Below are 576716 nucleotides of genomic sequence, written 5' to 3' on the forward strand. Positions count from 1 at the left end.
TTCCCCTTTGGTAACCATAAGTTTATTTTCTATGTCTGTGAGTCTGTTTCTGTTTTGTAAATAAGTTCACTTGTATTATGTTTTTAGATTCCACATATAAGTGATATCATATAGTATTTGTTTTTCTCTTTCTGACCTACTTCACTTAGTATAATAATCTCTTGTACATCCATGTTGCTGCGAGTGGCATTATTTCATTCTTTTTTATGGCTGAGTAATATTCCATGATATATATGTACCACATCTTTTTTTTTTTTTTTTTTTTTTTGCCACATCTTCTTTATCCATTCACCTGTTGATGGACATTTAGGTTGCTTCCAGGTCATGGCTATTGTAGATAGTGCTGCTATGAACATTAGGGTGCATGTATCTTTTAGAATTAGAGTTTCTCTGGATATATGCCCAGGAATGGGATTGCTGGATCATAAGATACCTCTATTTCTAGCTTTTTAAGGAACCTCCATACTGTTTTCCATAGTGGCCGTACCAATATACATTACCACCAACTATCCTCCCAACTTTATAGTTCAGAGAGCTGACTCAGGGAAGCTAGCTGACTTCTCAAGGTCACCTAGCCAGTAAATGACAGCTCTAGGGTTTAAAGCCACACTTTTCTCACCCAAGTCCCACCCCTGTCCTCCTTTCCCAGCTGTGTCCACTGTCATTTCTCATCATTTTATTATTTTCCACATAATGGGTTATTTAAATGTGTGACCTAGTGAGATTTCTTTGGGTAAAATTCTGCAATTAGATTTCAATATAGTGAACTTCTCTCCCTTCAGGAAAAGGGCTGTCATCTGTGTTGGGGATTATAAAACGTGATCTCCTTTCTTTGTGGCCCTGAGTCCAGTGCGGAGGAAGATAGGACATCTTTTTTTTTCAAGTTCGGGATTTTGACCTGCAAAGCTCCCCCCGCACCAGCTTTTAGGGAGTTTGAGAACTTGGCCTGGATGCCAGCTTGAGAATTCTGACCATCTGAGACCAGAGGCACCCACAGGTGGGCAGACCCAGAAATAGGCCATGGGAGGAGCCATCCCTAGAGAAGACAGAAGGCGGCTGGAGCAAATGCAGCCAGGTAGCAAACCCGAAAGTCCACAGGAGGTAGGACCCTTGCAAGTGGGTGACCCTCCTGATGATGAGATGCCAGGTGGCATTTGAGCATCCATCGTAGGGCAAGGGGATGGAGGTGGCTGCCAGGTGCAGTCACTGGCAGAAGTCCATGGCAGGTCCTCAGTGCCCGGCCAAGGACAAGACAGGGCTTCGGTCCAGCAGGGAGTGAGTTGGGAAGTCAAGAGCTGTGGGTAAAATGCAGATGCCCCAAGGCCAGAAAACCTGGGCACACATCTACGTGAGGTCTGTGTCCTGAGCTCCTCCATGGGGCCCCTTCAGGTGTCCCTTTGGACAAAACCACATGGGGTCCTTTCTCTGTGGGCCACGGGTTGTGAACAGGAAAGCAGGGTGTCCCCATCGCTCTGGCAGCCCTCCTGGCTCCAGGGGGCCGGCTGAGGAGGAAGCCCGCCCGTGGACCTCCCAGTGGAGCAGCGGAGGGAACGCAGCCGTGAAGTCCTCTTGGACCACCCAGCCCTGGGCTTCTGGTCCCAAGAGCCAGCGCATGTCCTCACCGTGGAGATTTCCAACTGCTGTTTTTCTTCACAGCTCCAAGCACCATGAGGGATAGAGATGCCCACTCAGAGGGCGCAGAGAAGACACCCACTAAAGAGAAGCAGCATCACAGCGGCACCTTTCTGCCCAGAAGCCTCTGCTCTTCTGTCCTGGCAGCAAAGCTACTCCAGACCTTCACGCGTAAGGTAGGGCTCCAGGACCACATCATCTACGGAGCACACTCCCTGCCCAGGGATTGCGTGGGAAGCTGCACACGCCGGCCGGGCTGGAAAAGGACCAGCCCTCTCCTGAGACTCAGGGCTGTCACCTTATCCCCCAGATCCTGTGGGAAAACTCTGGCTGCAACAGAGCCGAGGTGCTTCCAGAAGATGCCCTTGGCATTCTGCTATGCTCTATTTGTATCGTCTTTGAAAAAGGTATAGAAGATGCACAATAACACTTTGCTTTGGGGAACTTTCTAGGGAATAAGGTCACCCACATCTGTTGCTGGCATCCGAATCACATGTCCCAGAGCATGCCAAATGCCCTCACTAACTGCAAAAGACACCTACGCAGGGCCCCCACCCAACCCAAGAGTTGGCGCTCTCGCTGAACCCACGTTAGGGTCTTTCGAGGACGGTGTGCCCATTCCAACAACACAGAGGACAGCTCCTTCTTCCAGAAAAGCCGCTGAGAGCTGTTACGGTGACGAGCACAGATTTCACTTAATTGGGGCCTTGGGCAGCTCACCCAATCGCACTGAGTCTCGGTGTCCCAGACATAAGGCAGGATCACTCACAGTGGGATGAAACTGATTAGATAAAGCACCTAGAGTCCCCAACCAGGTCCCGACCCAGGGCGTGTGCTGCATCAGTGCGTTTATTGGAACTGTTACCTGCGAGGCACCGCGGTGATGCTCAGATCAGCCACACCTGAAGCAGGTGCCGTCCTGCTCTGGTGCTTGCTGTGGCACTTCCTCGGCCCTCTTTCCCCACCTGGAACCCGGGGGAAGTAATAGCACACAGGTGGGGAGCCGTCAGTAAACGCTGGGGATCCACACAGCCCCCAAGAACATTACTCTTTGTGCTTCTCCTGCCAGAAGGATGGCCCGACCTGGTACAAGCCTTGCTGCCTTCCTTCTGGGGGAGGAAGAGACTTTGAACAACACTCATGAGTCAGACGACAGTGTTCGCAGGAAAGCACTTCTCTGCCTCCTGCCTGGGACAAGATGGCCTGTGGCATCCCTGCCCTCTTGTGTTCACAGGTCCTCCGAAGGGCCGGCAGGGCCGCATGTGAGCTGAGCCCTCTGACCCCTCCTCCCCTGAGGGGTGCTCACACAGCCCTGGAGACACCAGTCGCAATAGACAGGGGAGGGAGTGGCTGGCAGAGATGCGCTGAGGAAAGGAAAAGAGAAAGCGGATGCTGGTCAGCACAGAGCGTCTCTTTTTATAGCCTCCTGTGAAAGAAGAGCTTTCCTTTCATGTGAATTTCCCTGATATTCACAAGTTTACAGGAACAGTTGAAAATGTCAACTATTTATATAACCTTTTGCCTTTTCCCAAGCATCATGATGTGCGGGTCTCCATCTCCACGTGCTGGGAGGGAGTTTGCAGTTTTCTTCCAAGCTGCTTGCAGGCATCGCCCCTCCCCAGGCTCCTCTTGGGGTCGGGGGAGGGGGCATTTCAGCCCTTTCCGATTTTTTTTGCTGCTGTGAACAGCACTGCAATAAACACCTTTGGGCAAGCTGCTTTTTTTTTTTTTTTTAATTCCTTTACATATCTCTTAGAATATTGCAGTCTTCCTTCCCTTCGCTCATCAGGAGGTTCACTTACGTCACCCAGGAGAGGCTGCTCTGGGGATGGGCCGGGAGTAGGAGGAAGGGGCAGCTCTGGACGCCCTGGCCTCGCCCTGCCCTCCCGCCTGCTGGCCAGCACCTGCCCCGCAGTGTCTGCTTCTCCTGACCGGGCCTCCTTCAGGTTGTCACGGCTCCGTCAGCGCTGGCCGATAAATCACCCTACAGCCCCTCTTCCATTGCCAGCAGCCCCTTCTGAGATGCCATGGTTCATACTCATAGGTGAGGAGTTGCATCATCTACACGAGGCTGCAGGTCCTGGGAGGGAGTGTGACGGGGCAGGCTGGCCGTAGAGAGCACCACATTTAGTTTGCTTTTGTCTCCAAAGGAATTTCACAGGCCACTCACGCAACTCAGCATCCAGAAACCATCAGCATCTTCTTGCCTTACGATTTTCTGGGCGCTGACTTGGACTGGGAGAGAGGTTTTCCCGTGGCCTCGCCTGGGGTCAGTGCTGCAGCTGTGGTCAGAGGGCAGGTTGGCTCCCAGCTGGAATATAAGGTGTGATTATGGAATAAGGAGAGTTTTTTACTTCCCCTCCACCTAAACAGAGCCCCTTGGCCCCATGTGTGCTGACCCTCAGAACACTCCTCTCCACCAGAGGCCTTTAGGACACGTTCTTAATTAAGGCCAGCCTCAGCCCTCTGCGGGGCACGCCTTGGCTTCTTTATGGCCTGCATCCTCGCTGCCACCGTCTCGTCCCTTGTTCTTCTAGGTTCTAGCACTGCCCCCTCCCCCAGAAACCAAGGCTGAGGACCTCAAGGGCGGGTGCTGGGCTGGCCCGGGACTGAGAGCCTCCAGGAAGGTCACCCACAGGCCAGACTAGGTGTGAGCTCAGGGTGGGCCTTATGAAGAGAACTGGAGCAAGTACATGGACGCCTGACCCGTCCACAGGCTAAGTGCTGTCAAAGCTCATGTGAACATGGTAAATGCAGACTAGGGAGGTAGACTGTCAAGGCGTGTGTCTGGGAGGGATAGACAGAGAGGGAGGGAGAGAGAAAGGAGGGAAAGGGAAGGGGAGTAGCCGGTAGTGGGGAGTGGCGGAAGGAGGGAGGGGAGAACAGGAGGATGAGGTTGTCTGGCTCTCCGGGCAGCCGTCCTCCTTTTCTTTTCTTCTTTTCTTTAAATTAATTTTTATTGGAGTATAGTTGCTTTACAATGTTGTGTTACTTTCTGCTCTACAGCAAAGTGAATCAGTTATACGTATACATAGATCTGCTCTTTTTTGGATTTCCTTCCCATCTAGGTCACCACAGAGCACTAAGTAGAGGTCCCTGTGCTCTACAGTAGGTTCTCATTAGTTATCTATTTTATACATAGTATCAATAGTATATATATATGTCAATCCCAATCTCCCAATTCATCCCACCCTCCTTCCCCCCTTGATAATCATAAGTTTGATCTCTACATCTGTGTCTGTATTTCTTTCTTGCGAATAAGTTCATCTGTACCATTTTTCTAGATTCCACATATAAGTGATATTATATGATATTTGTCTTTGTCTGACTTACTTCACTCTGTATGACAGTCTCTAGGTCCGTCCATGTCTCTGCAAATGACACTATTTTGTTCCTTTTTATGGCTGAGTAATATTCCACTGTATATAGGCACCACATCTTCTTTACCCATTCATCTGTTGATGGACATTTAGGTTGCTTCCTTGTCTTGACTATTGTAAATAGTACTGCTATGAACACTGGGGTGCATGTATCCTTTTGAATTAGAGTTTTCTTTGGTTTATGCCCAGGAGTGGGACTGCAGGATCATATGGTAACTCCATGTTTCGTTTTTTAAGGAACCTCCATATTGTTCACCATAGTGGCTGCACTAACTTACATTCCCACCAACAGTGTAGGAGGGTGCCCTTTTCTCCACGCCCTCTCCAGCATTTATTGTTTGTAGATTTTTTTGATGATGGCCATTCTGACTAGAGTGAAGTGATACCTCATTGTAGTTTTGGTTTGCATTTCTCTAATCATTAGCGAAGCAGAGCATCTTCTCTTGTGTTTGTTGGCCGTCTCCATCCTCCTTGTCTCAGCCTCCCATCCGCCTCCACGACTCCCCTTTTTCACCGACTGGCCGATGACTGCAGGGCAGCATGTCCTCAGCTGACTCACGTTCTCAACCCACAGACCTGTCTCGGCAGGTCCAGTACGGAACTTGCCATTACGAGTGGGGGGACCCGACCTGCTCCCCACTTTCTTCTCACGGGCTGGAGCGCCGTCCCTGCCTCCCCAGTTGCCTGGCAAGACACAGAGGGATCTTCCGCAGCTACGTCGAGCAGAGCTCTAAGTGTAGTCCCCTGGCCAGCAGTGTCTGCACCTCCCGCAAGCCTGTTAGAAATGCAGATTCTGGGCCTCACCCGGGCCGACTGGATCAGACCCTGGGGGTGGGCAAGCCTGGCATGCCGGCCTTAGGGAACCACTGGCTTAGAGGCGGGAAGACTCCATACAGACACTCCGGATCTTGACTTCAAAGCTTTGTGCCCCCTTGTTTTTACTCTTACCAGTGGGTCCTTGCTTTCTGTCCATCAGACCACAGGGGCCCCTTGGTTCCTCTCACTGTTTATACCTGTGCTTTCTGTGTCCAGCGTGGAGTGGGGCTCATGTGCGTTTTGTTGAAACGAGCTGCTGTCGTGGCATTGATTCCATGAGCAGCCCAGTGTCAGAGATGTCCTGATGGATGAGAAGGATGGGACCAGTCTCCAGGCCCCCCTTTGGTGGAGCTACTGCTGAAGGAAGGAGATGTCAGCTGGCTCCCTGCAGCCCCCACCTCCTGGGTGCTCAGTGCATTTCCTGCTACAGATTCTGTTGAGTAAAATCGCCTCTGACATTTATTTAAACCACATTTACACCCATTTAAAAACGTTAGGTGTGCTGTGCAGGCTGTCTCGGCCCCAGAGGACATGACTCCGGGCGACAGCACTCAGCCCGGGATGGTGGCCCCTCAGCCCCCCTACCTGGGCAGAGTCCCTGGGAGCCTCTCCCATGCCCAGCTCTGCGGAAACGGCCCAAGGCGCCGTGGCAAGCAGAAGATGGCTTAGCGGAAATCTGTGTGATTTAGCTGTAACCAGATACTCTTGGCATCTCTCGACGTTTTTCTTAGGTCACCATCATGCTAACTCATTTAGTGGACAGACACTGCTCACGCCGTGGGCTCTGATTCCTGAGATGAGGCCACGCCTCTCTCCCCTGCCCAGGGGTAGGGCCCCAGATGGTCACCTGACCCCCAGTAGCCAATCAGAGGCTAGTGGTGACTGATGAGGTAGCCTGGCACGACTGAGGGCCCACCTCCAGTTCCCGCCTGAGAGCATCTGTTTGGGAAATAAGGACACACTGACCCAGTTCACGGTGAGGTAGCAGCAAGACAAGGCCATGAGATCATACGTGAATCAGCAGTAGAAACCAAGTGATGGACAGCGGAAAATGGAGATTTGCTGGGAGGCCAAGGTACCCCAGGGAAAGGAGTCCCTGCTGACAGACGGAGGGGGGACGTGAAGCACAGAGGCTCTTGGCTCTGCAGCGTCCCAGTGTGGGGCAGTGCACTGACTGAGCCTCCGTTCTATAAAACCAGAGGAAGCGGGCTAACCCAGGATCCGGTACCTAGGCTTCATATCACAAGTTTTTTTTGTTTTGTTTTTTTTTTTGCGGTACGCGGGCCTCTCATTGCTGTGGCCTCTCCCGTTGCAGAGCACAGGCAACGGACGCGCAGGCTCAGCGGCCATGGCTCATGGGCCCAGCCGCTCCGCGGCATGTATCACAAGTATTTTTGAACACCAAGTACTTTCTCGTCATGTGTAGGAAAGGCAGTGCCACTGCCTGGGTTCAAATCTGACTTCTCCTTTCGAGCTGCTCAACCTTGGACAGGTGACTTCACTTCTCTGAACCAATGGTGACCAGTGCCTGGAGCAAAGATGTGCTCAGTTAAAATCTCTTCGAGGTCCTGGCCCTGTCAGCTGTGTCGCAATTCCCCAGTGTTACCCACAGGACTCCTGAAATCCAAGCAGCTTTGACTTAGCAATTCTTTAGTAGCTTGGGTTCAGTGACGTAGAATGCATGAAAGGGCTTTGTAAACTGTGAAGTACTGCCTAAGTCGGTGTTTTCAAAGTGAGATTTCTCATCAGCAAGATCAGCATTGCTTGGGGGCCTGGGCCCTGCCCGGACCTCCTGACTGGGAACGGGGCAGTGATCTCTCTCTAAGGAGCCCTCCAGGAGTCTCATGGCGGCTCTCCCCAGACTTCAAAAGGAGCTGTAGGTTTTGTTTTGTGGGAATCAAATGTTCTGCAAAATATTTCACCAGTTTCCTTGATAGTGAATGTGACCTGGGGCAGTAGTGAAAAATAGGTTCTTTTTTAAATGAAGCATATATTATTTACAATATTATGTTAGGTTCAGGTGTATGGCATAGTGATTCAGTATTTTTACAGATTATACTCCATTAAAGTTATTATAAGAGAATGGCTATAATTCCCTGTGTCATACAATAGATCCTTGTTGCTTATCTATTTTATACATAGTAGTGTATCTCTTTTTTTTGTTTGTTTGTTTTTTTGCGGTACGCGGGCCTCTCACTGTTGTGGCCTCTCCCATTGCGGAGCACAGGCTCCGGACGCGCAGGCTCAGCGGCCATGGCTCACAGGCCTGTGGGATCTTCCCGGACCGGGGTACGAACCCGTGTCCCCTAGCATCGGCAGGCGGACTCTCAACCACTGCGCCACCAGGGAAGCCCAGTAGTTTGTATCTCTTAATCCCACCCCTAACTTCCCCTCCTCCTTTCCTTCTCCCCACTGGTAACCACTGCCTTGTTTTCTATGTGAGTCTGTTTCTGTTTTGCTATACACATCTGTTTGTATTATTTTTTAGATTCTACATCTAAGTGCTGTCATACAGTATTTGCCTTTCTCTGTCAGACTTACTTCACTAAGTATAATATTCTCTAGGTCCATCCATGTTGTTGCAAATGGCATTACTTCATTCTTTTTTAGGGCTGAGTAATATTCCATTGTATATATGTACCACTCCTTCTTTATCCATTCATCTGTGGATGGGCACTTGGGTTGCTTCTGTGTCTTGGCTATTGTGAATAGTGTTGCTATGAACATTGGGGTGCATATATCTTTTCAAATTAGTATTTTCATTTTTTTCTGGACATATACCCAGGAATGGAATTCCTAGATCATATGGTAGTTCTAGTTTTATTTTTTTTGAGGAAACTCCATATTGTTTTCCATAGTGGCTACACAAATTTACATTCCCACCAGCAGTGTAGAAGTGTTTCTTTTTTTCTTTAAATTAATTTATTTATTTACATTTTATTTTTGTCTGCTTTGGGTCTTTGTTGCAGCGAGTGGGGGCTACTCTTCGTTGCGGTGCACGGGCTTCTCATTGCGGTGGCTTCTCTTGTTGCACAGCATGGGCTCTAGGTGTGTGGGCTTCAGCAGTTGTGGTGCGTGAGCTCAGTAGTTGTGGCTCGCGGGCTCTAGAGTGCAGGCTCAGTAGTTGTGGCGCACAGGCTTAGTTGCTCCACAGCATGTGGGATCTTCCCGAACTAGGGCTCGAACCCATGTCCCCTGCATTGGCAGGTGGATTCTTAACCACTGTGCCACCAGGGAAGTCCTGTAGGAGGGTTTCAATTTCTCCACGTCCTCGCCAACATTTGTTATTTATCAACTTTTTGATGATAGCCATTCTGACAGGTGTGAGGTGATATTTCCTTGTTGTTTTGTTTGCATTTCTCTAATAATTACAGATGCTAAGCATCTTTCCATGTGCCTGTTGGCCATCCATATATCATCTTTAAAAAAGTGTCTAATCAGGTCTTCTGCCCATTTTTTGATTGGGTTGTTTGTTTTTTTGTTATTGAGCTGTATGAACTGTTTATATATTTTGGATATTAACTCTTTTTTGGTCATATCATTTGCAAATATTTTCCCTCATTCTGTAGGTTGTCCTTACATTTTGTCAATGGTTTCCTATGCTGTGCAAGAGCTTTTAAGTTTAATTAGGTCCCATTTGTTTATTTTTGCTTTTATTTCTTTTGCCTTAGGAGACAGATCAAAAAAAATATTGCTACAATTTATGTCAAAGGATGTTCTACCTATGTTCTCTTCTAGGAGTTTTATGGTTTCAGGTCTTTAATCCATTTTGAGTTTATTTTTGTGTATGGTGTGAGGAAATTGTTCTAATTTCATTCCTTTACATGTAGCTGTCCAGTTTTCCCAGCACCACTTATTGAAAAGACCATCTTTTCTCCATTGTATATTCTTGCCTCCTTCGTCGTAGATTAATTGACCATAGGTGCGTGGGTTTATTTCTGGGCTGTCTATCCTGTTCCATTGATCTGTGTGTCTGTTTTTGGGCCTGCCATGCTGTGTTGATCACTGTGGCTTTGTAGGTAAAGTGTGGATTTTGGAGGGTGATGCCTCCAGCTTTGTTCTTTTTTCTCAAGATTGCTTTGGCAATTCAGGGTCTTTTATGGTTCCATATGAATTTTAGGATTATATGTTCTAGTCCTGTGAAAAATGTCATGAGTAATTTGACAGGGATTGCATTAAACCTGTAGATGCCTTTGGGCAGTGTGGCCGTTTTAACAGTATTAATTGTTCCGGTCCAAGAGCATGGGACAGCTTTCAATTTCTTTGTATCATCTTCGGTTTCCTTCATCAGTGTTTTATAGTTTTCAGAGTATGGGTCTTGCACCTCCTTGGTCAAGTTTATTCCTGGGTATTTTATTCTTTTTGATGCAATTTTAAATGGGATTTTTAAAATTACTCTTTCTGATAACTCATTACTGGTGTATAGAAATGCAACAGGTTTCTCTCTGTGTTAATCTTGTATCCTGCAACCGTGCTGATTCATTTCTCAGTTCTAGTAGTTTTTTGGTGTAGGCTTTAGGGTTTTCTATAGATAGTATCACGTTGTCTGTAAATAGTGACAGTTTTAGTTCTTCCCTCCATTTTGGATGCCTTTTATTTATTTTTCTTGTCTGATGGCTGTGGGTAGGACTTCCAATACAATGTTAAATAGAAGTGGTGAAGTGGGCACCCTTGTCTTGTTTCTGAATTTTCCTGAGGGAAGGCTTTCAGCTCTTCACCATTGAGTATGATGTTAACTGTGGGTTTGTCATAAATGGCCTTTATTATGTTGAGATATGTTCCCTCTGCACCCACTTTGATGAGAGTTTTTATCATGAAGGAGACGTTGAATTTTGTCAAATGTTTTTTTCTGCTTCTATTGAGATGATTATGTGATTTTTATCTTTCCTTTTGTTAAGGTGGTGTATCACAATGATTGATATGCAAATATGGAACCATCAGTTCAGATCAGTTGGAATAAATCCAACTTGATCATGGTTTATGGTCCTTTTAAATATCATTGGATTTGGTTTGCTAGTATTTTGTTGAGGATTTTTTATCTGTATTCATCAAAAATATTGGCCTGTAATTTCATAATTTTGGTACCATCTTTGTCTGGTTTGGGTATCAGGGTAATGGTTGCCTTGTAGAATGAATTTGGAAGTGTTCTGAAGATGACACAAAGAAATTATTTTTCACAGCTTCATGTTTATCTCTTAACTGTTTATTGTAGTTATAATTGCTTTTATAATTTTTTGTCTTTAATCTTTGTGCTGGTTTCTCCGTTCTTCTTGGACCCCTAGCATGCAAATATTGGTATGCTTAATGTTTTCTCAGAGATCTCTTAAATTGCTTTCCATTTTTAAAATTTATCTTTCTGTCGGCTGTTCTGATTGGGTGATTTCCATTATTCTAGCTTCCAGATCACTCATGCATCCTTCTGTATCATTTATTCTGCTCTCATTCCTTCCAGTGTGTCTTTTTCTTCAGCTATTGAATTCTTCATTTCTTATGGAGTCTTTTTTATATTTCGAATTGGGTCTTTTTTATATTTTCTAGGTCCTTCCTAAAGTGTTCACTGTTTGCATCAATTTTTTTCCCTAATTCAGTTAACATTTTTATTAGCAAAGTTTTAAATTCTTTACCTTGTAAATTGTTTATTTCTGCTTCATTATTTATTTTTTCAGGGGTTATCTTTTCTCTTTCTCTTTCCCGTGAGACTATTTCCTCTGTCTCCTCATTTTGTTTAACTCTCTCTGCCTGTATGAATTTAGCTGAAACGGTTACCTACTGCGGTCTTGAAGGGGTGTTTTCACGGGGAAGCGTGCCTATACAGACTGCACGTGCCCAGTGCCTTTGGCGGGAGGGCTGGATTTCACCTGGACATCAGTCATGTTCTTCCTCGGGGTGTGCTGGCCACTCTCACCTTGGTAGGGGATGGGGCTGGGGATGAAGGGGCTAGAGCTAGAGCCAGGTGTGAGGTGGAACTTCCTCTCTGCTCAGTGGGTGTCACCGCCCTTTCAGGGGCAGGGTCTGATCCCAGGTTGCTGGAGCAGAAACCCTGAGGGTCAGGCACAGGCTGGCTCTGTTCCTTTTAAGTGTGCGTGTTCCCCCTCTTCCTGCACCAGGACCTTTGCCCCAGAGAAGAGGAGTGTTGAAGCAAGTGTGGCCCATGCACAGACGGAGGTCTGATGCACTCCCTGTGTAGGAGCCCAAGGCAACGCTCAGATGCAGCGTCGCGTGCAAGTCCCCTTTGTCCCTCACAGCTGGTCAGTGCCCCCAGCCTCTGCCACTTTCCCCCTGTTGTGGCGCCACACTCCCGGGCAGGTGGGACCTGCATGGACTCTCAGCGCGTATCTGTGTCAGGGCCACTGTCAGAGGTCTGGGCAGCTTCTGGGGCAGCGCCTGACAATGGCCACCAACACCCAGGCTCCATCCTGGGACTGGGTCACCTTGCGTCCCGCTGTTGAGTCTTTTCCCCAGTCCTGGCTGCCCCAGGTCCAGTGCCACGCTGCGACGGGGAATGAGGGAGGCCAGAGCATTTGCTTGGCTTGGACTGAGGCACACAGCGAGGTGGTCACAGAGGCAGCCACTAGAGCAGACCTAAACCCACTAACCCCAGCAGCCACTAGAGCGGACCTGTCTCCACCCTGCCTCTAGGGTCAGCCAGCGCGCTCGCTCCTCACAAGTGGAGTCCAGGCTCCCCACAGCCCTTCTATCTGTCCCCGTGGTCCTCCAGCCAGCCAAGGGGACTTGTCTCCCCCATGTAGGACCACAGTCTGTGGCTTGAGCCATTCACTCCCCAGGGAGGATCTCCACCCACGTAATCTCCCTTTTCGTCTGGGTCCCCTCCCAGGGACACAGGTCTTGATGCTTTTCTTCCCTTCCTACCAGATTACAGGTGTACCTTTCCTACAGTCTAGCTTGTACAGGAGTCATCCTGCCAGTTTCCAGTTAGTTTTCAGTGAGAATTATTCCATGTGTAGATGTATTTTGGATGTGTTTGTGAGGGGAGGTGAGCTCCGTATCCTCTTACTCTGCCATTGTGATCCCTCCCCTAAAAATAGATTCTTGAACCCCACCCCAAACTGTGGAATTGGACCCCTCATTGTAGAGGCAAGGGACCCATAGCCAGTGGCTGAGAAGATGACAACACGAATAAATATCCAACTGCAAAGAGCTCACTTCCAACTGGCTACTGGAGCCAGATTGCCCGTCCACACGTCAAGGAGGATAAGGCAGTGGGAACCCCAGACCAGGTCCCCCCCCACACACACACACATACTAAGAAACTCACAACCCTTGGCCCTGAGCCTAAGCCCTCAGGTGACCAGGGGCCACTTGTCCTTCTCTCAGGACGGGAAAGACAACAGGACTGCCCTCCGTCTTGTGCTACAGAAAGAAACAGAGATGCTTAAATACCCACCTGCAGCCTTGCAGCACCTCACTGCCAAGTTCCAGACCCTATGGGGCTGAACTCAGCGGCCCCAAACAAGAGAAGGACCTGGTACCTCCTGAGAAGAGAAGCTGGTGCCTCCCCTTTTGCTCCCCCCACACAGAGGAAGGCCCTGCCCTGATCCCCTGCCAGCAGGAAATGCACTCTCCCGCTGATGAGGAGGCAAACATTCCTATACATTTACAGAAGTTGCTGTCCACGGGTTTACAAGATGATAGGCAAAAAGCTGTCCACCAAAGAGCTTCGGACACGTATGAAGCCAAGCGTCCCTCAAAGCCTGGACCGGCATTCTGGTGTGACAGTGGGACCTGGCAGGACACTGTCCTGGGCCAGGGAGCAAGCCCTGCCTGACGCCCCTCACCGCTGGACACCAGCAGCACTTTCCTCTGCTGTAGCTGTGGTACGCACAACCGGCACTTCCCTCTCACCTACAGGGCCTGTTAGCAAAGTCTAAAAATGGCTCTGACATCATCGGTCGGTCTTGAAATCACGCTGGCCGTTAGTGCGGGATGCATGCCTGGGGGCCTGTGTTCTGGCAGCCGTATCACTGTCCAGGGAAGCAGTGTGTGCATGTGAAGAATGTGCTTCTGCTCTCCACCAGCTGGTCCTCTCGCGTTGATTCTTTGCTGTGTATGAGTCATATGAGAAGCTTGTTAAAATGAAAATCCTGGTTCAGTAGGTTTGGGGTAGGACCCGAGATTCTGAATTTCTAAAATTCTTGTGAACCACATGAGTAGCAATGACAAAAATCTCTATCCCTTTTCGCTAGAAGAAAAAAAACGAGGTTCAGAAACATTAGTGGACCTTCCCATAGTCTCTCAAAGCTCAGAAGGAAACCAGGATTTCCAACTAGCTCCCCAAGTCCAAGTGCAGGAAGACGTGGGTATGAGGTGGTAGGGCACCTCTCATGTCACTCCACGAACCTGCCCCCAGGGCACTCCAGTTCCTCTCCTGGCCTCTGGGCATCATTGTCCTGCCTTCTACATCTACATGTGTTATAAACCCCACAAGACATCTGTATTTGGAGTGATTTAAACAGTCAATTATATTTTAGAGACTTTTTAAAAACCAGAAAAAGAGATCTTTTGTTTACCCACACATTTGCATCTGATGTCCTTTATACCTATGTGTAGATTTCCATTTGGTGTCATTTTCCTTCTGCCTGAAGGAAGGACATTTTTTTGTACTGTGAATCTGCTCTTGGAAAAATGGTGCCCATAGACTTGTTCAATGCAGGGTTGCCACAAAGCTTTAATTTGTAAAAAACGCAATATTTGTGAAACACAGTAAAGTGAAGCACAACAAAACAAAGTCTGCCTGTGTTTGTCTTTCTCTGTCTGATTTACTTCTGCGCGTTTCTGGCAAGCAGTCTACGGTCCGCTTTGCTTCTCTGTATGTGATGTGTTCTTTCTTCTCTTGCTGCGTTTAAGATTCTTTATTATTGGTTTTAAGCAATTTGATTATGATGTGTGTTGACCTAAAACAAATAGACTACAGTTATTTCTACAACATAAATGGGTTTACTTGAGATGAACAAAGAGTTGCAATTTGGGGTCTGCAACCACAGCAAGCCACCCGAAAGGACTTTAGCCACTGAAAAGGCAGTAGCCTGTCTACAAGGGAAAGCTTCAGTCCAGTGTGAAGACATACAGACCATGACTAAACGTATTTACATCCATGAGATGATGGAAGCTGGTGAAATCCATTTGCCAGACCTCAAATGGTCCATCAGGCAGTTTAAAATGTCCGGGAACAGTACAGGCTTCCCTGGCTTGTATTGTGGACAAGTGAGACCAATGAGGGAGGCACATTTTGTAGCCTTGTTAATGTTTTTCGCCAGTATTGATTCGTGATGGCTATCATTTTGTCAGTAGACTGATGACAATGCAAAATACGGTGGTGAGGAATGGAAATTTTAGATACTCCTGTAGAAGTGTGTTGTTATTTGGTCTGAACCAGAGCTTTCTCTTTTTATTGTACCAACAATTGCTGAATTTCCAATCTTGTCTTCTCTTTCCTGAGGCCAGTTTTTGGGCTTCTCTAACCAGTTTTTCTAAGTTATCATTTGGGGAAATATCCCTTTGGACCATGATGGAGGTTTGGCTGCTCTTGGTCTCTTTAAGGGCAATATTCCTTTGCAGAAATATTAGCAAAGTAATTTCCCTTAGCTCTCAGAGAGTCAAGTTTAGAATGCCCTGGAATGTTAATAACAGCTAAAGTGGCAGGTAAGAGTATTACATCCAATTTCGGAACGTAGGGGCCATTTTAAATTTTATTTCCACTGGAAGTAAGGAAGCCACGTTGCTTACACAACATTCCAAAATCATGAGATACTCTGAAAGTGTGTCTACTATCAGTGTAAATATTAGCAGTTTTGTTGCTGGCTAAAGTACAAGCCCATCTAAGAGTGTAAACTCCAGCCCGATGGCTGAAGTAGCCATAGGTAGAAGTGCTACCTCAACAACATCAAAAGGAGTTGCAATAGCATACCCAGCACGGCATTTGCCATCGCCACCTGTTAGTGAACCATGAGAAGTCAGCATCACCCAGAGGAATTTCCTGCAGATCGTTATGAGGAGTCAGGAGGTAGTCCGTCAGTGCTAAGCCATGAGGGACTTCGTAAGTGATGGAGGGGAGAAGAGCAGCTGGGTTAGTGTTATTAGAATACAGTGTTATTATGTTATAATGTAAAAGAGTTATGTGAGGAGCAGTTGACAGAAAGATTTCATAGGAATTGAGGCAGATGACAGAGATGCTGAGTGTGATGAGAATTCAGGAGGGCTTCTATTGCATGCGGTACAAAGATCGCTAAGGGGGTCCCACAGTGGTTTTCTTGGTGGCCTTAACCAAAAAGGCAGTGGTCGTAATGGCTCTAAGGCAAGGGGTTATCCCCATGCCACAGGGTCCGTTTACCAGCTATTATACCCTATGGGTCGATGGTGGCCGGCCCCCCTGTTTTGGGTGAGGACTGAAGGGCATTCCCTTCCTTTTCATATACAAAAAGGAAAAAGGGAATATGATAATTGGGATACCCAAGGCAGGTGGGTTCATCAAACCCTTTAAGGCATTAAAATTAAATTTTTCCAACATCAGTTTGATATTTGTCCATAAGGAGGGTGGTAGCTGACTCAACAGGGACCGATGATAAAGTGCTTCCAGAATGAGCTCTAGTACTGTGAGAGACAGAGGAAATAAAAGATGTCAAAGGGTCATTTAATTCATGTGGTGGGTTACTTGGATGACTACTGTCAAATTCTAGAATCATTTCCCCCTTTGGGGAGAAATAAATTCTAGCATGATATTTCTCTAAGAAGTCTCAGCCTCATAAATGGGTAGGGGTGGAGGAACCAAGGAGAAAAGGATGTGTATCTCTCAAAGCGTCTAAACAAAAAGGAATAGATTCGGAGACAGGAACCTCTTGAGGTTCAATGGAGATTCCCCACTGCTTGCGCTGTTTTAGTCCTCTGACGCAGGGGCTGCTCTATAGTAGTGGGGCTGAGCACTGAGAGTGTGGCTCTGGGGTCAGTTAGGACTGCAAGAGATTCATCCTCCATCTGGAGAAGTGTTTCTCAAAAAAGAGGCAGGATTAGAAAGAGCTCCCATAGCTCTTCAGAGCCCCATCTTTGAAAACTGGGGGGACTTGGAAAGGCTGGTTAGAGGGCTGAAGGCACCTGAAGAGTTTATAGATTTGTAACAATCTCTTTTCCAATGTCCTGGCTCTTTACAATAATAGCAGAAACTAGGAGGGTTTTAGTTTTGTTTAGGAACCTTCCTTTGAGGGAGTTGAAGATTAGGAACTTTGGTGGTCTTCTTTCGAGATGACTCATCTGGAGTGAGAGAGCTGGTTTGCCAGAGTAACCAGACCTGGAGAGGACATGGTTTCCCTTTCCATCCTGGTCATTTTTATTAGAGTGAAAAGGTCTTGGTTCACCCCATTAATAAACACAGAGTTAAAAGCAACGCAGGTGAGATCAACATTTAAAGGAAGACCAGAATTTTCTTTTTCTTTTTTCTGGCCACACTGCATGTGGGATCTTAGTTCCCTGACCAGGGATCGAACCCGTGCCCCCTGCAGTGGAAGTGCAGAACCTTAACCCCTGGACCCCCAGGGAAGTCCCTAGAATTTTCTTTAAAAACAACCTGAAGTTGATTATAATAGTCATGAACAGGTTGATCAGATTTTTGTACACAAGACTGAATTTTGTTCCAATCAAGAGGTTTTAGAAAAGCCCCAGGGATTGCTGAGTGAAGTCAGCGAGCAATTGCCTGAGCCTGATCGTATAATAAGTCAGTGGGCTGGTATCCCAGTTGTAATCCTAGAGACCTTTCAGGACTTTTCCAGTTAGTGGTTTTTATCCAATGCTGTGCCTGGCCTTCACTGACAAGCATGTAAACCAGCTGATATAAGTCATAGAAATCAAGTTGGTAAGTTTGAATGACTATATTAAATTCTTCAACAAATAGGTGAGGATTTCTAGTTACTTTGGGAAAATCTCTGACTATGGCTCACAGTTCTGTTTTAGTCCAGGGAATGTAAGAAATTAAGGGTTTAGCCTCTGGGTCCTCAGAAGGCTTAATTTTAAAGGGACAGGTTCTGACAAGTTCAGAAGAAAAGGGGGTGAGGAGAGTTCCAGAGAAGAAAAGAAGTTCGGCAAAAGAATTAGTGTCAGGCAATTGAGAGTATAGTGTAGGTATAGGCGGTATAGAAGGGAAGGAGGAAGATGGTACTGGAGATGGAGTCTGAGGCAAAGGAGCCAGGCAAGAGGAACCTGAGGCTTCAGATGCCACCTTATCTTTCTTTAATCATTTGCTTGCCTCAGTTAATCCATATATATACATTTTCAGATTCTTTTTCATTACAGGTTATTACGTTGAATATAGTTCCCTGTGCTATACAGTAGGTCTTTGTTGTTTATCTATTTTATATATGGTAGTGTGTATCTGTTAATCCCAAATCCCTAATTTATTCCTTACCCCCCTGTCCCCTTTGGTAACCAAAATTTGTTTTTATGTCTGTGAGTCTATTTCTGTTTTGTAAATAAGTTCATTTGTATCATTATTTTAGATTTCACCTATAAGTGATATCATATGTATTTGTCTTTCTCTAACTGACTTACTTCACTTCGTATGATAATCTCTAGGTCCATCCTTGTTGCTTCAAATGGCATTATTTCATCCTTTTTTATGGCTGAGTAGTATTCCATTGTGTGTGTGTGTGTGTGTGTGTGTGTGTGTGTGTGTGTGTGTGTATACACACCACATCTTCTTCATCCTTTCATCTATTGATGGACATGTAGGTTGCTTCCATGTCTTAAAAGCTTTTGCACAGCAAAAGAAACGATAAACAAAATGAAAAGACAAACTATGGAATGGGAGAAAATATTTGCAAATAATGCTACTGACAAGGGATTAATTTCCAAAATATACAAACAGCTCATACAGCTTAATATAAAAAAAGAAAAAACAACCCAGTCAAAAAAATGGGCAGAAGACCTAAATAGACATTTCTCCAAAGAAGAATTATAGATGGTCAATAGGTCATGAGAAGATGCTCTATATCACTAATTATTAGAGAAACGCAAATTGAAACTATAATGAGGTATCACCTCATACCAGTAAGAATGACCATCATTAAAAGGTCTACAAACAATAAATGCTGGAGAGGGTGTGGAGAAAAGAGAACCCTACACTGTTGGTGGGAGTGTAAATTGGTGCAGCCACTATGGAGAACAGTATGGAGGTTCCTCAGAAAACTAAACATAGAGTTACCATATGATCCAGCAATCCCACTCCTGGGCATATATCCAGAGAAAACTCTATTTCTAAAAGACACATGCACCCCAATGTTCATAGCAGCACTATTTACAGTAGCTAAGGCATGGAAGCAACCTAAATGCCTCAGTGAATCTTTAAATCTTGTTTTGCAGAGAGGCAATTTTAGGCTCCTGATAACATTTGGAAACCTCAAAATACCAATCAAAATAGATATTCCATTCAATTTTGGAAATTTTAGAGCTACGATTATCCAGTTTTAAGAGGTGTTTAGGGATTTCAAAAGTTCCCCATAATGGCTGTTGATGTTCTGAATTGTGTTTGGCTAAGTCAATATGTTTATTTACAAATGCATATGAGGAAGGACCACAGTTTTTAAACGTAAAATCAGTTGGGGTTCCTGTGTGTTTGTGTGTGCCCTTAAAATATTTAGATAACTGGGGTCCCATTTCTCAGGGTTTTTCTCTAGAATAAAAGAACAATTTCCAAAACAGTCTAACCAGCTGAAACAGCTTAAACAGCTCAAACAACCCTAGACCTAATACCAGTGAGTTCTAAGGGAAGAGTCTGCTCCCAAAAGAGCCAGGCTGAAGGATGCTCAGCTCGGCTCTAATGAGGTAGCCCAGTCCTGAAGGAGTCAGGCCAAAGGCTTATCTGTGCAGTTCCAATGAATCAGACCCTCTTCCCAAAGGAATGGTGTGAGGCTTGCCAGTTCCACTTGGAACAGCCTGTTTTCAGTGGAGTCAGGGCCAAGTGCCAACGAGTACACTTATACGGAACAAGGCCTTGATCTAGAAAGGAAAAACCTTTAAAAATAGATTCCAAATAAAACCTGGAGAGCTTCAAAATGCAAACAGGGCAGAAGCTCAGATTCAGGAGAAACACTTACCTTTAAACCCCCGGATTGGTGAAAAAAGCAGGGAGCACCAATGGGCTCAAGGTGGGTAATGCACCTGTTCCCTCACCAGCCTCGGAAAGGTCAGCAGTCTTCTCTGGATCCCTGTAGGAGCCACAAAATGTTGATCTACAACTGATAGACTGCCAGTTATTTCTCCAGAAAAATGATTTTTGGGGGGATCAACAAAGAATTGCAATTTGAAATCTACAGCCGTCGTGAGACACATTCAAGTCCCCCCATAGCAAGGAGAGGAGAGCTCTTTTAAAGAGGGGAAGAGGGAGGTGGGAGGGCTGTGGTCAATAGAGTCCACTGGAGGAAGTGAGAGTTCCAAGTAGAGAGGCTTCTCATTGGCTGGGTTGTGACCGTCTCTTGTTGGCCATGCTCTTGCCAGGCAATAAGAGGAGTCTCTCTTCTTCCTGCTGGGCTCTGCTGTCATCATGGGGCATGAGAGCTTTCCCTTCTCACCCCCCAACTCCATTTCAATTAATGTTTCTGTTTATTAATTTGTACATATGCCTTAGCATAATTTTCTTCATATTTCTTGTTTGGGGTTCTTTGAGGCTCTTGGGTCTATGGTTTTATATCAATAGTTTCCACCAGATTTGGAAGAATGTTCAGCCCTTTGTTCTTCAGTTATTTTTTCTCCCCTCGGCCCCCTCTCCACCCTTTCACTGACTTCAGTTATGCACACATTAGACTTGTGGAGTTGTCCTGCAGCTCATGGGTGCTCCTTCCCTGTTTTCTGCATCTCTGTGTTTCATTTTGGATAGGTCCCCTTACTGTGTTTTCAGATTCACGAGGCTTCTCTTCTGCAGTGTCTAATCCTCTCCAGAGTTTTCTCATCTCCAGAATTTGATTTGATTCTTTAAAATATCTTCTATGTCTCTCCTTAACATGCTCAACCTTGTTCTACTTTCTTGAACACATAGAATGAGTTTTAGTAACTGTTAACTCTTTTAATGGTTTTGTATACTCATTACATTGTCTGTGTCATTACAGGTCTGTTTCTACTAATTGATTTTTATCATCATCTTGGGATGTATCTTTAGGATTCTTTGTGTGAGTAATAATTTTTGATTGGATGCAGATATTGTGAATTACATATTGGTTTTGTGTTCTCCATATTTTTTTTTATTCCTGTAAATGTTTTTGGTCTGTGTTCTGTCATGCCATTAAATTACTTGGAACCAGTTTGATACTTTTGAGACTTGCTTGAAAGCTTGGTTAGGTCCAAAGCAACCTTTTGTCTAGAGCTCATGCTGCTTTATTTTTGAGACATCTTCTGGGTACTCTACCCAAGAAGTGTCCCCCTCTGACTTGTGGGAGTAGGAACTATCCCTGCTTCTGTGTCAATGGGAGGTGTTGTTTCCTCTGCAGCTTTGGGTGGTTCCAGCTTTGGTTCAGTTTCTATCCATGTGTTCTGATTGGTGTATAGGATCAGATTTTCAGAGCTTCCCTCCCTCTCTGCAGACTCTCCTCTCTGGTTCTGCATTCTGTGCACCGTAACCACCATGGTGTCCCTGCCCCTCCTCTCGGGGACTGTTGGGCTTGGCCTGAGGACTCCCTCCCTGCGCTGACCCCTGGAAGCTCTCCAAGGAGGGTCCTGCAGCCACCATGGAGCTCACCTCCTTCCTTCCCCACTTTGGGATTCCTGTCTTGTGCTGCCTGATGTCCAGTGTTGGAAAACCACTGTTTCATGTGTCTTGTCCATTTGCTTACTTGTTTCAGGTGGGAGGGCGAATCTGGCCCCTGCTATTCCATCTTAGCCTGAAGCTGAAATCCTTTCCTCAATTTCAAATGTCCATCAGCAGTGACCTTTTACATGACCCCATGCCCCTGCCAAGTTATTGACACTTGCAGCATTTCCCTCTCTCACTTGGGTACTCGGACACTGTGTGCACCAAATGAGCCACAGGCAGCTGGGAGAAGTGCCACGAGCTCACCTGTCCACACACCTGCTGCTGTTGTGGTTGTGGTGCCCACAGGCAGGCTCTCCTGCAGGCAGGAATGTATAGCCTTCCCTGGACAAACTCCCCAACTAGTGCATTTGCTCAGCCCTGCCAATAGCACCAGTGTTTGGGGTTCGAACATGCCTATTTGGGTGACAGTCATACCCACCGTGTCACCCTGGAGGTTCAGTCTAGAGAGAAATAAGGAAGAAGACTTGGTGCTGACTTAACCAGAGAACTTACAGTCCTGTACTAGACTAAGTACTTCTTTTGTGTGTGTGTGTGGGCGGGGGGTACGCGGGCCTCTCACTGCTGTGGCCTCTCCCATTGCGGAGCACAGGCTCCGGACGTGCAGGCTCAGCGGCCGTGGCTCACGGGCCCAGCTGCTCCGCGGCATGTGGGATCTTCCCGGACCGGGGCACGAACCCGTGTCCCCTGCATCGGCAGGCGGACTCCCAACCACTGTGCCACCAGGGAAGCCCCAGACTAAGTACTTCTGATATACCTGTTTCTCAGTCCCGTCCTTCTCTCCTCAGTGGGTAAGTTGTCGTAGGCAGAGGGCAGTCTTCTCTACCCACCCTCAGGAACCATGAACAGAGTCATCCAGACCTGGTTGCTGCTCTGTAAAGACATTTGCAAACTGTTCTTTCTTACTCCTCCTTCCCCTCCTCCTTCTCTATACCAATTCATACAATTTCATTAATTTCAACTTCGCATTTTGAAATAAACCCAGACTTACAATAAAGTTGCCAAAAATCATACCTAGAATTCCCATACGCTTTTCACTGAGCTTCCCTAAACCTTATATAACCACAGACCACTTATCAAAATCATGAAATTAACACTGATGCAACACGACTAAAAATCTACAGCCTTACTTACATTTCAAAACCCCTCCCACTAATATCTTTTTTCAGGTCCAGGAAACAACCCATGGTGGCACGTTACAGTTATTTGCTATGTTTTGTCAGTGCCTGAGTCTTTCTTTGTCTCTCGCGACCTTGATCCTTTTGCAGAGTGCTGGTCAGTTATTTCCTAGAATGTCCTTCATTTAGGGTTCGTCTGATGTCTCCTCCCGACTAGGGTTAGGTTGTACATTTTTGGCAAGAATACCCGAGAAATGTTTATTCTTCTCAGAGCATCCTGTCAGGAGTACCGTGACGTCGGACCACTTCATTAAGATGACCTCAACCATGTTTCCCACTGTAAAGTTATCATTTTCCCTCTGTAATCAACAAGTGTCCTGTGGGAGGAACCTTGGAGGATATATAAATATTCTATTGATACTTTCTTGCTTGCTCGTGCCTGTGCTCTCTCCTGAGCTCTTGTGTTTTCCTTGTCTCAGCAGAGCCTGGCTTCCAAACGATAACCTATTTGCAAAAATAGTCTATCTCCTTAGGATGCAGTGGGGGTTGGCTTCATCACATGTGAGTTCCCCCCTAGTTCTGGGACAGCTTCTTTTCCCACCACACGCCCACCCCTCGGGATGCCGAGGCCCCTGTTCTCTGTTTGCTCCTGGGCTACTCAAGGGGAGAGGGTCCACATGAGGTTGTCGGGATGGGGCTGGACACGCCCGAAGGCCCAGGCAGGCATCCCTCGCTGGAAGACGGGGAGTGCGTGTCACCGACGGGTCTCAGAGCAGAGCCCAGGCCCTGCAGCCCTGCCGCTGCGCGGAGGCGGCCCTGGATGCTCTCTTGACCTGCAGTGAGTGACTTGTCCACGTCCCTCTGCCACGTGGGCACCAAGTGCCAGGCACAATGGATGCGTGGCCATTTCCTTTTGAGGACCCGAGTCCCCCTCTGCAGTCCTACAGGACCGGTGGCTCTCCTTCCCTGCCCCCACTCTCCTCCTTCTTACCTTTTCCCCGGGGTAGAGGCTGTGCCTGAGCAGGGGAGGCTGTTGAATTCTCTCTCCATCCTGGTTCCACTTTTCCTCTTTGGGGTGGTGGACAACCCCCGGAACACCTGTCCCGTGTGGGGGTAACTTTCCATGTTATGAGTCCCGCCCCCAGGACAGAAGCCAGGACTCACTTCCCCAACCTACAGCCGGGGTGTAGACCTGCAGGTTCAGGTAGACCTGGGCTCTGCCGATCCCATACACTTGCAGGAGACCGTAATGTGAAGGAGGAACGGTGTCAGGTCCTCTGCAGACCCCATGATCGGGTTGCTTCCCAGAGCAGCAAGCAGGGTACTGCCTTTTGAGGCTGGTGTGGGAGGAGGGGGCCATGCCTGCAGAGGAGCAGGAATGGCTGATGCTCCTGTGGCCGTTGCAGACCTGGCTCTTCTGCTTCCCAGAGAAGCCGTGAGCTGCCTAACGCCCAAGCCGGCCAGAGTGGCCTCTGCTGGCTGTTTACACCTTCCTCCTTACTCCCCTGAAGCCTTCCTTTTGCGTCTCAGACCCCTGTTAATAGTCAACACACACACGCAGATAAATGAATATTAGCTCTCTCTCTCTTTTCACCCTTCCTGCTTCCCTTCCTCTCTCCCCCCTCCATCCCTCGCTCCCTTCCTTCTTCTCTGGAACAGTTCTGTTCCTCCTGGAAGCCCTGTGGATGTTCCCAACCCACTGGAAGGAGGTCGCCTGCAGGGAAGTGGGAAGAGAAAAGCACAGAGATTAATATTTTAAGACTTATCTTACTCCACTATTGGTGGAAATTGTTATGATTTGTACACGGTCACGAAAAAAAATGTAATAGTGGCTTACCTGTCATGATTCCCCTTCTTTCACGGTTCCAGCCTGTTTCTGAAATACCGAGGATTTGGTCTCCCTCATACCCTCATCCCACCTGTGTCACCTGGACTCAGTTGGCTGAAGGTCCCATGAGGCATGAATGTGAGACTCTTAGAGAGAGCAATCTACACCAAAGCATGTGAAAATCATAAAACCCACCAAAACGGAAGATACTATTTGGTACTTATGTCTGATTTGGGTGTCTAATATCCTTGTTACACTTTAGTATAATGTTTAATATAAATAAAATATTTATTTATCACTTGAATATGAAGAAAACTCTGGATGAGAATTAGGAGGAGCTAGAGATGCCTAGAGTTTTTGCCAACAGACCTGCAGCCCGTTCAGGCCTTGGCACCCCTGCCCTTACACAAGATGCCTCCTTAAACAGCTCCTTCTTGACAGATGCAGTAAACCATCTCAAAAAATCCCAGTCTCAGACTTTGGGCCAGGGACGGGAAGTAAGATCGCCTTAGGTACAAATCAAGAGAGAAAAACTGGTGCCCTTGGAGAGGGATGCCGTGTGGTCTGCACGGTGCTTAAAAAAATGCCCCGGAAGAGCTTGCACTTTCGATGCAGGCAACTCGACTGCTCCCTTGCTTTCTACACAGCTACCACCTGGCTTCTGAGGACCTCTGTCCCCGGCCACCTAAGCAGAGGCCGCTTTGATGAGTGAGTCCCCAAAGGAAGAGCTTCACGCAAAGGGAGTCCGTTTGTTTTTGTAGTTAGGCAGAGGGAGGAAGGACTCCTGTCCCCATTTTTCTTCAAGGGCTGTGGTTTTTATCTTGCCACTTAGCAGTTTGGGGTTTGAGGCCTCCCCCCAGCTGTAGGTATGGTCACAAAGAGATATCTCTGACTGATGTGCCCTCCTCCTGCCCTGGCTGGCCGTCCTGCCACCCTGGAGCAGGTCCCTCCCTCTGGGATCCCACTGCTTCTTTGAGCACCACTTATTATTTAGGGTTTATGTATGTTTGGTGTCCTTATTTAATGTTTTATGGGTGGAGAGAAATGGATTAAAGTCATCCTCTGGGTGTGTTTCTGTTTGTTCTCATAGTAGCATCTATGGTAGTTGCTTTATGAATTTTGGTGGTATGTTATCTGGTGCATACCTATTCAACACAGCTGTATCTTGTGTGTTTTACCCTTTATATACTTATTATTTATTGAAAAGTGGCCTTCCTTGGCCCACTTAATATTTCTTTGCAACTTTTCTATATGTTTCAAAACTCTTCCAATAACAATAATTTTTGAACCTAGTTGAAGGATAATCAGATATTCACTGTCTAATTCTTTCAACATCTCTGTAGGCCTGAAAAATTTCAAATCAAAAAGCCAGGGTATGGGAGGATAGCATTGTGAGAGCTGCTCAGAATGCCTGTTCAACACAGGTGAGTCCTTGTGGTTTTGGGGGTGTGGTGGCTGGTGCCCTGTCACAGAAGACCTGGATTTGAACCCTGGGTCTACTACACACACACACACACACACACACAACTTCATTTCTATGATCCCCACGTCCTGCCTTGAAATGGGAGCAAGAAACTCAGTGGGTTTGTTGCAGTCATTGAGATAACATATGTGAAGGTGGCAGGTACATAATAATTGCTCAACTAATGTAGCTTTTGAGTCTTATGAGAGGCAATGTTATAATGAAAGTACTGTCAGGGTTTTTGACTCAAAAGACCTGAATTCAAATCCTACATCTTTCCACTTGCCCAGGCACCTGATGCAAAGCACCTGCTCTCTTTTAGGTCTGGTTCTACATCTGTAAAGTAAAACAACCCTTGTTGTGAGGGTTAAATGTGACCAAGTACATGAAGACACTGGCTGACTGCAGGTGTTTATTAAACAAAAGCCATTATCGTTTTAAGATTCCAGCGTATTTATAAAACACAAGGTAGTATTTACCGTATGCCCTACACTATTGTAAGTGCTTTGCAAATATGAACTCAATTAATTCTCATAACAATGCCAGTCAGAGTACTACAACAATCTCAGTTTTACTTATGAGGAAACAGGCACAAAGAGAAAATTACTTTCCCCCAAATCAGCCAGCAGGTAAGTGGGAGAAACTGGATCCAAATCCAGGTGGCCTGGCTCCAGAATCCTTGCTTTCATCTACTACGGCCCCCCAACATAAATATTAGAAAAGACATACCCTACTACCTGGGAAGTACTTTTGCTACACTGAATGCTTGAGTAATTGTTTGAGGTCATTTTGACAGGCCTATGTCTTAGGTTTTATAGAGTACAGTATTCCATCAACAACCTAACTTCTCTAGCAGTTCAGGCAACAAAGCAAAATAATATAAATAAACCCACCCCTCCCTTCCAAAAACCCCTCCAAAAGACGACCACCACCACCATTGCCACCACCACCACAAGGTCTTCTTGATGAATGAAAACGTGACCCTGGGCAGCTGAAAAATCTTTTCCTAAGATCTCCATGAGGTGAAGATTTATGGTGGAACGTGGAAAGCAAACCTTCTGTAGAGATTCACCTGTTGACACATCAAAACAGCTCTCTTCAGGGCAGGATAACACCGAGTGGACTTTAAAGCATCTTCTCTGTGAGGCAAAGCAGAGCTTTCTTGTCTCAAAATCCAATACTTTGTTTTCAAAGAAAGATTGGAAACACCTGCCTTTTCCAACTAGCAGTCACAGTCGCGCTGCCCTAGATTGAGAGGCTTTCTGTTGTATGCTTACTCTGACACGTGAAGGTGAGAGATTGCCTTCATTAGGGACTGTTTCACGTTTTGATGACTTACTGTGAAAGACAGAACAGGGAATGCCACCTTAACGTTTCCAGAAATCTAGGCTAATAAAACAAGCAAAAGCAACAGCAAAAGATACACACACATCAATGGCAACTATGTGAGCAGATGTCTGTCAACTAACCTTATCGTGGTCTTCATTTCACAATATGTATGTCTATCAAGTCATCCCGTGGTACACCTTAAGTTACACAATGTTATATGTTAATTACATCTCAGTAAACCTGGAAAGCAATTTTAAAATTCAAAGAAATAGTTACAATTTTTAAAAAATTTAAATTGTTTTCTCTGTGAGTCAGGCCCCTTTGGGCCCCAGTAAAACCACATGGTAAAGTCCAGCAATTGTGTGGCAAGCGGGCATCCCCATGTCGGTGCTCTGTGAAGGGTAGGCAGAACACAGCACACAACCAGGAGTGCTGGTGTCTACAAACTTACACACTGTACTACGTATTCCACCTGAGGGGAGCTGCGCGGGGCCTCATCGTGGGGAGAGGTCCTTTCAAGCTCTAGAGGAGGAGTCATCTGGCGACACGACCACCAGGTCACTTCCAGGTAGAGGAGACAGGCTCTTTGGCTGCCCCTGGGGCACTCTGTAGTTTTAAACGGTGACAAACTATTCAACCAACAAACACCAAACGAGGATTTTCAGCTCATGGAAGGCTAGTAGGAGATCACGCCCTGGTAAAATTAAAAAAGGGCAACTAAGATTAAGCCTTGAGTGACGGGCACAGGAATGAGAGGTCACATGTCACCTTCCCTGGCTGGGCTGAGGTTGGCATTTAGATCAGCTTTTGAAAAACCTGCGCTAAGCAGAAGATCCTTTGGTCAAAACGACTGAAAAAAAGACAAAAAGATTCAGAGTCTATAATTTCCACCCACATTGAGTTATTTGGATAAGACTCTGCTGTCATAACCAGACCGAATTCACTAAAAATAAAGCATCCTTGAGAATACTTCACAGGTTTCACCAGTGGTTCGCTACGAAAAAGAGCCAGAATGTGTGTGTGGGTCTCTGCAGAGCACAGTCCAGGATCCGAAGCTGTTGGCTTTTGTTGAAATTTATGGCAGATTTATCGACTCATGAGATAAATATTGACCAAGCCAAAGTCAGGGCTACTACATCTTCAGGAATAATAAATCCTGGTGCTCTGAGGGACACAAAGTCAATATGTGCTTTGCTGCATAAATTCCAGACGAAGAGCTTTCCTGGAACATCTGTAAATCTCTCCATCGTGACCACGAGAGTAGCTTTTTAAAAATTACTATTGACAAGAGACGGAGATCGGGGTTCAGTAAGAACACATCCTGTTCACCACCGTGAAACTCACCAGGCAGCCCAGTTTCACTGTGATGGGATCCTTGATTTGTTCATTGGAAACAAAGCCCAAAGGACTGGTACGTGTCCTCTATTGTTTCTTATTCTAAGCATGAAGAATCAAGATCTTCTCACCCTAAACAAGTGGCAGAAGAAGCCGATATATTCCTGACAACTGCTCTATAATGGGACAAAAGATAGTTACTTTCTTGTATTTGCAATGAAGAAATTCTATCAAAGTTGAAGGAAAACAAACAAACACAGGGCCTTGGTGGCATGTGGCAGAGAAGCAGCAAGGGATCTGCTCCCTCTTCCGCCTTTTTGTTTTCAATCCATCAGTGAGCTTTCATCGGTCACTGACTAGGGAACGCGCACATAGTAGAGTGTGAACCAGAGTAAGCAGTAACGACAGCACACGCTCAACCCTCTGCAGAAACTGGTGGAGCTGCAGAAAAGTGGAAACCATTGTATCTGCCCGCTGAAGGTAAAGACACATTTGGAAAATAAAAGAAGGATGGGAACATGTCAAAAGGGCATAGGAACCATCCTGAAAGAGTGCCCCATGGCCAAAGCCAGAACAATCCATGAGTCTGTGCTGATGCAAAAAATGAGTGAAAAAGTAAATAAATAAGGGAGAAGAGATGAGCCCTCCTTACTGAAGAACTACAAACAGTAGAGGGGGTGTCTGTGTAGATACTGCCCGCTTTAAGATGTAGGTGGAGCCTAATTCCCCTCCCCTTAAGTATGGGTGGACTTAGGGACTCACCTCCTCTGAGAGAGTATGGAAAGGGAAACATGGTAACTTTCCAGTGGACAAACCTGGCAGGCCCCACCCTAACCCAGGTCAAGGTCAACCTCAGCAGTGACACGTCATGTTGATGTCAGGGACCCCTGACAGGACGAGTGAGAAGGACACTTCACTTCTGTGGGATTCATTCCAAAAAACACAGCCCCGGCCTAATCATGAAAAACATTAGACAAACTCAACTTGATGGCCATCATCCAAAATTCCTGACCAGCACTCTTCAAAAGTGTGATTGATGGTCTTAAAAAACAAGGAAAGGCTGAGAAACTCTCACAGATGGGGGGAACTAAGGAGACTGAAAGCCAGGTGGAATCCTGGATGGGATTCTGGGACAGAAAAAGGACACTGGTGGAAAAATTGATTAAATCCAAATGATGTCTGCAGTGTCATTAATAGGTTTGTCCCAATGCTAACTTCCTGGTTGTGACTAACATCCCATAGTTGTGAAAGAGTTTAACAACTTGGGGAAACTCAGTGAAGGGTGTATAGGAAGTCCCTGTATTATCTTGGCAACTTCTCTGTAGATCTAAAATTAAAACACTTTTCCACATATTTGTGAATTTCTCAAATTCCCATCTGTTTCTCATTTCTAATTGCATTCTCTTTTGGTCAGAGAGTACACTTTGCACGACTTCAAGCCTTTAAATTCTATTTAGATTTATTTTGTAGCCTAACTTGTGGTCTGCCCTGGAGAATGTTCACAGGCACTTGAGAAGAACATGTCTGTGGTGGTTGTTGGGTAGAGGATTCATGAGATGTCTGTGAGGTCTGGTTGCTTTAGAGTGTAGTTTAATCTTCTTTTTCATTGTTTATCTTGTCAAGTTGTTTAATCCATTATTGAAAGTAGGGTATTGAAGTCCCCAGTTATTATTGTTGAATTGTCTATTTCTCCCTTCAATTCTTTCAGTCTTTTCTTTATGTATTATAGGGTTCTTTGGTTAGGTTTATATGTGCTTATATTTATCTGTTATATATTTTTGGTGGATTGATCCTTTTGTTATTATAAAATATCCCTTTTGTGTTTAGTAGCAATTTTGGTCTTAAATTCTATTTTTCTGATACTAATATTATTGTTATTAGCTCTTCATGCTATTCTTGTCATATGTTTTACTTCTACATATGTTATAAACCCCTCACTACATTGTTATTATTTTAGCTTAAGTGGTCAATTACCTTTTAGAGATGTTTAAAAATTTTTTTTTAAATCATCTTTTAAAATTAATTAATTTATTTATTTTTGGCTGCATTGGGTCTTTATTGCTGTGTGCGGGCTTTCTCTAGTTGTGGCGAGTGGGGGCTACTCTTTGTTGCGGTGCGTGGGCTTCTCATTGCTGTGGCTTCTCTTGTTGTGGAGCACAAACTGTAGGCATGAGGGCTTCAGTAGTTGTGGTGTGCATGCACAGTAGTTGTGTCTCACGGGCTCTAGAGCACAGACTCAGTAGTTGTGGCACATGGGTTTAGTTGCTCTGCGGCATGTGGGATCTTCTCGAACCAGGGGTCGAATCCATGTCCCCTGCACTGGCAGGTGGACTCTTAACCACTGTGCCACCAGGGAAGCCCAAAAGTCATTTTTAATTTACACACATATTTATGATTTCTGGTGAGGTTCATTATTATGTGTAGATATAGATTTCTATCTGGTATCATTTTTCTTTTGCAGGTCTCTATAACTGAAAAGTTATTTATTTTGTTTGCTTTTCAGTAATTATCTTTGTTAGGTATAGAAATCTAGATTGACAGGATTTTTTAAAAATATACTTTAAAAATGTTACTCCACTCTCTAGTCGCTTACTCTTTTCTAACAAGAATTCTGCTGTCTTGCTTAACTTTGTTGCTCTTTATGCAATAGTTTTTCTCCCCCACTGACTGCTTTTAAGATTTTTTTCTATATCATTGGTTTTGAGTATTTTGAGTATGATGTACCTTGACTTAATTATTTTTCACGTTTTTTGGTACTTGAAGTTCATTGAGCTTCTTAGATCTATGACTTTATAAAGACAACGAATTAGGAAAACTTTCAGCTACTTTCTCCTCTGTCGTTTGAGGAATCCAAGGACATCTCTATTAGGCTGCTTGGACTCGTGTCACAGTGCACTGAGCCTCCCTTCATCTCTTTATTATTATTCTTTTTTCTCTATATGTTTTATTTTGGAAAATTTCTGTTTCTGCATCTTTAAGTTCACTCATCTTTTCTTCTACAATGCCTAGTATGCCATTAATTCCATGCGGTGCATCATCAGTCTCAGATGTTACAGTTTCCATCTCCAGTAATTCAGCTTGTGTCTTTGGAAATACCTGTCATATTTTGCTCTAAGTTTTTGAACATACAGAACACAATTATAATAGCTTTTAATATCTTTGTCTGATAATTCTTACGTGTGTGTCCTTTCTGGGTCCATTCTCACTGGTGGTGTTTCCTCCTTATTAGGTATTTTCTGACATCTCTGAATGCCTGGGAATCTTGTTCACAGTGCAGACATTGTGAATTTTACCTTGTTGAGGACTGGATATTTTTGTATTCTCATAAATATTCTGCAACTTTCTTCTAGGAAAAAGTTGAGCTGCTTGAAAACTAAAATTATTTAATTTTTTTTTTTTTAGGCAGGACCAAGGAAGTATGGCATGCTGCTGACCACCAGGGCCTGTGCATGTGACCCCAGGCTGCCCGCTCCCAGCCAGGGCATGGACCAGAGCAGAGCCCACATGTGCTGGATCCTGGCACATCCTTCTGAGTACTCTACCCCCGTGATATTTGAAGTTTCCCATCTGGTTGGCGTGTGAGTTCCAGTAGTGTTCCCCATGATCATTACCGGAATTACCGGGTTCTTAACCCTGGCCTCAGGTAATGTCTTCACATTAATTCAGAGATCAGTACTTGTGAATACTCCTCCAGTCAGGAGGATAAATACGACATCTGTTACCCCGTGTTGGCCAGAAGTAGAATCCCCAGCATCTTTTTAACATTTTTTTTATATATCACATTTTCATTCAAGATGTTGTTTGAATAGTGTGTTCTGGAAAACAAAGTTTGAATGCTTCCTTAATTAGATCCATAAACACAGGAAAGGAATAGTGTAGGAAAGGAGAGATCTAGGTTTTACTGTATATATTCCATACCAGAAAACTAGGGGGCACCTTATCTGCCTGTCAAACTCCTATTAATCCTCAACACTGTCTCTTTTAGAAACACTTCCTAGATGGAGTCTTCTGCAAATGCCTGCACAGCCCTCCAAGGAATCCTTCCATCTTTGTGTCATCATTTCATCCTATCTTAATGTCTCACACATATTTGTTATTGCCTGTACTAGAATTCTTTTAAAACCTTGTCTGTCTCTATGTGGCTGCAAGCCCCATGAGGCTAGGAGGATGTGTTATGTCTTTGTCTACAATGCCTGGTTCATATCTGTTGCACTAAACCAATTTCATCCATTTCCTTTCAATCCCAAGTCAAGTCCATTAGGGGAAAAAGCTGTTTTTCTTTCTCTTTTAGTAGGAAGGGAATAAAAAGCTCAAAAACAGAGAACACTTTGCCTCAGGTGAGGCAAATGATCAGGAAATTGCAGAGCTGGAATTGGAAGGTCATGTCTTTGTACTCCAGCATTTGCTTCTCCTGAGCAGTAAGTACTGCATGACAGAGCTGTCCTCAAGGACAAAAACACTCTACAGCTAAGCTCTGTGATGAGGCAGCCACCTGTGGCTGATGAGCACCTGACTGGTGTGCCTGAGGAAGTCCATTCAATTTTAACTAATTGTAACTGAAAGAGCCACACGTGGCCATTGGCTGCCACCTTGGACAGCATGGTTCCAGGCACGGTGGACAGACCCAGCCCTTTCCTCTTTCAGCCTGAATTATGCTTAATAGATGAGCAGTTCTCAACCTGGGTTTTTAGTTGATTTCCAGAAAAAGAGAGAATTCCACCAACAGTTCCAACCAATAATTTTGCCAAAAAGAAAAGTGTCTCAAATAAAAATCCACTACTGAGCCTAAGAGAACAGTGGGTAAAAGGAATAATGCAAATGGTCAAAAGAAAAGTATTTCCTCAAAACAGAAAGCTTTCTTTGATTTTGAAGTTCTCTATTTCTATGTGACTTCTCTGGTAAATACACATACATATATTATATATAAATACACCATTTATTTATCACAGTTCTGGAGGATGGAAGTCCAAGATCATGACTCTTGCAGATTCAGTGTCTGGTGAGGATCTGCTTCCTGGTTCTTAGATGTCCATCTTCTCACTGTGTCTAGCTCTCTGGGGTCTCTTTTATAATGGCATTAACCCCATCACGAGGGCTTCATCCTCATGACCTAATCAACTGTCAAAGGCCCCATCTCCAAATACCATCACCTTAGAGTTAGAATTTCTATGTATGAATTTTAAGGGGAATCATTCAGTCTATACTTTATGTGTATATATATATATTATATTACACATATATTATATATAATATATATATGGTAATTGCACACTTAAACTCAACCCTCTTGACCTGCCTATAGGGAAAATCTCCAATTCAGGGACCATCCGTGTTGAGGATAAGTTATGGCCTCAGTGGTAGTGCCCAAGTCATTCTCACCCCTTCCAAGTTGAGGGCAACAGAAAGATCGCCTTAACCCCGCCCAGCCTGGCTCTTTTTTTGTGAAGGGCCGTGTGTTGGTTTGCTAGGGCTGCCATAACAAATCTCCACAGACTGAGTGGCTTAGGCGACAGAAATGTGCTGTCTCAGTTCTGGAGGCCAGAAGTCTGGGATCAAGGTGCTGGCAGAGTTGCTTCCTTCCTTCTGTGATGAGGACCTGTCTCATGCCTGTCCCTTAGCTGCTGGCTGTTTGCTGGTGATCTCTGGCATCCCTCTGCTGACATCTGCCTTCACGCTCACGTGGTTTCTGCAAGTGCATGTCACTCTGTGCCCACATTTCCTCTTTGTGTGTGTGTGTGTGTGTGTGTGTGTGTAATAATGGGCTTAACGTTTATCTGGTGAGGCACCACAACGTTTTGCACGTTGACCATAAAAGGAAAGAACCATGTCTCCTCAACTCAATTAGTTTTGCGTTCTCACCATTATTAATGACATTCATAATATATAGCTTATTCTGGAATTGTTTCCAGGGCTTTTTTCCTTTTTAGAATTTTAGTGGAACATGTCTGACAGCATAACCAAGCATAAATCATGCTTGGTTTGCACATTCCCTCTTTTTATAAGGATGTCAGTCATATTAAGTCCCAACTGGAAGACCTTATCTTAACTTGACCTCATCTGGAAAGACCTCATTTCCAAATGAGATACTGGGAGTTGGGACTCCAACATCTTTTGAGGGGATACAGTTCACCCCAAGCCAGACCACATGACTGATATGGAGAGCAGGTGGGAATAGATGTTCTGCCCTGTCAACCTGCCCATTATTTGCTCCAGAAGGTTTGGTACAAGGCAAGGATAGGAGGGGATGGATTGCCACCATCGTCTTGGGTGTCCATGCGGTCCACACCCTTTCCCCTGCAGGGACAGGCTCTCTGTATATCACATGCATCTATCTCCTGGGAGATCAGATTCCTGGCAGAAACTAGGTTCATGCTGGGAGATCAGAAGATGGGGAGGACCTGGTTGGTCTCTGCACGGAGGTCTGTGAACCTATGACCTCAGAGCTGGCCCTGTTTGGCCAGAGTGGGACCTGGGGTGAGGGTGGAGAGGGAAAGCCTGCCTGGAGTTCATTTCCTGCTATTTCCTGGTTCCACTTCCATGTGAAGCCTGCCAATGCGTCCTTTCTCTGGGTTTCCTGAGATAACCCAATATCCTACCAAAGTTCCATTTTTCTTGCTGAAAATCACGTAAGGTGAGTTTATCTCTTGCAACTGAAGTCTTGGTGGGACTCAGAGGGAGGGAGGGTGGGGTGTCAGGAACAGAGCTGGCTGATACATGCTGAGCGGGCAGGTGTCTGTCCCAGAGGAGAGAACTGCTCCTTCTCGCCAGCACCCAAACAAGAAGCAGGCATCTTTCCCGAGAACAGGTATTGCTCCCTGGAATCTACAGATCCGTGCCAGTGTGCAAGATGAGGCCATGTTTACCCTCACGTCCCCACCCAAGCCACGCTCAAATAAGCAGTGAAAACTCCAGACCTGAGTCATCTGTCGAGGCAAATTATAAACTTCTAAGCGTGTGGCTTCACAGAGATACCACAGTCCCCTCGTATAATGAGCCTGCAGTTTGTGGTGAAGAATGACCTAAGAACAAGTGAACTCACTGTCTAAAAGGAGAATTTTTATCACGATCAGTTGCTCTCTGACTGACAGGGCTGTCATTTCTTTCAGTACGAGAGAGAGCTAAAATACAGAGAGAAACCCTAGAAATAAACACGGGCGGCATAATGGCAAGGTTTTGTATTGCCAGAGTCAAAAGAGCAAGTTCCTGGGGAGGAAACCTCATCCACTTCTCCTGCCCCTTTTACAGTGACTTTGTTATCATCCAAGTCAATTCAAAACATAGAAGCTTGCGTCATGGCGGCAGGGGCTGGGCTGGACTGGGCTGGACAGTGACCGTAGAGGAAAGACTGTCCCTGCAACAGAGGAGCTCAGAGTTGAACTGGGAAGACGCTGATCTTAGGGTTAGGATTTCACATGACAAGTCCTCCTATAGAGGTGGACATATGATGCTCCCTGCACACAAAGAGAAAACCAATTGATTCTGCCCGCAGGAGTCACAGAGGGGGTGACATTTGAGGTCAAACGTGTCCCATCAGAGACAACGTGGTATGGTGAGGTCAGTCAGTGATCAGTGACTTGGCCTGGGCAACATGAGGGTGTGGTTATGGAGGCTGGAAGGACAGCCAGGAGCTGGGTCACAGAGCTGGCAGTGCTGGGGAAAGGAAATACCATATAAAGTGTTTGAGTAGACAGCCAGGTCTAGGATTTAGAAAATCATTCTGGCAGCAATGTTGAAGATGCATTTGGGGGAACAGGGTGCCAAGAGATCCAGTCACAGGTTATTGCAGGAATCTGGGCAAGGGATACGGACATGAGTTTGAGGGATGGTCTGTACTTCTTTCTGGTTTCGTAGGAGGAAGTTCAGCACGTTTCCATTTTTAAATGTTTGCCCTACTGTTAATTTCACATTGTTACTAGTAAAATTCTTAGATGCAGCAGCAGAAGGCACATTGCAGATGGCAGAGATATTTTTCACAGCTTTTATGGTGGATAACAATATACTTGACATTTTTCTCATTAAATGTGAGCTTTGCTCTATGATTAAACATGCTCGGCATCTGTGGTCTAAAATTACAAATGTGAAAATCAACAGCGCAAATGTTTCAGTCAATAAATATACAGAGACAGTCAACATGAAACAACCCCTTCGTATGCTCTCTTCAAGGAAGGGATGCGTTGACATCGACAGCAGTTTTGGCAATGGCTTTGCCTTCATACTTCGGAGAGCAAGGGAGCTGTAGTCCCAGACTCCTAATTACCCCCTGGGAGTCCAGGAGAAGTGAGCGGTTTCCATTAGGAAATCTCAAGGCTGAGGGCCAGCAGAGCTGGGGAGGGAAGGGAGGTTTTTACTGTGGCAATTAGGGAATTTCCAAAGGGAGCGATCGAAGGGTAGAATTTCACTAGGCAATCCAGATGTAAGGGAGACGTGTGTAAGGTCAGTCAACAAGTCCAGGGACCAGCAAGCAGTAAATATGCCCGTCTTCCCGCTGGAGGCAAGGCTCATCTGCGTGTGTGTGCGTGTACGTGTCTGCAGTCTGCGTTCCTGCTAAAGGAGAAGATAAAACCCACGGGCAGCAACTGTCTTCTCACAGGCTGATCATCTTCTCTCTTCTTCACTGCTCTATCCATCGGCGTCGCCACCTAAAGACACATGGAGAACAGTTTTCATGCCTGAATGAACTGAATGGCTGGGAGTGACCGATCACCTAGTAATGTCTGCTGTGGGTGCAGAATACAGGAGCGGCACAGCTTCTGCTCATGTGCCATTCTGACTGTGTGAACACAAACAGAAAACGTGGGAGTGCAGGTTCTAACAGATGGAAGAGGATCCAAACGTGAGTGCCAGGGAAGAGTGAAGGAACACGCCCCAGAGAAAGAGATTCTGCCAAAATCTTGGAATAAGGGCAGGCTTTTCACCGTGTTGCTGGGTCAGCATGTTGCAGGGAAGTCATGCCATGGCGTGTTTGATGTGCAGTGATGAGGGGGTGGAGGGGAACCCAACTAGAGTCCTGATGATGGAGGAGACGGGTGTGGCCTGGCAGAGGGTGAAGAAGCTGATGGAAGGAGGCAACAGATGTGGAGGTCACAGGACCAGAATTGCAGCAAGGGTGTTCGCAATCCTGTTCACAAACACAACTCTATTTCTGAGTCACGTTGATGCAAGGCTCCATCTCTTTTGGGGCATTAGAGCCATAATGCTGCTTAGAGACCCAAAGGAGCCAGTATCATTGTCAAGGCAGCTGTACTAGTCTGCTAGGGCTGCCATAAAAAAATATCTCAGATGGGGTGGCTTAAGCATCATTTATTCTCTCACAGTTCTGGAGACTGGAAGTCCGAGATTAAGGTGTCTGCAGGGCTGGTTCCTCCTGAGCCCTCCCTCCTTGGCTGGAATAGCTGTCCTCTCTCCGTGTCCTCACATGGTCTTTCCTCTGTGCCTGTCCGTGTCCTAGTGTCCTATTCAGTTGGGACCCACCCTAATAAACTCATTTTAATTTAACTACCTCTTTAAAGACTCTATTTCCAAATACAGTCACACTCTGAGTTACTGAGGGTTAGCATTTCAACAAATGAATTTTGGAGACCATTTAGATCCTAATAGTGACCTCAGCACCCCTGTGGGTGGCCTGATGTTCCATCTCCCAGAGCTCATTCAAGGTGCGTGAGTCATCACGGTCCTGAGTTATTCTCCCCTGTCTGGGAGTTCAGACCCTGGACCCTAGGTCTCTGGTCACATCTCTCTGTTGCTGGAAGAATGTGTCTGCCTGTCATTGGCCCTCACAGCCTCTGGGATCAGTCAACAGCTGAGGCACATCTTGTCCTGACCTTCAGTTAATGCTTCCTGTGGGGGACAGCGGGAGTGGTAGAACCCCTCTTCTTCCTCACACGTTCACATGAAAGTTTGAGCACCTCAAAGACAAGGGGTGGGGTCTCCCAGACCGGATGGGCATTTAAGGCAACGCAAGTACGTCCCTCCAACCCAACCTCACTCATTCACCTCTGTCACCCCCACCTGCCCCAGGTAATCCAGCAAGAGGAAGGTCTAGCTCTTCCTCCTTAACCTTTACTCATTCTTCCTCAGTAGGGGGAGAATGGTGACAGCCTTCAGAGCACAGTTTTAATGGCTTCAAGTTTCAGCTTATGCGTGCTCCACCTTTATCTTACAGTTAGCTCCCTGAGGTAGGGCTTCATTTAGCCTGGGACCAAATGTGTAATCTTGGGTTTGTGAGCTCCTGAGGCCTCAGCTGGAGACTGAATTGTGAAGTCCACTGTTCCCTCTAATCTACCTCTCCAGGGAGCTACCTACTTTTCATAATCAATTTAATTATTTGCCACACTTTTTTTCAGATCAGTGAGACTCCGGGAGGGAGAAAGAGGTAAAGGGTGGAAATGGCTCACCAAAGTCCACCTTGAACCCCCAGCAATTCTGAATCTTACAGGTTGTTGTGATGTTTGATCAAATCACATATGTCAAGTGCCTAGAACTTGCCTAAGCTGCCATATGGTAGATGCTGCACCGTGAGCCCCTTCCCTCTGTCTATCCAGGAGGATTTCTCTTTGGTGTTCTATAGACCCTGCCCACAGTTTTGTTTTGGGACAGGTCTGCCTAGCATCTGGAGGTGCAAACTTAGAGGAAGAAAAGGGACTTGACTTTGAAATCCCGTGACCTGTGTTTGACAGGAGACACCACCTGGTGGTGGGACCCCAGACTGGGCTCCATTCCCAAGTTGTGTGTAGCAGAAAACATGGAGGAGGAGCCAGTGGGTTAGGGAGAATGAGTGCTCACCTACTTCCACGCCTGCTCTCCCTTCATCCACTCTCTACATGGCCCCAGAGTGGTCCTGCTGAAATGTGAGTTACAGCCTGTCTCCTCTCCATTAGAACTCTGATGGCATCCCTTCATACTGAGTTGACGCCAAAGTCTTTATGGTGGCCTGTGAGTCCCTCCCCATCTCATCCCCTTGACCTCTCTGACCGTATCTCTCCCCACTGCTATGCATGGGGTGTGCCGGGCAAGCTCCATCACTTACTTCTACCCTTGCTCTTCCCTCGTCTTCTGATTATCCCCCATAAATGATGACAAACTCACTCCCTTACTACCTCTGGGTCTTTACTCAAATGTCACCTTCTCTGTAAGTCCCCAGCCCTGTCCCCATTTCCTCATTTATATTCAACCACAGCACTTATCACCAGCTAACATATCTGGTATTTTATTTCTGTACCTTTTCACCTTGTTTTTTGTAACTTCTTCTGCCTTGAAAATAAACTCTTTAAAGGTAGAGATGTTTTACTTTCTTATCCATCTTTTGTTGCTGTATCCCCAGTATTCCTGGCACATAGAGCAACCAAAAGTATTAGAATGAAATGAATAAGTCAATGTTTTGGGAGGGAAGAGGATGGCAGTCCCAACCTGCCCTAGTCCGTCCAACTGTAGTCAAGCCTGTGATGTTTATCTGAGCCCCATACTTATGTTAAATTGTCTCTATTACAGCAAGAAGTTGTCCCCAGGCAAAAGTAACTGGAGCTATTTATTGGGAAACTATAGTGGTAATCATCATATTAATAATGTGTCAGGAAACTAACAATTCAATGTGTACTCATGGGCCAGGGTTAGGAATAAATGAAAGGAGTGCAAGATCTGTCAAGAGATCCCTGAGTACACATTTATGGAAAAGAAAACTTGCAAAATTAAAAGTGGTGATGTCACAGAAGCAAGACCCCAAAAGAAAAACCATAACATTACTGTTGGACAAGAAATTCTTGGACATCATTAAAAAGAACCATGAAAATGAAACTACCTGGTATGAATCCATTGGAACCTGAATGGAAGCAGGCAGTCCCTCTGAGTGGAGCACGTGCAGCACATGTGTGTGAGTGTGTATGAAGGAAATTTCACAATGACTTAACCAGTGCGTGGGAAAGAAGCCTGGGTCTGTTCCCATTATCAGCACAAATCCTGACATGTCATGTATAATTAATATTTATAGGTACATGTTAAAAATCAGACTTTACCATTTGGCTGAAAAACTCTCAGTAAACTGGGAATAAAGAGGAACCTCTTCAACTTGGTAAAGAATATCTACAAAAAACCTAAAGTTAACTTCATACTTAATGATGAGAAACTTGAAGTTTTGTCATTAAGATGAGGTACAAAACAAAGGTTTCCCCCTCTCAGCACTCCTTTTCAGTGTTGTACTGGAAGCCCTAGCTAATGCAATAAGATAAGAAAAGGAAATAAAACGTATATGGATTGGGAAGGAAGATATAAAACTTTGTTCACAGATGACATGATAGTCTATGTAAAAATCTGAAAGAATCAACAACAACAACAAAAATCCTAGAACTAATAAGTGGTTATAACCACTAATAGTGGTTATAGTGAGGTTGCAGGATACAAAGTTAATATGCAAAAGTCAATTGATTTTCTATATATCAGCAATGCACAAGTGGAATCGGAAATTTAAAATGTAATACCATTTAGATTAGCACCCTAAAAATGAAATACTTAGGTATAAATCTAACAAACTTTGTATAAGATCTATATGAGGAAAAGAATAAAATTCTGATGAACAAAGTCAAAGAATTAAATAAATGAAGAGATATTCATGTTCAAGGATAGGAAGACTCAATATTGTTAAGATGTCAGTTCTTCCCAACTTGGTCTGTAGATATAATGCAGCCCAAATCAAAATCCCAGAAAGTTATTTTGTGGGTATCAACAAACTGATCCTAAAGTTGATGTGGAGAGGTGTACCATATGGTGTACCTTATATAGTAGGGCTTGTGTGGAGAAGTAAAAGACCCAGAACTGCCAACACAATGTTGAATAAGAACAAAGTTGAAGACTCACACTCCCTGACGTCAAGACTTATCATAAAGCTACAGTAATCCAACAATGCTGTGTCGGTGAGAGAGCAGACAAAGAGATCAATAGAAGAGAGTAGAGAGCCTGGAAATAAAACCAAAGAAATATGGTCAACTGATCTGTGAAAGGGGGCAAACACCACACAATGGAGCAAAGATAGTCTCTTCAACAAATGATGCTGAAACAACTGGGCATCCCCATGTAAGAAAAAAAAAATCTAGATACCCTTCCACAAAAACTAACTCAAAATGGATCACAGACCTAAATGTAGAATGCAAAACCATAAAACTCCTAGAAGCTAACATAGGAGAAAACCTGGGTATGGCAAGGACGTTTAGAGGCACAATTCACGAGAGAAATAATTGATAAACTAGACTTCATTAAGGTAAAAAATTTCTGTCCCGTGAAAGATAAGGTCAAGAGGAAGAGAAGACAACCCGCACACTGGGAAAAAAGTATTTGCAAATGGCACTGTCATCTGATAAAGAACTGTTAATCCAAAATATACAAAGAACTCTTAAAACTCAACAGTAAGGAAACAAACAACTCAATTAAAAATTGGCCAAAGACCTTAAACTTATCAAAAAAGATAATGTTATCAGAGAAGATATACAGGTGGCAAGAAAGTATGTGAAAAGATATTCCATGTCATATGTCGTTAGGGAAAGTCAAAATCCGGAACACTGACAACACCAACACCAAATGCTGGTGAGGTGGTGGAGCAACAGGAATTCATTGCTGATGGGGATGAAAAAGTGGTGCAGCCACTTTGGAAGACAGTTTGACAGTTTCTTACAAAGGTAAACATGTTCTTACCATATAATCCAGCAACTGTGCTTCTTGGTATTTACCCAAATGAGGTGAAAACTTACATCCACACAAAAACCTGTATAGCAATGTGTATAGCAGCTTTATTCAGAATTACCAAAATTTGGAAGCAACCAAGATGCCCTCTTGTAGGTAAATTGATAAACAGTGTCTGGTATAGCCAGACAATGAAATATTATTCAGCTCTGAAAAAATAAGCTACCAAGGCCTGAAAAGACTTGGAGGAACTTGAATTGCATATTAAAAGTGAAAGAAACCAATCTGAAAAGGCTCTATGATTCCATCTATATTCTGAAAAAGACAAAACTATGGAGAGAGTAAAAAAAGATCAGATGTTGCCACAGGTTGGGTGTTGGGAGAAGGGATGAATAGGGGAAATACAGAGAATTTTTAGGGCTGTGAAAATGATGGATACGTGTCATTATACATTTGTCCAAACCCATAGACTGTACACCACCAAGAGTGAACCCTAATGTAAACTACGGACTTTTCTCAATGAGGTATCTATTCTTACTGTGCCCTTTAAAGAGGGTAAAGGAGGGGGATGTAATATGAATCCTTCGTCTCCTCCTTTCAAACCAAACAGGGAAGAAAGGCACGGGACTTGTCTTGCCAGGTGGAAGTTGGGAGTCATTCAGGGCTTGCCTTTCTCAGGAAGCGGGAAGAGGATATGACGTTCCTTCCAAAGTGACTGGGCGCTAAAGCAATGAGTCAAGACAGAAGCCATCAGAGAGAGCCAAGTTCAAAACGGGCCGGCAGGACCAGGTTAATGCTAAATCCCAAGGAGCCAGACACACACACGTAAGGGCTGGATGAGGGAGCTCAGAGTCAGGTAGAAATAAGGACAAAGAAAACAGGGTTTAGGAACAAAAAGGAGATGGGGTGGGGGGGAGTGGAGCAGGTCCTGAGGTCTTCCCTGGAATGCCATCTCCTACTGGCTCCTGAGCCCAAGTCAGAATCACTTGAAGACACGGATGAACCTGGAGGACCTTGTGCTGAGTCACATAAGCCAGACGCAGAAGGACAAATCCTGCAAGAGCCCAGTTATATGAGGAATCTAAAACAATCAAATGCACAGGGACAGAGGGGTGATTGCCAGAGGCCGGGGGTCGGGAAAATGGGGCAGGGCTGTTCTGAGTATCAGTTATTCAAGGTGGGAAGTCCTGGAGCCCACCTGGACAACAGTGTGACTGTGGTCAACACTACTGTGTAGTGCACTTAAAGATGTGTTAGGAAGGTAGATCTCATGTTAAATGCTCTCAGCACTTAATAAAAGGAAAAAAAAAGAATCACTTAGACGATCAGGGGCAGGGCTCGCAAGCAGAGAAAATGGCAAAGCCCCGTAAGGAGCTCTAGCGAGCTCAGATTTAAACAGCACAGCAATAGAAGATAGAAAAATGGCATCACATCCCACAGGGGCTATGAGAGAAGCCTGCGTTTATAAGAATAGCATCAGGGAGGAAAGGGCTTAATGTGTGCTGGGGTGGGGCGGTGGTCACAGGAATCCCTAAAGCAACAAAAGAGCTCAGACCGAAGAACCGGGCTGAAGCAGGCCTGCGGCTTGTGGCATTATGATGGATGGCAGACACTGACAGACAGACAGAAACCAAATGATGGCAACGATCGCAGTAAACTGGCTCTTTGTTCCTGCGTCAAGCAGCAGCCGGTACTAGCGCCAGCATGAAGCCACGTGGGCGTGTGGGAGGGTCCAGATGCCTGCCTCCCAGGAGCCGCCGTCAGATGTTCCGCTGATGGTTTTTTTTTTTGTCCTGCATGGAATCTCCTATTAAAAGTGGGAATCAAAAATCTTTAAATCTGCATATTTCTCCTTAAAACTCCTTGCAATTCTGGTGTCTATTGCAACATTTGAATATTTGGCCAGTGGACCCTTGTTCCTAGATGGTGAATTCTTAGCAGCCTGCTGACCTCAGATGGGTACCCCATCCCTCTGACCTTTGCTCTCTCCACCCCACCTGGCTCTTACAGACACTTGACTCTGTGACCCCTGACAGAGTGGCTCAAGTTCAGCTCACACCTCCTGGATCCAGGGCCTGAGGACCTCCTAATGACAACACTGAACTTCTGTGGGGGAGCTGGGGGGAATCCTAGAACACCACATTGATGCTATGAGACTGGAAGTGAGCAGTATTATTGCAATACTGAAAAAAAGAGAGAGAAATTCTATGGACAAGCTAGAGAGATGCACTGGGAGGTAATACAATGAGTGTTTGTAACAAGCTTCAAAGGATGATTCCGGAGTATAGTGTCTAGGACCATGGCAAGGACGTTATCCTCAAACCTGACCTTCTTCTTACCTTTTTTCTCCATTATTTGGGTAAAGATAAATAAGTTAAAATGATCAAAAAATGCATAAAACACCCCTATGTTCATAGCAGCATGATTTACAATAGCCAAGTCACAGAAAAAACCTAAATGTCCACTGTCAGATGAATGGATAAAGAAGATGTGGTACACATATACAATGGAATACTACTCAGCCATAAAAAAGAATGAAATAATGCCATTTGCAGCAACATGGATGGACCTAGAGATTATCATACTAAGTCAGAAAGAGAAAGACAAATACCATATAATATCACTTATATATGCAATCTAAAATATGACACAAATGAACATATCTATGAAACAGAAACAGACACACAGACATAGAGAACAGGCTTGTGGTTGCCAAGGGTGAGGGGGTGGGGGAGGGAAGGACTGGGAGTTTGGGACTAGCAGATGCAAACTATTATATATAAAATGGATGAGCACCAAGGTCCTACTGTACAGCACAGGAAACTCTACTCAACTCCTGTGATAAACCATAATGGAAAAGAATATGAAAAAGAATATATGTATGTATAACTGAACCACTTTGCTATATAGCAGAAATTAACACAACATTGTAAATCAACTATACTTCGATAAAAGTTTTTAATAACACACAATGCTGGGGTGGAGAGTCAAGCCATTCAAAGTGGAATCCTCCAGGGACTGGAGTCCTAACCTCGCTGTCCCCTGGGGGCTGGGGTAGCTGGGCAGTGGAGCGGTACATGGGAAAGGAGAACACTAGGGTTTAGATCAGAGCAAGTAGTAAGCGGTACATGGGAAAGGAGAACGCTAGGGTTTAGATCAGAGCAAGCAGTAAGAAGTAATGACTCGGCTGCCAAAAATGCAAATCTGCTCTTTAGTAAAATCTAGACTGAGGAAAAGTCCCAGTCCACTGGGGACATAGTGCAACCACCACCCAGCCACTCCTTTCAAACATTTTTATTCTGCTTTTCGTTCCAACTTTTTATTAGAAAATCTTCAAACAGAGAATTTGGAAGTGTACTATGATGAACTCATATATTCAACAATTTTTAAACATTTGCCACATTTGCTTTATCCATTCATGTATGTGTATGTGAGACTATATATATGTATATGTATGTGTGAGTGTGTATGTATATTGTGTACAAATATTTTCCAAACCACTTGAAAGTAGATTTTGCAGACATCAATGCATTTCATCCCTACACACCTCAGCCAGCATCTGCTAAGAACCAGGGCAATCTCCTATATGACCACTGTGCTACCAACACACACAAGAAAATTGACAATAATTCTTCAATATAATTTGACATCTAGTTCATAAGGAAATTTCCCCAACTGTCTCTAAAATGTCCTTCATAGCTATTTTGATCATTCTTCAACAAGTGAACTAAAGCTGCTTTCTGTTTGTTTTTTTTTTCTTCTTACTATCCACTCTGGCAATGAACTTGGTAGACCACAGCATAATTCACTAAGAATGGCAACATAGGAGGAAGAGCAAATTTTTTTTTTTTTTTTTTGCGGTACGCGGGCCTCTCACTGTTGTGGCCCCTCCCGTTGCGGAGCACAGGCTCCGGACGCGCAGGCTCAGCGGCCATGGCTCACGGGCCCAGCCGCTCCGCAGCATGTGGGATCTTCCCAGACCGGGGCACGAACCCGTGGCCCCTGTATTGGCAGGCGGACTCTCAACCACTGCGCCACCAGGGAAGCCCAAGGAAGAGCAAATTTTGAGGAGGCAAGTGAGGAGTTCTATTTTTTGAATGAAAACAATTTTTATTGAAGTATAGTTGATTTAGAATGATTCACAAGTACAGCAAAGTGATTCAGTTATACATATATATATTCTTTTTCAGATTCTTTTTCATTATAGGTTATTACAAGATATTGAATGTAGTCCCCTGTGCTATACGGTAGGTCCTTGTTGTTTATCCCTTTTATGTATAGCAGTGTAAACTTTGGATGCAGGTCTGGAGCTCAGAGGTGAGGTCTGTGCTAAACACGAATATTTGGGAGCTATCAAACCACAGGAGTGGCCAAGTGTTGGGAGGGCCTGAGCTCATCTGGGGACACTGCTTTGTCATCTTCTTCATCACCATTTATTTAGACACCACAATAGCTTGGCATTGTACTTTTTATCATTACTTCATTTTCTTACCACCGTCTTACGTGATGGGCAGCCTTATCTCCATTTTTCTGAGAAAGAGACAGTCTCAGCATTGCTTAGTAACTGGCTGAGTCATCCCTGCAAGGCCATGTGGGAGCGGAGATCTGAGCCCAGCTCTGTCTGGCTCTGAAAGGTCTGTTCGTGGCCACTGTGCCGACATCTGCCGGCAGAGAGGTGGGAAAGGAGGCTGTGGACAGAACCCTGAACAGACACTAGAGGATGCCCTTAAGGGACCTGGGGAGAAACAGCAGAGAAAATCCAGAAGGGAATAATATTAGAGAAACTGAGGGAGGAAAGGGTTTCAAGAACAAGGCCGTGGCACATGTGCGTTGATTCCTGCATTCATTCGATAGATGTTTCAGGCACTGTGAGTGGCCCCCAAATTGGACGGTGAATAAAGCAGACTGTCTCTGTTGTAGAAGGGGCAAACTGTCGATTAAAGCCCAGTGTGGGAGTTGGAGAAGGACAAGTTCTGAGCCGTGGTGGGTTTGGGTGTGGTGGCCCAGGTGATTTCTGACAGTGGTGTCAGAGCTGCAGGAGGCCATGACCCTGAGCCCAGGGGGCTTCTGAATGTGGTGGGGGGGAGTGAAGACAGTCCCAAATCCAGTTTTCTGGATGCTTGGTGGGAAGGGAAGGGGGCATACAGGGCAGATGGGGAAATTGGAGCCAGAAGATTGTTTGGGTTGTTTGTTAAAGAGCATGGGACAGACAGTAGGCAGGAGGAGGTTAAGGATGAAGGTGAAAAGCAAAGAAAAGGGGAAGGGAGCCAGGGTCTGCGAAGCAGGGTTGTGGGTCCCAACTGAACAGGGGGGACATCCTGTGTCTTTGAAATAGAAGGAGGGGAGGGTGGAGGGAGAGGGTGAGGGTCCAGGGCTTTACAGGAGTGGCCTCTACTGTCTCGTTAAGTTGGAGCGGGGTCCTCGGCGGGGAGGGAAGAAGGTGGAGGAAGGGCACGTTTGAAAACTTTGGCCAAGTCTGGTAGATGCTGTCGTGGGAACTGAGAGGGGGCTGACCCCCACCCCGACAGTAAGAGACTGAGGTCCAGCACAGGGAGGGCTGAGAATCAACCAGAGTCCAGTGCGGGGGACGTGCTCACATGGGCGGGGACGCGGCTGAGGGCAGGGGTGGCACCCTTGTCCACACATCCGGAAGGGTGGGGCTTGGGTGTGTGTTTGAGGGAATCCAAGGTTCTGGAGAGGATGCAGGTCAAGACAGCAAACGATGGGAGAAGTGGAGCCCGGAGGATGGAGACATGGGGGAGAGATGGGGGTGAAGGGAGATCCTCTGAGCTGGGCAGGAAGTAGTGAGAGGTGGGCAGCTTTGGGACTGGGTTTCCAAGGTGGAGGAACAGAGGTCATAGCAGGGTCCAAGGGCTGAGACGGGTGTGTGTTATTCAGCGGGCGGAGATGCAGCCCTGTGGGTGGACGCGGCCAAGCTCCGGGGAAGCCAGCCCCTCCCTCTTTCCCTACAGGGATTAATAAATCAGAGAACTATTAACAGGGAGCAGGTGAGGCGTTGCCTTTATGACCTGTCAGCAGGCTGGGAGAAAGCAGGAGTGACTCCCAGCTCCCTCTGTGGACCTTAGTCTTGGGAATGGCACAGCTGTGACCTGCCCACCCAGGTTCGGGCAGGAAGTGGGCTAGAAGGACACAGAGCTGTGGCTGGGTGGGTGACTCTCCACTGAGCAGGGTGAGCCCCCCAGCCTGAGTGCAGGTAGCTCCAGAGGTTAAGGGAAAGGGGATGCTGCCTTCGGGTGGGAAGGAGGGAGGGAGAGAGCTTGCAGGCTGCAGGGGGACTGGGAGGGTCTGGGCGGGATGAGGTGAGTCGCCAGCACCTCGTGGGGTGCTGGAGAATCATTCTTGAAGAGGCAGCTTTCCCCAGGGGCTGGACTGGCCTGGCAGAGACTCTGAGTCATGCACAGGGACAAGCCCTCTGGGGTGCCCCCTGGCTGATGGGGGCTGAGCGCCCAGGAGGGGTCCAGGGGTCCCGTCTGGTGATGGAGGGGCAGGGGCTGGGGGTGTCAGGAGCCGCAGCGCGTGGGGATGGGCCAGAGAGGGGGTTACCTAGTGATCACCTTCATCGCTCCCTTTGTAGTAGAAATAGTCCTGTTCCTATGTAGCCTCCATTATTTCTCTTAAAAAATATTCCATTAAACACTATGTTTAAATTTGAAAGAAAAGTAAGGGAGCAGCCATAAAATAATCCCGCGGCCTTGACCGGTCTGGTGTATTTACTCTCAAGTTTTTTTTAAATCAAAGCTTCATCACATTCAACTTAATATTGGGTCACTTAAGAAGGATGGTCTCGGGCTTCCCTGGTGGTGCATTGGTTGGGAGTCCGCCTGCCGATGCAGGGGACACGGGTTCGTGCCCCGGTCCGGGAAGATCCCACGTGCTGCGGAGCGGCTGGGCCCATGAGCCATGGCCGCTGAGCCTGCGCGTCCGGAGCCTGTGCTCCACAACGGGAGAGGCCACAACAGTGAGAGGCCCACATACCACAAAAAAAAAAAAAAAAGAAGGATGGTCTCAGTTTCCCCATCCGAGGAACCGATGGACATTCTATGTGTTTTGCTTACAGAGAAGCCCCCAGCCACGCTCTCTGCTCCTTCACCCCATTCACGTACCTTCCTGGGTGTGTTTCACCAGTCGGCTGTCAACAAACATCAAAATGATGGACAGGACACGGCTCCTGTTCTGATGATGGCCGGGGACACGGGGATCCAGGCTGCACTGAAGCTCAAATGCAGAGTCACTGCCTGGCTTCTGCTACCTCCGCCCAGAAGTCACTTTGGCAGGGGAAGAAGTGGCCACAGGGTTCTCTGTCACTCACCTTTGCCCCAAGAGCAGTGGGTGCAGACAGGAGAGACTGTGTCTGGTGATCCATCTCCCTTATTTGGCACGGGCTCTTTAGGACAGAGGCTGCGCCGTATCCATCTCTGCGGTTCTGCAGCTCTATGTGCTCTCAGGAAGTTTGCCGGACGTCGGGGAAGATGTGAAAGTTGATGCTGTTTGGAGCAATGGGGTTTTTAAGGTTTAAAGGAGAAGACGTAGCCTAACCCCCCCCTCCCCGCACGGAGTGCCAGGTGCCTCTTGGGTACCTGCCCCCTCCCCCTGGCCTCCCCTCGAGTGACAGTCCCCACCTTCCCCGCTCCTTCAGGGCCGGCACTTTTAAGACTCTGTGTGTTCTGACTCTGAACTCTTGTTCTCCAGGGATCCAGACAACTTCCGGGAATAGAGGGTGCTTGAACTGAGCCCTGTGGGGAGCATGTGGCCCAGGGAGGGTGTTCCCTGCTGCATGAGGCGGGGTGGGTTGGGGGACAGGAGATGCGGGGGTCTGGGGCTGGGGAGGCTGGCCAGCCAACAGTGCGACTGATGGGAGATGAGCAGCCTGTCTGCAGTGACCTTGAATTTCAATAAAGGGGTGTAGGCTTCCTCCTGCGGGTGTGCGGGTCACTGAAACCCTTGGGGAACCTGAGACGAAGGATGAGCTGAGCCTGGGGGGATGGTGGGAGGGTGTGCAATGGGGAGGGGTAGGTTGCAAGTGCCTGTTGGGAGGAGGCAGCTCCCTGTTGGTCTGCCTGCTGCTTTCAGGAACTCTCTTCTCTGCCCATACGCCTTTGGGGGATCAAACGGTGGAGGTCTGCCCCTCTCATCCGCCTTTGCCCCCAGCCTGAGAGACAGGAACCGTCACCCCATTGCCCCACCCCCTCTGAGTCCCCACTGCCGCCGGGAGACCCGGGAGGAGCAGGGGGAAGCCAGCTAGACTCTGCCTCCCCTCCCCCGCCATCTCCGGGCCCCCCTAGGACAGGGGGCCTCACACCTATCTACCCCCAAGATGAACTTGAAAAACCGTGTCTCTTCCTCGTGCACTGTTAAGTTGACATCTGTCTGCAGGTTTTCATAAAAGTTTCAACAGTTGCCCAGGACGTTGCTGATATCAATACGCGAACACAGACATTTTAGATTAAAATTGTTTCATCACTTTAAAAAATGTAACCATGGACTATAAATACACAGATGATCTGATACTGACCGTTATCTGTGAAAAAGCCAACGGACACTGCAAGCTCTTCTTTAGCATTTGGAATGTCTAGAATTGAAATGTAAACATTTTTGATAAACAAATGTTTAGAAAGAACATTTCTTCTGGCTTGAAGACATAAGCCTCGTAATGATCATTAGTGCACAGTTGATCAAGTCAACGTATATTTCAAATATTGATCAGGAGGTATTAAGTATAAAGGGTCAGAGACATGGCCACCTCCTACCCGGGAGGGACAATCAATGTGTCGCTGCAGTGAACGTGAGTCTGACCCCCGTCCCCGTGTCCCCACCGGCACCCCCGATACAAGACCTACAGAGCGTCTCTGTCTACAGTTCGACAGGACATCCTGTGCCCAGCGCCACAGGTGGAATTGTGTCCCCCTGACACATACGTTGAAGGCCTAACCCCAGCGTCTGAATGTGACCTTATTTGGAAAAGGATCTTTGCAGACATAATCAAGCTAAAAGGTCACCCTAGAGCAGGGGGGGGCCTTAATCCAATGTGACAAGTGTCTTTGTAAGAAGAGAAGGGGGGGCAGGACTTCCGGGAAGATGGCGGAATAGTAAGATGCGGAGATCACCTTCCTCTCCACAGATACACCAGAAATACATCTACGCGTGGAACAACTCCTACGGAGTACCTACTGAATGCTGGTAGAAGACCTCAGACCTCCCAAAAGGCAAGGAACCCCCCACGTACCTGGTTAGGGCAAAAGAAAAAACTAAACAGAGACAAAAGGATAGGAACGGGTCCTGCACCAGCGGAAGAGAGCTGTGAAGGAGGAAAAGTGTCCACACACTAGGAAGCCCCTTCGTGGGTGGAGACTTCGGGAGGCGGAGTGGGGGAGCTTGGGAGCCGCGGAGGAGAGCACAGCAACAGGGGTGCGGAGGGCAAAGCGGACAGATTCCAGCGCAGAGGATCGGGCCGACCGGCACTCACCAGCCGAGAGGCTTGTCTGCTCGCCCGCCGGGGCGGGCGGGACTGGGAGCTGAGGCTCCGGCTTTCGTCGGAGCGCCTGGAGAGGACTGGGGTTGGCGGTGTGAACACAGCCTGCAGGGCGTTGGTGCGCCGCGGCTGGCCGGGAGAGAGTCCGGGGAGGGGTCTGGACCTGCCGAAGAGGCAAGAGACTTTTACGTCCCTCTTTGTTTCCTGGTGCACGAGGAGAGGGGATTAAGAACGCTGCTTGAGAGAGCTCCAGGGACGGGCGTGAGCCGCGGCTAAGAGTGCGGAGCCCAGAGACGGACATGGGACGCTAAGGCCGCTGCTGCCGCCGCCAGGAGGCCTGTGTGCGAACACAGGTCACTAGCCACACGCCCTTCCGGGGAGCCTGTGCAGCCCGCCACTGCCAGGGTCCCGGGATCCAGGGACGGCTCCCCCCGGGAGAGCGCACGGCGCGCCTCAGGCTGCAGCGTCACGCCGGCCTCTGCAGCTGCAGGCCCGCCCCGCACTCCGTGACCCTCCCTACCCCCCCGGCCTGGGTGAGCCAGAGCCTCCGAATCAACGGCTCCTTTAACCCCGTCCTGTCTGAGCAAAGAACAGACGACCTCCGGCGACCTACACGCACAGGCGGGGCCAAATCCAAAGCTGAGCCCCTGGGAACTGTGAGAACAAAGAAGAGAAAGGGAAATCTCTCCCAGCAGCCTCAGAAGCAGCGGATTAAAGCTCTACAATCAACTTGATATACCCTGCATCTGTGGAATACCTGAATAGACAACGAATCATCCCAAATTAAGAAGCCCTGTGGATGAAAGGCTCTTGGTGCTGCAGCCAGGACTCAGTGCTGTGCCTCTGAGGTGGGAGAGCCAACTTCAGGACACTGGTCCACAAGAGGCCTCCCAGCTGCACATAATATCAAACAGCAAAAATCTCTGAGAGATCTCCATCTCAACGCCAGCACCCACCTTCACTCAACGACCAGCAAGCTACAGTACTGGACATCCTATGCCAAACAACTAGCAAGACAGGAACACAACCCCACCCATTAGCAGAGAGGCTACCCAAAATCATAATAAGTCTACAGACACCCCAAAACACAACACCAGACGTGGACCTGCCCACCAGAAAGACAAGATCCAGCCTCATACACCAGAACACAGGCACTAGTACCCTCCACCAGGAAGCCTACACAACCCACTGAACCAACCTTAGCCACTGGGGACAGACACAAAAAACAACAGGAACTACGAACCTTCAACCTGCAAAAAAAAAAAAAGGAGACCCCAAACACAGTAAGATAAGCAAAATGAAAAGACAGAAAAACACACAGCAGATGAAGGAGCAAGATAAAAACCCACCAGACCTAACAAATGAAGAGGAAATAGGCAGTTTACCTGAAAAAGAATTCAGAATAATGATAGTAAGGTTGATCCGAAATCTTGGAGATAGAATGGACAATAGAATGGACAAATTGCAAGAATCAGTTAACAAGGACCTAGAAGAACTAAAGATGAAACAAGCAATGATGAACAACACAATAAATGAAATTAAAAGTACTCTAGATGGGATCAATAGCAGAATAACTGAGGCAGAAGAAAGGATAAGTGACCTGGAAGATAAAATAGTGGAAATAACTACTGCAGAGCAGAATAAAGAAAAAAGAATGAAAAGAACTGAGGACAGTCTCAGAGACCTCTGGGACAACATTAAACGCACCAACATTCGAATTATAGGTGTTCCAGAAGAAGAAGAGAAAAAGAAAGGGACTGAGAAAATATTTGAAGAGATTATAGTTGAAAACTTCCCTAATATGGGAAAGGAAATAGTTAATCAAGTCCAGGAAGCACAGAGAGTCCCATACAGGATAAATCCAAGGAGAAATACGCCAAGACACATATTAATCAAACTGTCAAAAATTAAATACAAAGAAAACATATTAAAAGCAGCAAGGGAAAAACAACAAATAACACACAAGGGAATCCCCATAAGGTTAACAGCTGATCTTTCAGCAGAAACTCTGCAAGCCAGAAGGGAGTGGCAGGACATATTGAAAGTGTTGAAGGAGAAAAACCTGCAACCAAGATTACTCTACCCAGCAAGGATCTCATTCAGATTTGATGGAGAAATTAAAACCTTTACAGACAAGCAAAAGCTGAGAGAGTTCAGCACCACCAAACCAGCTCTACAACAACTGCTAAAGGAACTTCTCTAGGCAAGAAACACTAAAGAAGGAAAGGACCTACAATAACGAACCCAAAACAATTAAGAAAATGGGAATAGGAACACACATATTGATAATTACCTTAAATGTAAATGGACTAAATGCTCCCACCAAAAGACACAGATTGGCTGAATGGATACAAAAACAAGACCCATATATTTGCTGTCTACAAGAGACCCACTTCAGACCTAGAGACACATACAGACTGAAAGTAAGGGGATGGAAAAAGGTATTTCATGCAAATGGAAACCAAAAGAAAGCTGGAGTAGCAATTCTCATATCAGACAAAATAGACTTTAAAACAAAGACTATTAGAAGAGACAAAGAAGGACACTACATAATGATCAAGGGATCGATCCAAGAGGAAGATATAACAATTGTAAATATTTATGCACCCAACATAGGTGCACCTCAATACATAAGGCAAATACTGTCAACCATAAAAGGGGAAATCGACAGTAACACATTCATAGTAGGGGACTTTAACACCCCACTTTCACCAATGGACAGATCATCCAAAATGAAAATAAATAAGGAAACACAAGCTTTAAATGATACATTAAACGAGATGGAGTTAATTGATATTTATAGGACATTCCATCCAAAAACAACAGAATACACATTTTTCTCAAGTGCTCATGGAACATTCTCCAGGATAGATCATATCTTGGGTCACAAATCAAGCCTTGGTAAATTTAAGAAAATTGAAATTGTATCAAGTATCTTTTCTGACCACAACGCCATAAGACTAGATATCAATTACAGTAAAAGATCTGTAAAAAATACAAACACATGGAGGCTAAACAATACACTACTTAATAATGAAGTGATCACTGAAGAAATCAAAGAGGAAATCAAAAAATACCTAGAGACAAATGACAATGGAGACACAACGACCCAAAATCTGTGGGATGCAGCAAAAGCAGTTCTAAGGGGGAAGTTTATAGCAATACAAGCCCACCTTAAGAAGCAGGAAACATCTCGAATAAACAACCTAACCTTGCACCTCAAGCAATTAGAGAAAGAAGAACAAAAAAACCCCAAAGCTAGCAGAAGGAAAGAAATCATAAAAATCAGATCAGAAATAAATGAAAAAGAAATGAAGGAAACAATAGCAAAGATCAATAAAGCTAAAAGCTGGTTCTTTGAGAAGATAAACAAAATAGATAAACCACTAGCCAGACTCATCAAGAAAAAAAGGGAGAAGACTCAAATCAATAGACTTAGAAATGAAAAAGGAGAGGTAACAACTGACACTGCAGAAATAAAAGAGATCATGAGAGATTACTACAAGCAACTCTATGCCAATAAAATGGACAATCTGGAAGAAATGGACAAATTCTTAGAAATGCACAACCTGCCAAGACTGAATCAGGAAGAAATAGAAAATATGAACAGACCAATCACAAGCACTGAAATTGAAACTGTGATTAAAAATCTTCCAACAAACAAAAGCCCAGGACCAGATGGCTTCACAGGCGAATTCTATCAAACATTTAGAGAAGAACTAACACCTATCCTTCTCAAACTCTTCCAAAATATAGCAGAGGGAGGAACACTCCCAAACTCCTTCTACGAGGCCACCATCACCTTGATACCAAAACCAGACAAGGATGTCACAAAGAAAGAAAACTACAGGCCAATATCACTGATGAACATAGATGCAAAAATCCTCAACAAAATACTAGCAAACAGAATCCAACAGCACATTAAAAGGATCATACACCATGATCAAGTGGGGTTTATTCCAGGAATGCAAGGATTCTTCAATATACGCAAATCTATCAATGTGATAAACCATATTAACAAACTGAAGGAGAAAAACCATATGATCATCTCAATAGATGCAGAGAAAGCTTTTGACAAAATTCAACACCCATTTATGATAAAAACCCTGCAGAAAGTAGGCATAGAGGGAACTTTCCTCAACATAATAAAGGCCATATATGACAAGCCCACAGCAAACATCATCCTCAATGGTGAAAAACTGAAAGCATTTCCACTAAGATCAGGAACAAGACAAGGTTGCCCACTCTCACCACTCTTATTTCAACATAGTTTTGGAAGTTTTAGCCACAGCCATCAGAGAAGAAAAAGAAATAAAAGGAATCCAAATCGGAAAAGAAGAAGTAAAGCTGTCACTGTTTGCAGATGACATGATCCTATACATAGAGAACCCTAAAGATGCTACCAGAAAACTACTAGAGCTAATCAATGAATTTGGTAAAGTGGCAGGATACAAAATTAATGCACAGAAATCTCTGGCATTCCTATATACTAATGATGAAAAATCTGAAAGTGAAATCAAGAAAACACTCCCATTTACCATTGCAACAAAAAGAATAAAATATCTAGGAATAAACCTACCTAAGGAGACAAAAGATCTGTATGAAGAAAATTATAAGACACTGATGAAAGAAATTAAAGATGACACGAATAGATGGAGAGATATACCATGTTCTTGGATTGGAAGAATCAACATTGTGAAAATGACTATACTACCGAAAGCAATCTATAGATTCAATGCAATCCCTATCAAACTACCACTGGCATTTTTCACAGAACTAGAACAAAAAATTTTGCAATTTGTATGGAAACACAAAAGACCCCGAATAGCCAAAGCAATCTTGAGAACGAAAGAAGGAACTGGAGGAATCAGGCTCCCAGACTTCAGACTATACTACAAAGCTACAGTTATCAAGACGGTATGGTACTGGCACAAAAACAGAAAGATAGATCAATGGAACAGGATAGAAAGCCCAGAGATAAACCCACGCACATATGGTCACCTTATCTTTGACAAAGGAGGAAGAAATGTACAGTGGAGAAAGGACAGCCTATTCAATAAGTGGTGCTGGGAAAACTGGACAGCTACATGTAAAAGTATGAAATTAGATCACTCCCTAACACCATACACAAAAATAAGCTCAAAATGGATTAAAGACCTAAATGTAAGGCCAGAAACTATCAAACTCTTAGAGGAAAACATAGGCAGAACACTCTATGACATAAATCACAGCAAGATCCTTTTTGACCCACCTCCTAGAGAAATGGAAATAAAAACAAGAGTAAACAAATGGGACCTAATGAAACTTAAAAGCTTTTGCGCAGCAAAGGAAACCATAAAGAAGACCAAAAGACAACCCTCAGAATGGGAGAAAATATTTGCAAATGAAGCAACTGACAAAGGATTGATCTCCAAAATTTATAAGCAGCTCATGCAGCTTAATAACAAAAAAACAAACAACCCAATCCAAAAATGGGCAGAAGACCTACATAGACATTTCTCCAAAGAAGATATACAGAGTGCCAACAAACACATGAAAGAATGCTCAACATCACTAATCATGAGAGAAATGCAAATCAAAACTACAATGAGATATCATCTCACACCAGTCAGAATGGCCATCATCAAAAAATCTATAAACAATAAATGCTGGAGAGGGTGTGGAGAAAAGGGAACCCTCTTACACTGTTGGTGGGAATGTAAATTGATACAGCCACTGTGGAGAACAGTATGGAGGTTCCTTAAAAAGCTACAAATAGAACTACCATATGACCCAGCAATCCCACTACTGGGCATATACCCTGAGAAAACCATAATTCAAAAAGAGTCATGTACCAAAATGTTCATTGCAGCTCTATTTACAATAGCCCAGAGATGGAAACAACCTAAGTGTCCATCGTCGGATGAATGGATAAAGAAGATGTGGCACATATATACAATGGAATATTACTCAGCCATAAAAAGAGACGAAATTGAGCTATTTGTAATGAGGTGGATAGACCTAGAGTCTGTCATACAGAGTGAAGTAAGTCAGAAAGAGAGAGACAAATACCGTATGCTAACACATATATATGGAATCTAAGAAAAAAAAATGTCATGAAAAACCTAGGGGTGAAACAGGAATAAAGACACAGACTTACTAGAGAATGGACTTGAGGCTATGGGGAGGGGGAAGGGTAAACGGTGACAAAGCGATAAAGAGGCATGGACATATATACACTACCAAACGTAAGGTAGATAGCTAGTGGGAAGCAGCCGCATAGCACAGGGAGATCAGCTCGGTGCTTTGTGACCGCCTGGAGGGGTGGGATAGGGAGGGTGGGAGGGAGGGAGACGCAAGCGGGAAGAGATATGGGAACATATGTATATATATAACTGATTCATTTTGTTGTGAAGCTGAAACTAACATACCATTGTAAAGCAATTATACTCCAATAAAGATGTTAAAAAAAATAAATTAATTAAAAAAAAAAAAAAGAAGAGAAGGGGCTCAGACACAGTCGGGGAGTGTGGGGAGATGCCACGTGAGGACAGTGGCAGAGGCCGCGGGGGTATGTAGCCACGCCTGGCAGCAGCAGGGTGGCTGGCAGCCGCCAGGAGCGGGGAGGGCGACTAGGAGCAGATTCTCCCCCAGACCTTCCCGAAAGAGTCAGCCTGTTGGTATCTGTGTTTCGGACTTTTCACCTCCAGATCGGAGAGTGAATAAAATTCTGTTGTTTGAAACCATCCCGTTTACTTGGTTAGGGAATCCCTGCAGGACAAATACACCAAGGCACCCATTTCATGGCAAAAGAAAGGCCACAGTTTGCAATAGCCACGATCCATGATCTTACCCTGGACCCTCCACCCAGAAGCGTCCAGCCGGATGGGACCGTGGAATGGCCTGTGACAAGTTCAGCTGAGGGGCAGGGCCCTGACTGAACGGGGTGCTTTCACACAAGACTGATGCGTGAAGCTTCTTTCATGCAACACTGATGCATCGATGTGTTCACCGATGGCTGGTCTATAGGGTGAGAATGTGCACATCTGGGAAGGAAGTGAGGGGGAGGCATGATTAACCCTTTCATGGTATCTTCCAGGCACCCCTGGGAGTCTGTGCTTCCTGCCCCTCTGGACGTCTGCCCGGTTGGAGATCCTGGTTCGAGTGTGGACATGCCTGGGGACAGGACACAGGAAGGAGCCCATGGCAATTGGAAAAGGGCCATTTTTGGCTTCAGTGGACTCACCAGGAAACACGAACTGACCACCTCTGTGGAGTCGCTTCCCAGGGTGACGGTTACAAACTCAGGCGGCTGCCAAACCCCAGCTCCGGGGAGGAAGGTGACTGGGATACTGACTCCCATCGGAAGAATGTTTGAGCCACTGGTGACGGGAGCTGGCAGCCAATTCTACCCCCCCAGATGGATGCTCCTGAGACCCGGTGCTCCCCGCTGCCACTCTGAGGACCGTCTGGACACCGAGTGAGCCATTGCCCTTGAGGCCAGGTCGTGGCCAGTCTGGGAATGCATCTCCTGTCTGTCCTCCGGCGCTGGCCTCCCCTAAGCACGATCTCAAACCCACAAGCATCTGCTTCCTCTGGGACTTAGGCAGGAGCATATAAAAGGGTGGAAGGCACATGCCTGCGTCGGGAGAGAGGCTGCACAGGAGAGGGACTCCACGCTCTGCAGGGTGAGTAAGTCAGAAATTTTATTTACATAAAGTCACATTTTCTTCACCTCCATACTAAACTGCTATTTCAGGAGGAACATTCTGAGGGGGCATCCCGTTACTGGCTCGTTCATCTCCCTCCCCACCAACCTCAGCCACTCTCTTCTCCCTGGTCCCCACCCAGGCTTCCAGGACACTGTTTCCAGCAGAAACGTTGGTGACACCAGTACCTTCCTCGTCTGGAAGTTGAGAAAATCCTCCCTTAAGCAGGTGTGAGGCAGGAATGCTGAGGGAAGAGGCTCTACCTCTGGGCCTCTGCGGAGGGCTATTGTCTAGCTCCAGAAGTGGGGGTGAGAAAGCCGGCTGGGGTCTCTCCACAGCCTGTCTGGGACCCATGGGGCAACTGGCAGCAGAAGTCGAGAAGGACCAGTGGTGGGGCTCCAGGCAGCTGGGTTTGCCTTCTGCCAAAGCCTAGGATATTGTGCATGGAGAGACTGGGTTTTTCTAACCCGATCCTTCTGGGTGAGAATCCAGCGTGTAACCCTTATGGGCCACATGACCCCCAGCAAGCGTCTTAGCCACTCTCATCTGGGCCATCTTCATGGATCTGAGGTGGGCACTAAGGAGACGGTGTGGGAAGGAGAGCCGAACATGCACCCCAAAATATTACGCCTCTTTGGTGTAAGGATTATCTTTAGAATATTATTTTTAGGAAACAGTGGACATAGGACAGTCTATGAAAACCAAGTAGAAGTTACCCTTCTAAAGGAGACTTTTACCTTTGTAAAGGAAATCTCCTCCTGTAAGGGTATCTCCCCTCTGGACCAGGAAGAAAAGGACGACAAAATCTCTCGAAACTCTCATCAGTAGAGAAGGCAAGTCTTAAACCTGCTGCATCGCATCCTCATCCTTGTTCACTGTGTTCTCCTGGTCACTTGTAACTGGCCACACCCCACCCCCAGTATCTTCTTTTGTCTTTAGCTGCAGATGGCATTTAAGGTGATGGTGTGGGACATTTCTGGGAGTTATTCAGTCTTCCTAGGTATCTTCTGTGTACAAAGGAGGTATACGTATTGGTAAACTTCTGTTCGTTTTCTCCAGTCACTCTGCCTTTTATGACAGGAGGCTCTCAGCTGAGAACCTAGAAGGGTAGAGGGGAAATTATTTTTCCTCCCCCACGGGTATGTAAAGCTCCTGGCGCACATACATGACTTAAAGAACTATTAACACCCTTCCTCAAATAGGAGTGGGGCCGAAATTGTCAAGGAGCAAGCCTTGATTGTAGGTAGAGAGTGTGGGCAGAAGAAGGGTGACTTCTCAGAGGTTACATCTTGCAGCATTATTGTAAAGATGAGCTGATTATAATCGCTTAGAGTCCATTTCCTGGGACATGCCAAGTAAATGCTCCTTTACTGTCAGCCCGAGATGAACCCTCTCAATGATCCTGCAGGAAAATGGCTCAGACAGAACAGGGCAGCTCTGTGGGCTGAGCTGGCTGAGCCCCCAGTGGGGCAGATTTCAATGCTTCTTTTCCATTTCGGAGACCACGAGGCATCACAAGGGACCGGGAAGACGCCCGGGGGAACCGCCTCGGCTTGCTCAGAGGCGCCCACCTGGGACGGTGGTGAGAGGCTGGGCGGGAGGACAGTGGGAGTCAGACAGTCGCGACGAGCTGGCTGCACTAACTCCCAGCTGTGTGGCTTCGGGTATGTTATTTAAGCCTTTTACTCTCATTTTCCTCCTCTGGAAGTAAGCACAATTCCTCCCTCCCGAGGGGCTGTGAGGGTCAGATGCCAGAGTACACAGAACGTTTCTAGCAGAGTGGAGGGCCCACGTGGCCTTCGACAAGGCGGATGGGTGGTGCTGATATGTCAGCGAAGAGGGGGAGTTAGTGGGGAGTGAGGCTTGGGAGTCTACTGCCAGGAGATGAAGCTCCCTCCCAAATCCCCTCAACATTTCCAGGGGTGATGCTTGGGGGGGTTAGCTTTCCAAGTTTACCCTTTAGTTCCTACCGAGCTTAGCTGAAAGAATACATTCTCTGGTCTCATATTTAGGACCTCACAGTGTCTGATGGGATCCGATATTTAGGACACTGTGTACGTGTGTGTCCTCCAAGGTGGCCAAAGGCTTTTGTGAGTTTTCCAACTTGCAGGTTTCCTGTGACTCAGGCGGGCAGGGGAGTAACCGTGACACAGTGCTGAGGGGCACCTGCCTCTGATATTCATGATGTCTTTTTGTTTCCTGTATTTTTGATGCTTTGACATCTGGGGCCTTGCTGAACCTGGAGGCCCTGCCTCTCCCAGGGCAGCCAGTTCCTAGAGGTAGTGAAGGACTTGTCTCCAAACACATTTCCCATATGCCAGCCAACCCATCCAGAACACCGTCTTTACCGGGCTCTCACACGCTGGGCTGGGCCTCTACGCACCTGCCCTATTCATCCCAGGCCCAAGGGCACAACAGTGAAATGATTCCAACTAGCTAGCTCTAAACCTGCTGGCCCTGTTTCGTCTGCTCCTTCACCATCAAGCCTCTCGCCCGTCTTCCTCCCCCACCCCCGCCACCTCCTGCCTAATCCTGGCGCTTCTCTGGACGCTCCTGCTTCTAGGGAACTGTGAGTACAGACTTCTTCCCGCGTGGCAGTCATTTCCATATCTGCGTGTCTTACAATGCTTGATTAAACAAATCCCAGATATCCTTTAAAGACCTTAATTAGATCCTCTGTGCTTCAGGGGTTGAAGGGTACATATATAATTAAAATGAAACTAAGAAAATGATCATGTGTGGCATGGCCAGACTTTCCAATCACATTCTGCTTCCAAGTACCAAACATCACAGCTGAGATGCTTGTCTCCAAAGACCCCTGCGTCCCGCGTCTTCATCCTTCATCACTTCTGCACCCACAGGTGTCAGTGGCATCCTTAGCAGGCTTTCCCACTGGCTATGAGCTGCTCGAGGACAGAGTTCCTAGGTTTATCCGACTTCTGTGTCCTAATGGCTTTCTCAATGGAGTATGTGTTTACGAAGTGAATGCTTGGGCGAGTATGGCTCCATTGCTCTGGTCACCCCCAGGGCCTGATGAAATATGCCACCGTGATTGTAGATAAGGTTTCCACCCCGGAGCTGTGACATGCTGGTGGGCTGTACCCCATCTGTGAGGGGTGTCAAAGTTTGCTACTGGTGATGTAACAAAGTCTGCAGGGGATGTACTAATATTTAGCCCTTTCACAGCATCCCGTCATGGACCTGCATCCTGTTACATGTTCTTGAGTTACAGCTGCCGTCTCTGGAATGCGGTTAATGTCATATTGCCCAAGGGGCTGTGTCCCGTAAGGAAGCCCCATTAGTCACATGTGCCAAAGTGGATGAATGGTCAAGAACCATTGGTTTAGGGTCACGAGTGTTGTTTTCTTCGTGACTGAACAGGTGATCAGGGCACACGAACAAGGGTCTATTGTACTTTTATCTAGTAGGATACTTGGACAGTGTTGGTTTGGGGCAGAGCGTTTCTCACAATAATGCTAATTATCATGACTATTTTTGTCAATGTTCTGTTGGCTATGGGAATAACAGTGAAGCAACTTCTGAAATTCGACCTGAGATTGATAAAAGTGTGCACTTTGGCAGGTGCAGGAATGGGACTTTCCAAGGCTGTTTCTAGACGTATTTACTTGCCAAACCAGCCCTTTGAATAAGATGGATCCTGAGGAAATGTTTCCCACATCCATGGAGAGTGGCCCCAGTGGATTCTAGTATATGAAAACTAGATGCTGTCCTTTAAAACAGTTGTTTTGAATTACAAATAGTCTAATACCTAACAAAATACTAATACCTTTGATTTCTCTGTATTTCTGTTACTATTTTATTCCCAGAAACGTATGTATGTATATGTATAACTGATTCACTTTGTTATAAAACAGAAACTAACACACCATTGTAAAATAATTATAGTCCAATAAAGATGTAAAAAACAAAAGAGTTATGAAGAAAGGAAATGGATTTTATTAAGGGAAAATGAAGTGATATTGTCCTGAAGCATCTCGAAGAGAGAGACTTAATTATGCGTATTTGGTATATTTGGTATATTATATTACACAGGAAGCATTGTCAAATAAAAGGTAACATTAAAAAAAAAGATATACTCAAAAAAAAAAAAGAAATGTCATTCAAATCTCACTTGTTCAGTAAGTAATTTACTGCTATCTACTGCTGTCGTGTGCAGGCCAATTTGCTTTTGGTTTAGGTTTTAATGTGACGCACTTTCTAGCTCTTAAGAGCATCGCTCTTATGGCTCAAAAACCTATAGCACAGAGGGCTTGGGTTCCCTTGGGAAACTTGGAATAGGAATCTTCACCTCTTAAAATCACACTGACCTCATGTGGATTGAATAAATAATGATTTATTCTCACATTCAATTAACATTTGTTTATTTATTCACTGCTGAAAGGGAATAGAGCAGGATAGAACAGTGAGTCTCCGTCTCTCTGTAGTGAAGATCAGTTTTCATTTTCTTTTTATTTTTTTGATCCATTGCAGGCCAACATTTTCATAGATACAATAGAAATGAATTTATGAAAAAAGAAAGAAAAAAGACATACAAACAATAAACCCCCAATTTTTATTATTAGATTCAATAGACATAAAGTTAGGTTTCAATGGCTGTAATTAGAAGAGATACAACATCATTGCTCTGAAAGTTTCCGAACACTTTGAATATTCATCTCACAGGTCGTGGGTCAGAGTTCTATTTTTATTTATGGTCCAGCCATTGTCCTTGGTGTGTTCAGACTCAGCAGGTATGAGGGTGGGAACAGATTCTGCCTTAAACCTCCCCCACCGCCAATTTTTGGGTTCCCTTTTAAATTATATCACATATGCCCCCATCAGTTGCATCGTATAACAAGAAAAGACAAATATCACCTCGGTTGCCATGGTTTCAGAAACGCTATAAACTCCAACCCGTGGGTTCTTCTCTTTCCCCTCTTGCTTCCTCATTTAAAATGGACCAGCGCGGAGTTCAGCACCAGTGACAGTGAGCGTGGTGACGTGGGTTCCAAGTCCCGGCTGGCCTGGCTTCTCCAACCCCGTTGGCAAGGTGTGGCTGTTGGGATGAAGAGTTTCTAGGATGACTGTCTGTGTCTAAACGCGTGATTGAGGCTGAGGCTCCATGCTATTTGAGCATGTGTGCATGGCAGTCGTTCCCAGGTACCCCAGATGCGATGGGGACTGAGGCAGAGGGGCAGGTGCAGGTGCAGGTGACAGGTTGTGTGAGCTTGAGTTTGCAGTGCAGAAGCTCATGCATCCCGGGCCCCATGGGGCCAGACCTCCATCTCTCTAGTGCTGGTGTCTGACCTCGAAGACCCTGGGTTCCATGATGCATGGGTCTAAATCCACTTTCTCTTCCAACGTGGGACAAAATATCCCACATTGCCCGTCGGACCCACATAATTTGGAAATTAATAATAAATATGTTATGGAGTCACTGTGGGTACTTTGAACCTTTCTCCCACTCCCTACTAGTGGACAATACGTTCTTGCCAGAATCTACTGGGTCGGCCATTTCCCAGGGCCCTGAGGGAGGAGCCAGAGGTGAAGAGGGATGGCTAGTCTCTGCAGAGGGGACGGCAAAGGCACGTGGGCGTGAAGCAGCACTGCAGTGTCAGGGAACAGCAACACATTTGGTGTAACTGGGCTTAGAGTATGTGAGGAGAAGTGAATCTAATGGAGCCATCCAGAACGAGATACAAAATTGTCTTGTAAAAGACGTGAGTGAAAGATGTGAAATTGGCTGAAGCCACAGGTTATTCCAGAGGGGGCTTGTGCATTTGTGTGTCTCAGACAGTGACTTCACTGCCAGGTCCCTGGGGGGTTAGGGACTTTTGCCAGGTGTCTGTGGTCCTGCGCTCCTGCACCCAGAAGGTGGAGTCCATTTGGAGGCCCCATCAGCCACCTTGTTGTTAATTGTTTCACCCTCCCCACACCCTGAGGATGGGCAGGAGGGACACTCCAGGTGGCAGGAGGAAGGGGTGGAAGCAGATGGGGCCAAAGACAAGCTTGCTTTCTTTTCTTTCTTTCTTTCTTTCTTTCTTTCTTTCTTTCTTTCTTTCTTTCTTTCTTTCTTTCTTTCTTTCTTTAAAAATCTTTATTAAAGTATAATTGCTTTACATTGTTGTCTTAGTTGCTGATGTATAACAAAGTGAATCAGCTATACATTTAAATACATCCCCATATCTCCTCCCTCTTGCATCTCCCTCCCTCCTACCCTCCCTATCCCACCCCTCTAGGTGGTCACAAAGCACCGAGCTGATTTCCCTGTGCTATGTGGCTGCTTCCCCCTGGCGATCTATTCTACATTTGGTAGTGTATATATGTCCATGCCACTCTCTCACTTCATCTCAGCTTAGCCTTCCCTCGCCCCATGTCCTCAAGTCAATTATCTATGACTGTGTCTTTATTCCTGTCCTGCTCCCAGGTTCTTCAGAACCATTTTTTTTTTTAGATTCCATATATATGTGTTAGCATTCGGTATTTGTTTTTCTCTTTCTGACTTACTTCACTCTGTATGACAGTCACTAGATCCAACCACCTCACTAGAAATAACTGAATTTCGTTTCTTTTTATGGCTGAGTAATATTCCATTGTATACATGTGCCACATCTGCTTTATCCATTCATCCGTCGATGGACATTTAGGTTGATTCCATGTCCTGGCTATTGTAAATAAGAGCTGCAATGAACATTGTGGTACATGACTCTTTTTGAACTATGGTTTTCTCAGGGTATATGCCCAATAGTGGGATTGCTGGGTCATATGGTAGTTCTATTTTTAGCTTTTTAAGGAACCTCCATACTGTTCCCCATAGTGGCTGTATCAATTTACTTTCCCACTAACAGTGCAAGAGGGTTCCTTTTCTCCACACCCTCTCCAGCACTTATTGTTTGTAGATTTTTTGATGACGGCCATTCTGACCGGTGTGAGGAGATACCTCACTGTAGTCTTGATTTGCATTTCTCTAATGATTAGTGATGTTGAGCATCCTTTCATGTGTTTGTTGGCAATCTGTATATCTTCTTTGGAGAAATGTCTATTTAGGTCTTCTGCCCATTGTTGGATTGGGTTGTTTGTTTTTTTCATGTTGAGCTGCAGGAGCTGCTTGCATATTTTGAAGATTAATCCTTTGTCAGTTGCTTTGTTTGCAAATATTTTCTCCCGTTCTGAGGGTTGTCTTTTCATCTTGTTTATGGTTTCTTTTGCTGTGCAAAAGCTTTTAAGTTTCATTAGGACCCATTTGTTTATTTTTGTTTTTATTTCCATTTCTCTAGGAGGTGGGTCAAAAAGGATCTTGCTGTGATTTATGTCATAGAGTGTTCTGCCTATGTTTTCTTCTAAGAGTTTTATAGTGTCTGGCCTTACATTTACGTCTCTAATCCATTTTGAGTTTATTGCTCTGTATGGTGTTAGGGAGTGTTCTAATTTCATTCTTTTACATGTAGCTGTCCAGTTTCCTAGCACCACATATTGAAGAGGCTGTCTTTTCTCCATTGCATATTCTTGCCTACTTTATCACAGATAAGGTGACCATAGGTTCATGGGTTTTTCTCTGGGCTTTCTATCCTGTTCCATTGATCTATATTTCTGTTTTTGTCCCAGTACCATACTGTTTTGATTACTGTAGCTTTGTAGTATAGTCTGAAGTCAGGGAGCCTGATTCCTCCAGCTCCATTTTTCTTTTTCAAGATTGCTTTGGCTATTCGGGGTCTTTTGTGTTTCCATACAAATTGTGAAATTTTTTGTTTTAGGTCTGTGAAAAATGTCATTGGTAGTTTAATAGGGATTGCATTGAATCTGTAGATTGCTTTGGGTAGTATAGTCATTTTCACAATGTTGATTCTTCCAATCTAAGAACATGGTATATCTCTCCATCTGTTTGCATCATCTTTAATTTCTTTCATCAGTGTCTTATAGTTTTCTGCATACAGGTCTTTTGTCTCCTTAGTTAGGTTTATTCCTAGATATTTTATTTTTTGTTGTTGCAGTGGTACATGGGAGTGTTTCCTTAATTTCTCTTTCAGATCTTTCATCATTAGTGTATAGGAATGCAAGAGATTTCTGTGCATTAATTTTATATCCTGCTACTTTACCAAATTCACTGATTAGCTCTAGTAGTTTTCTGGTAGCATCTTTAGGTATCTCTATGTATAGTATCAGGTCATCTGCAAACAGTGACAGTTTTACATCCTTTCTGATGTGGATTCCTTTTACTTCTTTTTCGTCTCTGATTGCTGTGGCTAAAACTTCCAAAACTATGTTAAATAATAGTGGTGAGAGCGGGCAACCTTGTCTTGTTCTAGGTCTTAGTGGAAATGGTTTCAGTTTTTCACCATTGAGAATGATGTTGGCTGTGAGTTTGTCATAGACGGCTATTATTATGTTGAGGTAAGTTCCCTCTATGCCTACTTTGTGGAAAGTTTTTATCATAAATCGGTGTTGAATTTTTTTGAACGCTTTTTCTGCATCTACTGAGATGATCATATGGTTTTTCTCCTTCAGTTGGTTAATATGGTGTATCACATTGATTGATTTGCATATATCAAAGAATCCTTGCATTCCTGGGATAAACCCCACTTGATCATGGTGTATGATCCTTTTAATGTGCTGCTGGATTCTGTTTGTTAGTATTTTGTTGAGGATTTTTGCATCTATGTTCATCAGTGATATTTGCCTGTAGTTTTCTTTCTTTGTGACATCTTTGTCTGGTTTTGGTATCAGGGTGATGGTGGCCTCATAGAAAGTGTTTGGGAGTGTTCTTCCCTCTGGTATATTTTGAAAGAGTTTGAGAAGGGTAGGTGTTAGCTCTTCTCTAAATGTTTGATAGAATTTGCCTGTGAAGCCATCTGGTCCTGGGCTTTTGTTTGTTGGAACATTTTTTTTTTTTTTTTTTTTTTTGCGGTACGCGGGCCTCTCACTGTTGTGGCCTCTCCCGTTGCAGAGCACAGGCTCCTGACGCACAGGCTCAGCGGTCATGGCTTATGGACCCAGCCGCTCCACGGCATGTGGGATCTTCCCAGACCGGGGCACGAACCCGTGTCCCCTGCATCGGTGGGCAGACTCCCAACCACTGCACCACCAGGGAAGTCCCTGTTGGAACATTTTTAATCACAGTTTCAATTACAGTTCTTATGATTTGTCTGTTTATATTTTCTATTTCTTCCTGGTTCAGTCTCAGAAGGTTGTGCTTTCTAAGAATTTGTTCGTTTCTTCCAGATTGTCCATTTTATTCACATATAGTTGCTTGTAGTAATCTCTCATGATCCTTTGTATTTGTGCAGTGTCAGTTGTTACTTCTCCTCTTTCATTTCTAATTCTGTTGATTTGAGTCTTCTGTCTTTTTTTCTTGATGAGTCTGGCAAGTGGTTTATCATTTTTTTTATCTTCTCAAAGAACCAGATTTTTTGATCGTTGCTCTTCATTTCTTTTTCATTTATTTCTGATCTGATATTTATGATTCTTTCCTTCTGCTAACTTTGGGATTTTTTTGTTTTTCTTTCTCTAATTACTTTAGGTGTAAGGTTAGGTTGTTTATTTGAGATGTTTCTTGTTTCTTGAGGCAGGATTGTATTGCTATAAACTTCCCTCTTAGAACTGCTTTTGCTGAATCCCCTCGGTTTTGGGTCATCGTGATTCCATTGTCATTTGTTTCTAGATATTTTTAATATCCTCTTTGATTTCTTCAGTGATCTCTTGGTTATTTAATAGTGTATTGTTCAGCCTCCATGTGTTTGTATTTTTTACAGATTTTTTCTGTAATTTATATCTAGTCTCACAGTATTGTGGTCAGATAAGATACTTGATACAATTTTAATTTTCTTAAATTTACCAAGGCTTAATTTGTGACCCAAGATTTGGTCTATCCTGGAGAATGTTCCATGAGCACTTAAAAAGAAAGTATATTCTATTGTTTTTTGGATGGGATGTCCTAAAATATCAATTAAGTCCCTCTTGTTTAATGTATCATTTAATGCTTGTGTTTTCTTATTTATTTTCATATTGGTTGATCTGTCCATTGTTGAAAGTGGGGTGTTAAAGTCCCGTACTATGATTGTGTTACTGTCGATTTCCCCTTTTATGGCTGTTAGTATTTGCCTTATGTATTGAGATGTTCCTATGTTGGTTTCTGAAATATTTACAATTGTTATATCTTCTTCTTGGATTGATTCCTTGATCATTATGTAGTGTCCTTCTTTGTCTCTTGTAATAGTCTTTATTTTAGCCTATTTTGTCTGGTATAAGAATTGTTACTCCAGCTTTCTTTTGATTTCCATTTGCATGGAATATCTCTTTCCATCCCCTCACTTTCCATCTGTATGTGTCCCTAGGTCAGAAGTGGGTCTCTTGTAGACAGCATATATATAGGTCTTGTTTTTGTGTCCATTCAGCCAGTCTATGTCTTTTAGTTGGAACATTTAATCCATTTACATTTAAGGTAATTATTGATATATATGTTCCTATTATCATTTTCTTAATTGTTTTGGGTTTTTTATTGTAGGTCTTTGCCTTCTCTTGTGTTTCCTGCCTAGAGAAGTTCCTTTAGCATTTGTTGTAAAGCTGGTTTGGTGGTGCTGAATTCTCTTAGCTTTTGCTTGTCTGTAAAGGTTTTAATTTTTCTGTCAAATCTGAATGAGATCCTTGCTGGGGAGAGTAATCTTGGTTGTAGGTTTTTCCCTTTCATCACTTTAAATATGTTCTGCCACTCCTTTCTGTCTTGCAGAGTTTCTGCTGAAAAATCAGCTGATAACCTTATGGGGATTCCCTTCTATGTTATTTGTTGTTTTTCCCTTGCTGCTTTTAATATCTTTTCTTTGTATTTAATTTTTGGTAGTTTGATTAACATATTTCTTGGCATTTTTCTCCTTGGATTTATCCTGCATGGGACTCTCTGTGCTTCCTGGACTTGACTATTTCCTTTTCCATATTAGGGAAGTTTTCAACTATAATCCCTTTAAATATTTTCTCAGTCTCCTTTTTTTTTTCTCTTCTTCTTCTGGGACCCCTATAATTCAAATGTTGGTGCATTTAATGTTGTCCCAGAGGTCTCTAAGACTATCCTCAATTGTTTTCATTCTTTTTTCTTTATTCTGCTCTGTGGTAGTTATTTCCATTCTTTTATCTTCCAAGTCACTTATCTGTTTTCCTACCTCAGTTATTCTGCTGTTGATTCCTTCTAAATAATTTTTAATTTCATTTATTGTGTTGTTCATCATTGTTTGTTTGGTCTTTACTTCTTCTAGGTCCTTGTTAAACATTTCTTGTGTTTTCTCTATTTTATGTCCAAGATTTTGGATCATCTTTACTATCATTACTCTGAATTCTTTTTCAGGTAGACTGCCTATTTCCTCTTCATTTGTTTGGTCTGGTGGGTTTTTACTTTTGTCCTTCATCTGATGCATATTCCTCTGTCTTCTGATTTTGCTTAACTTACTGTGTTTGGGGTCTTCTTTTTGCAGACTGCAGGTACATAGTTCCCGTTGTTTTTGGTGTCTGCCCCCAGTGGGTGAGATTGGTTTAGTGGGTTGTGTAGGCTTCCTGGTGGAGAGGACTGCTGCCTGTGTTCTGGTGGATGAGACTGGATCTTGTGTTTCTGGTGGGGAGGACTGCATCCAGTGGTGTGTTTTGGGGTGTGTGTGAACTTAGTATGATTTTAGGCAGCCTCTCTGCTAATGGGTGGGTTTGTGTTCCTGTCTTGCTAGTTGTTTAGCCTGGGGTGTCCAGCACTGGTGCTTGCTGGTCATTGAGTGAAGCTGGGTCTTAGCATTGAGATGGAGACCTCTGGGAGAGCTCTCGCTGATTGATATTACATGGGGCCATGAGCTCTCTGGTGGTCCAGTGTCCTGAACTCGGCTCTCCCACCTCAGAGGCTCAGACCTGACACCCGGCCGGGGCACCAAGACCCTGTCAGCCGCATAGCGCAGACAATTTTGGTAACGATCTGACTGCTATGTTGGATTTTTCTTTGCTGGGTGATTTATCTGAGCCAGGTTCCCTTTGTCAGAAACACAGCAAGCCAAAATGCTGAGGTATCCGAGGTTTACAGAAAAGACAGGGCTCATTCACAAGGTAGCCAAGGAGAAGACAGGAGAACAAATCACAAATCTGGCTCCAAAGATGAGCTTTCTCTCATTCAGCTCTGGTTCCTTCAGTGGAAATGGGGACTTCTTTGCTAAGTCGGGTCAGCGGGAGACAGCTCTGCAGAATATGTAACCCATTAAAGAAACAAAACCCTTGTAAATACCCTTAAAGACAACCAAATTATGTTTCATTCAAATCACTTCTCTTTACCTAAAAGGGCTTTTTAAAAACTTAAAGGTGACACTTTAAAAATCCCAGATATGCATATCATTCGTGGAGAAATGTGACAGTACTTGGCTGACGGTCTACTTTCTGTACTTCAGCCTTTAATTAACGCAGTTTTGCTTAATCAGGATTGACAGCTAAGAGAAGGGAATTTAGAGTGACATGCACCTGGGACACATCCCCACATCTCCCTTCCATAGCTGGTCAAAGTCTCTTTCAGCCTCCAGTGTCCCCCTGTGTAAAACCAGGACATATAACAATAAGACTCATCCCGCTGGGCTCTTAGGAGGGTCATATGAGGTAATGCATGTTATGTGCATAACGCCCAAACTGTTTCAGCTATTATTATTATTATTAAGAACAAACCACAGAAATAGGGTTTACTCCATTTTTAAGCTTCTTTGCTGGCTTCCTAGCTCTGAGGTTGAGGTTTTCATTTCTGTGCTACTATTCCTTCTACCACTTAGAAAAGAGGTGTGTCTGATGCTGCCACATGGGTGTGAAAGTACGGCTCACGGTGGAGTCATGTGGGCAGCAGCCAGACACTGTGTCTTTGTTTGGTCATTTAGTGATGTAACCCTCGAAAAATTTTCTCTCAGATCATTCTGTTGGGAATGGTTTCCAAGCCATTAAAATGTTACTCTTCCCATCTTCCCGTGTTCTAATGGGGGATGGAGACAAAACGCAGTGTCATTCAGCCTTTGCCTAAAATGAAGCACACACTGTGAAGCTGATCACGAGTTTCCTGAGATCAGAGCCCGATTGCCTGGTGATACATATGACAAATGAAGGTCGAGAGCAACCTCGTCAGCGTGATTTTCATGGATTAGAATGGAGGGAATTCCACCAGGAGCTCACAGCTATGGGGATTGTCAGAAGCCTTGGGCATAGGAAGGGGTTCCATGGACAGTCGCACAGAGAACCACCAGGGAAGCCGGAAGGGGGAGCAACGTGGTATTTTCTCTGTGAAAGAGGAAAGGACCTGAATTTGTCCCAAATAATTGAACCTGGTATGTCAGTCAGTGTCCCATCAGAGAGAGAGAACTAGGATAGTTAGCTAGCTAGCTAGCTAGCTAGCTAGACAGATAGATAGATGGATACAGATAGATTATAGGTTGAGAGATAGACATAGAGAGACAGAGATAGACATAGAGAGACAGGTATAGATGATAGAGAGATACAGATATAGACAGATAGATAGATAGATAGATGATAGATATAGATAGACAGATATAGATGATAGATAGATAGATATAGAGAGACAGATATAGATACATAGATACATAGATATATTGGAAGTCTTACTTGAGGGCTGACGCTGGCTAGGCAGGTCTGAAGTCTGTATGATGGACCTTCAGGAAAGGCAGACTGGAAAGTCCACAAGTGGGATTTCTTCTTCTTCTATAAGGAAACTTTATTTCTTCACTTTAAAGCCTTTCAACTGATTAGATAAGCCCCTGTCTCCCCCCAGGTTATCTAGGATAATCTTTAGACAGAGTCAGCTGATTATAGATACTAATCACATTTACTAAATACCTTCACTGATATGCCTAGATGAAGGCTTGATGGAATAACTGGGATCAGCACGTAGCCAAGTTGACGTACAGACATCACGTCTGGTTTAGCAAGAATGCTTATCAGCTCCTGTAAAATAACATTCTTACTGGGATAAGAATGTTATATCAGTGGCTATACCAGTGTTTATATCAGTGGCTCCACCAGAATTCCTCTTTCTTGGATTAGTTTTTCTCTTCCTGGTTCCTCCACTGTAATTTTCAAGTAGTCAACAATTCCTGTGGATTTTCCTGAGATTTATCACTCATTCGAGCTTTCTCCAATCCCACACTCTCCAGCCTCATACAGACCCTCAAACCTTTATACCCCAATTTTGTCATGTTCTCTTAACTGGAGCCTGTTCTGGTCTCATTAACTTTGCACCAAAATGTAATGAAACGCCCTCCCCCTTATTTCTCCTCTGTGTTGAAAAATCTGTCACATCTAAATTCCTCATCCCAGCATCTTAATTCCTCTGTCATTCTTCACCTGACAACTCCTCACCTGTGGTCCAGCACAGACTCATCTCACAGGCAGCACATCCTTCTGTCCTATGTGGGCACAGCACCCTCGCTTTCAGCCCTCTGTCTACACTCCTGGCCGTTCTTGCACCTGCTTCCTGTGACTCCCTGATCTGGTCTTGGTTCAGCACTCTTTTCTGTGCTGTGCTGTGCGCTGAGGAGTTATCAGCAAAGCAAACATTTCACAGCAAAGGACAAATGTTAGTGTCAATCAGATTGACTGACAACCCAACACGGAGTGTCTGATGGGAATTGGGGCAGGAATAACGGAAAATTTTCTGTCAGGTTCAACTTCACAAAATTGCTGTTTTTCTGGATAAAAAACAGTTGAATATTGGCAATTTCATGCAACACAGCTGAGTTTAGCAGAGGTCCATGGTGGGGTGTGAGTGGAGGGGATGGAGCAGGAGGAAGGGCAGTTCCCATGGGTTCACTTTCCCAGGACTGGGACAGAGGTCGCCTCCCCTGAAATGGTGAGCATGAATGTGGGGACGTGAGGGGTAGACTTGCTGGCAAGTTGGCAGGTGGGCATCTCTAAGCTGTGGTGTTGATGCAGGGACAGAAGAGTACCACCCAGGTCCTTGGAGGAACTCAGCTGGCAATGTGCCCCCCCAAAAAACCCCAAAACCTACAAGCACAGTGTGCACGGATATTGAATTATTTTCCCTTTTTGGAGGGAGGGGGTTTGGGATTGTTTTTACTACTTGCTTACTTCCTTGCTTATTGCTATCAGTAGCAATGTGTAATGAACGTGCTGTTCGCTAAGTCTTTGTTCACGTTCGTGATTATTTCTTTAAGACAAAAGCCTAGAATGGAATTACTTGGTGCAGCTACATGCAACATGGCACAGCTTGTCAGCCATCCACCTGAGTGGCCTGGGCCGTCAGCTCTGCCACCACCCACTTGTGAGGGGGCCTGTTTTCCCACCTGCTGACAACAGTATTAGCATTTTGTCAGTGTGTTAAGCAAATAATAGCTTATTACTTTAAAAATAATTTTATTGAAGTATAGTTGATTTACAATGTTGTGTTAATTTCTGCTGTACAGCAAAGTGACTCAGTTATGCATATATATATTCTTTTTCATATTCTTTTCCATTATGATTTATCACAGGAGATTGAAAATGTTTCCTATATTCAAAGTTTATTACTTTTTAAATGACTTTTTAATCACTAATATTGCTAAACATTTATTTTGAACATCGGCATTTCCTTTGTAATTCTATTAATTTTTTTATGATAAAGACAATTTATTTAATGTAGAATATAGTTTCATCTTTATACTTTTTTGAGCCTCAAATTGACTAGATTAAGAAAATAAGATTTCTGTCATATGTACCCTGAGCTTGAATTCATATTTAATTTGATATGAGGTGATTTGTCAAGTTCTAGGTATTTCTCCCATCTCTTTGCATTTTTGTTTTTATTGTGGAGAAAGCTTATCAGGAAGTTAAGAGTCACCAGCTAATGTCTGAAAATACTTTACGATCCTTATAAAAATCCTCTACTTTACACAATTTTATCATATCATTTAGCTGATGTTAAAATGGTACATATTAAAGTACACAGAGGGTAAGAAAATGAGAGAGATTAGATAGACATAGAAAGAGAGAGATATATACACACTGAGACAGAGAGACAGAGACAGAAAAACAGACAGACATAGATCGTAAGAAAAGACACAGAAAATCAAATCAGTGTGCTAGGCCATGTAGAGGTGGTGCTTGTAGAATTGTATCCTTACCACCTAGATTCCTGGTTTGTTTTGCCAGGATGAATATTCACCATCCCATGAATTCTATCCACTGGCACTGGCTTTTAAAGTATATCAGGACTTCCCTGAGAGTCCAGTGGTTAAGACTCTGAGCTTCCAATGCAGGGGGCATGGGTTTGATCCCTGGTCGGGTAATTAAGATCCCACATACCTCGGGGCATGGCCAAAAAAGAAAAAATGTATATCAAATGCGTCTGTAATGGCCCACATGTGAAAGCAAAATTACAAGAGACACTATTGAGCACAATTTACTTTAAGCAATTTTTTCTCCCTCTAAGGATTTGGTTATGTGAATTCTAACTTTCAAAAAGAGTATTCTGCCTGTTGATCCAAAGTCACAAACACAGAATATTGACACTGCAAACTGCAGATAAAGATGAGTAGAGTTGAAGGAACCTGAGTGACTCTTTTGCCAAATTATAAAAATATTTGCATAAAATCATCCAATTTCAACATTTCTCTCTAAAGAAAGAATGGATTTAGTGTGGATATTAGGCAAGAATAGAGTATGCAGAGCCTCGGGGACCACCTGCTTATATTCTGGAACCCATGGCGGCAAAAGTCTTATCATTTTGAAAGTCAAGGGAATGCTTGCTTCAGTTATTGAAATAAGACATTTTCTTAACTAGAAAGGGTCAGTGGTTGTGTTGGTTTAGTTAAAAACTGACTTATTTGTCCAAAGCTAGAACTTCTGAGGGTGATGGCTTTTACAAAGAACACAGAATCGCAGGGATGGGTGAAATAAAAGTAGGGATGTTACCTGACCTCCTCTCATCTTTCCAAGGACACGTATCTCTAACAATAGAGGATAAATAAAAGTGGTTGTAGAGTTCAGACAGCCTCTAGGTCCCTAAAAAATTGGGTTTATTCCTTGTCTGGTCTGAAGAACAGCCACTGGTGCCCTGGTGGCCTCAGAATGTAGGTCCTGTTATCACAGGAAATCACAGAAAATGGGATAAAGACCCCGTCTCTTGTCTAGAGCACTCAGGGAAGGGATGTGACCATTACACGGCCGGAACACCTGCCTAAATTGTAATCTCTCCACAATCCTCCCTAAACAATACAGATCAACAGGAACCAAAACCACATAACTTCCACACCTTCTACACTTTTATCAACAGAAATTACTACAAATTCATAAACAGAAGCACTGATTGACAGTGGAACTATTTTCTTGAGCTTTCATCCCAAGACTTTGCAGAGAACAAGAGTCTCAAAAGTCTGCACAGAGGCAAGAAGAGGGAAACCATGCCTGACCCAAAGCCATCTCCAAAGAGTCAACAATAAGTAAAAAATCCCCCCCCCCAAGAAAAAACAAAAAGAAAAACCCCAAACCTGAAAAGGAGTACTGGTATTTCAGAGCAGTGTGCTCAGGGAAGGGACCAGAGGGGCCTGGGAGATCTAAAGAGACATCTTGGAAAGGCAACACTTCTAGTGATGAGAGACTAAAAACTCTGGAAAACTCTGGAAGCTGAGTTTTGAAGGACAGAATAAGCAATAAGCAGAAAGTTTGGATCCTACAGGACAAAACAAACAAAAAGCAAAGCCAAAAAAAAACTCCAGGGTCACGTAACCACTCCCATCATTGCTTCCTAAGAACAGTCACCCAGAAAAGAAATCACACATTGATACACCAAGAAAAGAAAATGTCTTGAACTAGGAATGTTCCAAGCACCCCAAACCACCAGCCCTGTTCATTGAGTGTAGAGGTGTAAGAGTTTTCATCTCTACAATGTCACTCTAAGAAGAAAATGGAGCAGGAAAATTAAATACTTAAGCTGATGAAAATGCACTCCTCTGCCTACATTAACCCTGAAGAAGAAGAAAGTATTTTAACACTCCAAACTGAATTAAATATCCCTAAAGAAGTATTTGGGTTGTGAAAAAAATCCACCTTGAATCAAAAATTTAAGTGCTAAGAACACAAATGGACAGAAAATTGGAAGAAATGAAATTTTCAGAAAAAGAAAAAAAGAAAAATATGACACACAACATATCAGAGACGAAGATGCAATTAAAGTTCCCAAGGAAGAAGAGATTCAAGCAAAAAACTGAATAAGGACAAAGAAGAAAAGCAAGACAAAACCAAAGATAATGAAAATGAGATAAAGTAGAAAAAAAGGTCAGATAGAAAGTCATTGAAATGGCAGACAGCAAAGAAGATGCAACTTATACACAATTTGAATCCCAAAACAATGGAAAAGGATTAATAGTTAAACTCTAATCCAATAAAAGTTTCTAGAAATTAGAGCTGGATCTACATACTGAAAAGACCCAACAGGTAGTTGTGAAAGTTGATCCAAAACCATCAACTCTGAGACATACTCTAATAAAATTATTAGACTTAAAAAAAAATTAAAAATCCCAAAGCCTTCAGGCAAGAAGATTAAATAACTTCAAGACAACAAAATTGGAGTGGTATCATGCTGCTCAAAAAAAAAAAAAAATTTAAAGCAAAGCAATAATGGAGCAGCATTTTTAAGAAATCAAGGAAGGAAAATGCAAACCAAATATTTTATATTAAACCAAGTTATTTCTCAAGTAGAAAAGTTGTAGAAAAAGCTTTTTGCGTGCAGGAATCAGGGAGTACTATACCCATGAGGCCTTCCTGACCAATTTATGACAAGATAAGCTTCATCCAGCCAGAAGGTAGCAACCAAGAAAGACTTTACCAAACTGTCAGGTGAGAGCATTTAATACATTCTTAACTGTAGACCTAAGCCTGAATCAAAGGCACTGACGAAGGGGGAGTGAAAGACGAAAGTACAATCGGCTCTTTAATTATTAAGTTCATGGGAGTCAAATGGGATGGTTAAAAACTGAATCAAGCAGTTAATAAAAGTTTAAGCACAAAAGTACAAATCTTCTTAAATAAAATCGTTTAAAAGTAAAGCTATGAAGAAAAATATATCATGTAAAGGAACAGCAAATATAAAACACAGTGTAATTATAACAAAAATAATTTGACAGAGTTGTGACCAAACATAATTGTCATATTAATAAATGTGAGTGGGTTTAATTGACTCTTTAAAAAATATTTTAAACATGGCTCACAAAACAAGATACAATTCTGGTCTACAAGAACCCCTCCCTTACCACCAAAATAGTGAGTGAGTCAGAAAGGCTAAAAATAAAGGATTAGCAGACATTTGGTCTTGTCCAAAACATCCATAAGACATTTGGTCCATGCCAAAATGTCTTTGATATTTGGTCGTATTTGGTCTTGTCCAAACATCTATGGAGACATTTGGTCCATGCCAAAAGGTCCTTGATATTAGGTCCTGTCCAAAGCCATTTGGCATGGATCAAATATACTCATGGACATTTTGGAGTGGACCAAATTTCAAGGACCAAAAGTTCTTCAAGAAAAATAAAGGGATTTTTCTACCAGAAAAAAAACAGAAAAAAGGAGTACAGAGATTGCTATTGTACAGCACAGGGAATATAGTCAATATTTTATAGTAACTTTAAATAAGTATAATCTACAAAGAGTTTGAATCACTAAGTTGTACATCTGTAACTAATATAATATTGTGAATCAACTATACCACAATTTAAAAAATGTGCAGAGGTTGCAATCATGGTATCAGCAAAGTATAATTCAAGTCAAAAAGCATTAAACTTGACTAGGAAGGACACTTTTTAGTACTAAAGACACTTATCGAGAAAGGACACCACTACTCACAAAGAAGACATAGCAGTTATAAACTCTATGCACCAAGTAACATAGCAAACATCTTTATAAAATAGAAACTGCATGAAATGCAAGGAGACATAGAAACACCTTAATAATGGCAAAATTTAATACCCATTCTTAATAAAAGGCAGACCCAAGTAGAAACAATAAGTAAGAAAATAGAAGATCTGAATAACACAATCAGTAAGGTGGATCTTATGGTTTACATGTCATTTACAACCTTATAATATAGAATACATCTTTTATTAACCACACATGCAATATTGACCAAAAATGATCATATTAATATATTAGAAAACATCATAGATTTCTATAAAGTAGAATTATTACCACACTCTCTGATCACAAGGTAATAAAATTAGAAATATATCACAAAATAAAGACCCTTCTCCCATTCACCTGAAATTTAAAAAATAAAAACTCCTATTAAACAATTATTGGCCAAAAGAGGAAATACAAACAGAAACTACATAATTTCTAAAAGTTATTGATAATGGAAACACTATGTATTAGAATCTATAAGATACATTTAAGACAGTTATCCAAGGAAAATTCCTTAAAAACACATGAATAAAAAAGAAAGAATGAAAATGGACTAAACTTTCAACTCCAAAAGATAGAAAAACAATAATAAAGTCAACTAAATGCGGGGACAAAAGAAAGGAAAAATAAAGATAAAAGCATAAATTAATGAGGCAGAAAATAGAAAAACAGTAAATTCAATTAAAACATCAAAATCTTTATGTAAAAAATGAACAAATAGACAAAGCATTAGCTAGCTTAATCAAGGAAAGAGGGAGAGAGGATAAATGTACAAAATATGAAATTTCAGGAGGGAAAATAACATTGAAAAAGGAGAAATTTTTAAAACTCAAACTATTATTTTACAGACCTCTATGAAAAGAAAGTTTGAAACCTGGATGATATTGATAATTCTCTAGGAAAAAACTAGTTTATCAAAATTGTACCCATTGGAAATAGAAAGATTCACTCATCAGTTTTAAAGGTACTACCCAATAAAAAAGCAGCAGGCTTTTGCAGAGGTTTTTCATCCGAGTTCTACCAAATATAGGGACCGTGTACCATCTTACTCAGAATAAGAGAATTGTAGAGTAAAACAACACGGATATATCATTTCTCACTTATCAGGTTGACAGGAGTTAAAACTGAGGACAACACTTTCTGTGCATGAAGCTGTGGGGTACTTTCATTCATTGCTAGTGGGGATTTAATTGGTGCAATTATTCTGGAGGGAACTCTGGCAATATCTAAAAAAACTATATGACGCTTCTCTTTTAAACCAGCAATTCGAACTGTAAGAATTTACCTGGAAGATACATCTCCAACAATGCAAAAAATAAACATGCACAAGGTTATTTATGAAGCATTGTTTGCAATGGCAAAATATATGAAACCACATGCACAGGAGAGCTGTTGAGTAATCTATGGCCATTTACACAATGGAGTAATATGCAGCCATTAAAAAAAAAGAATGCAGAAGAGGTCTGTGAATGATTTGGAGTAAGTTCCTAGACAGTTTGTTAAATTTAAAAAACAAAGGGAGAAAGAATAGCTATGGTATGTTTCCTGCTCTGTAAAAATGAAGGTAAATAAGAGATATACATAAAGCAACTTATTTTTCATAAAGAAACATGGAAAGAAAAACTAGAAACTGTAATAGGGTAGTGACCCTTTTCTGAGTGCTATTTTTCCTGTAATTTGGACTTCTGGAACCATGTTAATGTTTCACATATGCAATACATTTAAAAAATCAACAAAGATGTTGAAAGAAAGCCTTCAAATGTATACAAAACAAATGAACTTATCTATATTTCAAAGGAATAATAGAACCACATCAAATGGAAAAAAATAAACTCAAGTAATTTTCAAATACTTTTTGACTGTGTATACTCAGGCTGAACACAAAAACTTGTATTTATTTACAATTTATTAAATTTTAGGTGGGAGGTTTGGTGTGACTTAGCAATTCTGAAAGTACTTTTTTACATTCTAGTATATTATAAGATTAAGTAATAAGTAAATATATGATGGAAAATGGGAACACGTTTACTCACTGTTAGAGAAGGTAATTGCAAGTGTGAGTATAGGGAAAGTTGGAATAAACTTTGTGTTATTGGAGCATAATTGGGTATTGGCATGTAATTGGAGGAGTCAGTAAGAACTCATGATATCTATCTATCTATCTATCTATCTATCTATCTATCTATCTATCTATTTTCTCTATTTTTCCTAGCTCTGCCCAAGAGCCGAAAGCAATTACACTGAGCAGCTATGAACACACATATTGCCAAGATCTTGATTTCTAAATATATTTTCCGTTAAAAAGAAAGAAGACTCCTTGGATAAGTAAGTTCATTCCAGATCTGGTACTGGAAAAACACAAGGCAAATCCAGAACATCTTACTATTTAAGAAAGTAAGGAACTGCTAAAAGAATGATGGAAATATTTCAAAAGGATACAGAGCCAGGTGAAGGGACGCCATTAGCAAGGTCTAGAACAATTTGAGACTCAAAGTCAATGCTAGTAATGGATTTTAACCTATTGAAGAAAATCAGAATCCATAAGTTCATACCAACAGAAATGAATAAATGAATGGGAGAATGGAAAAATATTTCTTACAACAGAATACCAATCAATAAATGTAGAAGAAACAATTCCATTCCAAAGGAATAATTCTGTTATTCTTTTGAAAACTGTCATTGGGCAACAATTGTAGTAAAATTGATTCAGCCAAGATTCATCAGTGGCTAAATCTAGTGAGTAAAAGGTTTTTGAGAAACAGGATATTTACATAGTTTCAAACTATCTCCCCATCAAATAGTTACTAATTACAAAAAAAAAAACTGCAACTTTACAGTAGAGAAAACTGTCAGTACACTCCTTAGTCAGTGTGATCAAAGTTAACATCACTAGTTTGGGGACAATTTATCATGTACCTCGTGATATGATGCCATGAAAATAATACACTATCACTTCTGTGTTACTACAGCTGCAAAAGGATGATTTGAATCGAATTATAAAGGAACATCAGTTATATCCACTCAAGGGACAGTCTATCAAAAAAGCCAGTTTTAATTGCGTAAACATTTTTTACTGTCATGAAATATAAAGCATGAGGAATTAAAATTAAAGGAGACTAAAGACATGGTAATTAAATATAAGGCATGATGATCCTGAATCAGAACTAGGACCAGAAACGTATTTTCTCTTTTGCTATAAAGAACATTGTTACAACAACTGGTGACATTTGAATAAGATGTGTAGATAACAGTACAGAATTCATGTAAACTTTCTGATCTTCAGTTGTACTATGGTTACATAAGAGAATGCCTTTGATTTTTAGGAAATACACATGAAGTATTTAGGGATAAAATAAATGCTCTCAAATGATTTGGAAAAAGAGAAAAGAATGAAAGAAAAAAATAGTTATATATCAACATATATGTAATCGGTAAAGGACATAAGAGAATTCTTTGGATCATTGCACCTTTTCTGTAAACCTGATATTATTTTGAATTTAAAAGTTTTGAAAAATGACCAGAAATGATTGAAAGGTCTTAAAACAACACAGAGGGAAAAGATATTTACTGTGCATATAACTGACAAAGAGCTTGTTTCCAGAATGTATAAAGAACTCTTTCAAATTAAAAAAAAAAGAAAAACAACATAATAGAAGGGCAAGAAACTTTGAGGCATTTCAAAGAAGAGGATACTCAAATGGCCATTAAAAATATGAAAAAGAACTCAACCTTACTAGTAATGAGAGAAATGAGATGAAAACCTTAGATAACTCTGCACAACCTCTAAAATGGCGGGCGTAACCAATCTCGGGGTAAATGTAGAGCGAGAGGACCTCTCAGATACTGCTGGTGGGTGGAAGTACTGGCAAAAACCACTTTTGAAAAACTGACATTATCTCCTAAATCTGATTATATGTGTACCCGATGACAGAGAAATTCTACTTTTAGTTACACACCCTATAGAAGTGCAATTGACTTTCACCAAAAATGTGTGCAATTCTCCAGCAGAAGACTGGGTAGTCTATGGGATATTCATACAATATAGTACTATGTAGAAACAAAAATAAACAAATACACAGCAATATGGATGCATCTCACAAACATATTTTTAAGTGGAAAAAAAAGCCAGATGTAGAGGAACATATGGTATAAGATTGCACATATGGAAAATACAAACAGAGGCAAATTTAAACTACAGTGACGGAAGTAAGGGTTTGCAACACTTTGAGAGGAGGGAGGAGCCACACAGTGGTTTCTTGGGTGGGGATCGTCTATTTCTAGAACTGGGAGGTGGTTACATGATTACGCTCACTACGTGGTAATTAGTTGAGCTGAAATATTTATGTTCTGACTTCTCATTTTTATGCGTGATATTCAGTAAAAAATTAAGAAACAGGGAAACCAATAAGACACAACAACAACAACATCGGCAAAAATAATTTTTAAAAAGTGATTCTGCCACAGAGGCGGGAGAGTGCAGATTGTGTAGGTAAAAGGCAGTCACACTCGTATTTCTAATACAGCAACAATACCTAAACTCCCACTATATACTAAACAGGAATTCCACCATCCAGTTTTATATCTCATATCCAAAGCCTTCAATTAGTGTGGGAAAGAATTTAGGCATCAAAGAAAAGTATCACGTTAATAAGGACCTCTGACTCGGGTGGGTGGATTACACAGAGACCCCTCATCTAGATGGAAAAAAGCTGGAGGAGAGCCAAAATTTCATAGAATTCATAGGCTTGGCCATATTTGATTTCTCACATATCGAAATTTGTGGTGGGCAGGTGTTATTTTTGCCTTTTGTGACATGCATCAGTATAAATGTTTCCAGAGTCTAACATCATTCTGTGTTTGTCCTCCGGACCAGGAGACACACCCACCCCTGTTCATTGTGAAAACTTTTATTTTAAAACATAGAACAGTCATTTTTCACAGTCAATGTCTAATTAAATTGAATGACCTATTTCTATGCTTATGTTTCCTTATCCCAGTCTTTTCCTCTGAGTTTCCTTTTCTGTTACAGAGAACATTCTTAATTTGTATTTTTAGTGACCTGTAGTTGGTAAACTCTTTTAGTATCTGAAAATCAGAAAGTGCCTTTATTTCTCACTCTCATTAGAAGAATGAGCATGTTCAAAATTCAGAGTTGACCATTGTTTTTCCCTGTTACTTTGAAGATAATGCTTCATTCTTGCTGATTAGGAGTCGGCTGGCAGCGTGTTCTAGCTCTGTGGTAATCTGTCTTTTTTCTGTGTTAGCTTGAAGATGCTCTCTTTATTCTTGATGTTCTGCCATTTCACAGCTGTGTGTGGGGGTGAGATTTTATTTTTATTTGCTCTGGTTAGAACTCAGAGTGAATTGCCTGAAAGATCGTGTCTTCCTACATTTCCAGAAAATTCTCAGTGATTATCCCATGAAATATTTATTTTCTGTTATTTCCTTTCTGCTCTTTTTATTAAATTCCTTAAAAATATATGTGGCCTCTAAATTTATTCTTTATATATCTTAACTGTTCTTTCATTAAACAAATCTTTGTTTCTCTAGTTTGAGTTTTGAATTAATTCTGTTTCAGCTCACAAATTCAGTTTTTGCATCTATTTTAGAATTCATTCAGTCTTTTGATTTATCAAATTTTAGTGTCTATATTTTTATTTCCAAGAAAAAATTTTCTAAGAAAATTTTTTTTCTAAGAAAAAAATATTCTAAGAATATTTCTATATTTTATTTCTAAGACTGGTTTTTTTTTTACACTTTTTTTTCCAGTTTACTTCTCATTTTTTTTTTGAGTTTTTGGTGATTGTAAAGTCTTGTAACCACCCTCACAAGCAAGATACCAAGCATTTCATTACCCCCAAAAGCTCCCTCTTGTACCTTTGCAGTTAATCCTCCCTAGGCTCCTAGCCTTGGGCAATAGCTCTTCTGCTTTTACCTTTTCTAGAACTTCAGATAGAAGGAATCCTACATTATGTAGTCTTTTGCTTTTAACTTCCTTCACTTAGTATAACATTTTAATGATTTATCCATGTTGTTGCATGTATTGATGGTTTATTTCTTTTAGCTGCTGAGTGGTATTCTATGGTATAGATATCATTTGTTTATTCATTCATTCATTGATGGAATCATGGGATGTTCCCAACTTTTGGCTGTTATAAATAGTAGTATTGCTATGAACATTCACTTATATTTGGTGCAGACATGTTTTCATTTCTCTTGGGTGAATAGGAATGGAATAGTTGAATTATGCAGTAAATATATGTTTAACCTTATAAAACACTGCTAAACTGTTTTCCAAAGTTGCTGTATCATTTTACATTCTAAACAGGATATGAGATTTCCATTTGCTCCACATCCTTGTCAACATTCGATATTGTCAGTCTTTTAAATTTTAGCCACTCTAGTGCCTGTGTATCTCATTGTGGTTCTAATATATATTTTCCTGACAACTAACAATGTTGTACATGTATTAACATATTTATTGGTAATATATGTTCTGGATATAAATTTTTGTCAGGTATATGCTTTTCAAATGTTTTTCTCCACTCTGTGGCTTGTTTTTTCATTTTCTTAATGTTCTTTTAAAGAGCAAAATATGTAAGTTTGATGAAGTTCATTTTACCAATATTTTGCTCTGTGGTTTGACTTTTTGTATCCTGTAATCATCACTGCCTAACACAAAGTCACAATGATTTTCTCCAGTGTATTCTTCTGGAAGTTTTATAATTTATCTGTTACATTTAGGTCTATGATAAAATTAAGTTTATTTTTAGTGTTTTATGAAGTAAAGATTGAGGTTCATTTATTTTCATACAAATATCCAGTTGTACCAGGAGCAATATGGGTAAAGATTATCCTTTTTGGTCATGAATCACTTGGCCATATAAGCAAAGCTCTATTTCCAGACATTTTCCATTTTGTTCCATTGGTCCAGATGTATGTCAATATATCAGTTCCACATTGCCTTGAATTCTGTACTTAAGTTTTGAAATTACATAGTACAAGTCCTCCACATTTTTCTTCTTTTTAAAAATTAATAATCATATGAAAAGGGCTTAAAATCATATGTCATTAGGGGATTACAAATTAAAACACCAATGAGATACCACTATAGACCTATTTATATTGGCCAAAATCTGGAGCACTGACAACACAAAATGCTGGTGAGGATGTGGAGTGACAGGAACTCTCATTCATTGCTGACAGCAATACAGAATAGTACAGCCACCTTGGAAAAAACTTGGCAGTTTCTTACAAAACTACACATATTCATACCACATGATCCAGCAATTGTGCTCCTTGGTATTTACCCATAGGAGTTGAAAGCATACGTCCACACAAAAACCTACACATGGATGTTTACAGCAGATTTATTCATAATTTTCCAAACTTGGAAGCCACCAAGATGTCTTTTAATAGGTAAATAATTAAACTGTGGTCCATCCAGACAACAGATGGATAATAAATGGAATATTATTCAGTGCTGAAAAGAAATGAGCTATCATTCATGAACAGACAAGTAGGAATCTTAAGTGGATATTACCAAGTGAAAGAAGCCTATTAGAAAAGGCTGCATACTCTGTGATACCAACTCTATGACATTCTGGAAGAGGCAAAACTATGGAGACAGTAAAAGGATCAGGGGTTGGTGGGGAGGGATAAATAGGCAGAGCAGAGAGGATTTTTAAGGCAGTGAAACTATTCTGTATGATACTATATATAAGGATGAATACAAGTCATCATACATTTATCTAAACTTGTAGAAAGTACAACACCAAGAGTGAAACTTAAAGTATGGACTTTGGGTGAAATTGAAGGGTCAATGTAGGTTCACTGATTGTAACAAATGTACCCTCTGGTGGGGGATGTTGATAGTGGGGGGACTGTGTATGTGTGTGGCAGGGATGCTGTATAGGAACTCTGTACTTTCTGTTCAATTTTAGTGTGAACTTAAAACTTCTTTTTAAGAAATAAATAAAAAGGGAAAAATATAAAAAAATGTTTTGGCTATTCTAGGTACTTTGAATTTCCATATAAATTTTTAAATCAACTTGTCAATTTCTTCAGAAAAACTTGATAGAATTTTGACTGGGATTGCATTAAATCTATGTGTCAATTTGAAAAGAATTGATATTGCAACCATATTAAGTCTTCCAATTCATGAATATGGTATCTCCCTCATTTATTCAGGACTTTTAAAATTTTTCTAAAGAATGAACTTTTTTCCCTCTATTGCTATTTTTCATTATCTTCTCTTGTTTTTGTTATTAATTGATCCATGCTCTTATTTTTTTTTAAATTTCTTTATTTCTACTTACTTTGACTTCAATTTCTCTTCTTTTTCCAACTTCTTAGGATGGAAGTTTAAATCATTGATTTTAGATCTTCCTATATAAGCACAATTTTCTTCTAAGCTTTTTTCTTAAAGATGTATCACATAAACTTTGTGTGATATATTTCATTATTATTTAGTTAAAAATATTGTGTAATTCCCTTTATGTTTTCTATCTTGATCAATGGATTATTTAGAAGTATGTTGCTTAACTTCCAAATAGTTGGGATTTTCTCTATCTTATAGTTATTGGTTTTTAATTCTGTTGTGGAAAGAGAATATACCCTGTAAGATTTCAGTCTTTATGAATTTATTTAGACTTCTTTTATGGCCCACTCTGTTGAACTTAACCATGCACAATGAAAAATGTGCATTTTGCTGTTAGATGTGGTATTCTACAAACATTAGGAAGGCTAAAGTGCTGACAGTTTTGAGCAGTGCATTCAGGATATCCTTTTTTATGACATGCATAGTATAGAATTGTTCTCTGTGGGAAGACCAGCCTAGTTGAATCTCACTCATCTGATATCTGTTGATTGTCTTCTTTTCCTTTTAAAAAAATAATTCATCCTATATTCCTGATTCTTTGTTGGGTAATTTTGTTTTTTATCTTAAATATCATGACTGTTAAGCTGTGGAGAGTTGGAAATATGTTATTTTTCTCTGATAAGTGTAGTTTCTTTTGTTGTAGCCAGGAATTAACTTGGTCGCATCCTCTTTCTTGTGCGGTATTTTCATTCTGTTCCCTGTGTATGTCAGGGGTCAGAAAGAGATGTGGGCAGGAAGAAATGACAGATCTCCTTTCTGACAATTTTCCTTCCAGGCTTCCACGGTCTACCTCCCTCTTCCATCAGCCATGGATGTCCACACTCAGCTCTCTTGTTCACTGGGCTTCTCAGACTCTGGTTTTCCCCCTGCACTTCTGCCACCTTATGCCATCCTGCCTGTGAATGCAGGAGACACACAAGAGGGTGGGCTCGCCACTGGAATCCACCAGTTTCTGTTCCATCTCCAGGGCCTCCAGGTCCAGAGTAGACAATTGTCTTCTGGGAGAAAGTCGGTCCCTGGGATTTTCCTCAGTTATAATAGGTCTTGGAAGTGCTCTCTGTCTTTACTTCACAATTCACTGTTCACTTGATATTTGATGTTTGCTCTTCCTTCACTTAACTCGTGGAGCATCATATGCATATTCACAATATATTCTTTATTAAACCATTTAAAAATTTAAAAATTTTCCTCTTTTTTTTAGTATTACATTTCTTTATTTTGGTTTGGAGCCTCATTTGAGTAGGAGATATTTATTCCTTCCTTTTTCATGCTTACTTTCTTCTCAAAGATATTGTTGTTGATTTTATCTGTCACCCACATGTCCCTAGAAGAGACCAGCTCACATATAGGTTTGGAGCTGTGTCTCCATGATATGTGGGTAACACACACCAGCCAGCATGTTTGGGTTCTGATGTGCAGTGTGCGTGCTGTCCTGGGCAGTGAGTTCCAGTACTGAGCCTGACTCTGGTCTCTGTCCTCAGGGAGGAATTTTCTTCTTTAGTATCCAACAGGCACCAAACTTTTGGTCAGCATGGCCTGTCTGTAGCCTCACAACCCATCAGACTAATGGGCTGCATACTCTTTCCTGCATTACTACTGTTTCATTTCTGTTCCATAGGAAGGTTTATCGCATTTTTGAGCCCAGCTATGTTTTTTTAAATTGTCTCTTTCTATATGCTATTCATCATTTAAGAGTGGTACATTGACTGTTTAAATCTCTTGCATTATGGTGGTTGCCTGGGGTTTGGTAGAGGGAGGGAATGGGAATTTATTGTTTAATGGAGATGGAGCTTCAGGTTGGGAAAGGGGAAAATGTACTGGAGATGGTTGGCGGTGATGGACACACAACAACGTGAGTGTATTTTACGCCACAGAACTCTACAATTAAAAATGGTTAAAATGGTAAATGACATGTCATGCATATTTTACCACGATAAAAAAATGAAAAGAGTTGAATTTAATTATGACATGACCCTACAATGGTTAACAATGTTGTATTGAAAACTGAACACATTTTAAAAATTATGGAGTTTAATTAAGCAAGGAATTATATTCCTATTAAAAATGCTAGTAAACCTGAAACCATATTTACTGCATGATCTAGAGCAGAAATAATCTACATTTTTTCTCATCAGTGTGCAGGACAAAATGTCAAAAAAAAAAACAACTGGGACTGAACACAGGTCTCTGGAGACCTCACACGTGTTTACAGTCATCAGTTTTCACCCTCTGAGCGTGTATTTTCAAGCAGTTACTAATCCACATAACAGGGCCATCTCCAAGCCATTCATTCCAGTTGTGTCTATAGAGGTATGATGTACTTGTTCCAGGGTCTTCCTGAAATCCTGGTACACAGACCCGTTGACCATCCAGGGGGCAATATCCAAAAAGTCATCACTATTATTGAACCTAATGATTCTCGTTCCATTCTCTGTGCTCAGTTTTGGTCAGCACACTTTTACTAAGTGTCTCTGATGTGTAGGTCATTGCAGTGATTGCCAGGAAGACAAAATAATCCCTGCCTTCAAGGGGTTTGTAGTGTGTGTATTGAGCACATAAACTATACTTATGTGATTAATTTTGTAATCTTGGTAAGATGCACTTTAAGGTCACCAACTAATGTTTGGGACTTTCACAGGTCCCATATCCATGACATTTAAAAGTATCTGTCTTTTCATCTTCAGAAACAGGAGCCAAGCATCACCTCCTCATCAGGAAGAGGGCACTTCCAGACAAGAGAGGCCGCATCCCCAACCCCCTGACCTGCACCAAGACCTACACAACCATGTCGATGTTTCTATGCTTAATTCTGTTGTGAGTTAAATTCTCAGCTGATTCAGACAATTCCTTTGGTTTGTTATCTCCATTTCACCTGCAACAGGCATCCTTATAGAAATAATTCCACAGGTCTCCTACTGGCTTAATCTATCTAATAATTCCTATGCAAGTGTCACTCTATCCTGTTTCTAAAGATATGGCTTCTGTTTATTTTGCTTCTCTTTTGTTGTACAAGAATCTGTCCCTCCCGGTAAAGGCAAGTTAGTGAAAACTTGATGAGGAGAGAATTTGCAACTGACATTCTTAAAAGCCAGAGAAAAAATAGAGTCCATAAATATTAACTATGTTCACTAAGAAAACAGAATGCGGAAAAGGATGACAAACGATAGTTCCCATTTTAAATGAGTAACAAGCAGTTTTGTAAAATTACTTTCTCACCAATCCTTACTTGCCAGCAATGCTGCAAACCCTGTCCCAGGGATTTCAATAAGATGTTTGTCTCTATTTTTGCTCTGATGCAGGTGATAATACATGGTTAGAGACAGTCTTGCTTATGTGTATGGTCTAGCAGCAAAACATCCAATATCTTTCTGGTGTTGTGAGTCAGAATTATTGAATCCTGGTCCTGGGGCCCTTCTGGAGGCCTGGTGTTTGCATATTTGATGTGGGAATGGCCTTGAGTGTTTCCCAATGCTCTCAGCCTTGCTTTGTGGGTGCTTCTTAATCTCCACGTCCTAGAGGTGACAACATGGTGTCCTGACAGCTGCACCCACCGCTGCACTTCCTTAGCCAAGGGCTTAATAGCCTTAGTTTCCTTTTTTTTTAAATTTTATTGAAGTATAGTTGCTTTACAATGTTGTATTAATGTCTTCTGTACAGCAAAGTGACTCAATTTATATATATATATATATATATATATATTCTTTTTCATATTCTTTTCCATTATGGTTTGTTACAGAATATTGAATGTAGTTCCCTGAGCTATACAGTAGGACCTTGTTGTTTTTCCATCCTATATATAATAGTTTGCCTCTGCTAATCCTAAACTCCCATTCCTATGGAAAATAGTATGGAGGTTCCTCAAAAAACTAAAATTAGAGCTACCATATGATCCAGCAATCCCACTCCTGGGGATATATCTGGAAAAAAACCACAGTTCAAAAAGTTACACCCACCCTTATGTTCATAGTAGTAGTATTCACAATAGCCAAGACATGGAAGCTAAATGTCTATTGACAGAGGAATGGATAAAGAAGATGTGGTACATATATACCATGGAATATTACTCAGCCATATAAATGCATGAAATAATGCCACTTGCAGCAACATGGATGGACCTAGAGATGATCACACTAAGCGAGGTAAGTCAGCCTTAGTGTTCTAACCAGTAAAGTGGAGGAAATGACAGGCTCCTTTTGGGTGATGAGCATGGTGTGCTCCCAGGGCTCCAGCCAGGCTCTGGTAATGATTCATCATGACGAGCAGCCTGGTGTAGCCTCAGTTCTGTGGGAAAACATCTCATGTAATCATCTCAGCTATTTTCCTCTGCTAGAAAAAAAAAGTGTAATCCAAGAGCTGCGCCTTCTTGCCTGCATTTTCATTGATCTCTTCTAAGCTCATTTCTAACGCCTCTTGCCTGGGGCTCCGCTGCTTTTGCCTCCCAACCCCAGTCCCCTTCCTAACTGCTCCTGGTAGCAGTGAGTCACACTGTGTATATTGGGGCTGAAATTCTTGGGCTTATGAAAAAGTGTTACAGAAGTAGGTCCCTGGGCACTGGCGTTTCTTGGAGAATTTCATGTTTGTGTTTATTTTTTCTGTCCTAAGTCAGGTAAGATTCTTTCAGCTCTGTGTAACAGAAAACCTCAACTGAACTTGCTTAAACAAAGGGGATTTATTATTTTATCTGACAAAAGAGGAGGGGGCAGGAGGGCCTCAGGGTTGACTAGTTCAGGGACTTAATAACTTCATCAAAGGACCTTGATACAATGCCACTCTTCCCCAGGTAAATGACCTCCTGGGCTTTTAAGCCATCTCTGATTCCATCCCCTGGGGAGCTTTATTTCCACCTGTCGTGCCTGGGACCGCAGTCTATCCATCTAGAGCTCTGTATTTGGATTATTCAATTGTTTATCTTGCTGGTTCAGTGGTGATCCTTATGAGGTCATAATCCATGTCCCATTCAGATGTAAAGTCACAAGTCCCCTGCAAAACACAAAGCACAGGCTGAGTGCCCCATAAATCCTTTCTTATGGGAAGCAAGGGAGAAAGGCAGGTGACAGAACTTCTGCTTAATATCTGGGATTGAGCGACTGGTCCCTTTGAGACATTAACGTGATTCGGAGCCCTGTGCAAGCTGGAAACAGCTACACAAGAGACCCTCTGCCTCTGGTTTAGGACCTCACTCCTAGATACAGACTGAATGGCCGTGTACCCCCCAAATTCGTGAGGTGAAACCTGGCCCCCAAGGCGATGGTCTTTGGAGGTGGGGCTTTAGGGAGCAGCTTAAGTCGTGAGGGTGGAGCCGTCCTGCTGGCATTACTGTCCTCATAAAAGAAACTCTAGAAGCCCTTCCCCCTCCCACCATGTGACAGCACAGTGAGAAGACAGCCGTCTGTGAACCAGGAAGGGGGCCTCACCAGACACCAGGTCTGCTGGGGTCTTGATCTTGGACTTCCAGCCTCCAGAGCTCTGAGACGAAAATGTCTGTTGTTTGTAAGCCCCGGTCCAGGGTACTCTGTTCTAGCAGCCTGGAAGGACTGCAGGACTCCCTGAACCCTGCCCCAGAATGACTCCTGTGCCGAGGCCCAGACGCCTAAGTCTAGGCTAGGTGTCGGGGGGGTGGAAGGAGCACGGTCCCCTCGTGCAGCTTCTCAGCAGAAGATGTGGCTCCAGGATTGTCCTTGGAGGGGCTGTGGGCACCAGCGGCCCCTCGGAGTACAGTCCCACCAGGACAAGGAGCCCGATTTCCTTAATACTTATCGTACAACACTGTCTGTGACCGTACGCATTTCCATCCTTTCCCCTGTGGGAGGAAGGGGTAGGGCGGAAGGACCACGGAGGGTGAAGTCAGGCATATGTGATGGGAAATCCCATCTTGCGCGAGAAACTGGCAAGTCATGTCGTCTCTCTGAGCCTCAGGTTCCTCCTCTGTCCCAAGAGCGGCCACGCTGAGGTCGGGTCTGTGGTCACTGGGCTGCCGTGCTGGAGCCCCATGTGCTCTCTGTGAATCTCCGTCTCCCGCTTCCTAACAGTGAAAGGAGAGCTACCTTTTATTTAGGCCACACTTACTTCTCTCAAACCCATAAGCCTTGATCCCTGCTTTGACCCTTAGAATTCACAAATCTGGTACGAGTTTGTATAATTCACGTGGAAGGTGAGAATGAGGGGAAAAAAACACCGAAAACTTTGTTGGCAACAAACCCATCAATTTCCATCCTGGTTTGTGTCTGTGGGGGAATGATGACAGTGGGAGAAAGGTCAAGGTCGCTGAGCAATGAGGGGAAGCTTTGCAGGACAATGGAGCAGAAAGGACCCTCCTCCTCTGCGGCTACAGGGGCCCCAGGCCCTTTCCCACAGAGGAGAGCCCGTCATAGAGCATTTTTGCAGGATGTGTTCTCAGAGGGGGTCCCTTTGGCCAAGTCACAAATCCAAGGCATGTTTGCACCATGTGGGGTGGAAAAGACCATCCAGGGTGATGGGGGTAACAGGAGACCTACGTGGTCTCCAGTGCTGTGTGTTCAGTGGGGCCTGGGGTGGGCAGAGGCTGGCTGAGCCCGGCACCAACACGGGAGGGCAGCAGGTGGGTCTCAGACATCGATATGGGGACCAGGTAGGACACGGGTGACACTTGAATGGCAGGGCTGGAGCCAAGCCTGTCTGACCGGTCAGCGTGGGAGGGAAAGCCTGTGTCCTTTTGTCCTTAGTGAAGTGTGGCCTAGAGTTTTCCAACGGTCTCTTCATCTGACTTTATTTGGAGTTGAAAGCAAACTGAGGTGTGGCTGAGGAGCCAGGCCTGTCCCCTGAGGCCCTGATGACATTGGGTTGCTGTCCTGGGAACTTGGGGACCCACAGAGAACCTGCACATGGCTGAATGGGCCCTGCTGTGGCCTCTCCGGGGCCTCGCCCCGCTATCCACACCTGCACGAGCCTGCGGTCTCTGGCAGTGGCTTTGGTCACTAAGGAGATGCTGTCACCGCCTGGGGTGTGGTGACCTTCCCTACCTCCAGATTCCAAAAGCCAGGGGTGGTGTCAATGGTAACAATCACAGGTGGTGCTTCCCTGGCTTTTACAGCTGCTGGACACAGTGTCTAAGCTCTTGTCACCATCTCGCAGTCAGATAAGTGCTGTTATTACCCCACTTTGCAGTTGAGAAAGTTGAGGTTGCAGGAGGTCAGCCAATGGCCCGAGTTCCCACAGATGGTCCAACCGGCAAAGCCAGTCTGTCCCCTTCCGTAGCTTTAACCTTGGCCGCCCACTCGGATCACCTGAAGAGAGTAAGTCCTTCACCTGGTCCCCCTCTGGCTCCACAAACCTTGACCTGGGTGGGGGGTGCCCTAGCTCTGCCATGCAGCCTGGAGCAGCCCTGCCTGCCTGGTGCCCGGGCCCCTTCTGGGCTGGCTCTCACAGCGGTCAACGTCAAAGCCACAGGGCAGGGTCAACACCCTTGGCTGCATTTTTCTTCAGTTAGAAGAGTTTTTTCTAGGCAATTGCAAGCATCAGGCAGGAAGAAAGGCAATCACTGTCTTTCTAAATCATTTTTCACATCCATTGCAAATGCTTTTCTGCTTTCTTCAGAAATGTCCTTTCATCTTCCCATTTTTTCCAAGGTTGTTGATCTTTTCTCCAATTCACTGGCGCTTCGTCCTTCATTCTACCTTCAGAGTTTATCTATTCAAGACTCGCGTACTGTTTCATGAAACAAACCATGTCTCATTTTCCATTAAATATTAATATCAGTATAATAGACCTGAGCCATAAGAGTTTTTAATCATCTCACTTTTGATCATTAAATCCCATTTCAGTTCATTTGTGATGTCAGTAATATGAATTGTAAAAGGTTCACTGCCCAGGCTTTAGCATCACAAGAAAATTACCTTCTGCCGTGATTTCATCTCCTGATTTCCCTATATGTTTACCCAGAGCATAGATAAATAGATCTGAGTCCAGATTTTTAGACAAGGTGCTATTATTAGGATGTATGAAAATCCATCTTTGCAGCCTCTAACTGGTTACAAAATGCAAGATGTGGGCTGAGGCTGACTATTGGAAACTAGAGATATTTCCGTCAAAGCAGGGTGATTTTCCCTCCATAGGAGAAAGGAGTTGAAAAATCCCGAAGTTTCCCTATCAGACAGCATGTGAAACAGAAAAGTGAAAACCAGGAGAGAATAAGAAGACAATTTTTGTGGTAAAAAGGTGGGAAGCCCTGAAAATAAGCTCTGGAAAGCCATTGTGGATTGATTCATGAGAAACCCACCTGGAGATTTAAGCAGTAATTTCAACCCAGTCTTTGATGTGGGGTTCACTTCACATAGCAAGGTGCCAGGTTTATTCAGGTGTTGTTCGTGTTATAAAGAGAACTCTGAGTGTTCAGGGGTCAAAACAAAGCTTCGAAACAACTGGTCTGTTCCTGAAATCATCCGATCGCAAGTAAACAGCAATGTAAAGGTCTTACCGACAAATGACATCAAACTCCGACCGACTGAACGCTGCCATGGCAGCTGAGCTGGGAGATGGTGGTCTGTGCAGGGCAGTGTCAGAGTGCGACGACACATACTTTAAAATATGTCGGAACTGATGAGATTCAGTGGTGGTCATGGTGGCACAGCAGTGTGAACGTATTTAATGCCGCTGAACTGTACACTGACAAATGATTAAGATGGTATATTTCACGTGTGTCTTTTAGAACAACAAAAATTTTGGAAAAAATACATGGAAAATAACAAAAAGGAAAACTGAAAGGCATAATATTTTGTAATGACAGGTGTGTGAGGTCTGGGACATAAAGGTTAAATCTATGAAAAGGCAAATATCATGAAGTAGAATGCAACATAGCATTGAATTTTTAAGATGAAAGTTCAAGACCATTTCAAGCTATGTCAACCCATGTGGGGTTTGATTTCAGTTTAGTTGAGTCTTGGGTACCCATTCATTTTCTGCTTTCTAAGTTTGTTTTTTTGTTTTTATCAAGACTGTGTATGCATATGGTTTAAACACTATGATCCTTCTACAAGACTTCCTATGCAAATTATGAGTATGTTCACTGTCTCTGCTGCCATCGTTTCTTCCTCCCTGCAGGAAATGACCTTTAAATTCTCCACCAATTTTTTAAATACATACATTCATGTCTGTAAATAACAGCACACATTGCTGCTTGCTGACTTCGGCCTTAGATGTCATCTACAAGTTTCCCACCACGGAAGATGAGGACTTAGCTTACTTCTCAGCCTAAAGCCCCATACGTGTAAGTTCCTATGCCTCTATCCACCCAACATCTACATCATCACTTTAGTTGGGTAAGTACTTAGTGGTCCCACTATCACGATTTTATAACTGTTATGGACAGCTGAGCTGTGTAGTACACACTAATCACTTTTCCTTTCCTTATTCTTGTTTACTGGAGTTACTGCTTTTCTTGTCTAGTTTGCCCCTGGACTGCTCCAATGTGCATTGATCAATGGCTACATTTATTACACAGACTCCATCTTGGGATTTCCCTTTCCCATATTCTGAGGATTCCCATTTTTTTCTCTCCTGTCCCTCATGCCCTTCTCTTTCTTGGTTGAGTCCAAAGCTCAGAAAACTATGGCCCCCAGACATAGTTTTTGGTTTTTTTTTTTTTTCTTAATCAAGTTTTTCTGGGGCACAACCATGCCCATTTACCTGTGTGTTGTCCATGGCTGCTTTCAGGCTACAATGATAGTCGAGTGTGGAGACAGACAACACAGCCTCAAAGCCTAAGATATTTACTATCTGGTCCTTAACAAAAAAGTTTGCCAGACCTTCATTTACTCTATCCTTGTGTCAACGTACCTCATCTATTTCCAAAAGGTTACAGGGAAGAATATAAAGATGTTTGAGACTTTGTAGGCCTGAAATATCTTATTTTCTATTTTCAATGACAGTTGACCCTTGAACAACATGGATTTGAGCTGCCCAGGCCAACTTACATGCAGATTTGTTTTTCCATATATATAGTGCCTGTATTTTCATTGTACAGATCTTTAAACGAACTAAGCGTGGGGAATAGTTTGTGTTCCATGAGAGATCACAATACGTGGAATCAAAAGAACTAGGGTTTGAGTCCCGATTCCATCCAGACTGTATCAGCTTCCTGCCTTTAGATGAATCATTTATCAATTCCTCGGTTTTAGAGGCAGAGATAGCAGTTGCCAGATTCCTTGACTGTTTGGGGGTAGGTGGGAGCCCCTAACCCCTGCAGTGTTCAAGGGACAACTGTATAATTGCTGGGTTGGCTGGATAGAGAATTCTAGGTTAAAAAAAGTAATTTATCTCAGGAACCTTCAATAAACATTTTATTGAAGTAATTATACAGTAAAATATAACAAATATTTATAAAACATTCACACTTACGTAGCCATCATTCAAATCAAGATCTAGAATATTCCCAGGACCCAGGAGCCATCCTACAGTCCCCACCATGTCATTACCCTCCCCTCAAAGGTGACCTTTATTCTGACTTTGTCACTGTAATGTTGTTTTGCCTCTTATAGAAACTTGTATTAATGGAATCACACAGTATTTTGTGTCTGTCTACATTTTCTGAATAAAACATTTGTTAGATTCATCCTCGTGGTTGTGCTGTGCTTGCTCTATGCTGTACAGCATTTCATTGTATGAATAAATCAGACTTTATTTTTCCATTCTATTTTTGATGGACATCTGGGTTGTTTCCAGTTTGGGGCTATAATGAATAGAGCTGTTATAAGCATTCTTGGATGTGACTGAGTGAATTTTCAGGCATTTTTATTAGGTACCTAACAGGAATTTCTGAGGGACAGGGTCACACTTACACAGCTTAGTGGACGCTGCTAAATTGTCTTCCAAAGTGATAGTTCAAATTTATATGTCCATCAGCAACTTATGAGCCTTCCAGTTGATCTACATCCTCCCAACACTAGGTATGGTCTTTAAAAGATTTTATTCATTCTGATGGGTGTGTTTTGTATCTTGTTGGTTTTATTTTGCATTTTTCTGCTGGTCAGTAATGTTGAGTTCCTTAGCATATGCTATTGATCATTTGGATATCCTTTTTTGTGAAGGATCTAGACAGTATTTGCCCATTTTTAACTGAGTTACTTATCTTTTTTTGTTGATTTGGGGTGATGAATTGAAATGACATATTTGTTGGAAATTAGGTGGCCATATTTATGTGTGGGTCTGTTCCACTGGTTTGGTTTTCTATCTTTGCATCAGTATCACAATATTTTAACCAATACAGCTTTAGACAAGTCTTTCTAGCTGGTGGTGTAAGTGCTCCAACGTCATCTTCTTCAGAACTATCTTTGTTATTTCCATTCCTTTGAATTTTAGAATAGCCTTATCAGTTTCCACCAAAAGTCCACTGGGATACCAGCTGAGATTTCACTGAATATATAGATCACTTCGAGGAGAATTGATTTCTGTTTTAGTCTCCCAGTCCTTATGATTTGTGAAATCTGTATTTCCAAATTATCCTGCTTGTTAAAATTTGTATCCCCAAATCGATACCTGTGGCATTTGGGGGTCGTTGTGGGTATGATTAGAGTGGTGACGATTTCAGGTTGCCTGGTGGACACGTTTGCAGCTGAGATAGAGCAAGGCGAGCCCCGCTTTCTTGTTTCAGCTCTCACACTAGTGGTAAACAAGCGTCCTTTTCACGGTTAATTTAGTGCCACAGTTTTCAAAGTTTTGTGCCTTTTGTTGGCGATTTTTCAGTTTAAAATGAGGTGATGCCTAGGGATGCTCAGCACAAGAAGGTTATGATGTGCCTTGTGGATAAAATACACGTGTTAGAGGAGCTGTGTTTAGTCATGGATTATAATGGTGTTGGTCGGGAGTTTGATGTTAATTAATCAATAGCATACATTAAATAAGGTGCTTGTCAAAATGTTGTGACCAGAGGTTTGCAGGAATTTAACCTCAGGTTTCCCCGGGGAGCAACGGTCAGTATTCACTGATCCAGTGTTTGCAGACATCATAGAACATAAGTACTGCGAACAACAGGAATCGGTTGTATTTCCCACTGTAAATTTGACTTTTTGACTTAAAAAAAAAAACTGAAGTATGGTCGATTTACCATAATATATTAGTTTCAGGTGTACAACATAGTGATTCAATATTTTTATAGATTATACTCCATTTAAAGATATTAGAAAATAATGGGTATAATTCCCCATGCTGTGCAATACATCCTTTTTGCTTACCTATTTTATACATAGTAGTTTATATCTCTTCATCCTCTATCCTCATCTTTCCCCTCCTCCCTTCCCTGTCCCTACTGGCAACCACTGGTTTGCTCTATGTATCTGAGGGTCTGTCTCTGTTTTGTTATATACATTCATTTGCTTTATTTTTTAGATTCCACATGTAAGTGATATCACAGAGTATTTGTCTTTCTCTGACTTATTTCTAAGCATAATACCCTATAGGTCCATCCATGTTGCTGAAAATGGCAGAATTTCTTTCTTTTTTAGAGCTGGGTAATATTCCATTGTATGTATGTACCACGTCTTCTTTATCCATTCCTCTGTTGATGGACACTTAGGTTGCTTCCATGTCCTGGATTATTTCCCCCTGTAAATCTGGATCTTTAGTTTTTCTTGGCAAACTTGAGTCTGTTTCTGTGTAGAGGTTTGCACATGTTTTGTTAATGTTTGAGTTTTTTGGATGCTATGTGAAATATAACTTTCTATTTGTTTGTGACTAGTATATAGAAAATAATTCACCTTTGTATAATGATACTGTATCCAGTGACCTTAATGAATTTGCTTATTAATTCTAATAGTTTGTAGATTATTTTCAATTTTTCCCCATATACCATTATATCATCGGTGAATAATTGCAGTTTTACTTCTCTTTTTTTCCCTCAATTTTCATCTTTTAATTTTTCTGGCCTTTATCACTCTGGCTATGACTGCCTATAAAGTATCAAATCTAAGTGGGGACAGTGGATGTGGTGGTTAGTTTTATATGTCAACTTGGCTGGGCCATGATACCCAGTTTTCGGTCAAATATCAGTCTAGATGTTACCGTGAAAGTAGTTTTTAGATGTGATTACCATTTAAATCAGCAGACTCTGAGTAAAGCAGATGACCCTCCACAATGTGGGTGAGCCTCATCCAATCAGTTAACAGGTAAAGGTCATAAGAGAAAAACAATGAGGTCCTCTAAGAAGCGGGGATCTGCCTGCAGCCTTCCCTCAGAGTAACATCAGTTCTCCCCTGCGTCTCCATCCTGGGGAGATGCTCTGCAGATTTCAGACTTGCAACCCCACAATCTTGTGGGCCAATTCCTTAAAATTCATCTCTGTTTCTACCAAAAATATTAATGTTTTGGTAGGTGCCATTAATCAGATTTAGGAAGTTCATTCTATTCCTAGTTTACTGATTTTTAAAAAATTATTAATAGGTATTAAATATTAGCAAAACCTATTGTTTACTATCAGTTGTGAAGCCTGTATGATTTTTTTCCTCTGTCCTGTTAATGTGGTAAATTACAATACTGATTTTCAAATGTGAAACCAAGTTTGCAGTCCTGGAAACTTATTCATGATCTTTTAAATGTATTGGCAGTTTTGATATTTTGCATCTCTGTTCATGAAAAGGATTGGCCATTTGTTGTAATGTCCTTGTCTGGATTTGTTATCAACATTATAGACTCAGAAAATGAGTTGTTAATTATTCACTCCTTTTCTATTCTCTGGAAGAGTCTGTGAAGATAGTTGTACATATTACTTCCTATTATTTTAATGCCTGTGGAATCTTTATTTCAGTGTCTCTTTTAAATAGGAATGTTGATAACTTGTATTTAATTTTTTCTTGACAAGTCTTGCTAAAGGATATCAATTACATTAGTCTTGTCTTAGATCATTCAGTCTGCTATAATACAATACCACAGACTGGGTGGCTTAGAAACAGGAGAAACTTATTTCTCACAGCTCTTGATGCTGGCAAGTCCAAGATCAATGTGCCAGCAGAGTTGGTGTCTGGTAGTTTCCTTGTTCATACGTCTGTCTTTTCATGGTGCCCTCACCTGTTGTAAGGGGTAAGCAAGATCTTTGAGTTTAATTTGAGGGAAGAGAGATGTTAGATCATTGATTTTCAGTCTGACTTCTTTTTAGCCCCCTCCTTTTTTATACCCTATTAAGATTATTGATTTCCCTTTAAAATTGCATTAGCAATATCCCACAAGTTTTGATACATTATAATTTTATTACTATCTAGTTCAATACATTTTCTAATTTTCATTTTGATTTCTTCTTTAATCCATGGGATATAAAGAAGTGTATTGCTTAATTGTGAAATCTTTGGGAATTTTTCTAGTTTTTTAAAAAATGTTTGATATCTAGCTTAATTCTACTGTGGTCAATCTATACGGTAGTCTTCTAAGGTTTGGTGTATCTGTTATATTAGTTAATGTTCTGTGTGTACTTGAAAAGAATGTGTATTTTGCAGTTTGAGGCTAGAGTGCTTCATGTATGTCAAATAGATCAAGATTGTCAAATGGATCAAGTATTAAGAGCTACTATGCCATATTGATTTTTGTGTTTGTTTTCTCTAAAATTTACTGAGATGTGTTTAAAATCTCCAAAGGTGATTGTGAGTTCTTCTTTTAGTACTATTATTTTTTGATTTATATATTTTGATCCTATTAGGTACATACACATTTAGAATTGTTCTACATTTGTAAGCTTTTAAAAATTTCTTTAATACTTAGGTATAGAAGCCTGCATTGTGTGAAATTAGCATAGATATACCATCTTGCTTTACCTAGCATTTGTACAACATATCTTTTTCTTTCTTTTACTTTTAACCTTTCTTATAATTTAAGTTGTGTCTTCTGATACTATCATAGGTTTTTAAAAATCCAGTCTGACAATCTTATTATTTTATTTGTAGCAATTTTTCCACTTATATTTAATGTAATTCCTAATGTATTTGGGTTTTAATCTAACATTTTATTAATCATTTCTGTTTTTTCTGTACAACCTCTTCTATTCTTCTCACTGCTGCTTCACATTAGCTATCAATTTTACACTTGGTAGTGTATGTGTGACCATGCTACTCTCTCACTTCGTCCCAGCTTACCCTTCCCCCTCCCTGTGTCCTCAAGTCTATTCTCTACATCAGCATCTTTATTCCTGTCCCGCCCCTAGGTTCTTCAGAACCATTTTGTTTGTTGTTTTAGATTCCATATATATGTGTTAGCATACGGTATTTGTTTTTCTCTTTCTGACTAGCTTCACTCTATATGATACTCTCTAGGTCCATCCACCTCACTACAAATAACTTAATTTTCTTTCTTTTTATGGCTGAGTAATATTCCATTGTATACATGTGCCACATCTGCTTTATCCATTCATCCGTCGATGGACACTTAGGTTGCTTCCACATTCTGGCTATTGTAAATAGAGCTGCAATGAGCATTGTGGTACATGACTCTTTGAGTTATGGTTTTCTCAAGGTATATGCCCAGTAGTGGGATTGCTGGGTCATATGGCAGTTCTATGTTTAGTTTTTTAAGGAACCTCCATACTGTTCTCCATAGTGGCTGTATCAATTTACATTCCCACCAACAGTGCAAGAGGGTTCCCTTTTCTCCACACCTTCTCCAGCATTTATTGTTTGTAGATTTTTTGATGATGGCCATTCTGACCTGTGTGAGATGATATCTCAATGTAGTTTTGATTTGCATTTCTCTAATGATTAATGATGTTGAGAATTCTTTCATGTGTTTGTTGCCAATCTGTATATCTTCTTTGGGGAAATGTCTATTTAGGTCTTCTGCCCATTTTTGGATTGAGTTGTTTTCTTAGTTTCACATTGAGCTGCATGAGCTGCCTGTATATTTTGGAGATTAATCCTCTGTCAGTTTCTTTGTTTGCAAATATTTTCTCCCATTCTGAGGGATGTCTTTTCATCTTGTTTATGGTTCTCTTTGCTGTGCAAAAGCATTTAAGTTTCATTAGGTGCCATTTGTTTATTTTTGTTTTTTTTTTCCATTTCCCTAGGAGGTGGGTCAAAAAGGATCTTGCTGTTATGTATGTCATAGAGTGCTCTGCCTATGTTTTCGTCTAAGAGTTTTATAGCGTCTGGCCCTACATTTACGTCTCTAATCCATTTTGATTTTATTGCTGTGTATGGTGTTAGGCAGTGTTCTAATTTCATTCTTTTACATGTAGTTGTCCAGTTTCCTAGCACCACGTATTGAAGAGGCTTTCTTTTCTCCATTGCATATTCTTGCCTCTTTTATCAAAGATAAGGTGACCATAGGTTCATGGGTTTAACTCTGGGCTTTCTATCCTGTTCCATTGATCTGTATTTCTGTTTTTGTGCCAGTACCATACTGTCTTGATTACTGTAGCTTTGTAGTATAGTCTGAAGTCAAGGAGGCTGATTCCTCCAGCTCCATTTTTCTTTCTCAAGATTGCTTTGGCTATTTGGGGTCTTTTGTGTTTCCATACAAATTATGAAATTTTTTGTTCTAGTTCTGTGAAAAATGCCAGTGGTAGTTGGATAGGTATTGCAATGAATCTGTAGATTGCTTTAGGTAGTATAGTCATTTTCACAATGTTAATTCTTCCAATCCAAGAACATGGTATATCCTCCCATCTGTTTGTATCATCTTTAATTTCTTTCATCAATGTCTTACAGTTTTCTGCATACAGGTCTTTTGTCTCCTCAGGTAGGTTTATTCTTAGGTATTTTATTCTTTTTGTTGTAATGGTAAATGAGAGTGTTTCCTTAATTTCTTTTTCAGATTTTTCTATTTCTTTCTGGTTCAGTCTCGGGAAGTTGTGGTTTTCTAAGAATTTATCCATTTCTTCCAGGTTGTCCATTTTATTTGCATATAGTTGCTTGTAGTAATCTCTCATGATCCTTTGTGTTTCTGCACTGTCAGTTGTTACTTCTCCTCTTTCATTTCTAATTTTATTGATTTGAGTCTTCTCCCTTTTTCTCATGATGAGTCTGGCTAGTGGTTTATCAATTTTGTTTATCTTCTCAAAGAACCAGCTTTTAGTTTTATTGATCTTAGCTATTGTTTCCTTCATTTATTTCTGATCTGATCTTTATGATTTCTTTCCTTCTGCTAACTTTTGGGTTTTTGGGTTCTTTCTTTAATTGCTTTAGGTGCAAGGTTAGGTTGCTTATTTGAGATGTTTCTTGCTTCTTGAGGTAGGATTGTATTGCTATAAACTTCCCTCTTAGAAATGCTTTTGCTGCATTCCACAGGTTTGGGAGTGTCATCTTTTCATTTTCATTTGTTTCTAGGTATTTTTTTTTGACTTCTTCTTTGATTTCTTCAGCAATCTCTTCGTTATTTACTAGTGTATTGTTTAGCCTCCATGTGTTTGTATTTCTTACAGATTTTTTTCCAGTAATTGATATCTAGTCTAATAGTGGTGTGGCTGGAAAAGATACTTGATATGATTTCAATTTTCTTAAATTTACCAAGGATTGATTTGTGACACAAGATATGATCTATCCTGGAGGATGTTCCATGAGCACTTGAGAAGAAAGTGTATTCTTTTGTTTTTGGATGGAATGTTCTATAAATATCAACTAAGCCCATCTTGTTTAATGTATCATTTAAAGCTTGTGTTTCCTTAATTATTTTCATTTTGGATAATCTGTCCATTGGTGAAAGTGGGGTGTTAAAGTCCCCTACTATGATTGTGTTACTGTCAATTTCCCCTTTCATAGCTGTTAGCATTTGCCTTATGTATTGAGGTGCTCCTATGTTGGGTGCATAAATATTTATAGTTGTTATATCTTCTTCTTGGATTGATCCCTTGATTGTTATGTAGTGTCCTTCTTTTTCTCTTGTAATAGTCTTTGTTTTAAAGTCTATTTTGTCTGATATGAGAATTGCTACTCCAACTTTCTTTTGATTTCCATTTGCATGGAATATCTTTTTACATCCCCTCACTTTCAGTCTGTATGTGTCCCTAGGTCTGAAGTGGGTCTCTTGTAGACAGCATATATACAGGTCTTGTTTTTGTATCCATTCAGCCAGTCTATGTCTTTTAGTTGGAGCATTTGATCCATTTACATTTAAGATAGTTATCAATATGTGTGTTCCTATTACCATTTTCTTAATTGTTTTGGGTTTTTTACTGTAGGTCTTTGCCTTCTCTTGTGTTTCCTGCCTAGAGAAGTTCCTTTAGCATTTGTTGTAAAGCTGGTTTGGTGGTGCTGAATTCTCTTAGCTTTGGTTTGTCTGTAAAGGTTTTAATTTCTCTGTCAAATCTGAATGAGATTCTTGCTGGGGAGAGTAATCTTGGTTGTAGGTTTTTCCCTTTCATCACTTTAAATATGTCCTGCCACTCCCTTCTTGCATGCAGAGTTTCTGCTGAAAGATCAGCTGCTAACCTCATGGGGATTCCCTTGTATATTATTTGTTGCTTTTCCATTGTTGCTTTTGATATTTTTTCTTTGTATTTAATTTTTGGTAGTTTGATTAATACGTGTCTTGGCATTTTTCTCCTTGGATTTATCCTGTATGGAACTCTATGCTCTTCCTGGATTTTACAGACTATTTCCTTTTCCCTATTAGGGAATTTTTCAACTATAATCTCTTCAAATATTTTCTCAGTTCCCTTCCCTTTTTTTTTCTTCTTCTGAGACCCGTGTAATTCTAATGTTGGTGCATTTAATGTTGTCCCTGATGTCTCTGAGACTGTGCTCAATTCCTTTCATTCTTTTTTCTTTATTCTGCTTTGTAGTCGTTTTTTCCAGTATTTTATCTTCCAGGTCACTTATCCATTCTTCTGCCTCAGTTATTCTTCTATTGATTCCTTCTAGAGAATTTAAAATTTCATTTATTGTGTTGTTCATCATTGTTTGTTTGATCTTTAGTTCTTCTAGGTCCTTGTTAAACATTTCTTCTGTTTTCTCCATTTTATTTCTAAGATTTTGGATCATCTTTACTATCATTACTCTGAATTCTTTTTCAGGTAGCCTGCCTATTTCCTCTTCATTTATTTGGTCTGGTGGGTTTTTACCTTGCTCCTTCATCTGCTGTGTGTTACTCTATCTTCTCATTTTGCTTAACTTACTGTGGTTGGGGTCTCCTTTTCACAGACTGCATGTTCGTAGTTCCCATCGTTTTTTGGTGTCTGCCCCCAGTGGCTACAGTTGGTTCAGTGGGTTGTGTAGGCTTCCTCATGGAGGGGACTGGTGCCTGTGTTCTGGTGGATGAGGCTGGATCTTGTCTTTCTGGTGGGCAGGACCATGTTTGGTGGTGTGTTTTGGGGTGCCTGTGACCTTATTTTGATTTTAGGCAGCCTCTCTGCTAATGGGTGGTGTTGTGTCCTGTCTTGCTAGTTGTTTGGCATAGGGTGTCCAGCACTGTAGCTTGCTGGTCATTGAGTGGACCTGGGTCTTTTCATTGAGTCGGAGATCTCTGAGAGAGCTTCCGCTGTTTGATATTACATGGGGCCCAGAGGTCTCTGGTGGACCAATGTCCTGAACTCAGCTCTCCCACCTCAGAGGCTCAGGTCTGACACCTGGCTGAAGCAACAAGACCCTGTCAGCCAAATGGTCAGAAGAAAAGGGAGAAGAAGAAAGAAAGAAAGAATGAAAAAAACCAAATAAAATAAAATAAAACAATTAAAATAAAAAATATTTTTAAAAATAAAAACGTAATTAAAAAAAAAGAAAGAAGAGAGCAACCAAACCAAAAAGCAAATCCACCAATGATAACAAGTGCTAAAAACTATACTAACAAAAACAAACAAAAAGAAACGGACAGGGGCTTCCCTGGTGGTGCAGTGGTTGAGAGTCCACCTGCTGATGCAGGGGACGTGGGTTCGTGCCCCGGTCCGGGAAGATCCCATGTGCCGCGGAGTGGCTGGGCCTGTGAGCCATGACCACTGAGCCTGCGCATCCGGCGCCTGTGCTCCGCAACAGGAGAGGCTGCAGTGGTGAGACGTCTGCATACTGGAAAAAAAAAAAAGAAAGAAATGGACCGACAGAACCCTAAGACAAATGGTAAAAACAAAGCATTACAGACAAAATCACACAAAGAAGCATACACATACACACTCAGAAAAGGAGAATAAGGAAAAAAATATATATATTAAAAAAAAAGCAAGAGAGCAACCAAATCAATAAACAAATCTATTAATGATAGTAAGCTCTAAGTATTAAACTAAGATAAACATAAAACCAGAAACAAATTAGATGCAGAAAGCAAACCCCAAGTTTACAGTTGCTCCCAAAGTCCACCACCTCAATTTGGGATGATTCATTGTCTATTCATGTATTCCACAGGTGCAGGTACATCAAGTTGATTGTGAAGCTTTAATCTGCTGCTCCTGAGGCTGCTGGGAGAGATTTCCCTTTCTCTTCTTTGTTCACACAGCTCCTGGGGTTCAGCTTTGGATTTGGCCCCACCTCTGCATGCAGGTCTCCTGAGGGTGTCTGTTCCCCTCCCAGACAGGACGGGGTTAAAGGAGCAGCTGATTAGGGGGCTCTGACTCACTCAGGCGGGGGAGAGGGAAGGGTATGGAATGCGGGGTGAACCTGGGGTGGCAGACACTGGAGTGACGTTGCAACACCTTGAGGCACAATGTGTGTTCTCCCCAGGAAGCTTTCCCTGGATCACGGGACCCTGGCAGTGGCGGGCTGCACAGGCTCCTGGGAGGGGAGGTGTGGATAGTGACCTGCGCTTGCACGCTTGCACCTGCGCTTGCACCTGTGCTTGATGGCTGCAGCAGCAGCCCTAGCATATCATGCCAGTCTCTTATTTCCACACTGATAGTCACGGCTTGCGCCCGTCTCTGGAGATCGTTTAGGCAGTGCTCTGAATACCCTCCTCTCGTGCACCCTGAAACAATTGTGTCTTGCCTCTTAGGCAGGTCCAGACATTTTCCTGGACTCCCTACCAGCTAGCTATGGCACACTAGCCTCCTTCAGGCTGTGTTCACACAGCCAACCCCAGTCCTCTACCTGGGATCTGAACTCTGAAGCTCAAACCTCAGCTCCCAGCCCTGCCCGTCCCGGAGAGTGAGCAGACAAGCCTCTCAGGCTGGTGAGTGCTGGTCGGCACCTATCCTCTGTGCGGAAATCTCTCCACTTTGCCCTCTGCACCCCTGGTGCTGCGCTGTCCTCCATGGCTCCAAAGCTTCCCCCTGTCCACACCCCACCTCTGCCAGGGAAGGGGCCTCCTAGTTTGTGGAAACTTTTCCTCCTTGATAACTCCCTCCCAGAGGTGTGAGTCCCGTCCCTATTCTTTTATCTCTGTTTTTTCTTTTTTCTTTTGCCATACCCAGGTACATGGGGAGTTTCTTGCCTTTTGAGAAGTCTGAGGTTTTCTGCCAGCGTTCAGTAGGTTCTCTGTAAGAGCTGTTCCACATGTAGATGTATTTTTGATGTATTTGTGGGGAGGAAGGTGATCTCCACGTCTTACTCCTTGCCATCTTGAAGCTATTGGGATGTTTCCTTAATTTCTCTTTCTTCTCTTTCATTGTTAATGTATAGGCATGCAAGAGATTTCTGTGCATTAATTTTGTATCCTGCAACTTTACCAAATTCATTGATAGCTCTAGTAGTTTTCTGGTGGCATCTTTAGGATTCTCTATGTATAGTATCATGTCATCTGCAAGCAGTGACAGTTTTACTTCTTCCTTCCCCATTTGTATTCCTTTTAATTCTTTTCCTTCTCTGATTGCCATGGCTAGGACTTCCAAACTATGTGAATAAGAGTGGTGAGAGTGGACATCCTTGTCTTGTTCCTGATCTTAGAGGAAATGATTTCAGTTTTTCACCCTTGAGAATGATGTTTGCTGTGGGTTTTTTGTATATGGCCTTTATTATGTTGAGGGAAGTTCCCTCTATGCTCACTTTCTGGAGAGATTTTTTTTATCATAAATGGGTGTTGAATTCTGTCAAAAGTTTTTTCTGATTCTGTTGAGGTGATCATATGGTTTTTATTCTTCAATTTGTTAATATGGTGTATCACATTGATTGATTTGTGGATATTGAAGAATCCTTGTATACCTGGGATAAACCCCACTTGATCATGGTGTATGATCCTTTTAATGTGTTGTTGGATTCTGTTTGCTAGTATTTTGTTGAGGATTTTTGCATCTATATTCATCAGTGATATTGGCCTGTATTTTCTTTTTTTGTAGTATCTTTGTCTGGTTTTGGTGTCAGGGTTATGGGGCCTCCTAGTATGAGTTTGGAAGTGTTCTTTCCTCTGCAATTTTTTGGAAGAGTTTGAGAAGGATGGTCGTTAACTCTTCTGTAAATTCTTGATAGAATTCACCTGTGAAGCCATCTGGTCCTGGACTTTTGTTTGTTGGAAGATTTTTAATTGCAGTTTCAATTTCATTACTTTTGATTTGTCTGTTCATATTTTCTATTTCTTCATGGTTCAGCATTGGAAGGTTATAGCTTTCTAAGAATTTGTCCATTTCTTCCAGGTTGTCTATTTTATTGGCATAGAGTTGTTTTTAGTACTCTCTTATGATGCTTTGTATTTCTGTGATGTCTGTTGTAACTTCTCCTTTTTCATTTCTAACTTTATTGATTTGAGTCCTCTTCCTCTTTTTCTTGATGAGTCTGGCTAAAGGTTTATCAATTTTGTTTATCTTCTCAAAGAACCAGCTTTCAGTTTTATTGATCTTTGCTATTGTTTTCTTTGTTTCTATTTCACTTACTTATGCTCTGATCTTTATGATTTCTTTCCTTCTACTAACTTCGGGTTTTGTTAGTTCTTCTTTCTCTAGTTCCTTTAGGTGTAAGGTTAGATTGTTTATTTGAGATTTTTCTTGTTTCTTGAGGTAGGATTTTATTGCTATAAACTTCCCTCTTAGAACTTCTTTTGCTGCATTCCATAGATTTTGAATTGTCATGTTTTCATTGTCATTTGTCTGTAGGTATTTTTTGATTTCCTCTTTGATTTCTTCAGTGATCTCTTGGTTATTTAGTAACACATTGTTTAGCCTCCATGTGTGAGTTTTTTATGATTTTTTCTCTGTAATTGATTTCTAATCTCATAGCATTGTGGTAGGAAAAGATGCTTGATACGATTTCAATTTTTCTTAAATTTACCGAGGCTTGTTTTGTGACCCAAAATGTGATCTATCCTGAAGAATATTACATGTGCACTTGAGAAGAAAGTGTAATCTGCTGTTTTCAGATGGAATATCCTATAAATGTCAATTAAATCTATGTGGTCTATTGTGTCATTTAAAGCTTGTGTTTCCTTATTAATTTTCTGTCTGGATGATCTGTCCATTGGTTTAAGGGAGGTGTTCAAGTCCCCCACTATTATTGTGTTACTGTTGATTTCCTCTTTTATAGCTGTTAGCATTTGCCTTATGTATTGAGGTGCTCCTATGTTGGGTGCATATATATTTATAATTGTTATATCTTCTTAGATTGATCCTTTATCATTATGTAGGGTCCTTCCTTGTCTCTTGTAACATTCTTTATTTTAAAGTTTATTTCATCTGATATGAGTATTGCTACTCCAGCTTTCTTTTGATTTCCATTTGCATGGAATATCTTTTTCCATCCCCTCACTTTCAGTCTGTATGTGTCCCTAGGTCTGAAGTGTGTCTCTCTTTTTAAAAAACAATTAATTAATTAATTAATTTATTTATTTATTTTTGGCTGCGTTGGGTCTTTGCCGCTGTGCGCAAGCTTTCTCTAGTTGTGGCGAGGAGGGCTACTCTTTGTTGCTGTGTGTGGGCTTCTCTTTGTGGTGGCTTCTCTTTGTTATGGAGCACAGGCTCTAGACACGCAGGCTGCAGTAGTTGTGGCACACAGGTTCAGTAGTTGTGGCACACGGGTTTAGTTGCTCCTTGGTATGTGGGATCTTCCCGGACCAGGGCTCGAACATATGTCCCCTGCATTGGCAGGTGGATTCTTAACCACTGCACCACCAGGGCATTCCTTGAAGTGTGTCTCTTGAAGACAGCATATATATGGGTCTTGATTTTGTATCCATTCAGCAAACCTGTGTCTTTTGGTTGGGGCATTTAATCCATTTACATTTAAGGTAATTATCGTTATGTATGTTCCTATTACCATTTTCTTAATTGTTTTGGGTTTGCTTTTGTAGGTCCTTTTTTCTCTTGTTTTTCCCACTTAGAGAAGCTCACATATTAGTCCCCTAATATATGAACACGTCACCTTGAAATAGACTGGCCTGTTTCCCTACTGCCCTAACCGCTAGGGTGTAACTCTTCTTGAGTCTTATTTGAAACTCTAGAGTGCTTACCAGTGTTCTTTCTCCTTGGCAAGCCCTAAAATCCAATTTTTGTCTCCCTAGCACCATGAGACCTCCAAATTCTTTGATTTTGAAGCCACTGTCCTGGTTTTACCTGCTTTGTCCTACAATGCACAACTTAGGAGTTGGCAAATGCCTTTAGAGGAACTCACATGTGGAGTATCAAACTCATTTCTTTTTGATCCCCTTTTGTCTAGGAGCTCACCTCACTAAAACCTTGTCTCCTTGGTAGCCTTGAACCCCAGTTCTTGTGTCTCCCTGCCCAATGGTCTGCAGTAAGTTCTAGGACATCGTGTTTGGTTAAACTTTTTGCTGCTATTCCCCATCTGTGAGGGAATACTGTGGCAAATAAGGTCTCACCTCAATCTTTTCTTCCTTTTGTAAAGATCTCATGCTCTTAAATGCTGACTCCTTTTGTTATTCTCCAGTACTTTCAAAAGGTGGTTTTTTGTTTGTTCTAATCCAGTTATTTCATCACAGATAGAAGTTAATTCTAGTGAATTTTACAGAATTTGATCTTTTAGTCTCTGAGGTTGCTGTTTAGGAGTCAATGTCATTTTGATTCTTTACCTTTTGTAAAAGGCATGTTTAGTTTATAGTGTCTTTCACGTTTTCTATATTTTAATGATTTATGGCTACTTGTTCTACAAATTTTTGAGAGAAGATTGATGAAATCTCCAACTGTGATTGTGGATTTGTCTATTTTTACCTTTAGTTTGCTTTATATATTTTGAAACTCTGTTATCGGGTGCATATATATTTAAGATTTCTATGCCTTCTTGATAAATTTATCCCTTATTACTCTGTAATGTCATTGCTTGGCTTCTCATATTATTCCTAGTTCTAAAATCTACCTTGTTGAATATAAATATAGTTACTTCAGCTTCCTCATGATCAGTGCATGCATGGCATATCATTTTATATCCTTTTCACTTTTAATGTATCTGTGTCTTTGTATTTAAAATTGGTTTCTTGTGAATAACATAGTTAGATATTGATTTTTTAATGCAGTCTGACATCCTTGATTTGTTGGAAACAGAAATTATTGGGGTATACCCTAGACCTACTAAACTAAAAACTTCACATAATTCTGGTTTATGCTAAAGATTGAGAACCATATCTCTGGGTTTAACAATATACATGTATATCTTATCACAGTCAACTTTTAAATAATACTATATAATGTAAGTGTCTTATAGCAGTATAATCTTTTACTCTCCTCCTGTTTTTTATGCTAAATTATTAGACATTTTATTCTACATATGTTATAAATCCCAAGAGATATTGCTATAATTTTTCCTTTAAATGGTCAATTTACTTTTAAAAATTTTTAAATAAGAGAAAAATTGAAATGAAAAAATAAAATTTCTAACAGTTTCTTTCTTTGTGTAGATCTATATTTCCATCTAGTATCATTTTCATTTTGTCTGAAGAATGTCCTTTAAATTCTCTCAGATTTTATTTACCTGCAACAGTATTTCACTTTTAATTTAGAAATGTATTTTCACTGAGTATGGTATTCTAGAATGATGGATTGTTTTTCTTTTAAGCATTTTAAAGATGTCATTACATCATCTTCTGACTTGAATAGATTCTGATAGGAAATTTGTAATAATTCTTTTTTTTTCTACATATATTTTTTTCTGGATGTGTTAAGATTTTTATGTCAATAATTTTATCAATTTAATTATGGTGTACTTGGTGTGTGTGTGTGTGTGTGTGTGTGTGTGTGTGTGTGTGTGTGTATTATGTATGTGTGTGTGTGTGTGTGTTTATCTGATTTGGGGTTGATTGAGCTTCTTGGATCTATGGAATATAGTTTTCATCAAAGTTGGAAAAGTTTTCAAATATTTTTTGTTCCTTTCTCTCTCTTCTTTCTTTCTGGAATGCCAGTGACACATATTTTACACCATTTGCTGTTGTTCCAAAGGTCACATAAGCTTTTTTCTCTTTCTTTCTCTTATCCTTTTCTGTCATCTTTTTTCCTTTGTTTTAGTTTCAGTAGTTTATTTTGCTATTTCAAGTTTATTGATCTTTATTTCTTCAGTGTTTAATTTGCTTTTAATCTCAGCTAGTGATTTTTTTAATTATATTTTTTGTTATAGATGTTCCATTTAGTTCTTTTGTATGTCATCTATTTTTCTTAATTGTGTTCATGTTTTTCTTTACATCTTTGAGCATATTTGAAAAATTTTCAATAGCTATTTTAGGGTTCTTGTCTGCTAATTTCAGGACTTTTTGGTCATTTCTGGTTCTGTTTCTATAGGCAGGTTATAGTTCATGGCTTTGTGCTTCTCTGTGTGCCTAGTCAGTTTTTATTAGATTCTGGACATGTGAAACTTTGTTCTATTTCTACATCATGAATCTTTCAGAGTCACTACTGAATGTTCCATGTATTCATCAAGGTCTCTGCTCTGGCTGATGGGAATTAAGCACAGTGTGGATTCTGAGAGTTGTTTGGTGTATAGCTACCCACTTCTTTCCCCAGTGGTGGTTCTTTGCCAGTCTTCTGAAGTTTATGCATACCTGAATTTGTATTATGACAAAGACTTAACTCCTTAACTCCACATTACTGGATTCTTTCTCTGTTTAACTCACCTCTTTTTTGAACTGTGCCCTGCAGATTGTAGCTGCTTTAGCCTCATTGAACTTTAATTTGTTTCATCTGCTCAGTGAGACTCCCAGGCACTGCTAAGTTCTGTAGATTGTTTGCTACAATCTAATCATTCCCTCCACAGAGAAAAACAGGGTAATCATAGGCTCTGTCTTATTTCTCCCCTTCTCTCAGGGACCATAATTCTGTGCCACTTGTTGCCCAATGTCCAAAAAATTGCTTCATATATTTTGTCCAGTCTTCTAATTGTTTATAATAAAAGAGTAGTCAGGTACTTCTTCAGGTGATGAAGTAGAAACCATACTATGTTTTTGCCAGTGTTAATAAATGAATATTATTGGTTAACATGATTCAGACCTTTTTTTTAAGAAAATCTACCATCAGTGTATTCTCAACTGACAATTTAAGGGCCATATCCTTCTAGGTTAAAATTTGCTGTGAGTTGCAATGAATCTTTGACCCAAGATTTTCAGGAAATATTTCTGAGGTTCATTCTGACTGTTGGCTTAGATGGTGCACTTATCTCTAAAAGAATCACTGTGGCTACAGCACTGCAATGCTTTGCTTGACTTGGGGTTGGTTCCATGCTCCACTCCTCGTGGGGACTCAGAGCTTTTTCTAGAGCACAGGGCATATGTGCTAAGGAACCAAACAAAAAATATCCACTGCCAGTCGTGAAGGCACATCAGCAGCTCTTGTGCTGGGCCTTCCTACTTCTATCAAAAGCCCTCTCAACCATTAAAAAAAAAACAAAAACAGGACCACTTTCTCCCTGGTCACTGCTTTCCAATCATCATGTCCATCTTTGGGGCCCTAAGAGGCATAACAGCCTTGCACTCCAGGTTCTTGTGCATACGCCCCTATGTCCAGACACCCTTCCTTTACCTCTTTACCTATTTCACTAAGGTCAGGTTTCAGATAAAGTGTCATTTGTTCAGGAACTCTTCCCTGAAAGCCGGTCCTGGTTATGGGATTCTCTTAAGGAGCTACAGTGGACTCCTACTGTATGTAATAATTTCCGTAGCTGTCAGGTTGAATGTTGGCACATTTGATAGACCTTAATCTCCATGACAGAAGGGATCTGTGTCTTTTGTTCACCACGGTGTAACCAGGACCTAGCAGAGTGCATTGTATAAGCTGGATGTTCCATAGATAACTCCTGAATGGATTCCTGAAGCAGTGACAAAGTGTATGCACAGCTGGTTCAAATCTTAGCATTGCTATTTAATAGCTGTGTGACTTGGATGAATTACTTAGCTCCCCTGTGCCTTTGTTTCCTCATCTGGTATAATAAGAGAACCTGCCCATAGCGTTGCTGTGGGTGTTAAGTCAGTGTCTAGGGGCTGAGAACACGCCTGTCTGCTGTGAACTGTTGTCAGGTGGTTCAGGCCACTAAAAAGGGTCACCGAACGTGGACAATGACAGCTGGATAAAACCTGAGGGTCTCTAGTGTCTCATGGCTCTAGCTTTACATTTCATAAATCAGGGACTCTGCATGTTAATGATGACCCGTGACAGGTTCAGGGGTGACCCAAGTGGGTCTAGAACCTTAGACCTCTGACTTTCCTCTTACCCCGATGCTCATCCCTGAGCTGGGCCAACAGCCTGGAATGAGATGGTCTCACCCTCCAGGGTGAGGTGGGAGCCAGATGGGTAAGTGGACCTTTTCCTCTCTATCACTTGTACCTGAACTGAGCAGGTGAACATGTGTCCTCAGGAAGACCTGGGACATGCCCCAGGGACCACTGCACTTTCGCCTGGGCAAAGAGCCCTCTCAAACCATTTTGTAAATATTAAAAATATTTGAATGTATAGCCTTTCCAAATGTGTTAAATAGCACGGGTATAATTAGTTATTTCCCAGCTACATGTGGCTTCTCTAATTTGATGGTGTGTTCGTCCTTTCACACACACTCAGTAACCTGAAAGATTCAGGCTTTCTCATCTCCTTCCTTATTATTGGGGAGGATTATCATGATTTGACAGGAATATCTGATTTTATGCATCTTGTCTGTACAGCTGCCAAAAGTTTCTAGTTCACATTCAACCACATGCCTCAAAGATGAATTTTGATAATACAATCATTCAATTACATTCGCCTTAAGATTCATGGCATGGCTTGGGCTGTGATTTGGGAGTGATTGTTAATATCAATCCACTTTGGAGAGAGATCCAAGTACAAATTACAGAATGTCAGGGTGCAATTTGGTTTTTGAAGGATTGTTTTTAGCTGTTACAAATAATGAAGGATGCTGAAGATACATATTTGATTGGATATAATTAAAATTCCCAAGGTTCTGGTTTTTAAAAGCTGCATCTGCCTGTTGTCTGCTGAGATTTTGAGGTGACTGGAATACTTAGATGATGTGCTTTATTCTGTTTTCTCTCTTTCCTGTTGCTGCCCTCCTTCCCACCACCTTCATCCTGCCCACCTTGCAATCAATTCCTCAACTCTTAAACTCTGATATCAAACACAGTCCTGGGTGCTGGGGAGAAGAGACCCACGAGAGAATTGACAGAATCAAATATGATAAGAGGCTGTCACAATGCATACGGCACCTAACCCTGCAGGGGGTGGAGGTCAGGAAGGCTTTCTGAGGGTTCACCTGAGCCACAGGGGAGGGTCAAGTCTGCATGTCCAGATGTTGATGCTAAAACTAGCCTCTGTACCCCGACACCGAATTAAATCTCAGAGACAGAGTTTTGGGTGAAGTAGAAAAGAATAGCTTTATTGCTTTGCCAGGCAAAGGGAGCCACCAGGTTAATGCCCTCAAAACTGTGTGTCCCGACCTGGAGGGGGTAGTGAGGAGTTTTATAGGAATGGTTCAAAGGGGGTGTGATCAGCTCATGAACATTCTTCTGATTGGTTGGTGGTGAGGTAAGTGGGAGTCGGCATCATCAACCTTCTGGTTCCAATCGGTCTGGGGTCTACGTGCTTGTGGGCAGCAGACAGTTAACTTCTCCCACATGGTGGGGGTTTCAGCCTCTGCAAAAGAGCTCAAATATATTGTTCTGTGTATCCCTTGAGGGGGAACCAGGACCCTGCCCCAAGGCTGCACTATTGTTTCCTGACTGCTCCTCCCTTGTCTCTGCATCCCCTCCCTTCCCTGATTAGCAACTGTTTGAACCTGCCCCTTGGAACTCAGGGAAGGTCATGGAGGCTGTGGTCTATTCCCTACAAATGAGAAACAGGGGACACAGAAAGGCTTCCATGCCCAGGAGCCCCACAGGATCTTGCTTGGTTTCAATGGGACACTTTGCCCCCTCATACTATCATTCCAGGACCTCAAAATATTTGCAGATTGGCAATAGACGTTCTGGGGCTCATATGATTTAGAGAAAACCAAGGATAATGGAAACTAAACGTCATTCAGTGTCTCTCTCTCTCTCTAATTTGCAAAGAAATAAAGTTTGTTCTGTGATTCCAGCAATGCCCTCAATATTCTCTTTCCCCCTTAGGTGTCACTCTGCTTTTTTCTCTTCACACTGCGAACATCCACTTACTCTTTTCCTGGTCCCCTATTCAGGACCAGGTATTAGGAATAGCTCAAGCCAACTAATTCTTACTCATGTGTAAATGACTGTTAAGAATCATTTACTCTTAGGGTATTTTTACAGGTGCATAGAATCCTTAAGGCAGATAAAATCATGTCTTCTTATGTGAGTGCTGGACCAAAGGTTCAGAGAGTCTTTCCGGACAGGGGAAAGAGGCTCCAGGAGAGCACAAACATGCTAAGGCCCCAGGTCTCCTGCACAGATATCAGAGGTCTGCCGGCAGTGAAGTTGATTTGATGAACTCCCAAGTCTAGAACAACTGGCATCAAAGTGATGTTTAGTGGGTTGAAGAGGGCGAGGTTTATGGCCCTAGGTTGGGGTCTATTTGAAATGTAGGGAGAGCCTGTGGTCCTGAGAGATGATGAGGGATAGTTCATCCCTGGGGAGGGAGTGCAGTTCACTCCTGTCTGAAGGAGGTCCAGACTAAGCCCTGGTTTCAGACAGTTGTTATTCGACGCTTTTATCACTTTGCTTTACATTGGTCTTTGTTTCTAACAACATATTGCAAGTGATTATTGATTATAGCTGGCATCAACAATTTCACTAACATCTTTCTGTTTTTTTCTTATGGGGAGATACCTTGATCTTTTTTTTTGGCCACGTGGCATGGCTTGCAGGATCTTAGTTCCCCAACCAGAGGTTGAACCCGGGCCCTTGGCAGTGAAAGCTCAGAGTCCTAACCACTGGACCACCAGGAAATTCCCAATAACTTGATTTAAAAACAAAACAGGGCTTCCCTGGTGGCACAGTGGTTAGGAATCTGCCTGCCAATGCAGGGGACAGGGGTTCGAGCCCTGGTCCGGGAAGATCCCACATGCCGCAGAGCAACTGAGCCTGTGAGCCACAACTACTGAAGCCCATGCACCTAGAGCCCATGCTCCACAACAAGAGAAGCCACCGCAAATGAGAAGCCTGCGCACCGCAGTGAAAGAGTGGCCCCCGCTCGCCACAACTAGTGAAAGCCTGCACACAGCGACAAAGATCCAATGCATCCATAAATAAATAAATAAATTTATTAAAAAACAAAAAAGCAAAAAGCAAAACATGCATCAAGGAATGAGTCTCCAGGAGCAGTTTTGTTCCAAATGTTGGAATTTAATTGAACTTCCCCTTCTAAGACATGTTACCTGGAATTTTTCCCTCTCATTTTTAAAGAAATGATTAACTACCCCATTTCAGAAGGTATACAAGGGAAAAAGTGAGTATGAGGGACTGAGAAATGAGTTTGTCTTCCCACAGGTGGTGTCTGTCACTGGGAACCAGAAGGAGAAAGAAAGTTTACTCTCAGCTTGTATTTTTTAAAACCCAAAACTGTTGTTTTAGAGGATAAGGTAAGATTTAATTTAGAAAGAAAACACCACTCCATTGAGCCTCCACATTTATAAAAATGAGGCCGTGTGTAGTAAGGGCCCCAGGATTTGAAACTCCACTCTTCCTGGGTCTGCCAGAGGCCCATGGCTTTGGAAGCGCCCCGCTGGTTTCTCCCCAGGAGGCGCGGAGGTTGAATCTCATCACTTGAAAGGGACCTTCGTGCATGTGACAAGAGCCGGTGTTTTAAGGCATCAGTGATCATGTGCAACTATTTTCAAGTTTCTGTGGCTGCCTGACCCTGAGTCCCGCTGCCCAGCTGCTTTCCAGACCGCAGACGTGAAATCTGACTCTGCGTGGAGGCGTGTCAGCCGGTTGTAACAGCTGTGGAGCATCATGGGTGCGCCTTGACCCTGGAGGTGGTGAAGGCCAAGGGGAGCCTTGTTTAGAAGCCTTGGAGGAGACGGTCTGGCCCGGGAGCTTGCGTGGGGAGGGGTGGGAGGGGTGGTGGTTCTGTCCTGGAGGTCGGTGTCTGCAGGGACTGCTGCTGTAGGTGGAGACCCCTGGAGAGCGGGGGTCAGGCAGAGGAGGGGCGGATGCCTAGGAGAGTCCCCAGGGATACTTAAAGACGTTCCATAAATGCGCTCGTTTCATCCAAAATGTTTCCAAACAGTTGCATGTAAATCGCACTGCTACAGAGGAAAGAAGCCTCATAATTCTTGGTGAACTTGCCATTTTTAAAGAAAACGTTTCGCAAAATCACCCTGAATTCGCCCTCCGTGTATTCAAATCTGCTTCAGGATATGATCCCAGGGCACAGGGCCGCTGAGTGGGAGTGGAAATTCAAAGTCTCCTGTCCCCACTCTCCTGTGTGATTTCTGTTTCTGCAGGTGCTGTTTGCACAGGGAGCGGTCACTTTTCCAGCCTCTCAGAGACCTTTCCTCTCTTCCCACCTAGAGAGTAAATTGGGGTAGGAACAGGGGGATACACAGAGGACCCTGAGGCAGGTGGGTGGGGGGAGCAGATGGAGGATGAGGGAGCTTTGGACCTCTGGTGATGAAGGGTCCTTTCTTAGGGGGTGAAGGAGATGGAAGGTTCATGGAGCCCTCAGCTTCCCGTGGCTTCCTCGGGGCTGCATGTTATGGGATCTTGTTCTCAGAAAACCTGCTGATTCTTACGACCCCCCCAGGCCACTTTATTTCCGGATCCTTTGGTCCCTTTCCCCTTGTTATTTTATGGCCATCACACCTTCAGATCAGTAACGATTTCAGGGGATCCCTGCTCCCACTCTTAACAGAGAGAAGCCTTCAGGGCATTTGCAACCTTCGAAATAGCAAAGACACAAAAGCCTCGCCTGTTATTTTATCTTCAGAGTCGAGAATGTGGCCACGTGTTCGGCAGCTGTGAACCCCGACACAGGCTTCTGGGGAGGAGACTTGGATCAGGGCAACCCCAGCTCGCTGTCTTCAGTAAGGGGCTGCAGGGGGGATGGACACAGGCCTGAACCTTCCAGCTCTGTTGCGTGTAGTCTTGAGTTCTTACAAATATCTACTCTAGTCATGGGCCCTCCCCAGCCCTCTTCCCGGACCCAACATGGGGCCAGGATGGTCTCGGATCACAGGAAAGTGCACTGGGTACCATGGGAGGGATCTCTGTCTCATGGCTCTTTTCCTCCCTCTTTTCTCAGCTTCTTATGTTGCTTGGAGGGTGAAGGAAGTGATCGATTATGATTGATTCCCAATGTTGAACATAAAGTATGGTCTTAAATAGGTTTCTTAAAAATGTTGGAAGTAAGCATAAAACAAAACTCACAAATTTGGTTTGAAAACACTCTAATGATGTTCTCAGATAAAATAAATACCCAAATTAAGTTACACAGAAGGGTTGAAAATGGGGGCGGGCAAAGAGGTAAGAGCAAATGTCAAACAAATAAAGCTTTAAGAGTTATATGACTATGAAAAGTAGGATTCAGCTAAAGACATTACATGGGACAATGAGACATCTTTTCTATTGATGAAATCAACGCTCCACCACTGAATAAAACTTTATTCACTTAATACAATGGCACTGAAGTCTGTATAACTCCAAAACTGTGAGTTCAAAAACTAAGTGGATACAGAATATAAACTATTATATTTACATCACACATATTTCCAGAACACAATACAACAGAGAAAGAACACGCCCTTAGACTATTTGTAAAAACTTAAGTCACCAAGGAAAGCTCAATAAACTCCAGAAAGCAGAAATCAAAAGAGTTACATTCTCCGACGACATTGCAATGAAACTGGAAATTAAGGAACAAAAGGAAAACAAATAAACAAAATCTGTCCACTTAGAGTTTTTGAGAGCAGAGTTCTGAAAATTTCTTGGAATAAAGAGGGAATAAAGTGGTATCAAGACCATTTAGAAGCAAGGAAGTGACAATGAAGCACTACATGGAAGTGAAAAAGTCGTACATAAAGAGATGGGGCCAAGGGGGGATGGGAGAGAGTAATAGAGCCTTATTTATCTGACAGTTGTAAAAGACTGAAGGCAAGTTAGCAAACGACTCAAGGGGCAATGAAATGAACAAAAAGATAAAACGAAGTCACAAGTGCACACGTAATGAAAGAAAAGAGTAAATATACATTAGACTTGATCAAGAAAGTTGTAAGTGGATTCTTTGAAAAGATCAGAAAAATAGGAAAACCGCTGGCAAGTTTGATAATAAAACTGAAGAAAGGAGGGAAAGACAGAGGGAAGGAGCAGGAGGGAGAGAGAGTGAGAGAGAGAGAGAGAGAAAGAGGGAGAGGGAGAACCACAAATGATAAGTGTCGGGTGTAAGAAGGGAGTTTTAGCTCCAATAAACCTTTATCTATAAAAAACAATCTGCTGGGTTTCTTGCATGGGCCACACATTGCTGATGGTTTTTTTGGAGGGACGGGGGAGGGATGCAGGACATTCATTCATGCTGACCCAATAAGTACATCCCATGACCCAACCCATTATGTTCCAAACACGTAAAAATGATCAATGAAGTATAGAAAGAAGAAACCGGGAATTCCCTGGCGGTCCAGTGGTTAGGACTCAGCACTTTCACTGCTAGGGCTCAGGGTTCAATCCCTGGTCAGGGAGCTAAGATCCCGCAAGCCACGTGGTGTGGTCAAAAATTAAAATTAATTAATTAAGTAATTAAAAAAACAAAAAGAAATGGGAAACTAAGGTACCCAAAATCAAAACCAGGATAAACATTTTCACGAACCAGAAAAGAGAACAAAACCAGCGACGCAAAGCAGTGCAGAGTGGAGCAAGGTTGAGGGGCTGGGTACTGCTCTCTGGGTTTGCAAAGATCTGGCCAGCTTGGCTGGGGGCGTCCGCTCCTGCGGGGACTGAGGGTTGCTCCACCAGACAGGAGCAACCAGATGGTGGTCTGAAGGGAGTTCCTTTCGCATTAAAGGAGCGTGAAAAATCAGCTGCACGCAGACTGCCGTTGCTTCTCAGAGACTGCCACACCCCAGTGGGCCTTCTGGGAAAATGGGGCTCTTTGAGAATTCTGGCCTTTCAGCAGAGAGGGAAGAGATATTAGGCCTCCTGCCACTCTCAATTCTCTCCCGCACAACGCAGAACTGGCCTGCTTTGAATGTCCCGAAGGACATTAGGAAGGTCTCCTAAATCAATGGTACTTTAGAATATGTTAATACCGCAAAGTTTTTACAGAGTACTGCGCAAGATGTCCATCAGTGTTGATGATGATTGTTATGGAAGGAGAATCTTAAGTGGATCAAAAATACTGTGAATTCTGTTTTTGTTTTTGTTTTCTAAACTGGCTTAAAATGCGTCCTCATTACCTCCCAGTTTCTGTGGGTCACGAAGCCAAGCGCAGCGTGGCTGGGTCTTCTGCTGAGTCTCTTTGGGTAGCCCTCCAAGTGTCGGCAAGGTTGCCTGACTCTCTGGAACCTTTCTTTCTGGTCCTCTCCCTGGCTCACTTGGTGGTTGGCAAGCTTCAAATCCAGTCTCCTGCTGTCATAGGGCTGAAGTTTTCTTGCTGGCTTGTAGGCAGGGGCTGTTCTCAACCTTGTGAGGCTCCTGGTGTCTCCTCGTGGCCTCGGCACTTGACTGCTAAGCAATTCAAGACCAGCAAAAGAATCTCTCCATGGTGTACTTTACAAAATCCATTTTCTGTTTGCTTTCACCTATGGAAACCTGTGGTCTCTAAGACAGTCTGTGTGTGCAGCTCAGCACGTGGTGAGACTGGCCACGGACTCCGCAGACCTTCACTCCAGTGCTGTGCCCCGTCACCACGTGGACGATGATTTTGATGCTGCTCTTATAAAAGGCCTGGCTCCTTTGTGAGGATATCGTGGTATTTCCTGTCCTTTTCACTTGGGCCATCTGAGTTTGTCTTCGTATATTCTCGATACTACAATAAAGTCATTACCTCTTTTTTCTTTCTATCCAAATAAATGTGACCTGTTATTATCTATTTCATCAATCATCTTTGTTCTGTGTTCATCATATCCCCATGCTTTTCTAGGTAAAATGAGTGTAGAGGGAATTACAATAATAGAATAGTCTGATAAAAACGTTAAAATGAGTTGCTCTTGCTTAGAGTTATAAATATAGCTATAATAGCCATAAGAATCCAAACTATACATCAAACCAGGTAGAAATAATTTTTAAAACAACATATGCAAAAAAAGAACTCGTATGATCTCTTGTCTAAGTGCAAAATGTGGTCCTTGCCATGATGTCTGTGCTAACAAGAAACACACGTCCTACTACATTCTCTGAGCTGTTTCTGCAGCTTCTCTGCCTTTCCCCAAGTTCCGCCTGGTGAGTGCAGACAGAGGTAAAGAGATGGAAGAAGAAGAACCTCTTCAAAGGCTCTCGTCTGATTTTCCAGAACTATCTACTAAAAAGATAGTCTGTGAAATTCTCATCCCCACAATGAATGGATTCCTTGGTGTGACTATATAGCACCTCTATGGCAGCAAATGATTTTCCCCAGTTAGGAAATCAGTTCTGAGGGCAAACAGTCCTTTTCTGGAAGAAAAAGCTCAGTCTCGTGGGCAGCAGTGTGACATCTGAAGAGCGTCCTCACAAAGAAAATACAGGCTTTGGAACTGGGTGGGCAGGGGTCGCCTCCAGCTTTGCCTCTAACCTGGAGGGCAGTGGTGGGCAGTATTTACTTTCTCCGTGTTTCCGCATCTGTGAAATGGGGACAGTATCTACCGCTGCTTATCTCGTAGAGAACCAAGGGGCAAAGAAACCTCTCGCACCAAGATGTTTTCAGTGCAGGTAGTAAGCCTGTCCCGCAGAGGATTGAACCGGGATGCCTTGGGCATAACTACCTGGTGGAGCCTTTGGTGTGGCAGGAATTCAGGCCAGCATTGTTGCTTGCCTCTTTGCTTCCTCTTTGACCTGCCTGCCAAGGACTCCCCGTGTGCCCACAGCCAAGCCCGCCTGAGAAGTTTCCAGCTGAATAAAGTCTCGGTACTCCCTTCTCTGTTCCCTATTGTTTGTACTCTGATAATCCCGAAAGCCCAGGGCAGGCTTTCGCTGTTAAAAAGGGCCTCTTTAGGTAGCGAGCAGTCAGGGGCTCTTTGGAGAGCTGGCATCCAGGGTGCTGAGGCAGGCATGGGGGCCTTCCTGGTGGAGGCAAGGCTGTCACCTGCTCCCAGCTGGAAACTCTGTGCAGCTCTTAACAACGCGGTGAGGAGTCCTTGGTGAGAGGTGTCATCCTATGTTAATTACTGCCGAGCTCATTTGGAAACGCATCCTTTCCTGGCAGCATAGGAAAAAGAACATTCTTGCAAATTGGAATGCAGACTGGTAGTTTAATTTTTCTTGTAAAAATCATCTCTGTGATGCCAGCTGGAAGGGGGTGCTGCAGGCTTCCCACGATGCATGGTAGGGCATAGAAGACAGGCAACTCCCCACACTGCACAGGGCATTTGGTGAGGACACAGGGTTTTCTCAGGCACAATTAGGAAACCTTTACAGAGAGGGAGTCATCTGGGGATAGACCCACGAAGGAAGCCCCTGAGGAGACCCTGGTTTCCACCAATTCCCTCTACCAGGCTCACTGGCTGGCAGAAGGGACGGTCCCCTCCTGTTCTCCACCCGCTGCCCAGCCCAAGTGTCCAGCCTCAGCCTCCTTGCACCACCAGGACTGTATGGACCCCCAGAGTGTGTGAGGGCCTTGCCACTTGCCTTGCGCAGATAACATAAATCAAAAGTTGTCCAAAGCGGTAGCCACTTGGGCAATTCTTTGGGAACATTAAGCCCATGATGCTCCAGTGCACTGTTGCATCAGTGGGAAGCAGGGGGCAGGGTACCAGCAAGAACGTGATGACCACATATGCGGCCGTGACCTTGGCAGTTTAACAGAGGGCAGTGTGGCCTCGCTCAGACGACGATGGCGGGGGGTGTGGTAAGCCTGCACGGAGGCCCGTCGGGGGGACCCCAGTCCTGCCTGTGACACCCCCCAGTGACAGGATGGAAGCTGGTCATGATCACACGATGGCTGTAGGGTGGGCAGGTGACAGTGGGTCCTCTAAGGCCTGGAGGAGCCGGCTGGGTACTGGGAAAGATGGTTTTGTAAACTTCAGGAGCAAACCTAAAATCCTGCCCTTTGGTCCTAAGCAATGGCACAGGTGGTGGGAGGGTGTGCTTCGCAGGAGGAGCTCTGAGGGTTCCTCCGGGTCCCCATGGGTCACACAGTTAGACCGAATTAACACACAGCAAGCGAGGAGTGGCTGTTGCAGGTCAGGATACTGGCCCCGTGGCTTCCGTGGCTTGTCCCAGGCCCTGTTTGGTGAGTGATGGAGACCAAGTTGGGCTGGACTCCGGCTCCTTGCCCTTGCACCCACAGGGCTGCTGTGGCCGTGAACCTCAGGCCAGCCGCTTCACCCTCACCTGCTTTCCTGTCCCTGCCGAGTAGACAGCAAGCCCCGATGGGAAAGCAAGGTCTTCCCTGACCCTTTCCTGGTAAATTTTGTGTTGGAGCTAAAGGAGCACACTTGAGCCAACGCTTCTCTGAAGAAGACCTCAGTCCATGAGTTTTATTTTGACATTAGGTAGAAAATGATTTCTTACTTTCTTCATGGAAAGAAACAGGTGGATAAGGAAAGAACGCTTAAACCTAAACATCTCAGAACGCCTTTGGGGAGTTTGGCGGTCATCACACGCCCGTTAGGTGAGTGTCACAGGCGGTCTGCAGGACAACAAGTGGCAGGGGCGTTTAGGTGCCAGCCTTGGGGCCATGCACCCCGCGTCTGCGTGCCAGCTCCCCTCACGCTGAGCAGACTGGTGGATGGGCCTCATCTCTCTAAGTCTCATCTGTAAGATGTGAGTCGTTCCAAGGTTCAGTGGCTCTCGGTCCTCAGCCGTGCCGAGCGTCGGCTCTTTCATTAGTGCTGGTAATCTTACCTGCATTGCCGAGGTATTCTACAACACTAAACCCCCAATTCTGAGAAGGAAGCCAGTCAGGAACCTTCTGTGGGGATCCATCTAATGGCCACAGGAGGATGCAGGTCTGGTCCAGGGGCAGGACAGAGATGTAACCAGAAAGGCCAAATGCCCAGTTGTGTCCACGCCAGCACCAGGGCAGCAGGAAGTTCTCTGAGTCTGCTCTCCGACTGATGCCACGTGTGCCTGTAAGACCGACCAAGACGGCCAGGATGGTAGGCAAACCCAACCAATGCGCAAACCCCAAAGGAGTCCAGGGTGAGCCAAGAACGGGCCACTCTGGCCTGTGGCCTGTGTCCTGAACAGGAGGGCAGGGCTCGTGCTGGTGCAGGGTGAGCTGAAGAGTTTTCAGTAAGGAGGCGGTGATAGGAAGATCAAGCCGGTGGTTGCACACATGTGGTGTAGAGGACCTGGGTCACAATTCACACTTACGGCTAAAGGAAAGATTGAGCCCTGCACAGTCTGAAATGGCAAAAAACAACCCACCCTGATCTCAGAGTGACGGAGGGGATTCAATTCACATGTACTAGAAGTTTGGCAGGCAAAGCGCACTCTTTTTCTGTGAAAAATAAATGAGAATTTAAAATTCTTTCAGCACATTGTTGAAAGTTATTCTTTCCGTATGTCCAAGTGGTTTGGATTATACACGGATTTTTAATGTTTTTTTAATAGATCTTTATTGGAGTATAATTGCTTTACAATGGTGTGTTAGTTTCTGCTTTATAACAGAGTGAATCAGCTATACATATACATATGTTCCCATATCTCTTCCAGTCTTGCGTCTCCCTCCCTCCCACCCTCCCTACCCCACTCCTCCAGGCGGTCACAAAGCACCGAGCTGATCTCCCTGTGCTATGCGGCTGCTTCCCACTAGCTATCTACCTTACGTTTGGTAGTGTATATATGTCCATGCCTCTCTCTCACTTCGTCCCAGCTTACCCTTCCCCCTCCCTGTGTCCTCAAGTCCATTCTCTAGTAGGTCTGCATCTTTATTCCTGTCCTGCCCCTAGGTTCATCAGAACCTTTTTTTTAGATTCCATATATATGTGTGCGTGGCACATATATACAATGGAATATTACTCAGCCATAAAAAGAAATGAAATTGAGCTTTTAATCACATGCTCTTTCAGAATCCTAGCACAAATTCTGGGCCTTTCCATCCCCCATGAGTTTGGGAGACTCTGAAGAGGCAACAAAATTCTGATGAAAACAATGAAGGTATAGTAAATATTAACCAGGCGGGACAAGAGAAGGAAATGTTTCTTAGTAAAGAATAGTGTGAGTTCTGGGTATTGCGGTCCGGTAAGACTTTCACCACGTATCCCAGCATGAGTGTGGATGCATCTGGGTTTTTATTCTGAGGTTCATGTCCGTTCAGATCTCTTTTGCTCACATGTGTGAGTGACCGCGCACCTCTAGGTGGAGAGCTGCAGATGAGTACCTGAGTGTCTACGACAGGATGGGATTTCAGGGAAAGGTGGCTAAGGGGAGTTTGCTCCCAGCAGGGTCCCTTTGTGTTGTGATGGTTCCTCAGCGCTGGGCATCGGGCACGAGTGTGCTGGGAGCATGTTATCTCTGGGAGGTGCCTTGGTTGCAAGTCACAGTGACAAGGCAGACAGTGCATGGCATGGGGACACCAGTGGGGGAACGAGGCTCAGTGTGGGTAGGAACTGATATGGTCTTGGGGCCTGAGAGGAAGACCACTGTCTTCTACCAAGGGGCAGAAAGCAGGGGGTGGGGAAAGATGGATGGCTCCTGGCTGCAGGGGTGCTGGGTGGTGGCTGCAGGGGTGCTGGGTGGTGGCTGCAGGGATGCTGGCTGGTGGCTACAGGGGTGCTGGGTGGTGGTTGCAGGGGTGCTGGGTGGTGGCTGCAGGGGTGCTGGGTGGTGGTTGCAGGGGTGCTGGGTGGTAGCTGCAGGGGTGCTGGCTGGTGGTTGCAGGGGTGCTGGCTGGTGGCAGTGGCAGAAGCAGTCCAGGAAGGCATTCCTCTCCTGGCTTCAGGCTGCAAGTCTGCAGGCCTGTGTGGGTGGGGTGGGACGGGTCCTTTGGCCTGAGCGTGGGTCAGGCATCTGTCCCGAAGCAGGAAATGGAGGAGGAGGGAAGGAGAGCTCTGCCTTGGATTTCAGGGTGTGCCCAACACCGCAGGACATGGAAACTTCCCCACAGAGGAAGATCAGAGGGGATGAGAAGCCAGAGAGAGAGGAAAAAATCACCGCAGAATCACTGATTCAGTGAATCTAGAGCAAGCGAGGAGCACAAGCCAGAGGTCACTGCTGCTGCACCAGGTCCCCAGTGCAACTGTGGCTCTGCCTTTCCCAGCACTTCTAAACCCTGAGCCCCCAGACTTGAGCTTTCACAGCTGAGCAGCGAGAGGAAGCAGAAGGAGCAGGAGGTGGGACACTTCTACTGTGTCATCATCACACCGCCGGGTCTGAGGGTGCTGGGGTCTTTGTTCTGGAAGTGATGGTAGAACCATTTTGTTAGAAGTGACGTTAGAGTGAGTTTGCCCAGCCTGTGTTCTGCGGATGAGGAGACAGGCTCCAGAAGTGTACGGGATCACAGGGTGGGGACCACCCTCCCCCGTCACCACATTCCAGGCAGCTTTTTCACCTCAGAGCAGTGAACAACTTGGAACACATTTTAGCTGTATGTTTCCAATCATGCTTTATGCATCTGCAAAAACTTTACACTTGATTTGATCATTTCGGACCTATGTCTCGTGCTTCTAAGACACTTTATCTTTGGCTTTCTCTACGATTTGTCTAAACGTGCACCTCCTTGATTTTCCTGCTGGGGATTCTGGAGTGGGTGGATTAATGCTTATACTGGGTACAATTGTACCCCCCACCCCCGCAACAAATTCATGTTCTCCTGGAACGTCAGATTATGACCTTATTTGAAAATAGGGGGTTTTCATTAGCTAATGAAATAATTAGCATCATTAGTTAGGAACAGCTCAGCTTATGTTGAGCCTATATCTTCCATGGAAAGTAGAACTTGGTGAGCAACTTGGGTATTTAGCTGAGGAGGTTTCCAAGCCATGTGTTGTGGGCATATCTTTAGAGTAAAATGGGAGAGGAAGGAGATAAACTGAGGGAGAAAGTTAGGTAAATGGAATGTCATGGACCCCCAGGAGCCACCAGGAGCTGGAAGAGGCAGGAGGGACCTCCCTCGAGGCTCCAGAGGGAGTGAGCCCTGCCGACACCTGCATTTCAGGCTTCCAGCCTCCAGACTGTGAGAAGGTACTTTTCTGTTGTTTGAAGCCACCAAGTTTGTGGCGCTCTGTGTGCAGCCCCAGGAAACAAATACCGTGTCTCTTGGTGATTCGGGAAAATGTTCAGTGGTTATCTCTTTAAAAATGAATCCAGCCTCACTGCCTCTCCCTTCCTGCGGGGCCTCTCATTACACCTGGTCCTTCTCACCTACCCCAGGGGCTCTTCCTCTCTCTTGTGTTGTTCATCTTTTGTCTCCTGTGCTGCTCAGAATGATTTCCCTCTTACCGGGTTGTCGATTCTATCTTTAGCTGTGTCTAATCTGCTGGGAAAGCTATCCATGGAGTTTTCCATGTTGGCTATTGTAGTTTTCATTTTGAGAGTTCTGGGCTTGTTTTTGCCAAATCTGCCCTGACACTTCCTTACTGTTTCCTCTTCCCTGCTCACATCCTTCAATCTGTCTTAAAGCTTTAGCACAGTCAAAAGAAGCTTTTATAATCTCTGTCCAATAATCCAATCCCGCCCATCCTTGCACGTGTTTCTGTTATACCTGTTCTGGTTTGTTCTCCCTCATGGAGTCCAGTCTCCACATCTGTAGGGTCAGCTTTGTGTGCTGCTCACTCTGTTTGCAAAATTATTTGCTGAATTAATAGGAGGAAAGGATAAAGCAGCTCCCTTAGAAAGGACTGGTGTTTAAGGGTGTTTGGGGAGCCTGCTAACCTAAGATCACATTGCACCAAGGCCAAATCTTTAAAGAAACCAGGTCCACAAACTGACCCAAACCTGTACTCTGGTTCCCCCAGGTTCTGCCCCCCTGGCTCACTGTGGCTCACAGGAGGTAGCCCTACGGGGTCCCACCATATTGTGGGGATCTCCCACAATAAGAGACCCCCCCACCCACCCCAGGTGATGCTGGTACTGCTGGTCTGGGTACCCGCTTTGAGAAGTGTTTGCGAGTGACAGGCAAGGTCACTGAGACAGCCCCAGAGTGGGCTGGAAAAGGATCAAGAGGCCACCAGCAGGAGGGGAAGGGCTGCTTCGTGGTCACCTGGACTGCGCCCGGCAGAGGGACAGACGCCAGCCACAGGACCGGCAGAGGTCGAAGACACGGAGCCAGGTATCAGGTAGACGTGTGCGAACCCCAGCTTCATCTTCTCTTCGCTCCACAGCCTTGGGAAATTATTAAAGGACTTGAGTCTCATTTCAACACGGGAACATCACGTCCCCATCGTCCACGCAAGGCTGCGGGCAGAACATAAAGCTGGTGGAGTGTCAGCATTTATTAACAGAAGCAGACGTGATCCACCAAGGGGAGATTTAAAAACTGGCTTCTATGGAGGAGAGATTTCAGTCGTGTTACATGGGTGTTTCCCCCGTCCCTGCAGCCCCTCCAGTCTGCCCTCATCCCGATGCCCTCCCCCACTCCCCCTCCCCGGCAGGGGCCAGCAGGGAGAGGTGCCCGTCCTGGGCTGTGCTGAGTCATCTCCGGGACCTACCGAGATGCCCGCCCCGGGGGCCCAGGTCCAGCTGAGTTTTAATTGCTTCTCAGCTCTGGGGTCTTGCTGCCTCTGGCCGGTGTCCACTCTTTGCCCCCGGGGCTCTGCTCTCTGCAGGGTGCCCCCAGCTGCCTCTTTGTCACCACAGTCCCTTCGTGTGCCTCCTTCCCCCTGCAGCTGCCAGCGGGGTCGGGGTAGGCGTTGTGTCTCTGCAGACAAGGGGGGCTGAGACCCAGACAGTGGATGCTCTCCTAAAACCTCATGACCGATCTTAGAGGACAGGCCTCAGAGGCAGCTCAAGGGGGCAGGGGAGTCACAGCCCCGGGCTCGGGTCCACGGTGACGCTTCTCCACGCGTGGAGGGGACCAGTCCTGGGCCAGGCGCATGGGAGGACCGCGGGTGATGGGTGGGAAGCCTGGAGCACACAGGCTGACCTGATCACACTCTTGAAGCAAGTTTCGTTTGGAAATAATGTCCAAGCTAGAGAAGTTATGGAACTAAGAACTCTGCAAGGATCACCCCTTCTTTATCCAGATTCCCCCGTTGTTAGCAGAAAGAGTAACCTTTTCAAATGGAGATTTGAAAATGTTTACCCTATTATGTTGCAAAAACTGTGAGTCTGGGCATAGCTCCAAGCCTCTCTCTCCACCTCTGTGAGGTGGGAATAGAGTTACAGAGTTTCCACACGGACAGACTGAGCAGGAAGGGTGCAAAACGCCTGGTGTCAGAGTCTGACCAACACTGGCCACTGGCTTTCTTACCCTGTGGACGTCAGCCTGAGGGAAGTTTCCAAAACCCCGAGGGCAAAGGTCAGGGGAGGAGCCTGCCGCAGATTCCAGGGCAAACCAGCCTTTCTTCTCAGAACCTGAGCTATGGACCCACACCCACCAATTGAGGAACAAAACTTAACCTCCCGTGGACTGAACTGTGTCCCCCTCGGAGGTCATAGGTTGAAGCCCTAAGCTCCGAGGTGACGGTACTAGGAGGTGGGACCTTTGGGGGGTGATAAGGGCCCAGTGAGGTCAGAGGGCGAGGGCCCAGGATGGAGTTTGTGACTTTATCAGACAAAGGAGGAGAGAGACCACTGTCTGTCCACCACCCAGGGACACAGCATGAAGGCTCTGGGAAGAGGCTGGCAACAACTCCGATCTGGGGCTCCAGCCCCCAGAACCCTGAGAGGGAAATTTCTACCGTTTCAGCTGCCCAGACTGTGGTCTTTTATTGTCAGCCGCCCGCCCCGTGGCTCACAGGCCCCAGCGAGGCTGGGTTTGGGTTAATTGTAGAACACATCACATTTCTTCCCACCTCCCAGCCCTTTCCTGCCTGAGCGTCACCTCCTGAAGGGGCTGCGCCCACCCCCCAGCACCTGTGCTGATGCCCCAGCGCCGCTGGGCCTGCTCAGAGGTCCCTGCAGTCACATATGGAAATGTGTGTTGTGTAGGCCCTTAACTCACTTTCCATCTCCTCCTTTACTCTGGCCTCCCCTTTGGGGGGTCCCCCTCCCCCCGACGATGCCTTAGCCACCCCTGGGGAAGGTGCCTCCCAGACCATGGACAGGTGAGGGAAGTTTGGGGATGGGTGGGGGAAGGGGCTGGGTCCCCATGGTGGTCTGCTCCGTGGATAGGCTGCAGGTAGGGTGTCAGGGGGTGCTCAGAGCCTGGGGCCCTGCAGCGGATGGAATCCTAACTGGGGGTGGCCCCTGTACCACCCACGCCCACCACCTCTGAGAGTGTCTGTCCAGAGGAGTGTGTTTCCGTCCCTCCCTCCCCACAGAGCAGCTGACACCTGCAGACCCCTCCTCTCCTGCCCCTCAACCTTCTCCCTCCCAGCGAAATGCAGATTCCCACATCTGCTCCTGCAAACCCCCTGGCTCCCATCACCTTCCTGAAAACCAGGCTCAGGTCTGTCTTTGGGAATCCAAGACCGCACTGGGCCCTGAGCCACACACAGGCCCGGAAGGGAAACCTGAGGTTCAATTTAAGGTGGCTTGTTCCCCCTCCTCTGTCATACGTAGGATAGCAGGCTTAAAGGAAAAAGCAGCAGGTTTATCACAGGTTATATTACCGAGTCCAAGCCCGCTCTGCTCGCTGCACGACGGGCCATTGAATCGGAGACGAGGTGTTGAGGCACAGAACACGACTTTACTCGGGAAGCCGGCAGACCAAGAAGACGGCAGACTAGTGGCTCTGAAAAGCCACCTTACGGGGTTTGGATGCCACTTTCTTTGATAGCGCAGAGGGGGAGGAGATGAGGAAGTAAAGTGAAAAGGCCATAGTTTTGCAGATATCCCCTGGAATGGCCGGCCTCAGGGAGGGGATGTGTTCACTTCTTCTTTTCTGCAGCCATCCACAGGTGGACAGGGTCAGATTGTCTCCCTGTGAGCTGAACAGAGACACTTTAACTTTCAGGCAGAGGGGCAGGGTTCCCAGAGGCAGGCCATTCTGTATGTTTATAATAACAAAAGCAAAGGTTAAAGTCAAAGAAACAGATAGAATATGGAGTCTGATTTAGCTGTCCTTGTTACAGTTATTCCCAGATTGGGGCAGGAGACAGATGGGCCCCAGGCTGAGCCCCTGGAGTTTGTCCCCTGTGGACAAATACTCCAAGACAAAGTTAATAGCAGGAGGGTAATAGGAGAGGCTGAGCCTGCCCAGACAAGAGATAAAGAGACCACCTCTTCCTCATTCTCGAGGTCAAGGAGACCTTCCCAACTGCTCATGCACAGAGAGGCTCCTTGGAGGTCAAAAGGGGAGTGATGTCAATCTACTCACCGGCCTCTTTGCTGGAATCCATCTTGGCGAAGAGATGCGCGCCCACCAGGGAAGATCCTGAGATAAACCAAATATGGACTCAGAACCAGGCAAAGCAAGATGATTAGCCAGAGGAAACCTGGAAGCAATGCCCCATGTAAGTGATTCAAACCACCATGAGGGCGTGACTCTCTCTCTGAGCCCTCCTGTGTGTTTATCCTCACGTACTCTTTTTCTTCCTAATAAATACTTTTTATTTCACTACTTTCTGTCTTTGTGGGAATTCATTTCTACAGGGCCAGGGCCTCATCCCTTGTCTCTGTCCCTGGTGGTTTAGTGGCTTGGATTCAGTGCTCTCACTGTCTTGGACTGACTTCAATCTCTGGCCAGGAACCGAAACCCTGCTTCAAACCGCTGCAGGCTGAGGCCACCTGAGACCAGGTTCACAGGATGATGAGTCATTATTTTTCCCTACACATCTTTGTATTTCCCAGGTTTCCCCCAATGAGTCTCTATAATGTTTCCAATCACACTTAAAGCAAGGTTATTCTGTACAAAGGCCCTGAAGTTGGAGATGCTGTGTCTCCTAATAGCAGAATTGAGTTAAGGAACATTGTTGGCAGTAAAAACACAACTTTTGAAGAGCAGTTGCTGGAATGTTCCCGGCGGGAGCAAGCAGCCCATAAAACAAGGGCAAACACAACTGAAGGGCACTTGTCACCTCCACAGTAGGATTCAAACAGCCCAGGAGGGGTCCCAGGCCCCCATGAGTCCCCAGGACTTGGAAATCCCCCACTGGAGGTGATATCCTTCAGGATAAAGCAGTTTTGCTTCAAGGGGTCCCCAAAGAAAGGAGGATACAATGAGTTTTCTTCGGTTATTGATGTCTTAGTGTCCATGAAACTATCAGGGTTTTTTTTCCTTGAATAAGATTCCACCAGTGTGGATTTTGTCAGGGGTTGAAGGATCCTGAACCCAGGTCTTCTGAACAAGCTGGGAGCACAGGCCTTTCTCGTGCGTGAGCAAAGGCCTCTGCACTCACCACGACAGCCCTCCACAGTGTGTGTAACACCCGTGTACCCGAAGCCAATTCAGTAGGCGAAGCAGAAGGACTTAGGAAGAGAAATGGGGAAATCATTAATTTCAAACTTAAAGGAAAGTTGGGAAAGTCAAACAGCGTGAAGAACACGTGTGTGGCTTCACCCGGGGTCACCTGCTGCTGGCCTGGTTCTCCTCCTTCTACTTTCTGAGCCTGTGGAGAGTGGGTCACATGCATATCATGGCCCCAAACGCCACCTGTGCGTTTCCGAGGACCAGGGGCGCTCCCATCCTGAACCACAGCCCAGGATCCACCTCAGTACAGGTAAATGGATACAACACATCTGTGGCTTGCGGTCCATTTCGTCATCTCACCCAGCACGTCTATTTCAGCATTTCCCCCTCCAACAGCATCTGGGGTCAGGCATCACATTTTCTTGTCTTGTCTCTTTAGCCTGGTTTCATCTGGAACATTTCCAGTCTCCCCCCACCTCCACCCCTGTCTCCTCTTTTATTAGGACACCGCTCCTTTGGGCTTCACCCGTTGTTTCCTTGTGATGACACATCAGGCGTCTCTCAGCACTTACTGCTGGTCCAGCATCTTCCCCCATGGATGACGTGATTAATCAATGTACTGATTGTTGGTATGGACTCCTCTGAGTCCCATCTTCCCCCAGGTTTGTAATTCGTCGCTGCCCCTGGCTGCTGTGGCATTCCCATCAGTGACTCAGGCCTGGTGGGCGGGCACCCTTCGAGCGGGTTCCATGTCCTTGTGACACTCCCTGTCCTTTCTGGAGCCAAATAAGCTGTTCTGGGCTCATCCTACTTTGCTCCAACCTGGAATCCACCGTTTCTCCAGGAGCAGTTCCCTTAGAGACCGAGATTGGGCCCTAAGTGTGTCAATACTGCTGGGGCGGTGGGGCGGTGGGGGCAGGTTCTTCTTGATCTCCTTGTGGACAGAGCTAGGCCCTCCAAGTCCAGTCCACAGTCTCTCTCCCTGTCCCCATTTCGTAGGTGTGCGACCTGTCCTCCACAACGGGACCCTATAGCTCTATCAACGCGCGGTCACCCACTTGCTCAGTCCTATTATACATCAAACATAATTTCAGGATGGTTCACCTGCACAACAAAAGCTAACAAGAGTCAGGATCCCTTTGCAATTCTCCCCCTGCCACTGCTACACACCCCACATAGACAGGGAGAAATTAAACAACAAATTAAATAGTTACAGTACGAAATATGGTGCATAAATTACGGATCAGGGACAGTTGTGTTCAGAAAAGTGAGTCCACATCAGCATCACATCCAGTGTCTCCTAGACCACCAGGCATTCTCTCCTCCCTCTCTGGGTTGCCTCCAATCATATTTTTTTTTTTTTTTTTTTTTTTTGCTGTACGCGGGCCTCTCACTGTTGCGGCCTCTCCCGTCGTGGAGCACAGTCTCTGGACGTGCAGGCTCAGCAGCCATGGCTCACGGGCCCAGCTGCTCCGCGGCATGTGGGATCCTCCTGGACCGGGGCACGAACCCGTGTCCCCTGCATCGGCAGGCGGACTCTCAACCACTGTGACACCAGGGAAGCCCTCCAATCATATTTTTAATGAGATTTTCATTGAGTTTCAAATCAATGTGACAACTTAGAGAGCAGAGGCTAAAATAATGAATAGAATGGAATTACGCAGTGGAAAGTACAATAGCCACTGGCCCCTGAAATCAGATTTTATTACTATGTTGATTTTTTTTCAGGATGCGGAAAATATGGTGTATGTCCTTAGTTTGAAATTAATGTAAAATATTAACAAATTGTCAGGGGGTAGGGTAGAAGAGCATTTTTCTGTTAATGTCCTCATGCCCAATAAATCTTATCTTTTTCTTTGGACAATTAAAAAAAAAAGAAATATGATACAACTGAAATACGAACATTGTTCCAAAATTATTACTAGTTTGATACTAATTCGCAAAGAATTGAAGCAACCAAGTTGGAGAACCACAGGGAAGTGCAGGTGTGGTGTGATGATGGGCCTGCCCCCCTGGCGGTCACAGACCCACAGAGAGGTTCTTTGTGCAGAAGGCACTCTGTTATCCAATAGAAAACCTGGTGCTCAGAAGGAACTACTGTCGCTGGCTTTGTCCTGCAGTATTACAGTCACGTGGGGCACGGCCGCTGGATCTGTTTCCCACTGAGATCGATGCTGTCACACGGGTCTGTTTCCTGGCTGGAACCACCAGTGCACAGTTCTCAGGGTTGGGAGGTGACCTTACGTTTGCTGTTCTCTCGGTGTGCCCGATATCACCCGCCTACCCCGAGTCTATCAAACATTCTAGAAGGTTGTCAGGTCCAGTCATAACAGCACCATCAGAGTTCCTCTAGAATCACCCAGATTTGGCAAATAAGCTGTCATAGCATAGAACAAAGCTTGCTTTGCACACATTCATAAACCTGATTTGTCTCCAACGAGCCTATTTTCCAATTGGTGGCCCTGATTTCAGTTGAGAGGTGATATCTTGTCATCACATACTGCCCACAAGCATGGAATTCTACATCAAACCCACAGGAGGGTTTTGAACAGGAAATGCTCCAGCTGGTTTTTCTAACAGGAAGGTGTGAAGCTCAGCCCACCACCCATCTCTCCACCTATTTATTCTGCGATCCCGTAGCGGCCACAGCGGACCACATTCCCACCAGCAGTGCACAGATTCCAAATTCTCCATGTGAAAGACTTTTTAAAATACAAAATTATGTCTACATCCATAAGATAATTTTCTCCTTCTCTCTTTTTCAACAATAGGCATATTAAAAGCACATATATTAGTATTTGTTTTGCCTTGCCATCCTAGCATATCAGTTTTCCTACAATATTCAGCGAAGACTAAATAAAAATTTCAAATGATGCGGTTAGACCATGTTGATAAAAGTTTCAACAAAGCTGACGGTACACACAAGTCATGAAGTGATGTGTGTACAAGCCAGAGGGTCTGGCTCACTCCCATACGGGATTCTCTGAGGGACCTGAGACGTTATACGTGACCCAACGTGGTGCCTCCCTCTCGGAGCCTGGAAACAAAGTTAAATAATTAATAACTCACATCCTTTATTACCCTGTCACTGATTTTCAAAACTTTTATGAATTGATGAATGTCATTTTCACATAATATTGTAAATGGATCCTCAATGTATAAACAGAGGAAACAGGGGCTGCCCTGACTCCCTAGGAGGTGCAGTGAGGAGGGTGGGAGATACCACCCCCCCCACACCCATTCTTTGTCCTTCCTGAGGAGTTTTTTCAGAGTGTAAGTTGAAAATGAATACTCTAAACCCAGGGTTGGCAAAGTATGGCCCATGAGCCAAACTTGGCCCACTGCCCGCTTTTATAAATAAAGCTTTATTGGAACACAACCATGCCTAGAGGTTGACATTGTCTATGGCTTTCTTGGTTCAATGGCAGCGCTGAGTCACACAACAGAGACCACTTTGCCCGCAAAGCCTAAACTATTTACCATTTGGCCCTTTAGAGAAAAAGTTTTCCAAGCTCCTTTTAAAGTTTAGCTCAACTGACAGAGAGACTGAGGAATTCCTGTGCTCAGGTCACAGCCTGTGCATGGACAGGGCTCTCAGACTGACCAGCTGGGGCATGTGTGGCCGTCTGTGGGAGGGGGGCATGGGGTGTCACAGCCCACATCTCAGGTAGGAGGCTGGTGGTTTCTTAAAGGAAAAGGGCGCTGTTAGCAGAAAGAGGAAAGGATACAGGCCAAGAAGAGCAAAATAGGGACATTGCCATGTATGTATTTAAAACAACAGTGGAAAACTAAATAAATGAATAATCAAACGTCCTTTTTTAAATTTTTTTTTACTGAAGTATAGTTGATTAACAAAAAACAAGTCTTTAAGCATAGGGCACAAATATTTTCTTAACAGAAAGTATATTATCAACGTGACCCAGTCCTTAAATGGAATCAGGAGGGAGCAGGATGATCCTGGCCTAGATGCTGGCAAACACACAGCTTTCGATCGTGGCTGCCTGCTCTCTTGGACATCATAGTTGAATCTGTGAGAAACCCCAGGGTCCCACAGCACTCCTGAGTCCACTGAGAGCTGCTGGAACGTCAGAGGGTCTTTCTGCTTCTTCCTAGCAATTTAAGAAGCCATAGCAGATGAGGCCAACATTTAAAGACATGATATTATGAGAACTCTGAGCTCCATCGCCACCTCATCTTAAAGTCAATGACACTGACAAGTGCTTGGTTAATACGGTTTGACTAAGTGTTGTGCACCCCTCCGGTAGGAGAGATATCAACTCTCCCAGTCCACGACCACGCCTGGTGCTTTCTGAGGCTGACCAGGCTTTCTGAAGCTTCGGCCTCAGAACCCTGCTGAGCTCGAGATACTGTCAGAGGAACCCAGACACGGTGGTGACACTGCCGTGTGTGCGCACCCTTGCTCTTTGCACGCCCTAATAATCTAGGCCTCTATACTTTATTCCCGGGTCCCACAGAGTTATGGTTTTTGGAGACAAAGAAATTTGAAAAGGAATCTGTTGGGAACGCCCTCCTCAACTACGTGCACATTTTCTCCAGTACTGTGTAATTAGCAGCTGCCACTTGTTAGCCAAGTAAGAATTAGGAGGAGGGGAATTCAGTGTCACCCAGTGACAGCATGAGCTATTTGTTCTTCCCAATATTTATGGGATTTTACCTACAGTATTGTTAAGGTGGCCCAATGTTGTCATAAAATATGACATTCAGTTTGCTGACGCTGTCTCCAGGTTTTAAAGAAAATCCAGGCAGGTGGAATTTCTTTGGAAGTGGATTGCTTCCACTGGGTTACAGGCCGTGGTCAGCATTACTGGGACTTTCCGTTCACAAGGGACCCCATGGGCTGGGAGTTCCAATGTGGGGCACTGGCTGCATAGACTTGATGTCAGCAATGCCCCGTGTTCAACCCACTCACTGTCAACTGAAAGCAGAGTGAAAACAAAGTAAAGGAAAAGGAAAGGTCAGAACAGACACGAGGGTGTGGGGATCTGTGTGCAGGACCACAACCTAAATCATCTCCTGGAACCCGGAGGGGCACAGCTATCAGCACTGTCATCTTCCTTCGGATGACACTGAAGGGCCTTGTGGTGTCACTTGCGGATTCTGCAAGATTCTGAGTGCTGTCACCATCTTTGCTATCCTGTTGAAGACCTCAGTCTACAGCAGACATTAATGTCATGCTTAGCTATTGTTAATTGGTTTGAATAAATTTACTGAGGGAACCATTTTGCTCAGATAGATATAATTATAACATAACATATAGCGTTTTCTAATTTCCTTTTTCACTTTGTATTTTTAATAGCATCCATTTAAATAACATATTTAAACAACACCATTTTCGGTGGCTACAGATTTTTCTTTCGTAGAGCGAAACAATAATTTATTTTACTAACTCTGTTATTGAAGGTTTTCCTGTCCACCTCTTCACTTACACTGAATTCTGAGAATAAGGAATTCTGAATTAAAAGTGTGCCCATGGTAAGGTTGCAGTAGATCTTCAAATCATCCCATGGGAGCATTGTAATAATTTCTATTATCACCCGTAGCTACATGAGACGGTGTCCATCTCTCTACACCTGTAATTATTTTTCTTAACTTACTTTCCCATCACAGTGAAAACATTTCTTTTAAGGAGTGTAAAATTGTCTATTTAGGCTTTCCCACAGCTTTCGTTAACTGATTTTTGTTGCATGACCCTGAGATCATTCTGATATTTTGAGGGTATAAGTCATACTTTGAGGGATGTCTTGGAAAGGAAATACAATTTATGGAGTACTTATCATGTAGTTTAGCTCATTTATGTTTCATGTCTTATTTAATTCCAAACACCCTCCGAGTCAGGTACTGTTATTGTTCTCGTCACAGATGAAGAACTAGAGGCTTGGAGAGGTTAAATTCTGTCCCCTCCACAGCCCACAAGTGGTGCAGCCTTTACAACTCCAGATGTCGAACCCTCAGTCACAGAATTGCCCAGCTGCATGACATGCTTGATTCCCAAGATAGATTCCGGAAGTAAAAACTGACTCAACAGGTATGAATGTTTTCTTAATTAAGACTATATATGTATGTCTGTATCTCCAAATCATTTCTGAAAGCACTGTAATAAGTTTATTTTCACCAGTAGCTGCATGAGAGAGCTCCTTGTCCAACACCTTCTTCAGGATATATATATATATATATATATATATATATATATATATATATATATATTTTTTTTTTTTTTTTTTTTTTTTTTTGCAGTACGCGGGCCTCTCACTGTTGTGGCCTCTCCCGTTGCGGAGCACAGGCTCTGGACGCGAGGCTTAGCGGCCATGGCTCACGGGCCCAGCCGCTCCGCGGCATGTGGGATCTTCCCGGACCGGGGCACCAACCCGCGTCCCCTGCATCGGCAGGCAGACTCTCAACCACTGCGCCACCAGGGAAGCCCCTGGATATATATTTTTGCCTTTGATAATTTTAAAGATGACAATATTTGCTACTTTTTTTTTAAATTTATTTTTATTGAAGTATAGTTGATTTAAAATGTTGTGTTAGTTTCAAGTGTACAGCAAACTGATTCAGTAATACATATACATGTGTTCATTCTCTCTCAGATTCTTTTCCATTATAGGTTATTACAAGATATTGAGTAGAGTTCCCTGTGCTATACAGTAGGTCCTTGTTGATTATCTATTTTATCTGTTAAAATAGTAGTGTGTATCTATTAATCCCAAACTCCAATTTATCCCTCCCCCATCTTTCCCTTTGGCAACCACAAGTTTGTTTTCTATGTCTGTGATTCTGTTTCTATTTCATAGATAAGTTCATTTGTGTCATAGTTTAGATTCCACATATAAATGATATATGATATTTGTCTTTCTCTGTCTGAGTTACTTCACTTAATATGACAATCTCTAGGTCCATCCACATTGCTGCAAATGGCATCATTTCATTCTTTTTTATGGCTTAGTGGTATTCCATGGTATATGTGTACCACATCTTCTTTATCCGTTCATCTGTTGAAGGACATTTAGGTTGTGTCCCTGTCCTGGCTGCCGTAGATAGTGCTGCTATGACACTCACTGTTGTTTTGCTTCGCATTTTCTTCAGGCTCCAGAGAACCAAGTGTTACAACCTGCAGTCTTCGGCCACCTAGAATCCCCTCAAACAGCTCTTGAGTTCCAGCAGCTGTCTCCCGCTCTTCTCAGCTGTCCTGCTTCCTGTCCAGGTGGTACCGGAATGCTTGCACACCTTTGGTCATCCCAGATCCTTGACACGTCCCGGGACCTGGCCTCCCTCCTGATGGCTGTCACCACTTAGTGTTGACATCTTGGTGGAACTCCAAGTCTGGGTGAAGGATGCATGCCTGAGCTGACTCCCCAGGCCCCCCACCATGCATCTCTGCCTGCTGTCACTCCACCGAGCTCCCCACCGTCACATCTGTCAACACAGCTATGTCATCCCCAGAATCCACCTCATTTCCAGCACTTGCCGGAAACGGGACTCATCATCTGACTGCTGAGCAGTGTTCCTTTAACTTCTAACAAATAGTTCCCATCATTCTGCAGATTTTCTATGCAATTGAATTCTAACTTTGTTGAATTCTAAAGATGACATTCCAGGCATCTGAACAAGGCCTGCACCTCTGTTCTCATGAGTCTCGGGTTCCCACAAGAAAGGATGAGATTTGGAGTGTGTAGACAATGCAAACTTGTGCTCTGTCTTTACTATTTAATGCCTGTGTCACAGTGTCACTTAGCTTCCCGGTGCCCCAGTTTCCTTATCTGTAAAAGACAGGTACTAGCGCTTACTGCTCTGGATTTTTCTGGGCGTCAGAGGTGCAGACTGCATGAAGACACCCTGTATACGGTTATAATATTATCAACAATAGTAGCAAAGAATCAAATGACCATCTGCTGCCTTCTTTTTCTCCTGTTCTTAGAGCAAACTATCCTGTGCACAGGGCTGGGTCCATTTCCTTCCCCAGGAGTGAGGAGTGTGGACTGAAGGTCTGAATGTATGGTTCCTGCTCCCCCTTCCCCCTCCCCCAAAGCTTTACCTGGACCAGAACCCCTCCAGTGCTCATGGCCTCTGCAGTTTCCAGAGCGGCAGGTATGGACACATCTGCCTTACAGGGCCTGAGGAGATGGCAAGAAGGGCGAGCCCCTCAGGCCCTGCTCAAAGGTTGCCGACTGTGGTGAGACTGGGGGTGTCCACTCATAGGCTCAAATCCCATCCACTGCAGCTCCCTCTGCCTCTGTCCCTACCCCCAAATCCACAAGCAGTGGGTGATACATAAACATAGGGAGACAAGAAAAGAAGGAGCCCGCACATGATCGTGATACCCCCAGAGTGGGATGCTGAATAACAAATGTCCCATTGGGTGACTGTGACAGTTTACCTGTCAACTTGCCTGGGTCACGGGGCACCCAGATATTTGGTTACACTTTGCTCTGGGTGTGTCTGTTTGGGTGTTTCTGGATGCAATTAACATTTGAATTGAGTAAAGCTGACGGCCCTCCCCAGTGTGAGTAGGCCTCATCCAATCCACTGAAAGTCTGACTAGAATGGAAGACCGAGTAAGAGAGAATCCCTTCTCTCTGCCTCAGTGTCTTTAAAGCTAGGACATCCGTCTTCTCCTGCTTTTGGACTCGGATTCAGACTGGAACTTACACCATCAGCTCTCCTGCTTCCCAGGTCTTTGGACTTGGCATGAAATTACACTCTACCCTACTCTGCTGGTTCTGGACTTCTCCATAATCACGTGAGTCAGTTTCTTTTCTTTTTTTAGTTTTTGGCCACACCATGTGGCATGCAGGATCTTAGTTCCCTGACCAGGGATCGAACTTGTGCACCCTGCCTTGGAAGTGCAGAGTCTTATCCACTGGACCACCAGGGAAGTCCCCAGTTTCTTAAAATAAATTAGTACACACACACACACACACACACACACCATGTTGATTCTGTTTCTCTGGAGAACCCTTGACTACTACAGTGACTTCTCTCTGTAGTAATGGAACATCTATGTGATCCTGACAGAACTATTTATCCTCCCTAAGCCTTGGTTTCCTCTTCTGTACAGTGGGGGTCATAAAATTGACCTCATATGTAAAAATGTTGGAAGGATTAGGGAACACCTAGCACTTGGCATTGGACTTATGCTAAGGATCAACAGACCAAGGCTTTGGTAGGTTTACAAAGCACTGTGTTTTCAAAGGCACCACTTCACTGGGTATTTACTACAGGGAATCTTTTCATCCCCCTTGGCACGCTTGCCTAGGCCACACTAATGGGCAGCTGTGGAGATGTCTCTACTGTGCAGGTCTTTTCTGCCTTCAAATTCGGTTCCTATTAGACAAGTGTTTCTCAACATGGCATCACAGACAAACGCACAAGAATTACCTGTAGACAAACATGCAGATTCTTGAACCCCACCCAGACCCACTGATTAGGGCAAGAAGCAGGGAATTTGCATTTTGAACCAGCTCCCTAGGTGATTCTCTGCCCCAGGTCCTGCTGAGACCCCTGACTCCATGCAGGCATAATTAAGCCCCTGAATTACACTTTGTGTAAGAATTAACAGTCTTAATCACCTGCAAACACTGATTGACAATAAAATGGCATGAGAGAGTTTGGTTTTTATAGAAAATGATGCAGTAGCCATCTCCTGGTGTAACCAACTGGGGCTTTAGTGTGAGAATGCGGTGCCTTTGAGGACAGCTCCCCCCAACTCCGTGGTTCCATCTGGTTGGTGAATGGGGTCATGCTGACGATTCTGCAGACCTCCAAGCCTCCAGTGACATCGTGAGCAGATAAACTCCTGAGTGAAAGAGGAAATTTGTCCATGAGATGGTGTCCTTGGGCATCTGCAGTTGTCACTCAGTCATGTGGTTATCCTCTAACACTGCTACACCTAGTTAGCCTGCCTGCTATGTGTGTAGGAAATGCCCAACCCATGAGTAAGGCCAGTGTTATGGAAAGTTGAACTGACAGTGGAATAGGGTCAAGCCTGAAGTCCAGCTTTTGACTGTGACTGCAGAGCCAATGAGGCTCTATCTGTTCCTCCTTAATCTCTTTTAATCTCAAATATCTGTTCAGATTCACTTAAGTCTTTAGTCTTTGAAGCCTGGTTCGTCAAGAAAGGCAGAAAAAGGGAAGAAAACTGGGTTCCTTGGGTCCTGCTGTAAAAATGTACAGATACAGAGATCTGGTCTTTAAGGGAAATAACTAGTTATTTCTGCAGACTTACCGGCTCCAGCCAGTCCCCACTCCACCATCCCACTGCCATCATCCCATCGTGAGCTGGGTGCTGTGGACCTTGAGAAGCCTGCTGCGTTTCCTGGGAGGCAGAACACCATAGGCTCTTCTGTCCCACTCCTTGCTTTGCACATTTCAGTTCATCTTTTTGTTGAATAAATAAATCACATGTGAGCCTTTTAAAGAGTGGGACAGAGCTGGTTCATTTCGATGAGAGTTGGAAAGAGAGAGAAAGACCCTGAGCCTTCTGACGTGTGAGTGTGTGCTGTTTGTAGGCTCGTGCTGGGGTAAGTGGTACAGACAGGGGTCAGAAAGGAAGCACAGGAAAGATGGAAACACAGGCTCTACATCTAATGATTCTCTGACAGCTGCCTCCATTGTTGCTGATACCTCGGGTTCTCCTTCCCGAGGCTGAACAACCTTGGGATCATTATGATGGTGGGAATCACCGAGTTTGGGACCCTCTTACCCCTGGGTTATTGGATTATTTAAAGGTTTCAACCTTTACAATTTCTTCCTCTCAAATCCTTGGTTACCCTGTTGCTGTTTGTTAAAATAGTATCTGGGACTTGCATTTCCTTCCAGGATAAACAAAAAGAGACTGGATTTGACCTCCTCCCTGAAACTACCAAAACAAGGCAAAGTAGATGAAACATTGGATTTCAAGACACTGGAAACCTGGCAATGAAGGGTAGTAACCCCTGAAAGTTGGAAACAAACAACGGGAGACTTACAATGTCCCCAACTTACTGCACTGAGAGTATTTCCAAGCCCCAGTGCATGGAGGGGAATTCAGAGAGATCTCAGAAGACACCCTGACATGAGGAAGTTGAGAAGAGAGTGAGGGTGGACCCAGCAGCTAGAGTTACTAATTGCTGGGTGCCATAGGTTAGAAAGCTGAAGAGAGAGAGAGAGATCCAAGATCTGCAGAGGGTCCAATTCGAGTATTCAGCTGAGTACCGTGTATGAGGAAATTATCTGAGGCTAGGGAAAGAACCACCCAAAAGGGTTAAAGGGAGCAGCTCACATAGGTCAGGGACTAGTACCTGTTTCCACCTGTAGACTAGAAACCCCAATATCCATGGGCAATTAGGTAAACAAGCAGAAGGGTCTTACCCAGGTAGGAGAAAATCCTTAATGCTATACCGAGTACTGCTCCAGTCCCATCTAACCAATTGTAAAAGAAAGACCTGAAAGGATCTATCCAACAGTGTCTGAGTAACTAAACTTTATCTCACAAAAATGATATAAGTCAATGGATCAAAACTAACCCAGATTGGTACAAATGCTAGAATGAGCAGACAGGCTTCTTAAATAGTAACTAAAACTGTACTTTATATGTTGGAAAGTTAAGTAGAAACATGGAAAATAGAGAAAATATTCAAATAAAAATTCTAGAGATAAAAATTAGAGTGTGTAAGATGAGAACTTTATGGGTAGGGTGACAAACTGGACATTGCAGAAGGAAATCTTAGTGAACTTGAAGACAGAGTGATAGAAACTATCCACAATGAAATACAGAAAGAAATACACAGAGAAAAGTGAGTGAATACAATGAACATAGTGAATTGCGAGACAACTTCAAGATGCATAATATATGTGCAATTGGAGTCCTGAGAAAGAGGAGAGAGTGGGGACCGAAAAGATCTTTGAAGAAATAATGACTGGATTTTTCCCATTATTGCAGGCTTTTTAAAATTGTAACTATGATAAGGGAGATTTTTCTGCATTCCCCACATTCCAAAGGTGACTAGGAATGGACACTAGGCAATGCAACTACTTGTATTGCCTTTTGCTACCCACCCACCTGTTAATCCACAGATTCAAAAAGCTCCAGGAACACCAACTTCACAATAGTTTCCATGAAGAAAACTATATCAAGACAGATGAAAACCAGTGATAAAAGAAAACCTAAAAGCAATCAGGGGAAAAAGACATTTGTATAGGGAAACAAATATACAGATAACAGCAGATTTCTCATCAGAAACTATGGGAACAAGAAGATAGTGTATGGAAGTACTGAGAGGAAAAAAAAAAAAAAAAAAACTATGAACTTTTATTCCCAGTGAAAATATCTTTCAAAGACTAAAGCAGGGCTTCCCTGGTGGCGCAGTGGTTGAGAGTCCGCCTACCGATGCAGGGGACATGGGTTTGTGCCCCAGTCCGGGAAGATCCCACATGCCGCGGAGCGGCTGGGCCCGTGAGCCACGGCCGCTGAGCCTGCGCGTCCGGAGCCTTGCTCCGCAACGCGAGAGGCCACAACAGTGAGAGGCCCGCGTACCGCAAAAAAAAAAAAAAAAGACTAAAGCAAAATGAAATCTTTCTCAAACATAATGAAACTGAAAGAATTCACCACCAGAAAACATGCATTATGAGAAATTTTAAAGGAAGTTCATTAGGCAAAAGGAAGTTAATACCAGAAGGAAAAGCAGATCTATATAATTGAATGAAAAGTTCTGGAAGTGGCAACTAAATAAACACAATTTTCTGTAGATGTATATATTAAGTCACCTTGGTGTACATTTTAAATATTTTACAATTTTATTTGTCAATTATACCTCAAAAGTATTTTTCCCTTACGATTTAAGTCTCTTGAAAAGATAATTAACTGTTTAAAAAATAATAACAATGCAGTGTGGGGTTGATAGCATGTGCAAGATTGAACTATATGACAAGAATAAGAAAAAGGATGGAAGGGAAAAGATGGAAGTAGCCTAAAGAACTTCCTTTTAGGAATCTAGATTTACTAATTGCTGGGTGCCATAGATTAGAAAGCTTCAGAGAGAGAATGAGGGAATTCCAAGAAAGAAATTGCAATTGAGTTTCTCTCTCAAAAATTGATAGAACATATGGAAAAAAACGAGAAAGGACCTAGAATATTTAATGACCTAATTGATGTTTATAAAACATTCCACATAACGACAGCAGAATACACATTCTTTTCAAGTGCACATGGAACATTTACCAAGACAGACAATATTCTGGGTCAGAAGACAAGCCTCAATAAGTTTAAAAGGATTCAAATCATACAACTTATGTTCTCTGTCCATAATGGAATTAACTTAGAAATTTATGAAAGGAAAGTTACCAAATATTTGAAAATGATGTAACACACTTCTAAATAAAACCTAGGACAAAGAAATCAAAAGTGAAATTAAAAAGTATTTTGAACTAAACGAAAATAAAAACACAACATAAAAATTTTGGATGCTTCTAGAGGAAATTTTATAGCACTAAAGAACTATATTAAAAGTTAAAATCAATGACCTCAGTTTCCACCTAAGGTGGAACTAGTAAAATAAACCAAACATAAAAAGAAAACAAAAAATAATAAACATTTGAGTGAAAAAATGAAATAGAAAAACAATAGAGGAAATTAATGAACCCCAAAATGGCGGCTTTTAGACAGATACAGAAAGAGAGAACACAAATTACAAATCTCAGATATGAGTGTAGTGTCATCACTATAGATTCTATAGATATTAAAAGAATACTAAGGGAATGCTGTGAACAACTTTATGCTGATAAATTTGACAACATAAGTAAAATTCACCAATCTTTGAAACATATAAAGTTATCAAAGTTTATAGAAAATATCTAATCTAAATAGCCCTATATGTATTAAAAATCAAATTTACAGATAAAACACTTTCCCAGAAGAAAACTAGGGAGACAGATGACTTCACTTCCAATCATTTAAGGAAGAAATAATATCAATACTGCCATAACTCTTACAGAAAATTCAAAAGGAGGGAAAATTTCCAACTCACGCCATGAGTGTTTCCTTGATACCAAAACCAAAGACATTACAAGAAGACAGACAAGTATCAGTCATGAACACAGACATAACAATTCTAAAGCCAGTTTTAACAAATCAAATTCAGCAATATATAAAAAGGATAATACACCGTAACCAAGCAGGCTTTATCCCAGGAATGTAAGACTGCTTTAACATTTGCCAAGTAATCAATATAATGCATCCTATTAACAAGTTAAGAAAGAAACACCATGTGGTCATTGCAATATAGACATGCAACCTGATAAATTTTATCATCAATGTGGGAATAGAGGGGAATACCCTCAACTTGATGAAGGGCATCTACGACAAACCTACTGCTAACATCACACTTATTATTTTAAGACTGAATGCTTGAATGCTTGTCCCTAAGATAAGAAACAAGTATATCCATTCACAGTCCTTTGATCCAACTCTGAACTGAAGGAATAGTCAGTAAAATAAGCAAGATATAGAAATAAAAAACATCCAGATTGGAATGAGAGAAATAAAACTGTCTTTATTCATGGATATCGTGATCAGCTATGTAAAAAATAGGAGAATCTACAGAGAGAGCCACCAGACCTGATAAGCGAGTTAGCAATCTTGCAGGAAACAAGAGTGATATACAACAACCGACTGTATTTCTGTACACTAGCAATGAATAAGCAGAAATAGAAATTTTAAAATATTATTTATAATAGTAACAAAAATATGAAATACTTGGGGACAAATCCAACAACAGATCTAACGACCCATACCCACAGAAGAATTGCTGAAACTCACAGAAATAAAGGTTACCCAAATTGAGAAATACACTGTGCTCATAGTTTGGGGCACTCGATATTGCAAAGATTGATCAATAGTTTCAAAATAATACTAATAATAATCTCTGCAGACATTTTTGTAGAAATTGACAAGCTCACTCTAAAATTTACACAGCACATCAAAGGACTTAAAATAACCGAAACAAAAAACAGTTTTTTGAAAGAGAAAAAAGTTGGAGTAATAACACTATCTGAACTCGATTCATTATAAACTTACTATAATCAGTGATAGACAAATAGATCAATGGAACAGAATGGAGTATCCAGAAATAGATACACACATGTTTGGAGACTAATTTTTGATGAAGGTGCAAAGGCAATGCAGTGGAGAAAGAATAGTCTTCTCAATAAGTGGTGCTGGAATAATTGGATATCACTATGTTATAAAAAAAAAGGAAAAAAGAACATCAAACCATATCTTTACTCAAATGCAGCAATTAACATGAAATGGGTCATAGACTTAATTGTACAGCCTAACGCTGTAAAACTTCTAGATGAAAAGCAGGAGAAAATTTTTGTGATTTAGATCAGGCAAAGATCTCTTAGATATAATAACACCAAAGCATAATCTAAAAAATGAAAAATTGATAAATTGGATTTCATCAAAATTTAAAACTTCTACTCTTCCAAAGAGACGAGAATGAAAAGACAAGACACAGATTGGGGAAAATATCTGCAAATCCTCTATGTGATAAAGGATTTATATCCAGAATATGTAAATAATTCTCAAACTCACTAATAAGAAAATTCAGTTAAAATTGGGCAAAAAGAAAAAGCATATTTCACCAAAGAAGATGTACAGGTGGCAACTATTAAGACTATTCAATATTATTAGTTATTATGAAAATGTAAGTTAAAACCACAGTGAAATACCACTACATACTTACTTAATGGCTAAAATGTAAAAGACTGAGATGGTTAATTTTATGTGTCAACTTGGCTGGGCCATCCTTCTCAGATAAGTAGGCAAGCATTATTCTGGATGTTTCTGTGAGAGTGTTTTGGGGTGAGATTAACACCCAAGTGAATGAATGAATGAAAATTTTATTTGCTCTGGGGTCTCTCTCAACAAACCATTTCTACAAATTCATTCTCTCCAGGAGCAAAGAATCCATTTGGGGAATAGACACGGACACCCAAATCAGCACACTTTTACAATACGCCTGCCGCTCACCACGTTGGCATGCTTGGGGGCACAGCAATGGCAACCCTGTCCACAAAACGTCTGTGGTCTAAGAGGGGAAGGGAAGAGACACATCCTGAAATAGAGACCTCAGTCTCTGTCCTGCCATCTGCCACTGCCCCCATGCAGGCTCCTCTATATCCGCCCTCTTAAGACCACCTGCCCTCTGCCACCTGACGCCTCTGCCAGCCGGCCTCCCTTCAGTGGGGCCCATAACTGCCTCTCACATCCTTTCTCAGAGTCCAGCTTCTCTTTTTATCAGTTGAGGACACTTTTTCCCCCAGAACCACTGGCATCCCCTTGGTTACAGTTGTTTATTCGTGTAGCTGGTATTTAACTGGGGGTGGGAAGTGAGCCCCATCCAGAAGATGTAAAATGATGACTTTGTCCTTCAGACTCTGTCAGGTGCTTCCGGGGGCAGCTTGCTCTGGGTCAGTGGAGGATCAGAGCGCCGGTATCCCACTGAGGGCAACAGAGCTTCTCCTGGTGTCTGAACTCCAGGGCCCGCGACTGGCCTTGCTTCTTTGCTCCAGTGAGGCAAAGCACATGCTCACTCTGTTTGTTGACTGAAGGGACAGTGTGAAAGATGAGCTGGGGAAAATGCCCAGAGTTTGGGTTTGACAGCCCTTCAGGATTTACCACTATTTCATAGGTTTGTGATGGGGGGCCTTTTGCACACTTGTTCCTTTTTAATCTGAATATTATGTGATGTGTTGCGTATTTTTATCATTACCGTTGGGCAGAGAATGAGCTTTGCTACAACCTTACGGCACAGCAAAGGTGGCATGCTCATCACTAAACCCAGAGCACCGGTCTCATGTATTTAAAAGTCTCTGCTTGGTTTTCCATAGCCAACATCCCATAGTTTTTACTTTACTTTGAAATGCTGCGTGACAGAGGAAAACAATTCGCCAAAAAGAAAAAAAAAAGAAAAAAATCTAATCCTTTCCCTCTAAGGGCAAAAATGGAATATGCTATGGCAACATTTGAAGCAGATCTTACTTAATAAACAATTAAATTTCCATTTGAATCCTCTTCTTGATGTAGTTTCTCAGGTTGAAAATATATTTCATCCATGAGTGGATTCTTGGTGGCAGTCAACTGAAATGACATTTTAAATATAGGTAACATTTAGGTAATAAATATAGCCTGCTGTATGTGCTCAGAATAACAGCAACATAAAAAAACTAATCACTTTATTGATTTCCATTAAGTATCACTTCCTTAATTTTCACGTTCAGGAAAAATTGTCTGCCAGCGTTAGCCTTTTTGTTCAATTATTTTTAGCTGAGTCAGACATCCATAACTCTATTAAAAAAAACAGGATTTTTTCTTATATTACTTAATTTGGAATCCACATATGTAATTAGAGGTTTCAAATGAAGTATTTTGCACGACATAACAATTGCTCACAGGAGATCCAGAGGGAAAGATTCTGGGTAAAAATGTACATTTCTGACATTTGTGAGCGAAGAGAAAGGCCTCATTTTGGTAAAGAATATGATACTGAACACTATTCCATGAGAATTCAGACGTATGCTCTCATTTTTTCTTCTTCTAATCAAATTATAGAGTTTTGTAGATGTGGTGCTGTAATTTATTGATAAAATGAGAAATACATAGTTGGTCTTCATCCACTGTTCCTGCACAGAGCTCCTAAAACCCTTGTAATTTTCTCTACAAGAGCAGAGGGGGATCTTTTGTTGTAATATTTAGTTTTGTTCCCAGTTCCTGAGACAGCTTCAGAGTGATAATGGTGAAATGGGTGTCTTTTATCTTTGACAGAAGAAGTTCCTTTCAACCACACCTCAGTTTATGTTAATGAGATAACTTTGGGAAAGCCCCTAAGGGTGGGGGCACTTGTTGCCAGGCAACCAACCAAGTGATTAGAGGGTTGGAACTTTCAACCCCACCCCCACCTCCAGGGAGGGGAGAGCAGCTGGAGATTGAGTCCCGACACCATTGGCTAATAATTTAATCAACCATGCCTGTGTAGTGAAGCCTTATAAAAACCCCAGAAGGATGGGGATCAGACAGCTTCTGGGTTTGGTGAACATGTGGAAGTGCTGGGAGAGTGGCACATCTGGAGGGCACGGAAGCTCTGTGCTCTTTCCCCATACTTTGCCTGTGCATCTCTTCCGTCTGGCTGTTCCTGAGTTATATATTTTTTTATAATAAACTGGTGATCTAGTAAATAAAATGTTTCTTTGAGTTTCGTGATCTACTCTAGCAAATTAATTGAACCTGAGCAGGGGGTCATGGGAACCTCAGATTCATGGCCATTTGGTCAGAAGCACAGGCGACAACCTGGATTTGTGACTGGCATCTGAAGGGGGGCAGTCCTGTGGGATCTGACCCTATAGTGTCTAAATTAAATGGTAGGACATCCAGTTGGTGTCACAAAATCCTGAGGAATTAAGTTGAGAATGAGGTTGAGATCATCAAGAAATCATTGAAACATCAACAAAGTCCTGGTGGCAAGCATTTATTTAACTACAGGATAAGATAAAATAAGAGTGAAAAATAGGACAGAATAGTATTTAGGTATATTTTGTAGTCTGACTCAATGAATGTATTACAGCTACAAAGACGGGCCAAAAAGGGCAGAGAATTTATGAAAAATAGAATGATTGCTGATTGGTGCATAGTGATAAACTGGGAAAGAAAGGTTTGCATGTTCAATTAGATGCTGAGAGGAAAAACAATAAAAACCAACAAACTATTTATACATGCTACATCATAGATGAGTATTGTTTAAAAAGAAACAACAGGCTCAAAATGGAGTCACTTGTGCTAAGCCCTACATTCAGAAACCAAGAATTATGTTTCAACCTCTCCCAGGAGTGGAGTCTTAAACCAGTCAATTTAGAATCATATGGTCGGCACTAGTGAGGTAACCTCCCTGATATAACCCTGTCATCCCCTAAAGGAAGACCACAAACTTCATTCTTTGTTAGTATAGCTTCCTTGTCCTGTCCCTTTCTGCCTTATAAAAGTCCTTTATTTTGTACATCTCCTTGGAGCTGGGTTCCATGCCATAGATGATGTCACCTAACTTACTCCAGGATTATCACCTGAGATTCATGGATTGATAAAAAGGCAGAAAATAGGATGGGAAGCCACCAGTCTGACTGAGCACTTTGAAAGGACTTTGGAATGAGACCATAAACAAAAGCCTGCCAAGTTATTAACTTTACAGCTGCGACAGCTTGGAGGCCAGGGACCGAAAACGACACTTGGGAGCATTATACCCTCCAAGGGGTCCGCCATCAAAGTGCTGGTCCAGGGATTGATGTCTCATTTGTAATCCACTGGGACACTGGAAAAACGATAGTCCTCAAAGGTCTTATGCAGATCTCTCAACACCAACTCTAATACCCTATATCTGTCCCCAAAAGAGGCCCCATATGGGTCACTCTCAGAACTGTCGAGACTCTGAGGGTTTGTCCTGTAAACGGCTACCAGAGATGCCCTTAACCAGTCAAGGGGAAACTAAAATCAAAGTCAGTGGAAAATCTTGCCAAATTCTGGTAGATACCAGAGCTACACTCTTTACTCTAAAACTCACTCTCTTAGAACAGCTCCTGCAGAGTGAAAAAGAAGTTTCCATAGTGGGGTAATAAAATTCAGAGGGAGTTTCTATCTCTACCAGTACAAATGGCTCAGGGACCTTTCACTGAAAAGCATTCTCTTTTGCTGTGTAACATAGCACCAGTCAATCTACGAAGCAGAGATGTCCTTTCTAAACCAAGAGGGTGAATATGCTTTACTTCCAATGGAGACCTCACCTTAGAATATCCTGACCAACCTGAACTTGATCTTTTATGTTCCTTACAATCTGTTCTTGACATAGGAGAGGAGGAACTCCAGGAAAAGATCCCTAATTTAACCACAGTGCCTGAAACTCTGTGGGCTACTGACACTGAGAGAATAAAAAGTTCAGAACCTATTAAAATCCTGATAGACATAACGTAACCTTTTTCAAACCGCCTCAATATCCATTAAAAACCCATGGCCTCACACCAATGGTAGAAGCCCTAGTCACCCAGGGGCTAATCTTTCCCTGTATTAGTCCCTGTAACACACTGACCTTACCAGTCTGGACACCTAATGGGTGGGGATTTGAGAGCAATTAACAAGATAGTTGTTCCCCATTTTCCAGTTGTTCCAAACCAAACAGTCCTTTGTCACCATTTCCACCAGCATCAGAGTGGTTCCCAGTTTCAGGCCTTTGTTCAGTCTTGCTGAGCATCCCTGTGGTTCCCAACAGCCAAGATCTGTTTGCCTTTGCTTGGAACAATCAACAATGTACGTGGCCAGTCACGCCTCAAAGGTTCACCGAGGCCCCTCCTCATTTCTCCCAAGAGCTCCACCAAGATGTAAGCACCCTCCAGACCCTGGGAAATCAACCCTCCTACAGCACGTGGATGCTCTCTGCTATGCTCAGTTACCAAAGAGATGCCCATTTACGGATTTCACTTATTTGCTGAGACAGCTGAAAAAGGACATAAAGTCCCTAAGGGAAAACTACAATGATCTCTAGACAGTGTTCATTAGCTAGGTCATCATCCAAGTGCTGAAGGAATCCAGCCATCTCCAAAAAGAATTAAGCTAATCCAAGAAGTCTGTATGCCCACAACTCAGTGACAGCTTCACGGCTTCTTAGGCCTGTCTGGCTATTGGAGACTGTGGGTTCCTAATTTTCCCTACGAACTTTCCTTGGAAAGATAAACACGAGCTGGTCTTTATAAGACCAAGAGGCACAACAAGAACTGCCTGCCCTAGGGCTACCCAGCTATTCACAACTGTTCACCTTTTTAGGGCATAAAAGAGATAACCAAGCCCTGGGGATGCTCACACAGGAGCGTGGCAATAAACATAAACCCTTTGCCTATTACAGCACACAACTGGATTCAGTTCCTTGTGCCTGTCCACCTGCGTTATGGTGCCAGAGCAGAGTTAGTGGCAACCTCAGTGGATTGGACCCTAGGAAGTGACATTGATTTACAAACTCCACGCGCTGCCCAAAGTCTTCTTAATAATGAACTGAATTCATCAACATTTCTCTGCCAGCAGATTAAACTCCTCTGGGATCCTTCTGCTTTCACCACCTACAATCTGCATCTGAAACGTTGCAGCATTCTTAATCCTGATATGTTACTACCTCTTCCTGACAAAGGCAAGTCCCTGGACTGTGAAGCAATAATGTCCCATCTCGTGACACCGTGTCCTGATTTATGAGACTAACCCTGATCTAATTTTGTCTGTTGATGGGTCATTCTGTAAAAATGAACAAGGGAATTTCCAAGCTGTTTGGGCTGTTATTAGCCAACATGAACTGTATGAGAGGGGAAATCTCCCACAAGCTCAATTAGCCCAACGGGCAGAGCTGCACACCCTTCACTGAGCCCACCTGTTAGCAGAAGAACACGCTGTCAATGTTTATACTGACAGCCTGTATGCCTTTGGGATCAACCATGATTTGGAGATGCTATGGAAATAAAGGGCTTTTCTTTCATCCTCTGGGACCCCAATCAAAAATAGGCAGCAGGCAAAAAAGCCTTCTTACTACTGTTCTTTTGTTTTCCGAAATTGCCTTCATAAAAATCGAGGCTCACATTAAGAAGACTTGAACTTGACTATGAGGGCATCGCCCTAGCTGCGTGCAAAGGCAGTAGCAACATAATCTATAAATGTGGTGGCCCATGTGGATGAAGTCCATCCTGCTTCTGCAAAAATCGACCCCTTTTTGCCAGACTTTTGCCATCTTTACGTCCTTGTAACATGGCAACAGTCTCCCAAATCGGGGAAGCCAAGATGGGCAAACAATGGTTGTAAATTCAATGAACAGTCAGGGCCACTTGATTCTTCCTGGCTCCCTGGCAAACCCCATTATTTTTGTTTTTGTTTTTGCCTTCCTTCACACACCATGGTGCAAGTGAGATGACTCAAATTATGAATAAACATTGGTGGGGAGACTTCTATAAAATTGCAAAAGTAATTTATGACCAATATCTGACCTGTCTGGGCCATAATCCTGGAAAATCTATTTTTGTCCCCAGAGGCCTCAGATCTCCTCCCTCTGGACCCTCAGAGCATCTGCAGCTGGATTCATTCGAATGTCACTCAGGACGGGTTAGCAATATGTTCTTGTTATTGTGTGTAAGTCTCCTGGATGGGTTGAAGCCTTCCCCTGCTGCAAGGCTGATGCTCTCACAGTGGCAAAGAAATTGTTAGAAAACGTGCTTTCCACTTGGGGTGTCCCTTCTACAGTCTCCAGTGATCAAGACACCCACTTCACTGGGCAGATCATACAAGTCTGGGCAAATTCTTTGCACACTTCTTGGAACTACCACTGTCCCTATCACCCACAGTCATCAGGCAAGGTCGTGAGAACTAATGGGATCCTCAAACAATATCTCTAAACTTGCTAAAACTACCAGACTCCCTTGGCCTAAGTACTGCCTGTGGTCTTGCTGACTGTTCACAGTACCCTCTGTAGGAAACATAAACTCACTCCACACGAGGTCGTCACCAGCAGACTGTGTCTGTTGGTGTACAACCTTCTGCTGATCTCTTGCTGTCTCATGCTAGGATGACCAGCCACTGTAAGTCTTTAATGTTTTATGCTAAAGCTTATCATCAACAAGTTAAAGACACTTTTCCAGATCCCAATTCAAAGTATCTTGTTAGTCACAATCTGGAGCCTGGTGACGAGGTATCCTGGAAACATCATCAGAGGAAGACAGCCCTCAAACCTCATTGGAAAGGACCTGACCAAGTGGTCCTGACCCCTGATGTTGCTGTGAAACTAGAGGGCATTGAGCCTTGGTACATATCTCACAGCTAAATAAGGCTCCACCTCAGACCCGTGCAGATGCTAGAGATTTCTGAGTCATATTTACTGGAAGAGAAGCAGCCAATATCGAGGTAGACTGCTTTGACCCAAATGTCAAATCAGGGTTTCATACCTTAACTAACCATGAAACCCTTTCTTCTTCTCTTTCTTTCCTTTACTCTGTCATTAGCCTGGAAAAATAACACCCTCATCTATATCTCCCTGGCCATCGCTAAGGGCAGAAGCCTTTCAGACCGCTGGATTTGTCATCAAAGAGTCTGATCTGTCCATAATGCTAAGGACTCCCTGGTCCTTCCTGTGATCAATTTCTCTTCTATTCCCAATGTCGCTGTAAACTATAATCAACACCCACCCCTTCAAAGTCACTCACAGAGTCTGACTTTTATGGCCAGAACATCTAGTGCCTTGTTTCTACCTCTGTTCTATTTTAACAGCACTTGCCCAAATACCCGCGTAAATACCTACACATATACCTACGTAATCTTAGTACATTTACACTCCCATGTCCTCATGATTCTCTAAATCAAATCTTCCCCCAGTTATGAAAAGATCTCACCAGCAGCTCCCAACTTTTCAAGGAACTTAGAATAGCTCTTTAATTCAGGTTAGGAGGTTTACCTTCCGGATGCACTGAAGACCTAACTGATCCCTGGCTTGAACGGGCAAATGCAACAATCCCTGCAAATGAATCCAGAGCCACCTTAGTGGGAGTGATTTGTGCCCAGACAGGATTTATCCTGTTCTGTGTGGTTATCATTCCCCTCGGACCTACGAATGCCTAAGTGCTGGCACATGATCAGGCCATGACTCGTAGGTGATCTAACCACGCCCCTAACTGTCGATCATCAACGTGAGACCCCTCATTGGTCAACTCCCTTGGATCGACACTGTCCAGTTAGAAAGGACTTACCTGGAGGCCTTCATGACTCAGAATTTGCTTCCGCGGGCAGGCCCCCGTTCCCTGGCTGCAAGTAAGTGCGAATGAGGCTGTGATGAGGAACCTCTCCTTAACTCTTGAAGACATTTCAGAATCTGCCAACGAAGATTCTTAGACTCCCTGGGCAAGGTTGTTCTGACACTAGGACAGCCCTTGTTATATTTTAGCTGAAGAAGGAGGTGTCTGTGCTGTGGCCATTACCACCTGCTGCACTTGGAGTGACATTTCTGGGGAAGTAGAGACTCAGCTCCGTAAGACCACTGAACAGGTCATTTGGCTTAAGGAAGTTGCTCCTTCAATGGTCTTTCTTTGACTTATATGCTTTGATTGGTTTGGGTCCTGGGGCCATGGTTCCAAAGGGCACTCCAGACATTGGGAATTATCCTGCTTATAATAATCATAATAGTCTCCCTGGTGCACTGTATCGTCTCAAAGACTTCAAAACTTGTTTACAGCCACTAGCCACCAAAGAAATAATCTCCTACGTCTGGGACATCAGAAAATGAATGAACAGAATGACCAATTAAAAAAAAAATGTAAACCTGTAGTTGGGATTTATCAAAACAACGATTCAGCAAAAACATCATGACCTGTGACTACCACACAAGGATGACCAAAAGTTGTGAGAACTTCAGAACAGGATCTGGGAGTGACACTAAGGTCTTACATTTTGATCACATCTTTCAGTTAAGCTGAGAGTCTCATCAAAAGGCGGAATTGTTAAAAAAGAGACAACAGGCCCCAAATGGAGTCATTTGTGCTAAGCCCACATCAACAAACTGAGACTTAATACCTATATTTAATTACAGTTTCAGCCTCCCCCAGGAGTCGAATCTTAAACCAGCCCATCTGGAATCACCTGGTCAGCACTGGTGAGGTCATCCACCAGACCCCTGAGGTCCCTTAGAGGAAGGTGACCTTGCCACCAAGGATTCGCTCTTTGCTAGTCACTTCCTTGTCCTGCCCCCTTCTGCCTATCAAAGTCTTTCATTCTGTACAGCTCCTTGGAGCTCCTTCCATCTGCTTGAAGGGATGCTGCCTGACTCATGAATCATTGAATAAAGCCAAGAAGACCTTTAAAATTTACTCAGTTGAATTTTGTTTTTTAACAGCATCAAAGTTGTTTGCTGCATGAAAGTTTCCATCAGGATCTTACATTTAGGTTGATGATCCATTTCAAGTGAATTTGTTTGAAATTCCTAGGCTAGTGATTCCACACAGCTGAAGCCAGACCCTTCTGCATCCTTGACCCAATGCCCCACGAGACAGGAGGTCCAGCCTACAATGGGACGGCCTTGTATGAGTGTCAGCTATAGCTCCTTCCTTCCAGTCCTTTGGGATGGTGTGTGCTCCTGCCTCTGCTAATTTCCTGCGTACATTCACTGATCAGCACTCAGCTGAATATTCAAGGGGGACCCTCTGCAGACTGGCGCTTCCCTGTGCAGCACTTCTTCCCAAGTTCACTTTCTGTTGACTCTCTCTGCCATGTTCTCCTTGACTCCTGGCTGTATCTGCTCTGCTCAAAGGAGACCACAGGCTCTGCCTGGGCTCCCTCTCCTGCACCTCCCCCTGGAAACTCTCCCAAAGCCAGAAGCCCAGCTGTTGTAGGGCTCACGTCTTGGTTTTCTTTCTGTGATGGGTCACCTAATTGCCAGATGTTCTTTTTTTTTGGTTATTTCAGGTATGAGGGTAAATCTATTTCCTATAGCTTCATTTTGACGACATGTGAGACACTTACATATTGAAATATAGCATAAGCGATATCATGGGCCAGACATTTTGGCTAAATTAATAAAGGTACCTTGGCTTAACTCACACAGTAACAGAAAAAGATTATTGGGTGGCCCAACAGAGCAAAATCCAACTCTCTGCTGTTTATAAGACAGAAGCTGGAATAAAGAGAGTCAGAAAATTCGAAGACGAGGTTATAGACAAAGATATGCCAGGTCAATACAAATAGCAAGAAAGCAGGATTTAAGGTCTTGATTGTGGGAACGGACATGGCGGCTCCTGCTCCCATCTCTCATTCTTTCCACTTCACTGCTCACCAGCCACAGTTCCAGTGCATCATTTCTTTGCACGGTGGCTTTCTCTGGATTCAGGGTTTTTGTTACCTGTGTGGCAGGCCTGAGTGCTGGAGGATTAATACCCTCTGGGATCGGTCTGCAATGAATCAGTGATGGAGGTTGGTATACATGTATATTTACCAGCACCCTCTCTCCTTGGACAGCATAACCCTGAGGCACTGACAGCTAGGATTGCCAAGGGGAATAAAGCTCTGGAGGCAGGGCAGTAAATGGCTTTATAACCACCACTTCTGGGCTGTTCACCCACCCCTGACACCCTTCCCAGCCTCACCAGTGTTTTCTTCACTTCTCAAATAAACCACTTGCATCTGAACCCTCATCTCAGGATTTACATAAGGCAACCCAAATGAAGAGAAAAGGTAGAATCCAAGGTACAGAAAAGGTAGAATCCAAGCCCTCCAAGCAAATTAAAACACAACAAATCCAAACATCAATAATGCAATGATAAAAAATTTGTAAAGAAAATGGAAGAATTATGGATGCCTATGCATTCAACAACAGAGCAATAACTTTTATGAAGCAGAAACCAGAGGAGAAAGAGACCACGACACATTCATAACAGGAAAGTTCTTCTCAGTTGAAGACAGGTCAAGCAGACAAAACAGTTAATAAGAACACAAAATGCCTAGGCAGCAAAATCAGTGGGTTAAGTTTTACAGAGACACATAGGGTTGTAAAACCCGGCTATAGAGAATACACCTGCTTTTCACGTGTGAGTGGAACTTAAAAACTGACCATATTTTAAGGTGTGTGAAAACATCTTCAGTAGCTCCTTAAAATAAAATAATATGAACAGGATTTATGACTGTAGTGCAATAATATAAAAATTAACAACACATTTTAAAGGGCCCTCCAAAAATTTGGAAACCAGCTCAAGGCAGTTAGCCAGGGCAGCTGCAGGACTCCTGTACTTGTTTTCTTTCTGTCGGGGATCATTTCACTAAGCAGCCATTGGCTATTAAGCAACTCTTGGCTCCAAGGGGAAATACAAAACTAAGTTTCAGAACTTCTAGAAAATCACAATAATAGAAATGCAATACATCAGAGTCTAAAATTCATAGCAGTGAATACTCTACAAAAAATGAATCTGTACAAATGATTTGACAAGTCAAAAAACTGGAGAGGGCAACAAAGTGAGTGGAAAGAAAGAAGCAATCGATCACAGTAAAGCAGAAATTAAAGATTTAGAAATAAAATCCACAGCAGAATTTAATAAGAAAATATAAAGCTTGCTCTCTGAAAAGAATAGCAACAGATTGACAAGCCATTAGCCAGCTTAATAAAATAAATGAAGAATGAGAGAAAGCACAAGTACACAAAATAAAAGATGACTACAGGAAAACAGTCATCAAAGGAGGAAATAAAAGGAAATTATACATTGAGCAGAATGTTCTGCAAATAAGTTTGACAACTTAGATGGGTAACTTTTTAGGAAATATAATTTACCAAAGCTGACTCCCATAGGCATAGAAAGGATAATCAGACCAATTCCCATAGAAGAAACAGAAAAAGTAGTGAAAATTCTTCCTTACAAATAAGCACCATGACTAGATGCTTTCTTAGGAAAATCCTGCAAAATCATTAAAAATCAGATAATTGCAGTGCTACTTAAAAGATTCCAGAGCTTTAAAACAGAAGGACATGAAGCAAGTATGATATGGATACCAAACCTGGACAAATACAATCTGAAAAAGTAATTACAGCCCAATCTCACACATGAATTTCAATGCAAAAATATTAAATAAAATAATGGTAAATAGAATCCAATAGCTCACGTAAATATGAATTCACTGAAATATGCACGAATGGTGCGTATTTCAGAAATGCAAAAGTGATTCAATACTAGGGAATCTATTAATATAACTCAGTATGTTAATAGATCTAAGCAGAAAAATTCTATTCTTTTGATAGATGCCAAAAAGGTGTTAACACAATTCAGTACCCATTTGTGATTAAAAAAACTTAAGATGGATTAATAACCCATATCAAAAGGCAGCTTCTTACAGAAAGATGGCCGGTAGGCACATGAAAAGATGCTCAAGATTACTGATTATTAGAGAAATGTAAATCAAAACTACAGTGAGGTACCACCTCACACCAGTCAGAATGGCCATCATCAAAGTCTGCAAATAACAAATGCTGGAGAGGGTGTGGAGAAAAGGGAACCCTCCCACACTGTTGGTGAAATGTAAATTGGTGCAGCCACTATGGAGAACAGTATGAAGGTTTTCTGAGGAACCCTCAGAAAACTAAAAATAGAATTACCATTTGACCCAGCAATCCCACTCCTGGGCATATACCCAGAAAAAACTATAATTCAAAAAGATACATGGACCCCTTTGTTCATAGCAGCACCATTCACAATAGCCAAGACATGGAAACAACCTAAGTGTCCATCAACAGATGAATGGATAAAGAAGATGTGGTACATATATACAATGGAATATTACTCAGCCATAAAATAGAATGAAATAATGCCATTTGCAGCAACATGAATGTACCTAGAGATTATCATACTAAGTGAATAAGTCAGACAAAGACAAATACCACATGATATAGCTTATAAATGGAATCTAAAATATGGCACAAATGAACTTATCTACAAAACAGAAACAGACTCACAGACATAGAGAACAGACTTGTGGTTGCCAAGGGTCGGTGGGGGATGGACTGGGAGTTTGGGATTAGCAGATGCAAACTAGTATATATAGGATGGATAAACAACAAGGTCCTACTGTAGAGCACAGGGAACTCTATTCAATATCCTGTGACAAACCATAATGGAAAAGAATATAAAAAAGGGTGTATATATGTGTATAACTGAGTCACTTTGCTGTACAGCAGAAATTAACACAACGTTGTAAATCAACTGTACTTCAATTAAAAAAAAAGCCACTTCTTATTTCATGGGGAAACTTTAGAGGCATTTCCACCAAGGATGTCTACTATCTCCATTACTGTTTAACATTGCATTGGAGGCACTAAAACAATGCAATTAGAAGCACAAAAAATTGGAAAGGGGTTTACGAGTGACGTCATGTATGTCTGCAAAACAAAAGCAATTGTTGGAAAATACTACTACAAACCATAGAACGATTTATACGGTAGGATCAACAATCTTGTATATACAAACTAGTCTTTTAGCAGATATGATGAAACAGCAAATATATGTAATTACAACATCAAAATTTTAATAAAATAGCTGGGAATAAACCTATCCAAAAAGTGCAAAACCCACATGAGGAAAACCATAAAACAAAACTGGACAAATAGGGCTTCCCTGGTGGCGCAGTGGTTGAGAGTCCGCCTGCTGATGCAGGGGACACGGGTTTGTGCCCCGGTCCGGGAGGATCCCACATGCCGCGGAGCGGCTGGGCCCGTGAGCCATGGCCGCTGAGCCTGCGCATCCGGAGCTTGTGCTCCGCAACGGGAGAGGCCGCAACAGTGAGAGGCCTGCGTAACACAAAAAACAAAACAAAACAAAAACTGGACAAATAAATATACACATGTATATATATATATATATATATATATATATATATATATATATATACACATGTATGTGTATTATGTTGACTTTCTCAGATTTAATTTATAATTCATTGATATCTCAATAAAAATACCATATTTTTTTCTGAGGTTAAGCAAGTTGATTTTCAATTTGATTTGGAAGAATAAACGATCTAGAATGAAGACCTAAATAAATGACATTAAATGAAGAGCAATTTTGGAGGGCTAGCCGTTTTATACATTAAAACATAATAATCGTTAGTAAGACTCCATGATGAAAACTGTGTTATTCATGCATGTAGACAGACAAGAAAACAGAAGAAGAAATTCAGAAACAGAGCCAGTCGCATATGGACATTTAGGGAGCTGGCAGTAGAGGAGAAAAAGGTGGACAGAACAAAGTTATTCTTGGTTTTAATGAAGCAAAGTGGACCACTGTCCTGATGGCTTGGCTCTGGGGATCGGGGAGAGGATGCCTCTTGGGTTTCTGGTTCGTGTGATGGGTGGGTGGCACAAAGTAACACAGGTAGTTATGGTGCATAGCGTTCATTACTAGTTACCGATGGAATACTGGGAATGCAGAAAAAGCTCTCATCATTATTACCATTAAAAAAACCCTGCAATAACAGAAAGCACAATGTAACCTATCATTGTGCTAACTGTGCTGATTGCATGTGAATGATGGGAAATCTTGTGGGTCCTCAGTTTATCACATTTTATTCACCACATCTACGGTTACTGACATGTTTAATTTCTGAGTCAGGTATGGGATGTCTTGGCAAGCATTTGCCTGTTTTCAGCTTCTGACACTTTCTGGAACTCTCTGCTTGATCTTGTGGGTAGCCAGGAAGAGCCCCTTAGCTCCCCCTCTCTCCGCGCTGGCGTGGATTGCTAGTGCCCACTTCCTAACTGGTTTTACTTCCTCCCCTCTGGCTTCTCTGCTCCATCAACCATTCTGTAGTTAGAGTGACGTTTGTGAATCAGTCTTGCTACTCCCTCCTTAAACACCCTTCAAAGACTCCCCATGGCCTTTAGGATAAAGTCTACACTTGTGGCTTAGAAAGCACCACAGCATTTTGAAGCCCTGCTTTCTGAAACTTCCCACCTTGCTCTGCTTGGCTCTGGTGTTACTGCACACTTCCTCTGTCCAGAATGACTAGCTAACTCCTCACTCTTTGGTCATCATCTAGATGTCACCTGCTCCGGGAAGCTTCTTTGGCATCCTGGCTGTGGTTTGGGACCGACCTTCCAGGTGTCTACAGTGGTGCTTGCACTCCTCGTAATGTATGCCTTGCCTCGCCTTCCTGTCTTCCCACAAGGCAGAGCCCCCTCTGGGGAGGAACCGTGGTCCTGACGTTACTGGTCTCCAGCCTGTAGCCCACGTCCGGCACATAATGGCCTTCGGTCGTTGCTGAGCTTGAGAAGGAGGAAGGTCCCAGCCCTGCTCATGCTCATTCCTGTCTGATTTTGCTCAAGACCTGTTCTCTTCCCTCTTCAGTCTCTAAATCTCCTGGGAGTTCCAGAGCTGATGTATTTGTCACATGGCCAGGCAATGACTAGTTGGAAATTGCCGGTGCCTAATTTATATTGCCGGCACCTTCCAGCTTATCGCATTTGGGTCCTTGGACATTTCACATTCCCAGTGAATCACTATCCTTTTTAATAAATCTGTAATTCATCAGTACTGTCTAATTTCTTAAGAATTTCTTTTCTCCTTGGAGTTGGCTCATCTCGGGCCCTGAAGAGACAGGGATAAAGTAGCTTGCTGAAACAATAATCAAAACAGGAGACCCTATCTTTTTATCTTCACATTCAGAAAAGCTTATTAATTGCAAGGTAAACTTGGAGCAGTTTTGGACTTTTTGGCCACCTGCATTATTTAGGAAGGGAAATGAATGAATGGTTACTTTTGGTAAATGAGAGAAATGAAGACACATTTCCTCTTTAATAATAATGTAAGAGGAAAAAGGAGGTGGCAGACTTCCAATTGGTATAGAGAAAAATTAAACCCTGTTTCCCTTGGAAGAAGTACAAATTCCAACTGAATTCAGATATTTATTGGTGGTGCTAGTTCAAAGCCATATTCTACATTTTCTTTAAAACATCACTGTTCTGATGAGGTACTGAGATTTTGTTTTGAATTTTCCTCATTAGGAATTGGGACGGATATTTCATTTGCCTTTCCAGAACTTCTTTCTATTCTTCCCCACCTTACTGTCTACTCCTGGAGGCTGAGCAGACATGGATTGCATCAACAAGTTCTCTTGCCTGTGAGTTTTGGTTGGATTTGGACAGTGGGATGCACTGGAAGAGGCAGGAGGGCAGAAGAGAGAGTCCGGGGTATTTATTATTTCTGACCGGCCATGGTTTGGCAGTAGCTGTGTTTCTCTCTCTAAGGTCACATCTCCTGTCCAGCCACCTTCAGCTACACCGAGAACTCCTGCCAGCTTGCAGTAACTGCCCCTTCCCTTGCCTTTACAGACTGAGGAATGGTAAGGACCCTCCCTGTTGCTTGCCCTGGGTTTATTACTTTCCCTAAACCCTGCCCTCACTTTGCTTAATAACCTTTGCTTTAAAATTTCCTTAAATCATTCGAGTAAGACTTTGTTTCCTGAGACACTGGCTGACACGAGCAACAGAAATTTTTTTGGCTGAGAAGCATAATTCCAGGACACCAAGTGCCCAGAAATCATTTACTCCAAGTCCTTCGCTTTACAAGAGTCTGCAGATCAGAGAGAAAGGGTGACTTGCTTGATGTCACACAGCCATGCATGATATAGCCTGAAACTAGAATCCACGGATCTTGTCTTTTCAGACCAATGCTCTCTTCAGACCTCCTCAGCATGGATTAAACAGGGATGCTTCAAGAAAAAAAATTATAGGCCAACACCCCTGACGAACATAGATGCAAAAGCCCTGAACAAAATATTAGCAAAATTAATTCAGCAATATATTAAAAGGATAATACACCCTGATCAAGTGGGATTTATTCCAGGGGTGCAAGGATGGTTCAATATCTGCAAATTAGTAAATGTGATACATCACATTAACAAAGGAAGGATAAAAATATTATGATCATCTCAATAGATGCAGAAAAAGCTTCTGACAAACTTCAACATCCATTTATACACTAATATGTATAAAATGGATAACTAATAAGAACCTGCTGTATAAAAAATAAATTAAATTAAATTTTAAAAATCCATTTATGATAAAAACTGTCAACAAAATGGGTATAGAGGGAACATACCTCATCATAATAAAGCCCATATATGACCAACCCACAGCTAACATCATACTCAGCAGTGAAAAGCTGAAAGCTTTTTCTCTAAGATCAGGAACAAGACAAGGATGTCCACTCTCATCACTTTCATTAGACATAGTTTTATAAAAAGTCCTAGCCACAGCAATCAGACAAGAAAAAGAAATAAAAGGAATCCAAATTGGAACAGAAAAGTAAAACTGTCACTATTTGCAGATGACATGATACTATATGTAGAAAATCCTAAAGACTCCATCAAGAAATTGTTAGAACTAATAAATGAACTTGTTTATTAATAAACAGTATCTCCAATACCATATTAATTAGCTTTTACTGGGGGCTTCCTGTGTGCCGGGCTCTGTGCTCAGCACCTACATTTATCATTGTTAGCTATCAAAACGACTTTTGCTGATGCTGTAGGTGAGGAAACTCAGAGGTTAAATCACTCGTCCCCATCATGTGGCCTGGGCGGGTGTGTGACAGGGCTGAGATTCACGTCTGGGGCTTTCTGATTCCAGAGTCACATCCTAACCACCCTGTAACATGCCTCTTACCAGTACCTGCTTACCAGTACCCGTGGGGGTTGGATCTGAAACCAGAGCAATGTCTAAATGGCCAGGCCAAATGCCAAGGCTGCTTAATCCAGAGAGCTGCTGGGAGGGCAGCAAGGGCATGAATCGTTCATTCTGCAGGCAGGTGTGCAGTTCCCACCGATAGCACCATTCAGTGATTCACCAAAGTTGAAACAGTGTTCTGATGGGATAGATCACCCCAGAAAGTTTGCCCTTCTCTGGCAGGAGCCCACAGAAAACAAGGGCTGTAGGCTGACAGCCACAACTGCTATGGGGAAGTCACTGGGAGATGCTCAGAGGGTGGCCCCTAGGGTTGGGAGCCAGGCTGGAGTCCAGAGTCAGAACTGGGGAACTTGAAGATCATGGGAACCAGGGACCGGGGAAACCAGGAGCGTTTAGACATGGCCCAGCCAACAGCCTTATTCGTCTCCCAGGCAGCCTCAGTGTCACGTACAGCGACTGGCCATGCCTAATTTTGAAACAATCAAATGAGTACTTGCTTAAGAAAGAAAACAGCCGCATAGCACAGGGAGATCAGCTCGGTGCTTTGTGACCACCTAGAGGGGTGGGATAGGGAGGGTGGGAGGGAGGGAGACGCAAGAGGGGGGAGATATGAGGATATATGTATACGTATAGCTGATTCACTGTGTTATACAGCAGAAACTAGCACACCATTGTAAAGCAATTATACTCCAATAAAGAGGTAAAAAAAAGCATCTGGTAAAAACGAGCAAGTGGAGAAGAGAAAATAAATCCTCTCAGCTCAGGACTGGGTGCCATGTTCGCCCCAGGAGCCTGTGGTCTGGGAAACCTGTGTCAGGGTAGATGTTCCAGGTGGGACCCATCCGGAGTCCACTGCTGCGTCCCCTTGGGGCCACACTGGGTCCTGCTGGCTGTGGGCCACTGGGCACCCTGAGAGCAGCAGGAGAGGACATAGGCCTCCAGCACACACACTGGCTCTCGCTCAGACCCTCACCGGCTGCGTCATCTCGGCAAATGACTGTGGTTTTCCTATGCTCCAGTTTCCTCCTCTGGACGAGGGGCAGAATAAATTTGCCCGACGGGTCTAAGCATTTCACAGTGCGTGGTCTCACGACGGCTGGATTCCTGCCGGGCACAAGCCAGGCACCCGGCCTCCTCTCTCTACCCATCTTCTCCCTGCAGAGTGTCTCATCAGAGAATGGTCGGGTGACAGGTGACTCAGAGCCACAGTCTCCAGGGCAGCAGAGACAGCACCCCGCCCCATGTGGGAAGCCCCAGCTCAGACGGGACCAGTGGCGCCCGGGGACCCCCAAGGGTTACCTTTTGGAGCCAGGTCCCCGCCCTGACTTCCCGTGAGTTTCTCTGTGGCTCGAGTTCTGTGGGAGCCCTCGTGGGCTAATCCTTGGCGCCAAGAAATGTTTGGACGGGGTCCTGCGATTGCTCACCGGGAAATTACATCTGTCATTCCTGGTTCTCTGAGTCCTGCTTAGGACTCACAGGCTGCCCAAAGAAGCAAGAAGGATGACATCACCCACAGGCCCCGAGCTGTCCTTGGTAGATGCTGGTGTGACACCAGGTCACAGGACAGGGGCTGGTTCCCCTGCTCAGACCTGCTGCAAAACACAGGCCTGCCGCAGGCCTGTGCAGATGTTTCTGTGTGTCCTAAAATATCGTCACTGTTTAAGTTCCACTGGCACGTGAAAGCCAGGCGTGTTCTCTATAGGGTGGCCAGTGGCTCTCAGCTCACACTGCCTTGCTTCTGAGCTGCTCATCACGCCACATTTTGAGTCCCTTTTCAGCCGACTCCTGATCTCCCAAATGCCACCACCTTGCTTGTCGCCTGCCCTCAGGCCTGGGCTCGGCCAGCCGTGCCCTCCGGCTGCAGACCGGACCCTGAGGATAATCCCACTCTCCCTCCCTGCCCTCCCCTTCACTGCAACTCAAAGGCTTTCCAGCCGCTCACAGCCATCTGTCTCCTAGGAAATCTCCCTTCCACCCCACAGCTGGGCATTTGCCCATCAGCCATTGACTAAGCAGGTCCTTCTGGAATTTTCTCCCCGGGGAGACCTGTTTCACTGTCTCCAGGCTGAGCAGGGCAGAGGGAGGGCCACGACCAGCAGACCAGATCCAGAAACGCAGGCTCCGCCCAGAATCAGTCACTAGGTCGAGCCCACAGTCCTGGGCTCACCATCCATCATGGGGTCCCCCTGGAGGCAGTGGGGCAGCCGCAGGGTCACCCAGCCTGGCCCGAATCCCTTTTACGGATGGACTTCTTAGTAAGTAGGTTGCTGCTCTAAAGATACAGAGAGGCAGAACTGCTACTTCTCTGCCCCGAGGCCTGCTGCAGGGATGAGGAGATAACGTGGTCCGGGAAGACTGGGAAAGTGGTCCTGGGCTCTCAGCACCGAAGAAGGCAGGTGATTCCAGGGCCCGATCCGAGGCTGAGGCGAGAGCCAGGGGTGGGAAGGCTTCCCTGAAGGCCCTTCTCTCGGCTCCTTCTGAGAGCCTCTCAACCGCCTGGAACCCTGGGGGTCATCCTCTGGTCCTTCCGACAGAAGGCAGAGCGAAAATGGGGAAAACCCTGGGCTGGACACAGGACACCTGGGCTCCAATCTCACTTCTCAGGATGTGCACTCTCTCCCTGAGCACTCACTGAACACCTCATCTGGACCTCACAGTGAGGGAGACCACTGAGTGTCGTGTCTACACTGGGACCTTCGGGGAGAAAGAAGAGACATGATTAGTAGTTACGCTGTGTAAACCAGGCCTTTTCCTGGCACACAGGGCCATGTGTTCTGGGCCCGGAAAGCTCATTCTGACCTGCTTCCTGCCCTGAGGCTGACGCACTGTGGGCAGAAAGGCAGGTGAGGGGCTGGCTTGAGGAGTGATGTGTGGGGAAGGGTGGCTTTGACGGCAGAAGTGAGCTTCCAGGGGCAGCGAGGAGGCCTGGCCGCAGGAGCACACGGGCTGGGGGGCGGGGCAGCGTCGTGAGCACAGGGCTGGGTTTCCCAGTTGGTGGGGTGCGCGGTGAGGGGAGCTGCACATTTCTGGCAGGGGAAGTGCGCGAGGGGTGAGGGGCGTGCCATGCGCCCTCGGGATGCGTCAGTGCCCTGGTGGCGGTTCCATGTGGGTAAGAGCAGAGGCTGAGGCCTCGGACTGGGGAGGGGGGCTGACAGGCTTAGGAGTTCAGATTTGATTCTGCAGGAACAGGGGTCCTAGAAGCACTGACTTAAGAACGAGGATAACGCGATGAAGCTGCTTCATCAGGTGCTTTGTCTTCCTGGACTCAGTATCCTCGTCTGGAAAATGGTGCCTCACCACCACTGAACCTGAGAACCGCCAAGCACAACTGGGAAACACTCTGCAAAAAGGCAAAAGCACGATGCAGAAGGCTGCCCTGTCCCTCATGCGCAGCCCAAACCCAGTGCGGGGTGCAGAACATAACATAACACAACAAGGTGTAAATTTGGTATCAGGTTGGTCCCCCGCCTTGTGAGCAATTTGAGGTGGCTGGGCACTCAAGGGGCCGCCCTTCTCGTCCTCAGGGCGCGCTTCTGCTCCCCTCACACCTGCTGCTCTCCTGGTCTGCTGGGGAACAAGGCTGCTCTGGGCGACGGGGCGCCAGGTCGTGTGTGAGAACCAGGGGCCAGAGGCCAGGGAAACTGTACGGACCCCACTCACACACACACACGTCTACACTATCCTCCTCTCATTCCGCCAGCACTGCAGGCAAAATCCTGCCTCAGGACCTTGGTACCTTCTCTCTTCCCTGCCAGCTAGGCGTCCGCCCACGCTTGGCCCTCTCCTTTCCTCCAGGTTTTTACTAAAATGCCTCTGTAGCAAGAGGCCTTTCTTCATCTCCCTATTTAGGCTTCATCCCTTTTCATGTTTTTCTCCTAATCACTTACCAGCACCTAAGTATACTCGGTATATTATTCACTTATTTCGCTTATGGTCTGTCTCCTCCACCGCGATTTAAATGCCACGAAGGCAGGGATTCCCGTCTGTTTTGGCATCTGCTGTAACAAGTGCCCGGGAGAGGGTAGCAAGCAGTCCTAAGTACCAGTTGAATAAACGAATGTCTCCTTTCTATTTGGGGCATAGGGTATCTAAACGAACTGGGGTCTGAAGTCATGAAATCCACACGAAGGCTACACTTTCATTTTCTTTTATTTGTGGCACTAAAAGACCAACAGTAGAGACAGTGAGAGCGATTGGCTGGATGCCCTGGCCGCCCTGGGGAAGGTGAGTGGCATTCATCAGACAACGCAGAGCAGTTTCCGTCCTACGTGACGCCCGGCTCTGAAATCGTGAAACGTTCGAAGGATCCCGCCATATCTGTTGCTTCATTAAGACAGAAATTTAATTTCAGGAATTCCTCTTGATTTCTAGTCATCTCGTAAAGAGCTTTTCCTACAGCCGTAGTTGACCTCTGAGATAAATACCAGAGACTGGGTGCTGTGCGCTATGAGAAGGCTGCCACATGACCCACAGCGGCCATTCACTTGCCGGGCACAAGCATGGAGACCAAACCCGCACTGTGAAACACCAGCACGATTTTGATCTGATCCGGACCCGGCATCCACGCTTCTGCCCCGCGGAGGATTTCTAAGGCTCCTAGGGCAGCCTCCGGGCTCCGTGCTCAGCCCTCGGTCGGGGAGGGCTGCGCTACATCACAGCCCGCCGGGGGACAGCATTCCAAGTGGGCACTGCCATCCCCTCCAACGTCCTTCTGATCTCAGCCAACACCCCAGGAGAACTCAGACCTGCCATGTTCATACGTCACGTTTGATTGTTATTCTGGGCGATCATGGTTGATTTTTAATAGCTTTAGCTGGACAGACCGTGGTCTGCCACCCTCCATGAGGTTTTCACCCCAAATGTTTGAGGAATAAGGATCCAATACTTTCATTACTCAGTGAAGTCACCTTTGAAAAGGCCTCCCAACTCTTTTTTCTTACATCAAGTAGCATATGACATTCAGATTGTTTCAATTGATTTATATATTTTCCCTAGAATTCAGAAAGATTTTCAACAACTAAATGGTTTTAACCATCTACATGTGGTAAGTCTCCAAGGTCCAAAATCGGTCTAAGGCATGATTCTTTCCACTTTGTCTATCGATGTAATTAAGTGTGTTGGGCTCCAGCGTTTATAGTCTCATTAACCTGCCAACAAGAACAGTTTATTGGCAACTTTAAATATTCAGAGGCAAATACATTTCCTTGGCACAAGCCGCGTGGCAGAGTGGCATCCCCGTCCCTTTGAACCGTGATATAGACTGAAAGTCAACGGGGCGAGTTTTGGCCTGGAGACCAGGAAGCCACCAGACCCCTATATCCCTTGCCGGGTGGCGCTCGTGAGTGGAGAGCATCCTGCAGGGGGGTTTCTGCCACGATCGCATCTTGTTGCTGATTCACACGAGCAAGGGCACCTGCAGTGAAGAAAGAACCACAGTTACTCAGGGCGTGAGGCGGAGCCCAGGGTGCAGGTATCCGGGCGCTGAGGACCTGTGTGCCAACCCCTCCCTGCAATATTCCTTTCCCAAAGCCATGAGTGTTTACGCTGTACCCATCAAACGTTTAGCCCCAAGGAGAAAACTCTCAGAAACACAAACAACATGCCTGAATGCTTTCAGTGACTGGCTACAGCCTTCAGGAAAAAACATCGGGAACTGCTGGAGGGTCTAAGATGTGTCTGCAGGTCCCTGAGCTTCTCCCAGAGCCGTCAGCCAGTCCCAGCCCCCGCCTTCTCTGAGCTCCCTCCCAGTCTCTGAGTCTGTTAGGGGTCCGTCCCTCTTCTGGGCTGGTCTCTGCATGTGGGGTTTCTCCTTCAGGGATGCCCCTTTCCTGCTGGAAAACGAGGACTCCTTCTTCAAGAAGCGTTCAGACCATCTCTTGGCCGAAGGCATTCCTGCTTCCAGTCCTGGGCGGGCAGATCCGATCGCCCCCTCGCCCGCCGTGGTCTCCCAGCAGCTGTGTCTGTCACTGCTGGTGTGGGGACTCTGGGGCTGGAACCACGGCATCCATCCCCACCCCGTCCCCGGGCGCAGGACTTGCTGGGTGCCAGTGAGTGGGGGCGGCTCCAAGGGGCGACTGCAAACCCACACGTTCCCAGCCCACTCGACGCGTGAGCTCACCCTGCCACTCTGAGCCCAGCCCTGCACGCTCCTGGGATGCCCAAGTGCAGAAAATGTGACGGCCGAATCTTGAAGGAAACAGTTCCATGCCTCTGAAGGCCAAGGTGAACAGCATTTTTAAGAAAAGCGACAGATTCACGTGAAACCATGTGAAAGGAGCACTGGGTTTCTCACCGTGGTTCCACCGAGCTCAGCACATTCGAACTGGAACGGTGCTGGGAGCTGGGCATCTCGTCCTACTTCTCAGTGCGTTATCAGAGCGAACTTCCAAGGACCCAAGCAGATTTCTTATAATGCCAACAACACACACCACCTGGAATATTTCCTGTGCACTTACAGCGTGTCAGGTACCATTTCGAGCCCTCCATGAGTCTCATCTCATTAAAACTTCAGCTCAACTCAATCACTGAGGCGTTATTGCCGTTGTTATCACTGTGGGTGCTGCCTCCAATATAAAGATGGGAGAACCGGGGTGTAGAGTGCTCTCTCGGCCTGGACCAAATACTAGTAAATAGCGGTCCCCAGCGGGCTCATCTGAGAAGAGAACATGGCCCCAGGCCACGACCACGACTGCAGGGTTCCACCCGCTCGTTTCTTATGAGCACACCCGCCCATCAGTGTCTCCTTGGCTGTAGCGGCGTCCACACCAGCTGAGAAACGAAACGGGATGAGATGTGGAGTTTGGGGGCGTGGAGGGAGGAGACTGGACCTGCTGATTTGGATGGAGCCCATGGGACACACACGGTGGACGTCAGGGAGGGCACTGAAGATTCGTGTCCGATGCACAGGGCAGCTTAGGATGGGGGTGGGATTGGGGGCCAGCGGTCTGGACGGTGAAGGGTCCGCCCGGGAGAGTGAGGAGATTTGGAAGACAAGGGGTCTTGGGACTCTCTCCAGGGCCGCATGCAGCCTTGGGCAGAGGAGACTCAGAACGTGGCCAGGGGGGCAGGGGAAACGTGCAGTGCGCTTGCCGAGCCGCGGGGAGCGCGCGTCCACAAGGATGCACGTGGTGACAGCAAACGGTGCAACGGGAACCAGCGGGCCCCAAGGGTGGGAAACACAGATGAGCTTATGTTTGAACATTATGTTAGTTACGTTTTCAATGGGTTTTTCTTCAAACCCTAGACACCTTGAGAAGTGAGCCACCTCTAACTTCAAAACAAAGATTTTAATTGTCAGTTTGGAAAAGCAAAATCAGTTTGCTACAGAATGTCCAAGACACGGGGAGAAGAGTGTGTGTGTTGGGCAGAGAAGAACAGATTGAGCCTGTTATTGGAAAATGCAGCCAGCATCCTGTTAACAGTACGTTTATCCCATTTCCTGACCTCTGAAAAGGGTCAGGAGAATAAAGGGCGCTATTCTTGCATCCAAGGGTACTAGCAGCATTGTGACCTTGACGAGGGCGGTTCTGAGAGCGGCCAGGAGGAGGCCGGTGGGGGATGGGTGCTGGGGAAATGGAGCAGCACAAGTGGGCAGGACATCTGGAAGCTACAGTGAAGGGAAGCAGAGCTAGGCAGTGGTGGGGTCGGGTCCATGGGAGGGGGAGGGATTTTTAAAAGGTATCTTTACTGTTATTGTTTTAACAAATTAATTGATATATGATAAACTGCACACATTTAAAGTGTAAAACTTGATATGTTTTGACATATATTTATTTATTTTTTGGTCTGGCTTTATTTTTGGCCTGGCTTCTTTCACTCAGCAGAATTATTTTGCGATTCATCGATGTTGTTGCGTGTACATTCCTTTCATTGCTGGGTAGTAATTCATTGTATGGATACACTGACTCTGCATCTGGGCTGGGCGAGTCTCAGGCAGGGGGTGCCCCCTCTTCCCCGGTAAATGGGGATGATGGGATTTGCACTACAGACCCACCCGGTGAGGCTCGAGGTATACCTCGTTGCGTTGTCACCAGCACCACCATCACTTCGTCTCATCCCAGCACCAGCGTCCTGGTGGCCGGGATGAGATGACAACTGAACGGAGGTTTGGGGGTGAGGCAGGAGACATCCTGCACACCTTGGTCACCTAAAGCCTGGCCCGACTGGGAGAAGCCACTTTCAGAAGGCGGTTCCAAGTTGCTAAGGTAAACTTCCCAGGACACAGAGGGGTAGTAGGTGGGACTGTGACCCAGTGAGGGGAGCTACAGGGCAGGCGAGTGAAGGAAGCAGGGGCTGGACATCACCTGCTCTCCTGGCAGTGAGCCTGCTTCACTCTAGCCTGCGTGTCGCTGGTGCAGAAGACCCGGGCTGGGGGCTATTTGAATCCCTGGCTGGTTGAGACCTAGAAGGTGCTCTCATCACCACTAATAGCAACAACGATGGCTGCATGCAGATTGTAAAAGTTCTCAGTAAACTAAGAAAATATCTAGGAAGGAAAAGGAGAACTCCTAAACTTTGGTGTCAAGAAGGAAACTGAAGAAGGACAGCCTTAAAAAGCTCTGACTTGGACAATTCAACAAAGACAGCTTGGTGATGGAATTGGCCACAAGGTAGCATAAACCACACTGATGGCCATTAGTGTCAACCCAAGCTTAAAGCCACACTGGTAAGGGACCAGTGGACCTGCCCCGGGATGGGTGTGACCAAATTCAGGTGGGCAAGGAGGACAGAGGGCACCCCCCGGGGGAGGAGGGCGTGCTGCAAGGCGCAGCTTGGAAGAAAAACACTGGAAGGGTTCCTGGCATCCCAAAGGTTTCAAGCTTCCTGAAAGATTCTTTCTTATTTTGGTTGGACAAGAAGAAAATCAATGAAGGGACAAAGCTTGCAGTTTGAGGCCAAGTCAGAAAGCTGTAAAAATATCCAAGTTTAATTCTGTTTCCCCACCTGCCAAGGAAAATGATGTTTATATGGAAAAAGGTAAAATGAACAGTGGTGACAGAGGGCTGGTGTCCAGGGGAAGGAAAGAAGTTGTCAGGGAGCGACAGGATTCTCTGTTTCAGGTCCCTTTTTTCCACCCAGACAGATGAGTTCCTGGGGGGGGGGGGGGCTAACGGACTCCCAGGGGACCCAGCCATGTAGCTGTCAGCCAGCTTTGCAGAACGGGAGTAGGACCGTTGGCAGAAGACTGGAGATGTCCGGAACTTACCTTATTCTGCAAAGGAAAAGAAGGTGGTTTCTTACAGTGTGAAGTGGATTCTTGGCAAGTTTATCACGCTTATGAAATAGACGAGTTCTGAGCACGGGGACCCCAAGTTGCACTCGGCCACTGGTCTGGAGAGCCAGGCAATATGGTGGCAAAGAATGGGCGCCCTCTCTCCCTTCCCCCAAAAGATAGTTACTGAGCACCCACTCTGTGTCTGGGGCTGTGCAAGGCGCTGGGACCTGCCGGAGCTCACGGTGTGGCAGGAGGGCAAAGCCCACACAGGAGTTACACAGATCACTGCTGAAATTAGGCTGAGATGTGGTTATGGGGGAAAAGGAGGTGGTGCTCTGTTGGGGAACCTCCTCCAGCCTGGGGGCTGGGGGAGACTTTCTGGGGGCTTGAGGTTAATCCAGGAACATGCAGGACGACTGGGGATTAGCTGGTAACACTAGGAGGTGAAACGTTTTCCTTCCAGGAATAGGGAACTGCACCCATGAGGGCCCTGAGGGGTCACTGCAGTGGTGACAGGCATCCCTGGTTTCCACCTGCAGGAAAAACAGGTCACATGGAAGGTCTGTATAGGCAGGATGGTCACAGGGCAGCAAAGACAGAAATAACCCGTCTGTGCCTCTGAACTCCCCCAACTTCACTGAAACACATCAAAGGTCTACACTGTGCGTTGCCGAGCCCAGCATGGCCTAGAGTCGCTGCTGCAGCTCTTTTCTGTCCTGGCTCAGGGGCTCCCTGGGCTTTGATGGCGATGGTGTCACGTGTCTAATCACTTCTCACAGGGTCTCCTGCCAAGGCCAAGCGCCGGGACACACGTGTGATCTGAATCAGTTAATTCCTGTGGTGGGAAAACGTACACCTGGGAGGGCCCAGCCGCGGCGTGCCCACCATGGGGCTTAATGAGGCATTTCCCAGAGGCGTCCGCCCGTGCCGGGCTGACGCGGAGTCTGGCTGGGCAGCGGCACTGACCTAGTTACGGCCAGGACGAGGCCCTCAGGACATCTGTGCCCCCCTTTCCCATCTGTGGAATGGAAGCTGCAGACTTTCAGTCCAGGAAGGTCTGGACACAGGAGATGCTTGCTCTCTGCCCTCCTCGGAGCGAAGCTAGGACACATGAGGAAAAGGTCTTGGGGCTTTCACCAGGTCTCTAACTCTGTGAGATGTCCCTAAGGCCAAGGACAAACCCCCAATCCCTTCTTCCTCTCCTGGCTGAGAGTCCCCAGGGGGCGCAGACAATGCTTCATTCATCTCTCCATCTCAAGCAGCTACCACAGTCCCTGGACCCTGGTGGGTTCTCAGGAAATGCTTGCGAAATGAATGGCCGGACGTGTGAATGTGTTAAATATAAACACGGATTAAAGGGCACTTGGTGTCCATTCCAGGCCCTCTGAAACAATGCATTTAACACAGACCGACAAAGGCTGTCCAACGCACACAGTTTCGCCATGAATAAGAATGCAGGATGGAGTGGAAGGCGGAAGCGGATTCTGGGGTCCGTTTGAGCCCTGCCCCCAGCAAGGGAGGGCAGTGTCCACTGCGGAAGGGGCAGCAGACAGAGCAGAGCTGAGGACGCTGTTATCTGGGGCTGGACGGAAGACACAGAGTGGGCAACGTCTCTGACCACCGCAAACACAGAGGCGGGGCGTTCAATTCACACTGTGGAGGGAGGCAAACAGACTTCCAATCGCCCTGAAAAGCGGCCAACTCACTTTTAAGGTGATGATTCCTCCTACATCAAATCGACCCTCTGGTCTTTTATCATAAGCAGCATCGTCACCGACGCAAAACGTGTGTGTTCAGGGAAGGGTGAGTAACTGTGCCCGCCTTAGCAGTGAGAGTCCCTCACCTCTGCCAGCTCTCCCGGGACAGCCGGACGCCCTGCTTCTCCTGGAGGAAGATGCCTGGAGGACTCACGCACTGCAGCCCCTTACGCCCCCCGGGAGAGCCGGGAACACCCCGCAGTCCGGGACGCTATCCTGGCTACACGCATCCCGGAGCGTCACTGAACACCAAGGATGAAGGGGCCTCTGCTCGTGTTGAGGATCCACAGACAGCGCAGCCCACACTGCTGGGATCCAGGAGTCCCACACTTCGCTCCTTTCCTTGAGGTGATGCAGCTTTAAAAGCCCAAAAGGTGAAAGAAAGCTACAGAGGCAAAGCTCAAGCGACTCGAGGTGCAGACGCCGTAACACACCCCAAGCTGCATCTGCTGCGAAGCCACGGAGACATCCACGGCCAGGGCCCCGCAGACAAGGGCCGCCTAACGAGACTCCTCAGGGAAGGCACAGTTGGCCCTGGTCACCCGGATCGCACGTGTGTCCCCTGGTGTCACAGGTCTGCTGTTCCACACCAATAGGGAGGGCGAGGCAGTCGAAAACGAGGTCAGGTGCACACCTCCAGGTTCCAGGTGACGCTGGCCTGGCCGCACCTGGGTGTCCCTGATGGAGGCTGAGCTGAGGCTTCTGGGTGGAAGGTCCAGGTCCTGGCCTCCGAAGTCACGTGTCCTTCGGCAGGTTTTACGTGGCCCTGAGACGCAGAGTGTAAGCAGGGGGGAGGGGAGGGAGTCTGGGTTGCTGTGTAGAGCAGTGACACAGTCCTGTCGCTCAGCCCTTAGGCCTCTAGGTAAGATGTGGTGCATTGGGTAGACAAAGCGACAGGGTCTCCCAGGGCACCCTCATCGTGCTCACTCAGGCCCAGCTTACAGCCCAAGGGCATCGAAACCTCAGACGCGCCAGACTCACTGCCTCACCGTTGCCAGGATGGGTAACGCAGGTCCCAACACTTAGATTAATCCAAGAAACAGTCCAAACGTGGGCTTTTGACCTGCCATGTGAAGCTGCCGCCACAAAGCTGAGATCCGGATGAGCAACGGCCTGGCCGCAGCCCCCCGGACCTTTCCTGCAGGCACTGCCAGGGCCGCGCTGCCCGCTGTGTGGATACACATACACACACACACACACACACACACACCCGTCTGTGTCCCGCCACCCACTGGCCAGCAGGTCCCGGCCCTTCCTACCACTGTCCTTGTGTTTCTCCCCACTTTCTTTCTCGGGGCACAAACAGCTTCCTCTGCTCCTTTGGACAGTTCCCAAACTTGTTTTTTAAAATTATTTTCTGGAAGGCATGGGCACACGTTCTAAGAGAGAGAAAGCCTGAGGTTCAAGGTTGCAGTGGTGGCCTCTCCCCCGTTGTGCAAGCCCAGGCAGGCTTTTCTCTCTGGGCCCCTGATCCACGTGACTCCTGCGAGGTGGACAGAGTAACAGCTATTTGAAATGACCCCAAACCAGCCAGTGAGATGATGTATACGAGAAATGAGTACAGCCTTCATATAATTACAGTCAGCATTACTCAAACTGCATCAAAAGCTCAAAGGACATGGATAATTATCTCAAACCTCAAAGTAAAGTGACTTGATAAATACTAGAAAATTGCAGAGGAGTAGGCTCAAAGCCCTGAAAATCTGACTCAGCATGTAGATGTCCTGTGGTTCTCACTTTGAAACAGTGTTTTAGAGACTCAAAATCGTCCCCTCAGACCAGCCAGACCATCGAGGTTGATAACCGGCTGTGCTGCCTTGGATTCTCTGAGAACGACCAACACGTCCTTTCTTTTTCTTCTTTTTTTTTTTTAACTGAACTGTAGTTGATTTACAATACTGTGTTAGTTTCAGGAGTACTGCCAAGGGATTCCGTTAAATATGGATGCATGTATATCTATACTATACAGGTATTCTTTTTCAGGTTCTTTTCCACTACAGGTTATTACAAGATATTGAGTAGAGTTCCCTGGGCTATACAGTAAGTCCTTATTGATTATCTATTTAATATATGGTAGTGTGTAACTGTTAATACCAAATTCCTAATTTATCCTCCCCCAACCTTTCCCCTTTGGCACCATGAGTTTGTTTTCTATGTCAAGAGTCTGTTTCTGTTTCATAAATAAGTTCATTTGTATCATTTTTTTCAGATTCCACATATAGATGATATCATATGATGTTTGTCTTTCTCTGTCTGACTTACTTCACTCAGTATGGTAATCTCTAGGTCCATCCATGTTGCTGCAAATGGCATTATTTTGTTCTTTTTTATGGCCGAGTAATATTCCATTGTATATATGTACCACATCTTCTTTATCCATTCATCTGTCGATGGACATTTAGGTTGTTTCCATGTCCTGGCTATTGTAAGTAGTGCTGCAATGAACACTGGGGTGCACGTATCTTCTCAAATTAGAGTTTTCTCCAGATATGTGCCCAGGAGAGGGATTGCAGGATTACATGGTAACTCTACTTTTAGTTTTTTAAGGAACCTCCGTACTGTTCCCCATAGTGGCTGCACCAATTTACATTCCCACCTTCTCCAGCTTTCATTATTTGTAGACTTTTTGATGATGGCCGTTCTGACCGGAGGACAGGCACTTCCTTTCAATTGATATTGCAATGTGCTTGGAGGAAAGAGGTTGTCTCAGGGTTGAATTCCAGAGCTGTCTTCATCAGAATCCACATGGTCCATTTATTAGGACACTTATTTAGCCATGCACCCCAATTTCTTCACCTTTCCCTCATTCTATGTAATAAACGTTCTAAGTTCATAAATATATAAATTCTACAGAAATGAAAAAACAAGTAAAGAAAACCCAAAAGCCCTCCATAATTTTTAACTGCCCTCCCCTCACCCCCCCATCCAGAGGAGAAAGTGCGAAACTGGCCGCCATCCAGTGCCACGTGGTTAAGCACATTTTCTTTTCCCAGCATCCTGAGGCTGGGCTGTGCTTTCCGTGATGAATTGCCCTCAGCATCCTCCCTACGTGATGTCTTGGGTCCCCGTCGGGGCCACAGCACACAGATTGATGCCTCTCCATCACACGGACACGCTCTGGGGCTGACCCGGGAGCCGTGGCCGTGGCCCCAGGAACGCTCCCAGTCAGTGGTGTTCAGACCGCTCCTGCCCAGGGTGGCACCGCTGGGCGTCCCGGCTTCAGCGAGGACTACCTTCTAGGCCCTAGGCTCCTGGGTGGGAAACCTCTTCAGCAAAGTCTGCCGCCCTCTGTGGAAGTGGCCCAGCGGTCTCGTGGGCCAGCTGCTCTCTTGCAGAGCAGTGCAGAGCGGCCATTCTGTGCCCAGACTAACCCCTGTCTGGGTCCGGCCCTATGTGAACAGGGGCAAGTTACTCCTGTTTTCTGAGCCTCATTCACTTTCTGTGTAAAATGAGGATAATCTTAGTACTGACCTCTTCAGGTACGTGTGAGAACTTAAGCTTAGGGTCTGGACATAATCTCTCAGAAAATAATACCTGTCACCACTTCCCTATTATTAGCCTAACTCCTCCACCCACTAGAAACAGGCAGGAAGAGAGGGTCAGTCCATGCACAGAATCATTCTGGAGTTAAAGGAGATCTCAAAATCCATCCGGCCCAAAGGCCCTTTCAATTTGGGAATCCTACTTTGGGCGCCACAAATTCCACTGCTTTCAGGGACTAGGTGGGCATAAGTGTACAGACCAGCGTGAGACCAGATAGAGGAGAAGCTGTAGAAAAACCAGAAACGGGTGCTCTGCCCAAGAGACGCCGCATGCAATAATGTTCAAAATGTATGCTGGCAAAAGAAAAATAAATTCCGAAAGAAAGAAGGAAAGAGAGAAAGATGAACTAATTAACCAATCATGCTGTCGCCTGGACCCCGGCCGAAGGCCATGAGCGTGGTGCAGGCCCTTCAGGATGCGTCACAGGTGGCCGTCCTGGATCACAGGCAGCCGTGGGTGGTGGAACCGCGCTCAGGGGTTAGGAGTGCACTGGAGCCCTCGCTGCATCCCAGGAGCGAGTTTGGCATGACTTCCCACCACGCTGAGGGCGCGTCTGCGCAGGGGCATTCTTCTCCTGTCCTCTCACCCACGGGAGCGCGCACGCGCAGTCACGCATCCTCACCTTTCTCAACCGCGCGGCCCCTGTGCCTGAGCGGATGGCGTCCATCAAGGCCTGCCTGGCGTCCACCGGGTTGCTGAGGGGGCCCGAGCTGGACCTGGACGCCATCCGGGATGCGGTGGGAGCCTGGGTGACTGGAGGGGATGGGGGCGATGGCGGCGGCAGGGCGGGTGGGGACTGGATCCCAAGGTCTTCTAGCCCTGGGGGTTCTGCCCCATGTGCAGACAGCATGGCATCGCGGAGGCTCTGGAGCTCCTCAGAGGCGGAGGACGTCACCTAGCAACGAGACGGTTAAATGACAGTGTCCCAAATGTCCTTTCCAAGAGGTGGCACAGGGTATCTGACCGTGCAGCCAGCCCAGGGGGCGTGTCTGCTTCCCATCCCTGGGCTTTCCTGGGGGCCGGGGGTGGTGGTGGCAGTGACTGATGGCAGGGAGGAGGGCTGTCAGTCTGGTCCTACTGAGACCCCTGCCCTCCTGCCTCATCGTGGCGTGTCTGAACAGACCCCAAGGCCACACACCAACGACCAACCAATGCGGATGACCCCTCCTCCAAACACGGAAGAGAAGGTGTCCGTTCCGCTTTTCCTTGGCTTCTGGCTCTGGAAGCTGGATGACCCTCTGTCCCCGAGCTCCAGTCCAGGTGGTCCTGCAGCTGTGCCAGACCAGCAACTCCATCCCTGAGTTGAGACGCTGCCGCCTCCCACTGCTGGGTGATCTAAGCCCTGAAGCCAGGCTCAGCGTCCCGGAATTTGGGGAAGTGCACAGAGCTAGATATGCAGGGAGGACTTACTCGTCTGGGAGAGAGAGGGAGAGTTTCTGTGCAGGGGCGGCCCCTCAATGCCTCTCCTGCGGTTGGTCTGGTTACTCCGATGATGACTTAGCATCGCTTACACAATCGGGGGTTGCCCTGGCTGTTGCAGCATCCCCGGGATCACTGCGGGGGGGGGCAGCTGTGGAGGCCCCTCTTACCTTCCTCAGGCTGCAGGTGCCGCTGTGCCCACGGATGGCTGCCAGCAGGGCTGAGCGCTCGCTGTCTGTCTCTGTGTAGGACGGTTTCTTCAGACCTCCCTCTGAGCCGGGTTCTGGAGTCTAGAATATTTATTAACGATGTCAACACATGTCACTCAGGAGATGGGGGAATGCTGACGGTAAGGTAGTGCAGAGAAAAACCATAGTTATCAGTTCAGACCTACAGGGTCAGTTTCACAGTCTCTGTCTGTTAGAAGGTAAAATTATCAGGTTGAGATTCTGGATTGAGCTCACACTATACAAAAATCAAAGGTGATCTATGTGGGGTAGCACAGGATGATCGCCCCTGAATGTCCTATCCCTCCTGTTACCGGTCCTAGCTTTCCTGAGCAGATATGTGCCTTGAAGTCCTGCAGACCTGGATGAGGGGCCTGGGTCCCCACTAGCTGGCAGGGTGACCCCCAGTTTTCTCAAGGGCAAAATGGAGGACACAGTTCCCAATCATCCGTGTTGGTGTAGCTATTAAATAACATTTGCAGGATGATAAATGCCTACGTGGGGGCAGGTGTGATAAAACTGTCCCCAAGGTTACTGGAGAATGACAGCCCACCACTGCTGAAAACGCAGGGTGACGGGGATCCCAGCCTGACCCTCCATCTGCCCCTCCAGGCTCAAGGACGAGTTGTGGATGATTCCCCCTGCCCCACCCGCCTCCTCTCCACTCCCCTGCGACCAGGCAAGGGCCATGTACTGGCGACATCTTTCCCCAGGGCAGTCAAGAGCCTTAAAGGCAGTGTGGACGAGCCCAAACCCATCAGTTTTGGCCCCTTAATGGTTCTATTCAAACAACTCTGTAGGCAAGGAGACAGAAATCCAGGTAAAATTAAACCTGTGCATTCACCCGCATCCCCAGCCCGGCACTCCCTCCTCCGATGCCACCTTAAAGTCTGTGTCTGGGTGGCTGTGGGGAAAGGCCCATCCCTGAGGCAGGAGCCCGCTGATGACTTCACCTTGCGAAGCCTGTCCTTCCCTCCCGCCGAGTGGATGGCCTCCATCAGGGCGCTGTGCAGGGATGTGTCTTTCGGGGCTGGCCTCTGGACCACGGGTCTGAATTTCTTCTTTGGCCCAAAGATACTGGCTGGCAGGGTACCATCGGCTTCAGGTACATCTGTGCTTGACAAACCCGGCTTTTCCTCCCATTCAGGGGGCTCCTGTCCAGCGTGGCTACTTGTATCAGACACTCTCGGAGAGTGGAGAGGCTCTTTGTGGACGGAGACCCACCTGGAGCCATTCACCAGGGCACTGCCTGGAGTCGGATCACCTCCCGAGCGAGCGGGTGGGGGGCTCGTGCCGGCCGGCTGGCACTTGGGATCAGATGACGAGCTGGTCCTGTGTTTCCCTGGGCTTTGCTTTCCACTGAGACCACAGCTCTGTCCCACGGAAGCCTGACCCCTCTGGGCAGCTGTGATGAGTGGTCCATGGGAAGTTCTGTGGATGCCAGTGGGACCGTTTTGAGTAGACAGCTTCCCATAAGGGCTGCTGATTTGCCCTCCGGGATGCGCTCCTGCTGCCGATCCGTCCCCACTGTGACGCACGCCTGTCTCTGGGTACAGGCTGGGGGTGGTACCATCCTTCACCATGGGAGGTCGTCCAGGTGGGTCTGGCTCTTCACATGTCTTCTGGGCATTCCCAGGCTTCCTCCCCACGTCAGTGTGGGCTTTCGGGGTCCCTATCCGCTTGGCAATGGCAGAGGCCACGTACTGGCTGGATGTTCTTCTCTGAGGCTTGAGAAACGGGACTTCTGCGGTGTTAGCTGCTGGAACTTTCAGGGGACAAGCAGCTGCTGGGAGCGGCCAGCTTCTGCCCTCCTCCAGAGGTCTCCCATCTTCTGGGTTGGGGGACCGGGGCCGGGGCAATGTCGCTTTGGGGTCTGGGGAAGTGGGCTCCGCTCTGAGTCTGCTTTCTTGAGGTTGCGGATTCGTGGGCGTGGTGGGGGTAGAGGTCCTCTTGGCCCCCTCTGCGGGCCGGCCAGAGTGTTTTTCTATAGAGTCGGACCTCCAGAACTCTTTGACTTTTCCGATGGGCGGGGCTTCTGCTTCCAGAGCGGGCGGCGTCGGGACTATGGTCCTGCCGGCGTTCGTGTGGGGACTCACCAGGTTCCCCAGCTCGTCGATCTCGATGGCACCCGTGGAGAGGGATGCCCCCCGGTCATAACATTTCATCTCTGACTTTGGAGGGACGATTTTATACGTTGTGAGGCCATATTTAAGCCCGTAACTCCCCCCTGGGTGTTGGTCTCGAAACCACGGCGGTAGTGTCCAGACGTCACTTTTATCATCTCCTTCCTTCTCCTTCCCTGGCTGCGCGCTCACCCTCCTGGTGGCCAGGGTCCTCCCGCCATGAGCAGAGCCGGCCACCTTGCGTTCCTCCTTCGCATTCAGGTCGTGCGTGTGAAGCGCTGAAGCAGAAGTTGCCTTGGGCGCCATTTTACTGGGAGTCACATCCTTCCAGGTGCTGGTCGAGGCCGCTATGACTTCTCTCCCAGGGTCCTGGGAAGGAGCCGGTGAGCCAGGCCCCGCCGCCCGCCTCTGCCCGTGCTGCTGGCTGTGCTCGGCCTGGCACGGTGGCAGCTGGGCCTTCTTGCTGGCTGTGCTCCCAGCATCGAAAGAGCCAGCGTTGTTGTTTCTGTTGGTAAATGCCACCGAGTCCACGGGATCATCGAGAACCTCCCCTATGAATGTCACCGGGATTGCCTCGGTATCGCCGTCGGGGATGATGGTGCCTTGCGGGCAGCGACCGGACATGCTGTGTATGCAGTTGGTGAGGAAGCTCGAGTCGGTTTCATAGCTTTCTTCGATCTCTGCAAAGAAGCACAACACAGGTCACGGGTGGGCACCACTGGGACAACTCCTGTGCCCCTTATTCAGTGAAACTGCACCCCGACTTTGATTTCTCTGGGGTGCCTCTGGTGTAAGTTATTTAACGTGTCATCTTGGGTTGTCATCTACACATGCCTGGAAGCAGTCTCAGCTTGCATGACTCAACAGAGGACCTGTCTGCCGATCTGTGACGCCTTGAGGTATCATCCGACATTTTGCCGGTATCTTCACTTACAGACTGATCTCTAAGTCCAAGCCCTCCATATACACCACCTCAGGGCAGGGTGGGAAGGTGGACTGGGGGGTTTTGACTTTCACCTTTTACTCTTGTTCACCAGGAGCACCACAAAGTCTATGGGACAACTTGATCTTGCTTTGCTTATTAAGAGGCAGATGACTGAGCCCCGAGCCCATCAGAATTAGCCCTAAAGGACGCAGTGAGCCCTGCGGGCAGAGCCAGAGGACACGCTAAGGCCGATGAAGGTTTCTCAGCCCTGTCAGCCCCATCTGAGGACGGAACACTGAAAAGCAAGTCAGACAAAACTCCGGGCCAGCTCTGGAGTCTGTCTCCTTCTTCTTGTTTTGTTTTCTTTGAGGGCACAGCCAATATCTACTTCCTAGTTGGTTTTCACTCTGTGCCTTTGTTTGAAAGATTTCCAGTTTTGACTGAGCTGATTTGCATCTGCTTCGGCCTTACACTATTATTTCTCCGATATATGCACAGAATCGCAGTGCTGTGGGATGCCCGGCTCTAAGAGGGGTCCCTGTCAACACGCTGTGTTCTGCGTTTCCCTTTGAAAGTCAGCCCCCATATTAGCAAGTAACAGGGTTGGAGGTTTAATAAACAGCCCTGTTTGCCTGTGTGGCACCCAGTGTTTCCCTAACTCATTTGAGGACTGGAGAACTTTTTTTCTGTTCATGTGTATGGAAGACTTTTTAATGTGCAAAATCAGTATTACTCAGAGGAGGTTTTAAGCAGCTGCTCAGACGTTTCCTCGGGACTGTTCAGCAGCCCAGATGCAAGGTCCCCTCCAGGGAGCTGTGCTCACCTATGTGCTCAGCCCCCAGTCCGGGCCTTCCTCACACGGAGCTGCGTTCCCTCTGCAGACATCTTCCCCGTGTGATGCCATGAAGTTCAGCCAGAGAAGATAACCCTCAGAGCGCCGGCCACACGGGGCAAAGGTCCAAGCAGGAGCCCGCGCTGCTTACCTTCCAGCTCTTCGTCCAGTTCTGCAAGGGTTTTCTGGAACTGGCCGGTCATGAATAGGTCTTCATCCTCATGTGAGGCTGGAGCAACTCTTCCACTTCTAGGGAAGACCAAGCAGAAAGGGAGAGCATTCGTTTATCTCATTATTTACGTAATTCACTCTTTTCTGGAAATATCCGAAGAAGGTACAACTCATAGTCAACTTCTTGCAGTTCCAAAGGCATTGGACCACTGCTGCCCTTGGACCTACTGGGCCGCAGATGGTGTGTGTGTGTGTGTGTGTGTGTGTGTGTGTGTGTGGTGCACAGTGAACACCACGACTACAGCAAACCTCAGGGCAGCAGTGACACTGGTGACAGCCTCCCCAGCCCATCCCCCTCCCCAGGCCCCTCAGGGTTTTAACTGGATGGGGGAAATGCCCACAGCGGGGGGCCACACAGTGCCCTCCAGTGCCTCATGCAGCCTTCCCACGCGGGGACCTACTTGGGGCTTTTCTGCCCAGATCATCCTATGATAAACCTCACAAGCAGATATAAAGCAGGCGAGGTCCTTATTGCTGCTTCACAGAGAGGCAACCGCGTGAGCTCAGGATGGCGCAGCCCAAGCTCACAGGGGTTCCAGAACCGGGGAGGGCTGGCCACGTATGTATCCAGAGGTGCCGTGTGGTGCTGCCACCCGGGCATCCAGGGAGATGTCCCCCCATTCCCCCAAGGAGAACTGGACGTTCCTTATCTGTGTCCCTGGACAGCGGCATCCACAAGACAACGGCTGCCAAAGCAATTTGAAAGCAGCCTTTGCAAAGGCTCTTGTCTCCGTTTTCTTGCTGTGCCAAGAACAGAGACACATATGGGGTGATTGTCACTCTTCAGTGAAAGCTGAAGGTCTTTCCCGCTGACCGTTAAAATCGAGGACCGATTTCCATCCTTACTAATCAGGCCGAGATAATGATGCTTGAAATATGCTTTGTACCATCCTCACTTACGTAGCAAAGTTTGTGTTCTGATAAATGAGCCTTTCTTACTTGGTGATTGTGTCCCTTTGGAGCCAGGAAGTGGCTTCCAGACCCGTCTCAGCTAATGTCCTCTGACACGGCAAACAAAGAGCGTTGGCCGAGATCTGTGTGGCTGTGGACCAACTAACAACGACCCCGGGAGGCTCAAGGCTGCGTTTCCTGTTGCTTTTGCCCCAAGACTTAATTGAATGCATTTACTAAACTTGTGTTTTTCTCTTTCACGGAATGTGGTGGTTTAAATAAATCTCATTTAAATATTCAATAAAGTGTACGGCAGAGAAAAAAATGGAAAGGGCTCTATAAAACAGTGTTTGAAATGGAAAACAGAGCACTTTTCAAATGCTGCCTCCTACTTTAAGTTGTTTAAAGTCCAGCCAAACAAAATTATGTCTATACTTTTCCTTCAAAGTATTTGCCTTTCCTTCAAAGTATGCAAAATCACACTGTTCCATGGGAACAGAATGATATTAATAAGAATTAAAAACTATAGCACAGGGAACTATACTCGGTATTTTGTAACAACCAATAAGGGAAAAGAATCTGAAGAAGAATATATATATACACATATATATATGTGTATGCATATATATACATATTCACTTAGTTGTATACCTGAAATTAATACAACATGGTAAATCAACTATACTTCAATAAAAACTAAACTAAACTAAAATAATGCACCCTTTGAAGAAAAAGAATTAAAAAGTAATTTAGAAGTTCCACTGATGATATTATTTCATAAAGCGTACACTGGAGAAAGAAGACCACCCCAGACTGACCACAACTCCACGATCTGAGACTCTCAACTTGTTGCTCCTGGTGTTACCTGGAAAGCAATGGGAATGTGTACATCAAGAAGCAAAAGCATAGCTTTGACTCTGCAGGAACTTTGGTTCATTAGCCTCACTTTTGAGAATTTGCCTTAAGAAAACAATGTTATGGAAGGAAAAACATAAACACCAGCATGTTCATCATATTCACGGGGAGGTCTCTACAGCTTCCGGCAGCAGGGAGTGCCCCCCGTCAGTGCATCCTATGATGACCATGCCATGGAGGTGGAAACAGATCGCTGCTTAAGCTGGCATGTCACGTGAAGAAATCAAGATATGCAACTCCACACAGGATGGTCATGATGATCGAAAAGTAACCTGTGTCTGTGGACAAGGGTGAGGCAGAAACCTAGGCACCATCGCCGACCAGTGTGATTTGTTGAAATGGATGGATTACGGCAAATATTTCATACTTTTTTTTTTGAAGTATGCTCATTTTGGTACAAAGCAGCTTGATTGATAAGGCAATGTTTGAAATGGGCAACGTCTAAAATGACCCTTTGGTCCTCTAATGAGTACTAATTCTTTTATGAAAAGCCATTTACACGTGTGTGATACCATGTCCAATACACGTGGCATGTTGTGTTTATAATTTTATTTTGTTCCTGAGTACCCAGCAATCCCTGAGATGATCCTAAACCAGTGTGTGACAATCCTTACTCCTTAAGGAGGCACTGCAGCAAGGCCTGAGCCAGCCCTTCCCCACGCTCCTCCCACCCATGCTCCGGCCTGAGCTGCCTGGTCTAACCATCAGCGGCCAAGCTCAGGGCTTCAGGCCTGTTCTCCGCCTGCCCGTCTCACCTCCCGTCAGGCCCCCTGTGAAGTCCGGGGTCCCTACACCGCGTCCTCTGCCTTCCACCTGCCTTCCACCTGGCCTGCCTGCCCGCCCCTTTCCTCCGTCTGCCTCTTGTACATGTCCCAGGTTTGTCCCAGATGCTCAGCTCCACACTCCGCTGACACATCCCACCCACCTCTCACCTGACTTTGCTCTTGACGCCCCAGGGTGGACCTGGTTCACCGGGGCCTTGCCTGTCCAGGAGGAGAGAGTGGACACATGACAGAAGCCACCGGCCTTGGGAGCGCTGTGGAGGGAGGAGCCCAGGTCCTCGGCCGGTGCTCTTCCCAAGGCTGCCGAGCACCTTCGGGGCGGGGCAAGGCCAGGCCTGTGGACCACTTGGCTTCTGCAGCCGGTGCCTCTCCTGATGCGGGATAGGACCCGCCACGCTCTGGATTCTGGGTGAATGGTTCATCTGGCAAAAGCCCAAACCAGTGTGATGTATGTATTATGCTTTGCAATGTACAGCTTCAGGAGGGGGAGACTTAGCAGAATTTGCTTTTCCTTCCTCACCCACCCCATCCACTTCTCCTCAAAGGGCCGCTGATGGATTACAGCTATTCCTCTCTCCCTGTAACAGCCAGCTGGGAGCCCTTGGTCCCTGGGCTTGGAGGGCAGCTTCTGTGGGCTCAGCAGGAGGGCCCTCCTGCGTGCCCCTGAAGAATCACAGTTGGCCAGAAGCATTAGCACCTCTTTTTAGCTGAAAGTCAGCTGCGCAGATGTTCCTTTCCCAGGCATCATTCCTTACGCCCAACACACACCCCACTCTAAGATAGACAGTTTCTTATGGACAGTTTGTTTTGGCTTAAGACCAAGGAAATGAAGGGCAAACAAGCAGCACAGGCATTCCGATACCAGCTGCACGTGTTGGAGAAACCTCACCGGGAGCCTTCCCTCCCACGGTGGGTCACTCTGCCAAGGCCACAGCCACGGACGAGCCACCGCTGCCTAACGTCTGAGGCTCAGCCGGCCTCAAGCGGGAGTCTTCCCGGAAGTGGAGCAGCCTCAGGGGCGGGGTCTGGCGACGGCCCCACCCACTCCCATGGGAGACTAACGGCAGTCACGAGGAATCAGTACCTGGGCAAACAGGTGCTTTTTCAGTTTTTAAAAAATTTTATATGAGAAAGAAGAAAGCACGGGCTGATTCTGCCCCATTCCGGCACATCAAGTCATTTTTGTTTTTGATGTGGCTAGGAAAGTTTCTTTAGGTAATTGACCCAGTCGCAGAAAACGAGCGAAGTCTGAGAGGAAAAAGATGTCCTTTTCAGGTTCAACGGCTGACAACAACCAAACCAACCCATGCGATTTCAAAACAGTTACTTGATAAACTAAAGGTAAGAAGCCTGGGAAAAGAGATGGCTGATGACAGTAATATGTGCTTAACTTCCCCATTCCGTGTACAAATGGTCCTGTATTTATAAAGCTTCAGAGTTCTAGAACAACGGGGTCCAACAGAAATGTCATGTGAGCTACACATGTAATTTAAAATCTTTTTGTAGTCACATTAAAAAGGTAAAAAGTAAGCAAGATTATTTTTTCATTAAATAATGTTAATTTTCCTTAACTTAAATTAGTACACTCTAACTCAACATTTAACCCAAATTATTATCGTCATTTCCATATAATTAATACTAAAAAGTTCATTTTTTCATATGTTTGGTGCAATTGCACTCTCACAGCACATCTCAACTTGGGCTACCCATCCGGCGGGCTCAGGAGCCAAGGTTAGCTGGTGGCTACTGTACCTACAGCATAGTTCTCCAAGATCTTAATGTTTGTAAATACTCCTCTGTTAGTGCAGTTACAAAGTTTCAGGGTTCTGAAAGGTATTAAATGTTTCTAAATGCTCACGTGGGCACAAAGTTCCTGTAGTTACAAAATTGCAGGGTTCTAGAAGGCATAAACTATTTCTAAATGTTTCTGTGGTCACAAAGTTCTCATAGTTACAAAGTTTCAGGATCTAGAATATATAAAATGTTTCTAAATGATGCTAGAGTCACAAAGTTCCTTCCTATAACTACAAAGCTGCAGAGGTCTAGAAGGTATAAAACACCTCTAAACGCTCCTAGGTCACAGAGCTCCTCTAGTTACAAAGTTCCAGGGCTGAAAAGCCAGGACAGGAGCCCAGCTCCTCCACCCATGACCTGCGCGTTCTCAGTTCCATAAGCGTCTTGAAATCCTCAGCCCTGCAGATAAGAGAGGCACAGCTTCTCGCTTCCACAGCCCTCACGTCCACCACTCACGGACAGGTGGGGGAGGAGAAGGAGCTTACGGATTGCCAGGCAGAAGGTGGGCAGGCAGCGGACAATACAGGGAGACGCCCTTCCCCTGGAGAAGCTACAGTTTCTGTCTTTTGAGGCTCTATGCATGATTTCAGTGTGGTTCTACTGTTAAAAAAAAACAGAGCCTGCAACCCACTTACCCAATCTGTCTCATTGACTCCTTACAGAATTTCTGCGGAATTAGTGTCCCCCAAAGTGATCCCAGGACTGAGAGCTTCACAGTACTGATCGCACATAGTATGATACACAGATGGATAAGTTGCCTGATTACAGCAAGATTGCCTTCAGGATTCGAGAGTTTAGAAATAGTGCTAGCCTCTCCCCCATCTATCTATCGGTACACAAATGTGTACTTTTCAAACATATGCATATGTTCTTTTCAAACAAAGATGTTATAAATAGTTTAATGAGGCAGATGGTCAGAGGTAGACACAGGTTATAAGGATTTCCAACAAATCAAGTTTCTATCCTTCCTCAGGCAGTTTTAAATAAACAACATCAACAACAACAATAATAACACCAGCCGCCAATTTCTGAAGGCTGGCAATATGTTAGGCAGTGTTCTAGGGGATGGTACTGCAGATCTCGATTGTACTGACAAGAAAGTAGAAGTGAGAGGTCAATCCCCCAAACTACAATGAGGTATCACCTCACACTAGTCAGAATGGACATCATCAAAAATTCTACAAATAACAAGTGCTGGAGAGGGTGTGGAGAAAAGGGAACCTTCCTACACTGTTAGTGACAATGTAAATTGGTGCAGCCATTGTGGAAAACAGTATGGAGGTTCCTTAAAAAAACTAAAAATAGAATTACCATATAATCCTGCAATCCCACTCCTGGGCATGTATCTGGAGAAAAACATAATTTGAAAAGATACATGCACCCCTATGTTCATAGCAGCACTATTCGCAATAGCTAAGACTTGGAAGCAACCTAAATGTCTGTTGACAGATGAATGGATAAAGAAGATGTGGTACATATATACCATGGAATATTACTCAGCCACAAAAAGAAAATGAAATAATGCCATTTGTAGCAACATGGATGGACCTAGAGATTATCATGCTAAGTGAAGTTAGCCAAAGATCTCATGATATCACTTATAAGTGGAATCTAAGAAAAAAAATGATATAAATGAACTTATATGCAAAACAGAAATAGACCCAAAGATATAGAAAACAAACTTGTGGTTACCAAGATGGTAAAGGGGGGAGGGATAAATTAGGAGTTTGAGATTAACAGATACACGCTACTATATTTAAAACAGATAACCAACAAGGACCTACTATATAGAACACAGAACTACACTCAATATTTTAATAGTAACCTATAAGGGAAAAGACTATGAAAAAGAATATATATATATATATATATACACACACACATATATATGGACTTCCCCTGTGGTGCAGCAGTTAAGCATCCCCCTACCAATGCAGGGGACATGGGTTCAATCCCTGGTCCAGAAAGATCCCACATGCTGTGGAGCAGCTAAGCCTGAGTGCCACAACTACTGAGCCTATGCTCTAGAGCCCACGAGCCACAACTACTGAGCCCATGTGCCACAGCTACTGAAGCCCGCGTGTCTAGGGCCCATGCTCTGCAACAAGAGAAGCCACGACAAAGAGAAGCACGTGCACTGAAACGAAGAGTAGCCCCTGCTCACCGCAACTAGAGAAAGCCCACGTGCAGGAACAAAGACCCAACGCAGCCAAAAATAAAATAAATAAATTAAAAAAAAGAATATATATATATATATATATATATATATATATATATATATATATGTATCACTTTGTTGGGCACCTGAAACTAACACAACATTGTAAATCAACTATACTTCAATTTAAAAAAAAGAAGTGAGAGGTCAAGTCATTGGCCCAGGGCACCATCACCAGTAATAGGCAGGGCAGATATGAGGCCAGGCAGTCTTCACATCGTGTTGCTCTTTAAGTATTAGGAGAGTTGGCCTGGGTCATACACGAAGGAAAGATGCAGCTGGAAGGAGATCTTTCATGGGTGACACAACTCCCACCCAGGGCAGGACTGTGTGGAAGCCACTCCTAGGTGTCCTCACCATGAGGGGCAATCCCCACATGGGCCGAATTCTTCCTGAAGGAGATTATTTACTGGCTGTGCTAAATTTAGAGGAAGACTCTTGGAATTGGATGTCCCACTTACAGGGTCAAGTTTGAATTGAGGGCATAGATTTATTTTGCAATGAAAACTATAATTGGATCGAATCGAATGACTTGATGGAAAACATACCATTTTCAGATCACAGCACACAAAGCACACGCTAATCGTTCCCAAGCCTTCACCCTTGCTCCCTTTAGAAGACTGGTATTTATCCTTGAGACTTTTCAATTCAAAATCTTGGCTGTCAGGGCATTCGATGGAGCCCAGCCAGCGCTGCCCTTGAGGAAGCTGGAGCCGTGGCAGCGAGGAGCAGAGCCTCCAAATTCAGTGCATGAGCAGGAGACGTGCACTTTGCCACTAGACCGAATAGTTTAAGAAAAACGCTTTCAGCTGAAGCCAACCCCACAGACGCTCTTTGGACAGGCTGCAGGAGCTCTGGTGCAAAGAGTCCTTGCCTCCAATTTGTCAAAGGGGGACCCCAGGCAATTCCAGCCAAAGAAGTCTGGACGAATTTGCTATCTGCAGAATAGCAGACGGCAGAGAGAGGAGAAACAGCCCAGCAAACTAGAACTTTACAGACCTTACAAACTGGGGCCTTTGCAGGTCACAAAGGTTCTTCCACTCTTCCCTCCAATACTGAATGCATCTCCGAGTATCAGAGGGGTGGCGATAGTACGGGGCACCCTGGCAAAGTTGAAAACCACAAACACTCCTTATTTCCCCTGGGAACTGGCGCCACAGTGGAGATTCTGCAAGCTGAGGGTGTCTGAGACTGTTGGGGACAGCTTCACCATCCGTCAGAACCCGTGTCCCATGTGCAGAGACCGAGCCATGCCCATCATGGCAAAGGGTAACTTATGCTCCGGAGCCTCTGGCGTCCGGCATTCCAAGGGTGGAGAGGCCTCACTGCCATAGCCAGGTCCTGGATCATCACAGGAAGAACACCCCTCCTGGGAACACAAATGCCACCTTAGGATGAGCTGCAGAATCCAGGTGTCAGCATCAATGCTGGGCAGAGCCGGGAGGTGGACTCAGGGCCCAGCAGTAGCACCAAGACCAGGGTACCAGCCCCTTCAAGCGGCCTCCCTTTCTAAATGTGGTCCAGGGGCATCCATCTCATGGCACAGGAAGGGAAGAGCTGGCAGGCTGACTGAGTACACATCTGCCCTTGTCACCAGGCCTGTCCTCTCCTGGGACAGCAGGGTATCAGAAACCACGTTCTTTGTTACTGTTTCTCTTACTCACTGAACTCGTGTGCGCCTGGGCAGTGTTCCGCTCCGGGGCCCTTTCCAGGTGGCCAAGGTCAAGACCACACCTCCATGAACAGTGGTGGGCTCTGCTCTCAGGACATTTCAGCTTGATTCTGGGCTACCAACCCCCAAGCACAGTTTATCATCTCATTGAACTTGACCCTGGGCCAGTCTGGACACCTGCAGTCATCTGCTCCATTGTGGATCACACAAATTTTGCAGACTTGCTCTCTGGGCCAGGACCGGTCGGCCCCTGAAGACTCTCCCCACCTTCCCCTTCCCCTTCAGGCTTTTTGCTGTCCCAACTCTCAATGCCCTATTCTCAGACAGGGCCTCAGAGCACATCACTGGAATGCACCATGTTCACCAGAAGCAGTGTATTCTCTCTCTCTCTAACCATGTATCTGAGGTGCGTATTTGTAAATGCCGTAAGTGTGACAGTGCAGAAGGGGGATGACCTAGGACAGCATCTCCCAAATGGTCCTCAGTGGAACACTCATTCTAAAGGATATTAAGAGGCAGGCAGAGGGGAAAATTTACACGTTGCTTTGCTGCAGAATTTGTAAGCGACTTTATACTCTCCTCTTCCAAGAGAAGAATGTGGAACTTCCCAAATATATTGTGAAGTGATATTTTTCAAGAGATACATCCCAGGAGATACCCGAGTAATTGTAGCGATTCCAAAGTTGGCAAATGAGTGCGCAGAGGAGGACGGACCAAGGCATCCAGCCGTCAGTGGAGCGCACATCTGGGACTGGCCTGCCCAGCATGTAGATGTGTTTTTTTTGGCCCTGAAAGTCTGAATTGGTTGCCAAGATTTAAAATTTGGGAGGCCTAAATCTCTCAAATGGGGAGGGGACTGGATTCTGGATGGCAGGTGGGTCACAGCCCTTGATGAACCACCCATCCTCCCGGCTACAACATAAGGGCCGTCTCCACGTGGGGACCTTGTCCATCCTTTCGTCTTTCCAGCTCCTGTCCCATCCTAGACCCAGTGCCCACCGCAGTGCATCAGTACCGTTTGTATCCAAGGAGGGAACTGAAATCAGCCTTCGGGGGACAATCTCTGCGTCTGCTACCTGCTTTCTAGTTCCCATCTTCATTTCTTGCATCTGAATGTTTTTCAAATTCTAACTTTAAGACTATTCCTCCCATAAACAGAGTCTTTCCAAAACTGGGAATGTACCTGGTTGACAAACATATGGGGAAAGCTCAGCTACAATGGGAATCAGAGAAAAAGAAATTAAAGCAATTAACACTTACAGCCTTTAAAAAAAAAACTGGGGAGACCTCACATAAAAATCTAGATTTCTGTCTTCTCTTCCAACGCTGGCCACACTGGGTCTGTAAATTCCTCAGGGCAACAACCGTAAGGAAGCTGTGGGGCTGCCCTCTTTAGAGAAAACTTGTGCTTTGCCCCATGCTCTGTGGCCTCTGAGTTTGTAACCCTGCTTTCCACAGTAGGCACGGATTAAGTAATCCTGAAATTTATTGAAAGTTATGCATTTGGACCTAAAGATGTGATACACCATGCTGAAGCCTCTGAGTATGTCTAATTGGTAAAGGAGACAACGCTTGTTGAAAAAGAAAAACCTACAGATATTCCATGAAAAATCATGGGCAGAGAGTTGATCCCATTTCTGAGGCAAATAATGGAACAGCACAGACAGGACTGAGGAGTTCAGCGATCATCTTCAACTTCCTTTGACTCTAAAGCCCAAAAAAGGCAAGCTGGTGTGCCATGAAAATTCACGGTGCTCTGGTCCCTAAACTAACTGTGTGACTTAGTCAATGGGTCCCACCCAATGGCTATTCAAAAGGCACTGAGCATGTGCACAGGTACCCAGTGGCTCCCACACCTGTGACAGGTAGGAGGCGTTATCTGCACAGATATAAGCAAAACTCGAGGCTCAGCAAAGTTAGGAGGACCCTCGAAGGCCAAGCAGCTAGTTAGTGGTGGTGGGATTCCACGTGGGTCGGTCAGGGCCCAGAGTCCCCGCCCTCCCCTCCACACTACTCTCAAATTCAGTGGCACCCCAGAGACGAGGGCAGAAAAACATGACCTGCTCCCTGTTTGGATAAAGCGTCAGGTTCCAAGACCCCGTGATTATCCTGGCTGTGGCTGCAGACAACAGTACCATACTTGAACAGAAATCAGCAAGATTTTACATCTGGTCAACACCAGCAAAATCCACTGGGACTTTTGTAGGAGCACCCCTGGGGCACCGAGGTAACATGTCTGATTAGTTTCAGACGCAGAGCTCAGGGTGTGCAATCCCAATGCAAACCAACTGAACAGACCTGAGGATTGCTGTGAAGCTCCTTTCCTTTATGTGTAGGTGGACTCTGAAGGAAATGCCCTAGTTTTTCTCTGCAAACAGGCCAACCTCAGCTCAATGCACCCTGTTTGGGGCAGAGGCAAAATGGACCAACTGTCACCTTCTAATTTTCTGTCTAATAAAATATGAACTTGGTCTTGGAATTGTCCTTAAGATTGAAGAGCTGTACTTGAACATTACTAGAGGGTGTATACAACCACCTGGGGAAATGCTCGTGATAAACTGTTAGCTAAAAATAAACCAAAATAGAATAGTATTGACACTACAGTTACATTAACCAGACAGAGACTTGTGTGTTCATTTAGACAAAGCTGAAAAAAACATGAAAAATACAAAGGCATTCATTCATTTTGGTGATCAACTTATGCTTTTTTTTAAAAAAAAATCTACTTTATTTCTATTAACGTTTCTAAAACATTGCGTGACTGGTTCTTAAAATTATCTAAAAGGTAAGAAAAAGGAGATTGTCATACTAAGTGAAGTAAGCCAGACAGAGAAAGACAAATATCACATGATATCACTTATATGTGGAATCTAACAGAAGAAAAAAGATACAAATAAACTTATTTCCAAAACAGAAAGAGACTTACAGACATAGAAGACAAACTTATGTTTACCAAAGGGGAAAGGGAAGTGGGGGGAGGGATCAATTAGGAGGTTGGGATTAACATGTACAGACCACTGTGTATAAAATAGATAAACAACAAGGACTTACTGTATAGTACAGGGAACTCTACTCAATATTTTGTAATAACCTATAAGCGAAAAGAATCTGAAAAAGAATAGATATATGTATGAATAAATCACTGTGCTATACACCTGAAACTAACATGATATTGTAAATCAACTATACTTCAACAGTAACACAAAAAAGAAGGACGAGCTGCCAGGAATTAACCTGCCTTTCTAACTAAGAATGAAGAAAGGAATTATGACAGACTGGTTCTGGTGCAGAGACAGAGTAACCAGTCTATGGAATGAGTGCAAGCAACAGACTGACGTGTATACGGAAACTGGACAGAGGACCAACGTGGAACCAGGAACCAGTGGGAAAAATAGATCCCTTCTTGACACCACGCCCAAAAATAAACTCCAGGTAGACAAGAAGCCCAAATGTCAGAAAGCAACACTAAAACTTTTACAAGAAATTCAGATAATCTTTAGTCCTTTGTGGTATGAGAAGGATCTCTCAAATATTCAAATATCATATACGTTCAGGAGAAAAAGGACAAATTCAACACTATTCAAATCAAAAAGCAATTTTCATACAACAAAATAAAACAGTTGAATTCAAGCCACCGTCTTAGAGATTCTTTGTGTGTAAATAACTGTCTAAAGAGAAATTAACGGTTAAAAAAAAAGTAATGTCCCAATTTAAAAAAAAAAGAAGGCTACGAAAAGACTATGAAAGGCTATGAAAATTCATAGAAGAGGAAACTGAATTGGTCATACACACATGACAAGATGCTCATCCTTACTAATCAGGGTATTGTATCTTAAAGCCACACGAAATGCCATTGGGCACCTATATGACTACAACGCCCATTAATCCCCGTATCGGTGGATGTGGAGTGGCAGGCCACTACAGACGGGACGGCTGGAGGACGTGGACACCAGGTCACCATTTTGGAGAGCAATCTGCCAATATTCCAAAAAGTTGCAGGTGAGTTTTCTCTGAAGGTCTAATAATTTCTCTTCTCGAAAAGCTCTGTGTATAAGTGGAGACCTATGTATGACGTGCTTATTGATTCCAGTGGTGAAAAACCAGAGCAACCCAAGTGTCCATTCATTAAGAAATGGATACATAAGTGAACTAATAACACATACGTCATCAGGGATAAATCTTCAACACATGATATCGAATGGAAAACTACACTCAGAGTATGGTACCATCTATATAAAAGGTACAAACAAACAAGCCAATACTATGTATTATTTGTAAATACCTGCAGAGTTAGAAAGAGCATGAAGACAGAACTACGGAGAATAGGTCCCCAGCCAGGGTGCGGTGACCTCACAAGTATCGGTTGGGTCACCAGGACGAAAGACCTCCCTCCGTCCATGACTCACCTCAGATGCCAGTTCCCAGGGCCACTCCTCTCCCACGAGGGGCTCTTCTGGGGGCCCAGTTCTGGGGTCCCAGCCAGGTCCTGGTCACTGCAGTCTTCCTGGTCTGTGGCCCACTTGTCTTTGGATTTCGTGCTGTCGTGTTGGGAATCCAGGGACACGATGTCCGAGGGGGAACTCATCACTCCCGAGTCCTCTGTTGTGTCCTCTGAGGCAAAGCAGCTACCAACAGACACAGTCTCCTCGGCCTCCGACGGCAGTGGAGGGACCCCGTCCACAGCGCAGGGACCGCCAGGCCCCAGGGGCAGGCTCACTGGACGAGACACACAAGGGCAGGTCAGGCAACGCTCCAGTGACTTCCCCACTGCCTGACTCATCTGAAATCTGGAATTTGGGGTGTGAGGGAGGACCCCTCACACACACCACTTCCCTCTGGACACACTTTAACTTGGAAGGAGTTACGTGCATATGTGACTGAGAGCAACATTTTCCCTAAAAAAATCAGCCTATTTTGAATTAACCTTTGGAATTGTTATCCTGTACGTGACTACAAGCAAACAACATTAAAAAATTCAAACTAACGACATGGTGAATGCAATTGTCTCTAGTCTGACCCTTGGTTTAACAGAAGTTGTTTGAAAATGAGTTCTTTGGAGAAACTAGGGGTTTTCAAAATAGAAACAAACTTTGAAAAAACTCATCTTGTTCGGGAACTTCTAACTTCCCAGGGACGTGTACAATTTGGCTTTAAATATTAATGACAGTCATTGCCAGCATCTGGCTTTCTCTTTATTTTTACATGTGAGAGTTCGATCTGGTTTAAATAAGAGATGCTCGTAGAAGAGAACCCGCAAGTAAAATGTAGAAGGATGAGAACAAAAGTCTTCTTGGATGAGGTCACTGTGCCCTGAGCACTGACTGTGGTTCAGGGCAGCAGACGGCATAGGATGCACCGATTGTAACTTACTGCGGAGGCCCGAGTTCATTCCCTCAGGCTCTAATCGTGACGACGGGGCACTGCGGCCACGCGTCACATCTGTCCAGCTATTCCGAGGGACAGTAAGTGTTAGGAGAGTGTGGGCACCAATGTCCCCCTTACTGGGCTTTGAGGTTGAAAACTCCATGCCTGGAGAAGAATGCCCCTAATATTGAGGTGGTAGGACAGGAGTATAGAACTCTGGACCAGCCTCAGACCAGAGGTGTTTTTTTAAATTGAATGTAGATATAGATTTTAAACCTCAAGGCATAGGATCTAAGCACTGCTTATGGCCATGCAGGAAATAAGGACTGTGTTGTGCTGTAGTTTCAGTGTGTTTTGTTTGAAAAGCGCTCCTCCAATAAGTAAATTGCTGGATGCCTGAAATGAATAAAGGCTACACACATGCCGAGTGCAAACTCCACAGACTCATGCCCCGATAGACAAGTGGCATCATAACACCGTCAATACACACTCAACACCGTTAACTGGACAGCAGACTAGAGACACAGAGTTAACAAAACCAAAAGAGCACCGAGGAGAAAATTCCCGGAGCTGCTGGTTTCTTGGAGATCACAAACAGTAAAATAAAAGGACAAGATCAAAAAAACAGAAACAAAGGAACCAGACATTTCACAAAAGAGCTCACAAATAAAGATCAGAAACAAGGGAGGAATTGTTTAGAGGAGCAGAGGCACAAGGCAATGTGTCTGAATGCAGTGAATGCTTCTGAACAATGACCTCTTTCTTCTAGCTTTCTTCCTGGCTTTTGTTGCAAGACTCTTAATTAGAGGGCAAATCCGGAGAAGAAACACTGCCTATGGATTAATACCACCCAAGCCTTTTCTGCGTGGGTCTGCTGAGAAGCTGTCACACCTCGGATGTTGTGTGCTGGCTACTCTGTCCACACAGCCAGCGACTCTGCTGGAGATGCCACTCCTGGACGCTCCTGCCATCCAGAGAGGGCAGGAGGGAGGGAGGATGGAAGGATGCTCGGAGCACCGGGCAGGTCTACCAGCTAGTAAGAGAGATGAGCTCGTGCTAAGGCGCAAGCCTCCTGCGAACCACTTCCGAGAGTGCTGTCAAATCCAGCACGGATTTGAAGATGGGAATGGACATCCCCACGAGGCTCTGTACCTGGGTCAGTGTTAGTCTGTTTGTTTTCAGGCCGTTTCTGATTCTCTCCGCAGTCTGCGCTGTCAGCCTGAGACTCTTTTGCTTGGAATCAGACATCCCCATCTGCTCCCTTATTATCTTTTCTCTTTTCCACTGGTTCCTATTATTAACCTCATGAACTATAACATGTTTTGACAATTTCTGTTTGAGATGATGGAGCAGGAAACTGCTTTTTCTTTATTGATTCTAAACAGAAGCCTAAGACACAAAAGGAAAACTTGGAGCTGCTTGGCCTCATGTCCTGTCCTGCAGATCCTTCTGTGCAGCCCACTTTCTAGCCTCACTCAGCCCCTGAGGGTTTCCACCAAGCCAGTGGTCCAGGGACCCAGCCTGAATCCCAGAGCCCAGTCCAATTTCTACTCAGAAATTTGAACAACCCTTTCCCCTTTTTGTAAAATAAGCATGACATCCCTTCTAGAATTCTATCCTTTGAAATTCCAAATCCAAAGAGAGGATGTAAACATTTTTGACAGTTGACTGGTGACTAATTAGGAATCTTAAAAGAAAAAAAGCATGGCCTTTTTTCCTCTCTGCTATTTTCCGTCACCCCTAAGAGTACGTCGCTCTTTTTGAGTTGATTAATGCGTTGGCAAGTTCGCTCTTCTCTTAAGGCGTGAACAACCTTTTTGAACTGAAGGGTTATTATTGCGGGATTTTTGCAAATGTGGAAAAACACAATTTGTCTTTAGCAGATGCCAAATATAAATTCACGATTACATTCTCTTCCAGATAAACAGCCACAGAGCCCGAGTCCAGAATATTAACGCTTCCATTGTTCTCCACCTGAATTACATAATCCCATGGCTCAAACGCCATTACAGCTAAATGAGAGCAAAAATTCTCGAGCTCAGGCGTAAAGCAGAAAGAAGAAGAAAGTGCTAACTGAAGGCTACTAATTCCTCAGGTTGAACACAATCATTTCAGTTTGGCATCGAGTTTTTCTTTTACAAAGTCACCAAAGACAATTTCTAACACCAAATGTAAATATCTTCTGGGTATTTTGGTAATGGATTCATTTTTATTAGTTTATTAAATGCAAATGAAAGATCTTGTATGATATGATATTGTTTATTTGCTGGTCATTATGAAGGGAGATTTGTCAAGAGTCAGTTTCCCCGGGCTTATCCGCCCAGAGAAAATGTCTCATCGAAAGACTAACCTCAAAAAAAAAAAAAAAAAAGCCATGAGGGGCTTCCCTGGTGGCGCAGTGGTTGAGAGTCCGCCTGCCGATGCAGGGGACACGGGTTCGTGCCCCTGTCCGGGAAGATCCCACATGCCGCGGAGTGGCTGCGCCCGTGAGCCGTGGCCACTGGGCCTGCGCGTCCGGAGCCTGTGCTCCGCAACGGGAGAGGCCACAACAGTGAGAGGCCCGCGTACCGCAAAAAAAAAAAAAAAAAGTTAGAGAGCCTAGTAAGGTACTCTTGGCCTCAATCAATCTATATTTCTCTCAAAGCCTGAACCATAACCCTAATCCTAGCATCCTAACGTGCCTGTTAGAGACACAGAGAAAATCCCAGTTTCACCCGTGTGAAGACAAACCTGCTCTCCGCTTGCCATTCTTTGAAAACATATATAGAAAACAGCTGCTGCTTCTATCCATCTGCACTGCCCCCTCCCTGTTTGTGCTACGTGAGTTCCTCCTTCCGGGAGCTAACCTAGTTCTCAACAGCTGGGCCAGTCTAACTGCCCCCTCACTACTCCTGGCCACAGGGCACGGATGTGAGATGTGGGTCATGGATGTGACCCAAACATGGTCAGTTGATACCGTGGTCCAAAGATGGGCACGTGTCCTAAGCTGGACCAATCAAGGCCTTTCTTGGGGTCTTCTGGCCAGAGATACTGGGCAGGTGGTCTCCTTGGGCTGAAATCCATGGAGTAGGAGGGGTCCTGGATAAATGACAGTCTTCTGGACCAGCGCGTGGAGAGGGCTTGTCCACAGACAGAGAAGAGCACAGACCTAAGACAGCGCTTGGGCTTGGGGACCCCACCATGTCCGTAATAAGGATTCATCTCTTAAAATTCCCAGGTATGTGAGCAAAAAAAAAAAAAAAATATCACAAAACCCATTCTTTTGTAACTCGTTCAATACATGTTTCTTGGAATTAGATAGTCTTGTCTAACAAATGTCTAAATTGCCCTGATTTCGGCATGAAGTACACACACACACAGGGTTTCATATTATGGTGTTTCCATGACAGGAACTTTTATTTTAAAAAATATATTAAAGGTGACAGCTGCATATCATGTTTCCCTTTCCTGGATTTATCTTCCATTATTCAGATTACACATTTGAGTAATTCTATTTTCGGAATAATCTGGTTTAGGATCCAGTTTACTCTCTAAGCCCTCTTGTGTCTTCACAAGGTTGTCTGCATTTAATCCTTCACTGTCAGTATGGCTAAAATGAAGTCAGATTCAGATCAAAATCCTTCTTCCTCAAGATTGAATTCTCAGCACCACTGTTGTCTGGCATCCCGCCTCACAGATGAGAACCCAAACGCTAGCATGATTCTTTCCAACTATAAATAACCTTATCTCTAGAAGCTAGTAAGATTTTCCTCTTTACCCATGGATATCAAAAAATTCACCAAAATGTGTCTAATTTTGTATGTCTCTGAGGATATGTATTAATTTCCAAGAACTTTTGGAAGTTCTTTTTTTCATGTGTTTTTCAATACCAGCTTGCTCTTGTTTTATGTATGTAATAATCTGTTAACATTTTCTGAAGCAATAACAACAAATATTTAAAGTTCTGCTCTATTGCCTAAATTAGCCCTACTTCCTTTGGAGTTAGTTCCTCTAATCAGTTTGTGGTCCTTCCTCCACACACTGAAAAAAAATTTTGTTTAGTGATTCTTGACTGTGCTAAATGATGGTGTCAGTAATGTCAGGAACTAGATTTCTTTTGTACACGTGACCATCACTGTTGCCTTAGGAGAGAGCAGAAAGCCTTACGGCAGATTAGGCTGAGCAGATTCCCACAGGGAATCTGCAGGGAGGAAAGTTGCTTTCTGGGGAAGACTACGCCTGGATGCGGTGGCCAGTATCTCTCAGCAGCCACAATGCTGACTTTGGTTGACGGTTCTTAGACCCAGTTCCGCCACGTTGAAACTGACGTTTCATATTATTTTCATGTGCCTATTTTATTTAGCAAATAGCTAAAAGAATTCCTCCTCCACGCTGATGTCACGGTTTTAAGAGTAGCCTAAGATATTAGACCACTGGCTAACAATGATCAGATATACAGTTCAACATCAATATTTGAAACCATATAATGGTAGTTGGGTTTTTGATATTCTGCAATGTCCAAATAACTCCTTATTTATCCAGTGTCCTCTGCAGTATGAAAATAATTATTCCTATTTTGCAAATTATAAAAGAAGTCCCAGCCAACAAATGATTTCATCTATCCCTGATAGTATGTGTTACAGAAACATACTTTGCCAGGCCCATAAACAGGACAAGTCTATTCAAAATCACACAAAAACACATCCTAAGCAAAAGTCAATTCGAGGTTCTTGCGCCAAGAAAATGTGAAATGAACCTTGCGGAGAATACCTACATTTACATTTTTCTACACCAAAAGATTTTCTTCCACGTCCTATGGAACAAATCTTGGTTCCATTTGTCCAGAGATTTCAATATATTCTAAAATATTTTTGAGAAAAAGAGCCAGCCCTCTCTTACATATGTATTTCTGGGGCCTCACCCTGGGGATCAGGATAGTTTCCGTTGTCAGGAACAAAACTGATGCTTCAGTTCGCTTCATCAAAATAGAAACCCTGGCTCCAGGTTGTCTAGCATATTAAAGCATGGGAGCTGTGTTCAATCAACAGCTCAGAAAAGGTGACATTTAGGGACTTGCCAAGTTACTAAACTGAATGAGCTACGATTCAGGTCTGGCATGAAGTACAGGTGAGCCACCTGCCTTCTGAGGCAGGCAATCCAGGAAAAATATCATCTGTTTCTCTGCTAGATTCCCTCAAGTCCTATCCCTTTATCATTAGAACTCTAGAGAACAAAGTATGTGGCCCACTTTCGCTTAGTTTTCTGTAATGCACTGTTCAGCCATTGCTACTGACTTAAAATGACCAAATGAAGAACATTTTCGTATCTTATGTAGAACTGCTGTTGCAGATATTATCTATCATAGTACTCAGTGTCTTTTATAGAAGCATCCACTTTAATTTGTCCTAAAATTTAGATCTTCCTTTCCCCCGCTTTTGGTGAAATGAATGCCTGCTATTTGGCTGGGTGTCTGCCCACCTCGCTTTTCTGCCTTGGTGCCCAGGAGGGTCAGAAACATAGTTAGTCTTTACTAGGACCTTTGCATGGGTTCTACCCCACACATCCTGCTCTTCCCATCACATATATCTCTAAGCTCTCTTGGTGTTTATTCTTAACCACTTTAGGAAATAAGGATTTTTAAAATAGCATTTATATATATATATATATATATATATATATATATATATATATATATATATACACACACACACACACGTACATAGGTATGTATATGTTATACACACATATAATTATATAATATAAAATAGACAATATCTTTTTATTATTTTGAGTTATTTAAAATAAGAAGTATTGGGGAGGTGGCCAAGATGCTGGACTACAAAGACCCTGAGTCCACCTCTCTCCACAGGCACACCAAGATTGCAATTACCTACAGAGCAAGCATTTGTGAGAACAACCTGCAGACTAGCAGAAAAAATTTTCCACAACTAAAGATACAAAGAAGGCACCACAATGAGATGGGCAGGAGGGGTGGAGATGTAGTAAAGTCAGAACCCACACCCCTGGGCTGGCGACTCACAAATGGGAAGAATATCACAGCTCAGAGATGGTGGGGTCCGAGCCCCACACTGGGCTCCCCAGCCCAGGGGTCCTGCACCCACACAACCACCTGAATGTCTGGCTCGGTTAAGATGGCTTGCCCAGTGACCCCTCTCCCCAAGGAGTTTCTGATTCAGTGGTTCGGGCTCGGGGCTGAGAACAGCATTTCTCACATGTTCCCAGGTGGTGCTGAAGCCACCGGTAGAGGTCTACACTGGGGGAAGCCCTTCCCTGAACACCTCGCCAGGGCTGCCCGGCCAGCTGAGGGCAATCTGCAAGCCTGTGTATCACCCCACCCTCCTCAGACCAAAACCCCTTCATTGCTTTGCTCCAAAGACAGCGGCTTCTCCAACAAGGGCCCTGGAGTTACTGAACAGACCATTTTTCAAAACAGACATTCAGTCCCTGCATTCTGAGCGTCCTTCTCTTTCTAAACTGTTAGACTCTACTTTCTGTCTCAATGCCCTTCCTGTGTCTCCCGTTTCATGGGAAGGCACCACAGGATGCCCTCAGCAGAGTTAAACGTGACATTTTCCTCAAGACAGCAGAGCAAACATAACTACTTGTGGAAACTGTATTAGAACAGTTTCAGAAAGGCAGAGTGAGGAAGTGACACAAAACATCCCAAATGCTTGTAAAATACGCCCAAGACGAGAAGGAAAGGACTAACTCTGGGGGCGGGGGAGCAGGCAGGACTCCCGGTGTCCTGCTTTGAGGCAGGAGGCATCTCACACGCAGAGCACACGAGATGGGGTCTGGAGATGCTGGGGAACGCAGACGCAAGGCAGCAACGAGACCCACAGGTTGCTGTGTCCAAAGGCTGTCACAGAGCTAGGGGGAGGCACCTCCAAAAGTCACCTGGGGAGCAGAGGCCCTCGCAATGATGGAGCAAAAGCCTGAGTCTACAGGGCTGTGGTCCCTGCATCTGCACGTCGTCCCCACGCCTCAGCCCTGCCAGCTTAGCCAGACGATGCAGTTATTTTTGCCTCATTAACTATCTGTATAGGTTGCCTGATGTTTGGGACCGACTGAATAGCATAGATGTGAAGGTGGTGTCTTCAAAATGTCACCTGGGTCTGGACTAATGTAGCAAACATATTTTTATTTATTTATTAATTATTTTTAGTTTTGTTTATTATTGAAGTATAGTTGATTTACAGTGTTGTGTTAGTTTCAGGTGTACAGCGAAGTCATTCAGTTATACATATGTGTACACATATATATTTATATATATATATTCTTTTTCATATTATTTTCCATTATGGCTTAATGTAGGGTACTGAGTACAGGTTCCTGTGCTGTATAGCAGGCCCCTCTTGATTATCTGTTTTAGATACAGTAGGGTGTATCTGTTAATCCCATATGCCTAACTTATCCCTTACCCTCACCCTTCCTTTTTGGTAACCATAAGTTTGTTTTCCATGACGGTGAGTCTGTTTCTGTTTTGTAAATATGTTCATTTGTATCATTTTTTTTCAGATTCCACCTATAAGTGATACCATATGATATTTATTTTTCTCTTTCTTCACTTAGCATGATAGTCTCTAGGTCCATCCATGTTGCTGCAAATGGTATTATTTCATTCTTTTTAATGGCTGAGTAATATTCCATTGTATGTAAGTACCACATCTTCTTTATCCATTCATCTGTCAATGGACATTTAGGTTGCTTCCATGTGCTGGCTATTGTAAATAGTGCTGCAATAAACGTTGTGGTGCACGTATCTTTTTGAATTGTGGTTTTCTGCAGATATATGCCCAGGAGTGGGATTGCTGGATCATATGGTAGCTCTATTTTTAGCTTACTAAGGAACCTCCATACTGTTCTCCATAGTGGCTGTACCAACATTTTTAAATATTGAAGAGACTCTGATAGGTGCTGGTTTCAAGATACATTCTGTATACAAATTTTAGAAATCATAAAATGCTAATATGCCAGCAAAAGTGAGTAAGGAAAAGCTGAGTGACTAATAACAATGCTGGTGTGCTGTGCTCCTCTGGACACTACGCACACATGTAGCAAAATCGCTACCTCAAAGCCACTCAGACACAGTACAGAGCAGTGAGCATACAGATAATGACAAGTGACACCGTGATTTCCCCCCGAGCCTCCGCGCCAGAGTCCCGCCTGCCTTGGAAATGGCATCGTCTTGTAACAAAAGTGAGATCAGTGTCAGAGCCCGTCATTTTAGGAAACCTGTACAGAATTGTTTCCAGCCTTGTCCACGGCCAACAGACCACAGCCAGTAAATGAAACCTTTCACACGCAGACCACCTGTCTAACTCACAATTACAGTGGCCCCCAAATAATTTGGCTTTATGGGCCAGAAAGCATTGGCCTCAGCAAAACCTACCAGTACCCAGAATAACCTCCTAGGAGATGCTGGGCTCCAGCCTCAGTTTTCCTCACCTGCCCCAGAGTCCAAGCTGGGAGCTGCCCCCTGGGAAGTAAAGCACCTCATCTCCACTCCCACCTCCACGCCCTTCTCTTCCACCCCACTTGGTCTTGGAGACGTTCCCCCAACAGCTGCACTCTACCCGAGTTTTTCTATTAGGATTCTTTTGAGTTTTAAAATAAAGTTTATTTTCTTTTCCTTTAGTATAGCAAGTCCGGAAAACACAGACAATGGTTAGGAAGTAATCACTCATCCCCAGGATTCCTCGTCTTTATTTTTTAGAAGCTTTTAGGATAAACGTATAACAAAGCTTCTTACATATGGGACGACAAGCAGATGCACACTCCACCATCACGTTTGTGTTCTCAGCTTGTACCAGTTTAAACATCTGGGGGCTGATTCAACCGTGGCCTTGAGAAGATTAGTCCCTACAGGCGTTGACTTTCTCACCTGGAAATGGGGCTGAGCACCATCGTCCCTTATGCAAGGAGCCACCAGGAGACTGCATGCAGGTCAAGTCTGAGGACAGGCCTGGCACACACGCAAGCCTCAGCAGATGTAGCTCTTATGATGACGCTGTGTTATTTTGACCCGTCGTCAGTCAGTCTCCAGGCAGATGTAATCATTCATGGGCGTGGTCTCTCCAAAGCTGGCAGGTCTAAGAACAGCCTCCATCGCATGGGGGTTTCAGCAAGTGCAGCCTGAAGACTTTTCCCAAGGATGGCATGTCTCCCAGCCCCAGGCCCAGATGTGCAGGAGGAATGAGGGGGTCCCTGACAAGGGGGCTCCCAGAAGGGACACCCAGGAAGCAGAGGATGTGGAAATTATTTGCTGATCAAAAAGGCTGCTGGGGGTGGAGAGGTGGGAGGACCGGGGGGGGGGGGTCTCTGATCCGGCCAAATGGTCCCCAGGTGCCCCTGCATCAGGCTCAGTGGCACCAGCTGCCTGGGGGCCCCGTTTGGAACTTCTCTCTTCTCTGAGTGATGTGACCGTGGGGACAGCCCGCCCTTGGTGTCTCGGTCCCTAAGTGGAGTGCAGGACACCGGCCCTTCCAGCTGACAGGTGAAGGCGTTCCTGAGATTCTAGCAGGAAATTTTAGCATGTCCGAGCTGACAATCTAACATCCCCTTTGGCCCGTTTCCCTCCTCATTGGTTCACTGGTTTCTTTTCCCTGTAAGGCGCAAGTTCTTCCAGATTTTTAATCCCTCCAGACCGGGTGACTCCGTTCTGCTGGTTCCGGGCACACATTAGGTGATCAGTACGTGCGTTTTCATTCTGAACTGCCGTTTTCCACTAGGCTAAGACAGACTCGTTTACGTTATAGCTTGGAGGATCTATGTTCCATCAGGGCTAAACAGTAAAGAGGACTGAACTAGTCCTGATTTTATAAAAAGCTTCGTTACTTTTCACATGCTTTGAAATTGTTCTCAAAAGTAAAACACACGTTTAGCAACTGCCTCATCCAGTACTTTAAGTCTGTACAAGTAGCTTTCCCAGGGAGCAGCTCTGCTGGATGGATACAACTGCACCAGCACAGCCAGTGTAGATGTCTGGTGCAGCTCGCCCTGATTGTCTTTCTGCTTGAGTGCCCCTGCGCCCGTGAGAAGGGGTGGGCGGATGAATGCAGGGACACTGGTGTGAAGGCTGCCTCTCTGATGCCTCCGTGAGCCCTCGCTTTGGAATCCTGAGGCACAGAGAAACCGAGGGGCAAAGGCTTAAGTCAGAGCCCTGGTGTCCAGGCTCCAGGACTGCCTGCCGAGACTCAGAGGGAGGCTTCCGGTTAGCACAGTGGTTACTACAGCACCGTCACAGCTGGTGGCACTTGGGCCACCATTCCAAGAGCCTCCACTCAACTAGGCCAGTGTGAGACCGGCTCGAGTGAACCCAGATGACACCACAGCCTGTTTACTTCTGGGTTTCATCACCACATGGAAACATGATCGTTCGCCTGTCAGCTTCAGGCACAGCTCAGCATGTCCTGGGAGGCAGCCCTGAGCCTGGCCGGCACCGGGGCCTCCGTCCTGGGGAGGTGGGGCTGTGGTGTCGTGGCTCGGCCATCCTGAGGGGCCCAGGCCCAGCCTTACCTCCTAGGGAGCCCTGCATGCCAGGGGAGAGCTGTGGGCACACGCAGAAGTAACCCCAATGCTGTTCTCACCCACCCCCGTCTGCCCAGGCTGTGAGTCACCCAGCAGCTGTTTAAAGACAAGTGGAGAGGACGTGCCCACCTGCAGAGCCCCCTGACCGGGCAGGACACTTCACACTGTAAGAAGCCTCTTCATTCAACTTCAAAGCTTTTGCACAGCAAAGGAAACCACTGACAAAATGAAAAGACAACCTACTGAATGGGAGAAGGTATTTGCGAACGATATGACCAATGAGGGATTAATATCCAACATGTATAAACAGCTCATACAACTCAATGTCAGAAAAACCAAACAACCTGATTAAAAAATGGGCAGAAAAACCGAACAGACATTTTTCCAAAGAGGAAATGTAGCTGGCCAATAGGCACATGAAAAGATGCTCAACATCGCTAAATCATCCGAGAAATGCAAATGAAAACCACAATGAGACATCACCTCACACCAGTCAGAATGGCCATCATCAAAAAGAACACAAATAACAAACGCTGGCGAGGATGTGGGGAAAAGGAAACCCTCATGCGCTGTTGGTGGGAATGTAAATTGGTGCAGCCACTGTGGAAAACAGTATGGAGGTTCCTTAAAAAGCTAAAAATAGAACTACCATATGACCCAGCAATTTCACTCCTGGGTATATATCTGAAAGAAGCGGAAACACTAATTTGAAAAGATACATGCACTCCAATATTCATTGCAGCACTATTCACAATAGCCAAGACATGGAAACAACCTAAGTGTCCATCAACAGATGAATGGATAAAGAAGATGTGGTACATAGATACAATGGAATACCACACAGCCATAAAAAAGAATGAACTTTTGCCATCTGCAGCAACATGGATGGACCTGGAGGGCATTATGCTTAGTGAAATAAGTCAGACAGAGAAAGACAAATACTGTATGATATCATTTATAAGTGAAATCTAAGAAGTACAACAAACTAGTGAATATAACATAAGAGAAGCAGACTCACAGATGTAGAGAACAAACTAGTGGTTACCAGTGGGGAGAGGGGAGGGGCAGGATAGGGGTGGGGAGTGGAAAGTACAGACGACTGGGTGTAAGACAGGCTACAAGGATGTGTCGTACAACATGGGGAGTATAGCCAATATTTTGTAATAACTGTAAATGGAAAGTAACCTTTAAAAATTGTACAAAAATTAAAAAGTAAAACGTGAAAAAGGTAAGTCTCTTCAAAGACAGTTTGTATAGTCATTTAATAGCCTAAGACAAAGGAGGAAGAGAGAAACAGCCCTGCATCATCTGTGTGAGCATATGAAGAAGAAAATCAAACACCTCATTTGAGGTTTATGTGACAACAGAATCTTTACATTTTTCGAATTTTTAAAACCGAGGGCTTCAGTTACTTCATCTCTCCAGTTTGACCCAAACTGACGTGCCTACAAGGGCCAAGGGACGTCTGTGAGAGATGGAGTGAGGCCAGGCGTGGGGGGCAGGGCACAGGGGACAGTCTATGTCCCTCTAAAATGGGCATCTACTGCTGAGCCTGACAGTTTCTTTCATGATGAACACTGCTGCTGCCGCCTCTAATTTTTCTGAAAAGGCAGAAATCAAGATTTTAAGGCACAGTCTCCCGCATTTAAATGCTGGCCACTTCTTCCATAATAGTTAAAATCTGTGGAGAGCTGGCCATCGTTCTAAATGCTTTATGGGTACTCACATGTATAATTCTCAAAACCGACTTTGCTATCAAAATAGAGAAACTCAGGCAAAGAGAACTGGATAAGTGGCCCAAGGTCACCGGCTCTGTTCTATGCTCCTAAGCCCAGTGCTTGACTTCAGGGGACAAGGTCGGATTTCCTCTACATCCAGGTTTCCTGGGAGATGGCTCCTGACCATCCAGTCAAACTTGGTGACCCAATCCTCCTTGCTGGTCATTGGTCTGTGCCTTCTAGCTGCAGCCAATGGGTGCGTGGCTCTCCCCGGGCCACAGTGATTGGTTCAGAACTGTCACGTGACTGAGTGTGGGTTAAGAGCCTGCCCAACCTCTACACTTGCAGGAACCGGTACATTTCCTTGTGGATTACACCAGTTTGCGTTGCCTGGTCTGCAAGGCGAAGCATACTAAATGAGTCACCAGCAATGCCCTTCTGGGATTACATCCAAAAGAACAGAAAGCAGGACCTTAAAGTGATCTGTGCACTGCGGCAGTAGTAGCCAAGAGGTAGAAGCAACACAAAAGCCTATCGACAGATGGATGGATAAACAAAATACGGTAGATATGTACAATGGAATATTATTCAGCCTTAAAAAAGGGGAAGGGAATCCTGTTGCGTGCTACAAAGTGGATGAACCTTGAGGACATTCTGCTAAATGAAATGTCAGTCACAAAACGACAAATAGTGTATGATTCTGCTTATATGCATTCCTAGAGTAGTCAAATTCATAGAGATAGAAAGTAGAATGGTGGGTGCCAGGAGCTGGGGGAGGGGGCAGGGGGAGCTGACGTGGAATGGGTATAGTTTTGGATCTGCATGACGATGAAGTTCTGGAGATCTATTTCACAGTGATACAAATATACTTAATGTCACTGAACTGTACAGTTCAGTTAGAACCATTAAAGATGGTTACGATCATGTTAAATGTTGTTGTAGCTTTTTTTTTTTAAATCAGAGTTAAAAAAGAAAAAGTTTACTTACTGATTCAGCAGCTTATTCAAACAGTTGAAGAAGCCCTGCATAGGCTGATCAAAATCTGTCAAAGCAAAGCACAGAGGCTGCCAGGCCTTAGAGTAGAGCCTGGTCCTTCTGCCAGGAAAGCCTGCAGCCCAATCTATAACCTCCCTGGTTAACATGTGGGCCCTATAGAAGCCACTGACAACATGGTAAATTCTGGGATTGACAGAATTCACCACATTAGCACCACATGAATAACACTCATTTCAGAAGCAACCTTTAGAAGGTGGCACACAGACAAGGTCTTCACAGCAGGCTAACACACACACAGAAAACAAGAGGGATGCGTTGAGTTTATTATGAATTCTCTGAAAAGCCCTGATGTTGCCGAGGTGGCTAAGAGACAAGACGGGTAAGCGTGTGTGCGCACGCGCACTTGACAAATGCTCTAAAGAGCTAGGTGAAGGCTGAGAGGAGTACAGGGCAGGAGGAAGAGGAAAGGGAGCAGGCACATTTGACACTGGGATTGCGGGGAAAGCTGCAGGCCAGCCCTTACGTGGTGGAAGGTCTCACCAGGACTCTGGGCCTGGCCCTGCCTTTGTGCACATGCTCAGAGTCAAGTGCAGGAGTCTGATCAGAGCTGCAGACACTCTGTCAACTGCGGAGGGATGGAATTCAAAGCCAGGGCAATGATAGGACACACATGCACAGGACAGTGTGGGCCATGGCCAGCTGTGGGCAAAATTAACCACAGCTGGACAGGGAGGCAGCAGGGTCCAGCCTGGAGTCGGAGCCTGGGTGCTCCCCGAGCTCCAGCTGCGGGCCCAGCGTGGGCTCTGATGCCCCTGTCTTCCCATCAGAAAATGGGGGTAATAAACACCAGCTGTTGTGGGCTGAGTGGTGACCCCCAAATTCATATGTTGAAGTCCTGACCCCCCCATACCTCAGAATGTGACTGAATTTGGATAAAGTCTTTAAATAATGATTAAGTTAAAATGAGGCCGTCAGGATGGGTCTCAATCCAATGTGTCGGGTGTCCCTGTAGGAAGAGGAAGAGACGCCAGGATGGCTGCACACAGAGGAGACCACGTGAGGACCGAGTGGGCAGGCGGCCTTCTGCAAGCCGAGCGAGGCCTCACAGGGAGCCAGCCCTGCCGCCACCTCGATCTGAGACATCCAGCCTCCAGGACGGTGAGAAATAACTGCCTCGTATGCATTTAGGCCCCGAGGACTACTGGGGTTGGTGATGCAGCCTGAGTGGAATGATAGGCCAGAGCACCTTCCTGGGGAGGAAAGCACTGAAGCAATGGCACCTCCAGGGCTGTCTCTGGGCCCGAGAGCCGTTAACACGAGCCTACCATGTACTCTGCCCTCCAGTCTCCTGGGTTTTGTGCAACCTCGCTCAGGCTCACAGCTGAGGTTTTATCAAATGGCTCAGCTCACAGCCGTTGGCCCCTTGGGGTGGGCTTCTAGAAAGAGAGAAGCCCACCCCAGGGCAAACAGCAGGTCCTGCTGGCCTTTGTGGATGTGCAGCCCTGACCACCAGGCTTCAAGTCCTGCCTTAATGTTAACTCGCTCCTGCCTTTGGCCTCGGAAAAACATCTCCTTTCTGTGCCTTGGTTTTCTCGTCATAAAATGAGGATGGTAGCAACAGCACTGACCTCACCGAGTGGCAGTAAAGGCAAAAGCGTTCATCCACAGACTGTGCAGGGGGTTGTTCAGCCCGTCCCCTCCTTCGTGGGGGATTAGCGGAGACTGAGCCCCCTGCACGGGTGACCCTTCCTGCATCAGCACCCCTGGGTGGAGCCAGCCTGCTCTGCAGCCAGACGGGCACCCATGTGAGAGCAGGAGAGGCAGGGAGCTGCCGCTCACCCGAGCTGTGTCACCCACATGGGAGGACTGCGAATTTTAACGGCAGATTGAGCAGGTTCCCCTTAACCGTGTGCTCAGTTAGGCGCTGAAGAGGGGGCCTGACCATCATTTCTGGGAGGGCTAATGGTCAGGTTCACAGCCCTGCCAGAGTGTGCCGAGGGGCCAGGCACCAGGGTCAGGAACATGTTGTGTGAGTGTGGACCGACCTGCAAGGCAGTGACTGTCACTGCAAACTGTCTGACCTCAGACCTACAGATGCCAGACAGATCGACAGAGATACAGATACAGATACACTGATATGGAGATGCGTTGATATATAGATAGTCACACACACACACCCACACCCACACCCACACACACACCCACACACACCCCCATACTGCACCTGCTTTCCTTTTTAGATCTCTGGTTACACCAGCAACAGTGGATGGAGAGTCTGCCCATCTGAGCACAGCCCTCTCTAGCTGTGTGGCCTTAGACAAAAGGCACTCTACTTTTCTGGCCTCACTTTCCTTTCTTTGTAAACAGAGGGGGCTTGACCCTAGGAATGCAGTCACTCGAGCCAGCTATTTGTGTGACCGGCTGCAACATAATATTGGCATAAACTCAAAGCCCTGATGTTTATTTTCTGTACTTTTGTACAGAAAAATTCTCCTTGAGATGGGCCATCAGTGGGATAATCAGGGTTTCCTGGTGTTTGAAAGGAGTGGGCAGTGGGGAGAGACTGTTTATCCAGGCACTTCCAGCCCTGTTAATAAGCCGCCTCTTCAGCTGCTAGATGGGGCAGCTGGGAGGGGCGGGGAGAGGGCGCTGCCCCTGCAGAGGAGCCCAGTGTGCTGCCCTGGCACCCCGACCCCGCCCTCCAGGTGGCAGGTCTGGAGTTGGTGAGAGCGGAGGATGCGGCTGACCTCCTTTCAGTGAACTTTTCAGCAAACTCAGCTTTCTGCACCCGCTCACGCCTCTTTGGCAGGAGAAAATGATGCCATGGAGAACAATCTTTCCTTTCCTCTTGAAAACCTGGATAGAGGAGAGATGGCTCCATGGCCCGTGTGTGCAGGAGCACGTGCGTGGTTGCGTTTCACCGATACCGCGTCCAAGGTACTGCTCTGGCTGAAAATGTTGTGACTGGTTTTCCCTCTCCGCAGACCAACGTTCAACTTTATCATTACAGTCGTCACGTCTAACACTTTCCTAATTAGTTGCAACAGAGCTTTACTTCTCAATTAATTTAGAATTTTGGTTATTAAAAATTGTTTTTCTAGCTTTCCCCATTAGATTTATAGTACTGTCGTAAGGTAACCTATCTAGCTACATGTATAATGTTTCATGTGTTCATACACACACACACACACGCTAAAAATGATTACAGAGAGATGAGGAAACCTTTGAAGGTGCTATATATGTTTACTATCTTGATGGTGTGGTGATGGTTTCATGGGTGTGTACAAGTGTCAACACTTATTGAAGGATATACTTTCTTTACACACATGTAGGGCTTTTGTGTGCCAATTATACATCAGTAATACGCTTAAAAGATAAAAACTGCTAATTCCCATCAATTTGATTCCCATATTTCAACTTGCAATAGTAAAAGGAAACTTACAATCCACTACTAGATAAGAAAAATCTCAATTTAAAACCATTTGCTATTATTTGATATTCATGGGACTTCATGAACTCCGTCTTCACGTACACTATTTCTGTCCTCGAGCCCCAGGGCCCTAATGCAGGCCATTTGTCCAGGGAGCGGCTGTTCAGGCTTGGCACATGCTGCCCTCAGCAGGGTCACACTCTACCTTACTTGTGTGACAGCTGTGATGGGACGGGGGTGGAAAGGCAGATCCCCCCTACCCCGGGCATCCCCTTCCTGGCTCTGTCAGTAACCCCTCTGTGGGTGCAGATTTGGGGTGTGCCTGCCACTGGGTGGGGGGAGAAAAGATTGAGAGAGAGGTCGTACATCAAAGGCTCCAAGGATTAGGCAGAAACGTCCATGAGAGAAACCAGCCAGAGGTGCGAATACTCCCTACTTCCAGCCAGAACTGAACTTTAACACCCTTTCATTGAGACTGCAGCCCTATAGTTTAGACTTCATTTTCCCACTTTTGTCCACTCCAGTCAGGAGCCTGATGGCAAGACTTCATCACTTTCCCCTCCATCCTCTGACTGGAAAAACCATAGCTCAAGAATAACCATAGCAAAGGAATTCCCGGCTGGGCCATGGAGATGGTGGGGGGCATGGTGCCCATTGAGCTCCGGGCCCCGAAGGCATGAGCGTTCTTACACATTCCAGAGGAGACAGAATTGCAAGGCCAATATGACTTAATATTGGCAACTTTACCTGGCAACGAGGACACATCTGTGGGCCAGACATGGCCATCTGCCATCTGGCTTAGGATGTGTGCTATTAGGAAGTCTTTATATTCCTCATTACCACGTCTTATTCATACGAAAGATATGAGGATCTATTTTCTCTTTAACCCTAGTTCCTCACACACCAAAGAAAAACATATGAGATACACTGGCTGTTGTGTTCTGATTTAGGTTACACGTTTGGTCACTTTCCCCCTCATTTTCCTCCTTGAAAACCGGAGGGTAGATTTATCACCCCGGAAACAATGTAGCCAGCCTAAATAATCTCAATAGTTCTCACCTCTTTGGTTTTGTTTTAATTGTACTGTTTTTTCTTCACTGGAGAACATGTTTTCTTTGCTGGAGGCAGACACAACCTTCTGAGTTTTACATGGCTCTGCTCATAGTAATAAAAAGTTTATTATTTTCTTAAGAAGATGGATTTTATAAAGCATTTAAGGGCAGAATAAACACAGAAAGTGATGATAAATTTAATCTCACAGTTTCCTGTGAAGAGTTTTTGACAGAAGTGTTCTGTGTTGCTATCGGTGACAAGTAAAGCAAGGGAACTCAGCCCGCAGATAACTCCAAGTCTCATTTCATTTCACACTTGGACTTGCATTTTCACCAGTGTTTGAAGTTTGCTTCTTGTTGCTTTACCATGGCAACTAATAAGCAGCAAAACTATTTTGAGTTTTTCTCCTGCTCTACGTTCCTTGGGTTTGAGGATGAAATAGTTAAAAACACACACGTGTGCTCGCATGCACACGCACAATTCAGAGGGGAGAGAAGAAGTAAGTACTCTGTGAGTGGATTAATTCCTAGACAATCGGTCGTGCCTTCAATACGTGTGTGGAGGGGCTCTTCCTCCCCACATAAGATTTGGAAGATGTAATCCTATCTCTGTTACAGAAAAGTTTGTTTTGCTGTGGAAAATGTCAGTCTGCATATGGACATGTTTTGCATCAGACTACATGAATTACGAGAGTTGTGAACAAACAGTGTCTTATGATGGACCAAATTAACATGGAAACTGAAAATTAGCAGTTGATAAGCATTGCAAACACAGATGTAATGCGTGGTTGGTTATAATGGGTGAGAAAATACAATACCAGTGAGGAAACTGGAGTAAGAGTCTCCAAATTCTTTCATCTGTAGTACTAGGAGTATTTATTCACCACAAAATAATCTCCGAATTTTCACAGGAAAAGGTCAAAAGTACCGGTGAAGTGAGATGGCAAACATTCTCATCTAATGCAGTTTAGAAATTACAGCGTGTCCCACTGCCCACTGCTGACACTGTCTCTACGGTGGAAATGGAAGAGTTTAAGCCAATTGCTGCTGAAAAATAATATAATTTCTGTGTGCCTTGGCACTTGTTATAGGGCTGGTGCCCCCTGAGGGCGTCCCTGGGAACCTGCATGGCTAGTCAAGGCTCGTCAGTCCTAGGGCTGCTTGATTTGTGTCTCTCTGGCTAGAAAATGTGAACGCTCACAAATCTGTTTTTCTTTTAGTTCGACTCTTGACAGTATGTGTAACATTATGGAGACAAGAAACAGACGGTTCTCCTATTGGCTTAAAAGGAGAAGAGATGACCCACAAAGAGGGATGGATTCTGGGCTGAGCCAGAAATGGAAACCTCTCAGAAATGCAAGTGCCTCGAGAAAAAAATATTTAAGCAAATTATTTTGTACGGTTCCTAGAAGATTCTGATGCTGGGTAAGCACGGTGTCATGACACACGTGGATCTCTAAAACTTGCTTATCGAATTGTCCTGAATCTTACCCAGCTGTGTGAGAGACCACCTTGGTGACAGAGAACCCTAAGGTGTTGTCAGAAACCTGTGTCTTTGGGGCTTTCCTGGTGGCGCGGTGGTTGAGAGTCCGCCTGCCGATGCCCCGGTCCGGGAGGATCCCACGTGCCGCGGAGCGGCTGGGTCTGTGAGCCATGGCCGCTGAGCCTGCGCGTTCGGAGCCTGTGCTCCGCAATGGGAGAGGCCACAGCAGTGAGAGGCCCGTGTAGCGCAAAAAAAAAAAAATCTGTGTCTTTGGCTAACTTCGTGATCCAGGATGTCAGGGGTGCCCTGGTCACATTCCATTTGTCACATAATTCGGTCGATCTCCACTGAGTTTGTTCCTTCCCACCCCCAACATCTGTGTCCTCTGTTTTTCATAGAGTTTGGTACATTTTTGGTATTACATTTTCTGTCCCCCAACCAATAATTCAATGAACAATATCATTTTCTCCTGTTCTTCTCCTAACTTTTTGCCTTAAGACTTCCTACTGCCATCTTTCTTCAGCGTAATAGCTACTTCTTACACAAATGCTTCTTGCTGTAATTATATACAATCTTCTACAATCTTTAATGTCTGGGCCATAAATCCTGATGCTTTCCCCAACATTTAGGTAAACACTACCTTTTCTTGTTTAGACTTTCCCCAATTAATGATTTAAGGTCAAATGACTGCTACTTATCAGACAAAAGTTCTTTATTTCAATGCAAAAGAAAAGCACTTTCTAACTTGTTCTATGATTCCTCCTGAGTAATTTCTGTTTTTCTCACCAACACATGGCACTAGATTGGTTATACGCAGCTCTAGCTATATATTTCTAGAAGTTCTAGCTTATATTTACTAGTAATACCAGTATCAGCTGCGATATTTCCTACATCAGTTATCGCTACCCTTCTCGTTGTGATCAAGCAGACAAGAGTCATACAAGTAAAAAACACTCATTTTTTTTCTCACTTTGAGCAATAACATTTAAAAAACCTTTTGGAGAGAAACATGATAAGCTTCTCCAATTCAAATGTAGCTTTGCACAGTAATAAAAATTTATCAAAGCAAGCAAGTCTTTTTTCCCTAAGCCGTGAGTCTTCACATGAGTATTTTCACCTGCTCTGTCTTAGGACTGCTGCGGTGAACAGTTCTCAGTGACTGCGTCGGTTTTCTCAAGATGGGAGAAGGACCTTAGTCTCTAGGAAGAGCAGGCAACACCCCTACGTGGACATGGTAGCTACACCCTCGGGCATATGTTCCACTCGTACAAACCTCCGGACTAGCATTTATCAAGTGGACCCATCGCTACTTCTTTTCTCAAGCGAGTCATGGTAAGTAGAAGCCGTGGGCAGAGGTCATGTGCTACTCACTCTAACAGCCCCCAGAGCATCAAGCAAGTACCCCGTGTTTGGTGAATCAACAAAGCGAGACACATGTTCCTCTTCCTCTGTTTTCTTCTCATAAACTCTCTAAATGGCAGGGGACACAGTAATAGGAAAACCTGGAAAACATCTACAAAAATGTTATATCCTACATATCCCGAATGGATACCTATAGATCAGGAGTGGTGGGTCCCTACAGGTTATATTCATAGTTCCTGGGCTTAGGCACTTAGTTTTACCAGGAAGATAGACTATTTCAGTTCTATCCACATTGCCCTTGCTGGTCAATTTATGGACACCATCTAGTTGAAAGGAAAATGGAGAAGAAATTATGTAGCCGACTATCAAGCAAGAAAAATATGAATTAATAATGAATTCAAATAAAGCAAGGTTCTTAATAAAAACATATCCACGTATCAATGAAAGGGGAATTTCAGACAGGTCAATATAAATCAACCTAGAATTTACATATAGAAGTCTTTACCTCCTACAAGGAAATGTGAACCTCGGTCAGACAAATCTCTGTTGCTTACGCATTTATATGTAAATTCTAAAGAAAGTAAGTTGCGGGTGTACAAATGAGCTCTTTTATGCTGACAGATGGAAGATCAACAGGAGAATCAGAGTCAGGACAGCAGAGGCACAGGGAAAAGTCAGAGGTACGGAGCTCCAGGAAGGGGCCGTCCGTCAGAAGCGCTTGGCATGGGTAGGGAATGATGCACAGCAATAAACTGCGGGGGGGAAAATAAACAGTAAAACATGAACGCGAACTCTGGCAGAATAAATGTCACCCTTCTCATCATCGTCAAGGCCCTGGGGATTCAGCACTGCATAGAGAGTGAGGTGTCGGCAAATAATCATATTACTAATGTTTCCTCCTCTTCCTTTCTTTTTTAAAAAATTTAATTTATTGGGCTTCCCTGGTGGCGCAGTGGTTGAGAGTCCGCCTGCCGATGCGGGGGACGCGGGTTCGTGCCCCGGTCCGGGAGGATCCCACATGCCGCGGAGCGGCTGGGCCCGTGAGCCATGGCCGCTGAGCCTGCGCGTCCGGACCCTGTGCTCTGCAGCGGGAGAGGCCACAACAGTGAGAGGCCCGCGTACCACAAAAAAAAAAAAAAAAAAATTTAATTTATTGTTTTTAATTGAAGTATAGTTGATTTACAATGCTGTGTCAGTTTCAGGTGTACAGCAAAGTGGTTGAGATATATATACGTGTGTGTGTGTGTGTGTGTGTGTGTGTATATATATATATATATATGTTCTTTTTCAGATTCTTTTCTCTTATAGGTTATTACAAAATACTGAGTGGAGTTCCCTGTACTATACAGTAGGTTCCTGTTGTTTACCTATTTTATATATAGTAGTGTGTATATGTTAATCTCAAACTCCTAATTTATCCCTCCCCGCCCTCCCCTTTGTTTTCTCTGTCTGTGGGTCTGTTTCTGTTTTGTATATAAGTTCATTTGTATCTACCACTTCCTTTCAGTCTTTGACTATGTCAGTTATTCAAAGGGCCTGTTGATCCAACATACACAATTCTGTCCTTGGGAGAGTTATATCATCAGCATCACGGCACTCACTGTTGTCTTGGAGGTTTTCTAATAAAATGATATGGATTTGATACAAAACCTTAAGGTCCTTGCAGGCAGAGACAGTGACCAGCTGGTAGGAAAGCTCCTGGAAAGAAGTCTAAGTTGCTTTCAGAGCTCTAGGGAAAAACAGATAACATTGCTTCCCAATGCCCTCAGCAGCAGATCAATCAATCCAGCCTCGACAATGTGGATACTAAGCAGGGCTCAAGCATAAACTCAGAAAATACTGACTGACTTACTGAGCTGGAGACAGGCATCAACTGCATATGCATGTTGACCATTGTTTTCAAGGAGCAAACCTCTCCTGGGTTTTGCTCTTTTCCGCAGTGAGAGACGGACCCTCTGATGAAGGGCCATCGATTGCCTGGAGTAGCTTGAGGCCCTGAAGGCCTCGAGGGTTAGGGATTAAAACAAAGGACAGCCACGCCTAAATGCACAGAAATTTATTTATCTCATAAAAATCCTTACGACAACAGGTTAGAAGACTACTGTCGGTAAAGAAATGATGGGTTTATAATCCCTATTCACTTTTTAACTAATAAAATAAAATAATGATATTTATTAAGAATCTCAAACCATTCTTGAAAAATCAAGCTGTCCATTCCTTACTTCCAGGAAGAACTGAAATACATGTGAACCCAGAAAGAAGTTCTTATAACTCTTGATGTTAAAAAGTTGGTTCTTACGCCAAACCTGAACTTAGCCTGCAAATTAAAACTCTCAGAGACACAGAAACCTGTTTGATTATTTGTGTCAACTCACAGCTTGAGCAGTGAATTAGGAAAATAAAAAATAATATCGCCATCTGTTTTCTTAACTAAATAATTTTACTCCCTTTCAGCATTCCTATTTATATGTTATTCCTTTGCAGTGGGAGGCTGGTAAACGGTTAGTCACCAGCTCTCTGGAAAAAGTAAAAGGGATAAACAGACAGATAAAGTTTTACTGATACAAAGGATGGGTAGCACAAAATTTACAAGTAATAATAAAATATACAATAGTCTTTGTCGTAAATTCTATATGACCAATTGATTCTCACAGAATCCTTTTATTAATTTTTGTCAAATTATTTTATCTGTAGTCAGCCTATTATTACCATTGACAAACACGTGTCTTTTTGACACAACTGTGGATTGATCACTTTACGTTAAGCAGTTAGATGAACATGAAACCATGAAGACAGATGTTGGAATTTGGCTTCTTTGTCAATCACGTGAATGACCTTGTTGAACTGAATAGTGGTTTTTGGAAAATGGAGGAACCATTCTTCAACTTTGGCGGCATGGGGTAGGGTGGTGCTTTTCACAATGCATTGGCTGTTGATAATATGCTTTTATAATTAATCTGCATTATTAACATTTCCCAATGTTACATCCTACACCTGGGCAATGAGCACACAATAAATCCAGCCCTGATTTGTATAGCCTTTGCCAATGTCCATGGTGTAAATGCTCCTTCCTTGGTTGATTTCCAGACCTCATCAGTCAGTGAATGTGGTGCTGGGAAGAGGTGTGCAGTGGCGTGCTGTTATATGGCACTTTCACTGTTGCATATTATTGAATCATATTGATTCAAAGTACATAACCTCAAGAACACAGAAATAGTAAAAGGTAGTAAAATAATTAGAAAGTGGTGAGTTTTTAATATGTTACCTGTTTTTAACATTATTTAATTGTAAGCTTACATACTTTACTTTTTAATAATGGTTCTACTTAGCAATTGGCTTGCAAAATTCCTAAAATTTCAACAACCTGCTCTCACCAGCTGGTGTGAGCCAGGTCCAGTGCATACCTGCTCCCTGAGTTGTCACTTAGTTCTTCAATTCTCTCTCAAGTCAGGGACATGGTAGCTTGTAAATAAAGGGCTAAAAGGTCATTAGCAAAAGGAAATGTGTTCATAGCGTTTTTAAAAATACTGTATATAACTCTATCATGATTCTCATTGCTTTGCTTCTAAGTAGTATTCACTCTTTAGTTCATGTCGGGTAGATTTAATGGTTTTCAAGGTACCATAATAACAGGCTAACAATTCAGTCCATTTTCAAAATGTATTCTGAGCAGGGACAGACTCTGCTCCCATAGTCACCGACTTCCTTCCTTTTATGAGACGGGCCATTTGCTCACCACCCAGTTCCTGTTTTGCTGGATACCGTGCCCTTTCCCATGGCAGCAGGAGCAGCTGCGTGGCTGGTTCTCTCGCCACAGAAGGAAAGCGGCGAGTAAACCCAAGGCAAGGCGAGAGTGCTTCCCTGGCCTTGCTCTGAAGTCCACACACCTGTAGGGTTGCAAGGGTGCTTCCATGACAAACGAGACTCCCAGAACTGTGTTTGTGTCACAAGCGTCAGGATTAACTACTTTGTTTGGAAAGGGGCCAAGTGTTGGTTCCAGTTGTAAAGTAAGATGTTAGGTGACTTGAAAGGCTATTGGTCCCGACATAAGGAGCATCAGTGAAGCTCCTGTCCTGTCCTCTCTAAGCTCTCCGCTCAGGCCAGCTCATGGTCGTGGAACTGAGATCCCGCATGCCACGCGGCACAGCCATTAGTGAGGCTCTCGTCTGGGAGTGTGGGGATCTGATTATGGCCATTTTGCCAGTAAACCACAGAGCTGGGCCCCAAATATTTCTAGATTTTCAGATCTTCTGCTGAGTCACACTGCCTAAAATGCCAATTATTGTTATTATTATTAATTTTATATTGAGGAAATTACTATCTTCTAATTGCGAATGGATAGTTTATTTCTCTCATTTTATTCCCCTAATTTAGAACTTCCTTAAAGTTCTTTAGAATGGGACACTTGTTCACAAATTGAAAACCAATCAGCTAGAAACATCGCAATGGTTGTCACAGTGGTGCTTTAACCTTACATGTCATTTAGAACAGGAGACAATGGCCCTTTTTCCCTCCCTGCCTTTAAAATCCTTTGCCAATTACCTTAGAAAAGTATGCCCAAGGGAAGGCTGATTTCCTCAAGCCTGGTGTAGGAAAATGTATAAGAAAACGACAGTCACTGGACAGTTTAATTTAAAAAATATAAGACAAATTGAGGAGCTCTCTGTGCATTGTGTTTTAAAATCCCCAGGGTCTTGTCATTAAAATAAGTAGCTAATAACTTGTTAACAACTTAATCATAACTAGTACTGCAAATCTTGTAAAAAAATAATTCAGTGCAACTAATGGGATAGACTCTACCATCATGATTCACAACGAAGGTTCAACTAAAACTGAAATCAGAGAGCGAGCTGGTTAGAAAGTTATGGGGGGAAATCCACAGGCACAATTATACTGGTTTAGACATGCACCTGTGTACTTGATTAGATATCTAAAAGTTAATGTGAAAGCTTATTAATAAGAAACAAAAAGATTGAAGAGCATAGGCCAAGGAATTACTATTTACTGTTGTTACAATTATGCAACAAAAGCTCAAACACATCACCAAAGCCTCATTCACGGTGACCTTTGTGCCATGAGGCTGAGACATCACCCAGCCTAACCGTTCTTCTCCCACGTGTGCACCAAGCATTCACCACCTCAGACTCCACAGGCTGGGCTGGCCATGGCTGCCAGGGAGAGAGTGACGGCCTGGACCAGGCCAAGGGACCTCAGTCCTGCACCAGGCGACGCAGAGGCCAAGTCCACCCAGCTTCACACTTGCCCTAGCCAACTTTGAAGAGGCTGCATTTTGTCTATCCTAAGCTAAGCTCACCTTGGAAGAGAGAAAATGATGCTTCTTAGAGCAGAAAGTGATTTTAAATGAGATACAGGATTCCAAAGATTGATTGGTTGAACACCCAACTTCACTAACCCTATTCTGTTATCCTCTTGGCTACTAAGATGATCAAGAAACCAAACCCTTTAGTCTCTGGGCTCTAAGTGAGCACCTTCTAATGTCAGGAGCATTTCTAGTAGTTCCTTTGGTTTGTCAAAGCAGGAAATGGGAAATGTAGGTGGAGGCCAGGCCTGAACTGAAACTGTCCCCGAAGGAGGACGGTGCCCTGGTGATTTCTGACTTTCAGGTGTATGGTCACACTGCTTTGAGTCACTGCCGGCACCCAATCATCCCTCTGCACTTGCTCACGACGCATCTTATCTTCTCCAGACACAGGAAGGAAACCTCAGGCTACAGCCCGTGTGTGGTGAACACTGCTGGCTGTTGATGCAGTGTGCATACTCCACGTTTCCCAGCGAGCAGAGTTCCTGTACTGACCAGCTACTCCCACAATCGCAGTGAAAGCTGACCCCACCCCAGCTGTCAGGATGCACCTGACTCACCTCCGGGGATTCCATCCTCACCCAGGGACTGGGTCAGCCCCAGACCCAACCCTGGGCCATGAGACATGAGAGGAACTCTGCAGCTGGGCGTTTCTGGGAAAGGTTCCCTTTTCCTATGAAACTATTAGAAAAGATGGTCTCTCTTCCTCCCCGAGACTTCCGGTGCCTGGATCGGATGCAGGGAACAGCCATGGCGCCCGGCCGGAGGAGGAAGCCAACCCCAAAGATGATCTAGGGAAAGCCTTGATGGCAACTCGAGGCCTCAGATTCAGCACTGAAGTCTGTCCCACCGGGATTCCTAATGAGATAAGAGATTCCCTAACTGAGTAGGTTTGAGAAGGGAGTTTTGCAACCTGTATTGATTATCTATTGCTACAGATCAAATGACCTCAAAACTTAGAGGCTTCAAAGCATAAGGATTTATCTCATAGTCTGTGTGGGTCTGGAATCTGGGATGGCTCAGCTGTGTGCAATTGTGTGGACCAGAGCTGCGGTCTCACCTGCAGGCTCTACTGGGGAAGCTTTGCTTCCAGTGTCACTCAGTGGCCATGGCAGGACTCAGCTCTCATGGTCAGTGGACTGAGGGCTGCTGGCTGGAGACTCCCTCGGTCCTTGCCCCGTGGACCCTCCCTAGAGCAGATCTCAGCCCGGCAGCTGGCTTTCCTCGGGGTGAGCAGGTGAGAGGCTCCAGATGGAACCCACAGACTGTTTCCACCTAGTCTCAGAGGTGACAAGTGACTTCCACTGCTGCTGCCACATTCTACTCATTAGACACGAGTCTATGTTCAAGGGGAGGGCTACATAAGAGGGTGAACACAGGAGGTGGGGGTCATCGGGAGCCAGGGTACCACAGGGCGTCTTGACAGACAGACCTGACCAGGAGACAACTGAGGAATGGAGGCCCGGGCTGGGATGCTAAAGGTGTGACCACCAAGGTCTCCGATGCAGTGCTGACACCATGGGAACATCCTATAGACAGACCACAGTGCCGGCGCTGGATGCCCTTTAAGACCGGTACAGCCTCCGAGTAGCTTCAACTAGTGGGGTAGCACACACAGGCCTGTGCAACGAGTACGGTGAGAAGTGGAGGAACACCTAGAGGACAACAGGAGGGAGGGGTAGCCATGCCAAAGACCAAAGGGCTCCTAGGCTGGAGCAGGGTGAGCACAGAGACCCCCGCCCCTGACTGTGCGAGAGTATGTGGAGATCACATCCATCTGACATCCAGGCTGGGTCCCCCCAGATCTGGCGCAAGGGCTGGCCATGGAAGGTGGCCTCTTGGAGCTGAGCAGATGCACGAGGGGATGGTCATTCTACCTCTTCCGACCACAAACTGTACATTGGTTCAAAAAGAGCTCAGGAGATGCAGATAGATGTGGCACTGACCTGGAACACAAGTCTCCTCCTGTTTGCTTCTGTTCCAGGTCAACATGGTCTTAATGGCCACGAGTCAAGCGCTGCTAACACTTACAGCATAAAAATAGGAAAGAGGGCTTGTCCTTGGGTCAGGGCTTGGGGCCCACCTGGTGCCCAGGTCAGCTGGCAGAAGGCCTGGGACAGAAAGGAGGGTTGGAAGCCATAACGGGAACACCAGCAGAGCCACCAGGACGGGAACCAAGATTCTGCAGAGGCAAGGCTCAGGGACAGGGGGATGGCTGGAACAGAAGGTTCTGGAATGGGAGAGATCAAAATAGGAGGTGTGGTATGAGGACCTGTTTCATGTCTTCTTTGCCACCTTCTCACATCTGCGTACAAATCCAGTTACTATTAATTCACTGCTACCTAAGTCTTTCCATCTTATCTTTGGCTGTGCTGACTGGTTTTCAAGACAATGTATCTTACCTCTTTGTAATGACCTAAGTGGGACATGCCACCTGTGGTACAAATCACAAAGAAGGCGCACAGCCAAAGGTGCCCAGTGGCAGTCTCCGGCATAGTGGGAGGAACGTTCGGGCTGGGGGCAGGCAGAGGCTGAAGGTCAAAGACGCCATAATGTCGATTCCTGCCGGACGCATTCCGCAGTGAGACCAGGGGCCAGTGATGCAGCTGCTTCTGGCTCAGCGTCTCCCCAGCGAGGGTGGAGCGAGAACTCGCCTGGCCTCCAGGGACTCAGGTCTGATTTCCACCACTAACACATCGTTTCTTAGACAGAGAACACAGGTCTAACTGCGGCTGAACACACGAGGAGACACACAAGAGCTTACGGCTGGCAGATGAAAGTGCCTGCTGAGCTCCCATGGCTACAAACAGATGCAAGTTCGATGGGCATGCAGGTGAGATGCACACGCCCACAAGGGGCGGAAATCACACCCGGCACTCTACATGCCGACAGTCCATAGCTCCCCAGAGACAAGGGAGAGCAGTACCCAGATCTCACCGTGGTGTAAGAAGTGAAACAAATGACAACAAAGGAGTCGTTTTCCCTCACTTTTTTAAAGACCTGAATCAAAGCAGGTGAACTGCTTTCTGCCTGGCTGGGCAGGAGATCCTAGTTTTTCCTGCTGTGAACAATGCCCGGGAGGGTCCTGCTAAATAAAAGCTCCAAGCTGGATGCCTTAACCCTGGTGCACACGTGGTCAGGAGGACAGGGCTAGGGGACGGGAGGGGTCCTGCTATGCCCGGGCCAGGCTCTCCGTGGTCCTAACACTCACGGGGCCCCGCTCTGTTCCCCCTGTGCTTCTGTGCTCTCTTCCTGGCGTTCCTGTGGGTGTGTGAGAGGGGATGAGAGGGAAGGAGGGCAGGTGAGTTATGTCCAGGGCAGGGGAAGGTCCTCGGACATGCACGTGGGGAGAGGAAGACATGGAGAGAATTGTCCCGGGACAGGAGAAGGAGACGGGAGCCTCCAGGCAAGAAGGCAGGGAGCCTTCTGTTCTGTCTGAGGCTTGTTCATTCTCTACGCAGACCTTTGTTGGAAAGCCTCCCAAGGGCAGGGATGGGATGTATTTCCTCAGCGCTGGAGAGACCCAGGGGGAAGCTCTTCTTCTCCAGGCTGATGCAGGCCTTTAAAAGCTGAGGACCCTCCTGGCGGTCCAGTGGTTAGGACTCTGAGCTTCCACTGCAGGGGGTGCGGGTTCCATCCCCGGTTGGGGAACTAAGATCCCGCATGGCGTGCCGCGCGGCCAAAAAAAAAAGGCAGCTGCTAAATCTTGTCCTCGGTCTCCCCAGCAGATGCCACACACTGTCCCCCCAAACCCAGGCAGGGGCCCGGGGGAAGCTGGGGTCTGAGGGTTTACATAAGGCCAAGTGTAGGGCAGTCCGTGGGCCTGGCTGTCCCGTCCTGTTAGGCCCCCTGAGCTCCTGGGCTGTGGCCACTCCTCCCTGCCAAGGGCCACCCTCTCCCCTCAGCCCTTCCTCCCTCATGGGCTCTCCAGGGGGGACAATCCCCGGTGAGGACCACGTGAGCGGCCACTCAAAGCTCATGGCCTTGGCCTGTGGGGCTGCAAATCCACTCTCTTCAGAGATGACACAGCTCCAGAGCTGTCTAAGCCTCGGTGTCATCTTTCCGACTCATCTGTCTAATCCTCCATTTCTGAATCGCCTACGAATTTCATTTGCATTCGGAAGCATGTCCAACGTCAAGATGATCAAACAGATTTTGAGGATGGAAAAGAAGTCTTTGTGAAAAGAGATCAAATGAATCAGGATTATTTTGCCTAGAGAAAGTTGGTAAGAAATCCCACGATTATCTTCTTTCCCCAGAAGCTGGCAGGGAGCTAGCTGTCATTTCCAAAGAAGACAGAAAAAGATCAAGTGGTTCGATGGTTCGATGGTGCAGCCTTCCTAACCAGAGGGCTGCATATCTCATGTGGGCGCCAGCTGTTCTCCGGGCTGGATGCATAGAGACGTTTCACCATCGGGAAAATGCAGTCCTGGATGGTACCTGCTTTATAAGGCAATAGCCCAGCACAGCTCAGGCATCCTGATGGAGGGACGCACCCAGGCTTGATGTCCTGTGTGTGTGTGCGTGTGTGTGTGTGTACAGTGAAATACACAGAGCTAATATCCACCTGGAGGTGGGAGTGCTATACATGGTGCTTATTAAAGTCCAAAAGAAATCCCAGGAAACAACGAAGAAAGCCTGATCTCAGACAGGGTGTGACAAGAACAGAAACAAAACGAGCCTTTAATTGTGGCTGTTGCTAGACTCAAATTAAGCTGTTTCCCCTTCTGGTACCTCAGTCTCCCCTTCTGCGGGAGCTTGGCCACTGGCTGTAGGGTTCAAAGATTCTAGTCCATTAAGTCCCCCCAGCTCTGGAGCACAGCCGCCTGGGCATTCACAGCTGGCCTGAGCGAGCTTAGCAATACAGCCTATACGATCGCATCGTTGCTGTGCTGTGCTGTGCTGAGTGGGCCACCTGTGGGCACTGCGAGGACAGTTCTAATTTGAGGGACATTTATTTGTTCCTAGCTGCTGTCTCCACCCACACGATGCAATTCTGGCTTAAGTCTAACCACAACATGAATGATTAATGGGTTAAATCATTCTTCACGGGTACCTGGCTGGCATTCGGAGTGCATTCACTGTTAGCTGGACACACTGCGTTGAGCGTTGAGAGAGGAAAGCTGCAGGGAAGAGGCACACACATCCCCAGGCAAGAATGGAAAGTCTGGAAACCCAGCGCCGACACCAGAGACCAGAGAGGTGAGGCGTCGACACAGACGAAACGAGAGGCACGTACGTGTGGGTCTCAGGTCCGAGGCCTCGGAAACAGCGCCTTCCCCAGGAAAGCCGAGAGGCTCTGCCACGTCTGTGTCAGGAGGAGGGTAGGGTGGGGGTGGGGGGAGCACTAACTGGGGGGGCCCCCGAGCAGTGCCTCTGGGAGGCTTCTGTGGCACCTGTCGTCCGACACCTACGTGGAATCAACAGGGATTACTTCAGAAGGTTAAGCCCAGAGGCCCTCTGTCTCCAGCGGAAGGTACGTCACCATCACTCAGCCACACCGAGAGCGCCTCACAGCTCCAGATGCAGACACACCTGCACTAAGCCCAACCTCACCCGACATCAATCCAACCTCACCCGTCACCAAATGCAGCCACACCTGGAACCAAATCCAAACACACCCAGCAGCAAATCCCACCTCTCGAAAGTGTTAGCATTTTACATACGTGGGGTCCTATCCTTGGGTTAATTTGAATGTACTGCCATTTGTTTCTGAAAGGCACAAGTATTTTTAAAGGCTGAAATTATTATTAAGAGGTCCCTAAACAGCTCTGTCAACTTCAAAGGAACTCTTTTTCTTCACGTTAGTCTTTTTCAGGTTCACAGGGTTTTTAGCTTATTCTTGTTGCTTACATCTATTATTACCTATTACAGATCCAATAACCCCTAATTTGATCTACCTCTTTAAGCCCATTTATACTATCAACCTCTTCCATTGTTTGCGGTAACAGTTTTTAAACTTTGTTTTGAAAAGGATCCTGGGCTGGAGAAAGGGTGGGGATGTCCCCCACGCCAGTCTACCTCTCAGACCAACCGAGTAGCCCTCTCTGATCTGTTCACATTGGGAACCTAGTTACCATTTTCTATAGAAATGGTTATCTTCTGCTAATAAAGTTTTTGAAAGTTAATGACAATATAACGAATGATAGGAGTTACTAGTGTCATAAACTGTGCTCATGATTATTTCTTTAAAAAATACTGTCTTCAAGCTCTAAAGTTTAGAATCTTCTAGTAACTAATAGAGTCTACACTTCATGTCCTTCATCAGACTATTAATAAAAATATTAAGACATCATTTCTTCATCAAGAAATATATCCATTATTCCTTCTCTTGCTTATAGTTCTTTAGACTTGGAAAAATATTAATTTCCTCATATATACACATCATTTCCTCCCTCAAAGTGCACATAAGGCAAGGCGTCTGAATGAGTGTGGTTTGCTTGGCCCAGGTAAGCACCTGACATGGCAAGGCAACCCCAAGGGCAAGGCAGGTAGAAGAATACCCTCTCTACCGGAAGGCTTCCTTTTGTTTACCAAGGAATTTCGGTCAGGACCCAAATCCAGCCGGCTGCAATACTGCTTTAGTGCAAGTTCCAAAAACACTTTCAATTTCTATCTGCAGCTGTCTGAATACACAAAGAAGCTCAGCGTATTTTGTTGTGGTTTGGGCTACTTTTTCAAAATTATTATCTTTTAACCTAAAGCCAAGACTTTGGTTAAAAGTTCTGCTGTAGTGCCGTTACTGTACTTTTAACTCATGGGGATTTCTGATGGGGATGGAAGTCTGCTTTGAAATGGCCACCAAGACCGCTGACCTCAAAAAATATTCAAAGTTATTGACGGGAGGAAGGGAGCTTCTGGCCTCCTCCTTAATCCACAAAACAGAAGTCGATGGACCAGAGAGAGACCCACAGCAGTTACTACCATGCATACCTCCTCTTTGCGCATGTTCCTTAGAGAGGGAACTGTCCCTACCGTTTTCACTTTAAAATGCCCTTCTCTCTTTTTCTGAGACCCCTGTGAGTACCAGCTGCCCACCCCCAGGCCAGGCTCTCCAAACTCGTTGCACACAGACCTTGGTCCTTCAAGGCTGAATCGGGAGGTCCTTCCAGGGGTTAAAATGGGCTCTCTGGCCTGGAGGTTGGCAGGAGTCACCACATCTACACTACCCTAACCACGGATGCGTCCTAGAATTTCAACAAGGACTCTCAATCTGCGTTCTTCATCCACTTATGAAAAGAGTGGGGAGAAAGCTTGGAAGGCGGAATGGGAGTCTCATTATGGGAAAAGAAAAAAAGAAAACCAGGTTTATCTGAAGGAGCTTCTGATCACATTTCCTTCAAATCAGATAGTTTCTCCTTTGGGAACGATGATGGACTGACGTGAAATACTGGCTGTATCTCCTCAGCAAAATCGATTCCCAGTCTGTGAAATGCTAAGATGTTAAAATCGAGGTATTGGCCGGGGGAAAATGCTGACCAACGGCCCAGGAGCTCTTATGAAAGGTTCAGGGAGCAACAGTGCGACCACTTCTCCCTGGGCGTCTGTTCCCTTTGGGGGCTGCAGCCATGAGATCAACGGCAAAATGTGAGGCTGCCCGGGGGACTGAATGGCGCTCCTGTGATGACTGGAGCACTTGTGTCAGGGGCTTATCTCGGTCCCTACATAAATGAAACAACAAACACTGAATGATTTTAGAATAAAATTGGCCATCCCTGGCTGGTGGACCTAGAGACCCCCATCTCTTCTCTCCCTTGTAACATGAGGGACTAGGTATCATGGTTGAATACGTCTCTGCTCACAGACACCAGGATTGCACCCTCTTTACTCTGGCTTCTCTTTTTCTCAGAGAATACCATATAGGAAAGCTCCATAAGTGGAGATCAATTTCAAACAGGGTGCTCAAAAGATGACTGAACTGTTGTCACATGACCTATTGTATAAACGCCCTGCGGTCGAGACGTCTTCCACACCAGCATCCGTGGGCGCCATCCTGGGACTCACCCCCTTCGGTCAGGGAGGCGCCGTCCCCCAGCCACACTCACCAGCTCTCCATCACTCGCACTCTCCCGAGCCTCTTGACCAGCACGCCTTTCCCACCTTCTCAACGCCCGCACCACCCCCAGAAACTATGCCTGTAGGATGTCCTTGACTCACAGCCGTTCATTTCCAGACTTTCTTTCTTTAGCCTAAATGCTTTCCGAGTTAATGCCATCGCAGAGGAAGCCAGGGCAGGGGTGAGAAGCAGCGCTGAGATGCAGGCCAAGCACCCAGAGGCGCGCGGACGCCATCACTCACCCGTCCTGCCCTTCCTGTCCTCCTCCCTGCCCTCCGTGCGGGGGGGCACCAGCGGGCTGGAAGGCGGGGGCTGGGGTGCAGGGGGAGCTGGTGCACGCCTCTTCTTCTTCTGTAAGTCCATCTGTGACCCCAGAGACACCTGCGAAGCACAAGGGAGGACAAACAGTCAGCGTGAGGGCGGCTGTGCACGTGAGGGAGCTGGCCGGCGTGACGGGTACCCCGAGGAGGGCTGGCAGGTTGCCGGTCCCCCTTCTGGGGCTCCTGGGCAGGTGGTGGAGGCATATGGGTGTGAGGGCTTGCTGGTTGCCCGGGAGTGGCCCTGAGGGGGTCCGGGGATGCTCAGAGATGCCCCCCAAGACCCCTAGGTGGCAGGGGGCGGGGGCTCTGCCCCGTATTTCCTAGGGGCTCCAGGCAAATCAGAAGACTTGGAAATCTCTCCTCAGCATAACTATGAGAAAGGGGATCCTGAGCTCTCACTTAAATGCAAAGAAGAACTATTCCTTCTGGAAGCTTTACCAAGGGCCCCTGCAGAGGAAGGACAGAGGGCATCTCTGGCCTTACCCTTGGCCTTTCTCTCGCTCTCCTGCCCCTTCAGCCAGGACAGCAACTGTCCACAGGCCGACCGCCCCGCACCCAGAACCGCAATGGATTTGCCAGCCCATGGGACACGGGCATATGGGACACCACGCTCCCCCCCAGCACGGAAACCCAGCTCCTCTGGGAGACTCAACAGTGACAGATGCACAGCTGCTAACGGCGGCTTGTTAGGATCGAGCAGGTCTCACTGTTGAAGGGGAAATCCATTCTGTCTGCAAGGCTGGATTCACTGATTCCAGGTCTCTGTTCCCGAAAGAGCGCAAACTGTTCCTCTCCTCTGCACTATAGACGAAGCTTTCCTGCCTCCACCCTCCGATGGGACTGCATGGGAAGAGCACTGCGCCACCTGCAGAGGATGTGCAAGGGCCGGCAAGATGCCTGCGCTTGGTTCCTGCCCTGGGGGGCTTACAGCAGCCTCGGACCTCCAAGCCCAAGGAGGTCCTGGTCCTTCAAACGCTCGTCCTGGGAGGGGTGCTGCCAACACCACCTGTTGGGCCTCAAGTCCTTCTCTTGGAGCTCCTTGGTTTATCAGCTCAGGTTCACAGTGGATGGAGAGCGTGTCTCCTCCTCCTAAGGAGGGGAACCTCCTCTGCTGGGCTGGACCTGGTGTGTGTGTGTGTGTGTGTGTGTGTGTGTGTGTGTGTGTGTGTGTGTGTGTGTGTGTGTGTGTGTGTGTGTGTGTGTGTGTGTGTGTGTGTGTGTGTGTGTGTGTGTGTGTGTGTGTGTGTGTGTGTGTGTGTGTGTGTGTGTGTGTGTGTGTGTGTGTGTGTGTGTGTGTGTGTGTGTTTTATTATAAAAGGAAGAAAAAAAATCCCTGAATTGACACTCGGTTAACTCCTAACAATTGGCATACATTTTTTCTGGTCTTTCTGTTTCCTTTTAAAAGTCATATTTTTTCTATCCTTCTACCACAATACATTATGACCACCTCCTATACCTTTAAAATTCCATGTTTTATGAAAAACATGGACATGAAAAGGCAAACAGTTCCACAAGGCTTAGAGTCAAACCCGCAGCTCCTAGCCCACTCCAACAGCAGCCACTTCAGACTACTTTTCGTCCAGCATGTACTCCGTTTGTCCACATGAAGAGCTTATTCTGCTGTTTCTTGGCTTTTCCCGTGTTAGGTTTTGGCTTCCTGCTCCAGAAGTTCTTTGAGACGCAGGCACACACACAGACACACGACCCCACACATACTTTCCCTCCCCAGTCTTTGAAAAAAAGTTAGAGCACAATATTCAAATTAACATTCACTATTTAGTTATCCATATAGTTATAACAGATATTATAATTATGAAAACAGAAATTTTCTTCAAGAGCAACTTTCTGCGGCCGAGACCTATGCGTATGTTGACGACATTTTCTTCCTAGATGAACTTTCGTTTGCTGTGAACTTGATAACTGATGTGTCTTCTCACTTTTTCTTCTCACTGAGTTTCCTGGAAATTCCTTTGCCCAGATTTTTTAGCCTTTGCTTCCTGGGTCCTATGCCTTTTTAAAATTCACTTCTTCATTTTAGGGGCGCACTTTCTACCAGCTTTCTGAGACAAGATGCGTATGGGGTAAAATTCTGAGATCTTGAAAACCTAAAAATGTTTGTGTTCTCTTACACTGAGCAGTCAGCATGGTACCGGAAAGCTCTCTCAGGATGCGCGGCTCTCACTCCACTGTCTTCCAGCCTGCAACCCTGCAGTGGGGACAGCCGCCCCCATCCCAACTGCAGGCTGGCTGGCTGTCTCCTTCCTTCCACAGGCTTGAGCATCTTCTCACTCCTTGAGCCCTGGACCATCCTGCCATGCCCTGGGTGAGGCTGCTTTCACCCTCTGCTGGGTCATCCACGGACCCCGGCCATCTGTACATCCTGCGATTCTGCAGAATGTTCTAGTACTCTTCCTCAAAGATGTTTTTCTTCCTTCTCTTTTCTCCTTTCTTTCTGGATTCCAATTAGTTGAACTCTGCAAGTTCTAAATCAATTTTCTAATTTTTCTTCAATAGTCTTTGCTTTAATTGAAATACAGTTGATTTACAATGTGTTAATTTCTGCTGGACAGCAAAGTGATTCAGTTATATATACATTCTTTTTCATGTTCTTTTTCCATTATGGCTTATCAGAGGATACTGAATATATTTCCCCGTGCTATACAGTAGGACCTTGTTGTTTATCCATCCTATATATACTAGTTTCCATCTGCTAATCCCAAACGCCCAGGCCATCCCTCTCCCTGCCCATCCCCTTGGCAACCACAAGTCTGTTCTCTATGCCTTTGCGTCTGTTTCTGTTTCATAGATGGGTTCATTTGTGTCATATTTGAATATTCTTGACTAATTAACATTTTTCCCTCCTCTCTTAGAAATGCCCTTTATTTCATTATCCAACTCTTCTGGCTTTTAAATTTTCAGTTACTATATTTTTAATTTCCAAGTGCTCTTTCTTGTTATATATTTTTTGAAATAGCTTCATGTATGTTTCCTGGATACATTCTCTTCTCTTTTCTCTCTGAGGCTAATTTATATCTTTAAAAATATGTCTTTCTACTCAGCCGTAAAAAAGAATGAAATAATGCCATTTGCAGCAACATGGATGGACCTAGGGATTGTCATACTAAGCGAAGTAAGTTAGAGAAAGACAAATATCATATGATATTGCTTATATGTGGAAACTAAGAAAATGATACAAATGAACTTATTTACGAAACAGAAACAGACTCACAGACATAGAAAAGAAACTTACAGTTACCAAAGGGGAAAGGTGGTGGGGAGGGATAAAGTAGGAATTTGGGAGTAACGTACACACACTACTACATATAAAATAGATAAACAACAAGGGAACTATACCCAATATTTTGTAATAACTTATATGGGAAAAGAATCTGGAAAAAATATATATAACTGAATCACTTTGCCGTACACCTGAAACCTTCACAACATTGTAAATCAACTATACTTCAATAGGAAGTGTCTTTATTTTCATTTTCTTTTGTTATACACACTTTTTCTCCAAGTTCCTTTTTTCTCTCTTTGGCTTGGCCTCTTGTCCGTCACATCCTGACCTTGCCTCAGTTTCTGGTGATGCTTGGCCAACTGATGCTAATTAAGTGTGTTTCTGTGGACAGGGTCTGTGGACACTCATGGGATTCCGTGTGGGCACCTGGGAAGAGATCTGGTGAGCTCACTGGGGGATCCCCAAACATCCATATTAGTAGGATCCTCTCTTCCAACCTCCTGCCGGCAGGTGGCAGCTGGCCTTGCAGAGTAGGGTCCAGTGGGAAGGCCTGGGCTCTCATGTAGCGCGGGGCTTCAGGGCTCCCTGACGTCCTAGAGTCAGTCTCTCTCCTTCTTTCTTGTCTGGAGTTCATGGGCAGACCTGCGGCTGCCCATGGCAGGGTGGGGCCTGGAGGCCTTGCTGCTTCCGAGCCAGACAGCCCGTCCTTGGTCAGCAGCTCTCCTGCCCACTGCTGTGCAGAGGACTCGCACCCACTGTCCTGAGCCTCGTGGAGGCCGGGCCTCTTCCGATGGCCTCTCCACCCGGCCTGCACCTCTCAACTTCTTCTGCTCTGCCAGGAATTTAGCACCATCAACTCATTCTAGTTCCAAGTGTCTACTGACAACCGTCCTCGTTCCTTCTCCCCTTCTCTTTGCCGTCATGGACTAATGCTTTTTATTCATTTTAATGGGGTTTTGAGAGGAGAGAGCTAGACTAGCTCGTTCCATCAGCCACGTTTTCCCATATCTTTTAAAGGCTGCCCAGTACTGCATGGATTCCTCCAGCCACAGTTCATTCAATTCACCCCCTCTTTCTTTGGTGGGATATTAAGACTGTGGTTTTGGCTATGACAGATTAAACTTTGTAGACCTCCTTTATCTTTCTCATATGTCTTTTTCTTTCTCCTCTTTTCCTTTTTTGAGTTTCCAATACATTTCTTGACTGCAACCTCTGAGGTAAGGAACATGTAAGGCTGGAGGAAAATCAGATTCAAAAACTGTTTCCCAGTGTTAAGAATCCTCGTCACGTGGTTACCTCGCACTGAGCTCGGGATTAAAGTCACCAGGAGTTTTTGAAATAAATGGTTGTCAAAGCTTTCCACTTTTCTGTTAGCATCTGTGCACTACCCTGGTCCTTGGTTCTCACTGGGGCCTGGGTGCCCAGGGGGTGTGTGGATGAGCTCTTGGGATACCCTGCTCGGGGGGGACCCTGGTCAGGGGTGGGCCGCCTGCTCTTATCTCCACCTGTCATAACCCCGTCTCCCCCTTTTGTCCGTCTGCGGATGATGATGTTGAAAGGCAGAGAGCCTCGGCTCTGGTACCTGGGTTTCTTCGTTCAGGGGTAACATCCATCCATTCATTCATCATGACGCTCAAATGCTATGCATCTGCCTGCCTGTATTATTTTCTTGTACACGTTTCTCAATCTCGTCTTAAAAGACGGTGAGAGACTTCATCATTTGTTCACTTGCTCTTTCCATTAACCAACAAGCCACTGTTGATTCCTTATGCTGTGACAGGAATGACAGTGGATTCAAAGACAGATAAAGTTCCTGACCTCACACTGATGTCCACCATCGAATGAAGGAGAGAGAATTCTATAACATTACATGATCTTCTTTTGGCTGGAGACACCGCCAAGAGCTGTAATTGGGGGCTGACGTGGGGACGTGGCTTCCTCTGTGAGTTCACGCTGGTTGATCAGCGCCCGCTAAGCTCGCACTGACGTCTGTATAATAATGACGTGCTCCGGATTCTGCCGAGTGCCAACGTCAAGTGGGAGAGAACTGAAGAAACAAATGGATCACGGAAGCAATTCTGGCTCACCAGCTTGGAAAAGCAGTTTTACCCGTTGAAAGAAAGTTCTGGCTCACTCCTTGTTACAAGATTTGGAGAAACATCAAGACCCTCAAGCCTTTGCCAAGACGGCCCAGCTTTGCCCCTGGCTGTCACTTTCCCAGAGATAATCACAGCCACTCGACAAACAATGGCTGGAGACGCTGTGTTTTCCCGGCACACGGCTATTTCTGATCAATTAAGGCTATTTCTGATCAATTAAGGTAATGTCTTTGCTAAGTGTTTTGGCAAAGTCTGAGACTCCAATCAAGACACGATCTAATGGGCAAAAGTTTTTTTCTGCAGCTTCTGTTAGTTTAAGGTGTTTAAACAAAAGTGTTCTGGTGGATGTATTTACAGACTTCTAGAAAATATTGTTAACATGGGCAGCAATGGAGACTTATTAAACATTTACTAAGGGTGCCAACAGTATCTCGTACGACTACCTCAGCGAGGTAATTTCACTACCTCTGTTTTACAAAGGAAGAAATTAAAGCTTGTAGAAGATTACTTGCCCAAGGTCAGACAGCTAACAAGTGGGCAGAGTGGAGATTCGACACGGGTTTAAACCATTCTCCTCAGGTGTGGAAGAAATAACTCCTTCAGTTTTGAGTAGAAATGTCCATTCCTAGGATTCCATAAGAACTAAAGCCCGAGGAATCCTCACTGTTCCACGTGGTACAGTACCCACCTGCTGGATACATCAGAAGCCAGCCTGTGCTTTACTGTAAGGCCCAACGCCTATCTTCAGCACATCCTTGAGGAGCACTTGAAACCTAGTCCTGCTGACTTTCTAGAACTTGTACCTACCACTGTTTTCCTTCTTAGAACCAGGACACGCCGTGGCCACTTTTGTTCAGGCAGGACTACTTTTACCCTCCATCTCCTCTGGTGACCAGTAGCCAGGAAGCGTTCCCCAATGGCAGAACCAGAGCCCTGGATATCTTGGTTTTTTTAGAAAGCATCCGTTCCACGGTGGCTGCTTTGGTCTCTGAATCTCATTGTGTCGGTCACGTGTAATGTGACTAGACTCAGAAAATTGTTTAAGAGGGAAGGGAAGTGCTGATGTAAAGAGATTGAGTAGGACTCTTACCATGAAACCCAGGGCCACTGTCCCCACCTTGGCTTCTGAACCTTGCTCAGGGTGAAGCACTTGGTAGGAACATAATCAAAAGTGACTGAATGACAGTGTGTGTGTGTGTGTGGGGGGGGGTGTCTGTGTATATGCGTGTGTGTGTGTGTGTGTGTATTTTCCACGCTCCTTTATAGTTCTCATCTACATGCACACACATTTTCACATTATTCTTGGAGGAAGAGGACATATTCCTCTAGGTTTCAAGCGTTTAGCTACAGAAGACACATCACTAGATTTGAGGGTCTATGTTATGAAATAAAATAAGTATGGTTTTCAGCACTTTGCATCGACTTATGTGTTCATTTGTCCTTTAGTTCATTCTTTCCTCCATGCATTCCTCCATCCATCCATCCATCCATCCATCCATCCTTCCAAGCACATGGGTACTTGGTACCGAGCTCCATGCTAGGCACCAGGCACACAGAAGTGAAAGAAGGAAAACCAGGGGCATTTCTTTCAGCCCCATTGAACGGATGGCTCATGTGGGCTTGACTGTGCTCTACTGGGTCCCTGCTTCCTTGCCTTTCCTCAAGCTGCTCCTTCAGCCTGGAATGCCCTTCCTTTCCCAATGCTTCTATCAATCTTCTGCCCCTGCTGAAATCTCCCTCGCTCTTTAATGCTACTTCTCAGAGGAGACCCCAGAAGTGCAGGTGGCCGTTAGTCAGCCCCTCTTCCTGCCCGGATGCAGGAGGGCAGCATTACTCGGAGGACCATCCTTAGCTGCCCCTCCCTTGGTTTGAGCTCACTGCTGCCATGCCCAGCTCCCCTGTTAGCCTGGGAGCTCTGCACAGCAAAGGGCATGACTTATTAGTCTCGGAACTTCCACAATTCCTAGCCTAGGGCTTTTGCGCTTTAGGAATCAAATGTCTGTTGAATACAAGAAAGAATGAAGCAGGCATTTTATATAAATGGAGCATGTTATGGAAGGAATTGACAAATATGAGAGCCTGTAAGCACAACACAGCCCTGGCCCTGTATTCTCATTTCTGTGTTGTGCAAAATGAAAATACTCTATTGTTTTTACTCTGACAAATGAAAGTCACATATGCGCACTAAAAACAGTTCAAATAATAAAGGGGCATATAAAGTACTAAGTGAAACTCCTACCTCACCTCTAGCCCCGAAAGATAACCTCTGTTCAGCTTGATGTGTGTCCCCTCAGTGTGTTTTCTGTGTGTCTATATATGTGAATATTTACAGAAATGAGGACATGCTCTCTTGATGACAACTGCTCTTTTCTCCTGTGATGCTGTCCATTGTTGGATGTGGATCTCTCCAAAGTCCTGAGGATGGGAAGGGCCCACCCCTGCATGGACCACCCATATTTACCTGTCCTCAAGGTTTGACATTTCTGTTATTTCCAATTCATTGCTCTTTCAAATATTCTTTATTCCTGTCCTGCCCCTAGGTTCTTCAGAACCATTTTTTTTTTTTTTTTAGATTCCATATATATGTGTTAGCATACGGTATTTGTTTTTCTCTTTCTGACTTACTTCACTCTATATGACAGACTCTAGGTCCATCTACCTCACTACAAATAACTCAATTTTGGTTCTTTTTATGGCTGAGTAATATTCCATTGTATATCTGTGCTACATCTTCTTTACCCATTCATCTGTCAATGGTCACTTAGGTTGCTTCCATGTCCTGGCTATTGTAAATAGTGCTGCAATGAACATTGTGGTACATGACTCTTTTTGAATTATGGTTTTGTCAGGGTATATGCCCAGTAGCAGGATTGCTGGGTCGTATGGTAGTTCTATTTTTAGTTTTTTAAGGAACCTCCATACTGTTCTCCATAGTGGCTGTATCAATTTACATTCCCACCAACAGTGCAAGAGGGTTCCCTGTTCTCCACACCCTCTCCAGCATTTATTGTTTGTAGATTTTTTGATGATGCCCATTCTGACTGGTGTGAGGTGATACCTCATTGTAGTTTTGATTTACATTTTTCTAATGCCTAATAACTTTTTAAATTGAGATTCTTTAAATGCTAGGATTAGCATTTTTAATGATTAAAATGATTTTTTAATGTTTACTTTTGTCTGTGTGAGAGAAAGAATTTGTAGTTCTATCCATTAAGCTTTTTCTGTCAACTGTGGTGTTAGCCTTTTCTTAATAATATCAATATGTACGTGAAATACAAATATGTTGTGAATATTTTCCCTAGTTCCTTATGGCCTTTTAATGTTCTGCTTTTTTTTACTTTTTTTGGAGTGTGAAAGTTTATCTAATTCAATCTGTCAGGTGCCCCCTTCTTTTTCTGTTTCTGACCCTGTGCCATACTAAGAAAGGGCTTCCTGATTTCAAAATCTAAAAGTCCCTATTATTTTAATGGAGTTTCCTGGCTTACTTTTTCACACTTTTATTTTATTTTATTTTATTGCGGTACGTGGGCCTCTCACTGTTGTGGCCTCTCCCGTTGCGGAGCACAGGCTCCGGACGCGCAGGCTCAGCGGCCATGGTTCACGGGCCCAGCCGCTCCGCGGTATGTGGGATCGTCCTGGACCGGGGCACGAACCCGTGTCCCCTGCATCGGCAGGCGGACTCTCAACCACTGCACCACCAGGGAAGCCCCACACTTTTATTTTAAATCAACCTGGGCTTAACTTTTTACACACTCTTCATTTCCCCCAAAGTGATTAAACGCGCTTACAGCACAAATGACAACTAGTTTATAAATCTGCAGCCACCTACATTATCGTAAAACAAAATTCAATAATATCACACACAGAATGAGGTGCGAAACACTGGTGTTGTGACTGATGTTTCCTTTCGTCCCCGAAGCATCTCATGCAGCAAGAAGCTGGCCTGCTGGGAATCTCACCTCTTCAGAGCCCAGACCAGAACCATGCAGAACTGGGCTGCCAGCTCACGTCCGGGGTCAGCTGCAGGAGGCTCCTGCCCTGCCGCCCCTGCCAGGCTCCTGCCTAAGCTCTGTCCCTCGAGTCATCTGATTCTACCTCCACAAAACAATAAACCCAGAGTTTCCTGGGAAGAGTCAGTGTCAGATCTGAGAATTCTGAAAAATTGGTGATGCCGTCTAGAAAGATTTCCCTCTGCACTGCTTAAATAACTTCTACAGAAAAGAGACTTATACTTTAAGGGATAAATCCTTAGTCATCTAAGTCAGTTATTTCTTTATCATGTTCTCATTCTCCAGGGACACCAGGATGCCAACTTTATAGTATAATGAGGTTGCTCCGGATTAAAATTTAAACCTACATTTTCAACTGTTCCTTTTACATGGTGATTATTCCATCTAATTTTCCTTTAAATACACTTGTACTTTTAAGAGAATGAGCACGAGGATTATGAACAAGAACAGCCTAGAAAAATATATCAGCAAGATGACAGCGTAGCACGGTGGTTGTGCTTGGACCCTGGAGGCAGAAAGCCAGGTTAGAGTTTTGCTTCCACCATGAGCTGTGTAATATTGGATAAGTTGCTTAACCTCTCTGTGCCTCAATTTCTCCACTGGTAAAACAGGGATGAAAATAGTTACCGTCTCTTTTGGTGACTGGGAAGATTAAGTGAGTCATATCATGAAAAGTACACAGGATGCTGTCCTCACTGCTGGGCAGCTTCTACCAAGATCTTTCACCTTCTTATCCTCCTCATCACCCTCCGAGTCAATGGCAGACAATGCAGTGGGTCCCTGGACAGCTGGAGGTCACCCCAGAACCAGACCTGGCTGGACCCAAGTCTTGGTTTCAGCTCTTACAGGGAATGGCGGGTCCTCGGAGAACACAGTCAAGCTCTGCCTTCCTAGTTAGGTTTCTGGAGGTTACATGCGCTGACAGTACCACCCTGCAGAACAGTGTGGCCGCCCTGGGAGCTGCGAGTAGCACAAAATCTAAGCCAGCTGCACACGCTCGCTCAGATGCCAAGGTCTCTGTGCCTCACTTTCCACTTTTAAATGGAACAATAGTAGTGCCCACCCCACAGGGCACCACGAGGCGTCACGTAAGCATTAAATGTGTGCTCAGAAATATCTCCAGCAGCTTGAAGTGCTGCTAGAAAGTGATATATACCTGTTTGCTCAAGAAACAGGAGTCGAGTGGAATAACATCAAAGAACACAAAATCTTACAGCTGGAATTCCAACTCTTATTTTACACATGAGAAAGCAGAGGACCAGACGTTGAATGATGTTTTCAAGACCGACTCCACCTGACTCACCTTGATTAATGAAAGAGAGAGCGATGATGCTTCCCAGCTTATGTGCTGGGAGGAAGGAGCCGTGCCGAGGCTCTCCTATGCAGCCCCATTATCTTGTTTAATTATCAAAACCACCTCTCACTGTCCAGAAAAGGGAAGTGAGCTTGGAGGGGCTGAGTCACCTGCTGAAGGCCGCAGAGCTGACTGCTGTCTGACACTTCTCTGTGCCACCTGCTTACAAAAGCGGGGGGGGGGGGGACACAGTGGGTTGGCCCATGGTCTCCCGCATAACGCTCTGCCTTGAAGGTGGACGGTTTGCTTGATTTGCTGCTGTCTCACTAGCACTGGGAAATGTCCTTGGCGTATTTTGGGCGCTCACTAAACATCCCTCAACTGAGTCAATGCTGTTACCAAAAGCATCCGTATGATGAAATGTTTTTCCCTTAGGACGGGTACGCTCATTGGGTGACTTTCTAAGTGCCTATTACGTGTCAGATACTGACTTGGCACTGAGAACAAGAGGTGAGCAAGACAGACAGGACCTCGGGGCTGGTTTTATTGGAAGGGACGTGGGTGATGACCAGATGCCTCGTGGCCACTCCTTGCCACATGGGACACCCCTGGAGAACCAGCTTAGGGGGAAGACAAGGCCTGTGGAGCTTTCTGGTGGGCGGGCTGGAGGGATCCCACCAGACACTCGCATGGCAGCGGCACCGAAGCGAAGCACGAATGGGACTTCTCGAGAGGAACGTTGGGGAAGCAGGGAAACTACAACCCTAAGACGGTCTAACTTTCCTGGGGCTGCTTTAGGATGGAAGATTCTGGAAGGCCGCTGGAGAGTTGGAAGCAAGCCGAGGGGCTCAGCAATGTGGCGCAGGAAGTGACCGGGAGGGTCAGAGCCTGCCGAGCTCGGGCAGGGTAGGGGTGTAGAACGCCATCACGCAGGGGGAGCTGGGCCTGGGGGGAACGGGGCACCCAGAGCAGAGCAGCACGGAAGAGCCAGATGGGCTGGGCGGGCAGCCCGGGGTGGTGTGCCGCGGCAGGGGGTGTGACAAGGATGAGATGGGGCAGCAGGGGGACCGGCGAGGGGCTGGGGGCTCACTCACGGGGGCCTTTTGCCTGCACATTCCTCCTCGGGCTCCTGGGACCTGAGCCAGCCCCAGAGGCGGTCCTTGGGCCACTTCCTTTTACCCCAGAGAATTTTCAAGGTGATTCCTTCCAGATTCAATGCCTTTAATGCCACCTTTGTGCAGAGACTCCCAGATTCACAGCTCGGCCTGAATTCCTCCCCTGAGCTCCAGGGCCACACACCTAAATGCTTGCTGACAACAGCACCTGGACATGGGCATCTCCGCATGTCCCCAACCAACCCCTTGCTTCTCTCCCCAAACCCGCTCCTCCCCCAGGGTAATGGTCACTCCCTGTTTCAAGCGGTTCAGGGCCGGATGGCCCAGGCGTTCTGGAGGAGCCCACACCCCTTCAACAGGCGGGTCTTTCTCCGTGTCCCTGTCACCACTCGCTTGAAGCCACGCTCATCTCTCACCTGAACAAGTGTGGCAGTCCCTCCCTGGCCTCCCTGCGCCCGCCCCAGACCCTTCCACATGGAAAGCCAGCCACGCTCCGCTCAAAAGTCTGCAAGTGCCTCCAGTCCCATGTCCTGCCTGCAATTAACATGCGAGGGCAAACACCTCCTCAAGATACTGATGTCATTTCCTTTGGGAACATACCAAGAAGTGGAACTGCTGGGTCATATGGTAGCTCTATTTTTAATATTTAGAGTAACCTCCATACTGTTCTCCACAGTGGCTGCACCAATTTACGTTCCCACCAGCAGTGCAGGAGGGCTCCCTCTTCCCCACATCCTGGCCAACATTTGTTATTTCCTGTCTTTTTGATAAAAGCCATTCTGACGGGTGTGAGGTGATACTCGTTGTGGTTTTGATTTGCATTTCCCTGACGATGACAGATGTGGAGCATCTTTTCGTGTGTCTGTTGGCCGTTTGGATGCCACTTGTAACAACACGGTAGGACCTTGAGGGCATTATGCTAGGTGAGATAAATCAGACAGAGAATATAAGGAATCTAAAAAAGCCAAACTTGTGAAAACAGTAACAAGGTAGCTACCAGGGGCTGAGAGGTGAGGAGACAGGAAAGAGGTAGTTTCAGGAAACAAACCTGCAGAGCGTAGATGAATAAGCCCTGGAGACCTAGTACCCAGTGCAGGAACAATATTGTACGATAATCATCAAATTGCTAAGACACTAGATCTCGATTATTCCCACAAGAAAAAGAGAAATGATAATTATGTGATGGGACGCAAGTGCCGACTGTTGCTACAATCAGATTACAGTACATAAATGTATCAAATCTGCACGTGGGGCACCTTAAATGTGCACAATGTTATACGTCAAATAGATTTCGATGAAAATGAAAGTAAAATCCTCTGGCAGAAGCAGCTGAGGTAACTGGATGGGAGTGGAGAGTGAGCTCTGGGGAGAGGCAACCTCTGCTGTGAGATCTGCCGTAGAGCAGACCTGCGGGTCGGTGTGGACCAGGCTGGCACCTGGAGGGGCTCCAACCTGCTGGCCAGGGGATGGAGCTGAGCGCACCCACAGCTGCGCTGGCCCAGCTCTGTTCTGGGCACCTACAGAGATTGTGCAAGAACCCAGACAGACAGCAATGATGCTGGCCACGGCCAGTGCCTTTAAGGGGAGGAAGGGGAGGGAGTATCCAAGGAGGAAGCAGAGTTCCAAGTCTGGGGCTTTAGGTCAAAGAGCGTCACTCGAGGAATGAGCAAGCCCCAGAGCTGGCCGTGGCTGGCCCCTGCGAGGGAAGAAATGTCGCTGCCGTATCAGTACACAAAGGATGTTGCAGCCATCAAGCCATCACGTTACAGCGGCCCTGACGGTGAGCCCTGAGGGAACTCAGGATGGAAGCAGGATGCCCTCAATCCAGCCATCAGCCACTGCAGCCCACCCCAGCGGTGCACCCTGAGGGGACTCAGGATGAGAAAACACAGGACACTGGCCCCAGATGGCTGAGGTGCAGAACAAAGGGATGATGTCATTGAGCCCAGACTCTTGCATCTTCCCATACATAGAAAATTTCTAAATTCCTTAACTTGAGATGCCTGGTTTTCTTTCATTAACAGTAATCTTTTGATGTTCCCACTACCTGGTCTTTGTTGCAAGAATTCCTATATATCCTGGCTCCCCGCTTACCTCTTTGGAGCAGTCCCTCAGAGCAACCTGACAGGCTGCGCCCTGGGTTTCAGTCCTCAGTTTTGTCTGCCACATATAACATAATTCTCAAATTTTAGGTTGTGCGCTATTTTTCAGTCGACACCCCGAGGGCATGTTTCCGTTGGGATTTACTTGTTTCTTCTTGTTTACTCATTTATTTAGCCGTGCTTCTCTCAAGGATGCTTCCCTTCCAATGCACCCGGAGACACAGCCCTCAGCTCCAGTCTGCTGAGCCGATCTGTCCTCCAGGGGTGTCTAAACACCTGCCCTCTAGACCCCTCCCCAGGTGAGACAGCCCTTGGGGAACCAGGGCTCAGGTATTAGTACTAATGTGTGACTTTCCTTCTGGGAATTTGGGGAGGGTAGTCAAGGAGATGGTGACATCATATCCTGATTTTACAGGGGTCCCTAAATCCCACGGTAAAGAGTACATCCACCCCATCACCAATGACATAAAATGTGGGGACCCTGAATCTTAGATTTCCCTGTACAGTCTTAATTTCAAAAGTTTACCTTGCTGTCAGAGGATATCCCACCATTTAATTTTGGTCACTCTAAATAAAGCAGCATTGATTCTGTGTGAGTGAACATCATACCTGATGAAAGCATTATCCTGGCTGGGTGTTACCTGGGCAGATGGTTGGCACAAATTCTAACTGAACTGATATGTAACCATTTCACCCCTAAAATGAGCCCTTCTAGGAACTATACAAGCCATACATCATAGACCTATGCCCAAGGTGTGGGGAATTTTTATCAGTTATTTGCTACCATTAGATGACTACGGTCACCATAGTTTTGGCCACGGAAATTCCGGTATCCAGCCAATGTTTTGGGATTCTGCTTTATTCTTAGGCTACTAAGAAAGGCTGAGATCTTAAAAGTAAACATTTGGAAACAGCCTCAGTGTCTACCACACGGAACTGGCTAAGTGCTTTATGGTGGACTGGCTGGCTTTTACACAGCCCTTAAAATGGGGACTATATTTATGAACTCCTGTGGAAAAGAGCCCCAAGATACATTGTTAAGCGAAAAGGTATAAAACAGTTTGCATGGTATGTTTCCATTTGTGTAAAGAGGAAGCCATTGCTTATGCACAGACACACACACACACACACACACACACACACACACACACACACACACTATATCTGAAGGGTACAGAGTGGCCATACATATTACTATACTACTTGTTCTTGGGGAGGAGAAGTGAGGGGGAAAAGGATGAGGAATAATTTTCACTCTATATCTTTTGATATTTTTGGAATTTTGAAACATGTAACAGTATTACCAGTTCAAAAAATAAATTTAAACAAAACCTTAAGAAAAGAAAGAAAGAAAGAAAGAAAGGCTGAGAAGACTCTACCCAAACCCTGATGCCTCAGGTCAACTAAATGACTCCCTTTGGTTGTTTATATTCCATCAGCTAAAATTAAAGCCCTCTTCACAGGTGGGAGCAGGCACGCTGCCAGGGAAAACAATTTCTATCATCACCATCTTTGGTAATTCCAGAAAGAAAAACACTGGGCATGCTTCATGGAAAGTTATGAGAAAAAACAAAAGTTGCTATTCCAGCACTTTCTTTCTACCTCAGTTAGAACAAAATGCCCTAAAACAGAATCTGATTATGAGCTTTTAGTTTTTAAATAGAGATTTTTAACATGGAATCCTCAAGTCTGATTTTCCTTCCTATTTCCCAGTGTGTACCAAAGACTCTTACACCACTTCAACAGACATTTATGAAGGGTTAAGTTTTCTTCTAAAATTGCATCAGCCAGAAATCTGTGCAGAGATAGTTCTCTGTAGGTTTACAATCTTTTTGTTTTTATTTTAATTTTTTCTGGCTTGCTTTTCTTTTCGTAATTTTTAATTTTATTAGAGTATACTTGATTTACAATGTCAGGTTAGTTTCAGTTGTACAGCACAGTGATTCAGTTATACATATGTACATATATATATTATTTTTCATTCTTTTCCCTTATAGGTTATTACAAAATATCGAGTATAGTTCTCTGTGCTATGCAATAGGTCCTTGTTGATTATCTATTTTATATTGGGCTGGCCAAAAAGTTCATTCGGGTTTTCCGTAACATCTTTCGTAAAAATCCAAATGAACCTTTTGGCCGACCAGGTATATAGCCATGTGAATCTGTTAGTCCCAAACTCCTAATTTATCTCTCTCCCCCTTTCCCCTCTAGTAACCACAAGTTTGTTTTCTATGTCTGTGGGTCTAATTCTGTTTTGTAAAAAAGTTAATTCCTATCTTTTTCTTAGATTCCACATATAAGTGATATCATATGATATTTGTCTTTCTCTGTCTGGTTTACTTCACTCAGCATGACAATCTCTAGGTCCATCCATGTTGTTAGAAATGGTATTATTTCATTCTTTTTTATGGCTGAGTAATACTCCATTGTATGTATGTACCACGTCTTCTTTATCCATTCATCTTTCGGTGGACACTTAGGTTGCTTTCATGTCTTGGCTGTTGTGAATAGCGCAGGTATCTTTTCAAATATAATCGTTTTTATGTTTAAAGTACTGGCAGAAAAATTTCTCCTTTTAAAATTTCACACTCAGGCATTCAGGAAAGTTGCCACTCCCTGGCATCGGCATGCCACGGGCAACCCCTCACCTCTGCCAATGCTTCCCGTGTTCTCAGCAGAGCCCGGGACTCTGGCAGAGGAACAAAACAGGGTCCATCCCACCCACGACCCACAGATAGGACAGGAGGTGGGGGGAGTAAGAATTAGAAAGAGGCACCGGTAGGTAATACAGGATGCAGGCCCAGCAGGGGCTCCCCTGACAAGCAGAGGTGACGACAGGCAGGTTAAGCAGGTGACAGCCTCAACCCTCGAGCAGATGACGCCCCTGTCCTCGGGATGGACCCCCACCAGCAAACAGCACATCATTTCTTCTTCCCCTGACAGCATTAGTACCATGGTCCACCACCCCACTTTGGCCAGCTGGTCCCTTGGCCAAAACCGAGATCTTGTCTTCAGAGAAAAATTAAGAGCCTCCTTTGACCGCGGCCTCTCTGAGTCTCTAAACCCCGGGTCCCTCCCTGGCTTCCCCTGAATCCAGGTGGCAGCGGCCTCCTCACCACCTTCCCACAGCCCCGCGGTCCTGGAAGGACGCTCCGCTTTCTGCCCCAGCTGCTCTCCTTCCTCTGCTGCTCCCCCGGCTCCTCTGTCCTCCTCCCCTTTCGTGTCTTACCCACTCCTCTATTCCCAGCCATCCCCTACACGCAGATAATTCTCAGACTGCCCAGTGTGACCACCCCCTTCTCCCCACCTCGGAGCTCCACGGACAATCATCAAGTGGCTTCCCCTGCGCGTCTCCTGAAGACACAGGTCCCAAATCATCACCTGAACCTACAGTCCATTCCGACCTGTCCCCTTCCCGTACCTTTGGATGTTGGGTGCGTCCCAGGTGCTGGGACCCCTCCTGCTGGCACACTTCCCTCACCGCATTGCTCATGAAGGGCTTCGGGTCTTTTCCTGAGTCTCTCAAAACGGTGTCTCCCTCTCTTCTGCTGCTGTCGAGTCTCAGGCCCAGAGCATCCCTGTCTGGATTACTTTAAAGGTGTCTCACCTCACGGTCCGGTCTCCCTTTCTCCCTTCTCTGAGTCCGTTTCCACAGTGCGCCAGGCGCACGGGGATCACTTATTTACTCAAAACTTCCCTAAATACCGACTAAGCGCCAGACACTGTCCCACGTGAGTGGAGAGAGCCTCAAGGAAGACAAATTCCTTCCCTCGAATCCCAAGCTCACCTCCTGGTGCGGAGACAACAGGAAGAAACACCTGGATCATTTTAGGTGGTGACCCATCTTATTTAAGACAGAAACGTGCTTTTGTGGGCTGAGGATGGAGGGCTCACCTGAGCAATTAAACAGGAGGGTCAAGAAAGCCCTCTCTGAGGAGGCGGACATCTGCCTTGAATGATGATGAACAGAATATTACAAGCGAGGACAGGAGAGGGTGGGAGCCGCTTGGCTTCGTTGCCACTACAACAGGACAGGGAGGCCACTGCGGCCAGAGGCCCTGCATGGCGCTCCTGGCCTCGGAAAGAAGCTTGGCTTTATTCGGTGTCACTCCCTCCTTAAAACTGTAAGTAGGATCAAGCCCAAATGATGCCTGCAGCAGCCACCCAGCTCCTCGGGGGGTGGGGGGCAATTCTTCCTGTCTCATCTCACCCCCCCGCGGGCCTCACACACCTCAGCCTCCAACACCACCACGGGGTCCCCTCCACCCGCGTCATCCTGTCTTGCATCTAGCAGACTCCTATCCACCCTTCAAGACCCCAGTGCAATGTCCCATCCCCACCAAACATAAACATCTGCCTCTCGCACACCCCAGGACACTTGCACCTGCTGTGGCTGCCCTGTCACGCATGCCTGACTTCCCCCTGGACTGCGGCCTCCTCGAAACCAGGGGTGAAGCTTGTCCACCTGTGTTGCTCAGCACCTGAGTCTGGCTCCAGGCAGGACAGGCAACAGCCCCCAACACGTTTTGGCAGGTAGGAAACTAAGCAGGTGCATTTCTGAATGGTAAAGACCCTGCCTATGTAACGCCATGTATTTGTACCACTCTCTTCCCACTTATCCACAGGGACACAGAGCAAGCACGTCCCAGGAAGATGTGAGGTCATGGCCATATCCTGTTCACCTGTACTGGGACCATTCCGAACAGGCTCAGGTGCATTAGCCAGCATCCCACAGAGATTTTCAGGTGGGCATCCATTGCCATTTTCGCCAAATACTCTCTCTCTCACACACACACGCATACACATGCATAGGCTTGGATACAACTTAAGTAAAGCTTGCAAAAGCATTAGAGAGAAAGACAGAAATGCTATAGGGTGGGTTTAAAAAGTATGTTCTGAAATAGATTCCACAAATATAGTCGACTGATCTTTGACAGAGGAGCAAAGGACAAAGGGGCAATGGAGAAAACAGCCTTTCAGCAAATGGCTCCGGAACAACAGGACATCCACACGCAAAAAAAAAATGAATCTAGACACAGTCCCTACACCCTTTTCAAAGAGTAACTCAAAGTGGATCACAGACCCAAAATATTAAATGTAAAGCTATACAACTCCTGGAAGATAATACTGGAGAAAATCCAAATGACCTTGGGTTTGGCGATGACTTCTGAGATACGACACCAAAGGCATGATCCATAAAAGAAATAATTGATAAGCTGAACTTCATTAAAGTTAAAAACCTGCTCTGCAAAAGACGCTGTCAAAAAATGAGAACACAAGCCATGCACTGGGAGGAAATATCTGCAAAAGATACATCTGGTAAAATTCTGTTATCCAAAACATAACAAAAACCCTTAAAACTCAACAATAGAAAACAACCCGATTAAAAATGGGCCACAGACTTTAACAGACACCTCCCCAAAGAAAATATCCAGGGGGCAAATAAGCATATGGAAAGGTGCCCCATATCATATGTCATTAGGGAAATGCAAATTAAAATAACGAGATACCACAGCACCATAGTACTTGGTATTAATGAGATACCACAACACCATCGTGTCTACGCTTCATCACTGGTTTTGCTGATTTTAGGGCTAGGATTCCAGCCGTATTCCGAAGCTACAAGCAAATGCACCAAGTGTAAACCAACACTCAGAATATGTAACAAAAATAAAATATAAAGCACATAAATAATGAAGACTTAATCAGGCTTTATTATTCTATCGGCTATTAGAACTACGTAATGAAAAGTCAGGCTTTTGCGAACCACCACTGCTATTGTGTCTAAATTTCCATTAAGAAACCACAGTCCTACTTTGGTCTCTTCTCCCTCCAATAACTGTATCTCCCCTTACAAAACACTCTTTGTTAAAGGGTCTTTAGTGACTGGAAGACTTGACTGTCACCACCTCCTGGGACTAAAATGGCTAACATGCTTCTTGAATGTTCGTCCCTTGGCAAACATGGAAAGCTAAACAGAAACACACAAAGAACAACACAAAGGATAGTGCCCTTGTTTTGTGGTAATTATCTACTGAAACAATAGATTTTGGGAAAAAAAAAAACCCAACAAACCACTTGCTATGGTTGAATGAGTCCTTTATATAGAAATCAGTCCTTTTTCAATACTATTCAGAGTCATTTCTCTCCCGTACCAGAAATGTGTTATTTGCTGCTCTCAGCACTTAATCATATTAGTTTGCTGGAAATATGAAACAAACTTGAACTTGAGGAAATTAAGCGTGGCTCTCTTCATAGAACCTAAGATTGCTTCTTTTATATTGTCTAAAAGTAACCAAGGGCCGTTGACTTCCACATGACCTAAATCCCCACACACACATCACTCTTTGCCTTCCTGGCCACTGTGCACATCTTCTGGGTTATTCTGTCCAATCCTCCCACCCCCGCCAATCAGATGGATTCAGAGTGTGGCCACACTCCAAACGGCTGTGAAACTGTTGTCCGGACCGAGACTCTGGGTCCCCATGGGACACCTCCAGCTCGCCATCCACAGGGAGCTAGTTGGCAAGAAGCGAATAGAGGGTCTGGGTTTACCACGTGTTGCAAGAGACATGCTCAGCTAGCACTGCCGCAGGGGGTGCCCTGTCACAAAACAACAACCCCCATGGGGCCAGCTGGTCCCCATCTCCACGTAGCTGTCCTCTTCTCACTGGTACATAGACTTAAGGCCCAACCGCTGTTCCTGTGTGTTCCAAATGTAGAAAGAAGACGTGTTTTGAATTGGGCATTCAACATAAAAAGAAAAATCATAGCATCACTACTCACAATAGCCAAGACATGGAAGAAACCTAAGTGTCCATCAACAGATGAATGGATAAAGAAGATGTGGTACATATATACAATGGAATATTACTCAGCCGTATAAGAGAATGAAACCATGCCATTTGCAGCAACATGGATGGACCTAGAGATTATCATGCTAAATGAAGTAAGTCAGAAAGGGAAAGACAAATACTATATGGTATCACTTACGTGTGGAATCTAAAATGTGACACATTGTTGCTTATAGGAATCGCTCATGATCCTTTGTATTTCTGCAGTGTTAGTAAACTTATCTATGAAACAGAAACAGACTCACAGACATAGAGAACAGACTTGTGGTTGCCAAGAGGGAGGGAGCTGGGGGAGGGTTGGAGTGGGAGGTTGGGGTTAGCAGATGTAAGCTTTTGTTAAAAGGATGGATAAACAGCAAGGTCCTACTATGGAGCACAGGGAACTATATTCAATATCTTATGATAAACCATAATAGAAGAGAATATTTAAAAAAGACAGAAATTAACACAACATTGTAAATCAACTATATTTCAACAAAAAAAATACTACTAATGCATCTAAAAAAAAAAAAAAAAAAGAGTGCAATGGACCAGGGCTTAACTTGTCCCATCTCCCTAAAGAACAATTCCTGGACCCAAGTCTGTATTAGTGACATCGACAGTCACTAAAGATCACCAGAATGAGCTTTCCAGGTAGCCCTCCTCTTGCTACAGCATTAAGTGTGTGTGAAGTTCATTTTTATTAGAGATGGGGGAGAAAAAAGTATCAGTAAAGTGTGTGCTGACTCAGAGCCTTTGCAACAGACATCCCTGTGCCTGGAATTTGCGTCTCCTAGATGGTCAGATGGCTGGTTCCTTTTAGGCATTTGGTACAGAGAGCAGTTCCCCAACTTCTGATTAGCCACCCTGTCACATCCATCTTTATCATGTTGTTAATGTCCTCATTGTACTCACTTATAGCTTTTTGTGTATTTGTTTACCAACTTTTTTTATCTCCCAACACAAGCTCCATTGGAGTATTTTGCTCTCTCTGTAAGCACACAGCAGGTTCTCAAAACATGAGGCTAGATGAAGAAGACATACCCTATAATGATCAATATTTACTAGAGTTGCCATTACCAGAATACTCTGTGCTGTTTTAGCATGTGTCAATTTTGGTAAGTTGTAGTTTTCAACAAATTTGCCTATTTCAGTTTTCGAAATTGTTGGGATAAAGTTGACACCATTTTCATACTATCTTTTTAATGTTGGTAAGAGTGATACATCTTTCATTATTTTTAAAATTAATTTTTATTGGAGTATAGTTGATTTACAATGTTGTGTGAGTTTCTGCTGTACAGCAAAGTGTCATCGTCTTTCATTCTTGGTATCAGTGATTTATGTTTTCTTTTTTTCTTAGATCAATCTAGATATGAGTTGATCATTCCACTGATTATTTCAAGGAAAGCTTTGGTTTCATTGATTTTTTCTATTATCTTTCTGCTTTTGGTTTCTTTGACTTCTGCTCTTTTTTATGTCTCTCTTTTTTCTTTGGATTTGTTTTGTTCTACTTTTTCTAGCAGCTTAAGAGAGAACCTTAAATCTTTGATTTTTAACCTTTCTTCTTTTCTAATATAAACACTCAAAGTTATAAAGTTCCCTATGAGGATTGCTTAGCTGCATGCCACAAATTTTAATATGCTGTATTTTTGATTTTATTCAGTTCAAAATTTCCTTTGTTGCTTCTTTGTTGACTTAGATCATTATTTTTTCTATATTATTGAGATATAATTGATATATAACATTGTATAAGCTAAGGTATACAATATTATGATTGGATATGCATATATATTGTGAAATGCTTGCCACAATAAGGTTCGGTAATTCATCCTTCACTTCACATAGTTTCCATTTTTTTTCTTTTTTGGCCAGAACATTTAAGTTCTACTCTCAGCGACTTTCGAGTATATAATACAGTATTGTTAACTATAGTCACCGTGCTGTACTTTAGAACCCGGAACTTATTCATCTTATAACTGGAATTTTTTATCATTTGTCCAACTTCACCCATTTCCCATACTCTCACACCCTCACCCCTGGCAACCACCAATCTACTGTTTTAGTGAGTTTGGTGGGTTTTTATTTTTAGATTCCACATGTAAGTGAGATCCTACAGTATCTGTCTTTCTCTGTCTGGTATTTTACCTAACATAATGCCCTCCAGTTTCGTCATGTTGGCCCAAATGGCAGGATTTCCTTCTTTTTTTATGGCTGAAAAATATTTCATTGTATATACATATACCACATTTTTTTATCCATTCCATCGATGGACACTTAGCTTGCTTCTATGTCTTGGTCATTGTAACTAGTGTTGTGATGATCACGGGGGTGCAGATATTTTTTCGAAATCTTGATTTCATTTTTTTTAGATATGTACCCAGAAGTGGGATTGCTGGATCATATGGTAGTTCTCTTTTTAATTATTTGAAGAAACTGCATACTGTTTTCCATAGTAGCTGCACCAATTTACATTCCCACCAACAATGTAGGAGGGTTCTGTCTTCACATGCCTGCCAGCACTTTTAATCTCTTGTCTTTTTGATAACAGCTTTTTCTAGCAGATGTGAGGTAGTATTTCATTGCTGTTTTCATTTTTGCTTCACTGATAATTAGTGATGTTGAGCACTTTTAATAAACCTGTTGGCCATTCGTATATCTTAGGATTAATGTCTATGCAAGTCCTTTGCCCATTTTTTAGTTGGATTATTATTATTTTGCTATTGAGCTGTATGAATCCCTTATGTATTTTAGATATTAACCCCCATTAGATATATTATTTGCAAATATTTACCCCCATTCTGTACGTTGCCTTTTCACTCTGTGGATTGTTTCCTTTGCTGTGTGGAAGCTTTTTAGTTTGATGAAATCCCACTTAATTATGTTTGCTTTTGTCACCTGTGCTTTTGGTGTCATAACGAACAAAATCTTTGCCCAGACCAATGCCAAGGAGCCTGTTTTCGTTTAGTAGTTTTATGGTTCCTGGTCTTATCAACGTAAGTCTTTAATATATTTTTAGTTCATTCTTGTGTATGGTATTAGATAAATGTCAAATTTCATTCTTCTGTATGTGGACACCCTGTTTTCCCAGCACCATTTATTGAAGAGACTATCTTTTCCCCACTGTGTGTTCTTGGCACCTTTGTCGAAGGTCAGTTGACAGCAGATATTGGATTTACTTCAGGGCTCTCCATTCTGTTCCACTGGTCTACATGTCTGTTTTTATGCCATTACTATACTGTTTTGATTACTGTTGCTTTGTAATATATCTTGAAATCAGGAAGTGTGACACCTCCAGATTTTTCCTTTTTTTCTCAAGATTGCTTTGGCTCTTCAGTCTTTTGTGATTCCATATGAATTTTAGCATGTTTTTTCCTATTTCTACAAAGAATGACACTGGGATTTTGATCGGGTTTGCAGTACATTTACCCCTAGCTCATTTGGGTAGTATGGACATTTAACAATATTAATTTTTCCAATCCATGAACACAGGGTGTCTTTCCATATTCCTGTGTCTTCTTTCTTTCATCAGTATGATGATTTTCAGTGTGCAAGTCTTTCATTTCTTTGATGAAGTTTATCCCTAAGTATGTTATTATTCTTGGTGCTATTGTGAATGGGATTGTTTCCTTAATTTCCATTTTGGATAGTTCATTGTGTATAGAAACATGACTGACTTTGTATGTTGCTTTTGTATCCTGCAGCTTTACTAAATTCATTTATTAGTTCTAACAGTTTTTTGTTGAGTCTTGAGTTTCATACATATATGATCACATCATTTGCAAAAGGAAAATTTTGCTCCTTCCTTTTTGATCTGGATGCCTTTCATTTCTTTTTCTTGTCTGATTTCTTTGGCTAGAACTTCTTTGTTGAATAGAAGTTACATAAAATCTAGCATCCTTGCCTTGAACTGGATCTTAGAGGGAAAGTTTTCAGATTTCCTATGCTGACTCTGATGTTAGTTGTGGGCTTTTCATACATGGCCTTTATTATGTTGACCTAAGTTCCTTCTTCACCTATTTTGCTGAGAGTTTCAATCATGAATGGGTGTTGAACCTTGTCAGATGTGTTTTCTACATCTATAGGGAGAACCATGTGCTTTTTTCCTTTCATTTTGTTAATGTAATGTATCATATTGATTGTTTTGCATATGTTGAACTATCCTCGTACCCCAGGGGTAAATTCCACTTAGATATGATTTATAAACTTTTTAATGTGCTTTTGAATTCTATTTGCTAGTATTTTATTGAGGAATTTTGCATCTATATTCATCAAGGATATGGGCCTGTAGTTTTCTCTTCTGTAGTGTCTTTGTCTGGCTTTGGTATCAGGATGATGCTAGCCTCAGAAAATAAGTCTGAAAGCGTTCTCTATTCTACTTTTTTGTAAGAGTTTAAGAAGTATTGGTATTCTTCTTTGAATGTTTGGTGGAATTCACCCATGGAACCATCTGGTCCTGGGTGGTTTTTTGGGAGGTTTTTTGGATTACTGGTTTAATCTTCCTATTTATTATTGGAGTGAACACATTTTAAAATTCAAAGTAAAGTAGGAACAAAAAATAGAAGGAACAACCATAAAATAAGTAATAAATTGTATAGTGAAACCTGGCCGTATCAATAATTATATTAAATGTTCACAGACTGCACATTACAGTTAAAGGACAATCTCTAGATTGTCAGAATAGATAAAATGCTGCCTGTTTTAAATATGTTTTTAACCAACTCTAGGTTTATTAAAGGAGAATGTATAAAAAAGATATCATGTAAACAGTGAGCATAAGAAAGCTGGCATGGCTACATGAAGAGCAGATAGACTTTAAGAAAGAGTATTTCTGGAGTTAAAGATGTATGTTTCACAATGAAAAAGGAGTCAATGGATCAGGAAAGTCTAATAATCATATATGTCTATGTATATGCCTAACAACAGAGCTTCAAAATGCACAAAGCAAAAATTGACAGAATTAGAGGGAGAAACAGACAAATCCACAATCTTACTGGAAAACAGCACAACTCAGGTGGGGGGAAAATTTATCCATTGGGTTTTTAGCTGTACTCTTTGCATTATTTGCTTTTAATGGCTGTCCTGAGGATTAAAATATATCTCCCTAACTTTTTCAGTACACCTAGATTAAGTATATAATACTTTACATAAAATGTAGATACCTTGCAATCAAACGGGTCTATTTTATGCTTTACTTGTCATATGTATAAGATTTACCTATGTTACAAATCTCAGAGACAATATTATAATTGTTGCTTTAAATAATCGTATATATTTAGAAGAAATTAAGGGCAAAACCAGCCTTTTATATTTACTCAGATACTTACCATTTCCCTTCCAATATTCCAGGCTTCCATCTGGTATTACTTCCCTTCAGTCTGAAATGTTTCTTCTGTGTAGGTCTGATGACAATACATTTTTTATCTTTTATCTGAAAACACCTTTCTTTTGCCTTCATTCTTAAAGGATATAGAATTCTGAATTGACATGATTATGTATCTCAGCACTTTAAAATGTTGCTACAGTCTTAACTGGCTTCCATTGCTTTTGATGATAAACTGAGCAGTTTTCAAAACACCGTTACCCTGTTCAAAACACCGTTACCCAAATGCTGTTTCAAAACATATGTTATTTTTCTCTAGTTGTTTATAAGATTTTTCTCATGAAGTCTGTTTTCAAGCATTTTCATTATAATGTACCTAGGCATAGTTTTGTTTTTATTTATTTTGGTTTGGATTCACTGAACTTTTAAAATCTGAAAATGTGTTTCTTTTACAAAATTTGGGAAACATTTGGCCCTTGTTACTTAAACAATTTTTTTCTCTTTTCTTTTGGGATTCTATTGACACTGACATTTTGGTAGTATTCCGCCCATCTTTGAAGTTCTATTTTTATTTCAAAGTTTTTTCTCTCTTTTCTTCAAATTGGATAGTTTCTATTGATCTGTCTTCAACTTCACTGCCTTTTTCTTTTGTTACCTTCATTATGTTGTTAAGCCCATCCAGTGAAATTTTTATTTAAGACATTGTGTTTTTCCATTTTAGAATTTCCATTTGGTTCTCTTTTTATATTTCTTATTAATCTTCTGAAATTTTTTTCCATTTTTTCATTCACTATAAGCACCTTTTCCACTCTGTCATTAAGCATATTAAAAAGCTGCAGTAAGTTTTTTGTCCACTAATTCCGACATCCGGTCATCTCCTGGTTGGTTTCTGTTGATTGCCTTTTTTTCTTGGAAACAGGTCACATTTCCCTGGTTCATCATATGTTGAATAATTTTGGCTTGTTTCCTGGACATTGTGAATGTTTTGCTTACAAGATGCTGGATTCTCTTATATTCCTACAAAGAGTGTTACTTCTTTTGTTTTAAGAGATAATAAGCTGAATGGACTCACAATGAAAATTCTGAAAACTGGCCATTCAAGTTCTCTCACCCATAGCTAGGCTGCTTGGTCCTTATCTCTCGTATTCATGATTCCATCAGCCAGAGACTTGAGCAGAATGTGTGCACAGAATTTATGGCTCTCTGGCTTTCTCCTTTCTGGTGTTCTTCCCTCAATTTCCAGTGGCTGATGGTTGCCCTGAATTTCGGTCCTGGTTTTTCAGGCCAGGAAGACTGGGGATCATGGATTACTTTCTTGAGTCTACATCTAATTTTCTATTGCTGCATAGGAAATTAACCTAGACTTAGGAGTTTAGACACACTTGTTTGTTATCTCACAGTTTCTTTTGGTCAGCAGTCTAAGCACAGCTTCGTTGGGTCCTCTGTTCAGGGTTTAACAAGGTGTCATCAGGCTGTATTCCCACCTGGAATATCTACTTTCAAGCTCATTGAGGTTGTTGGACAAGTTCCTTCCCTTGCAGCTGTATGCCTGAGGACCTGGCCACTTACTATGGACTGGGGGCCATCTTTAGGTCCTAGAGGTCACCTACACTTCCCTGTCATGTGGTTCCCTTCAAAGGCAGTTCATGTCATGTGTGTTTGCTTCTTTGAGGTCAGCAGAGGAATCTCCCCATTCTGCTAAGACGGAATCTTATATAACAAAATGTATCCAAGGGAGAGACATTCCATCATCTTTACCATATAATGTAACCTAGCCAAGGAAGTGATAGCCCATCACCTTTACCATATACTCTATAGGTCAGAAGCATGTTGTAGGTTCCAGTGAACCCAAGGAGAGGGGTTCATCCAAGGATGTGAATCTCTGGGAAACACGTTAGGATACGTTGGCCACCAGGGCCAAAAGTGTATTTTACAGTCTTATAATCTGGGCCCTTGAAGGTACCATAACTTCTCCAAAGTTGCAAAGGTCAGTGCTGGTAGAGCCTCACATTCAAATCCAGGCAAAGCCTACATCCTCCTGGCATGCTGCATACATCAAACAAGCAAACCTATGCTCTACATTGTGGGAGCAGTCTGGATTCAGCTCAGAGAGGCATCAATAAAAGAAATACGCCATCTGCAAATCAATGCTCTCCAGTCTTTCTGGAGTCATGTGAAATCTCAGCTGTATCTGCGACTCAGAACTCTCAAACACAAAATTAGTTTCCTAAGTCCCAGAGTTGCTGAAAGTGTTTTATTTCCTCTTCTATAATTAAAGTCACCAGAGATTACAGTACCAGAATGTCCAACAGATGACACAATTTGATTCAGAGAAACCAAAATGTTAAAATACACCTATCAGAGTTATAGCAACATTATCTGGCAAAGACTGATTCTCTTAGTTTTGTTATCCATTAAGTGTCTCTGGTGATTTTATTTTCTCTCTTAAATTACCACGGTATTCAGGCTCTGTAGTCTTGGATCTGTTGTAATCCTAATGATATGTATGGTAACACATTTCTAATAGTTTATATCAAGAAGTAGCTCAATACCAATGGAAATATTAGTTTCATAAATAACAGTTGTAAAAGCATCCATCTGAGAACCATGAGAACCAAGGTCTTTTGGAGAAACTGAAACTCACCAGCTGGCTGGCATGGGCAAGTCTATTAACCGTGGGCCTTTGTTCATAAAGTAAAAGGGGGAGAGAGCTAAGCTGTGTTCTTGATCTGAAAGGTCCTTTCACCTCTAAAATTAGAAACTGCACCTTAAGCCTTGCTATGTTAATATGGAAACTGGGAATTAAGAAAAGTTTCTAAGGGAAAAATTAAGATTTTGTAGCACTCATAGAGGTCAACTGTCTGTTGAACTAAAGTCTTTGCAGAAAACCCCATGTGACCCCCACATAAACAGGGGTAATGGCAACAGTCAGGTTTTATTTAGATGTTTCCCAAAGGTTGTTCACTTGAAATGAATATTCATCCATATAGGGCTTTATATACTTGAAAATCCTTGCTGATCTTGTAAGTACTCTTACAAGTCCTATGAATATATTAGCCTTTCAAAACAGCCTTGGTTACGCAGACAGGCACAGGAGTTATTCTTATTTTATTTCTCAGGAAACATAAATCAGAAAGGTTGATTGGCAACTCCTTCTGAGATCCTGGTCCAAAGCTGTACAGACAGTAAGTGGATGAGAAAGGCCACATGATCTCTAAATGTCTGGATCTCACTTAAGTACAAGTTGTTGCTGTTTCACTGCTTGCTGTCTCTGCAAAGCCATGCTACATGCTTTCAGATTTCCTGCTGGAGTCCTGTTTTGGTGGCGTTAAGATATGAGAGGAAGTAAACACTGTAAATAAGTACAGTCATATAAAAAAGAAAGAGAAAACCACAGAGCCCTTTATAACGCCAGCCTGAGCAGCTCAGAGGGACAAGACAGTGTTGTCACAATGGTGTGACATGTAGGAGAGAGAAAGTGCATGAGGGGAAAAGGAAAGACTAAAACCCAAGTTATTTCGCTGTCAAATAAATCTACCCACTAAAAATGTTTACGGCATCAGTGAACTTTCTTAGGGTCATTAAAAATATTTTACCCAAAAATATGCTACAAGTAAGGCATTTGGGGAAAGTATATTTTCCGTATTTAAGTAAAAATATTTCAGTTAAGATTTTACGTTTTGAAGGAAATGGTGAATCACTTATTCATCAATAAGTGGCGAATCATTATTTTTATTTGCAGTAAAATACACACAACATAAAACTTAACCATCTTCACCATTTTTAAGTCTACACTTCAGTAGTAAGTGCATTCAGATAGTTTTACAATCTCCGGAAATCTGTTTATCTTGCAAAATTGAACCTCTACACCCCTTAAACAACTCTCCTCCCCCCTTCCCCCAGTTGCCGACGGTTCTAGGTATTTTTGCCCTAGGAATCTTTGCCACAAGCAGTTTTGCTGCACAACTACTTGACCATAAGACAATTTTGCCATGAAAGATAAAATAACAAAATAAAATAAAAATCTAGATAAAAAATAAAATTAACAAAGACATAATGCAACATGAACATGAATAGCAAAATTTTAAAAAGATTTTATTGTGAAAATGAAAATAAAAAATATTGGAATACATTTAAAATATGTGTAGATTCATGGTTATAGTTACACTCAGGCATGTCTTCGAGAAAGCAATGATACCTCCTTTCTCAAAGTTGATCATTAAGGATTCAGGATTTAATATTGGACATAAGCTATTCACAATATAAAAAAATGTGCTCTAAATCTCTTCTTATTTCCCTGGAAATAAAGTGAACAGACGGGAGATGCTGCTATTTCTTGTCAATATATGCAATGTACATACCTGGTAGCCCATATCCAGGCTACATTTAAAATGTTCCATCACAAGCTCAGTCCTTACATTTCACCAAATAATCTAAGCCAGATTCTGTGCCAAATACCAAAATTCTGTCTGCATCATGTTCTCCACTAACAAATAGCAAAAAATGTTCACCATTTTCAAGAAACTTATACTCATCAGGAATCACGTAACCATGTCTTTTTGGGGGGACAGGACGAGCTTGATTCTTCTTTTGCCTCCAACTTCTAATACTGTGTGATAAATCCGATAAAGGTGGCAAGAGGGAACAAGATGTCGTGCCTAAATTAGCCAGAGGATCGATCGATCATGAATGCTCTTGAAGACTGCTGTGAATTACAGGCGTTTGAATTTTTATGGCAAAACTGCCTTATGGCCGATTTATCGTGCAAGCGAAACTGCTTGGTACAAAGATGTTTGTGGCGAAGTCACCAACAGGGCTTCTGCAACCACCATTCTGCTCTCTGTCTCTGTGAATCTGACTACCCAATGTACTCACAGAGGTGGAATCAGACAGTGTTTGTCTTTTCGTTACGGGCATAATGTCCTTCCCTTACAAGCATAAGGTTCATCCATGTTATAGCATGTGTCAGAATTTCCCTCCTTTTTAAGGCTGTTAATATTCCAGGGTATGTATAGACCACATTTTGTTGTCCATTTATCCCCTGACAGACACTTGGTCTGCTTCAGCCTTTGTAAATAATACTGCCACTAACATGGATAGGTAAATATCTTGAGACTCCGCTGTCAGTTCTGTTGGTTATACACCCAGAAGTGGAATTGCTGGATCATGCGGAAACTCTACTTTTAACTTTTTGAAGAACTGCCATACTGTTCTCCATGGTGGCTGCACCATTTTACATTCCCACCAACAGTGCGCAGAAGTTCCAATTTCTCACATCCTTGACCACGTTTGTTATTTTCTGGGTTTTGTTGTTATTGTTGTTGTCCTTTTGAGAAGGACTCACCCTAACGGGTGTGAGGTGGTGTCTCATTTTGGTTTTGACTTGCATTTCCCTCATGTTAAGTGATGTTGAACATCTTTTCATGTGCTAACTGGCTCTTTGTGTGTTTTCTTTAGAGAAATCACTATTCAAGTCCTTTGCCCTTGTTTAATCAGGTTGTTTATTTTTTGCTGTTGAGTTATAGGAGTTCTTTATATATACCGGATATGAACCCTTTATCAGATATATGATTTGCAAGTATTTTCTCCCGTTTTATATGTTGTCTTTGACTCCGTTGGTTGTGTCTTTTGAGGCACAGAAGCAAAAGCTTCACGGAGACTGAAACTGTGAACTTGGCTGGGCAGTAAATCAAATGTTTCTAAACATGAAGGTCAATTAACCACAGTGAACCCAGACCAGGCGAGGCTGAGGTGGGGATGGAGGTTCAAGACAAGATGGGGCTTGGGTAGAAGGTCTAAACTGGTCCAGGGTTCTGAAGGCTGAATGATGCCTCAAAGAAAGGAATTAGGGTCTTTTCCATTTTAAATTTGAAATATTGATTTCTATTCTAAAACCCACTTTTCTGATTGTTGATTACCAAAGTGATTGGAAAGAATCATGAAAATGCTTGGATAGGAAGAAGCAAGATGTAAAGGTAGGAAAAATAATGAAGTCACAATTTTAGCAAATGCCCTTTATAACGAGAAACATATGAACTGTTGACATGATTGATAGGCAAAAACAAAGTGACGAAAGGACAAAGAATGAGGTAAGAACGGCACATTTAAACAGGGGATATTTAAACCGTGTGACTCTGTAACACAAAGCCCAGCTTTTAATTTCCTGTGTCACTCAAATGTCAACGTGTAGAATAGCCAGCCCGCTTTTCATTTTGATTTTTATCAAAGACGCCTCCCTAAAACGTCAGACTCGAACGACAGCTAAAAATACGCAAGAATCGAATCTTCTTCCAACAAACACTGGCTTCTTTAGCTGGAAGTGTCAGGGAGGAAACGATCCAGAACAAAAGGTAGGCACGAAACAGCAAAAATAGCTCCTGGTTCCTTTCTCTGCAAACTCTCGTCATGGAGGACCTGCCATCTTCACCCAAGGAAGTTCCTTGGCCGCACGACTGTTTTCACAGCCTCTGTGATGAACCCCACAGTCTCACAGGGATGTTTGTTTTGGCGAAGGAGCTGGACGTCTTCTAAACACACTGCAGCCCTCATCTTCTTTGCTGCTTCCAGGGGAAAAGGAAACATCCCGACACCAGAGGGGACATCCTCAGCCTTTCCCCTTCCCCCAACACTTTTTAATGTTTTTTACTGTGGTAAAAGTCACAGAATATAAAACATCCTATTTTAACCCTATTTAACTGTACAGTCCAGTGGCACGAAGTACATTCACACTGTTGTGCAACTCTCACCGTCATCCCTCTCCTGAACTTTTCACCTTCCTAAACTGAAACTCTGTCCCCATACATGATGGAATATTACCCCCAACATTTTTAAAAAGATCGTTCTGTACCATAATACGTTTTGGGTTTGCTTTCCCATATTTTAGGATATAAACGAAACCTATACTGGCTGTTTATTACAAAAACAATTAGTGTCAATCCATTATTTAGTTTTGCCGTAGTCTGTTCATGCACTAAACAGGCAGATATACTTCATATTCGGAACACTTGAAGGCTAAGCGAACATTATTTTTTAAAATATAAACTCAAAGGCAGTTTGGCTAGGTCCAAAAGAACTTTACACAGCCCCATTCGTTTTATGCCTCATTCCTGTCAAGACCTTTGAAGTCCCATAACATATTGTATGAGCAGATAAACAGACTTCTGTTAATTGCGGGGAACCAGCAAATAGAGGAGGCATCTCAAAAAATCAGCAGATATCCACCTTTGAGCAGTATTGGTTGATCTATTTTCAGGGTTTGGCCATGGCTTCAGTAAAGGCTTCACACATCATCTCTTTTACTATGAGTTTAATATGGGTTTCAGACTTATATATGGGTCAGGTTTATATACTTCTGGCCCTGGTGGGTCAGGTGAAATTAACCCCGTTTATCCAGCAGTTTCTACCCAGAGAACAGGATTACACAAGGACAGGAGCCCAGCCTTTCCCATCAGTCACTTGCCAGTTTGGCTTAATTTCCTTGCCAAAGGGCACGTATGGAGGTGAACTGATTCTATCCTGATTCCACCAGATATTTCAACTGTAGCATCACTTCCAAGACAAGCAGAGCGGGCCGCTGAGAAAGGGTCCCGGGAGCTCCGAGCACTAGGAAAGTGCAGTACGCAATGGAGCATGATACGTGCTCCCTTCAAGAAGATCTTTAGAATGGTTTTCATCGTTGAGGTTTGGTTCTCCAACAGCAAACACGTGACTTCCCTGCCAATGATGAGTAAATAAGTGAGCTCTTGCGTTTCAAATGCTCCATCCATTTGAGAATCGCTGCATCAGAGGTGACCACGGAGCACAGGAGGAAGATACCTCAGCACCTGCTGTCCCCCCCGCCCCCGCTACTCCGTACTGCAGAGCCTGCAGAGTGGGATTCCAGTCTGCACATTCCACTCCAGCACAGTGCCCCCTGACGGCCGCACGGTTCCCTCTGACCCCACTTGGCACCCATGCGGGAGAGCTCCCTGCAGGAGAGATGCCCGAGGGCCCTGGGATACACTCTGACCCCACTTCCCCTCGGTGAACCTTGGTGTCCTCACTTGTCCAACGAAGATAAGAACAGCGCCGACTTCATGAGACGTTGTAAAGATGAAGTTAAATGAGATGATTACGTAAGGTGTGAGCATTGCAGCTGAAACACAGCAAGCACTGAACCGGTGTTGGTCTTTATAATTGTTTCACGTGGCCTTGGGACCAGCTGGCTGGGGACGGGACCTCTGCCCAGGAGCCACAGAAAGGCTTTGTGCTGGTGAGCGGACCGCTGCCTGTGGTCGGTATGACGCCACGGCCTTTCGCCCTTGGTTGGTTTAACATTCAACGCTCCTAGCCGGGCTGGACAATGTTTCTCCACTAGGACTTGACCCGTGATCCAATGTACCACGCACCAGGAAGGAAGTCAGAAGTGACGCCTTCACCCAGTCTAGCCGCTGGCCCCCGATCGGATCAATGCTGATCATTTTCCAGGGAAGGGGATCAGGTGGAATCGTGAAAAGCAACAGTGCATGTGGGAGCTTCCCGTGGGGTCGGCTGCTGTCGCTGTATTGGACCCCATGCCACATTCTCCGCAGACAAGGGCCATTCTCTGGTATTTCGGAGGCACAGAATTTCTGCACCAATTAAATATTAAGAGCTTTGAAAAGACTGTGTGTTATTTGTCCTTGAACTCCTTATGGCCAAGAAAACTGCTTTGCACAGAAACAGAAACTCAGTATCCCTTTGTTATGGACTGAATTCTGTCTCCACAAAATCCGTATGTTGAAGTCCTAACCCTTAGGGCCTCGGAATGTGACTCTATTTGGAGATGGAGCCTTTAAAGAGGAGATCAAGTTAAAACGAGGCCATTGGGGTGGCCCCTAACCCAATATGACTGGTGTCCTCATAGAAGAGGAAGAGACAGTGAGAACACACACACACACACACACACACACACACACACACACACACACGGAGGGAAGGCCGCGTGAGGACACAGCAGGAAGATGGCCATCTACAGGCCACGAGAGAGGCCTCAGGAGAACCGACCCTGCAGACACCTTGATCTCAGACTTGAGCCTCTGGGACTGTGAGAAACCGGTCTGTGTTTAAGCCCCATGGTGGCGTTTTGTCAGGCCAGCCTGAGCAGACTGGTCGCCTTTTAACTTAGCTGGTCGGCAGGCACTAGTCGCGGTAAAAATTCAGACTTTGGAGGCCACGAGGCTGTGCTCAGACAGCGCTTCAGCCTTTACTCTTTAACTGTTCTCACTGCCGTGACCTTGAGCAAGTCACTTACGCTTCGTGGGCCCCGGGAGCCGTAAGAGGAGACCCTGTCCCCAGAAGAGCGCGTGAGACAATGGAAGACCATGCAGCAGCATCGTGTTACAAGATAACGTCAGCAAACACTAAATCTAACTGCCACGAGGTGTTTTGCCCACATACTCACTGCTGCCTCCCCTGACTCTGCCCCACAGAAAAATTCTTTCCTCTGTTCCACTAAACGAAACATTTCTAGAGTGTCCACTTGCTGCTTCTCATCCTGTCCTCTGGGGCCTCAGGATAGGGACTCAAATATCTGAATGGGGCTGTCACGTCCCAGTCAGCCTTTCCTTCTCTCAATATTCTAATATTTTAAAATATTCTAACTTCTGCTATTTTAAAAATAAGGGGTGGCAATTTCCAGACTCATCAACTCCCATAATGTTCTCCTCTGGGCACCTTTAGTTTTCGTCTCTTACGATGTGGCCTGGACACACGGCCACCCAGGCGCAGGCCTAATCGGCTGCAGCCCCTCCCTCTATCACACTGGGGTTGGTGGAGCTCAGGGTGCTGGAAACTCTGCACAGCCTCACCTGGGTGCCCATGCCACCCAAACACCAGCACCCTTCCCTCGGGCATTCTGGCCCTGGAAACCTAGGGGCCCCGGGTCAGCCTTGGATTGCAGAAAAAGGAGGGGCAGAATGGGACCTGGGGACCCTCTTGTCCAGGACCGACAGCGCAGGGATCACAGGAGTGACTCATCTTGGGGCCACTAGAGCCCCAACTCAGCCCGAATGCCCCCCCACTGAAGACCTGCTCAGCCTACTGGTCACTCGGGGCCCTGACAGACCCTCCTGTCCACCTGCTTTCATCTACCTGAACCTCCAGCCGAATCACTCATTTGAGTCAATGATTAAAACAAGGCCCACCCTCCCTGGACTTGTGGCCCGAGAGCTCCGCCCAGACAGATGACTCATCCACCCCGATGGGAGACAAGGTTACGTAGTCTCACCCGAGTCTCCTGATAGTGCTCGCAGGGCGTCTGCTGCCTGCCAGGTACTGTGCGTGGAGCCTGGGGCCTAACGAGGAACACGGCACTGTCCCAGGCCGGGGAGCGGTCCAGTGCACAGCAATTCCAAGCTGTATGCTGAGACTGTGGCACTGAGATGGTGCTATGGGCCTGTCTGGACTCTGTCACCAGTGCTCCCTCTACCTAGTGGCACATAACCGACCTCTGCTGAGGATTTCTCGGAGAACAGCTGAGAGCAAGGGTTGTCCTACAAGGACACTGAACCGGAAAATCACGCACGCTGCAAAACGCATTCCATGTCACAATGTCTTGGACCAGCTCCTCCTCCAACGGACAGGGACAGAGCCACACAGAGCGCAATGCACTGCACCCAGCAAATCAGGGAGATTTTGCACTCTGCTAATGGGGTGGATGCAGTGGGGAAAAGCGCGATTACTTCTGGCGGGAAGTCACTTGTTGCATCCTGCCTGGGACCAAAAATCCAGAGCGAGGCCCTGCGGTGGGAAGAGAGTGCCAGGCACATCTTGGCTGGGGTAAGGCTCTTCAAAAGCAAGAAACGTTCCCCAAAGGTCCAGAGACAACACACAGAAAGAGCCAAAAGGTCTGCCGGCGTGAGATGCTGGGATGGAGGCCTCCCTTCCTGCCCATCCACGCAGGGAGCAAGGGTGGGCGGGGGCTGGAGCACGCAGAGCAAGGGGACTTACGGGCTGGGCCCTGGGGGGCCAGGGGAGGGACCCGGGTCCGCTCAGCTCCTCTGCGGAAGCCGTGTTGTTAGGTGCTGACCTCCAGCCGGACACAAAACGTACTACCTGCCCTGCCCTTGACCTTCACCAGAGGGATGGGCACTGCAAAACGGAAAGGAAACAGCCCTCCCGGGGATCTGCGGACGGCCGCTTAAGGGTGCGGTCAAGTTCGCTGGGGGATGGGGGGACTTCTGCCACATCTCAGAGGAAGTCCCCACCGCTGGCCCCGGTGTGCGTTGGGGGGTCTATTTCAGTTCCAGGACCAGACCCTGGAGACAGAGGACCCCTCCTTCATGCGACACCCTCTTTTTCTCCCAGCTCTGGTTCATCTCTTACAAACTCAGCGGCAGAGGGAAAGCATCTGCAGGTGAAGGAGGGCCTGGTCCTCCTCTGCTTATGGGGGCAACTCGCAGGGGGGACGCCCAGTGGTGCCACAGGAGGCGGAGCGGGGCTGAGTCAGCTCCACCATTCTGGGCTGCGTGGCCGCCAAGTTTCCTCCATTCACCTGAAGAAGGGCCTTCAGAGTCAGCAAACCTGCCAGGACCGCTGTGAGGGTGAAATCCGACCATTTATGGGGAAGTGTACTTTCCAAATATTGAAAACAGTGGCACACACACGTATACGTTATCATTCTGAAGAAACATGGTTGACAGGCTTTGGAAGACCAAACGGACTGAAGGGAATTTCACAGGATATACGGATCAAAACGGAGAAAAACCTGGGTTGCAGAAAAAGACTGAACAAGAAGAGGAGAGAGAAGGGGGAAGAGATGGAGGGTGGGGGGAAGGGAGAGAAGAAACCGAGAGCTTTTCTGTGCCGGCGATCCATCTGCACCCTCTCGGTGTGTCTGCACCCACGGAACAGATGAGCAGGGGGTGCACCGGAGGGCGGGCCCAGCGTCGGCCACACCCCTGCCGGCCCCGCCCCGCCCCTCCCCGTCAGCCCGCTGCTCTCGAGGCTCCTTTGGGCAGTGATGTCCCTGCCATGTGCCGCGTTCTGCTCTTCCTCCAATGGACACGGAAGCAGCGACGGACCCTTCTCATCTCAGAGGGCCGCCCATTCCTCAAGGACCCCTCGCAGCAGCTGCTCTGGTCTCACACCGCCCACCTGCCGCCCGCCCCCACGGTCCCTGCACCTGCTTCCGCCCACAGCACGAGGTCATTTCCAGCTCTGCAACTACTCTTAGCTCCTGTCCCTCAGGGATGAGCGAATCCTGCAGGCATGGTCCAGAGGAGTTGCCCTCTCTACATTGGCTCTGGAGCAAAGCAATTCTTTAGCTATTTCCACATAAATTCTGAAACCGGTGCTTTCACTTCGACAGGCGCCATCAATAGGTGCTTGACACAGGAATGATGTACATATGAACGAATTTAATATAAACGTTTACTGACGGAACGGCTTGGTGGGAGACACTGGGGAGAGGTTAGTGAATAAAGAAGCAAAACCTCCTTCCCCGGGCGGACGGGTTAGCAGCTACAAGAAAAACGGAACAGGGGAAGGACGCAGCGACTGACAGAGGGCAGAGGGTCTCGGAAGGGACACGGAGCAGGGTCGGGGCAGGGAGCACGGGAGGGCCTGTGGAGAGGGCTGAGAGCACAGGCAGCGGCTGGCCCAGAGCACGGGGGCCCAGGGGGAGGTGAAGCCCCCGAGGCTTCAAGAAAAGACAGGATCCTCCTTCTGTTGTGTCGAGTATGGAATAAAGAGGAGGCCGAGGGGGAGGGACACGAGCAGATGCAGGGACCAGTGAGGAGTTATGTCCTGGGACTGCACCAGGGCCCTGAGGTGGGGGGCGGTAGGGCACAGTGGGAGGACCTGGATTCGGATCGAGATTCCCTGACAGGTGGGATGTAACGTGAGAGAAAGAGAGCGCCCTGTGCATCCGAGACCGTGTCCCCTTCATCCCTCACATGGGGCGGGGTCCGGGGGAGCCTCGTCTGATGCACAAGGTGAATTGCAGGACCACTCCTGTCTGCCGAGCCCCGTCCAGCCCAGCTCCCCCCTGCTCAGCCCGGCACTGCAGGAAGCCGACACGCCAGCCGTAGCCAAAAGCCTTTCATTATTATGAAAAATAAATTCTAAAACGTCTCCAAGCATCAACCACCTTTCCAGAAACAAAAGAACAACCAAGAGGTGTGTGATAGGAAATGGAGTGGACCTCACCCCAGGAGGCCCAGGGGTGACAAGCAATGACTACAAAGTCAGAATCACTTCGACCCCAGCATCTTCTGGACGTTCGTTCCAATAAGCAAAAAATGTCAGTCCTAACGGGAGAGGAGACAGGATCTGGTCCCGCTGGCCGCGTGGCCTGATCGCCCCCGGTCCACGGTCCTGCTCCCTGCAGATTCCCTGGAACCAGGGCCACCAGGGCTTCCTTCTGCTCTGGCCCGGGAAGCAGAGCGCATCAGAAACAGGCCAGCAGGCCCAGAACCATGGCCACAGAAGTCCACCTTGACCAGGGCCACGTGCACACCCCCGTTCTTGATGAAACGTGTCTTTGGGAGTCCGGACAGCAGAGTTGTATGATTTCCTGTAATATTCTAATTACCTAACTCTCGTGATGATCCAGAAAGTGGAACTTGCAAGTAGTAGTGCTTTCCGCTAAATTGCCAACATTCCCCAATTATCCTACTTACTTACACAGTGGGAGATGCTGTGTTCTTATGTGTACATTGTACTGAGATATTACAGTAATGAATACCAATTGGTGTTTTCAAGTGCAGGGCCTTGCATATAGCAGCTCTTCAAACTATCTGTTGACTACACAAGCATGTATTTCATAGAAAGTTCCATTTTGGCTTATACTAATAACTGATCATAACACGCCTCCGTCATCTCTCATTATAATAGCCGACATCACGAGCTATTTTCGTCTCAATGCAATAAACTGGAGGTAATGTACAAATGCACTGTCATGTTGGAATTATCTGGAGCTGAACGTAACGAACACAAAAATTCAAATAAAATAGGACAAAAGAACGCCTCAATAACTAGTATTTTTTTGAATTACTTCTACTTACAATAAAAAAACGATGCACAGCTGTAACCGCCACTAAAGCAGGGGTATAACAACTGGATACGGACTGAATAGATGAACGGCCAGCTGTTTATTCCATATCTGTGGATGATGACGGCTGAAGTTAGACACAGCATTGTCTAGCAGACTTCCACAAGTTACTTTTAATCAATGGACAGAGATGAAGAGTGAAGTACGCTGCTCGTTAACCTGACAGGGGTCGTACCAATGCGATGTCGGCCCATGCGGTTCACGGGATTGTCCGTCTTTAATGGGTAAATTGAGTCCCCTGAGGAAGGATGACTTGACGGTATTCTAGTCTCTTGGTCTCAAACAGGGGCTCCAAAGGGATGACCCACTGCTTTCTCCCCCACACTCCTCTGAAGGTGTGGACTAGTGAGTAGGTTCTTTGAGCTCTGTGCCCAGAGGGGAAAATGCCACCGAGATAAGCAGGCATCCTTGAACAGAATAAGCCTGCTCCAGGGGCTGGGCAACTTCTCGTTATACATTTGGTGTTTCTAGCAATAAAGGGTTTGATCTTTAAATACAATCTTCCACTTGGTTAATGCAGGACCCTGGCCAGACCCCCCACACCCTGGCCCCTCCACTCCCCAAGGGCCCTGGGGCCAGCTCTCACCTCCACTCCACAGTACAGTCTGCACACCTAAGAAAACAAGTCTCAGAAGTGGAGCAACTTGCCAAGATCGTGTTCCCAGGAATGACAGAGCTGCTGGCATCTGAATCCAGGAAGCGGCTCCAGGGGCCTTGCTCTGACCTCTACCCTGTGGACCTGGGGAGGCTGCTTTGATCGTTCCCATTTTGTAGAGGAGGAAACTGAGGACCAGCAAGCGAGTGGAAGGCTGTCCACCCGGGCACCTGTGTCCTCTGCCCCTATTCATGACCTGAATGCTGACCCAAGAGCAGCCCCAGGGGGAGAGATGTGTGCAAATGACAGGCAGGCGAGTCTCCTTGGGGTCCGTGGCTAAGACCTGTTGTATAAAGGGGGCTCTGACACAAACACAGATGCAGCAAGCCCTTGTGCAGGGCTAAGGACAAGGCAAGGGGTCATCTCAGCACGGAGCAAGGTGGGGAGAGGACAGTGTGGCCCCTCCAAGATGAAAGAGGGAGAAAGATCCCGTCTGGAACAGGCATTTCCTCTGTCCTTTTCCCCAGGTCCCAGTGAGAAGAAGTGGGACCTACTCATTTCTCTTAATAGATAGCTTTAGTCCTCAGCTAACGGTGCATGATGGTGGTAACGTTTCTGCCAAAGAATCTCTCCAGATCTGTTAAAAATATTTATACAAAGTAGACCTGCTGCTCTCACATCTGATTAGTCCAAATTCTGGGCGGGCAGATGGGGCAGGTAGAGGTCTGTGGGGTGGTGGTTCTCAAAGTGGGGTTTGTCTGGGAACTTGCCGAAGCCCGAGTTCTCAGGCCTGGCCCCAGACCTACGGAATCAGAAACCCTCAGTGTGGAACCAAGGTGAGTGTGTTTTCACAAGCCCTTTGGGGGGATTCTGACGCTCACTCAAGCTTGAAAAATACTGACTTAGCACACGGTGCCCTAATGTATAGATCATTCCTGTCTGAACGTTCCACGTAATTAAAACTTCATTCAAGGCACTGGGACGAGAGGTGAAGGTCTGAGGCAGAGAGCAGTTCCACCTTTTTCTGAAAATGGCACGTGGCTTCCCTTGTCTCACTGACCCCTCTGTCGAAGGGCTGGTACAAGGATGCCACCCGTTTCTCTCACTGGCTCAAACGCCTCTGGAAAAATCTTCTTGAAAAGCACTTTTAGAAATAACAAATACTCAAATCATGAGTATAGAAGCAGGTTGCAAATTCTGAGACAAAGGTTACAGTTTTTAAAAGTTTCAGATGACCTGGAAGATGGCTGAAATTATTTTGCCTTTAAGACCTGAAAAAGTACATAGAGTCTCCCCTCAGTCTCAGTGGGAGATGTTTCCAGGACCCCCTCAGATACCAAAATCCTCAGGCGCTGAGGCCCATCTGTAACATGGGGCAGTACTTGCACGTAATCGACCCGTGTTCTCCTGTGTACTTTAAATCATCTCTAGGTGACTTATAATACTTAATACAATGTAAATGCTATGTAGATAGTTGCCAGCAAACTCAAGTTTTGCTTTCTGAAATTTTCTGGGATTATTTTTTTCTGACTCTTTTTGATCCATGATTGGTTGAATCCGAGGATGGGGAAACCCACAGATAGGAAGGGGCTACTGTACTGAATTTTTAATACCAGTTGATAAGAAAAAAGCCTTTTAAAAGAAGAAAATCTAAGCATTCCCATTTTCCTATAAACTAGTCACGGCCTTGAAAATAATCCTTTCCTCCTGATTCAGGATATTCGTGTTAGTAACAGTTGCCTATAAATAAGGCTTTCCAAACAAACATCTTATCTTTATATGGGAGGAAGTTCAGGAAGAAGGAATTGACGTTCTTCCCCAACGACGACAATACATTTTTGGGTTCCTTTCCCAGAAATTAGTAAATAACAAAATACCTTTCATTTAGAAAGGAAAAAAAAAAAAAGCACGGTCATAGCAAATGCTTAAATCGAATCCATATGCCATTCATGTTCTTAAGAAAGGAGATGGTTGCTGTGAGTCAATTTCTCCACTCATTCTGTGCCAAATAAAACGGATTTCAGTAAAGAAGCTTTTATTGCCTCAGAGGGGGCTCTATTCATTCTGCAGTGTATACGGTACTATTTATTTTTCATTCAGAATTCCCAATTCTCTACTTAATATACATTTTCCCACTCAAGCCGACTTTATCCACTCTGGAAAAGCACATAAAAATCTGAAAAACGTAACTTCTCTGGATAGAAGGAATTTTTAAAGTGCTGATGCAGCACAGCAAAGGACACCATAAACAAAACGAGAAGACAACCTATGAACTGGGAGAAAATATTTGCAAATGGTGCGACTGACAAGGGCTTAATTTCTAAAATATACGAACAGCTCCTACAATTCAATACCAAAAAACAAACAACCCAATCGAAAAATGGGCAGAAGACCTAAATAGACATTTCTCCAAAGAAGACATACAGATGGCCAAGAGGCACATGAAAAGATGCTCAATATCTCTAATTATCAGAGAAATGCAAATCAAAACTACAATGAGCTATCACCTCACACTGGTCAGAATGTCCATCATTAAAAAGTCTACGAACAATAAATGCTGGAGAAGGTGTAGAGAAAAGGGGGGAACTCTCCTGCACTGTTGGTGGGAGTGTAAATTGGTGCAGCTACCATATGATCCAGCAATCCCACTTTGGGACATATGTCCGGAGAAAAACAAGCTTCGAAAGGATACATGCACCCCAACGTTCACTGCAGCACTGTTTAGAATAGCCGAGACATGGAAGCAACCTAAATGTCCATCGACAGAGGAACACATAAGGATGTGGTATATATATACAATGGAATACTACTCAGCTATAAAAAAGAATGAAATAATGCCATTTGCAGCAACATGGATGGACCTAGAGACGGTCATACTAAGCAAAGTAAGTCAGAAAGAGAAAGACAAATACCATATGATATCACTTATATGTGGAATCTAAAATAGGACACAAATGAACTTATCTACAAAATAAAACCAGATTCACAGACATAGAGAACAGACTTGTGGTTGCCAAGGGGGTGGGGGGTCAGGAAGGGATGGATGGGGAGTTTGGGATGAGCAAACGCAAACTATTATACATAGAATGGATATACGACAAGGGCCTACTGTAGAGCACAGAGAACTATAGTCAATATCCTGTGATAAACCATAATGGAAATGAATATGAAAAAGAATATACATATATATATATATATATATAACTGAGTCATTGCTATACAGCAGAAATTAAACACCACATTGTAAATCAACTATACTTCAATAAAATTTTTAAAAATACCGATGCAGTGTAGCATCTACATTCTATAACATTAGGCAAATGCAATTCTTTTGAAATAAAGCTTAAATTATACTGATACTGGAACTCACACTTTTCACCACTAAAGAAATACCCCTCCCCATCAAAAGCAACAAGACGCCCCCAGAGGTAGGTGGTTGAAAATTGCTACATGCTGTAAGGATGCCCTGTGTCATGAGAAAGTTCAAAATCTAACTCCCCACCAAATAAGGGGTGAAACGCACTGCAGACCCCCACGGGAAGCAGCTCTGTGTTCATGAGTCTGCGCTGTGTAGTTGGGCATGTGTACAGCGAAACAATGCCAGTTTGGTTTGTGCCTACATTTCTTTTATCAAAAGACAGTGAAAATATGATGGAAAACTCAAAATAAATTAGTACTATTAGAAACTGTTTAAGAAACATAAAAATCAAAAGTTTTCTTGTAAAATGTGTTGCATTACAGGCTTTTCAGACAGACTGCGAGGACTGGGTATGGAGAGACCGTTAGATGGGAACCGGGGTGTCTCTAGACCAGGGATAAAGAACAGCCCTGGAGGGACTGAGAGAGGTGACCGATGAACAGACAGATACACGGCCAGACAGATACACGGCCAGACAGATGACCAGGCCGGAAAGGAAAGGAAGTGAGGTGTCATGCCACCTCACACTGCCACGGAGCCACTAACGTGACTGCTAACCGCGATACAGGGGCCAAGCCTCCCGTCTGAAAGGTACAGACACGGTTTCTGGGTTATCTTAAGGAAAGTCAGTTTATGAATAAGCACAAAAGGGCCGGGCCTCAAGCCCAGCTGGGCTTAAAGGGGCTCCGCATAGATGTTCCTAGTTGTGGGGTGGTACCTCTCCAGGAGGCTACCAGGCAAGTCGCCGGGAACCATCTCAGCTCAGTGAGGAACAGTGGGTCCTTCTCCTTACACTGCAGGCTGACCCGCATCTCAGGGTCTCTGCGGAGCACTCCTGTTGCTGCCCAGGAGAGTCTGGCTTCTAAAAGCACCCAGAGCACATCGTCCGTCCTGGCCACCCTTGGGTGTCATCCCTGTCACATCCCACCCAAATAATTTTTTTCAGTGTCACATTTTAAGCCAGAAAAACTGTCAGAGAGCGTCCTGGCCTCTGGGAAATGAGGGCCTGGCATGTCAAATAGTGTTTCAAGGCCAATCATCAGGCAGATGAAGGAAGAAGCCCAGAGTAAGGGGCCAGCCGCTAGGGACGCTGGCTCTGCCTGGTCACCACGGGACAGTCACGTGCAAAGCCATTCCTCTGCTCTGAAGGCTCCCCAGATACGAGGCCTCCCTAAATAGATGTTATGTCACATAGAAACCAACTTCACGTGCAAACACCTTCTCAGCTGTCCTGTGAACGCGGTTTATTGGGGCACCTATATTGTATTACGTGTCATCCCCATCTTATGCACGCTCCAGACTTCTTACAGTGCCTGCAATTTCCTCATTAAGCAATGGTGCCCCACATTTCAAAGCTAAAGATAAAATAAACGTTAATCAACAAGCCTAAGCCTTTAAGGGCTGAAGGCACAAAAATAGTTTCCGATCTTCCCTAAATGAAGCGATGCAGCATCTCACCTCGACTTCTGAATAAAGCTTAACTTTTCACCCTGAACCATCTCGTTGCTAAAGCCACAAGCTTGAAGAATGACAGGGCGCACAGACACCTTCCAGAGAATTCATGGGTTCGTTTAGCAGGGGCCCTGGTCCCGAGCGGCGCCCTCTCCCTACCTTTTCCGACGTCTTGTCTTGCACGGGTGGTTCCGCGCGGGGCAGGGACGGAGGGGGAGGCGCTCGGCGCTTCTTCAGGTCTGACTTGACCGACACCCCTGAGATGCTGCCAAGGGAGAGCGATGGACCCAGTGTAGTGGAACGGGGATTCACGGACGGGGAGTTTGGGGTCGTCAAGCAGCCCTGTCGGGGGAAGAGGCAAACATAAAACCTCATCACTCTGAGATGCTTCTCGGCATACGAATGCTCAGACACCAAAGCCCAGCGCCCACCACCCACCTGAACTTCTCCCATCATCATTTCCACGGGCAGCTTGAATGGCTGGAGCAAAACTCTTATTTTCACTCTCCCGGGAAAATGATCACAGACCCCATGGCAGGACACACCTTCTGGGGTGAGGTTTATTTTCCTAATCATGAAGGAAACAGCAGACTTTTTAAACCTCTAAGAGGAATTCTTACCAGCTAGAATCATGCAAGATTCTCAACCCACCTGCAGTGGTGAATCAACCTCCTTAAATGTTTAACCTGTCATCAGAGTGAGCACTTAGATGCTGAAAAGAGGAAGGAACCGATCAAGAAGTATATTTCTGCTGGAGAAGAAGCCCGTCTTTGCCATTTCGAGAAGTATTTCACCCGCTGCCAGGGAGGGGCTTAGGTTTCTTCTAACTTTGAGAAGTTTCAAACAAGTGGCCGGTAGTATAAACAGCCTGCTGTGAAGACTTGACGTGACCACCGAATGCAGTACTTCATGACTGATCCCTCATCCACTGAAAATAAATTCAGCCTAACACACTAATTAATTGTTCCCAAGGAGCAAGGTCTATATCCAGGGAGCAGACTAAAGGCACATAGGTATTTTTCCAGTTTTTCCTCCTAGGTCCTGCTTAATAGAATCACATGAGTGTTAGTTGCAGGAAGGGCGTTTAGAGAATAGCCGTCTAATTCCAAACTAAAACTGAAACGGAGCCCACCCCTTGCCCTCCTGTGCCCTCTGCCCTGCCCCATCCCTCCCCAGCACTGGAGGCCCAGCCCCGTGTAGTCCACACCGATGCCAGTGCAGTGTAGTGGTCAGCCCACAGATGAGGGGGACACACTGCCTGGACTCAATTCCCGGCTTTGCCGCTGATAAGCTGTGTGACCTTGGACAGGTTTCTTAACTTCTCTCTGCCTCAGTTTATCTCCTGTAAAATTGAGGTCAATAACAGCACCTCCATCACAAAGAAATCGTGAGAACTGAAAGGGTTAGGACAGATGAAAGAGCCTTAGAGAGTTCTAGGCACAAAGGAAGCATCTGATATGTGCTCTTATAGTTATCATGTAAATGTGAGCCCATGAAGACAGCAATTATTCCCCGTCTGCACCCGTGGCTGTGTCCCTGGCTCCTAGCATCTCCTGGTAACCGGAGGGCCCTTGAGTCCACATTTGCAGAAATGAGTGGGTGGGCAACCCTGCCCTCACGTTTCACACAATGAACTTGTGGGTGAGCTTTCATCTGAACCATTGGTTCACCACATTGGAAACAAATACAGACAGGAAACTCATCGCATTCAGCAACAGCCCCGCATTACCTGCCCTCAGCCTCAAATTCTATTCCGTTCTGCCAATTATACTATCATTCAGTTTCCTGAGAAGATTTTTGAGACTCAGATTTTCTTCTTTTTTTTTTTTTAGGTGGTTTTTATTTATTTTTTAACATCATTATTGGAATATAATTGCTTTACAATGGTGTGTTAGTTCCTGCTGTATAACACAGTGAATCATCTATACATATACATATGTTCCCATATCCCCTCCCTCTTGCGTCTCCCTCCCACCCTCCCTATCCCACCCCTCTAGGTGGTCACAAAACACCGAGCTGATCTCCCTGTGCTATGCAGCTGCTTCCCACTAGCTATCGATTTTACGTTTGGTAGCGTATATATGTCCATGCCACACTCTCACTTTGTCCCAGCTTACCCTTCCCCCTTCCCATGTCCTCAAGTCCATTCTCTAGTAGGTCTGCATCTTCATTCCTGTCCTGCCCCTAGGTTCTTCAGAACCTTTTTTTGTTTGTTTTTTAAGATTCCATATATATGTGTTAGCATACGGTATTTGTTTTTCTCTTTCTGACTTACTTCACTCTGTATGACAGACTCTAGGTCCAGCCACCTCACTACAAATAACTCGATTTCGTTTCTTTTTATGGCTGAGTAATATTCCATTGTATATATGTGTCACTTCTTCTTTATCCAGGAGACTCAGATTTTCTTGTACTTAAATATTAATATCAAAGGAAAACCCAATCCCTGAAGGTTGCTTTTTATGCCGATTCATGCTTCCTTGTGAGACACTGACCATCAAATGCCCTGCTCATCAAATGCAGAATCCCCATAAGGAATAGGGGAGGGATCCACAGGAAATAGCCCAACACCCAGAAAACCCATCAACCCCTGCCGAGGCTCCCATAGAAAAAATGTAAAGAAAAAATGTCAATGTTTCTCCCAATCCTTGAGTTCTGCAGACATTAGACTCGTTACTAAGCAAACAAGCCAATGCAAAATGAACTCTTAAATACTTTTCTCTCCCTTACTTCTACCTCCATAGCAACCATGAACATGCAAGGAGACACAAGAACTTAAATTCACTCAGAGACGCAGGGTCCACATGATAAAATGAAGCAAATGAAGCAAACCAGAGCAAGGGCTTGACTGGTCCAAGTCTGGAGCTGGGGAAGTGTTGCACTGGGTGGCTGGATCGCTCAAACGCCGCCCCACATTCAAGGGGGTACAAACTCATGCCATGGAGGTTTGTTAAAACTTGTGAAATACAGCGGAGAACTCCACCCACTGCCTGCATCTCTGGAGTGTGCCTGGGCCCATGCGGCATCCCATAAACAAGCTGTTTGCGACAATGCATTTTACACCTCTGATACTAATTGATTTTCCTCCCTCCACCCTGTCTAGACTGGGAACTTCCAATCCCACTTGCTTCAGTCCTCACCACAATTATGCAAGCCTGGTGGACCCCTCTGCACCACTCTGAACTCACCTCAGTCCTTTAAGTGCCCTGAGCATTTTCCCAGCTCTGTGAGGACATTCCCTGAAAAGCACTTCACAGCTCATCCACTTTGTATCTATTTCAGGTTCTACCTCTGTCATCCTGTAGCCCTTAGAGCACTGTGACATCTGAGACTGTCAACTCCTTCTTGAGGTGAGGGGCTGACCCAGCACCCACCATGCGTACACAGGCAGGAGTGTCTCCATCTTTAAAACTGGGCGCATTCCATTTATTTCAAAGTTGTGGTCAGCACCTAGCATGTTTCTGTCACATTAGAGATGTCCCACCTATGTGGTTTCCTTCTCCTCTGATAAGTATTTTTGGTAAGAATGACCTCATCAGGGCCACAGTGAGATGGCCTTGGGCAGCAGAAAACTGGACCCCAGAGCCACCCATCCAGGTCCCCCTGCAAGTCCTGACACCTGTTATCCCGGGTGATGGGCTGCACTCGATCCATTATCTATGTCTCTGGAACAGAAGTGAGTTTTGACACAAGAGGTTTTTTAGCCAAATATGCTCTAGAGAACACACAAACATCTCTCCCCACCCCTATCCCCGCCCCCTACCCCTCCAATGTCAGGGTCCCCTGGACCTTGGTTCACCAGCCCCTCTCAATGCTGAAACACAAGAGTGTTTCTCAACCTTCAACCCACGGGAAGCCAAAACATTTCGGCTGCCCAGAGAATATTTGTGGTTTAACTCCTGCTTCCTTCGTTTCCCACTCCTGGAATTTGTACACAGAACGTAGAAAAAAACCCACAGAATAATTTGGATGAAAACACTGTTAAGTATCGGATGTCCTTTAAGATGCTCATTCACACCAACATGAAACAAAATGGTAAACCAAGAGTGTGGTCCATGTAGCCTGGTGTCCAGACAGCCCAGTCCATGATCTCCTATTCCAGTTTCAGGGTTCTCTCCTGCTACAGAGTGGCCAAGTTCCATTGGGGACAGACCACGGCTTACCTGCGGGAGGGATCTCACTTCCTTCTCCTGTCCAAACTGGTCAATACATTTTTTTAATATCAAGTCCTTTTCTGGTAGGGAAGTGAGTCATGCCTTTCTACAAAGGTTGGCAACAAAATCCACAGATTCTGGCTCTCACAGTCACACCAGATTTTCTCAGGAGTTTTTCTCCTGCGAGTGAAGCCCAATAAATCATTAAGAAAAAGCAATGGATAATGAAAAGGGGAAAAAGCAAACCCAACCTTTTTCACCCAGAGCTCGTGGGACTTCAGACGGCGGGGTGTACACCTCCCCTGCTGTCCCTGGAGGGCTGGCGGGATGGGAAACAGTACTAAACTCGGTGTAACTGTATCACTGCTGACAGCCCTGGCATTTATTACATTCAGTATAAAATGATAACTTGATCCCATCTCACACACACAGCTGGGAGTGGAGAGCTAGGAAACAATTTCAGGATCTGGGTGTCAGCCTGAGAAGAGACCAACATCACCTGGGACGGTTGATCTTGCCAGAGATCTCAAATTTTAAATGAAAAAATGTATAATTGATTGTTTCCATTTGAGATGCACTCATTCTCTCAGCAAGTCCCGATCTCCTTCTAGCTGGTTGTCACCACAGCCACTTTGCAAATGTCGACTGAAAAAAAATGCACAACCTAAAAGTTGAGAATTATGTTATATTCAGTGGACAAAACTGAGGACTTAAACCCGGGATGCAGCCTCTCGGATTGCTCTGAGGGACTGCTCCGAAGAGGCAAGGGGGGAACCAGGATGTATAGGAGTTTTTGCAAAAAAGACCAGGTAGCCAGAACATCAAAAGATTACTGTTAATGAAAGAAAACCAGACATCTCAAGTTAAGGAATTTAGCTCTTATCAATGTATGGGAAGATGCAAGAGTCTGGGCTCACTGAAACCACCCCTTTGATGTGTACCTCACCTATCTGGGGCCAGTGTCCTATGCTTTCTCATCCTGAATCCCCTCAGGGTGCACCTTCAGTGCAGGGGGCGGGGGTGGGGGTGGGGGTGGGGGTTGGTGGCTGCAGTGGCTGATGGCGTGATGGCAGGCATCCTGTTTCTATCCTGAGTTCCCTCAGGGCTCACCGTCAGGGCAGCTGTAATGTGATGGCTTGATGGTTGCAACACCCATTGTTACGGCAGCAAGAATGTTTTCATTGACACAAACGACCTGAGCTTCTCTGTGGGGAGATGCACAGACCCGGGGGGCTTCCCAAGGAGCTGAGCTGGGAAGTGGGCTGGGTGGGTGACCGTGGGCTTGGCCTTTGGAATTAGCTCTGACTCTAACCCATTGGGAGCGTCACTGCAGGCACAGTGGTCTCTGCGGGGCCAGCACTACAGGCAGAGGGCACAGCTGTTACAGCTCCTTACAACCCCAGGGAAAGCTCTGGGAGCCCTGGGTCTCCCTAGAATGATTCTGGGGTGCACAGGCACCGCAAAGAGCAGCTTCTCTCCTTTATCATTGGCTTGTAACCGATCAGAGATCAGTACCAGGCAGGACACCGAGTGTGCCCAAGGTGGGTATCACTCTTTCCACAGGAGCCCAGCTGCCCCGTGTGTGTCCTCTGCTGGAGGTCCTGATGTTGTCTGCACCAGGCGGCTCTACCAGCACCCACGTCACAGCCGAAGGGGAGTCATCTGTCCCTATAGACAGTAAGGCAGCTGTGAACACTGGCTAGAATATGCTTCCGGAGACAAATGGGTCAATGCTGTACTTGAAACCTTTCTGTTTACATGGATTCCAAAAAAACATAAGGACGAAGAGTTATTTTGTTCCCATTTCTCAAAACTGTTCATTCTGGCAAAAAAAAAGACTATCTTGTGAGAACCCATCACATGATCAAGTGGACCTTTTGACGTGGTTGGTGAGGAATTCAGGTAGAGGTTTTGGTCTAAATATTGAGGGAAATATTTTGGTTACAGTAAGTACAGTCTAAAATAACCATCAACAATCCTTTCAGCATCAGATGCTTCTGAATTAGACCAGATGCTTTCAGGATGGCTTTAGAGTTTTAACAGTGAGAAAAACTGAGGCCCAAGGAAATGAACTGAGCTCCTCAGGATGCCTGAGCCCCTGGGGATGGGATTCAACTAGTCAGTTCCCAAGCTGACCTGCATCCCCCGTCTCCTTCCACCACACTGGCCCCCTCTCAAAGGATTTCATACAGCTTTGCTTTTTCCTTTCTCTCTTTCATTTCTTTTTCTTTCCTTCCTTCCTTTCTTCTTCCCCCTCTCCCTCCCTCCCTTCCCTCCTCCCTCCCTTTCTTCCTTTTCTCCCTTCCTTCCTCCCTCCCTCTCTCTTTCCTTCCTTCCATCCTTCCTTCCTTCCTGCCTTCCTTCCTTCCCTTTCTTCCTTCCTTCCTTTCTTCTTGGTCAAAGAATCAAGTGGGAGAGAAATTGCAGTCAGACCTGTTACCCACGTCGCCTTTTCTTCGGACCCAGGTTTTGGCAGGGATCTAAGGCAGGACCACACGACAGAAACCAGATGGCATGGATGGACCGCCCACACTCACAGGGATCTGCTGGGCAGAGCAGCCCAGAGAACATCGCTCCCACCCCGCGGCTGCTGGCACCATCCTGGACACTGGGCCAGGCAAAGTTCCCTTCCTCAAGGGTGTGCTCTGCCTGCCTTTTCTTATCCTAGGAGAACAGCCTTCCTGATGGACACACCCATGGCTGCATCCCTCGGCCAGAGGACACGAAGTCTTCCTACGCCCTGGAAATCTGGCATCAATTCAGAGTTAAGGGCAAACCAAGGGGCTGAAGCCCACCAGCTTCGTGAGAACAAATCCCCATGATGGGCAGAGAAACGGAACTTCTGAATCTAGTTTCTGCTCTGCGACGTGAGTGGGAAAAGGCCATTCTCTGTGCCAAGTGCCTCGAGAGGATGCCTGAGGAAACGCATTTCTACAGAAGATAAGTTGCAGAAGCTATCTGGCCAACAAAATACTGTGTCGTAGAAGCTCTCTGACGGTTACGAGCATCAGAACAATTTCAGATCGTTTCTCCACTGGCAGGATTTTTCCTGAACTTACAGGAAAAGGTAAGCGTGCCAGGGCATCCAACTGGTAGTATCTTTCTTGTAACAAAACTCAGGGGAGAAACTGAAGGTGAGCTGGATTAGTCCGAACCTTCTGCTGTAGGACCTCCTGAAAAGCAAAACCTGTTAGCGAAGATGGGAATGCTTGGGATATGCGGATTATTCATAACGGGCCACTTTCACCAGGACCATTTTAGAAAGCCAGACATTTCTGAAAAGCTTGTGAATGAAAAGGAGACAAGTCTTGGTGTGATTCAGAGATGGAGAACACATGATGCCCAGCCCCAGGAAGGCCATGATCCTGCCGGGGAGGGCGCAGGGGCCCCAGGGGTCAGTGTGCAGGCTCCACGGGGGGTGTGGAGGGGGAGAGGAGAGGAAGAACTCTGAGGGAGGTGGCGTGCTGGTGAGTCAGGGGTGGTGAGCATGACGCGTGGGAGCAGAAGAATGAGGGGGGTCAGGGCTCCACACACGTGTGTGTGTGTGTGTGTGTGTGTGTGTGTGTGTGTGTGTGTGTGTGTGCTGGCTTGCTGTGGTCCTAGGTGAGACTTCAAAGGAGGCAAACTCAATTAAGCACAATTTTGGCGGCGGCGGGGGGAGATGGTGCTAATTCACACGAACAATAAAACCTTAATAACAAAGGTTTCCCTTTAAAATGTGTGAAATTTCCCCAAATCTGTACAGTAGCAGGTTTTGAATATTGATCTATAAGTGGTTTACTAAAATGCATCAGGAGTGAGATTTCCTACACAGCCACAGTGGAGATCAATGGATTCCTCCAAAGGGCATCAGGCCTCGCATGTCAAGCGGCTCCTGTGCATTTCACGGATACCTGGGCTGGATGAGGGGAGGCAATGAGGGCCTGGCTGCCGGTTGGTACTGGCTGGGTTTCAGGGCTGACGGGAAAGACGCCTCATCCCCATATAGAAACAAAACTAAACTGAGAACGAATCTCTCGGCCAGAAACCAGATGCTTTCTAACTCTTGGATCAGATCAGGAAGGCTTCTCCCTAACTCTAGGTAACCGAGTCGTTAGGTGGAGGAATCCGGCAAATTCATCTTCAAGTAAAAGAGGAGGGTTTTTTAAGAAGCAGGAAGCGTACGTGTGACTCAATCGTCTCTCAGTTGAGGAGTCCAGCCCTCCACTGTCCAAGCGCCCCCCTCTCACCTGCAAAGACATCCATCATCCTTTGCTATCTACAGGCATAGTGCCGTAGAACAGCAATCACAAATTTCAGTATCCAAAGTGGGACCCTTATCCACGTGGCCCAGGAAAAAGGCCCAACTGGAAAGAACATGGGGCAACAGCCTTCTTTCTTTCAAAGATGCTTTTGATGTGAACCAGTTTTAAAGTCTTTATTGAATTTGTTACAATATTGCTTCTGTTTTGTAAGTTTTGGTTTTTTGACCACGAGGCATGTGGGATATTAGCTCCCTGACCAGGGATTGAACTCGCACCCCGTGCATTGGAAGGTGAAGTTTTAACCACTGGACAACCAGGATTGAACTCGCACCCCGTGCATTGGAAGGTGAAGTTTTAACCACTGGACAACCAGGGAAGCCCAGGGCAAAAGCATTTTGAAGATTGTCCTGGACAAACAGAGAAGGGTGGTCCCCCCTTCCAGAAGGGAGTCTGAGTGGACACTGGCTGAGAGCAGAGAACCAGCGCTGCCGGTGAAGAAGGGGGTCTCATCCCCAGACTCAGGCAGAACGACAGATACGTGAGGGGGTCTTGAGCCTCCACACGTCAACCCATCTGATCATGGGACAGCTCTCTGAGGTAGGTAATCGCAGGACCCCCTTTCACAGGGAAGGAAACTGAGGCAGAGAGAGCGGGTGCCTGGGGCCACATCCAGACAGTGGAAGAGCCAGGCAGGCCGGCACTGGATCAGAGGTTCTAGAACTTAGTCACACATCAGGACTCCCCCTCCCCCCGGAGCTTTTAAAGATGGGAAAGGCCAGCCACACCCCAGACCAACTTCAGCAGAAACTCTGGGATGGGACCAGGCATCTGCTGTTTTTCTTTTAAAAGAAAAATTATTGTGTCAAAATACGTGTAAGATATGATTTACCATTTTAACCATTTTAAAGTGTACAGTTCAGAGGCATGAAGTACCTTCCCCGTGTTGTCCAGCCACCACCATCTAGTTCTGGAACTTCTCATCCCCCTAAAAGGAAACCCTCGGTCCATTCAGCAGCCACTGCTCATCCCATCTCCCGTGGCAACCACCCATCTGCTTTCTGACTCTGGATGGACTGTCCTGGTTCCTTCACATGAACGGAGTCAAACAACACACGGTTTCCAGGCCTGGCTTCTTTCACTCAGCGTGAAGATTTCAAGGTTCCTCCGTACTCAGCCTGTGTCAGAGCATCCTTTCTCCTCATGGCTGAATAAGCCTTCCTCGCACTGGAGAGTCCACATTCTGTTCGCCCATTCATCTGGGGACAGACACGCGGGTTGTTTTCGCCTTTTGGCTTTTGTGACCAGAGCTGCTGTGAACATCTGCCTAGAGGTGTTGGCTGGAAACTCTGCCCTCGAGTTTTGTGGGCACCTAGGAGCAGACTTGCCGGGTCTACGCTTCACTCTCCCCGGCAGCTGCACCGTTTTACCTTTCCACTAGCAATGAAGGAAGGTTTCAATTTCTCCATGTCCTCGCCAACACTTATTTGTTATTTTTCCTTTTGTAAAATTGATAGCCATCTTAGCGGGTGCGAAGCGGCATCTCACTGAGGTTTGGGTTTGCATATTTCTAGCTCATCACGACCTGGGCGTCCTTCCATGGGCTCGCTGGCTGTTAGGCGTCTGCTTTGAAAGTCAAGGTGAAGAGCCACTGCTGCAGATTCCTCCCCGAAAGCATCACACCACTCCCGCTGCCTGGGGCAGAGGTGGCTCATTTTTCCTTCTCCCTCAGGACAGACCTTAGAGCATCAGCCTCCGACATTCATTTCTGGTCCCCAGCCCCATGGTGGCAGGGGTTCCCGTGCATGAGAAACCTCCACAGGGAGCATCTGTACAAGATCTCTGCCCCTCACACTTTCCCTCAGAAAAGCGTATTAGGAAGTGAAGGACAATGTTTTTCCAGGGGAACCTTGAACAGCCTCCTTCTGTTTTAAGTAAATCATTCATAAATTTTGCAACTTTACTATTAACTAACAAAGCACCCCACCCCGACCCCTCTCTGAGGCTCCACTGCCCCACAAGACACACAGCTGATCCAGTGCATGCCAGCCTGGCCCCAGAGAGGGGACCTCAGCGCACACACAGGCCCCAGGTCACCTGTGATGTTCACATGTAAAACCTTGCAGGTTTCTTCAGGTTTTCCTGTGACCTGCTCATGGAGCCCCACGCTTGCCTGTGAGCCTGATTTTTAGGGACAAGATTCTGCAGTTCTTCTGACCTGTGCCCACTCTGCATTCTCCCTTTAAGACATTAACACTTGCTGGAAATAAAACGAGGGGAAGGAAAATGGTGACTGCAGGGGAACTGCAGGGGTGGAGCCAGCCCAGAGGTCCAGCGAAGAGCAGGGTTAGAAGAGGGGCCGTGAGAGGGAGATGCAGGTTTTCCCACCCGAAAGCAGGTAACAGAGCGGGGACACCAAGGGACATCCGAGGGATTCCGTCCAATCTTTCCAGTCCCAGGCGAACAAGCAAGGAGGAAAACCGGACCACCACAACAGTTACTGAACATGGTTGCTACAACGCATCAGGAAACTGGGAAGCCGATCTCCCTGTTGCTATGTTTGCAATCCTGGGAGAGGTGCAATGTTCTCCTCTTTCTGGTGGCATGTGGGGAGCTAGCGGGATGCCTGTTCAATAAACCAGCAGGGCAGGCCTTCTGTCCAGGCCTGACAGCAGGAGGTACTCGGAAGGGGAGGAGAAAGGCCGTCCCACTCAGAGCTGAGTCCCAACCGCAGCCTGCGGCAGCCCTGCCTCTGGGGCCACCTCACCTAGGGGCTTACAGGCCAGTGGGCACGGCTGCCTCTCTCTATCCTGGGCCGTGTGGGGCGGGGCAGAGGGGAGGGCAGCAAGAGTGATGGGGGGCCCAGAAGGGAACGGAGAGAGTCCCCTTCCCTTCTCTTTTCTTCTCTCAGGACTCAGACTCCGCCTTGGGCCCCTGTTAGCATCAGTCTCCCCAGCTGGATGCGAAGGGGCAACTCCACCAGCTTTAAGCAAAAGTATGGGTGCTCTTCCCAAGTGGACGTACCCTCCTGACCTGCCTGCCGGAGCCCCACTGCCTTTCCTCTTCTCTCTCAGATGCAGCTGCTTCTGAGGCCGGAGACTGTCACCTGTGAGGCTGTGTTCAGCCTCTCTCCTCTCGGGCCCCCATCAGCACCCCAGCTCTAAAAAGCATCCTCCCCGGGAGTCCTGCCATCCTCCCCAAATGCCCTCTTGGTTCTGGCCCACAGCTGCCTGGGATCTGCTCCCCTAGCAATGCCTCAGGAACAGGCCTACAGGAGGCCAAGGGGTGAGTGCGGAGAGTGGGCTTTCCAGAACCCAGCAGAGGACGTCCTGGGCGACTGGAGCTCCCGCCAGGACTGCCCGCAGCACCCCGTCCTGCAGGGAACCATAGCTCCAGTGGGTCTCCAACCGACGGCACCCCATCCCCCATTCAGGGTGTGAGTGCGTGTTGTGTGAATATGTACACACACTCACACACATATATGATACATAACGTATTATTATATTATAATATATATAGTAGCATATTATATATTATATAATATGCTATAATATATAATACATATCAACATATATAACGTAATATATACTAATATAATACACTAATATATAATAATGTATTATATAATGTATATTATATAATAATATAATTAAAAATCTATTTATTATCACGTAAATACTCAAGCCCTCATTTCTGATTTTAACACAGAAACCTCAGCCTCTGTTTTTGGATTATTTTCCAACTGCCTGAGACAAGGCTTACTTTCCCTGTGCCAGGTCCCCTGGCCGGGGCTGCGCACGGCTGGCCATCCCACCTTATCGAACAGGCACCCACAAGCCCCCGCATCCCATGCCCTGTATCCAAGCCTGAGGGCTGGGCGTCGTCCAGAGGGCTTCCTGCCTGGGGCGCACTGTTTCCTTACTCCTCTGTGAGTCAGTGTGAAAAGCCACGGTCTGCACCTCTCTGGAAGATTGTCGGCAAGATCGCAAGTGCCCGGGTTCTGAACTCCACCATGGGCGGAGGACAATTCCCCCCACTAATGTCAGTCACAGGCAGCTCCCCTGGCACCTTCCCCTCTTCAGGGTCACAAGCTGGTGTGTCCAGGCTGCGGGCTCCTTCTCGAATCCCACTTCCTTCAAAAGTCCCATGTTCCAGTAAGGATCTCATCCCATAGGCAATCCCCTCACACACTCTGGTTACATTTTAGCTCTCACTTTATGAATAAATATATATATTTTTAACATCATTATTGGAGTATAATTGCTTTACAATGGTGTGTCAGTTTCTGCTGTATAACGAGGTGAATCAGCTATACATATACATATATCCCCATGTCTCCTCCCTCTTGCGTCTCCCTCCCACCCTCCTTATCCCACCCCTCTAGGTGGTCACAAAGCACCGAGCTGATCTCCCTGTGCTATGCGGCTGCTTCCCACTAGCTATCGATTTTACATTTGGTAGTGTATATATGTCCATGCCACTCTCTCACTTCGTCCCAGCTTACCCTTCCCACTCCCCGTGTCCTCAAGTCCATTCTCTACGTCTGCGTCTTTATTTCTGTCCTGCCCCTAGGTTTTTCAGAAACACTTTTTCTTTTTTAGATTCCATATATATGTGTTAGCATATGGTATTTGTTTTTCTCTTTCTGACTTACTTCACTCTGTATGACAGACCCTAGAAATAACTCACTACAAATAACTCAATTTCGTTTCTTTTTATGGCTGAGTAATATTCCATTGTGTATATGTGCCACGTCTTCTTTATCCATTCATCTGTCAATGGACACTTAGGTTGCTTCCATGTCCTGGCTATTGTAAATAGAGCTGCAGTGAATATTGTGGTACATGACTCTTTTTGATTTACGGTTTTCTCTGGGTATATGCCAGGTAATGGGATTGCTGGGTCATATGATAGCTCTATTTTTAGTTTTTTAAGGAAACTCTATACTGTTCTCCATAGTGGCTGTACCAATTAACATTCCCACCAACAGTGCAAGAGGGTTCCCTGTTCTCCACACCCTCTCCAGCATTTATTGTTTGTAGATTTTTTTTTTTTTCGGTACACGGGCTTCTCACTGTTGTGGGCTCTCCTGTCGCGGAGCACAGGCTTCAGACGCGCAGGCTCAGCAGCCATGGCTCACGGGCCCAGCCGCTCTGTGGCATGTGGGATCCTCCCGGACCAGGGCACGAACCCGTGTCCCCTGCATAGGCAGGCAGACTCTCAACCACACTGCCACCAGGGAAACACTGTTTGTAGATTTTTTGATGATGCCCATTCTGACTGGTGTGAGGTGATACCTCACTGTAGTTTTGATTGCATTTCTCTAATGATTAGTGATGTTGAGCATCCTTTCATATGTTTGTTGGCAATCTGTATGTCTTCTTTGGAGAAATGTCTATTTAGGTCTTCTGCCCATTTTTGGATTGGGCTGTTTGTGTTTTTTGATATTGAGCTGCATGAGCTGCTTGTAAATTTTGGAGATTAATCCTTTGTCAGTTGCTTCATTTGCAAATATTTTCTCCCATTCTGAGGGTTGTCTTTTGGTCTTGTTTATGTTATGGTTTCCTTTGCTGTGCAGAAGCTTTTAAGTTTCATTAGGTCCCATTTGTTTATTTTTGTTTTTACTTCCATTTGTCTAGGATCTGGGTCAAAAAGGATCTTGCTGTGATTTATTTCACAGAGTGTTCTGCCTATGTTTTCCTCTAAGAGTTTTCTAGTGTCTAGCCTTACATTTAGGTCTTTAATCCATTTTGAATTTATTTCTGTGAATGGTGTCAGGGAGTGTTCTTATTTCATTCTTTTACATGTAGCTGTCCAGTTTTCCCAGCACCACTTATTGAAGAGGCTGTCTTTTCTCCATTGTATATTCTTGCCTCCTTTGTCAAAAATAAGGTGAACATATGTGCATAGATTTATCTCTGGGCTTTCTATCCTGTTCCATTGATCTGTATTTCTGTTTTTGTGCCAGTACCATACTGTCTTGATTACTGTAGCTCTGTAGTATAGTCTGAAGTCAGGGAGCCTGACTCCTCCAGGTCCATTTTTATTTCTCAAGATTGCTTTGGCTATACGGGATCTTTTGTGTTTCCATACCAATTGTGAAATTTTTCTTATAATTCTGTGAAAAATGCCATTGGTAGTGTGATAGGGTTTGCATTGAATCTGTAAATTACTTTGGGTGGTATTATCATTTCGCAATGTTGATTCTTCCAATCCAATAACATGGTATATCTCTCCATCTGTTTGTATCATCTTTAATTTCTTTCATAATGTCTTAAAGTTTTTCACATACAGTCTTTTCTGTCCTTAGGAAGGTTGATTCCTGGGTATTTTATTCTTTTTGCTGCAATGGTAAATGGGAGTGTTTCCTTAATTTCTCTTTCAGATTTTTCATCATTAGTGTATAGGAATGCAAGAGATTTCTGTGCATTAATTTTGTATCCTGCTACTTTACCAAATTCCTTGATTAGCTCTAGCAGTTTTCTGTTAGTGTCTTTAGGATTCTCTATGTATAGTATCATGTCATCTGCAAACAGTGACAGCTTTACTTCTTCTTTTCTGATTTGGATTCCTTTTATTTCTTTTTCTTCTCCGACTGCTGTGGCTACAACTTCCAAAACTATGTTGAATAATAGTGGTGAGAGTGAGCAACCTTGTCTTGTTCCTGATCTTTGTGGAAATGGCTTCAGTTTTTCACCATTGAGAACGAAGTTGGCTGTGGGTCTGTCATATATGGCCTTTATTATGTTGAGGTAAGTTCCCTCTATGCCTATTTTCTGGAGGGTTTTTATCATAACTCGGCGTTGAATTTTTTCAAAAGCTTTTTCTGCATCTATTGAGATGATCGTATGCTTTTTCTCCTTCAATTTGTTAATATGGTGTATCACATTGTTTGATTTGCATATATTGAAGAATCCTTGCATGCCTGGGATAAACCACACTTGATCATGGTGTATAACCTTTTAACGTGCTGTTGGATTCTATTTGCTAGTATTTTGTTAAGGACTTTTGCATCTATGTTCATCAGTGATATTGGCCTGTAGTTTCCTTTCTTTGTGACATCTTTGTCTGGTTTTGGTCTCAGTGTGATGGTGGCCTTGTAGAATGAGTTTGGGAGCATTTCTCCTTCTGCTATATTTGGGAAGAGTTTGAGAAGGATAGGTTTTAACTCTTCTCTAAATATTTGATAGACTTTGTCTGTGAAGGCATCTAGTTCCGGGCTTTTGTTTGTTGGAAGATTTTTAATCACAGCCTCAATTTCAGTGCTTGTGATTGGTTTGTTTATATTTTCTGTTTCTTCCCAGTTCAGTCTCGGAAGGTTGTGCTTTTCTAAGAATTTTTCCATTTCTTCCAGGTTGTCCATTTTATTGGCATATAGTTGCTTTTAGTAATCTGTCATGATCCTTTGTATTACTGCAGTGTCCATTGTTACTTCTCCTTTTTCATTTCTAATTCTATTGAATTGAGTGTTCTCCCTTTTTTCTTGATGAGTCTGGCTAATGGTTTATCAATTTTGTTTATCTTTTCAAAGAACCAGCTTTTAGTTTTACTGATCTTTGCTATTGTTTCCTTCATTTCTTTTTCATTTATTTCTGATCTGTACTTTATGATTTCTTTCCTTCTGCTAACTTTGGGTTTTTTTGTTCTTCTTTCTCTAATTGCTTTAGGTGCAAGGTTACGTTGTTTCTTTGAGATGTTTCTTGTTTCTTGAGGTAGGATTGTATTGCTATAAACTTCCCTCTTAGAATTGCTTTTGCTGAATCCCATAGGGTTTGGGTCATCGTGATTTCAATGTCATTTGTTTCTAGATATTTTTTATTTCCTCTTTGATTTCTTCAGTGATCTCTTGGTTATTTAATAGTGTATTGTTTAGCCTCCATGTGTCTGTATTTTTTACAGATTTTTTCCTGTAATTGATATCTAGTCTCATAGCATTGTGGTTGGAAAAGATACTTGATACAATTTCAATTTTCTTAAATTTACCAAGGCTTGATTTGTGACCCCAGATTTGATCTATACTGGAGAATGTTCCATGGGCACTTGAGAAGAAAGTGTATTCTATTATTTTTTGATGGAATGTCCTATAAATATCAATTAAGTCCATCTTGTTTAATGTATCATTTAAAGGTTGTGTTTCCTTATTTATTTTCATTTTGGATGATCTGTCCATTGGTGAAAGTGGGGTGTTAAAGTCCCCTACTGTGATTGTGTTACTGTCGATTTCCCCTTTTATGGCTGTTTGCATTTGCCTTATGTACTGAGGTGCTCCTATGTTGGTTACATAAATATTTACAATTGTTATATCTTCTTCTTGGGTTGATCCCTTGATCATTATGTGGTGTCCTTCTTTGTCTCTTGTAATAGCCTTTATTTTAAAGTCTATTTTGTCTGATATGAGAATTGCTACTCCAGCTTTCTGTTGATTTCCATTTGCATGGAATATCTTTTTCCATCCCCTCACTTTCAGTCTGTATGTGTCCCTAGGTCAGAAGTGGGTCTCTTGTAGACAGCATATATATGGGTCTTGTTTTTGTATCCATTCAGCCAGTCTATGTCTTTTGCTGGGAGCATTCAATCCGTTGACATTTAAGGTAATTATCGATATGTATGTTCCTATTCCCATTTTCTTAATTGTTTTGGGTTTGTTATTGTAGGTCTTTTCCTCCTCTTGTTTTTCCTGCTGAAAGAAGTTCCTTTAGCATTTGCTGTAAAATGTAAAAGCATTCTCTCAGCTTTTCCTTGTCTGTAAAGGTTTTAATTTCTCCGTCAAATCTGAATGAGGCCCTTGCTGGGTAATCTTCATTATAGGTTTCTCTGTTTCATCACTTTAAATATGTCTTGCCACTCCCTTCTGGCTTGCAGAGTTTCTGCTGAAAGATCAGCTGTTAACCTTATGGGGATTCCCTTGTGTGTTATTTGTTGTTTTTCCCTTGCTACTTTTAATATTTTTTCTTCATATTTTATTTTTGATAGTTTGATTAATATGTATCTTGGCATGTTTCTCCTTGGATTTATCCTGTATGGGACTGTCTGTGCTTCCTGGACTTGACTATTGCCTTTCCCATATTAGGGAAAATTTCAACTATAATCTCTTCAAATATTTTCTCAGTCCCTTTCTTTTTCTTTTCTTGTTCTGGGACCCCTATAATTCGAATGTTGGTGTGTTTAATGGTGTCCCAGAGGTCTCTGAGACTGTCCTCACTTCTTTTCATTCTTTTTTTCTTTATTCTGCTCTGTGGTAGTTATTTCCACTATTTTATCTTCCAGGTTACTTATCCGTTCTTCTGCCTCAGTTATTCTGCTATTGATTCCTTCTAGAGAATTTTAAATTTCATTTATCATGCTGTTCATCATTGTTTGTTTCATCTTTAGTTCTTCTAGGTCCTTGTTAAACATGTCTTGTATTTTCTCCATTCTATTTCCAAGATTTTGGATCATCTTTACTATCATTACTCTGAATTCTTTTTCATGTAGCCTGCCTATTTCCTCTTCATTTATTTGGTCTGGTGGGTTTTTACCTTGCTCCTTCATCTGCTGTGTGTTACTCTATCTTCTCATTTTGCTTAACTTACTGTGTTTGGGGTCTCCTTTTCACAGACTGCAGGTTTGTAGTTCCCATTGTTTTTTGGTGTCTGCCCCCAGTGGCTAAGGTTGGTTCAGTGGGTTGTGTAGGCTTCCTCGTGGAGGGGACTGGTGCCTGTATTCTGGTGGATGAGGCTGGATCTTGTCTTTCTGGTGGGCAGGACCATGTCTGGTGGTGTGTTTTGGGGTGCCTGTGACCTTATTATGATTTTAGGCAGCCTCTCTGCTAATGGGTGGGGTTTTGGTCCTGCCTTGCTAGTTGTTTGGCATAGGGTGTCCAGCACTGTAGCTTGCTGGTCGTTGAGTCAAGCTGCATCTTAGCATTGATATGGAGATCTCTAGGAGAGCTTTCACTGTTTGATATTACATGGAGCTGGGAGGTCTCTGGTGGACCAATGTACTGAACTCGCCTCTCCCACCTCAGAGGCACAGGCCTGTTACCCAGCCGGAGCACCAAGGCCCTGTCAGCCACACAGCTTTTGGGAGGTCTGAGGTCTTCTGCCAGCATTCAGTAGGTGTTCTGTAGGAGTTGTTCCGCATGTAGATGTATTTCTGATGTATTTGTGCGAAGGAAGGTGATGTCCTTGTCTTACTCCTCTGCCATCTTGAAGGTCTCCCCTATGAGTAAATTTTTAACTGGCTGGTCTCTTTTCTGAAATGAGTGAATCAACCGATTTTTCTTGTTTCTAGGGTGTTTGGTGGATTTGCTGGTTCACAGATGTGAGTCTCTGACAAATGTGTTTCACTGTTTTCCTTGGAACGTCTGGGATACGGATACAAAAGTCATCATTTACTTTAGACCTTCTCACATTCCTTTCTTTCCATTGAAAAAGTTGGCAGTTGGCATTTCCCTAGAGAGGCACTTCTATGCATGTGTGTGCACGCCATGCATGGCTGTGCACACACACACACACACACACACACACACACACACACACAACCATGGAACAAAGTACTTATTCCTTCCACAGAAGCCACAGGCTTGGAAGTACAGAGGGGGAGCCAAGCCCTGCCACAGTGCAGAAGGGTCATGCTTTGGCCCAGGCATCAGCCAAGTGGCCCATGTGCCCAGTGATGCTACAGCAGTGAAACCCGGACATCTGGTCAACCAGGAACAGGCAAGGCACATGGCGAGTCTCTCCTGCTCAGCCCACACAAAGCCCAGCCTCAGTGGTCAACCACAGAAACCTTGAGTCAGCATTCCAGGGAACACCCCCAATACACAGAGCTGACACAGATTATTAAAATTATTTTTAAATGGTCGCATCCTTCTTTTTGTATTTTGATTGTCTTCAGCATAAACGTTCACATTTCCTGGAGAAACTGCAGAGGACAGGTAATTCTCCAATCCTCCAGGAGAAAGCAGGCCTCCTTTCAGCCTGGATGATGAGATGAGGGTGACAGAACATATGGCCACTTGCAGAAGATGATTCTGGTTGATGTCATTATCCAGATGAAGGCCACCTGTGGCTACTCAAGGCTGGACAGAGACAGCAAGCTCCACAACTCAAAGGGTTAAGTGTCTCCTTCTGGCTTTTAGGAGAAAGTGCTCTATTTTTTCCAATGCAAAATTACAGGGTCTTAGCGTTGGGATGGCAACCTCTCACCCAGATATGAGTCCATCTGTAAACTTAGAGATGCTCAGTCAGCTCTTGGGTGGGAAACAAAGCCCCCGCCTTAGGGGTGAGAGTCACCCACTCCCAGCCCTGAACCGTGGCCACCAACAACTCCTCCCAGTATTGACCTGATTATATCACAGCAAAACCGAATGAGTATAGGAAGGACCAGTGCTCAGAGAAGTAGACAGAAACAATGCAGATCTCTCAGAATGTTGACCTTGCAACCAACTAAAATCTTCAGCTCCATCTCACATGAACTACAATAGAATCTGGTCTCACCTAGGCTGCGATACGCATGCAAAATTTTTCAACCTAAATTCATTCATTCATGTTTAAGTTCTGCAGCCCTGCATGACAGACAACCAAGCTCTGTACAAATTTCACGTGTCAGCCGCTATGCCACCCAGTTCTGTGTTACCTACAGTCTGAAAAGTCTTCTTCTGAGTGGCAGGTAAGTACATACGTTCCTGTGTCTGGGATGCCATGGACACCTCTCCTACAGACACCAGAGGTCAGAAACCCAATGCCTAATGGGGACAGCTGTCACCTACTGGGCCTTGCCTGCCCTTCTCAGAGTCTCCATAGGATGCTGACCAATGACTGATGTGGCTGAGGAAGGAGAAACAAGTGAGAAATAAATGTGCTGAGTTTTTAACAGAGACTTGAGCCTTAAGAACTCAGAGTATCTTGTTCATGCTAGGATATGCTTATGAAATGATACAGGAGAGAAAGGCCAATCACTGTATTGCAGCAATGGGTAATTTCTCAGCCAAGAGGGGTCACAAGCCTGGAAACAAGCTGAAAGGCAATCAGACCAGCAAAATATGGTGGGGCAATTTCCCAGTTCACTCATCAGCATAGCACAGCGCTCTGAAATGTGGCTTCAAGAGTGGAAAGGGGTCCAAGGGCTAAGCCTAGCAGCACCCTGGGAGGTCCCCAGCGGACACCCTAGCATAATTTCACCACTTGCTCCCCAACAGCCTGTGGCCATTCCTTACCTCAGGTGTGGAAGGGCCTTAACGGTCTGACTATTTAACAGCCACCTGTAACTCATATATTGCGTGATCTCAGGACAAAATACATTCTTATTTAAAAGATGTATACCGTGGAATATTGCTCAGCCATAAAAAAAGAATGAAAAAATGCCATTTGCAGCAACATGGATGGACCTAGAGATTGTCATACTAAGTGAAGCAAGTCAGACAGAGAAAAACATATGATGTCACTTCGATGAGGAATCTAAAAACAAATGATAGAAATGAACTTATTTATAAAACAGAAATAGACTCACAGACATAGAAAACAATCTATGATTACCAGAGGGGAAAGTGGGGGGACGGAATAAATTAGGAGATTGGGATTAACGTATACATACTACTGTATATAAAATAGATAACCAACAAGGACCTACTGTACAGCACTGGGAACTCTACTCAATATGATGTAATAATCTATAAGGGAAAAGAATCTGAAAAAATGTATATATATAACTGAATCACTGTGCTGTACACCTGAAATGTACACGATATTGTAAATCAATGGTACCTCAATTTAAAAAATTCAAGTCATTTTTAATGCACACACTATATTACATCATAAAGATGTGAGTAGGATGAAAGGGGATGCTGAAATATCACGGCTCTCAAAGGCTACAAGAGAAACATGCCAGGAAGGGCTGTCAGAGCCCCAGACAAACGCCAAGCAGATATAAGTGATCCCTGTTTAATGGTGATTTGAGAAAGAATTGAAGAACACGGCACCGAGTTACTTGTAAGTCAAATAAGAGCAACCACTTGGCCTTGCCGGCAAAGTCCTGTACCTGTAGCTTGCTGCCAAGCATGGACTCTCACTCCAGTGCCTGTCCTGTGGAGCTGGGACCACACCTCACTCTTCTCCCCACCTCCAGGGCCGCAGGCAGCCTGCACACCAACCGCTCCAGCATTCACGCTTGCAGGGCTATCTGCATGTTTATAGACACCGTCTTGGCCCAGCATCTCTTGTTAGCACATTTATCAGACCAAATGCAAGAGAAAGAACTTGGAATAAACTACTAATGAATACTAAGGTTAAGGTTCTCAGGTTTCCCTTTTTGGAAATCCATCACCGTGAGTGTTTTCACAGGGCCCTACCTACACTTTCTGAGTTGGCAAAGGCAGACATCATTCCAAAATCAAAAGCAGTTTCCTGCACAAAGTCATCGGCAGTACAAGTCTGCTTGGAAACAGCATCTCCTCTCATCCTTTTCGGGTGATTTGCAAAGGTCTCTGCGGCATTTCTATTTCTCAGGCCTGAGATGGGGATGCTCTGACTGCTCCAGTGTGGGCATCCTCTAACTCAGACCAGGCTCAGGGATCCACAGTGATGGACCGAATGAAACCAGAACCATAGGGCTGCTTTCAGGTACCAAGACTCTTAGGCACACAATTGGTTGAGGACCACTACCCGCCTGCCAGGGAGTTACCGCTATTTTGTTTTATAAGATTAAACTCCGGGCTTCCCCGGTGGCGCAGTGGTTGAGAGTCCGCCTGCCGATGCAGGGGACACGGGTTCGTGCCCCAGTCCGGGAAGATCCCACATGCCACGGAGCGGCTGGGCCCGTGAGCCATGGCCACTGAGCCTGCGCGTCCGGAGCCAGTGCTCCGCAATGCGAGAGGCCACAACGGTGAGGGGCCCACGTACCGCAAAAAAAAAAAAAAAAAAGATTAAACTCCAACATTGCTACAGTTCACCCTAGGTCCCAGTTCTGTCCTCTTGGGTGGTTCCTGGCTGCCACGGGGGACTGTCAAGTTCTTCTCAAACACACGCTGTCTCCAGTGAGAAGCCCACAGATGCAGGATGCCCTTTTATGAGCACATCACTTAGGCTAAACGTAAGTGGAGCAGGCTTTCAAATGTTGCCATTCTCGCTCTTTGATAATATTTCACTGTTAATTTTGCTTTATTGCTGCCAACTATTACAGCTGATATTTAAATATATACAGTCACAAGATATGTAGCAAATCATTTTCAAATAACTAGAATAACAAGAAAGAAGGAATCATCCATAAACTTATGCTAAAACAAATGTAAACATAATCCCCCCACCCAAACTTACTTGTATAGTATTATTTCATCACTGAATGAATTTTATTTAATTAATATTAAGTATTATTTCCACTTCATCAATGAAAATCAGAAATTGAATTGAAAATTAATATTTTAAGTAACATTAATATCTTATTACTGAAATATAATTAACTTCAGTAACTTCATTACTGAAATTGTATTAATTAAAAATGAACACATTTAACATGTGTCACCAAATTTAAATTGATAAAGGTTCTGCTGTTGCTTCTGTTTTCGGTTTATGCATTTTCCATTACCTAAAATCTCACATAGATGCTTACATTCTCTTACAAAGTAAATGAGTAAAGTGCTGCAAACAGCAAGTTAATTTGAACTCAGACCGTTTGCTGACAGCTTCCCCCTTCGTCCTGTCAAGGGAAAGAGCAGAGAGCGAGGCAGCCTTGGGAGGAAGGCCCAATTCTTGGTCCCACTTCAGGGGTAACATCAGGGACAACCAGCTTCCAGCAAAACCCAGTCTCCCTTCTTTGATTTCAAGCCAAGTGCTGTCACATGGTAGCCAGCCAAGACCTACTTCCCAGGCTCCTTGCCGCTGTCCGTGGCCTCGTCATTACATTTTCACGAATAAAACGTGAGTGGACGTGATGTCCAAGCAAACTCCAGACTGGCCAGTGGAAACCTCTTTTCACCGTCATTCCTTCAAATGGATGGACAGGGAGATGATGGTGGGCATCTGGACTCTTGTGTCCTTGAAAGGTTAGGGTCTCCATCCCTGGACAACTCCAGTCCTGGAAGGCCCATGGGCAGAATCGAGAACTTCCGATCCAAGCCTCTGAATCTGGGGACCCACTTGTTACAGCACCTCAGCCTACCCTTATAACTTGGTGGCTGTCCTCAAAAGATGTGCGTGCCATTGATCTTAGACAGTAAAAGCCCTGAATTCGTGCAGACAGATGGGAAAATATGCTACTGTTTTATTTATTTTTTTAAAATTGATCCAACGTTTGTATATATTGTAAAATGATCACAGTAAATCTAATTAACATCTGTCACCACACACAGTTACAGAATGTTTTTCTTGTGATGAGAACATTTAAGATCTGCTCTCTTAGCAAATTTCAAATATACATTACAGCATTATTAACTATAGTTCCCATGCTGTACGTGACATCCCCATGACATTAATTTTATAACTTTTATAACTGTTAGTTTGTACCTTTTGACTCTCTTTACCCATTTCATCCACTCCCCACCCCATGCTCTGGTAACCATCAATCCATTCCCTGAATCTATGAGCTCATTTGTATGTTTACTTATTTACTTAGATTCCACGTATAAGTGAGATCATATGGTATTTGTCTTTTCTTTCTGACTTATGTCACTTAGCATAATGCCCTCAAAGTCCATCATCCGTGTTCTTGCAATGGCAAGATTTCATTCTTTTTCATGGCTGAATAATGTTCCATTGAATATATGTACCACATTTTCTTTATCCATTTATACACTGATGGACACTTCAGTTGTTTCCATATTTTGGCTATTATAAGCAATACTGCAATGAACATGGAAGCACATATATGTTTTCAAGTTAGTATTTTTGTTTTCTTTGGATAAAAACCAAGAAGTGGTATTTTTGGGTCATATGGTAGTTCTACTTTTAATTTTTTGAGAAACCTCCATGCTCTTTTCCACAGTGGCTGCACCAATTTACATTCCCACCGACAGTACATGAGGGCTCCCTTTTCTCCATATCCTCATTAGCACTTGTTATCTCTTATTTTCTTGATAAAAGCCATCCTATCAGGTGTGACATGATATCTCATTGTGGTTTTGATTTTCATTTCCCTGATGATTAGTGAGGTAGAGCATCTTTTCATGTGTCTGTTGGTGATTTCTATGTCTTCTTTGAAGAAATGTCTATTCAGATCTTGTTCCCACTTTTTACTGGAATTGTTTGGGGGTTTTTTGCTATCAAGTTGTATGCATTCTTTATGTATTTTGGATATTAACCCATTATTGAACATATGATTTGCAAAAATTTTCTCTCATTCAGTAGGTCGCCTTTTCATTTTGTTGATGGTCTCCTTTGCTGTGCAGAAGCTTTTTAGTTTGATGTAGTCCCACTTATTTATTTTTGCTTTTGTCACCTATGTTTTTGGTGTCAAATCCAAAAAGTCATCATCAAGACTGATGTCAAGGAGCTTACCACCCATTTTTCTTCTAGGCGTTTCATGGTTTCAGGTCTTACATTCAAGTCTTTAATCCATTTTGAGTTCATTTTTATACACAGTGTAAGATAGTGGGTCCAGTTTCACTCTTTTGCATGTGCCTCTGCAGTTTTCCCAACACCATTTATTGAAGAGACTATTCTTTCTGTATATTTTTGACTCTTTAGTCATAAATTAATTGACCACATATGAGTGGGTTTATTAATAGGCTCTCTGTTCTATTCCATTGCTCTGTTTGTCTGTTTTCATGCCAATGCTATAATATTTTGATTACTATAGCTTTGTGATATGGTTTGAAATCGCGGAGCATGAAGCTTTCAGCTTTGTTCTTCTTTCTCAGGATTGCTTTGGCTATTCGGGGTCTTTTGTGGTCACGTACAAATTTTAGGATTGCTTTTTCCATTTCTATGTGAAATGCCAATTGGAATTTTGATAAGGATTGCAATAAATCTGTCTGTTGCTTTGGGTAGTATGGGTATTTTAACCATATTAATTCTTCCAGTCCACGAGCATGGAACATCTTTCAATTTATTTTGTCTTCTTCAGTTTCTCTCTTCAATGTCTGACAGTTTTCAGTGTACAGGTCTTTCACATCCTTGGTTAAATTTATTCCTAGGTATTTTATTCTTTAACACGCAATTAGTAAATAGGTTTTCTTAATTTCTCTTCCTGATAGGTTGCTATTAGTACTATATAGAAATACAACAGATTTCTGTATGTTGACTTTGTATCCTGCAAATTTACTGAATTCATTTATTCTCACAGTTCTTTGGTGGAGTCTCTACAGTTTTCTATATATCGTATCATGTCATCTGCAAATAGTGACAGTTTTACTTCTTCCTTTCTTATTTGGATGCCTTTCATTTCTTTTTCTTGCTAAACTGCTCTGATGAGGACTTCTAATAATATGTTGAATAAGAGTACTGAGGGGGACATCCTTGTCTTATTCCTGATCTTAGAAGAAAAGCTTTCAGTTCTACCCTTGAGTTTGATGTTTGCTGTGGGCTTGTCATATATGGCCTTTTTTATATTGAGGTATGTTTCCTCTATACCCACTTTGTTGAGAGTTTTTTTAATCATAAATGGATGTTGAATTTTGCCAAATGCCTTCTCTGCATCTATTATGATGATCATATGATTTTTATCCTTCATTTTGTTAATCTGCTGTAGCACATTGATTGATTTGCTGACGTTGAACCCTCCTTGCATCCCTGGAATAAATCCTACTTGATCATGGTACACGATCCTTTTAATGTATTGTTGCTAATATTTTGTCAAAGATTTTTGCATCCATGTTCATCACGGATATTGGCCTGTAATTTTCTTTTCTTGTTGGTGTCTTTGTCTGAATCAGGGTAATGCTGGTCTTGTAAAATGAGTTTGGAAGTGTCCCCTCCTCTTTTATTTTTTGGAACAATTTGAGAAGGATTGGTGTAATTCTTCTTTGAATGTCTGATAGAATTCCCCAGTGAAGCCGATTGGTCCTGGACTTTTGTGTGTTGGAATCCCTACCGTTTTAAACAGTAGTCTTAAGTAGAAAATCTGAGAGGGTGACTGTTTGGATCTAACAATGCAGAACAAGTAGAGACCAATGTGTTATGCCCCGCACTGCAACAGACCCTTCCCCTTAATGGGAGTGGCCACAGCTAGCCTTTCAGACCTCCTAACCCTTGACCCCGGGTCATAATCTGCCTCCACATCAGCTCAGAAATGGCTCTGTAGCTTTATTCTACTCTGGAACAAGGCAATAGACTCAACCTCCCTCAGCTCACCTGACTCATGGGTCCTGCTGACTCTGCATCATCCAGAGGATGATTTCCAAGAATTATCTGACAGCAAATCGATACGCACATGGTCCGCATCTTCTCATCTGTAACCACAGCACCCTAACTTCTAGTCTCAGTTTCTCAAGAGTAAAGTAAATCCCCCCAATGCTATTTCTACCTCGCTCCTCAGACGTCAGCCTGGGTAGAGCACGACATCCTCAAGACGGCGGGGGATGCCGGTCTCGGCACAGCACCTGAGAGCACAGCAAAGTTCTCCTCACTTCTGGGGACCTGCAGGGGCTACTGCTGCTCCCTGGGTAGCATCACGGGGGCCAAGATAGGAAGGGGCTTTGAGAGCGTCAGATGACAGGTACCATACAGCTGACGTCATTCACAGTGCCCGTGGGGCAGGTGCTACTCCACAGGAGGAAGCAAAACCTCAGCACGACGTTGTTTAACCAAACAATCCAGACTGTTGTGACTCATCAGCAACACTAAAGTGAAGTTCCTCTCTCACCTCTGCCTTAGGGACTCACATGGGCCGTGGAGCACCCACCCTCCTCTCCGACACAGTGTGTCATAGAACAGGCTGGGCCGGGGGTAGCACTGGTGTCTGGCAGGTGTTTGGAAAGGTGGCCATGGGCATGCCTGCCAGGTTCTCCCAATCCCTGACCGACACGTGCAGGTCAAGGAGAGGAGGGGGCAGCAACAATTCTCCAAAACTGTCAAGAGAAGTGTGGAACATCATCTCTTACTCTGAAATTCTTTCTACTCTCCTCTTTCCAGGGAGGGAATCATTCAAAATCTTTGCATAAAACTTATAGTGCTGCGCAACTTGGGATATAAACTTCAGCATTGGGCTTCCCTGGTGGCACAGTGGTTGAGAATCTGCCTGCTAATGTAGGGGACACAGGTTTGAGCCCTGGTCTGGGAGGATCCCACATGCCGCGGAGCAGCTGGGCCTGTGAGCCATGGCCGCTGAGCCTGCGCGTCCGGAGCCTGTGCTCCGCAACAAGAGAGGCCGTGATATTGAGAGGCCCGAGCACCGCGATGAAGAGTGGCCCCCGCTTGCCACAACTAGAGAAAGCCCTCGCACAGAAACGAAGACCCAACACGGCCAAAAATAAATAAATAAACACATGTGGGGTTTAAAAAAAAACAAAAGTTCTTGTATTGGCCAACTTATTGAAAGTTATTTACAAGGGGGGAAAACAAAAACTTCAGCATTAATAACTTGCTTTTTTCTGTGTGTAACTTGACTCTGCTTATACTAAATGTTTGTCTCTAGTAACAAAATGAACCAGAAATCAGTTTTCTTTGGCTGTACTCTGAACATGTCATGCACACGCTCAGCGGGCACATATGAGGTCCTTCCTCTTGGTTCCAGGCACCGCCCTAGTTGCTAGGGATAGAGTCATGAAAATATAATAATAATAATGATAAATGGCTCTTGCCCTCATAGAGCTTAAAGACAGCTCTCCTTGGTAATGAAAAGACTGCACGGTTCATATGTGCTCTCAGCTTCATTTGTACAGATTTCAACCTCTTTCCCCATAAATTAATACTCAGAGCCAGATACCTGAGACGTAGTGTGTGTTGAACAGACTGCAACTAAGACCAGTAAACGCCTGACTTAGGGAGCCTGAATGGAGGAACATTACAGCTGCTTGGTACTAGTTAAGTTTTACTCCATGAGTTGTTTAGAATCTGTTCTAGGTCCCATGATGGTGACTTACATGGAGGAGGGCCTGTGTCACCTGTAATGAAGATGCTAACATCCACTCTGCCAACCTCCACTCAACCACATGGGATTCACCTCACACCAAGACAGAGATGGCAAGGAGGTTCAGATGCAGGTGAAAATCACATTTTTTTTTCTGTAAATCATGGTATTTTCAAAGAAACAACCTTCATAACCATCTGCATTTATGATTTGCTTGTATCTTTGTTATAAAAAGCTAGAAAATCATCCAGACAATATATGACAGAAATCCACCATGCTAAAGGAAACAAATATCAAAGACAAACCACTTAGGAAAGATCACTAAATATGTATTTTTATAGTTTAACCAAATACTCTGATCAAATATCTATCAATATCTATGTCATATATTTTATGTGAGCCAGGGAGGCAAAACATTCCTTTCTCACCTTTTTATTTTTCTTAGTTTTTCTCCCTTTTCTATCTCCCATATCCAATCAGTAGGTACTGTCCAAGTTTATCAAATTAACTCAGTCTGAAGCTCGGTGCCGACATTCCTGAACGGTGCCTCCTGAAGGCTGATCTCAGCGTCTCCTCCAAAAGGAGATGCCAAGCTCACTAGGGTCACCCAGCAGGAAACGTCACGAGCAAGCCTTAGGCTTCATTGGAGGCTGTCCTTCAAGAGTTACGCTTACGATGTAATTATAGACGCACAACGTGTCATCTGGGCAGCAAACGTTCTTCACCAGGTAAATATGGGCATCATTCCGACCGCAAGATGAGAAGAAAGCTCTGGTCCTTCTCACCCCAGACTGAGGGTCAGACACTGAGAAGCAGGAAGTCATATATTCAGTGTGTTTCCAATCTAGAGCCATGGCAAACTGCCCTTGACGCGCGCACACCTGCACACGCACACGCCCGGCAGCACCCGGCCCCTCCCCTCTGCGGGCAGCACAACCTCCCCACGTCCCCTGTGGACCAGCTCACAGACTTGGCCCCAGAGTAGACCCTACTTGTCCCTCCGCTCTGTGTGCTTCTCTCTAAGCCCGACTCCACCTCTCCACCCAGGAGCCAGGGCTCGGGGCCTTGGCTCTGAGCACAGAGCTTCACCTGGGAGCTCATTAGAAATGCCAAATCACAGGCCCCATCCCTGGCCCCCCTAAATCAGAATTCTCACAAGACCCCGCGATGCCCTTGCGCTTGGAGTCTGAGTAGCGCAGGGTGGGGGGCACCCCTGTGTGTGTCTCTCCTGAACGCAGGGCGTAGCCTGGCTCCTTGCTGTAGCCCAAGTGTCCGGTGGCCCCCTGGTCTCCTACTGCAGAGCCTTGGTGAAATCTGCCCAGAGAGGGGCTCGGGCAGGGGCAGAGGGGCGAGGGATTACTGTGTGAGGCGCCCTGCATCTTCTTCCTTTGCTTCCCCCCGCCCCGTCCCTCCCGTCTGTCCTTCCTTGTCTGTTTTTTTCTCAACATTAACCTTTCTTATTCTATGAGTGAAGATTCAGACTTTGGGAAGGTGTGGTACATATAGACAATGGAATACTACTCAGCCATAAAAAGGAATGAAATCTTGCCATTTGCAGCAACATGGATGGACCTAGAGATGATCACACTAAGTGAAGTAAGTCAGACAGAGAAAGACAAATACCATATGATATCACTTATATGTGGAATCCTAAATATGACACAAATAAACTTATTTACAGAAGAGAAACAGACTCACAGACACAGAGATCAGACTTTTGGTGCCAAAGGGGGAGTGAGGGAGAGAGAGGGAAGGATCGGGAGTTTGGGGTTAGTTAGTAGATGCAAACTAGTATATATAGGATGGAAAAACAACAGGGTCCTACTGTAGAGCACAGGGAACTGTATTCAACATCCTGTGATAAACCACAATGGAAAAGAATACGAAAAAGAATAGATAATATGTGTAACTGAGTCACTTTGCTGTACAGCAGAAATTAAAGAAAACATTGAGAATCAACTATACTTCAATACAATTTTTAAAAAAATTCAGACCTGGGAAAATAAATCCTTACATACATCGCTAAAACAGACAGACATACTGTGCACTGTTTATGAACATATAACCATTTACTGTATTTTTAAAATATAAAAGCTTCAAAAGGGCTGTTATCCCTGGGGAAGGAAAAGGGAAAGGGGTCTGCTATGGTTCTAGAGGCAGTTGTGTCTCCATTTGTCATATTTCTTAGAAATTCTCAAAAAGACATGAGACAAATTGGGCTAAACGTGAACATCTGTTAATCGTGGGTGGTTGACTCATGACTATTTATTTTATTTTGCAACTTTTATAAATTGGAACTATACCAACATTTTGCAAAGGGGAGAGGCCCTGACAGCGGGTTCTGTGTCTAAGGGGGGAGCCTTGACCTGTGTAGCAGAGGGAAGTTAGGGCCTCCCCACTACCACTGGGAGTGCAGACCTGTAATCAGCTCCGCAGGAAGTAAAGGAAGGAATCGAGGTCAACTGGGGCACCTTTCAGATGGAGACATCAAGAAAATATGACAAGATGGGAAGAGGCAGCAAAGGCCACAGTGAAGGGAGAAGAAATCCAGCCCAAACCACACCAGGAGAGAAGGAGGCCAGGAGTGGGGCCTTCAGGAGGACCCCAGGCTCCAGGGTGGGCAAACCAGGCCGGGGGGCATCCGATACAGGTCACCTTGGGGCAGGGCCTCGAACATACGTGCAGTCGTTGGAGGATGCTCGGCGAACAGATGGAGAGGCAAGCGGCCTGCTGCGTTTGGAACAGAGGGGGCGTGGCAGGCGGCAGCCCCAGCTGCACTGCCATCGCCTGTAAGAACTGGGAGAAGCTGGAAAAGAAGAGCATGGAGCTCAGGGGCCAAGAGATGCCCAGGAAGAAAACGAAGCACAGCGCTGGGGCGGGTGCAATGAAGCAGGTGGGCAAGGATCTGGGAGAAGGTGAATGCACACACCCGGAGAGGCTCCAGGCTCACCACTTGTCAGTCTGGGCTGAGACTCCAGAATACCCTGTCTGGAATCCCGGGGGATGCTCCCCGGATGAGAGGAGGCGGGGAGAGTGTCTGGGGGTGGCAGGCTGTGGAGGACGGTCTCAGGCTGAGTGAGGCGAGGCCACCACCACAGTGGTCATGAGGCGTCTGGCCAGGATCCCCCTTCACAAAGCCTCGCTCTGCCTGCTAAGTGCACAAGGCTGCACCCAAAGCAGTGAGGCCAGAAAGGAGGCCGTGGACGAGGCTGGGAGAGAGGCCACGGGGAGGCCAGCAGGAGAAGTGACCACGGGGAAGAGGGAGGCAGTGGGATTCGGGAGGTGTTCTGAAGGTAGCAGGTGGGCTTTGAGCTGGATAGCAGATGGAGCGTGGAGAACGGAGGAAGCAAAGGGGGCCTCCAAGGTTTGGGGCTAAGCCACTGGGATGACAAGCTGCCTTTCCCCAAGTGGAGAGGGCACGGAGGGACCGGGGGTCTGCTTCTCTCTGCTACCTAGTCTGAGAAGCAACTTGAATGCCATTCACTCAACCAAGCCATGTGCAGGCAACTGCAATTCTACGGATCTCTGCTTGTCCATCCAAGCGCAGGAGGTCACAGAAGAAATACAGACATTAGGAAAAAACAGATACTCATGCTTTAAAGGAAATAAGGTAAATCAGTATTTTGAAAGGGACGTTTTTTACCGCTCATTCCCTACAAACATTGAATCCTCAGCTAAGAGGTTAAATGTCTACATTTCTTCTTTTCACTTTGAGAACGAAGTATTGGCATGAGGCCCTTCAATCAACCTTTTAGGCTCTAGTTAGAATATATTATTCCCATTCTAAGAATCCAGTGTTTCGGATAAAAATTCCTTGAGGCTTTAAAAACAAAACCTTCCTCTGACAGTTTCCAGATTTGCGCTGGAGAGCACGTGACCTGAAAACTTTAAAAACTACTGCGAATGGGCAAACAGGTATGCAAAGAAGTTTAGGATCATTTTTCTAAATTACATTTTTGGGTCTGCGCCCTTTCCACTCTTTGATAGAAGTTTCATATCCAAGACACTGGATCTGAAATGAAAACCTGAGTGGCTATAAGTACTGTTATTTGTTGCTGGTGGTACCACCCTCTGGGGAAGCAACGTGGAAACATATGTTGTCTTGAAAGCCATAAAACTGTCTCACCCTCTGATTCCCTAATACCTTTGCAAGTCTCTATTATAAGGAAAAGTCCCCAGATGAATATGGGCTCTGGGGACGAAGACGGTCCTCTCATTATTTATAGTTCCAGAGAAAAAAAAGCAACAAGTAACGGGGCAGAGTGATGCAGCTTAGCGAGTGCCAGGAGCCCTGGGAGTGATGATGACAAACCCATTGCACACACGGGGGAGGGGAGGCTGTAAAGGTCACAGAGTTGTACGTGCTAAAGGCAGAATCCAGATTCAAGCAAACAGAAACAAAAGCCACACTTTCCCCTCTTCCTGGATGATCATATACAACCTTTAAAAAGTTAAAAGACCATTGTTGTACCAGAGCGAATTGTAAATGACATGATGCTAAAGGAAAAAAGCACAGCACTGTGTACATCACAGTTGGCCTTAGGCACCAGAAAGGCTCAAGAGAACATACAAAGTGACGAGAAATGGTGTTGGGCTGTTGGCATTCCACGTGACTCCCTCACTCCCCATTTAAAACTTTCCATATGGTACTTATTTTATAATCTTGAATATAAACCGTTTTTGAAAGGTATACACTAGACTTTTAAAATATCTCTTCAAAATGGATGTATAACAAAAATTAGTTCTATATCCCAAACGTGGCTCATCCCTCGATTTTGTGAATGCTCAAAAAACAGCAAATTTTAGCTTTGTCAGGCCAGGGGTTTCAGCAGGGCTCGCTGTGTCTGGACAAACACTGCCCCCTTGTGGCGGATCTGACGACACGCATTTGGAGGGGCCAGCTCTTTATCATCCACTTGGGACGGGATTCTTAACAGGCCCGTGCGAGCTGGGGAGAAATACAGGATCTCTGATGAGCATGGGGCTCAGGGCACTAAATTATGGAGCTTGCTTTACAACTTACTTTTTAATAACTTTTTCGGAAAGTGTCATGTTACTGATGGGCATCCCTCTCAACTTCTTGGGCTCCTAAGGGCAGGACTTCAATACAGCAGCCGTCGCCATCCTGGCCAGATGACTCTGCGGGGACATTTCAACCTGGACCCCAAAAGCTTATTCAGGCTTTGGGTCGAGAATCACTTCAGAACGTGGTGAGCAACTCCTAGGATGATGGAAACCTTCCATAACTGCCTGAACAGGGGAAACATGGCCCCAGATGATTTTTTTAAATTGAGGCAATGCTTTTTAAAAATCATTCACCAGAAGATTTTAGAACAATGGTAATAAGCAACACAATGGTATCTGGTATGGCTCACGTTGATACATTTTTAGATTGGTCAAATTTATAGCATGTAAATGAAGGCCAGGGGCCTATAAAAGGTCAGTCACTACAGTTCGTTTTACAATTTGCCCCAAATCCCAGAGTTAATAACAGAAGCAGATTAAGAACTCGGGTCCTCCTCTTCCTCCACCAGAGCATTACTGACCACCTTACCAGATGCTACCGTATTCTGCGCGTGTGGCATTTCTGTGCGCTGGATTACAAAGGAGCGCAGGTGTCTTTGCATCTGGTGCAGAGTTCATACTGCTGTCTATGTGACTTAGGAAAAGAGCAGAGGATGGAGACGGAGGCCTGAGGACCATTCCCACCTCGCCGCCAATCACATCCTGTGGACCCTGACCACGTTCCCTCCATGTGTCTCAGGGTCCAGATCTGTAGGATGTCACGCATGCTCAGAGAAGGGACAGTTTCCCGGAAAATGCCAAATTCCAGGAAAACTGCTTGAAATTATTCGTGAGGTGTTTATATTCACTCTGATTCAAGGGTCCTTTGATTAAGAAAATGAAAATGTATCTTGGAATAGACTAAACGTTAGTTTACATAAAATTAATCTTTCCAGGAAAGATCTGACTACTATCTGACTACCTACATACCTTAGGATAATTTTTTTTTTAAATGCGGATCTATTCTCTTCCGACTCTTCAGGTTACAAATATAAGAAACTAGTTGCATTTTCTCAAGGAAAAATAACAATACTATCTGGAAAGTTTCTAATGAAGCTCTGATCCAGTTTACTCACCATTTCAGAGTGCTTCCTAAAGTTATTAGCCGAGCTCTATAATTGCTAATCCTTACAAGGGTGCTGCAGGGTGGATGGCGTGATGCCCGTCATACAGATGAAGAAAGGGGAGACAGAGAGGCCCCCTCTGCTGCCTGGGAATAAAAGCTCAGCTCTACAGCCCAAGGGCAGATGCCTGCACTCAGCTAGGAGTCAAGGGCTTGGGGAAATTTATAAAAACAGGAGCAGCGCTCTGAAGAAATGTTACATCACCAACTTGCTTGATAAAAGAAAGCATGATCTCAAACATAGATCAGACATCACAGACGTGAAGAAATATAAACACGAACATAAAACACTGGGAAACATAAGCAGACATCAGCGGATTTGACCAGCCACTTGGCCTCCGGAAGCTGGGAATTTCTGCGTCTGTGTAAGGAAGGCTGCACCAGCGATGTGGGGAGGATGAAATGAGATAATTGAACTAAGCACGGGCCTGGCACAGGCAGGCAGGTAGTGGCAGCTGTGGGCATCGTCCTCTTTGGCCAGCATTATTTTATTAAGTGCTATCCTGCCCTGGGCCTTCAAACCCAGTAAACTTTTATTTCCAGGTGAATGGTTAATCTACCACACTGCAGATTCCTTGATTGACTTTGATTTCTAGTAAAAGTCACACGTGATTTTAAAACATGAAAAAAACAAACAAACCCCCTAGAGACCACTCCATATCTGTATTCAATGATTTTCCTGCTTCCCTTAAACCGCTCTGTGTAATCAGTTCACTTAGCTCTACAACAAACCTGATGACATAATGATGTGGAGTCTTCATGTCTAAGAATATGGCCCGTCTTTCCATTTGCACCACTCTACTTTTGTGTGTATTTGTAGAATTTTATGATTTTCCTCATAAATGCTTTGGGTATTTCCTATGGACTTTTGGCCTAGGTTTACCTATCTATCTATCTATCATGTCATGAATGTGTTCTTAGGCTGCATTTGTAAGAAAAAAATCTCACACAGATTAGCAATGCCCACTGCAAAACTTATACTACCATCCATCGCTGTAGAAAAAGCAATAACTCCTGGCACGTTGTAATAACCAAAGAGGCGTGAGGGGTCAAGCCCTTCAGGGTAGTTGAACAGATCCTCTACTCAGACACAAAGTTTGCTGGCAGAGTGTGTGAAATATTAGAAGACATTTTCCAACAATCTGTGGCCAAAATTGAGGCTGACAAAAGATAAGCCTTACAGACTAATTGAGTCCACGGACATTTTAAACCATCCTCAGTGGATTTAAGTCTGTTTTATAGCAAAGAAGCAGCATTGCTGATGTGGTTATGGTAAGGAAAGACTTGCTGAAGATTATACAGCTGAAGAAGAGACCTTCTCATTACGTAATTGTACTCAGGTTAATTTGGGGTCAGATGAGAATACTGGTCACATGCGTTTCTATGGACGAGCTGCGGTCACCCCAGGCTCCAGCCCGGCCTGAGTTCCCACCACGAGTTAAATCCTTCTTATTGGAAACCATCAAGATTTGGTTGTCAGGAAAATTGAGAGCTGATTTTCAAAGAGCATTAAAGTATGGAAATCAAAAGGGAAAACAGCGTCAAGTCCAGGGCATTAAACTCCTGTGTTTTTAAAGTGATGGATGAGAAACTGAGAATCCACAGTTGCTACCTTTAGATTCAGAACTGAGGTTGATAATTGTCAGGAGGATACATATTAACACACTCAAACTAAAAATATGACTTGACTTTTTTTTTTAACCAAAAGTAAATGTGATTTGGCTTTTTGATTGGACAATAAGGGCCCATTTTGCTAATTAATTTATATGGCAGACATTCTCCATAAATCAAATGGGCTAAATCTATAAACCTAAGATCCTGACAAAAATAGACTTAAAGTTTGGGATGATATTTTTTTTTTTTTTTTTTTTTTTGCGGTACGCGGGCCTCTCACTGTTGTGGCCTCTCCGATTGCGGAGCACGGGCTCCTGACGCGCAGGCTCAGCGGCCATGGCTCATGGGCCCAGCCGCTCCGCTGCATGTGGGATCTTCCCAGACCGGGGCATGAACCCGTGTCCCCTGCATCGGCAGGCGGACTCTCAACCACTGCGCCACCAGGGAAGCCCTGGGATGAGATTTTTAACATTCACTAAAAAACACTATTTTGGCAAAAGTGAGTGAAAACTGACAATATGTCAATTTCCTCAGTGAAAACTGACAATATGTCATTTTCCTCAAAACTTATTGATGATATATTAGGTTTAGAAAGTGCCTGTGACATCCATCAGCACACACAGTCACACTTTTTTTTTTTGGGTGGATGGATGTTAACTAAACTTAATTGTGGTAATCCTTTTGCAATGTATACATACATCAAATCATTATGTTGTATGTCTAAAACTAATACAATGTTGTATGTTGATTATATCTCAATTTTTAAAAATGGTCAGCTTTGCTATCCCTTAGCTCAGATAAACATGTTAGTAAAATCAGTAGCTGGGACACATGTAATTCTAACTTGAGACTTCTGAAAAATATAACATGAATGAAAAGAAGAGTTATGATGTCAAATTGCTCATTTTGATTTACTTTAAGTGTCTAGAGACAATTTATACAATTTCAGAAACTATATCACACTTAATGATACTACTTCTTTATATGTATATTATACTTTATGAATAAAAAATTTTTTTCACAACATATATTATTGGATTTCTACTGTATTTGTTCCTTTGGGAGAGATGTCATCAAACATTATTTTTAAAAAAGACAAAGTGCCTCTGAGTAATGAGTGTAATTATTATCTGAGAAATCTTGATAAAGTGTTTTTCTTATACCTCCCAGATGTCAATAACTTTCGTGTGATTGAGTAACAATCCCCCTGGCAAGTCAAATGGCTTCCAAATCTTGGCTATTGACCAATTAAACGAGAACCTAGTCAGGTACAGATAAAAGATCAATCAAAATAATATCTGATAATAGATCACTATGTGATTGACCAGAAGGACTTCAAAGAATTGAAAGGCACTGTTATAGCAGTAACCTTTTTCATCCTCTTGTACTTATTTATGCAAAATATTTCCTCAGGGTTTAAACCAATAAAAACAGAAAGAGTCACACAATTAATGTTGAAGCTTTTCTGGTTTTATCCATAAATGATGTTCATTCATGGGTATATGGAATACATTTAAAAATTACCTTTCATCTTATTAAAAGGTATCTTTTCAAGAAAGATTTCCTTTTCACACTTAACAATTATATATCAGCAGTTGTTAATATATTTATATTGTTTATATTTATTTGCAATTGTAATAAGAACTCAATCTAGAAGAGTATTTTCCTACCCACAGTTTTATGATCACATGAAATTTAAAAACCTAATTTAGATAGACATTCTTGTTTTGTATCACATTTCATTTCAACTATTTAAAACAGACTTTTAAAAACAAAATATATATTGAATAGAATACAATTTTACATGGGACCAGTGCGGAAATGTGAAGTCAAGAAAAAAGAAGAATAATGCAACATGTTTTATTGTTATAGAAGAGTTTGTCTCTGTGATTTGTCTATGTATCTATGTGATTTTTAAAGTGATCGTATCAAACTTTATTAGATACATTTAAAATGTCAATATTTATAAGATGCTATGAAATATTTTCCTTCAAGTATTTAAAATTATGAAGAAGCTTTTTGTATGCCAGCTTTGAAATGCGAGGGCACAGAAAGTTTTAAAAAATTCTTTCAACGTAGGGCTGCAGAATTTAGGAAACAGGCTGTGTGGCTCCAAAACCATCAGCTGCTCCTGAGAATGCAGGGAAGTGGTTTCAGACGGTGTAACTCAGTTACGCTAATGAAGGGCCCTCCCGATCACGCCGGCGGGGGCTGGAGAACTGGAAACTAACACATTCGGAAAGTAACACATTCCTCATCTTCTGAATGCACCACGGGCAACTAACAAGGAAGCCACATGAGCTTTGTGCAACTATCTAGTTTATAAAAACCCACAAAACAAAAAACAACTAAACTAATCTATAATTTCATTTCCCGGAAGGTGGTGCAAAGCTGCCAGAAGCCCCACGAGGTTAGCGCGAAGCCCCTGCGGTGTTAGTACTCACGTTCGAGCCCCTTCCCAGTGTGGACTTGGAGGCATCCTCATCGCTGTCTGCCCCCGGCTGCCTGAGTTGCTCTGCCTGGAACAGAAGCAGGACCCCCGTCACCTCCAGGTGACAGCAGCATCACACAGAACAGTTGTCCTTAGCAATTATTAAAGCAAACCACGCCAGCCTGGCCGTCCCGCAGGGCAGCAGCATCTGCGTAAACAGCTGTAATCCACGGCCCCGATTCTTAGGAACCTGAAAGCTGTTCTAAAATAGTCCCTAAGCAGTGCTCACAGATCTGACAACCACAGTTTTGGAATTCATGACTCATGGAGTGTGAGTTTCCATTTTGTCTTTTTCCCCAGAGCATCTCTTTTGCTTAGAAGAGATGCAATATGAAAACAGCAGTGGGTCTGAGCTGATCAATTAGCTCCGAAAACCAATTAATTCAGTAGGTTTTGAGGATTTCTACGTTTTAAATTCAGTTTACCACTGCATTGCTGATCGACTGGATACACATCAAAATAACTCACCAGGTACCTCACTCCCTATCCATAAAAGGTGAACAATAATGACATCTCACTTCATGGTTTAAAAGAAGGTTTCCCTTGATGGTGTGGTGACCTCCAGACAGAGAACCACCAGGTGCCCTGGAAAATACAGCTCTGGGCCACACCCTGCCCTCCCAAATGAGGATCGTTGGGGATGTGACCCAAGAATCCAATTGTTACACTAGATCTTAAGGTGATTCTAAGGTATTTTCAGAACTACTTGGTTAGGAGAATAAATAATGTCAAAATGAAACAAAGTTATCACGTTGAAAGAACATTAAAATACCAAAGTTTTAAAACAAGGAAGGATACCTTCCCTCATTGACTTCAGCCAAAATGATATCTTTTTAAGCGTATTCTCTGTTGAGATTTCACACACACATATGCATGTTTTTTCTTTTAAGTAGATAATAAAGACCCACTTTAACTTTAAATGTCTCCATTCTTAGTATTTTGCTCTCAGACATGTATAGACTATTTGGCATTACAGGATTTTAGAAATCATTTAAAAAATGATTTACTCAGGACTTCCCTGGTGGCCTTCCAGGGAAGGAATCCACCTGCCAATGCAGGGGACATGGGTTCGAGCCCTGGTCTGGGATGATCCCACATGCCACGGAGCAACTAAGCCCGCAAGCCACAACTACTGAGTCTGCGCGTCACAACTACTGACGCCCGCGCGCCTAGAGCCCGTGCTCCGCAACAAGAGAAGCCACCACAGTGAGAAGCCCACGCACCGCAACGAAGAGTAGCCCCCGCTCACCGCAACTAGAGAAAGCCTGCACGCAGCAACAAAGACCCAACGCAGCCAAAAACAAATAAACACATTTATAAAACTTTTAAAAATAAAAGAAACAATTTACTCCAAACCCTCCTGCTATTAATGAAGAAAACCTGAGACCCAGGCTTGCCAGGCAGCCTACAGTGTGTGGACGGTGAGAGCCACGGCTCTGGAAAGACAGGCGGGTCCGAATTCTGGCAACACTAGCCCTGGGATTTGCTCAGAATGTGCAGCCTGGGCTTCCTCACCTGTACAATGGGGTTGATAAGGCCTCTCTCGCCGGGTTTATAGAAGATGAAAGGAGGGTGCGTTTAGCACAGCACCTCCAACAATAAAAACAGAGAGAAACAAGGAAGGAAAAGGTTAATGCCCCAAACAACAAATAATCCAGGAAGGTTACGACTGTAGAAGGGCAGTTGAGGGCAAAATAAAATAAAATAAATGAGAGGGAAAGATGAGGTGTATGAGAAAGGAAAAACACTTCTAGCCAGTCTAAGACCGAAGAAAGATGGGGTAGGGCGGAGGGAAAGCCCCTGGGACCCCCAGACCAGGCTTCCTCACCATCTGTGGCGTTTTCACAGGTGTTTCAGACTCTCCTGGAGAATGCTCTGTTAGACCATCACATGCACTCAGCTCTTATGCTGCTTGAAACAAAGGCATTTCTAGATTTCCTACTGACTGCGCTGGCAGTTTCATGTCTCAAAAGCAGGAAGATACAAGAAGAAGGGCTCTTGAGATCTTGGTGTGAGGAAAGGGTAGATTTTCTGTGAATTAGAATAGTGAGAACCCAAGAGGCCAGCGGTGCCTGCAGTCCCAGCAAACTGACCTCAAATGTCAGGAAGCATATTACCCCGCCATCAAAAAGAATATGTGGTACATATATACAATGGAATACTACTCAGCCATAAAATAGAATGAAATAATGCCATTTGCAGCAACATGGATGGACCTAGAGATTATCATACTAAGTGAAGTAAGTCAGACAGAGACAAATATCATATGATATCGCTTATACGTGGCATCTAAAGTATGATACAAACCAACCTATCTATGAAACAGAAACAGCCTCACAGACATAGAGAACAGACTTGTGGTTGCCAAGGGGTGGGGGAAGGATGCAGTGGGAGTTTGGGATTAGCAGATGCAAACTATATTATATAGGATGGATAAATAACAAGGTCCTACTGTACAGCACAGGGAACTATATTCAATATCCTGGGATAAACCATAATGGGAAAGAATATGAAACAGAATATATGTATATATAACTGAGTCACTTTGCTGTACAGCAGAAATTAACACAGCACTGTAAATCAACTATACTTCAATAAAATATTTTTTAAAAGATGACAGGAACCAGGAACCCAACATTAATAGAGTGAAGGGAAATTCAAATGTGAAACTGAATCTGTAATTTCAAGGAATTCTGGCAGGAAAGGAAAGGATGGGGGAGGAGGGAAGAGGAGGGGGACAGGATGGTGGGGTGAGGGCACAGAAGATCTTAAGTAGAGACACACACGGAGCAGAGATTTTCAAAGGACACATGGAAGCAGGGGGAAACACACACAATCAGTAATAAGACAGAGAATGAAGAATCCACTATCAAAGCATCAGGTGGTCAAGAGCAATTCACTGGAGTTTGGCAGAGATTCCTGAGGACAGGGACCTCTCACTAGTTCAGGTGGCGACTCCTCTCTGGGCTGCCAGCTTCCACCCAGCGTTCTCACTGACCTCTCATCTCCGAACCACAAGCTGACCTGGGATCTAACCCCAGGACCCTGAGCAAGTTTATTTCTTTGGGCCCCAGCGTCCTCATCAGGAACACGGGGTGGATGGTAATTCTGACCCCGTGGGCTCCGGAAGGTCAGGACACGTGCAGGCTGGTGCACAGATGCAAGGGCCATGCAATGGGCAGGGAGGGCTCTGGACCAACGTGCGTCCACCCTACTCACGCCTCTTCTACCGCTCCGTGGACGGCGGACGCTTCCAAACCCGGCTGGCGGATTAAAGACTAACGTTCCCCACGATGGTTCTGTCTTTTTTAGTGCCATCTACTAGTTAAGAGAAAATACTTGACCCAGCAAAATAAACCTTTTTCAGCCAACACAATAGAGATCACAAGCATTTTCCTTTCTTGGTAGTTAGAAGGCCTGTATAGCTTGAGGGTTCAAAGATGATTTTAAACGTGTTCATTTTTACTCTCTGTACTATGACTTTATAACACTGTACCCAAATTACGGTTTTAGGATTTATTAACTAAGACCAACCAGATCAATAAAATTAACTTATTCAGCATGTTCCCAAATCATATGGGGAAGAGCAGGGAACATCTAAAATTTACTGGCAAATGGACCCACTCAACAACTCATGTTCTTCTCCACAAAGCGGCCCCTGGGCAGCTCCTTGAGGCTGCACCAGGTTGTACAAGTTCTGAAGATTTGGTTCATTTGGGATACTGGGTATTTATATAAACTTAACCGTACCATGCATTCACTTATCCATCCATCCAGAGGCTGTTTACTGAGCTTCAACCTCCTTCCAGGACTGTGCAGGTACCAGCAGAGAGGGTGCATGGTTTCGTGTTCTGCTGGTGAATTAAACACCATCACCCAAGACCACTGTTTTAGGAACCAAGTGTGGGATATGAGAGGCACTTGTGCATACTGACACGACACGCACCCTACTCCCTGAAGGAGTGAGGACTCCTACGTGTATTTAGATAAATTCCAAGAGAGGCTGAGGACAAACATCTCAAGAAACTGTCTGTACAGAATGCAGAATCATAGGTCAATTTGATTGATATTTGATACTGAATCAATTACCTTACTATCGCTTCTTTTATTAACTTTGAAAAATCCCAGAATTTTTTTCTTCTCTTTATCTGTCTCACCGTTGCCAAGTGATGATTTTCTAAAGGTTTCTGGGGAAAAAAAAAAAAGTACTAAGTTATTTTTCAGCATATGAAACATTAGATTAAGTACTTTAAAAATATCAACAAATGATTTTTTTTTACTCTAGTCTCAAACTTTAGTTCTTATAAGAGAGCAAAACTATTTCTCTCAAAGCGTTCTGAGCCACCCAGAGCCTCCAGTTGGGTTTAGGAAATCTCTAAAGGTTCTTATAATCTTTAGTATTGTAAAAACAAAACAAAACAAAACAAAAAAACCCCGAATAAATCCAGAAGTTCTAGGGCAGTATTGTGCAACAAAAATTAAAGGGACTACATACGTAATTTTGCATTTTCCAACAGCTGCACCAAAAAGAACCAGGTGAAATTGATTTTAATAATGTTTTATTTAACCCAATAGATCTAAAATATTAGTATTCCATCACATAATCCATATAACATTATTAATGAGGTGTTTTACATTCGTTTTGGTACTAAGCCTTCAAAATGCACTGTGCACATCACGGCACATCTCAGCTTGCACCGGCCACATGCCTCGTGCCTGACGGCCATGCCTGGTTTGTGACCATCAGACCGGACAGCACGGCTCTCGGGACTGCGGCACCTGTGCTAAACATCTGCTTTAAGAATTATGAGGGTGGCGGTAAAAACGCAAACTAAATAAACTACATCAACAGCTTCCCGGCTTGAGGAGCCCACTCCTTTCCAGAACGTGGAGTAACAGTGATGGTTTACCCAGGGGACATCTGAAATAACCAAGTCAGCTCCTCCATGACCCATGTCCCCTGATTTTTCTTCCTCTACCTCAAACAGGATGTTTTCCTTTTTCATTACATTCTCTAGGGGACCTGTTTTTTCTTCTATTGTTGTTTTTATTCTTGACTTCTAAATCCTCAATCTTCTCCATTTCCTGGGGTTTTCTTCAGCGGGATTTTCGAGCTAGAAAGGATGTTCTGGAGTTCCCGATGGGGCACCAAAGCCCAGGCCAGTCGGGATGGTGATGACGCAGCCAAGGGCCACGGTCTCCAGGGCAAGGCAGAACTGGCGGCAGCGGCATCCCTGGGACCTCGGGCCGCACCAGACGCCCATATGGGAGACTCTGGGCATGGGGCCCAGCACTCCCCACTCAACAAGCACCCCCCCACCCTGGGATGCTTAAGCTGTGGGGACCACACTTGAGAGCCAGCAGAGTAGAGCTTAAGGATGCCATCATGGGAGCGTACTGGGCCTCAGTTTCCCCATCTGCAGATTGAAGATGACTCAGATGACCAAGCCTGGCACCCTCAGTGCCACCACAACCATTGTGACCATTATTCATGGATCGATGACACTCCGAAGGCCTTTGTCATCCGCTCATCCTGTTCTTGTCTTCCAAGGCACACAGATACGGCCAGAAGAGAAGATGTTGAGGTGTTGCTGAAGGACTGAAAAATTAATTTCCCCACACCGCTGCCAACTGCTGGACCACCAAACCACTGGTGGAAAAATGTGGACTGGATTTTACAAACTCTGCCACCAAGATACCAACCCAAACCAGGTAAATATCGGTGGGCTGCTCATCTGCTAAGCAAGAATTTCATATTCCAACTCGAGAAGGCAGGCGCGGAAGTCGGAGCCTTTGTGACATGCATTAACGTAATACTGTCCTCCCAGTGAAGCAAAAACCAAGCCCCTGAATCCCTGCATTCTGTCAGTGGCAAAGGCTCCGGTTTTAGTCCCAGGAACCAGGCCTCTCAGCTTCATGCAGGTGGCTCAGCCAGGCCAATCAGCGGTCCCCACATCACATGACATCCAAACCAGCGAGGGGACCGGCTTCAGTGGTGAGACATGCATCCCCCCGGAAACACGCGTGCACGTAGGGTTCACAGTTAATTGCACCAAAACCCTCTGTTAGGCCCAGAGCCTGTAGCAAAATATTCTGTGCCGCAGAGTAAAGCTATATGTGGACAAAGGTATGCACCAACGTGTATGTTTGTGCCTCTGATGTTTCTAGAATTGACTGCTATGTGACACAGATGTAGCAAGTGCAGGATATGACAGTGCCTGAGAGATGAGGGAGCGAGAACACATCACTGGCACACAGGCCGTTGTGCCAGCCACACCACGGTGAGACTGGATCAGAGATTCAGCCTCTCGTTTCTCTTCCTGGACAGGGGGAGTGGCTGGTCACCAGCCCCAGGACTGAGGCTCGGGCTCGGGGCACAGAGCCGCCCCAAGGGGACCGAGAGGCCACAGCCCACAGCTGCCCGGCTCTGAGCTGGGCCCCAACCAGACGGTCTAATCTCAAAGGTGAGGCTCGGAGATTCTGGACCGATGGGGCCTTCTGTGAGGTTTGAGACTGGCAGGCACTGCGGAAGGATGGGCTGCAGGGCAGGGCAAGATCACTTGGTTTTCCTGACCGTGTTCCCATCAGCCAAGACCCCCAAGGTGCCCCGCCTGGGTCGCAGCCAGGCCTGGAGAAAACACGCCAGTTAAGACCTAGAAGCCGTGGTTCTAAGTGGATGGCAATTTGAGCGTGGAGTTTATTTTGTTTCAATTTACTCTCATTTACTACGACTTAGATATGAATAAAAACACAGGGGAGGTTGTGTCTCATCCGTTTGGATGTGATCTGGAAGGTGATACGGATGAGCTGAGGGGTGTGGACGGATGGAGGACGCTGCAGGGGCCCTTGAGGACTGGCTCATTGAAAACGTCCACTTTTCCGGATGCAGAAATGGAGCAAGCCGTCGGGGGCCAGATCAGGGTCACCAAGCTTGTACATGCAAGAGGGGAAACTGGGTCTGCATCGCAGGGAAATGTGCACGTTTGTAAGTGACCATCCCCATCATGGGGGTCGTAAAAGAAAAGTCAAAAGAGCTCTGATTCACCTTCCCCACTGCCCTCAGCCTTACAATATCCCCAGATCAGACCACTCAGAACTGATCAAGCCTTCGTATATATGAGTTTTCTGCTCAAACCAACTATCTATTCATGGTGCTTCTTTTTTTAATTGGAGTATAGCTGATTTAAAACGTTGTGTTAGTTTCAGTTAGCTAGCTAGCTAGCTAGATTGATTGATAGATACAGATATATAGAGTGATATATTCTTTTTCAGATTCTTTTCCATTATAGGTTATTACAAGATATTGAGTATAGTTCCCTGTGCTATACAACAGGTCATCTATTTTATAAATAGTAGTATGTGTATCTGTTAGTCCCAAACTCCTAATTTATCCCCTCCACCCTTCCCCTTTGGTAACCTTGAGTTTGTTTTCTATGTCTGTGAGTCTGTTTCTGTTTTGTAAGTAAGTTCATTTGTATCATTTTTTTTTTAGATTCCACATATAAGTGATATATCACATGGTATTTGTCTTTGACTTACTTCACTTAGTATGATAATCTCTAGGTCCATCCATGTTCCTACAAATGGCATTATTTCATTCTTTTTTATGACTGAGTAATATTCCTTTGTATATATGTACCTCATCTTTACCCATTCGCCTGTCAATGGACACTTAGGTTGCTTCTGTGTCTTAGCTGTTGCAAATAGTGCTGCTATGAACATAGGGGTGCATGTATCTTCTCAAAGTAGAGTTTTCTCCAGATATATGCCTAGGAGTGGGATTGCTGGATCATATGGTAATTCTATTTTTAGCTTTTTAAAGGACCCCCCATACTGTTCTCCATAGTGGCTGCACCAATCCCACCAACAGTGTAAGAGGGTTCCCTTTTCTCCACATCCTCTCCAGCATTTGCTGTTATTTGCAGACTTTTTAATGATGACCGTTCTGTCTGGTGTGAGGTGATACCTCATCATAGTTTTGATTGGCATCTCTCTACTAATTAGTGATACTGAGCATCTTTTCATGTGCCTGTTGGCCATCTGTATGTCTTCTTTGGAGAAGTGTCTGTGGTGCTTCTTAAAAGAGAGTCCCTCTCTTTGTAGCATCCCTCCGCCCCGTATGACGGAGGAGGTAACAGGTGAGGAACATGAAGGGAGACCACTGTCAGACACGACACCTGGTCTGTGGCTCCAGAACAAAGCCCAGATTTTCTGCATTTTTTCTCTTTGAAACAAAGTCTAATGTCAAACACTTTACCGAACATGGACAGAAATTTCTATAAAATCCAAACACTCATTGGGAGTTTAATGACTCTCTTGGAGTGTGTGTGTGTGTTGTGTGTGTGTGTGTAGTCCAAAAGATTTATATAAGTCCCAATACAAATGTGTGTGCATACACGCCTATGTACGTATGTGCATGCATGTGGATGTATGTATTATACATAATACATACATATATATATATATAATTTATAAGAAATGAATGCAAAATTTGGACCAGTCATTTACATACTTGTCTATGACAGAAAAGGTCAGATTTCACAACCCACACTGCCCCAGATTCTGCCGCAGGCAGGATGGACCCTGAGGGCAGGTAAGCACAGGTGAGAAGGGCACGGGGCCTCTCCTGCATGGACCACTTCTGCTCTGCCCTGAAGTTCTGTGTTCATAAAGGGCCGTTTTCTACAAACAGCTCCCTCACTGTTCACCAATCAGAACCACACAACAAACCCTTGCCCAAGGGACGTTCTTCTCTTAGTCAACCAGGGAGTCAAGAAACCAAGCCACAACCTCAGTTCAGCCTGGCCAGACGCCCCCAGAGGTGCTGCCCTGCATCCCCTCAGGTCACCCCGTGCATCGTCCTAGCCCAGAGCCATGCAAGGTGCAGCTGGCGGGGCAGCGCTGGGCTCACTGTACCTCGGCAGCTCAGGGAAGGCTCCGACTGTGTTTTGGTCAGAAGAACTGGAAAAGGCAGGCAACAGAGAGTGAAGACAGGCTTCTTGACCCACGGCAGCACCTGACGAGGCCTTGGTCCCTGTGTCAGCCTGGACTGAGGCTGCTGTGCCCCGCAGGAGAAGGCCAAGTGCAAAGCAGGCCTGCATCCCTGGCCTGGATCCCCTAGAATCCTGCAGCTGTCTGGCTGCTAAGCGCCATCCTGGAAGCAGGTGGCAGCAAAGCCTTCCGCTTTCTCAAGCTGCCGCCGCCAGGAATTCCAGACAGGGCGGGCCTCTGCCTACAACACATCTCCTGCCCGTGGCCTTTACCCTTCCCCAAGCAGCTGCCAGCTGGGAGGGGGCGCAACCCAAGAGGGGCAAAGAAGAGAGCTCCTCACGGACAGAAATGTTCTCTTCTCTACTCAAATGTCTGACTGTCAGTAGGATGGGATGGAGGCGTTTGGCAAGGATGACAATCAAATATTTCACAGCCCACATGGCACATTATGGTCCAGACGAAAAGGATGTTGGCCACAGGCAGGGCACATCCTCGCCATGCCAGGTGATGCTCCTTTATTTGTCTGGGGAGGCTGCCGGGGTCCCAGGACGAGGGTCCCCAGGAGGGTGCCCGAGGCAGTGCAGAGGAGGACTCAGGGGCTGGGGGACAGCTATTTCTCCGCGTGCAACAGCCTGCCCTGCCCTGCGCCGGGGTCAGAAGAGGGAGGTCCAGACTTAGGGCAGTTTCCGCTCTCTCCGCCTCACCCGTGTGCCCAGAAGACCACCCACGGGCTTGCTGGGCCCACTCCTTAATGCGGAGACTGGTTTCATACGCTTTTCCCAGGTATTAGATTCTACAGCTACCTTTCAAGATATTCCGATTGATTAGCACATAACAGAAATACTCGTTTGCAGAAGACTTTTCCTTTCACATGCTTAAATGTGGGGCAATGTTTCTTTTGTCTTTCGTTCTCTTTTTCTGTCTTTCCAAATGAAAGCTCTGTTTCCAAAGATTCCCAGAAACCAAATTTAAATAGGGCCGATATAACGAGACAGACACAGCGGCAACATCCAGGCCCGTGCAGAAGGTGCTGAGAATCATCTTCTCTGTGTTTTAAAAACATACCGGATAAAACACAAGATGCATTACTCTCAAATGCCAGAACACTTTTTTTTGAAGGAATAAATAGTCTATGTTCTTGTACATGACTGAGCTAAAACTCTTTCTTGAATGTCGAATGAGACCCAGGGTCCAGAACCTTCAGGAGGAGATCTGGGGGAAGGGGAGGTTCCACTGTGACCATTACAGTTTGGTAATAAGAAAATACAGATTTTTTTAATTGGGAAAAATTTTTTAAAAAACTGTAGAAAAACATGAAAACTTGAATATGTGTGTATTTTAAAAGCCCAACCTGGTCAATATTTATGAAATAAAAGCCAATGGATATCAAATGAGCTCATTAAAATAGACACTTTGTGAAGCCCATTTTAATAATTCTAAAGTCAAGGAATATTAACTCTATATATATATATATATATATATTTTTTTTTTTTTTGGTCTCACAGTTGTTCAAATACAGTCAGCCCCTGTGTCAATCAGGGAACTCTGCTTACACAACAGTCTTTGTACCAACATTGGCCTCGAGGTGTCGCTCAAGCCAGAGCCTCCTACTAACTGTGATCTCAGGCTGGTACCACCTTCACGGGAGGAGAAGGATAGAGGGGAAGCAGCACGTGTTGTCTCCAGGGACTGAACTGCATTTGGGCAGGTTTAGGGAACAGCTCACTGCATTCTGCCACTGGTTTCGATTAGGAGCAACGTTTGAGACCTGGGAGTATTTAATGGCAACTGAAAAGGAAATCCAGGAGAATACGGTTCACACGTGGCTTCTGAGAAGTTCTTTTAGGGCAGAAGCGCCAGTATTCTCACCTTTCCCCTTTTTACGTATCTCATGGAAGCTCACGGGAGACAAGGGGTAACGAGCATGCTCACGACTGGGGGAAAGAGGTATAACTGCAATCCATGTATTGTATTTCCCGCCCACTCCCGTTCTGGTTTGGACAAAATTGGAGAGGCCTGCAAACGCCCATCCCCATCGCTCTGTGCTACGACGCATGCGCGGAGGGCCAGCGGCGCCGCGTCTGAGACGCTGGGTGGCCTCACCTCTCTTGTTGTCCCAGGCGTAGAGCTCCTTTATCCCCAGCTCGTTCAGGGACTTGGAGAGCTCCAGCTCCTCACCGGCCACGTTGTCCCTGAGGAGCACCACGTGCTCCGGGCTGACGTCACACTTGGCGCAGATGACTGGGAGGATGCTCTGCAGGGGAACCTCGGGGCTCACGCGCACCACCGCCTTCTGTGTGCGCAGGTAGTTCACCACCAGGCGCACCGTCTTCTGGAAAACACGGCAGGCAGAATTCCGTGAGCGCATCTTTGCACAGCTGTGTTTATACTAGAATGGAGCAGGGCATGATTTTGTGTGGACCGGGTCTTTCTTCCAAAATTCAGTGGGTCATGGGGGAAAGGGCACACTGAATAGGAATAGCAAATGCCTGGAAAAATGAATTTACCTTCCAATCTCTTTTGCTAATGAACAAACTGCTACCAACATGGGGAAATGGACAGCAGTGAGGGTCTCAATTTGGAATCTAATATACACACTGTCTTTCAAGGATTCTAAACAGACCTGAATGCAAGGCACTAATACGTTTCTTAAAGGGAAGTGGTTTGGAATTCTTGTGAACAATCCAATTTAAAGGAAAAAAAAACCCTCAGAAAACAAGACATCAAATTTTTGTTTAAGAAGACAAAATACCCACATAAATAGATTAATATCTAGTATCATATATTTATATGAATATTGACACATATACACTACACACATATGTATTTTAAGCTAGAAAAATATAACATACACTAGACATACAGATATAATAGGCATATAATAATAGACATCATAATCAGAAAAAAAATCAATTTGACTAAAGCTGGTTATACACGTCTACAGATAAAGTGACCCGTCAAAAATGTAATAGGCTGAAGTCTCATGCAGTCAACTTCTGTTTGGTCTTTACTGATCACCCACGTTGTTCTAAGATCCTGGGGAGTGGACACAGCAAATGTGTATTGAATAAAAAAAAACGGACTGAGATTTATCTCACCCCTTTCCAGTCTGAGTGCCAGGGTTTGATGAATTTTAGGAGGAAAAATGGAACCATGGATCTTTTCCATGCTTCTTAAACTGGAGTCATATATACACTTGGGCTCACCTGCCCCTGGGATTTGCAGCTGGGGTTCAAGACGGCAAGAAAAGCCGCAGAATATAAATATAAAAAGGGTTTATTTCCTTAAACAGTGATTTTAATTGAAGAATTAGGGCAAACTCAAAGTATAGATACCACCAATTAAAAGTTATTAATCACCCAAACCTAGAGGACATGACCTGTTGGCCAAATTACCATGTTTAAAAATAGGGAAATTTAGAGCTTCCCTGGTGGCGCAGGGGTTGGGAGTCTGCCTGCCGATGCAGGGGACGCGGGTTCGTGCCCCAGTCCGGGAGGATCCCACATGCCGCGGAGCGGCTGGGCCCGTGAGCCATGGCCACTGAGCCTGCACGTCTGGAGCCTGTGCTCCGCAACGGGAGAGGCCACAACAGTGAGAGGCCTGTGTACCACAAAAAAAAAAAATTACAATAAGCAGCTGGAGTTACCTTTAATCAATACTCAAAAGCCTGGAATCTATGCATAAAATATTATCCAAATTGCAATGAGTATTTCTGACATTAGTATTTCAAAAGGGAACCCCTTTCTGTTTTCCTCTCTCTAGGAAGCTGTTTACATCGTCTACATATTCCAACCTCTGCCGTGGACAGGAAGGCCTCCAGAACTCAGCTAGAACCTTTAGGACTAGGCCAAGAGGGTAGACATTGGCTACCTGTGGTTATTTCAATGAAAATTAAGAAATGAAAAGTTGTTTTTCGATCACACTAGCTGCATTTCGCATGCTCAGCAGCTACATGTCATCAGTGGCTGTCACCTTGCCGAGGGCAGAATTATAGACCATTTCCATCTTTGCAGAAAGTTCTGGTGGATAGTTCTGCTCTAGACTGGCTCCTCTTCTCTGGTATGGAAAGGAGAAATGCTACACAACAAACGTTATTCAATGCGTGAACTTCGGTCTCCTAAAGTAAACTCAGTTTAGGGTCTAACTTAGCCCACCACACAAGTGGAAACCTCAACCACCGCGTGCGTTACTTATACAGCAGGGGCTCCGCCGGCCTCTCCTCAGCAGCTCCAGCACCCTGGGTCACAGGGAACTGCATACGGCCTTATACGACAAAGGGTCCCTCGTGCTACTGACCTCAGGCACCTTAGCGGGGCCAGCCTTAACCTTCGCTTCAGGAACTTTTTCTTTCAGAAATACGGTATGCGCATTCAGGGTCCCAACCAAAGTATTTGGCTTAAAATTCAAAGGCTGTTGAGTTTCTGAAGACCGGATCTCCAAGGCATGGTTGGACGGGTTCAGGTGGTTCTGAAGGCAAAGTTCAACCAGTAGGTCCATCATCGCGTGGCTGAAAGAGAAACAAATCACGGTCATGGGGAATGTTTGCATTCTCCCTTCTGCTAGCTGAGTGGGTTAAGACAAATGAACCAGTGGGTGAATAAGCAAATTGGCCGTCAGTATGAAGAAAGAAAACAGCTTCTCGTTAATTCCTCAAGCATGACTGCACAGTGATATCTTAACACTTTCAATAGTAATAAACAACACTACTGAAAGCACCATCAGAATCAGAATAGCTGGGAAAATAGTTACATTTCTAGTTAAACCCATGGATATGTTGACCTGAATCCAATAAGGTCAGCACAAATGATATTAACGTATGGGCATAAGGCATTAAATTTTCAGTTATTCACAAATATAGTGTATCTTAAACACTGAAATTTTAAGTTGAAGACAATAGCTTTCTTTTTAGCTAAAAAGTATGCTTTTTAAAGACCAAAAATGAAGAAAATTACCTTATTTGAATTTTTATAATTTCTAAATTTTAAAATTTTTAATAATTTTTATAACGTCTCCCATCACAGATCATTATTTACTAAGGGAGCCAAATAACAACTCAGCTTGTCCCAAAGAATGAAATAATCTCATTTCCATCATTTATATTCACCTGGTGGAATGTTTGTATATTTCAAGCTGACCTCTCTTTTCCTACACATTTCCTGAGCAGTGCGGCATAAACACCTCACGAAAGCGTAGGTCCTCTCCTGTGATCTACTTCTTAATCAGGAACTGGCACGGCAATAATTTCAGGTCATAGTGATGCTTTCCAGGTGTCTGGCGCCCAGGGGTGTGTAGACCTGGGACTCATGGCGCACCTGTAAAGGCACAGGTGCCAGCTTCTGCCCACCATTCGGTCATCACTCACCTTGAGGGCTGTGAGCTGCGGGGGCCCTGACACTGAACTGTGAAACCACAGGCAAAGCTGCAAAGTACCCTATTTCCCATTCACTTGTTAAAAATATCAATAATATTCTAGTGGATACAGAACATTTCCCAGCCATCTCCATGACAATACTTCCTCCCACCCGATATCCAGGAAGTAATTAGGTAACAGCCTATGTCTTAACCAGGGGACCCTGGAATCACCTGGGACGTTTAAGAGGCTCATTACCCCCCTGGCTCCTGGGGACTCTGAAAGGACACACGGTGGGGACAGGGCAGCGCTAACCCTCACGTGGGCCACGCTGGTGGGCGTGCAGGCTAATGACGCTGTCAGCTCTGATTCCCTTGGCTCCGGGATAAAAATCATCTTTCTCTCAACGACAAGCATAATGCGTCAGAACAGGCAAGCAACATCACCAAAGACTCCAAGACACGAAACTCCATGGAAAAGCCTCAGCACAGAAAACAGACTTCTAACGATGCTAAAATAACGACCTGTTACTTGTTACCACGTACTATGTTTCCTCCATGGCCCAGAGCCATTCTGTGCAGGTCACACTGTTCCCACTTACCCTCACCAAGCCTGGGGGGTGGGGACCGTTATCCCCCAGTTCCCATGAGGGGGTGGAGCTGGGGTTGGGACCCTGGTCCCATACGATGTTGACTGTCACTTCCCCTCTCGTATCTCCACCCACAGTCTACTGCCACCAAGTAAACCAAAAAGGATAAATTTTCCAATAAAGATTTGAATTAATCCTAGAATGTAAACCACAAAGGACACCAAAGCTAGTGATGTAACCTTCTGTTCTTCTAATTCAATAATTGGTAACATGGTTTTTTTCGGGTTTTTTTGTTTTTCTTTTTTGCGGTATGTGGGCCTCTTACTGTTGTGGCCTCTCTCGTTGTGGAGCACAGGCTCCGGACGCGCAGGCTCAGCGGCCATGGCTCATGGGCCCAGCCGCTCCGCGGCATGTGGGATCTTCCCGGAGCAGGGCACGAACCCGTGTCCCCTGCCTCGGCAGGCGGACTCTCAACCACTGTGCCACCAGGGAAGCCCTTGGTAACATGTTTGAAACATCACATTTGACCTTCTGCAAGGGAGCAGGCCAGCTCTGGGGCTGGAGGGGTTTTCCTGCATCACAGAGAATAAACTATCCTTGCCATTAACGGAAGCTGGGACTTATTCTCGCGTGGGCTCGCCGAGGAGTGATGTAGTACTTGGTTCCCGTCCGGATAAAGAATTGTACTTGGTTCCCGTCCGGATTAAGAATCTACCCTATGTATTGAGTGGATCTCCTCCGCAATTGGCCGATCGGCACCCACCCTGCTGCCCTCACTCTTCTGTGACCCTAACGTAGGACTCGGCTCTGCCCAGCGAAAGCTCTTTAATGATGAAGCTGCAGTGACGTTTTCAACACTTGAGGGTGGAAGCGTTTCTCAACAAAATGTTTGGTGGGAGTAGGGAAGGGAAGGAAGTCCCAAGCAGAAAATTCTATGATGCTGGAGGCCTATTTCCTCAAATTGACCATTTGGGGAAGGGGAAAGCACAAAAAAAAACCAAACCACTGTAAGACCATGATAATAAAACTCAACACCATACCCGTCATGGTATGTGCTTAAATTGTTCAAAGGGCACAGAGGCCATCACCGCTTCAGCCAAGGGGACAGCATCTCTTCCCGGGGCTGGAACCCAAGCCAGGACAGAGGGTTTCTGCAGGAGAGCAAGGAGGTTTAGGAGATGAGGAGAACTCAGGCTTTGAGAGCTGTCTGTTCTGCAGGCCTCTCTCTGTGTCTACAGAGAGTGACAGACAGCCTAATGCAGACTGACCTGGGCCGCATCTAGGAAGCTGGATACACAGCACAAGGCCTAATGTGAGGACCTGGGTCCAGAAGCATGAGCTCATCTCGCGTTTCCTGCAGGGCCTCCCACTCGAGTGATTCCTCCCCAGGCCCATTTAAAGCATGATCTGAGGAACTACTTTCCAGCACAAGCGTTTCTGGACGGTGTCCTCAGAAAACGGGGCCGGCTTCTCTGCCACTTCCATCGCACCATGGAAGTGGCTATTGGCTGGCATTTTAAGTCACCAAACTCCAAAACAGCCAGCCAGTTCTGTCTTTGATGCTACTGGAAAAAGTCACCCAGAAGGAAGAGGAAACCACAGCACCGTGGCAGCACCCGATGGCAGTCACGGAGGAACCGAGCTGCTGTCTGGTCCCCGGGGGTTTGGATTCACCGGACCTCAGCCTGCAGAGGATGAGAACTTCTAGCCAGGCGTCCCTGTGTGCCCTCCACAGGGCCTCAGCAGGTCCCGGGGCCACACAGGAGAGGACTTTCCGGAGACTGAAGGTGGCTGCCTGGTTATCCCTGCACACTCTCATTACCTCCTGAGCCGGACTCCCCAGGTGACTCCCACCTGCCCACAGGAGTACCAGCACCGCCTCTGATCCGCTGGCCCTTTGATGAGGGGTCGGGCATCTTTCCCTCCGAAGCTGGTTTAATGAAGGGACTCCAGAGGCATCCTAGGGCCACCCTCACCACTGCTCAGACCTGCCTCTCTGCCCCGGTTTCCTCCTCGGTGAGGGCGAAAGGATTGTCCATCCACCAGCGAGTCTTAAGTCACCCCTAAGTCACTGAGCACAGCGCCAGGCACATGGTGAGTGAGAAGTGTCTGCTGAATAACCGAGTGAATTGGATCCTGTCTTTGCTGTTTGCGGTTGTGTGTGATGAGACGTTTTCCCTGGCTCAGGGCAGAGCATCTCTGCCGGGATGTGGCTGGACTCCATCCGGCTCTCAGCAGGTAGCAAGATATACTCCTTTAAAGCAGCACCCTCAGGGGATTGCCCCATAGAGTCTCTGCAGTCTTACAAAGAACACTAGGCAATCAGACACTCTCAGCGTGTCGAGAAAGACTCAGGTGGATTAAAGAAACTGACTACACCATCATCGCTAAGGACCCCAAGCACGCCCTCTGGTCTCAGTGGTCCCCCTGTATGAATGATGCTGTGGACAAAATCATCTCTCCCCACATTCACATTGATCCCCCAACTCCCAGTGTGACCGTATCTGGACATGGGGCCTCCAAGGACGCAATTAGGGTTAAATGAGGTCATAAGGGTGGGCGCTAATCTGATGGGATTTGTGTCCTCAGAAGAAGGGACACAGAGAGCTCGCTCTCCCTGTAACCCCACCAAGAGGAGGTCGTGTGAGCACAGAGCAGGACAGTGGCCGCCTAGGACCAGGAAGAGGTCTCAGCATGAAATCACCTGCCGTCACCTTGACCTTGGGCTTCCAGCCTCCAGATTGTGGGGAGTAAATGTCTGTGTTCAGGCTGCCCCATCTGTGGCATTTTTAAGACCGCCTGAACTAAGACAAAGACAGACACCATTACCAGGGTCTCTGCCTCCCTCTCTGTAATCCCAAGTTCAAGGGAAGAGTAAAAGGTAGTAACAAAGAGGACTGGTTACCCCAAACCACAGTAACAGGGGTGGTGGGTGGGTAATGACACTGATCTTTGGGGTTTCTCTCCATTGCTCCTCAAATATCCTTTTCGTTCCAACTTTTTTTTTTTTTTTCTGCAGTACGCGGGCCTCTCACTGCTGTGGCCTCTCCCGTTGTGGAGCACAGGCTCCGGACGCGCAGGCTCAGCGGCCATGGCTCACGGGATCAGCCGCTCCGCGGCATGTGGGATCTTCCCAGACCGGGGCACGAACCCGTGTCCCCTGCATCAGCAGGTGGACTCTCAACCACTGCGCCACCAGGGAAGCCCTTGTTCCAACTTTTTAATCTCTGTTCCCCGAATGAATCTTAAGTGCTCCCAATGTAAGGATGAAATTTATTTTTCGGCATTTGTTTGTTTTTTAGGCGCAAAAAAGTCTTTTATACAGTATCTAAGCTTCTTTTGCTCACTCATTCACCCATTCACTTAGACATTAGGTCCTACTGTGTGCCCAGCTGTGGGGATTCAAAGGAAATAAAATATAGCTCTAATTCTCATTTGGTCTATCCAAAAGATTTCACATTTTTAAGGGTGATGAAAAGAACATGCAGATTGCAGCCTTCCTTGAGCATTACACATTCAAAAATTCAATACTGAACATATCTACAGGTAATTTCTGCCCATCCCGAGCAACTTTGGTATTCCTTCTGCAGTACTTGACATCAATAGCACAAAGAAAACAGATGGGAATAATTTCAAATGTAATCCTTCACTTTGGATATTTATCGATTACGTTATAATGATACTTCAAACTTAAAGAGAAAGATAACTTGGGTTTAAATCTAAACAAAACACTATTCTTACAGCAGAAAAAGGGATTTCCCTCCTCTATTATTTTTAAGTTATCAAATTTATTTTTAAATTTAGAAAGTGAGTAGAATTTTTCTAGCTCTCTCTTTAAAAAATATTACTTTACAAATATGTGGAGATTTCCAAAAAATGGTTTGCGTGAGTCGGTGGTTTCAATAAGAAGAACCTGGTCTTCTCTCAGGCGTGGTTCTTTTTGAAATCCTGGCAGAGTGCTGGACAGGTCGAGGAACAGCCCATGCCAATCCTGCGCTCCCTAAATGCAGACGGCACGTGGGGACCAGGCTGTCTGGGGACCACATGGGAGTCAGAGAGGCCAAGGCCCATTTCCGTCCGGCAGGGCTGACGGATGGACCTCTTCCTTCTCCAAGGGAGGGCGCTTCCATCTAAATCACAAAGCTTGCCTTGGCCAGGCTGCTGGGGCTCACTGAGATGCTTACACTCACCTACAACTCCCGCTTGCTGCCATCGTGCCGGCGAGACCCTGGGCTCACTCTCGGGGATCCCGAGCTCACCCGGATACGCTGACGTCTGGCAGGGCCACGGCACGCACGGCAGCAGGGGTTCTCAGAGTCTAACACGTGTTCCGGAAGTTCAAGCGTGTTCAAGCCCAGATCGCTGGTCCCACCCCGGGGTTTCTGATTCGCTAGGTCTGGGCAGGAAATTTGCATTTCTCACAGGTTCCCAGGCGATGCGGCGGCTCTTGGTCTGGGGCCACACTGAAAAACGACTGCACCCTCGGTACTCATGAAATGAGCATTCAGTACCTAGCAATGACTGGATTAAAAGGTGCCACGGTGTCAAGTGTACAAATCATGTTAAGGTCGCTACTTCCAGATACAACGTTAAAACAATCTGCGTGCACTGTCAAATCATAGACTGGTTGAATGGGCCTAGTTTCTCGTGCGGGATCGAGGCCAGCAGGTGGCCCGAGCCCTGGGTAAGGCAGACTCTGGTGTTACAGAGTCAGAGCAAGTCCAGTGTGGCAGCTTCACCTGGTAACACAGAAGCGGGACATGGCAAGATGCTAGCAGGGCCTGCCCAGAGTGGGTCTGTTGCCCAGAGGCTGGGCTCTGGGTTTGAGGCCAGGGTCACGGGCAAAAATCCAGTCTTATGGCCGCTTAGGTCCTGAGCCCATCAACGAGGCACGGGGGAACAGGCCGCAGCAAAATGACCAGGGGGGCCTGCGTCTCAGGCACACGTCAGAAGCCCGGTCATCGGGACGACGGCACCAAATCAGAGAGTTGGTCACATCCTCACAAAACCGAAATGTCACCGGGGCCAGGCAGCTGCCCCAGCCTGCAGGGGGTCTGAGTATGTGACCAGGGAGAGAGGGAGTTATGCCGATTGGAGGGACATGCCTTCTCCAAAGGCGTTTGACTTGTAAAACTGTTGAAAACACACTGCTAGTTGGAACACCCTGACCTGGAGAGAGGGATTTCAGAGGATGGAGCTTGACAGTTATCCTCGCTGCATGGGATGTCGTGAGCGGCTGTCTGGACAGGTGTGGACGGGCCATCTCAAAAGGCGGTGCCTTCTGGTTAGGTTCTGGCCACGGAAACTTGTGTTTTCCTTAACTCCAACCTCAGCATCTTTGACCTCTATCTTGACATCTGACTTGAGAATCTAGAGCCTCCTGTATCCAGGTCATACGGGAGCAGGTTTTTCTGTGTGCTTCTCACTTGGCAGGTAAGTCAACCAGCCCCCTGGGGGACCTGGAACACAGCCTGGATAGCTTTAAAGTTCCCTGTCAGTGCTTATTTTTAAAATGCACGTAACATTTGCATGCTACCTTTAATGTAGAACTATTGTTCACTGTGTGTGAGTTAAATGAACGCTCAGATGCACCAGCTTTCTCCTGACTTGCCTAGCGCTGGGGAGGAACCTTGCATCCCCAGAGGCACGTGCAGTCTTGTCAGCGGCAAGTGGAGCCTAGGATGGCTTCCAGGATACACGCTGGGACCCGGCCAGCCCTCGTGTCCAGGCCGCGCATCTCCCCTTCCCAATCCGGGTTCCAGCAGCAGTACACTTCCGCCTTCTTGCACAAACTGGTCCTTTTGCGAATGCTATTTATTTCCTTCTAGTTGCTGGGACGTCCTCCTCCCAGGGTCTCATGAAAGCTAAGTGTTCAATATGTATTTTGCTCAATGAAGAAATGATCATTTTCATTTTTTTAGTCTCTCGGGATCCCACAAAGGAGACTGCCTCTCGGGAGGATGGGTTTAGCACCACATCCAAAACCGTAACAGCACCTTTTCACAGGATAGGCAAGGAGTTGATAATCGATGGTCTGCCCCTTAACCAGGCTACTTCCTCACAGGAAAGATGCTTATAAAGAAACTTAGTAACTGGAGGCTGTTGATGAAAATTAAGGGATTTTTAAGGCAGTGAAAATACTCTGCGTGATACTAGAATGGTGGATACGTGCCATGATACATCTGTCCAGACCCAGAGAATGTAAAACACCGTGACTGAACCCTGACGTAAGCCATGGGCTTTGGGTGATGATGACGTGTCAGTGTAGGTTCATCGATTAGAACAGAGGTACCACTCTGGCGGGGGAGGTGGATAACGGGGCAGGTTGGGTGTATATAGGGGCAGGGGGTATATGGGAAATATTGCTGCTTTCCTCTCAATTTTGCTGTGAACTTAAAACTGCTCTGAAAAATAAAGTCTTTTAAAAAACAGTATCCTTTAAGTGAAAATGTAAATCAAGTTAAACCAAGCCTATTATTTGGAGAATGGTCCTCTTCTGGCAGCATCCCCAGCATCAAAACTGCCCTTCCCAGCTTCACCCCCTTCACACACTGGTGCTGGAGAAGAACCAGCTTCCTTCAGGCCCCGGAGCCACGAGCTCACAGGGAGCAGGGTTCAGGCCACGGGGCCTTGCTGAAGCTGCAAGCCAACCACACACTTGCTTTCTCTGTAGGGAGCATGGCCAGTACCTTGATGGGCAGGTGATGCAGGACAGACCAGGGTTGGGCTCGCTCACCCCTCCCCTCCCCTTCATCTCGGAACAGGTGAACTCTCTCCAGAAGGGATTCAGAGGACGATACCTGTGCCATGGGAGTCCTGTGTTGTTTTACAAGGCCGGGAACCTGCAAATCCATGCACGGTTGTAAACTTGGCTATTATAAATGGGGTCTGACAGCCCACAGAGGCAGGACTAAACATTGAGAGAGATTTCCTCTCTCCTGCGAGGGAAATGCTTGCCTTCTCCTGTCCTGGGCCCCTCGGGCTCGCATGCCAACTGGACGTGAGTTAATTTACCACATCAGAATGACATGGACCCAAATCTCGATTGCTTGACGCCATCTATGAAGCTCCCTTTTGGCAAAGGGCATTTTCTCTTCAAAGCCCTTCTCTTTACTTGTCCCCCAGTTAGAGTGATGGGACCAGCGGTCTCCTGGCAGTGGCTCTGAGCAGTGCTGGTAGCACCCTTCCTAAAAGGGCACCAGAGCTTCTTCCTTAAGAAAGTTCCAGAACACCCGTTCCCATGTCTCATCTAAGAACATACTGAGACTTTTACTTACGTTTCTAAATCCAAAGGAAACTTTAAAAAAAGAGAGAAAGAAAAATCACTGTCATATGCAGAATGGAATCATCAGACTCCAAGTACTAATGTGTTTTCCTTGTGAGAATCTTTCATGTTTGGAAAGGTAGTTAAGGTGCTGACTGTAAATTATAAACGACTTGCTTATCCTGCGGAAAGGTGGACATGTTCTCTGATAAAATGGAAGAGAGAAACCACACTGATAAACGATTAGTAGATCTGGTTTCAGCAAGGGTCAGGAATGTGACTTGGGCCCACTCTTGTATTATTGAAGAGCAGGACACATAAAACCAATTCCCAGAGCAAGAAGCTGCAGCGTCAGCAAGTTGCAAGCCGCTAAGGGAGCCCACAGGTTGCTGCGGGAAACCCTTGGGGAAGGGATGAGTATTTACCTCTTAGAAAATAGAAAAGTATTTTAATACTTAATCTCTACAGCTGAACCTATTCTCACAGCCGCATTGCAAAATGGCACAGTGATAACTTCTACTCTGAAAGAAAAAGAAAATTAAAATTGGAAGAATGTGTTCAGCTTGAAAACATTTTTCAAAATAATATTTTTAATTTACAAGTGGGCATTCTATCTCTCCTCATGCACTTGTAAGCTCGGACCTGTGTATTATTTAAGACACGACCCATGAGTCCATTTTCTTAAAAGGTATGTAACTAGACAAAGAAGCCATGGTTTCACAGGTGTATACTTAGCCACAAACTCAAGCTGTACACATGAAATATGGACAGTTTTTATATGTTAATCGCACTTCACTAAAGTGTTTATTTATAAATGTAACTAGAAATTGGGCCAAAAATATAAGAATGGTGAGTCAACTGAATACAGTCACTAATAAAATTACACTCGTCTATTAAAGTAGTTTGTAAACCTATGCAAATATGGCCTGCTTCTCAAGTTAAAGTTAAGTGGGAAAAGCGTATTTAGAACAAAGACCCCTCTGTAAAACAAGAAATACAGACACTTTAGAAACCTGAATGTCTCTTGCGTGAACCCTGCCCACAGGAGCTACTGCCTTCTGTGGGCGCTAGGCCACAGGGATCAAGGTAAGTCCTAACTTTGGGGTCCAGAGCCTTCTGCTGGTGGGGTGGTGGCCACAAGGAGAAGCCCCACAGAGGAGCACACCCTGGTGCACCCTGCTGGGAACACTCTGGAAAGCTGCTTGGCACCCCTTTTAGAGTTGAAGATGCTGTATCCTAGGTACATATCAATGCCTGGAGAAACATTCCTTAACTTTTTGTACACACAGCCCATAAAATAATTTTTAAAACTTATGTACCCCTTTGCCAGTAAATTGTCACCTGGAATTTTCCTTATAAAATTTAATAGTTGCCAAGGATGTAATATCAGGTAGAATCAGAATACTAAGATTTTAACATAAAACTGTTGTATCACTATTTTCAATGTACCCACAAGAATAAAAACACCCAGAGTGATGTGATTTCCACCATTATCCATTTTTAAAAGACTCGAGCAAACTTTTTTTAAGATTTAAATATTTCATATCATTTCTTACCTTCCTTGGCTTCCTAGAAATACGACTCCCATTCACTCCTGCCTCAGAATTATACAAAACTATTTTTATGCTTGAATGCTTTTATAATTGATCACTCCATCATATTCTGCACAATAAAATGTCTAAACATGTAAATGGAATTGTTTTCTGTGATTTTGTTAAAACTTTTTATTATGGATTGAGCTACTAACAGTAGTGCGGAATTGCTCAAACAGTATAATTACGATCTATTTTGATAAGTATCAAACATCAAGTTAGAAATTCTATCGGTAATAACACCCTTCATACTCTTAGTGGAGTATTACCAGTGCTTCCGTCCTGCCTCTTACGGCTGGGAAGGGACGGGAAGAAGAACCAGCATGTGAGCTCGGCCACAGGTACCTTCACAGGCAGATCAGCTCCAAATGAGGGTGCGGGTGGGAATCGAGGGTCTGGAAATTGATTCCCATCAGTGTCAACTCCACGGGTCGGATTTTATTCCTTAATCTAAACCTGCATTGTTTCCATTCGGAAGATTGATAACTGACGGTACTCATACTTCCGAGAGTCAGTCCGTAAGTGGCCCGAGGATGGTCACTCGGGGGGCTGCCCCCGGGCTGTGCAACTTCAGGGCCAAGGATGCCGGCCCCACCTGTGGTGGTGGTCACCTACTCGGAGGTGCTTATGGGCCTGAGAGCCCCCTTCCTTCTGAGCCCACCTCTAACAGGAGTGAGCTGCAGTCCTAAGGATGAGGGTGTGCGTGGTGGCCCAGCTGGCATGCAGCCGGGCCGCCTGTGACACTGCAGGTTGTCTCTAGGCCCAGATTTACACCCCAAGGCCCTGGTCCAGCCCAACGCGGGAGGATGCGCCCACTCCTCAGGTCTCGCTGGATCTGCAAACTGGACGGCAGGGCCCTCCTCGCCGCGCCCAGGCCCTTACCTCCCGTTGACCACACTCTTCTTCTCCAGCCCGCTAGGCAGCACCACGGTCATGGCCACCACCCTGCCGTCCAGCGTCTCCTTCCTGCTGAGCAGGTTCTGCGGGGGGCTGGGGGACGCATCACGGGAAGGTCTCTGTCCTCTGTGCACGTTGGGGGTGGTGGGCCCCCCGGGAGGGGGCGGAGCACGAGCCTTCATCTTCCTCCTTGAAAGGTGAGAACGAGAAGGACTGAATGAGGTGGCAGCTTCCAACCCAAAGTTAGCAAATCACTTGTCGATGGCCAGCAGCTCCTAAGGACCTTTCCTCCTAATTGTCCAGTCTTATAAGTGCTTAAGGCCTTCTGAGTTGCACAAACTTTTAAAAATCAATATATTACAACAAGGACCTACTGCATAGCACTGGGAACTATATTCAGTATCTTGTAATAACCTAAAATGGAAAAGAATCTGAAAAAGAATATATATATATATATATATATATACACACACATATACGTGTATGTGTGTGTATAACTGAATCACTTTGCTGTACACCTGAAACATTGTAAATCAACTCTACTTCAATTAAAAAAATCAATATATTAGCACTCTTCAACATAGAGACAATGGACAACTAAGAAAAGTAGAGGACGCATCATTTTTTTTAATTGAAGTAGAGTTGATTTACGATGTTGTGTTAATCTCTGCTGTACAGCGAAGTGACTCAGTGATATGTATATATACATTCCTTTTTTATATTCTTTCCATTATGGTTTATCACAAGATATTGAATATCGTTCCCTGTGCTATGCAGTAGGACCTTGCTGTTGATCTGTTCTCTATATAAAAGCTTGCATCTGCTAAGCCCAAACTCCCACTCCATCCCTCCCCCACCCCCTCCCCCTCGGCAACCGCCAGTCTATGGTCTATGGAGGACGCATTTTTGAAAGTAAGCGTTCCTGGAAAGAAACAGCCTAAAATGTGTTCCCCTCCTGGGAGTGGGCTGGGGCAGCAGAGTTTGCTTGGACCAGTCCTTTCTGAACCATTGACTGGGTTACAAATCCCAGCTAATTAAGGGGTCTGCATTGCTCTAGCTGAAACCGCTGGATCCACCACCAGCTGAGAATCTGGAGCACATGGGTCCACGGTATTGAGGATGCGACAGGACTACATCAGGAGGTACTAAATAAGCCAGAAAATCCACCAGACCAACACCCGCAGACACGGGCGCTGTGGACGGAGGTGGCAGTTTAGTGGCAGGGGCTACAAGTGATGGTATTTTAGCACGACACCTGCTCCCCCTCTGTTTTCACCTTATTTCCGACTGTGCTTTGAATTCTCAATTCACCTTGTAGATTTCTAAACACCTGTCAATAAATCACCCACTCTGACGAACATTTTTAGAAATTCTTGTCTCCTCCACATTATTCAGGGGAGGCAACGGACCTTACTTTGTGTAGGTGTTTTATTTTATATTTAGGTACATCGGTGTTTTATGTACAAGTACATATATGTGTACGTATGTGCATGTGCATGTGATGTGTATGTATACATGCACACATTTATTTATATGTTTCTTATTTATATATAAGAATCTTATTTTACAGAGGCCCTGGGCATTATATAACAAGAACTGGCATTTACTCAGCATCAGGACCTATGCTAATAATACGCTTAGGAAGCTCACTTCATTGAAAATATTTTGCAGTTGAGAACACTGAGTGTCAGTAAGATCCTAGCTCCCCAGAAGCCTGGAGCAGGGATGCAGAACAGGTGTGTCTGGCTCCCAGGGCCTTGCCCCTCCCCACCTCGCTGTGCTCCCGCCTGCCCTCTTCCAGAGCGAGGAGTCACAGAGAGGCCACGTGAGCCCTCAATGTTGAACTTCTCCTGCAGAGCAATGTGCTGGGGCACTCTGGCCCAAAGCATCAGACACCAGAATTCCATTTCTAGGAATTTATCCTAAAGAAACAACCCCACAGGAATGCATTGTGGGAAGTTCAAAGATACTCAGTACAATGCAATTTATAATGGCAAACGTATGTAAGATATTCTAACCGCAGGTCAGAAAGAGAGAATTTCAATAAATGATGGTACTAAAACAATGTTATACCAGTACTGGTTAAATATACTTTTTAAAAGCAATTTTTATTTTATATTTGACTATAGTTGATTTACAATGCTGTATTGGTTTCAGGTATACAGCAAAGTGTTTCAGTTATACATATATATATATATATATATATATATTCTTTTTCAAATTCTTTTCCTATTTAGGTTATTAAGAAGAATCAATATTGTCAAAATGATTATACTACCCAAGGCAACCTACAGATTCAATGCAATCCCTATCAAATTACCAGTGGCATTTTTCACAGAACTATAACAAATAATTTTAAAATTTGTATGGAGACACAAAAGACCCCAAATAGCCAAAGCAATCTTGAGAAAGAAAAACAGAGCTGGAGGAATCTGGTTCTCTGACCTCAGACTATACTACAAAGCTCAGTAATCAAAACAGTATGGGGCTTCCCTGGTGGCGCAGTGGTTAAGAATCCGCCTGCCAATGCAGGGGACACGGGTTTGAGCCCTGGTCCGGGAAGATCCCACATGCCGCAGAGCAACTAAGCCCGTGCACCACAACTACTGAGCCTGTGCTCCAGAGCCCGAGAGCCACAACTCCCGAAGCCCGGATGCCTGGAGCCCGGGCGCCTAGAGCCTGTGCTCTGCAGCAAGAGAAGCCACTACAATGAGAAGCCTGCGCACCACAAGGAAGAGTAGCCCTCGCTCACCTCAACTAGAGAAAGCCCACGTGCAGCAAGGAAGACCCAAGGCAGCCAAAAGTAAATAAATAAAATTAAAAAAAAAAAAAAAAAAAAAAAACAGTGTGGTACTGGCACAAAAAAACAGAAATATAGACCAATGGAACAGGATAGAAAGCCCAGAAATAAACCCACACACCTATGGTCAATTAATCTACAACAAAGGAGGCAAGACTATACAATGGAGAAAAGACAGTCTCTTCAATAAATGGTGCTGGAAAAACTGGACAGCTACATGTAAAAGAATAAATATATTTTAAATGTATATAAGTTGATGTTCCAAAATGCTCAATACAGACATTTTAAGAAAACAAACTTTGAAATATTATTTGTTTTGAGAAATACCGTTTATAAGAGAAGTATGCATTACAGCAATAGATCACAAAATAGTCTAGAAAGACAAGGCAAAAAATTAGTAACAATGATCTCTGGGTGATGGGTACCATGACATTTGTTTTGCTATTTTCACTTCTATGCATTTCCTAATTTTTTCTATAATATCACCTCTCTATGCATTAGTTGTAAAATGAAAGAGGTCATTTAAAGTGGGGAAAAACAGCAAATAGGGTTCAGATGAGGCCTCAAACCATCACTGTTCACTTCACTGGCCAACACAAGACTTAGGAATGACACCTGGGTTTCATCCTCTACCCTGATAAGTAGACATAAATTAATTCTCTTTTTTTCTTATTAAAAACCTTATACCTACATCATATTTTTTATAATTTTTATGCTTTATTCTTATTCATTATATATTTTTTCCTTTAAACTTATAGAAATAAAGATGAAGTAGGAAACATATATTGCACTGGTCTAAGGACTGTGTAGTATTAATTCATTTATTCCTCACAATAACACTGTGAGGAGGGACTGCCATTCCCGTTTTATAGATAAGGAGTCTGGGCACACCTTTCTCAGATTACAGACAATTTGTTTCCAGAGCCTGAAGTTTTAACCAGTGCATCCTTCAACCTCTATTAGGAAGACCAGATATCAGCCCATTATACAGATGGAAAAGTCAAGGCAGAGAGACTGGTTATGTGTTCCTTCATTAATCAACCATAGGTCTCGGCTAGAAGCCCAGTCTCTGAGCAGTCCACCTGCCATTAGCATTACCTCCCAGAAGCACTTTCAGGAAAAAATCATTTTTAGGAAATAAATATGCTCTCCAAGTAAACTACATTTTATTTCTGGGTACTAATAAAGCTGGCTTTACAATGGAATATTACTCAGCCATAAAAAAGAATGAAATAATGCCATTTGCAGCAACATGGATGAACCTAGAAATTATCATACTAAGTGAAGTAAGTCAGACAAAGACAAATATCATATGATATCACTTCTATGTGGAATCTAAAATATGATGCAAATGAACTTATCTAAGAAACAGAAACAGACTGACAGACAGAGAACAGTCTTGTGGTTACCAAAGGGGAAAGGTGAGGGGGAGGCGTAAATTAGGAGGTTGGGATTAACATATGCACACTAATATATATAAAAAGATAAACAACAAGGATTTACTGTAGAGCACAGGGAACTATACTCAGTACTCTGCAATAACCTAAATGAGAAAAGAATCTGAAAAAGAATAGATATATGTATATATATAACTGAATCACTTTGCTGTACACCTGAAACTAACACAAGATTGTAAATCAACTATATCCCAATAAAAAAAGAAAAAAAGCTGGCTTGAAGGCTTGAACTCCTTCAGAACATGCTGAATAGAAAAGGAGGCATTTGTTCATTCAGCCAGCACTGCGATGGGGGCAAAAGAGGCAGAAGAAATGTCTACTGCCCCAGATTTTTCCAAATAAATGCTGTCCCCACCACCCAGAGTCAGCTTTGGGACACTGTTTCCATCCCCACCTCCTCCCCATGTCTACTGCTGCACCCCCAAGCCCTCATCACTAACGTCTGCACAAATGCAGTCTCTTCCTACACCCCAGCCTCCTGCCACCCAATCCTACTGTGACCCCCTCATTCCACAAACACGCACTGAGCGCCACCATGGATGCCCTTCATCTTCTCACGCTTTGCTCTGTACATAGCAGCCCCGGCCACACAGAGACCAAGACGCTCCCGGCGGCCACACAGAAACCACGATGCTCCCTGCGGGCTGCACGGATGCCCAGGAAGGCTTCTGTGGGTCCAGTGCTGTGTCATGTGCCCATGTGTGAGTGCACATGTGTGCATGTGTCAGTTGGCCAACACTGAAAAAACTAGAATGTTTCACAAGAACACAATGAATTTCTGGCTTTTTTTGAAAAAATTAAAAATCAAAGATCTGATTGGGCTCTGAACACCTTCACAGCAAAACCCAGCTGTGTGTGGCCATCTGGACCCGTAGACTCCGGGCCATCACACACCTGTCCCCTGTGCAGCTGTCACAACATCCAAACCACAGCGGTGCCTGAAAATCAGGCTCTCCACGGACCCTCAGTCCCGGCCCCTCTTGGATCTCCCCCACTTGGCTGGTAACAGGACGCTGGTCCCTGGTCCTGGAAGCACGAAAGTCCCCCCTTGCCTTTGCCTCACCAACTGCCTTGGAGGTTTTGATCCCTTGAAGACACAGCTCGAAACCATGTCTCCTGAGAAAGCTCCAGGTGCTTCTGGCCTCCAGACACACACGGCTGAGCTCAGGGGTCTCTACCTGCATGCAGAAGCACCTGGGAAGCTTAAAAAGTGTTTACCTGCCACCACGAACCAATCAAATCTGAGTCTCTGAGAGCTGGTTTATGTTAACGATCACGTCTCTTTAGAACAGAGGATCCTGTCTTGACACGGAAATGGCATATGGTTTTAGCTGTGATTTTGTATCATTTGATAAAAGCAACTGATAGAAAAATATACAGTTAATATATATGTTCATAACTTCACGAATCTGTTTTTATTTCACAGAATAACATTTGCAGATTTTCAGAAGTGCACGTGGAAAATTTCACACCAAAAGTGACTGCCTGGGGTGCAGATGGGTCCTGAAACCAAGCAGGACCCTGTGGGGCTCCTGGGCACGGAAGCCTTGTTTTTAGGGGACAGACTCCAGCCTCCATGCCCTTCCCTGAGTTCCAAAGGGCAGGTTCAAACAGTTGCTAATCAGGGAAGGGAGGGGATGCAGAGACAAGGGAGGAGCAGTCAAGAAACAACAGTGTAGCCTTGGGGCAGGGTCCTGGGTCCCCCTCAAGGGATACACAGAACACTATCTTTAAGCTCTTTATAGAACTAAAACCCCCCCAAAATGGAAGATATTAGCATTCTTCATTCCAGAGAAGATCTCATCAAGAGACCACCTGAGAGCAGATTAAAGTAACCAGAGAAGCCCATTAGGATAGAGCCGGCCTGAGGCCAGTTTAAGGAATGCAGGCCCCGCACACACCCTGATCTTGATCAGCAACCCCCCGCCCTTGAACCGTCATTATAAAACTCCTCACCAGATGCCCTCGGGTTGGGACACACAGTTCTGAGGGGTACCAGCCTGCTGTGTCCCCCTGTGCCTGGCAAAGCAATAGATCTATTCTTTCCTACTTCACCCAAAACTCTGTCTCTAAAATTTGATTCGGCACCAGTCCATAGAGGCTGAGTTTTCAGCATCAGACCCGCTTCAGAGCTTCCTGTGTGTCCGCGAATGTACAGACCCCAGGCTGGGAAAGCTGCCTGTCGCCAGCCTAAGATCCTGGACGCAGAGGTCCCACCCGCACTGTGATTAATCTCTTTATGAGGCAAACAAGAACCTCATTTCTTCCACTATTAGTTAATATCTCCAGAAGGCAGCAGGTGCTGTACGAAGGCTGTCTGTACGCTCAATATTTAGCCCACTGCTCTTCATATTTGTAGGTTCTTAAAAATGCTCATTGATATTGATGTTGGCAACAGTGAAATTATATCAGTTTCAGCCTACAAGGAACTCAGCAGACTTATAAAATCTTGAGACAACAATGAAATTGAAGAACTCTGCATGGACCGCAGTGGTGGGGTGTCCACCTACAGAGGAGGCTGTGAGCAACCCTAAGGATGTGCAGACTTTGGAGATGAGGGAGCAAAAAACGTGTATGGTGGGGGAGGAAAAAATACTGTAATGCACATCATAGAACGAGATGTCAAACAGCATTGATGGGCTGACTATACTGCCAGACAGTGTACCAGAGTGCTGTGGGTTTTCCAAATATGCCTTATCTCTTACTCAACCATAAAAAAGAATGAAATCATGCCATTTGCAGCTACATGGATGGATCTAAAGATGATCATGCTAAGTGAAGTAAGTCAGACAGAGAAAGACAAACATCATATCACTTACATGTGGAATCAGAAAAAAGAAAAAAGATACAAATGAACTTATTTCCAAAACAGAAAGAGACTCTCAGACACAGAAAACAAACTTATGGTTACCAATGAAGAAAGGGTGAGAGGGATAAACTAGGAGTTTGGGATTAACATACACACACTGCTATATATAAAATAGATAACCGACAAGGACCTACTGTATAGCACAGAGAACTAAACTTAATATTTTGTAATAACCTATCTATAAGGGAAAAGAATCTGAAAAAGAATATATATATATGTGTTTGTGTGTGTGTATATATATATATGAAACTGAATCACTATACTGTACACCCGAAACTAACATGATATTGTATATCAACTATACTTCAACAGCAATAAATAAATAAATAAATAAATACTTTGTCTCATCTGACCCTCATAGTCTAAAGGATAAGATCTCCAGCTCTCATTTTACAGTTGGGGGAACTGTGCACAGGTGGGTTCTAAATAAACAGGTATCCCACAGATACTTGGGGAGTGCCTAAATTACTTCTTTCAAGGTCCCCAAGAAAGAGGTCGGGACCAGAGGATGGTTTTGTGTCTGTTTTGTCTGGAGGAGGGGCCCAGCTACTGCGGGAGGAAGTTCCCAGGTGGGACGCCGCTGAGGACCTGGCTGACCCTGTAGCCAGCGGGGTCCCTGAGGCCTTGGGAGGGGAAGTCAGGAGTTAGGTGAGGGAGGCAGCATCCGGGGAAACAGTTGGAGAAGCAAGCCTGGAGAGGCAGCAGGTACAGCCCCAGGTCCACAGCACGAGGGCTGAAGTGGAGGACAGGTGGGGTGGAGAGAGGATGCCCGGACACAGACGCCATGAGGGAGAAGATGGGCTGGGGTCGTGGGGAGGCCACTGCACGTCACCCAGACTCCTGCAGGAGGCTCCACAAAGCCCCACAGAGGATGCATCCTGGGGGTCGGCCAGCAATCGGCTTCCCATGGATGGAGTTCGAGATGACAGTGACACTCCCAGTGTTAAGTGGAGTGAGTACGGGCAGAGGGAAAGGAGCAACTGAAGACCTCTCTCAGGACACTCTGGGGTCCTCGCTCTCAGACCAGGCACCCCTGTGGTCCCAGCCACTGAGAAGCCCTGGAAGCGGTGTTAGTGCGTGCAATCTGCAGGGTGACGGGTCTGCAGATTTAGGATGGGGCTGCCAGGAGGGACAGGGGCACTGAGAACTCAGTTGTGGCCTGAACCTGGGCGCCTCCTGGTCTCAGGTGGGAAGGCCAATCCCCATCCTCCGTTTCCCCTCAGTCCACTGTGACTGGCCCTCACACCTGGACAGGGGCTGACCTGGCTCTGAGGCCACACCTGGCCACAGCAGAAAAGAGCATCTCTTAGGTGGTCCTGTGTGTTCACCTGTGTTGTCTCAGGGGAGTTTCCTTCCTGGACCTCAGTCTCCAGGTCGGTGAAACTGGGGGCTTCCAGTTCTAATAGACTAAGTCACAGAAAAATATAAACCCAAACTACCACCATCATATTACATTAAATTAAGCTGCAGTCAGGACTGGGGTGGCCACGACCAAAAAAATCAGAAAATAACAAATAATGGCTAAGACATGGAGAAATGAGCACCCTTGCACACTGCAGGTGGGAATGTGAATTGGTGCAGCCACTACGGAAAACAGTACGGAGGGGCCTCAAAAAATTAAAAATAGAACTACCATGCGACCCAGCAATTCCACTCCTGGGTATATACCCCAAAGAATTGAAAGTAAAGACTCATGTACACCCATGTTCAGAGCAGCATCATTCACAATAGCCAAAAGGTGGAAACAACCAGAGTCTATCAACAGATGATACACACTGTGGAATATTATTCAGCCTTAGAAAGGAAGCAAATTCTGACACCGGCCATAGATGGATGAACCTTGAGGACATAAAGCCAAGCGAACAAGCCAGGCACAGAAGGACCCCTATTGCCTGATTCCACTTATAGGAGTTCCGGAGGGCAGCCAAGTTCACACGGGGGCAGGAAATAGAAGGGTGGTTACCAGCGGCTGGGGGAGGGGGAGACGGGTAGTTTTGTTTGATGGGTTTAACAGAGTTTTTGTTTAACAGAGTTCCGTTCGCTGAATGGTTCCAGACGGAAAAACGTTCTGGAGACGGTTGCACAACAACGTGAATGTGCTTAACATCACCGAACTGTATGCTTCAACACGGGTCAAAAATGGTACATTTTACGTCATGTGATTTTTATCACAATTTAATCATTGCCTCCTACTAAAATTAAGTTTTCATCCTAATAAAATTAGACTTCATCCTAATGAAATCGTTTCATCCTAGTAATGGGATCAGCTGGTACTGTGAGTCTTACTGCCAGGGCTCGCTCCTTCTTTGGGGCCCCTCAGCCTCTGTCCCACCACCCACGAGAAGCTTCTCTGGCTGGGGGGCAAGGCGGAAGATGCAGGACCTGACGGGGGTGGAGGCTCATGGGCCCCTTAGAGGAAAGGGAAGGAAGGGGTGAGGCTGCATCCGCCCAGGGGAGGGAGCCCTGAAGGGAGCAGGGCCCGAGGGCAGCGAGGCATCTCTGCTGCCCCCCCCATCCTCCTGCACCCCAGGAGCATCACAACACCTCAGGCTGTGTGTTCCAGGGTGTAACCGCGGGCCAGTTCAAGAGCAGAAGCTGCCCAGGTGCACGGACCCCCCCAGGCCCCTCCGCTTATGAGCAGCATCTCCACACGACGTGGTCGCAGCACCACTGACCTCCTCTGCCCGGAGGGACCACTTCGGACCACCTTCACTCGGTCCAGGGAAGCCGAGGTGCTGACCTTGGAAGGTCTGTGCGGGTGTCGGGCGTTTGGGGTCACCTGAGTCTGGGAGCGTGTGGCCGTCAAAGGGCCAGGTTTGTGCCCCAGTCTGAGGACCCACCGGGCAGGGACCCAGGGCCTGGCCCCTCCTGGGCACACCCCGGGAGGCTCTTCAGGGCATGAGCTGCTGAGCAAGCCACTCACCTGCCCTCTGCTCCCTCCAGGAAAGCAGCTGGGAGTGCCCGGGCAGGAAGGACTTAGCAGATGAAAACAATAAAAATAAAAACATTCCTGGCATCTCAAAGGTAATCCATCTTAACACCATCACGTAAAAACATTTCTGGCATTTCAAACAGCATCAGTCAGAGCTCCACACGGTTTTATCTTAAAACCATCACATAGTTCTGACCCAAATGTCAGGGCCATGTCTGCTAGTTACCACATCAGCGGGGGCACTGCCAGACGGCTTTTTCCGCCCAGAGCCCTTCGGTGTGAATCAGGAGGTGGAGACGCTGCCCCAACGAAAGGCAGCCGATCCAAGACGGTGTGGGCTGTGCGTCTGACACCGTCTGGGCTCAGTGAGCGCAAATCCCAGGGCCGGGTCCAGGCGGCTGAATGAAAACCGACCTCCAGGCCGTGGCTGGCACCCAGCCAAGCTGGAGGGGCCCGGGGAAGGCAGGGCTGCAGCCTGAGAAGAGAACGTCCACACAGCTCTCTACTTCCCTGAGCACAGTCCCAAGGGCGCTCTGCTCTCTAGTGTGACTCTCCACGGATGCCGAGGCTGGTGCCCGTTCCGCCGAACGAGCAGCCTGCAGGATCCCCGCCCATTTACCATGCTGGCAGCCCGGGCAGGAAGCGGGGTGAACAGCGTCTCCTGGAAGGGAATTTCAAAGTGCAAAGAAATTTGAAGCCCGCCCAAATTTCAAAGAAAAACCAGACCAGGCTACTCGTGGTTCTGATCCGCCGGTGAAGCAAGCTCTGGCTTGGTGGGTCTGTTGGCGCTGCAGGCAGAAGGGGTCACCGTTCTCTTCTAAGAGTCTTCCCAAGCAGAAGTTTGCTTCCTCTCCGAAGAGTCAGAAAATTGGACACGAGCTGCCCTGGTTCTCAGGGTCAGGTCACTTCCAGGGTCACCTGGATTCTCCTCCAGCTCTTGGATGCGAGGTCTCTGCTCATCCCCAGGGAGGGAGCAGCCCCGAGGCTGCCAGGCACTTCCGCTGAGAGTCAGTGCAGGAGGCCTGGGGTTCTGGGCAAATGGCCCCGGCCGGCCGGCCGGCCTCCTGAATCTGACTCTGAATTGAGTCACCTCCTTGGGAGTCGTGGGTGCAGCAAAGAATTCAGTGATCTGGGAATCACTGGTTTGGAGGAAGCATCAGAGAAAGGCGGGCAGGAATGACAGGCTTTTAATCATACTATCACAAACATTATCCTTCACACCTAAAGACTTAACTTCTCCTACGAGCAGTGCCACGCGTGTCTGGGAAGACAGTCTTCCACTAAACAAGTATGTGGTGGTCTCATCACATCCCATCCTAAGATCGATGACCACAGCTGTAAGTCACCCTCCACGGGATCACGGTCCCCAAGGCTGGGCATCAGCTCACGTGACACAGGAAGAAGGATGGTACAGCCACAAGGGCACGGAAGGCAAGAGTGCTCCGCAGGGACTGGTAAGGGCTCTTGATTTAGGCTGAGTTCACAAAGTTGCAGGAGATGATGTGTGAGTGGTGACATGAGCAATCAGACGGAGGTGGTAAGGACAAGCGTGGGCCTGAGGCTGTCCCCAGCAAGGACGGTCATCCTGACGGCACCAAGGTGGGGAGGGGCCCGGGATGTGGGCACATTCCAGGAAGGCTGGCATGTGGTGAGGCAGGGGGATGCGCACAGACTGGGTTAGGGAGGGACCCTGGGCGTGCGGAGGGGGAGACGTCGGGCATCTCCTATGAACGCTGAAGAACAAAACAGGCTCTTCTCGCAAGGCACATGATTCACACGTGCACACGCACCCACACGTGCACACATGTACACACACAGCTCTGGAAGGCAAGTTCACAAACAAGTGCAAATTTAAGGCAGCTGACCATCAGACCCAAAGGAGAAATCCCACCCTCATGAGAAACAAGAGAGGGGCAGGGGTCAGACAGAATCAGGGGCAGAAAGATCTACGGAAGCAGGACTGCAGGAAGGTCGGAGACGTTCTGAGAACGGCTCCACCTGGGCGAGGATCCCGTGTGCCTGGCGTCAGCACCCTGGCCGAGATAAAGATTAGGGTGCTGGCCTCCCTGGTGGAAACACACCTAAAGGGTGAGGTGTGCAGACAGCCCCAGGGGACACACACTCCCCTACATCCCACCCTAAAGGGAAGGCCGTCCCGTCCCCAGCGGTCTCCGGTGGGGTCTGAGGGTGGACACTTTATTTCCCTTTAAGCCCATATGTCTGTGAGCCGGGCTGGCGGGGGGTGAAGGTGAGGACATGCAGGCAGGTGTGGGCGGGGGCAGCACATGCATCTGTGCTCGCGAGGCCCTCAGGGTCTACACCTGCAGCTACCCACGCAGCGAGGACTCAGCACATGCTCAGCACGAAAGGGAACCGAGTCAGTGCTTCTGCCCTGCTTTCTGGCAGAAGAAACCTGACATCGTGACACTGACAGTGCTGGTTTCAGAGCTGCCCGCTCGTGGACACAGCAGCCTAGGAAGTGTGAACGCATACGCCAAGGCTTTTCCAAGGAAGGCACTGAACACTCACAAGGGACGGGCCTAGCAAACACTCCGGGATCTGCCCAGGAGGCCGGGACCAGCCGCAGATGTTGTGGTCTCGCTGTTGTGAGGCTTGAACTAGGTAACATACGTAAGATGACTGGCCCAGGACCCGGTGAGGGGCAGGTGCCCCCAAGAGGTCACGTGTCCGTACAGGCTCTCACGCCCCAAAGAGGGTATCTGACTGATGAAGAAATCTGCAACGGACTTAGTACTGTGCTAAGTTCATTTCTAGCCGGAAGGCACACAACGGCTGCACAGAAACGAGATGAGGGCAGAATGTGCTTGAGGATGCCTGTTTATTTCTTCTTAAACAGACACTTCACAGATTTTTGAGATAATTCTTGAATTTTTAAGTAAAACTTTTGTGCAAGAAAATTTGTCTCTGTAACACTTTTTTTTTAAAAACTAAAGTATACCAATCCCTGAAGATCTACAAAGGGATTCATTGGCAGCCCAAAGTGCAGAATATTTTTTTTTGACACGTGCAATCATTTCAATTTTTTTAAAATTAGTAGTAGCCTACATGAGGTCATCTGCATTCTACTCACTGCCACACTGCTCCCCACCAGGGCCGGGTGGGGCTGGGGACATGCCAGCAACAGAGAATGAAGGACTTCTGTCCCCTGTACCATGAGGGGTAAGGGACCAAGCCCTGCATCGCTTCAGTACAAACTAGCTTTTTCTTTGTTGTCTGAGAACGACATGAAGACCCTGGCCTTTTAATTAGCTGTGTGCACTGTTCAACAGGCAATGAGGACGATTTCATGTAACTGCTCTTTAGTTTCATGTTTGGGTGCATTATGAAATGTATCCAGCAGATTAATGGCATCTGTTTAAGTTATTTGCATTAAAAATAAAAGCAATGAGTCAGACAAAGGCAAATACCATGTGATATCACTTATACGTGGAATCTAAAAGAAGGCTACAAATGAACTTATCTACAAAATAGAAACAGAGTTACAGATGTAGAAAACAAACTTATGGTTACCAGGGTGCAGGAGGAGGGAGGGATAAATTGGGAGACTGGGATTGACATATACACACCACTATATATAAAGTAGATAAACAGCAAGGACCTACTGTACAGCACAGGGAACTCTACTCAATACTCCGTAATGGCCTATATGGGAAAACAATCTGAAGAAAGACTGGATATATGTAACTGATTCACTTTGCTGTACAGCAGAGAGTAACACAGTATTGTGAATCAACTCTACTCCAAGGAAAATTTTAAATAAATAAATGAAAGCAATCATGAAGATGGTGTCTATGTAAAGGATGGTCATCCTCTTAAAGCCAGAAGATTGATGTGCACAATAAGAAGCTGAAACACAAAGGTTTAACTTTTCACATTTAAATGGAATGTTGGCGGTTTCAGCTGGATTTCAGCCACAGAATGGGAGTGAGAGCCGTGATTCAGAGCTAGGGCTACAGGGCAAGAAGCCTGGTTCCAAGCCTGTCTCCTCAGCATCCCATGTCCCGCAGTGCCTGTCCCTGTCCCGGGGGTGTCCCTGGCGCTGCTCCTTCCTCTGCGCGACCCCTGTCAGCCTCACCCACTCAGGAACTGGATTTAGGGGAGGGACTTGGGTCACACCTGGGAAAGGCCTTGAAGGGGGTCAGCATGAGGGAAGCAATGGACTGCTTCTCTTTTGTAAACGTATTCACCCAGTTTCCCTTCTGCAAGGTATATTCTACAGTTTTCTCAGGAAATTCAGTGAAAGTTTAAACACATCAAGTACCTGCGTTGGCGGAGCCCAGGTGAGCTCTGGGCATCAGCCAGAAGAAGGGCCTTCCGCTGCTACCGACAACATCCTTCTGTTTATCCTTTCATGGGTCAGGAGATCCCAGGAGAAAGTGGAACACAGACGTCAGACCCCAAAGATGACGCCAAATATAGGCTAATAGAGTTGTTAGAAATGAGGGGAAAACACACCGTGGAGGCAACAAGGGCAGGAAAGAGTGGTCTTCACAACGGTTGTCAATACCTGAAGCAACAGGGCACAGAGCAAGGGCGTGTCCCCCCTGCCACCCCGGCCAGGGGCAAGGGACAGAGACACCACTGCTAACAAGACCCGCCTTCTGGCTGGGACACAGAGAGAGCAGTTCCAGAAAGTTTGGGGTGGTCTGGGATAGAATCCCAATTGGACAAAATCCCCCTCCACGTGATTCCGTGGGCCCCTTCCCACCCCTCACCCCTTCTCCCTCTGCTAGATGCTGCACTCAAGCCATCATTTAAATCACAGATCGCAGTAGCCACCACGTCCTCGCTTACGTCCCCCCAGCGCTGCGGCGCAAGCACACCCACCTTGCCTGTCCCAGCCTCCTCGGTCCCCCCACGCCTCCTCCTTTGCTGCCTTGAATCAGCAAGCTCTCCCTCGTCGAGGGCTTCACACACTGTTCCCTGCTGTCGCCTCTCCTCACCCTGGAAGGCGCGCTCCTCAGAACGTTCTCTCCCCCATCCCTACTGCGACCCCGTAGAATGTTCTCCAGCAGAGCATCCGGCCAGGGTCTCTCACAGCGCTTCTCCCAGTCGGCACTCACAGGACTTGGACCGGACCATGTAGGACCAGCCACGACTCTAGACTCTAACCCCACGACTCTCTTGGTCCCAGCAGAGAAGGTAACTCAGAGACTACTTGCTGTACAAATGAGTCAGCTCCCCTCTGCTGTGATTCAGCTGCGTGTCACTGCCCAGTTGTGCGAGCATCTAAGAGAAGGTGGACGTCCCAAAACCCAGGCCAACACCCGGGGACGGCACGGCACTGCGGAGGGCGGGCAGGATGGGTGCGAGGGGGTAGCGAGCCCTCCCCAACCTCCAGTAACAGCTCCCACGCCTCTGAGCCCAGCAGTAACCGGGGTTTTTAGCTCTCAGTTTCTGGACGTACAAGCCAGCCAAGTCCCAAGCACTTGGCATACATACGTTCAGTCCTCACAACAAGGGCACATGCAGGGTTACTCTCCCCACTGTACAGACGGGAAGACTGAGGATCCGACAGGTAAGGGACTCTCTCGGGTTCACACTGCCACGGGTCCTCCTGAGCCACTATGCACCCCCGGCCCTCTCCCTAGTTATTTCCTGAAAACAAAAAACCCCAGGGTATCCAGCAGCCAATGCTGAACCGCCCAGGCTCTGTGCCATGTGCTAGAGGGTGGGCATCCCGCAGGGGCCACTGAGTTGAGGGGGGTGGGTCGGGAGGCCCCCGCTGGGAAAGGTTCCTGGCACAGTCTGCTGTGATGTGGGGTCCGGACCAGCCTCGTCTAATAGAGCCCCCGCGGACGTCCTTCAGTGCTGAGGACACACGAATCACGGGCTGTGTTCAACATCCTCATGGAACAGAGGATGAGGCAGAGTCCTGGAGAGATGGTCAGACTGGCTGACGGCGGGAAGGTTCCAGGTCAATCCTCAGGGCTCTCCGAGCCTTTAGGATCAGGATCCGATGAGGGCACGATGCAACAAGACCCCTTCACGTATGTGCACGCGATTTCTGCAGACCACTGTGAGTCATGGGGGCCCCAGGTTCGAACCCCGGTGATGCCTTCTCTCAGGGTTCAGTAAGTACCTCGCGTCATCAGGGTACTATTCCTTCCTAGACAAGAATCCCTTCTAATGAAGGAGGAATGAGGCCAGTCCCTCTGATGCTTTCCTTACCATGTTTGCCTTTAAAAACAAAACTCAGGACAAGGGAAACAGTCAACGAAAGATCCAGATACATGTACCCACGGAATTCTCAAATGAAGAGGCCATCTTCAAGCGGCAGCCTGAAGGAGAAACTGCATCAAGAGAGGAACACCAGAGTCCCAGTAAACCAGGGGGAAATGGGCTTCCCGTAAAAACACTGCTTTTCAGGGCAACGAAGAGACACCGTCCTTTGGAATTCTGCCCCAGAACACCCTTTCACAGCTGCAAAGCACCTGCCAACCCCGTGATACACTCTGCTGTAGGCGGATCTGGCGAAGATATTACCAGCTGTGTGTCCTAAAGCAGACGACTCTGTCTGGGCAAGTACTGCCACTTGTCGGCCTCAGTTTCCCCAGGAGCCAAACGGAGAATGATTTCAGTGTTTATTATGGGGTTCACGTGAGGATTAGACAAGATGACTCAGGAAGTTTCTTGCAGGGCACTCAGTGACTATAGCTGTTAAAACGGCTTTTACTGTTATTAGCAGGTTTACTCTTTGGGACAAAAAAACAAGCCTCCTGCCTCTAACAAGGGCAGAGGAGAAGCTGACTCCTCTAGGTGCCCCATGAAAGCTCATTTGTGCAGCAAACGCATTCAAAACCAACCAAGAACCCCTACTCACAAGAGACTTTCACCGTCGTGACCTGGGGCTGGGAGAAGCTTTCAGTAACCCAAAATGAAACGATTAGCTTTCTTGATGGGGTTCTCAAAGACACAATAGCAAAAGCTATCCGTAACACTCAGCAAACTTGACACGCGGGCCCGTGTACATGGGAACATGGCTATCTCAGTGCACATCAAGTACATATTCAAAGAGCAGCATTTGAGAGCTGAATCCCACAGCGGTTACCCAACCCCCAGTAAGTTAAGAAAGAGCCCGTGGGTGTGGATCACTTAGCCGGCGGCCAGGACTCCACGATGGAGCTGCGCAGAGCAACTCACGCCCCGAGAATCAGATAAAACCACGAGTGACTGCATCGCTAAGTGTTATAGAAAAAGGATCTCTCCTTCCAAAAAATAGTCTGCACCAGTTTACTGAGGTTTGAACATTCTTATCAAATGAAAGGAAACAGATCCGAGGAGAAAACTTACTGGTTCCCAAACCACCTGGCGATGTGCGCACACATCCCAAGCTGTGCCGGCCCCTCCTGGAGGCTTTGCTTTGCCCCTTTACAAGGAGCAGGGGGCACCTTATCTCACGGCCAGCGCGGTCCCAAGAGCTCAAGGCAAGAGCCCGTCCCTGGAGCTTCCCCGGACGGGAGCGCAGGGGAGAAGCAGAGCTGTGAGGACATGCAGAGGCCTCTGATCCAACCAGCCTGTGACTTATTCATTAAGGTGCCACCCAATGCAGGGCTTCCTCCCAAGCAAGCCCGCGGTGCCACGCCTGCCAGCTAAAACGGTGCTCCTGAGTCCCCCGCCAGGAGCAAAATCAATGTGCCTTGGCTCACCTGGTCCCAGGCTTGACCCTTCTAATCCAGAAAACAAACTGAAAAGGACCGAACGATCTGGGAGGAAGAGCAGAGCTGTGTCTTCAGCAAGGGTGCCTGGCAGCTACCCGCCTCCTTCCGACAAAGCACGCCCACCACCTTCTCGGAGCTGCCGGCACGGACGTCGCAGGTGGTCCGTCGGGGAGAGGCGTAATTATTCTTTGAGACACAAGTCAGACCCTCACCGTGGCTCACCAGCCTTGTGCGACCAAGCATTTGCTGACTCTGCCTGAAGCAAGCCTTCCCATGTCCCAGGCACGATTCAGCACCTTCTGTGGCTGAAGAGCCTTTCTTTTTCTTTTCTTCCCCCCAGAAGCTATGTCGTCAGAAGCCCGCTGTGTTCCTGCAGCCACACTCCGTGCGGTAGCGGTAGTGAGGCTTCTCAGGCTTGAAGGCCATATTCAGTTTCTACCAAATATCACTGTCCCAGGATCACAGACGAGCTGCCAAACAGATAAGGTGGCAGACGCGCCACGAGGCCGCAGCGCCCAAGGGTCCCAGCGAGGGGGCGGTGGGCTTGGATGAAGGGATCTGGCTGTCAGGACAACACCCTCCCGCTTCGGGACCCCACAGTCAGCTCTGCCTGAGCTGCAAAGTCACCTGAGCTTCCTGCCTCCGGCCAGCAGCCCCCATTGTTCTGGTCGACTTCCTTCCCCGCAAGGGGAGGCACAGCCAGTGCAGCACAGCTCCAAGGAAGCAAGGAGTGTGCCGCCCCCCAGGAGCCCCCCAGTGAGACGCCATGTCCTCTGAGCTTCCGCACTGCAGTGAGGCCTCATCCACACCTGCCACCATCTCACGCCCACCACCTCCAGAGACTGTGCAAGTCTGCTGGCTTCTAGACGTTAGAAGCCCGACAAAGAGCCCCTCCAGGCAACACGTTCTCTGCCACCTCTCCTTTTAGGTTAGTGCTTCAGTATCTTCTACTGCATTGTCATCTCCTCCCCCTCCTCTCCCCCTCCTCTCCTCTCCTCCCCTCCTCTCCTCCTTCTTCCTCTCCTCCTCTTCCTCTCCTCCTTCTTCCTCCCCTCCTCCTCCCCTCCCCCTCCTCTCCTCCTTCTTCCTCTCCTCCCCCTCCTCCCCTCCCCCTCCTCTCCTCCCTCTCCTCTCCACCCCCTCCTCTCCCCCCTCCTCTCCTCCCTCTCCTCTCTCCCTCCTCTCCCCGCTCCTCTCCTCCTTCCTCCTCTCCTCCCCTCCCCCTCCTCCCCTTCCCCTCCTCCCCTCCCCCTCCTCTCCTCTTTCTTCCTCCCCTTCCCCTCCTCTCCCCCTCCTCTCCTCCTCCTTCCTCCCCTCCCCCTCCTCCCCTCCTTCTCTCCCTCTCCTCTCCTCCTTCTTCCTCTCCTCTCCCTCCTCCCCTTCCCCTCCTCTCCTCCCCTTCCCCTCCTCCCCCTCCTCTTCTCCCCCTCCTCCCCTCCCCCTCCTCTTCTCCCCCTCCTCCCCTCCCCTTCCTCCCCTCCCCCTCCTCCCCTCTCCCTCCTCCCCTCCCCCTTTCCTCCTTCTTCCTCCCCTCCCCCTCCTCTCCCCCTCCTCCCCTCCTTCTTCCTCTCCTCCCCCTCCTCTCCTCCCCTCCCCTCCCCCTCCTCTCCTCCTTCTACTCTCCCAAAGGCTGTGCCAAGCTCCCTCTTGGCCAGGCTCAGCCTGTCTCCTCCTGCTGCATCCTTACTCAGGTCACTGTCCTCTCTCGGGGACTCTTACCGTAGACACTAAGGAATCTCCTCCTTCACCTGCCCTGCACACCTTGAGTCCCATCCCCACAGTCTGAGAGGAGCCTTCCTCAAGGACAGCTCCTTCCAACCACCCTCCTGGTGCAAAGCCCTCAGCGGTCCCCACTGCCTGCTGGGTTAACCCCAGACTTCTCCACCTGCGATGCCTCCATCCCAGCACTGTTTCTGCCACGCCCCCAGGTCACCCTCACTGGGCTTACCTGAACCTTGGTGCTCCGCACACAGGCTGAGGTTCCCCACCCAGGCCGTCCCATCCGTGAGTCCCTCACTGGCGAGTGCACGAGTGAGGTTGAGAAGGAGAGTCACAGGACTCAACCGTGCCCGTGGCCAGGGTGGGGGTGGGAGTCGAAGGGGTGAGTGGGAGAGAGGACCCCAAAGGAATGACAGGGAGAGGGTGGACAGCACCCAGGCTCACATCTCAGCATCACCGCTCACCACGTGACCTTGCACAGGGTATGCAACGTCCATCTCCTCCTCCAATAACGGGCTCATATAAAGATGCAGTGACTCACTCTCTGCAGGCCCGAGCTCAGGGCCTGGTGTCTGCGCCCCCAGCTGGTAACCATCATAGTGCAGGGTGGAATGGGACCCTCCCGATCTCACACCACCACGATGCCTCACACTGGGATGAGGACCCCACCCTGGTCCCCCTGCAGGTCCTGGCATAGAGGAAATCCCACCTGCTGCCCATCCCCCCTCCACAGAGAAGAGAGATGTCACCAGGAAACAAAGGGTCTCTATCGCCAGCGTGGCAGGCTAGTGGGACATCACTGCGCCCTACCCACTCCCCACCATCCGGCGCTTGGCTACCCCGCCTCAAACCACAGAGCCACACACAGGGCTGGGCTGGGGGCCGACGCGCGTGGAGCTGCAGAATTGCAGGCCTGGGGCTGCCCGGGAGCGCTGGGATGCGTGTCCCTGGGGCTGGGGAAGTTCAGGAACCAAAAATGATGCCTGTTTGCTGCCTCACGAGATTGGGAGGGAGGCTGGCCGGAGCTGCCAGGTCAGCAGGTGACAGAGAGGGTCAATGATGGGCAACCTGCAGGCCCACTGGTCGGAGCCTACGGACTGGACTCCCAGTTCCTGGGGCAGGTGGATGCTGCAGGGCTCGACCCCCCAGAGGGAGGCACCTGGACGTGGAGCTGCCCACCAGGGCTGGGGCCCACGAAGCAGGAGCTGAAGGGCCAAAGTCCCTGGACACTCACAGATGAGCCCCACAGAAGGACAGGGCAGCAGGGTGCCTGCTGCACCCAAGGGTGCACTGACCGGGTAGCAAGGGAAGAGCACAGAGCACCCAGGAGGGACAAGTGCCGGCTTCTTCCTCTACTGTCTGCCCCGCACCCAGGCCATGGGGCAGCACCCAGGGGCCCGAAGAGGAGCCTGACAGTGGACGGGGCAGCGGCCTCCCCAGTGGTGCCACGGTGAGTGGGGAGGCCAGGGTGAGGGGCTACGGAACTGCATTTCTTAACATCTGACAAATGAGACCGTTCTGGTGGGCGACAAGACTAGAGGCTATGGGACCTGCCCGAGACATAGTCCAGGAGGAGAGGATGGCAGAGGCCTGACACGCGCTGACTGATGGATTCCATACGATGTCCACGGGTCCGACCCGTTCCACAAACGGGCTGCACACCCTCATCTTCATCATCGTTTTCTTTTTTTTTTTTTTTTTGCGGTACGCGGGCCTCTCCCGTTGCGGAGCACAGGCTCCGGACGCGCAGGCTCAGCGGCCACGGCTCACGGGCCTAGCCGCTCCGCGGCACGTGGGATCTTCTCGAACCGGGGCACGAACCCGTGTCCCCTGCATCGGCAGGCGGACTCTCAACCACTGCGCCACCAGGGAAGCCCCATCATCGTTTTCTTCGTAAAAAAATGGGAATGGGCCAAAAATGAGAAGGAAGGAGAGCAGTAAAAAAAAAAGAAAGAAAGTAAAGGACCGTCATGAAGACCTAGTTTCTTCCTGGAGAGCAGAATTTGGAATTTGCCAACACCCACCTGAATGTGGTTCTGGAAGGATCGGGGAGGAGCCATACTGAGGGTCTGGACAGCTGAGCCCAGCAGCAACCCGGCACCACCCAGCACGTCCCCGAGGTCTGGTAGCACGGCTATTCTTATTTCCCAAAGGATAAAACCAGCAGAGATTTTTATGACTTTCTCCTACATGTTTATTAAATTTCTTCCTGGGCTGTCTGGCCATTAGTAGCTATATCCTGTGAAACTACCAGGTAGGCTGTGTGCAAGTTCAGTGATCAAGGTGATACGTAACAGGTAATTACAGAGATGATCAGGATAAATTATACAACACGTCACTATGGAAACGGCAAATAGTCTATGACACAAGAGCTATCAGAGAATATAAATACAAACAGCAATTCCATTACTGAATATGCAGAATAAACGATGACAAACATTAATTAAAACAAAACTCTTGGGCGTCCCTGGTGGCGCAGTGGTTGAGAGTCCGCCTGCCGATGCAGGGGACACGGGTTCGTGTCCTGGTCTGGGAAGTTCCCACATGCCGCGGAGCGGCTGGGCCCGTGAGCCATGGCCGCTGAGCCTGCGCGGCCGGAGCCTGTGCTCCGCAACGGGAGAGGCCACAACAGTGAGAGACCCGCGTACCGCAAAAACAAAAAAACTCTTCATGGTTTAAGCACATTTGGGGGGTTACAACAGACATCTAATTATCTGTCGTGACAGAAAACCCCTTGGTTTCACACCAGCCTCCAAAAGCACACGCTGGCCAAATTAGCACTGATTTCAGCTCGAAAGACCTATGGCAAAACCTATGGTTTTCCTCCCGATTCACTGACAGAGCTGGCAAGGGGCAGGAAATACCAATACGCCATCCGTCACAAGTAGACAGTGATTGGCTTTCAACAAGCCATACGGCTATGTTTTTTCCCTTCAGTGGGAAAAAAAAAGGAGCAGGTCGGTATTAAGTTCCTCCCGGCAAAGTGTGAAAAAAAAGAGCGAAACTGAGTAGGAATCCCGAGATAAAAAAGGCAGAGCAAGAAGCTAGCTGGGACGCCACACGCTCTGAAATGCATCCCTTGGCTTGCTGATACGACTGCTCCGTTTCTACTTACTTTTGTAAATAACTGAAAAGCAGTGAAATCCGATGAGCCAGCTTTCAGCACAGCTACTAACTGATTGGGACGGAATAGAGCCCTGAGAATTTCTCGGGAAAACGAACCCGACTCCCTTCAGTGGAGTCCACTAACTCACCCAACCATGGTCGCCGATGCCCCTCGCCTGATGTCTGCCTCCCAGAGAAGCTCTGATCTCTGGGCCTGAGTCTTCACGCCTTCATTATCATTGGGAGGTTCCCGCAGACAAACTGCAGATTTGCTATAAAAACGCCTAAAGTGTGTACCTGCTGCCTCAACCGTACTCACCTCGCGGTCTTAGGTCTGCCGCTGTTATAAATAGAATTTTCACTGCCCACAATACAAGGAAATAGCACTTTCTTTAGGCTGACATTATTTTACTTTCAAAGACGCCTTCAGTAAAGACAGCAGAGAATGAAGGCAGGAAAGCACAGGCAGAAATAGAGGCCGGCTTCTTGATTTTTAACTGTGAGGAAGAGAGCAGTACAAAAAACCAAGAAGGTCCACTGGGCATTACCCATGTCGGTGACATTAGGGCACCATGCTCATATCAATTAAGACTGGTCTTAAATTTGGAAATTTAGGGGGTAGATATTACCACAAAAACTGTTAACTTACAGTAAAAAAAATAAAATACTTTTGATAAAGTTTAAAAAGAAATAGAGGCCAGGGGTCAGTTTGTTTCTTATAGGGACCTTTCCTGGGTTCAGAGCTAAGCGCTGGGTGCCTTTAATTCTCCTTTGAAAGTGTGACACTTGATAACCTCCTTGTGAACTGTTTCTCAAAATAGGGCCTGGGCCCTGCGGCCGATCCCTGCGCTGGGAAAGCTGAGCTGGGAGCCTCCACGCTCTGCTGGATCAGCCCCTCCCAGGCCGCACAACTGGCACCTTCAGGCCTGCACCACCCGCTGGCGGGTGCAGAGCTGAGGGGCCAGGCCTGCCCCCTGACACCCAGGGTCCGAAGCAGAGACGGTGGGGAAACGCCATGCTTGTGGAACCCAGGGCTAATGGCCCATCCACCCAGCGCTGGACGGGGGCCTCTGGGGTCTCGTCCCCTTGTGGAAAGGAAGTGGGGAGGCAGGTCCTCCTTTGCGTCGCTGAACTAGCCCACCGCCCTCCTCCCACCTCTGAGGGGATCTGTCTTGGTCCCGCCTTTAGCCTCCATCCACCTCAAACGCCAGATCGAAAAGCTGGGGTGGACACCAGAATTTTTACTGCAAGTCCGTGTTTTCCAGGGAGCAATCACATCCCCTCGACTCAAAGCCAAGCACCTGAAAGGGAGTCTTTGATGTCTGACCTCGAAAAGCTGTCCCTCTGCCCACCACCTAGGACAGCTCCCAGCCTCCCAAACCACGGGCCTGGGGCAGAGCCTGGTTGGAGGGCCCACAGTGTGGGACCCCTTCTTTAAGAGAGAGACCGGAGAGCACACTACAGAAGTCGGTCACGGCCAAACACGGGCAGCCCTGACGGTCCAGCCCCTGGGGCCTGCCAGGGTAGGGGGCCGGCCAGCCTCCCCAGCCCAGCTACCCCTGCTCTGGGCTCTTCCGGCCACCATTCCACACCCAGGCCCACCCCAAAGCCAGAACACGTCAGTCTGGCTGAACAAAAAGCCTTTGACTTTCTAAGCATCAAGGAGAAACTTAGCAGAAACTCAGGTGTCTCCCCAAACTAGGAACTGCCCTCTCCAGCAGGCAAGGGCCTCTTTCAAGTAAGCGGGGCCTAGTCTGCTCGGTTTGTCTTCTGAGAGAAGAAAAGGGGTGCTTCCTGAAATCCAAACTTCCAACCTGCCAGGCCGTCCACAGAGACCCGTCAGGACTCACCCTCCTGCCCAGTGGGGTGCAGAGGCCTCACAGGGAGTGTGGGAAGGTCTACAAATGAGAAAACCCGGTTCCTGTTTGCAAAGGACTCAAAATACAACGGGGGATTCAGACGTGGGGGGATTACAGACGGAGAAAGCAGGATCTTATGAGATGTGCAGAGGAAGAGACGATGAATTCTTCCAGCACAGAGAACCTCAGCCAGTGGCTGCAGTCGGCAGGCTTATGGGGAGGACTGGAGGGGGCCCCCCCAGGGAGGGGAGCAGTGGTGCTGGGTGGGGACTGCCCTCCCGGGCGAGCAGGCTTGAAAGAACCTAGACACCTGTCCCCTTCCGAACAAAGCAGCTCGGGACTGACAGCTGACACCCTGTCGTGTAGCAGATGCAAGCTCGCAGCCCCTCGGACGAGCCTCAGTTCAGACAGCGCCACACAAAGGAATGTGGGCACTGGGGGTGGGGGGCGGGGCGCCGCTTGGGTCCCGGGTCGGCTCCACACCAGCTGTCCCCCTGCAGCTCAGATGCCTCTCCTGGGAAGAGGACCAGGGGCAGCTCCCCCCCACCCCGCCCCGCAGTGAGGGGCACAGCACGTAAAATAAAGTGACCGAGGCATCTGGCACACGGACGCACTCGGGGATACAAGCCCACCTCGCACCTGTCTCATGATCCAGCCCCATGGCAGCCAGTCCCGCCCCCCAACCCCAAGCCCCTCCCCAGCCTGGACTCACTTCCTGACTCAGGGTGGCAGCGGCTCCCTCTTGAAGTCTGAGCCCGCCAGGGATGTGCTGGGCTGGCGACCACCTCATTCTGTCCCGCACACTGGGTCGGCACCAACGCTATACCTGGCTGCCCACCTGGCCTCCGAGCTGGTCCTGGGAGGAGCCCCTTTCCCCAGTTCCGACAACCGCTATTCCTTGCTCTTTGCTCCTTTCAAATCAAAACCGAAATGAGGAAGCAAGAGGTCCAGCTGGGTGCCTGGAGCCCGAAGTCTTTTGTAACCTAAAGCTCGGCGGAGCTCTCCTTCCCTGGGGTCCAGAATCCCCCATCCAATCCCCACAGCCTCGTCAGTGTTTACCCAGATCTCAGCGAAGCCAATTGGCACTCGTTAGTGACTCTTAGAAGTTAAAACTTAATATGCTTTCCAGCTTGATTCCAACCTGTTAATAGGAAAAATAAAGCTTTTGAACAAAGCTACACCCTTCTCTACATCCTCACAACGATTTGTCCACAGTTTTCCCACTATGTTCAACAGAAAGTTACACTGAAAATTTACAAAAACCACTTAAAATGCAGCTAGCAATAATGCTGAAAAATGAACTCAGCTAAGATGTTTCAGCTGAATTCACAGTTAAGCTTTGCTGATGTCAATACACCTAAACTATATGGAGATCAATTAAGTCCCTCTATCATTGTTGTCACTTATAGAATAGAAAAGGCTGTAGTAACAAATTATGCTGTGCATCCCCACAATTCTGTCACTAGCTTCTGAAACCTGAATGTGGTATTACCAAAACATATAGAATTATCATTGTATTTTGTCCATTCTGGGACACCTAGGGAAAAAGCATTAACTTTCAAGAGCTGCCGTTCTTTCAGAAACATTAACATGTTAGCAAAGAAAACAAAAGATGTATTAGAATAGGGCAATATTTACAGGGTGCTTTAGGTAATGACCAGGTCCCCAAGGAGGAGTTAAGTCCTAGAAGATTGAGGGTCATCTTCTGTTTCAAAGCTGTGGGTAGTCTGCTAAGACCCCAACGTGCAGCCCAGGGAGGGATGGCTGATGTCACAGGTGCCTTTGTTGACACCTCAGGCTGCCAGGACTCCTGCCTGACTCCCCTCCAGGACCACAGACACATGGGAGTCAGGCAGGAGGAAGAAATTCCACCCACCTAGGTGGTCACGAAGCTGACAGTGGACGGACTCCAGGCCCTGTTCCCTGCCCAGGTCGGGGGTCAGACTTCCCCGTGAGGGCAGAGTCCACATAGCCATGACCAGCCGGCTTTGAGAGCCTCCCTGGCTCCCCAGGTAGGTCACCTAACATTTACCCACACGAAAGCCCTGTGACTAACGTTCACAGTTGGCAAGTTTCGGGCAGTGAGGGTCCTTCCTCTGGAGCAGGGACAGCTGGACCTCTCCGTGGGCCTTGCCCTTCAGCCCCCTCCCAAGCCCGGCCCCATCAGACCAAGACCCTGCCCTTGCTGGGGTTTCTCTAAGAGGCCCTCAGCACGTGCACCTTCCCGGGAAAGCCCCTCTAACGAGAGGGGGCGGATTTCTCACTTTCCACGTCAAAGCCCCTTTTCAGTCTCAAAGCTGCATCCCAGGGCAGACAGCTGTAACCTACACAGGGGTCATTCTTTGCCCTCCAGCGCTGAAAAAAGCACAGCATCCAACTCAGCTTTCCAGGACCTTTCTTATCCTCGGGGGAAGGCGGGGGGAAACGCTCGGTTTCTCCCAATTTTCCTGAGAGCAGGACACCAGCAAATGCTGGAGGCTGGCAGGCCGACATGGCCAGAGGATGAGAATCTATCAGCCCTGACCCTCAGCTGCAGAGACAGAGCGAGAGGACCAGGGCACCCATTTGGGGTCACACTCATGCCATATCTCTCCGCAAACTGAAATGCTCTATCTTGTTAAGTTAAAGCAAAGAAAAAGAATATGTCGGCTTTAAATACACACCAGCCAGTCTTTTCTGTGTTTCCTACTCAAGGATCCAGTTTGGGGAGCATCCAGCAGCCCCCAGCCCCCCAGCCGCCAGGCTCCAGTCCAGGACCCTGAATCCGTGGGCCACCACTTACCACCACGCTTTCCTCTGCAGAGAACTCTCCCCTCTCATCCCAGGCATCTCTGCCTTGTCCCTAAAGATCCGGGAAATCCTTCTCCCATGAAGGATCCCAGGCGGAGGGAGCCACACCTCCACCCGGCCTCCCTCCATCCCGGGGGCGCCCCTCCCCAGGGGTGCCCGGGGGCTGCCTCCAGCAGTCACTCATTATTAGACATTAAATTTTTATCGCTTATGATTCAATAAACTATATTAGAAACAAGGGCAAGAAACACTCAGCACTTACGGCCCCCTAACTGTTTTACTGTCATCTCTGCCCTTGAGGTTGTTCACAGAATTGCAGCCACTGCGGATGGTGGCTGCTGCCCCTCCTCCAGCTGTGCGTTCAGAAACAGCCATGCTATCTTGTCTTCACCACGGAAACGGGCAAATGCTACAGATAAGGGTGCCCTTTGCTGCTCTGTTGACGGTCCAGACCCGGGGTCAGCAAACATTCTCCAGAAACAGCCAGATAGTAAATATTTGGGTCTCTGTGGGCCGTTTGGTCTTTGCTGCAATTGCTTTACTCCACGGCTCTCCCGGCTTGAGAACCACACGGAAATGAATAATTTGTGTTCCCATAAAACTTCCTTTATGGACACTGAACTTGGATTTCATATAGCTTTCCTGTGTCACAAAATATTACTCACCTTTTGTTTTTTCAAAACTCATTTAAAAATTTCAAGGACATCCTTAGATTGCAGGCTGTCCCAAAAGAGGATCCAGCCCCTTGGCCATAGTTTGCCAACCTCTAGTCTAAACTTATTAAGAAAATGATGGAGAAAATCTTCATGATGCCTATTAGACAAAAGGGCGTTCCGTGTGTAGCCTTTACACTGTGGATAGCGTAACAGTTCAAGGAAAGTTTCTGGTAGAATTCATAGACTCCATCCAATTCAGCAAGGAAGTCTCACACCACTGAGGCAAGTGTGAAATTCCAGCATTCATTGTTTCATCTTTGTCTTTCTTGTTGGAAATGAAAATGTCCATCAACATTCACTCAGAACTACACTTGTCCATCAACGCAACCACGGAGTGCCCGTGTGGGTTCAAGGGTTCCGCAAATTAACAAAATAACGAAAGCATCTGTGATCACCGAGTGACTTTATGTGCACAGCTTCTTGGCTATATTTCCATAACTTCTGATTGGCATTTTAAGTAATTGGTTCCTGCTCAAGGACGCAGAGAAATAAGCTAATTTCCTATTTAAAAAATAATAATGTTGCATAAAAATAAGTATGAAATTAGACGCCTTCTGAAATGGAAGTCTGGACACCTGACAAAGTAAGATTATGACAAGGAGAGAAAGAAAGAGGTTCAACAGTCTGGCAGTCACACCGTCATGTATAAAATAAATATTTCCTCATTCCACACATTTCGGAAAGGTAACAGTGAGGCCCTGAAGCCTCACTGCCCTCATTTGCTGGTTCTCATGAGGTTTCCCTGTCATGTCCTGTAGTCCTTCAGGGCCTGACTCCCTCTCATGGGATACCACAGGCTGCCCTGGCTGAATTCCCCTCCACAATGAACAGTATAGAGAAGGTGCCAGAAAGTTCTAGAGTGGCCGTGAACTGGGCAGCTGCGTTCACGTGCAGGCTGGTGTGGGCTGGCCACGCCCCCTCTGCACCTCCTGTGAAATCACACAATGACATTTCAGAGCCACCCCTTGCTGCTCTTTAATTTTATGATCTTAAGGTTCCTGAGATCCAGAAACAAACAAAAAACATCAACTTGGGGTTTGAACATGGCTGAAACCCTGCCAGGACCTAAGCCAGTGCGTTTTGTAGATACTGGTGACTGGATTTCATGGCACAGGTGCACAGAGGTGACACCCGCAGTTGACCCCCTTGACGGCAGGGAGAGGGCTGTGCCCCGACCCTGGGCCCTGACCCTGCACCCGGGGTCTTTCTGAGGCCCCTCCTCTCCAGGAGCCCTTGTCTGAGGCCTTAACACCTCTGCGTGGACCGACTCATCCAACAGGACGCCCAGCACAGAGGATGCCCTGGTGACGGCTACAAGGGGGAGTCCAGAGCCCAGGAAGCAGCCCCAGTTCACCAGGCCCCAGGAGTGAGCGACAGGAAAGCACGGGACCAGGGCTGCCCAGGTCAAGTGCGGACAGCTGTGCCCGGGGAGACGCTGCCAGGATGCACGGACAGTTCGCTTGGTCCCACTGAGGACAGATGGTCAAAGCATGGCTGAAACTGATGTCGGCGCAAGGCCAGCAGAGTGCAGAGGAGCCAGCGGGAAGCTGTCCCCAAGGTGAAGGGTTTTGACCCTTTGTGGTACAAACCCTGAGAAGCAGCAGAGTGATGGGGGCCCTGGAGCCCACGGCTCTGGTTTTGCCCCGCCCACTGGCTCGGTGGCCTGGGAGTCACTCCACCTCCACCACCCTGGGCCTCGGGTTCACAGAGGCTATGTAGGGGTGACAGGGGTGGCGGGAGTCACCCCTCTCCCAGGGTCGGGAGCATTACACACGTGAACTGCAAACCACCCAAAATACGTAGGGGCTGCAATCATCGGATCTCTTGGAAGTTTAACTATATGCTCGTCATACAAATGTAAACAGTATGAAAGAGAACACAGCACACACACACCAAACTGTCCTATTCTCACTGTCCCCGATCCACTTCCTCAGAAATAACCAGATGTTTGCCCTCCTTCTAGGCTTTTCCCTAGGACTCTACCCGTGTGAGTGTGTGCGTGCACGCGTGCGGGTGTGTTTCCACAGAGTGTGAGAGGACACACCCCCGGAAAGGGCTGCTGAACCCAATTCTCCCAGGGCTGGGCACAGGGCAGCTCTGCTGGACGCCCAGCCCCACAGGCTCCCTTCTTGGGGGAGCTGACCCATTGGAAGCGGGGCCACAGCACAGGCCTAAAGACACTCCATCATTTGTGTGAGTGACCCACGGGCTTGTTCAAAGCTCAGCGCACGTTTCACACACAGCTCTTGCTTATTTCCCGGCAGACGCACCAGTTTCTTTGGGAATCATTTTAATCCCAGCACAGCAACCAAGCACTGACACTCCCACTGGTAAAGGCAACGTTCCCCTCCCTCCTCCGACTGCCAGTTCACTGGCCCAGGGGACCTCGTGTTCCCCACTCCTGCACCCGGCACCCGGCGAGGCTGCTGCAGGCCTGGTCCCTTCCTGGCCGGGCACCTTCCTTGGTTCCTCTTCCCCAAGTGGACAGCTAACCGTCCGGAGAGCTGGGCCTGCCCGGCCCAGGCGGGCTAGCAGGATGCATGCACGCACCACCAAAGTCACGGGAAGCTGGGCTTTCTTCCAACACCATCCACCTCCCAGACAGGGTCCGCAACACCAAGCGAAACACCACCAAAACACACCACCATGGCATGGTTCCGGATGCTGTCTTTAATTGACGACACCAAAAATACCACCTCCGAACAGAGCAAACTGCAACCCATGTTCTATATAAGATGTATACAGATGTTGAAGAAGCTTGAACTGTGTGAATTCATTTGCTGAGTAAATTGGGTCAAAACCAAAGGAGCTTGGGTTTTGTTTTTTTTTGTTTTGTTTTGTTTTTTGCGGTACGCAGGCCTCTCACTGTTGCGGCCTCTCCCGTTGCGGAGCACAGGCTCCGGATGCGCAGGCTCAGCGGCCATGGCTCACGGGCCCAGCCGCTCCGCGGCATGTGGGATCTTCCCGGACCGGGGCACGAACCCGTGTCCCCTGCATCGGCAGGCGGACTCTCAACCACTGCGCCACCAGGGAAGCCCTAGCCTTTGACAGGGAAGGGAGTGAGGTGAAAACAGCAAACAAGAAAAGTACAAGGCATCCTGGAAATTCCGTCATCACCCCTCCAGCAGGACAGATGCCCAAAAAGCTGAATGTGAATTCAGTGTAAATATTATGTAAATTCCTGAAATTTAAGTTTGACAACAAAAATAGTTGATGTTCCCATGCAAACTCTGAAAAATATTGCAGACAAATTTGATAAAGGTTATTATCTTTATTTTAGAAATAGTCTCAACTTAGGTGTGGGCAACAGCGCAAATGCATTTTTACACAAAGAGTCATGCTTTATCAGAGGGTGGAGTGAGGGCTCCTGAGATGAATTTTTCTTAAATTCTTCAACGGCAGATCATCTGAACTACATCATACAGGATTCCAATGCCACTCCTTTTACACTGTTTTCCTAAAGTAATAAAGTTGGTAACTTCCTGCTGAAAGCAGAGCACATTTCTTCACCACCTTATGTGCTCTGATTCTCCCTTTCTATGCTCTGACTTTTGCCCTCAGTAAGAACTTTAATTTATTGTCCCCTTGTCGCTGCCCTGATGAGGTTCCTCCACTCATCAGAAAGCCAACAATGGGGCTCCAAGGCATCACTGCCCGGTCACCAGACCTGCACCTTGCCCTCCACCAGCCAGAAGAGGAACACATCCATCAGGTAAAATGCAGAACTGCTGCTAAGACAGTAGATCGTAAACATTCTCATCACAAGAAAAAAAATGATACTGACGTGCAGTGACGGCTGTTAACTAGACTCATTATTGTGATCATTTCACAATATGTGTACATATATCAAATCCTTGTGTTGTACACGTAAAACGAATACAATGTTGCATGTCAATCATAGCTCAAATAAAATAACACAAAGTCATTACATTAAAATTTTTAATTAAAATAAAATAGTAAAGTAAATAAGTAAAGTAATATAAAGTAAAATAGAATAGAGTAAAACAAAACAAAATTAAATTAAAATAAAATGAAATGCAGAGTCGACACTCCCTTCATAAGCCTCCACGGACTGGCAGGCTGATGCACAAAGCTGTCCCCTTCCAAAGAGCACCAGCCTGTATCCAGCCAGCAGGTGACAGGGGGATACACACTCAGAGAACTTCTCCCCCCAGGTGGCTTTAACGATGACCAGAGCAAAGCAGTTTGTGCCTACAAATGTATCACTGCTCCTTTTTGATTATGATGAAGAATGCTGCCATGAACATTTGCGTCCATTTTTTCGTGTGGACACATGGTTTCCTATGTTCCCACCTAGGATTGGAATTGCTGTGTCAGATGCTTAATCCATGTTTAACATTTTGAAGAACTGCCAAACCATTTTTCGATGTGGCTGCAACATTGTACACCCCTATCAGCAATGTCTGAAGCTTCCAGTTTCTCCATGTCTGTAACACTTGTTGTTGTCTGTCTTTATTACAACCATCCCAGGGAATGTGAAGTGGCATCTCATTGTGGTTTGGGTTTGCATTTTCCTAAGAGCTCATGACACTGAGCATCTTTTCATGTGCCTATTGGCCATTTGGACATCTTTTCTGGAGAAATGTCTGCAGATATTCTCTGGCCATTTTTCAACTGGATTATTTCTCTTTTTATAGTTGAGTTGTAAGATTTCTCCATGTATGTTGGATTCAAGTCCTTCTCAACTATATGATCTGCAAATATTTTCCCCTATTCTGTGGGTTGTCATCTCACTTTCTTGATGGTAGTCTTTGAAGCACAGATTTTTAAAATTTTTATGAAACCTAATTTATCTAATTTTATTTTTTTTGCTTGTGCTTTTGGTGTCATTTCTAAAAAGGCTTTACCTAACCGAAGACCAATAACGATTTACTCCTATGTTTTCTTCTAAGAGTTTAATAGTTTTACCTCTTTCATTTGGTTGTATGATCCACTTAGAGTTAATTTTTGTGTGTCATGTAAGTAAGGGATCCCCCTTTGTTCTTTTGCATGTTATCCAGTTATTCCAATACCACTTGTTGAAAAACTATTCTTTCCTCATTGAATGGACCTGGTACCCTTTTCAAGAATCAACTGACCATAAATGTAAGGGTTTACTTCTGCACTCTGAATTCTGTTCCATTGCTCTAAGTCTATCCACGTGTCTGACTACGCTGGCTTGATTACTGGAGTTTTGTGGTAGGTTTTGAAATTGGAAAGTGTGAGTCCTCCAACTTTGTCCTTCTTTTTCAAGATTGTTTTGTCTATTCTGGGTCCCTTGCATTTCCACATGACTTTTAGAATTATGACATTGAATTCTGCAGAGGACTTCGCTGCAGTTGTTTGAAGAATGTTCTCAGTATGTCCTATTGTTTCCTCCTCATGAGATTCAGATGAAAAACTGTCCTGGCAAAAATGCTCCAGAGGAGTATTGATCATTTCCCATGGCATTACACGAGAGGCACATGATGTCAGGTTGTCCCAGTACTGGAGCCGTTGCGTTACGAGCACCAGGTTAAGGGCCTCGTCCCCAGACTGCTCCATTGCAAAGTGACGCTTTATCCTTCGTAAGTAGCAGGCAATTTGCGGGGCCAGGCGGAGGATGTGTGCACACCCAACTGTCCCACAAACTTTCACCCAGCAATTTTAGCATCCCCTCGTGATCCTTACCTGCTTCAAAGTGGCAAAACGGAGATGGTTTAAATGCATTGTTTCTTCTGAATTTATTCAGCTGACATTTCGCCCTTCTCTCTTCCTCGAGTAACACTGTGAACTTAGGAATTTTTTAAATCGCATACATTGTCATCTATTACTATAATTATTCTTGTCAGTAGAAGGTCCATCAAGCCAACTCTGGGTCTTTTTTGACATAGTTCCATACGTCTTTGACTACTTTCTTGCTTTCTGGCACAAGATTATCCTGTTTAACAACTGTAATAATTTGTTGCTCCACGGATCTCTGCAGGAAAGTACAGTGTAACTGTTGGAAAGTATAGATAGTGTAACTGTTACATATACCTATGCATATAAATACATATGTATTTGTAAAAACAGTGATGTATACACGTATGTATGTATGTACATATATATATATATGGAGAGAGAGAGAGAGAGAGAGAGAGGGAGAGAATATTCATACCACATGTAGCCCTCTCCTCCTTCACTTACAAACTCAGTGCCCACTAACATCAATACATTTGATTTTTCTGCGCTGTCCTGCAATAGCTACAAAATCATTTCAGAATTACAAAAGCAACACCACTATCAACTATAACTGAACTAGCTAAAGCCCCAAGTTTTTTGCCACTTCTTTTGTTCTTAATATATATTTCACTAAAGATGTAGAGTCAGAAAACTCTGTTCAAAAATTATCAGAATAAAGTCTTTATTCTGGGTGGTTGTGTTATCAAAGTTATGGAGTTAGGCTCATTCGTTTCTGTTTGTATTTGACTTTACGATGTCCTTCTTTCCTCTTTGATACTAGTTTGTTCTCTGAATACATAAAACACTCTGTGGTTCATAATCAAATCCAGATAAAAAGGAACATTCACAAAGTCTCACTCCTGCTTTTATGTTACCCACTTCATCCCCACATACCTCCATCCTTCCTGCTATTTTAATTTTTTGCAAAGAAAGCAAATGTATGTGTACCCTCATTTCCCCTTATTTCTTACACAAAAGGTAGGACACCATGAATGGTTTCCATGGGTTTTTTCATTTCACTATGATTACTGGGAATTGTTCCATGTCAGTTCATAATGATTTTTCCCTTTCCTTTTCTTTGGGGTGGGCGGGTGCTGATGCAAAGTAATTTCAATAGATGATGTGAGACTGTGAATAACTTTTTTGTACAAAAGGGCAGGATGGGAGGCATATAATTTCTGGAGATTAAACTGTAATCCTTCCATTGTGGAATTAAGTACCATTTGTGTTAAACTGGGAACTAAACGCAAACTTGTATATAAGAGAAAATACACTGTTAATTTATGTAAGTGGAGACACAAACAAAACAATAACTTCAACATCTAATGTGCAACTTGAATTAAGTCAAATCAAAACAAACTAACTGTCCAAGTTTCAAATAGAATGCTAATAATACCACGTGTAACCCCGGGTCTCCTTCCATTTTCCGTCCATCCCCCTTTTCCTTTCTTTGAGGAATCGAGTGGAAATTATCCTCTCCATGACTCTTCCACATTAGATGCTAGAACCTCCGACTGCCTAGAATTCTCCAGAAAGTACTACTGAGCTCTCATGAGTCTGTCAGCCAGACGGAGTCATCTCTGTGACCCTGTTCCATTCACAAACATCAAAGCCACCATCTGACCTCATGGGGGGGTGTACGTAAGGCGAAAACACCAACCAGCCCCTGGGAAGCTGACCTCAATTTGTTTTACACTTTCTAATGACTGTCCTCAGACCTCGGTAAAGGTGGCTGGTCTAATACATTCTCTGCCTTTGAGTAATGTTTAAAAGCTCTAACCATTTTTTTTTTTTTTTTTTTTTGCGGTACGCGGGCCTCTCCCGTTGCGGAGCACAGGCTCCGGACGCGCAGGCTCAGCGGCCATGGCTCACGGGCCCAGCCGCTCCGCGGCATGTGGGATCTTCCCGGACCGGGGCACGAACCCATGTCCCCTGCATCGGCAGGCGGACTCTCAACCACTGCGCCACCAGGGAAGCCCTCTAACCATATTTAAAAGGCTACTACTTGTAACTGACTTCAATCTCTCTCCATACCTCTCCCCCCGCCCCAAATTAGAAAGCACCTGTGGATAGTTCTAGCTGTTAGCCAAACATATATTTCTTAAAACGAGTAAGAAACTAAAGTGCTGCCTACATGTGAAGCCGGAATCAATCTGAATATTTTATTCTATTTCTAACCCTGCTATTTAGCATATGCCAGATTCTTTTGCTTTAAAATAAATGTTTAAGATGCAAGATGTAATTAAAAGAGGGACCATCGTAGCTACCTCATACTGCAGTCAGGACTAGGGGAGAAAATGTCTGTAAGATTGCCCGGGACACCACTGGGTGTACAGCGAACATTCAGCCAGTGCGAGTGGAGTTCTACACATCATTCTCCGGGAAAAGAGTCACACAGCCATGCTGTGGCCTTTCCTGCATCTCCTCTTCACCAAGTGATTACCGACCAGACAGACGACAGAAAACAGTAATAAGTGGCACTGTCCAGGGACGCACTGATTTGAGGGTAGACCAGTTGCCTGTCACCCTCGTGCGAGGTTGACCCATGGAGTGACATGCCAGAGCTTTGGTGGGGCCCGGGCTCAGCCATGGAAGAGAACAAACAAGAATTCTGAGCCTGTTCTGGCGATGGCGGGGGCTGGACCAGGGAACCCCACCCCCGCTGAGACCTCCTCCCTGCTGCAAGGACAAATGGCCCGCAGGTTCCAGGGTGGACCGGAGGGGCTCACAGCACACCTGGCAGCTGGGAGCCGGGCACTCGGCGGATGTCACCTGGTGAAATTTACCCCACGTGAAGGTGGGCACGATTGTCCCTACACCAACTGGGGAACAATGCTGGCCTGGGAGGTTTCCTCACTCAGCCAGGGTCACTCAGCTGGCCAGCCCCGATCTTGGCCCAGTCCCTGCTCTGTCCCCTGAGCTCCTGCAGAGCAGGACGGCCCATGCTGTGTAGACCCTGCAGCATCAAGGCGGCCAGTGGCCTGGACCCCAGCGCCGGCACGTAGCCATCTCCGCCCCCAGGGTCTGGCAGCTATCTTTACTCCTTGTTCTGACACACCGGCAGCGAAAAGGATCTCTGAAATGCACTCTGGAAGGCTGCACGGCTTAGCTGAGACCCCGGGATTTCATGGCAGCGGTCCAGCGGGTCCAAGCACAAAGGCGGGAGTGTTCCCAGGCAGCGCACCCAGGACTCCAGCCATTCAAACCGACTCCCTCTCCAGATCGCCCTGGGTATGGCTTTCCAGGACTCAGAACAAACGAGCATTCTCGATCTGTATCTACTGGAAGGAACCAAAGGGCTGACGCTGAGGCACAAAAGGTCTTGCCATGAAATTCCCTGCAGGAGCCCCCTCCAGCCATGCTTTCCTCAGGACCTCTGAAAGCCAGCTCTCTGTGCCACAAGCAAGGCTTTGTGTGTCAGAAAAGCCCACTCTTTGGGCCTTTCAGCACACACAATGTCTCGCAGGCAGCAGCCAATTTTAGAGCATGATGGAAAGGCAGTGACCACACCAACATGGTTCTGCGTGTTTCTGGAGAAGCTAGAATCCCACGGAAAAGGAAGCAGGGGAGCTGGCCCCCTAGCAGCAGCACCACCTGGATCAGACTCACTTTCAGCTCCCCAGGGAGCCCTTCTGTGTGCACCTTCTCCAGCACACAGCTGGTTTCCAGTGTGTTCTGTGCTCAGGACGATCCCAGGAGGAGTGGGGACCATCCCCACAGACTAGCAGCGGAAGGGAAAAGCTCAGAGGCGTCATGGGACTGGAGGAAGGTCCCCAACTGCTAAAAAGACAACAGGTGCTCTAATGAGCAGCTGTATTACTTCACTGCCTTGTTTAACTCAGAAATATTTCCTTCCTGACATCCTGTTTCCCTGCATTATTGTGTAAAGTGAAGGATCACTGCTTTTCATCAACCTGGGACTCCACATACAGGACCTCAGCAGAGATAAGGTTTCCTTCACTGCCTCTCCTGGTTCACTCACTATACTGTACATAACACACACAGGATTTTAAGAGGGGATGAGGAAGGCCAGAAAAACAGAACCTAAACAAGGCTGAGGATGCCATGTCCCTTTCAGCTCTCTACAGTAGCCAGCCAAGGCTCTGAGCTTCCCCGTGGGCATAGTAAAGATGGCAAGCACAGCCAGATTGAAAGTTCCATGTCCCAAATCAGGTGGACCTGGAAGACCACTTGTCTGCAGGACCTCATGGTGAGAATACAGTGCTGAAAGTGAACTGTGTCCCTAACAACACACTGAATAAACACCCTAACAGTTTTCCAACAGCTGTTCCTTCCCTCACTAAAGCATATATACCTTGACACCAAGCAAGGTCCAATTCCATGCAGAGTCAAACAAGGCAGTCTCATATGCACCTGTCTCCTGGGTTGGCTTGATGGAGGATAAAAGATGGCACGTCTAAAGCACCACCACCGTTTTATGAAATAGGGAATTCATCTGGTAAAGCCAGAATACTTCTAAGCAATATGCAAAGGTTTATTCCTTACAAGAAAGGCAGGCTTATAAACTTGATATTTGGGTTGAATATGCTTTCAACCAATTATTTATTCTGGGATTACTATAGATAAATCTATAATGTACACACACGTATAAAACGTATAGATAACACATATTTCAGTTAAAATTATGTTTTCTAAAAATGTTGCTAATACTTGGCATTAATTATACAAAATATGAAAGCAAAGGAACGGAAGCCATTTTAGTGTTTAGCAAAATAACGTGATCTAAAGAAAAATATATACATTAACAAAAGTACTAAGAATCCATTCATATCTGATCAAATCTCCCCCTCTCTATTCCTATAAGAAAAGCTTTTCAGTTAGGCCTCAATAATCAATGAGAAACACGTTGATTAATGAAATTAAACTTTAAAACTAATCCTTCAGGACACTGTGTATTTGACATAACAAAGGAAATGCATTATTTATTTACCTGTAATATAATGTACTTATTTGCTAATTTTGAAACTCCTTTTCCTGGAAATAAGATTGCTCTCTTTGAAATGTATTTTTATAACTAGAAACACCACTTTCAGTCACTGCTTTTACTCAATAAAAATAGTTAGAATTTATTATCCTAAATAAATGAAGAGAGTATGTTATATTTTAAAGAGTATAATTCTTTAAACAGTTAAAAACCAATATAGGATTTTCAAACATCTAAAAGAAACTAAAAGAAAGGGCTCTTGTATATCTTATTTATAGAACTGTGTAATATCTAAAATTTGCATGAAAACTGAAGGGCTTCCTTTGTGGCGCAGTGGTTGAGAGTCCGCCTGCCGATGCAGGGGACACGGGTTCATGCCCCGGTCCGGGAAGATCCCACATGCCACGGAGCGGCTGGGCCCGTGAGCCATGGCCACTGAGCCTGCGCGTCCGTAGTCTGTGTTCCGCAACGGGAGAGGCCACAACAGTGAGAGGCCCGCGTACCGCAAAAAAAAAAAAAATGAAAAGGGAGAGAGGGTGCCTGATTTTTCTTCATTCCTTTACTCCAATGACATTCACTACTTCTCTTCCATGCGTCAGTCTCTGGGGTAGAATCTGGGTAATGCCAACCAAGGATGATGTGGTCCCTTCTTGGTGCAAGTTCCCCGCTAATGGGAAACAGACAGACACTTACTAGAACAACAGGCTTGTGCCATGACCAAGGGTCACACCAAGTGCCCTTGGAGCTCAAGATGTAACTTTGGTGCAGCCACTATGGAGAACAGTCTGGAGGTTCCTCAAAAAACTAACAGTAGAGCTACATATGACCCAGCAATCCCACTCCTGGGCATATATTCAGACAAAACTATAATTCGAACAGATACATGCACCCCAATGTTCATTGCACCACTACTCACAATAGCGAAGACATGAAAGCAACCTAAGTGTCCACAGACAGAGGAATGGATAAAGAAGAGGTGGTACATACAGACAAAGGAATACTACTCAGCCATTAAAAGGAATGAAATGATGCCATCTGCAGCAACGTGGATGGACCTACAGATTATCATACTAAGTGGAGTAAGACAGAGAGAAAGACATGTACCATATGATATCACTTATATGTGGAATCTAAAAAAATCATAGAAATGAACTCATTTACAAAACAGAAACAGACTCACAGACAGAGAAAACAAACTTATGGTTAACAATGGGGAAAGGTTGGGAGGGATAAATTAGGAGTTTGGGATTAATATATACACACCACTCTATATCTGGGCCACGGAAGAAGCGGGCAGAGTTGATCTCCACACCCCCATCCCTAGACCCCGGCTTAGATTCCTGTCTGCTGCAGGTCTACATTGCACGGGGGACCCGTCCCCATGAGACAGGCCCACGTCACCACCCCAAGAGCATCTTGAACGAGTCATGCAGTCAAGACTTCGGCATGTTTTCCAACTACTTGGAGGTTTAAGGATTAAGGGTAACAGGGGCTTGATGCCGGAAATGAGTCGGGAAAAATTGTTCATAATGGCAAGAAGAAACTTTTTTTTTTTTTAAGGTAAACTGGTCTAAGTGTCTTTCCACACAGCAGCCGGAGGTCCCCGCTTTCCCGGTAAATTGTGCGTTCAGGTGAAACCCCAGCATGGTGAGGATGAAGACATCCCCAGGTGTGGTAACAGGTCTCAGCTCCTGGCCTTCCTGAAGGTTTAAGGGCCTGGAGAGGACCGGGCAGACCAGTTTGGCCGGATCACACTGCGGCTGGTGACACAGTCCCAGTGTCACTGAGTGCCTTTTTGGCAACCACCAGACATTCTGTAAGGATTCCCTACGCAGAAGCCCTCTGACACAGCAAGCGCTGTCCTGTTCCAAACCAGGGGAGGAGCCGTGTTTAGGGGATGCTGAGCCATGTGACATGGGCCCCGGAACCCAGCTCCACGTTTCACCCTCGCAGCAGCCCACAGGGAGGTGCATTACTCCCATTTTTATAAAAGATGAGACTGAGGTGAACTGCTGTCCAGCGACAACATGACTAGTCAAGGACGGAGCTGGGGTTCCCATGCGGGGCTGTCTGAGCCCAACCGCCCTAAGATGCTCTGTGGGTCTAAATGACACCTTCCCCAGGTTCTCAGATTCTCAGAATCAAAGTGCAGGGCAGGAGGAGACGTGCACACAAGGCAGCTCTGTGGGGACCTGCTCATCACAGTGACAGCAGGAACAACTCAATGTCCATCCCTAGGAGGCAGTTTAAACAAACCATGATAGGGTCTCGCAGTGGAGGAACTCTGCAGTTCCTCTGCCGGACCAAGGCCAAGGGCACTCTCTGTGAAGGCCGTTGTTTCACATAATTGTGAAAGAAAATACAGTTTAAAAAAGCTGTTCCTAAAACTTGAAGCAAAATAAACCAAATGCTTTTTTTTAACTGGACATTGAGTTGGTAACATCAAAACACTGCAGATGGGGTGCATGGGGCATAGGATGAAACAAAATACACTGTGTTGAAGGGGACGTGATGGGCCCATTAACTGTTCCCTCTGATAGATAGACAGACAGAAGGATAGACAGACATAGATAGATGATAGAAAAATATATTAGATCTATAGATAGATAGGCAGACAGACGTTGTTTTCCAACGGTGGGGCTGGAATGGCCTGAGGCCTCTCCTATCTCCTTCCAAGCCCGGGGTGCACGGAAGGGCTCTCCGTCACTAGCTGGTCATCCCAGCTTTTGTGTCTAACTTGAAGTTGCCTGGAAAGGCACATGACATTGGTCAGGTGCCTAACAACCGCGGGCAGCACCCAGGAAACCCAGGTGTGGTTCATCTCCAGCAGGGTACCTCAGAGGAGCCTCTTACCCTTCCCTTTACTTTCCTGGGTCTGACAGTCACAGGCTCCCGTGCCAGCTTCCAACGCCAGCAGCGTCTGCAATCCCACCCCCACTTCAAAGACAAGGCACAAGGGGTCAAAGATTAGGCAGCCCTGTGAAGGCAGAGGAGACCTAAGGGATTGGCGCTCGGAGAGCAGGGCCACTCTCCCAAACCCTGGGCTGGCCCAACAGGGAAAGGGCAGGCAGGGCGGCTGAGAGGTGAAGGCAGGAGGAACCCCAGGTGGCGGCTGGACAGCGAGGTCCAGGCAGAGCCCCTGGGCTCCTTGCAGGTGGAAGGGAGACGTCCTGCTTGCCAGCCCTGGGAACAGGACTCATCTCAGTGCAAAGACCGAAAATGCACGTGCAGAACCCTGGCATCCTTGGAGTGCCCCGGAAAGGAGGAGGGTGCGGGGCTCCCTGACAGCTGGCTATGCCGGGCAGCCTGCCTGTGACCCTCCCTCCATGGCCCAGGCTCCCTGCTTCCAACCAGGAGTTCAGAGTCACATGGATCGACGGTCCACGTGGATTCACAGGAGTGTGGATTCGCAGGTGTATGTACACCCACACACCCAAAGAAGCAGCCATCCCCGTGGTGTCCTGTCCACGTGAGGACACAGCTCTGAACTCATAACAAAACTCAGGGCCAGATGTGACCCAAAGGAGGCACGTTTCCCAGCATTTTATTTGACTCACAACCCTCTTTCACAGTCATATACAATATGACAAGTTCCCTTGGGGATCATTTAAAAGGATACTTAACAAATATTCATTACACATAAAGATAAATCTTGACTTGTTATGTAACTAGTGGTGCATACCGTGAGCCTGTTTTCATTTTATGGGAAACACCTTAGATGTGGGCAAATGAGTTACCAAGTGATTAATGATTTCATTCTCTGTATGGGAACGAAATGTACGATAAAATGCAGACTGAAACTTAACTGTGTATTCTGGGCAAAACTGCTCTTGCAAACTGGATGTTTGACATTTTCCCTTAAGATCAAATGGCTCTTATTTTAAATGACAAAGGGAGAAATGGCTTTTCGGCTGCAACTTGCAAGCGCTTCTGCACAAACAGTGCAGTATGTGTAAGGACAGTCCCTACTCCCCAGGGAAGAAACAAATGAAGAGGTTTTAGGACGGCAGCAGCATACATGTATTTTCTAACTTGCAGTTTTACGGACACTTAGACCAAGAGAGATACCCCTTTTTGCTTGGATCCACAGCTTAGCTGTCTCGGGAGGAGAATCACAAGGCGAATTTGTATAATGAGCCTCTTCTTTATCTTCCCCATTAACTCACATCTCAACACCAGGGCCCCTTCTGTTTCTCACTTTTTTTTTTTTTTTTTTTTTTTGGCGGTACGCGGGCCTCTCACTGTTGTGGCCTCTCCCGTTGCGGAGCACAGGCTCCGGACGCGCAGGCTCAGCGGCCACGGCTCACGGGCCCAGCCGCTCCGCGGCACGTGGGATCTTCCCGGACCGGGGCGCGAACCCGCGTCCCCTGCATCGGCAGGCGGACTCTCAACCACTGCGCCACCAGGAAAGCCCCTATTTCTACCTCTTTAACGATGCCAACCCTGGTACACTTTCCCAGTCCCCTGCTGTAAATCACTGCATAAAGGACCTTCTCCCGGCCCCTGTCTGGGTGTCCACCCGGCCTCTCCTGATGTGCACATGCAAGGTGGGCTCAAGACAACCACAAGGGTGAAGCCACTCAGGCTGGGAGCAGGGGCTCCATTTTTCTATATGCATTTATTATAAACAGAGACACATTACTAGTGTACTGTGAACATTACAGAAGTTGCCCGGAAATAAAACTTTGGAAAGGATAAGACATAAATTAAATACTTCCTTCCCCAAACCCAATGGATCATGAGGCAGGCCCACTGGGACACACACCCACCCTCTGCAGACTGCTCCTCTAAGAATGAGCAAGTGATATCAGTGGTAGCGACACGATGACCTGGACAGCTCGCTTCCCTCCACAGAGGGCAGGGTGTCTACTGTGTGGCATCTGGGACATCATCCCTGCCCATCCTCAATAAGGAAACGTTTCCTTCATCCCCCCAGGATGCAACCAGGGGTTTTAGTCCAATCAAGGGGTACAGAGCCGGGAACGGAGGAACGCAGCACCAACATCCCTAGCAGTCTGTCCAAAAGGAGGATTCACCAAGTACAGCCTACAGCACGGTAACCATTCCCTGTAGGAAACAGCATCTCTGCCCAAGCAGTGTCCTCTGAATTTACCAATAATAGCAGAGTGTGCACAGAACTTTCAGTCTTCCTCAAAAATAGCCTTTCCTATCACACTTTCACAAAGTGACCAGAAATATTAATAATAATAGCTCCAAGTTAAGCGTTCACTGTGTGTGAGGTGCTGTATACATTTAAATTACGGGCTCTTCTTTGTTGCAAAACTCCTATATATCCTGGCTCCCCCCTCACCTCCTCAGAGAAGTTCTCTCAGGGTTACTTGAGATTCTGCCTCCCGGGCCTGAAGTCCTAAAAGTCCCTGCTGAATAAAACATAACTCTCAAAAAAAAAAAAAAATTATGGGCTCTTCACAACTCTAGAAGCAGGTGTATCATAACCCCTTTTTCCAGATGAGGAAGTAAGAACACGGGGTGTCTTAGGTTCCCCTCAAAACAGAGCTTGACTTTAGGTGCAAATCCCAAGGAAGCAAGAGTGAGGGGGTATCGGAGTGAGCCTGGGGTAGGGGCACAGACACGAGATAGCAGGGGGTACCCGGCTGCCCGTGGCTTGGTGACAAGCTAATTGCTCAGTGTCACTTCAGGCTGGTCCTGTGTCTCCCAGCAACCCAGGGGGCAGGAGGAAGGAAGTTTTATCCTCACAGCAAGTGGATCCTAAGTCACGTCCTACATCAGTGACCCCAGGGAAGGAGGAGAGAGATGCTCAGTATGGGAGGGAGGCCAGGGCTTGTCATGTGCTCGTGACATGGGGGACAAGATGCTGTCACACACAGAGTCCCTTGTCTCAGCAGTTGGGCCAGGAAGGGGAGCAGGCGTGCAGATCTGGAGGGGGTCAGGACCTGTCCAGGCAGCTCGCGCGCAGGGCAGGATGGGAGTTCAGGGTCAGGAGACCTGGCTAGACCTTCCCCAGAGCTCCACGCGCCTCTGTTTCATGGTTTCCTCCAGGCGAACAGACAAGACTTCACTTAAACTACAGTAAATGTAATTGTGACTCTGGTTTGCCATAATAATCCTTGACTTTGTGAAAGCCAGAGTCAGAAAAGGGAGAGTATTTTATAGTTTCTTTATAGACACTGTCTATTAGTTTGTTTCGAGATGCAGTTAGAAAATAGATGTTCACAGCTCTACCAGCCCATCCCATCAAAGAATCTTGGGTCAAGAAACAAGGTATGCTCTGTCGCCCCCGAATGAAGATGTGGTAGGAAAAAGCCCCAGAGAAAACCCTAAGCTAGTGGACAGCTGTACCCACACAGGACAGAAGGAGTTCCTCAGAAGCCCCCTTGGTGTGCAGCTTCTCTTTTCCCCCATCTGGATTTAATCAAGTCAGCAAATCAGGAAAGTAGACAGGAACCAAAATATCTCCAACACGCACACTTCCATCTGAAGTCTATTTATACGCCCTCCGAGATGGACTTAGCTTTGGAAGCACCTGTGTTGTCTTAGAAACACTGTTGCCAAGCATAACCTGTGGATGGTAGCTGCCCCTGGACACCCGTCTGAGCACAGGCGGCTCCCTTGGAGCAAAATAAAATGCACCCTTTTAAGAAGAGAGGAAGAGAAAACATTTTCTCTAGAAAGGCTTCTTTATACAGCCCCAGTGTGGCAAAGCTCAGAGCCAGCACTGGCCCTGAGGTGGTGAATAGCAGTGGTTCCGTTCCAGAAAGCCTTCCAAACAAGATCTCCTCCAAAGACGCACATTCTTGGTTAGAGCACTGAACTTCCTCAATATGCTCATTCATTCATACAGGTACGATGCGCCTACTGTGTGCCAGTACCGTTCTCCAGAGTCTCGTGGGGAAAAGGGGGTCAGGGAACGCAGGGTGCATTTTTGGCAGCGGACAGAAACATGTGGCTTGCGCGCACTTGGCTTACTTCTAAAAGAGACAGTGTTTGTCGTTGGATAAATAGAGATAATGCAAATGCAAATATTCCGGGGAGAAATAACATACTGATGTCAAGTTCATAACGGTTGTCAGATCGTGTCATGAGACTGGAGTTTACTGGGAGAGTATTTTTAGAGAAAGTAGGGTGCTGAAAGGGGAAAATATAAATAGAGAAAAGAAAGATACACAAACGGAGATCTGAGCCCCAAAGGTCTTCCTCAGTATTAAGTGATGGCAATTTACTCAATACTACTATGTGCCGACCATGCATTTTACTGTTCAACTTAAAAAAACACCAGGGGCTTCCCTGGTGGCGCAGTGGTTGAGAGTCCGCCTGCCGATGCGGGGGACGCGGGTTCGTGCCCCGGTCCAGGAGGATCCCACATGCCGTGGAGCGGCTGGGCCCGTGAGCCATGGCCGCTGAGCCTGCGCGTCCGGAGCCTGTGCTCCGTAGCGGGAGAGGCCACAACAGTGAGAGGCCTGCGTACCGCCAAAAAAAAAAAAAAAAAAAAAAAAAAAAAAACCAGAAGACTAGCAGATTTGAGAAATCTGTAAGTGTGTATATGTGTGATCCCAAAATTTAAGTCTTATTAATTTTTGGTAAAATTTAATTATTTCAGTAGAGATACTATGGGAGCTCATTAGCTATAGACAGGCCTCCTTGGCACCAACCTAAATCCCATTTATCTTTATGGTCCATGCGACGTCCTCGTCCCAGAAATCCTCATGGGATGACCCATCAGATCTGGTTCATGGCCGTGCAGGGGGTTCAGTGCATTGGTCCACAAGCTTTGGTGTATAAATTATGAACCACCTAGAGGGCATCTGATAAATGTGGATTCCCTAGTAGAGTCTGATTCCTGAATATTTAAAAAGCACCCTGGCTGGCGCTGAGCAGACTTTGAGAACCTCTTGCATGAGCCAACAATGGCGAAGCAAGCGGCAAGAAGGTGGAAAGACAGCTCTGTATTGTGACCCGATCAACTTCGTGAACCTCAGCCTACCTTCTGTGAGACTTATATCCAGGTCCTTAAAAAGGATGGACTACGATGAAGACGTCCAGGAACAGGTACACTAACAATAGGCGTAAACAGTGGACTTGACCTGGCTTCCTCTGGTTCAAGTCCAGCCGCAGACGGCAGGGACAGCCCATCTCAGGGGTCGGCAAATTCCTGTCCCCTGTGTTTTCCTGTGGTCAGCAAGCTAAGAATATTTTCTACAATTTTTAAATGGTTGAGGGAAAAAAGCAAGATAAGAATAATATTCCATGGCATGAGAAATTACATGAAATTCAAATTTCAGTGTCCATTATTCATCGGATAATACGTCTTTAGTGGATCCCAGCCACACCTGTTTTTTTACATACTAAACGCTTATGTATGTAAGCTCAGTGCTGAGTGGGCTCCGCAGAGACACACAGTCTGAAAACATGTGCTATCTGGCCCTTTTACTTTGAAAAGTGTGCCAACTGCCGACCTGTAGGATACAATCCAAAAGCCTTTCAAGGGCACAGAGCCCTCGGGATCTGGACGTGCCAGCTTTATAACCTCACTCTCCCGGTGCCTCTTCATCCAGTTTCCTCAGCACTTTCTCGGAAACACACGACTGTCCTTGGAGCTGGTGGGCTGCCCTCTGGTGAGCAGCTCACTGCGGTTCTGCCAGCTCGGGAATACTCTACCCAAGAGGTGATTCTGTTATCCCCCAACTGCTTATCCCAGCAGGACCTAACTATTTTGATCACGTTGTTTAAAGAATACGTTACAGAACATAATGAGTGGAAAGAGACAAAATATGATTATTTTCGTGTAACCTAAGATAGATGTTTAAGGAAAACAAAGTTAAGTTGCTATGAATGAATGAATGACTGGTTTACTTAGGTGATGCGAAGTCTAAGGACTAAGGAGGAAAAAAAAATGTGTCAGTCCCAGGAGGGTTCTGCACTCAGATTTTTTTTAATTGAAGTTGATTTCTAATGTTGTGTTAGTTTCCAGTGTACAGCAAAACATATATATATATTCTGTTTCATATTCTTTTCCATTATGGTTTATCACAGGATATTGAATATAATTCCCTGTGTTGTACAGTAGGATCTTGTTGCTTACCTATTTTATATATAGTAGTTTGTATCTACTAATGCCCAATTCCTAATTTATCCCTCCTCCCCACTTTCCTCTATGGTAACCATAAGTATGTTTTCTACGTCTGCGGATCTATTTCTGTTTTGTAAACTGCACTCAGATTTGATCGAAATTCTTTTTAAGTTCTTAGCTGGTTTTAGAGAATCCGAAGCTGAAAACCATAAGCAATGAGTTCTGGGTGTGACCCTCTATCTAAAGATTGCAAAATACACGTAAAGGCATATCTTTAGAACATTTCATAGTTTCAACTCACTCATTCATTTAAGCGATCAATCATGATCCCACTCCGGTCAGATCACTGGTTTCCACTATCACAGGCCGGCAGTTCCCTACACTCCCCGCTGTTTCATGGACAACTTCTCCCAACAGGGTCAATTCTGTCCCCGTCCTACAGCTAAGGGAGCTGTGCTTGGCTTTCGGTCGCTTGCCCGGGTCTCATAGCTGAGACGTGGTACGTTTACGTCCAGCCCCAGACAGCTCGACTCTGGGAAATAGCATCCTCAACCACTCCGTGATTCCGACTCCAGAGAAGCCAGGGCTAAAAGATATTCTAAATTATAAGATTTATAAATATTTTTGCTATCTAACACTCCACCATGGGCTATGAAGAAAAAGATTCACTTAAATTTGGAAGTTTGAAAAGGAAAATTCAGATTAGGGACAATTAACACACTCAGGAAAGAGACTTATCAGAGTTCCATTCCAGATGCTACACGTCAGTGAAAGTGTGCTCAGACATCTGAACGCTCAAGCCCAGGGCCAGAGGAGTCCACTCAAGTGATGGTTTTCTGATGTTTTCACCCCAAAGCCTGCACTTTGGGAGTCTCCACAGGGCAAGCAGGTGGGCAGGGTGCTAACAGGGGTCTCAGTGGCCCCACTGCCTGCAGTTAGAGGAAGAAACTGCACAACTTGGTCTGGCAGTCGGGGAGCCCCCTCTCTGTACCTCTGCGTCTGAGCATGCATCTATGGGACACACAGCAAACACCACCACCAACAACAGCATTCTCTTTTCTGGGAACAAAAGTCAAATCATACGCAACTGTAATGCAACCTCAAAACATAAAGCTAACCTACGTTGTGAATTTTTAATGTATATTCTAGCTTGTCACAAAAGTGTTTGGGGCAATCCGGTAGGCACCACTATTTAAAATCCCCTCTTTACCAAAACAATAAGCCCATGTCTGCAGTGACAGCCCTAACCAGGTACTGAGGCCGACTTACCTTCCAACACTCACTTCTGCTTTTAGAAGGGAAATTACCACCCACAGGCAGCTCTTGCATCCTAAGCAAATGGGCATAGTTATAGTGAATGGACTCACCTGGCATTTAACATCCAAATGAGAAGTTTCAGCAGAGAGGCAAACTAATTTTACCTATTGGAAGATAGTTCACTCACTTAATTCAATAACCAAATACAGGGAGTTCCCTGGTGGTCTAGTGGTTAGGATTCCAGGCTTTCACTGCCACGGCCAGGGTTCAGTCCCTGGTCAGGGAACTGAGATCCTGCAAGCCGCACCGCGCAGCCAAAAATAAATAAAAATAAATAAAAATAAATAGGTGAAGTTTAAAAAGATAATCAAATCCAAAAATACTTAAACACTTCAGTGGTTCTGGAATTCCAACACCTCACAAAACCTATTTTAGGTATTTCTATTTAAAGGGTCACTGAATCACCCCGGTTCGTGGACCCAGCCCTCTTGCTCCACCTGTAGCAACTGGACGTCCATCACCATGAAGTACCACCTTACCCAGACAGTGATTCTGGCTGGACCCTCTTCTCCTCCCTCACCTGTCCACTCTGTGTGTCACATCACGTCCCGGCCTCAACACTGCCTCCTTCACCGTTACCCCCAGCCTGTGCCCCTCCTGTTTAGGGCCCCCTCTCCCGCTGAGCAGACCTTCGCAAGAATCTCCAGCAGTCCCCTTCTTGTCCATGGTCACTGCTGCCTCTCTAAAGTCCGGTTTTTAAGGGACCTCTGAGATAATTGTATTGAAAAGAATTCTTCTCTGATGCAGACAACTGGACTTGATTTTCAGCTCTGCATTTGTGTATGCACTGGTTTTGTCTGATATGAGAAACACCAATACTAACAAATTAAATAAAAATCATCTGGCTGCACTTCAACTCTTTAATGCCTGAACCTTTGATTCCCGAGCGACAGAACAGTGAGGAGTGATGCGGGCAGAGGGTCCTGGGCGGGGGGCGGAGAGTGGAGGCTAAGTGTGCACCCTCCAGGTGCATGGCGGCATCGACCGAAAGAACCTGCACAACCTAAAAGCCGAGTTATCTTTTATTCAGCGGACAGCACTGAGCACTTAAGCCTGGCACGCAGGCTCTCGGGTAGCACTGAGGGACTGCTCTGAAGAGACAAGGGGGGAGCCAGGATATCCAGGAGTTTTTGCAACAAAGACCAGGCAGTGGGAACATCAAAAGATTACCGTTAATTCAAGAAAACCAGACATCTCAAGTTAAGGAATTTAGCGCTTTTCTATGCATCTAAGGGAAGATGCATGAGTCCGGGCTCACTGAAATCATCCCTTTGACGGGCACCTCGGCTACCTGGGGCCGGTGTCCCGTCTCTTCCCAACCTGAGCCTCTTCAGTGATGAGGAAGCTGTAACGTGACGGCCTGATGGCTGCAACACCCTTTGTGTACTGATACGGCAGCAATGTTGTCTTTTTCATTGATAACAGCAACTGGGCACTGCCAGTCCTTGGCCACGGGAGGGGCCAGGGAGGCAGGTCCACCCCAGGACCCAGGACACGCCCAGCTGCAGGAAAGGCCTGGTGGCACATCCGGGAGATGCCAGAACAAGGCTGCATTTGTACCAACTCTGTTTATTTGCCTCTGCAGTAACACTGTGTGAAGCTAAAGGACATTCTCAACATCTAGGTACAGGACTCCCTTTGCACAACGAGAATGTTTAGACTGTCGGGGGACCTACCCCCACTTCCAGATCTAGCTGACAGAGCCACATCCAACAGGACTGGGCTGCCCCCCGGGTCCTGGCCCGTGTGGCTCCCACGTCCATCGGCCTCCCCACTTTTCAGAGCAGATCTGTGGGGAGGGAGGGCTGGGGAGTGAGGCTCCACCAGAGAAAAGGAGTCGAGCCTCTTCTCGAGGAAAGGTCAGAGAAAAACAAACCAGTACCCCACCATCCGGGAGTAGATTGGCAAGCAGAGACCTGGGAGATGCAGGGGCACAGGCAGAGGGGCCCATGGGAGTCACGTGGGAAACTTGCAAAACTCCAGGGGCCCAGGCTGCCGGGACCCAAGTCCCTTTGGGAGGGGGCCCTTGTCCAGCTGCGACGCACCTAGTCAGCTGGGAGCTCCCTGAATTCTGCATGCATCCCTCCCCGCCAGCCCCGCAGGCATCTCCCCCACTACTCCAACCCCAGGCCAGGACAAAGTTATTCAAAAACAGTCATCCAGCAGTTAGAAATTCCAGCTGTCACCTCACCGTGGAAAATAAAAGCAACTGTCTCCTTGTCTTCCGAGAATGTTCATGGACCCTGATGACCTGCTGAAGCCCAACATGCCCCCGCCCCCCAGTTGTATTTTCTTTTTCCTCTCATCTGTCCCCGCCCCATGGCAGAGGGATTTGTGGGTTTCTCTGTTTTAACAAAGAAGCCCTTATCACCTTCTTATGTACTCTTCAAGGGCAGTCAGCTCCCTTCCTTTTCCTAGGAAACGCTCTTTGTTTCTACAAATAAGACACTGGGATAAACACAGGAGGAAGTGTCCTGCGAAGAAGCAAACGCCCAGCAGCTCAGCTGGTGAAGCTCATAATGGAGGACGTGCACTCAGACTCTGGGACAGCGCCTCGTTTTGGTGACAAGAAAGCGGGAATTCTAAGGAATCCGTCTGAATTAGAACTCAGGATCTGGGCTGGACAGCCAACAGCCGGGAGCAGCACATTCCAACCCGTGATAAGATGTCCTTTACTCACTCAGGTCACTGTGGTAGGCAGGCTGGAGTGTCCCCCGCAGTAGTGTCCACGGGAAAGGGCACCTGCGGGAAGGGGGTCCCAGTGGGGGTGGCCTGCCCTTGCCCCTCAGGCCTCACCCCCCCTGCCTTCTGTGAGTCTGCAGGGAAGCAGGGGCTGGACGCGGTGTGGACCATTCCCTGAGGTGCCTGGGGCCAAAGCAGGGGTGGAGGTCCCCAGCCCTAGAAGGAGTGTGGCCTCCAGCACACAGGGCAGAGGGGGTCATCGGAGACTCAGGAGTAAAGAGGAAGCTGGGCCAGATAAGGACGGTGAAGTGGAGCAGAGGGTGCTGCGGAGGGTGAACGGCTGGTCCTGCGTCAGGGACACGTCTAGAAGCGCTGACCCCGCCCCCCAGAAGGCTCCAGCAGGGCCCCATCACCAACCGCTGCAAAGGCAGCAGTGGGGCCGCACCACAGGCCCAGCAGGATGGGGATCCCTGGGTGAGGCTTCCCTGCTGCCATGACAACCATGGATGCTCTGGTCCAAGCAAACGTTGCGCTGAGTCAAAAACTGCCAGGTCTGCGCTTGCGAAGGTCTGGGCCAGTCATTCAGCCTGAGAAAGGCCGTGACCCCTGCCCACAGCCTGAAGGGTGCGACTGCACCTGAAGTCCGCAGCTGGGCCTCTGCGCCTCGCTGGCCAGGTTCACTGTCAGCAGGCAGGCAGCGTTCAGGTCCACGCACGCTTGCCTGGACTGGTTTCCCAGGACAAGGTCACTAATAAGACCCCCACAAGAAGTGCATGTTGAACCCTCTCCCCCGCAAGGACGCTGATGCAGGAAGTGAGCCAGTAACTGAGCTCATAAAGTCATGCCTCTGCCTGAGATCGCTGGGGCTTCTTGGACGGCAACAATTCACAGAAATAAATGGGTGAACTGTATGGTATGTAAATTATACCTCAATAAAGCGTTATTTTCTAAATTATGGAAACAGAATGTTTATTTCAATGTAAAGTCTCTACCCACTAAAACTCTAAAGTCCCAAAGTAAATTTCTAAAATCTCTTGAACCTTCGTTGATGTGTCCAACTTTCATCGTTTGGAAAATAAGACTTTTTAAAAGGTGTTCTTTCTGGGCTTCCCTGGTGGCGCAGTGGTTGAGAGTCCGCCTGACGATGCAAGGGGACACGGGTTCGTGCCCCGGTCCGGGATGATCCCGCATGCTGCGGAGCGGCTAGGCCCGTGAGCCATGGCTGCTGAGCCTGCGCGTTCAGAGCCTGTGCTCCACAACGGGAGAGGCTACAACAGTGAGAGGCCCCGCCTACCGCAAAAAAAAAAAAAAAAAGGTGCTGTTCCCTTCCTTTCCTTGCTTTTATTTTCTTGAAAAGGTATTGATTTAGATGGCCTAGGAGGCAGCTGGCGTGGGGAAGGAGTGGGACACATGCAGGGCATTAAAGGGGTAAGTACGTCCATCTACGGATGGTTCTGGAAACCAGGCTCTTGGTGTCAGAGCTGGGAGTCAGCCCTGTGGCGAGTGGGAGCCTGGGAGGTACAGCGTGTGCGTGTATGAAGATGTGCCCGTGGGTAGGAGGAGGGAAACAGGGAGCGCGTCAGAGCAAATGCAAGTATCGATAACCGGGGAACTGGGATGAATGCTGAAGGGGATTCTTTGTAGTAAGTGCGCAACTTTCCTATAAACTTGACATCCTTCCAAAATAACTGATTAAAAAATATACTGGTAGAAAATGGAGAAAGGACTATCGAACCGCAAAAGGATACTGGGGGTAATTTCCATCTGATTCTTCAGCCAGCACGAGAGCCAGCACTCGCCCCTCCTATCTCAGTCTCTCCAACACCCCGACCTCCCAGCCCTTCCCCCGTCTCTTGGCTCCTGGTTTTTCTGTCTCTGCTGCTCCGTGTTTCTCCAGACTCCTCTGCTCCTTTTTCCTGCCTTCCACAGACTGACCCTCTTTCTTTCCTTCTCCTTCCTGCTCCCTCCCCACCTACCCAATAGAGAACTCAATTCCAAAAGGAGTTAGAGTGTATCTTTTATTATTTAGGATGTATAAGATATAAACATTTACAAAGAATTTGAGAAACTTTATAATAATTTATTATTTTCTTCTTAAATAACAGTTTTGGTCACTTTCTAAATTTTAGAAGTATAATGAGTAAAGAGTATTTTTAAATTTTTCTCTCTGGATAAAAAAACGTAATTATTTTTTTTACTCTGTATATAGTCTTTTGTTCTCCCTATGGGTCAGTCATCCTTAATTTTAAAAAAAGTTTCTGTGATCCTAATTTGCCTCTGGGACCTATGTGGATATAACTAATAACAAATAACAGATGGACAGACAGACAATGGACAGGTGGATGGACAGATGGACTGCTGGACAGAGAGAAGATGCATCATTCTTTCTGCACTGCAGTCCCAGTGCCATCAAACGCAGGTGACAACAAGGCCACCGTCCCAGGCGGCCACAAGAACTCAGTGTGCTCATGTCCTGCAAACACACACAGCACAGAGCTGCCATGTAAGAAGCCATCAGGAGAGGACCGCGGATGGGCCATCTCCCTTCTCCGACATGCTTTTTGAACCCCTGGCCACACACCAGAGCAGATCAGTTTCATGTTATTTACTGACCTCCTTCCTGCGCCTACATGCTAGGCATGTACAAAACAAGAAGCGCAGCCCCTGGGGACGCCTAAAGGACAATCCTATCTCTGGACCAAAAACACAGTGGCCGCAAACACTAGCACGTAAATACCCATATCAAATGATAAATAAATTTAGAAGCTCCACATTCACAGAAACTCACACACACACGCGCGCGCACACACACACACACACACACACACACTGAACAGGGTGAACTTGATCCAGAGCTTAGCCAACCTGAGAACCAGCCCCAGGGAGAGCACTCCCATTTATGGCCACCCGTCCCCTCCTTCAGCTCCACAGGAGACAACGGTGCTATATTTAGACGGGTCCGTGATTCCAGACACCGAAGCCAGGGAGCACGGCTCAGCCTCTTCCAAGCACTCCTCTTCCAAAAGCCAAGTGACCACGAAAATAATAAAACGATAGCTATAATCTGTAGCACTGGGGGTGGGAGGCTGCCCCCACAGGGGATGTGTTTTCCTTGCCGATTTCAGCATGGGGATGATTGGCGATTTCAGCGTCGGCTGGGCTGCTGACTCTTCATATGCTTCCCTGCACCAAGCCCTGCGCCCACGCAGCATGCCGCCTGCGGGAACACTCCTTTCCCAGACACTCGGGCCTGTGAGCAATGGTACAGCTGTTGTCACTCTCAGGTTACCAGCACACCCCACCCTGCGTACCAGCCCAGCACCCGGAGGCTAATGATCACAGGGCTTAGCTTTTTAAAATCCCAGTCATTTACTGCGAGGCCGCACAACAAATTTATGTGAAAGGCACTGCACACGTTTTACATTCTTAGTGAAATCATAAAGTTTTAGTGTTTTAAAAATTACTTACTAAAACCCAGGTAATTCTAATAAGGGATAGAGCCCAGAAACCGTACGGGAGAAACGAATGAACAGTCGTGCCCTAACTACAAAAAACGAAATGAAATGTGTGGCGTTACTGGGTGTACTTCCAAGGGTGCATTATACTTTCTTCGATAATTTTATTTCCTCTCTGTTTTCAAATAAACTGCCTGAAATGTCAACTACATTTACTAGGCCCTACAATTATTATTTTGATAGGAGATGCTTTGACACATGACTTTTTCAATAGACTTTGTTTTTAGTTTCGCAGCAAAATTCGGCAGAAGGTACAGAGATTTCCCAAGTAACCCTGTCCCCACACATGCCTAGTCTCCCCCACTATCAACAGCCCACAACAGAGTGGTACCTTTGCTATAACTGATGAACCTGCATTAGCGTCGTTATCACCGAGAAACCCTAGTTTACTTTAGGGTTCACTCTTGGTGTTATAGATTTTATGAGTTTAGACAAATGTATAATGATGTATCCACTGTTGTAGTATCACACAGAGGAGTGACACTGCACTAAAAGTCCTTTGAGCTCCACCTGTTCATCCCTCCTCTCCTCCCCGACTCCCTAACTAGGCAACCACTGATCTTTTCATTTTCTCCATAGTTTTGTCTTTTCCAGAATGTCACATATTTAGCATCATACAGTGTGTAGCCTTTTCAAATTAACTTCTTTCACTTAGTAATGCATGTAAGGTTCTTCCATGTCTTTTCATGGCCTCATAGCTCATTTCCTTTTAGTGCTGAATAGGATTACACTGTCTGGATATACCAGGCACATACATCTTAAAAGAAAAAGGAAATGGTTCCGAAGGAATAAACACTCTATGCCCTGTCTCTCCCACTCACTGCAGCTGTAACACCTGGCCGGAAGGCATGGAGCAGCGATTTGAGAACTCTGAGACATAAACTATAACAGGCGAACTGGGGATGAAGCCTGGAATTCACAATACCACCAAACTGGTGCTCAGTTTACCATTTTTTCGAGTCCTGACTCAATGCAGCATGAACTGTACAGAGGACAAAGGCATGGACAGATGCCTACTCCCAGGGCAGGGGAGGGGGCCCTAGTGCTCAGAGAGAATGGGGGAGGCCCCTGTACACTCACCCCTGCTCTCGCGAGCCCAGTCCCAAGCAGTCTCGTGGTGGTAGGGCTGCTGGCACAGTGGGGGCCCAAGGACCCTGGAACTCTGAGTAGCTGTGCTTCTGAGAGGGTAGAGTAAACCCCACTGCTTTTTCCACTCTCTGTTCTGCTGCTGCTTTGCTCCAGAAGTGGGCAGTCCCAGGAACTGCACCTCGGATCCGGGTAAATAAAGCCCCCGTTTTCTGGCTGGAGCACCAAAAGGGGAAGCCCAGAGAAGCAGACAGCCCTGGAGAGACTGCAGAAAAGGAGGAGCTCAAGAAACTCCATGAAGTCGTATGAACTCCCTGTGGCATCTCCAAACCGCACCAATGTGGATCTGACCCTTAGCAGCAGTCACAGCCTTTGAGAACTGGACTGTAAGACAGACCGTCCCCCGGGGCCCAGACTGGCCACGGGTGGCACAAACGTGGGGAAAATCTGAAAGCATCGTAAAGGCTTTGTAAGCAGAACTGACACTGAAACAATAACCACGGAAAGCTTGGCAGAAATTTAAACTGAACTCAATTGAGTCAACTGCCTGATAGAACAAAAATATCAACATTCTCATAAGACTTAACTAAAAGCCAGAATATCATAACGTAATATTCAACAAGTCTATCCAAATTTACTCATCTCAATTCACATGGGGAAAGGCAACCGTCAGACGCCACGGCAAGATGATCCGTAGAGCGGAGCTGTTTCACAGAGACTTTAAAGCAAACGTCACAAAAGCACTCCAAGAAGTAAGAGCAAATACACTTGAAATCAATGGAAACATAGGACGTCTCAGCAAAGGAACAGAAGATACAAAGAAAATGAAAAGGAAATCTTAGCTTTGAAAATACAATAACTGAAATTAAAAACACCTTGGATGGGCTCAAGAGCAGATTCACTGATTTTGAGTATCTGTCCATATAAATTCTCCAATCTGAATAACATAAAGAGAAATGATTGACAAAAAGTACACACAGACTCAGGAACCGATTAGACAACACCAAAAGGTCTAATATGTGTGTCAACAGACCCCTAGGAGGAGAGAAGAATGCATTGCAGAAGAAAATATTTCAAGAAATAATGGCAGAAAACTCCCCAAATTTGGTAAAAGACATAGCCTGCAGATTCAAGAAGTTCAGTAAACCCCATATAGGACAAATATAAACAAAGCTACCCATGAGGATGTTATAACCAAACTATTTAAAGATAAGGAAAAAAATCATGAGAGCAACAAGACAGATCCTCATTTCTTATATGAGAATGATCTGAACAACTACAGAAACTATAATAGCTAGAAAGAAGTGGGGGAAAGCGCTTTAAAGTACTGAAAGAAAAGAATTATAAGCCCAGATTTCTATATCTAGCAAATATATGCTTCTCGCATGAAGATGAAATAAAGACATTCTCAAATGAAGGCAAAGAGAATTCACTGCCAGCAGAACTGGTCTAAAAAAATGGCTAAAGGAAGTTCTTCAGATTAAATGAAAACAATGAGGAGGAAACTTGGAACATGAGGGGCAACAGAAATGATAAACATGTAGGCAAACATTAAGAGGCGGTTCTTCTCTTCTTGAGTTTTTTACAATACAGATGTAACACATAACCATGGAGAATGCCTATATTCCACATGAAATGATACAGGACTGATTCTAGGGAGACTGTGAAACGTTTGTATATTTCAATCCATACAATTTCAATCCCCTACAATTAAACAAAAGTTACTTAAAAACCACAGTAGAAAAATTAGACTGAGACACTAAGTTTTTTCAAATAACTCGAAAGAAGTCAGGAAAGGGGAAACAGGAATGCAAAACAGGCAAGAAAGGGAAAAAAATAACTAAATTGTTGACCTAAATTTTAAAAAATCAATAGAAACTACAGATCAATGTTTTTCATTCATATAAATAGTTTAATGGAATTTAATGGTTTGATACTATGATTTAATGTGAATGGTCTAAACACTTCAACTGAAAGGTGGATTATTCAAATATATACTGTCTTCAAGAAACTTACTTTAAATATAATGAAATAGGTAGTTAAAGTAGTATTATGGAAAAAATATACCATGCAAATGTTAACCAAAAAAAAGCTGGAAGGGTTATGTCAATATGAGATAGAGATAATATGTCAGAAAATTCAAGAAAATTACCAGGGATAAAAAGGGATATTACATAATAATAAAGGGATCAATTCGTCAAGAAGACATAAGAATCCTAAACTTCAACACACCAAACAAAGACACTTTGAAATACATGAAACAAAAACTAACCAAACTCATCAGAGAGATAGACAGATCCACAACTAAATTTTGAGACAACAGTCCTCTCTTGGTAATCAATATAACTAATACACAGTCAACAGGATACAGAAGAACTGAATGACACTATCCACCAACCAGATCCAATTGACATTTCTGCAACTCCATTCAACTGTAGCAGAAAACAGCTGTCTAGTGCACATAGAACACTCACCAAGATAAAACATCTCCTGGGTCACAAAACAAACCTCACCAGATGCAAAAAGAATTGAAGGCATGTAAAATATGTTCTCTAACCATACTGGAATCTGACTAGAATCAATAACAGAAAGAGAACCATAACATTTCTAAGCACTTGGAAAACTGCTTGTATTATAAATAATATGCTTCTAAATAATCCATGGGATAAAAAGGAAGTTTCAAGGACTTGAACATAAATGAATAAATAAATTAAAATTGATGGGATGATAACAAGGAAGTGCTCAGAAGAAAACGTATTATAGTATAAAATGCTTATTTTAGAAAAGAAATGTCTGAAATCAATAATCTGAGTTCCACCTAATTAAATTAAAACAAGAGAAAATAAACGGAATCATGGAGAAGTCAGATAACAATAAAGATTAGAGCAGAGAAAACCCAAAGAAATAGAGAAAATGACAACAAAAGTTGGTTCTTTGTAAATAAAATAAAATAAATTTGTAAAGCAAACAAAGTTGATAAATATATCACAAGAGTGATAGAAAAGAGAGAAGATACCACTTAGTAATATGAAGAATTATAAAGAAGATATCACTATAGAAACCACAAGACATTAAAATGAATAGTAAGGGAATGCCCTTCACAGATCCATGCACACAATTAAACAACTTACGTGAAATGGACCAGTTCCTCCAAACCACAAACTACCAAAATCTCACGGAAGATAAAATAGATGATTCAAATATACTTATTTAAAAATTTGAATTTGTAGTTAAGAACATGTAAAAGGAATCTTCAGGCCCGTATTGCTTCACTGGCAAATTCTACTAACATTTAAGGAAAAAAAAATTATACCAATTCTACCAAATCTTTTCCAGAAAATGGAAAAGGAGGAAACACATCTCAAATCGTTGTATGAGGCCAATATTACACTAATGCCCAAACCAGACAAATACATCACAAGAAAAGAAAACTAAGTACCAATACCCCTCATGAACACAGATGCAAAAATCCTCAAAAAATATTAGCAAACAGAATCAGGGATATATAAGAAGAAGAATACAGCACAACGAAGTGGATTTTATCTCAGGAATACAAGGCTGGTTCACTATTTTAAAATCAATAAATGTAACTCACCATATTGACCATCTACAGAAGAGAAACCACATTAACATATCAATTTAAAACAAGAAAAGCATTTGGCCTAACTCAACATCAACAAGTCTCAGTGAACTAGGAGTAAAGGGAGCTTCCTCTACAAAAAGCCTCCAGTTGTATCATACTAAATAATACTAAAGGCTGAATGCTTTCTCCCTACGATCAGGAGCAAGGCAAGGATGTAGACTCTTAGTCCTCCTAGTCAACCTCAAGCCAGAAGTCTACACTGTGCAATAAGAAGAGAAAAAATAAACAAACGAAAGCCATAAAGATTGGAAAGAAAGGAATAAAAATATATGTATTTTCTAGGCATACATAGTCAATCCTGAGGAATCTGCAAAAAATCAAACCAAAACAGAAACCTCATACAATTAATAAATGAGTTCAGCAAGGTCACAGGAGACAAGGTCAACACACAAATCAATTCTATTTCTACACAACAATGAAAATTGGAAACTGAAGTTTCAAATTCCACTTATGATGGTTCCAGAAATGGAAAATATGTAGGTCTAAATTGAGCCAACATAGATGAGATCTATCAATATATGCTGAAAATGACAAGAAACTCATCAAAGAAATTTAAAAAGACCTAGACAAATGAAGAGATATATCATGTTCATGGAGCAGAAGACTCAAATTGACTTACGGATTTAACAACATTTCAGGCAGGATTTATTTTGTAGACATAGATAAACTGATTCCAGAATTTTTATGGAAAGGCAGAGAAATGAGACTAGCCCAAATAGTTTTGAAAAAGAAGAAAGCTGGAAGAATCACATTACCCTGTTTTAAGGCTAAATACAAAGCTACAATATTCAATGGTACTGGTGAAGGAACAGGTATAAATCAATTTAAAAAGATAAAGAATCAAGAAATAGATCCACAATGAGACAAATGAACTTAGTTACAAAACAGAAACAGACTCACAGACTTAGAAAGCAAACTTATGGTTACCAAAGGGGAAAGGAGGGGAGAGGGATACATTAGGAGTTTGGGATTAACAGATACACACTACTCTATATAAAATAGATAACCAACAAGGACCTACTGTATAGCACAGGACACTATACTCAATATCTTAAAATAAACTATAATGGAAAAGAATCTGAAAAACGATGTATATACACACGTATATATATATGTATATATGTACATATATATAGTATAATTGAATCACTTTGCTGTATACCTGAAACTAACACAACATTGTAAATCAACTCTATTTCAATAAAAAATTTAAAAAAAGAAATGGATCCACCCAAATATGGGCAACTGATTTTTGTTTTGTTTTTGTTTTCGTTTTCGGCGGTACGCGGGCCTCTCACTATTGTGGCCTCTCCCGTTGCGGAGCACAGGCTCTGGACGCGCAGGCTCAGCGGCCATGGCTCACGGGCCCAGCCGCTCCGCGGCATGTGGGATCTTCCCGGACCGGGGCACGAACCCGTGTCCCCTGCATCGGCAGGCGGACTCTCAGCCACTGCGCCACCAGGGAAGCCCAGGGCAACTGATTTTTGAAGAAGGAGCAAATGACAGTCTTTTCAAGAGCTTTGTTGGAACAACTGGATGCCCTATGCCAGAGAAAGAAGAGAGCACGACAAGGAGGGGAAGAAGAACTCATCTAAATCTAACGCCTTATATAAACATTAACTCAAAATGCATCACAGAGCTAAATGGAGAAGTAAAAACATGGGAGGAAATCTTCATGACCTGGGGTTAGGCAACAGCTCTCAGACATGGCACCCAAAGCATGTCTAAAGCATGAAGTGTAAAAAAAAAAACCCAAAAAACAAAAAAATGGTTTTCCTCACAATTTAAAACATCTAATCTTCTAAAACACTGCTAAAAGAACAAAAAAACAAACCACAGGGAGAAAAATACCTGCAAATCACATACTTGAGCAAGGATTTGCATCACCTTAAATGACGACTCTTCAAAACACGGTAAAAGAAAATGAATAATCCAATTAAAAATAGTCAAAAGACCAGAGCAGAGATTTCACCAAAGAAGATCTATGGATGGCAAATAAACACATGAAAAGTGCTCAACATCACTAGCCATTCGGCAAATGGGAGTTAAAACCATGATGTGGTTCCACTCCACACCTATGAGAGCGGCTACAGGAAAAAAGTCTTGAAAATACCAAGAGATGGTGCGAATACAAAGCGATTGGACGTCTCGTATCTTGCTGGTGGGAATGCAAAATGGTACAACCACCCTGGAAAACACTTTGGCCGTTTCTTACAAAGTTAAACATACCCCCTCTGACCCAGTCCAGGAACGTTTATTGCAGCTCAATACACAATCACAAAGCAGTGGAAACAACCCTGATGTCCTTCAATGGATGGACAGGTAAACAAACTGGGTTGGATCCACACAATGGGCCACGACTCAGCAGTGAAAGTTAAATGAGCCGCTGAGACACGCAAGAAGTCGAATCTCAGAGGCGGTAGCTGAAAGAAGTTACTCTCGAAAGGACACTCACTGCATGAGGACATTTAGACGGCATCCTCAAAAGACAGAATGGTAGTGATGGACAACAGATCAGTGGTTGCCAGGGAGACTACAAGGGAGGCTGGGGGGGTCTTGGGGGTGATGGGACTGTTCTGTGTATCCTCGTTGCAGGGCTGGCTGGTTGAGCAGATCTATACGTGTGGTTAAAATTCAAGGAACTGGACACCAAAGAAGTCAAGCTGACTCTGATGAATTAAAAAAATAAAATTTAGAAAACACAAAGAGAAAATAAGAGCTGGATTCAGGTTGCCAGTCTTCACGATAGATGTCCATGGAAAATCCTTCTTCCCCCACCCTGCCCCCAGAACCTTCCAGGCCAGCGTCAGGTGTCGGTGCCCCATCTGCCCTCACTTCACACACACACACACACACACACACACACACACACACTCACTCACTCACTCACTCACTCACTCTCAGGGCCCTGGTGACAGCAGTACCACGTGACAGCAGAAAACCAATCGGTTTGGTTTTACAGACTGTAATCCCAGTTCTCTGACGCTGGGAGGATAACAGAGAAAAATGCCAGCTGCCTGTTACAGGTGGGCGTCAGATAAACGGTGCTGATGTGGGACTCACACTAAAATACATCCCTTGTTTATCTGAAAAATCACACGACAGGCATCCCGTATTTAATTTGGCAACCCTAGGTCGCAGAGGTTCTCGGTGCCCCCAGGCCGTGGCACCCTCGGGACCGCCCAGGCGGGTGGGTATGAAGTGGGTATGAAGTGAAGCGGTCGGCCCGTGGGGACGCCCCCCTTGCTTGGCCTCAGCAGGATCAGGCCACAGAGGTGGGGCTCTACAGGCAGCCCCCCCGCCAGGTGCAGAGCCCAGGGCTCCTCGGCCCCTTCATCTCACCCCTACCCCAAGGGAGAGCTGCTGTTTTGTGTCCTGCTCCAAAGCGATGGCTCCAGACGGTGCTTTGCCCACCACCCCAGGCTCACGGTCAGACGCCCAGCCTGAGGCTGTGTGACTCTGAACGACTCTCTGCGTCTCCCTGAGCCACACGGAAACGAGGCTAGTAGGACCCGTCCTGCCCTCCCCACGGGCCTCCGTGGACAATGGAAACTCGGTGCCGGCCAGAGGGATTGGCAACGGGCCCCTCAAATGTCCACCGTTCTCTTCCTCATTGTTGAGAAGTCAGCCCACCTGCTCACCAGTCCATCCGTTCTATCTGTGACACGCGTCTCCATCCGCGCCAACAGCCTGTCCACGGGCTCCGATCACAACCTCTTCTTCTACCTGGGCCTCCACGGCAGCTCCCACCTCAGCCTCCCGCCCCAGCCTCTCCCTCCCCATGGCACCAGGGCTGTCTGCTGACAGAGGTGATGAGCTTCCATCCCCCCTCAGCAGTCTCGCAGATGGACGGGCTCTAATGGGCAGCACGAAGCCCACCATCCTTCCTCCCTGGAGAACCAGGTCTCTCGTCCTTCCAGAAACAGGCCGTGCTCTCGGACACCTCCGTGCCTCGCTCCTGCCATCCACTGTCCCCTGGCACAGAAGGGCCGATCGTCCATTTCCTACCCATGGCCTCCCAGGCGCACAGACACAGCCCCGTCAGCGCGTGCCTGGAACGTGGTACCCACAACATGGCAACCACGGTGACCCAGCTCCATGACAGGCTCCTCCACTCTGCCAGCAACTGACCTCACACTCCACACACAGTAGGTGTGCTAACAACGTGTGTCAGGTAGAAGCGAGCATCTCCGGCAAGCCACGGAAGGTAGGTGGGCAGCAGTGACCACAACTAACCCCCGCGAGTAATTAATGATCTCTCGGTGCCAGGAAAAATGACGCCTCCTCTGAGGAACAGAGCTTGTCTTCCTTTCATTGATGAGAACTATGGCAATCAGGGCTTCCTTTTCTGCCCAGCTTGTCAGAAACACAAAGACAAAGCCCGTGCCCCCTCACTGCACGTAGACTTGCTTTCATGGCTGGCATCCCCTGCCCCCCTCTGCATCCCCTGGCCTGGTTTTCTCTTTCTGTTTTCATTAACCTTCCTGCATACAGGCCCTAGGCCAAGGCTGCAGGGAAACTGATGAGACACAGAGGAAATGCACGTAGCAGGGCAGCAAGATGGTCAGAGCAACCGTAGAAAGTGCGGGGAAGTGATCGTCCCAGGGAGCAGCAGCTGGAACCGGGACGGACCACGTTTTGAAGCCGAACCAGAGGGGCAGCATTTGTGCCAGGCCAACTCCTGCAACTGAGCAGACACGACGGGATCGCACACGGCATCCAGGAGCGGTGGTGGCACTGGCCAGTGCCCTACTCCGAGTCATGCCAGGACACCGAGGGCCACCAGCACGGCTCACTGACCTTTCTTGGTTGTTAGTCGATGGGGAACGTGGGTTGTGAAGGCGACAGGCAAGGCAGACAGATTGGGCTTCCCTGGTGGCGCAGTGGTTGAGAGCCCGTCTGCCAATGCAGGGGACGCGGGTTCGTGCCCTGGTCTGGGAGGATCCCACGTGCCGCGGAGCGGCTGGGCCCGTGAGCCATGGCCGCTGGGCCTGCACGTCCGGAGCCTGTGCTCCGCAACGGGAGAGGCCATGGCGGTGAGAGGCCCGCGTACCAAAAAAAAAAAAAAAAAAAAAGCAGACAGATTGATGGCCAGAGTCCTTCCCGGCAGAGGTTCCCTGAAACCCGAGAGGGCCCAGCTCAGGCCGTCATGTGGAGAAAACCGTGCCTGGGTCAGTCACAGAATGACCTGTGCTTGTCCTCCCAGCCTGCCTCAGCCCAGCAGCCAGCGCATCCCAAATCCTGGAAGCATGGGCGTCACCTTTTCTAAAACTCCGAGGTGACGGGTCAGACGTCACAGCCCTGGGTGTGCAGCCATTCCTACTACTTCTTCCCTGGCAACCTCAGCTTCCCCCCAATCTCTCAGATTAATGATTCAACTGATAACACCAAATGCCAGACCACACTTCCCCGAAGATGCCTGGCAGCTCCCGTTCAGCCGTTCCACACCCCTCCGTCCACGTGAACACCTGGCCTCCCTTCCATGCGCCCTGGAGCACATGCTCCATCACCCCTTGCTGCTCTCTGCCAGGCCGAGGTCCCTCACCTGCACAGGGGGGCACACAGCACATACCCCCTGATGAAAGCTGCGAGGCTGGGACCCTGACACACACACAGGGAGCTGGAGGGACAAGAAGAGGCAGGAAGGACAGGAAGATGCTGCCGTGAAGGAACCAGGGGAAATGAGCTAGAATGAACACAGTTGCAGCCAAACTCTTTGTTTGACCTGTTGTCCTAACCAGTAGGTTCAGCTTAAGAATCACTTTTGTAACTGTTCCAAGTTACCTTGAAGACAATCTGGGCAGTTGAAGTAAGGACAGGAAGTTCACTGCTAGTAGGGAATTACTGTTGGTTTTGTTAGACATGATAATGAGATAATGGGCATGAACAAGTCACCCTGTCTATTAGTCAGTGATGCCCGCAGAAGGATTTGCAAACGGAAGTGAGGGCTTTGCCCATAAAACAATCGAGCCAAATAATACAGAAGTTTAAAGTTTTTAACACACGATAATGGGCACAAATGGGCACCTGCGTAGGGCCCGCCCCCTGCACCCACCCATTATGCTGTTCTCTGCTTTTATGTATGTTTGAATTCTGCCATCAAATTTTTTAAAAGGAGAAATACTCCATTTTTGTCATTCCAAGTCATCCATTGAATGGAATTAGCTGAATCTTCAAATCGATTGCTGTTCATTACTGAATTTAGGGCAGTGCCCTGAAAAGTGATCTAGTCTAAAATTCTCTTTTTCTTTTTTTTTTTTTTTGCGGTACGCAGGCCTCTTACTGTTGTGGCCTCTCCCGTTGCGGAGCACAGGCTCCGGACGCGCAGGCTCAGTGGCCATGGCTCACAGGCCCAGCCGCTCCGCGGCATGTGGGATCTTCCCGGACCGGGGCACGAACCCGTGTCCCCTGCATCGGCAGGCGGACTCTCAACCGCTGCGCCACCAGGGAAGTCCTCTCTTTTTCTATTTTTAAGGTGGATACTATTTAAAAAGGAATGATGATCATGTGAAAACACTGCTGAATCAGAAGCTGGGAAAGCATTATTCAGCTACTTCCCGGCACCCTGTGGTTTGCTCAGGGCCAACTAGTCACACTCCCTGCAAGCCACTCCACCTGCACCCCCGTAAAGAGGGCCTGGACCCCACAGGGATGCCTCGTACCCCAGGCCCAGGGCACCCCTGCAGGTGAGGCTAGTGATCCTGGCTGGACGGATTCCATTTCCCGCTGAGTTAAGACAATTACTGAAGAAATAGCTGCTAACACATTTGATGCTCCCAGGAAAAAATTTACATTTAAAATTTAATGAACTTCGCACACACCAGAACAGTGAAAACTGAAGACGGACTCGGCGACTGTAATTCTCCTCCACTGCGGGTGGGGCGCAGAACAGTTCAGCAGCTTGGAAAACAGCTGGGGGCTTCTTAAATGGTAACCACACACCTACCACCCCACCCAGCCGTTCCACCCCTAGGTTGTTACTCAACAGAAAAGGGACCTATGTCCACACCAAGACCATAAATGAGTGCTCACAGCAGCTTTATCTGTAGTGGCCAAAACTTGGAAACAACCCAAATGTCCATCAACAGGAGAACGGACATGCAAATTGTTGTAAATTAATAAGTGGAAACAACCCTCCTGTCAACAGAGGAACAAACCACAGAAATACCAAGATATAAATGAACATCAAAACCATTATGCTGAGTGGAAAAACTAGACAAAAAAGAGTGTGTTCCACCCAGTGCCATGTAAAGAAGATTCTAGAAAATGCAAACTAACCTATAGTGACAGAAAGCCGACCAGGTACAGGTAGAGGGAGAGATGGGTTGCAAAGAGGCAGAAGGAAACTTTTGAAAGTGAAAGAAAAACCCTGCATCTGGATTGTGGTGATGGTTTTCCAGGGTGTAAACATATACCAAAATTCATCAAGCCATATGCTTTAATTACGTGCAGTGGACTGTACATAAATATACCTCAACCGGTAGTTATAAAATTCAGTACATCTTCTCAACCGCACAGAGGAAAAAAGAATAAATTCCCGAAAAAGAACCTCGTCTTCAAAATACTGAGAAGAAGAGCGTGAGTGAGATAATGCGTAACTGAGGTCCAGAGGCCACTGGCTCCAGCGCTAGTTACTCGCTGCTGAGTTCAGGGTCTGAGGTCAGGACAGTGTTCTCAGCATATAAAATACACCTCCTCCACCTGGAGCAATTTGCCTACGTTTTCCATCAGTGAGGATCTACCTTAGTCCTAACTTTGTCTAAATAAAGGTTTGCTATCTTTTCTGTATCTGATCTTACTAGCCCAGGATATATGCATCCTCTTATATCCCCTGCAGACCTAGCACTGTCCTTGCACGTGGTCTGTGCTCAATTTCTGTAGAATTAAGGTTCACCTGTATCCCTTATTCAATTAAAGTTATCAAAATTGTCCCTTTTAAAAAAAATAACAGCCCCAAGTAAATGGGACCAGAGAAATACTCTGATGAGCGCCCGCCCTCGCAGGCAGCGCTGACGCAGGCCTGCCCTGTCACCACATGACTGCCGGGGGTTTCTGTGCAAGGTCAGGGCCCACCCAGAAAAACAAACATGACAGCTTGGTGGCAAGGTGCCTGTACGCTCCCGGGGTCCTCAGGTCGGGGTCCTCCTCGGCTACCACGTGCCACGTGCTTCCTGCAGGGCCGCTCGGACGACGTGTCCAAGAGCTGCCACCAGAGCCAGGTAATTTGCAGTTCAAACTGATATCCTGGACTCTGGTGTTGACTCTTCTGAATAGTGTCCGGTCCTGACAGCCTCCCAGATGTCTGCACTTCTCCACCCCTCTTTATCCTCCTTTTTGATCATGAGGAACAGAGAACTCCCCATTGAATAAACCTCTGGGTGTCTATTTACCTGACCTAATCTTGGTGTGATATTTACAGCTCCTCCCTCCTGGCTGTGAGGCATCTAGAGGCGTGTTATATTTAAGAACTGCTTCAGCAGAACCATTTTCTGAGAAGGCCTTTCATAAAAATAAACCTGCCTGATCTCTGCCCCGCCCTACAAGCGGGACTAATTGCTCCTTCTTTTCTGGGTGTTCCTGCAGCACTCTGTACATACACACCCCTGTCATAGAGTTTGTCATCATGACTCATTTAGAGGCCTGTCCTTCCTTCTACTCCGTGGGCTCTGTCAGGTCAGGGACAAACTGTCCACACCCAAGAGGCCAGCCCACGGATGAATGAGTTTTCATGAATTCTTGTTCTTAGAAAATCACAGCTGATTAAATGAATAAATCTGTAAAAGGGTCCTATAGGGCTTCCCTGGTGGCACAGTGGTTGAGAGTCCGCCTGCCGATGCAGGGGACACGGGTTCATGCCCCGGTCCGGGAAGATCCCACATGCCGCGGAGTGGCTGGGCCCATGAGCCATGGCCGCTGAGCCTGCGCATCCGGAGCCTGTGCTCCGCAACAGGAGAGGCCCGCGTACCACAAAAAAAAAAAAAAAAAAAAAGTCCTATATCAGTAAAAATGGACCATTTCATTTTAAACACCCATTGTAGGGAGGGTAACAGAACACAAACTTAGCAGAGTAGATCATACATGTATGATTCTCACCCAGTATGTGGGCAGGGAACGTTGTCTGCCATTCCAGTTCCACAGGGATCAGGCCACTGCAGCAGCCCCCATGGTCCACCCTGAGGGGATTCAGGATGGAGAAAAACAAGATACTGGCTCCTAGATAGTAAAGATGTGAATCTAAGGAATAATTTCAATGAGCCCAAACTCTTGCATCTTCCCATACATGGAAAAACACTAAAATCATTAACTTGAGACGTCTGGATTTTGTGATTAGCATTAGTCTGTTGACGTTTGACTACATGTTTTTTTTCCAGCCAAAGCTCCAATATATCCCGGCTTCTCTGGAGCAGCTCCTCAGAGCGAACTGAGAGGCGATCTCCTGGGCTATAGTCCTCAGTAAGATCCCCGAATAAAACGTAACACACAACTTTTAGGTCTTACGTTTTTCTTCAGTCGACCAGAAAAACAAGAGTTTGTCCTAAGATGCTGGAAGATGTTTGATGAAAAAGATGTTTGGTGAAAAACATTTTTTAAATGAAGCTTGTCTTTACTTCGTTTTGGGTTTTGTACCAAAGAATCTTTTTACGCCATTTAAATATTTCATGTCTTTTTTGATCAACAATTTATGTTTCAAGACAAGTAATTCTGCAGGAAAACAACTAGATAAGTGACCCCGCAAGGGTTTTAGAGCCTTCTGTTTCATGGGGGGTGCTTGTGAAGGCTTTATAACCATTTCCAGGTTGCGATGTTACCGATGACTCACAGCTAGAGGCTAAGTATAGCAGGAGTGCTTGCCTGCAATCTGGGCCTGAGTGGCGTTTTCCAAGGCAACTGGGTTAAACCATGTGAAGTGTATTGAAACGTAGACAGAAAGGCCTCTGAAGAGGAAATTATGTAACAACAATTAGAGCAATTGTGCTAATCGTGCTAATGTATGTGGTTCTTTCAGACTAAACAAAACTTTAGCTCCTTGAGAGCTTGAAACAGTGTCTTTATTCAGGCCATTCACTTTCACACTGGACGGGAGGATGAACAATGCGATGGATGAAGGGACGGATAATCTTTACCCAGGATTGGACACCTCAGCCACCTGGGAGCTCCTTCAAAACCTACTGATTGAGCCAGGAGCCTGGCTGCCTGGGGCGGGGGCAGAGTTGGCAGTTAAGAAAGTCCTATATTCCAGAGAACTTCTGCAAATCCCTAGCCTTGACAATGCAGTGAGGCAGGAAAGAGGTAAGTCAATGAGAATTACGGGAACTCAGATTTTGCTGATTTTCTCCTCTCTCTCTTTCTTCCTAAGGTCGCAAGTTTCCAACTGGGTGCAGGAGGAATAACCCCCCTGCCCATGGGCCCCTGGTTCCAGGGGGCACTGGCCAGCAGCATGCCTGGTACCTCTCCAACCCAGCTGGAGGGTCTCAAGGAACACCAGCCTATGGGCCTGGGCCCTGCTGATGGTGGGGTGATGGCGTGGGGACAGCAGGAGGCTGGCAGAACTGCTCCGAGAATGACAGGACATGTCCACAGCCGCAAGTGCCCAGGGAGGGGACATTGCGTTGCTTCCTGGCCACAGGCCTGGGGTCTGTAACCCTGAGCAGGTAGGTTAACCTGTCTGGGATTCAGGGTCCTCATCCCCGAAATGATGACAATAACGGTACCTACGCACGTGTCTATTGAGAGGGGTAAATGACACAATGCACAGCAGAAAGCCTGCAGGCACCCTCACACCACATCCACAGACCAGAGCTGCCGGTCTGTGGCCAGGTTTGGCCAGGCCACTTCTGTGATGTCCCAGCAGGTCAAACTGCTGTGAACGCTTCTGGACGCCATCTTGGCTGCATGCTTCCCTCCCTGCAGACAGCTCCACAGACACGCTCTGAGGAGCAGTGGCCTCAGGCCTGCTGCAGACACAGGATAGGTAACTCTGGCCCTCAAACCCCGGGTCACTGGCCTTGCTTCTTTCTTCCTTTGTTATTACAAGTGTCATATGTGCCTTCGAGTCAGACTTAAAGGCGTGGACCCTGAGGCACAGATGGCCGACACGCTGGCCTGGTCCTGATGCTAAGCCAGACAGAGCAGCACGTGCTCGGCAGGCCTGGGCCTGACTCCCCGAATCCCGTTACCACCCCCTGTGTGATGTGGGATGCAGGCTGGGGCCACTGCCTCGAGGATGAAATGGGTGCTCGCCTTCTCCCAGAGGCCCCGGCTCCAGCCCACCCTCGGCCAAGGCTCCCTTTCTCCTGAAGCAGCTGCGTCTTCTCAGCGGGCCTGACGTCACCCAGCTGCTCACACCTCCTAGAAAACTGCCCCACATCTTCCCCTGAGACCTAGAACTTTCTTCAGCGCCCACAGCGACCTTTCCACAAATATCTGAACCATGCACTGAGGGGTAAAGAACTACACTAGGCCCTGTGTCCCTGGGTTCACATCTGGGTTACCCATGCCACCCATCTGGCCCTGGGTTACCCATGTCACCTAGCTGGTCACACTCCTTAACCTCTCTGTGTCTCACCTTCCTCATGAAAACCAGGGGAAAGAGCAGCCCCTCTTCCGGGCTGTTGGAAGGATGAAGTGGGGTGACACACAGCGGCACTGTAAACGGTGCCTGGTAAGCACCCCACCGCCCGTGCCCTCCCTGAGCCGTTGTCGCAATCCCCGTGCAGCCCCCACCCTCTAGCCTCACCCACAGGCGATACTAGCATCTGAGTGAGTGAGTGAGTGACTTTCTGCCCAGCTCTGCCGCCTCCGCCCAGGTCCGGCGCCCCAGGTCTCGGGGTTCAAAGCCTCGTCACCCGGAGCCGGGGCACCCAGAGTCAAGCCTTCCTTTCCACTCACAGGGCTGGAGGTGAGGTCAACCTGGTCCCTGGGCCAGGTCCATGGTCCCTCTGGCTGACCCAGCCAGTTCCCAGACACTCCCCTTTCCTCTCTGGCTTCTCTGCCATGCTGGCCTCGGTGGAATCTTCTAAGAAGAAGCTCTGTCCATGGGGATGGAGCTCTTCTTCTCAAATCCCTTTGACCGATCCCCCAGTTCTTCAAGATGGAGTCCAGACCCCCGGGCTGGCCCTGCAGACCACACGCTGTGGTCCCAACCCATGGTTCAGGCACCTCAACGCGCCATCCTCTGTTCCCTTCCATCCTCCAGGGTGTGTCCGCCTGCCAGTTAACCCCATGGGGGTGGGAACGGGCCCCTCACTCACTCCTGGCAGCCCCTCCCCTGGCACACGGACCTCATCTTCCACCACCCAGACACACTTGATCCACTTTTCCACCCAGCTCCAAATCTGACCAGCTTTTCCTCATCTCCTGGCTTCAAACAGAGGCCCTCCTACAGTCAGGGCTGCAAGACCTTCCTTTATGTTGGTTTTAGCTGCTCTCCAATGTCTTGGCTTGGCCTGGTCCCCTCCGAGTCCTCTTCCCTGTGCTCAGAGATGTTTATGAAATAATTGTGGGCAGTTTGCTACGTAGACAGGCCAAGATCTGGCCTCGCCGCCAGCATAATGAACAAGGAGGGGTTATCTAAATAAAGCAAGGATGCCGTGATTTCCAGCCGTCAACTGGGATGAGAAATGCTACTCCAAGATGTTCTACTGCTAATGCGAAATGAGAAGACCATTTTTTTTTTCCTGAAGAGCCCCAATTCTGGTGATCACCGTGCTTTCAAAACTAGGAACCTAACTGAGTTCATTTTCACTCCAGTTCACTGGTCATGAACTGCTGCTACTCTTTTACTACTATTTTAAGTGAAGACCTGACACAGGAGCCAGAGCGCGGCTGTCAGAGGGGGTCACAGACAGCTGAGGCCATCACGGTGACTCATTTTCTGGCATGTGCCTAATCATTGGCTCGATGCTCCCAACGCAGTGCCGAACCTATGACAACAATACACCACTCAGAGGCTGCATTCTTCGAAATAAGCTATTGTTTCCACTGCTGTGATACAACCCTGTACTTCACAAACGAGCGTGTTTGAAACTATAGTCATCAGTGGATGTTTTCCCAAGCCTCATTACACCGTTAACACAATGGACCATAATTTCAGGTTCAGGCTTTTACGTTCACTTGCAGGGAGAAGAGATGTAAAAACTTTTTATGCCCTTTTATAGAATCTGGAGACAGGACATGCGGCTGAACGTGGGCTGGAAAGGCCATCATCCCAACCCAACAGGGAGGTCAAGGTGCACATCTGCTTTTGTGTACACAGTGAGGGCCCAGTGGGCTGTGGGAGGTGGTGGTGGGGCAGCCCCCTCACCCCGGGCTGGAGAAGCAGCAGACACAGAGGCCGGTTTGACCTCCCAATTACCACTACTTTCCTGTAGCAAAAAAAGAGAGTCAAGAGGAAGTTTGTCAAAACAACAAATATTGTTGAACACCTATTTATCTCAAGCTAATGAGCTTGGAGTGGCGGTTGACCAAGCTCTGAGATGTTTCCTGTGACAAACATAGACAGACGTATCAGAATTTAGATTGTCTACGGAATCTGACTCTACCGGGGAATGTGTAAATCCTCTGGGTTTTTCCGTTTGAATCAGCCAAGTGTCTTCATTTCCCGACACCTTCCCCAGTGGATCTACAGACTTGCTCAGTATTTTACCTCGTTTCCAAACATATGTTTTGCAGGAAATCATCCTATGGTGTTATCTCGCAGAGAGGAGTCTGCAGAGCAGCTGATCAAACACATGTGAGACATCGCTGACTGTGTTCCACGCTGAACCTAGATTATTTATTTTATATTCTCTTTAATGGGTAAAGGATGTCATGCAATGATGCTGGACACAGCTTAGGTTTGGAGCAAAGACCTCCTCCAAAATCCTTCACTGGACCAACAGTCGGGAGACCCCAATCCGATCACAGGCTGCTCCACCATCTCCACATCAGTCAGGACAAGAGCAAGGATGAAGGGGTGCCCAGGTCCGAGTGGCACCAAGAGGGTGCAGTTGAAGACCTTGTTGTCCCACCTGCCATTCTTTACATCCACACCCTCATCATGGAGGTGACCAGACAGCAGCAAACCACTTGCTCCTCCCTCAAAATCCCCAGCCTGCAACATCAGGACCTCCTGCAGAGCAACAGGTGGTCACTACCACACTTGGACAAAAGAAAAGGGACGTAAGTGAAACCTGGTGCAAAGCTTTTTCTCCCAATGATATATCACTTCTGCACGTAGAAAATAAATGAAAACATGTTTCCATGCCAATGCCTATTCAGCATTATAAAAACACTCCCTACCTAGTCTACATATAATAAATGCTGGAGAGGGCGTGGAAAAAAGGGAACTGTCCTGCACTGTTGGTGGGAATGTAAATTGGTGCAGCCACTATGGAAAACAGTCTGGAGATTCCTTAAAAAATTAAAAATAGAGCTAACATATGATCCAGCAATCCCGCTCCGGGACATGTATTTGGAGAAAACTCTAATTCGAAAAGATACATGCACCTCAGTGTTCATTGCAGCACTATTTACAATAGCCAGGACATGGAAGCAACTTAAATGTCCATCAACAGAGGAATGGATAAAGAAGATGTGGTACATATATACAATGGAATATTACTCAGCCATAAAAAAGAATGAAATAATGCCATTTGCAGCAATGTGGATGGACCTAGAGATTATCATGCTAAGTGAAGTAAGTCAGACAAAGACAAATGTCATGATATCGTTTATATGCGGAAACTAAAAAAAAAAAAAACAAGATGCAAATGAACTTATTTGCAAAACAAAATGAGACCCACAGACACAGAAAACAAACTTAGGGTTACCCTAGGGGAAGTGGTGGGGAGGGTTAAATTAGGAGTATGGGATTAACATACACATACTATTATATATAAAATATGGAAAAAACAAAGACCCACTGGATAGCACAGGGAACTCTACTCAATATTTTATAATAACCTATAAGGGAAAAGAATCTGAAAAAAATATGTATATGTATAACTGAATCACTTTGCTGTACACCTGAAACTAACACAACATTGTAAATCAACTATACTTCGATTAAAAAAAAAAAACACTCCCTACCTATATAACAATGTTATGAGAATGAAGTGTGCACCCCTCCCGCACACGAGTGTATTATTAAAACCAGCCCAGTTTAAAAACAAGTCATCCATTACTTCCCATTAATCTTGCCAGGTAAAGTCTAAATGCTGACATACGAATACCTATCATTTTCAACTCAGAAAATGAGAAGTAAACAGCAAGAAAACATTCCAAACATATAATTTCCCCCTGGGGTTGCCATTCAGATGTCTTGTCTAAAAAGCAATGTTTTCCACTGACCGACAGTGAAAATAAAGAGAGAAAAGACATATTCTTCCAACTCCGGATGTGTCATTTATCAGTTGTAACTGACAGATGGAAAGGATTCCACACAGGTTAAGTAAAGCTTCATAAAGCATGATAAGTTATTTTCGTGAGTGTGACTAAAAACAAGCTTAAAAAGAAGAAGAAAACACACCGGGGAATGATGGGCTGGCACAGACCCTGGGGGGCTACGAGCACCTGTACAGGGACCTTCACGACACTAAGGTGCCCCCAGGTGGGCGCTCAATCAATTCCACCTGATGATGATGGCGACCCTTTCCACCTGTGAGGCCCCTTGGCGCCAGCTGCAGGACACAGCAGCAACAGCGCTGCCCTGAGGACCACCCGGAATATCCTGCCTTCTAGCTCCTCCGTGCCGGGAGGCCAGAGACGGGGGACGTTAACCCCAGGAGCCCCCATCTCTGACGCCCACCCACCTGCAGGAGGTGGGCGGTGAAAGCTGCCAGGCTTACTGTGGCACTCACAGCGTGACCCACGGTCCGGCCAAGGCCGCCCACAGAAAATCACACCCCCAGCCCTGTGAGTCTGAGTCTGCGTAGCTTCTACTTTGAGGGCAGCCCGTCTGTGGGGCAGGGCAGAGCCCTGCGCTTTCCCAAAACCTACGGGCACAAGACGCAGTGAGCTGAGTCAACACCCTGGGCCCAGGGAGGCGCTGAAACGTCTATGAATTCCTAAGCCAGGATCGGCAGAATGTCCTGCTGGGGGAGAAGTCTGCATTCGAGGCGTCACGTTAATTCACAAACACGTTGTCTGTGCTCCACAAGAGCTGGGATCCCACCCCACCTACCTCTCCCAAAACAACACCCCACCCGGGCGACTCGGGGTTGCACATCTGGAGACCTAGCAACACCGCTGCCATCAGGTGGGTAACATCATGGGTCCCACACACAAGCCAGAAGCCACTCGGATGCTGACAAGCGCACCGTGTCTTCAGAAAAATGCCCTTGAGAAACGCAGGTGGTTCGGAAACAGTCCAGGGGCATCACCTGCGTAAACCAGATGGTAGCTTTAGCCAACGGGACTCTGGAAGCTATGTCCCAGGCCTCTACTCTGTGTGGTGGGTGACCTCAGGGTGAGGGGCAGGACACCAGCCTGGAGTCTTCAGCCATGTGACAATCTCACCCATAAGCTGTAGAGAGAATTACATCCACCAACTTTGGAGCACCGATGGGGGTCCAGCCTCCTGGGGCAGGGCTGGTGACGCCTGTCCCGTCAGCTGGAAAACATTAGTATCACGGATGACTAAAAGGCTGAAATGAGGCAGGTCCTCGCGAAAAGCATTTCTGTCTCCTCCTTCGAGAAAAATGTCCAACCCCAAAGGCAGCATTCCAAAAACGTGAAACATGATGGTCAGTGAAAAAAGAATTGATGAATAACAAGGAAATACTTTACACTGAAATCTTTTTCAATTTAAATTCATCTCGTTCCCAAACTAGTTTTCATTACTTTTGTGAATGTGGTAAAATTCCCCCCCTAACCTCGTTCGGGACACACTCTGCATCTGTGGGTCACTGCATGGAAACCAGGCATCGGCACCTGAGAAGTGGTGGGGGAGGGCAGGGGGGTGATGTAGGGCGGGTAGGGCACGAAAGACACTCAGCTTCATGACCCCCAGGAACACCTCTCTTTAAAAGCTTTTTTTTTTTTATTGAAGTATAGTTGATTTTCAATGTTGTGTTCATTTCTGCTGTACAGCAAAGTGACTCAGTTATACATATATATATACACACATTCTTTTTCATATTCTTTTCCATGATGGTTTGTCACAGGATATTGAATGCGGTTCCCTGTGCTCTACAGTAGGACCTTGTTGTTTATCCATCCTATATATAATCGTTTGTATCTGCTCACCTCAACCTCCCAATCCTTCCCTCCCCCACCCCCCTCCCCCTTGGCAACCACCACTTTTTAAATCCACTGACAAGTCTGCAGACCACTCCTCCTGCGTGTGATGCTGTCCAGACACTGTTAACCACTGAGATGTAAGAAGGGGTTTAGACACAGCATCAGAGGGAGAAAGTTTTCAAGCCAACTCCATGGGATAATTATAGGCAGCAAGACAGACGGGCGGGCAGACGGGTGGGGAATTCTGGCAGGAGCTACTCTCAGTGGCAAATGTCTAGATTCTGGCCACAGTGAATCAGTCTCTTTCCAACCTAATGGCTTGTTTATTGAACATTAGTGGATTTTGCTCTTAATTAATAGGGCTCCAGCCAAAACAACGACCACTGTTTGAAGTCTCAGGAATTGGCCATGGGAACACAAGTCTACACTTTTGCTGTATTATCACTCCCACCTGAGCTATTTTTAAATTCAACTCCCTAAACATCAGGTTTGCAAGAACTGCCAGAAGCTGATTTGGGAGCCTGCTACTGTGCCCAGGGCTGGGAGTGCGCTTAAACATCACGTCCCCGCCCCCTGCACACACACGCGCGCGTGCACACGCACTCGCGCTCACAGCCCGTCTTCCCAAGTCTCCTGACTCAGTTTGCTACCTAAGCATTTCATCATTCAAGCCGCTTCCACGTAACCGAAGGGTCAGCACGTCTGGTCCACTCCCTGAGCTGAAGGCCGAATGGAGCACAGATGCTGAGACAAATGCTTTGCAGGGGTTCCTCGTCCTGTCTGCCATCCCTTTCCCAACCCACCCAACTTCCCAGGCGGGAACCCTGATTCTCGTGCTACGGCCACCCCGGGGGCCCAGGCTTGGAAATCCTCCTGCCTCCCCCACCCCCCCCCTTTGCAGGCTGGTGCCCATTCTGAACAAGACACAGTGGGCAGGGCACCCGTAACAGGAACAGAGACATCGTAAAAAGCAAACTGTTGGTGCCCTGATCTGTTCCAAATGAAGCCATGGGGTCAGGGCCAGGCTGGTGCATGGGGCTCTCCTGGAAGGCCCTGGGGGTGGTATCACTGCCATCCAGAGATGCCAGCTGCCCAGCAGGTGCTGCCACAGACCCACAGCCACACTGTGGAGGAAACCCTGCACCACGGCTGCGAGGGATGCTCAGCAAACTAAGGCCACGTTTCCAGCAGAGGCCCAGGAGCCGCCCGGGGCCCCCAGTCTGAAGAAACTGGGGGTCTCCCAGGACCCTGGAGGAGGGGGAGAAGCAGGGACACCTGCCTGGTCTGCCCACTTTCACCTCAGCTCCCCCCACTCCCCACAGAGAGTCAGAGGCTCGAGCACACTAGCAACGATGCCAGGAAGCTCCCTGGTCCCGTCCCCTCTTCCCCCAAGACTGGAAAGGACCAGGTGATGAGGACACAGCCAGCGGACAGCATGCTGGAAACAGGAGCTCCTGGGCGCTGCTGGTGGGAATGCCACACGGCGCAGCTGTTGTGTAAAGCAGGACGACAATTCCCGAAAAGTTAAACACAGAACTGTCTACAGTCCAGCAATCCCACTCCTGGGAGGATATGGGGGAGGGAGTCAAAGCAGAGACGGGTATCTGTAGTCTCACGTCCAGAGGAGCATACTTCACAGCAGCCAGTGGTGGAGGCCAAAGTGACCACTGACAAGTGCTGTGATTACACTTTCAGCCTTAAAAAGGAAGGAAATTCCGACACCTGCTACCACATGGATGAACCTTGAGGACATTCTGCTAGGTTACATAGGTCAGTTACAGAAAGAGAAATACTGTATGAGTCCACCTATATGAGGTCCCTAGAGGAGTCAAATCCACGGAGACAGAAAGTAGGATGGTGGGCGCCAGGAGCTGGGGGAAGGGGGTGGAGAGTGAGTGTTTAATGGATACTGAGTTTCGGTTCAGGCAGAAAAGAATCGTGGAGCTGGAGGTGGTGACGCCTGCACAACAGTGTGAATGGACTTAATGCCACTGAGCTGTACCAATGGTAAATGCTATATCATGTAAATTTTACAACGATGAAAACAAAGACTGGGTCAACAGACATGAGCGAAGGGAAAGGGCACCTTAAAGTAAAGGGCACGTCCCCTTCCTTCCCCCACCTCAGGCTGGGTTGGGGCAGATGGCCCCGGCAGAGCCCCCAGACAGGGAGAAGCAGGTCCCCTGTGACTCGGCATCTTGGCTTAGCCTGTTCGGGCTGCTATGACAGAACCCCACAGGCTGGGTGGCTTCTAAGCAACAGTCATGTACTGCTCGCAGTTCTGGAGGATGGAAGGCCCAAGTCGGGGTGCTGGCGTGGTCCGGGGGGGCCCTATTCCGGGTTGCAGACTCCTCACTGTACCTCCACACGGTGTAAGGGCCAAGGGAGCGCTCAGGGTGTTCTTTATAAGGGCACTAATCCTAATCCCAATTAGGAGGGCCCCACCCCAGAAGCCCACCTCCTAATATCACCACCTTGGAGGTTAGGAATTCAACATGTTCAATTGGGAGGGACACAGACATTCAGACCACAGCAGGACTTCCACAGACTTTCATCTCCTCTCTCAGCCACCATCACTTTGCATCGTCTAATACTGTCACTCTAGTTCCACAAGATCAGACGTCCAACACATCTCAAGTCTGCAGAGGCAGGATGGCACAGCTGGCAAGCCCAGTCGGAGTGGATCGGGCTGAATGGTGTCGTAACAACGGACCTTTCTGTTGTCCTATAGTCCAGCAAAAGCAGGATGAAGCAGCCAGTTTTTAAAAAGTCAGTTTTGACAAAAGAAGGGTCTATAATTTCTGGGAACACTTCTGATCCTATGGTTTTAGATCTCTTGTGAGTCTTGAGCTCATCTTATCCAATACCCTCCACGAATCACGGGGAAGCAGGGCTCATTTACAGAAGTGCAGCTGTGCATCGTGTCCTGTGCCACAAAGTTATGACACAGTTTATCACCAGGTAGCATCCCTGCCCCCCAGGAGCTCGTAAGTCAGATGATCAGAGACAAGTAAATGGAAACCCACATGAGGGTTTCCTACAGGGGAATCACCACTGCCACAGGAGGCGAAGGTCAGGGCTCTCATCCGAGACTGGAGGGGGGGGTCTCGAGGGCCTTCGATGGAGTTCCCAGCTGCAGCTGGGTGAGGGGGCAGCAACCACCTAGGAAAGGAGAAGAAAAGCCCACGGGCCTCGGGGAGAGAGAAAGTCTGAGAAAGCAGGGCACAGTCTGGTTCGGGAGGGATAAGGGGGCAGGGAAAACAGAAGAGACTGGAACTGCATGCCCTCTAGGGCGCCACTGGCCACACCTGGCTGTTGACATTTAAATGAATGAAAATTGAAGAAAGTGAAAAATTCAGCTCCACATTTCAAGTGCTCAGTGGCTCCTGGACTGGACACAGATACAGAGCATCATTAACCCTCACAGAATTTCGTGGGACAGCACCGGGCTGGGAAACAGGAGGAGCCACCCCAGGACAGGCCAGCAGGCTCGGCTCAGAAGGTCAGTTTAATCCTGCACAACTGACACTGGCACCCAAGTCTTCTTATTCCTGAGCCCGTTTCCCTTCCACCAAGCCTGCCTGTCTGCCTTTGATAGGAGAAAGTCAAACAGGATTAATGACCAAGGACAAGGCATTCTAGATTAGGGAGATACCCGTCTGGCCCAGTCAGGGTGCGAGCATGTCCACGTGTGTCCAGGGAGAAAGACAGCCTGCTGCCCTCGTCTGGAGGGAGGGGAGAGTGTCCCTAAGACAACGGTTCCTCGTCTGAGATCTTGGACAACACAGTGAGAAGGAAGGGGGAGAGCAATGAACCAGGACTCCTGGTCTATCTGGCTCAACTCTGGGAATTTGTGTCAGTTTTTTCCAAAAAGGATAAGGACTTCAATGATCTTTCTAAAGCAATCAGTGTCTCTTAAAAAGGTAACATGTGGTTTGGCAGAGGTGGGGACTGAATCTACAACAGGGTTTGTGAGAAAGTGTTTGTGGTCTGAGAACCTGTCTCATCAAATGTACCTCAATAAAATACATCTTAGCCGTTGCTTGAAAAGCTTTTCCTTTAATTTTTAAATAGAAATGATTTTGGCTGTGCAATTTATTCTCATTGAACTTGACCTGTAGAAGACACGGTCCTGGCAAGCAACAGCTCAGCGCCTAGTTAGGGGACAGATGGAAGCCTGTGAAAACCCTCAAGGCTGCAGTGTGCCCCCAGCCGGGGAAGTGAGCGTCCTCATTTCTGAAGCGGGGGACCATCCCTGAGATGGACGGGAGGAAACGCAGATGCTGCCGGAGACCCACCAGAGTACGTAGCAAAATCTACTTTAGAATAAACACCATTAGGTCTTGAAAACAATTACCATCATTAGCTGTGTATAAAAGCAAATGAAACCATATAAAGTATTGATATAAGTCAGAAAAAAGTTGAATACTACGACTGGAAGAGACAGGTAAAAAATAAGGAACTATGGGAACATGAAGGAAAAGTGATAAAAGACGCGGCCATCAACTCAGGGGCTGAAAGCCAGCAAGTGGTCCTGAACAGTGAACACTGCAGGACAAGGTGAAAGTGGAAGCAAAGGTATAAAGTGGTGGGGGGTAGGGGAGAGATTTAAAATTCGCTTAAAAGGAAACCATAAAAGAGTAAAAAGGCAGATTATCACTATGTCAATAACATACATCAAAATTAAATAGCTTAAATCATGAAAAAAATGCAAAGATGAAGATATATAAAAGCCTTCAGTGGATCAGGAAATATCAAATCTATATTCTGTTATAGTAAAAAGCAACTGAAAAAAATGTACAACTAAAATTACCCGAAACGTACAATACACAGACCCCACAATTATATGCGGATGGGGAGAGAATAAAGGGGTGCGGGAAACACAAAATAAATACATGACCTCTCCACTAAATGTTTTTATTTAGTTCAAGTCCAAATCACAACCAACTGCTCCTATGTTTTAAATGTGCACATCCTCAGTCTAAACGTTACTTTGGTGTCAAATATCTCGGCTCACTTTTTAAAACTGATGGTCAATTAAAAATGTAAATTTAATGATAAATTTAATAACAAAGCACAAAAGGCCTAGAAACCTAAACTGCTCCTTGCTGTGCAGACAGCCTAGAATCACTGTTTTCTTAATAATTATGGAAGCATGCTCGGGTGTTCAGAAATTACTTCACTTCCCAGGTCCCAAATTAAAGCGGCCACTGGACCCAGACCTGCATGCACGTGGGGGTGTCACTTGCCTGCACCTACCCAATAATAATCCACTCTGCTGGCGCCAGAAAAGTCAGGCAGGGAGGGAGAGAGGAGGGGCTGCAGGCCGCTGTGCCCAGAGTCAGGAGAACCCAGCACAGTACAAACGTCATTACAGCAAATTTAATCGTATATTAGCTTCACCTTCATTATACAACCACTGAGAAGTACTTACAGTGCTCTGAGATTATTTGCTATTGTAACAGGGAAATGTCCAACTCCTCTTACGTGTCAAGAAAATTTTAAGAAAAACTACAATTACAAAAGAATAAAATTCCTAGGCTTCCTTTCCACTTTATATCAAACAATAACTTTGACATTCTTAAATGAACTGCCAACATAACATCTAAAAAATACAGCTCAAATTAAATGGGAAAAGTTTAATGAAGCCAATAATTAGACACACTGTCATTTTTAAGGATGTAAATACATTTTCTAACACATTGGCCAAAAGCCTAGAAACCTTAAAAAAAAAAGAAAAAGCCTAGAAGCCTAAACCTGTTATTATGGGGCACACCTGTTAATATTCTATTATCTCTGTATGCTCCTGAGAGGTGAGGCAGGAAATGCTGAGTTGGCCACCCAAGTTTACGGTCGGGAGTAGCGGCCTCCTATACTGAACGCTACGTTGGGTGTTGAAAGGACTCAAGACGCTCAAGTTACCCACTTGAATTAATATTTTAAAATTTATTTCTTGGGCTTCCCTGGTGGCGCAGTGGTTGAGAGTCCGCCTGCCGATGCAGGCGACACGGGTTCGTGCCCCGGTCCGGGAGGATCCCACATGCCGCGGAGCGGCTGGGCCCGTGAGCCATGGCCGCTGAGCCTGCGCGTCCGGAGCCTGCGCTCCGCAGCGGGAGAGGCCAAAACAGTGAGAGGCCCGCGTACCGCAAAAATAAATAAATAAATAAATATTTCTTGTTCTAATAACTTGATTAAATAAAGATGAATTTATGCAGAAGGATTACCATCTATGTCTCCAGGAAGCACACGTTTTGATGAGACTGACTAGAAAACTTCACTGATTTTTATATCAGCACACTGCCTGAATGCAGTCAATGGTCCAAGGCACCGGCTGTTTAGACATTTCATGTCACTGGAGACTATTTTATTCCACAGAAATACGTGTTTCCGCCATAGAAAAAAAAAATTAACCAGTATCCTACCAAACTCACCAATGTCCTGTCTCTTATTCATATAGGGTCCAGTGGGACAGTTAACCCCGTGTCCATCACCAACTACTGGGATGGATCTTACACATACTCAAACTAAAAGTAAGCCAATAAACTTTGTCTTAAATGGACTTAAAGATATTTTAGAACCTCATCCAAAGGTAATTTACCTTTCCTTGCATTCTAGAATATTCCATCCATTATTATACCTCAACTGAGCTCTGAAATTCCTAAAACGTCATATCAAGTCTGTTAGTTTTTGCATGTCTTCTTTCCTAAAAGAATACTTTCCCCAGACAGTTTTAAGTTCATCTTAAGTTATGATTTTAATGAAGTTACTAGTAAAAACCTATAACTTCAATCTAACTAAAATGTATACTTGTGTTCTCAACAAAGATAACAAATAACTGCATTAATAATTTAGGCAGACATACGATGGGTGAGTTTACATTCACTAAGTCCTCTGGCCCTTCAGTAATCCTCAAGAAGGGCTGTCATACACCGTATTTTATAATGTGAAATCTCCTTAATTCATTGTCCCCCATCCAGCCCATTACAAGGAAAAGTGCCAGTTTCAGTGGACGACAACAAATTCGTTACATCAGTTATCTGCTATCGTGCAGAGAAGTGATAACTTACCGAAAGTGGGATTGGATAACCAATCATGGCAGTATCAGAGAAAAACAAATTCCCCGGAGTATGTGGCAAGCACTGCCTTATTCTCAGGCAACATAGGAACCAGTCAGAGAGACGAGACTGTAATTTCGGTGAAGAACCAACAGAAGCTGACTACCACCACTAATGTACCAAAGCCAAAATTTTCACATCTGTGTCTTTCCTTTCTGGTTAAGCAACCGATACACCTAAATCATATAAAACATTCAAAAAAACCCGAGACCATTGCTTTCCTCTGATTTTAAGCACGTTGATATTGCTTGACTTCACTAAAATATACTAAAACAAATGACAAATGATACAGTAATTGGGAATAATAGACTTAAAAGCACTACGTCTACATTTCTCGGACAAAGATGTTCAAACAAGCAGATCAGAGGTTCTGGATGTGAGTGTGGGGACAGAACCAAATGCATCAATAATAACAATCTCACTTTTGTTACCATATCCACAGCAAAAGTCCTTAGTCTCCCTGGGGGACTTGGACATGAAGGCCAACCAGAACTCTGCAAAGCACTGTGAACCAGACCCAGGGTGACTGCCCTCTTGCTTACACAGTACCAGCCTGGAAAGAGGGCCCAATTCTTAGGGCTCCCCGTTTCACTTCTACAATCAGATTCCTTTAAAGGATCTCACAGATAGTTTTTGGATACCGTTTCACTGGCCTCTTAAATGTTCTCTGCTTCAAATATATTTCTAAGGTAGTTTTGCCAAAAAACGATTCCGTCTCCTTAAACAGGCTCATTTAAAAAGCTCCAAAGACGGCAGGTTTAGAGGCAATTCTGTTTCACATTTCTCTAAGTCATTTTGCAATGACCCCTGCCATGAAAAAGGATTTCCCATGTGTATTTTCTTTGCAGGAGATTTATTTATTCAAACATAATTACATAACCACTAAGCGCCCTGCAAAAGAAAAAAGTTCTTTTTAACATTCCTTAGCCTCAGGATTATTTGATTTGCTAACCTGGCTCACTTTTTCCTGGCATTAAAGGGAGAGTTAAAAAAAAAAAAAAAGCCAGTTTTTGAAAACCTTTTGCGCACTTGGGCAGCACCGCGGCCTATGGGCACACGCGGGCAGGATGAGTCAGTGGGATACACTGCAAAGAAATGAGATTAGTTGTCCCCAAAGCTGCCTCGCTGGAGACCAGTTGCTAGAGGGGAACGTGGGCCCCTTCGGTAAGCAGGTGCAGGGCCCACCCCAGGCACTCATTCCATTTGCAGGACTCATCACACATTTGCTCCAGGCCCAGTAAGACAGTTCGCAGGTCCTGGGTGCGCCCCGCGGAGAAGCAAGGCAGCCGCAAGCAGAGCGCGCAACGTTGCAGCGCAGCGGCCGCCAGGCCCCGTGGGGTCGTGCAAGGTTCAAATTCCGCCTCAGGATCCGGTTAAAGAGCAGGCTTGTTTTTCTTGTATAAAGGAAGTCACTCTTTCTGCGAGTAAAATGTGAACGTGACATGCAATCCACACACGCGAGGTGTGGGGATGGAAAACAGACCCTGCGAAAGTTTGGGCAGGGGCAAGACCACGCCAGCCGGGAAGGGAGCCCCGACTATACTCCGATGCTGGGGTCCCTGACGCGGGCCCGGCCCGCCCCGCCTGTGCCCTGTGCAGGGGAGCCCCGAAAAGCCTGCCGGGGCGGGGGAGCAGCGGTCAGGAGAACCTCCAGGGCAGTGCCCTCTACACAGCCCTCCTGAGACCGCGGCACCCAGGCGCCTCCGGGGGCCCGGAACCTGTTCCCCTTCCTTTTGGGGGGAAGGTAGAGCGGACGGTGGGGCGGGGTGCCGTGCCGGGTGCGGGGTGACCAGACTGGAACGCGGGCGGGAACCGGGCAAGTCAGCGACAGGGCTGGGGGCCGGGGCCGAGTCTCCACTGCCTTCCAACCCCACCCCCCACCCCCGGAGAGCCCTCGCGGGTGGCAGAGGAAGGCTCGGGGCTCGGTGGGGCTCTGCCCGCGGGGACCCCCCGAAGGGATCGCGCCCACAAACGCACCCACGCGAAAAGCGCCCGGGCCTCGGCCTGACACTGTTACCCGGGCAACGACCCGGGAGCACAAAGTACACAACCCCCTTCCTTCGCGGGGCGCGGGCCCGCGGGCCGGAGAGAGGCGCCCCCGTCCCGAGTGCGCGCCGTGCGGGCGCGGGCGTCCGAGCCGAGCGGAGCCCGGAGCCGCTTACCCGGTCGGGGGCTTGGCCGCCGAGGCGTGCGGCGCGTCCATGAAGCCGGCGGGCGGGGGGCGCGGGCGGCGCTCTGGCCCCGCGAGTCAGGCGCTCGCAGACGCCGCCGCCGCCCTCATTCACTTTTTCCGCGCCGACCCATCGTCCTCCCTCGCGGGCCGGCGGAGGACAGCGGCGAGGCCGGGACGACGGAAGGGGCTGGAACCGACCCGCGCGGGCGGGAGCGCGGGCCGCGCGGGGAGGGGCCGGCGCGGGGCGGGGGCGCCGGGAGTAAGGTGCGCCGCGCCCCCGGGAGCGCCGCCCCCGCCGCCGCCGCCGCGCGCCTTCCGAGCGGCGGACCCGGCCCGCGGCGCGCGTCCGGGACAGGGGCCCGGCGGCACCGGCGCCCGGGGGCGATTCCCGGCCCGCCGCCGCGCCGCCGCCCGCTTGCCCCGGACCTCTGGGCCCCGGGAGCGCGCCGCGCCGCGGCGGGGAGGAGCTGCGGAGGGGGAAGCACCTGGCAGCGGCGGGGCCCGGCGAGGGCGAGGTGGGCGGACCGGTGGGAGGACTGAGGTTGGCGATCGAGGAGTGAGTGAGCGGTGCCAGGCTCGCTGCCCTGGAACCCAACAGAACCTCCATCCGGGCAACGGAGCTCTGGTGCGGTGGGTCTCAAAGTGGGTGCCTGACCTGCAGCATCTGGGAGCCGGCTAGAAATGCAGATTCGGGCCCCGCCCCGGCGTCCTGAGCCGGAAGCTGCGGGCGCTGGAGCCGGCCGGGAGGTGCTCCCGGAGCTCGGGTGGACGCGCGCTCGACTTTGTCTAGTTGTTCTCGAGGCGCCGCGGTCGCGCTGCCCCGCGGTGGGTCCGAGTGCTGGCCGCGGGCCGAAATGCCAGCAGAGGTAGCCCGCGGGGGGCCCAGAGCAAGCCAGCCAGAGGCCCCCGATCTGGCGAACTTCACCCCACACGCTTCCTAACCCACCCCAAGGCCACAAAAGGGATCTGGGCTAGTGCGAAAGTCTGACTAACAGAAATGACTCTTTGCTGTGGTTCCAACGACTAGACTAAAAGGCGAGTAAGTGAGCCTGCAGGGATCGGTGTCGGAGGAGGTGCTGCTTCGGATCTTAAACTTGGATGAGGAATCCCGAGGCCAGCCTGAGCCGTCCTCCCGCTACCCTCCAGCTTTCCCATTAACGAAGCGGAGGCGGGGGGCGGTCTAGACACAGAATACGAAGTCCTTGCTCGGACCTGAAAGGCCTTAAGTGCTGAGGCCGGGGCGCCCACCCAGAAGCCTCTTCCTACCTCTGCGCTCGGCCTCGGAGCCCAGCGCCCTGCGGCTCTGCCCACCTCAGGTCTCTGCATGGGATGCTCTGCCACGGGATTGCCCGCCTGCACCGTCCCACCCTGCGGTGCCTGCTCAGATACCATACCACCTCCCCAGGGAAGCCCTCCCGGAGCCCTCTGTGTGAAAGCACAGACTTAGTATTGCTCTGCTTGTCCTGAGTTATTTTTCTTCCAAGCATTTATCATTCTGTTTGTATATATATCAATAGTATATATATTTTAGTATATATTTGTTGTCAGCATGTATTTAAATGTTTGCTTATATCTATAAAGAACTGTTTATGCTTGCATTATAAACAAAATGTTGCTTATCTATGAATGTATTTATAAATTTTGTTCATATTTATATAAGTATATAAACAATTATGGGTGCATACATTATAAATCAATGCAGTATAAATATATAAGTACATCTCATATTCAGCATGTTTCTGGCCATCTGTCTCCTCCCCTAGAATTTGATCTCAGTGAGTGTTGGGCCGTTGTCCGTTTCATGCATCACGGGACCCCCAGCATCTAGGACAGTGCCTGGCAGGTGGAGGGGGCGCTCCATAAAATAACCAGTGCACTGAATGAGTCTCCACGACTCCTTCCCCCTCTAGGTTTGGGGGTCAGGGGCTCCTCCCCAGGGTCTCAGGAGTCCCTCCTTGCTCTGGACACCACATGGGAAAACGCAGCCTGGGAGGGGCCAGAGCCGGGAAGTGGACCCTGCTGAGGATACAGGAGGAAGTGCCGCTCATGGTTCACAGGTGACTGGCGGGCCTGGGACTGTGGCAGAAGGAGTGGGGGTGAGGACTAGCCCAGTGTCCCGTGGAAAAGGGGGTCAGAGCAGGTAGCTGCTCAGCCAGACAGTCGACGTCCTAGAAAAATTAACAGGTGGAGGCAGTCTCCCACCTCCAGGCTGAGGTTCAAGTTGCTCTCATGGGATAGAGGCCCGGAAGGACCCTGAGGCCTGGACACCTCTGACTCCCGGAGGGCCACCAGGCACCTCAGACCCCGAAACCCAGCAGGCACCTCTGTCCAGGAGTGGGGTGGAGGGCAAGGACCGGAAAAAAAGGTCACAAGGAGGCAGGGGGTAGGATCAGACCTGCCACCGGAATGGTGGGTGGAGCTCCCAAGGCCCTCAGGGGAGACTTCCAGTGGCAGGCCTGGCAGTCTCCTGGGTCAGCTGTGAAGGAGGGGCACAGAGCCTGGGAGGCAGGAAACCAGTTTCTCTGTTTGCAACCCAAACTTCCCTTACTGTGAGGATCCCTGCAGACCCACCCATGTAGAGGTGTGGTCCAAAACTGTGCAGTTAGATGGATACTTTCCAGTGTCTGCTATGTGCCAGCCATTGTGTGCAGGCTGGAAACAGCTGACCACCTCCCAGATGCAGCCACACCAGGGAAACAGAAGTACCAGGCAGGGGTTTAGCGTTTCCAGCCACAGGGTACCAGCAATAGGGAGCCCGCAATAGATAGCTGAGAGCCTGAGGGCGGGGCTCTGCCCCTTGTGGAGTCCTGAGCGGGAAGCTCTCCTGGGTTTGCTTACCGACCTTCTACAGCAAATGCACACCTGCATGCAGAGACCTGAATCCTGGGGGACAGGGGTTCCCAGCTACTCCTTACCGGCACACTCTTTTAAGTTTCCCTGACTAAACTAGCACCTTTGCAGATATTAACTATCATTAAATGCTCTATATGGGGTGTTGTAAATACCCAGGGACGTGCTGATACATCTTTTAAAATGGCTCAAAAAAAAAAGCCCCAGTTTGCAAACTTTGTCAACTTTTGTTGTGTGAATGCTCCCACCCTGGCCTGTCTCAAGCGACCATCACCCATCTCGAGGTCACTGATGGCAGAGTGGGGGCCAGGCTCCCACACACACTGGCAGCTGCCTGTCTCACCTTCCTAAGTGTGGCAGGAAAGCTGAAGCTTTGCCCCTTTTCAGCACCCACTCTGAGGCCTGGGCACCATGCTTGGTGTCCCTGTGCCGACTGTCACTGGCCCGCCCTGACGGCTCTGGACGGCCGTGATGCAGCTCTTGACCGAAGGAGTGGGTGCTGTCACTGCTGCTGAGAAGCAGAGTGTGAGGCCACCTCAGGGGCTCCCTTCCCTTGCCCTGACCCCAACACCCCGCTTTGCTGCCCCCTCTCTTCCCAGACCTCCCCTTTCTGCTGGGCAGCAAAGGCCCTCAGCACCCCACTCAGCCTGTGCACTCAGCCCCTGCCTCCAGGTGGGGTCCCTGCAATGCCCAGAGTCCCTCCAGCTACCCAGCATGCATCCGGGGAAAAGGAGGGGAGGAATGTACATGACAGCAGATCAGCTTAGAGCAGGGTTTCCCAAACTTGAATACACACAAGACACTCTGGAGATCTTGTTAAAATGCAGCTCTTGGTCCCGTGGCTCCAGGGCTGTGGGACCTGAGAGCCTGCATTTCTAACAAGCTCCCAGTGAGGCAGGGAAGCTAGGGTTTAGGCTCAAACACACTAGCCTCAGGCCTGATTCTCCACTCGCTAAAGGAATTACTAAGAGTGAGTTCTTCTCCTTTCTAAGATTTAGTTTCCTCTCTGAAATATAAGAATCATCAGAGGCAAATCCAGGTTTTTCCGGGGCCTGATTATGCAATTTTAAATACCTCCCATCACAGGGAGCTATATTCAATATCTTGTAATAACCTATAATGAATCTGATAAAGAATATATAAGAATATATATATATAGGGAATTCCCTGGTGGTCCAGTGGTTAGGACTCTGCGCTTTCACTGCTGAGGGCGCGGGTTCAATCCCTGGTCAAGGGAACTAAGATCCCACAAGCCATGCAGCATGGCCAAAAAATATATATATATATATATATATATATATATGTGTGTGTATATATATATATAAAACACGTATAACTGAATCACTTTGCTGTACACCTGAAACACTGTAAATCAACTAAACTTCAATATAAAATTAAATTATATAAACTTACAATTAGATAAATTATGTTAAAAATTAGGGTAATAAATACTAAAAAAAATAAAAAGCATACCATATGATCAATACCAATTTAGATACCAAAATGGATATTTATTTTGAATGTACTATGGACTGAATTGTGTGTGTCCCCACCCCCCCACCCCACCAAATTCCTAAGTTGAAGCCTTAACCCCCAGTGGGACTGTATTTGGAAATAGAGCCTTTCAGAGGGTAATTTAGGTTCCATGAGTTCATAAGGGTGGGGTCCCAGCTCTATAGGACTAGGGTCCTTATAAGAAGACAAGACACCAGAGCTCACTCTCTCTGCATAAGTTTTCAAGTTTGCTTTAGGCTAGGATTTAATAACTTTTTTTAGGTTGGTAAGTTACTAAAACTAGACTGCATTTCATGTGAGATTATTAATTGACAATAGTAACTCAAAAAAACATTCATGTAGAGTCCTTGATTTTTATTGAGATATTCATATGCCACAAGAGTCCCCTCTTCCAAGTGTACACTCCAGTGGCCATCCAGTTGTCTGATTATACATAGAGGTGCCCAGCCATCACCACTGTCTAAATTCAGAGCGTGGTTATCACCTCCAAAATAAACCTTATGTCTGTAAGCATTTTCTCCCTATTCCTCCGTCTCCCCACCCCCTCAGGATCACTCACCTTTAGGTTTCCATGGATCCACCTGTTCAGGACATTTCATAGAAATGCACTCATACAATAATGTGACGTTTTGTGTCTGGATTCTTTGACAATGTTTTCAAGGTTCACCCATGTTGTAGCGTATGACAGGACTTAATCCCTTCTTATGGCCAAATAACATTCCCTTGCATGGATAGACCACATTTTGTTTATAGATTCATCAACTGATGAACATGTTAAGTGGTTTTCAATTTTTGCCTGTTATGAATAAAACATGCACATAGAGTTGACTCTTGAACAACACATGATGCGGGGCTTAGGGGCACCAACCCTTCCTACGGTGGAAAGTCTGAGTAAAATTTATAGTTGACCTTCCACAAGGTTGCTCTGTACCTGAGTCTCTGCATATGTGGATTCAACCAACTGTGGATCATGTAGTACTGTAGCATTTCCTATTGAAAAGAATCCCAAAGAGTTCAAATTCGTTTTGTTCAAAGGTCAGCTGTACAAGTCGTTGTGTGAACATGTTTTCATTCCCCTTTTGTATATTCCTAAGAGTAGAATTGTTGGGTCATATGGTAACTCTGTGTTTAACCCTATGAGAAACTTCCAAACTGTTTTTACACAGTGGCTGCACCATTTTCCAGCCCCGCCAGCAATGAATGAGAGTTCCAGTTTCTCCACACCCTCGGAAACACTTGTTAATGTCTGTCTTTGATCATAGCCATCCTAGTGGGTATGAAGTGGTATCTCATTGTGTTGGGGTTTTTTAAATAAATTTATTTATTTATTTATTTTTGGCTGTGTTGGGTCTTCATTGCTGCGCATGGGCTTTCTCTAGTTGTGGCAAGCGGAGGCTTCTCTTGTTGTGGAGCACGGGCTCTAGGCACGCGGGCTTCAGTAGTTGTGGCACACGGGCTCAGTGGTTGTGGCCCATGGGCTATAGAGTGCAGGCTCAGTAGTTGTGGTGCACGGGCTTAGTTGCTCCACGGCATGTGGGATTTTCCCAGACCAGGGCTTGAACCTGTGTGCCCTGCATTGGCAGGCAGATTCTTAACCACTGCGCCACCAGGGAGGTCCCTCTCATTGTGGTTTTGATTTATGTTTCCCTAACGACATGATGTTAAGCAACTTTTCATGTGCTTTTTGTCTATTTGTGTGTCTCCTTTGGAGAAATGTGATTCAAGTTCTTTGTGCGTTTTGAAAATCAGATTGTTTATATTTTCAAGTTGTGAGAGTTCTTTTTATATTCTACATACAAATCCCTATCGTATATGATTTGCAAGTATTTTATCCTTTTGTGGGTTATTGTTTCACACTCTTTTCTTTTTAAATTGAAGTAGAGTTGATTTACAACGTTGTGTTAATTTCTGCTGTACAGCAAAGTGATTCAGTTATACATATATATACATTTTTTCATATTCTTTTCCATTATGGTTTATCACAGGATATTGAATATAGTTCCCTGAGCTGTTCAGTAGGACCTTGTTGTTTATTTTATATCTAATAGTTTGTATCTGCTAATCTCAAACTCCTAATTTATCTCTCCTCCACCCTCTTTCCCCTTTGGTAACTGTAAGTTTGTTTTCTGTGTCTGTTCTTTCACATACTTGATGGTGTTTTTTGAAGCACAGAATATTTTATTTTTGATGAAGTTCAATTAATTTACTTTTTTCTCTTGTTGCTTGTGCCGTATTTAAGAAATCATTGCCTAATCTAAGGTCTGTTTGAAGAGTATTAATCCTCCTTTAAAAAAATGGCAGTATAGGGCTTCCCTGGTGGCACAGTGGTTGAGAGTCCACCTGCTGATGCAGGGGACATGGGTTCGTGCCCCGGTCCGAGAAGATCCCACATGCTGCGGAGCGGCTGGGCCCGTGAGCCATGGCTGCTGAGCCTGCGCTCCGCAATTGGAGAGGCCACAGTGGTGAGAGGGCCGCGTACCGCAAAAAAAAAAAAAATTAAAAAAGCAGTATATTTTTTCCAAAGTAGTAGTTTATGGGTAAGGCCAAGCACAGGGAAGATTGGGAAGTAGCTCTAGTGTGTCTTCAGAGACTTGGGTCCTCTCCTTCTGCAGCCTGTTCTTTAATTAGGAGCTCTTGAAAATAGCTCTTTGGAGCCTAGTCTGGTGTTCCTTGTCAGGGCTAATTCCATCTGAATAGCTACCGGACATTCATCCAAGGCATGGAATCCACAAAGTTCTGTCAGGTATTAGCAATTAAGGAGTTCATGCAGGGCAGGGCTCTGATTCCCAGGAATCCTGAAACCACCCTCAAGGGATGGACGGGATTTGGGGGTCATACTGCCTCTGAACCGCGAGTCCCTTGGTGGAATAGGAGCCGGAATAGGAACCGAGAGAGGTGGGATGGGCCCACGACTGGATTAGGCATGAGGAGGTTGGTCCTGGGCTGTTCTTGGTTGAGGTCTCTGGGAGAGGTTCGTATACACTGAGCCCCAAAATCACAAGTCTGGGAGCTGACTCAACCCTATCCTCATCCCCGGTTTGTTTCTCTTGGACCAGCCTCCGGCACCTACCAGAAGACACACATCTTTCTGTCTTCTCTCTCTTCTAATAATAGTTAGACAACACGTATGTATTGACTGAACTATGAACCATATTCATAGTTACCATTTAAGGACAGCTACTAGGGGCAAAGCACTGTGTTCAATTCATTAACAACACTAATTATGTGATGTTTAAAGTGACCCGAAAGATAGGTACTATTGTCGTCCCCATTTAAGGGATGAAAAAACTAAGAATTTGGGGAGTTAACTAAGTTGCCGAAGGTCGCACAGAGCAAGGATTCAAGCCCAGGAAACTTTACCAAAGACCCTGTGTCCTCTGCTGTTATGCAAAGGCAATTCTTCTAATCTATGCCCAACACCCAATTGCCCCGGGACCCATTCAACACAGAAGCGGTTGCCGCCCTTCCTGTGTGTCAGCAAATGTGTTCAGAACTCAGTGCCAAGCAGCAAATGGAGAGAATGTGTAGGTCTGGCTCTCCTGCCACTTTGTCACGACGCTTTTATTTTAGCTGCCAGCTGTCGTAATTTTTCTCCTGGTGAGATCATACTAAGAGCTGTGCTTTCCCCTCGTGGCTTGTCAAGAGGAAGCGTCTCTGAGTCTCTTGGATGAGATATTCAGCCCCTGAATTTATGTAACATCACACCTACACCCGCAAGCCACACAAGGATTATGCATGTGGGTTTAGGATTCCTTGCAGTGTTTTCTAGAAATATGAGCCTCCTCGGGACACACATCTTTGGAGTTTTGACTAAAGAGGATTTTCTGACCTAGGCCGATGTCTGTTCTGTCATTATACATGATTTTGCCTTCAAGAACTGGCCAGGTTTTAACACAGCTGAAGGTTCAGAACATACTAGTTTACAGGTAAGACTATATCCTTCACATTTGTTCAGTATCATTCATCCTGATGTCATTCCAAAAACCAAAGCTGGGATGAACAGCATTCCATATTCTTTCATACTTTTCTGCGTATTAAAAACTCTGTTATCTAACACAGTTCGAGAGTGGAGGGATCCAGCCAAAGAAATATAATGACATTTCTAAATTTCTGATTTTTGGTTTCGAATATTAGCAGTTTGTTGGGCCAACCCATAGCCTCCTTCCCAAAGGGATAGCTTCATCTTTTTCGTGTGTCGATGGGCTACATTTATCAAGGAGAAGAGAGAGAATGGAATGCATTCTGTATTCTTTTTGTTTGTTTGTTTGTTTGTTTTTGCGGTACGCGGGCCTCTCACTGCTGTGGCCTCTCCCATTGCGGAGCACAGGCACCGGACGTGCAGGCTCAGTGGCCATGACTCACGGGCCCAGCTGCTCCGCAGCATGTGGGATCTTCCTGGACCTGGTCACGAACCCGTGTGCCCTGCATCGGTAGGCAGACTCTCAACCACTGCGCCACCAGGGAAGCCCCTACTAAATATTTTATAATAACCTATCTATAAGGGAAAAGAATCTGAAAAGGAATATATCTATATATATCTATATCTATCCATATATATGAATCACTCTGCTGTACCCCTGAAACTAACACGACATTGTAAATCAACTATACTTCAATTTTTAAAAAGTAGAAAAAGAAAAAACAAAAAGATTACCTCACCCATAAATAAGCACTCAATAAAGTTTGCTATCATTATTTGTATCAAAAAAAAAGAAACCTCCATTAAATAACAAATCTTGAGATTCATAATGATGAAGATGTTGGTACGGGGTTCTGGCTTTCTACAGAATGACATTTCAGGAGAGGGGCCTCTGCTTCCTGTGCCTGTCTTCACAACAGAAGTTCACTATTTAACTGGCAATTTTTCACACACAAACAGACATGAACCGAACTTTCGTCCCTCCCGAGAGCAGCTGCGTACTGCCTGCTGAGTCAGATCACCGTAGCTCAATTGGGGTGCAGCAGCCTCAGGGGCACCCTTGTCTGCCAGGGGGTTCTCTTGTGTGCTTCTCAGTTGTGCACAGCAGAATCACACCTCTGGGGTTTTTTAAAACGAAAAGGCAGAATGGAGTATCAGACCAGTGGATGCTGCAGGGCTATTGTGTTCCATTTTACAACCCCATCTTTTCTTTTGTTTCACTCCTTGAAAGAAAAGCAAAGATAGGGAGAGAGCTCTCAGAGAGGCCAGGTGCCAACGCAAAACAGGCTGAAATTGTGCAGAAATAGACATTTGTCTGAGTTAACGAATCTCTCACCTGCAGGTCACCTCTGGAATGTTTCCTACTCTGTACACATTACTTTCATTTTTTCCTGTCCATCACTTGAGCGTCACATGCCCCTGTGGCAGTGAGCCAACCTTCTCCAGCTTCAGGCCGCCACCTCTGTTGAATCATAACCTCAAAGAAAGCTGGAGCCCACCCGTGCCGTGACTGGTTGCTGCCAGCCTGGACGCGTTGGGGGGCTCTGCGGCACATGGATGCCGGGCCTCTGATCCAGGCTGATCCCCGCTGGGCTGCAAGGATTCTCTGAAAGATGCGTGATCACAGTGTTGGCATTTGCACTTCCCAGGTTGCAGCTCTTTCTAGTAACCTTCAGGGCCTCTTCTCAGGCACGTCCCAGGCCCCAGCGCATGGGGGGAGCTGCGTGGAGTCCTGGATTCTAGGGCAAAGGGGCTCCACGCATCCTCAGCTCCATTCCAACCACGGCAAGACGATGGATTGAAGACACAGGAAGAACGGCCGTTCCACTGTGGTCACCCTTCTGGGCGCGAAGGGACCAGCTTGTTCCACATTTGCATAAGGAATGAAAGCACCGAGTGGCTCTGCGTGGAGTGAGGGGATCTGGCTCTGAGGCGCTCTGTGCCACCGCCAACATTGCTACAGTCATTCTTCTCTAAAGAGGAGAAAACCACACACCCACTCGGGGTCGAGGCAGCCCGGCATGCTTGGTCACACCAAGCCGGGCGACCTACTGCCCTGACACTGGTAGAGATGCGTGCAAGCAGCTTGGGGGCCTCCTGGTCTGATGAGCTTCACCGGGGTGATGGGAGAAAGCTGGGCCACAAGCCACCAAAACCTGAGCGGAGAGGCAGTGAGAGTGAGAACACGGCGACATCCACCAGAAAGTCGCCCCGCCCCCAGGGGCCTGCAGCACGCCGCCCAGTGGAAGATCAGAGTGCCGGGCCTTTTGTATAAAATCCAGGGGAAAATGTGCTTAAAGGTACTAAAATTGAAAGCTTTTTCCTTTTCTGGGATCTCTTTCTCAACTTGTCATGGTGTTTTTCACTTGTTATTTACTGTCATTCTAGATAAAGAAAAATGATAAATTTTAAAGCATTGGCATGGATCTGACCGTTCATCTTTATATTGTGCAATGCCAGTTTTAAACGGGAGTATAGGAGAACTTAGCTCATATGCAGGTCCAGTGGCACAATCTGTATTCCATAACTGTACGTGCATATGTATTTCTTTCATATGAGAGCCGTGGAAATGTCGAACAAAACTAATATTGCTGTTTTTATTTTGCTTCCTGACACACACACTTTCTACCAATAGATGAGTAAGGAAGGACCCAATGGAAAAGAAACTATGGTTGTCCTATTTTTCGATTTCCCTCTATGACATAATTTTCAGTGGAAGTGGCTGGCTGGAACATAGCTAACCAGCACGTGTAAATCAGCAGATGCTTCAGAAAAGAAGGAGAACTCATGACTTCTCTACTCATCAAAGGAGTGTTGGACCTTTTGGATCAGTGCAGTTTCTGGCAGGGAGTGTGTGTGTGTGTGTGTGTGTGTGTGTGTGTGTGTGTTGCACAAGAGTGTATGTAGTTGAGTTGAAAGAAGAATGAGAGATGAATTACCCCTTTCCAAAATATAAGTGCTCTATAGTTTTAAGGGATTGCAAGGAAAGCTCCCTAGGCAATGTCTTGAGTTCTAGAACCAGGAGGAATGCAAGCACATTTCCCAGATGGAGAAATGGCCTCTCTGTCTGTAATCTAGGCTCTAAGTGGCTAAGAACAAAGCCACTGGCTGTGGGGACTCTAAATGACTGGTCTGGAACCACTACCAAAACACACACATACACACAACATGTATGTTTAAATGTTTGTCATCTCAGAGTATACGTTTAGGAAATACATTGGCATATTTCATGGTGGTTACTATATAAAGAAAAGAGAGCCAATAACTGGGAAAATCCTAAACTCCCAGCAGTGAGTGATCCATTGTGAACCTTTCTGGAGTGGTCCACTTGTGTTTCTTGGTCCTATAAGTTGAGAGAAGAGCATCAGTGTCGTCTGCCCCTAAATTTGGAATTTAATCTTTATTCTCTCTTCATCGCTTTGTTCACTTAGCACTCTAGTTGATAAGAATAAACAGAGGAATGATGCTTTTAGAGGCAAATAAAAACCCAGAGGCCATTGGGAATCAGCCCAGTTTAACCTGCCAGACCTGTCTAACACCTAAGAGGCAGTTGACATGATGTGTCCCCCACTCCTTCCATGAGCTAGGCCAGAAAATGACCCAGCCGTTTCGTGATGTTCAGACCAAGGCTTTAGGACTCAAAATTTCTCCAACAACCTCTCTACCTCTCTTCGAATGATCTGACCAGACACATGTCCTACCTCAAGTTACCGACCAACATCACTCTCCCTTACTACTCTTCAGTGCCTAAAAAATGGCAAGTCTAAACATTGTGTGACACGCAAGGCCCATTATATTATAAACCTGGCCTCCACTTTTCCCTTTTGCTTTTCATTGGGATTGGATATGCCAGACAGGGGATTCCACTAACATGGTGGCTCAGGGTTGGAATCCCAGGAGCTAGAATTTTGGCAGAGAATCCACTCTAATTTTTAAATATTAAAATGATTTAGATATTCTAAAGCACTGTCTGGGCTATACCAAACACATTGGCAGGCCAAAGACAGCAGATGATAGATGGCCAGTTTTCACCCAGGAGGGGATAAAAATGTGCTACCTAATCTTTCTTCTCATCACAAGTCAAAGACAGGACTCTCCCCCAAAACAGTAGGATCACATTCTTTCCAAGTGGACATGAGATATTTATCAAGATGAAAACTAGTCTGGATCATAAAAGAAGTCTCAAAAGACATAAAACCTTTCAGTCATACAAAGTATGTTCTCTGAGTACATAGAAGTTAATTGGAAATCAATGACAAAGTCAGTATCTGGGAAACCCCAAATTTTGGAAACGAAAGGCCACACATCTAAATAAGACAAAAGGGAAATGGGAAACTGTTTTGAATCGAATGAGAATAAAGATACACTGTATAGATTCTGTGGGGTGCTGTTAACTCAGTCTTCAGGACAATAGCAGCAAAGACCTGGGTCAGATAAGAAACAAAGTCTCGAAATAGTGACCTCGGCTTCCACCTTGAGAAACTAGGAAAAGGGAATCAAATCAAATGTAAACTCAGCAGTTGAAATAATAAAGATCAAAGTAGAAATTAACAAAAGAGAACACAGACAAAACTAGAGAAAAATCAATGAGATCAAATGCTGATTCTTTGAGGTCAATAAAATTGGCAACCTCTAGACAGACCAATCAGGAAAAAAAAAAAAAGAAAAGATACAAATTATTGATATCAGGAGTGAGAGAGGTCACATCACTACAGATTCTACAGATACTAAGAGATAAACACTAAGGACAACTTTACCCTAATAGAATTGACAACTTAGATAAAGTGGGCAAATTTCACGAAAGATACAAATTGCCAAAGTACATTCAGAAAGAAACAGCCTAAAACTCCGTCTATGAAAGACATTCAATTTGCAGCTAAAAATTTTCCCACAAAGAAAATTCCAGGCCCAGATGGTTTCACTGGCGAGTTTCAGAAAACATTTAAGAAAGAAATAATATCAATTCTGCAGAAACTCCTCTGGAAAATTGAAGAGGAGGAAATATTTCCCAACTCATTCACTGAGGCCAGCATGAGCCTAATACAAAACTAAAGAAAGATATTACAAGGGAATTTAGAAGAAAGAAAGAAAACTACAACCATTACCCTTCATGAACATAGATGTAAAAAGTCATAGCCAGGGCTTCCCTGGTGGCACAGTGGTTGAGAGTCTGCCTGCCAATGCAGGGGACACAGGTTCGTGCCCCGGTCCGGGAAGATCCCACATGCCATGGAGTGGCTGGGGCCGTGAGCCATGGCCGCTGAGCCTGCGTGCCTGGAGCCTGTGCTCCGCAACGGGAGAGACCACAACAGTGAGAGGCCCGCGTACCAGAAAAAAGAAAAAGAAAAAGTCATAGCCAAATTTTAGCGAGTTGAATTCAATAATATGTAAAAAACTATGTAATATGATAAAACATAGCTACCAAAGAGATTTGTCCTAAGAATGAAAAGTTGGTTTAATTTAAAAAAAATCAATCAGTGTATTTCACTGTATTAATAAAATAAAAAAGAAAAACCATATGATCATCTCGGTTAGTACAGCATGTGGTCACATTCAAACATCCATTCATTTAGAGATTTTTAAAAAAAGCTGCTCAGTAAATGAGGAATAGATGAGAACTTAACTGATAAAAGGCCTCTGTGGAAAACATGCAGTGACATTACACTTAATCATGAAAGAATGAATACTTTCCTCCTAGAATCATGAGTGAAGCAAGAACATTTGCTCTATCCTCCTCCACGCAATGGCGTACTGGAGACTGTAGCATTCTAATAAGGCAGAAAAGGAAAAAAGAGCTATCCAGATTGAAAAGGAAAAAAGAAAACTGTCTTTATTCGTAGACATGATTATGTTAAAAAAATCTGATGGACTCTATATAAGAAAAACGATTAGTAAAGTTGTCTTAGCAAGGTTGCAGGATACAAGATTAATATAAAAGTTAAAAGTCTTTCTATATTCTAGCAACAAACAATATAAAAAATTGAAATTAGTGAAACAATATCATTTAAAATAGCATAAAATAAGAAATATTTAGAGAGAAATCTGACAAAAGAGGTACAAGACCCGAACACTGAAATCTAAAAAAAGTTAGAGAATTTAAGGAAGAACTAAATAAATGGAGAGCTATACATACCATGGTTAGAGATCAGAAGACTAGGATTTTAAGATGTCAATTTTCCCCAGACTGATCTATAAGTTCAGTGAAATCCCAATGAAAATTCCAATGGCTTTCTTGTAGAATTTGACAAGCCGATTCTAAAATTCATATGGAAATGTCCAGAGCCCAGTATATCCAAAAAACCTTTGAAAAATAAGAACAAAGTTGAAGAACTAACGCTATCCGATTTCATCAAGACATTCTAGTTGACACACTGCTAAAACATTTGCATTAGTATAAAGCTAGACAAACAAACCAATAGAACAGAATAAAGATCTCAGAAATATACCCACATGTATATGGACGACTGATTTTCAACAACTGGGCAATTTGGTACAGAAAGGATAGATTTTTCAACACATGTGCTAGAGCAAGTGGAAATGCATATGCAAAAGGGTTGACTTTGATCCAAACGTGTGCACTATATAAAAGTTAAGTCAAAGGAGACCATAGGCCCAAAATCATAACTTCTGAAAGAATATACAGAAAAAAATCTTTGCGACCTTAAGTTAGACAAAGATTTTGTAGATATGACACCGAAAGCACGATCCATAAAAGACAAATATATAAATTGGACTTTTAAAAAAACGTCTGCTTATTCAAAGACATTGGAGAATGAAATGACACACCGCAGACTGGGACAAAAAACTGGCAACGGACGTATCTGATAAAAAAAAAAGCTGATATGCAGTATATTTTATATATATGTATATCAAAACACATTAATAGGAAAAATAAACAATCCCATTAAAATAGAGTCAAAAGATTCGAATAGACATTTCACAAAAGAAGATACCTGGATTGACAATAAGCAATGAAAAGGTGCTCAAAATCCATGTTAGTCATTAGAACCACAATACAAATTAAAACCACCATGAAATGCCATTACACTCCTATTATTAGAACAGCAAAGCTTAGACAGACTGACCATACCAAGTATTGGGAAGGATGTGGAGTAACTAGAATATTCATCCACTTCCTGTGGGAATGTAAAATGATACAGTTACCAGAACGGCAGTTTGGAAGTTACTGATAAGTTAAAGATCTGTATGATCCAGGCTTTCCACACCTAGGTATTTAGCCAAGAGAAATAAAAGCATATGCCAACACAAAGACTTACAGACCAGTGTTTAAAACTGCCTTATAGTTTTCTCAGGGTATATGCCCAGTAGTGGGATTGCTGGGTCATATGGTAGTTCTATTTTTAGGTTTTTAAGGAACCTCCATACTGTTCTCCACAGTGGCTGTATCAATTTACATTCCCACCAACTATGCAAGAGGGTTCCCTGTTCTCCACACCCTCTCCAGCATTTATTGTTTGTAGACATTTTGATGATGGCCATTCTGACTGGTGTGAGATGATATCTCATTGTAGGTTTGATTTGCATTTCTCTAATGATTAGTGATTTTGGACATCCTTTCATGTGTTTGTTGGCAATCTGTATATCTTCTCTGGAGAAATGTCTGTTTAGGTCTTCTGGCCATTTTTGGATTGGGTTGTCTGTTTTTTTGTTATTGAGCTGCATGAGCTGCTTGTAAATTTTGGAGACTAATCCTTTGTCAGTTGCATCACTTGCAAATATTTTCTCCATTCTGAGGGTTGTCTTTTGGTCTTGTTTATGTTTTCCTTTGCTGTGCAAAAGCCTTTAAGTTTCATTAGGTCCTATTTGTTTATTTTTGTTTTTATTTCCATTTCTCTAGGAGGTGGGTCAAAAAGGATCTTGCTGTGATTTATGTCATAGACTGTTCTGCCTATGTTTTCCTCTAAGAGTTTTTTAGTGTCTGTCCTTACATTTAGGTCTTTAATCCATTTTGAGTTTATTTTTGTGTATGGTGTTAGGGAGTGTTCTAATTTCATTCTTTTACAAGTAGCTGTCCAGTTTTCCCAGCACCACTTATTGAAGAGGCTGTCTTTTCCCCATTGTATATTCTTGCCTCCTTTATCAAAGATAAGGTGACCATATGTGCCACAATGTTCATTGCAGCTCTATTTACAATAGCCAGGACATGGAAGCAACCTAAGTGTCCACTGACAGATGAATGGATAAAGAAGATGTGGCACATATATACAATGGAATATTACTCAGCCATGAAAAGAAATGAAATTGAGTTATTTGTAGTGAGGTGGATGGACCTAGAGTCTGTCATACAGAGTGAAGTAAGTAAGAAAGGGAAAAACAAATACCGTATGCTGACACATATATATGGAATCTAAAAAGAAAAAAAAAAGGGTTCTCAAAAACCTAGGGGCAGGACAGGAATAAAGATGCAGACGTAGAGAATGGACTTGAGGACATGGGGAGTGGGAAGGGTAAGTTGGGACGAAGTGAGAGAGTGACATGGACATATATACACTACCAAATGTAAAACAGATAGCTAGTGGGAAGCACCCGCATAGCACAGGGAGATCAGCTTGGTGCTTTGTGACCATCTAGAGGGGTGGGATAGGGAGGGTGGGAGGGAGACGCAAGAGGAAGGGGATATGGGGATATATTTATATGTATAGCTGATTCACTGTGTTATAAAACAGAAACTAACACACTGTTGTAAAGCAATTATACTGCAATAAAGATGCTAAAAAAAAAAAACTGCCTTATGTGTAACAGCCCCAACCTGGAAACAACCCACACCACAGGTAAATGGAAAAACAGATTACAGTATATTCACACAATGGAATACTACTTATCAATAAGAAGGAATTTACTATTTATATATGCAACAACATGGAAAAAGCTCTCAACATAATTATGCTGGGTGAAGGAAGACAGAACCACCCCCCTCAAAAAAAAAAAAACTCAGCACACGTTGAATGAACCCATTTACATAGAAATCTAGAAAATGCAAATCAATCTGTACTGTTAGTAAGAAGAGTGGTAGCCTGGACATAGCAGGTGAGGTGGGAGAGGTAAAGGGGAAGGAGCCGGGGAAGCCTTTAGGGGTGATGGGCTCGATCCTCACCTCGATCACAGTGATGGTTTCATGGGTGTATATATACATCAAAACTCGTCAAAGTGTACATTTGAGACACATGCGTTTATTGTGTGTCAATTACCCTCCAGTAAAGCTGTTTAAGAAAACATTCTACGGACTGAACCAAACCCTCCTGTAAGGTGAAATATATCCCAAGCTGCCGGTTTTCATCTCTGAGACAGCAGAATGCTGTAGACAAAAGCGTTCCCCTTTAGAAGTTCCTGTGACCATGCATAGGTCAAGGGAAATCACGTGGCCCCGGTGAAAGAGCACCCAGGAAGCCAGGCACTGAGCAAACACGCCATCCACCCCTTCCTTCAAGTTCTGAGACTCACTTGAGCAACGATCCCCTGTAAAGGGCTGATATCCAGCTAATTATAAATGTAGGTTTAAACTACTCCTCAAAGGAAATCTGCTGTTACCAAGGAAAGAAAAAGGAGATTCGTATCAAAGTCCAGAGAGCCCTCCTGGGCCCTCACAACTCCTGAGAGCTCAAAGGTTTCCTGCCCTTATCTCTGAGTTGGCACCAGATCTCATACTCACTTCTGATATTTCATGTGTACTTTGCTTAACATATGCTCAGGCTCTGCCTTTCTTGTTGTTTGCTGGACTGAGAGCAGACAGGCCTGGGGCTCTATCCAGGGGAGCGTCTTAGTGGTCCCGAGCTTCAGCCTCCTGGTGGATACATGAGGATGGGGTCCACGTACTGCACGCAAAATGCGACGTGGGCAAGGGGCCCCAGGGTGGGTGTGAGGTACCTGCCGGCATTTTCGAATCCTGACATGGTCACAGTTTCCACACGAATTTAAGGAAAAATGAGAACCAAGTTCCTGCGCCTTGGCGCCCAGGGAAGACAGCAACTTGGTGGTCTGGCTTAGCTCACATGCGGCCCGCCTCCTTCCCTGGAGGGTCTCAGCCAGCCTGCCACAGCTTCCCACCCCTCTGCTCCTGTCGTCCTGCGCAACTGGGGCTCAACCTCAACTCAGGACTGCGTGTGCCCGTTCCCAACAGCGTGACGGCTTGCCCCATGGGCTGCCCCCTCCCAGCTGCTCTCCCTGTGATATCTGGGGATCACCTGCCTATCTGTGTCTCCATAAGGATGGCAGCGAGCTAGGCGGCATCAACCCACGCGTCCCTCGAGGAAACACCTGGCAGGTTTCTTTGAGGAGGCTTACAGGACGTGCCCTTCTCCTGGTCTCAGGAGGATGATTTGTGGGTGACGCTCATGGCTGAAGTGTCCGTTTAGGTCTCCCCCTGGGTGTGTCCTTATTACAGACACATGGCCCTTTGGTGTGCCCTGTGCCTCAGCCCTCAGCCCAGTGGGGTGTCGGTACACTCCCTACGTCCCGTCGAAGTCTAGCAGAGGGCGGCTGTGCAAGCACGGGGCCCAAAGGGAAGGCCACCCTACACATGCCTTCAGAGTCCCTGCATCCCTGGTCTTCCCTGGGAGATAGGGAAGACATCTGGAGGTGGTCAGGTCTGGAGGCACCAGAATGAAGGTTCTGAATTAAGAGGACGGAGGCATCGCCACTGACCTCTCAGTGTTTCCATGGGAACACAGTGAAAGTGCTTTAAGGAGGAGAGACGTGAAATGCTTCGGACGTAAACTGAGGGGGTGTACCTGCTTTTCTGCAGGATGCCTGTTGTTGCCTCTAAGAACTTGGGCCTTGTTCTGCAGAGGGTTTATCCCAAGTGGCTCTAGAAGTCGGAGCTCAGAATCTGTGCATGGGGTAAGCACAGCTGTGGGGAGCCCCAGGCTGACAGTGACACCCACTCTAGTGGCTCTGAGTGGACCTTAGTGGCAACGTGGAGGCTGGAGAGACAGAATTGGAAGCATTCAACCCTAACCCTAACTCCAACCTAACTCCAGCCAAGGGAGGGGGCCTGTGAGCTTGAGGTCTGGGGGTGATTCTGGGGCAGGGACATAGAAACGGTGGCCACGTTCTCTGCCCTGTGATTGTCCCAGCTGTCTCTGATGGATGGAGCTAAGCAAGAGGACACTTGGGGGAAAATGTTTCCACTCCAACTCAGGGGACTCATTTGGCTTTTACCGCGGCCTCCTGGAATTCCTTAAATCTGTGTCCTGCTCTGGCACTCCTTCACATTTTCTTTGCAGAAGCCCCAGGCTTTATACCTGACTTAATCGGCCAGAGACATCCCATGTTCACTGCCCTTTGTAGGAACCAGCCATGGGCTCAAACAATACATTCATGAGCTCTTTTTTGGCATCTGCTCTGCTTATTCGATAAAAATGTACCATAAATACCGTTACATGTCAGGGACTGTGGAAAGCAAGGGGAGACAAAGGAAAGTATCCACATCCTGCTGCCCTCACACAAAGGAAGTCCTTTTTAGGAATTCTAAGGGTCATGTGGGGCTACAGACCCCAACAGCCTGGGGCACCTTGCCTGGATCATTTCTTGACCAATGGCTAGCTTCACACGGAGGCACACATTCACAACGGATTTTAGATCTGGAGCTTAGTGCAACCTTAGGAGTCCACGCTGCATTGCAGGACAAATCTAAAAGTTCCTTTTTAATTTTGCCACAGAGGACAGAAGAAAGTCAGCTTCTGTCTGGCCTCCCTGAGAAATGGAAGATGCTCTGGCAGAGCCGGGCTCTGGAGGGCTGCGAAGGGGGCGGGGCTGCCCCCAGGTGGACAGGGGCGGGGAGAGGGGCAGGGGCCGGGGCAGTGGGTGAGTCACCCAGCATATCAGACCCCCAGGGCCCACCTGTGAAGCCGAAAGTAGGTTCTGGAAGCTGGTTTCTAGAGGAAAAAAGCCCAAGTTGTGTAAACCTCTGGGAAATGGAACTGTGAGGCCAAGGAATTGGCAGAGAAGTACGATTGAGGTGCCCAAGATGATGGAACTAAAAAGCCACGTCTCCAGAGCCAGGGATGAGGTGGAAGAGGGGGAACGAGGCCTGAGGCGGGGAGTGAGTGAAGAGATGGGAGCAACGTGGGCTGGCTGCCCCACCCCCATCCCCCGATGACCCACCTGATGCCTCGCCTCCATCTACCTGGTCTCCCTGTTCTGAGACTCGCAGGTGTAGGATGCTCGGTGTAACTCACATGGCCAATCAGAAGTCGGGGGGGGGGGACGGGAAAGCAAGCCCCATGTCTGCAGTTAAAAAGTAGCAGGCTCGCCGCTCCAGGCCGCGTGTCCTCTGAACCCTGGACACCCTGGCCAGCCTCCCTTTTGCGCTCAGCTAAATCCATAGGCGCCGGAGTCATTCCTGCCCTGGGCTGCATCCCTGGCCTTGCCCGCCCACCTCAGGGGCCCTGGCTCTGTGTCTCCTCCACTCAAGAAATGGAGAGTGGCTGGAGAAAACCCTCTACCAGGGAGAATGGACTCCTTTGAATTTAGGGCCACGCACCACAGGGGAGCCCTGGTGCTGATGCTGTGTCTGCCTGATGGGTGCGCTGCCCACCCGCTGTGGACCATTTCACCCTCCGTGGACCATTTCGCATCCTTTTGAATCTCCCGAGACTCCCCCAACACCCCCTGCTCCTGTCCTCGTTGATGACCTTGCTCATCATTTCATGAGGAAACATGCGAAATCAGAAAAGCATTTTCTCATCCCCTGCAGTCTCTCAATGGGCCGCCTCTGTATCTATGAGCCTGTTAGAGAGGACACTGGGGCTCCCAAGGCCCACCTCTCTCCTGCCCAGGGCTCTGCTCCTGCCTGCTTTCTCCCTCTATCATCACATTTCCTCTTGTCCTGTACCATTCCAATCAGCAGGCCAACAGGCCAGGATGTGGTCCATGCAACACTGCACCCGTCCTGCTTCGGCCCTTTCGCTCGGCTCTCCCTTGGAACCACCCTCCTTGAACGAGTCGTCGCCGCTGGCTGCCCCAGACACTCACCCTGCTTCCCCACGCAGCTCTCGGCCTCCAAGACAGCTGCCCCCGCCCAGGGCACAGTGACCTGCTCTGGGCAAAGCGAGCTCAGCACTCAGGCCTCCTCTCCCATGCAGCCCTCTCTAAAAATGTTTGTGTTTAAAATGATGAAAATGTAAAAGAAGGTCTCAAGAACAAATGCAGATTACAAAAACTGATTAGAACTTTAAGATTATTTTACATTGAAAAATAACATTTTGAAATGTTTTCAGATAATTTAAAACTTAGAAGAACACAACAAAAACAGCACAGAGAGTTTCGTGTGGTTAACATGTAATGTAAAAATGGTACCATTAGCAAAACCGGGAAACTGACACTGGCGCAATCTATCAACTCAGCTACAGACTTTAGTTGAAATTCACCCTTCTTCCACTGATGTCCTTTTTCTGTTTTTTTTTTTTTTTCCAGTACGCAGGCCTCTCACTGCTGTGGCCTCTCCTGTTGCGGAGCACAGGCTCCAGACGCGCAGGCTCAGCGGCCATGGCTCACAGGCCCAGCCGCTCCGCGGCATGTGGGATCTTCCCGGACTGGGGCACGAACCCGCGTCCCCTGCATCGGCAGGCGGACGCTCAACCACTGCGCCACCAGGGAAGTCCTGATGTCCTTTTTCTATCGCAGGAGCCGATCTGCTTCCCACGCTGCATCTGTCACTGTAGCCTCCTCCAATGGGACAGCTCCTCAGTACCATTATAATTTTTTTTGGTAGAATGTTTCTCAGTTCAGGTTTGTCTGATGTTTTCTCATAACTAGATGAAGGCATTTTTCGCAAGAATACCAAACACTTCTGGAATTTTTAAGCTGACTGATGAATACGTGACAGATGACATTCTAAGCATTTTTGAAATCATATTAACTTTACTCAACTCCCTTCCAGGAAGTAATGATTTACTCACTTTTTACAGATGAGAAAATCGGGGTGTTGAATCATTGTCGGAGTTCACACAGTCAGCAGGGATGCTGTTGGGACCTGAGGCCACGCCTGGCCAACTGGGCAGCTCTGGGTGAAGGAGGTGGCACTGCCGATGGGCTTTTCCATGGGGAGGGCTCCTGGGGAGTGTGTGAGCCTTCTCGGGACTGGACGTCTCCAAGAAAGGGTGAATCGACCACTGGCAGACCTCATCCCACTGTGCGACTCAGAGTCAACCGTAAAGTAAAAGTCAAACTCTGGCTGACATTGTTCAGAAGATCCTTACTCCCAGGACCTAACTCTCTTCACCGAGCCTTGTGCCCTGTTGGCGTCTGGTTTTATTTTAAGGTGGAGTTCAAATGGGAAAGATGCCACTGAGCCAGGCAAGTTGAATTATGAGTGGCTTGATGGTGAGCAGTACCAACTACAAAAACTGCTGTAAAGTGAAGGATCTGTGAGTGAAAGCTGTCAGTTCTGCCCTGTCCTTCAAAGTCACGATGTGCGTGTCGCAAGGAGCTGGTGACTAAGCCTGGGCTTGTTCATGGCGCAGAGGAAAGATTGGGCTGTTTGGCACTCTGCCCTTGCTGGGCAATTAATGGCCATATTTTCTCTTACGTGCAAGACACGTGAATGAAAGCTTATGGTTCTTTTCTTTCACGTGGCAAATTATTGAATGTTCTGTTAAATATTGACCTATATCACACTCGTGCTTGTATCTTACTTCTGAAATCCCTTGAACAAGCAGTTCTTTCCAGATAGGCATGTCGGGTTGCAAGGGAAAAAAATGCATTGCAAGCAACATGGTGCAACTGGTCGCAGTGTACCCAGAGTGGCTATCAATGGATCAGTGACGCCTGGAGCACAGAACAGCTGTTCTTCCGTGGTTGGGTCTGGGCCCAGTATTGTTTAACATCTTTATCAATGAACCGGGTGAGATGGAATGGAAAAACATGCTTTGTACCTGTGTAGCTGATACAGAGCTGGCGGGGACAAACGGGGCCCCAGAAGAGAGCGTTATAATTTAAACTGACCTTGGCAAATGGTGGCCACGTTCATTGATTAGATTCCATGGGTAGAGGAGAGTCTCAGAGAAAGAGAGAAATATGAAGAATGTACAAAATACAACCTGTTCTTCAGCAGTTTGTCAACTGACTGGGACAAAGACAAGAGCAGAGCAAAGATGGGAGCCCAGGAGAGCTGGTGCTGTGTGCCCAGCATCCCAGACGTGACGGTTCTTCACAGCTGTGCCCAGGTGCTCAGACTCTGGGATGTGATGGGGCTGAATGGAGGGGGATGGGGCAAGGTGTGGCAACTTGACAGAGGACAGCATGCCTCTCAAGATTAGTCCAGGAGGGGTACAGACTGAGCTGCCCTTCTTGTGAGTGGTTACATAACCAAGAGGTACTGAGCACCAGGACACGATTTTGCATCAATAATACTGACACAGAGCAGGATCCTGTGAGGCCCTCCTGGGTGCAAGAGCTTTTCTGTGTCCCCTGCTTTTTGTTTGCAGGAAAAAGGCTTTGGCCTCCTAGACCTTCCCTGAATTCCAAAGGGCAGATTCAAACAGTTGCTAATCAGGGAAGGGAGGGGATGTAGAAACAAAGGAAAGACAGAGGAGAAACAATCATGCAGTGATTAAAGCAGGGTCCTGGCTCCTCCTCAAGGGATATACATGACAATATTTTTGAGTTCTTTTACAGACACTAGAACCCCCAGCAAATGGAAGAAATCAACTACTTGATGACCATGAAGGTGTAGCCCTAGACCTACCAGAGACTGAGGACTGATAATGTTAACTCCTGTGACCCTGCCCTGTTACCCCACCATCCACCAGTCTGAGAATTGTGCCCAAGCTGATCACTTATTTCCCTCCCTCACCTGGCCTTTAAAATGCCTCCCTGAAACTAATCAGGGAGTTTGGGCCTTTGAAGCACTAGCCGCCCTTGACTCTTTGCTGGACGCCTGCAATGAGCCCTGTACTTCCCTTCACCACAACCCGGGGTCGTATCTTGGCTTTACTGCATGCAGGCAAGCAGACCCAAGTTTGTTTGGATAACAATACCGTGGAAGATAAATACCAGAAGCGAGCAAAGTAAATCAGTGAATTCTTTAGCGTCGTGGAAAGTAAATGACAATATAAATAAAGAGTGAATTATAAATATAGAACATGCAGAACTCAGGCAGGGTAAGTAGAGAGAGCTACAGATGGGAGTTATGACATGTAAGAGAACAAAAAGGCTTGACATGGCTATGAGGCCATGTTCATTATATGCATTATATTTCCTTTGAAAGCCAAATAAACTAGAAAACAAGGAAGTAAATAAGTAGTGTGTGTGTATAGAGGAGATTTTATATATTTACATATTTATATAAATACATATTTTCCTATGTATTAATTAGTTGTGTGTACAGGGGGGAGTCCTCTTCTGTACTTTTTTATTGTGCTCTAATTCACAGAGCACAAAGTTCACCCTTTCAAAAATCCTTCTTAGCCAATGGTTAGACTAAAGCACTTCTTAGCCTATGAATGAGGTAGCAGAAAACCACCAAAATCATTAACCAACTGGATTTGGTTAGCTTAGAGACCAGAAAAGCTTTGACTCAGAACACAGTGGAGAATTTGCATTGTGGAACAACTGATTTCCCAACTGTAAAAGTTGCTAGGAAGCATCAATATTGTGAAAATGTCTATACCACCCAAAGCAATCTACAGATTCAATGCAATCCCTATTAAATTACCAGTGGCATTTTTTACAGAACTAGAACAAGAAGTCTTAAAATTTACATGGAGATACAAAAGACCCTGAATAGCCAAAGCAGTCCTGAGGGAAAAAAAAAAACAGAGCTGTAAGAATCAGACTCTCTGACTTCAGACTATACTACAAAGCTACAGTAATCAAGACAATATGGTATTGGCACAAAAACAGAAATATAGATCAATGGAACAGGATAGAAAGCTCAGAGATAAACCCATGCACCTATGGCCAACTAATCTATGACAAAGGAGGCAACGATATACAATGGAGGAAAGACAGTCTCTTCAATAAGTGGTGCTGGGAAAACTGGACAGCTACATGTAAAAGAATGAAATTAGAACACTCCCTAGCACAATACAAAAAACAAACTCAAAATGGATTAGAGACCTAAATGTAAGACCGGAGACTATAAAACTCTTAGAGGAAAACACAGGAAGAACACTCTTTGACATAAATCGCAGCAAGATCTTTTTTGATCTACCTCCCAGAGTAATGGAAATAAAAACAAAAATAAACAAATGGGACCTAATGAAACTTAAAAGCTTTTGCAAAGCAAAGGAAACTACAAACAAAATGAAAAGACAGCCCTCAGAATGGGAGAAAATATTTGCAAATGAATCAATGGGCAAAGGATTAATCTCCAAAATATATAAACAGCTCATGCAGCTCAATATTAAAAAAACAAACAACCCAATCCAAAAATGGGTAGAAGAGCTAAAGAGACATTTCTCCAGAGGAGACATACAGATGGCCAAGAAGCACATGAAAAGCTGCTCAACATCACTAATTATTAGAGAAATGCAAATCAAAACTACAATGAGCTATCACCTCACACCAGTTAGAATGGGCATCATCAGAAAATCTACGAACAACAAATGCTGGAGAGGGTGTGGAGAAAAGGGAACCCCCTTGCACTGTTGGTGGGAATGTAAATTGATACAGCCACTATGAAGAACAGTATGGAGATTCCTTAAAGAACTAAAAATAGAATTATCATATGACCCAGCAATCCCACTACTGGGCATATACCCAGAGAAAACCATAATTCAAAAAGACACATGCACCCCAATGTTCATTGCAGCACTATTTACAATAGCCAGGTCATGGAAGCAACCTAAATGCCCATCAACAGACGAATGGATAAAGATGATATGGTACATATATACACAATGGAATATTACTCAGCCATAAAAAGCAATGAATTTGGGTCATTTGTAGAGACGTGGATGCATCTAGAGACTTTCATACATAGTGAAGTAAGTCAGAAAGAGAAAATCAAATATCATATAGTAACGCATATATGTGGAACCTAGAAAAATGATACAGATGAACTGGTTTGCAGGGCAGAAATAGAGACACAGATGTAGAGAACAAACGTATGGACACCAAGGGGGGAAAGCCACGGTGGGTGATGTTGGTGTGATGAATTGGGAGATTGGGATTGACGTGTATACACTGATGTGTATAAAATAGATAACTAATAAGAACCTGCTGTATAAAACAATAAATAAAATAAAATTAAAAAAAAAAGTTGCTAACGTAGGGAATGAAGGTTCCCCCAGAAAGCCTTTTGAAAGGAAGATCAATTCTGATCTTTCTGGCAGGGCAGAAATGTGGTCTGACATAGCCCTAAGATTATACCCTAAGATGGTAGGCCTCGTGCGTGTGTGATTTGGTTCTGTTGTCAGTTCTCTGAAGGTGTAACGCTGACCCATGTAAACTCGTAGAGAAGAACAATCCAGAATCAGGAAAACAAAGCGTCATTAGCTTTCTGGGCCAGTGTAAAATGTAAATGCTTTCTCAGAGTCGGACAGTATAGTCAAATCAGCAGCTGACTTCTCTGTACTTCGCTGGACAGCAGTGTCTGAGGTCAGAGCTCACAGACGTCATCAGGAAACCAGTTGGTACAAAAGGGCCTGATGCTAAACATCACCGCTCCCACTGACGGGGCAGAGGGAGCAGCTGTCCAGCTCCAGTAAACCAGGTGAAAGAAAGAAACCTCCCTGATGGTCTTCCTCCCCAAGCCTCGGCCCTGGGCTCGCCATCTGGTGCCGTGTCCTGCCCTTGCTGGCCATGGAGATGCTGCCCTCTCACCTTGGAAAGAACCCCTTTGCCTGGTTGTATGATTACATCTGAGCGCCCTCTTCTCTCCTGCTCTCTGTTGGGGGAAATGACAGAATGTGGATGGCAGCTGTGGGGCAGGGCCCACCTACAAAAGCTACTTGTTTCCAGGTACGCTGCCATCTGACAGGTGTTGATGGTCCAGGAGACTCCAGACCTGCAAGCTGGTTACCAGCCTCGGTGGTATGGGGATCAGTACTGTCTCAAGGGAGAAGAGCCTCAAGTGAGGGGGCGGGGCTCCAACCCCAGGGCTAAAGCAGTGGTCCCCGTGCTGTGCACCTGAGGCGCTCAGAACCCACGGGTCCTCTTGTATCTGTTTCACATGTAAAGCCCATTCCCCAAGCTTCGATCTATTTAGATGGAAATACAAAAAAGGTGCCAGCTGTCATTAGGTTGACAAAGAAGCTGTCCATAATTTGCATTTTCATAGTTTGCAATAATTCCATAGTTTGCAACCTCCAGCCCTCCCTCTCCCTCTTCCTGACCTCCTGAGTTGGAAGAATGCAAAAAAAAAAAAAAAATGTGCCAGTTTCTCTCTCCATATAATCTCCACTGAAAAGAGTGGAAATTAATTAAAATAAAAACAAAGTTTTCCTACTCTTAATAAAAGGAGAGAAAAACTAGAAAAGGGAGTCAGGAGGCTTCAAGTAGGACGTAGGCTGCTTCTACTTCTAAAAGAAAGCTTTCTTGCTATGAAATATCAGTACGGATGAAACAAGGCATACTTGGAGCCTGACGTAGACCTTTCATAAACAGCGAAGGCTGGTATTTTAAGCTCATTAACACTAGTCAGTTATGCTATTTGGATGTTTTTAAAGAATATTAGGTTATTCCTTTTTAGTTTAACATCTGCACTTTGATAAATCTTTAATATCTCATATAACTTCTAACCAACTTCCAACAGGCAGCTGCAGATTGAAATGGTTGTATTATGTTATTATGGCCTTAGCAATAGATTTCCATTAGAGAATTTGCACATGCCTTAGAATCCAAGGTGAAATAATCTGTTAGCTTTGAAATAGGATCACTACCTGGCCATTTAATAAGGCTTTTTGCATATAGAATTCTTTCATTGAATTATTTTAATGATATTATACTATAATATTATATCTATTATGCCTCTCTAATAACTTGGAAGAGCATTGTCGCCTTAAAAAAATGTACAAGGTGAGAGTTGTGAGTTAAGTTTTATTTTGGACAAAATGAGGACTATAGCCTGGGAGACAGCAGCTCAGATAGCTCTGAGAAACTGCTCCAGAGAGGCAGGGGAGAAGGTCAGTAAACGTGTGATTTTGGTGAAGGGGGAGTACCTGCCCTCAAGCACATACTTTCTGCAGAAGGTTTCCGCTAGTCTCATGAAGGTTTCTGCTAGTCGTGAGGAGTAGACATCACCATGAGGGATTTCAGCGCTTTTCTAGACATGAAGAGGTGCAAGAATTAGGTTCATAAAATCTGAAACTAATCTAACTGTCTGAAGATGTGTTCTGCCAGTTTTCCCCAGAGCACAGTGCCTCATTTCTGTTCTCCACCTGAACGCCTTCCAGGGGGTGTTGAAAGTCAGCAGCTGCTGCAGCACATGATTTAACCCTTGTAGAGGGAGATGGAAAGTGCAGTTTATAGTTGACAGCATGATCCTATGTGTGTAACTTTATATATACATTTACCTACCTACCTACGTGTGTACACACACACACACACGGAGAGATTTAAAAGAGTTAATGTTGAGAGTGTTTACTTCTGACAGTGAGATTTGTGGTGATTTTAAACTTTTAAAAATTATTGTACTGTTAGATATCTATATTATGCCTAGGTATCTTTTTTTTTTTTTTTACAAAATTAAAGTTATTTAAAAATTACTTGAAAATATCAACGAAGATTCAGCCTTCTTCATTTCTCAGTGAAGGAACAAAGGTGGTGAGTGTATTTTAGAGACATTTTCCAGTGAACACATTGAAGAAACAAGTATGATTCCTTTCCCATCTCTGCTTCAATTATTTGGAAGTTCATTCATTCCATCGTTCACATGGGGTGCATGCTTCATGGCCGAGAAAGTGACTGTAGCTGGAGATACGCAGAATCCCCAAATTAATAGTTTTCCTCTAAAATACTAATCTTAGAACGATTGCACAGTTGAGTGTAACTTCCAGGGTGAGGCTGTACCCAGCCGGGGGCACGTGTGTGCAGGTGGTGTGTGTGAATAAAAGGCTCCCATCACCTGGATGCCTGAGCAAGGTACTCACGTGGCTTCAGGTCCCATCTGTAAAATGGGCTAATAAACCCATTGCTCTCAGGGACTCACGCTGGGATTACATGTATTGTTCATACTGATGAATATGTTGGTAAATTAAGGAACCTGCAATAAAAGACACAAAAAATTCCTTGTTTTATGCTACATATATCAGAGACAGACATTTTAGCTTCCTTCACATAGCTGGTCAATCAGATGCAAAGACTCTTGATGGGTGGCATAATTTGAAAAATAAAGTTATAATAGAGACTTGGTTAGAACACTTGTATTCTTTGTACACCTATACATGAATTACTATGTGAATATAATGTTTTCCTAAGAAATATGAATAACTGAAAGTATTAGCAAATATTTTGACTTGGAAGCAAAAGGTAAAAAGTCATACAGGTGACAGTCATTGACCTCTGCCTCGTTTCCCAGCTTCTGTCCTCAGCTCTTTACAGATGTTGGAAGATTTTCCCACTTCAACCCCACTAATTCCTGACGTGGGCAATCACTTCCCATTACAGAATAAGAAGTTGTATCTTTTGGTTGATACCAGTGGGGTCTTGTGATTGCATATCCTTTCCAAAGTATAGTCTTAAGGAAATGTGTGTTTCTTGCAGTTATTTCACTAAAAGGATGCTTCATCACGAATCTTTACATTCAGTTTTTGTTTTAGACACATATTTGTGAATGGGCACATTTAGAAGTTGTCTCCCTCTTCCTTTTGGTGGAAGGCAATTGGAGAAGATAAGGGGACATAGGATCTCTGGCTTCTCTGGTCAAAGATATGGTCATTAAACTCCATTCCTCTTACGCATGTGCGTTTAGGCACGTTTCCAAAGAAAAGAGGAATAGATTTGATTGGACGGAGGCAGTTATTAATTAACCAGTTGGTTTACATTGATGTTAAAAGGAAAAAGAGAAAAACACGTCGTCTCGTGCTTCTTGAATGATTCAGCTATAACTGCTTTGCAACAACAACACCCGTTCCCTGTTCCCATGACCACAAACGTGGACCCTGAAACTCCACCAGGTCGGCGGCCTCCAGTCAGAGTTTCCCATTGAGCCCACAGAACAGCGGGCATACAGCACCGAGGGTCGCTTTCTGGATCTGATGTTCCCATGACACACAATACAGCCTGTCCAGTGGCCACGTGCTCACGTTTCAGCCTGAGCAGTGATAGCGCCTCCCAAATAAGGAAAAGGATCGTGGGGTGTGGGTGGTGAGACAGGTGTTGGGTTTCAATTCACGAGGAAGAACGGATGGGATCCCTGGTGTTAGGTTTGCCCTGGCATCCTTTCCCTTCCGGAAACTTGCGATGCTTGGAGACCTGGGCAGGAATTCCTCGTTCAGGAGCAAATCTCTCCCGAGGACAGGGCAGCCCCACTTGTGTGTTGCACATGCAGAATGTACACTAAGCTGCAATTCGTATCTTTTGGTGTTTAAATTGTGTTTGCTGTACATACCATTAATACGATTTAAGGCAGACTTGTACCTGAATGAATTGGGCTTCATTGCCTGTAAATTGTGACCAGGCAACTGGAACTTAAGGACAGGCACTCTGTTTACCAGGCAAAAGCACTGGCTGGAAGTCTGAATTCTCCTGGTTTGACACACAGATTGTAATTATCAGAGACAGAAACTAGGGCACATCACTCCAACTTCTGAGGTTCCTTTTTCTCCCAGTCTATGAAATAGAAATCAATACTAATGAATTCCATATACAATCGTTATGAAGCAGTAAGTTTTGTAAACTGTGAATTGCCAAACTGCTCTAAGGAACCTTTGTGGGGCAAGATATATATGTCCTCATGTGCAATGTACCTGAGCTGAGGTGAGTCTGAGTGGAACGCTCACAGGGAATTGTCTGAAGAAGAGGATCGGCCACAATTCCAGGGGTCTCCGTGCAGACCTCAGCTCTACTGTGTACCAGAATGCACCAGGTTTAGGCTCCTTTCTTCTTGAAATCACTGATCACAGGTAAGCTCAGAAAGCATGGTGTCCAAATCTCACCTATATGCTAAAATCTTATAGATTCCGTAGCTTTGGTCCAAAAGTAAATCGACTTGTCCGTGGTCCCCTAGCAAGTTAGTGGCAGCCTAGACCAGAAATAGTGGGTAGGAAAGAGGGTGCTGTCTGCGAGATGCTCCTGAGAGCATGCAAATTAGATCTTGATGGTTCAGCAAGTAAAACCAACACATAATGGTGAACACAAGTGTCTGCAGAAACTGCCCGCAGGACTGGACACGTCTGAATGCACCAGACTCTGGTGCCTCTCCCACCTGTGTGGAAAGGGTTAATACAAGCAGCATGCATGCACTTCATAGGGTCTAGAAAAGGAACGCCACAGGTCAGATTTGGCCAGATTTCTCCAGCTCCGCGTGGAGATGGCAAGGGTCCTGACCAGTAGGCTCAAGATTCCGGGAGAAATGGTGGCCTCGCTCACAGAACCAGCAACTGCCTCTGACTTCATTTTTCTGGGTGTGGTTTGTTTTGTATGGAAGCTTTCTAACAGGAGCAAAATACTGCATCGTTTAAGGAACCATTTCCTGAAACAAATCAGTGCTGAGTTCACACACATACAACTTTCCGCTCAAAGGGTGATCATATGACCCTGCACTGAGGTGAGTCTAGGGTGGAGAAAGAAGCTGGTGAGGCCACACACCAGCCTACCCACCTCCCTCATCTGAGCCGTGATGCTACCTGAGTCTAGGCGGGTCCTCTTTGCACTAGCGGCGGTTTCCTTAGCCCTGCTGCTCCTGTGGACAGCACCCATCCACTGCGCAAAGATTTGCTCCGAGCCTCGGCGTGTCCACTTCAGGCAGCCACTAAAGGATGCTCATGCTTCTCTTGTGCTAGTCCCGTGAGAAAAGACCCATTGGTAACCCTACTTCGCTGCCTTATGTGATGGTCCCTGTTATTCCTGAGTGGACTGGAGAGGTGTGCTCCCTAAGTTTTTACAATTGGAATCTGAAGCCAAAGAAGGTAAAAAATGAAGGTAACATTTAGAAATGGCTTTCGCATATGGCAGGGCAATAGTTCAGTTCATAAAGCAACACTTCACAGCCTATTGGATTGGATGAGATGTTTTTTCCCCAAGTAGCAGCATGTGGGAAAACTCACTTTGGAATCTGTTCCACCTCTACTGGCTTCAATAACCATTTTCTGTAACAGCCTGAAACTGGCAACTTGCAAGTGTTTGCCATCCAAGTTTCCACCCTTTACCTGTTAGGCAGGTTTCACTAAGGTGGAGACGTTTGACAAAGCAGCCTTTATCCATCAGCTGCAGTAGTTTCAGTTTACCAGTGTTCATTGTGGAATTGCCAATTTTGGCAAAAGTCCAGGATTTCCTAATTGAATTAAAACTTAGTTTACAAGGTTTCCCAAATGTATCAGATTTATAAAAATTAAAACAAACTGTTTGAGCCTCAATTCTACCACGAAGAGTAGAGTCATTAAAAAAAAGGGGATAACCAAGAAGGACCTACTGTATAGCACAGGGAACTCTACCCAATATTCTGTGATAACCTATGTGAGAAAAGACTCTAAAAAAGTATGAATATGTATAACTGAATCACTTTGCTGTACGCCTGAAACTAACACAGCATTGTAAATCAATCATACTCCAATAAAATTAAAATATTAAAAATGTAAAGAAATATATAAAGAGAGAAGGGGAGAGTGAGAGACCGCTACCAAGGCACTATTTTGCTGCTGTTTCCACTATTGGTTTCAACTAACGTCTTCATCTCGAAGCGTGGCTGCTTTGAGTTATTCCTTTCTAACAGCTTTGGTTTATTAATTCTGTTTATTAATTACCAACATATTTACCGAGTGCCTGCCATGTTCCAGAAACCCTTCTGGGCACTGGGAACATCAGACTAGATCAGAAATAGCTTCTCTGAAAAGGAGCTTCTGATGTGGTAGAGAGTTTTCACCTTCATCTCTTCAGTGCTCTGTTTTTCTGTTTCCAAAGAGAACATCCATCTCATTCATCTAATAAAATCTTTGTTTCACTCTACAAATTCTACTCACTATCTCATTAAGTGCTTTTCTTTTTTCTTTTAATTTTTATTATGCGGCATGCATGTTGTCAAGTGCACAATTCTTAGATATATAGCTTCGTGAGTTTTTGTAACTGTGTGTACCTATGGTAGCATACTGTAGGCCAAGATATAGAACAGATACACTTCTAGAATTGTGGTAATCTCTCCGTGTTCCTTCCCTATCAGAGGAAACACTATGTATTCTCTGTGTGTGGCTTCTTCCTGCTGTGAGATTCGACCACGGAGTCGTGTGTCTCATCCAGAGTTGTAAGTAACGGCCATTTATTCTTTGTACTGCTCTGCAGTATCCAGATGTGTGAATACACCACAGTTTGCTTATCTAGTCTATTCTTGATTCACATTTTTTTTTTTTTTTTTGCGGTACGCGGGCCTCTCACTCTCACTGCACAGGCTCCGGACGCGCAGGCTCAGCGGCCATGGCTCACGGGCCCAGCCACTCCGCGGCATGTGGGATCCTCCCGGACCGGGGCACGAACCCGTGTCCCCTGCATCGGCAGGCAGACTCTCAACCACTGCGCCACCAGGGAAGCCCCTTGACTCACATTTGACTTGACTTTAGTTTTTGGCTACTATGAATGAAGCTGCTGTGCCCAGTCCAGGGCATGTGTCTGGGGAGACATGAGCTTGCATTTATCTCAGTGTTACATCTGGGAACAGAACTGCTGGGTCACAGAGGAGGCATATGTTCAGCTATGATGCTGACAGTTTTCCAAGAAGCGGTACCAATTTACCTTCCCACCAGCAGAATCTGAGAGATCCACATTCTCGCCCGTACACCGTACTGTTAGTCTTCTAAATTTCAACCATCCTGATGTGTTTATAGAGGAATCTCACTGTGGGTTTAGTTGCCCTTTCCTGATGATTCACGCTCATCATAACTGCATGCGTGGATATCTTGATTTCTACATCTGGCTCTGAGAATTTAGTGAATTTGAAATTGTCCTTGATCAATTCGGTGCTGGGCTCCCAGAAAACATTGAGCTTCTACTTGAAGAGCTGAGGATGAAACCCAGAATGAGAAGACACTCTGATAGCACGGTAACCCAGAGAGGCTGCTCACAAGTGGCCAGCCATGCACTGCCGTGCAGGTGTAACACCCTCTCTTCCCGGACGATGCTTGGCCATTGGACATCCATCCTCTGAGCGCCTTCCTGTTGTTGCTTGACATCTTTAACATGTGGTCCCCAGACACTGACTGGTTATCTCTGTGCATCCTTCCCTTCTCCAAGCCCTCCCTATCACGTAGCCCTCTCTGTTCTACTGAAAATTCACACGTGAAACAAAAACTGGAAAGCCATGTGGCCCTTGGGCTTTTGTTTCCAATTCTCAGTGTCCTTCAGCTCCCTGGCCATCGGACAGTGAGGACGCTTCTTGCCCTGTGCTCTGCTCCCACCGTCTGTGGGACCGGGTCCCGCATCTCCCCGCTCTCCAGCCCCCTCTTCATTAGTTTCCTCACAGGCTTTTGATTCACTGCTGCTTCTCTGACCATGGACCCCAGGGTTCAGTCTTTGGCCCCGTTTACTCCACACCTATACTCAGGAGCTGAGTGCTCGTGTTTGGGTTGATAAACCCTGAGCTCTGTGCTCTAGCTTAGATCTGGGATGGTTCTGCAAACATCCCATCTGGTGAGATAAAATTTAACTTCTTTGATGTGATGCATTTCATATGTCATGTATCTCTGGCTTGTGGAATGCTGGAAGTTTCTGCCCTTAGAAGGCATGCTTTGGTGTGGTTCCATGCAGGCTGGAGGGTTCTAATTGGGTCTAGACACTGAGGAAGCTGATGGAAATTTGGTACCGGGGAAGATCTGAAACCGAGCGACAATTAGAGAGCCACGTCCCCCGGGTGGTGGGAGCAGCTCACATTTTTCTGGGGCCTGAGGGCACCCCGGTCCCTCTCAACAGGTCCCTCCAGGCAGGCTCCGGCAATGCGCTGCACTGTATGGACACTTTCCCGTGCTCCATCACCTTCCTTCGGGACCCGTTTCCCCCCATAGTGGCTGAATTCTGCTTAGGTTCCTCATTTCTATTCTTAGTACCAACCTGCCACACCAGCTCTGAGGTGCAGGCTCAGTGCTAAGCCCCTCTCCTCCCTTCCCCTCTCTGGCCTCCTTCTTCAGTTTCCATTGTCTGCCCTTGCAGCTGGTTCCCTGTGTTTTTTTGCCCTCAGTGACCTTGGCCCCTTGAGAAGACTTTCAGAGACCCATGTTCCTTCCTGCATTCCCATATGACTGAGTAGCACTTCTCTTGGTCCAGCCCAGCCTGGGGACACCCCTCCTCCTTTTCTCTGGCTTTGAAACATTGCTGACCTTCCACCTGGGCTGATGTGTCTAAATAAACAAGAGGGCCCTTAGTGAGACCTCAGAGTGGCCGGGCAATGTGATTGACAGCCTGGTCTATGGACAGAGGAGTTTGGACCCTACCCTGGAGAAGGCAGGCACTCTGAAGACGTCAGGGCAAGGGAGCATCTTGATAGGGACCACGTTTCAGGATTGATGGGGATGTGGGTAAGATGAACCCAGCGAGGGGGCAGCTGAGCCCCGTGGTGAGGGGCTGTAGAAGGGCAGGCAGGCTGATGCTGGCGGGAAGTGAACAGATTTGGGAAAGAAGAACGGGTTGTTCATTTACAACCTTAGTGACTGGTATGCAGAAATGAAATGAGGAATCTCAGTGGAATGCTGGGTGAGGCTTTTATTTTATTTTTTTTAACATCTCTATCGGAGTATAATTGCTTTACAATGGTGCGTTAGTTTCTGCTTTATAACACAGTGAATCAGCCATACAGATACAAATATCCCCATATCCCCTCCCTCTTGTGTCTCCCTCCCACCCTCCCTATCCCACCCCTCTAGGTGGTCACAAAGCACTGAGGTGATCTCCCTGTGCTATGTGACTGCTTCCCACTAGCTATCTATTTTACGTGTGGTAGTGTATATATGTCCATGCCACTATCTCACTTCGTCCCAGCTTACTCTTCCCCCTCCCCGTGTCCTCAAGTCCATTCTCTAGTAGGGTGTGGCTTTTAGGTGCTAGCTTGCAATACTGTTGGCTGAGCCACAGCTATGAAGTAGAATTCTTGACATCCCTGTCTGCTTATGGGAACAGAAACACTTCTCATTTACTCCCAGGCTCTGATGGTTTGGACTATGAAATAATCTGTATATTTTTCAAGATTAAACTTAAAAAATTATGCAGGCATTAAGAAAATTTGTTTTTTTAGCCAAAGTATACATGTTGTGTCTAAGGGAAAAAAAGTTTGCAAGCTGGAGCCTCAGCAACAGCCAGGTGGGATGGGGGATGGGTGACAACCAGCTGAACACAAGAGACTCGGGCCCCTCCCTGGTCCTGTCCAAGCAACATCACCTTTTATGAATTCATACATGGGGCTTCCGGGCAAGATTTCACTTGAGAATATATTTTTCTGCTACGAAAAAGGTTTTAAACAATTAGACTGGTTTGTTATTACACAAGCTGTAAACCCTAAAACAATGAATAATGTGCTTTTCTGCTCCTTCCAATCTGCTGTATATGCCTGCACATAGATACCACATTCACCACCTTTTAAATGTTTTACTTACAGCAATCTGTACCTTCTTCTATCTTAAGAAAAAATATTCAACGATACAAAGTTTTGTTTCTTCCAGAGCACAACAGAAGCGTCAGTGCCTTTGATTGTTTGTAAAAAGCAAACAAACATTGTGTTTGTCTAATAGTATTGCTGGTACCTTTCAGGGATTCGAGAAAAATGAAGATACATATCTTCTCTCTATAAAAATGCATATGTCTTTTGCTGTTAGCATCTTCTATGAGGAATAACTAAATACCATTGTGTAGGCACAGGCATTGGGTTCCAGGCACAGAGACCCTCAGATTGGATGGAGGACATCACTGTGTGTTTTTCTCCCTTGTTCCCTGAGAAAACATCCCTCCCAGGTCACCGAGGGGGTGGGCTAGTGTCTGGGCTGCACGGCTGGGAGAACCAGTTCTCTTTCCCCTTCATCACGAGGGTGGTCCCAGGGCACCAGGGGGCGTGGTGATGCCTGCGGTTGCTGCTTGCAGTGGGAGGTGGCAGGGCCTGCCTTTCAGGGTTTCTCCCTTCCAGGACATTGGCCCTCACCCCGGATCTTGGTCAAATCAATCTCATCCTTTAGTTCTCCCACACATGATAATCACGCTGTAATTGTAAGACTTCCTCCCCTCATTGCTTCCTTTCCTCACTCATGCTGAACTTTCTTTTTTTTTGATCAAAGTACAGTTGATTTACAACATTGTGATAATTTCAGGTGTACAGCAGAGTGATTCAGTATTTTTGCAGATTATACTCCATTATAAGTTATGGCAAGATAGTGGCTGTAATTCCCTGTGCTGTACAGTAAATCCTTGTTGCTTATCTATTTATACCCAGGAGCTTGTATCTGTTGATCCTACACCCCTAACTTGTCCCACCCCATCCCTCTCCCCTTTGGTGATGTGACCTGGTATTCGTCCCCTCCATGTGGCCTCTGAGCTGACAGCTCTCCTGGAAAAAACGTCACCTCTCCTCCGCCCCTTCTGTCCTTTCCAGAAACCTGTAACCAGGCGGGAAGAGCTCCAAAGGTGAGTTAGGGCCTCAGTCATGCTGGGACCTCGCCCCGCCCCATGTCAAGGACACAGGGACAGTACTTGCCTTGAGCTCCTTAGCATTTACAGACACGCACATTAACTCACGGAGAAATAGGCACTATTTTGCTTACCATTTAGGCAAATACAGTGAGTAAACAGTGGGTCTAACTCAAGTAAAGAATGACCTTTCCTCTTATCTTAAACATGTCGGTTTTCAAATCTCCCTCCTTGTGGTGGCTGGACATCAATGACCCCATGATGGAGAGTGCCGGGGTCACCTGACACAGCCTCTGATGGGAAAAGCCGGTCTGCATTAGAGCACCTGACTCTGTAGGCTAATATCCTTTTTTTTTTTTAATTTTGTAAAATTTATTTTATTTATTTATTTTTGGCTGCATTGGGTCTTCGTTGCTGCGTGCGGGCTTTCTCTAGTTACAGCGAGCGGGGGCTACTCATCGTTGAGGTGCGTGGGCTTCTCACTGCGGTGGCTTCTCTTGTTGCAGAGCACGGGCTCTAGGTGCGCGGGCTTCAGTAGTTGTGGCACATGGGCTTCAGTAGTTGTGGCTCGCAGGCTCTAGAGCGCAGGCTCAGTAGTTGTGGCGCATGGGCTTAGTTGCTCCGCGGCATGTGGGATCCTCCTGGACCAGGGCTCAAACCCGTGGCCCCTGCATTGGCAGGCCACTAATGGAAGCCCTGTAGCCTAATATTCATTATTTTATCAGATTTGCTTCAAGTAGGAAAATATTGCTTTCTACTGCCCTCTAGTGATGGATAGTGGCAAACACAACCACCAAAGCATGTCCTGATCTTGATTTATATTAAAAGTCCCATTGTTTTATTCTGCATTTAAAGGCAATGCATCTTGTGATTGATATAGAGTGTATCCGGACCTCTCTTCTAAAATTCGGAAGTATTTATCCAACGCCCATCTCACACCTCCCGTTACCCCCAGGAACCTGCTCATCCCTGGAGAGGGTTCCCATAGGCTACTGCTGGTAGCTCCAGACTAAAGTCAGTCCTGTCCCCTTTCCACTCATATCCTTCCAGAAATCCTTCATCTCACACAGAATAAAAGCCCACGTCCTTGCCATGCTTTTCAGCCCTCAGCACCTCCTTCCAGCCCTTTCTCTGGCAGCACCTCTCACCAGGCTTGCCTTATCTACAGTTGTGCTGTGAATGTTTTAGACCTGGTTCCCCAGGTAGGGGGGTGGGGACCCCAGCTACCAAGGCGTGTCAAGTTGCACACAAAATTCCTAAAACATTCACTGGTGGGCTCTCGCTGGCTGGTGCAGGCAGACTGCAGCCCGTGACTGTCACCTACTCCAGGAACCCAGCTCGGCCACGGAGGTCCTCCCGCTTCCCTGAAAGCAGTAGGGGTACTCTCACCTCCTGCCTTTGCATGGCTAGTCCTTCTGCAATTCTATGTGTGTTCCTGTTCTTTTTTCCAGCTGCCTTATCGGAGAGATCTTCTCTTGCTAGCATATTGAAAATTGCACTCTAATCTCCTTCCCCAGTTTTACTTTTTGCTTGGCATTTATCATCATCTGATATATTATTAATACATTTACTCATCCTTATGGGCTGTGTCCACCTTCCCCTCAAATTCACATGTTGAAGTCAGAAGGTGACTGTATATGGAGATAGGGTCTTTACAGAGCTATTAGGTTAAAAATCAGGTCTCAAGGCTGGGCCCTAATCCAATATGACTGGTGTCCTTATAAGAAGGGGACATTTGACACACGCAGAGGGCACAGGGAGAGGATGGCCCCCTGTAAGCTGAGAGAGGCCTCAGGAGAAACCAGCCCTGCCCATACGTTGATTTCTGACTTTTGCTGTCCAGAATTCTGAGGCAATCAATCTCGGTTGTTTAAGCCTCCCACTCTGTGACACTTTGCTATGCCAGCCCTAGCAAACTAATACACTTATTTATTGTTTTTCTCTCCCTCGTAAAATGTAAGCTCGAAGATGGCAGTGCTTTAGATCAGCACTGCATCCCCAGTGCTCAGAGCTGGCTGAGATGACAATAAACACTCCATCAAGGGGGGATAAGTTCAAATATCTTCAGATTGTTTGATTTTCATCTCTTTGGCAGATGGAGAGAGTTCCTGTCTCTTACATGATTATTTAACTTTGCTTTCTTTAGCTGTTTATTCTCCAGGAGTCATATCTCATTTGTCGAAGGGGGACCAGGACCGGGTCCTTAGGGCCAATCTACCCGTGTCCTCCCCTGGGTTAACGGTCTTCCAGGTCAAGGGCCCGGTGAGGGTGGCCACCAGCGTCTGAGCATGAAAACCCTGGAGGGCAACGTGGACGCTGGGTTCCCTCCCGGTCACAGAAGCGCGTGGTTCTGGGCCCTGGGAGAGAGGAAGCACCTAATGTTCCCAGGATCGTGAAGACACATTAATCACCGGCGGAGTGGTGGATAAGCAATAGCAAACAATGGACAAATAGACCGTGAGAGACTTTCAATCTATTTTGGATGACGCAATAAGCGAGTCATAAATAATACAACTACACCTATTTGATTACACGATCAGTCTTAACCTCAGTCCTTCCCTGACTCTGCAAAAACACAGACGTCCCATGTTTGGTCAGGAGGAGGTTTCAGTAGTTTGTGTATTTGAGTAGAAGTCGTTCTACCACCTTGGCGTTGATGACGGGAAGATTCCTAGGCACCAGCAGTTTATTTCTCACCCTCTTTCCCGGCCCGGCCTCGTGAGGCTGCCGGGACATCCTCAGCTACACTCAGCGAGGCTTCAGGGTGCCCCCGTCCCCTTCCGTGCACTGCAGGGCAGGGCTGTGGGCTGAACACTTGATTTTCTTTTGCCTCTTTATCTCTCCTACGACCATATGTTCTCCACTTTCCCTTCTCTTTTCTGAACTTCCCATTTTCCAATCTCCAAAATCTATCCCCCTCCCCAATTATCCCCAATTACAATGACCATTTCGCTGACCACGGTAGCCTGGAGCCTCCCATATATCTGGGTCCCTACTCTTTTTTTTTCTTTAATTTATTTTATTGAAGTATAGTTGATTTACAATGTTGTGTTAATTAGTACTGTACAGCAAAGTGAGTCAGTTATACATACATATATATATAAATATATTCTTTTTCATATTCTTTTCCATTATGGTTTATCACAGAATATTGACTATAGTTCCCTGTGCTGTACAGTTCTATATATAACAGTTTGCACCTGGTAATACCAAACTCCCACTCCATCCCTCCCCCACCTCCTCTCCCCCTGGGCAACCACAAGTCTGTTCGCTATGTCTGTGAGTCTGTTTCTGTTTTGTAGATAAGTTCATTTGTGTCATTGTTTTTAGATTCCACATGTAAGTGATATCGTATGATATTTGTCTCTGTCTGACTTACTTCACTTAGCATGATCATCTCTAGGTCCGTCCATGTTGCTGCAAATGGCATGATTTCATTCCTTTTTATGGCTGAGTAATATGCCGTCGGGTATATGTACCACCTCTTCCTTATCCACTCCTCTGTGGATGCAGGTCCCTACTCTGAACAAAACAATGAATCCCCTTTGCAACCTCACCGCAGGAGACACCCCAGCTAGACCCATGGTTTTAACTATTATAACATTATTTACTCTGTAGAGACATGACTTGTGGTAGAACACCCATCCACTCATGTTTATGAAACTTCTTTCTATTAGCTCTTTCCTACCACTCGAGGGTGTTTTTCCGAAAGCCTGCTTTCTGTTTTAAGGTTCGTGGGATTCGCCAGCAAAATAACCACTCGTCTCACACAAATAAACAGTTTTAATCAAATCTTTAATAGAAGGTGATTTAACTTAATTTCAACATACAATCATTAAAAGGAACGGAATAAGGATATTAATAGAGTATATAAATTTCAATATACAATTATTAGAGGGAAAGGAATAAGAATATTAACAGAATATATAACAGGGCATACATCACCAAGTTGGGCCGACACCTACTTACAGATCCAAGCAGCAGCTGGGAAGTCCCTGGAACAGCAATCTGGAGCTCCAGCTGGGAAGGTACCGGGTGGTGCGTCCACTCCACGGGTGACAATTCAGAGTGCCGCCCAAAGGAGTCCTGCTTTTAATGCCAAGCCGCAAACTGATAATTATCAGCTTGTGTGAAAATATGCAGCTCTGGCTGTTATCGTAAACGCTTTGATACTTTAGTTGTAAGTCTCAGAATGGCTGATCCCTGGGAACTGGCCAGATTCCCAAGGCCCAGGAAGCTTCATGACTTACTCCCTTCTTTATCTTTTGGTTCCCAAGACTTCCTTGCACCGTTTCTGCTGACCTGCATGTAGTCTAGCGGTTTGGCATGTAGCTCTTTCAGGGTCTTTGTTTAGTCAAAGGCCTACTGTTGTCTCTGAAGTCTAAACAAGACTATTTTACTAGCTTCCCCCACAAAGGGTTAGCGTGGTGAGACCTTCTTTGACCAGCTGACCTACATTAGTTTCCTCTGGTCACTGCCCACTATTGTGCCCTGCTTCTATTCTATCTCCATCCAGCACTGAGCTGTTACCCAACAGTTAATTCAACTCTGAACACCCCCTTCGTTCACCCTGTAATCAGTCTTCTATAATAAGTCGAATCCTTGGTACAAATGAGATTTCTTTAAAACTCTTAAAACAACTGTCACAAACAACCTCCACTTTTTTCTATATTTTTAAATCGCTGATGTAGCTTCTAAGTCTCTTGATAATTTGCATCTTCCTCTGTGCTTCCGTAGAAGTCCATGCAGACCTCCCCATGGTGCAAGGGAATGGAATTTCTTGTTCGGAGCTGGTGGTCTTTTTCTGTGCTCTGCTCTTCCACAGGATGATGGAGGCTCCTGCTTCTCACCGAATATCCACATATCCCTCCATGCCCCCCAGATCCTGGGCAGTCAGGCGGGGCCATGTGACTAGTTGTGGCCAGTTACCAGAACGGTGTGTCTTTTCCAGGTCAAATCCTTTAAGAGCTGGTGTGTTTCTCCCTGGATCGATCTTCCTCTGAGCTGGTGACTTCAGAGGCTATATGTTGAAAATTGATGGTCAGGGTATGCTGGTAAATGTTGAACAACCAGCCCTCTGGGGAACACCATCAAAATGATTGGTGACATTTGCTAATTTCATGGTGTCAACACTCGCAGCAAGGCCAGTTTCAAGCTACTCATGAGTTGTCTCTGAATATGGAGTTGGGAGGAGATGCTAATAGCTGGCTTTTGTAAGCTGGTGCGAGCTAGCTCCTGTGAGGCGCTGGGGATGGTGGGGCTGCCTGTATGCTGAGTCAGCACAGTGAACAACCAGGGCGATTGGATTAATGTCTAACAGCAGATGTTACATCAGTGAGAGACACGCTGTGTCTGAGCCGCTGCATTTTGTTTGTTGTTGAAGTTGGTGGACCAGACAATATATACATCACATTCTTTTTTTTTTTTTTTTTTTTGCTGTACGCGGGCCTCTCACTGTTGTGGCCTCTCCCGTTGCAGAGCAGAGGCTCCGGACGCGCAGGCTCCGTGGCCATGGCTCACGGGCCCAGCCGCTCCGCGGCATGTGGGATCTTCCCGGACCTGGGCACGAACCCGCGTCCTCTGCATCGGCAGGCAGACTCTCAACCACCGCGCCACCAGGGAAGCCCCACACCACATTCTTTGTCCTTAAAGTTCCAATGTTATGGTCTGGTGTAAAACTACAAACACTTTTTGAGTAAGTTATTTTTTCCCTTCTGTACTTATAAAGGCATCAACATTACTCTCTTGACTGAGGAAGACAAGAGACCTGAAGAGGAACGGAGAAGATTAGCAGGTCAAGAAAGGCTTTATCTCCTACTCACAGGACGTTCATTCCCAAAGGAGGCATGGGTAGCTGGGCAGTGTGCCTGGGGAGGGGACCCAAGGGGCCTGCAATGCCCAGGGGCAGTGGGCATGGGTGGTTGATAGTGTGGCGGGCGGAGCAGACCTGGACGGTGCTCTGCAGCCGCAGATGAAGGTCCACGCTTCCCATGTGTGAGCCTCGGTGCAGAGATGCAGGGGTGCTGTCAGAGAGGCAGGGTGGGCGGTGTGCCTAGACGTCCCACGAAGAGGACACCCCCAGGGGATGCCATCAGGGGGAGGTGGGCACACCTAGGTCCACGTGTGATTGGATATCAGGACCAGACTGATACAGGACATCCCCCCTCCCCATTGCCCACCTCCATCTATTACGCTTCCTCAGTCCCTGAAAATATTAGGGTGCTCTGGGGTGAAATTGGGGGATCTAGCGTGCCCGAGTTTTCCTTTGAAAATGATGAAGAAAGTCCAGATATTCATTTCCCTTCAGCGGGCAAGATGGGTGCTTGAAGGAGGGGCTGAATTGTGAACCGTGTACTGTTGCACACGTGAGTTTGTGATGTTAAAATATTGTTCTCGCTGTAATGGCACGGAGTCGCTCACCACTCTTGCATTAGTTCTCTGTTGTTAGCTGACAAATTACCACAGGGTAGCAGCTTCAACCACACAAGTTGACTAGCTGGTAGTGTCCATGGATCGGAAGTGTCCATGCTTTTGTTTATTAGCTTGTTTGTGTTTATTGCTGCTACTGCTGCGGAGGTGGCTTAGCTGCTCCACTCAGGATCTCAGAAGCTATGACCAAGGTGTTGGCAGGGCTGGGGTCTCGTCTGAGGCTGGGCTTCTCCTCCAAGCTCACTGGTGGTTGACAGAATCGTTTCCTTGCCGCTGTGGCACTCCCGGGGGCTTACTTCTTCAAGTCCACCAGGAGAGGGAGTCCAACTGCTCAGTCTCTGACCCCCAAGGTGACCTCTTGATTAACTCAAAGCCATCTGATTAGGGACCTTAATTACACCTGCAAAATACCTTCACCTTTGCCACAAGACATAATCCCAGGAGTGACCTCTGCATGCTGTATTCTATGATTAGAAAGCGGTTCCAAGTCCTGCCCATGATCTGAGGGAGGAAATTCCAGAGGGGTGTGGTCACTGGGGACCAGTTCAGAGCTCTGGTCACCACACCTGTTTATGTCCGGATTTTTATATCACTTGCAGGTCATCCTTGGTCACTTAGTTCACCAATGGGCGAAGTTCAGACCCCAAATTCAAAGTTTTTATTACCTGTGTTTCTATAGCTGTAGCTACCAAAGTCCTACTTTGTTAGTGCAAAATATAAGTGAATCACGCAAAGTTCTAGAATCTTTGAGGAATCTTTGACTCCTTGATAGGGAGGAAAGATACCAGAAAAACAAAGTACAATTTCAGTTTTATGTAGTTCTTCACGTGAAAAATTAAATTCCCAATTCATTCCCTTTGGAAATTACCATTTTCATTCACTGATTCATTCATTCATTCATTCATCCTATAATGTTTGTTAAACAATTACTATATGCAAGCTACTGTTTTATGCTTGGGAATCAAAGATAGCTGAGGTCTCTTATCTCATGGAACTCCTAGAGGGGAGAATGAGAGTTAGCAGATTAATAAGCAAAGAGGATAACTTTAAACACTGCTAGGTGCTCAAAGGAAACCAAGCAAGAGACTGCTCTAGAAGGTGGCTGGAGGGTGTCTGCTAATTTAGTCTGAGGTCAGAGTGAGAACTTGACTGGAGAGAAAGCCAAGGGACAGAAGAGCTGGCTGCAGTTTTCTGCTATGTGTGTCCATCTCAAAATGGGATGTGTCTGGTGCTTTTGAGATCAGGAAAAGGGCCAGCTGGGCTGGTGTTGAGTGGGTGAGGGTAGAGGGGTGGGAGATCTCTTGGGAGTCTCAGAGTTTGGGTCATGCCAGACTTACAGACCCACGTAAGGCTCTCAGATGAAATCCAAACTCCCGGAAGCAATACGCACAATACTAGGCATACTAGGAAGACGTGGCTGGGTTGAATCAAGGGACTGACAGGTTTAGGTGGCTCTGGGATTGCAGGGGATCAGACAGTGCTGGCAGGCTGAAAACAGACTTTTTAATTATGCAAATGAACAAGGTGATATATGTAATATAGGTGTATGGTACAAAATAAGTATTTGGGGAAACTTGGTCCTTCTGGGTAACGGGGGTGGGGAAATGGGGTGTTTCGGCCCGTGTAGGGTGGGGTCCAATTAGACTTAGTGGAAGGGGTGATGAAGCTGTATGGTTCTTTGCGGTAGCTCAGATGTCCTTCAAGTGGGTCTGAGCCTGTTCATCCCATATTTGCTGTAACTCCAAAAATGCAGGGCAGTCTGTTATATGAATGTGTGCTTTTGTTCATTTTCTTGTTTGTTTTTATTGTTGCTGCTGCTGCTAAGTCTTTAGTTGGCATGCAGGAAGGCTGCCCTCCCTCTGAAAGAGTCGCTACACCTTCCAGAAAGAGAAACCAAGACTTTAAATACAGATGCATGGGCATGGGGAAAGGGGATGGTGACATGGATGCCTTCATTCAGCACCTTGCATCACCGAAGAGAGTCACAGAAGATCACACACACACACACACACACACACACACACACACATGCATACACATGCTAGCTCCAGAAATAAAACCACAGTCGCCCTTTCTAAGGGAGTATCTGGTCCCTGGTGCATGGTCTTACCCAATGTGGGGAGAAAGACAATATTAGAATCGAGTGCTTTGTGTCTCATGTATACATGTGCTTCTGATTTGGAACGAACATTGGACTCCATTCAAGGGCAGCAGGAGAGGAAACAGAGGAACTGAGCAGGAAGAGGTGGTGATGACGGCACGCACGATGGAGTTTATGGAGGGACCGCAGCTACAGCAGGAACAGAGGAGTGCAGCCTGGGTGTGAGTGCTATGTGGGGTGCAAGACAGGACCCCTGGAGGGAAGGAGGTCTAGGGCTTGAGAGGTGAGCCTACAGAAAGAACATCTGTGTGGATATCAAAGTCACCAAGGATCTTTTCAGAAGGAGGGACAATGGACCAGGAACTAAAATCTTCCAGGAAAGGTAAGCAGTGTCCTGGGAGTGGAATGAAGACCACCACACCGAGAAATGCATTGACCACGAGATTCTAAGCTGGGGAAGTGAACTCTGAGAGGACAGGTATCTGTGGCTGGGCTGGGGGAGTTGGTCGGCAGGAGACTTGGTTTTTCCCTTGCACTCACCTGCCTCTTTTGAACCTTGTGGCATAAATTTGTATTTCCCTTTCAAAGAATATTAAACAAGCAATGAAAGGCATGAGTATATCATGGAGGAATGGAACTACAGTATAGTGTGTGTGGTCTTGGGTTACAGAGAAAAATATTAAATACAATTTCATTTTGTCTTTGATTCCTCCCTTCTTGGAATAGACTTTTCCTCACTTATCTTTCAGTTGTTTTCTATCCCCTCTGGAGACTCTGATACTTTTTAACTTTAAACAAATTTTAATTATGGTAAAATATACACAAGGTAGAGCATATTATCAATGCTGGTTAATTTGATGTGCCCACATAGTTAGTTTAACATGGAAAATTAGTCAGTGTTACACACTATATTAACAGAATAAAGGAGAAAAAACACAGGATCGCCTCACCAGATGAAGAAAAAGCATCTGACAAAATCTATCACCTATTCCTGATTGATAAACATACTCAACAAACTAGGAATAGAAAGATATTTCCTCAACCGGATAAAAGGCACCTATAAAAAATTCACAGCTAACATCATACTTAATGGTGAAAGACTGAAGGCTTTTTGCCTAAGATCATGAACATAACAAGAATGTTGTCTCACCACTTCTGTAAAACATTGTACTGGAGGTTCTAGCCCAGCCAATTAGTCAAGAAAAAGAAATAAAAAGTATTCACATTGGAAAGGAAAAAAACAACAACAACTATATTTTTACACATCAGATGACATCGTCTTCTATATGGAAAATCCTAAGGAATCCAATATAAAACAATTAGAAGTGATAAACAAGTTCCACATAATAGCAGGATATAAGATCAATATAAAAAATCAATTATATTCCTACTTACTGGCAGAGAACAATCTGAAAATGAAATTAAGAAAATTCCATTTTAGGTAGCATCAAAAATTACTTATATATAAATCTAACAAAATGTGTAAAACTTGTACATCAAAAACTGCAAAACATGAATCAGAAGACTTTATATTTTTAAGATGGCAATGATCCTTAAGTTGATATACTGATTCAATGCAATCTGTATCAAAATTCCAGCTGGCTTTTCTGCAGAAAATGAGAAAATGATGCTAAAATTCTTATAAAAATGCAGGAGATCCACAATAGTCAAAACAATCTTGAAAAGAAGAATAATGATAGAGGTCTCACAGTTACTAGTTTTTTTAAAAAACAATTTATTTGTTTTGGTCGCGCTGGGTCTTAGTTGCGGCACGTGGGATCTTTGTTATGGCATGTAGACCCTTAGTTGTGGCATGCGTGCGGAATCTAGTGCCTCGACCAGGGATCGAACCCAGGTTCCCTGCATTGGGGGCATGGAGTCTTACCCATTGGACCACCAGGGAGGTCTCTCAATTTTAAAACTTACTATAGAGCTATAGTAACTAAGACTGTGTAGTGCTGGCATAGAATAGAACTGAGGGTCCAGAAACAAACCGTTTACAACCATTCATGGTCAATTGAATTCTAGCATGATGCCAAGAAACTCATCAGAGAAAGAACAATTGTTTCAAAAAATGGTGTTGAGAGAACTGGATATCCATATGCAAAAGACTGAATTTCAACTCTTTCCCTACACCATACACAAAAATTAACTGTAGGTGATTTATGGAGCAAAATGTAAGAACTTTCATCTTACATTGAAAGCTCCTTGAAGTATAAAACTCCTAAAAGAAACACAGGAGCAAATCTTCATGACTTTGGGCCAGACAAAAGTTTCTAGGATACAATATGAAAAACAAGCAACAAAAGAAAATACAGACCAATTACACTTTATAAAAATTAACAACTTTTGTGCTTCGAAAAACACCATCAAGAAAGTAAAAAGACACCACCAGGACTAGGCGAAAATATTTGAAAAACGTAAATGATAAAGTATCTATGTCCAGAATATATAAAGAGCCCTTAAAACTCAATAATAAAATTACCCAGATAAAAATTGTGTAGAGAGTTTGAATAGACATTTCTCCAAGAAGATAGATATTCAGATGGCCAATAATCACATGAAAAGATGATCAACAGCACTAGTCAATAGGAAAATGCAAATCAAAACTACAATGAGGGCTTCCCTGGTGGTGCAGTGGTTGAGAGTCTGCCTGCCGATGCAGGGGACATGGGTTCGTGCCCCGGTCTGGGAAGATCCCACATGCCGCAGAGCGGCTGGGCCCGTGAGCCATGGCCACTGAGCCTGCGCATCCGGAGCCTGTGCTCTGCAACGGGAGAGGCCACGACAGTGAGAGGCCCGCGTATTGTGCAAAAAAAAAAAAAAAAAAAAAAAAAAATACAATGATCCCACTTCACATGCACTAGGATGGCTAAAATATAAAAGACAGATAATAAGAAATGTTGACGAGGGTGTGAAAAAAATTGGAAACTTTGTGCAGCTACTTTGGAAAATACTAAGGCAGCTCATCAAAATATTATGAGTTAGCATATGGCCCAGAAATTCCACTCCTAGATATATCCTCAAGGGAAATGAAAACACATGTCCGCACAAAAAACTTGTTCATGAATGATCATAGCAGTTTGATTCATAATAGCCAAAATGTGAAAACAACTGAATGTCTATCAACTGATAAATGCATAAACAAAGTGAGCATACCCATACAATGTAATATAACCTGGCAGTGAGAAAGACAGGAGTGCTGCAGCGTTCATGATGATTGAAAACATTCTACTGAATAACATAAAACATTGTGCTAAAGAGGCCAGTCCCAAAGGCGACATAGTATGCAGTTCCATTTATACAAAATGTCCAGAACAGGCAAAACTACAGACAGAAAGTAGATTAGGGGTTGCCGGGGGTTGGTGTGGGGATGGGGTACAGGCAGAAGGAGGACGGTATTAGTTTGCTAGGGCTGCTATAACAAAGTACCAGAAACTGAGTGTCTTAAAAGAAACAGAAATGTATTGTCTCATGGTTCTGGAGGCTAGAAGTCCGACTTCAAGCTGTTGGCAGAGGTGCTGCCTTCTGAGGGCTGGGCGGGAACGTCTGTCTCACGCTCTTGGCCTAGTCTCTGGTGGTTTGCTGGCCATCTTTGGCTTCTCTTTGCCTGTGGAAGCGTCACGCCCATCTTTGTTTTCCTCTTCACCTGGTTCTCTGTGTGTGTGCCCGGGTCCAAATTTCCCCTTTGTATAAGAACACCAGTCGTGTTGGATTAGGGCGCAGACATACGACAATATCTCAGTTTAATTAATGACAACCGCAAAGACCCTATTTCCGAATAAGGTCACGTTCTGAAGTACTGGGGATTAGGGCTTCCACACATGATTTTGGGGGGACACAGTTTAACCTATAACAGGGAGTGAATGTTAATGGGTCTCATGTTGAGGTGAATGAAATATTCTAAAATCAGATTGTGGTGGTGGTTGCACAACTGTGGATATACTAAGGACCGTTGAACTGTACGCTTTAAATGGGGACGTTTATTACATGTGAATTATATATCAATAAAACTGTGAACAGTTATTTTTATTAGTGCTCCAGGGTGCTTTCACATCTGTTGTGTAATGAAACTCAAAAAGGATTTTAAAGATGGACAAGTTCTTCAATGAGAGCATTGACATTTATTGGAAATGAACACAATTTTCCTTGTGTTAAAAGCGCTACTAAACAAGTTTTGAACTTTGAGAAACATGAAAGGTGAGTCATTTCTCCTTCCAGAATTAGCTTTTAAGAACAATCTCGTTCGTGGTCCTAATTTCTAAGAATTTGCGATGCTGTCTTAATGCTAAGACTGTACTACAAGCCATAACAAAATATCAAGGCGATTCAGTGGTTTAAACACAAGGATGTAAATTCTGTGTCAAAGGAAAACAACTTATAAATTCTGAATACGGTAACATTATCAACTTTGTACCGTTTATACAAGAATACAATGTTCATTAAAACCGTTTTGTTGTTTGTTTTTTGCAAGCAGGACCAACAAGATTTTCCCTCTTTAGCCCTGACAGGCGCATCTGAGCTGTCTGCTGTTTTTGAAAAGCTCATTTAAGCTCCCATGTCTGTGGATTCCATCGCCTGCTAACACATAGGATTGCAGACACTGTCTGGGGGTATGGCAGGGTGGTGCAAAGGAAGAAGGGTTAGAGATGAGAAATCTGCAAGGAATTTGCCTGGTGAGAAACTTGGCTCCCACAGTGGTACTTTGTTCTCTCCACTTTTAGCCAGAAGCTCATCATCATGCAGGAGCCCTGATTCTATGCGGGTTCACACATATTTACCAAATGTCACTGTCCCGGGGTGTCTGTGGGACACAGAGATGGAGGTGGAATGGATGGGCAGGAAATTAACTTCTTACTACGCATACCTTCCGCGACACATTTTGCTTGTTTTCTCCTTGAAGGCTTTATACCTGTTCCCTTATCTTTCCCAGTTTCCAGGCGAAGAAACAGAAGCTCGGAGAATTTAAGTACCTTGCTGAAGGTCAAACACATCCGGGAGGATCCAGGACTTGAGCCGTGTCTATCTGAATTCAAAGTTTCAAGTCTTAGAGGAGGGAGAAAAAAAATGAGACAGAAGAAAGCTGTCGTAGAGAATAGATTTCAAGAGCGGGTGAGGTGTGAAGAACCTCATGCGTTTCAGGGAAGGGTTGGTGGACCTTGTGCGACGTGACAGGCAGGTCAGAAAGATCAGGACTGCAAGGCCCTCCTGGCCACGGAAGACCCTTGAAAGAGAAGTTATGGGGTCTCCATCAGGGGGTTGGATGGAAGCCAGACGGCAAAGGGTTAAGGAGGGAACAGACAGAAGTAGCTGCTCGGAGGGTATTTCTCATAACTTATTCATGCTGACAATGAAGAAAAGTGAGTCAGAAACTTGAGGGAAAATAAGGATCCAGAGGAGATATTTTCTCCTTAGGATGAAAAGATGTTGGTAAGTTTGTGTGTCACAAGGAAGAGCCAATCGGAAGAGGAAAGAGGAGACAGAAGGAAGTGCAGTGTCCCATCCAGGAGGGGTTGGTGGCCAGAACCAGCATCCCTCATCCCCCTAGACCCATCGGGAGATGCTTGAAGTCCTGGCCCGCGCCCGCCCCAGGAGGGCAAGTCGGGGCTGGGGAGGCCGCGCACGTCTTCACTGCAAATCCTACAGCATCCCGCTCCTTGTCAGCTGGGGGCCCACGCCCCCTAGATGCAAAGGGGGTGACAAATGTAGCCTAGGTGAGTTCCAGGAGGAGGAAGCAGGTTCGCGGGGCCAGTCTGCCGAGGCAGAGGTGAGCAGCGCTTAGGGCACGGTGGGCAAGCAGGACAGAGAGATGGCAGGGTGCTGGGTGGAGTGGTGCTGAAGGGAGCTGATGGGAACCCGGGGGGAGGAGGGGGGTGCAGTGTGCTGGCCGGCAGGGGCCGGGCTCACAAGGAACCTCTCCTAGGGCTGAAGAAAAGGGAGAGTGGATAAAATGATCAAGACACTTTCAGGGAGAAAGCAGGGACTTGGAGCCCTAACAAAGGAGGTTATTTTATTATAATCGTTGCAGGATACTTTGCACGTGAAAAGTACGACGTACAGAGGAAGAAGTGGAACAAAGTATGTTTAAGGATGGTAATACCTCGTAGGAAAAATACAACACGGTTGGGAGCTGAAGTTAAGAAGTGCCTGGGGCCCTTCTGCGGGCTGCGTGGTTTAGAGAGATCTGTTCCCATTCAGCCTGGGCTTTCTTATTGTCGGGGGGTTGGGGCTGCAGATGTGTCCCCAGCCCAGTGTCAGGCATCAGGAGGCCTCAGGACCCCCGGCAGGAGGAGCCTCCTGGGGCTCTGTTTCCTCCTCGGTGACGTGGGCGCTGACCACCCCTCCCGGGCTGCAGGTACCATGAGACGCCACCCCGGTGCTGGTCCTTGCCGAGGAGAGACCAGGAAATCCGGCCAACTTCCCAGAGGAATCCGCACCGTCACGAGCTGCAGTGAAAATCACAGTGAGAGAGGGTTTCCACAAGAGCAGAAGAAAACTCTCACCTTTACAAAGATTTCTGCCCTAAACACGACATATTCCACTTGTCTACCCCTGAATCTGTTTGTCCCTTGTCTTCCTTAATGAACTGTTGGAGTTGGAAGGGTTTGATGAGGGCCAGTGGTCCTCACTGCTCCCTGTTCGTTCAAATGATTATTTGACTTGACGTTGTATATTTAATTACCGAGATCTTTAATATGTGCATCTCGTCAGCCCAAGGAATCAAAGTAATTTTAACATTATTGACTATTGCTTGCTGCAAGCAATTAGGGTTTGTATCCATCGGTGAAAGGGCACTTGTGCTGAGATATGTCTCCCCCAGGGCTTTGGATGAACAAGCTACTTTGAATGGACTTCAGTTTCAACAGACTTGCTCTCTAAGAAGCCTTGGGCAAGACGATTCCAATATGCAATACATCATCATCTGATGGATTTTATAAGTAGAAGAATATAAGAACCTCGTTCCTGTGTGTTATTGTTACATGTCTGAGCACCTCGGGAAATCATCTCTGTTTTTTTTTTTACATCTTTATTGGAGCATAATTGCTTTACAATGGTGTGTTAGTTTCTGCTTTATAACAAAGTGAATCAGTTATACATATACATATGTTCCCATATCTCTTCCCTCTTGTGTCTCCCTCCCTCCCACCCTCCCTATCCCACCCCTCTAGGTGGTCACAAAGCACCGAGCTGATCTCCCTGTGCTATGCGGCTGCTTCCCACTAGCTACCTATTTTACGTTTGGTAGTGTATATATGTCCATGCCACTCTCTCACTTTGTCACAGCTTACCCTTCCCCCTCCCCATATCCTCAAGTCCATTCTTAGTAGGTCTGTGCCTTTATTCCTGTCTTACCCCTAGGTTCTTCATGACATTTTTTTCCTTAAATTCCATACATATGTGTTAACATACGGTATTTGCCTTTCTCTTTCTGACTTACTTCACTCTGTATGACAGACTCTAGGTCCATCCACCTCACTACAAATAACCCAATTTCATTTCTTTTTATGGCTGAGTAATATTCCATTGTATATATGTGCCACATCGTCTTTACCCATTCATCTGTTGATGGACACTTAGGTTGCTTCCATGACCTGACTATTGTAAATAGTGCTGTGATGAACGTTGGGGTGCATGTCTCTTTTTGAATTATGGTTTTCTCAGGGTATATGCCCAGTAGTGGGATTGCTGGGTCGTCTCTTTTTATTACCCCAGTCGTGGTGCGAGCCTCGAGTGTGACTAGTCCCGCACTTTGCAAAGTTCTCACCACTGTCTGTCGCCTGGATTCTCCTCCTTAACATTGCCTCCAGCATGTGGATGTCTCTGCTGTGAACATATCAGGGAAAGGGGACGCAACAGACTAAAGGGGAACAGGTGCCCCTCACACTGGTCACTATCTCTAACCATCGACAGGCCTTCTACATCCGAGCCAGCATTGGCCGCTCCGTAGATTCCCTTTGCTCTAGTTCTTCAAGTTCTTTCCTCTGCAGTCATGCTGTCGGCTACTGGCATGACCTTTTCTTGGTTTCCAAAACACTGCAAACTTTATTACAAATTTAGGGAGTGTTGCATTGGCCCCTAGGACCTTCCTGCTCTGCATTATTCTTCAGTGTGTTTTGGACGTGGATCCTACCATTCCTGGCTCTCTAGTCCAGAAGCTGTTTCTCAGCCCTTCGCATCCCTTTGTCCGTTCAAATTGGAATTTGAGAGCCAGGATGAAGAGGTGGTTTGCAGGCCACCACCTCGTCCGGATGCCGGCAGTTAGCTGTGACGCTTCGGTGAAGATCTTTTCTTCCATCCCCGTTAAACATCAACAGCTTTTGGTAACTGATTCTGTAACTGGGGCTCTGTAATCAGCGCTTGGATTTGTGTCATCGGCAGCTTCGATCAACACATCTACGCCCCACCTGAAGCTGACCAAAGAGACCCAGGGGTAACCAGAGGCCTGGTCTCAGGGGTGTCTCATATGTTAACCAGCCTCATTTGTGGATTTCTTGGTTCCCCTTAATTTACCTGTTTAGAAATGCCGTCCCTAAATACAAGTGGTATTCTTCATTGTTGGCCCCTTGCTCCTAACGGAAGTGGGCTTTGTGAGTACGGAATGCAAGCCTGATAATCCCAAAGCTGGTGGGTCCCAGTGGCAGGTGTGGAGCAACATGATGGGCTGCTGCTGCCATCTTGTGGTGAGAATTTTCACTGCTGGTGCAAAATGATTCTTGGGTCGATCGTTCCAAATGTATCTTGTCATTTTATTGATGCGACGTTTCTCAGAAACCAAGGTGCAAACAATAATGAAAAATGCATAGATTTGGGGATAAAACCCTTTGACTCTTCGTTATTATATGAAAGTCACCTGGAAACGAGATCTTTAGTTATGTGACACAGGTTCTGGATCACTTTGGGTCAGTTTTGGATGGGAGAAAGACTAATGTATGGCCAAGAAAATGAGAAGAGTGGCTGCATCTTGCAGGCGGGTCAGGGGTTTACTGGAATGCGTCATGAGGGAATCTTCTGGGGTGATGGCAGTATTCCATATCATGACTGGGGCTTGGCCTTAGGGGGTGAGCATTAATTAGAACCCATTAAATGATATACTCAGGATGTATGCATTTCATTGTGTGTGAACTTTACCTCCAAAGAATGAAATGGGCCACAGATAAATATTGCACTCTAATGAATGACATTTGGAAACGGACTGAAGTCTGCTTCTTTTAAACGCATCAAAAAATAATAAGATGGACTGGTGTGTGGGTAGGGGAGTGATCAATGGAGAGGTAAGTGATAAAGCAAGCACAGTGGAATGTGAACTGCAGACTCTAGACGATGATCAATACGGGTGTTCACTGTGAAACGCTTTCAGCTTTTCCGGATGTTTGAGAAGTTTTGTAATAAAATGTCAGAATGAAAATAATTCTGTATTAAGTGCTGGGCACTTTAAATTTGCTTATATCATTAGGTGTAGCATCACTTTTTGAGGTAAGTATTATTATTATCTTAAAATATATATTAGGAAACTGGCTTTCAGAAGGTTTGAGGAAGTTGACTAAACTTACACAATTAATAGGCAGTAGAACTCACATCGACACCCCCTGCAATGCCTCGCCTTTTGCAGATTAAAAAATCAGGCCATCTTTTTTTTTTTTTTTTGCAGTACGTGGGCCTCTCACTGTTGTGGCCTCTCCCGTTGCGGAGCACAGGCTCCGGACGTGCGGGCCCAGCGTCCATGGCTCACGGGCCCAGCCGCTCCGCGGCATGTGGGATCTTCCCGGACCGGGGCACGAACCCGTGTCCCCTGCATCGGCAGGCGGACTCTCAACCACTGCACCACCAGGGAAGCCCCAGGCCATCTTTTGAAAGTTAAGAGGAGGTGTGGAGCGGTGAACGTGTCCTGGGGCTGGAGCCGAGACTCCACGCTCCTGACTCTGAGTCAGGGGTCAATCTTCCTGAGGAAGAACAGCTTATCCTCAACTAGCAGCTACTGTTGAGAATTTCCAGAGCCCCCTGAGCATTTGCCCCAAATGTCAGGCCTCTACCCTCACTTTAGCGTAGGAACAAACCATTCCTTGCACTTGATTTTATCTCCAAGTTGTTGTGAGTTACAGGTAGGACTGCGTTAGTTCTCAGTGTGAAGTATTTCAATATTAGTTTTAAAACTCCAGAAAGATCGGCACATGCTCTGACGTCTTCCTACACACTCCTTCATCTTCCCTCCAATTTATTGTCATGTGTTTGATGTCATGGAGAGACACGGCTGGCCTAGGAGACCTGTGCCAGGTCCATGGAATCATTGATTGATTCCATGTGCCAGCTCCATGGAATCATTGATTGATTCAGTGTGTGTGTCACGTGACCTCACTTTGCCTTGGTGACCGCTGCGGTTTGGTCCAGGACTGACAACCTGCCAGGGTCCCATCTATACCCAGTTGGCAGGTATCATTCCTGTGGCCCCACGCTCTCCGGATCTTGCTGGGGAAGTTGACAATGGGATGGACCAAGCCTGTGCCGGTGTCCTCAGGCCAGAGTGTCCCTATGCCCCCCACGTTGCTACCCAGCCTGCAGTTGTCACCTTCTTTCCCATGGAGTCTTCGATCCTCACCCTTCGTGATTCCTCTCACTAATATGGGGTAAAGGAGAGATTCCTGCAGCCTACATGTGCCTCTAGCCACTGGGTGTCACTGCTGAACCACAGAAATCCTGAAAAGGCTTCCCCAAACCTGGACACAGCACAATTATGTTTTCAAGAAGCGTTTCGCTTGGAAATACTTAATCGCTTGTTCAACAAAAATATCTTTTCCTAAACTACAAGGATTGAAAGTCTGATTGTATGAAGGATGTTTGGTGAAATTTGTGTACGTCCCTGGGTGAGGCTCCATGGGGCTGCAGGTCTTCACACGGAGGCCGTTATTCAGACATAACCTTAAAAACGATTAGTATTTTATTTTCTTTCCTTCTCTGGAGTGGGTAAACAGATTGGGAATTAAAGTGATTTCTGCTTCTCTATTTTTCAGACTTATTCTCTTTCGTAGACGCCCTATTGGAACTCCTTAACTCTGGGGGCTAAAAAGTTAATGTACATAAGAAGCAAAAAATAAAGGAAGATGATTCTAAGTGATACCTACTAATAATCTTTAATTCATTAATTCCTTCAATTATTTATTATCTGGCTTGTGGAAACCTCCCATGAGTACCGTAACCCCATTCCAGGTGTGGATTGTGTATACGTATTACAACATGGGGGTTGAGTTACCCCGAAGGAAGAATGAGGGAATTAGAGAGAAGAAAATAGCACTGAAGCTTTGGAGATGCATCAGCCTGAAAGAATCCACTTAAATAAAGACCCAAACATGTACAGATCCACATTTAACCTGCAGGTTCTTAGAGGACATATTTTATCTCTTGGATTCCATTATTTCTCCTTTACAGTGTATTTCACTGAAATAATGTATGAGAAAAATGCCCACACGCATTATAAATAAGAGAACATCTTGCTTACAAAGCGTAAATCCTGAAAGCCTCCTCATTAAAAGCCCAATGCATTCGTTGTCTAGACTGAACTTAGGCTCAGCCTGAAAAGATGTGTCCCGGGAAGTACATTTTGAAAAATCTACTTTCAGGTTAAAACCTGGAAATTTATCAAAAGCGTATGGAATTAGGCAGGGAGCAGAGAAAAGAAAATCCACTCACTTTATTACTCTCATTTTAATACTTTCAGATAAGAGTGTGAAAGAGCATGAATCAGTAACTGGGCGGTGAGGGCACAGGACAGGAAGGAGGGATGAAGTATTTTGCACGGTGTTCTCTCACCAGAGCCACAGAGGAGATTCTCCAGGGTCTGAGGCCAGCAGCTGACAGACCCTGGCGGTCCTACCGCGGTGCCCTCTCCAGGCCAGGCACTTGCAGGACAATGAGGGCCAGGTACTTGGCTGCCCACAGCCACAGATACCGCTGGGTGTGAAACTGCTTCAGCTCCAGCCTGCTCTGGAGCAGCCTTACTCTTCCTTCTGTCCTACCCTTTGCACCTAATTGCTACCCTGTATTTTCTCGTTTATTATGGAAATCGTTGTAAGCTGTGTCAGATCCTTCCTGAACCAAGGTGAGGCAGGTAAATGAAACAGGATCCCTGAGAACGAGGGGCGTGGTCGGCACAAAGCAGTTCAGAAGCGCTGAGTGTTTTCTCGTCCTCAGGTCTCAGAGCCAAGTGGCAGCTTTGGGGAGAGGTTGATTTCCCTGAGTGTCGACAGGGCTGGGGAGGCCTAGATAGCCTCCAACAAGGCGGTACTGACTGAGCCCCGAGGGAAGACAAAGAATGTGCAGGGGTGAGGCGAGGAGATTTATCAGAACTGTGGTTTGAGCGTCAAATGTCAGCACTGCGGAAAGAACTGGCTCAAATCAAGGCTTCTACGCCCAGCCCCCAGGCTTCTGTTTCTGTTGGTCGGAGCTGCGCCCCTGGAATTAGTGTTTCTGGCAAGTTTCCAGGTGATGCCGGTGGTCTGGGAGGCGCAGGTAGGACCCAGGGATTCTGACCGAGGGTGGAGCCGTGCGTGGCTCTGGGGAAGCAGCCCTGCTTACAAGGCACCTACACTACTGGCTGAAATGCAGCTGGACTTGGCTAGAGGATTTCATCCCTCAGCGCTTTCCTAGGAAGGTCACCACTAGGACGGCTGGAGACCGCAGGTGTCAGGAGATCACAGGCGTGAAGCTAGCTCACTAGGAGGAAGGCAAAGGGGCTATGATGCTTGTTAACATCCGGTTTAACCAACGGGAAACAGCCTGAGAGAAGTTATGGGGCTTTCTTTCCCACAACCATGGAGCTGCTGATAAGAGTCTTCTGAGGGCTTCCCTGGTGGCGCAGTGGTTGAGAGTCCGCCTGCCAATGCAGGGGACGCGGGTTCGTGCCCCGGTCCGGGAAGATCCCACATGCCGCAGAGCGGCTGGGCCCGTGAGCCATGGCCGCTGAGCCTGTGCGTCCGGAGCCTGTGCTCCGCAACGGGAGAGGTCGCGACAGTGAAAGGCCCGCGTACCACAATAAAGCCAGGGCTCTGTACCCAGATTTCTCTACCTCTGGGCTGGGTCAGCACGTGTTTATTGAGGCTTGTGCTCACCCTTTATTTTCTGCATGGACTGTGCACAGCCCAGGGTCTGGAACGTTCCTGGTATTCAGTAATATCAGATTCTAGAAAAATGTGTATGTGCGTGCACACACACACACGCACACACATACATACCAGAGGTTGTACACACCTTCGGGGTCCCAAGCTCCCCGAGGCTCTTTGGTAGAGCACCTCCTGGGTCCACGTGCTGTAGGATCGGTGCTCCTTACTGAAATGGCTGGGCCTGCGGTGGCAGGGGTCACCTCAGGGCTTTTTTTTTTTTTTTTTTTGCGGTACGCGGGCCTCACTGCTGCGGCCTCTCCCGTTGCGGAGCACAGGCTCTGGACGCACAGGCTCAGTGGCCATGGCTCACGGGCCCAGCCGCTCCGCGGCATGTGGGATCTTCCCAAACCGGGGCTCGAACCCTCATCCCCTGCATCGGCAGGCGGACTCTCAACCACTGCGCCACCAGGGAAGCCCAGGGCTTTTTAAAAAAACATTTCTTCTCCCATTTAACTTTATCGATCTATCTATCTAATCTATCTCTCTATATCTATTTATCTATCTATCTACTTACTGGCTTACACAAGAGTTGAATTGGGCTCTTCACCATCAGTGTGTCTGTCTCAACCATGGATGGCGAGAGTGAGGACAGGGCCATGTGGAGGGCTGTCCGCACAGCTCGGGCTCCTGGACAGGACTCCTGAGAGATACAAAGGAAACAGAAATAGTGCAGGCCGCTCTGGACACAGAGAACACAGCACAGGGGAGTCTGGAGGAAACAAGGGTACCCCGTGAAGTCCGCACACCCACGTGGAGGTGCCCTAGGAGGAACCCGAGAAGCCCGTGGAATAAAAGTTTGCTGTGACTCACTCTGAACTGGGCTCTGAAAAGAAAAGGAACTTCAGAGACGGCTGAATCCTGCCCAGTGGTGAGGATCCCTCTGTCTCCCGCCCCTCCTATTTCACTCCCTGAAGCGTCTCGCTGACCAGGGCGGGGATAGGTGAAGGACACAATGGTGGGTGGGGGAGAGGGAGGACGGAGACCTTCTGATCCTGAACGGAGCAAAGCTGTCAGGGAGCTCAGGTTTAAAATGGTCTTTTAGAGAGATGTACACTTTCAAGGAGGAGGATATGAAATTACAGTTGATGGCGGGAACTGCCCAAAGGCTGTGTAGGTGTTTATAAAGAGAGACCAACGTCACAAGGCAGTTTCTGCAGGCGGAACCTGGTCCCTAATTTTTGGGCCAGTGCAGAATGTAAATGTGGGTCCTGCTCAAAAGGAAGGGCTAAGTGCAGTGAAACGGTCAGACATAGAAGCCTGTTCCTTTCTCATATCTTCTCTGCTCACGAGCTTGTTTAATCCCCCAGTGGATTTCACCTACAAAAAACAGGTTCGAAGGTAAAATTATTCAGTTTCAAGGTGATGCCAGCAGAACATTAAACAGAGCGTGAGCCCTTCTGAGCGCCGGCCGTGAGGCTGGCCCAGGCTGTGTAAATGAATGAAGGAAGGAATTAATGACCCTCAGACATGGGTGGAGCCACGCCCAGGAGGTGGTCAGCAAAACTGAATCCAGGAGGGTGGGTCTGCTCTGAGTCTACGTTTTCATCCGTGTGACAATATGAGGTGGACCATTCTGGTAGGCTGGGGCTGCAGGGGTCCCATCTCGCTTCGGATACTTTTGCCTCCCGTGCCCCTTGCATTTCTATAGTGGAGCAGAGTTGATGAGATGTTCGTAGTAAACCACTGAGCTGGAGCCAGCTTGGCCCGCGCCAGGGGGCTGAACTAAAGCACCAGGTAAAGGAAGTATATTCATCTGAGCCATCAAGCCTCCTTTTCTGCATCGTTTTCCCACCCCAACACTCAGGGCAGAGACCACCTGGGATGGGGATGCCCACTGAAATCCAGGTGGCAGTGTGGCAGGTGACGTGGCCTCGCCGTGGAGCCAGCTCTCCGGTCCCACCTCATGCCACATGAGGGGGCACCATCGCTCCCTTTACCAGAGTCTGATTCTAGAAGAAAACCACCACCTCGACGAGCATCAGTGCTGGATCTGGACATAGATCTAACACAGCGTCTGCAAGCTGGGCGCCCCATGAGATTCCGCCTGCAGACGTGTTCCATGTAACCCGAACTGAACTTTTTAGTGAACTGAAAAGAAATTGAAATTGTTGACAGTACTTACAAACGTAGAGATTTCATGTAGTCATCCTAAATTCCTCCCTTTTTTCTCTCTCAAAAAATGGGCAGATCTGACCACACTGGATCTGGAGGCACACGTTCAGTTTATAGTCAGGAGCCTGGGACTTGAGAGCCAAGGTTGGGCTGAAGTCGCAGCCGGCTGTCTTGCCCGGGCCAGACTGCTGGTGCCTCTGGGGGGGACCATCCTCTCTCCCTCGGCCCTGTCATTACCAGGGACTCTTAATGCAGACAAGAGCCCATCTCCTGGCTTCCTGCCACATAAGATGTCAATGAGAATAATTGCTTTTTGAATTGGGGACCTACTCCTTTCAGGCATATCACAATCAGTGTTTCTCTATGGTGTTGGTCTGTCACTTCAAGGAAATTCTGGAATGTAGAGAACAGTGATTGATAAGGAAATAAAACCTGATTAATATAAAATATGAATACTTATCTAGATAGGAAGAAAACAGAAATATGTATTTTAAATGGCTAGTGAAAGATTGGTTTCCAACTAAAGACCGTTTCATTTTGTTTGTTTTGGATTCAAAATCCCACTTCTGCAGACATTTACGTCCTGTGTCGCTGAGTTAGAGGCCGTTTAATGATACCAGCCCTTTCGCATTATGCATTTTCCATCTGCAAAACAGACTTGAAACTTCCCTTCCTGCCTTATTTCACTGATAAATTAGACCACGTGGGCAAGTGCTTCGAGCTCTGGGAAGAGAGGCAGGTACCCGTTAGAACGTCTGAGGTTATTGTTTCCTTGGTGATAGAATGACCCTTTTAACCAAGTGCCTCCTTTCTTATGAGGCTGGAAAAGAATGAAATGACTTCCTTTCGCCTGCTACAGATGCATATTTTTAAGTGTTTGTAATGCCTTGCTCTCTTGCATGTCACCTTGGATAGCTGTAGTCATAATGTAACAAAACGCCGGATATAGGGTCTTCTATTTCAAAATCTTTGAAAAAGATAAAGGAACGCAGAAGGAATGGGTGGCTATTAAGACTGAAACAGGACTAGGTTGTCTTTTGATTTGCCAAATGTTTGCTGTTTTTGTTTCCTTTCTATTTGCTCAGTGGGCATCTATTGGAAATGTACCCAGAGAGAGTTTATCCTCACTGTCACAAATTCGAACGTTTTGGCCTTAAGATCTTTCCTTGTTGCTTTTGTGTATTTTTTTGCATTTAGGGTAAAAATGCTCTTGAGATCACGGAGAGACCTGTGCCTTGTTCCAAAAGGGTTGGTGGGCTCAGCACCTGCGGTCACCCCCTCCATCTCCCTAGGTGGGTTACCCACTCCCCATTCAGCCCTGAGGGGAGGGCTTCAAGCCTCTTCTGTGTCCAACCTCCAGCCAGTCCTCACTCAACAAGAAAATAAAATCAGCTGGAAGAGGGCTCTTCATGTGCTCACCGTGGAGTCTGTCCCTCTGCCTCTGGCCCTTTTTCCCTCTGGTCACAGTGTTACCAACCAGGGCTCTGGGCCTCCTTAAGCAATAGAAATTGATCAGAGGCCAGACAAGAAACTCAGGCAAGGCTTTATTGGGACCCCTGCTGCCGCAGGGGGGTGTGAGAACAAGTAACAGGTTCCCGATTGTTCCTTACACAGGGGTGAGGGTAGGGGTGTGTCCAGGGGTCGGGCCAGAGGGGTGGCTTAGGTTGTTTGCTCACCCCTTAGGTGATGTTGTGTGAAGGGGGCACGTGCACTACCCTGCTTTTGCTCCCGACACCGTGATTTTGCTCCCAGCTTTTTAGAAGCAGCAGTTAAGTTTTTTTGGTCTTTTTGTATCTTTTCTCTATAATTTGCCCCAGCTGTGCATGCATGCAGTTATTTTTAATCCCTTAGAGTTTCTTTGTATTTTGTTGCTCAAGGAGATGTCTGTTCAGGTGCAAGCACTGCAGCAAAGGGTCCCAGGTCCCAGGCTCCAGCCTGTCTCAGCAGTGACCACGTGGGTCCCCTCCCTATGGAAAGCCCACCACTGCCCCAATGCTCTGGGTACCACAGGCTCTGGCCTATGAGAGCATGAGTCTGCTAATGACCCCACTCTGGCTCCTGCATGGACACATGCCCGCCCCCCACCCCAAAAACGTGCACAGACAGCTGTGAACTCCCTGCCTTTCTGTTTCCCTTCAGTTTCGGCAGTTCCCAGTAAAACTTTTTCTGTATTTTCCTCCTCAACGCCCATTCTCTCTTGCCTCCACTGGACTCCTGCTTTGTCCCGTCACTATGGACGAGGGATCCAAGAATCCGCTCAGCACTGATCATTCCCCGCCCCTGGATTCCCCCGAGCTCTCTCCTGGCATCTCGACCGCTCCGTCTCAGGCTCCTGGAGTGGCTCCTTATTCTCCCATCACCTGTAATTGCTGAGAACTCGCACTTCTCGGGTTTACATCTCACCTGTCAGCTCTCTTCTTCATCCTCAGTCTCTCCCTGAATCACAGTGGCCAGTCCCCAGGATGCCTTTCCCATGGAACCTCCAAATTCTGTCTCTAGCCCTGACTTAATTTCCCTTCTGAACTGGGATTATTAAAAACGAGACAGCGGGCCCCAAATGGAGTCACTTGTGCTAAGCCCCAAGTCACCAGACTGAGACTTATTGCAGTTCGGCTCTTCCAGAAATGGAACCTTAAACCGGCCAATCAGGAATCGCCTCATCAGCACAGGTGAGGTCACCTGCTTCACAGGCCCCTAAAGGAAGAACCATCCCCTTGCCAGAACCCACCCAGCTTTTTGCCAAGTATAATTCCTTGTCCCTGCCCCCTTCTGTCTATAAAATCAACAGCAGCTCGGACCTCCCTCCTATCTGCTAGATTGGGTGCTGTCTGATTCGAATCCACTTTTGCTCAAATAAACTCTTAAAATTTTGAATATGCCTCAGGTTATCTTTTAACAGCTTGAGTGTGCCCCGCATTTTCTCCTGGACGTCTAGTCCTCTCTGAACCCTGGATCCCCAACCCCTCCTGGCTGGACTTTCCTGGGTTGAGGCGTGGCAGCATCACCCATCCATTTATCCTTCCCCATCGTAAGTGCTGACTCCAGGACCCTCGTGGTTTTCCTGGATCCGAAGGCCTCTCGTCACTCAGGCCTTCTGTCCATACCAGAAAAAGTGACCTTTCAGAAACATCACATCTTTTCACTGCTCAAAACGCTGGCTCCGTGAAACAGCCCGTCCATCCCGGTCACTCTCTCTGCCCTCACCCTGCGTGGGTTTCCTTTCCAGCTCCTGTTATATGTTAATTCATACGAGCAGGCACTTGGTCCCGGCCTCTGCCCCCCCGCCCCGCTCTAATGATCGGTGCTGAGACAGAGGAACCGCTCAGCACTTGTTAAAGGAGAGACTGGCTCTGGGCACCTTGTTCACTGAACAGATGAGTGGACTTTTTATTGGCAGGCTCCAGGTTTGCTTTTGCAGTTGAGTCAGGACATAGGGAAACAACTTATCCTGGAGGAAGTGGAAGGAATATTTAGCTGGGCAGGAGAACACAATAACTGGAGGGCGTAGCGATTAACTACATGGACAAGCTCTTGATCTCTGACATCCTAGAGTCCATGATGGTTGGTCCAGCTGATAGGAGAGTATGGCTGAAGAAATCTGGGGTGAGCGATTGCAGGCTGGTCACTGGTGTGACGTCCTCGAGCTGGGTCTCAGCTCTGATGCCTGGGCAGCGTTCCTGGAAAGGGCAAGGCTGAGCACCCTCTCCATAAGAATCTGGGGTTCTGGACCAGCCATCAGTACAGGATCCGCTCCAGGCTCTGAGGCCAGAGCCCTGTCCCTGGCACCTGAGTACAGAAGCCCAGTTGTCACAACTGGGAAGCAAGTCCAAGGCCAGGCCAGCATCCCCAACTTAGTGATGAGCCCTTGTGTGACTCTAGTGTTTCCTGGTTCTCTGGTCTGTCTTAGGGGGGGTTCAAATGAGCCAAAAGTGAGCCTGTTATTTATGGGGTGGCCAAGATGCTATCCAGAGGTCCCGGTTTTGTGAGTGGAAGGATTGAGGGCCCAGGAACCAGGCCTGTGGGGAATGACATGGAAAATCTTTTATAGTTTATATTCAACCTTGATTTTTGTCACTTTCCACCTCAAAATAGATGACCCAGCTACCCCGAGCTGCTTTCCATCGGGCACATCTCTCCAGATCCCCCTCCCTCATTCCTGTCCTGTTCTGTGGCAAATTCTCATGTATGAAAAATTTGCAGAATTGACTCATGGGCCATGAAAATACTGTGGTAGAGAGAAGGGAGAATTTTTGGTTGCAGAAATCCTGAGTTCCAACCTTGAATCCAAGCAGCATTTCTTAGGTGACATTGAGTTTGGTCAAGTGGCTTCTCTGAGCCTTAATTTTCTCATCTGTAAAATGGGCATACGGATGCCTCAATCTCCTCCATCTCAGGGTAGCATTTTTGATGTTCTGTGAAAAAATGGGTCTGCTGGTTGCTAATAGATGGTTTGTGAAAAATGGTTTTGAATCAAAGAAGCCTGGGAGAGTCTGTGTCAAACAAAGTTCAAAAGGCTTATATCTTTCTCTGCTTTGGCTTCTTAGACACTGTCATTGGCTAATGTGCTTTTTGAATTTTCACGATGGGGGTTTCATCTCTGGCGTTTCTCAAATTTTTGACTTAGAAATCCCTTTTTTACTGCCATACTAACTAACCTTTCCCAGTAAACTTTTGGAAGTTTTAGCCACAGCAATCAGAGAAGAGAAAGAAATAAAAGGAATCCAAATCAGAAAAGAAGAAGTAAAGCTGTCACTGTTTGCAGATGACATGATACTATACATAAAGAATCCTAAAGATGCTACCAGAAAACTACTAGAGCTAATCAATGAATTTGGTAAAGTAGCAGGATGCAAAATTATTGCACAGAAATCTCTTTCATTCCTATACACTAATGATGAAAAATCTGAAAGAGAAATTAAGAGACACTCCTATTTACCATTGCAACAAAATCAATAAAATATCTAGGAATAAACTGACCTAAGGAGACAAAAGACCTGTATGCAGAAAATTATAAGACACTGATGAAAGAAATTAAAGATGATACAAACAGATGGAGAGATATACCATGTTCCTGGATTGGAAGAATCCACATTGTGAAAATGACTATACATCTAGTTTTGAGCAAGAGGACGGCTTCTGTTTTCCTGACACCACCAGCATCATCGTCAGCATAGACTTCTTAACTCACGCTCATCAGGATGAAAGAAGAACAATGCCACTCAAAAAAGCAGCATGGGGCTGGTGCAGAAGGCTTTTTCTTAGAGTGTCACCTTTTGTTTCTTACAGAGTTGTCTCCTCTTGTTCATTGATGCTGTAACCGGCAGCTATCCGTGTAACATTAATTCTCTTCTCTAATTCATCCGTTATCGTAGAGCTGATTCAAGGGATGAACACCTGTGAGCTGTACAGCATTCCTGTGGCTCCCGTGTGTCCGCTTAGCTGCATCTTCCTCCTGTGACCTGGCCACCGTCACCGCCTGCCAAGGTCACTCACTTGCACGGCTTCTGTGCTCTCCCCTGGCCCCAGCCGTCACGCCAGCCTGTCCGTTGCCCACACTTCAGCAAAAATGATCTTTCTTAGGTGTGATTCTTTGCTATCCCCCTGATGACAAACCTTCCTTGCCTGTGCATTGTTGTCTCTATAAAATTCACATTTTGGGGGAATGACATGGAAAATCTCTTATAGTTTATATTCAACCTTGATTTTTGTCACTTTCCACCTCAAAATAGATGACTCAGCTACCCCGAGCTGCTTTCCATCGGGCACATCTCTCCAGATCCCCCTCTCTCATTCCTGTCCTGTTGAACTCTTGTTCATCTTTCAGGTGTTATATTACACGTCACCCTTTCAGAAACCTTCCTCTGATTTCTCAGCAACATAGACAGGCTCAATGCCACAGCACTGTGGTCACCACGAACTCCGTGCTGTCACAGAGGGTGTCTGACATCTGCCGAGGGTCTCTTACCGCCCAAGTCTTGTGTGGTCTCCTCTGGCCCACTTTGTGTAGCCCCGGATGTCCACCTGTCCAGTGTGCTGGTGAGAACACTGTTTTTATCCAGTGTCCCAAGAGAAGGAATGTCCAAGTGGCACAGTGACCTGCCCCTCCCAACCAATGTGGGCACCTCCCAGTGTCTGAGATGGTAAGGAAAGTGCCCATGTGTGATTTTGCCCTTTATCTTAAGCCCTTGCCTTGAAGGCCTTGGCCAGATGTCCAGGGTCTCGGCCAGAAGACAATGTTAGAGAGAGACATATTTCCCTCTGAGGCTGTCTCTTCTGTTTTTTATTTTTTAATTTTAATTTTTGGCAGATTTTTAATGATACCCAGCAGCAAACGTTACCATTTCTGTTTCAGATATCCTCAATTTTTTTTTTTTTTTTGGCTAGAAAATCCCAGAGGTATCTCACCAATCTCACCAATCAATATCTTACTAGAACTCTGCAGTAGACAGAAAGTTTCTTTCTTTCAGTGTATCCTCAGCACCTCCTACAGCTCTTCATGGCAATTTCTCAGTAGAATTTTACATTCACACCATGTTCAGTTTTCTCTCATGTCACAACAGTCTCTGTGCATTTGGTTTGCTTGGGCCAGGATCCAGCCCAGGTCCCCCCCATCTTAGGCAAAATGCCCTTTGGAGCCTTGTTTCCCATAAAGGTGTGGTGACGGTTACAGGTGTGTGTAGACGCTGATGCTTCTAGCGACGGAGTCATCGGCAGGGCTGTGTCCTCGTTGCGCTGGAGGCGCAGGCTCTGCTTGTCCCTTTGGTGATGTTGGGAAGGGTCAGTGGGTCCAGGTGTCACTCTGATTTATAGTATGAGCGTCCTGACCATCCTCTCCATCAGACTTGAGCAGCTCTGGATGACAGTGGCCCCAGGTCGTCTACACCACTAGGGGTTTCACAGGGGTGACGTTTCAAATTCTAAATTTCATCCTGGATGACCATGTAGCATCCTTCCATACAGAATGACTTTTCCTCCACAATTATCTGGTTACCCTGAACTACAATTTGCCTGGGACAGACAATATACTTGCTTGACTCTCTTTACCAGTTTTGTAATGATGAACTGTTGCCCTAGCAGCCTCCGGTCAGAAACAAGTGAGGTGTATATATAAGCATGTGTGTGCATGTGTGTGCATGTGTGTGTGTGTGTGTGTGTGTGTGTGTGTGTTTACCTAACTGATGTGTTCCAATTCATTGCAGTTATTATCCCTTTTGATAGTTCGCATTGTCTCTTAGTGGAACCCCTGCAGGAAAACGTCTCTGTCCTTTGACATGGCCCTACTTATCTGGTAACATCTTTGTTTTCTGATGCAGTGAGATCATTCAGGCTTTTTTCATACATTTCCTGCACCACCCATTTCTCTCTTCCAGGCCCCTGGGTTTCCTGTGAGTGAGAAATGTGTTTCTAGATGACCATCTGGGCACCCGAGGGACTCACGAATGCTGGGTTGTCACTGCTTCCAGGCTTTTCACACAGAGCCAGGAAATACACAAAGAAGGAGAAGAAAACCTCAGGAGTTCTTCCTAATATTTCCAACTCAAGCCCAACATCACAAGGATTTTATTTTACTTCTTTGATATTATAATTGAATCTGTTTCACTTGAATTTTGGTTTTTAATGATATTGATAAAAGTTCTTAACAGTTTTTTCGTACTACATAATATATACAGTTATGAATACAAAATATAAAAAATATCAACATTTCTACTAACAGTAAAGTTGGTGAATGTTGTTTAAGCTGTTTTTTGTAGTTCTTATTCTTAGGCTCTAACCCATCGAGGCTGCAAAAATAATGTGTTTTCTAGTCATTTGAAATAATTCTTCTTAGTATAGTTATGCCACCAATCACAATTACAGTTAGGTTCCATTTGTTTGGGGTGGTTTTCCAATTTTCAGAGATTGCTTTCTTTATATTTAGTTTTGTTTTCTGGTTTTGTAAAATATTTGCATGATTCCAAAGTTAAAACTCAAAGGAGGCGTGCTCAGAATCTGTCTTCTGTGCTCCCCCTTCCCTTAAGGATGCTCTGCGCTGGACCTGAGCTTGGCTTCTCTTCCATTGCTTTTGAGTAAGTGCAGCATGCGTGTGGCTGTGTCCCTGTAACGTACAATGCCTAGTGTGTGCACACATGTATGTGTGGGTGTTCACACCCCTCTCTCACACAAAAGGGTGTGATTCTTTGACTTGATGGCCATCCTGGGCAGACACTGCGCATCCAGAGGGACTCTTCCTTTGGCGGGTGCGCCACATCCTTGGGCCGGACCCAGGCCATCCTCTCGGGCCCCTGACGCTGGCTGCTGTCATCCGAGCCATGTGCACTCTCCCATCACCCTCTGCTCCCATGTGACTGAGGTAATCTCCCTAGCGGAGGGTGGCCAGGTCCAAGGTGGATGCCTGTGACATTGTGCTGCTGTGGGGCCTGTCACCTTTGTATCAGCCCAGCACACGGTGTCTCCTTCCTTCTGTTGGGGAGCTCTTCCCAGGAGGCTTCTTAGGCTGTAAGTTTATCTTTCCATTGTTTTTAACCAAGTGTATATTCCATTTTTACGATATGTGCATTCATACCCTATATGTAACATATACGTACCTGTATGTTATCTATGTGTCTATATGTATGTATACACACAGTTATACCTATATATCTTCCTGTTGTATGTGTTTCTGTGTGTGTGTGTGTATGCGTATATATATATATAATATACATATATATTATATATATATAATCTCCCTGTATATAGCCTGGTGATTGTGCCCTAATTAGACAGGCACTTGGGCTCAGTTTGAACACTTGTGATGCTTGTTTTCTTAATGAGGAAGGTCAAGAACGTGACAATCAAATATTTTTTTAAAATTGAAGTATAGTTCATTTACAATGTTGTATTTGTTTCAGGTGTACAGCAAAACACATGGGTGTACATATATATATATATATATATATATATATATATATATATATATACACATTCTTTTTCAGATTCTTTTCCATTATAGGTTATTACAAGATACTGAATATAGTTCCCTGTGCTATACAGTAGGACCTTGTTTATCCATCCTGTATATAATAGTTTGCATCTTCTAACCCCAAACTCCCAATCCACCCCTCTTCAACACCCCCTTCCCCCTTGGCAAGCACAAGCCTGTTCACTATGTCTGTCAGTGTGTTTCTGTTTCATAGAAGTGCATTTGTGCTGTATTTTAAATTCTACATATAAGTGATATCATATGGTATTTGTCTTTCTCTGTCTGACTTACTTCACTTAGCATGATAATCTCTAGGTCCATCCATGTAGTCTTGGTTTTAACTTTTTCTCCCATTCTGATAACAGAAATAATAGGGATTAAAATATTGCGAAATTTGGGTCAGTCTTTGATTCTGAGATAAGGCCTCATTGTCCCCTTCAGCCTCGTACCAACATCCCTCTTCTCGGGTAATCCAGAGTGACCATGCTGGGCCTCACTGGTGGGATTGTCTAAGAAGTTGTCTTCTCCCTTAGCATTGGTTAAATGTATCCCACTCCCAGCCATGAACCCCTCCCCCACCATGTCCTAAGTAACCTTGTCACCTGTCCACAGAAAAGCATACAGAATCTAACAGGAATGCAGTGGGGTGTTCTTACTTCTCACTGATTTTTCATCCTGTCCTTGTATGTGTCAAGATTTGTCCAAAAGGCAGACGATGAGGATGGGCTCCAGCAAGGAACCAAAGAGCCTCCCTGATCAGAGCTCTGGGGACACAGGGTGGACACTGGTTTGAAGACCAGTGAATAGGGCGACTCTGAGCATAGGCAGTCCTTCTCCCCAGCACCAGTGCACAGACCTGAGTCCAGAGCAGGCCGCTGAAGCTCGAGGAAACCCTGAACAACATGTGTGGTAAAACCTCCAAGAGAGGACAGGTAGGGCTGTGTGATGACCTGGGTGAGAAATCCGTCCATCAGCTCAGCTGTGATAACAACCCCACTGATGGGGGCTTAAACCTCAGACATCCTTGTGGTTCTGGAGGCTGCAAGTCCAAGATCAAGGTGCTGGCAGATCCAGCCTGGTGAAGCCCTGCCTCCTGGTTTTCCGTGTCTTTACGGGGAAGGGAGAAAGAGCTCCAGTCTCTCCATCTCCTTCTAAGGGCACGAATCCCAACATGGGGCCCACCCTAAACCTGATCACCTCTCAAAGACCCCACCTGCAAATGCCATCACACTGGGGTTAGGGCTTCACCATAAGAATTTGGGAAGGGTTGGGAGTCCATTTGGGAGCTGGAAGGAGCAGCCTCCAGAGCTTCCACTCTTTCCCAGCTCCTTTGTGATATGGTCCCACGTCCTGCTGGCAGCTGGCAGTCCCTCCCAGAGGTGGTTTCTTCCCTGAGCCCCCTCCTCCCTCTCATCAGATCAGGAAGACCCACCTCCTTCACTTCCATCCTCCCTCCTGGGAGACTTGGGCTTGTCTCTTCGTCCCTGGGCCCCGCTTTTTGTGTTGGTCAGAGTGTCACTGGGCGCCTAGACAGAGCTGCACTAGTGCCCTGAGGCTGCCATAAGAAAATGGCACAGACGGGGCGGCTTGAAAACAGAGGCACACTTCCTCACAGCCTGGGGCTGAAGCCTGAGATCCAGGTGTGGGCAGGGCTGGTTTCTCCCTAGGCCTCTCTCCTCAACGTGTAGACGGCCATCTCCTCCCGGTGTCCCCACGTGGTTGTCCCTCTGTGTGTGTCTGTGTCCTCAGCTCCTCTTCTTATGAATCACCAGACAGATTGGACTAGGGCCCAACGTAAAGAGCTCAGTCTAACTGAATTACCTCGTTAAAGGCCCTAAGTCCACAGCCGCATTTTGAGATACAGGGGGTAGGACTTTAGCCTATGAATCTGGGGACACATCGGGCCCATAGCAGTGATGTACTCGGTTGAGAGGTTCATGTTCGCTAGACAACCGTCCCCATTCCGGAGAGGGACGTGGAAGATATTTGTGCCTGAGGAGTTGTATGCAAACACTCCGTGTTTTCCTTACCACCGACCAGAAGGAAGGTGACTGAAGCAGAAACCGGGTGTCTTCCTGGGCTTTACATTGTACTGCAAATATCGCAAACTAACAGGTGTTAGAGAACACCTCTGTGCTCTGGGCTGAGTGCTCTGGTCAAGGCCCCGGGGTTCCACAGGGCTGGAGGTGGTGGGCTCCCATTTCTGCTGTGCTTTCATTGAGGAGCAAAAGTGGAGAGCCACATTCAGAACAACAGATCAAGTAGGATCTAATAGAAGTGAAAAAACCTTCCGGCGGGCGGGGTCCCCAAAAGGGAAGCAATAAATTCTGGTTGGAGTATTAGGAAATCTTCAAGGGGAAAAAAGAATCGCATTTGTGATGGGTGTTGAACGATGCATAGTACAGTCAGAATAGAACAGGGGCTGTGTAGTTCTTTTAGATGCAAGGAAATAATGACCATTAGGTGAGCCTCTGTTACATGCAGTGAGCTTTGCCTATATTAGTTTGATGACTGTCCATGTAACCCCACTAGGGATTGACTTTTGCAGCAGAGGAACCGGCTATCAGAGAGGGGAGACACTCACCCCAAAGTCCCTGACCAGGAAGTGGGGGAGCTGCCATCTGGGGGAAGACTCACAAGTTGTCTCCACAGTGAACTGCCCCTCTGGGGAGCATTCAGGGTTCAGGGTGTGGTGGGGAGACCCAGGATGGAGGGGTGAGAGCGGGTTTTCCTGGAGCAGGGCTTCCCAGGCAGATGCTCTGAACCGTCTGGAGGACAGTTAGAACATCAGTTTCCGTGCCAGCCCCCAGTGTTCCTGATTCAGTAGGTCTGGGATGAGGCTGGAGAATTTGCGTTTCTAACAGGTGGTGGTCTGGGAACTGCACATGGAGAACGATCCCCCCAGAGAGAAGCAGGAGAACAGGGAAGACACATGGTCTCAACACCCCAAGGAGAAAAGTAGGAATAAAGTTTCTACTCAAGAGGTCAAAAAGTTAGAGAGATGGTGTTAACATTTAACTTAGCGATTCATGAAAATCCAGGGATGTTCCTGTAAAGGTGACTGTAACTGGGTGTCCTTCTCATTTAGCCTCTGTTATACTTTAAAACTCCAAGGACCGTGTGTCTTTCGGCCAGGCCAGAGGCCACGTCTTGGGTAGAATCTCGGCTTGAGGTTAGCTGAGGATGCTGTGTCAGGCAGTGCTGGCAGCCAGAGGCCACATGTCTGCTGGCCTCTCTCAAGAGCTAGAACCAGGTTGAGGTCTCCACGGGGCCTAGAATCTGTGTGTGTGTCCTTCTGGAGCCCCCAGAAGAACGGGGGCCCTCTGACTTTCCCCGTGCTTATTTTAAGCCCTGACTCGTGAGGGACCCTTTCTGAAATGCTTCTCCAGAGACCAGAATTGACATTCACACCACTGTCAGGGTCCGTTAGGACTCAGGCCCCAGCGCGCCTGCCGAGGATTGAACCAGATCATGGAATTTTGTGGTGCTGCACTGAGGCTTTTAGTGAAAAGTGTTCTTAGTTAGCTAGGTTCTTCTTTAAAGGTCAGTTAATACAAATTTTCAGCTTAGCGCTTTGGCACTAAAGGAGTTTGCCCTCCTTTCTGTATATTCTCATTGGTGGCCCAGCCTCAGCTAGGTGGACCTTAATTTCTGGGATGAAACACTTGCCTTCTGATGGTTCTTACTAGCAGAGAAAACTCTCTGTTGGTGTCTCTGGAAGCACCACTGGTTTATTTAAGTATCTTCTTGAAGAACTCTTAGCTTATCCAGAGAATATCTTAAAAAGAGAACTGGCTTTTTCAAAGATTATGAGTATTTATATCAGACCAATTTGAGCAAAACTCTTGAGGCAAATTATAAGAAGGAAATCATTGCCTCAGGGAGAAAAGAAGTAAGAGTGCATTTGAAAGGAGACCCTGGGAGAGAGACCTCTGCCTGAAATTCCACCCTAGGAAGAGCTACTTGATGCAATGGACACTTAACTCTACGTTTCCTGCAGTTTATGTAAAGATGGAGACATAAGGATGGGGCAGCTCTCATGTTTTATTAAACGAACCTCTAAAGGATGTCAGAAGAGTCAATTTTCCCTGCTTGAGCTCAAAGCAGTTTTTCTCTCTTAAAGACTTTAGGCAGACCACACTGAGCCTCAGAGTAATCAATATTTTAAGAGAATTTTTTTTTTAATACAAGTTTTTTTCACATAGTCTTTAACCTTAAAAAGAATTGACTTCTGTTTTATGGTCTGACATGTAAGCGGCTTAGAAGTCACCACTTCATTTCAACAACAAATAAAAAGCTGAGCAAATAGAAAAAGTAGCAACTCTTCTTAGATCTGTCAGAGAAGTGAGGTCACAGGGCAAACGGCTGCCCCCAAAGCTGGAGAGACCTGACAGGTGGGTGAAACCGCAGGACATGTTTCAGGACTCAGTAGAGCATGGGTTCTTCTGTCTTGGCAAAGAAATTATTCAGCAAGAGGCAGAGTGACAGGTAAGGGAAGAGTTTATTAGCATGGGAGGTTTGTGAGAGGTATAAGTGGGCAGACAAGGGGGGTGCCGCCCCGAGAACTTAGTGGGCTACATTTTTATAATCAAAGGAAAAGTGGGGAGGGGGAGAAGACTACCTTCTTCCTCGTTCTTCAGGTCTTCCATCATTAACTCCTCCTACACGTTGGGCGGGGGAGTTTTTGACTCTATATGGCCCAGCCGGGACTCTCATGGTGCTGTGGAAATGAGCAAAAGTCAGTAACATATACTAAAATATGGTAAATCATCTCAGGTTTCAGTATCATGTCACCTATTCCCTATATTTTTGTTTTTAGTGCGTGCAGAAGAGCGTGTCCTAGGAATCACTAACTTACTGACCTCACTGGGCAGGATGTAGGTCTCATGCCATCATGGTTTTATTGTTTTGGGGCATGTCTCATGCTTCTGTTGCTTGGTTTTATTGCCAACCAAGCCTGCTTTCTTTTTTTATTTTTTCTTTATTTTTGGCCGTGTCACGCAGCATGTGAGATCTTAGTTCCCTGATCAAGGATCGAACCCGTGCCCCATGCAGTAGAAGCATGGAGTCTTAACCACTGGACTGCCAGGGAAGTTCCCAAGCCTGCTTTCTTGAGTGCTCATTAACCTACAGGAGTCTCCCATACTTTCCTCTCTACTTACAATCCCCTAGTGGGATTAACTATTTAATCACCTACTTTGTCCCTTTACTCTGTCCCTATCATGGGGAAAGAGAATCACAACTTACCAAAGCTAAAACCTCTACGGACACCAGGGATGGGGCAGGAACATGTGAACTGTAAGTGATGAATTGCTGGAGGACCAGTGGGGGCAACCTGAGAGTTCAAAACTCCAGGAGGCCCCAGTCACGGGGGCTCCCACGATCGTATGATTGTTACTGCCAGGAGCTCTACCACGTCCTAATAGTAAATTACTGGAGAAAAATTCTCTTGTGCTCCCAGAAGAGAAAGAGGGAAAGGAATCATTCTGAAATACATCAGAGCATTCTGATTTCCTGAACAAGGTCTGCCCTCAAAAGAAACTATTTTATCATAACCTAAGAGCTTAGCTTACCTGGGAGAAGGGAAACACCCAACTCCAGTCCCCATTCTGTCCCACCTAAGGGGGAAAACAAAAGACCTGAGAAGTCCTGGTGAATTTCACAGTCCAGGGACTAAGGGTCATCAAGAGACTGAGACTTAATCAGATTACTGAAGGCCTATTTACTGCAGTTGCCTTTACCTGGTATGTCATATCCCCTTTTCAACAGAAAATGACAAAGCATACTAAAAGGCAGGATACACACACAGTCTCTACAGTCTGAAGAGACAAAGCAAACATCAGAACCAGAGACAGATATGGCAGGAGTGTTGGAATTATCAAAGCACAATTTAAAAACACTATGATTAATATGTTAAGAGATTTAATGGAAAAATAAGACAGCATACAGGAATAAATGGGTAATGTAAGCAGAGAGATAGAACTTCTAAGAAACAATAAAAAAGAAAAGCTAGAGACCAAAAACACTGGAATAGAAATGAAAAATGCCTTTGATGGACTGGAAATTCGTGGACTCATTAGTGAACTGGAAATGGCTAAAGAAAGAATCTCTGAGTTTGAGGGTAATGACAATAGAAACATCCAACACTGAAAAGCAAAGAGAAAAAAGACTGGAAAACAACAACAAGAATAGAATGTCTAAGTGCTGTGGGACAATTACAAAAAGTGTAACAAAATCATAATAGGAATATCTTGGAGGGAGAAGAGAGAAAAAAACAGAAGCCATAGTGATTGAGAGTTTCCCCCAGTTAATATCAGACATCAAACCACAGACCCAGGAAACTCAGAAAATACCCAACAGGATACATACAACAAAACAAAACAAAACAAAACAAAACCCCCAAAACTGCACCTAGGCATATCATATTTAAGCTTCAGAAAATCAATGATAAAGAAAAAATCTTGAAAGAAGCCAGAGGGAAAAACACACCTTACTTATAGAAGAGAAAGATAAGAATTACATCTGATGTCTCCCCAGAAACGATGCAGCATGAAGAGAGCAGTGTGAAATATTTAACGTGTTGAGAGAAAATAACCTCAACAATGTAGAATTCTGTATCTTGTGAAATTATGCTTCAAATCTTGAGGGAAATGAAGACTATTTAAGAAAAACAAAAACTCGGGGCATTTGTTTGTAGTAGAACTTCCTTACAAGAAATATTAAAAGCAGTTCTTCAGAGAGAAGGGAAATGAATAGGTCAGAAACTTGGATCTACTTAAATAAAGGAAAAACTTCAGAGAATGAATAAGTGAAAGTAAAATAAACACTTTTATTTTTCTTATTTTAACAGATCAAAATTGTAGCAACAAATGTGTTTGATTATGTAGGCTATGTGTGTATATTATATGCATACACACATATAGCTGCATACATTCATATATACATACATATATATACACATAAGCACATAGACATTTACTTATGTATGCGTATATATAAGTTAAATGAATTGCAGCAATTATACAAGGCATAGGAGGGAGGAACTAGGAATATTCTTTTATTATAAGGTGCTTGCACTACTAATGAAGCAGTATTAATACAAGTTTGGTTTATATAATACAAGTATATATTTATGATTAATATTTGAAAGTGGACTTGTATTAATCATAAATATATACTGGAAAATCTAGGGCAACTACTACAAAAAATAAAAACAAGAAGTATAAATGATATGCTAAAAAAGGAGAGAAAATAAAAATTATAGAAAATACTCAATTAAAACAATAAAAGGAAGAGGGTGGAAAAAAAAAAAAAAGAACAGAGAACAAGGGTTACAATAGAAAACAGTAACAAATATGGTGACTATTAACCCAACAATACCAATGATCACTTTAAACATCAGTGGTCTCAATCACCAATTAAAAGACAGAGATTGTCAGAGTGGATGAAAAACAAGACCCAACTATACGCTGTCTACAAGAAATCTAATATAAATACTAAGATACTTATATTGATAGATTAAAAGTAAAGGTATGCAGAAAGATATACCATGCTATCACTAACTAAAAGAAAGTGAGGGTAGCAATATTAATATCAGACAGAGCAGATTTCAGAGCAAGGAAAGTTATCAAGGATAAGGAGAGGCATTACATAATAATAAAGGGATCAGCACTCGAAGAAGATATAATAATCCTTAATGTGTATGCATTTAATAGCGTAGTGTCAAAACATGTGAGGCAAAAACTAATAGAACTGCAAGGAGAAAAAGATGACTCCACTATTACAGTTGGAATGTTCCACACTCCTTTATCAGAAATGGACAGATCTAGCTGACAGAAAATAAGTAAGGACATAGTTGATCTCAACAGCACCATCAATCAACTGGTTATAATTTACACCTATTGACTACTTCAACCAACTAAAGAAGATTACACATTTTTGTCAAGTCACATGGAACAATCACCAAGGTAGATTGCATTCTGGGTCAAAAACACACCTTAACAAATTAAAAAAGAATAGAAATCATACAATGTCTGCTCTCAGACCACAGTGGAATTAAACTAGAAAATTAATAACAGAAAAATACCTGGAAAATTCCAAAATACTTAGAGATTAAACAGCACATTTCTAAATGGGTCAAAAAAGAAATTTTAAAATATTTTGAACAAAATGAAAATATCAATAAAAATGAAAATACAGCATATCATTTGTGGGATGCAGAGGGAGCACTGCTTGGAGGAAAATTTACAGAATTGACTGCCTGTATTAGAAGGAAAGAATAATCTAAAATCAATAATCTAAGCTTCCACCATAGGAAACTAGAAAAAGAAGAGCAAATTAAACCAAAATAAGCAGAGCAAAAGAAATAATAAAAATCAGAACAGAAAACAATGAATTTGAAAATAAGAGCACAATAAAGAAAATCAATGAAACCAAAAGCTGATCTTTGAAAAAGTCAATGAAATAAGCCTCTAGCCATACTAAAAACTACGAGTAATACAGAAATGATACAAATTACTAATGCCAAAAATGAAAGCGGGAACATCACTATGGATCTCACAGACATTAAAAGGACAATAAAATTATACTGAACAGCTGTATGCTCGCAAATTTGATAACCTAGATGAAATGGACTTTTTGAAAGACACAATCTGCAAAAAGTCACACAAGAAGAAATAAAAAATCTGAATAGGCACTTTATTAATATTAATAACCTTCCAAATCAGAAAGCACCAGACAGGTGAGTTACCTGGTGAATTCTACCAAAGATTTAAGGAAAAAACAATGTTAATTCTCTATAATATCTTCCAGAAAATAGAAACAGAAAGACTACTTTTAACTCATTCTGAGGCCAGCATTACCTTAATACTAGAATCAGACAAAGACATTACAAGAAAACTACAGACCAATATTTCTCATGGACACAGATGCAAAAATCTTCAACAAAATATTAGGAAATCAAATCCAATAAATGTAGAAATAGAATTATACTCCAAGACCAGGTGGAAATTATCCCAAATATGCAAGGTTGTTTCAACATTTGAAAATCAGTTAATATAATCCATGATATCAACAGTCTAAAGAGTAAAAATCACATGATTATATCAGTAGATGTATTGGGTTGGCCAAAAGTTTTGTTCATTTTTTTCCATAAGATGGCTTTAGTAGCACTTAGCTGTCTTTAACGTCATTCGAAACACTTTTGTTAGATTGTATGTGACAGCTGTCATATCAGTGTGCATTTAAAAAAAGACATCAAAATTGGTGGGTTTTTGTGTAGCCATTTTAATACTGAAGATGGAAGAAAAAAAGCAACATTTCTGGCATATTATGCTTTATTATTTCAAGAAAGATAAAAAAGCAACTGAAATGCAAAAAAGATTTGTGCAGTTTATGGAGAAGGTGCTGTGACTGACTGAACATGTCAAAAGTGGTTTGGGAAGTTTCATGCTGGAGATTTGCTGGATGATGCTCCACAGTCAGGTAGACCAGTTGAAGTTGATAGCAATCAAATCGAGACATTAATTGAGAACAATCAACATTATACTATGTTAGAGATAGCTGACATACTCAAAATATCCAAATCAAACATTGAAAATCTTTTGCATCAGCTTATGTGAATTGCTTTGATGTTTGAGTTCCACATAAGTTAAGCAAAAAAAAACCTTCTTGACAATATTTCTGCATGCGATTCTCTACTTAAATGTAAAGAAAATGTTTGTTTTTAAAACAAATTGTGACAGGCGATGAAAAGTGGATACTGTACGTAACGTGGGACAGAAGGGATTCTGGGGCAAGCGAAATGAACCACCACCAACAACACCAAAGGCCAGTCTTCATCCAGAGAAGGTGGTGTTGTGTATATGGTGGGATTGGAAGGGAGTCCTCTATTATGAGCTCCTTCCAGAAAACCAAACAATTAATTCCAACAAGTACTGCTCCCAAATAGACTAACTGAAAGCAGCACTCGACAAAAGTGTCCAGAGTTAGTCAACAGAAAATGCATAATCTTCCATCAGGATAATGCAAGACCACATGTTTTTGATGACCAGGCAAAAACTGTTACAGCTTGTCTGGGAAGTTCTGATTCATCTGCCATATTCACCAGACATTGTACTTTCAGGTTTCCACCTGAAGGTCTTTTTTTATAAAGACCTAAAGGTCTTTATAAAATTTTCTTAATGGAAAAAAATTCAATTCCCTGGAAGACTGTAAAAGGCACGTGGAATAGTTCTTTGCTCAAAAAGATAAAAAGTTTTGGGAAGATGGAATTATGAAGTTGCCTGAAAACTGGCAGAAGGTAGTGGAACAAAAGGGTGAATTCATTGTTCAATATAATTCTTGGTGAAAATGAAAAATGTGTCTTTTATTTTTCCTTAAAAACTGAAGATAGGGTTTCCCTGGTGGCACAGTGGTTAAGAATCCACCTGCCAGTGCAGGGGATATCGGTTCGAGCCCCGGTCTGGGAAAATCCCACATGCTGCGGAGCAACAAAGCCCTTGCACCACAACTACTGAGTCTGTGCTCTAGAGCCAGCGAGCCACAACTACTGAAGCCAGCGTGCATAAAGTCTGTGCTCCATGACAAGAGAAGCCACCACAATGAGAAGCACATGCACTGCAACAAAGAGTAGTTCCCATTTGTCACAACTAGAGAAAGCCCATGCAAAGCAACGCAGACACAATGCAGCCAAAAATAAATAAATAAAATAAATAAATTTAAAAATATAACCAAAAAAGTGAAGGCACTTTTGGCCAACGCAATAGAAAAAGCATTTGGCTAAATCCAACACCTATTCATGATAAAAATTCTCAGCAGACTAGGAATAAAGAGGAACTTCCTCAATTTGTTAAACAACATCTACAAAAAACATACATGTAACATCTTACTTAATGGTGATAAACTCAAAGCTTTCCTATAAATACTAGGAACAAGGCAAGAATGAGTCTTCTCACCACTGATTTTGAACAACATAATAAAAGTTTAATTAATGCAATAAGACAAGAAAAGTAAATAAAGGGTATATGTGTTGGGAAGGAAGAAATAACACTGTCTTTGTTCACAGATGACATAACCATCTATGTAGAAGATCTGTAAGAATAGACAAACTCTCAGAAATAATCAGCAGTTACAGAAGGTTGCAGAATATAGGGTTAATATACAAAAGTCAATTGCCTTTTTTACATGTCATGAATGAACATGTGGAATTTGTAATTGTAAAAAGCACATTACCATTTACATTAGTAAGCAAAAAAAAAAAAAAAAAAAAAAAAAAAAAAGAAGGGAAATACTTCTGTATAAACCTAACAAAATATATACAAGATCTACCTAAGGGAAATTATAGAACTCCGATGAAAGATATTACACAAGAACTAAATTAATGGAAAGTTATCCCATGTTCATTGATGGGAAGACTGGATATTGTTAAGATGTCAGTTTCCCCAACTTGATTTATAGATTCAACACTATCCTTATTAAAATCCAGCAAATTATTTTGTGGATATTAACAAACTGACTCTAAATTTATATGGAGAGGCAAAAGACCCAGAAAAGTGAACACAGTATTAAAGGAGAAGAACAAAGTTGGAGGACTGACACTACCTGATTTCAAGATTTACTATAAAGTTACAGTAATTAAGACAGTGTGGTGTTGGGGAAAACAGAGATAAACAGATTAATGGAACTGAAGAGAGAGCTGAGAAATAGAGCGCCATAAATATAGTCAACTGATGTTTGTGATTGTGTTTTATTTATTAAAAAAATTATTTTATATTGGAGTAGAGTTGATTAACAATGTTGTGATAGTTTCAGTGAAGAGAGAGAAAGAGAAATATCATATGATATCGCTTATATGTGGAATCTAAAAAAAACTGATACAAATGAACTTATTTATAGTCAACTGATCTTTGACAAAGGAACAAAGATAATCTTTTCAGCAAATGGTGCCAGAACAACTGAACATCCACATGAAAAAGAATGAATTCAGACACAGACTTTACACTCTTCACAAAAATTAACTCAAAATGGTTTATAAACCTAAATGTATAACTCAAAAATATAAAACTCCTAGAAGATAGCACAGGAGAAAACCTAGATGAACTTGGTTATATATGGCAATGACTTTTCAGATACAACACTGAAGGCAATATTAGTGAAAGAAAGAATTGATAAGCTGGACTTCATTATAATTAAAAACTTTTGCCCTGTGAAAGATGACGTGAAGAGAATGAAAATACAAGTCACAGACTGGGAGAAAATGGGAGAGTAGCATTGACATATATACACTACCAAGTGTAAAATAGATAGCTAGTGGGAAGCAGCTGCATAGCACAGGGAGATCATCTTGGTGCTTTGTAGCTACCTAGAGGGGTGGGATTGGAAGGGTGGGAGGGAGATGCAAGAGGGAGAGGATATAGGGATATATGTATACATATCGCTAACTCATTTCATTATACAGCAGAAACTAACACAACATTGTAAAGCAATTATACTCCAATAAAGATGTTAAAATATATTTGCAAAAGACAAATCTGATAAAGGACTGTTACCTAAAATATACAAAGAACTTTTAAAATTCAACAATAAGAAAATGAAGAACCATTTTTAAAAATGGGCAAAAGACACTTCACTGAAGAAGATATAGAGATGGCAAATAAGCACATGAAAAGATGTGCAACAACAGATGTCATTAGGGAATTGCAAATAAATTTTAAAATGAGCTGTTTATGTATGTTGGATACTAATCCCTTATCAGTCATATCATTTGCAAATGTTTTCTCCCATTCAGTAGGTCATCTTTTTGTTTCATCGATGATTTCCTTTGTTGTGCAAAACTTTTAAGTTTAATTAGGTCCAGTTTGTTTACTTTTGCTTTTATTTCCTTTACTTTAGGAAACAGATCCATAAACTATTGCTTTGATTTATGTCAAAGAGTGTTCTGCCTATGTTTTTCTCTAGGACTCTTATAGTATCTGGTCTTACATTTAGGTCTTCAATCCATTTTGAGTTCATTTTTGTGTTTGGGGTTAGAGAATGTTCTAATTTCATTCTCTTCCATGTAGCTATCCAGTTTTCCAGCATCACTTACTGAAGAGACTGTCTTTTCTCCATTGTATAATCTTGCCTCCTTTGATTAATTGACCATAAGTGCATAGGTTTATTTCTGAGCTCTCTAGCCTGTTCCACTGATCTATTTGTTTTTGTGCCATTGCCATATTGTTTTGATTACTGTAGCTTTGTAGTACAGTCTGAAGTCAGGGAGCATGATTCATCCAGCTCAGTTCTTCTTTCTCAAGATTGTTTCAGCTATTTAGGGTCTTTTGTGTTTCCATACAAATTTTTAAATTATTTGCTTTAATTCTGTGAGAAATGACCATGGTATTTTGATATGGATTGCATTGAATCTGTAGATTGCCTTGGGTAGTATGGGCATTTGAACAATATTGATTCTTCCAATCCAAGAACATGGTATATCTTTCCATCCGTTTGTGTCTTCTTCAATTTCTTTCATCAGTGTCTTATGGTTTTCTGAGTACAGGTCTCTTGCCTCCTTTGGTAGGTTTATTCCTAGGTATTTTATTCTTTTTGATGTGATGGTAAATGGGATTGTTTCCTTAATTTCTCTTTCTGCTAGTTTGTTGTTAGTGTATAGAAATACAACAGATTTACAACTCAACATCAAAAAGCAAATGACTCAGTTAAAAAATGGGCAGAAAAACTGAATAGACATTTTTCTAAAGAGGAGATGCAGATGGCCAATAGGCACATGGAAAGATGCTCAACATTGCTAACCATCAGGGAAATGCAAATCAAAACTACAATGAGACATCATCTTACACCTGTCAGAATGTCTGTCATCAAAAAGAATATAAATAACAAATGTCGGAGAAAAGGGAACTCTCGTTCACTGTTGGTGGGAATGTAAATTGGTGCAGCCACTGTGGAAATCAGTATAGAGGTTTCTTAAAAAACTAAAAATAGAACCACCATATGACCCAGCAATTCCACTCCTGGGTATATATCCAAAAAAGCCAAAAACACTAATTCTAAAAGACACATGCACCCCAATGTTCAGAGCAGCACTATTCACAATAGCCAAGATATGGAAGCAACCTAAATGTCCATCAACAGATGAATGGATAAAGAAGGTGTGGTACAAATATACAATGGAATATTACTCAGCCACAAAAAAGAATGGAATTTTGCTACTTGCAGCAACATGAATGGACTTGGAGGGCACTATACTAAGTGAAATAAGTCAGACAGAGAGAGACTAATACTGTGTGATATCACTTATATGTGGAATCTAAAAAATACAACAAACTAGTGAATATAATGAAAAAGAAGCAGACTCACAGATATAGAGAGCAAACCAGTGGTTACCAGTGGGGAGAAGGAAGAGGGGAGGGGAAATATAGGGTAGGGAAGTAAGAGGTACAAACTATTAAGTATAAAATAAGGTACAAGGATATATTACACAATACTAGGAAAAAAGGCAATATTTTATATATAATTATAAATGGAGTATAAGTATAATGGAGCATAATTATTATATATAATAATTATAAATGGAGTAAAATTATGAATCACCATATTGTACACCTGTAACCTGTAACTTACATAATATTGTACAGCAACTATACTTCAATAAAAAATGAAATACCACTAAGAGTTAGAATGGCCAAAATCTAAAACACTGACAACACCAGATGCTGACAAGCATACAGGACAGCAGGAGCCCTCGTTCATTGCTGGCAGGAGTTACAAATAGTGCAGCCACTTTGCAAGAAAATTTGACAGATTCTTACAAAACGAAACATATTCTTACCATACAATCCAGCAATCATGCACCTTTGTATTTGCCCAAATGAATCGAAAACTACGTCCACCCAAAAACCTGCACGTGGATTTTTGTAACAGCTTTATGAGTGGTTGCCAAAACTTGGAAGCCACCAAGATGCCCTTCAGTAGGTGAATGGATAAATAAACTGTAGTCAATCCAGACAATAATATTATTCAGCATCCAAAAGAAATGAGCTGTCAAGTCATGAAAAGACTTAACCTTAAATGCATATTTCTAAGAGAAAGAAGCCAGTGTGAAAAGGCTACATACTCTATGGTTCCAAGTATACAATATGCTGTAAAAGGAAAACGATGGAGACAGTAAAAAAAAAAAAAAAAAAAATCAGTGGTTGCCAGGAGTTAGGAGGAAGGGATGGTGCAAACTGTAAACTCTGGATGACAAAGGCATGTCAGTGTAGGTCCATCCACTGTAACAAATGCACCATTCTAGTGGGGATGCTGGTAGTATAGGGAGGCTTTGCTGGGACTGGTCATGTATAAGAACTTTCCGTACTTCCTGCTCAGTCTTGCTGTGAACCTGAAACTTCTCTAAAATAGAAAGGTCATTAATTTAAAAAAATGGAGTTGAGGACCCAATGCTGTCTACGTTGTGATACTACAAGGATAAACCTGTGTGTGTGTGTGTGTGTGTGTGTGTTTGTGCGCATGTGCGTGCGTGTGTTTGCTCTGGAAGGAACAGGAGCAAGTTCACATAGAATTTGCAGCTTTCTGTTGCCCTCAGTGGTTCAAACACAAAGCACAGAGGATTTTCAGAATGGAATGGTTGGTTAGCTTAGCCTTTCCCTCAGAATCTGTTGTCTCTGCTAAGCTTTCTTTTTTTTTATTTGAAGAAAGAATTTAAGATTTGAAGTTTGAAATGGAGCTCTTTGGCTTGAATATGAAGGGGACAAAAGATAGATAGGGGTGTGCTTGCGATTTGCAAGTCCTTCAGGCATCATCCCAGCGCATCAGGCACCTGAGGCTGGCAGCCATCCACAGGAACGTTTTGGGGCCCTCCAATTGGGTGTCAAATCTGAAAAAGTTGGTGAAGGTCACATCTGAAGATGCATCACCATGACTGCTAGCTATGCATGGCTCACGTTTGAAGATACGCTGGTGTAGCTCCTGACAGGTAGATGGCAGAGCTGCCCTGGCCAGGTTAGTGATGAGGGAACCAGGTCTCCAGGTGTGGGGGGGAGGTGTGTGTTCTTTGTGTCCAAAATCGTCACCATGGAATAGGCTTCCCACATGAAAAACAGTGTGCAATGCTGCTGCCCATCACTGTGTGTTTACACTTAGCTTCATGAATATTTAGTGCAAACTTATACTGGCAAATTGTGTACAGAAATTAACATTTACCTGGAAAACAGTATGGCGGTTCTTTAAAAAACTAAAAATGGAGTTACCGTATGATTCAGCAATCCCACTCCTGGGCATATATCTGGAAAAGATGAAAACTCTAATTTGAAAAGATACGTGCACCCCCATGTTCATAGCAGCACTATTTACAATAGAAAAGACATGGAAATAACTCAAGCACCCATCAACAGATGATTTGTTTGAGAAGATGTGGTATATATATACATATATATATATATATATATATATATATATAATGGAATATTACTCAGCCATAAAAAATGAAATAATGCCATTTGCAGCAACATGGATGGACCTAGAGATGATCATACTAAGTGAAGTAAGTCAGACAGAGAAAGACAGATATTATATGATATTATTTATATGTGGAATCTAAAAAAGAGTACAAATGAATTTATATACAAAAGAGAAATAGACATACATAGAAAACAAACATAGTTACCAAGGGGAAGTGGGGGAGGGATAAATATGGGATTAACAGATGCACATTACCATATATAAAACAAATAACAGGGCTTCCCTGGTGGTGCAGTGATTGAGAGTCCGCCTGCCAATGCAGAGGACACTGGTTCATGCCCCGGTCCGGGAAGATCCCACATGCCGTGGAGTAGCTGGGCCTGTGAGCCATGGCCGCTGAGCCTGCGCATCCGGAGCCTGTGCTCCGCAACGGGAGAGGCCACAGCAGTGAGAGGCCCGCGTACCGGAAAAAAACAAAACAAAACAAAACAAACAAACAACAAGGATTTACTGTATAGCACATGGAACTATATTCAATACCTTGTAACAAACTATAATGGAAAAGAATATAAAAAAGAATATAGATATATACATATAAATATAGAACTGAATCACTTTACTGTACACCTAAAACTAACACAATATTGTAAACCAACTATACTTCAATAAAAAATCAATTGAAGATAAAATAAGGGATAATTTTAGATTCTCAAAAAAATTTTATCTGGACATTTATTTGCTACATCTGACAATTTTACCTTGGAACCATCCTAACTCTGTTTCTCTGGGAACCCTGTAGGCTGTTTCCGTGATTCTTAAAGTTTAGACTTCTAGGAATAGTGGATCCTGTGAATTCTCTCTACAATTTTGTTGGGTGCTGCCCTATTTGTGGCAACTAAGTAAGGGCCACCTTCTGCAGCAGCCAGGCAGTGACCTCAGTGGACTGATCAAGCAAGAGGCAGAAGTATGCCTTTCCATGCAGTATAAATGTACTTCTTTGTTATTCAGTGAGGCCAAGTATAAACCCAAAGTGATCCACATAGCCATTCAGACACCCATACAAGAGAAAGATTTTGATTAAACAATCACATGGTCCTTTGATCTTCAGTGGGCAGGCAGCATGTAAGAAGTGACCCGCCCAGGACCAGGAGGGGGTGACTGTCCTGGAGGGGGAAGGTGAGTGCTTAGGCAGTTCTGAGCTTCATCCCGAGGGCAGTGGTACCCGGTGGCCACAACAGATGATCCTGTCCCATCAGCGTGTGACCACACTGAACATATGTTCACCTCCGGGCCCCCCAACCTCCCTTGAGTTTCAAACCCTTAGTTTCTTGCAGCTCCATCTCCTTGCTCTGCCCTCACCTGCACCCTCTCTCGCGACTTGTGTGCAGAGGCTTCGCATGGCATGTTTGATTTTCATCTTTCTGGTGAGATATTTACAATTGCAGTCCTGCCGCTCTGCCTCCCTGGACTGAGCTAGTGCTAACTGCACCCGTGATGCTGGCAGAAGTTTCTAGTCTATTTCTTGACATTTTCTATCGGTGTCATGAACAAAGCTTTTGACTATAATGGAGATGTCTGTCCAGATAGCATCTTCTAATCCTCAGCTAACTACTGCAGGACACCAGAATGAAGGTCTCTGTTCAACGGACTTCGCTTCTCTCTTGCTGCCTACGTTGCACCCCCAACTTACCTTTATCCAGGTACGAGAAATATCCCAGAGCCTCAGAAGGGGCAGGATCCAGGATTCGTTTCCCCTAAACTCACAATCCTTCCTGATTCAATATTTTCAAATCATCTTGATCTAAAGAAATTGAGAAAAATTACCAATTGTCTTCTCATAGTTACAGGAGGAAGTGGATATTTTCATATAGAAAGTCTTCAAATGCCTTTTCTCTTTTACCAGCTAAAAGTTTGTGAACATTTCCAGCTGTAAAATATACCAAATGACAAAGAAAGGCTGTGGTCCATACATAGGTGACAATCTATTATTTCTATTATTTGTTCCAACTGTGAGTTAATGCAGGCAAGAAGAGGCAAATGCAGGGATCCTGGCACACATTGATTTTATGTGATGATGTGACATTGTCTTCTGAAGAGATGACCAGCTGTTTCAGATTATTTTGTGAATTACAGTAATTTTGGCAATTAGGGGAAAAATATTCTGGTGTTCTTTTTTCTTGGCAAAACCTCTAAACGTCTGACACTCTGTGACCTCAGAGGGAAGCTCTTTTCTCCCATCTGCAGAGAACCCAGAGGGGGATTAACTAAGCCCAATAAATGCAGTCATTTCTAAAACAGCTACTAGCACTTCTCAATATGGATACTGTTAAAAGGAGGGTACAATTTTCCATCCTGTTTCTCCACCAAAATGAGAGAGTGTGGTGGAGGACGTGTTCTCCTAGGGGCCCAGGAGATAGAAAGGGTGGGCTTGCTGTTGGATCCATTTCCAGTCCTAGACTTGAGATCCGTCTGGGAGGTTTCCTACTAGCAGCCAATCCCATATGTGGAGAGAGAATGCTGACGTCAGCTGTCGTTGCAAAGGGCTCTGTCAACATCTGGGCTCTTTTATTCTCATCTCATCACTGAGTCTCAAGCAGCTCTTCTTCCAAACAGCAGGATTCAGCTTGCTCCAGGTCTGCATTCCTTGGTTCACTGCTTCTAGTAACCTTGGATGAGCTGTTTAACTTCCTAGAGACACATTTTGCTCATCTGTGCAATAGAGGTGAAGGCTCCACCTACTTCACACACTAAGACATGCACATGCTTGGTGGAGTTTAAAACACAGGCTCCACAGTAGCTGTGGGAAGTTCTGACCGCTGAAGTCCAGTGCCAGCATTAGAAGTAATTGCCCTTCAACTGCAGCTCTCTCTTCTCCTTGATGATAGGCAGATAATATATACAGCTCTAGTGATGAGAAAAAGATGAATTATTTGTATGCCAGAGGAGGCTGCAGCTATGCATTTCTAAGCCAGGTTTCTCAAAATAAATTGAAGCTAATGGATAAGAATCTTGTCGCTATATCTCAATTTAAATTCAGTCATCAAGGGCCTAATTTCTAAAAGTTTATTTGCATCTTTCCAATAGCATGCTATTTGGAAAGGCAGGAGACTGGAGCGAATCGATTCCTATGAGGTAAAACCTCCTACTTTGGAATTTTAGGTAAACCCATGCATTGTCCCAATGGCTGACCATTCCCCAAGTGCTGAGGGCTCAGCAAGTCCAAAACAATTACCCCAGGGGCTTTGATTTATTGTTTCTTTTTTTGTTTCTTGTAACAGTCATAAGCTCATGTATTCTGAACGATACTTGATAGCAATTCTAGCTTGGTCATTCAGCGTATTTACAGTGCCTTGCATCCTGGAAACTGCAGTGGCCACTCTGTTGCCAGACACATTTGTGTCCATTTGACTTTATTTTGGACCACATGCTTGCCAGAGAAAAATATGAGTCATATTGGTGGGGTGATGACTACAGAGCCGTCTGCAAAGAAACCTCTTACATATATTGAAATTGATTGCATTGTTTTTGAGTGCCTGATTGAGAGTTATGAAGAATAACTTAAAAATATTTGTTTTAAAAAGTCATTTTGTAAAACAGAAACTACCTCAGTTTCAGTGAATTGGTATCTCCAGGTCGTTCAGCTAAATTCTCTGGCCTAGAATGAATACAATAAATAATCATTCTAACTTTTTTCAAAGTACTTGACATGCATTATACGTAACTTTCGTAAGACTTCTGTAGAAAATATCATTCCCATTTTATAAGTGGGTAAACTGAGACCGGTATGTCTTAGGTCAAATACCCAGAGTTAAAATTAGTTTATCTTGGGCTTCCCTGGTGGTGCAGTGGTTAGGAGTCCGCCTGCCGATGCAGGGGACACGGGTTCGTGCCCAGGTCCGGGAGGATCCCACATGCTGCGGAGCGGCTGGGCCCATGAGCCATGGCCGCTGAGCCTGCGCGTCCGGAGCCTGTGCTCTGCAACGAGAGAGGCCACAACAGTGAGAGGCCCGCGTACCGCAAAAAAAAAAAAAAAGAAAAAAAAAATTAGTTCATCTTTCAGAAAGAGTTCAAATCAAGGGCTGTCCAAACTCAAAGTTGTATACCAGCCCCAGAACCATTCAGCATCTCTGCTTAGTAGCCTGCTCTGTTCCAGGTCTTAGGCAATGTACTGAAGATAGACAGCTGGACAACTCTTGACCTTATAATGCCCAGAAGCAGCAGAGTGAAGCTATGAACTTCTCAAGACCAGTCTAGAAGAGCTAAAATTGCACAACAGTTTATAGACCTGAATCCCCCATCCCATTATTTTACATCCTAGTTCCAGTTCAGCGAGTCTCCCATTACTCTGATAGCACTCAGCCTGTCATGAGTGGCTGGCCACTTTTATGAGAAATGGGAAGTCTATGACTAAAATATGACCCTGCATTCACTGGAAATTTATACGTCCTCAGGAATCTCAGTGGGTTACCTTGTGGGGTTCCTTGACATCTTACAGTAGGTAAGACATAGCAGCTGCCCATTAACACTGGGGCTGTCTGCAGTGTCTGGGTTTCCTATAAGTCTTCCTTTGAAGGCTATTGATTAGGTGAGATTTCTAATCAGTAGTACACGTTAGACTCACTTGAGGAGATCTCTGTGGAGACACATCCACAACGAGTCTTTGTGAATATCCAACATGTTTTCAAGATGACATCAATCTTAAGCATCCACTGAAGACTCATTAGAGCCCAATCACAAGCAGAATATGGGAAGAGCATGCAACATATTCAGAAGCAAAATTACAAGAGCCAGGAGACCCAAAGGCAAGAATATAGTTCAACAAGGGATGACTGAAGACTCTCTCCTTTAAGTCAACTGCCTAGAACAGCTTCTCTTGATTGCATTTGAGTCTCTCACTTCAGAATTTCCTGGTGTTTCTCACTACCCTGCACTCTACTGGCAGGAGTCTGAGTAGATCCCAGGCTTATTGGAAGATGCCAGTCTTGAATCCGGGGTTCAGAAAAGTCTAACCCATTTCCAGATCTAAACCTCAGTGACTACTAATGGTGCCTCGCTCTAAATAAAAAGGACGATTGCTTATTGTCAAGATGAGAACCCACTCTTGAAACATTGTTATCCAAGGTCAGGTTGACCTAAACAGTAATGTAATGAGTGATTCCGCAAGGAATGACAAACAATTCATTAGGTCACTGAGGAACAAAGCAAGTTGCATAAGAAAAATTTGTTTTGATTCTTAATTTTCTCATTTACCGTGCTGAAGGGCATTTTTAAAAGACCAAATTTCCCCCTACGTCTGAGTCAGAAACTGACGTTTTAACGTACTTCTCATGTGGTGCCAGCAAAATGCAGCCAAACGACTGAGGCTCAGGGGACTGAGGTGTCCCCTCTGTTTCTTTTATCCATCAGAGGTCGATTTCAGCCCATTCCCTCATTTGTGAAGCATCTGGGTTTTCTGGTCAATGGCAATTTTTCTGTCCCCTGCTTTATTTAATCCTCCACCAAGGTGCCAAGTACATCAGAATAAAACTCAGATCAAATCTTGATTTAAAAATCTTCACTATCTCTTCTCTGTTTGTTTGTTATAAAGCAGAAACTAACACATCATTGTAAAGCAATTATATGCCAATAAAGACACTATCTCACTTCTGCTTAAGGAGTAAATTCCTTAGGAGGGCATAGAAGCCCCTCAAAGACACAGTCCAGACTTACCTTTCCCACCTCATCTTGCTCTGCTACTCATCACATGTTTTATCCTCCACAGTGTTCTCAGAATTCATCATTTGTGGAGATCACTTGCATATGTTTTTTGTGAAATGAACTTCCCTTCCATCTTCACCAGGCAAAATCCATCATCCTTTATGACCCAGTTTGAATGTTATCTTAGTCAGCTCAAGCTGCTATAACGGAGTACCATAGACTGGGTGGCTTAAACGGCAGAAATTCATTTCTCACAGGTCTGAAGGCTGGGAAGTCCAGATCAGGGATCAGCAGATTCAGGGTCTGGTGAGGGACTACTTCCTGGCTTGTAGATGGCGGCCTTCTTGCTGTGTATTCACACTGCATTTCCTCAGTGTATGCCCATGGGGAGAGGGGAAGGAGGGTGGGAGAGAGGGAGAGAAGAAGGAGGAGGAGGAGGAGGAGGAGGAGGAGGAGGAGGAGGAGGAAAAAGGAGAAAGAGAGAGAGGAGAAGAGGGGAGGGGAGGGAAAGGAAGAGAAGGGAAGAGAGGAGAGGAGAAGAGAAGAGAAGAGAAGAGAAAGAAGAGAAGAGAAGAGAAGAAGGAGGGAGGGGAGGGGAAGGGAAAGGAGGAGAGAGAGAAAATATTCCTCTTCTTATAAAGGCACCAATCCCATCATGAAGGTCTGACCCTCATGACCTCATCTAACTCTAATCTCTTCTCAAAGGCCCATCTCCAAATACCATCATCTTGAGTGTTAGGACTTCAGTTATGAATTTTGAGTGGACACAAACATTCAGCTCATAACACTGTCATCTCCTTTGTAAGACCTTTTCTAATGACTTCCCTCCATGAGATGGAGTTATTTACATATCTTTCTGTCCACTTTACTACATCACAGCCTTGTAAGGCACATCCTAATGCTTACCTAAGTGCTTGAAATTCAGTGGACACTTAAAAAAATTTTTTTTAACTAATGGAGATTGGAGGAAAGGGGTTAGATGAACATGACTGACTGTGACTCATCTTAACTGCCTCAATCCTGCCCTCTAGATTCGAACAATCGCTGAAGGGCAGGTCAGTTCCAGGAAACGGCCTTTCCATGTTTTGTATTCTTCCAAGTCTTTGATTCTGTAGGAATTGCTGGGGTAGCAGAAACTGTACAAGTTTCTTCTGACACTTGCATATTTGTCTAGGACAGATTCCTCCATTTGAGGCAACCCCTTCTCCTAAGATGGCCAAGTAACCAGACTGAGTCTCCACTACAGGCTCCTCCCTGAAGTGACTGAGAATTGGAAGCACATACATTCACATAATTTAACTCTCAGGACTGAGCACCATGACCACCACATGTGACCACGGAACTCAACAATTTGCACCAGGAAATTCTTGGGAATGTTGGAAAGATAAGGTTGTAAGCCAATCAATAATTCAGATTGCCTTGAGAATTTCCTGTAAACCAATTCTTATGCGAAAAGAACTTGCTCATCTGGGCAAAAAGCTATTCTCTCAAGACTATTCAGCAAGCAGTTTACTTATCACCTAATAGTTTACTTATCAAGATGGGCTGAAGATCCTCCCTCCCCGTGTTCACCAATCCTAGCATATAACAATCCATGTATTTACATAAAGGCTACGTGGATATTAATTGTATTATTCTTTCTACTTTTATGTATGTTTGGAAATGTTCAAAATAAAAGTTTGGAAAAAAGTGAAAAAAAAAATCCTAAAGCATGAACCACATCCCTTTACAGTTAATTCCTCACTTTGAAAGACCTACCCCAAACCCTGTAAGTATCCTCTCCTGATCACTTCCTTCTCAGATACCTTTAAGTTCTGGAAAAGTGGTATCCTCCCTCACCTTAAGGGAGCTAATAAACTTTCCTTTGCTTGATGAATGAATACTAATTCTGGTGGACTTTTTGGGGAGTCAGCCGTGCACATGGTTTTGACAAAGCCAGCATTATAGAGAATAAAAATTGTGTTCAAGATACTGGAGTCTGAAGCTCTAACCTCGGCTGTGCTTCTGCCTATGACCCTGGGTAAGTCATTTGCTCTTTTAACCTCAATTTCATTGTATGACTAATGAGAGAGGTTGAAATAAACTACTTTTGCCCTCCAACTGTCCATATGTACTTATGCCTGTGTTGACCTTCTTTTGTTCCCAATTTTTTTTTTTCTGGAGAGTAAAAGTAATAACAAATATAGAAAGAAAAAACTTATTTGTTGGGGCTTCCCTGATGGCATAGTGGTTGAGAATCTGCCTGCCAATGCAGGGGGACACAGGTTCGAGCCCTAGTCTGGGAAGATTCCACATGCCGCGGAGCAACTAGGCCCGTGAGCCACAACTACTGTGCCTGCATGTCTGGAGCCTGTGCTCCACAACAAGAGAGGCTGCGACAGTGAGAGACCCGCGCACCTCAATGAAGAGTGGCTCCCGCTCGCCACAACTAGAGAAAGCTCTCGCACAGAAATGAAGACCCAACACAGCCCAAAATAAATAAATAAATTTAAAAAACCCAAAAAACTTATTTGTTAGTAGTTACTAATTTCATTTATACTGGATACTGTGCAGTAAAATGCTCCTAACACTCCTTGACATTTTTTGTGAATGAGGAAGTTCATTTAAATGACATTTCCAAGTAAATGAATACAGCTCACCCTACTTCAAACATCTTTAAAAGTATTAGCCATTTAAAATCATAACCGTTCTAATTCTTTCATAAACTCTTTCCAAAGAACCAATTCCATGCCGCCCACTGTGGAGTGTATTGACAGTGTTTTGGTGTACTGTGATGTGGAGTGGTGGGCAATCCTAGGAGATGTTGCCTTCATGAAAGGAGACATTGAAATATTTCAGCTTTATTCATCATGATGAAATATCTGAAACATAAGAAATTTCCATGTAGAGGGATTCGTTAAATACATTTTGGCATATACAGAAGATGGGATCTATATGGTCAGTAGAAGCTGTGTGGTAGGAGAAAAAACACAGGAAATGTTCATTATTTGGTAAGTACACACAGCAGGACCCCAAGTTAATTAAAACATAGATAATAATTACTGGAAAGTTAGGTAATATTAACTGTGGCTATCTCTGGAGGGGATTGAAAATCATCTTTGTGTTTCTCTATACTTGGCAGTTTTTCAAAAATGACAATGTGTTACTTTTATAATAAGAAATAAGCAAAAATGTTAAAATGAAAGCTTTAGCTTGAAATTTGGTCAGTCAATTAAGAGATGTTTGAACAAGGTAGGCTTCCCCACCCAGGTGCAACAAAAGTGAAGATGCCCTGGAAATGAGATTCTAGCTGTGGGCAGCAGGGGGAAGCTATGCCTTGAGCCAGGGCTGCTTAGTGACTGTGTCCGGTGCTCAGTGGAATTTTGGCTTAATTTTGGCTCTGGGCGTACATCCAGGAAGGCTGGAATTGAGAAACAGGAAGAGTCACAGAAAGTTTTAGTATATTAGGAAAAGAAAACTTAAAGACAATTTGGTCAACCTGGTGATGGTGCTCAGCGACAAGAATGTTACTACTGCCTTCTGGGGGCAGGATGCTTCGGAGCAGCTCAGAGACCCTGTGCCCCTGGGAGTAGAGTCTGACAACCACTTTTATAATTGGTTGTTTTCTGAACATTTAAGATGTTGTGCCACGTGTTCTCCATCTATCCTTCCTAAATCTCTGTCTCATTTTTCTCAATTAGAAGCATGGATTCCTCTTGGTGTTTTTGAGTCCAAAGCCTTTTTTGGAGTCTTCTGCACCTGCTTGTCCAACTTTATAAACTTACTCCTATGACGAAGACAAACTTAGAAACAATTCCCAAGTCCCAGTCCAGCCGACATCTCACTTGGCCGGGTGTTTGCCGTGGGACCGTTCACTCACGTTTATCACATTTATCCACTTTCTCCATCACCACCTTGACCACTGCATGCCACATCTGCAGGACCAGAGAACACATTTCTGTCCTCTGAAAATGCCACATTTCCTTCCAAACCACCTATTGATAAATTGTCCTGAACTTCTGTTTGTGACACACTGTGAACATTCTAGAACAGATAAACTTAAGAAAATCAAAGTTTTGTGTGAAAATTATACATGTTTTTAGAATTCTGTTTATGGTCATTAAACTGAAATGACACTGCAGCTTGATTGCTCTTGAGAGCTTCCTGTGTGCTGAGTTCTGAGAACTTTGCGGACTGTCTCATGTAACCCCACAGGGGCTACAGGCAGGGGTTACAGTGCTCGCTGTTTTACGTGTGGTGAAGTGGAGGCATAGATAGGGAAGTAATTTACCAAAACTCACAGAGCTAGTAAATGGCTGAACAAGGATTTGAACCTAGGTTGTGAGCCATGCTCTGGAATTTTTTGTTATTCTCTTGCCAATAAAGAGACCAGTGGTATCATAAAATATATGCTCAATTAGAAGTCTGAAGTGTGACACCATTAACTTTCACTTGATAACCCTTGGTTACTAGAAACATTAGGACTCCCATCCACATTTAAAATAAAATATTTGTATGTGTCTCCAGGTTGTAGATAGAGTGCATATTAAGTGAGATACTTTTCTGTATTTATTCCTCTATTTACATGCACAGGCCTCTGAACTTCCATAAATAAAAAAAAATGTTGGAAACTTCCTCCTCCTTTGTATTGGAAGGAAAATGCGTTGAGAAGTCTTTTAACTACCTGGATTGGCTCAGAATGTTTGACCCACATTTCTGCCCTAGTGACTGAGATTATGTAATTTCCTATTCAAGTACTTTATAAGTATTCTTCACCTAATCCTTAAAATCACTGTATAGAGTTTAATATTATTATTATCTCCATTTTAGAAATAAGGAAACTGAGTTACAGAAAGATTAAAAATCTTTACTAAGTACACAGATCAAGTAAGTAGTAGTTCCTGAACAGTGAGTGAACACATGGGTTTACCTGTTTCCTCCTAAAATTATACCGTCAATATGGTGAATTGATTTTTATTTATTTATTTTTATTTTCTTTCTTTCTTTTAATTTTAATTTTTAAAAATTTTTATTGGGGTATAGTTGATTTACAATGTTCTGTTAATTTCAGGTGTACAGCAAAGTGAATCTGTTATATATACACATACATCCACTCTTTTTCTTTTTTAGATTCTTTTCCCATATAGGCCATTACAGAGTATTGAGTAGAGTTCTCTGTGCTATAAGTAGGTCCTTATTAGTTATTTATTTTATACATAGTAGTGGTAAACTGAGTTTTAAAAGGCACATGCCCACAAGGTCTAAGAGAATGGATGAGAAGATACTAGAAGTAACATAAAGCATTTATGTAAAGGATGAGAGGAAACAAGTTTAACAAGACTGCAGACTTTGGACCCTGAGTTAGCAGTGGGTGAAGCCCAGCAAAAGTGAGTTCATTTTTACAATCCCAGGAGTTCAGGATTTGCAGAATATAAGCACTTGCAAAACTGAGGACTGGAGGTGGGGTAAAATGACAATTTTTAATGTGTATAAAAGGCACTTAGACTTCCAGAATCCTTCTCCCACCTCAAGGAGCCTGGCAAATACCTCTCCCTAACCTTATAGAATATGGGACTTGGCTGCTCTGTAAAGGATAAATCAGAGGTCTGCTGTATAAAAATAAAATAAAATTCAAAAAAAAAGAATAAGTCATGGGGACTCTGGACAGGGTCCCCAGGCTCTGCTGAAGGCAGAGGTACTGCTCTGGAAACTGCAGGAGAAGGAGCCAAGTGAAAATCTGTAGGAAACAATGTGATATTCCCAGAATGTGAAAACCATCAATGCCTAGGGTTACAAAGAACCAAACTCTCTACCACTCCCATTTCCCTGTAGAGATTAAAGAACTCCTCTCCTGAAAAACTGATCAACCAATGAGAAAACCCTGCAGACACTGACACATGGAGGTCACCCACCAAAACGGTCAAGTCAGGTCTTCTTTGGTGAACCCACCAAAAGATAAATGCCATCCACAAAGAGGGCAGTTTGGATGAGATATTTACCCTCACCAATAAATATGAACAGCCAGTCAAGAAGATACAGATATTTGCAGAAAATCTCTAACTCGAAAGACATAAAAACAAGACAAATAGCAAACAAAAGACAATTTGGAGTAAACAAAAAATATGTAGGAAATTGAAAACCTGAAAAAAATCTATAATATTCTCAGAGAGGAGAAAATATGACATCTCTGACATACAAACAGGAGGTTATTAAAAAATTCAGAGAACAACAAAAAAGTCTCCAGGAAATGAAAAAATGTATCAGAAATGAAAAATGAAGTAGAAGAGCTGGAAGATAGAGTCAAAGGTAGACTTTTGTCCCCAAAAGTAGAACTAAAACAGAAGAGGTAAGAACAACTGGAGCTTAAGTTCTGGAGGTCCAATATCCAAACAATAGATGTTCCAAAGAGAAAGTGGAGAGAAAATGGAAAGAACTCATTTTAAAGAAATGATTCAATGCACTTTCCAGACTGAAAGACATAGGTCTTCAGTTTGAATGCCCAGCAAAAGGAATGAAGATAGACTTGCACCAAGTCACAGGGTGGTGACAGTTCAGAGCACTGGAGAAAAGTGACTGTGGAAATTCCCAGACACACACATCCACATCCTCACTAGCCCACATACAGCTCACGTTCACAGATTCAGGTAGATGTGGGACCAGACTTCCCAACAATGCTTGGAAACTAGCAGAAGTATTTGTTGGAAACAGTGAGAAATGGCATATAAATTCTGAAGGAAATGTCTTCCAAATCAGAAATTTTAGAACCAGGTGTTCAGACAGGTGTGGGAGGAGATTAAAGATATATCCAGGCATATAAATCTCAAAAATGTTAGCTTTCATGTCTTCTCAGGAAGCTGGTGGAGATGTGTTCTACCACATTATCGAGGACATAAGCAGTAATGAGGGCAGCAGAGGCTCCAAGAAACACATGGGGACCCCTCACAGGGGAGGTGAAGGGAATCCTCAAAGTGACTGTGAGAGAGTCCCAGGGATGATGCACATAGAAGGATGCTTGGATACTGAGAAGGGACTAGTCCTCCTGTGTGAGAGTTGGGGGATACCTTAATGATGGACAAAGAAGACTAAGAAATTTCCTTTTCTCAAGTGAGAGAAAAGGAGAGAAAGAAGCAGAGGATTAGAGTAGAAGAAAGAGAGAGAATTACTCTTGGGAGACACAACTTGTACTGGAAAAGACACATAATCATACTCTTACTCCATGGCTCAGCTGCGACTAATGACATATCCATTAAAAAGTAAATAGGTACTGGGATAACCACAATTTTTGCTATAACTACATTGGGGGACTAGTGGAAGGAGAGCTCTGTGAGTGTTTATGGGGCAGAAAAATAGGGATTTAAATCCTCTTCTTCACAGTAGAATAATATTTAAAACAGAAGCATCAAAAATAACAGTATATGTTGGCCAAAAAGTTCATTCAGGGTTTTCTGTAACATCTTATGGACAAACATTTGGCCGACCCAATACATTTAAAGAACTCTGAATTATAATTGTAACAACACCAAAAAATGTAAGTGATCGCCTTTGGACTTCAACAATAGGGGCAGGAGCCTGTTTGACATATAAATACACACACACCCACACACACTCCTTTGTTAAAAGTAAGTGATCCGAAAAAGATGAAAACTTTAATTCGAAAAGATACATGAACTCCAATGCTCATTGCAGCATTATTTACAATAGCCAAGATGAGGAAGCAACCTAATGTCCACTGACAGATGAATGAATAAAGATATATACATACATACAATGGAAAATTACTCAGCCATAAAAAAGAATGAAATAATGCCATTTGCAGCGACATGGATGGACCTAGAGATTACCATACTAAGTGAAGTAAGTCAGACAGAGAAAGACAAATATCATATGATATCATTACATTTGGAATTTAAAATATGATACAAATGAACTTATTTACAAAACAGAAACAGACTCACAGACATACAAAACAAACAAACAAAAAAACAACTTATGGTTACCAAAGGGGAAAGGGGGAGGGAGGGATATATTGGGAATTTGAGATTAACATATATACACTAATATGTATAAAGTAGATAAACAACAAGAACCTACTGTATAGCACAGGGAACTACACTCAATATTCTGTGATAACCTATAAGGGAAAAGAATCTGAAAAGGATAGATATAGATATAGATGTATAACTGAATCACTTTGCTGTACACCTGAAATATTGTAAATCAACTATACTTCAGTTAAAGAAAAAAAAATAGGTGAACGAACAGTCATAAAAGGAGTGGCCAGTGTCTCTCACTACAGGCGCCGTCCCTCTGCCCCCTTGTCATTGCCCTTGACCTTCCGATAGTGCCCTCTATGTTATTTACCCCCACCCTGTGTGATGACAAGGACCAGACTAGGGAGGGGAGGGGACTAGTATCAAACTTCAAACTCATTCACCCTTTAATTTATAACTATCCTCCCCAAAGAGTAACTGGTAGTTCACATTTACTGGAACAGAAATTCTTGCAGATGCCAGAAGTGCATCCAGAATCACAGTGTTTACATCAAGGAAGCCTGTGACGGGGGCTTGTAGTGAGTCTCCTTCTCCTCAGGATCCCCATGTACAACATAAAACGTACCCTGTGGATGTCATGTTGTCCAGTAGGCTCAGAGCTGCCTTCAGGAGAGGGGTGTGAGTCTTTGTTTATTTGGGGCCCAGGGGTGGGGCAGCCAAGCTCTGATGGTTATGAGGGCATCAGCCTATTTCAAATGCACCACACTGACCCCTTTTTCTGAAAGGAAACTAGGGTTCCTATGGGACTGTGCTTTTCCTCCCCTGATCGTTTAATTCCTTCTGGCTCAGGATCTGTCATCTGGGAAGAGAGGTTTGATAAAGTTCCTTTAATTAAAAATTACCTTCCGGGCTCCTGCCCTGTCCTTGGATTTGGTTAATAGGAGTTTTCTATCAAACTAACATGCAAGGTCTTGCCATCCGTACTTCAAACCTGCTGGTGTGTTTGTGTTCTCGGTGAATTGTGAATACTTTGGAGACCTTCCCTCTTCTTGGTTTGTGATTCTCATTATTATTTTATGAACAAGATGAAAAGAAGGGGCTGTGCAGCAGAGCAGGCTAGGGGGCTGGCTGTGAGGAGTGAGGACAAAGGAGGAGGGAGAGAGTGAGGAGATGACGCCCAAGGAGGATGAGGGAGCAGGAGGGAGAAGAGGGAGGAGGAGAAACAGGGAGGAGCAGGAGGAGAGGCGTGGAAGCAAAAACAAAATACCCAGGAGAGAAAAAATTTCAGCTTAGGGAGGTAGGTCTAAACGAGGTGATGGTAGCTTCCAGATCCATGAAACCTCTCTCCCTGTTACAGAATCTGTCATGTCTGAGATCTATCGCCACCCAAGGCAGCTGGTTTCATGCAGATCTCCATGATTTGAATACCCTGCTTAGCTCTGTGCTGAGATCCACTCTGTGGCTCCTGGCTCCCAGGGTACATGGTAAAGTCGGGCATCATCTCTCTCACTGACTTATGTACTCATTCATTCTCAGCACCTTCCAGGGACAGGTCCTCTTGGACTCCAGTTGGTGCCCTCTGACTGGGCTAAGGTACCAAAGGGTGAGAGACATGAAGAGGTAATAGTGGCAGCAAAAGAGTCTCTGCTCTGAAACTGAGCCACAGGTGAACATCATGCTCTGGAAAAACAGGTAGTGAAGCTGCATAGATCACTTCTATCCAGGTAAGAACAGTGGCAGGGGAGACCTGGGATTCTCTCCTGACAACTTCAACTCATTGTAAAAGCATTTTGTTTTTGCTGCCCTCATTTTTGTTACCAGGAAAGTATAAATATTCTAGATGTTCTTCCTATTTCTCTTTTTGTTTTATTTTCAAAATTTTATTATAAGGAAGTTTAAACATACAGAAAAGATGAAATTATTGTACAGCACACTCACACGTCCAGTACTTATTTTCCTCAATTAGCATTTTACCCCACTGGCTTTGTCATAATCTATTTCTTTATTCATCCATCAATCTCCTTGTTTATTTGTTTTTCCTCCTCTCATCATATACAGGTCTGGCTGATATGTGCTTTTTTTCTCCTTAATTTACTAATAACTTATTTTGCTTTTATTAACAATCATGGTACATTTCCCTCCTCCTGCACTGGAGATTCTCCCTTTGATCATTGTTGCTGTCTTGCATTTGTCTTTCTTGAGAAAGAGAACAGAGCTGGAAGTATCATGCTCCCTGACTTCAGACTATACCATAAAGCTACAGTATTCAAACCAACATGGTACTGGCACAAAAACAAACACATAGATCAATAAGAAAAGAATAGAGAGCCCAGAAATAAACTCAGACATTTATGGTCAGTTAATCTACTACAAAGGAGGCAAGAATGTACGATGGGGAAAAGACAGTCTCTTCAATAGTGGTGCTGGGAAAACTGGACAGCTACATGTAAAACGATAAGATTAGAACATTTCCTCACACCATATACAAAAATAAACTCAAAGCTGACTAAAGCTGTAAATCTAAGACCTGAAACCATAAAGCTCCTAGAAGAGAACATAGGCAGAACACTCCTTGACATAAACTATAGAAATATGTTTTTGGATCTGTCCCCCAAGGAAAAAGAAACAAAAGCAAAAATAAGCAAATGTGCCCTAACTAAACTTAAAAGCTTTTGCACAGGGGCTTTCCTGGTGGGGCAGTGGTTAAGAATCCGCTGACAAATGCAGGCGACATGGGTTTGAGCCCTGGTCTGGGAAGATCCCACATGCTGCAGAGCAACTAAACCCGTGCGCCACAGCTACTGGGCCTGTGCTCTAGCGCCCATGAGCCACAACTACTGAGCCCATGTGCCACAACTACTGAAGTCTACACATAAAGCCTGTGCTCTGCAACAAGAGAAGCCACTACAATGAGAAGCCTGTGCATCGCAAAAAAAAGTAGCCTCCACTCGCTGCAACTAGAGAAAGTCCACGTGCAGCAGTGAAGACCCAATGCAGCCAACAATAAATAAATAAATAAATAATAAAAACCTTTTGCACAGCAAAGGAAACCACTGACAAAATGAAAAGACAACCTATGGAATGGGAGAAAATATTTTCAAATGATATGACTGATAAGGTGTTAATATCCAAAATACACAAAGAGCTCATACAACTCAATATCAAAAAACAAACAAAAAATCACTAATCATCAGAGAAATGCAAATCAAAACAACAAGTGAGATATCACCTTACACCAGAGAGAATGTCCATCATCGAAATGCCTACAAATGACAAATGTTGGCAAGGATGTGGAGAAAGGGAACACTTGTACACTGTTGGTGGGAATGTAAATTATTGCTGTCACTGTGGAAAACAATATAGAGGTTTCTCAGAAAACTAAAAATAGGACTACCATATGACCCAGCAATTCCACTCCTGGGTATATATCCAAAGGAAATAAAAACACTAATTCAAAAAGATACATCCACCCCAATGTTCAATGCAGCATTATTTATAATACCCAAGATATGAAGGCAACCTAAATGTTCATTGACAGATTAACGGATAAAGAAGATGTGGTGCGTATATGTACAAAGGAATATTACTCAACCATAAAAAAGAGTGAAATTTTGCCATTTGCAGCAACATGGATGGACTTGGAAGATATTAGGCTAAGTGAAGTAAGTCAAACAGAGAAAGACAAATACTCTATGTTATCACTTGTATGTGGAATCTAGAAAATAAAACGAATGAATAAAACAAAACAGAGTCTCAGATATAAAGAACAAACTGGCGATTACCAGTGGGGAGAGGAGAGTGGGGAGAGGCAAGATGGGAGTAGGGGGTTAAGAGATACAAACTAGTATGTATAAGATAAACAACCAGGATATATTGTGCAGCACAAGGAAATATAGCCATTATATTGTAATAACTTTAAATGGAGCATACTCTATAAAAAATGAATAGTATGTTGTATACCTGAAACTAATATAAGATTGTAAATCAACTATACTTGGATTAAAAAAATAAAATAGTATTCTTCATACTGCCTTGAGCAAACAGGTAAAAGTTATTTGGGAATAAATACTGGAAGTGGAATTATAAAGTAAAAGTCATATGCATATTCACCTTTGTTATATCACTTCAAACTGGTTCCAAAATGATACATTGATTTACTTTCCCACCAGCATCCTTTCTTCACATCCTCTCCAAGATATTACCAGGCTTTTTGAATTTTTGCCAAATTCATGGGTGTAAAATGGTACATTATTATTTTACTTATTATTTATATTATCTGCATCTTTTCATGTTTATTAGCTATTTGGATTTCTTCTTTTGTTGATTAATATCATTTGTTCAATTTTTCATTACCATTTGTTGATTAATATCATTTGTTCAATTTTTCATTGGGTTGTTTGTCTTTTGGATATAATTTGTATGTAATGTAGTTATTTACATATTTTGTACATTAGCTCTTCTCAATATATATGATTTTTAAACTTTTTAACCTTGTTTGCAACTTATTTTTAAAACTTTGCTTACTTCGTCTTTTGCTGAACAGAGATTTTAAAATTTAGTATAATCATATTTACTCATCTTTTCTTTGTGGTTTGTGCCTTTTGCATCTTTTTAAAGAAATTGTTCTCTGCCTGAAGTCACAATGGTATTGTTTTCTCCTGACAATTTGGAGGGTTTTTTTGTCATGTGTAGGACTTTATGGAATTTTCTTTCTGTATGTTGTGGGTTACTCTATATATTTTCTTATCTGAATATCAATTTCCCAGCATACTTTCTTGAATTATCCTTATCCAATTTACTTGTAAGGTCACCTTTACCATGACTCAATATTTTATATCTATGGTGTTTCTGGTGGTGTTGTTTTTCTGTCGATTTATTCTACATTTTTTTTTTTACTGTAATAATGAGATGATAGTTTATAAGGAAAGTCCTACAGCCTTATGCTTCTTCTTCAAATCATCTTAGCTAATCCTGGCTCTTTACTTACTATATATTTTAGTTTGTCAAATTCCACAAATTAACTTTTTGGATTTTGGCCACAATGGTAATTAATGTATAGATAAATTGGGGGAAGAATTGATATCTTCATTGTTTTTAGTGTTCCCCTTAATTATATCTATCTACACGTATAACTACATATACATCTGTACCTATACCACATCTGCATCTGTATCTATCTCTCTGCACATCTGTACTGCCTCTGTCCTGTGTCTGCTCTGCCTCTGTATCCACCTCTGTGTCTACCTCTATAATTATACTGACAGCTATAAAGATATAAGTATATTTTTACAAGTTTTCTTTTTTGTTCAGAGAAGATTTATAATTAAGTTAAATTTCTAAATATCTTTAAAATATTTATTCCAAATGCCTTATACTTCCTGTTGCTCCTGTGAATGAAGTTGTATTTTAGAATTTTATTGTGTTTTAACTTTTGTTTGGTGTACTGGGCTACTACTAATGCTTGTATGTTGATCTTATATTGGCTAAAGAAAAAAATATTTGATGCCACTTGTTGTTAATGCATGGCAAGGCAGATTTGATTCAAAGGGCAGTTATCACGATGGGTGTAGGGACCACCAAAACAGGGTATTGAAGTGGGAGAAAGAAATTGGACTCCACTCTGAATACAGCATTGGCAAATCGGAATTTATAGGCAAGGAACAGAGTGGGGGTCAGTGGACGGAAAATTACTAAAAGGAAACACAAGGGCAAGCGGGATTCTGGCTAAAACGACCTAATAGGATTCTTGCTGAAGACAGGCAAGGGTGATCAGACGTCCCCTGGAGTAAAGTGGAAGGTTGGGATTCAACAGACATGGAGGTTGGTCAGATGTGGAGGATGAGGGATGGTGGTTAAAGGGACTTATCAGGACTCTTGCTAAAATTGGACAACACGAAGAGGAAATTGGAAATAGACCTAGTTGAAAAAGTTCAGGGACACTACAAACAGGTTGGTCAAGGAGAGAATCTTTGTCAAATCCAGGTATCTTGCTGTTTTATTTTTAACTAGTTTTAATACATTCTTTGTTGACTCTCTTGGAGATGCCATATTATTTACAAATAAGGATACGTTATTTGCAAATAAAGACAGTTTGATTTATCTCTAATTCTTCTTTTATTTAAAAAAATTGTCATTGCATTGACTAGGATCTCCACTACAATGTTGAATAGAAGTGGTGAGAATTTGCATCCTTTTTTTGTTTAGTCTCTAAATAGAATATATCTAATGTTTTCCCATTAGTATTTGCTCTGGGTTTCTGTTAGCGATCACTTACCAGGCTAAGGAAATCTCTTTTATTTCCAGCTTGCTTGCAAAGTGCATTTTGAATCATAAATAAACATTAAATGTCACCAGTTTTTGCATCATTTGAAACAATCATAGATTTTTCTCCCCTGATCTGCAATTAGAGAGTATTGTTGAAATTGATTTTGGATGTTGAAGCATCTTTGTGTTCTTGAGAGAGACCCTACTCGGTCAGCATGTTTTTTTAATATAATTAATTGTATTGCTGAAACTAATTTGTGAATTTTATTTTAGGATTTTCGCCTATTTGCTCCTAAAGAGATTGACCTCTAATTATGTTCTCTTGCACTATCTTTTTAAATTCTGTATTAAGCTCATAATAGTTGAATAATGATAATAGCTGAATAATAATAATAGCTGAGTTGGGTGTTTTTTAGCCTTTTAAAATTCTCATTTCAGTTCGTATAAGAAACGAATCAACACTTTCCTGACTCCTTGTATGTGTTTGTATGAGTGTATATGAATGTATATATAGTCTGGAATATCTTTTCAATTTCTTTAATAATTAACTTATTTTGTCCGTCTGCTTTTTCTCAGATAAGTTGTACTGACTTGCATTATTACAAAAATTGTCCATTACACTTAAGTTTTAGAATTTATTAGCAGAAGGTTTCATCGTGTATTCTAATACAAATGTAATCCCTGTGGTATCTCTGGTTCTTTGTATAATACTTTATCCATTCTCCATGTCCTGTGCAAAGCATTAATCTATTCTGCCATCACTCAATCCTCCTGCATCTCTTAACAGGATTCTTATCCCTGTTCTTCAGATGGAGAACAGAGATAAAGAGATGCTGATCAAGGTCTCTCAGCTGGTAAAAACTGAGACGAGTATTCAAACCCACATTTACTCTTTCTAATCTGGGCCTCTGCAGCCCCTTTATGGAGTAGTGGAGGTTTCTTACTCATCCTGTGCTTTTGACAGGGATCTCTCCCTGTTTATTACTCTTTTCTCTTTCATGCTTCTTCATTTTGGCTTGAGTGTCAGTTACATTTGAAAGTTAGAAATTCTGTAGGTTGCTACCCACGCCTTCCTCATCTCATCATGAACATCTCATCGGACGGGGCTTAGTTGAATTAAGGGAGCCGGGCTCCTTCAGGCGCTTAGAGAATCTGAAAGGGATTCATTCATTTTGCTTGGCACTGATGATTTCATCTCTGACAGAAGGAAACATTGTAAATGGGGAAATATCCAAGGGGATGCTGCCGTCTTCTGCATTCACATGAAGACATTCCATCTCAGCTCTCCTACGACTCTTTAGACCTTGATGAGATTCTATTTGCATTAATGGAAGCGATGAAATTCAAATGTTTAGGGCAGTACCCGGGGTGCTGGAAACGTAATGAGATGGATTCAGGAAAGAAACATTTGGTCTGATCTGGTAAATCTCGTAATGAGCTCTCCTAGACAGTGAAATTAGGAGAGAAAAGTGAGTCTGGGCTGGACGAATAGGAGTCCACAGAGATGGGAATGAAGTATCGTGTACTTAACTCAAGGTTACGTGATCCATCATGACTTCCCGCATTAACCTGCTTTGCTCCTGAAATCGTTACACCTTGCTGTTGTTTATAAGTTCTCTCCACATACACGGGAAGCTGTTTAGTTTATTAAAAATAACAAGCATTTTCTGAGTGCCTCCTCTGTGCTAGGTGCTTTGTCATGTCATTTAAGTATCATGATTTCTGACATCAAAATTAAGTTGAATTGTGATTCATACTTTGTTTTTTAAATTTTTTTAACTTTTTATTTTATATTGGAGTATAGTTGATTAAAAATGTTGTGATAGTTTCAGGTGTACAGCAAAGTGATTCAGTTATACATACACATGTATCTATTCTTTTTTCAACTCTTTTCCCATTTAGGTTGTTACATAATATTGGGCAGAGTTCCCTGTGCTATACAGTAGGTCCTTGTTGGTTATCCATTTTACGTATAGCAGTGTGTACATGTCATCCCAAACTCCCTAACTATCCCTTCCCTCATACTTAGTTTTAATTGTTTATTTAATTATCTACCTTCTCGACTAGAGTCTAAGGCCCACAAGGCAGAAGCAGGGTCTTTCCTCTGTTCACTGTGTCCCCGGTACGGGGCTGAGTTGGCTTGGCGGGCTCCCAGGCTCTGGCAGAAGCCTGTTGAATGAATGAAGGACCCCAGCTCTTCAACATGCAGTGTCCTCTTCAGGCCCATGCTTTGCTGTCCATCACCTTTGCCACTGCATTATAAAGCTTCCCAAGATCTTTATTTTGTGCCCTCATGTATTCCAATGCCTACAGCAATATTTGACTCAGTGATATTGATTACATGTATGATTGAATGCTGTTTCCCTTCTTTGATCACTGATTTCCTTGAACGCATTTTTGGTTCCTGGCACACACCTGTCACATACAAAGTGCCATGTCTGTGCTACTGGGGAGGACGTCGGGGCTCAGAGATGCTGGGTGAGGCTCCGGCCCCCAGCTCTAGTAGGTACCAGAACTAGACGGGAATAACGGTCCTCACTTCTCCCCAAGTTTCAGTCCAGTTTTTAGAAACCCAACCAGGATAAGCTACATTTCCATTATGTCACTTTCCTTATGAGTACCTGTTTGTGATTTGGACTAAAGTTTGACTACAATTTTATTCGAATCTTGTACTATTTCTAGGGTCTGCAGTATTTTCTCTGAGCTTATGTGAATTATCATATTCTCTTATAAAGAAATAGTTCTTTTTTATTTATTTTTTTGAAGATGTTGGGGGTAGGAGTTTATTTATTTATTTTTGCTGTATTGGGTCTTCGTTTCTGTGCTAGGGCTTTCTCTAGTTGTGGCAAGCCGGCGCCACTCTTCATGGCGGTGCGCGGGCCTCTCACTATCACGGCCTCTCTTGTTGCGGAGCACAGATTCCAGACACACAGGCTCAGTAGTTGGGGCTCACGGGCCTAGTCGCTCCGCGGCATGTGGGATCCTCCCAGACCAGGGCTCGAACCCGTGTCCCCTGCATTAGCAGACAGACTCCCAACCACTGCGCCACCAGGGAAGCCCAAGAAATAGTTCTTGTACTCCTCGTGGATGCTTGAACCTGTCTCGCTGTCCTCCACCTCCAGTCCCATTGAGAGGAAGGTGGCAGCCAAGGGACAGAGGACCCACTTTTCTTACACCGTCTCCAGCTCTGCATCTTAAATCTCAAGTATTGGTGGAAACAGGCCCTGACCACCAGCAGGAAAGCACACACTCCCAAATTGCAGGTGACCTGCAAGGCAATCTAATCACGTCAGATGTTCAAGCGCCCTCACTTCCCTTAGACATTAGGGAAAGACTGGAATCCTTTATATCTGTTCAAAGGCAAATTGTGAATAAAAGAAAAATAAAAGATCTCCCTCCAAGTTTGATCTTTCAGCAAAGCGTGTATTATTTTTTAATCACTTGAATAATTGCTATAGCCACAGACACACATTTGTTCTAAATTTTGCAGATGGTCATCACAGGACAGCCTCTGGGTTCACAAGAAGGGCAGTAGTGACAGAAGAAAGGGTATTGCAGATTTTAACCCAACCAACCACAGGAAAGGGGCTTCATCCACAGACAGCTCACCCACGGCTCTGACTCCAGGTGTGAATGTCACCCCTGTATGATGGTGGCATCAGTTTCAAAAGCCAGCTTGTAAGGACAGGGATGGAGAGACTGTCGTCCCTTCCTAGGCTCTCTCCCTCACTGGGCATAGTTACAGAGAGTAGCCCTGTCCCCGAGGGGACTTGTAGCTGGTTGTTAAGACACTGGCTGGGGGTTCTCTCCCGCAATATGCTGCCTGCTCACTGGGCCGCCCATCCCTCACCAAACAGTGAGGCAGGCACATCAGGGGTATAGGATAGGGGTCGAATTGTGTCCCATCAAACTCCTGTGTCCAAGTCCCACCCACCCCAGAACTTGAGGATGTGACTGTCTTTGGAGATCAAATTAAATGAGGTCACTAGGGGGGCTTAATCTAAGATGACTTCTAGGAAAACTTGGACACAGGTAGCACAGAGGGAAGACGGCATGAGGACAGGGGACAGGAAAACCATCTACACACCAAGGAGAGAGGCTCTTCTTTCAGTCTCCAGAGGGACCAACCCTGCTCAGGCCTCAATCTTGAACTTCTGGGCTCCAGACCATGAGACAGTGCATCCCTGTGGTCTAAGCCGCCCGCTCTGTGCTGCTTTGTTACTGCAGCCCCAGGGAGCTGACCCACGAGGCGTCATCCCCTTACATGGGCCCCTCCGGCCCCATAGGGAACACCTTTAAGATGCACTGCATCTACTTGCCTGACCCCCTGCCAACCTCAGGCGGACATTTCCATGGGCAGAGCTGTCAGCACACCGTCCCAGGGGCTGGCTGTCTATTGCCTTGCAACACGTCCACCCAGACCTTAGAACTGACAGTCTAATTTACCACTGGATCTGGAATTTGGAACCTGTGTTTGGGAATCAGGGTCACCTAACTGCTTCAGGAACCTTATTTTGCTCATCTTGAGAAGACTGCAGGAACATTGAGAAACAGACCCTAAGTGGCACCAGCAGGTGGATTGTTTATTTTTAGAGAAGATCCGTAGAGTCCGTCATTTGCATGTCTGTAACCGCCTGGCACTGCCTCTGTGTAATAAGACAGCCCTGTGTCATGATTACCATTTTGACAACAAGATGGATACTTCAAAGTTGCGCTTCTGCGTTCAATCAAATTTGAGAAACACATTAAACTCAGTCTTTTGCATGGGGCTGTTTTCTGCTGCTTGTGGCTAATTAGTCAAGATGAATGAACGAATGGGAGCTGCTGCCCTCCTAGCCCATCACTGGCTGCTACTTTATTCTGAAAAGGGCAATTATTGTCAGTTAAAAAATATTTGATGCCACAGAGGATTTAAATGAATGGGGGGAACAGGAGTAATCAGTTTTTCTACATGCGGCTGTCATGGGGTGGAGGTATGACAAGATTTCTCATGCAGAAGTGGCCAACCTCTTCCAGAAGGGACAGACTGGGAGGCACAGGGTGACAGCATCCTGCCCTGAGTGTCGAAAATGCAACCAAGGTATGTTTTGATTTAACATAAAGACAGCAATTGGGGCAAATTATCTTGGAACAAAGCTGAAGTTTTACTTAGTCAAAGTTTCTTTCAAGAGAACCAGGAAGTAAGGAAGAGTGGAGAAAGAAATGGACACAGAACACTGGCTTTGGCTGGCCAGCTGAGCGCCTCTGAGTCTGATCTACTAACCCGAGTTTTCTCATAAAAGGCAGTCATTTCTACCTGTGGGAGTAACAAGTGAGCTGATGTTTAATCAAACCCTTGGAATCCTGCAAAACACCGTGTGGATTAATTCTGTCCCGAAAAACAGCTGTGCATTGACTATGTTCTTAGCCTTCCTGAATGTTTCAGAAGATTTTTTTGCGACTCTCAAAAGGAATTAACATTGCATATTAGAACAGTAAAACTATTCCAAGTCACATTTCCAATTGGATAACTTCCGGTTCTTCATCTGTTTTACCCACCAGCCCTCATTCTCCACTGCTGAGAACTCTACCATCTCATGAGAAACAGTGTCACTCAGGTGACTGGGAAACCTTCAGTGGCTTGACGTTGGGCTCTAGAATTCTGGTCTGTCTCATGGTCATGTGGTCCAGAACCACCTTGTTTTTGCTTTTTCTTAGCTCTCAGAGGGTTTCTCAGGGCCAGGTATTTGGGGGAAACTTGGAGTGATGTCACCCCTTAGCAGTTCTGAGATACAAGCGTTAAATGACTACATGACAGAGCTCTTCAGCATTGTAGGATAACAAAGTCAGCAGTGGTACATAAGCTGGGGCCAATAACTCAAATCTCCCCAATCCATCGAAGTCTTATTTTCTCTGTATTTGGTTCTTACCTCCAGGAATACTTGTTGGAGGCAAATAAAGCAACCTGGATGAGATAGGTCCCTAATTCTTCCCAAGCGCCACCTTCTGTTTGGGAGCAGAAACAGATCAGCAATACAGTACTGAGGAGGGGTCAGGGATGCTGGGGGAAGTGAGCTCAGAGCTCAAACTAGAGCGCACGTGGATTTCAGCGACCTCACCTTTACATCAGAAAAAGAAAACTGCCCTGCAAGTTAGGAGACCTCTGCTTAAGTGAACATCGTGGCTTGAGCAAAGATGTAACACTGAATATTATTTCCTCACCTAGAAAATGAGGAAGTGGCATCCCCTCGTATGGTGGGTGTGCCATGTACCTCCCAGGTATCAGGCTCAGAATGGTCTTTCCTTTCCGAGTGCTGGACTCAGAAATCTCTATGTAATTGTCACTTTCGCTTTTCTGCCTGCCTATCTTGGCTCCCGGTAATGCTGGTCCTTGCTGTATTTCATCTCCTTCATATTTGAGAAATATATCTTGTTCTCTATTTAATTGTCTAAAACCTCCCAGGCAGAATGCATTCTCCAAACATCGGTACTGCTTCTGGCAAGGACGTGGGCGTTTGGATTGATGTTGCGTCTTCTACATAGCTGTGATTCGACGTCAAGCTCGGCACATCTGTGTTTTGTTGTTATTATTTTAATTTAGAGGCTACTCCCATGTTGAACACTTCTTGAAGTGAGCATTAGGCACGAACACATATTTGTACATAGAATAAAACTGAGTCAAGATAGGAAACATCTTAGCCAAGGGAAAGCAAAGACAACCTCTCTCACCTGGACCAGCACAGTCAGAGTGCACAGTACTCTTTTTTTTTTTTTTTTTAGTAACAAAGGTTGAGCTGCATGTAATCCTCCAGTTTTCCTTTATTTATGTTGTGGGGGTAATTACTCAACATTTTACAGTCAACTTGCATCTGTTGAATGCTCATTATTATGTGTGAGACCCTGTAATTTTTGTTCTCATGTTGCAGCTAAACCCCCTCACCAGTCCAGGAGAGGCGTGCTATTATTTTCCCACTGGGCTCATGGGAGCAACGGAGACTCAAAGAGAGAAAAAAATACTCAGTTTCATAAGAATCAGTTCTATGATGTTTGACATGTAGTCTTTCATTCCTTCCCTTTTATTTACTTACTTTTTATTAATTAATTTATTTTTGGCTGTGTTGGGTCTTCGTTGCTGCACGTTGGCTTTCTCTAGTTGCGGCAAGCAGGGGGTACTCTTCTTTACAGTGTGCGGGCTTCTCATTACGGTGGTTTCTCTCGTTGTGGAGCATGGGCTTTAGGTGCGCAGGCTCAGTAGTTGTGGCGCACAGACTTAGTTGCTCCTTGGCATGTGGGATGTTCCCAGACCAGGACTCAAACCCGGGTCCCCTGCACTGGCAGGTGAATTCTTAACCACTGTGCCATCAGGGAAGTCCCACTTTCCTTCCCTTTTAAATTATAGAAGAATTTCACTTATAGACAAGTGGCAATAGTAGAATAATGAACACCTGTGTGCCTTTTATACAGATTCACCATTGTAAGTATTTTGCATTATCTATCTTTCTTATATCTCTATCTATCTATGTCTATATATCCTCTATGTATCTATCATCTATCTATATATCTATTATCTATGTATCTATTGTCTATGTATCTATATCTATCTATCTATCTATTTATCTATCTACCTGTCTATCATCTATGTATTTTCCTATCTATCATCTGTCTATCTGTCTGTTTATCTCTCTATCTAGTCTATCTAATTTTCCTAAGCCATTTGAGCGTAAGTTGCATGTATCACATCATTTATCCTTTAATACTTCAGTGTGTTTCCCAAGAACAAGGACATTTTCTAACATGACCACAGTACAGTTATTAAATTTAGGGATTTTAACACTGACACAATGTTACTATCAAAAGTATAACCCATGCTCCAGTTTTGCAATTGTCCCAAAATGTCTTTTACAGCAATTTAACTGCTGGCCCAGGATCCACCAGATGCATGCAGTGCCATGAGTTGCCGTGTCTCTTTAGACTCCTGTAACCTGGAAAAGGCCATCAGCCTTTGTCTTTTATGTCACTGACATTTTTGGATATAGGCCAGTTATTTCTAGAATACCCTCTCCGTGTGTGTTTGCCTGGTATTTAGATAGTGTGTGTTTGGGCGGGATTATCTCACAAGTGATGTTGTATCCTTCTCGGTGTATCATATCACAGGGCTCATGACGTTGGTTTGTCCCAACATTGGTGACGTTAATTTTGATCCTGTTTCTCCACTCAAAGGTACTACTTATTGTTTTTTGTTTAAGTAATTTGTTAAAAATATTTTGAGGCTATATAAATTCCCTGTTCCTTTATTGAACTTGCACCCACTAATCTTATTTTAGTTTTCAATCACAGTATTTGCCTAAATCAATTATTACCATGATGATTAAAATATGGTGATTTTCAGGAATTCCCTGGTGGGGACTCTGCACTTCCACTGCAGGGGGCACAGATTCGATCCCTGGTCAGAGAACTAAAATCCTGCATGCTGCATGGTGCAGCCAAAAAAAAAATCTGGTGATTTTCTTTCCTTTTACATAACTTGAGAATCCATTGTCGGGACTTATTGACTGTTTATGGCAGCTTTGAGAATTAGGAGTTATTATGGTCCATTCTGAGACATAACATGATAGTCATAACCATTAGTGGAGAAGCCAGCCTTTGAATTTAGGACTTTTAACCAAAATGAACTATACCTCTCACTCTACAGAGGTTATTTGTAATTAATTATAACTGTGACACTTTATTTTATCTTTGGCTTTAGGCTTCTTTGTTCAATAAGTTATCACCAGATGGACGACCATACAGTTTAGCTTTGGTGGCCTAAGACGTGAACCCACTTCACACTCTGGTGGCCTAAGACATGAACCCACTTCACACTCTTACCAGTTGCTTGTGGGGCAGGTCGGAGTCATTCTCACTGCTGGGTGCCCAGAGTCTGCTGCCAGTAGACACGGAATAAGTATTCACTGCATAAATTGAATGGGTCAACATCGGTTTGAAGTCAACTTTTCTCTTTAAATGCAGCCCAGTAGAAAGCTTTTAAGAAGCTAAGGCAGGGAATTCCCTGGCAGTTCAGTGGTAGGACTTGGTGCTTTCACTGCCGGGGCCCCAGGTTTAATACCTTGTTGGGGAACTAAGATCCTGCAAGCTGTGCGGCCAAACAACAAAAACAATAACAAACAACAACAACAAAACTAAAGCAGTGAAAATGCATAACATTAAATTCCAGCTCATGGGAAAGTCTTCCTACCAAATTGGACGAGGGTTTTTGTCTAATCTCACTCCAGACATGGGCTTCCTACTACTACTGTGTGCTGTAGTGTCTTTGGTCCACGCATGTGGGGCGCCCGTGGGGTCAGTTCACGGGGAACCCGTGTTCCACTTTTTGATGGAAGAAGGAGGCTTTTTGTTTGTGTGTTTGTGTGTTTCTTCTTATATGGCAGAGCCATCTAAGGGTGGAGGTGACGTGTCTTTACTGTTGAGAGGCAGAGTCAAAGTCTGATATCCAGGGGCAAGAGAGACCAAGCTGGAAGGAGAGCAGGACGCGAGGAGTATTCACTGAAGACAGGATGCTCCAGGGCTGAGGCCACAAGCATCACACTGATCTCAGGATTCTGCAGGGCTGAGAGGGAGAGGCCCCCGGGGGTAGCTTCAAGCCAGAACCCTGTGGGGAGGCCAACGTGATGACAGCAGTGCCAGGCTTACGATGGAAATGTGTCATCTCCAGACGCTGGACATTCCACTGGCTTTGTAATTGGCAGAGATGAGGTGATCACTGCCCTTTTTTTTTTTTTTTTTTTTTTTTGCCAGAGGGGAGAAGCCAGGGGAAAAAAGAGAGAGTGTTTGAGAAGGGTGGAAGGGAGTATTGTGGGACCACTTGTGTCCTTGTAATGACCTTGAGTTTCTAAGACTAAGTAGAGGAAAATGATCTTTATATCCTCTCCCACCTCCCTAAGGACCCTGGTGCTAACTCTAAGTGTGTAATAGGTGAGTCTGTGAGGTGTTGCCCAAAGCATTTTCCTCGGGACTCCAGTACCTTGGGATGTTACCTGACACGTAAACCAAGCATCAGCCTCCACGAGGCTCTGGGCTCTTTGTCAACTAACTCCTCCTTCCCTCCCCAGTCACTCCTCACTGTGACGTCTTCACTTGCTCTCAGCCCCAACTGGTCCAGAGTCCACACGGCACAGCCTCCGGGCCAGAGCTCCTGGGTTCTGATCTCCCCCTCTCAGAGGTTGTTCCCTTATGTGACCATCAGAAGGGGGTAAACTGCGGCAGGTCCTGCCCCACTTTACCTTCCTACCCTACGGCCTTCACAGCACCATCATACGGTTTGACGTGATGGGTATATGGGTTCCCGGGAGAGAAGAGTTTGAGTAAAAGGAATGATAGCGTAAAAGAAAAAACAAACAAGCAGTTGAATTGTTTCTTCATATGGGTTCCAAGTTAAACCCTTAGAAGGAAACTTGACTGAACACCTTAATTCTTGCTCCTCTATTTGAAGGTCTAGGTTCTTCCTAGAGACCCTTTCCTTCTTCAGAGGCCCGTGCTGAACAATCTTCCTCCTAATTATCGGGGATATTCTAACCTAAGTATTCAGTCTTCTCACGTCCAGGCCTTGGTGGGACGAGAGATCACAGGAAGTATTTATACCACATTATTCAGTCCCAAATTGCACTGGCCATTGAAGAGTGCAGTCAGTAGCTACATGTAACTATTTGAATTTCAATTAATTAAAAGTAAATAAAATTAAAAATTCAGCTCCTCAGCTGATCAATAGTTAAGGTCGCTAGTGACTACCACATTGGACAGGGCAGACAGAAAATATTTCCATCATTACAGAAAATTTTAGTGGACCACTCTGGTCTACCACAGGTGGGAGGAAAACGATGGCCGGCAGACCAAATCTGATCCATTACCTGTTTTGTAAATAAAGTTTTATTGAAACAAAACCATGCTCATTCATTTGTGTATGATTTTCTTTAGTGCTACACCATCAAAGTTGAGTAGTTGCAACAGAAATCACATGGCTTGCAAAGCCATATGTACTAATTGGTTCTTTGTTTAAACAGTTTGCTGAGCCCCAGTTGACAATAATGCACTACATGGGTGTTGGTACCTTGTTCAAGGTGGGCATTTTTGAGGTTCCCTGACTTTAGGAGGTGCATATATGGCTCCCCAACCTTCCAAATCACCTGATAGCTAACTTTTGAATCAAACACCCCTACCCCAAACACACATATACACACCCCTCACCCAGGGACAACTATATGTAGGGTTTGAGTGGAACCATTATATCATTTTCTTAACTGCAACACTCACAAAAGAGATGATCTCTTACATTCATCTGATTTTCAGCCTGTGTCCTGGGTCTAGCGGTACAGAAGCAACAGACTCATTAGAGAATCTCTTTGGTACCCACATAGATCTATAAAGACCCAGCAGAAGTTTAGTTCTCTTTAGTATTTTCAGCTCAGTTTCTGCACAATTCTGATGGTTCTCTCCTCTGTGTAAGGATAGGTGAGTGCATATTACCCTCAAATGCCAGGGACCTTTTGGTTTTAATTGGTCTGTGATTGTTCCTCTATTTGTAAGTGTTATGCGAGCAGAAAGTGGTACCTTTTTTTTTTAATAAAGAATTTTTTTAACATCTTTGTTGGAGTATAATTGCTTTACAACGGTGTGTTAGTTTCTGCTGTATAACAAAGTGAATCAGCCATACATATACATATATCCCCATATCTCCTCCCTCCGCGTCTCCCTCCCACCCTCCCTATCCCACCCCTCTAGGTGGTCACAAAGCACCGAGCTGATCTCCCTGTGCTATGCAGCTTGTAAACTCTTAACAGATTTCTTTAGCACAGGGTTTTTAGTGCCTCTACCTTGCAAACGTAGAAGTGTGACTCTCTAGTCTCTAAGAGACAGGGTCTTTAGTTAACAATAAAATCCCTTTTTATAAAACAGTTCTCCTCCTGTTTCCTCCCTCCCTGTCTTTCTCTTAAAGCATCTATTGACACTAATATTCCTAGGAACACAGATTCGGAACAGCTGATGTAGACATTGAAGGTAAAATTATTTAAAGATGGGGAAGTGATGTTCTTAAACTCATCCTGCATGTATGGAAATCCCAACACTGCTACACCCAATTAAAAATGTCTAGAGAACATGAGATTTGCCAAACAAATGCCTTAGAAAGCAAACATGGATGTGGATGATTGGAGATGGAGGCGAGGGTTGGGGGCAGCTGGTGGCCAAGGCAGCAGGGCTGGTCTACGTCCAGGTCTAACTGGGTTGGTCATCCTGCATCAAGAGAGGAAGAAGGCTCATTGCCTTGTTTCTCTCCTGACGGACTCTTCCATGGAAACATACTTGAAGTCAAGGGCACCTGGGAGACTGATAACGTTGTGATGCAAAATGCAAAGAATTAAATACTGAAATTTGAGTCCCAATTATTTCTCATCCTATATCTTTGTGCCAGAGCTTAGTGGAGCTGTGGCTGTCCAGTGCATCCTTGGACATGGCTCCTCCGTGGTCCTGGCTCTGCCCTCTCTGCCTCCCGCCCACCTCCCTTCTTGGACTCATGAGATGCAGTCTATTCCTGGCATCTGAGACCTAGTACAGGAATGAGAACAGCTTCTCTTTTCCTTTGACTCCACTTCTAAACCAGGTGAGCTTGATTTGGTCATGCCAGACAGGTATACTTTTCCCTCTCATGTGTTTATTGAAGGTTTGTGCCTGTAAATATTGTCTCATCAGGGACTGGCATGTGGCTTTCCTTTGAAATCAGGCTTTCATGACAAGTGGAACTTTTGCAAAAAGGAATTATCTTGCTGAGGACTCAGCTGCTTCTGCTGAGATGACCAGAGAGGGAGAGAGAGATCAGGTGAATGCCCACTGAAATGACAGGGGTGCTAGAGGTGGCCCCAGACCTGACCTCCCGATGCCAAGCAAACCCAGTCAGCTATGGAGGGGCTCCCCAGTGTCCGGGAGGCCGAAGCCAGCTGCTGGCATCCCGGGGGTCTGTTGTGTTTGTCTTGACACTTTGCTTCAGTCTCTGAAATACCTGTGACTGTAAGTGGCTTTTCCTGATAAAATACAAGTTATTGTGAAAAAACAACAACAACAACAACAAAAACAAATCGAGGGGCACTACCTTTTCGGTCGGTTCACCAGGCAGACAACTATCTAAGGGGCGTGTCATGTCCAGTGCCATCCCAGGGCGGGCACTGAGGATAGAGGGACACCAGGCCTGGAGAACTGGCCGTGGTGAGGCTTCCACAGTGCCTAGTGAGGAAGGAGGGAGGAGGCGAAGACGGGGAGGGGAAAGGAAGAGGAGGGGGGAGGGGGGACAGGGAGGGAGGAGGGAGAAGGAAAGGAAGGGGAAGGGAAGGAGCAGGAGACAGCAGAGAAGAAGTAGGGGGTGTCCCAGTGTCTCTTCATGATACCCAAGAAGTCTTGGGGAGACACAGAGGACAGGCGGGTGACCTGGGCACATAATGGGTGCTCTTGGGCAGAGCAGCAGTGATGCCTCCGGTTTAGTCTGGATAGCACTGACAACTGAACCCAGGCCTATTATCGAGATTAGGAAACTAGGATAAAGTTTTGTGGAGTTCCCAGAACAAGGCTGATAGGAATGATATGTGCAAATGATAGGAGATGGAAGCCAGAGGCTGGGCTTTCCAGTTTTCTGCTTGTGAAGCAGGCAATTCTGCATTGCAACCAAGTCCAGTGACGGGGGTACAGTGCTGCTGAAGGGCGACCAGGTCTAAGGATGTCCAGCAGTCCTGAAGACAAGCGTCATCCGTCAACTGTGTGGGTGCAGGAGTTACACACGGTTGGGGGGAGGGAGGGGGGATAGGAGCTCAAGCCCTAGGAAAGGTGAGTGCAATTACACAAGGAAGGGATGCACGGTGCCCGGAGGAGGGGAGGGGTTAGGAAACAATGTGATGTCCTGGGCACATTCGATTTTTTACTTCCCTTTTTCAAATTCCTTGTGCCTGATAGGGCTTTGAGTCTTAGTAACTCTCTCTATTCTTACACCTCAAGGATGGACATAAGTCCCAGGACTGGCCAATCACAGCATCCTTAGCAAGGGACTGGTCCATTGGCCAGGGAGCATATGAAACACTCCCCAGAATCCTAATCTAACACATACTGTGCTTGGCCCCAAGGGCCTTCACTGGCTTTGCTTTAACTTTCTTTTTTGTCCTTCTTGGTGCAATGTTTTTAATTCTTGGAGCTGTTAAAAAGATTCAATAAAGCTAAGGATATAAAAATTAAAAATAAAACTAACAAGGTCAATGTGTCTCATCCCATGAAATTTAGTTCTATTTTTTGCCCTTTTCTTCTTTACTGACATAGTCCAAGCACCTGGAACAGAGGTTTTCAGTGACTGTTTGTTAAATAAATGGATACAGATATTGAAGGATGATTAGAAGGGGCTGCTAATCTGGAATAAAATGATGCAGAAGCTGCTAGGGACCATTTGACCACGACATGGAGAGAGAATTTTTTTTATGGAATGGCACCACGCAGAGAAAATCAGAGAAGAGAGGTGGGGAGAGGATGGGAGGGAGCGGAGGGGACAGACCTGGCAGCCGCAATCCCATTTCCAGCTGTAGCTCCTTCAGAGCTTCTGTCATCTCTGCCTCAGCGTCCTTTCTGAGCGGGCAAGCACAAAATCCCAGTTGGTTGTTCTAGTTCACTTTGTATTTCACAGTTGAAATAGGTGAGACAAGGGTCCCAGGGATTTGCTGTCCACATTGAGGAGAGGATGATTCATGCTGGAAAAGTGCCACCTCCACCTGTGACTCAGGTGTGACTGTCACTAGTCCATGAGACGCCCAAAGACTGCCACTTCCCAGCCCCTGGGACCTTATATTGTATTGTTTTAAATACAAATATTCATGAGTATTGGGAAAAGGCTTTCCATTTTATCAGGATTAGTTTAATTAAGAGCCAGAGGGACCACCAGGATTTAGTCTAAAGATCGTGTTTTATGTCTCAAAAAAGCAGAGGTGAATGGCCGGTCCACTCCCTAGATCAGCCCACGGTCTGGCCAAGGCGACTATGACTGGTGCATTTACTGAGGGATGCATGAGTTCCTCTGAAATGAAGATCGATGGCTGAAAGCCAGGGACAGGACATTCACCAGCGATTGGCTGGGCCTGATGACTGCTTGGTGGGGAGGACTCTGAGCCCCGCAGAGCAGACCTGGGAGGGCGGTGGTGCAGGGGTCAGAGATGAAGGACAATCCTCTCCCGGGCCTGGCCTGTGCCACACAAGGTCGCATTAGAGGCAAAAATTCTCCCTTTTATTAACTGTGGACATTTTGTCCTTTTGTTCATTGTTCATCCTTAATTCATATTTATTAAGAGCCAACCATGTGGGGAGCACATAGGAGCTCCCCCAGGGGTCGTGGAGATGGAGCCCCCAAATCAAATCATTCACAGTAGAAACAGGAGGTTGAATAGATGGTCTCACAGGAATGCACACCCCACAGCTGCCTGCTGGCTCTTTTCCCTCAACTTTGGCTCCCTGGCCCATGCAGGCGTGTCAGCTGGGGGTCTGCACCTCAGTCCCTGAGGGATTTGTGCTACGGGTGACACTAACTGAAATATTGAGTGAATTTACCAGGCCAGCGCACTTGTATATAATTACAACATCGGAGAATTAGGATGGAATCCCAGGAAAATCAGGATGAAGGAGGGTGAAATGGGCTTTACCAAATTTCACAGCTGAAACCAGGCCCCGATTGTGGTCATCCAGCCAGAGGAAAGCAGAGGAGAAAGCCAAGAGCGTTTCTTTGTAGCACTTTTTCTGCCTCAGTGATTTCCACATAGACCCCAGAAGGATAAACACAACCTTAGATATTCTAGAAATGAGCCTCTTGCTTGAGGGCTATCTGAATGTCTTTGTTTCTCTTTTCAATGAAATGCCTTTTCCAGATATATCATCTGGCTTTATTGCTTGGCTGTGAAAGAAACAGATACTTCTATCTGCAATGGTTTGAAAAGACACTTTTTGCAAATGAGCAGATCTGCAGAGAATGTGAATGTGAATGTCTTCTAATGGGAGGGGAGGAGAATGGCTCCTGTCCTCTGCAAACATAATTCTGTGCTCATACTTGGCACAAAGAGGTGGAGGCAAGGTGCACTCAGCCTCCAGACGGTGATTCAACAGATGGGGAATATCAATTTCTTTGTCCCTAGGGTTAATGTCTTTCATAACCCATTCAAGGACTTAGACTATATTTCAAACGAAAAAGACTTTTTTCTTCTTATTTCAAATTACAGTTGGAAGAGTTCCTTGGCAATACATTTTAGAAATATAGAGGAAAAATAACAGAGGAGTAATAGAGTTTTGAGTTAGGAGGCACTCATCAGATGTATGATTGTGGAAAATAAGACAGTTTTCTTACCTGTAAAATGGGGAGACTCAGACCCACCTCATGGGGTTTTCGTGGGGTCATCTGAACAGTGAAGTGTTGAGACATAATTGTGAGGTTTGGTAAATGGGGGCTGTCACTGTTCTATTGATATAAAGGTACTGCCAATCTTAGCAATTCTGAAAGGCAGACTGTCTTAGGAAAAAACATAAAGGTGTTTTGATTCATAGGCTGTGTATAAGGTGGTTGTATCTATGTCTCTATGGTAAAAGGCAGAGAAAAGTTGTGATTATTATGATTTCTGTCCATACTAAGTTTGAACTCTGGAAGTTTCCTTTATAACATGAACCTCCACTCATCAACTGCTCAACTCTGCTGTAAGATGTCGCTCAGCCATCTCTGCAGGGGGAGAAGCCCGGGGAGAAAGGAGCTGTCAGACTGAGAAGTAACATGTTCTGACTCTTCCAGCCAAAAGGATCTTCACCATTTAAACTTTGAGTGAACTTAAAATAGACCCTGAGCCCTTCTCCCCCATGGCAGTAGACAGGGTGCTGTGGTTACAATTCCCTGTGATGTGTCCCAGCCCTACCTGTCTGGGGTGGAGCTCAGAGCCTGTGGATAACATGTTAGCCCTTCAGCCCTCAGATCGTTGGAAGATTCTGCACATGCAATTTCCTTTGCTCTTCAATCCTCTTTGTCCCCTTATTTCCATACACTTCCAGACTTCTTCCATATGATGCATGCTGTCACAGCTGACCTTGCCACTGTGCATGACAACAACGCTCTTCTCTCTTCATCTTTGTCCCTGTGTTACTGAACCAAACTTGGGTCAGCTCACTGCTGAGCAGTAAAGCCAATCTACTGACCCCGGGTTGTGGTGAAGGAAAGTGCAACGTTTATTGCAGGCACCAGGTAAGGAGTCCGGGTGGCTGGTGCTCAAAAGACCTGAACTCCCTGCTGGATTTCTGGGAAAGGTTTTTAAAGATAGGATGGACGAGGAGGGTTGTGGGTGCTTGGTAAGCTCATGGACATTCTTCTGATTGGTTGGTGGTAAGGTAATCAGGAGTCAACATCATCAACCTTCTAGTTCCAACTGGTCTGGGGTCTATGTGCTTGTGGGCAGCATGCAGTTAACATTTCCCACCCTGTAGGGGTTTCAGTAGCTGAAAAATAACTCAAAGGATATGGCTCAGGATATTATCTATAGCCTTTGAGGAGGAACTAAAGGTCCTTGACTTTGTTTAATGTCTAAAATCTTATTATTATGTCTTGCTTGACTGTTTTCCTTTGTTTCTGCATTTTCTCACTTTCATTAAATTTATTTTTTGGACCCAGGGAAGGTCTAGGAGGCTAAAGTTTTTCTACAAACAAGACGCAGGTGGAGGATGATGGCATGGTGGGGGGGGCAGTCTATCTCTGGAAGGGTCCCCGCAGGGTCCTGCTGGGTTACAGCTGCATGCTTCTCCCAGCGCTTGTCTTGGTGGAAACTGCACTGCTTTTGAGGACCCCACTTCCTTGGTGGTCCTTTGGAGATGCCTGACCATTTCTCTACACCCCATCTACACACAGCCTGGTAGGAATCATGGTGTCCTCCTAGCTTCCCCTTTCAATCTCTAGGGTGCTTCCTGCCTCTGAAAAGACCCTTTCTTCCCATTTCAGGGACTGGCATCCCTCCCTCCTCCCTGCCACCAAACACCTTTAAAGTCACTTGCCTACATTTATTAAGGAGTCTGAAAGGACCCCTGTCTTCTCACCCTGAACCATTAATGTCTATGGGAATGCATGTTCTTTACCTACTTAAACTCAGCAATTTTCACCTCTATTTTACTTCTGCCTGCAGGACCATGGTTACCTTTGACCAGATCATGGTCTAGAATTGCTCCGGGTCAACAAACTTAATCTCAAGGAGCCCTTTCAACTAGCTCTTCTTTCCAGACAGAACCGGCTGGGTTATGAGTGCTCTTCCAAGCTCTCTCCTGCTGCCCTGTCCTCTCCACTCCTGCCCAGGTTGACCTCGGTCTCCACGCTGATTGATGTTAGCACAAATTCTCTCGGAGCACAAAGCACTACATTTCCTCTTCCCTGAGGTACTATTCCAAGCTTCTGGCACTTTTCTAATGTGTTGTCTTAGCCTCTTTTCCTTCTGCATTCAGCCAAAGATGTCATGAGAAAGGTGATGAGGACAATTCGTAGTTCCTGATCCAGAATCACCTGCATATTGAACAAGCAGAATCTGGCAGGGTGACATATGAAAACCCTTTGTCTTTGCTGTCAGAGTTGCCACCATCCTCCCCTGCTCATCCAGGTAGGTCCTCCTGCTTTCCAGGCACCTCAGTCTAATCTTACCCATTTAAAAACTTGAATTGCAGATCCAACATAATCCTGAATTATTTCCTTCCCTTGCAATACTGGGTGAGTTCTAAGGGACTTGGTGTGGGGAGAGGACGTGGCCTGGATGAGGTCATATCACCCAACAGTGGTGGTCTTCTCCAGGGCATCCTGTCTCCACACCCCTCTCCAGCTCTGGTGATTGCTGGGCCTCTAAGTCCCTCCCTGGAGAGCAGCCCTTCTGCTGGGAGTGGGGGCAGTCCCTCAAGCCTGCTGTTAAGGAGGAAAACTGTCATAGGAGCCAAACCGTGGGGTCACCTGCCCTCTCTCCACCTCACCTGCATGCCAACTCCATCCCTCCTGCAGGGCTATGGTGGTGGTGGGTTTCTTGCAGTGCTATTCTTCCCTTAAACCCTCCTTTTGCTTTCAGGTCTAGATATTTGTTTCCCTTCTAGGCTTTATGTTATGGATACCCCAAGATGAAAAAATATGGAGTCATTAATTTCTGGGTCTACCAAAAACAATCACCATCCAAACCAATCCCGTCGCCTCTGCCCTGACTTTCCTGAGACAGAAACACTCACTGGCAGTCACTCCACCTCCTGGGGTCCCATGGAGGGCTTAATTCTCATTCACCTTGGGACCTGATCTCTCTTTTCTGCTGGATTCCTGTCGATGGCCCTCAGGCAGCCACATCCTGCCCGTCTCTGATTCTTAAACAGCATGGCCGTCAGGTTGGAGGGGTCCTGCTTCCTCCTTCTCTGGGGGGCCTGGAGCCTGCCCTGAATTCATAGCCCTTCTCTCCATGGGGCTCCTCTTTTTCCTACAGTTTAATTAAACCCTTTCCTTTCATCCGTGACTGCTTCTTTCCTGACTCCAATGACAAAATCAAGTTTCAACCCACCCCAGCCTCTCATGGTTTCCTGGGGAAGCAGGATTCCTGGAGAAGATGTGTGAGTTACACTCTCTCCCCAGAGCTCCTTTAGCTTTTGGTGATTACTTCACTTTATTAAAAAAAAAAATCACACTCCTGTACAATCCAGCCTTTGTGTCATTATCTGCTCCACGACAACATTTATCACTCCTTGATGGCTGGGCTGTCTGAGTCCTTAAAACCCAAAGACTGGTCCAAAGAATATTATTTATTTGTTTTTTTCTTTAAAAAACAATCCAATCCTGCTGAGCTCTTGTAGACCAGCATGACTTTAAGTGTCTGTGGACAAACCCAAGGATGGGTGCGGGTAGGGGAGGCTGCACCCTCCCTAGACACGAAGACATTTTAGAAGTGATGAAGGCGTTTGGGGCTCACCTGTGGAATTGGCACTGGGGATGTGGTGATTTGAAGGCCAGAGCTGGGTCTCTGCAGACCTTCTGACAATGAACCACCACTGCTGTTTAAAGCCTGAGTCTGCAGCCCTGGCTGAAAAACACATTCAAGAGAGCAAAAATATTTCCCATGCCAATGGCTCAAAAGCCTGTTGTCTGTTTTGAGTCCAGCTTTAATCTAATTTTTGTCTTACCTCATAGGCTCAGTCTCGGTAGAAATTGCTTGTCCAGTGTTTTAAAAGTTTGTACCTTTTAAAAACAGGCAGGTGCCTCTTACAGGCATACCCAGGGACCTGGGCTTCTGGTCTCATCAGGCTGCTGGAGCCCCTGCAGGAGGGCAAAGCTCCCTGAGCTCCATGTGAAGCCTGTCCTTCCAGGTCCCTGAAGAATCAGGCCTGTACCTCCCCACCTATGTCCTCATCCAACTCGGGGTATGGGCATGGATATTTACCAGTTTCCAGTCAAAAACCCCTGGGCTGAAGCTTACAGGGAACCCTACCCCTCTTGCCCCCGTTCCTGCCTGAGTTCAGAAACTCACGGGAGATCTGATGACATTGGAAGAGGTGGGGACGTGAGCTCACGGTGGGAGGACTGGGCCGACGGGAGCCGAGCTGGGCTCTGAGTCAGGTGGGTTCTTCCTCGTCGCACCCAGGTTGACAGAGGTGGGGGGGACAAAAACCCTCTGGATGGGTGGTACCTGCAGAGCACAGCATCACCTCCACTTGGGCCAGAGGAGAGCTGATGCCTTACACCATGGAGACCAGGAAGCAGCAGAGGGAGGCCGGCCTCAGAAGCTGGCGGATTCTAACCCACCAGCCCCACCCAGTAGAGAAAGGTGGATGTTTGGATGCCGCACTTGTTCACAGGGCAGTTCTATCCTCCTGTCTTTGGGGAGGGAACTGAAGGAAGAGCCTAAATTTACCCTCCTGCGCTCTTCCTCACTAGTCAGTATGTACCACCAGTGCCAGCACCCCTTGGGAGCTGCTCAGAAATGAAAAACTTGTGTCCCAGCCAGACCTACTGAACCAGAAATTCTAGGGTGGGGTCCAGCAGCCTTGCTTTAATAGTCCTGCCAGGTGAAGCCAATGAACAGTCTAGGACAGAGGGTCTCAACCTTGGCACCGTTGATATTTGGCCCAGATAAACCCTTGGTCTGTATGCATGCACACGCATGTGTGTATATGCACGTGTATGTTCTGTAGGATGTTCAGCTGCATCCCTGGCCTCTACCCAGTGAATGCCAGCAACAACCCTGACATCCTCAAATCTCTCCAGCCATGAAAAGTATCCCCAGGACAGGTAAAACTGCCACCAGAAACTTCCTAGCTGAAGCAGCAGTCCAGTGGAAAACTTTTCCCTTCACAGAGAAGAAGAAAGACAGGGATGGGGAGAGGGAGGGGGAGGATGGAGGAGATGGGGAAGAGGGTGGGGAGAGGAAGATGGGGGGGAGGAGGAAACACACTGGGAAGAAATGTAGAATTTAACAGTGGTTATTTCCAGGTGGTGGGTCTCATTTGGTCTTTGCATTTTTTTTTTTTTTTTTTTTTTTTTGCGGTATGTGGGCCTCTCACTGCTGTGGCCCCTCCCATTGCGGAGCACAGGCTCCAGACATGCAGGCTCACGGGCCCAGACGCTCCATGGCATGTGGGATCCTCGCGGACCGGGGCACGAACCCGTGTCCCCTGCATCTGCAGGCAGACTCTCAACCACTGCGCCACCAGGGAAGCCCTGGTCTTTGCATTTTTAAAAACACTTTTCTGTATTTTCCAAAGGTACTTAAAACGTTGTATGTTACTTTCATACTCCTAAGAAATGCACATTTGAAACGGTATTCGGATAGCCTCCATAGACTTCCAGACCCCCCTTTGTGGATGTGCTGCTTGGAACCCTAAGCCCAGTTTCCTGATCCTCCTTGCGACCCTGCACCCTGTCAGGGGGCGCCCACGACCCCAGGTTCTGAGACCCACCAGGATGCTGTGCTGTCCTACCTCCCCCGGGAATGCTCCTGGCGCTTGGGTCATCCTCCAGCCTAAAGCACAGCAAAGAGAGATGTGAGCTTCAGGATGGCTGCTGTCCAAGGTCCTTCAGAAGGAGACACCACAAGAAGGCTAAGATCCTAGTGACAAAGCCACATCTGCTCAGAACACACAAAAGCTGAATACAGGACTTAAATCGCGAGTGTGAACGATTCTTCTAACCATCCTCCTGGAGATACCCAGCTCTCCCCTTCTGGCGCTTCCAGCCTGGCCCGGATTCCCACCAGATCCTTGGAACCTGCAGGGGAGCTGACAGTCACATGAGTTCCCAGGTGTGTCCTTAGGGTTTTTAACATCTAAAAACAGGAATTTTTCATCTTTTGATTCTTTTAAGAATTTAAAAACTTAAATCATTTTGAGAGGCTCCTGAGTATAAAACTGACATCAGGACCGGGGTGACCATAGTGTTAACTTCTGTTTTGAAATAGGAACTGAGGAGTATCATGTCCAGCTGAGGTATTGAGGGTCTACTACGTGCCACACATGGGCCTGAGTGATTTAACATCAATGTACATAATCTTTACAGGGATCCTGAAAAGGAGGTATCCTAATTCCCATTCTACAGGTGAGAAAAGTTAAGGTCAGAGACTTCAAGACATTCCCCCGAGATCACACAGCTAATCATGGAAAAGCTGGCTTGAGAGAGGTGCCTGTGATTTACAGTTGGGAGATGGAGCAACACAGAAGAATGTATAAAAAGCCACGGTTTGTAGTACATTGAGAAGTAACAGTGTGGTGAGCTTGTTAAGGAAATCCAAAATGCTGCACACACTGCATCATCAGAGAAGGGCATCTTGAGAGAGAGGTGAGGGGGACAGAGCCCTTGGTGAGTAAACATTGGGGCACATGTGTCTTTTTGAATTATAGTTTTGTCTGGATATATGCCTAGGAGTGGGATTGCTGGATCATTTGGTAGTTCTATTTTTAGTTTTTTAGTTTTCTGAGGAACATCCATACAGTTTTCCATAGTGGCTGCACCAACTTACATTCTCACCAACAGTGCAGGAGGATCCCCTTTTCTCCACACCCTCTCCGGAGTTTGCTATTTGTAGACATTTTAATGATGGCCATTCTGACTGGCGTGAGGTGATATCTCATTGTAGTTTTGATTTGCATTTCTTTAATAATTAGCGATGTTGAGCATAAACATTTATTGTTTCCGTGCAATGTTAGTGTAAGCATTCTTTCAGGACTTATTACCTGACCACGATGCCTTTAGAATCCTGGGAGAAAAATGAGAGCCTGCACACATTCTAGAAAACTCGATCTTGCTGGTTTCTGACCAGAAAAACTCCTCCAGTCCTTAAATGAGGGCCATTTCATCAGAGACAGATCCAGCACTCAGAGCCTCTCTCCATGAGCCTACATGTCCAGGAACACTGGAGCTGGCTCTGGTTCCCTTGGCAAAGCCAGTGGTTTGAGGTGTGGTCATCTGGGCTGCTTGGCCTGGAGGTGTCGTCCTGAGTTAACCACATCCTGGGTGGAACACTGATTCCTGCAGATTAAAGCAAGTGGGAACTCAGATCACATCAAATATGTGACATACCCTCCAATCAGAACAAGACATATTTGCCCTCCCAGCTTTGACCCCACCAAAAACTGAATCAACAGGGCCAGCTCCCCAGTAATGATGTCTTTGTTGTTGGAGGATAATTTGACAAATAGGACCAATGGTAAGTGTCCTTGTCCGTTCAGGCTGTATAACAAGATTCCATAACCTGAGTGTCTTAAGGGACAGGAACTTAGTTCTCACAGCTCTGGAGGCTTCAAGTCCAAGATCAAGGGTGCAGGTCAATTCAGTTCCTGGTGAGACTCTCTTCCTTGTTTGCAGACTGTGGGCTTGTTTGCAGACTGCAGGCTTCTGGCTATGTCCTCACTTGACTGAGAAAGAGAGAGAGAGAGCTCCAATCTGTCTCTCACCTCCCGAGGTCACTAATCCCATCGTGGGGGCTCCACCCTCATGACCTCATCTAAATCTAATCACCTCCCAAAGGCCCTGCCTCCTAGTACCATCCCCTTGGGGGTTGGGGCTTTATGATTTGGGGGGAATGCAGACATGCAGTCCATAACAGTAAGAATTGAAGAGGAAGTAGTTTCCAGCTCAATATAAGAATCAACTTTCAAAAGATGACATTACCTAGTCATTCATTTCATTCAACAGATATTAAGTGAACACAGGATGCAAAGCATTGTGCTCAGACCTGGGCACACAGTGGTGGTTAAGATCAACCTGGGCCTGCTCACAGTCTAAGTGAAACCAAAATGATCAACCAAGTTTACATGTTTTATTGGTTTGCTTCTGTGGTAAATCTGTGAAGTGGGAGCACAGAGAGCTCTGAGACTTTGGGATGGAGACTCCTGACCTGCGTACAAGGTCAGGAAAGTCTTCCCTGAACAAGTTGTCTTTGAGAGGAGTCTCATGGGGAGAAGGAGGTCTCAGGCCTAGGAGGCATCCCTGCAAAGTAGGAAGGTGTGCAGGGCATTCTAAGAACTGAAAAATGCCAGCGTTACTTAAAAAATAGAATGAGTTGCCCTGTGGGATGGAGAGTAGCCCATCCTTGGAAATTCTCAAACAGGTTGAGAGGCTTTATAAAGGAATTTATACATAGGACCTGTACAGTACATTTCAGTTTTAAGACTCATGAATTCCTTCATCTGAAAAAGTCATATTCCAAATTATAAATTTCAAGGTAGTGCTACTGTTCCAAGAAGATCTCATCAGTGATAAGAGGTTGGAATAATCTCTTCATTCACTTCTTCCAAAAACATTACTCTATTTCCACTACACGTCACACTTTGATGAAAAAGAAATGGCCTAGGTCCAGAGGTTCTGAGCCCATGTAACCCAAGGTGACAGAGGTGGTCTCGATTGTGGGGGGACACGATCCAAGCATGGGAGAAGGTCAGCTGTAGCTTTGGAGGGGTCAGCGAGGGGTCACAGGAAAATTCGTTTGACCTGGGCCTCGAAAGGAGTTTTCTGGGCAGAGAAGGAGCCTGGATGCATCTGGAGGGGAGCAAGGGTGCTCAATGTCACTTGGGTCCCAGAGAGCACAGGTGATGGATGGTGTGATGGCTGCCAAGGGCACAGGTGTGGCTACAGGATGGGACAGCCCCACTCCTTCTATCTACATGAACCTGCCTGTCATGTGGGACAGTATGGGAAGACGAAAGCCCTTTCGCATGGTGCCTGGTGGTGGTCAGTGAATGAATGACCAGCTGCAGAGCTGCAAGAGACGTCATCAAGACAGCATCTCGAGGGGGCCCGACGGGGATGCCGAGAGCAAGAGCTTCACCTGTGGTGTAGACATGATCTTGTGGATTATGGACACCATTCCTTTTAGGCAGATGTCTCTAGAGGTTGTAAGAATGTTACCTACCAGCACTCTTGGCCTCCTTAAGCAATAGAAATTGATCAGAGGCCAGACAAGAAATTCAGGTAAGGCTTTATTGGGGCCCCTGCTGCCGCAGCGGGGAGCGAGAACAAACAACAGGTTCCCTGGCTTGCTTGCTTGCTGAGGAGCTCAAGCTGGTTCCTGACATGGGGTGAGGGTAGGGGTATGCCCAGGGTTCTGGCCGGAGGGGTGGCTTACGTGTTTTGCCCCGCTTCTTTAGTGGTGCTGTGTGCAGGGGCGTGCGCAGTGCCCTGCTTTTGCTCCCAATGTGCTGTTTTTGCTCTTGGCTCTTCAGAAGTGGCTTTTTGGTCTCTTTGTATCTTGTTGTCCAGAATTTGCCCCAACTGTATAAGCACACAGTTATTTTTAGTCCCTTATTTTGTTGCTCAAGGAGACGTTTTCCCAGGTGCAAGCACTGCAGCAAAGGGTCCCAGGTCCCAGCCTGTCTCAAGAAGACCAGCGTCAGGGTTACAAATGCAGGCGGAGGATCAATTACCAGGTTTCCACAGTCTGGGTGAGGGCTGGCGGAGGGCCAGGCTGAGGCAGTAAGTGGTCCCGGGAAGCAGAGTGGGAGACAGAGATGCTTCTGAGTTGGGATCCAGGGCATTTGTTTTGCACATTATATTTCTACTTTTAGATCCTAGTATGATGCCAGCTTCCTTGCAGAAAGCACTGTGCTGTTTACTAACTGTCAGCTTCTGGTTCATTCTGCATTATCTGAACCGCTGAGTAAACACACGCCCTTTCAGGTAATATAATGGTCTCCTTGTCAGGCTAGAAAGACCTGCCAAGTCTAATTTGACACCACATAATCGGCCTGGTCCTCCTGCATATTCTCATCCACACATGCTCACAGCACTAAAGTGGCTGTGGTGTTATACCTATTGGCATTCCCACGCTCAAAAAATATACCTGCTCATTGTTTGAATGATAAATACTCAGTAACCGTCACATGACCTTCCTTAAAACTTCTACTCAAAGCCCTCATGTATCAACACGGCCAAGGCCAAGGCTCTGACTCCAGTCCCACGTTCAAACCCCGCTGTCCACATGCAGGTGCAGGTACAAACCTGACTGTGCTGCAACAGCTCTGCAGAGCAAACCTTGGCCGTGGCTGATGGCAGCTGTGAGCTCCAAGGGAACCAGGAAACAGCAAGACTCACTGATTTAACTGGAAGTCTTCCCATTTACTTAAATCTTTAATTTTTTCAACAATGTTTGTAATTTTCAGTGTACAAGTTTTGCACTTAAAAATATTTATTTCTAATTTTATTCTTTTTTATGCTATTATAAGTACAATTTTCTTAACTCTTTTCAGGTTATTCTTTTATGGTGCATAAAAGTAGAATCGGCTTTTGCATATTCTTGTATTCTATTTTTGTATACTGATCTATCTGACGATCACGCTGAACACATTTATTAGTTATATAGTTTTTTAAATTCTGTAAATGTGGATTTCTTAGGGTTTTCTGAGTACAAGATTATGCCAGCTGTGAATAGAGAGAGTTTGACTTCCTTTGTAATCTGAATGCCTTTTATTTCTTTTTCTTGCCTAATTTTCCTGTCTGGTACAGTCTTGAATAGAAGTGGTGAAATCTTAGGGGAAAGCATTCAGCCTTTCACCACTAATTGTGATATTAATTTTTAATAGATAGATGAACTTATTGGGTTGAAAAAATTCCTCTATTCCTAACTTGTTGAAACCTTTTATTATGGAACGCTGTTGGAATTTTTCAAAGGCTGTTTCTGTGTCTGTTGACATAATGCTTTTGTTCTTTTTTACATTAATTACTATGTTGGATTTTTGGATGTTAAATTTTCTTGGATTTCTGGGATAGATCCCAGTTAGTCATGTTGTGAAATCCTTTCTGTATATTGCTGGATGCAAGTGGATAGTATTTTGGTGAAGATATTTGTGTTTATATTCATAAAGAATATTGTTCTGCAGTTTTCTTTTCTTGTGATGTCTTTGCCTGGTTTTTGTATCGGCAATACTGACTTCATAAAATGAGTGGAGAATTGCTTCTGCCTCTTCTATTTTTTGGGGAAGAATTTGTGAAAAGAATGATGTTAATTCTTTAAACATCTAGTAGAATTCACCAGTAAAGACATTTTGTTCTGGACCTTTGTGGTTAGTTTTTCCAATTACTAATTTAATCACTTTACTTATTGTAGATCTCTTCAAATTTCCTTTTTATTTTTTTAAAAAAATTTTAAATTAATTTTTATTGGAGTATAGTTGATTTACAAGATTGTGTTAGTTTCAGGTGTACAGCAAACTGAATCAGTTATACATATACATATATCCACTCTTTTTTAGATTATTTTCCCATATAAGTCATTACAGAGTATTGAGCAGTGTTTCCTGTGCTATACAGCAGGTCCTTATTAGTTACCTATTTTATGTATAAAATGTATATATCTGTGTATATATATATGTATGTGTATATGTCAATCCCAATTTTATCCTTCCCCCCACCTCCCTGGTAACCATAAGTTTGTTTTCTACATCTGTAACTCTACTTCTCTATGTAGATAAGTTCATTTGTACCCTTTTTTAAATTCCACATATAAGTGATATCATATGATATTTGTCTTTTTCCATCTGACTTATTTGACTCAGTATGAGAATCTGTAAGTCCATCTATGTCACTGCAAATGGCATTATTCTGTTCTTTTATATGGCTGAGTAATATTCCATTTTTTATACGAACCACATCTTTTTCAGGCTGTTTCAGTAGTTTGTGTCTTTTAAGGAATTTGTTTCATCTAGGTCATCTAATTTGTTGGCATACAACTGCTCACAGTATTCTCTTATGATCCTTTTTATTTATGTATGGTCAGTAGTGATGGCTCGTATTTCATTTATGACATTAGAAATGTCTTCTCTTTAGTTCTAGTCTAGCTAAAAGTTGTTTAATTTTGTTGATCATTTCAAAAACAATTTTAGTTTCAATAACTATCTACTTGTTTACTACTATCTATTTTATTTATTTCCTCTCTAACCTTCATTATTTTCTTTCTCTGCTTGCTTTGAGTTTAATTTGTTTTTCATTTTCTGTTTTCTTAAGATAGGTGGTGAGATTGACTTGAGATCTTTCTTCTTTTTTAATACTAGTGTTTACAGCCATAAGTTTCCCTTTAAGGACAGCTTTAGTTGAGTCCCATAAATATTCCTATGTCTTATTTTGTTTTCACTTATTTCAAAGTATTTTCTAATTTTCCTTGTGGTTTCTTCTTTGACTCATTGATTTTCATATGTTTTTAAATTTCCCATATTTTCTTATGTTGTTAATTTTTAATTAATTCCACTGTCATCAGAGGATATGCATTTTATGGGTTCAATCATTTTAAATCTATGGAGGCTTGTTTTATGTCCTAACATATGGTCTATCCAGGAGTATGTTGTATGTACACTTGAGAGGAACATGTATTTTGCTGTTGTTCTATAGATATCTGTTGGGCTGGTTTGTGTTGTTCAAATATTTATTGCCTTGTTAACCTTCTACCTAGTTGTTGTATATATTATTGAAAGCAGAGTATTGGCGTCTCCAATTATTGATGAATTGTTTATTTCTCCCTTCTTTTCTGTCAGTTTTGTTGCATGTATTTTGAAGATATGTAGTTAGGTGCATATATGTTTAAAATCCTTATGTCTAACTGATGGATTGACCCTGTTATCCTCTGCAGCCTAGGTCAGGCAGTCAGAGGCAAATGTAATTCAGGTCCAGGGATACTTGCTTCCTGCCCTTCTCTGCTCCACATAGCTCATAATTACTTTCAACTGCTCATCAGTAGACATAACCACACCTTATTAGAGGAAAAGTCAGTGCAGATGTGGGGGAAGAGAGAGGAATTGAGTCTTGAAAGATGAAAAGAGCTTAACCCCTTAGGAGGAGGGCTACAATAAAGATGAGGCTACAGAGAATCTCAGGACAAGATCTTGAAGGTTCTAAGGTGTCAGACAAAGGATGTCAGATTTTATTCTGAAGGCTCTGGGGCTCCAGAGGAGGATTTTAAATAAGTGTGTACTAGTAGATCTGCAATACAGTAAATGCACCATTCTGGCAATTTGGAGAGCTCAAGGTTGTAAAAGAGCAGAAATGTCAAAAGTCTGTTGGAGTTAACAAAGGAGAAATGATGAAAAGTTGAACTAGGGCAGTTTAAATAGACCAAAGAAGTGCAGAGCTTTGAGAGATGTATAATTTGCAAGATTTTGGTAACTGTGGGAGGTAGAGAAAAGCAGGAGACAACAATAACTCCAGATTTCCACCCTTAGTAAAGTGGGTACAATTCAATAAGGTGGACCCGACAGAAACAAGGTCATGGTTTTTCAAGGGAAAGTGATGAGACTGCAAAGCCTATGGAGCACCCAAAGAGAGATGTCCGCTAAGTTGTTGCATGTTAGGGTTGGGAGCTCAAGAGACAGCTCTGGAGTGTGTCTCTTTATTTAGGATGTACTTTCATACAAAGTATTGGTATATGAAGTCATGGGAGACATGAGATTAGCTAGGGAGAGCATCTAAATGGAGAAGAAAGTGTGTCTGGGAGATAGCTTTGGTGGAAAAACAGTATTTGAAACAGGGCAGAGGAAGGAAACCCAAGAAGGACCCTGCAAAATCACAATCAATAGAGGTACCTCTGCTTTCCCCTCTGGCTGTGCAGCAGAGGACACGTACAATACAATGTTGTGCTGGTCATCACTGTCCAACGAGGGCCCACAGGAGCTCATTAAATCCCAGGAGAGCTGCTGCAGTGTTTGGAATCAAACTCCTCTTTTTTAAAAACAATTATTTATTTATTTGTTTGTTTATTATTTATTTATTTTTGGCTGCGTTGGGTCTTTGTTGCTATGCGTGGGCTTCCTCTAGTTGCGGCAAGCAGGGGTTACATTTTGCTGCAGTGTACGGGCTTCTCGTTGCAGTGGCTTCTCTTGTTGTGGAGCATGGTCTCTAGGCAAGTGGGCTTCAGTAGTTGTGGCTCACGGGCTCTAGAGCGCAGGCTCGGTAGTTGTGGTGCACGGGCATAGTTGCTCCACGGTATGTGGGATCTTCCCGGACCAGGGCCTGAACCTGTGTCCCCTGCATTGGCAGGCGGATTCTTAACCACTGTATCACCAGGGAAGTCCCAAACTCTTGTTTTTAACAGATGTTCTGGATTAAATGGCCTAAAAACTCTTGGAATATGCATTGTGGCTGTTATTTAAACACATATTTAGTAACATAATATTGTTTTGAAATTAATACAATGTCCCCCCGCCCTCCTAAAATTGGGACTATTGACCACACCAGCCTAGGCCTGGAATCAGTATCTTTTCCACCTTTAGGAATCCTCCTTTGGGTCCTTTAAGATTTACCCCTCCCCCATCTCCCCAGGAATAAAGTTTAGTAATTTTATGTTTAAGTAATCTTAATCTAATTCCTACTGTGTTTTTTTCTTATTTATTTATTTATTCATTTATTTTTAATAGATCTTTACTGGAGTATAATTGCTTCACAATACTGTGTTAGTTTCTGTTGTACAACAAAGTGAATCAGCTATAAGTATACATATATCCTCATATCCCCTCCCTCTTGAGCCTCCCTCCTACCCTCCCTATCCCATCCCTCTAGGTCATCACAAAGCACAGAGCTGATCTCCCTGTGCTGTGCGGCTGCTTCCCACTATTTCACATTTGGTAGTGTATGTATGTCGACGCCTCTCTCACTTTGCCCCAGCTTCCCCTTCCCCTGCCCTGTATCCTCAAGTCCATTCTCTATGTCTACATCTTTATTCCTGCCCTGCCACTAGGTTCATCAGTACAATATATATATATTTTTTAGATTCCATATACATGTGTTAGCATATGGTATTTGTTTTTCTCTTTCTGACTTACTTCAGTCTGTATGACAGGCTCTAGGTCCATCCACCTCGCTACAAATAACTCAATTTCGTTTCTTTTTATGGCTGAGTAATATTTCATTGTATATATATGTGCCACATAATAAACACTCAAGATATAAATGAAGGTATGAAAAATATTAGGAACAGTAACTACACCAAAGTAGCAGTTAATAAACAGTAACTATTTTATCATTGTATCTGCTATTATATAACGGAGGCTCGCTAAGCCTTGAGAAGCAGAGTTTGGCTTGTGTTTCCCTGTCAAGCACAAAATGGGCCAACAGACCCAACCGAGGGACCACTGCAGGGTCTGAGGGGTCATGGGGTGAGGGTCACGTTGCAGAGTTGCAGGGCTAAGACTTCCCAGGAAATGGCAAGGGTAGTGATGTGCAATCCTTCGCAAGGAGGCCTGTTTGGATGGACCAGACATTGGGTATTTTGCTTACCTGGGTCAGCTCTGGCTCTCTAAGTGGGTGCTGGTTTCCCAGAGTATGGTACCACATCCTGGTGTGTGGGCGTTCTGCCTTTAGCAGAGTGGCGTTCTTCTCGTTTGAAGCTTTTTGTCTCATGTCAAGAACACTTGCAATGTCTCCAACGCCCCCAGGTGGTGTGTCTTGGCTAGTGGGTGTGGTTACATACACACAGTGAACACATCTTGGCTGGAGGGCAGCCCTGTGTTTTAGCAAAGAATTCAGCAGTCATGGGTAAGGAGTTATTTTCCCAAAATTTACCCATCTTCCTTACTCCAAGCAATGTGAAAAAGGAAAAGAAAGTTCAAAGTGGGTTGGCAGACTTAAAACACACGAATTGTGCTTATTTGGGAAGAAGAACAACTGTGTGAATGGGTTTGGTACTGACTGGAACTGAAGCGGCTTCTTAGATTTCATCCTGTCGTAGACTCTGTTTTTCTGCTCTGTGGTCCTAGGGGAGCTCCTGTTCACACACAGACTCAGTATTTCCTGTCTGACTGCTCTCTGGGGTTCAGCCTGGGCGGTGGGGATCTCTCATCTAATCGGGGCTACAACACAAGCATTTGCCAGAATGGCCAGGACCCCCACGGCCCCAGCCTTGAGGGCTGGGAGGACTCAGGACCCAGCCTCACTCTGGCCACCAGCCCACGAGTGACAGCCAACTGATTGGTGAAACTGTCGAAGAAGATCTCCAGCCAACTCTGCCCCGTGCTCATTAAGTGAGAGATAAAACTTAACAAGAGTTGACAGATGGTTAGCATGCAGTGTGAGACAATTCCCAGGAAATAAATGGCTCTTAACGGAAATCGGTTTCCAGAGAAAATCAGAAGACAGTCCGAGCATTGATGGGTTCATAAACTTGGGGATTTCTATAAGTCTTGGGACCTAACCTTTGTGAATGTCAAAGAATTATCATAGTCACAGAGAAGTTAACATACCCTGAACTGCCTGGTTTTCTTATCCAATTGTGTGTGTTTAGCAATTTTCAACAAATCCTCCTGTATGGTGGTAAATCCTGAGTTAAAGAGCTCCCTCAGGGCTGGTGTAAGGGCTACAGGGGTGGGCTGGCCGTGCTCACGTCTGCTGCAGGGTGGACACACGGGCGCCTCTGCTGATGGGTGCTGTCTGCGCAGGTGTCTGTGTATCTGGCTTGCAGCCTGCCCTCCAGGGTGCAAAGGAAGTACAGTGTTGTTGAAGGCCCAGCTGGGCCCGGCTACTTGGTCCAGCTTAAACTGCTTACCGTCCTGACCATCAATTTTCATAGGTACCCAACCCCGTAGCCCAGCCAACTCTCTCAGGGCCCTGCTCTAACTTTCCCAAGCCAGTTCCTGACACCTTCCCTCACCCACGCTTTTCTCTGACAATGGCCTCAGGACCTGGCCACATCTGGATGTGGCCTCTTGTGACAGGGCCTTAGCCAGGTTCTGGCTCTCTCATGTTCAGTGTTCTTACACTGGTTTCCCAGCTATGTGCTGGCTTTGTTCCCAGGACCAACAAAATCCTCCAGTTAAAGCATTTTATTCTCTGTCACTGCATTTCTCAACTTAGCAAAACTCCATTTCGAAAATAGTATAAATATTCAGTAACCTGGGTTTAGATAAGTAAATTATAGCGCATTATATAGCCATTAAAGTGCTAAATGTAATAACTGGGTCAGAACCTGAAAAGGGGTGAAATAAAACAAAAGTAATTCAGTATGCCTTAAGGAAAAACTACGTGTACATGTGGAGACATTTAAAGGTAAGTATAAAAATTATTTCTTGTGCTAAGCAGTGGAACTACAGGTGAACTTCTAAATTTCATTTTTTAATATTATGATTAGAAAAAATATGAGAAAGAAAATTATTGTGGGTAATAGAGCTCTGTTCATTCTTGTTTAGTGTCACTGGCACAATATTGTGACCTAGGCTGTCTGTCCACTCCTTTCTTGCTGGCTCTCTTTGTCCAGCCACAGAGATGCTTTGTATCATGAGGATGGGCCCAGCTCCCAAAGCACCAAATCAGATTCCCAGAATCAGTCAGAAAACTGGGGTCAGACCCATTACTAGCTGAATGCTTCTTAAGATTGCTTTCCTCCAAAGCAAGGTGAAGGTTGCTGGGAACCTACGTTGTGAAGGGACCTCAGCTCTCCTTCACCATCATACTCAGTTAAACCAAAGACAAGATATTAGTGTATAGAAATACAACATACTTCTGTGTATTCATTTTGTATCCTGCAACTTTACCAAATTCTTTAATGAGCTCTAGTAGTTTTCTGGTAGCATCTTTAGGATTTTCTATGTATAGTATCATGTCCTTTGTAAACAGTGACAGTTTTACATTTATTTTTTAATTTGGATTCCTTTTATTTCTTTTTCTTCTCTGATTGCTGTGGCTAGGACTTCCAAAACTATGTGGAATAAATGTGGCAAGAGTGGACATCCTTGTCTTGTTCCTGATCTTAGCTTCTCACTGTTGAGTATGATGTTAGCTGTGGGTTGGTCATATATGGCCTTTATTATATTGAGGTAGGTTCCATCTATGCCCATTTTCTGGAGAGTTTTTTTTCTGGAGAGTTTTTTTTATCATAAGTGATGTTGAATTTTATTGAAAGCTTTTTCTGCATCTATTGAGATGATAAAGCAGAGGGTGGAAGGTCATGCTGCATCAGGGAGTGAGCCTCTGAAACAGTCAGCATCAAACTCCTAAAGAGACAAGCCCTCTGATTTTCTGGGCCTGACCTCGGACTTCCCTCTGTTACTGGGTGAGCCACACTGCTTCTCCTCAAGGTGCCGATTGAAAACCTATCACTCATATGTGGAATCTAAAAAAGTGGTACAAATGAACTTATCTACAAAACAGAAGTAGAGTCACAAATGTAGAAAACAAACTTATGGTTACCAAGGGGGGAAAAGGGGGGAAGAGATAAATTGGGAGATGGGGATTGACATATACACACTATTGTATATAAAATAGATAATAGATAATAGGGAACTCCACTCAATACTCTGTAATGGCCTATATGGGAAAGGAATCTAAAAATGAGTGGATATATGTATATGTATAACTGATTCACTTTGCTGTACTCCTGAAACTAACACAACATTGTAGATCAACTATACTCCAATAAAAAATAATTAAAAATGAAATAAAATAAAATAAAAACCTGACACCCCTTCCCATCTTCACCTACCCCCTTCGTTTCACCTTCTTGCTGAAATACGAAGTGTAATTTTCTTCATTTAAGTATTGACTGCCTACAATAAGCCAGGTCATTACGACTTTCTGTTTAAAATTCATTATTTTTTAAAGCTCTCTGCTTTTTCTGGTTTCTTTTGCTTTGAGGTTCTTGTCCTGAATGAATATTATTCCCTGGGCTGAGCACTTCCACAGGAAGTTTCCCTAGAAAATGAGCAGCCCCTTCTTTCTGAATCCTTGCCAGGCTGCAGCGTTTCCCTTGAAGGAGGATGTTTGGATAATGAAGGTTTCTTCCCAGGTCCCCAGGTGTGTTCCAGCAGCTCTTGATGACAGTGTCAGCCTTGGTGGCCTGTCAGCATTCCACGCCAGCCTCTTGCCTTTTACTTTGTAAGCAGTCCAGTCACTCTGGATGCTGGTGGGGGACACTCATTTTCCTTAATCCTTGGATTAATTGAAAATGAGTCTTCTCAATTAAAAATTCAAGTCTTTTTTCAGCTCGGGGACATTTCCTTCTGTTGTTTCTTTTACTATTCTTTGTCTCTTTTCTGTTCTGTTCTCTGAACCACTGTTATTCACAAGTTATGCTTCTCTTTGTTCCCTCTGGAGCAGCACCAGGGAGCTTGTGAGAGGCGATGAATCCCAGGCCCCAGCCCCACCTCCTGAATCAGAATCTGCTTTATAACAAGACCCCAGGGCCCCGGGTGCACATTAAAGATTGAGGTGCGGCTCTCCGCGGTATCAGCTTTTCCTTCACGTTGCTTGGATGTTTAAATTAGGTTGAACTATTTAGATGTTCTTTACCCAATACCAACAGCTGTTCACTAGTCTATCAAAGGCGGAATAGTAGGACCAACCTCCATAGGCTCATTTCGAGTGTAATCAAGTGAATATTTGTAAAGCACTCATAACAGTGCCTTACGCGCTAAATGCTAGATAAGCGTTTAGTAAATAAGTGAAAATGATTCGTTGTTCTCAATATGCTTTGTTCTATTGTGAGGGAGTAACCCCTTTGGCCCTCCTGATTACAAATTCCTGATTCACTGCTGTTGATTCTGTTTTCCAGTTCCTTTATTACATTAAAAAAATCAGAAATAATGTTTTGCAATATCTTCCTATATATTTGCTTCTCGACTTGGCCTAAACATTGAAGTCCTGGGGGGACACTCAGGCTGCAGTCACACCACTGAGTCAGAACCCCTGAGGGTGTGACCTGGCATCCTGTGTTCTCAGATGCTTCACGGGACAGGGGTGGGTGTGGGTGGGGCTCTGCATCCCTGGTGGCAGCATCCTCCTTGTGACCTGCTTCAATCTCTTGGGTGTCTGCCTCCCTTCAGTTTAGTGAGCCTCATATGATGTGGGTTTTCTCCTTTCCTTCTGCATCTTTGCTCAGGCCACTGGGACCTTTGGGGCAGGGGTGGGTTCAAGGGGGAGGAAAAGATAATTTTTGTTTGTTTTCTTCCTAGGCTGGAAGGAAAATGGAAGCCTCTTATGGGCTGATTGGCTGCCTTTTTGGTTCATTTTTGCTTTCTGATTCAGAGGTTTGGGGGTCCTCCAAGTGTGACTGATGGCAGAGGAGAGTCCTTTCCCAGTGGCAGGAGCAGGGGCAGGATCTATTTCAGAAATACCCTGCAGTGGCGCCGTGGCAGAGGCTGTGGTTGGCGTCAAGTTTCTCCTGGTCTGTGCAGTATAAGAGAGGACATTTCCTGGGATGTTCAGGAAGCCTGGAGCTGATCCTAGACCAGCTCTGCTGAGCAGCTTCCTTCTGGGTGCTGAGCCCTTGGTCTCTCCAGACCCTGTGACAATGGGGAAGGCAGCCTCCTTCCCTGCCCTACAAGTCTTCACAAGAACTTTAAGCTTCAAAATTCTGGAGATCCTTGCAGGGGAGGGCTCCAGCCACCTCTCCAGTTTATGACACTGTGAGAGTCCTCTCGGGAGGGGTTTGGGAGAGAGAGCAAGGGTCTATGTGTGGGTACACGTTCCAGAATCCACACAACATTATTGTTTTTATTTTTTTATTAAAAAATTTTTTTTATTTTACTTTTTTTTTTTTGCGGTACGCAGGCTTCTCACTGTTGTGGCCTCTCCCGTTGCGGAGCACAGGCTCCGGACGCGCAGGCTCAGCGGCCATGGCTCACGGGCCGAGCCGCTCCGCGGCATGTGGGATCTTCCCGGACCGGGGCACGAACCTGTGTCCCCTGCATCGGCAGGCGGACTCTCAACCACCGCGCCACCAGGGAAGCCCAACATTATTGTTTTTAAAAAGAACACCCTTGGTGCATTTCAGGTACCAAGAATGGGAAACGAAACATGTTGGTGGTGAGGAGCACAGGTTCTTCCCTGGGTATCTTAGATGAATAGGCTGGTCCTGCTTTGGTCATCAGCTCTTTGCAGAGCTTGG

At 45.3% G+C, this 576716-nt stretch overlaps 1 protein-coding gene across 3 annotated transcripts; it reads right to left on the reverse strand.

Annotated features, from left to right (window-relative positions):
• Positions 1-172904: 172904 nt before the first annotated feature.
• Positions 172905-432449, reverse strand: COBL (cordon-bleu WH2 repeat protein). Of its 3 annotated transcripts, none has more exons than XM_060020105.1 (15): positions 432208-432449; positions 345827-346030; positions 334446-334656; positions 332253-332481; positions 325248-325345; positions 321112-321186; positions 282651-282833; positions 236864-237002; positions 233805-233975; positions 201717-202026; positions 188959-189056; positions 185881-187730; positions 184871-184990; positions 183904-184176; positions 172905-174180 (listed from the first exon to the last, which is right to left on the reverse strand). In XM_060020105.1, the coding sequence occupies exons 1-15, from the start codon at positions 432246-432248 to the stop codon at positions 174163-174165; spliced, it is 4020 nt and encodes a 1339-aa protein (XP_059876088.1). In that variant the 5' UTR covers positions 432249-432449; the 3' UTR covers positions 172905-174162. The 3 variants fall into 3 exon arrangements, with proteins under 3 accessions (XP_059876088.1, XP_059876090.1, XP_059876089.1); XM_060020107.1 differs by lacking the exon at positions 432208-432449 and adding an exon at positions 371103-371420; XM_060020106.1 differs by lacking the exon at positions 432208-432449 and adding an exon at positions 370977-371054.
• Positions 432450-576716: the final 144267 nt, after the last annotated feature.

This window comes from Delphinus delphis, chromosome 9 (genome assembly GCF_949987515.2).
Source record: "Delphinus delphis chromosome 9, mDelDel1.2, whole genome shotgun sequence".
NCBI lineage: Eukaryota > Metazoa > Chordata > Mammalia > Artiodactyla > Delphinidae > Delphinus > Delphinus delphis.

Coding starts and splice junctions, on each gene's coding strand:
- COBL (XM_060020105.1), bottom strand. CDS start 432,248: ATGGACGCGCCGCACGCCTCGGCGGCCAAGCCCCCGACCGG. Junction 237,003..282,650: donor AAGACAAGACGTCGGAAAAG/GTAGGGAGAGGG, acceptor TGTGCTTCGCAG/GTGTCTCTGGGGTCACAGAT. Junction 184,177..184,870: donor GCACCTGCAGCCTGAGGAAG/GTAAGAGGGGCC, acceptor TCTCGTTGCTAG/GTGACGTCCTCCGCCTCTGA.